The 501886-nt window shown below is 49.9% G+C and overlaps 7 protein-coding genes and 1 long non-coding RNA gene across 22 annotated transcripts; 4 read left to right on the top strand and 4 right to left on the bottom strand.

Annotated features, from left to right (window-relative positions):
- Window positions 1-3152: 3152 nt before the first annotated feature.
- TEX52 (testis expressed 52) lies at window positions 3153-12852 on the bottom strand. Of its 2 annotated transcripts, XR_008552290.1 has the most exons (4): window positions 12725-12852; window positions 11283-11833; window positions 7700-8212; window positions 3153-3180 (listed from the first exon to the last, which is right to left on the bottom strand). XR_008552290.1 is itself a non-coding variant. In XM_037515347.2 (3 exons), exons 1-3 carry the CDS (start codon window positions 12794-12796, stop codon window positions 7927-7929), a joined length of 909 nt encoding a protein of 302 aa, XP_037371244.1. In that variant the 5' UTR covers window positions 12797-12852; the 3' UTR covers window positions 7695-7926. The 2 variants fall into 2 exon arrangements, 1 of the variants encoding a protein (XP_037371244.1); XM_037515347.2 differs by lacking the exon at window positions 3153-3180 and having other exon boundaries at window positions 7695-8212.
- A 64-nt stretch (window positions 12853-12916) lies between these two features.
- Window positions 12917-35120, top strand: RHNO1 (RAD9-HUS1-RAD1 interacting nuclear orphan 1). Of its 8 annotated transcripts, XM_054696520.1 has the most exons (6): window positions 12917-12980; window positions 13362-13504; window positions 14287-14414; window positions 18402-18557; window positions 32206-32457; window positions 33687-35120. In XM_054696520.1, exons 5-6 carry the CDS (start codon window positions 32290-32292, stop codon window positions 34233-34235), a joined length of 717 nt encoding a protein of 238 aa, XP_054552495.1. In that variant the 5' UTR covers window positions 12917-12980; window positions 13362-13504; window positions 14287-14414; window positions 18402-18557; window positions 32206-32289; the 3' UTR covers window positions 34236-35120. The 8 variants fall into 8 exon arrangements, with proteins under 8 accessions (XP_054552495.1, XP_037370441.1, XP_054552497.1 ...); XM_037514544.2 differs by lacking the exon at window positions 18402-18557; XM_054696521.1 differs by lacking the exons at window positions 12917-12980; window positions 13362-13504; window positions 14287-14414; window positions 18402-18557 and adding exons at window positions 27663-27689; window positions 28635-28703.
- FOXM1 (forkhead box M1) lies at window positions 13234-27376 on the bottom strand. Of its 4 annotated transcripts, none has more exons than XM_037514540.2 (9): window positions 27330-27376; window positions 25077-25622; window positions 24310-24461; window positions 23280-23471; window positions 20182-20310; window positions 19471-19515; window positions 18782-18854; window positions 18423-18598; window positions 13234-15555 (listed from the first exon to the last, which is right to left on the bottom strand). In XM_037514540.2, the coding sequence occupies exons 2-9, from the start codon at window positions 25573-25575 to the stop codon at window positions 14530-14532; spliced, it is 2292 nt and encodes a 763-aa protein (XP_037370437.1). In that variant the 5' UTR covers window positions 25576-25622; window positions 27330-27376; the 3' UTR covers window positions 13234-14529. The 4 variants fall into 4 exon arrangements, with proteins under 4 accessions (XP_037370437.1, XP_037370439.1, XP_037370438.1 ...); XM_037514542.2 differs by having other exon boundaries at window positions 24316-24461; XM_037514541.2 differs by having other exon boundaries at window positions 13235-15555; window positions 18782-18851.
- A 969-nt stretch (window positions 35121-36089) lies between the features above and the next one.
- TULP3 (TUB like protein 3) lies at window positions 36090-83677 on the top strand. Its single transcript, XM_037514539.2, has 11 exons — window positions 36090-36178; window positions 60552-60603; window positions 70410-70569; window positions 71262-71438; window positions 73196-73326; window positions 73714-73911; window positions 75942-76054; window positions 76588-76702; window positions 78569-78667; window positions 79971-80142; window positions 81527-83677. The coding sequence occupies exons 1-11, from the start codon at window positions 36138-36140 to the stop codon at window positions 81658-81660; spliced, it is 1392 nt and encodes a 463-aa protein (XP_037370436.1). The 5' UTR covers window positions 36090-36137; the 3' UTR covers window positions 81661-83677.
- Window positions 83678-92350: 8673 nt separating this feature from the next.
- On the top strand, window positions 92351-157154 carry TEAD4 (TEA domain transcription factor 4). The gene is made up of 14 exons (XM_054696786.1): window positions 92351-92475; window positions 93160-93338; window positions 93770-93892; window positions 116915-117169; window positions 128499-128563; window positions 128981-129043; window positions 132965-133093; window positions 134280-134323; window positions 134731-134786; window positions 137307-137437; window positions 138458-138631; window positions 150185-150325; window positions 151869-152021; window positions 152131-157154. Exons 1-14 carry the CDS (start codon window positions 92351-92353, stop codon window positions 152242-152244), a joined length of 1752 nt encoding a protein of 583 aa, XP_054552761.1. The 3' UTR covers window positions 152245-157154.
- Window positions 157155-159145: 1991 nt separating this feature from the next.
- On the bottom strand, window positions 159146-162137 carry LOC119248388 (uncharacterized). Of its 2 annotated transcripts, none has more exons than XR_005125917.1 (4): window positions 161681-162137; window positions 161318-161550; window positions 160424-160628; window positions 159146-159813 (listed from the first exon to the last, which is right to left on the bottom strand). It is a non-coding gene; the product is annotated as an uncharacterized LOC119248388 (long non-coding RNA). The 2 variants fall into 2 exon arrangements; XR_008552349.1 differs by having other exon boundaries at window positions 161351-161550.
- Window positions 162138-173721: 11584 nt separating this feature from the next.
- On the top strand, window positions 173722-358676 carry TSPAN9 (tetraspanin 9). 3 transcript variants are annotated; one of them, XM_054696519.1, is made up of 10 exons: window positions 173722-173795; window positions 179206-179271; window positions 237382-237448; window positions 281448-281527; window positions 351118-351309; window positions 351691-351765; window positions 353344-353445; window positions 354124-354255; window positions 354643-354726; window positions 355231-358676. In XM_054696519.1, the coding sequence occupies exons 4-10, from the start codon at window positions 281465-281467 to the stop codon at window positions 355300-355302; spliced, it is 720 nt and encodes a 239-aa protein (XP_054552494.1). In that variant the 5' UTR covers window positions 173722-173795; window positions 179206-179271; window positions 237382-237448; window positions 281448-281464; the 3' UTR covers window positions 355303-358676. The 3 variants fall into 3 exon arrangements, with proteins under 3 accessions (XP_054552494.1, XP_054552493.1, XP_037370435.1); XM_054696518.1 differs by lacking the exon at window positions 237382-237448; XM_037514538.2 differs by lacking the exons at window positions 173722-173795; window positions 179206-179271; window positions 237382-237448 and having other exon boundaries at window positions 281183-281527.
- Window positions 358677-362400: 3724 nt separating this feature from the next.
- On the bottom strand, window positions 362401-421447 carry TSPAN11 (tetraspanin 11). Its single transcript, XM_037514537.2, has 8 exons — window positions 421392-421447; window positions 396025-396119; window positions 384936-385127; window positions 371932-372006; window positions 371682-371786; window positions 370744-370902; window positions 370391-370477; window positions 362401-365591 (listed from the first exon to the last, which is right to left on the bottom strand). Exons 2-8 carry the CDS (start codon window positions 396106-396108, stop codon window positions 365532-365534), a joined length of 762 nt encoding a protein of 253 aa, XP_037370434.1. The 5' UTR covers window positions 396109-396119; window positions 421392-421447; the 3' UTR covers window positions 362401-365531.
- Between the last annotated feature and the right edge of the window lie 80439 nt (window positions 421448-501886).

Genomic DNA, 501886 nt, shown 5'->3' with positions numbered 1-501886 from the left:
GAGATGCATGCAGGAAGAATGACATGAGAATGAGAGGATGTATCTATAAGTCAAGGAGTGCCAAAGATGGCCAACAAACCAGCAGGAGCTAGGCGAGTCATAGAAAAGATCCTTCCTTGGCCCTTGGAAGGAACTGACAAGGGCTTTTAACCTCTTAATTTTGGGCTTTTAACCTCTAGAACTCCGAGACAATAAAGTTCTGTTGTTTAAGCCACCCAGTAGGTGGTACTTTATGATGGCAGCACCAAGAAACTAGGCACTGAGACTTAGAAAGCTCCCAAGATTCACTTACCCTATAGCAGCATCAGAAATCAAACTGTTATGTTCTATCTCCCAATTCCTGCTCAGTTTCCATTATGCTAAAAGGAGAATACTGATGGAGACTAAAATTAAATGAAAACCAAACTGCAGCATGATTCCATTTATCAAACTGTCTGTGCAAACCCTGGCTTCATTTAGATTTGGTTTTAGTGGAATATTCCAGCTCACTCTATGCCTTAACTTCTATTACTACCATGCATCTGCCTGAGATGGAGGTGGAAGAGTATCAGCTGACATTTTGTGCTGGGTTCCTATGGTTGTTTTGTAGGACTAACTGTACTCAGTGACAGGCCAGTGAGGGACCTGCACAGTAAGAGGCTGGGTGGGCTGCAATGCTGAAAGGCTTCTTAGAAATTCATTCCTTGGTGTGGAATTCTTCAGTATCTTTTTTTTTTTTTTTTAAGATTTGTTTATTTATGCATACAAAAACTGGAGTATAGGCCAGAGGTGCAGGGGGTGAGAGGATTCACCAGAGATAGAGTGGGGAACAGAACAGGCAGACTGACTGAAATACACTGCTGAGGGGAGCAGCAGGTGAACCAGGAGAGGTCTCTGCACCATGTGGGTCACCTCCCTGGTCGAGGATCGAACTCATGCTGCAGTGGCTGCAGATAGCTTCATATTGCTGTGCTTAACCCCTTGCACTACCAGGGAGGCCCCCTACCAAAGTCTTAATCTGACAGGCCTTGGGGAGTTAGAGGTGTCCCTACTGAAAGAAGTACAGATCGCTGCTGAGTGGGTGCATGGCAGTGAGTCTTTTCATTTCTAGTGATGATGAAGGCTAAGAAGGACTCAAAAAGGTAAGATTTTCTTGACCTTTTCTTTAGAGGCCCTCAGGTCTTCTAAAGAACTTTCTTTAGACAAAAACAGGCTATACCTTGTATTTGTCATTGGGTGTCAGAAAATCATGAGCAATTCTAGACCTTGTGCTGACAATATGGTAGCTACTATCCACATATGGTTATTGAGCATTTGAGCTAGTCTGAATTGAGATACTCTGTGAGCACGAAATACACACTGGATTTTGAAAATTATATGAAAAACAGGGAAATATGAATTGTTTTTAGACTGATTGATTTTGTATTGAGACTATTTTGGACTTATTTAATAAAATGCATTAGAAAAATCGACTTCAACGGTCTCTTGTTACTTTTTTAATGTGGCAACTAAATATCTCAAAGTTATATATATGACTCCATTATATTTCTGTTGGACACACTGGTCTAAACAGACTCATTGCTCATTTCCTCTGAACTGATCTAGTCTTCTCCAATATCTCTCAAGTATGTCAGGAAGTCCTTCTTTATGTCTAGCCTAAATCCCTGTAGCTATATGCAGAATCCCTACCCTCTTGTCCAAATTTCAGCCGAGATGGAGCTTAGCTCGTTCCCACCTTCCTTATGATAAACTTTCATGCCTTTAAATGGAAACACTAAGGGGAGTTAACTTATTCTCTATTGGCCTGTGCACCTTGGATATGTTAGGATCCTAGGTAGAGGGACATTATACTTTCCACCATCATTTCTAATCCACAGTGGGAAGAAAGGGCCATTCCCAGAGCACCAGCACCCCCTGAGACACTCAGGAAATTCTTTAAATTGGCACTTTAAATAGTGCCAATCCTTATCTCTGCTGGTAGGGAAGGGAAGGAGAACTCACTTGACCCAGTGAAGTCATCCAGTCAAATACCCTGCCACATAAGGAAATTCCCAGAATATTCTTCATCGATGGGTATTCAGAGCTAGATAAACAGCTCCCTGAGGTCCCTGCAAGGTTAAGGGCAGCCAGTTCTATTTCAGGCTTTCTCCTCTGGCCCTGTTAGATCTCTGAAGACAGGAATGAAACTATTTTCCATCATTTTCCTTCCCAACACGGGTCCGGGAAACCCTGTGCCAGTTTTGAAATTTATCACTCCCAACCTCTACCCCAAAAGAATAGGTCTTTCAAATATCAGACCTTTATGTTTGACATGAGGATGACTTTCTTCTGTTTTATGGATGGTAAACCCAAGGCACAAAAAGGTCCAGTGTTTGTCTGTATGCATGAAAGCAGACTAAGCACAGACTTGAACTCAGATCTGCTTGGTCAAGTATTCTCAACTCGGTCATTACTAACTGGTGGACTTTGGGTGAAGTGCTTAATCCATTGGGATCTATTTCCTTATCTATAAAGTTAAAATAATATGTAATTTGTAGAGTTGCCATGAAGTTAAAATGAAAGGCGGGGGCCTCCCTAGTGGCGCGAGGGGTTAAGCACAGCACTATGAAGTTATCCAGAAGCCTCTGCAGCATGAATTCCATCCCCGGCCTGCCAGGGAGCTACCCACATGGTGCAGCAGACCTTTCCTGTCTCTCCCGCTGCTCCCCTCAGCAGTGATTTTCAGTCAATCTGCCTGTTCTGCTCCCCTCTCTGTCTCTGGTGAATCCTCTTACCTTCCTGCACCTCTGGCCTGCATGCCAGTTCTTTATTTATTCATAAATAAATAAATCTTTGGGGGGAAAAATGAATGGCAGAATACAAAATAGTCAAAAACTCACTCTGACTCTATTCATCTCTAAAATGAAGGTCATATTGGGACCTAGCTCACTGTGTCGTGAGAATTAATAGGTTGATTCACGAAAAGCTTTCAAGACATTTCCTGACACATAGCAAGTGCTGAGTAAATGTTTACTGTCATTTGGGAACTGTATACACACATGTTCTTGAACTTAAATGCCACTCGTCTTTGTTCTCATAGTCCCATTAGATCAAATATCTCTTCCTCTATTTCTCACACTGTGTTATACTGGCGTATTTGTCCATCTTCTTACTAGATCCTAGGCTTTATAAGGGCAGGGTACGTTTTCTCCCCACTTCTCTCTGTTATACAAAATTTATGGATGGATTGTTAGGCAAGACTCCAAAGGATCCAGGAGAAATATAACATTCCTATCCCGACCACTCAGGGGACAAGACACTAGAATAGCCAGTTGAGCACCTCACCTGATATTTTTAGTTGCAGAATCCAGCTGATGCCATCGGCAGTCACTCAGACCCCTCTTTATTCTTCCCTTGTACATATGCGGCATATATGCCAGTCCCTCTCATCCCTAGGGCTCTGTACCCCCACCTTGATCCTGCGGGTGCCCTCAGAAAATCTATCTGATATCTGGGCCTCTGAGTTCTAGCAGAGACAGCCATTTCACCTTTCACTGGTTTCAGCATTTCTCTTCCTCCCCCTTTTGTTTACCTGCTTTCTCTCCTACTTCTATTTCCCTGCAGTTTTTTCTTCCTCTTTGCTTAAACTCTGGGCCTCTCCTGGCACCCCGGGTATCACCCCCACTTTCTAGTGATTTTAGTGCTAAAGATGTCACCAACTATTTTGCAGGAAGCATGTCAATGTACCCTGTGAAGGTGATGGTGGTCTAAGGGAAATTGCATAGCAAAGCTTGACCTTGGGGGGGCCTCCCTGGTGGTGCAAGGGTTAAGCACCACACTATGAAGCAATCTGCAGCCTCTGCAGCACGAGTTCAATCCCTGGCCAGCCAGGGAGAACCCACATGGTGAGTCAGACCTCTCCTGTCTCACCTGCTGCTCCCCTCAGTAGTGTACTTCGGTCAGTCTGCCTGTTCTGTTCCCCACTCTGTCTCTGGTGAATCCTCTCACCCCCCACATGCATCTCTGGCTTGTACCCCAGCTCTTGTAAGCATAAATAAACAAATCTTTAAAAAAAAAAAAAAAAGCTTGACCTTGGATCATGACCAGAGCAGCAGCGTGAGCACAGGGGCATTTGTGAAGTTCTGTGCCGGGGCCCACCGAGAGCGTGTTGACTTGCTCCTAACATGACACAGGCAACTATGTGAATAGTCACAGAATAAATGTATGTGACTCAGTGGACAGCACGACTGAGGAGAGGACTCGGGCGGAGGAGAAGCTCAAAGACAAAGGACTTGGAGCAAGTGAGTCAGCAATGGGCAGAAATGATAAGCCAGGCGTTCCTAGGGAGAGTGGGAGGTGAGTTTGAGGCAGCTGGGGAAGGTGATCCTGGCTCTGATTTGCCTTCTCAGGGAGCAGCAGTGGGGTTTTGGGGGGTATGGTGATTAGATGGGCAACCTTGGCAGACCATCAGAGGAAAACTGAAGTTCATCACTGGCAATGTGACTGGCCCTCTATCTTCCCTGTGTGTGTGGAGGCGGGGAGTTGGGGGGGGGGGCTGCCTCCACAGCTTCCAGCACTCACCGACCAACCCCCCACCATTCCTCAGACCCAGCAACTCAGGAACTACTCCAGCAACCCAGCTCCTGAGATGAAGACTGGGCTTAGGGAGAGGGTGCCTGTGGAAGCGGAGGTGTGGGCCCAGAAGTGACCAAAGGCCTCTTGCAGTGACATTCATCAGTGTCCAAGAAGCAGGGGGTCTTAGACAGAGCACAGGTCTTCTAGAACCCCATGTTCTGGGTCTGTGGAAGGAGGGTGTCTATCTTTGCCTCCCTCTCAGATCCCCTCTTAGTAATCATGGTGTCTGGATCAGACTGCACCCTTAGGGAGCAGGGCTCAGGTGGGGTACTCAGTCTGAGAATGTTCAACACACAGAAGCAGGTGCTTTATCAATGCATCTTAATGATGGTGAAGATGAAAGGCTAGAAAGAAAAATCTGATGACAGATGACCAAGGCTTTAAAAAGTCTGATACCCTGATTTGGAGAGGAAGTGACACCTGTCCCCATACCTTGCTGATGGAATGCACATTAATATAAATGCTTCAGAGGGGGAAAATAACGTAAATTTCCTAAATGTGGTATAGTCACATGGTGGAATACTATATAGCAGGTCCAGGTGACAGGGGTCCCCATTTCTCCCACCAAAGGCTTTCTGAGAACCCCATGTTCATCAGTGTGTGTGAGAGCATGGGGGTGCTCATGCTGACAGCCTGCGCGAGGGCGTCGCCTTAGAAGAGTCTCCAGACGCAGGCGGTCACTGTCTTGTCCCACATACAGTTTCTTGTCTGCTGGATTCAGGAATTGCAGGAGACTCACTCCCGAATCTCTGGTGGCCAGAGGACAAGAGGAGCCGCTAGGTCCCCTGCCAGCAGAGAAGAGGGGGCTCTCCAGACGGCAGAGCAGGAAGGTGGGACTCCTGTAGCGAGGCTAGCAGCCTCTGTGGTCTGGTTCTGCCAGGCAGGGGTCTGTGTAAGTGCAACTTGCCTCTCTGCTCGCCCCTCACTCTAGGCCAGAGAGCAGGAGACTTTCTCTGAAGAATCCCATTGACCTTCCTCCCCGCTGCCGCACCCCAACCTGGGCTTCATGGCAGTAGAGAAACTGATGACAACATGGGTCCTGGCAGAGCTCTCAGCTAGTACCTCCCATTCTACCTGCAAGGGGGGTGGGGAGATGGCCTGAATTTTTGGCCTGGCACAACAAAGCCCCTCCAGGGGTCTTGGTTTACCCATAGAAACACTGAGGATGGGCCTCCCCGGTGGCATAGCGGGTTGAGCGCAGCGCTGTGAAGCTGTCTGCAGTCTCTGCAGCGCGGGTTCGATTCCTGGCCGGCCAGGGAGCTACCCACATGGCGCAGCAGACCTCTCCTGTCTTGCCAGCTGCTCCCCTCAGCAGTGCTTTCGGTCTGTCTGCCTGTTCTGCTCCCCACTCTGTCTCTGGTGAATCCTCTTACCCTCCCGTGCCTCTGGCCTGTACCCCAGCTATTGTGTAAGTAAAAAAATAAATAAATCTTTAAAAAAAAAACAACAACACTGGGGAGACACAACTTGTTTCCTAATGGGTTGCCCACCTCTGACGAGCCACAGTTCTAGGTAAAGGGACCTCCTGCTTTCCAGCCACCCTTAATCCACAGTGGAAAGAAGAGGCCATACCCAGAGCCCTGGCACCCCTCCCCCACACTCAGGAAATGCCCATTTGTCCTTTTGCTCTGTCTCCCCTACCCTTCCCCGGCTACCACACACATACCCCCACAGATACGGGGAGAGGTGTCGAGGAAGACTATTTAACAGAATTGTAGATTTGGAACTGGAAGGAAATTTGGAAATACTCTACTTATGACTATTATGATTTTTTTTAATGGAGAGAAAATTCACATAACAGAAAATTTACCACTTTAAACTACACAATCCAGTGGCATTTCATTCATTCATGATGTTTCACCCCACCCCTTTCTATCTAGCTCCAAAATATTTTCATCACACCAAGCAAAACCTCACCTCCTTTAAGCTGTCAGGCCCCACTCTCCCTGTCCCTGCACCTGGCAACCACCAATGCATTTTGCACCTCTGTGGATCTGCCTATTCTAGACATTTCATATAAGTGGAATCATATATGTCTGGCTTCTTTCGCTCAGCATTTTGTGTTCAAGGTTCATCCCTGTGGGAGCATGAATCACTACTTCATTCCTTATCATGACTGAATAATATTCCATCAATTCATTATTTTTATTCTATGAATAACAGTTGGCAGCTTCATTTATGGAGGACTGACACATGCCAGACACTTTGTGGGTGCTGGGCTTACTTTGTTTATTCTGTTTGAATATGAGAGAACTGAATGCCTGAGGGCACGATGACTTGTGTAAGGGTAACATGGCTGCTTAGTGGTTAAATGAACCCTGGTGGGGTCTTGATGCCCAGGTGCCTGCAGGCTTGATAAGAGTGGGTACAGAGGGCAGGGGCAGAAGGCCAAGAGAAGCCCAGTAGGGGAAGATCACCAACTTGGCAGTGTGAGACGGGGGTAGGAGGAGGTGAGGTGGCCCCCTGTCCACCCAATCAGGCCTCCACCACTCCCAATCAGGCCTCTTCCAGGCCCTCCTCCACCCCATCTCCTCTCCAGAGGGGTCAGCAGCTTTCTGACCAATGTGCTTCACCTGCCTCTACTTTAGCTGCTTGTCTCTGCAGCCTCTCCCCCACCCCATCCCAAAAGCCAAGATATCTGGGGTCAATGGCAGCACAGGCTCAGTCTCTGGGGAGAGAGTTCTGATTTGTACCTTGAACCTCTACTTTGGTCTACTCTTGTCCCTCTGCTGAGGCCTGGTCAGCCTTCCTGTGACCTGATTTGCCATCCTCCTGGCCCTGCCCTGACCACTGCTCCCCCAAACCCTATGTGGGGATCTGCCATCCAACAGAGTTGCAGTTCCAGTCTTTGTCTAGACATCAAATGACCCAGGGAGAGGTGGAACAAAGGCTATTACAGCTTGTGAAGCTGCTTGTACCCCTGATCCTTTGCATTGGGTTACGGACATGGAGGTAATTTCTAATTATCCACATTTCTTACAGGGCCTCTTTCCCCTCCCCACCCCCAGCCACATACCCCTTCTTCCCCCCTACTCCTCATTTTGTCTCTGGGAACTAGACACCTCACTCTCCCAACTCTCCCTACCTCATCCCCCAGTCTCCCCACCTGTTATGAGAATCCTCCGAGGAAGACATAACAATTTAGTTTCAGGAATGTCTCCAGGAGCCTGGGGTACAGAAGTGGCTGGAGGTTGGGGGCATGGTGAGGCTCTGTTCTGCCTCGCATCTTTTAGCCACCCCAAATCTTCTTGCTGAAGGGGCAGGCCTTGGAGGAGCACAGAGGAGCCTGAGGTCTCTGTGCCCACTGTGCTCCCTACCCGCCTGGAGGCTCTTCTACGTGTATCCAGGTCTTCTCTTGCTCATCCTTATGAAAAATTTTGCCTTGGAGAGAGAGTAGAGGGGCAGGGCAACCCGATCCTGTAGCAGGCTTTGGTAATTGTTCACAAGGTCCCGGCTCAGGGGCGCGCTGGGCAAGAGGGCTAGCTTTTGCACCTTCTCCTGGTAATGAGGCAGAGGGTTCGGGCAGGGCCAACCCTTGGCTAAATCATTGGGAAGTGGGTTGGGCATGAGCTGGAGGCCACGGGGTTCGAACCTTCCCCCAGCTGAAAAGTGCTGGTACCTGTTGGGGAAAAGGGCGTGGAGAAAACAGAGAGAGAGGTCAAAGGAGAGACCCAGGCAGGGCAGAAGGGTGAGAGGGAAAATGTAGTGCTGCCTTCCACAGGTTAGGAGCCCTCAGGCTGTTGGAGGGCGGGGGGGCTTTCCCCAGCTCCTCTTCATTGGATCCTGCTCTATGCTAAGTGGTCTGTACCCTCTGTGTATGTTGGCATTAGGTTGATGAAGTGAAGTCGTTGAGATGGCCAGTCTTTCATCCTTTTGGCGTATGGCATCTAATAAATACCATTATCCAGACCCTAACTTCTTTAAGCCCACCTCCTTCACCAATGCAGCATCTGTGCGTCCAAGAGTGAATTCGGTACAAAAGCTCCTTCTCATCGCCAGTGAATGCGGTGGTGTCCAGGAGCCCCTCCCGCTCCTACCTGCTGCCACCTGCCACCTGGGCTGCTGGTTCCCTCTTCTACAGCCTGTAGTATTAGATTCAACAGTAGGAAATTGACTTTTTAAACCATGGCGGTATGGAGGCAAAAACCCTCTGGTTTGACTCCTTGGCATCTGTTTCAACAGACAGCCCTTTGGCTGTTTTTTGTTGACAACAGAGGTTCTCAGGCTTGGCTGCACATTGGAATCACCCTGGGGAGCTCTGTAAAAATACCTGTTGCCCAGGTTGTCCCCTGGGTCAATTAAGTTAGATTCTCCCAGGTGGAGCTCAAAATCTCAACTCTTTTTCCAACATTTTTAAAGAGAGACCCTGGTGTTTCTACTACTACCGGAACTGAGAATGGCAGGGTTTGTACATAAATGTTCTTTTCCTCAGCAAGATGATGAGCATCTTGAAGCTTAGACATTTTCTTACCTGTCTGAAGTCCTCTGAGTCTCTCATGCTCAGAACCTGCTCTCTAACTCATTTAGAGTCATTTGAACAATTGCTTTCAGCCCTTCAGAGAGCTGCTCATCAGAACCCAACTGGCCTTTCTTCTTGCTACTCTTCCTTGTTCCCAGCTGGTGAACGTCTATGCATCCTTCAAGGTCCAGCTCAAACACCACCTGCTCCGTGAGTAGCAAGCCTTATTCCCTCCTGGCTCCAGGGAAGGGACTTACAGTAGCAAACAAGTCAAAGGAGGATCCTACTCCCATGGAGACCCCGTCCTCATAGCAACAGTTCATAGGGCCCTCTCGCTAAGCCAAGCTCCTTGCCTTCTCATCATCTAACTACCCTGCAAAGTAACAGGCACAGAACCAATGCATACTTGAGGAAAGTGAGGCCCAGATGATTTTCAGAAAGTCATGGTTGTAGAGGAAGTGTGTGGTGGAGCCGGCTGAATCTGAAGGTCTTCTTGACTCCAGAGGTTCCTGCTTTGGTCTCCACCCCTTCATGTTTTACTGTATGCCAAGTACTGTGCTAAGCTCTTTTTATAATTGCATTTTTCTTATACTTCCTTTCTAGAACATCATATTATATTAAAAATAGCTGTGGACATGTCTAGTTGTAAAAGAGGGGAAGTAGAGCATAGTGGTTAAGAAGGCAGCTCTGAAGCTTCACTCCCTGGGTTCAAATCTCAGCTCTGCCACTGAGTGGCCATGAGAATTTGGGCAAGATCCTTGACCTGTTTGTATTTCAGATGCCCCGTCTGTGAAATGTTTGATGATAATCGTCTCTAATCAGATTGCAGTAGAAAGATTAAATAATACAGTTAAAGTGATTAGAACAACATCCAACACATTCAACTGACTTTTTTTTTTGAGGCATGATCTAAGTCTTATTCACCTTTGTATGCCCAGCGTTTGCACATATTAGCAGTCAATCACCTTCATGCAAGGCCAGCAGAGAGAAGCCGAGGTCCTGGATAATCTCTCACAATCACCAGCTGTTGGTATACATATTTTAAAGATTAAAAATCTCCACACGGGCCTCCCTGGTGGCACAAAGGGTTAGGACGCAACCTATGAAGGTATCCGCAGCCACTGTAGCACGAGTTCAATCCCCGGCCAGGGAGCTACCCACATGGCGCAGCAGACCTCTCCTGTCTCGCCTGCTGCTCCCCTCAGCAGTGTATTTCAGTTGATCTGCCTGTTCTGCTCCCTGTTTTATCTCTAGTGAATCCTCTCACCCCCCACCCTTCTGGCCTGTGCCCTAGTTCTTGCATGCATGCATAAATAAATCTTAAAAAAAAAAAAATCTCCACAGCTTCCCTCTCCAACTCCTCAGTGTTCCTGCTAATATGTCTTTGGAATTGGAGTTTGAGACATTCTACCTTTCATGCCCAGTGCCTGGTTTGCAAAGGGTGTGGAGATACCTGGGGGTTCCTGCTGGGCAGGGAGGGGGACCTGTGGGTTCTCAGTTCCTTTCCCAGTCCTGCCTCTTCCCCTTCAGTCAGCACTGCCTGAGACCTTTCCTCCTTCCAGCCTTCATCCAGTTTTCTCATGTAGCCATCCTGGGAGAATGCTCCAGCTCACAGCATTCCCTCCCTCTTCTGGATTTCTGTCATTGTGTCTATTTTTTTGTGCAGGTAATGCTTTCATCTGTTCGTGAATCCACTTTATCTTTACCCGTTGAGGCAGGCATGATATTTACCACCCCCATTTTATCAATGATGGAAGTGAGTCTGGAAAAACTATGCAATTTGTCCAAATAAAACCGTCTGGACTTTAACCCAAGCCTCTGCCTCCAGGTCTTAGCGATTTCCACTAACAGTCGACATCCTTCAGCCCAGTCTCTGGGCACTTGGCGCGTGTGCTTTTGCACTGACAACTGTCTTGTCACGCATGCATGAATGCAGGGCCTCTCGTGAGCAACTTGAGCTCAGGGATTGATGCCCTTTCTGTCTTCCCATCACCCAGCAGGCGGTAAGTCCAGTTGTACACATACAAGTGCAGTTCTCTAAGGAAGCCCTGCCTGCCTGTCCTCACCTTGTCTCCATCCCTTCCCTCAAGCTCCTTACGGAAAAAGAGTTTGGTTTCAGATGACCCAGAGGTGGGAAGGGCGGCCATCCTAAAGAGAAATCGGGGAGGGGGAGGGGCCAGCCAAACATGGGTAGGTTGGGTGAGCTCCCTAAGGAAGGGGTTCCTCTTACTTCTTGAAGTTCTTTGGGGGCAGGATGTTGCCATTGATATCGAGGGGGGGTGCCCTTGCTTCACTCCTCAGCTTGAGTTTCTCCACCTCCCTCAGCTCCTTCATGGTCTTACAAATGACCTGCTTCTTCCTATTCACGTCCAAGAAGATAGGAGTAGAGTGGATGAAGGCCAGAAAGCTATTTGGGCCCAGCAGGGAGGGAGGGGGGACGGGAGGTTCTGCTGGGAGGCGCCGATGGGCGTTGGGGTCTGTCAGCCAGCGCCAGACATTGCTATCATAGGGCTCGTCCGGCCGGGTGGGAAAGGTGGGGGGCATTCGCCCCACGTCGAGCCACGTGTGGAAGCCCCAGGTGTGCTGGCTTGCGTCCTTGCAAGGGGAGAGGACTTGCTGATGCACCTTGGACTTAGTTTTTGTGCGGGGTGGTGGCTTCAGGGCCAAATGGTGGTAGCGTTGCGTGGTGAAGCCAGGCAGCTCCCAGGATTCATTGGGGAGCAGGAACTCACGCTGAGCCCACGTTTGGTTGGTCGGCTGGGACTCATGGGAATGGACCATCTGGGGGAGAGACAAAAGGAACCTGGGGCACAGCATTCTGCCTCTCCTTCCTGGGAGCAGGCAGAGAACATGCTGCCAGCCTCTCCTGATGCAAGGGTCTCCCGCCAACACTGGTGCCTGGCAGGGGATCCCTCCCGTTCCTGTCCTGCCCCAGAAGTTATGGCTACTCTACTATCCTCATGGGTTTCTCGGCTTTTCTTCTCTTTCCATCAATCATGGATTGGTTTTGATTTCCCACCCTCCTCCCTCCTGCCCATTCTGGTGCCCCCATGTTCCTTACAGGCACAGCAGGCTAAGGAAGGTGGGAGGGGAGAGGCCCCTTCCTGAGCAGAGTATAGAAGGAAAGTCTTATGGCTCCTTTCTGTCACTGGTGTGTTCCCCTCACCTCTTGTTAAAATATAAGAAAGCATCTAGAATGTTGGTGGCTTCCCTTTCTAGCACCCCATCCCTATGCAGTAAACAGTAGCCAGTATTTGCTACCTATCCAGGTGTCAGTGAACCCTGAAGCCCATGTGAGCGAGTATTATTACGGTCCCCATGTCAGAGATGCCAAAAGCGAGACTAGTGGGGGTCACTCCCGCAAGGCAGTGAGAGCAGCAGAGCCTGTCTTGTCTGGAAAGGCTTGTCTGCCTTTCCCTCCTCTCGCCCCTAGGACTTTTCTGATTCCCAGCTCCCACCTGTTTCTTGGACCCGCCCCCTAAGTCATTCCTGCAAGACCATTGGGGTGGGCCTGGGAGATGTGGTTCTAACTAGGCCTCTCCTCGCCATGTTCACAGTATCACAGACCTGAGAGGAAGACAGTGGCCAGGAGGACTGCTGCCCACCCAGGGGACAGCCCCCAGCCCAGCATGGGCAAAAAGGTACTTTAGGAGATGAGACTCCACCCCCTACCTGCAGGAAGGGTTTTCTGTCCTGGGATGGGCTACTCCATCCTCGGGGTGTTCTTAGTAGGTTACTGGCCATCCTGCTTCCTGGGTCTGTTTGCCAGGAGGGACAGCTTTGTGGTGAAGGCTTTCCAGGCAGCATTGTTTGCTGCTGGGGTTGCTATGGTGATGCTTCCTGGGTAGTGACGCAGGCAAGGAAGCCCTTAGACCTCCCTGGGAGACCTGTCAGTCCCTTGGGCTCCTTGCTCCCACATGCCTTCCAGGTGAGACACGCAGGGTATAGGACTCAAATTCTGACTGCAATAGATGGTAACAGGAGCTGCTTCTGGGAAGGTGCTTGCCTAGGAGGGCTGGGAGGAGAAAAGCAGGGCAGGCTGGCATCCAGATCTTGGTTTGGCAGTAGGGGTGCTCGTGAAGCACTTAATGTGGCGGGGATCGGGGGAGGTTTTCTGCTCTGTAGGTCTTACCATCATTGGGGAGCTGTAAAAGGCTTCAATTAACCAGCAGGCCCATAGGCTCTATAGAGACCAATTGTACAGCCCCAGCATTGGGAAAACCGCTGGCTTCTGTGTCAGAAAGGATGCGTGCCTGTGTGGAGCTTGGGCAGGTGGCCCACACTCAAGTCATTTGCATTCTCCTTCTAGGGCTGCTTCATGTAGCTTTAGACCTTGCCTCTTCTGTGACTGCTACCTTCATCACCCACTTTCTTTTCCAACCCTTCCTTCTGCCTTGAGGACCAGATACCAACACAAAGACCAGCATTTCCACCCTGGATTTTATTGAGCAGGTAGTTACAGTAGTGTTGTTAGCTGGCTCACATGCATGCGGTCAGCTGGGGCCTAGGGTGGCTTTTTGCAAAGCTGAGATGCAAGCTAAGGAAGCCAGGCAGGTCAGGGTCCTTTTAGCCTTCTCGAGCTTCTGGCCAGGTTCTTATCAATGCTGGTCTCTCTGGCATGATTAGGGACATTATCAGAGAAACATCTCATGGGTGCACATCTGGGCACCCACATTCCTTTCTTCAGATGAGCCCATTCCCCCACCCCGATTCAACTCCTGACCCACTACAAAAGACCTTTCTATACCAGGATTTCTTCTTGTAGGAAAGCTGACTTGGAAATGTGGGCTGGTGGAGGGAAGGGCTCTGGCAAGCAGATGCCCTTGGCTGGGTGCCTATAGTAAAAATCCTCGAGCCAGGAACCTTGAGCCTGGAAGAAACCGTGCACTGCAGTTCCTTGCCTCCCTAGGAACGAAAGACAAGGAACAGAAGCAACTGAAACCTTGTCATCCTACCCACCGCTGGCAGTCTCTAGATAATGATCTAAGGAAATAAGCTTACATTTATAATTAGAGGATAATTTGGAGAATATACACTATTTACAGGGAAGGTGAGAGACTGCTGGGCGGAGAATGCAAAGTTTGGGGATTTTTCTCCCGTCCAAGTACTAACCAGGCCCAACCCTGCTTAGCTTCCAAGATCAGAGGAGATCGGGCGCGTTCAGGGTGGTATGGCCGTAGACTGGGGAGTTTTCTAATTTCTCTTCACCCTTGTTTTTGCTCTTCCCACCCTAGAAGGGGCAGTGGGGAATCAGAATCTCTCAGGAGGCATAAGGTGGAAGAGACTGGTTCCCAGGGCCTCGCAGCTCTCCGAGGCCCGGTGGCAGCGGTGGTGTGACGTCTGTCTCGGCATAACAGGCAAGGTGGGGCTGGAGGAGCGGACGGTCTCTGCCTGCTGTTCTCAGAGGGCCTGGACTACCCAGTGACATGAACCCCCAGAGAGTGGACAGCTTGAGCAGCAAGGGGAAGGCCGTGTCTCTACCGCAGCTCGGGAATGAACTGGGCCCAGTTGATGTTGTCAGGGCCCAGCAGGTCCTCCTCCAGGCCAGGGAAGCTGATGTCCAGCAGAATCTTGCTGAGGCTGTCGTTCATTGTGTCCAGAACCAGGCCTTCTGTCAGAGAACGGTTGGCTAAAAGGCTAGTAACCTGTGGTTCAGGGGAGTCTGGCTTGGGGACCTCCATATTTGACGGGGAACAACTGCTGAAGGGGTCAGAAGTGAGGTCAAAGGGCTCGGAATTGAGGAGCTCTCGGGGTGAGTCAAAGAGGGGGATGCTTTTCAGTGGGGTGGTGCTGAGATCTGTCAGCCCCAGGGAGTCAGGCAGGGGACCAAAGGCACCATGGGGGGTTCGTACTGGACTGAAATCTAGCCCCCCTACTTTGGTTGGGGGTGTGAGCCTCCAGGATTCAGGGGTCCTGGGGAGGACAGATTTGCTGGGGGTGGAGGAGATGGGCAGTGTCTCCTTTATGGGTGTCTTAAAAGGTTCTCCCTCCACCTGAGAGTAGCCAGGCTGACAGGCAGACTCAGAGGATGCTGCGGCACGAGCGAGCTCTGTGGCTGGCCGGGAGGTCTCGGGGCCCTCGGAGAAGAGCAGCTCAGGCTCATCCAGACAGGGAGGCTGGAGATGCTGTTTCCTTCGAGACCGGCTCATCTCCCTCTTCTGCCTTCGCTTGATGACGAGCATTTCAGAGACACAGCGGGTGGGGGACCTGAGCCCACAGTAGGTCTTCTTGGGCCTGGGAGTGGGAGAGTGGGACGAATCCTCCCAGGAGCGAGACAATTCCTCCTTGACCGAAGGGCAGGGCGAGGGCCACTCTTCCAGGGGCGGGCTCTCCACTTTGATGGGTCTCCCTGCGTGAGGCACTTCTTCCCCGGGTTGGATTTCTTCCTCCTTGATGGACTGAACTGGAAGCAGAGAAGACAGCCCTTCTCCAAGCAGGAGTTTCTCCTCTTTCACTGGTTCTGTGGCAGCCAGAGGGGCAATGCCCTCATCAGCCAACAGCACCTGAAAGGGAAGCAGGGGGCAGGTGAGAGGGGGTTCCCAAGGCCTCGCGAGTCAACTCAGTCACCACATAAGATGAGATGAAAGTAAGTGACGCGTAGGTCATCATCCTTTTTGTCTTTTCTGTCTTAAAGATTATTAAATATGTAGAATATGATAGATAAAGCCTTAAAGAGGAAAATTATAACCATACAAATCCTGAAAGAGAATCTAGGAGACTACAGATACAATCTGAGGGTAGGGGTCATCTTCTTAAGCAAGACTGGAAACCCAGAAGCTGTAAAAGAGAAGAGCGAGGTATTTGAGAACATAAAAATTTAAAATCTTAATGTGGCAAGAGATACCATAAGCAAGATTAAGAAATAAACAATAGAAGTTAAAAAAATATATAATATATATATATTATATTTATCTTCAGCATAAAAGACAGAAGGTTAATAAGTTTATAACAAAAAACTCTCACAAATTATTAATAAAACCCTATATAAGCCCTGTATAAAGAGGGTCACTGTCCATAAATAAACATCTCGTACTGAACAATTCTAAACACAGCCAGAAGGTGCTAAAATTTACCGAAAAGCAAAGAGAGATAAGGGCCTCCCCAGTGGCGCAGCAGGTTGAGCGCTGCGCTGTGAAGCTGCCCACAGCCTCTGCAGCGTGGGTCGATTCCCAGCCGGCCAGGGAGCAACCCACATGGTGCAGCAGACCTCTCCTGCCTTGCCCGCTGCTCCCCTCAGCAGTGTATTTCAGTCAATCTGCCTATTCTGCTCCCTGCTCTGTCTCTGGTGAATCCTTTCAACCTCCTGAACCTCTGACCTGTACCCCAGTTCTTGTATAAATAAATAAATATAAAAAAAATAATAAAGTACAGGAAAATCAAAGAAATTATTCTTAAAAAAAAAAAAAGCAAAGAGAGATAAAATGAAAGAAGGGGCTGTCATTTATAAATAGTAGATGGACAAATATTTAGATAAAATGAAAGAAGGGGCTGTCATTTATAAATAGTAGATGGACAAATATTTAGAAGACGAACACTGCCACAGTTGGTCACGATACAGGTCTTGTTGTGTGTTGTGGATGGAAATGTGAATTATCACAGATTTTTTTTGGAAAGCAGTAGCATTTAGTAAAATTTAAAATACTCCTTCATTCCATAATCTCATGTCTAGGGTTCTATTCCATTGAAGCTCTGGTAATGAGGATACTTGCAAAGATACTGATCACAATATTGACCTAGAGACAAAATGTTCTCATACAAGTGGCATTGTTAGAAATGTGTGGCATAGCACACCATGGACTATTATGTGGCCATTAAGAAACAGTGGATTAGAGCTATGTAAGAGACACAAGTGTGCACATGATGGTCCCATTTCCAAGTGCTCTGTGTGTGTGAATGCATATGTAAAATGCCTTTAGCTGTACATGTATGTCTGTTGTACTCAAGAGTGTGGAGAAAATATGGAAAAGCATAGTACATTGGGCTATTTGGGGGAGCAGAGGTATGTGGGTAAAAGCAGGGTGAGGGAAGCAAAAAAAAGGGGGGCTGAAAGGCTATATTACAACAAAAACAGTAAATAAGCTATAACCACATGAATGAATTTATGTAAAATTATATGTGGTGGTATGTATGATGTTATGAATAATTCAAAACATTTTTAAAATTAGCACCACCAACAAAAAGTAAACCCAAGTCTCTTGAAACTCGAGCCCATGCTACTTTGATCTCAGCGAAGGGGGCAGAGGTCCCTAACTTTGCTGCAAATGAGCTCTTGCCCACAGACCCTTCTTCACAGGGCGGAGTCCAGACTTGGTAGCCCATCACAACGTGGTTTTTTCTTAGTATTCTTTTATTTTTATACCCTGCCCACCCCCTTTTACATTATGGTCTTTTTTTTTTTTTAAAGATTTATTTATTTATGCATGTAAGAACTGGGGTACAGGCCAGAGGCGTGGGGGTGAGAGGATTCACCAGAGACAGAGTGGGGAACAGAACAGGCAGACTGACGGAAACACACTGCTGAGGGGAGCAGCAGGAGAGAGTCAGGAGAGGTCTGCTGCGCCACCCCCTGTGGGTCACCCCCGCCCCTCACTGCCGCCCCACCAGGCTGGGGATCGAACTCATACTGCAGTGGCTGCAGGTAGCTTCACAGTGCTGCATCTTAATCCCTTGCGCCACCAGGGAGGCCCTCTACATTATGGTCTTAACTTATACTCCTCACCTTCCCTGTAAGCCAGATGGGTGATGCTCAGCCAGGAGTGATCCCCCTCTCAGGGTATTTAGCAATGTCTGTAGACATTTTTAAAATTATTACAGGGCGGAGGGGTGGCAGTGGGTGACATGGGCGGGGGTGCTCTTGGCATGTAGTGGGGAAAGACAAGGTGCTGCAAACATCTGTTAGTGCACAGGACAGCACCCCTCCACCCCCAAAAGAATTACTCAGCCCTAAATGTCAATAGTACCGAAGCTGAGAGACCTTGAGCTGGGCTGACACCCATCCACTCTCCTATTTCTAAGCAGAAACTGGTATTTCCTGCCTTGATGGCCTGCACATTAGAATGTTCTCGCCAAGCTTGGCTGTTTACCCAAATCTTTCTAAAACCTACTTCCCTTGTGAACTTAATTACCCAAGTCCATCTATCATAATTACCCTTGTCAACTCATTGGGTATTTACTGAATATTTACATTGGAATCTAAATTCATTTTTAGCTCTCATAATACCATTATATTTTCCTATATATTTATGCCCTGTCCTCCCAACTAGATTTATAGGCTCTGCAAGGAACACTTAGTAGAGTGCTTTGCAAGCCATAGATTCAACACTTTTAATTGATGGAAGCTTTTCTTCAGAGAATAATAGAAGTCACTCACCTTGGGAGCAATACGGATCCGCTTGCTATGGCGGGCAAGCTCTGAGCTCATGAGAGAAGCCGCCAGGGGCAGCGGCACCTTCACCGAGGGCTGCAACACCAGAGACTGGTTCACTGGGAACTGGATGGGCACCAGGTACGAGCTGACCCGTGGCAGCAGTGGCTTCATCTTCCGCCCTAGGAGGAAATAAGAGAGATCAGGAGCAGGGGTCCAGGGACACACCCCTTCTCAATCCCAGGAGCTGTGCTCGCCTTCTGAGTTCAGATCCCTTTGAGCTGGGAACAGAATCCCGGAGCCTGATCCCTAAAGCTATGCCCCCGAACTAGGACCAGGCCTGCGGCCCACTCTCCCATACTAACGTGCGCCCAGTGGGAGTTCAGTTTTGATGGTCACGTTCCGGCGGAGCTCAGGATTGGGTCGTTTCTGCTGCTGCTTGTGGCAGATAGGGAGAGAAAGAAACCTGGGTTAATAAGGCAGGGGAACAGGCGGGAGGACCCCACCAGCTGCTCTGGCACTGCACCAAGCTGTCCGACAGCCCAGAAAGAAAAGGCCAGTCTGGGGAGCAGGTGCAGGTCAGCACTGTCTCAAAGCCTTGGTTAGTGGGGAAAGGTGGACGCACAGATATATGATGGCAGGACAGTCCTACCACCTCTTCCGAATGTGTCCCCAGGGGAGGCTAAAGCATTTAGCTCTGTGAGTGGCAAAGGAAAGCCAGCTAGCCATGGGAGAGAAACTGTCACCTGTGAGTTCTATGCCACGTGCTTGTCATAGCTGTGCCTCCTGGCATGCCCTGCTCTGCTCAGTGCACCTTCATGATGCCCGTGGGAAGGGGATGGTGAGGTGGGCAAAGCTCTACTTCTGGGGAGATGCCGTGGTGGTCGCAAACTTCCTTACTCCCATGAATTCAGGGGGTCCCGCGGTTAGGGCTGGCAGTCACATGGCCACAAGCTCCCTGTCCCCTGCTTATTGTTGTCCCTGTCCACTAAAGCCATGCTGAGCAGGGAGAGGAAAGCAAGGCCAAGCCCCGAGCCAGAGGAAAGAATCTTACTGATTGCAAGTGCTCGGGCGATTGTGCAGACACTGGGTCCAGTGGCTGGTGGTGGTCAGGCATTGGGGGAAAAAAAGGAGAGGAAGTTACCACCGATGGGGTCAATCTGACCAGACTGGGAAAAACACCTATTCCTGATGGCTGCTGAGGGCCACCCCAGATAACTCCCTCCCAGGAGGACTGTCAGAGTGGCCAGCAGCATTTAAGGGCATTCTGAAATTCCCAAACAATTGCTTCTTTCTGAAAAGATGCTCCTGTGGCTCAGTTTCTGGTCTCCAGCCTGAAGAAAAAGGACTTTTTTTTTTAAAGAAAGTTTTTGTTTGAGGTTTCCCAGGTGGCAACTGAGATGCTTGTTGACAACACATTTTCCTGGGCCCATCCCAGACCCCCTGAATCAGGAGTCTCAAGAGAGGAGCGTGTGGGAAGCTGTATCTTAACACTGTTAGGCACAGGGAGTTGGGGAGACGCCGCCCCTGGAAGCCCTGTTTGGCATCAGAGCACTTGTCCCCATGACAGGCCTTGCACAGAAACGTGGCATTCAGTACTGGTCAGCTGTTCTTAATTCAGTGAGTTTTATGCAAGTCGCCAATGAGCTGGCTGCTTTCTAAGTCTTCCCTGAGCAGACAAGAGCATCGCGAGCTCTGGATTCCTTTTGAGAAGGATAGCATGATCGGCAGCTTTGGCTCTGTTAAATGAAACCAGGACACTCACCTTAAACACCTGGTCCAATGTCAAGTAGCGATTGGCGCTGGGGTGTATGGTCCAAAAAGAGACTTTGCCGTTGGCAGATGTCTCTCGCACAAACATGTCATGGAGAGAAAGGTTGTGGCGGATGGAGTTCTGAAAGAGATGACACCCAGTCATCAGCTGCGTGAGCCTCAGAAACATCACTTTTTTTTCCTCTCTTTTTTTAAAAAATATTTTATTTTATATAATTCTTACATCATTTTTCATTTTTACACAATGTATGCATTTTCATTTTGGTTATATTCCCCATACAATTGCACCCCCCCTTATTTTGACCCTAGTCCTTCCTCTCCCCGGCCACCCCCCACCCCGCCTGTAGTGTGGCTCTGGTTTATAGTTGCTTGTTGATTTTGATTTTTACTTTGTATTAATTAGGCTTTTTCCTGGTCCCTTATTTAGGTTTTCTAAATTCCTGCTATGAGTGAGACCATCCGGTATTTTTCTTTTTCTTTCTGGCTTATTTCGCTGAGCATGATCCCTTCTAACTCCATCTATGTTGCTGCAAACTGCATGTGTTTATCTTTTTTGATTGCTGAGTAATATTCCACGGTGTATATGTACCACCTCTTCTTGATCCAGTCATCTATTTTTGGGCACTTGGGTTGTTTCCAAAGCTTAGCTATTGTAAATAGTGCTGCTATAAACATAGGGGTGCAAGTGCCCTTTGGAATTACTGTTTTTGTGTCATTTGGGTAAATGCCTAGAAGTGGAATTGCTGGATCATATGGAAGCTCTATCTTTAGTAGGTCAAGAAATCTCCACACAGCTCTCCATAGTGGTTGGACCAGAGAAACATCACTTTTGATAGCCCTTGAAGGGAAGTCAGCTCCAGGCCTCTCCCACTGTACCAGCAGAGGCCGGCACGTGTCCTTGCAATCCTGCCACCTAGCACTCTCTCCCTGAGCCTCTGAGTGGCAGAGCATACCTCAGCCAGCCTACCACCTGTCCTACATTCCTTAGGCTGGACAGGTGTTCCCAGGAAAGAGGAGTGGGACCATGACACATAATAGATAGTAAAAGAAAGGAAAAAACAAGTAGAGGTAAGACTGGCAAAATAACAAACCCCTTGGTCTAGAACTGAGTGCCTGTGAGGAGTGCTGGCTCAGACACTGCAGTGTGAGCCATGATGTCTCCCAGGCATCTCCTGAGTAAAGTGAAAAGCCCTGCCTTCCAGAGGGGATATGTGACATTATAGGAGGGGAATCCTGAGTCATGAGCCTCACAGACAACAATACTTTTTTTTTTTTTTTCATTAAGATCTTTTCATAGGGGCCTCCCCTGGTGGCGCAGCAGTTGAGCGCTGGGCTGTAAAGCTGCCCGCAGCCTCTACAGCACCGGTACGATCCCCGGCTGCCGGGCGAGGGTCCCACATGGCGCGCAGACCTCTCCTGTCGCGTCCGCTGCTCCCCTCAGCAGTGTACTTCGTCAGTCTGCCTGTTCTGTTCCCCGCTCTGGCTCTGGTGAATCCTCTCACCCTCCCGCGCTTTTGACTGTACCCAGTGCTTGTATAAATAAATAAATAAATCTTAAAAAAAAAAAAAAGATCTTCTCATAAACTGGTGAAACCCCTCCCTGGGTGCAAGGGCTTAAGTCTCAGTGCTATCAAGCTATAAAGGTACTGAGCACGAGTTCGATCCCCGGCCAGGAAACTAAACCACATCGCACAGCAGACCTCTTGTCTCGCCCACTGCTCCCCTCAGCAGTGTGTTTCAGTCGATCTGCCTGTTCTGCTCCCCACTCTGTCTCTGCTGAATCCTCTCACCCCCTGCACCTCTGGCCTATACCCCAGTTCTTCTATGTAAAAAATAAAAATAAAATCTTTTTTTTTTTAAAGATCTTTTCATAAACCTACTTAGTCCTTCTAGCTGGTGACCCAGAAATGCTGCACAAAGTAGCACAAAAATGGGCTTGATGCTACATGGAAGAGTTGCCACAAACCTTAGGTAGTACAGATAAAGTGGGTACAGAGCCCTTATTGATGATTTTGCCTGGATGTGGCAGGATCAGGTCACAATCCAAAAGCTACATGGTCTATAGTTGTATTTTTTCTTTTTTAAACACTGGGTCACTTCTAAGTGATATGTTTACTTTTTTTTTATACATTTTATTTATTTATACAAGAGCTGGGGTTCAGGCCAGAGGCATGAGAGGGTGAGAGGACTCACCAGAAACAGAGTGGGGAGCAGAACAGACAGAATGACCGAAAGCACTGCTGAGGGGAACAGCGGGCGAGACAGGAGAGGTCTGCTGCACCATGCGGGCATCTTCTGGGCTGGTGGGGAATCAAACCAGTGCTGCAGAGGCTGCGGACAGCTTCACAGCACTGTGCTCAACCTGCTGTGCCACCAAGGAGGCCCTATAGTTGTATTTTTTTTTTAAAGATTTTTAAATTTTTTTTTTTTAAATTTTTATAAATTTTATTTTTATATTCCCCATACAATTGCAACCCCCTTATTTTGACCCCAATCCCTCCCCTCTCCACCCCCACCCCTCATAGAGTGTCTCTGGTTCAAAGTTTTTGTTGATTTTGATTTTCACTTTCTTATAGTTATTCATTTTCCTGGTCCCTTATTTAAGTTTTCTAGATTCCTGCTATGAGTGAGACCATCCGGTATTTTTCTTTTTCTTTCTGGCTTATTTCGCTGAGCATGATCCCTTCCAGCGGATTTTTTATTTTTATTTATATATGCATACAAGAACCCCGGTATAGGCCAGAGGTATGGGAGGGGGGTGAGGAGGGGGTGAGAGGATACACCAGAGACAGAGTAGGGAGCAGAACAGGCAGATCTACTGAAACACACTGCTGAGGGGAGCACAGGGTGAGATAGGAGAGGTCTGCTATGCCTTGTGGGTCAGCTCCCTGGCTGGGAATCCAATTATTGCCACAGTGGCTGATAGCTTGATAGAGCTGAGACTTAGACTCCTGCACCACCAGGGAGGCCCTTGTTTATAGTTCTAGCATCCTTTGCATTCAATTGTTTCCCCCAAGGCACTAGACACAAACTCCTTCAAATCCGTGTCAAACTGTTGGCCAAAGAGACCTGGACTCTGGGATATAGTACCTTCCAGCCCGGCTTGGCAATGTGCTTAAAATAGGGGAAGTGGTCCTCGATCCAAGTGTAGATGTCTTTCAAGGTCATGCGCTTCCTCTCTGTGCTGTTGATGGCGAACTGTATCATGGCCATGTAAGAGTAGGGGGGCCGCTCAGATACCGAGTCCTGCCAGGAAGTGGATGTGCTGGGGGGCTCTTCAACCTGAGGTTTATGAGAAGTCAGGGGGAAGGAAAGAAGGGGTTAACATGGAGACCTGACCATCAGCCCCCCCGCCAATACCACCTCAAAAAAGATCCCTTAAAGGAAACTTTTATCCCTTTAGAATCCTATTCCATAGAATACAGTTCTAGTTAGGATCTTAGAGATGATATAGCTCAGTTCCTAAACGATACAGAACCATCTCTCTGTCATTGTTCATTTTTTCCCATTAATAAGCTCACATCCAGTCTTTTCTAGGTGCAACCCTTCAGGAAGGCCTGAGCATAGCTTGATTCTTAAAGCACTGATGGCCATTTCTCAGACCTGGGTCTTACTCTGATTCCTACTGCTGATGTGATATACAGAAAGTCGGCTCATTTCAATATTTGTATGAGAGAACCAGTCCCAAGAGTAGGGGACAGACACACATCTGCATAGCTGGCATTTGGTTAAGTCTTCTTCCCTTTATTTGCTAGTATCTTCTAACAAAATTATCTTGTTAAAGATGTTCTATTTCTTTTGTATTGTTGGGATGCCTTTTTAAAAGTTTCAGTGGCACCCTGAACTAAGACTTCTACATCATTTCTTGAACTCCTGCTAAGTTCTGCTAAGGACAGAGTACCAAACTCACTAATGGGATATTAGAGCAGTCCGCCCTCAAGGAAATGTCACTGATGGGAGGAAGAGATGTCACTGATGGCAGAAAAGTAGCTCAAAGGTTACACAGACTAACACCAAGGGGACTTGGAAATTTTGTTTCCCCAGGTCACTCTATCCATTGCCCTTCCTTGAAATTCCTGCGCCAGCCCTGACTTCCCTAGTGAGTGGCAGAACAGTTCACCTTAACCTGACTCTGCTCCAGGTGCTGGTTCTCCTTCTCCTCCATCTCTTGCTTGATGCTGCAGGAACCCAGTCCATCAGAACTCATCTTTCCAAGCCACTGGATGTTGGTCAAGCTATTGTCGAGAGTGCAACCTGCTGCCTCACCGCCAGCTGAGGGGAGACAATCCAAGATGCCACTTAGCTACCTGATCTGATGCCCAGCATGCCCACCTAAAGGGTGGCTGGGGGTCACCCTTCCAAGATCTCTACCCTCTGAGAGCAGGAATGCATCCTGAGTCTATTGTGGCTCTCAGGTACTCTGCCCCTTAAAAGATTTCAGGAGAAATCTGGGAGCATAGTTCTAATTGCATTTCAATCTGAGCCACACTGAGCCTCGGAGAACAGCCAAGGCGACTTACAAAAGGGTTATTGAGTATCTGCACAAAGAAAGTCATTTTTCTTCCTCATGCTTGTTTTCCTCCTTTATTAAGATGGAGAAAAGATTTCTGCTTTCTTAAACAGCCCATGGAAAGCATAAAGAGAAACAACAAACAAATCCTTTTCCAATAGAAAGAAGGCAACAGAAATGCTAAAGTATAACTGCAACAACCCTTTTGATAGTGTTCAGAGGATCTAGGTCAAGGTTTCAGGATGAAGAAAGCAAGACTTTCCTCTGGTCCAGGCGAGATGCCTGTCTGTTGTAAGCATCAACACGACTGACTGCAGTCCTTGCCTCCAGAAAGGAAAGGCTGGGTTCCTCACCCCTTTGCCATGTAGAACACCTACCACAGCTCTCCCATCTTTGCCCAGGAAGGGCTCCAGGTAGTCTAAGATTCACATCCCTCGCTGCAGGCTTTGGCCCCAGGGTCTCAGGAATCACTTCTGTCCTGTTGGGATCACTGCTGGTTTGTGCTTGGGGCTGGGGTCCTGGTGGGTGTGTGTGGGCTCCCCCACAGCTGATGAGGATGAATTTGTTGGGCCCACTGCTGCCACTCTCTTTTCCTTTGGCGGTCAATGCTGTGATGATGCTCTGTATGTTGGCATTGTTGGGGATGGCCACCACTTGGGTGTTGGGCATGGTGGGATGGTTAATAATCTTGATTCCAGCTGGAAACCTGCAAGGGTTGGACTCAGGCTCATCCTTGGAGGCCTGCCCTTGACCAGCCTCTTGTCGGGCAGGGGACCTCTTGGGCTCCTCTTCTGCTGTTTCACCTGGGGCATTCTGAACAGGAAGGGGCAGCCTCCGTCTTTTGAGAATCAGTGGCCGATGGGGGCTGGTTTTCATTATGAATCTGTGCTTTCACTCTCCATTGAGAATCACAAGCATGGACCCTGGAAAGGGCACAGAGCAGCAGGATGTCAGAGATTCTGTTAGGCTGAGAAGGAGAGCCGATTAGAGGGAGGTGTTCCTCTTTCTATGACCAGGAGTATGTGAATGCTCCTGGGGCCTTTGTAAAGACCTCAGACTATACAAGACACATTCTGCTAACAAAGCTAAAACTGAAATAGGCAATTCAAAGGGGGCAAGTGGGATTGGGGAGGTTACAATGGCCAAAGGTCTTCTGGAAGCTTAAGAATGTTTGGCTACAGAAATAAACAGGGCAGCTACCAGAATGTGGAAATCTCTATTACTGCTTACAATACAGATCACTTGCCATGACTGTAGGGACAGGAATGCTGGAATAGGAGGACATTTGGTAATGAGGAGTCTGATCCCAAAAGTTATTCTAGGGTACAGCCTTTACAAATAAAAGGATCAGCGCCCACACAAATAGAAACTAGTGTGATACTAGTGCTCTATGGCCACACCACAGAAGAATCATCTCCCAGTTTACAAAAACTCAGAAAATAGTGAAACTGTTCTATTCAAGGCCCATTAACATTAAGGGGAACCATTCATTTCACAGACCATTATCTCTCTATGCATATACATACATACATACATACATACATACATGTTTTTTCACATTGAGCAAAATAGTGACATTTTACTACTTGCATGTAACTTATTCATATTTTAAGCTTTTCCCTAATTTCTCTTGCAGAACTAAGATTATAATCTTATCTTCTGACTAATAGAATGTGTCAATATGCAGAGTTGGTTTTCTAATGTTAAAATGGTTTCATCTTTAAAAAAGTGTTTTGTTGATTTTAATAGACACATGGACTACCTTACCATTCTGTAAAGTTGGGTGATTCTTTTTGGAAGGACTTGGAGAGACAGAGTAATGACTGGCTGACTCTTTTCAGTCTCCCTGAAATGACTGTCACACTCAGGACCCTGCCACCTGCTTAAAATTCACAGGCTGGTGCTCCACCTTGCCTCCTCCCTTTCGGTTTGTACCTCTGTTGCCTCAAATCTCAGTTTTACTTCCACCTCCTGTATCTTCCTGCCTCCCCCCCTCCCCGCCCCCCATCAATCAGTAGCTATTATAATCATTCCTCACCCTTAAAATACCCTCTTGGGCTAAGGGTTAATTTGCCCTTCTACTCTCTGCCCCCACCCACTTCCTATCATCGCCAACATTTCATATACAATCCGGGGGACTTCCAGAGTGTCTACTCTGGCCCCAGCGGGTCCTGACCAGGGGAAGCCCTGCAGGGTTCTCCGGAACCAGGACAAGGGCCCCGCCGGGTCGAGGCCGTGGTGCCTAGCGGTGACGGCACCTGGGGCAGCGGGTGTGTGAACACGCCGGCGTGTGGCCGTGCAGAACCACCTCCGTCTTCCTCCCAGCCTCGGCCTGCCTAGCAAGCAGAGCCCCCGGCCCCTCCAGGCTTCGAGCAGGGTGCAGAGGTCAAGCTTCCAGGGCGGGCCCGGCGGTGCTCTGGCCCGGACAAGCCCTGGATAGGGGGTGGGGGCGGGTGGGGGATGCAGAAAAAATTTGCACCCGGCTCAGACCCCCTCCCGTGCGGCTCCAAACCTCCCTCCCGCCCCGCGAGGCCGGCCGCTCGCCCTCCCCGGGTCTCGGCGCCCGAGGCCGCGCCCGCAGCCTCCGCCGGGCCGGGCCGGGCCGGGCTCCACGCCTCCGCCCCGCTCACCTCCGGGCTGCAGCGGCCGCCGCGGCCGGGCTGGGCTCCTGGGCGGGCTCCGGGCTCCTCCGACCTGGGGCCGGGCCAGGGCCCCGCACAGGGACGCGCGCCGGGCCGGCCGGGACCCCGGCGGAGCGGGAGGGGTGGGGAATCCCGGGGGATCCCGGGAGGGGAGGGGGTGCCGGCCGGGCCGGGGGTGGGGTCGGGCACCGGAGCTTTCAGTTTGTTCCGCTGTTTGAAATTGGCGCCGGCGGAGCGTTGCGGTCACGTGACGCGGCGCGGCCAATCGGCGCCGGCCCGTGTCTCCGCGTTCCGGGCTCGAACGCGGCCGAGCGGAGCGGCGCGGCGCCCGGGTTCGCGGCCCGGCGGGTAAGGCGGCGGCGGCGCCGGCTCGTGGGGCGGCCCGGGGGGCGCAGGGGGCCCCCGCGGTGCCGGGCGGGCGGGGAGCGCCGGGGCCGGGCGGGGAGCGGCGCTGCTGGGGCGCCCGCCGTCCGCCCGCCCCCCGGCCGCCGCCTCAGCCGGGTCTCCCGGCGCCCCGTCAGCGCGGCTGGATTTCCTCCCTGGGAAGGGACTGAGCCCCAAGTGCTTCCACCCGACGGTCGCTCGGGGCCCCGGCCGTCTAGACCCGGGGTTCTTTGAGGGCAGCAGCGTGTGGTTTGTTTTTTTTTTTAATATTTATTTATTTATACAAGCACTGGGTACAGTCAGAAGCGCGGGAGGGTGAGAGAATTCACCAGAGCCAGAGCGGGGAGCAGAGCAGGCAGAAGGACCGAAGTACACTGCTGAGGGGAGCAGCGGGCGGCAGGAGAGGTCTGCGCGCCATGCGGGACCCTCGCCTGGGCCGGGGATCGAACCTGCGCTGCAGAGGCCGCGGGTAGCTTCACAGCCCAGCGCTCAAGCGCTGCGCCACCAGGGGAGGCTCAGCGTGTGGTTTTGTTCAAGTTCCCCCCCCCTAAAAATACCACCCACGCCCCCTAAATCAGCCCTTCCTCTCAGCTCTAGGTCTCTACCCCTCTTCTGCCGCGTGCCCCGCCCCCAGCCCAGCATATGTAAGACAGGGCTTTGTAAGGAAACACGTTTTATTGGGCACCTACTACGTGCCAGGCTCGGGGTGGGCACAAGGATAGAGCCGGGCGAACGGGAGAGGGGACGTGGAGTCAGATAGGAAACCTGGAGCCTTGTAGCCGGGAAGCGATACAGGAGGTTATGATAACTTGGGGTATCTGCAGTAAGGAGGTCTTGCCCTAGGCGGGGCCAGTGAGGGCTTTTCCGGTGAAATGCAGCTTAGTCTGAGATTTGATGTCTTTATACAAGAAGGCAGTTGGAGACCTTCAAAGCCAGAGGCATGCGCTTGGCAAAGGCCAGTTGGCTGGAGGAGGCCTGGTGAGTACAAGGGCTGAAGAATGTGTGGGGATTTTGAGTCAGAGACCTGAAGGGAGTGTGGTGTGAGATGAAGCTGGAAGGGGAGCCAGCAGGGCTTTGTCCTTATCCAAAAATCAAAACTTTCCGCGGAAGAGTTTAAGATGGGATTTGCATTTAAAAAGTTCCTCTGCAGGGGGTGTCCCAGTGGATTAGAGTAGACCAGTTAGGCTATGGCTGTACTCCAGGCTGGAATAGTTGGAACTTGAAGGAGGGTGGTGAGAGAAAATAGGGGGGGCCAGAATGAGGGGGAGGGACAGAGAGAGGTAGAAAGGGGGTTACTGGAGAGGAATTTAAAATATAACATTGACAGGGCTGGATTGGATGGGGGGTCAGGGGGGGAAATACCAAGGCCCCGCAAGCATGACTGGATGAATGATGATCCCCTTCCCTGAGCTAGGGCCCTGGAGGAGAATCGCTTTTGTGGATAGGATGCGGGAGACTGATCATGAAATCATCTTATAACATGTTGCGGTTGAGGTGCCTGTGAGACATCTAGTTGCTGTCAGTAGGCAGCGGGATCTGATCCTATATGCAAAGAAGGCATCTGAGAAATTTGAGCTAAGAGACCTGAAGGGCTTGTGTGAGCTGAAGCTGGAAGTGTGTGGAGAAGTCTAAGCTGATTATATAAATACTTGAGTATTTCTATTTAAGTGTTTTGAAGTGGCTGTTGAGGCTGAACAGATGATTACTGGTCAGGTTGTCTAGCGAGCGGGAAGGCCCCAAAGCATAAGCAGAGGGAAAGGCCTTAGGTAGCTAAGGGGGTGGAGCTCTAATTACAGCGGGATGGCTGATGACTATCCTGTCTCAGCTAGTTAGATGGCTGCCGCCCTCTAACTAGGTCCCCTGCTTCCTTTTCCACTCCCACCCCCACCCCAGTCTTCTACAAAGTGCTTATTTATACTTTTGAAAGTATAGATCAGATTCTGTCACCTGTCCAGAAACTTCCAATGGCTTCCTTGGTCACACTAAGAATAATTCAATTCAGAACCTAACCTGTAGAGTCTGGTCACATGGACTGGTTCATCTAGCATTCTCCAATTAGCCACGCTGACTTTACTGTTTCCTGAATGAGTCATACTCCTACCTCATGGTCTTTGCACTTAAAATCCTCTCAGCCTGGACTGTTCTTTGCTTTGTTTGCTGTTCTCTTTCTTCACTCAGGTCTTTGCTCAAATATCACGTCTTCAGCCAGACCTCCACTGACAAGCCTGTGTAAAATAGCACTCGGTCAACTCAACCACTGATCCTGTTTGTTTTTTTTAAAGATTTATTTATGCGTACAAGAACTGGGGTGTAGGCCAGAGGTGCTGGGTGTGTGTGTGTGTGTGTGTGTGTGTGTGTGTGTGTGTAAGGGGATTCACCAGACACAGTCGGGAGCAGAACAGGTGCATCTATAGAAATATACTGCTGAGAGGAACAGAGGAGGGACAAGAGAGGTCTGCTGTGCCATGTGAGTTAGCTCCCTGGTTAGGGATCAAACTCATGTTGTAGTGGCTGGCGATAGCTTGATAGTGCTGAGACTTTAACCCCTGAGCCACCAGGGAGGGCCAGGTCCTGTTTGATTTTTCTTAGTACTTCTCATCACTCACCACTTGGAGGTAAGAGCTGTTTAGTTTTGTTCTCTGGTGTGGATTTGCAGCACCCGGGCCAGTGCCTACCACACACTAGGCATGCAGTAACTATTGAATGAATGAATGAATGAACAAACACATAGATGTATCTGTTATCTGCTCTCCCTAAAATGTTGGTTCCTTGAGGCTAGAGACTTTACCTTTTTTTTTTTTAACCAGTATCTCCACTGCCTAGTGACCTTAAGTCAGCGTATATTACTTTTCACTTGTTGACAGAATAAATCATGAATGTAGACTGGAACCTCTCTGCCCCCTTGAGTGACTTCTCAGTATGCTCAGCTGCACGCCCATTTGCCTTTCTGCCTGTTCCATGCAAACATCTTTCCCACCATTCCATTGATGAAGCTCTGATTAAATCTGATTAGCAGATTCAGTGAACATTTTGCCAGACTTTTTATCACTTTGTGGGTTCTCATGGTCCTGCCTCTATCTCTAGCCTCCTGTCACCACTGACATAGCCAAGGTCCAGGCCTCATTGTTTCTCACTAGGTAACACATTAAGCGCCTAACTGTACCCCCTACTTCCAGGATACTTAATCTCTCCTTTATAGCTGTTACCAGGACAATGTGTCTAAAAGACAAAAACAACCAAAAAGCCAATTAGGACATTTACGGGACAATTGAAAATTTGAACACGGGATAGTTGATGATATTAGGGAACTAATAGCTATAAATATCAATGCATATAAATGTATATTATATAAATATGTAAATATAATATATAAACTTATATATTAGTTGTGCTGGTGGGGATGATATACTAGCTGGGAACATCATATTTTCTTAAAAATAATACAGAGTAGGGGGCCTTCCTGGTGGTGCAGGGGTTAAAATCTCAGTGCTTTCAAGCTATTGCCAGCCACTGCGACATGAGTTTGATCCCCAGCCAGGGAGCTGACCCACATGGCACAGCAGGCCTCTCCTGAGGACTCTCCTCGTGCTCCCCTCAGCAGTGTATTTCAGTAGATCTGCCTGTTCTGCTCCCCCACTCTGTCTCTGGTGAATCCTCTCACCCCACACACCTCTGGCCAGTTCTTGTATGCATAAATAAAATAAAAATCTTTAAAGAAAAATACAGAATAGAGGAGTGAATGTGATGTAGTTGTCAGGATTGGCCATGGGTGATGGTGTTTGCCTGAGCGATGGGTACTCTGAGGTTCAATCTACTATTCAGTCTGCTTTTGTATTTTGTTCAAAATTGTCAGGAGGTAAGAAATTTTTAAAATCCCAAGTGTGATCATATCCTTCTGCTGGGTAATCTTCAGTGACTATTGAAGCTCAAGTCCAAACTAATATGGCACACCCAGTTCTGACACCAGGTCCAGCCTCATTTCTTGCCATTCATCTTTTCATATCCTGAGTCCAGCGACATGGCATCTGTGATTCTTCCTGTCTGTGTGCCTTTGTGTGTGCTGCTCCCCAGCCTGGAGCATGCTTTGCTTTCACCGTCCTAGCCCTCGGTCAGCCTCTCGGGAAACCTCTGCTGGGTGAATGAAAGCATTCTTCTCACTATTGTTACTGTCTCCCTCTAGGAACCTTTCAATTCTTTGAAGACAGGGACGGTCTGATCTTTGTGTCCTATAGGTGTTTGACAATAAATGGTTATTCATCTTTAAATTCCTAACACCCAGCATGGTGCTTAACATGTGCTTGATAAATGTTAACTGAATGAAAGTTGTTGAGTGTGAACTATTGTACTTTTACTCAGTGGTACAGGAAGCCATGTTCTCCACCACTTTGTGGGCAGAGGTCGTAGTTTATAGAATGACAGTTTAAGGAAACATGGGGAAATTGTAGGAATTATTTGATCCCAGCTTTTGTCTTTTCTGCAGGCATGGGTTGGAACTGCAGCCTTTCCCCCAGTCTCACTACATCCAGCACCATGTGGCTACTAATTGGTCTTCATTCGCCTATTGATGCCTCCCAGAAAAAAACGACGTCGAAGTGCCCAGAAAGCCCAGTTGCTATTCCATCAACCACCACTGGAGGGCCCCAAACACCACTCTAGAGCTCCACTGCGTCCCATCACCCACACCAGACGGGTACCCAGCAAGCCCATTGACCACAGCACCATCACCTCCTGGGTAGGCAGGCCATGGCGTTCTTACTTTTACTTCTGCTCTGTCAGCCTTACCAGACTACTGCCTCTTCTGCCCCTGCACCAGGGCCTCCAAAGAATAGGAAGATTCATGGGACAAGAAGGCAGTGCACTCCTTCTGTTGTCAGCCATCTTCTCTGGATTTTTGTTTGTTTCCTTTTTTTTCTTTTTGGTATATTTTCCAAATTCAACTGAGGCATTGAACATTCCTCTGAAATAATTTGGTATAAAAGTTTCATGGCCCTGTGGATGGAAAAGAAAGCCAGACGGAGGGTAGAATAAGTAAAAAATGAGATTGTTCCCTGAGCGTCATGTGAGAGGGAGTTTTTAGCGAGGTACTCTCTTCACCATGTAGTGGAGCGAACCTTGAAAAATATCCTACAGAAACAGCACATGTTATATCGACTGTTTAAAAGCCCTGGGTGGGCCTCCCCCATGGCACAGCGGTTGAGCGCTGGGTTGCGAAGCTGCCCACAGCCTCTGCAGCGCTGGTTCGATCCCCGGCTGCTCCCCGGCCACCAGAGGAGGGTCCCACATGGCGCGCAGACCTCTCCTGCCGCCCGCTGCTCCCCTCAGCAGTGTACTTCGGTCCTTCTGCCTGCTCTGCTCCCCGCTCTGGCTCTGGTGAATTCTCTCACCCTCCCATGCTCTGACTGTACCCAGTGCTTGTATAAATAAATAAATAAATAAATAAATAAAATCTTAAAAAAAAAAAAAAAAAAGCCCTGGGAAGAGAATATAGCTATTGTATGTCAGGAAAGTAGATAGCAAATGGGCCAGGGCCAGGTAAAAATATAAAGCTGGCATAAAAGTGCTTAATAATATGACTTGTGCAGGATTGCTTGTGAAGAAGCTTAGTAATGCTTTAGGACTGGTGAGGAAACTTTAATGTGAGAATCCTATGGATGATGAAGAGGAATGAACATTTATTGAGAACTCCTTATGGACCAGGCCCTAGGCGAGTTACTTTTCATACCAGGTCTCACTGCCTATTCTTGTAGTTAGCCATTCATTATTTACTGGGGGCCACCTTTGTGCTGGGCATTCTGCTAGGTGTTGGGGTTAGTGTGAAAGAATAACTTGTGCAAACTCATGCGTCCCATTAGGTGACTATTTGTGTTTCATGCGTCCTACTGAGTGGGCTCCCATTTTGGATTCTGGTCATTGGATGTAGTTTCCTTTCTCAAGTTTATTCTTGGTTCTCTTACCTTTTAGGTATCGCCTCAATTTGATACAACAGAAAGCTGGTTCCCAACCTACCGGAAACCTCTTCGCCGAGACCAGGCAAGACATTCAAGTCGAAAATCTACCACCTCCAAGTTCCCCCATCTAACTTTTGAGACACCACAGTCTTCCAGTTCAGCCTCAATTGAGATCCCTTCAATCAGGGAGTGCCCAGCTCAACCAGAACAGGACGTTTCTGGAGGGCCCCTGGTTCCAATGCTCAGTCCCCAAAGCTGTGGGGAACTGTCAGCACATGCACTTCAAAGCTTACCTTATGTGTTCATCCCACCTGATATCCAGACCCCAGAGTCATCTGTGAAGGAAGGGCCCACTCCCTCAGATCTGAGGGGGAAGAGCCTTCCAAGAGGCTCCCTTTACACTAGTACTCCCAAGACCCCACAGCCTGTGCCTGTTCTGGCTGAAGACACTCCAGAGGACAAGTATGGGATAAAGGTCACGTGGAGGCGACGGCAGCACTTGTTAACTTATCTCCAGGAGACAGGGAAGCTGAGTAAAAGCCAGTTCCTTGTGAAAAGCTGACTGAATTTTTCAGACATTAGCCTTCCTCCTCAGCAGTCGCAAGTAATGGATGGCTGGTTTTCATAATGTTGCTATGTCACTTTTGTGGCTCACAGGAGAATACATCAGTAGAATAAAATGAAAATAACACTAATAACATCAATAGATAAAAGATATTTTAACTAGAGCCCTGGAGTTACAGGGAATTGAATTCCCGGATTTGCTTTTTAAAATATCTTGTTTTATTATCGCTTCTCAGCCTTTTGGCTAAGATCAAGTGTAAAATATCTCGTATTATAAACAGTTCTTAGTGTCATAAACAGTTTACTTTATATTTTTCTAATATTAACTGTTTAAAACTTTAAAGTATCTTTTAGTAACTGTTTAAAATGTATGTAAATAAATGTGTACAGAATGTTTTTAGAGAACCCTGCCTCTGTTAGTCCACACAAGCTTTCTTATTTCCTTCACCACTAATCCCTTAGCCCCCTCATACAGGCTAATTCATTGGTACATTTTTGAATGCCGACTCTGTGGGAGCTACCTCCATGACATGATGGGCAGAAAAAGATCAAAGCACACTGACTTTATAGTTAAGCTGCCCTGGCTCATCTGCTGAAGGGCGCTATGAAGCAAGGGCGGCTAGCTTTGTTTTATTGAATACATCAGCGTCAGGGGAGGTATGTTACTTAGATTTGCTGGTTTTTATTTTTTTGTTGCCAACCAAAGGAGCTAGTCAAATACTAAAGAGGGTGGGAAAATGATTCTTTCATAAATGTCTAAAGTGTATGCCAATAAATGTGGATAGTTTTCAGAGAACGCTACTTCTTATTGTGATTAATGCAGGACTGCCAGGTCAACAGTGTCCCAATCGCCCTTTTGCCCAAGCAAAGAGCATCTCAGGTGTCAGCGGTCCAGCCTGGGCTAGACAACCAGGGATTGATTGCTCTGTTTAGTTTACAACTGGAGGTTTATTTTACAAGTAGATAATGAGCCATGCTCAGGGTCACACGGAGGCTGGATAGGAGGTGCTCTGCTCTTCTGGAAACTCAATGTGCCAACAGCTTGGACCTCCAGATGCTGTAAACTGAAATCAACATGCAGTAACTTGTCAGGGTGTCTGAAGGGACTTGCAACGCTGTATATAAGTTGATAATAATGAGAGAGAAAACGATGGTTGGGGGATAAGACTTTTATCGGATAAGAGTAGCCATTTAAACAGCAGTTCTCCTCCGGGATATGGATGTTTGAAGACAATCCACAGGCTGCAGAGAGAGACAGATGGAAAAGATTCCTAGGAGAGTCCCGAGAGCAGGGTAGGAATGCTCTAAAAGCTTGGGCTGGAGCAGGACGTGCAGGACTTTCGTGGCTGGGGTGTCAGACCAGCAAACTATGCAAGATGCCTTAGACGAGGAATGGCTGCCGGGCGTGTCAAGCGTGGTCCTGGGAAGGCTGGAGTCAGCAGGGGCCGCAGGGCAGGGGTGCGGCCGCAGGTCTGTGAGTCCCAACATCCCAGAAGCTGGGAGCTCTCCGGGTGGTCTCTGGGTACAAACGCAAGGGCGGCGGGGAGGCCGCTCCCCGAGCGACAGTGAGTGGGTGGCTGGGCATTGCAGCGGGAGCCAACACGTCCTTCCGCCCGCAGCCCCTTCCAGGCTCGGCGCTCCCAGGACCCAAGGCCGGCGCGTCCGCCCCGCGCCCGGCGCAGGCGCCGTCCGCCCCCCGCGCCCCCGCCCCTTGGAAACCCCGCACGCCGGGCGGCGGCCGCAGCCAATGGCAGGGGAGCGGCGCGCGCGCGGGCCAATCGCTGGCGGCAACAGTGCGGGGTGCGGTTGCCAGGGGGCGGGGCCCGGTCGCCGGCCAGGCGTGCCACCCTAGCAGCGGCGTCCCGGGTCTGGCTGCGCTGCCGGCGTCCGAGCGGCGGGGATGGAGACGTCGCGCTGCCGGCTCGCTCCCCGCGGGGACAGGTCAGGGAGGGGGTGGCCGAGCCCCCCTAGAGCGGCGCGGAGGGGCGCAGGGAGCCCGCGGGGTGGGGCCCGGGGCTCTGCGGGGCGCGGGCGGGGGCTCGGGGGCGTGCGGGCGGGACTGAGGGGCTGCAGGCTCCGAGCCCCCTCCCCGCCCCGGGGGCGGCGTCTGCTCTTTTCCGGGGAGCCGCGGGGGGCAGCGACGCTGCAGCTCTTGCACCGGGGCCGGGACTTGGTGTTCGGGTCCCCGCTTGGGAAACTTGGGGGTGTCCTTCCTTAGGAGCTCGCCTTGCCCTCTGCGGGCCTCGCTCTCTCCGAGCGGCCTTAGGTGTCAGCGCTGAGGCTGGGTGAAGTCTTTCCTCCGGGGGTCGGGGCACCAGGTTGTGGGTGATTATTTAGTAATTTGCGCAAACGCCGGTGCTTTTGGCAGGCAGTGCAGGAATCTGGAGCCAGAGTCCGGTGCTGAAAAGGCAGACCTGTTTCCCCTCTCTCTGCTCCGTAGGACGATCACTGCTGCAGGACTGAGTTGTTTGCAATGTGCCCTAGGCTTGTGATTTTCTTTCTCTGCGATGCCCCCTTTTTTCCTGCCTCCGCCAGAGGGAGAGCCGGGGAAATAAACCGGCCCTAAATCTCAGCCTGTTAATTTCTTGTAAGCGAGGCTAACGAAAAGTTAATGGGGAGCAGGGTAATGTCATTAGCTTGAAACTTTGGCTTTGTCTGATGATTTGAATAATTCACATCAACTGCATTCCTTGTTTTTTTTTTTTTTTATTCCATTACCTTGGCAAAGAAAAATTTGGTAAGGGTTGGTCTGCTGTTCAGATTAGTAGATATTTAAACAAGGTTAAGCCATTAAAATGGTCACTAAAGAGGCCCTGGGGTAGAGAACACCGATTTTCCTCTTTCAGCAAGTTTTATGTCTGTGAGAACTGCGCTACGGGAGAGTTGTTCCTTGCTCTTTTTTTTTTTTTTTTTCTTTTCTTCAGACCCAGAGAAGTGTAATCTACGAGGTTATGTAGGGAAGTGGTAGGAGGTAAAAGTTAAAATTTAGCGTATTTGATGAATTCGGATGGTACTTGTGAGCACTAATCTTCACTGAATGCATGTTAGACAGTAAATTTCATGGTGCCAGATGTTTGATATAACTCATGATTTTGGGGGGGAAATAAAGGAATTGTCTTTGAAATTGGGATTAGGAGGCAAAAACAGTTTTTCATTTATTGGTCCTGATGTTTAGAGGGATAACATAAAAGTTTCCCCTCATTTTCTTTCCAAAGAAACCAGCTCTTTAATTTTAAACTTGACATCAAAGCAAAATGTGAGTCACCAAATGTTTCTCCTGCCTTTGGTAATGTTTAGTGCAGCTTCTATCTCTGTTTAACTCATTTATTGCTGAGAGGAAGTGAAATGTTTCTCTTGCATTTTTAACTTCGGGTTGTGTGTTTACTGTTTTCTATAAAATACATTGATAGATTTTTTTTAATATGAATACCTTTAAATGGGAAGGATATCATTTAACCTCAAAGTTTCCAGTGACTTTTTCTTTTTTTTAATGATGTGCCTGTTTTACCATGAGGCCAATTTATTTTCAACAATGTAGAAAATTTATTAACAAGTCAACTTCAAATATTTTTCCTTTATCTGAAATATTAAGTGAAAATTGGAGATGGACTTTGAAAGAGGACTCTTAGGACCTTTGCTGAGGCTAGACATTTTTTATGCTCCATTCCCTGGAGATGGCAGTGCTTGGTTAAGTGCAAGAACTTGAGCCTTTTTTTTTTTAATTTTTCATTTTAAAGATTAATTTATTTATGCATACAATAGCTGGGGTACAGGCTGGAGGTGTGGGAGGTGAGAGGATTCCCCAGACACAGAGTGGGGAGCAGAACAGGCAGACTGACTGAAATACACTGCTGAGGGGAGCAGTGGGCGAGACAGGAGAGGTCTGCTGCACCTTGTGGGTAGCTCCCTGGTCATCTGGGGATGGAACTTGTGCTGCAGAGGCTGCGGATAGCTTCATAGTGTTGTGCTTAACCCCTTGCGCCACCAGGGAGGCCCTAGAACTTGAGCCTTTTGTTCCTGTTAGAGAATAGAAGATGTGATGAGAGAGACTTGGATGGGGTGATGTGACTTTCTGACCCAGGGTTGACATAGAAAGCCTTGGCCTATGTTTTGTCCATAAGCCACGATTTCTCTTTAGAAATATGAACTGTCGCAGTGGCTGTGGGTTATGGCTTCCTGGCCTGACATAATTATGTGTCTTGTTATCTTCTCTCATGTTCTCTTTTTAAAATGTTTCATCAGATCATTAATTGTTGGCAAACAGATTTACCCAGTGCTTAAAAATAACGAATCCCTAGCTACAGTGGACATCTGACATACATGTATTTCTCCAAATGTGAAGGTCTAGCTACATACAGTCCTAGAAAGCAAAGAATAAGCCCCCTAACAAATCTCCTTTTTTCCAAGATCCTTGGGTCATTTTAATGTCTGGCGTCTCTTATTCTTCCCCTGCTGTTGCTCCTGCATTTGTGCCCGTTGAAAGATAAAATTAACAGTTTTTACCAAGGGGAAAAGTATGCTTGAATTACTTAGGAGTTGGAACTGCCTCTTGCCTCTCTGTATTTGATCATTTTGGACTGGAAGGGGCCCTTGGTTATTTCTTTAGTTCTCCCATTCAAGACAAATTCCACAGTGGAATTGTTATGACTTCTTTCAAAGTAGAAATTTCCTGTAGTCTGCTTTTGCTTAATTTCCTGTCAATTCTCTAGCAATAAGTTCTTTGTACTACTAAAGCTGTTCTGCCTCATCAGACACCCTGACTCTTAGCAATTAGGAACGCTGCAGAATTTTCCTGGCCTGATTACAAGCTTGAATCCCATTATGCCATAGATGAGGGAAACTAACTGTCCCCAGGTTGATCTATGGGCTGTCTCTGTTAACTCTACTTGGCATAAGTCTTGGTAATGAGGATTGTCATCTCTGTCCCTTTGCCTTGGAGCTTCTGTGGAAACACTAACGATCAGCTTTGTATCTTACGAGTCACCAGCACCCCTGCAAGGCCACCATTCTGAAAAGAATTATTGTAATATTTTTATCACTTATAAGAGGGCATTTGCTATTTTACCACATAGCATTATGTGAAGTGGGAAACACTGGAAGCTTCTAGTAGGTTTCTAAGTTCTAGTTCCAGTTTTTTTCACCATCTAGCAGTGTCTCAGCAGCTCATTAACTTCTTTGACTCAAGTGTTTTCCTTCGGAAAATGAGGATTTCCTTGTGTTCCCTCAGTGATTGATAGCAAATTGATTAACAAGTACATATGTTTGTAAATTGCACATGGCTCAAATTTCAAAAGGTACAGACTGATACTCAATAAAAAGATACATCTTCTTTTCTCATAGTTTTTGTGTCACCTTTCTGTTCATACATTGGTAGGTTTCTTAGGGGAACTTCCAAAGATATTCTGTGTTAAATAATCTCTCAATATTCCTTTCCCATTCTTAAAATTTGATGATTTTAAGTTTCAGGGTAGAATATGGCAATCTCAAATCTGATACCTTATCAGATTTCTACTTTATCGTGGGCAAAATGTATCTTTAGCATAAGACCTATGGTTACTGCAAGTTTCCTTGGTTATTATTAATGTATAGAAAATAAGGCTGTAAGAAGAAAACAAGAACTATTTTTCAGACAGACTTCCTGAAGGATAGATTATTAGTATTTAACTTTGTAGGAAGAAACTTCAGTAAACCTATAGTTTGCCTTTGATTGTAGGTTTTAGTGTGAAACTATTTTAATGGTGGATTGGCTTGTTTCCTTATTGAAATAGTGTCATTTTGTCAGCGATTTGCTGTGTGACATAAACTAGAGGCAAATTCAGTTTTGACTGAATAAAGTTTTTTTTAAAAATAAATTTATGTATTTTTATAAAGATTTATTTATTTATGCATACAAGAGCTGGGGTACAGGCCAGAGGTGCAGGAGGTGAGAGGATTCACCAGAGACAGAGTGGGGAAAAGAACAGGCAGATTGACTGAAATACACTGCTGAGGGGAGCAGCCGGCGAGATAGGAGAGATCTGCTGAGCTATGTGGGTTGCCCTCTGGCAGGCTGGGGATCGAACTCGTGCTGCAGTGGCTGCAGATAGCTTCACAGGTTGCGTCTTAACCCTGTGCGCCACCAGGGAGGCCCTATTTATGTATTTTAATTGAAGTAACATTAGGAACTCCCCCCATCAGATTGAGAACAATTCTTAAGATACCTTTTTTTTTTAAAGAGAAGATCTGACTGACACTAATTTATAAATAATAATACATTTATAAATAATAATAAAACAAAAAAGGGGGAGACCTGTCAAGAAAAAATGATCAATAATGCTGCTTACATTTGTGTGCCTTTGCAGAGTTCATTGGGCTTTCACATACGTGATCTATTTTTTTTTTTTTATTTTAAACTCCTTATCTCTGATAAAGCAGAGAGGGCATCTTCTTCATGTTCTACATGGGGAAATGAAGCCTTAACTCAGGAATACGGAATACCTAAGGGTAACATGACAAGTAATTGAGGTAGTCAAAATAAAATCCAGCATTTGAGCTCTTGTCTCCTCTTTTCTTTTTCTCACCCACTGTCAGGACATCTGTTTCCGATGTTCCAGGCGCCATTTGCCCCTTTTGTGCTTATAACTGATAACACTGACACTGGTTACACTTGGATTCTTTTTGGATCAAGCAGTTGAAGAAATCAAGACATTTTAGTAAAGTTCAAATAAGAATGCATTTCTTCCAGTGGGAAGGGAGCAGAAATATTTATCTGGTATCATTAGGCAAAAGAATATACTTTTGGGGCCTCCCTGGTGGTGCAAGAGGTTAAGCACCGCACTATGAAGCAATCTGCGGCCTCTGCAGCACAAGTTCAGTCCCAGGCCAGCCAGGGAGCAACCCACATGGGGCAGCAGACCTCTCCTGTCTCACCCACTGCTCCCCTCAGCAGTGTATTTCGGTCAGTCTGCCTGTTCTGTTCCCGGCTCTGTCTCTGGTGAATCTTCTCACCCTCCCACACATCTGGCCTGTACCCCAGCTCTTGTATGCATAAATAAATAAATCTTAAAAAAAAAAAAAGAATATACTTTCATCTTTACACCAGAAGGAGAAGGGAAATAAGTCCCATTCCTGAAGAGAGAAAATGCAACTCCTGAGTCAGGGAGAATCAGGCAGAAGGTGGAGTGAACTTCGAATTTGAGTAATGCCCCTTTTTAAGTCTATAAAGAAGAGAGTCTTTCATTTCTGGATCAAACCAGACATTTTAAATAACTGTTTTGTTCACTGAAAAGAATGGTTTTTGCATTTGCTGTGTGGGGCTTGCAAAATAGAGGGGGTTCACACTAAAGTAATTTTCCTTGTCTTTCTTTGGGGCCAAATGAGTGATCAAATCAGTGGCCAACTTTTCCTTCTCATTGCTGCTGTCTCCCCAAGCAATTCTCCTTCTCTGATTGTGTCTCTACTGAATGGGCCTCATAGGAAATGGATTTTCATTCTCCAGCTTCAATTAATTAGCTCCAGATTGTGGCAGTCATTCAATTCGAAGACAGCCAAGCCAAGGATACTAGCGTTCTCCTCAGATGAGGAAGGATAGACTTCCATGGAATCTTTTCTGGGAGTTCTCATTTGATGTATATGTTCCCTGTTCTAGTCAGATGTGTTCTTGGTGGCAGTAGAAGCTAAAATAGTGCCTTTCGGGCCTCCCCGGTGGCGCAGCGGTTGAGCGCTGGGTTGCGAAGCTGCCCTCAGCCTCTGCAGCGCTGGTTCGATCCCCGGCTGCTCCCCGGCCGCTGGAGGAGGGTCCCACACGGCGTGCAGACCTCTCCTGCCGCCCGCTGCTCCCCTCAGCAGTGTACTACGGTCCTTCTGCCTGCTGTGCTCCCCACAATGGCTCTGGTGAGTTCTCTCACCCTCCCGTGCTTCTGACTGTACCCAGTGCTTGTATAAATAAATCTTAAAAAAAAAAAAAAAGAAATCATTAACTTTTAAAAAAATAATAAAATAGTGCCTTTCAATATTAACAGGATTTAGAGGAGGTAAATCTGTTTGTCAGTTGACTTAATGTTATTTTTTTAATAGCTATGCCCCAATGGACACAATGAAATCCGATGACTCTTTTTTACTAAATGTACGTTAATTGGCTCCTCCCCCAGGGCTTCTTCAAAATCCATTCACTGGGCTTCCCCGTTGGCACAGCGGTTTTGAGTGCTGCGCTGCGAAGCTGTCTGCAGCCTCTGCAGTGCAGGTTCGATTCCCCGCCGGCCAGGGAGGACCCCACATGGCACAGCAGACCTCTCCTGCCTTGCCCGCTGCTCCCCTCAGCAGTGTATTTCGTCAGTCTGCCTGTTCTGCTTCCCACTCTGTTTCCGGTGAATCCTCTCACCCTCCCGCGCTTCTGACCTGTACCCCAGTTCTTGTATAAAAATAAATAAATAAATCTTAAAAAAGAAATCCATTCACTGGCTTAGAAAATTTGGTAAACCTAAAAATATCAGCTGGACTGGCATTTTAACTGAAAAGATTCTTGGCAAACATGTTGACATACCCTAATAATAAAATTCCAGACTCGGCTGCCCAATAAATACATGTGGTCGTTCATGCATGCTAGGGGAGGGGGCATGCTGAGCGGGAAGCCCATGCTGAGAGTGGGGGGTGCATGTAGAGGGAGGGGTTTGAGGCTGGTGATTGAATTCTGTCTTTCAGTGGGAAGCCATGTGGCCTTGAGCAAATAGTTTGATCTCTGAAAATGGGATTCTAGATTTATCATGAGATTTAGATGAGGCTGTGTTTAAGTTTCTAGCACACAGTATATAGTTGTTCCCTAAGTGGAACTGTACTACACTGGCAACTGGATAACATATGAACACTTTCAATATCAATAAAAATTCAAAATTTTGAGGATTGATTTAATACAAGGAAAATTCTAAGAAAGATCTAGGTTTCCACTAATAGAAAGGCTACAAAGTTTTTAAAAGGTGAAATTCTGGGCCTCCTTGGTGGCCTAAAGGTTAAGTCTCAGTGCTATCACCACTGTAGCCTGAGTTCGATCCCCAGCCAGGGAACTAACCCACATGGCATAGCAGACCTCCCTGTCTTGCTAGCTTCTCCCCTTAGTGTATTTCAGTAGATCTGCCTGTTCTGCTCCCCACTCTGTTTCTGGTGCATCCTTTCACCCTCTGCAACTCTGGCCTACACCCTAGTTCTTTTGTGCAAAAATTATAAAAAAATAAAAGAGGTGAAATTCTTAAAGGCTTGTCAGAGAAGACAAGATTAAGGTAATATATTTGAGTATTAAAATGGTCACCAGAGAGAAAAGATTCATGCAATAGTAGCTTTGCTTTTATTGAGTGCTTACTATGGGCTGTCTTATTTAATCCTCACAATACTCTTATAGATTAAGGTTCACATTAACATTATACATTATTTTTGTGTTCATTTTGTAGACCAGGAAACACGAGGCTCTGTGAGGTTATGTTGTGTTGGAAACTGCTCTAACTACACACTCGTGCTTGTCTAAATGGGGTGTCCAGTCCCTTAGTTTGAGTTGCTGTATGCCAAGCCAGGGGTCGGCAAACCGTTTCTATAAAGAGCCAGATGCTAAATATTTTAGGTTTTGCAGGCCGTAACGGTCTCTGTCCAGAAGACTCAGCTTTGCTGTGCAAGCCAGGGAGGATGTCCATTGGGGACTGAGCCACAAATGAATAAACATGACTGTTTCATGATTTATAAACAGAATTTTGCAGCTCACATAACATTTACATGTCACAGAATATTAGTCTTCTCATTGTTTTAGCCTTTTAAAAATGTAAAAACAGCTATTCTTGGCTCACAGGCAATACAGAAATAAGCAGTGCGCCAAGTTGGACCCGGACTGTCATTCCCTGTACTAAGTCACACTATAAGAAGATTTCCTCCTGGAAAGTCACACTCATATATATTATTATAAGGGCAGTCAGGGTGGGGGGGGTGTCATATTAAAATAGAACCAGCTACATTATTGAGTAGAATGCACTAATTTTCAAGATAAAACTTTAGGCTCCAAGGATATATTGTTCTATGGGTGGCCTCTCTTACTTTAATTTTGGGGGTGACGTTTTTGCCCTTCATAGGAGCACATGTTCCACTCTTGGTGGTCTTTTTGCTGTGGCTGCCTCCCTCTGTCTCCTCAGTTTCCTCTGGAGCAGGAAATCCTTCCTTCATCAAGGAGTGCCACTTAGATGAAACTATTGCTGCACTAAGCCATTTACTAACCAGTGCACCAGTGATAGGTGATCAGGTACAAAATCAGAATTTAAAGACTACTTGCCCATAATTTATTTATTTATTTTTCAAAAGATTTATTTATTTATTTATACAAGCACTGGGTACAGTCAGAAGCGCGGGAGGGTGAGAGGATTCACCAGAGCCAGAGCGGGGAGCAGAGCAGGCAGAAGGACCAAGGTACACTGCTGAGGGGAGCAGCGGGCGGCAGGAGAGGTCTGCGCGCCATGCGGGACCCTCCTCCGGTGGCCGGGGAGCAGCCGGGGATCGAACCGGCGCCGCAGAGGCCGCGGGCAGGTTCGCAACCCAGCGCTCAACCGCTGCGCCACCGGGGAGGCCCTTTTCTTCTATTCTTGACTCCTAGCCCAAGCCAGTAACCAATCTATTTTCTGCCTCTTTGGATTAGTCTATTCTGGACATTGCTTATGAATGGAATTATACTATAAGTGATGCTCTGTGATTGGCTTCTTTGACTGAAAATGTTCTTGAGGTCCATTAATGCATATGTTGCACTGATGTTGCATATATTCCTTTTAGTTGCTGAATAGTATTCTCTTGTGGGGTTCTACCAGATTTTATTGATTCATTTATTAATTGATGGACATTGCTTTGTTTTCAGTCTTTGGCTCTTATGAATAATGATCTGTGAACATTATCATCTGAGTCTTTGTATGTACATATATTGGAGGCCCCATATATTATAATTTTGCCTGCGTTTCTCAACAACTTTAAATGGAGTTGCTGGGTCACATGGTAACTCTTGGTTTTAAATTTTGAAGAACTATCAGACTGCTACATTTTGCATTCCTACCAGCAATGTAGATGGGTTCCAGTTTCTCCACATCCTCCCAAGGGTTGGTTATTTTTTTAATGATAGCCAAGCTAGTGGATATGAGGTAGCACCTCGTGGTTTTGATTTACTCATCGCTAGTGTGAATAATGTTGAAATTTTTTTCCTTTTTTTGGGGGGGGTCATTTGTATATCTTTTTTTTTTAAAGATTTACTGTATTTATTTATACATAGAAGAACTGGGGTGTAGGCCAGAGGTGTGGGGGTGAGAGGATTCACCAGAGACAAAGCAGGAAGCTAAACAGGCAGATGCACTGAAATACACTGTTAAGGGGAGCAGCAGGCAAGACAGGTGAAGTCTGCTGCACCATGTGGGTTAACTCCCTGGCCAGGGATTGAACTCCTGCTGCACTGGCTGCAGATAGCTTCATAGTGCTGAGACTTAACCCCCTTGCGCCACCAGGGAGGCCCTAAGTGGTGGACTGTGGTAGCGTGTGCTGCCAACAGGAGAGATATGTTCTATTAAGTCTGTAAAAGGTTCATCTGAGATTAAAAAAACAAAGGTTTTTTAAAGATGAATTTCACTTTACAGTAATTTATCATTAGGCAAGGTCACCAAGTAGGTGGACCTTCATTTTCGTAATTGTTTGCCATAGCTGCGTAACTATAAAATGGGGATAATAATACCTAATCTTTACCTACTTTGCAAAGTCAAAGCAAGGGATGATGGATGAGAATATTGTTTAAGGCGTATGTGAGAGGAATTTTTGTCACCTGTCTCTAAAATTCATTTATCAACCTTTTTATGTTCTAAGAACTACATGCCATTAATAATATGAGTAATGTTAGAAAGTTGGTGAGTAAGATTCTTTTGTAATTTTGCTTTTCTTTGAGTGTTGGAAGTGTTGTTTCTAAAGCCATAAAAGAAATTACTACGCATGTCACTTCAGAGCTCAGCAGAGGCACTGTTTTGGCAGTTGCTGTGTTCTAGTTGAAAACAAGAGAATTCCCAGAGAAGAGGAGAGTGTCTCCTGATGCTACAGCTGCAGCACGGGCGCCCATGGGAGGTACCGATGCAGACCCAGGCAGCTTTACCTCCCGTAAGCCTGCACGTGGACCAGGCGTGTGTCCTCATTCCTGAACAGATCCCTGCAGGAAGTCAGGCTGAATTCCCAAAATGCAGCCTTCTTCGAGGGCGTTCTGAGAGCTGGTGTTGCTAATCGTGATTGCGGCCTCTGTTTCAGTTTCTAGTTTAAAGATAATGAACATAATTTAAAGTCTTTTTTTTTTTTTCCATTTTAAAATGCAGCCATTTGGAACCTTTGAGCATATTGCAAGTGAGCCTCTGTGGCAGTTAGCAGAGAGCAGATGACTGTTCCTGTAACTTAGAGAAGGGGCTGATTAATATACAACAGGGCATAGCTGCCTCCTATGTTGATTTTAACCATTTATAATTTCAAGTTCTTTTATTCTTCTTATTTAATGTGCTAAAAATTGATGTTTAATATATTTGTGGATGCCTTTATGTGGTACAAAAATTAAAAGGATTAAAAAGTACACAGTGAAAAGTAAGACTGCTTTCCATCCCCTGCCTGTTGAAGCACTGCTGACATCAGCCCGCAGGTAGACTCTCTTTCCAAAGATATTCTCTGCATCTCAAATGAAATACGCATATTTTGGGGCCTCCCTGGTGGCACAAGGGGTGGGACACACAACCTATGAAGCTTACTGCAGCATGAGTTGGATACCCAGCCTGCCAGGGAGCAACCCACATGGTGCTGCAGACCTCTCCTAGCTTGTCCACTATTCCCCTCGTCAGTGTGTTTCAGTCAATCCGCCTGTTCTGCTCCCCACTCTGTCTCTGGTGAATCCTCTCACCCCTCGTGCCTCTGGCCTATACCCCACCCCTGTTCTTGTATGCCTAAATAGATGAATCTTTAAAAAAAGAAGAAAAATGCATATTTATCTTTTTCCCTCCATAAATGAGAAAACCATAGTCTACCATAGTCTACCACTAGAAAAGCAAACCCCTTGGAGAGCTGCTTCTCTAAATGGTAGCATATATTCCCCAGTGTTCTGCACTTTACCTTTTCCAATTAATGGAACATTTTGGAAATCATTTCAAATCAGTACTTTAAGAATTTGTGTTTTTTTCATTCATGGCTTCTTTTTTTTATTTTTTTAAAACACAGATGTGTGCTGTTCCATTGTGTGTATACAGTATATTTAACCGGTTTCCTGTTGGTGAACATTAGAATGGGCTGTCTTTTGCTACTACAAACAATAATAGCTGCAAAAATCGTAACATTTAATTTATAATCATACTGGAAAATTGACTAAAGTTTGGAAGTAATAAGTTAATGAGAAACATAAAAATAATTCTGTCAGTTTAAACAGGAGGTTTTTTTAAAAAAAGATTTATTTATGCATACAAGAACTGGGGTACAGACCAGAGGTGCTGGGGGTGAGAGGATTCACCAGAGACAGAGTGGGGAGCAGAACAAGCAGATCTACACTGTTGAGGGGAGCAGCAGACAAGACAAGAGAGGTCTGCTATGCCATGTGGGTCAGCTCCCTGGCCAGGGGTGAATTCAAGTCACAGTGGCTGGTGATAGCTTGATAGTGCTGTGTCTTTAACGCCTGTACCATCCAGGAGGCCCTTCTTTGTGAAAGTTTTAGGGTAAGCCTCCCACACCTGGATAAATTATACTAAACTAGGTCACAGTTTGTTTGTAGCTGCTTTAATTTATGGAGTCCTCATTATTTTACAATTAGACCACTTTATTTTGACACTAAGATTTTCTTTAACTTTTACTACTGTTAATACCATTAAATGTAACTGGGCCTTCCCTGGTGGCGCAGCGGTTGAGCGCTGGGCTGCGAGGCTGCCTGCAGCCTCTAGCACCGGTTCGTTCCCCCGCCACTGGCAAGGGTCCCACCAAAAAAAAACCAAAAAAAAAAAAACACATTAAATGTAAGCTGCTTTTGACAATTATAAATTGGAGACATCCTGCAGGGGAGGAGGAGGGAGAGGGATAAGAGGGAGGGAGGGAGGGAGGAGCACAAGGAACTGAGGTGATGGTGCACGTGTGCCTTGGTGAAGGAAATTCTGTGGGGACTACACCTGAGGGGGTGGGGGGAAGCAAATATTGTTTAAAAATGAACAATGATGTAAAAAATAAAAAAAAATAAATTAAAAAATAGATATAAGCTGCTTTGAACAGTAAGGGTTTCTTTATGCTGAGCCAGCACACAAGCAAGTAGCATTTCAGAAAAGAATACAGATCTAACGAGTGCTATGTGCCTGACACTAGCTAAGTTTCATATATTTATTCATTTAAGTCTTACACATACATATTATTTAAAAAAAGACGTATTCTTAACATCCTCACATTGTGCATGAGGTGGGCAGAGTTTAAGTCATTTGTCCAAGTAGTCATTTGTCAAGCTTGTGCTTAAATTATTCCTCTAAATTTTGATTGATTTTACTTTTCTCTTAGATGTTTTATGAGGTCATCACTATTGTCACTTGTCTTAGAGAAGGGAAATGCTGGAAATTCGAGTTGCTTGCCCAGAGAGTTATCATGCCTTGGAAGGGCCTAAAGTCAGTGTTCTCAGCTTAAGAGTATCCATAAGACATGGGCCTCCCTGGTGGCACAAGGGGTTAAGACACAACCTATGAAGCTTACCGCAGCCACTGCACCACAAGTTCGATCCCCAGCCAGGGAGCAACCCATATGGTGCAGCAGACCTTTCCTGACTGGCCTGCTGCTCCCCTCAGCAGTGTATTTCAGTCAATCTGCCTGTTCTGCTCCCCACTCTGTCTCTGGTGAATCCTCTCACCCCCCCGCACCTTGGCCTGTACCTCCATTCTTGTATGCATAAATAAATAAATTTAAAAAAAAAAAAGAGTATCCGTAAGACAGATCCTAGGCGAGAAGGGGAGCAGACTTTCCCTCACAGGGGAACTGCAGCAGTGTGGCCGGTGAGCAGTCACTGGTCTCACTAAGACTAAGATGGCAATTTGTATGTTTAAGTAGATCGCTCTTGTCCTTTCTGTTTATTTTATCTGTCATCTTAGCGGATTTTCAATCTTTACACTAACAAAACAATTCACAAGCAAGGGTGTGTTGTTTAAAAATCTAATAGAGCTGAGGTAGCAGGAAACAGGAATGATTATTTATTCACTCTGCTCCGCAGAGAGGAGTTGTTTGTATTTGTGTTTCTATGTCAACTCTGGAGGAAACTTTCCAGGAGTCATGAGCAAAGCTCTTCGCTTCAGTTGTTGACTTTCCTTGGTTTTTTAATTCAGTTGTAGGATTCTTGTAAATATAGTGCAGTCTTGAAATGCCCTTTCTCTTTGATGTTTTGTTGTGTGATTTTCTGTAGAGCAGTGTGAAATTTGCAATGTCGCTGATACTTAAAAGAATTGGTCAGGAAAAAAAATAGAAGGACACCTCAAGAAACAAAGATGGGGGTCCGGGAGGAGGAATCTTTTCATTGGTTTTAGTAAGGACCTGAGTCTGACACTGATTAAAGTATAGCTTTGCTGGTGCATTAGGGTGGAGATGGGGGATGCTTTCCTGTTCCCTCTGCATTGACTTTTTTTGTTTCTCTGATTCATCTGCATCTTTTCAGCAACACATCAGCTCACATCCAGTTCATATTTACTCAATATTTGAGTAAATGTTACTCAAATGCACATAAAATAATGAAACTTAGCTTATAGAAATTTTAAAATATTTTCAAAGATATAGTTAAAATATCTGTGGTACTGGACTAGGTATAGTCAAAAGATAACTAAATAATGAGAGTTTATTCTGAAGATGATGACTGTAGTATATCAAACAAAGGATTTAAATTATTAAAAGAGAGACTTTGGATATTAACTTATATTTTATGCCCTTGAACAGGCTATCTAAATGTGGACTGCATAGAGAAATCGTTCTCACGTTATGTATGGTTAGCAGTGCACTGCTGGTGGACTATGAATTGATGTAGGTTGTTTAGAAAGTCATTTGGCAATAAAACTATTCACATCCTTTAGCCAGTCCCTTTGCTCCAAAAAGGATTTAAGTCCACTTTGTAACCATAGCAATCCTACTTCTGGGTCTGTAACTCAAGGAAAAAACTTGAATTGCAGATAGAAATTTCACTTAAATTTATTTCTTCATTTATTATTAAGGCACAATTTATATTCAGTAAAATATACAGCTATTAAGTGTACAGATCGGTGGCTATTTTATGTATGTATATGTCCCTATAGTATGAATATAGAACATTTTCCATCACCCAGAAATTTTCCTTGAACCTCTTTCCCCCATAGATTGCTTTTGCCAGTTCTTGAACTTAACAAAAGTGAAACCATACAGTGTGTGTCCTTGTGTAAAGCTGTTATTAAGCATGTTTTTGAGCTTCAACCATGTTGTTGTGTATATTAGCAGGTTTTTTTTATTGCTGAGTAGTTTTCCACTGAATGAATATACTGCAGCTTGTTTACATGTTCTGTTCATAGACATGGGATTCCTGTTTTTGACTATCCTGAATATCCTGGTACGAGTCTTTGTGTGGACATGTATAATAATTTCTCTTGGGAACTCTCTACAACAATTTTTGTTATTCAAAAAGTAGCAACAATGTAAGTATCCAGCCACAGGGGAGTAGATTGGTATGGTTTTTAAATATTATGCAGCCATTAAAAATTGTGCTTATAAAAATGAAAGAAAAAGTTTATGATATGTAACAATGTATAATTATTGCATAGTACATTTTTTCGTACCTTTTTAATTTTTCTGTAATGAGTTAATTGCTTTTCCAATAGGAAAACTAGTTTTTTTAATGTAGGAATGAAGATCATTATACTTAAGATAGTAAAGACTTGCTATGTGGAGAATAAAGGGTAGTCAAGTGAAACTTCATCTTTGCTTGTAACTTTCTTGGATTTGAATTCCAGGTTTTTCCCAGCTGCAGGTCAATTCTGTGTATTGGCTGAAATAGTTACTCAATATATGGTAAAGTTCTCCTCTTCCTTAGTAATTAAAAACATGCAAATAAAACAACTTTAAGTTAATTTAACACATCATTAACCTAACAGAAATAACAGCCAAATTGGCAAGGGTATATAGAAATCAGTTATTAATTTGCTGGTGACAATAGACATTCATAAAGTCCTATTTTGGGGGTTAATAATCTGAAGAATTATATGTAAAGAGCCAAAAGAGTATAGTTTATAACTTTGACTTTAAAGAATAAAGATATCCATTGCTGTCCTATAATAACAAAAAAGAAGAAGAAAAGTTTCACGTTTAACAGGGGAAATAAGAGAAGCAGGTCTGAGAAAATACCTCATGGTTGAGTTACAGCAACCCCTGTTACAGCTCACGCGTGTTACAGCAAAGGTACTCGAGGTCACACGTTACAGCGAAGTGTGTTCAAACCCAAGAAGCACTGGAGCTGTGTGTTGGAGTAGCTCTTTGTGGGGATTACTTACAGACATAAAAAGGTGGGACCAGGACCACACTCAAGTCGACTTTATGCAAACAAGGTTTTCAGTCCGTGCAGTTTTGACTTTAAGTTACTTTAACACACTATGAATTCAACATGGGTATAATTTGCTGTGCGTGTCACCAAAACCCATTTTGCTCTATTTTAAAAATTTGTTTCTATTTATATATGTATTAAACTTGGTTGAGTTGTTAAGATTAATTTGTAAGTTTATTAAACTGTGATTGGTCAGATTGCAACCCTGGGTGGTCTTTGACTTACTTGCCTGGTTTGCTTTAATTTTCTTCTGGGTGGTGGAGTATCTGGGCATGGCCAGACATGCTGGTTGCATTTGCACCTGGGGTCTAGCCCTCAACAACCTTCTCCCCACTCAGATTTTACCCCAAGTTGAGATGGCTCCCTTTTTGCCTTCCTTTTTTATATTACTCATCAGAGGATACATCTTTTTTCAAATATTATTTTATTTTATTTTATGTATTTTTTACATCATTTTTCATTTTTGCACAATGTATGCATTTTCATCTTGGTTATATTCCCCATACAATTGCCACCCCCCCTTATTTGGACCCTAATCCCTCCCCGCCCCCCCCACCCCCCAGTGTGTCTCTGGTTTATAGTTGCTTGTTGATTTTGATTTTTCCTTTATTATAATTAGTCTTTATCCTGGTCCCTTATGTAGGTTTTCTAAATTCCAGAGGACACATCTTATCTGGGAAATAGAACATTTTATCATTAAAGCATGAGATGTAGATGAATTTTGACAATAAAAGAAGATAAATACATATATAAATAGAAAAAAAATTTTAAATAGAGCAAAATGGGCTTTCGTGATGTGCACAGTGTATTATACCCATGTTGAATTCATATGGAATCTCTGAATCAGTTTTATTTACTTGTTTAGCTTCCTTTGTATGTGAATTTTATTCATTTATTTATTTATTTTTTGTGGGACTCTCGCTGGCGGCTGGGGAACGAACTGGCGCTACAGAGGCTGTGGGTAGCCTCGCAGCCCAGCGCTCAACCGCTGCGCCACCGGGGAGGCCTAACCTGCACATTTTGATGCATATTGACAATGTGTACACCCGGAACCCTCACTACAGTCCCGAGAGTGAACATAATCCTCAAAGTTTCCTTCTACTCCGCTATCATCCCTCTCTTCTAACCCCAGACACCCGCAGATCTGCTTTCTGTCACCACCGATTGGTTGGCATCTTGTCAACTTTCCTATAAATGTAATCTTAAAGTATGCTTTCCTTTTTGTTAAGTACTGAGTTGGAATGATGTTGAGATTCACCCATTATACTGAGTGTAGCAATAGCTTTTTTCTTTTTCTTGCTGAGTAGTATCCCAGAGAAAATGTGTTTATCCATTTACCCGCTGATGGACCTTTGGATTGTTCTCAGTGTTTAGCTACTACAAATAAGGCTGCTAGGAGCATTCACATATAGGGTAGGATTTTGTGTTGGGGGTGGGTGAGGACATATGTTTTCATTTCTCAGGTAAACATCTAGAAATGGAGTGCCTGCATCAAACTGTAGCTATGTTTGACATTTTAAGGAAATTAACTGTTTTCCCAAGTGGTTATGCATGTTCTATCTGCTTACAGCAGAGTTCAAGTTGCTCTGCATCCTCCCCGGCACTGTCCATGGGGAGAAAAGCCAGCAACCAAACCCACCCTTAGACTGAAAACAGAGGGGATGGAGGGTACCAGAGAGGCAGCGACCCACTTGGCCAGTGGCAGATGGTGCCTGGACACTGGGTGGTGCCACTAGCCTTTCTAGTGAGTATGTTTTGATGATGGCTTGTGGTTTTCATAGCGACTAATCATGTGGAGCTTCTTCCATTCACTTACTGGCCATTTGTGTATCTTGTTTTATGGAAAGAATGTTCAAATTTTGTGTCCGTTTTTTAATTGGGTTGTGTTCTCATTAAACTGGTAGGAGTTCTTTTCATTTTATTTTATTTTATTTTATTTTTTTTTGTAGATGCTTATGCATTTTTTTTTTTTACAGAGGCATGTTTTTATTTATTTATTTATTTGTTTGTTTCTTTATACATGCACTGGATACAGTCAGAAGCGCGGGAGGGTGAGAGAATTCACCAGAGTCAGGGCAGGGAGCAGAGCAGGCAGAAGGACCGAAGTACACTGCTGAGGGGAGCAGCGGGCGGCAGGAGAGGTCTGCGCACCATGTGGGACCCTCCTCCGGTGGCCGGGGAGCAGCTGGGGATCGAACCGGCGCTGCAGAGGCTTCGGGCAGCTTCGCAACCCAGCGCTCAACCGCTGCGCCACCGGGGAGGCCCTTCTTTTCATTTTAAATCCGTCCTTTTTTGGATATGTATATTCAAATGTTTTCTCCCAGTATACGGCTTGACTTTTAATTTTCATAAAAATATCTTTTGCAGAACAAGAGTTTTTTTTTTATCTTGATGAAGTCCAATTTTGTGACTTTTTTTTAAGATTTATTTATTTATGCATACAAGAACTGGGGTACAGGCCAGAGATGCAGGGGGCAAGAAGATTCACCAGAGACAGAGTGGGGAACAGAACAGGCAGATTGACCGAAATACACTACTGAGGGGAGCAGTGGGCGAGGCAGGAGAGGTCTGCCTCGCCATGTGGGCTGCTCCCTGGCCGGCCGGGGATCGAATTCGTGTTGCAGAGGCTGTGGATGGCTTTGTAGTTTGCATCTTAACCCCTTGTGCCACCAAGGAGGCCCCAATTTGTTGACTTTTTGTTCATTTTTTAAAGTATGTGAATGGATTTACGTGAAAGTATAATAATCAAACCTACATTTTTCTCCCAAAGGGTTGGTAGTCAAATCTGTGATTAAGCATGAAGTAAGGGCTAGATTTAAGAATTAAAAATTACATTGTTGGGCCTCCCCGGTGGCGCAGCGGTTCAGCGCTGGGTTGCGAAGCTGCCCGCAGCCTCTGCAGCGCCGGTTCGATCCCCGGCTGCTCCCCGGCCACCGGAGGAGGGTCCCACATGGCGCTGCCTCCCGCTGCTCCCCTCAGCAGTGTACTTCAGTCTGCCTGCTCTGCTCCCCGCTCTGGCTCTGGTGAATTCTCTCACCCTCCCATGCTTCTGACTGTACCCAGTGCTTGTATAAATAAATAAAAAAATAAATCTTAAAAAAAAAAACTACGTTGTTGTAGCTATTGTCTTGAGGTAAGCCTTTTTTTCCTTCATCTTGCCTATAAAATCATCTTTCCAGTAATTCCTTGTCACACATAGTACATTTATTTCTGATAGGTTGTGTTGAACCAAATGTTTATAAATTGTATGTATTTTTACTTCATGCAGGTAACTAATTAAGGATTTACAATTATTCATTCCTCTACCTCAAATGAATCAGTTGTCTTGTAACTTGACCTCTTTATCAATCCATATTAGCATTTATGGTATTTATTGAGTGAAGTAGTGATAAGCCTTTCCTTCTCTGTTGTTTCTTAGCTATAACTATTTTGTGAGACAGAAAAATACCACTTGTGATGTTATGGAGCAGTTAAGGAGGTGTTCACGCCACTTACTCTTAAAAAAGCCACTGGCTGCTCACCGCCTTCATTTCTGCAAGTCTTATCCTGCTGCTTTCCTGGCAAGGATGGTGTTTACCCCCTTCAGGACCACAGGAGGACCTGTTTAGCCTCCTGATCATTGGCCAAATTGCATCTAAGCGCTGTTACAGCTAAGCGCATCCTGATTACCTGCATGGGCAGGAGGCAGCTGACACCCCCGATTTCCCCCTGAATGGAGAAATTCATTCTTTTTTCTTTTCTTTTCTTTTTTTTTTTTTTTTTTGCAGGCTGAGGGAACTTGACAGGAATGTTGAAAGTGTAAAATATTTAGAGAATCTAGTAGGTCACTGAAATGTTAGTTAATGTTTCAAACAAATGGACCACAAGGTCTGCTAGTCCTGCTTCAGGGTAGCAAGCACATGAGTGGTGTTTTAAAGTAGGCGCTCGGTTTCACAGACATTTGATGTTGGGTAATTCTTTATTGTTTCACACCATCTCCACTTCTTTTTTTTTTTTAAGATTTATTTCATTTATATAAGAGGGTACAGGTCAGATGTGCGGGAGGATGAGAGGATTCACCAGAGATGGTGGGGAACAGAACAGGCAGACTGACTGAAATACACTGCTGAGGGGAGCAGCAGGTGAGACAGGAGAGGTCTGCTGCGCCATGTGTGTAGCTCCCTGGCAGGACAGGGATTGAATTCATGTTGCAGAGGCTGCAGATAACTTCGTAGGTAGCTTCTTAACCCCTTGCACCACCAGGGAGGCCCTCCTTTTATCTTTATTAATTGTGTTTTTTTTCTGTAACCAACTCCTTCATTCATTCATTGATTCATTTATTATGACCCAGGGATCCAGGGTACTCAGAGAAGTGTGGCAGTGCCATCCTTATGTCCTGTTTCTTCTTTTGTAAAGGCTTTCCTATACAGAAGGACGTACTCCCCCTAACCATGATCCTGTGAGCACACATGGGGTACGCCACATTCACCATTCTCTAGCTAATGTCAGATACCTCAGTGCATCCGTAGTTTCTACCATGTGTAGAATGCATCCGTAGTTTCTAGTATATGTGCTGCCAAAGCGAGCACAGCATCCGTAGTTTCTACGGATCAATGCATCCGTAGTTTCTACATGTGCATCACATGTACATCAATGCATCCGTAGTTTCTACCATGTGTACATTTTGATCCAGAATTCAAGGACTGTGTTGTGTTCGTTTCTCAGAAATTGCTTAAATCTCTACTTTAACCTAGAAGAGCTCTTTATTTATTTTTTTTAAAGATTTATTTATTTATGTATGCAAGAGCTGGGCGCAAGCCAGAGGTGTGGGGGGGGGGGGTGAGAGGATTCACCAGAGACAGAGTAGAAAACAGAACCAGCAGATTGACTGAAATATACTGCTGAGAGGAGCAGCGGGCGAGTCAGGAGAGGTCTGCTGTGCCAAGTGGGTCACCTCCCTGGCCAGGGATCGAACTCATGCCGCAGTGGCTGTAGACATTCATAGGTTGCGTCTCAACCCCTTGTGCCACAGGGAGGCCCCCCTCTTTTTTTTTTTTTTTTTTTTTGATGTCAACATTTTTGAAGAGTTCTGACTATTGTCGTGCTGAATTTACCTCCATTTGGATTATTTCCTTCTGAGAAGGTTTAGGTTAAACATTGTTGACAGGAATATCACATCTGTTCATTGCATTCTTTCCGGTATGTCCAGTACATACAGTAGCTCTGTCCCATCGCTTGGCTAAGGTGATGTCTCCTGAGATTCTGTCATTGTAAAATTACCTTTTCCTTTTTGTAATTAATATAATCTATGCAGAGACACTTGATTATGTTCACAATCCTGCTTCATGCAATGGTTATAGCATTCATTGATGTCTCTTACAAGAGGCAGTTATTCATGTGATGGTTTTAAAATGGCGATGTTCTATCATTCATTCTGTGTTTATTAATTGGTGCCTATAATCAAAGGTGGATAGGTAGACCGAGGCTCAGAAGCTTCTGTGTGTATTTTGCAGTGGTAAAGCTTTAGAGGTGTTCTCACATTTAGACTTTGGCTGGTGAGTCACTGGAGAGTTCAAGAGGATGGTGTTTGTGGGCATCGCACCTGCCACAGTTGAGTGATAGATCCTTGTTTCTTCAAGATGTATGTTTCTTGGAGTTTTCTTGTTTGTATCCAGTAAATGGAAATTTTCCATGAGAAAACTGTGAGTACTGCCATTCTTTGTAGGAATTCTTTCTGTTTTGTTTTGATTTATGAACCAGGCTTGGTTAGGCTTGCTAATCAACATCTTAATTTGGAATGGACAGGGAATATTAAAGGAAAAATGCAAATTTAGTCAGATCATATTCTAGTTTAGACTAGAAACTAGAGTAGATTTAATGTAAATATGTAAAATATCTTTATTATTTTTACTTAAGTTATAATTTTAAAACTAAAGATCAGAGGATGTATAACTTGTGATGTATGAAGCCTTCTAAATGTTAGAATTATATCGCATCCCTTAGTGCCTCTTCTCTGTTCAGGCCAAAATGCTTTGATTATACCTTGTTTATTTAAATTGTTCAGCTTGCCCAGACTTGATGAAAGGAATTAAGTGGTGTCAAAACAGGGCATTGAAGACACACCTGGTTCTTCACTATTACAGGTCTTAAGAAAATGCTTAAGGACTTCAGTTGTCTTTTAAAATTTAGCAGTGTTGAGGTTTTAGCATTTTGGTAAGGGAGAGAGGATGGAATGATTTTTTTCCATGCTAAAGTGTTTTGCATTTCTGGTTTAGTAAAGGGTGGAGTGAGTTAGAGGAGAAACATTCATAGAAGTAGCTGTTGGAAATACTAGTCTATGACTGTCATTTTTTTAAAAAAGATTTATTTATTTATGCACACAAGAACTGGGGTACAGGCCAGAGGTGTGGAGGGTGGGAGGATCCACCAGAGACAGAGTGGGGAACAGAACAGGCAGATTGACTGAAATACACTGCTGAGGGGAGCAGCGGGTGAGTCAGGAGAGGTCTACTGCGCCATGTGGGTTGCTCCCTGGCTGGGGATCGAACTCATGCTGCAGTGGCTATGGATAGCTTCATAGGTTGTATCTTAACCCCTTGCACCACCAGGGAGGCCCCATGGCTGTCATTTTTTTACCAAGTTACCTTTTTCTGTATAATAACATTTTTTATAACATATTTCTTAGTCATTTTATTTAGAATGTTCTTCAAATTTATACCAACATAGCAAAATGCTAATAATATTCTAGCACTGTATTCATAAAACGAGGGTTTTAAAATATGTGAACAGGGATTTTTAGAACATAAAGGAAATCAGGAATATCTCTAGTAGAAATGCTGTGAGCTAGAAGGTCAAGGCCAGAAGTAGATCATGTTTATTTGTCCCTCTTTGAACTGGGGGAAAGCAGATGATTTATTTTTGAATATCCAGCTTGTTTTTTTTTTTTAAATAAGGTTTCTTTTTTTGTGGCATCGTTTTAGTTCTGTAACTTTTTTTTTTTAAGACTTTATTTATTTATACAAGCACTGGGCACAGTCACAAGCGCGAGAGGGTGAGAGAACTCACCAGAGCCAGAGCGGGGAGCAGAGCAGGCAGAAGGACCGAAGTACACTGCTGAGGGGAGCAGCGGGCGGCCATGTGGGACCCTCCTGCTGTGGCCGGGGAGCAGCCGGGATTGAACCGGCGGTGCAGAGGCTGCGGGCAGCCTCGCAACCCAGCGCTCAACCGCTGCGCCACAGGGGAGGCCCCAGCTTGTTTTTTTTTTAAACTTAAAGACTATAAGGAAATGAGTAGAAAGAATTGTCAGAGACTCACAATGTACCTCTACTCCTGTCTCTAAGAGGTTATGAAATCTGCTTACAGGGTAATAGACAGGAAGGGTCTTGGAAATAGTACATAAATTCCAGGTTGGTAAGCATGATCAATAAATATAAAACCTTCTGAAGTGTCAGGATGCAGTGGTAAGCCATTAAGCCATAGATGTTTTGGAGTATTAACCCCAAATCAGGAAAAGCTGTGTTTCTCTTTGTGGCCATCAGATTTGTCTTCTCAAATAGGACTTTGCATTTACAGTTGTTGCTTTTTTCCACCTACAGTAAGTTCACAGTAAAGATTTATAATATGAATAATTTAGAACCACTTCTGCCTTATTTCATACTTTTCTTTCCAAGATTGTTGAGTCATGAAGTAAAATCCTCATTAGGAAACTGTCAAAAGTAGAAACAGTTTCAGAAAGTTAAAAAGTTCAGAGGGTTTAGTTTCTCAATGGAAGGCAGTAATTTGATTCCATTTTTATAGTTATTTCCTTCCATCAAGTGCATCTGTCTCCTAGTGGTATTAAATCTTGTCTGTTCATCTACTTAACAGCCTCCTTTGATGACTGGTACAACGTTTTATTAATGGCAAACCCAGTAAGTTAAAAGACTTGCCAAATCTTAAGGAAACCAGTGAGCTATATAGTAAGATTTATACACAACCTAGCTTCCAGAATTAGCTCCAAAAAAGAAGTAAAGTGTGTATATGTATGTATGTATGTAGAATTTAGATTCTGGAAACTAGGGACCAGTATTAACATCAATTTCTGTTTAACCTATGCACAGCTCTCCAAGTCTCTGTTTCTTTGTCTTCATGTGTAAAAAATAATAGTACCTAATTTACAGGTTTGTCGTAATAAATGGAAATACATAGTAGTACTTAGCATTGTGCCCAGAATATAATGACTACTCAATTTGAAAGAAAAAAATCTCAGCATGCCAGGGGTCACTGTTCTACACCTCTTTGTTATTCTTTGGCCATTTCAGTCTCCTCAGGAATATATGTGGCATTAAGGATGGCAAGTCCTGGCCGCCCTGGTGGTGCAAGGGGTTAAGCACTGCACTATGAAGCAATCCGCAGCCTCTACAGCACAAGTGTGATCCCTGGCGGGCCAGGGAGAAACCCACATGGCGCAACATACCTCTCCTGTCTCGCCCGCTGCTCCCCTTAGCAATGTACTTCGGTCAATCTGCCTGTTCTGCTCCCCACTCTGTCTTTGGTGAGCCCTCTCACCCCCCACATCTCTGGCCTGTACCCCAGCTCTTGTATGCATAAATAAATAAATCTTAAAAAAAAAAAAAAAAGGATGGCAAGTCCTACAGAAACTGATGCTTTCCCTAAGGTGGAATTAATTGGTTCAGATAACTCTACGGAGTAGCTAGGTAGAAAAGATGAAGTTGACATGGTTTAAAAGAATTTTCTCTTGATGCACTTTCTTTTCATTTTATCATACAGTGCCTTTGAAGATGAGACTATGAAGCTTCGCCAGTTGAAACTAGATAACCAGGTGAGCTCTTTTGAAGGAAGTGATCGTGATGCTGATGAACTGCAGTATTAGCAGGGCCGTGGAGATACTGGACAGAAAAAGGTTCTGATCTTACTAAATAATGTCTGGAGTTAGTATTTGCTGAACCAGGGCCTGGACTCTGACAAGACCAAAGTGTTTTTGGGACATCAGCAAGAAAACTGACTTTGGAGTTGGAATCACTGAAAATTCCTTAGTCCTTTCATAAGAATTAGAAGAATGTTAGTGTTGTATTTCTATGTAGTAATTTGGTTCTGCTGCCTTAAATACTTCTCTACACTGTAATTTCATCTAACTACATGATATTTTTTTAATCCTAAAATGCAGATCTGAACATGCTGCGGTGCTGCTTAAAAGCCTCCACTGCCTACGGAATAATTTTCTTCACAGCACTGGTCCCAATTTCAGTTACACATTAAATTCTTTTTTTTTTTTTTCTTTTTCTTTTTTTCTTTTGCAATGATTTGGCTTATATTCGTTTCCTCCACTAGACTCAGCTCCATGAGAACAGAACCAGGTCTGTTCTCGGTGACCATCACATCAGGCGCTCCCAGTAGAGAGCTGGGCTCACAATAGTCCTTCATAAAATACTTGACTAGAGGAAGGAATAAATGAAGAGTTTAAGTTGTTTCATGCTATGATCCTCATAATTAGCCAGCTCAGAGCCTACATCCAACCTGTATTGCTTTCTGGCCTGTTTTTTTCCCTGTGTTTTCTAATTCAGGGTCGTCCATAGCCTAGTCTTGCCCACGTAGGGTCCTCAGTAATCAGTGCCAGAGGTGACTAAAATGACCGCAGATTTTTATCCTGCTTCTTTATGTTGTCGTTGGAATTAATAAAGTGACTTCTAGCCCAATAAATTGCTTCAGAGGGGAGTCACTGAAAACTAGGAGGAACATCTTCACAGAGTGTGTGTGCGCCAGGAGGGGGTGTCTTGGAGTGGGCCTCGCGCCCCAGGAGACCGCCAGCGCCCTCCTTTCTCGGGTGCTGTTGCCCTGATCATGTCCAAGGCTACCTCCCCTGGTGCCCCCCGGGGACAGGGCAGCCCAACCTCGAGGGCCTGCAGAGCCGCTGCCGACCTGCCGCTACCCGGCAACAGCCTCACGGCCCGTGGGGAGTGCAGCAGAGAGCGGGTGGCGAGGCTGGCACCCCTGCTCTGAACCCCTGCTCCCAAGATCCCCTGTGCAGATTTTGAGGCCACATGCGAGCCTCCCCTCTATGCCCGGCGGAACAGAACGGGCTTCTCAGCCTGGCACCTGCATCCCTGTAGGTGCCCAGCTCGAAATAGGCCACTCTGAAAAATCTGCTTCCAGCTTTGGGGATCACAGGGTGTGAGCGCCACCGTGGAGTCCTGGCCCAGCCGAGCCTGACTAGAGCCGGGTTTTTACGTGGATTGGCTGCCTTGAAATCTCTGCTGAGGTTGATGTGCCCGCTGGCACAATTTTTAATATAAATATATTTTCTGGAAGTAAAAGAAAATGGTCCAAATATTTTTTAATTTTTATTTTCTGAGAATGCTTCATGCGGTACATATGTGGTATAAGTGCTGGGGACTGTTATAAGCCCTTTTATAGCTCAATTTAAAAAATATGATTTTCGTATCGGTAATGAACGTATACATAAGAATTAAAATAACACAAAAAAGATATTTGAGGAAAGTCTCTCTTCCTCTTCTTGGTTCTGGGCTTTTTTCCAGAGGCTGTGACTGATTTCTAATGTATCCTTTCAGAGAGAGAATGGATACAAAGACAATGGATTTTTTACATTTGTCTTATGGTCGGGGGCATGTTGGTTTACAACTTTGAATTTGATTTGGAGGTATAGGATCACACCCTTAAGGTGTAAAGTCTTTTTTTTTTTTTTGCTCTGTGACATTTTTTTTTTTGACTTTTATATTCCCCATACAATTGCAACCCCAATTTTGACCCCAATCTTTCCTTTCCCCTCCCCCCCAAAGAGTGTCTCTGGTTCATAGTTGTTTGTTGATTTTGATTTTTTCCTTTCTTGTAGTTATTCTTTTTCCTGGTCCATATTTAGGTTTTCTAGATTCCTGTTATGAGTGAGATCATCCGGTATTTTTCTTTTTCTTTCTGACTTATTTCGCTGAGCATGATCCCTTCTAGCTCCATCCATGTTGCTGCAAATTGCATGTGTTTATCTTTTTTGAATGCTGAGTAATATTCCATGGTGTATATGTACCACATCTTCTTGATCCAGCCATCTATTTTGGGGCATTTGGGCTGTTTCCAAAGCTTAGCTATTGTAAACAGTGCTGCTATAAACATAGGGGTGCAGGTGCTCTTTGGAATTACTGTTTCTGTGTCCTTTGGGTAAATACCTAGGAGTGGAATTGCTGGATCATATGGAAGCTCTATCTTTAGTAGGTCAAGAAATCTCCACACAGCTCTCCATAGTGGTTGGACCAGTTTGCACTCCCACCAACAGTGCAGGAGAGTTCCTTTTTCTCCACAACCTCGCCAACATTTGTTGTTGCTAGTTTTTTTTAATATGTGCCATTCTCACTGGTGTAAGATGGTATCTCATGGTAGTTTTGATTTGCATTTCCCTGATGACAAGTGATGTTGAACATTTTTTCATATGCCTGTTGGCCATTTGCATTTCCTCTTCAGAGAAGTTTCTTTTTAGCTCTTCTGCCCATTTTTTGACTGGATTATTTTCTTTGTTTTTGTTGAGTCTCATCAGCTTTTTGTAGATTTTTGTGACCAGTCCTTTATCATTAGTGTTGGGTGCAAAAATGTTCTCCCAGTTGGTGGGGTTTCTCTTTATTTTGGTTATTGTCTCTCTTGCTGTGCAGAAGCTCTTTAATTTGATGTAGTCCAGCTGTTGACCTTTGCCTTCACTATCACTGCTTTGGGTGATGCATCTGTAAAGATGTCTTGTAAAGACATTTTATTCTTTCTTTCTTTCTTTTTTAAAGATTTATTTATTTATTTATACAAGCACTGGTTACAGTCAGAAGTGCGGGAGGGTGAGAGAATTCACCAGAGCCAGAGCGGAGAGCAGAGCAGGCAGACTGACCAAGTACACTGCTGAGGGGAGCAGTGGGCGTGGTAGGAGAGGTCTGCGCGCCATGTGGGACTCTTGCCCAGTGGCCGGGGATGAACCAGTGCTGTAGAGGCTGCGGGCAGCTTCGCAGCCCAGCGCTCAACCGCTGCGCCACCAGGGGAGGCCCTGTAAAGACATTTTATAGGAAATTTTTTAGATTCAAAAAAGATCTCTTTGGACCTGATGCATACATTTCACTGTTAAGTAGTGTGGGATACTGTTAGAGCCCTGAATGCCACCTGCACGAGAAAGAAGTGACTCGGCAGGGACTGTGGAACTTTGTGCCCATGCCAGTGGAGCCTTCGAATGGCCCAGAGCAAGAAAGCAGCGCTGCCAAGTGATAAATAAGACATCGGGCTAGTTCTAGCTCTGCCATTCATTAGCTGTGCGATTAGGTTAGACCCTTGACTCTGTGGGCCCCAGTTATTTTATTTATAAGGAGATCTGGACAAAATAATAGAATGTTAGACAGCATCGTAGAGTATGGGACCTACGAGTTGGAGGCATGTTGAGGAAGGTGAGGTGCTGTATCACCTGGTGGTGTCTTGGTGTGCGCTTCACAGCTTAGCACGTGGAGGCCCACCCAGGGGCTCCCGTGCACTCCGCCAGAGGCAGTGGCAGTGACTTGCCATGACAGTGATTGTTAATAGAAGTGGGAGACTCTGGGGAGCCTCTCTCCCACCCCTGCCTCAGGTGTATGGTAGATTAAGTCCTCAGACATCCTGCAGTGAGAGTGTCCCCATGGTCCAGTCTCTGGTTGTGATCTTTACAGGATCAGCCATTGTTTGCTAAGAGCAACCAAAGTGAAGCAGTCTCATGAGGATTGGTTCATACTAACAAATACCTTAAGTGATGAAGCCAAATCAGTAATTTGTAGGGAACTCTGTGCCTGAGTCGGCTGTTCATCACATTCCTTTTAGTCTGTATAAATTAGCAAGTGACTTAGTGAGTTTGAAATCAGAGTAAGTAGAGTTTGTGAAATGATCTTTGTGATAGAAATCATTAATGTATGATGGTATAATTAATTCACTTCTACTAAAGGGTTCTCCCTGCCAAAGGAATGAGATATGTTGGTGTCTGGCCAGGACACTGGCCTCCTTGGCCACTCCTGCAAGGTAAATCTTGCACTCTGGTTCCGTGTTGCCTTATCTCCATAGAGATCATTTCTCTTCTTTGTCCACATCCAGTTTATAGTATTACTAATTAGTTTCTTTCATAACTATAATTTTTTCATGACAGTATATTCTTAGAATTTAATGTTTAAAAATCCTAGGTTCACAGATAATTTACACATGGCTGTTTTTGTCCCATATAGATTTTTGAATGGCTTTATTGAGCTAAATCACATGCCATAAGTATATACCTAGTTGAAGGATAGTGACTTTAGATTGCAGGTAAGTGGAATTATGCATATAAATTGTGTCTGGACATTTTGACTTAAGGTCCTTCCATATTGTTGCATATATCAGTACTTAATCCCATTTTATTGTCAAACAGCCTTCCATTTTGTGGGTCGACCTCATTTTGTTTATCCATTCATCTGTTGATGAGCATTTGGATTGTTTCCAGCATTACAAATAATGCTGCTGGGATATTTATATATAAGTTTTTGTGTCACCATGTTTTCATATCATCAGGTAATAGACCTAAGTTCATGTACACCAAGGTGTACCTAACGTGCCCTGGGCAATAGGAGTGGCACTGCTGGTCAGATGGTAACTCTGCGTTTAGCATTTCAGAGCAGCCGGACTGTTTTCCAAAGTGACTGAACCATTGTGCATTCCTGACAGTGGTGTGCAAGGTTTCCGTTTCTCGTACATTAATGATTTCCTTGCCAATGCGTATTATTTATGCCTCACTTTGATTGCAGCCCTTTTAGTGTCTGTGAAGTGGCATCTCATTACAGTCCTGATTTGCATTTCCCTATGACTCAGGGTGTTGAGCAGTTGGACTCAGTGGCCATTTGTATGTCTTCTCTGGCAACATATTTATCTAAATTCTTTCCTCTTTTTAAATTGTCTTTGTTGCTGAATGTAAAAGAGTTCTTTATATATTCTATATCAAAGTTCCAATTCAGAAATATTAGTTGTAAAAATTCGGTGATTTGTTTTTTTTACTTTTTTGATGTGACATTTTCAGCACAAAAGTTTTATTTCTTCTTTTGCTTCTTTTATATTTGGTGTCATATCTGAGAAACCATTACTTAAACCAAGCTTACAAAGGCTTGCTCCTGTGTTTCCTTCTAAGAGCTATAGACGTTCTGTGATCTGTTTTTGTTTTTTTTAATGGTGTGGGATGGGAAAGATCCAACTTCATTCTTTTGCGCGTGGATATCTGCTTGTCCCAGCACCATTTGTTAAAAATGTCCCATTGAGTATATTTTGCTTTTCTTGTTACTGGTCTCACTCTGGTCCTCATATTTTCAAGGTATGTGGACCCCTTGGCTGACAACAGAACATAAAGATTTTCAGACCCACGAGTGACAGGACTGAATTGCTGCATGTTGGGTAGAGAACATCTTCGCCACCTGGTGGCCAATCTCTTGTAGTACAGCCGCGACCCTTTGTGTCAGGTTGCCCATCTCTCTGCACAGAACATTCTAAGAGAGGTCATCCGTGCACTAAATTGCTATTTTTAAAAGTCTGATTTAAAACTTTTAGCCTTGTCTCCCTATGAGCTCACTTTGTGGGCGGGGAAGGTTAGCTATTTTTAGCCAAACAAATAACCCCCAGGTAACTGTTTTGCTCTTGCTAATGGTCCCTGGGTCAGGGAGCCTCTTTCAGGAGTCTCCTGATGTAATGAATCATCATCATGTAATAAATAAAGTCAGTCCTCTCTAGGGGGTTTGGAAAATTGAGAAATCAGTGAAGTCATTTAAACTTCAAATGGCTAGTATTCATTTGAAGCTTGACTGATCTTTTATTATTTTACTGGTTAAAGCCTTTATTTTTTAAAGATTTATTTGTTTATGCATATGAGAACGGGGGTACAGGCCAGAGGTGTGGGAGGGTGAGAAGATTCACCAGACACAGAGTGGGGAACAGAACAGGCAGGCTGACTGAATACACTGCTTGAGGGGAGCAGCAGGAGAGACAGGAGAGGTCTGCTGTGGCATGTGGGTTGCTCCCTGGCTGGGGATTGAACTTGTGCTGCAGTGGCTACAGACAGCTTCACAGGTTGTGTCTTAACCCCCTGGTTAAAGCCTTTTCATGGAAAATTGTTCCCCACCCCATCTAATTTCTATTTCCTCATTGATTTTGGCATCATCATTCAACATTTTGATCCCCAGAAATGATAGTTGTACTTACCATCAGATTCTGGAGAAGATGGTTTCTTTGAGTTAGTGTTCAACTTTGAAAGAAATCGGAGAAATTAAAGGCTTATTTAACATGAAATTTAAAGTCCTGAAGGTGCCATATTTTCATTACCTTTAGGGCATTGGTCACCTTTGGTCCTTCCTGACTCCCTTGACCTTTCCCTAACTCGGTGAGGAGTTCTTTGTTCATGTACCTTCATTTCAAGCCCTCAGCTTTTCAGGGAAGTTAAGACATAAATGAAATATGAGTTGACACTGTTACATTGAAACTCAGTCAATATCTCCTTCCCTCCCCATCCAACCATGTGAGGGTGGTTACAATGCTGAATCAGGTGACAGTTTTTACCAAGTTGATAATTTTCCCATATGCAGATATTTTATAGTATTTTCTTGTTCACAAACTTGGACCGTGGCAGATCTGTTCAACATTGTCTTGTCGTAACTGTGACCCTGAAGTTCACCCTTTGAATCTACAGCTGTTTTTAAAGTTGTTGATCTAAATGAGTTTGACAGGTGTTGAAGTTGACAGAGGAAGGCTTCGCCATACACTCACTTTGATAGCAGCCCAGTGACCACGATTCTAGAATGCCCCTTACAGGGTTGAGAGCATGGCTCTGTTGGTGCGCTGAGACGTCACCAGCCCCTTTGGCAAAGAGTTCTAACAGCTGAGTATCATGAATCGCCAGGGGGAGCGCTCCTCTTCCAGTCTCTGTTCATCGCTCGCTGTTCCTGGGGCTACTATGCTTCCTTCCCCAGTCATTCCTCCCAGCCTGCTCGATGGCAGAGGCCATGGTGGCCCATTATCTCGGTTACCCCGCTCTTTCCTCTGTGTGCAGGACTGTGTAAAAAAGAACAGTTCTGTTTCTTCTGTGTCCCCGAATCAATCTGCATGCTCTCATCAGCTCAGTTCAGGAAAAACACACTTCCTGGCCTGCTGGTGCTCTCCCCCTTGGAGTAACGCTTCCTTTAGTGGCCCTTTTTGAAAACGCTATCCTGCGAAAAAGTAAGTGGAGAGCTTTTTGCCTAAGAAACCATAAAACAGCTTATAATATCTTTGCTTTTCATTTTTTAAAAAATTTATTTATTTATACAAGAACCAGGGTACAGGCCAGAGGTGTGGGGTGGGGGGTGAGAGGATTCACCAGAGATGGAGTGGGGAGCCTAGATCGACTGAAATACACTGCTGAGGGGAGCAGCGGGCAAGCCAGGAGAGGTCTGCTGCGCCATGTGGGGCAGCTCCCTGGCCGGGGATTGAACTCGTGCTGCAGTAGCTGTGGACAGCTTCATAGGTTACATCTTAACCCCTTGCACCACCAGGGAGGCCCATATCTTTGCTTTCCAATTACGACTTTATTCTTAGCTTGGGGCTTGACATTTTTATTCCGGGATACCCCATACCCACAATGAGTTCTATGAATTATAAATTCCTATTTGCTGAGCCTTAAAAAGTGTGTGTGCTGCCCAGCACCTCCTCAGGTTGAGAACACAAAACCCCTTGCCTCCTCTACATCCTGCACCTCCTCGCACCCTTTCCCTCAAATATAATGACGGCACCTTGCTTGCCACTCAGCGAGCCTGCTTTTAGGGTATCAACCCTACCGACTCCCTTGGTTGCTGCCTGCGTGATAAACTCTATAGTGCAAAGACAAAGAAAAATAGTAGATATACTAGTATCTTCCTTTTCATCTTGCTGATTTTTTTTTCTCATAGTCTCTTAGGTTTCTTTCTTTTTTTTTAATATTTTATTTTATATAATTTTTACATCATTTTTCATCTTTGTACAATGTATGCATTTTCATTTTGGTTATATTCCTCATACAATTGCACCCCCCCCCTCATTTTGACTCTAGTTCTTCCTCTCCCCGTCCCTCCCTAATCCCCCCCACCCCATAGTGTGTCTCTGGTTTATAGTTACTTGTTGATTTTGATTATTACTTTCCATTGATTAGTCTTTTTCCTGGTCTCTTATTTAGGTTTTCTAAATTCCTGCTATGAATGAGACCATCCTGTATTTTTCTTTTTCTTTCTGGCTTATTTCACTGAGCATGATCCCTTCCAGCGCCATCCATGTTGCTGCAAATTGCATGTGTTTATCTTTTTTGAATGCTGAGTAATATTCCATGGTGTATATGTACCACATCTTGATCCAGTCATCTATTTTGGGGCATTTGGGTTGTTTCCATAGCTTAGCTATTGTAAATAGTGCTGCTATAAACATAGGGGTACAGGTGCTCTTTGAAATTAATGTTTCTGTGTCCTTTGGGTAAATACCTAGGAGTGGAATTGCTGGATCATATGGAAGCTCTATCTTTAGTAGGTCAAGAAATCTCCACACAGCTCTCCATAGTGGTTGGACCAGTTTGCACTCCCACCAGCAGTGCAGAGAAGTTCCTTTTTCTCCACAACCTCACAAAACATTTGTTGTTGCTAGTTTTTTTAATATGTGCCATTCTCACTGGTGTAAGATGGTATCTCATGGTAGTTTTGATTTGCATTTCCCTGATGACAAGTGATGTTGAACATTTTTTCATATGCCTGTTGGCCATTTGCATTTCCTCTTTGGAGAAGTTTCTTTTTAGCTCTTCTGCCCATTTTTTGACTGGATTATTTTCTTTGTTTTTGTTGAGTCTCATGAGCTCTTTGTAGATTTTTGTGATCAGTCCTTTATCATTAGTGTTGGGTGCAAAAATGTTCTCCCAGGCGGTGGGGTTTCACTTTGTTTTTGTTATTGTCTCTTTTGCTGTGCAGAAATTATGCTTCTTTCTTGATTATTTTTGTCACCAGATTCTTTATCTTGCTTTTACCATAGAGTTGACTGTTTTCTACTTGGAATTTCCCAGCTGCTCTTGTTTTTCTTATCCTTTGCCCTGATTTGTTTGACATCTAATTATGTAAAATGAACAAGAAAGCAAAACATACTGCTTTTTAGTGAATTGAGATGTAAAAGTAATGTGGGGGTGAGAGAATAATATTTTTTTCACCTTCCAGTCACAAAAGTAAGATAATATAGAAAACTGGAAAAAGGGGAAAAAATTGTCCATATGCTACCCCCTGAGATCCATTGCTATGTTCTTTCATCTTTCCCCTCAGGCATATATGTTTGTATTTTAAACTTGTGATCATGGTACCATTAATAATACAGTAATAATATATCTTTTCTGTAGACTTGAGTCATGTTCTCACCTTGGCTAGTTGGGTTGTACCATTTCAAATAGATCTTGACAGATGTCTGGTAAATATTTGTTACTGAAGTGACCGGATCCCTGCTCCTCTCTGTGCGTCAGTTTCCTAGTTCTGAGGTGGGAAAAATTAATTTATGAGAGGTTTTGTGAGGATCCATGAAAACCTGAGTGTTTGCAATATCTTGGTCTTATCTCCTGGCTATAATGTCCCGATTGTCCCCTAGAGAGCGCTGCTGGAGAAGAAGCAGAGAAAAAAGCGCCTTGAGCCGCTCATGGTCCAGCCAAATCCAGAAGCCAGGTTACGTCGGTCAAAGCCAAGAGGCACAGAGGAGCAAACCCCTTTGGTGGAGCCTCATGCCCTGCGCAGTGATGTCATCCTCCACGGTGTGTATTTAGACAGCAGCATTGCCTGCTGGGGCACCCTTCTCACAAACTAAGAGAAGGCAGGAGCATTCTCAGATAGACCAAGGGATAGTAGGAATCTTCAGAAATCATTAACATCACATTTTGGGTTTTTGAGTTAGAATAAACCTGATCAATGGGACAGACCTTACCATTCGGGTCCATCCCAGAACTGCTGTTTCAGATGCCAGTGAGTTAGTCCAGATTGGCCTGTGAAGAGCATGTAGCCTTGTTACGTCATAGCAGAGTTAACCATGAAGCCAGGAGTAGGTGGAGCGTGTCCATTCTTCCAACAGATAGGACGCAAATGATCATCTCAGAGAGATGGTGAGGGTGCAAAGGGGCTTCTAAATGTGAATTAAGAACTCCTAAATCAGGAACTCCTAAATCTGAACTTGATTGGCTTGGATAGGATCTCAGCTTTGGAAAACTTTGTTTTCATGTTTTTTTCTTAAGTTTCTATAGTTCAACATCAAGTTCATTTTGCTTTAGTAAAATTTAATAAGATGAACACCAGCCCTGAATTACTCTATTAACAGATATCCTTGTGGACCTTAAGGAAGGAAGGTAAGTAAAGTGATTGCATAGCTCTTAATTCTTGTCCCATGCAGCTAAACCACCCAACCAACGTGGAGATACTACTTTCCTTCTTTTTCTTTCCTTCTGATTCCTAGGTATTGATGGTCCAGCTGCTTTCCTGAAGTCAGATAGTCAAGATTTGGAAACCAAAATTCATGTCCTTTCAGTCGGCTCTTCTGCCACAGAAGAGGATACTGAAGGGAGTGCTGATGGGGACAGTGTTCTGGATCCTGCTCCCAAGCCAGATCTTCAGGAGATTCTCCAAAAGCATGGTGAACATTAGTCATGGTTTTAAGACACTTACTCTTCCGAGTCATTTGTCATCTTTTCCTTTACTTCCATTTTTGGTTAACAATATAAATGACTCAAAATTGCTCGTGATGTGACATTAGGTTTTAAGAGATGACTGTGTCAGGCATCTTTGACCCCTGAGTATTGGTCATTGTCAGCAATACAAGTATTTATCCTATTGTCTGGGGAAAATAAGATAAATAACTATAAGATAGCAGCAGCATTAGTTATTATATATGACTCTTTTTTTTTTTTCAAAGATTTATTTATGCATACAAGAGCTGGGGTACAGGCCAGAAATGCGGGGGTGAGAGGACTCACCAGAGACAGAGTGGGAAACAGAACAGACAGGCAGACTGAAACACACTGCTGAGGGGAGCAGTAGGTGAGACAGGAGAGGTCTGCTGCGCCATGTGGGTTTCTCCCTGGCTGGCCGGGGATCGAACTCATGCTGCAGAGGCTGCGATTGCTTCATAGTGCACCACCAGGAAGGCCCTATATGACTCTTGATTTTTGTTCCTGCCCTTCTTCTTTGAGAAGGTTGTTACTCAACAACCCTCCTCTGCCTGTATTTCACAATTATATTGATCTAATGATAAGATAAATAACCAGATTAGTGGCAAACTGGATCAAAATATACTTAAGCTGGTACTTTTCCTACCAGGGCCTACTTTCTGCCAGTTGGAGTTACCATTTCCATAAATATTTCCATACATATTAGAAGTCCTTTGTAGTCTTCCATCTCCTTAGAAAAATAATTTTATAATGAGAAGGAAGGGATCATGTCCCTTTCAGATGAGACGACCAAAGTCCTATAATAGTGGGTGTCTGGCGCCTCCACTGGGATAGGCATTGCTGGGCCCGGACTGTGTGGATCAGGAGATGCACATGCAAACAAATATGCTTATCCATTTATTTAGATTCATTGAGCATATACTGCACAGCAGACATTGTACTAGGCACTTAGAATCCAAGAGCAAATGTGGCCCCTGTCCTCAAAGAGTGCTTATCCTCATTGAGTGTTTATGCACCTACACTTTGAGGAAAGCACCCAGAGAGGCGCCCAAACCAGAGTTGAAGGTTTGAGAAACTTCCCAGAGAGGAATTGCTGAATTATACGGTAATTCTATATTTGATTTTGAAAGAGCCACTGTACTCTCTTCCAGTGGCTATATATTTTACTTTGCCACCCGCAGTGCAAAAAGGCTCTGAGTTTTCTACATCCTCTACATCCTTGGTGTTTTCTGGTTTGATTTTTTTTCAATTATAGCCATCCCATTGCTTGTGAAGTTGTAGCCCATTGTGATTTTGATTTGCCTTTTCCCTAAAGATTAATGATGTTAAGTATCTTTTCATGTGCTTATTGACCAGGTATATGTCTTTGGAGAAATGTCTATTCAAGTCTTTACCCATTTTTTGAAATTTTTTTTTGTCATTGAGTTGTAAGAGTTCTTAATATATTCTGGAGATCAATCCTTAATCACATACATGATTTGCAAATATTTTTTCCCATGTATATAATGCTTCTAAGTGCTAAATTAGGGTGGCAACAGTGAAAGGACAATAAGGGAAGGCCCTGAGTAAGAATACAAAGAAGATTTGTCAGATTTTAGATACAAGAGCCATGTCTTGAGTTATAGTTTGGAATGTTTTAAGCAAAAAAATTAAAATTATCTTTGGTTCAAAGATTGCCTTTTTAAACCAGTGTTTACAGGTTTTGACCATTCTTGTCTGACAGGTATCTCAGGTAGTTTGAACTTTGATGAGGAAGAGACTGATGGAGAAGAAGAAGGAAAAAAGTTAAGAGCTCATTCTCCACATTCAGAAGCAGACAGACCCAATTCTGCATCCAGCCAGAAGTCAACCACAGTATGTAGTTCTGAAACTTCTTTAGCTAAAGCCAGTCAGTTAAATTACAGCTAATTTAGCTCTTTCCCAAACATATCTTCAATATTTAAATATCATCCCTGAATAAGATTCAAAAGCTTTCTGCTCTAGTTCAAACTAAAAGTTCCTCACCTCTCTGATATCTGCTGTCCCATGCCAGCTATTGCTCAGCTGTCTCCCACCCGCCTTTGAGCGCCTTTCTTACTCTCAGTTTGCATGTACTTATTTAGCTCTTCAGAGTACCCTCCCCCTATGAGAAGACTGGAGACAAAGGGATCACTCATTAAGTGACTTTGTCCTTTAAGTGTTTCTCAGAGAGATTTTGAGGTTTTCTGACAACTTCCTGTTGCCCTGTGACTATTCTCTCAGGATACAGGCGCTTCCAGTACTGCAGCCCCACAAGCTGATAACCAGCTGGGAGAAGTGGAGAATTTAGAGGACTTTGCCTATAGTCCTGCCCCTCGAGGCATCACCGTCAAGTGTCGGATAACCAGGGACAAAAAGGGAATGGATCGGGGCCTTTTCCCCACTTACTATATGCACTTGGAAAAGGATGAAAATCGGAAGGTAGGAAAATTGATACTCAAGGCAGACCTTGAGACAGAGGGAAGAGTTTTGTGGGGACAGAGAACAGCACTGGGATCAGAGCAGAGGAAGGTGGCTTTTAAGTCCCAGGTGCTTCACAGAGTTCACAGTCTAATAGGCAGAGTCTGTATCCCATCCTACCCCAAGAAAAAGACTTTTGCCCAGAATGTACGGAAATATTTAAAGGTAATTATTTTTAACTCGATCCTTTTTATTGGGGGAGGGGGGTATGGTGGCAAGGGTGTCACTTATGCTATTGTTTATTTGTGTTAAGATAGAACATGACATTGTAGAAGAAAGCGCACATTTTTGGGAATAGATGGAGTTAAAAATAAAGAACATGCAAGTGAAATGTCTTCACCCTAGAAATTCTCATTAACTCTACATATACATTTGAGACAGTTTAATACTTTTTTTCAGATTTATTTTATTTATTTATGCATACAAGAGCTGGGGTATAGGTAGAACAGGCAGATCTACTGAAATACACTGCTGAGGGGAGCAGTGGGTAAGACAGGAGAGGTCTGCTCTGCCAGGTGGGTCAGCTCCCTGGCCGGGGATTGAGCTCATGTTGCAGTGGTTGCCAATACCTTGATAGTGCTGAGACAACACCTTGCACAACCAGGGAGTCCCGACAATTTAATACTTTCAACAAAAAACCTATTTTGTATTAAATCCCGGTTCTGGTGGTTGATATTAAGAGCCTAGAAATGAGGTGAGGGTAGGAGATGTCATTGTTAACTATAACCACAACTTACTGAGTGTTTATGACAAAGTGTGTGCTAACTGCTTGATATATTATCACTTACACTTGTAACAACTGTGTGTGATAGGGTTTCTTCTTGCTGTATGGAGGAGGTAACTGGGGCTTAGGGAATGACATACTACTCCAAGTGACAGGGCCAGATTGGAACCCACCCCTGTTTAATTCCAAAGTTCTTCCCTTAGCTTCTGCCACCCCAGCTTCTCTATTACTGTCCAAGTCTAGTAGGTTTAGGCAGGGTGAATAAACACGACAGTGATCATATCATTGAAGTCACAGGGGGTTAGACCAGTAATGAAAGGCGCATTAAGAGACATTGCCAGAGGCCTCCCTGGTGGTGCAAAGAATTAAGACACAACCTATGAAGCTGCCCATAGCCTCTGCAGCATGAATTCAATCCCTGGCCAGCCAGGGAGCAACCCACGTGGCGCAGCAGACCTCTCCTGACTCGCCCGCTGCTCCCCTCAGCAGTGTACTTTGGTCAATCTGCCTGTTCTATTCTCCACTCTGTCTCTGGTGAATCCTCTCACCCCCCACACCTCTGGCCTGTACCCCAGCTCTTGTAAGCATAAATATATAAATCTTTAAAAAAAAAAAAAAAGAGAGAGAGAGACATTGGCATTCCTAAGGATGACAGAAAGGGTGGGCAGTCAGAATGCAGTCTCTCCTAAGGTTGCAAAGGCTCAAGCAAGGAATTGGAAGAAGTGTTTTTAAAAAGTCACTGGAGGTTTAAGGGATAAAGTTGTATAGAAAATCAAGCTAGTGAATTTAGAAAAGTTGTATTATAGGGAAACCCTGATAGAGAAATGCTGGGGCACCTCTTGCCTGCCCCAGAGGCACTGGCATCATCTCAGCTTCTGTGCCCAAGAAGCCGCTGCTGGCATTGATGGCTGCTGCACCTCAGCCACCCCAGGCAGCTTCCCCAAGAGCACCTTTGAAGCCATCTCCCAGCCTTCAGCTGTCACACCCTGACCTCTGTATCGGGTCTCCCTGTCAGCATATGACCAGCTTGAAAAGACCCACACCAGAAACCCAGGTTTCCGCTGGGGCCGTCCAGGAGCTTAAAATTAATGAAAGTAAATTAAACCTGTAAAAAATGTATACAGGAGAACCAAAGGTGGACTGGTACATGATAGGCACTGGCTAAACATTTGCTCAAGAAATAGGTAGAACAAACCATGATGCTTCTTTTGACTTCATTTTTGACTGGCTTTTTTTTTTTTTTTTTTTTTTTTTTTTCTTTTTCTAGATATTTCTTCTTGCAGGTCGGAAGCGGAAAAAGAGCAAAACATCCAACTACCTTATCTCCACAGACCCAACAGACTTGTCTCGTGAAGGAGAAAGTTATATTGGCAAACTCAGGTGAGCACAGCCTTGTATTGCTGCCCTTTTTTTTCTGAAATTTTTATTCCTGTAGTTTTAGAACAGTTCCTATCTTTTTTACACTGAGCATGTAAAAAAAAAAAAAAGAAAATCTAAGGCTCTTCCTTGTTTTAATGAGAGGTCTTCAAGAAGGTGATGATGGGGGCCTCCCTGGTGGTGCAAGGGGTTAAAACACCACTACAGCACGAGTTCGATCCCCCACCAGGGAGGTGACCCACATGGCGCAGCAGACCTCTCCTGTCTCGCCCGCTGCTCCCCTCAGCAGTGTATTTCAGTATATTTGCCTATTCTGTTCCCTACTCTTTCTCTGGTGAATCCTCTCACCCCCCACATCTCTGGCCTGCACCCCAGCTCCTGTATGCATAAATAAATAAATCTTTAAAAAAAAAACAAGAAAGGATGATGAACGTTGGAGACTGGGCAGATAGGCTTGATCCTGTTACTACGTCTCCCACATCCTTTGTGTAAGAGGAAAATACGGATGATCGTGATCACTTTTTCTCCTGTTCCAGATCCAACCTCATGGGGACCAAGTTTACAGTTTATGACCATGGTGTCAGCCCAACAAAGGCCCAAGGTTTGGTGGAGAAGGCCTACACCCGACAGGAGCTGGCTGCCATCTGCTACGTAAGTCTGTCCCCAGAGCTGCTCCTCGCCGGTCTCCAAGATATCCTGCGGCTCTTCAGACGCCACGGGACTGATGCTGAAGTGTAGACTCCCTCCCACCTAGCTTCTACTTTGTTATCTCCTTTTCTGTTGCTGGTATCGTTTTCTCTATGTATCAGATTTTAATTATTTGTGAATTGCCAACTTTAGTTATTTTCCACTTTTAAAACCTTTCTGGCCTCATCTGCTGTTCTCTCTTCCTAATGCCAGACCTCATTACCTCTTCCTTGGCTAGAGGTTACAATAAACTAGAAACTGATCTCTTTGCTTTTTCTATCCAGTTCATTCTCTCTTGCTACCAGGTAAATCTCCCCCAACCTGAGCTCCAGTTGATTGTGTCTTGGCTTCAGATCTTGTCATGATTACCTGCAGCATGCGGCGTACAGCCCTGAGACTTTGCCACTTCCTTTCAGACTCCTGTTCCCATCATTCTGGCCTCACGGCCCCCTGTAATTCCTTTGCTGTACCCTAAAAACCTTCCTTTCTTCTTCCTTGCCCTTTGCCTAATCAGCACCCAAGATGTTATCAGAGAAGTTTTCTGACCACTGGGCGTGGTACCCTCTGTACGTGTCCTGTGATGCCTGCGCCTCCTGTTATTACCTGTTCAACAGTGTTTAAACTGTTTTTCTGGTTTTGCAAACATTTTTTAATGACAACAGGTGGTCAATTTATACAAATTACAGACTAGGATATAACGAGCACAAAATCTACCCACATAATGGTTAGAAAAGTGTGACTTGGAACAGTAAATCTGATTCAAATGGCTAAAGGATTGAGTGTGCAAAACTCTTAATCTTAGCCACAACCACAATGACACAGGCCCAGTGCACAGTAGGCGTGCGGAGTTGAATGCAAGAAAGAAGACGGAATTAACCTGACTCACCTGTTGCTTTGATCCAAGAGTCTCATCTCTTCAGTGGGGATTCATTTCATGATTTGATTTTATCTCTGTGACTGACAACTACTTAACCCTTTATAACATATAGTATTTTCTCTCTCAGCTTCAACATCAATTAGATGTTAATGCTGCATGATTTTCATGTATGTACATGTATGCATATGAACATGTATACAGACATCTATATCCACCTATTTAATGTACTTATTCACATATAATCTACCTGACTTGATAGGCATTTGAGTTTTTTATCTCCTGGTACAGACCTATTTAATTTAAATTGTAATTCTCTGGTATACCACATAGTGTTGTGCCCTCATTGGGAAATCACTATTTATTATTGATGATCAAATTAGAGTTTGCTCACAGTTGTCTCAGATTTCACTTAAGACTAAAAAATAGGGCCTTCCTGGTGGCGCAGGCAGTTGAGCGCAGCGCTGTGAAGCTGTCTGCAGCCTCTGCAGCGCCAGTTCAATCCTGGAGGGCCGGCGAGGGTCCCACATGGCGAAGCAGACCTCTCCTGCTGCACCCGCTCTCCCCTCAGCAGTGTATCAGTCAGTCCACCTCTTCTGCTTCCCCGCTTTGTCTCTGGTGAATCCTCTTACCCTCCCACGTATCTGGCCTATACCTCGGCTCTTGTATAAATAAAAAATAAATCTTTAAAAAAAAAGACTAAAATATGAAGAGGAAAGTTTCAAGCCAACAGAATCTATTTTACATTCAGGTGTTCAAAATAGGTATTAAAAAAGGTGCTGTACTACCTTCCTATCCTGGATTATGTCTCCCTTTGTTTAACTACCGTTAAATCATTAAATAGTTTTCAGTGCTCTTGACATTGTCAACATTTTCCATCCCCAAGAAAGTCTTGTGTTAAGAATGCAGTCTCTTTCCTTTCTATTTTCAAGTTGTATTATTTCCTCATTGTCTAGGAAACCAATGTTCTTGGATTTAAAGGTCCAAGAAAAATGTCTGTGATCATTCCTGGGATGAATATGAGCCATGAACGGATCCCATTTCGTCCACGAAATGTAAGTAAAAAAAATATTTAATCAGCAGTAGACCCTGGGAGACAAGAATACAATTCAGGGGAGGTCAATGCAAAAAAAAAAAAAAAAAAAAAAAAAAATACTGATTCTTCCAGAACCTGAACAATGTAGGTTAAGGCTCACACTTTTATTTAGGAATGCCACCACTCCAGAAGCTAAGGATAAGTTGCCGTGGAAAAGTGGTTGCTAAAGTGGTGAATTTGAAACTACTTGGTTTGCAAAGAGAAGGGCTATATAAAAATCAAACAAATTGGGCCTCCTGCCGCCCGCTGCTCCCCTCAGCAGTGTACTTCGTCACTCTTCCTGTTCTGCTCCCCGCTCTGGCCCTGGTGAATTCTCTCACCCTCCCGTGCCTCTGACTGTATCCAGTGCTTGTATAAATAAATAAATCAATCTTTAAAAAAAAAAAAAAAAGAATCAAATTAACAAAAAAATATTTTTTTTTAAAGATTTATTTATTTTATTTATACAAGCACTGGGTATAGTCAGAAGCGCGGGAGGGTGAGAGAATTCACCAGAGCCAGAGCGGGGAGCAGAACAGGCAGAGTGACGAAGTACACTGCTGAGGGGAGCAGCGGGCGGCAGGAGAGGTCTGCGCGCCATGTGAGACCCTCGCCCGGCGGCCGGGGAACGAACCGGTGCTGCAGAGGCTGCGGGCAGCTTCGCAACCCAGCGCTCAACCACTGCGCCACCGGGGAGGCCCCAGATTAACAAAATTTTTGTTTTGGTTTCGCATTGTCTAGAAAACCAATGTACTTGGATTTAAAGGACCAAGAAAAGTGGCTTAATTTTTGCCTTTGTTTTAATCTTACTCTTTCTGAAATGAGAAAAACAAACAAAAAGCCCCTATTCTTTTTTTTTTTTTTTTTTTTTTAAAGATTTTTTTTTTTATAATAGAGGCATGTTTTTTTATTTATTTATTTGTTTGTTTGTTTTGTTTTGTTTATACAAGCACTGGGTACAGTCAGAAGCGCGGGAGGGTGAGAGAATTCACCAGAGCCAGAGCGGGGAGCAGAGCAGGCAGAAGGACCGAAGTACACTGCTGAGGGGAGCAGCGGGCGGCAGGAGAGGTCTGCGCGCCATGTGGGACCCTCCTCCGGTGGCCGGGGAGCAGCCGGGGATCGAACCGGCGCCACAGAGGCCGCGGGCAGCTTCGCAACCCAGCGCTCTACCGCTGCGCCACCTGGGAGGCCCAAAAGCCCCTATTCTACTTTCTACCTCAGAGTTGAAAATGAATGAGTCTGTACAATGCTCCGCACAAAGTAATGCCTTTTCCTTCACACAGGACCATGAGAGCTTGCTTTCAAAATGGCAAAACAAAACCATGGAGAACTTGATCGAACTGCACAACAAGGCCCCGGTCTGGAATGACGACACCCAGTCTTACGTCCTGAACTTCCACGGCCGCGTCACGCAGGCGTCTGTGAAGAACTTCCAGATTGTCCACGGAAATGACCGTAGGTCCTTGGGAAGGGTCGGGTGGGACCAGGAGGGAAAAGGTTCCCACGTCTGCCCCTCAATGGGGAAAAGAGCATCATGATAGGAAGTTATAGTCAAAAGAGATTCATTTAAAAAATGAAGTAAGAGGATTTCTTTTTTTTTTTTTTTTTTAAGATTTACTTATTTATTTATACAAGCACTGGGTACAGTCAGAAGCGCGGGAGGGTGAGAGAATTCACCAGAGCCAGAGCGGGGAGCAGAGCAGGCAGAGTGACGAAGTACACTGCTGAGGGGAGCAACGGGCGGCAGGAGAGGTCTGCGCGCCATGTGGGACCCTCGCCCGGTGGCCGGGGATCAAACCGGCGCTGCAGAGGCTACTGGCAGCTTCGCAGCCCAGTGCTCAACGGCTGCACCACCAGGGGAGGCTCAAGAGGATTTCTTCAAGGGCCTCCCCGGTGGCGCAGCCGTTGAGCGCTGGGTTGCGGAGCTGCCCGCGGCCTCTGCGGCGCAGGTTCGATCCCCGGCTGCTCCCCGCCCACCGGAGGAGGGTCCCACATGGTGCGCAGACCTCCCCTGCCGCCCGCTGCTCCCCTCAGCAGTGTACTTCGGTCCCTCTGCCTGCTCTGCTCCCCGCTCTGGCTCTGGTGAATTCTCTCACCCTCCCGCGCTTCTCACTGTACCCAGTGCTTGTATAAATAAATAAATAAATCTTAAAAAAAAAATTTACTTATTTAAAAAAAAAAAAAAAAAGAGGATTTCTTCAAAACATCAAGCTACAGTTTCACAGTAAAACTTCTCAACCACCATATTGACGAGGGCAGAAGAGTGAGACTTCCTGTGGCAAATCAGAGGAGTTCAGGGGAGACTGTGGGACGCAGATGCAAATGGGCCTCCCTCACTAAGCTTCCTCACCAGACACCGACTCTTCTCTTTTCTTCCTCTCACCCTACCACGCTCCGTCGGGAGCAGCCCCCCATTCTCTTAGTGGGAGTTAAAGAGACCTGGTGATTAACTGACCTATTTGGAGAATTTTTCTGTATCCTCAACAGGTTCTCCCCCAGTACAACCACACATTATCGTTTTTTTTTTTTTTTTAAGATTTATTTATTTATGCATACAAGAACTGGGGTACAGGCCAGAGGTGTGGGGTGAGAGAACATTCACCAGAGAGAGTAGGGAGCAGAGCAGGCAGATGGACTGAAATACACTGCTGAGGGGAGCAGCAGACAAGGCAGGAGAGGTCTGCAGCACCATGAGGGTCAGCTCCCTGGTCGGGGATCAAACTCATGCTGTAGTGGCTGGTGATAGCTTGTTAGCACTGTCTCGAACCCCTGCGCCACCAGGGAGGCCCCTGGTGGCACCACATTCTCTTCTAACATCCTGATTTCTTTCTATTTCTAGCGGATTATATAGTCATGCAGTTTGGACGTGTGGCAGATGACGTGTTCACACTGGACTACAATTACCCGCTGTGTGCACTTCAGGCCTTTGCCATCGGACTCTCCAGCTTTGACAGCAAGCTAGCGTGTGAATGAGCCAGCTGCGGTGCCTGTCTTCTCCGCGCAGGCCTTTCCAGAGCAGCATGGCCTCCCTCGCTCTTGCCCCAGGACATGAAGAGTGGCAGCCCACCCTGTTCCGTGTAATCCTGGAAAGGAGTGTGTGTATGTGTGTACACACGTGTTTGTGTGTGCATACATGCATACGCACACACGTACACACTCCTCTCTGGGTTTCACAGCTTAATGTGGGTGAGATGGTCAAGGCAGAGACACTTGTCCAGAGCACACTGGTAACGTCCTCACATTAATTGCCCCACAGATTCCCTGCCCCAAGGTCAGATTTCCTCTGCTTGGAAACTTGCAGCTAGAATCAGGTTTTAACAATTAAATATTCGGATCATTTTTTGAAGACCTTTTCAGAGAGGTTCTCTAAATTGCCCCTAGTCTCTAGGTTTGCAAACTTCTGTAAAGGACAGATGGTCTCTCTCATGGTAACTTGGCTCTGCCAATGTAGCATGAAAGCGGCCATAGACACATGAGTGCGGCTGTGCCCCTGGAAACTTCATTGATGAAACCAGGAGGCAGGCCTGATGGGCCTGTGGGCCAGAGTATACCCGCTCCAGGTTCATCTCCAAAGATGCTTGACATCTCCCCAAGAGGGTCTGTGGGTGTGAGACCACACTGGTGGGAAGTGGACTATGATGATATTTCGAGTATCTTCTACTGTCACAGCCAGGAGAACCCAAAGTCAGTGAGCATTCTGAGCCACACAGTTGGCTTCGTTTGTCTTTCTTACTCACTTGCCCATGAAGAGGCAATGCCATCCAGTGCCTAAGAGGAGAACTTAACTCACCAGGAAACAAGCCTGGAGTTGTGTTCTCCAGGTGGTATCTGTTTGAGAACTGACTTGCTTTCCCCACGGGTCTTGGGAGGTACTGATGTCACAGCCCCGTCTCCCCCCCCACCCCACCCCAGTAGGTTGCCTGGCACTAATCTCACAGTGCCTGTGGCCAAATTTGTGATCCGTCACTTAAGGATTTTATATTGATAATTGTCTTAATTTCAGAGAAGGCTGGAAAGCATAAATTCTCTAGGCACCTTAGTCTAGTGAAGACAGTAATTTGACACTTGCCTTCATTTTCAACCCAGGAGTGCCTCCCACACTGTAACCATGGAGCCATTAGTATAGCGGGACACACACCTGTAGTGTGTGTGCGAGTGAGAACATCATATGTCAACACTGTCATTGTCATCAATACTGGTGGTGGGAGAGCTTTGGTGCAGACCAGTGGGCACTTGAGCTCTGCCAACCTTGTAGGGCAGTGCCCTGGCCTTGCTCCTTGACTTACTATTACCAGCTCCCTGAAGCCTGGTGCAGATTATGCTCCTGTCACTTCCTCAGATCATGCGATATTTGCCCCATCCTTCAATTGCTAGCACCTCCCAGCAGAGCCTGTGACTCTACCACCAGTTCATGGTCTCAGAATGTACCTGAATCTTGAGGCTCGAAGAACTTCGTCAGTTCTAGCCTTTGAGCACCGAGCTGTTTGCCAGCATGTGGCAAAAAATTGATGGCTGTTCACCCGTTACATTTCCCTTCAAGGACTTTGTTTTTCGCCCCTGCTTCTGGTTACTTGTTTCACATCAAACAGCAGTGTGAAGGGAAGAGACCCGGAAGAGACAGAGACCCTCTGCTCACCCTCTGGAGTGCCCTCCCTGCTTCCTTTTGATATGATCAGTTTCCATCTCAGGCATGCGCCCCATCAAGTGCCTCATTCATAGAAGTGCCCGCAAGCCTTTCAGGCCTCCAGTGCCACTGTCTGCATGGGCTGTCGAATAAGCTGCCTCATCGAAAACAGAAAGCTGTTCGCTCATCTCCAGCCGCAGTATACGACAGCGTCCGGAGACAGGGATCTGACGGGGCAACTGGATCCTATCCTGCTCCCTCCTGTGCTCTCTGACTTGGAGAGATACAGACCCTAGCTTCATAAACTCTCTGCTTAAGCGTGCAGGTGACTGGTTTTATATAAATCATATTTATACCTTTTGTATGCTACAGAAATAAAAATAATTTATATAAAAAAAATTGAGTTCCTTCTGACATGTTGTGATCATTTTCACCACTTGGAAACAGTGAACTAGTCAATTATTTTAAGCCAAGTAAGTATCACCATCAGCTTTCCTTCTAGGGTAGAGCAGGAGTGCAGGCTGAGAAACCTGTATCCAGACGCTGGCTGGCGCCATGTCTTCTGGACAGATGATGGAGCTAAGAGCTGAGCACAGAGAGTCACAGGGAGTAGGGGGTTCCTTTGTTCTGGACACCTGCACTGCTCAGCCCCTGGGGGTCATCTTGTTGGTTCTGCTTACTGAATCAGCACAAAATGAATTTTTTTTTTTTTTAATAGAGGCATGTTTTCTTTCTTTATTTGTTTGTTTGTTTATACAAGCACTGGGTACAGTCAGAAGCGCGGGAGGGCGAGAGAATTCACCAGAGCCAGAGCGGGGAGCAGAGCAGGCAGAAGGACCGAAGTACACTGCTGAGGGGAGCAGCGGGCAGCAGGAGAGGTCTGCGCACCATGCCAGGAAGCAGCCGGGGATCGAACCGGCGCCGCAGAGGCCGCGGGCAGCTTCGCAACCCAGCGCTCAACCGCTGCGCCACCGGGGAGGCCCAGCACAAAATGAATTCTTTTTTTTTTTTTTTTTTACAAAATGAATTCTTAACACTGAAACTGATTCTACCTCTTGCCTCCAAGTGTCCATGGTCTTTTTTTTTTTTTTTTAAAGATTTATCTTTATTTATTTATACAAGCACTGGGCACAGTCAGAAGCGCGGGAGGGTGAGAGGATTCACCAGAGCCAGAGCGGGGAGCAGAGCAGGCAGAAGGACCGAAGTACACTGCTGAGGGGAGCAGCGGGCGGCAGGAGAGGTCTGCGCGCCATGTGGGACCCTCCTCCGGTGGCCGGGGAGCAGCCGGGGATCAAACCGGCGCTGCAGAGGCTGCGGGCAGCCTCGCAACCCAGCGCTCAACCGCTGCGCCACCGGGGAGGCCCTGTCCACGGTCTTAAAGCTACTTTATACAGACAAATGAAAAATAACTACATGTTCACACATTTTTACTAAGCTTTCCTGCTCTTATCAGTGTTGCAGTGACCAGGAGTTACATGGAAAGAAGCAGGAAGAACCTAAAACTCAAGATGACAGCTGGACTCAGAGTCTAAATCTTACGAGTTTGATTTTTCTTTTTTGTGTAATTCATTTCAGCTTGGGAGCATGGCTGATTAGATTACTTGTGACATACTTGTTCACATAAAAGATACCAGCAGGTGTTACTTAAAATCTAAACCAGGTCTACAAAAGGCTCCTTTTTGATCAGAAGGAGAGTAGATGATAAACAATCTAGCATCAGTTCATTTCCTTACACAGCATTACAGGTGTGGGGTGGGGATGGGGGGAGCAATGGTTCAATAGGCAAAAGCCCTGGGTCCCAGCCCCTTTTCTGCCAGTGATTTGTCACATGCCTCTGCCTTCACTTACAGAGTGAAAGGTTTTGAATTCCATGTCTTCAACTCTTGGATTATATGATTCTTGCCACTCATGGCTGACAGCAGCCCGGAATTCCCCTAAATGTGTTTCATTTGATTTGACAAAACACATTTTGGGCTAATGCCTCCTGGATGAAGTGACAGAGTTCATGAGAAGAGGCGACAGTAGAGATTCTGTGTGTGTCTTGGGCTGGAAGATTCTGGAATAGCAGGGAGCACATGGATGATCTCAGCTGAGAAAGCACAGCCGTGCTGCTTTCCCAGCCCTGGGGGAATCCATTTTGCTCCAGATAAAATCTCGGCCTCTAGCCTCCAGCCCCTCGAGACAGAGGGGCTTCTCCTGCCCATGCACTGCTGCACAGGTTTCTCTCCACTCCCTTCAGGGACCCCAGCCCGGGGCTTGCCAAGCACTAACCCTGTTCTGTCCCACCTCCCCAGACACACCTTTGACAATTTGCTTATCAATTTGTTTTGCATCCTCTCCCCACTTTTGTCTCCTAGTTATCACAGTCATTACTGACACAGACTGTTCCCTTACCCACAAAATCCTAGAAACTCCACAATAAATGAAGGACCGCCCTTCGCGCCCAGTCAGACCCATTGGCAATTAAACCGTAGGTGGTGTCATGGTGCCACCTGCTGACCAGTGATGCACATTACAAGCATCTTAAACCGACTGATTAGCACAGATTTCCTGCTGTGCTTGGAGTCCTCAGGGCCCAGTGACTCAGCAGCTGGACTGTTGTGCTGTGTTCCCTGAGCACCCTGGGCTGCAGCATGCTTCTCTCCTGGAGGTCTGGAGTCTAGAAGCCAGTTGCCTCCCGCCGGGTAAAATGCCTGGGATCTGGCACATACTAAGCACAAGCACTCGGGGTAGGAGAGTGGCAAATATCAATCTATCACTTTCATTAATGTTCTTTAAAAAAGGAACAGTGCAACTCAGTTGACTTTTTTTTTTTAGCCACACAGCTGCAATAAATGTTCTATAAATGCTTATATAGCAATTTTAGGTAGTTTTTCAGGGAAGGAAAAAGACAGTTTAACTGGGTAACCAACCATCCAAGTTCCAGTCTGGGGCCCCTCCTACCTCACATCTCTGACTGTCTACACACATCTCCTCTTCTACTCAGAGTAACAGCCTAGGCAACAACAACAAAAGCCCTGGAGTTCATGGAAATTTTGAAATATTTCTATCAAAATGGCTGCCATGATTTTTTCTGGCTCTGCCTAGCCCTTTACTCCTGCAGGCGTGAGCTCCTGGGCAGATGCCTTCCAGCGTGGCTAGGGTCCAGAACTCTGCACAAGAGAGGAGTGAGCCTTGGAGAGGAAAAAGCTGGAGGGGCCAAAGCAAGAGAGTGGGTGGTTCTGCTGTTAGCACCTTTGCTTACCCACTGTGATTTAACAGAGTATCTCAGGGCTTAGCAGCCAGCAGAGCCCTCTACCCAGAGGCTGCTGCTTATGATTTCCAAGTCTTCCAAGAACAACAACCCACTAGTCTCTTTCTCTTGTAGTCTGGGGGCAGGAAAGTTAGGAAGGAAGCACAGTCTGAGGAAAAAGGAGGGTGACAGGCAGGGGAAGGCTAGAAATGAGATGGAGATTTTAGAAGTTGGCTCTAAATGCAATTTCTAGGGTACAAATGCGTGCGCAGGACCAACAATATCCACGTGAAATAAAAATGCGAGCTTCAAAATATGTCTGGAGGTTGCCTTTGGCCTGTCTTAGGTTGTTCTGTATCAAATACATAGATAAATTTCAAGACTTACTATTTTTCTTTGCTTAAATTTTAAGATTTTAAATGTAAGCTTATAATTACAGACTTCTCCCACATCTCCCTTTATTTCCTTTGTCCCATCCTACTACTCCTATAGTTAAGCCACTTTTCATTTCTTTCCAGTGTTTCTTCACGCAAAGCCAAAACTGTGTCATTTCCCAGCCTTGGTGCACAGAAGAACATCATGTTTTTGCTTTTTATTTTTTTTTTAAGATTTATTTATGCATACAAGAATTGGGGTGTAGTCCAGAGATGTGGGGGGTGAGAGGAGACACCAGAGACAGAGTGGGGAGCAGAACAGGCAGATTGACTGAAACACACTGCTGAGGGGAGCAGCCAGTGGGGAAGGAAAGGTCTGCTGCACCCTGTGTGTTGCTCCTTGGCCGCGAGGGTTCGAACTCCTGCTGCAGTGGCTGGCGATAGCTTGATAGCACTGTCTTTAACCCCTGTGCCACCAGAGAGGCCCACGAAGAGCATCATATTATACCCGGCTCTGTAGCTTGCTCCTTCACTTACTATACCCTGGAGATGTTCTCCTGTCCCCACAGGCCCCTCTCACGAGCATTTTACTGTGGGGGTGCTGTGGGGTTCCTAGCTGGTGCCCCATACTCAACCCTTTACATGCTAAGAAATTCTATCAATGTATTTGAAGTATGTAGCATTTCAGGGACGCATTATTCATTTTAATCCTCTTCTCACGCTCATACTCAGTAACCCCACACCTCCATCTTTATGCTGCTTGTCTCTCGCTCTCCTGACCTTCATCCCCAGCCCTGCAGCGTCACCGAACTGCCTGCGGACAGCCGTCAAACACCACAGCGGTGGCCAGGAGCTATTCAGATCTAAATTAAATAAATGAAGTTCAGATCTCGTGAACATTCAGGATAGCTGCGTCTCAGGCCCTCTCTAGCCACCTGGGTGAGCGAACACCACATTGGACAGTGTAGCGAAAGAACATTTCATCACGGCTGAAAATTCTGTTGGAGAATTTTGATCTACAGAAACCTCAACTTCAGGTTTTTGAAACTTAATTATCTTTGGAACAACGTTTAGCAGTTGTTTCTTGTCTAGCTTCCCTATCAGACCATTACTTGAAGGACAGGGATTGTGACCTTTGTCTCCAGCGCTGACCTACCACAGAGTCAAAGACATGCATGTTCAATAAATGGGGAATGGAAAAAGTAAGAGCTGAGGAAACTGAGCCTCAGAGGAGCATCTAAGGTCATAATTAGTACATGGCCCGGTTGTTATTTGAACCTGTTATAGGACAGGGAGAGGGGCAGCCCAAGCCCCGCAAACCTGCCTATTCTAAATGGGTTCTGCCATCCGCCGCATCAACACAAAACATAGGAGACTTTAATGGGAAGGAACTTTAATTAAACTAGGAAACAATACAGGTAAGGCAAAGAGTCTAGTTTCTAAATGAAGCACCCAAAGTTATCCATCCCCTCGTGGGTAAAAGTCCATTCATATGGGAATGGCCCAGAACAAGGCCCCAAAGCCTGCTACAAGTCTAAAGCATCTTCCAGTTGAGACCCACAGAAAAGGGTCACAAACAAGCAGACAAGCCCGGAAGGAAAAGAGCAAAATCAACATCAAGATAAAAGCTGCCATGGTCACCTCCCCACGGGTCTCACCCACATCTGTGTCACCCAGTCCACGACCAAAAGACAAGCACAGTTTCTTCACGTGTCTCTAGGCTCCATGCGCCGACTCCAGGTCTCCTGGCTCCATCCTGCTCCTTCCTCCTTCTCTTCTGCAGCTTCTCCTCTTCCTGCTCAGCTCCACCCTCCCTTGGGTGGGGCAGGGAACCTCCCCCTTTCCTGGGACCACCCTGTTACAAACCCACACTAACTTCCTAGTAAGATCATAATACATGGCTGCTGTTAACTTTCATTTTCAGGATATTGTATCAGTTACAGAAAATGAAAATGTTATCTGAATAAGGTTGAGAGAGCCTTTCCTTCCTTTTGATTTTTTTTCCCTAGAAGATCCTGGATATGTGATCCTAAAGACCCCTCGGAACTCTGGAGAAACACTTGCTTGAGGATTATGTAGAGAAAGCTCCAGAAACCCAGTGTTTTGTTTCAGTCTAGGAACACATTAACTTTCAAAGGCTGTCTTAAGGTACTACAGACAGGGTGGCTTAGAAAGAAACTTTCTCGGGGTCTCCCTGGGTGGCGCAAGGGGTTAAGCACCGCACTATGAAGCAATTCACAGCCTCTGCAGCACTAGTTCGATCCCCGGTGGCCAGGGAGTAACCCACATGGTGCAGCAGACCTCTCCTGACTGTCCCGCTGCTCCCCTCAGCAGTGTATTTCACAATCTGCCTGTTCTGCTCCCCGCTCTGTCTCTGGTGAATCCTTTCACCCTCCCGCATATTTGGCCTGTGCCCTGGTGAGAGAGAGAAAGAGAGAGAGAGAGAGAGAGAGAGAGAGAGAGAGAGAAAGAATTTAAACTTTCTCACAGCTCTGGAGGCCAGAAGTCCAAGGTCAAGGTGCTAGCAGGGTTGGTTTCTTCTCTGCTGGGCTTGGAGATGCAGTCTTCTCCCTGCATCTTGACATGTCCTGCTGTGTGTGGTCTGTGCCCTAACCTCTCCCTTTTATCAGAACACCAGTCAGATTGGATTAGAGCCCACCCCAAAAACCTTGTTTTAATTGAAAGACATCTTTAAAGCCCTTATCTCCAAATCCACTCTCCTTCTGAGGTACTGAAGATTAGGACTTCAATACATGCTTGGGTGAGGGGCACATAATTCAGCCCTGTCATCTACTGTTCCCTAGACTGTCCACCTAGAATCTATTCTCTGTCACATAGACTGTTTTTCTTCTTTTTTTTAAAGATTTATTTTTATTTATTTATACAAGCACTGGGTACAGTCAGAAGCGCGGGAGGGTGAGAGAATTCACCAGAGCCAGAGCGGGGAGCAGAGCAGGCAGAAGGACCGAAGTACACTGCTGAGGGGAGCAGCGGGCGGCAGGAGAGGTCTGCGCGCCATGTGGGACCCTCCTCCGGTGGCCGGGGAGCAGCCGGGGATCGAACCGGCGCTGCAGAGGCTGCGGGCAGCTTCGCAACCCAGCGCTCAACCGCTGCGCCACCGGGGAGGCCCTGTTTTTCTTCTTTAGAGGAGAAAAGACTGCAAACAACTTTAATAAAGTTCTGTTTAGTCACTCAAAACACAAGATGCAGTTCAGTAGGTGTGGAGTGAAAAGTCTTTTTTTTTTTTTTAAAGATTTATTTATTTATGCATACAAGAGCTGGGGTATAGGCCAGAGGTGAGGGGGGTGGGGGGGTGGGGGTGGAGGCATGAAGGGATTCACCAGAGACAGGGTAGGGAGCAGAACAGGCAGATCTACTGAAATACACTGCTGAGGGGAGCAGCGGGCGAGACAGGGGTCACCTCCCTGGCCAGCCAAGGAATTGAACTCAAATTTGTGCTGCAGTGGCTGATGATAGCTTGATAGCGCTATCTTTAATCCCTGCCACTAGGGAGGCCCTGGAGTGAAACATCTGTAAGGAAGAAAGCGATAGGAATAAAGATAGGGCGGCTACAAAAAAAAAATAACTTCAATTTCAGTTGCCATAACCACGCTGAAAGTCAACACAGGATAGTTTTAAAGGTGGGGCAGGGGCCTGCTTTGGAAAAATCTTTTAAGTATGGGTTAGGAGGCCTTCTTTCCTTGACTCTGCCCACCTTACCTTCTTATTAGACTGTTAAATCTAATTGTGAATGATCCTTTCTTCAAAGTTGTGGAGAATTTAGGTATGCGTTTTAAGTATCTTGTTCTAGTCACATTCCCTCCCATTAGAAAAGAAGTACAAGTTTTTGTTATAGAAAATAAAGAACTCCTTTTAATCTTAACCTGTCAGAGATAAACACTCTAAAATACTTGTCTATTTATTTTTCAAAACCCAGTATTCTATAGATTCTGTTTTTAGCATCTGCTTTTCCAATGATTACATCATGAACATTTGGTTGATTAAAAAACATCTTATTAACAGCTACAAAGAATGCGATCACATAGATGTGGCTGAATTTAACACAGCATCATATGGATAATTTGTTTAACTGACCACATGCATTGGAAAAACAAAATGCATTAGAGAAATAGAAATAACACCAAGCAACATATTATAAAAGTAATTAATGTGATTTTTTTTACTTTGATTTCTGGACTATGGTCAACACAAGTATCATCCCCACATCAAAACCTGCTCTGACCCCACCCCACCTCCTTTTTCTGCACCCCTCATTATCCAGCTTGACTGAGGGAAGTTCCATTTCAGGACAGGTGGGTTCCAGGATCTGGGATCCTCTGGATTACTAGGAAGTGAGTTATGGATTATAGATCTAATCTGAGGAGAGCCACATGTACCTCTTCCAGCTTGATCCAGACAGCTGAAATATTTCCAGCAAAGTCATTCCTCAGAGTCCATGAATGAGTCTTGTTCCTTAAGAAATGGACATACCCCTGGTCAGGGCAGGACATGGGTTTAAAAATCACTGTCAGTCTTTATTAACCTTGCAGAGTTTTCTCTGGCCACGTGTTTTCCTTTCCCCAGAGGGATGCAGACAGCTTGGGAGTGTGAGATTGCTGAAGGCACAGAGTTCTCTGGAAGCCTAAGAGGCTGAAGACCTGAGACTTACCATTCCAGCCTCGGTCGCTCATGGTCCTGGGGAGTTAACAGAGTTGGAGGGAACAAGCCAGTGTGATCTTCAAATTTCCTCTGCCCTCTATGTTCAAAGATTGCTCTGGACTCCTGGCCTGCCTTCCTCCCAAGCCTCTGAACCTGGCTGCCCTCACCTTTCATCTCAGCCCACTTCTCCTTCCCTTTGAATTCTTATCTTGGTTAATGGTACCATCCATTGTTCAGCTGTCAAAGTTTAGAGGGAAGTTTTGTTTCCTCTCTCCTCTCACAGCCAAACTAGTCACCTATTCATGTTGATTTTGCCTTTTTGTCTGTTTCTCAAACCCTTTCGCTGCTCCTAAACCCCAGGACCACTGCTAAAGTTTAGGGGGCCCTGTATTTCCAATCCAATCCCAACAGAGGGGACATTCTAATGGTGGCATTGTCACACCTGTGTCTTTTGAATACCCAAACTCTTCAGCATGACATACAATTGATCATCACAGCCTGGCACCCACTTGCTAGAATCTTTTCTCTGTCTTCTGTTCAGCCATGCCAGCTTACAAGGTATTTCTCAAACATCCCTTCTGTGTAGACCACCACACTTTTGCGGGTTGTCCAGTCTCTGGCAGATTCTTCTACAGCAAGATAAAAGTTACCACTGTATCTTGGCTTTCACAGTCCCTTCCCTTGGGTTCCCACTGAATTCTGTACAATTGTCTGTCTTCCCACTTGGAGTCTCAGCTTCTCCAGGCCAGCGGCCTCTCTCTGGGCGGACAGAGCATGGTGCTCCAAGTCAACAGACACTCAAAAACATACTTGTTACGTAAAGCAGCCAGTGCTCACAATTCCTCCTTCACCTGGTGCCTGCCGATTGCCCTGTGCCGCAGTGTTCTCATGCGTGTAAGGTGTGACCAAGCCCTGGTGTGACTCACTATTTAACAAGCATACCAGAATTTATATATCCAAATGAGAGCTGCGTCCTTCAAAGTCTTCATCCAACGAGATTGAGTACTTGGTCCGGTGATGCCGTCACTGCCCCAAAACACTTTGGGAACTCTTCTGGAAACGACTTGGGTGTTATAGCATTTTCTTGTCAATATCCTCCATGGTAACCTCTTCCCTCATTGCTTTAACATTTCCTATGCCCTGAGCTGGCGCTGGGTGGTAAGCAGATAAGTCAGACATTTATTCTGTCCTCAAGGAAGTTTCTGTTTGGTGAGGGAGATAAGATCTGGACAACCCCTGCAAACAGGGTTCAGTGCTTGGGGTTGATTTTCGGAAAAAGCCACAAGTCCTTTGGTTTCAGCCTCCCAAACAAGGGGGAACCTCCAGCTTTAGGCCAACGCGTCCGGGAGCCTTCCAAAGAGGATCGCGAGGACCTCTCTCCTCAGGGAGACACTAAATACATTGGGCACGTTGGTTTGGATCTGAGACTCCCACTTTACGGCAGGATTCTTCGATCCAGTAAGCCATCAGCTGTTTCAGGGTGGATACTGCGCTCTCCTACCCTCCATGCCTGCTTTCACCGCATCTGGTGGACACATAATCCACGTTGGCTAAGTACTCCTCGAGCTCCTCGCGCCCAAAAGGTGTCTCCTACGTGACCACTTTGCGCGCCCTTCCCCCCACTCGCTGGATCCCGGTGGCGACGGCTGTTCAGGCCGCCGGGGACGCAAGGGAAGGACTGGACAGGCCGCTGCCGGGGAGGGCAGGTGCGGGGGCACGGGCGGCGGATCTGGGAACGGAGCCCGCGAGTTCCTGCTTCCTGGTGAGCAAGTGTCCTCCGGCGGGGCCGGGGGAGGGAGCCCCCCTTCCTGCGGCCGCGCGCCCGCCCCTCGCCTGCCCCTCGGGGACCCGCGCGGGGGGACGCTGGAGACGCCCAGGAGGCAGGGCGCACCCCAGGGCGCCCCCGCCTCCACGAGCTCCAGCGAAGGAGCCTCCGAGACTCGCCAGGAAGGGAAGGAACAGGGGGGCCCGGGACGAGGACGGCTCGGCGCCCGGAGATCAAAGAGAAAGTGCGCGCGCGGGGGAGCGGCCGAGGCCGGATCCAGAAACCGAGGTCAAAGTTGAAGGGTCCCGGCGGCCCCCCTCCCCCGGCGGGCTCCCCTCCCCGGCCCCGCCCCGCCCCCGCCCGCGGCGCAATCTCCACCCCGAGGGGCCGGTGGCGGGGCCGCCACTCCCTCGCGGTCCCTCCCTCAGCTGCGCGCATCCCATACCAGCCCTCATTCCGCGCATTCCAGGCTCGCTCCTTTCAAACTCCAGGCCGGGGGGTGGGAGGGCCCGCAGCTCCCGGCTCCCCGCCCGCGGCCGCGTGCCCCGCAGGTGAGTGGCGCCCGCCCCCGCGCGCCCCGCGCGCCCCGCCCGCCCCGCGCGCCCCTCGGCCGCGTGCGCTGCTCGCTCTTTTCTTTGCTCCGCGCCCCTTTCCCGCCCTGGACCTCCCCGCCCGGGCTCGCTGCGCCCTCCTGCCCTTTCTTCCCCTCGCCCTCCGCGCGCTCCGCCCGATCGCGCCCCGGACCGTCCCCCGCGCCCGCTCCCCGCGCGCGACCCGCGGCCCCCGGGCTGCCTTCCTCTTGCGCGTTGACTCACTCCGCCAGGAATAGGGATCTCCGGTGTTTTCCCGTCAGTCCCATTCTGGGAAAACTCCTCCCTCCGCGCGCTCCGCTCCGCGCCCCGCGGCCGGCCGGCGGCGACTGGGTTCGGCGCGCGCGGGGTCGGCTCGGTCCCGCGGCCCCGCCCTCCCCAGCCCAGCTGATCGGTCCCGAGCCCGCGCCCCCGCGCCTGACCCGGGTCCTGTAGTCCTGCAGCGCCGGCCTCCCGGGACCTCGGCGGAGCCGCGGCTGGAAGGTTGCGCTCGCGGTGCGCCCCGTGGAACTGGCGTAGCGCGCCCGCCCCGCCTCCCCGCACCCTGGGACCGGTAAGCCGGCGGGAGGCTGGGGGGCTCGTGGGAATTTTCGCGGGGGCCGGCATCTGGGGAGGTGGACGGGGTTGGGGGAGCCGGCACGTGGGGGCGGCGGGTGAGGACCGTGCGGAGGCGCGGGCGCAGGGACCGGGCTGGGGGAACGGGTGTCCCGGCGCGCAGCGCAGCGCCCGTGCCTCCGAACAGCGGGGCGCTTTCAGACTTGGGGGAGACAGCCCTGGAAGTCGCTTTGCCGCAGTGGAGGGGACCTCTACGAAAGGTCCCAGCTCTCCGGGGCATGAGAAGCCAGTTGTGTACCATCCTGGGATCTGGAGGGTCCGGGGAGCAGAACCCCCACAGCGCACCCTTTCCTAGCTGGTGCACTTGTGTGAAGGAGGGTTCAGATCAGGAGGAACGGGAACCTCCGATGAGCTAGCGTGGCCTGCCGACTGCCCTGTCTTTGTAGCTTTGCGGGTAGGTGAGGGTGATAGCAGGTCGCATGTGACTCGCCCTGGCTTTCGGGAGGCCGTGTTTGTGTTGGACGTGAGTGTATTTCCACCGGGAAGAGCACAGTCCGTGTGAAACCCCACTATCTCCGCTGAGTACTGAGTACTCCGTGCCTGGCCACGGCTCTTCAGTGTGCGTTTCTCGGTGAGGATGTTGGTTCCAGGCACGCTGTTCTTCCCCGGGTTGTTTGTGTTCAGGGATCATTTGAGGTGGTTGGAGTGTGTGGCCCCCAGGCTCCATTCCCTCCGGCCTGGGCAGAGCTGGAGGGAAGCTGTCTGTACCTGCCTCTTGCGGACAGCTGTCTTTCTGCCGGAGAGGGGCTTCTGTTGTTGCCGGCAACAGTTTAGGGAACAGCCTGGTTGAAGGGAAGGTGAGGTCCTTGACTTTTGTTGGTGGAGCAGATTGTGGAGACCCCCAGAAAGAGGAGACCATTTTGAATCTTGAGATTTGTATAGACTGCTCTTAAAATTGGCCTCAAGGACAAAACGGAATTGCTGGATACCGGAAGGCACGCCTTCCTGTGGGTCTAGAATCAAGTGGTACAATCCTTCGTTTTTCACCACTTGTTGCACCACTTGACACTTTGCTGTGGCCAGGGGGCCGTGGCCAAGGGACTGGGGTGGGGTGCTGTTGGCATCAATCCCAGCAGGGTGAGGCTGCCTCTGGTTTGACAGGTGACCTGTGAGAAGACCCTTTGTCTCTGTTACCCCATTTCTTCCTTTCTTCTTTGCTTTCTATTTTTTTCCATCTGGGGTTTTGCCATTGGAAACATGAATGGCAGAGAGCAAGGCACACTGTCCAGGAGACTGGCGGAAGTGACCTGGTATGTGATGGTGATGATGGGGGTGCACCCAGGCACCCCTGGCCCCACTTCTTTCTTCATCCCCGCAAGATGCTGTAGGCATGATATTTAGGACATTTGGAAAGGAAGGAACAAGTGGCTCTCTCGGTGCTGTTCCCCCATTCACCCCAAGGATGCGGATGTCCTGGTGGGGGCATCCTCACTTGCACCTGTGCAGACCAAGTATGTGCCTGGGGCATCCAGGGTGTCCACGTCCTAAGGCAGCAGTGACGGAGCTGAGAGGGTTCATGCTTGGGGTTAGAAATATCTGGGTACAAATCCTGACAGTCACTCACTACTTTTAAGCTCTCAAGCTCAGCTCCCTGGTGAGTAATAGAGGAGGGGGGCTAATTAATATCTGTCTAGTTGGTTGTGAAAATTCAGTGATTGCAGAGAGCCTGGCATAGTGTGTGGTACATCCCGGAGACGCAAAAGCCAGCTTGCTAAGCTTCTTTCAGCTCGGAACCTCTTTTCCCAGGGACCTCTCTGCACCGCTGTGTTCATTTACGAACAGCTCTGCTGTGTTCATTTATGCTTATTTTGCAAACATGAATTGAGCACTTACAGTAGGCCCTGCATGAAGTTCTTCATGTTTAGGAACCAGGATAGCTAGAGACCCAGGTGGAGGTAGGGCTAGGGTTTTATCACAGTGTCTCCTAACACCTGTGTTCTAATTTCACTTCTGCTTTGACCCCAGGGTAAACCGTGTGGACACTCTAAATGCTAGCATCTGATTCCCTCGTTTTATTTATTTATTTATTTTTAATTATTATTTTTAAGATTTATTTTATTTATGCATACAAGAGCTGGGATGTAGGCCAGAGGTGGGGGGCCGGGTAAGAGGATTCACCAGAGACAGAGCGGGGAGCAGAAAAGGCGGGTTGACTGAAATACACTGCTGAGGGGAGCAGCAGGTGAGACAGGAGAGGTCTGCTGCGCCATGTGGGTCAGCTCCCTGGCCAGGGATCGAACTCGTGCTGCAGTGGCTGCTGATAGTGGCCGCCTATAGCTTCACAGTGCTGAGACTTAACTCCTTGCACCACCAGGGAGGCCCCTGATACCCTCATTTTAAAGATGGGGAGCCTGAGGCCCCAGAGGATAGTAAGGTCAACCAGTGAGTAGCAGAACTGGGCCAGAATCCCATTTTCACTTAGCAATCTGTCTCCTGCTCAAGGATCCCAGTGCCCAGACTCCCAAGCCACCTTCATCTAGCAGGCGTGTATCTGGAACAGTGTGCCTTGGGCCGTGTCTTCCATCTTGTGGCTCAGATAAAGTGGTTCGGAGGCAGAAATACTCCCCTCCATCCCAGTGGAATGCACAGAACTATAGCATCCAAGGATGCCTGTTATGGAAGGGTCCTTCTGGAGGTCTTTAAAATGATGCCTCCTCAACCTCTATATGTTACTCTGCCAGGTAGAGGTGGGTCTCCTGTCTTTCCAGATCTCCTGGGATACACATAATGTCATAGCCTCCTTTGGCTTCCGTGCTGGAGTCACAGGGTAATACCTGTGCTGGTCACAGGGCAATACCTGTGACTGGCCTGTGGCTCCTCCCCTCCCTCCGGTGGAAGCCTGAGGATTCTGGTCATCAGCTTTGCTCAGTTGAGGTCAGCCCTGGGGCAGTGGGGGAATAATGCAGGACTTATGAGGGTGGCTTACCTTGCCTGTCTTCTTTTGCCCCTCATGACCCTTTGTTGGCAGACTTGGGACAACAGCTCCCTTTAAAGCTCTGAAATTGGAGCTGAACAGCTGTTTTCCAGCCTTCCCCCTCTGGAGGGGGGTAACCGACTTAGGGGCCCAGGTGGAATTGGGGGCAGGGCTTAATACTGGGGTACAGTCTCCAACTCTTGTGTTGTAATTCCAGTGTTGCCTAGACCCCTCTGGAATGACAGTTCTTCCCTGGCTTTTGCTGTGTCAGTTTAGCTGTCCTCTAGATAACTGCACGTCTCCTGTGTGATCCGGCCTGGAGTTTTCTGCTGGTAGTGACTGGATCTTTGGGAATATTTTCACTGGAACTGCTGTCCCTAAGATCCCTGCCCACATCCTCCGGCCTTTATACTGGCAGGCTCCCTGGCAGCGGTGAGGGTAGGCGGGCCCCCATGGGTGGGGACTTGCTTCCTTTGACCCAAACTTCATGGGAACAATAGACTTCAGAGGAGTCACCAGGGGCAGGAAATGGGAGCTGTGCTAAGGCAGGGGTGACCCTCCTGGGGGATGGGATCGCATATCCGGCCTGAAGGAAACGCAGGGTATTGGGGGCAGTGCAAAGGGCACTGGGGAGGGGCTGATGACACACAGGGTGGGCCTCTCCTCCGAGGGGGCTGTTGACTCAGTGAAACCTGAGCTGCTTAGGGCCCTTTGTTTGGCTGCTGTGCTGGTTTGTGTCTTGCTTGCAAAGGTGTTGTGGTCTTTGCCAGCCTCCACTCAACCCAACTCAGTCTTGCCAAAACCAGGTCTTCCCCTCCCCTTCAACCCCCTGAGATGTCTGTGTGAATCCTCCCGGCTGGGATAAAAGGCTCGTTTTTGATTCTTCTTGGCTGACCTCCATTCTGGCATGGAGCCTTGAGCAATAGCTGACTGGGGAGGTGATCTCTGGCGGAGCTCTGGGTGGGGAGTCCATAGACCCAGGTCAGCTGGGTAACAAGGAGGGATTTTTTTTTTTAGCCACTGTCAGAGCAAGAAGACAACCAGGACAGGCAGAGGGAGAGTCCTGCTTGAAGCAGGTGGTGGAATGCTCTGGAAGGCAGAACACTCTTATCTCGCCTTCATCTTTGTCTGGATAGAACAGACTTTGTGAAGTGCTGAGGGTTAGGGCTCACTGAGCTGCTCTTGTGAGTTCAGGTCGCCAGATTCTTACCTATTGATCAGGTTTTGAGAGACAGACGGCAGTGGGTGACGTGGGTGACCACAGAACACTGCAGGGCTGGGGAGGAGCCCTGAAGAATGGGAGAAGGGAAGGGTGGCTAAATAACAAATACAGTCTTGATTTGTTTCTTCAGGGGCCTGAGATTTCCAGGGGCTCCTGGAAAGGACAGGCTGGTAAACGTCTTACTGATCCCTTGCCAAAATCCAGGTCAGATTTTTGAACAACCAATTTGTGGGAACTTCAAAAATGAAGTTGAGTAACCAACAGGGGTTCCTCTGAGTCTTGGGAAAAGACTCTCATTTGGGTGGCGGAACCTTCAGAACAGACTTTGAATCTAATGATTTTCTTGGGTTCAAGAGAAATAAACACCATCAGGCCAATCCAGCAGTGAGATGGATTTGTAACTGGTGGAAAAACTACCCTGGGTACTGAGCTCCCAGCACCCTGGGGTGTTTCCGGTGGTATACCACGGAGCTCTCTCTCTCTGGCTTTGTCCTCTATCAGTTCTGTGGGTGTTTAGGAGAGCAAGCCGATGGCAAGATAGAACCAAGACTTGAAACTGTGTTACTGGACTAGAGGGCTGAGATTAGCAGAAATATGAAATAAACTTTTTTTTTTTTCCCTGTTAAAATTAGTACAGGCTCATTGTAGAAAATCTTTTTTTTTTTTTTTTTAAGATTTATTTATTTATGCATACAAGAACTGGGTTACAGGCCAGAGGTGTGTGGGTGAGAGGTTTCATCGGAGACAGAGTGGGGAGCAGAAAAAGCAGATTGACTGAAATACACTGCTGAGGGGAGCAGTGGGCAAGGCAGGAGAGGTCTGCTGCGCCAGGTGGGTGCCTCCCTGGCCAGGGATGGAACTTGTGCTGCAGAGGCTGTGGATTGCTTCATAGTGCTGTGTCTTAACCCTTGCGCCACCAGGGAGGCCCCAGAAAATCTTTATTAAAGGAGAAAACAAAGTGGTACATAGTACCAACTCAGCGATGGGCATGGTTAATATTTTGGTATAGATGCCTCTAAATCCGTGTCCATGCAAATCTGTATATTAATGTAATTGCAATTATATTCTAGTCTGTTTCTCCCTACTGAATACTTTATTTTATTTTATTTTTTTGTGGGACCTTCGCCGTTGGCCGGGGATTGAACTGGCTCTGCAGAGGCTGCGGGCAGCCTCGCAACCCAGTGCTCACCTGCTGCGCCACCAGGGGAGGCCCTACTGAATACTTTATAGTAATATCCCATGTCATAAAGAATGATTTAAAGCTATAATTGTAAGACATGGGTAATATTACATGAATACATTTTAATTGCAAACTTCTAGACTTTTAAAAATTGTTTTCAGTTTTTAGCCATTGAAAATTACTTGACATCTGGCAGTGTTAAACTTATAAATGCAATCTGATGGATTTAAATGTCAAGTCTTGCATTCAAGTTCAAAACATCAACTATATAAATGCAGACTATGAACTTACTATCGCGTTTGTGGAAAGACTTGAGGTTTTTGGTTGATGAAGGAAGGGGAAGGGAGACAAGCATTTATTAAGTGCTTACTAGGTGTCAAGCTTTGTTCTAGACATTTTAGCCTATATTGTCTCTTTTAACCCTCACAGCAGCTCCTTGAGATAGGGTTTGCTTGCTTTTTTTTTTTTTTTAAATGCATGCAAGAACTGGGGCACAGGCCAGAGGCTCTGGGGTTTGTGTGCGTGTGCGTGTGCGTGTGTGTGTGTGTGTGTGTGTGTGTGAGATAGAGAGAGAGAGACAGAGACAGAGTGGGAAACAGAACAGGCAAATCTGCTGAAATACACAGCTGAGGGGAGCAGTGGGTGAGACTGGGTCACCTCCCAGGCCAGGCATTGAACCTTGTGCCGCAGCGGCCGCTGACAGCCTCACAGTACTGCGACTCAACCCCCTGCACCACCAGGGACTCCCTTGTTTGTTTGTTTTTGAACTTCTATTAAAGAGGGAAAAAGCCACAAGGAGATCATGCTAGGGCTGCAGAGTGAACCCAGGCCAGCCTGACTTTTCCCTCTGTGTCTCTAAACCCTGGGTGGGCTGGAGCTATGGTGGGGTCTGCGTCATGGAAAACCTTTGTCTACTAGGCTGTGTGATGCTCCAGCCCCCTTGTGAGCTGGAGGGTGGGTCCACGAAGCCCTGTTAAGTACTTGAGTTGGCGATACCCTTCCATAGCTGAGGTTGTGAGGGACCTGGGTGCTGCCATCTCTCACTTCCAGAAGGCACATCCTCTTTGGAGCAACAGCAGAACAGGTCTGTTGGACCAGAAGTCTAGACTTCTCTGTGTTGGACTAGAAGTCTGGACTTCTCCATGTAGACCACATGGAATTTCGTGGTGTAGTGTTAGGTAGAACTTGCTGGGGATGCTTTGGAGGAGGTCTCCTCCATGTGGTTCTGGGCCTCAGTTTCTCCACCTGTATTTAGGTGGGTATTATGTCAAGAGTAGGTGGTAAGGGAAGTATTTTTCTTTGATGTTTTCACAGGAGGGAGATAAAGCCACCCCCGAGGCTGGAGGTAAGGCTGAAATGTGGGGTATGAAAGGGCAGTCCTGAGACGTTAGAGGGGGCAGAATGGAGTGATGTAAGAATTTGCCTGTGCCCCATCATCCTTGTACAACTGAATGAGCAAGGAGCTGGGACAGGCTGGCAGGGGCACATCATCCCAGCATGGGGGCACATCATCCCAGCATGAGTGGCGGCTCTGAGCCCCGACTTCAGAGCTGTGCCGTCCTGTAGAAATATGATATGAAGCTGATATGTGATTTATCTAGGTGCCTCATTTCAGTTATCTAGGAGCCAAGACAGAAAAAGAAATGGGTAAAATGAATTGGGCTTATATATTTTATTAAGCTACTGTGTCTAAAATAGTACCATCGAAACAGGTAATGAGTGGTAAAAAGTATAATTGAGATGGTTATAGTTAAAGTTTTTCCTACAAAGCACGAGAAATCGAGCATGTATTCTCCATGTAACAGCATCAAGTTTGGGCTGCCACTTTTTAAGAGCTCATTTAGCCACATGGGTATGGAGACTTGGGTTTGGACAGCAGCTGTACAGCCAGCCTGCCAGGTTTTCAGTGTCTCTTCTGCCTCTTATCAACTATGTGGCCTTGGGCAAGTTATTTCTGCAAAATGTGGCTGAGAATATTAATAGAACCGACTCCATAGGGTTGATGTGAAGATTAGATGAGTTGTTATCTGTGAAGTGCTTAGTTTTTCGCATGGCACATGCTAAACACTGTGTAAGTGTTCATCAAGTAAATGACCTGTAAATGGTCCTTAGATCCCACACAAGCTAGTATGTGAGCGAGGGAGAGGCTAATGATGCGCTTGGAAAAACCCAGTGGTAGTGGCCCTTTGGTCTCACTGGTAGGCCTGTGTCTGTGCCTTGTAGTTCCACGTCATGAATCTCTCAGACAGACCTGATCTGCTATTGCCGCAAAGAGGGCCTGCCTTCTGGAAGTGAGAGATGGCAGCACCCTGATGACCGGACGGTTGTTGAACAGGTGTGTCCTGGGCATCAGCTGCTCGGGGCTTGGAACCATGTTGGGTGGCGTGGAGGAAGCAAAAGCATCCTCAGAAATGCTCCATCGTAAATTGCATGACTTCATGTTGGAATAGGAGGTGATGTCACTTCCAGCACTTGGGGTTTAAGCAATCATCAGGATGCTTATGCAAGAGAAGAAGTAAAATTGTACCCGTGGCTTCTGATACCCTCTGAGAACACTGCCAGTCCCTGCACCAGCAGCCCTCCTGTCTTGGCATCAGCTCTGCTTGCACCTGCCCTCAGTTCATTCACAGTGGACCCCGTACACCCCTGGAGTGTATGGCACAGTGCCAGGTGCCTTGGGGAAGAGTGTATCATGGAAAACCTGGTCCCTGTCTTCAGAGAGCTTGCTTTCTAGCAGGGGAGATAGACCAATAAACTGCAAGATGAAAGAAAGGCTAATTAAAGGCACAAACAACTGCCAAAGGGGGCGCCTGGTAAAGGATGAGTCATTCTGGTGGGGCTGGGAGGGGCCAGGAAGGCTTCATAGAGGAGGAGGCACAAGCTAGCTTTGAAGGGTGGTTGGGTAGGGTTTTGATGGCTCTGTGTGTGTGTGTGTGTGTGTGTGTGTGTGTGTGTGTGTGAGAGAGAGAGAGAGAGAGAGAGAGAGAGAGAGAGAGAGAGAGAGAAGGAAAGGAAGGAAGAGGAGAAATATCTGAGAAGACAGAAAAGGTAGTGAGTTCAAGGCGATGGTCTTGTAAACTAGAAGAGGGAAGAAAACTGTTGTATTAACGAGGTGAATTTGAGCTGTGCCTTCTAGGCAGAATAAGGAGGAATTTAAATTTTTTCTTGGTGTGAAAGAGCTTTAATAGAATTAGTATGCATAGAGAAAAAAGGGAAGGATATTCTCTATAACATTTTCCCAACAAAATCCCCCGAATTCCCCATCCCCATGTAGGTAAATGCTCAGCCAAACAGCACCTGGCCAGAAGCTCAGCCCCTGGGGCCTGAAAGCTTGCCGCAAGTCTAAGGTACCTTCTGGTGGGGAATCACAAGAAAGGGGCTAGTTAGGTCCCAGACAGCCAAGACAACAGGGGAGATTCAGAATTCAAAATGTACTAAATGATCCACCGTGAAGTCAGGACAGTGGCTACCACTGTTTCTGTCAAGGACCAGGCTTCCCCACGTGTCTCTTCTAAGTCTTCTTCCCAACAGTATTGGGGTGCAATTCGGCCATAGAAGCAAGACAAAGGATTTATTTCAAAGTTATTTTTTAATTCACATACAGCAAAATTTACTCTTTACAGTGTACAGTTCATTGGGTTTGGACAAATGTGTATTGGGTGTTGACCACCATGATCAAGATCAAAATAATTTCCTTGTGTTGCTGCCCCTTTGTTGTCCATCCCTCCAGCCCCCCATGTCTATCCCGTGACAGCACTAGTCAGTTCTCTTGGAACTGCTTTTTCAAGAATGTCCAATAAAATTGAAAAATATGTAGCATTTCGGTCTACTTCTTTCACCCATTATGATGCCTTGAGATTCACCCAAGTTGTTGTGTAGTCAGTAGTTTGTTCCTTTTGATTGCTGAGCAGCAGTCCATTCTATGATGTACCGCAGTGAATTTCCATTCACTGGTTGAAGGGTTTTGGGGTTGCTTCTCAACGTTGTTTGTAGCCGATTATGATTAAGGCCAATATCTACATTAATGGACAGGTTTTTTGGTGAACATAGACTTTCCTATCTCTTGGATCAGTACCTAGAAGTGGGATTGCTGGGTCGTGTATGTTTAATGGTTTCGGAGACAGCCAGGTTTTCCAAGTGGCATTCTTTTGCATTTTTACCAGCAAAGTCTGAACGTTCCATTGTTCCCCATCTTCAACAGAGCTCGGTGTTGTCAGACTTCTCTTTGTTTTTGTTTTTGTCACTCTGCTAGGTGTGTAGTGGAATCGACTTGTGTTTTTAATTTGCATTTCTCTAAAGACTAATGACGTTGAACACCTTTTCCCGTGCTTACTTGCCACTCACAGAACAACTGGTGAAGTGTCTTTGAGTCTTTTACCTGCGTTTTCTTTTTTTTTTTTTTTTAATATTTTTTTAGGTTTTATTTATTATTGCATAGAAGAACTGGGGTGCAGGCCAGAGATATGTGGGTTGGGGTGGAGGATTCACCAGAGACAGAGTGGGGAGCGGAACAGACAGATCTACAGAGATACACTGATGAGGAGAGCAGCTGGTGAAACAGGAGAGGTCTGCTGTGCCATGTGGGTTAGCTCCCTGGTCAGAGATTAAACTCAGGCCGTCCTCAGTGGGCCTTGTGGTGGTAGCACTGAGCCTTAATCCCTAGGCCACCAGGGAGGCCCTACCTGTGTTTTCTTTTGAGAGTCCTTTAGTATTCTGGATACAAGTCTTTTGTCAGAGGTGTGATTTACACATTTTGGAGAAACTCAGGGAGAAAACCTCCAGAAGAAGATGACAGTTGAATGTCTAGTAAGAGTTTGGTGCCCTAGTAAGAGTTTGATGCCCTTTCTTCAAGTGCAAAGGTGGAACTGGGTGGCGAATGATCAATGGATAAGAGGAGGGAACAGGGCTCTCCATGGAGTTCTGTTCTGGCTTCGCACCTGCCGTAGAGCCCTCTTCAGATAGGCACAGGTGAGCCTCTGGGTTTGCTGGGCACCTTCCCTAGAGGGCTTGGCTGCTCCTGGTCTCCTGCTCATGACTCACCGGTCAGGCCAGCCCAGTCCGAGCAACAAATGCTTATGCCCAGCCTGGGTTTCAACTACTTCCATGGCCTTATTTCCAAATTGGATGACCACGCATTCTGGAATGGGAGGTGGGGCATTTGAGAGGCCTGTGGGGGTAAGTGCAGCTGGTGCAAGAGGGAATCAGTGGGGTGAGTTTTCTGGGGCAGGGTGGGTCCCCTGTGCTGGTGACCCCAACCTGGGGTCTGAGGGCTTTGAGTCACTAGAATTTCTAAAGCAACTCTATCCCTGTCCAGGCAGGGTGGCTTTGAGGCAGAAAAACATTTCTATGAAAAGTGACCAAGGCTAGGATGGGTTTGCTTCCTGCCTCTTGTCCGGGCTCAGTCCAGCCTGCCCCACTCCTGTGTCCCTGCTGCAGTGGCACTGTTAAGATGCTGATGTCTTCCTTCTTCCCTGGGGCAGGCCTTTTCCAGGGATGATTAAGCTGGAAAGCATGCCAGGCTGGTTGCCCTAGGGATTCCCCGTGGGCTCCGTCTTGTTCCTTGGTGCTGTTGGTCCTGGAGGGCTGCTCCCAAAGCTGAGAGTTCCTGTCTGGCTCCTCTGCCTGGTCAGGGGTGTACCCAGGGCTCCTCACCCCCATCCCCAGCTGTCTAGTGCTTGCAGCACCTCGTGGAGTGGGACTCACCACTCTCTCTTTGGGGTGACCCCACTCAGGGCTGGGGAAACGAGCATTTGAAGAGCAGTGCACGGTGCATGTTGTTATAGTTGCTGCTGCCAGCACCTGGGGGAAGTCGGCTTTGATGGCAATCAATGGCCAGTCCTTTTAGCAAATACTCCCCGCAGTTCATTATCAATTGATCAGTTTTGCGATCTGAATTTTTGCAGGACAGGTCTGTTCAGTAAAGCCAACTGGTCTGCGCCAGTACCTTTGCCTTTCCAGCCCTTTTATTACTTCTGCTTTATTTTAGAATCTTGAAGAAAGAATCTCAGGAAACAGTACAAGACCATCTTTTTCCCCCTTTCCTTTTCTCCTCCTTTTCCGCCCCCCAAACCAATTAACAGACTTTATTTACCTTTGAGCAGTTTTGGGTTTACAGAAAACCAAGCAGATTTTGAGCAGATAGTGGGACGTTTTCTTTCTCTCCCCACCGTTTCTCCTGTTACTAGCATCTTGCACCAGCGCGGTACGTTTGTTATGGTGATGAGCCATTATTTTGGCTTACTTATTTTTTTTCTTATTTATGTTCTTACATCATTCTTCATTTTTGGACAGTATTTGGTTTCTCCCCTGAGGTGTAGTCCCAGTGCCTGGTGCTCTTCCCTCCCCTGTTTCGACCCCTCTCGCTCCCTGCTGTAGGCCTCAGATCTATGGTCAGCTTGCAAGTTTTGTCTTTTTTCCTGACCCTCTGTTGGGTTTCTCTATATTCCACCTATAAGTAAAACCACCTGATATTTATTTTTTCTTCTGACTTATTTCACTTAGCATAATCCTTTCCAGCGGCATCCATGTTGCCACAGATGGCATGAGTTTATTTTTTTTTTGATTGCTGAGTAGTATTCCACGGTGTTTATGTACACATTTCGATTAGGCCGAAAGTCCATAGTTTACCTTAGGGTTCACTTTACTGTACATTCTAAGGGCTTGGACAGATGTTTGATGTCGTGTACCCACCATTACAGTATGGTGTGGGGTAGTTTCCCTGCCCTAGAGATCCCCTGTACTCCCTCCGCCTAGTCATCCCTCCTCTGATCTCCTTTCTGCTTCCATCATGTTGACTTTTCCAGAACGTCATTGCTGGACTCATGGTCTGTGTGGCCTTTTCAGGTTGCTTTCACTTAGCAATAGCTCTTTAGGGTTTCCCCAGGTCGTTCTTGGTGACTTGACAGCTCATTTTTTTTTTTTAAAGATTTATTTATTTTTATACAAGAGTTGGGGTACAGGCCAGAGGTGTGGGGGGGTGAGAGGATTCACCAGAGACAGAGTGGGAAACAGAATAGGCAGATAGACCGAAGTACACTGCTGAGGGGAGCAGCGGGCGAGACAAGAGAAGTCTGCTTGCCATGTGGGTTGCTCCCTGGCCGGCAGGGGAATTGAACATGTGCTGCAGAGGCTGCGGATTGCTCCATAGGTTGCGTCTTAACCCCTGCGCCACCAGGGAGGCCCTGATAGCTCATTTTTTTAACCACTGAATAAAACTGCTTTACCCACCTTTTCTTTTTGTCAGTGGGGACAGAAGGGGGTGCTTGGCTCAGGCGCCAGGTGTGGCAGGCTGCTGGGCTGAGCTTCTTCCTCGGAACCTGTTGGGAGGTGCTTCCATGTGGGCACTTTGCTGGGCCCGAAAGAGGTTTCATCACAGCCTCTTCTCCCCCATGAGCGGCTCCACGGGTGGGGTGGGGTGGAGTGGAGTAGGGAGGGGAGTGGACACCCACCTGCTGTGACCCACTTTCTGGATGTTTCAGGGCTAGGCCCACAGACACCCACACGCCTGGCTGCTTGGGAGGAGCGGCTGGAGGCGGCTTCCCAGGCCCCACCCCCTGCATAGCGAGGCCTTGGGGCTGGAGCCAGTATGCAGCTATCTCCCTGCTGCCCCTGGGGGTGGGGATCTGGGAGGCCTCAGAGAGTCTGCTGGCGGGTGCAGCCTAGGGGACCTAAATCCACTCAGGAATGTTATCTCCCTCCATTTCTCCTCAGCGCCAGCACCCACTGCCCTGGAGACTCCTCCCACTGGCCTGCTTCCTGGAGCACCTATTTACTTATCTCTCTGGTGTGTCTTCCTTGTTCCTCCTGCTCTGCTCCTTCCTCCCTGCTGGGTCCTTGGGTGGGAATCCTCCTCCCTGCTTCTCATCCCTCTGTATCATCCCTCCGGACCACAGAGGAGCCCTTCTAGTGCAGGTCTGAGCTCACAGCTTATGGACGCAGCTGAACTTGACCACTCTCAGTCCCATGAGGAGGCAGCATTAGTACCTCTGGAAAACTCAGAGAAGTGTAGCTTGACTGGGGCTACAGGGCCAGTATGAGGCCGAGCCTGGTCTGAGCCCATGCCTCTGACCTCAGAGCCTGAACAGGAGTCTCTATGCCCATCACGTTGGTTCTGGCTGGGCAAGCCTGACAGGGTCGGCCTGTGACTTTGGTTCCAACACACGTAGGTGGGATTGTGGGTTTTCCTTGCTTGTCTTCGTTCCTTTCAACCTGTCCTGTTCCTCTTCTGTCCTGCAAGAAGGTGTGTAAGCCTTTCCACACTAAAAGGGCAGTGGGGGTAGGAGGTGGTGCTATGCTCTCAGCTCTGCAGCTGCTCCCTGTAGGTGAGGAAACAGAAACTTAAGGAAAGTTAAGTAGCTTGCTCATCACCGCAGAACAGGTAAGGGGCAGATTACAATCAGGCTATAAAAGTTTCTTTACAGTGGACCAGGCTTCTGCTGTGCTTTCCTGGAGCTTTGAACTATTAGGAGAGCAGGGTACAGCTTAGCACTGAGGGAGGGTGCCGGGGTGGGGGTTAGTTCAGGCACTGGAACACCGAGGTTTGTTATTTTATAAGAAGGGCGCTTTCCCAGCCTTCAGCAAGCCCTGGCAGGCCTACTGCAGTCACACTGGGACAAGTGTGCTCCAGCTGGGTCCATGGCCCGTCCCGGCCCGTCCCAGTCCAGTCCTTTCCTCTGCTGGTTGATTTCTTCTCCTCCACTCCCCTCTCTTCCTTAACCCCTGGGAACTGTCCTGTCCTGTCCTGTCCTTGTCTTGAACTGTCCTGTCTCTTCGTTTCTAGTTATAAGTAGGTTTATTTTCTTTGTCTCTTGTATTTTGGGCTCATGTCTCTTGAAGTGCTTCCTTCTTCCCTTTTCTGTTCTCATCTATATCCTGGTGCCTTTCAAAGTATTTTGGTGGAATATATGTAGCATAATAATGTACGATTTTAGCTATTTTCTAGCATGTATAGTGCACCGGCATTAAGTACTTGACAATATCGCGTTACCATCACCATCCACTGTCAATACCAACAGACACTGCACCCATTAAACACCCGGCTGCTCTCCGATCCCAGCCAGTGACCTGTGTTTTATTTTGTCTGAACTTACCTATTTTACACATTTCATGTGAATCAGGCACCATTTGCCCTTCTGCGTCTGACTTATTTCACGCAGCATAATGTCTCACTCTTATTTAAAGCAGAACCATATTCCATTGCGTGGACGCACCTGTTCGTGTGTCCATCTGCAGGTGGACATTTGGGCTGGTTCCCCTTGAGGCTCGCAGTATCTTTTGATATTTCTCTCTCCACCAGATTGAGTGGCCCTGGGCGACTGATAAAATCTTCCTCCGTCCCCCCAAGATGTTTACCTGTCAAGGTTTTGTTTTTTTTTTTAAAGATTTATTTTATTTTATTTATACAAGCACTGGGTACAGTCAGAAGCGCGGGAGGGTGAGAGGATTCACCAGAGACAGAGCAGGGAGCAGAAGAGGCAGAGTGACGAAGTACACTGCTGAGGGGAGCAGCGGGAGCGGCAGGAGAGGTCTGCGCACTATGTGGGACCCTCGCTCGGTGGCCGGGGATTGAACCGGCGCTACAGAGGCTGCGGGCAGCTTCACAGCCCAGCGCTCAACAGCTGCGCCACCGGGGAGGCCCTTACCTGTCAAGGTTTAACGAGTTCCCCTCCCTAGCTACAGGGGCCTCCTATGATTTGTGGTCTCTGTGTCCTGTAGAGCTGTGCTGCGTTAGCAGATGCTGAACCATTATCCTGAGGGCCTCTGGCACGTCTTACCAGCTAATGAATTCATGATCTTTGCTTTATGTTTGCTGCTGTTCAGAGGTGCCTTATTTAGCATGTGGTGTTGATCTGTCACCACTGAACTCACATCAAAGGGCCTACCCCTTACCCCTGAGTGGGGCTTAGCTCATGTGTGGATTTTCTCTGTCAGCCTCGTCCCAGCCTCGCTGCTTCTGGGAACCCTTGGTGGCACTTCATCACTACACTCAGGGACCATTTTAATTTTTTTTTTTTAAGATTTATTTATTTATTCATACAAGCACTGGGTACAGTCAGAAGCACGGGAGGGTGAGAGAATTCACCAGAGCCAGAGCAGGGAGCAGACTGATGAAGTACACTGCTGAGGGGAGCAGAGGGCGGCAGAAGAGGTCTGCGCGCCATGTGGGACCCTCGCCCGGCAGCTGGGGATCGAACTGGCGCTGCAGAGGTTGCGGGCAGCTTCGCAACCCAGCGCTTAACTGCTGTGCCACCAGGGGAGGCCCCCATTTTTAATTTTTTAAAGATGATTTATTTATGCATACAAGAACTGGGGTGTAGGCCAGCGGTGCGTGGGGTGAGAGGATTCAGCAGACAGAGTGGGGAACAGAACAGGTGGATTGACTGAAACACACTGCTGAGGGGAGCAGTGGGCGAGTTAGGAGAGGTCTGCTGTCCCATGTGGGTCACCTCCCTGGTTAGGGATCGAACTCATGCTGTAGTGCCTGTGAATAGCCTTATAGTGCTGAGACTTAACCCCTTGCACCAACAGGGAGGCCCTTGGGTACCATTTTAAACCACAAAATCAGCACAGAAATCACAAACATGCAGAGACCTGACAGTAAATAGACCACATAGAGGACACGTGTACAGCAGAGCGCTGGGCCTGGGAGGCGACATGGCCCTGTCCCTCAGGGTGGATAGCGCTGCTCAGCGCAGGCACATGTTGCAGATTTAGTGAGTAGGTGGATTTGAACATAGGGAATCGGTAAATTCTGTGACTCATAAGGGTCACTGTACTTGCATCCTCATAGGGTGCCCTGGACCCGGCTTCTAGGCCAAAGGACATAGCAGGAGCCTATGACATGTGACCTTGTAGTCAGGGCCTGGCATGGAGGATGTGCTCAGGATATACATGGTAAACGAGCCGGGAGATATTAGGTGTGAAAATAAGCAGGGGAGAATTCTCTTTGGCCAGCGAACCTGCTTATCCACATACGGGTCACCTGCCCCTCTCCTTCCTGTGACCCAGCTCTCCTCTTGTGGAGAGGCACCCAGATGGTACTCACGTGGTGGTAATCGTGTAGCAGATGAGGGCAGCTAAGGCTTCTGGGCCTAGCTCTAACCATTTATGAGGGCTGTTAGCAAGTCACCTGTCAGGCCTAAAGTCCCTTCACCTGGAAGCTAGAGAACACTTTTTCTCCTCTGAGATTTTCCCCTCACTAGGGGTACCCTGCATCCCCTTAACTGTGCATTTCTGAACTGGTATCCCTTCCAGAGGCCATGGAGTTGTGCTAGAGAGGGGCCAGTAAGACATGACAACACAGCGTCCCTTAGCTGGCCAATCCAGGGTCTGGTGGCCTTTCCTGTTACTCTTCACATCTGACTTAAATCCTTCATGATGCAGAGTCAACCCTCGTTCACCTCCTCTTGTCTGCAGACTGTTGGCATAGCGGTTGAGAAGCACTGTGGGGTGAGCGGTGTCTTGTGGTGGGGTAGGACTACAGAAGTGACCAGCACTTAGAACTTGGACTTGCACACAGCGCTTCCCCAGAGGAGCCCGGGATCTCCACTGAAACAGGATGCTGCTAGCTACCTCCAGGGTGTTGGAAGGAGAGCAGCGGGTGCGCCGTGAGAGCAGCGAGTCAGGAGAGGTCTGCTGCGCCATGTGGGTAGCTCCCTGCCTGGGGATCAAACTCGTGCTGCAGAGGCTGCAGATAGCTTCACAGTGCTGTGCTTAACTCCTTGCACCACCTAAAATTTCTCCAGACCTTAGTTCCAGAGTCGGTATACAAAAAATGTTTATATCTCTCTATATTTATTTTCTTTTTCTTTTTTTTTTAAGATTTATTCATTTGTTTATTTATTTATTTATTTGTTTGTTTCTTTTGTTTATGCATGCAGTGGGTACAGTGAGAAGCGCGGGAGGGTGAGAGAATTCACCAGAGCCAGAGCGGGGAGCAGAGCAGGCAGAGGGACCGAAGTACACTGCTGAGGGGAGCAGCGGGTGGCAGGAGAGGTCTGTGCGCCATGCGGGACCCTCCTCTGGTGGCCGGGGAGCAGCCCGGGATCGAACCGGCGCTGCAGAGGCTGCGGGCAGCTTCGCAACCCAGCGCTCAACCACTGCGCCACCAGGGAGGCCCTCTATATTTATTTTCAACTTCCTTGTGGTATGCTGACAAAAAGTAGTACGATATTTATAGAGTGTACATGGTAGTGATTTGTTATGTGCATATATCGGAAGAATTCCTCCCTTGTTATTGATTAATATATCTGTCTCCTCACATGTTTATCTTTGTGTGTGAGAACATTTACGTTCTCCTCGCGGTAGATTGCAATTTTCCAATAGTGCTGCCGCCGTGTTTGACAGAGGGTCTCCAGACCACATTCATCTTAGAGCTGAGGGTTCATTACCTTTACTGCCTCTTCCCATTACCCCCGATCCCCCACAGATGTTTGTTGATGGACAGGTGTCTAGACCCACCCTAAGCAGGAAAACAGTGTGAATAAACTTGGGGTTCAGGAGTCTTGAGACCACAGGGGGTGGAGGAGGAGCAGGGGTGAATCTGGAAGATCGAGGGCCACTCTCCTGGCTTCCTCTCTGGGAAATGAGCTCACTGGGGTGAATGGTCAGAGCCACGGCCCAGCTCCCAGATCAGGGAGTTTGCCGAGTCTGTATCTTGTATTCCTGCTGCAACATGTGCGGCACCCTGTGGGGAGAAGCCCAGTGCAGGTGTTCTGGAGCCACAGCCATGTCAGGCCGCGCGAAGCATGTGGGGCGCAGAGCTGGGGTGCAGCTTGGTGAGCCGCCTGGCAGATTAGTCCACGAGCTGAAGGGGGGTCCTCTTCTGGGGCTGAGGCAGAGTGAGCCACTCCCCCTGCGCCTGGGACAGATGTTTCTCATAGATTATGATGGGTCTTCTGGAAGGAAACTCAGGCTTTCTTTCCCCCGCCAGCATCTCAGTTAGGGCATCATTGGGGTGACAGGCAGTTCTTCCAGAGGACTTGTGAGAGAAGCAGCAGAGCAAGTGTGGAGACATCGGCAGGTGGGACATCTTGGAGCCCAGAGACAATAAGAACCAATGTCACTGGCGCCTTTAGTCTAGATTCCAGAACCAAACAGCAGGGACAGAGGGGGCCATTTCGGGCCTCTCCTAATGGTCTCAGTTTCTGAATGACCCCAGGCAGGCTTCATAAACCTTCTGTGTTGGGGTCTCCCATCACTTCCAGTTTGGGGTCAGGGATCACTGGGAGGCCGCTATGACATGTGGTAACCCCTGGAGAGTGACACTGTGGTTAAAGGAAACGGGTACTTTGTTCTTGAGCAGGGAAAGTGAACAGTGGACGAATCAGCTCCACGGGGATGACTCTGCTGCCTGGATCCCCAGCACTGAGCAGGGGCTAGGCGCGCGGTGATGTCCTAGAGTGAGAAATACTCTGGTTCTCAACTAGCTGACGGCCCATTCAGGGGAGAAGGTGGACCAGGTGCCATTGCTTTTACAGGGCGGGCGTTCTCATGCGTGACTTGTATGTTGGGGTCTTGAGAAGCCAGGGTGAGTCAGGTGGGGTTTGCAGATCACTGATGCCTGTGGAAGGGGGTGGGCTGTGAGGGTGGAAGATGGAAGTCTTGAGGACAAACCCCTGGACCCAGACAGGACTGGACTTCGTGGTCTGAGGTCTGGTTTTCCCTCTCGAAGCTGTGGTTTCTCCATTAATAACCTGGAGTCCATGAGTTTCTTCCTGTCTTGAAAGTGGTTTGGGGGAGCTGTTCTCATTATTAAAAGTGATGAGTTCCTGATTCTTATGAAAAATTCCTGAGTAAGTGGCATCTATGGCCCCTCCAGTGTGTCTTGTTTGGGCCTGGGTGGGTCATTGGTGGACTCTTGGGAGTGGGTAGGGACAGAGTAGGAGGCCTAGGAGCCAGGTCAGGGATTATTTTTATTCCTCTGTTTGTGGCACATGACCCAGGCTTAATGATGCCATCTGTTCCTCCTCTAGCTCAGCCTGGCAAGGTCCACATGGCCTTGCGGTACTTGGGAAGGAGGAGCAAGAGGGGCTCCTTTTCTGGTGTTGGCTTACCTCTCCCCCACCCCCCCCTTCCACTAGTCTACTAGTCTCAGGGCAGAGGCTACTTGGGAGGTTTGCCTGCTGAGGGAGGCAGCTGCCAGGCCTGGGGCTGCAGGCTGGGAGGCTGGGAGGGTCCAGCCAGTGAGAGCTGTGGACCTGGGGCAACAGAGTCACACAGGTCTGGGAGGCTCTCCATTTTGGTAATGAATCCCGTGGCTCAGAGCCTTGGGTGACCCGCTGCCCTGCTTTCCCTGGGACAGACCTAATCTTGGGGACATGGAGTGCAGATCCTCAAAAAACCTCACCCCTGGGGCAGTGTCTGTCACGAGTTTCTGGTTCTCCCCAGGCCTGGCCTCCCGCTGGACTGCCCCAGGCCCAGCTTTTTGCGGGTGCCAAAGCTGCTTGTTTTCTCCAAGCAGTAGACCTACCTATCTCCGCTCTGGTAAAGGAAGGGTCCAGAGACCACAGCCTCTGGCTCTCAGAGGCTGCTTCTTACGAGAAGTCAGGCATCCCTCCTTTCTTTCTCTCCTAACACTTTGGCCTCCAGAGCTCCCTCCTCCTGAACCCATCTGTGTTTAGTGTCAGGTCCCAGAAGAAAATTAGGCTTAAGCCAGGACGCATAAGGCCTTTTAGGTATTAATATTATTAATATAACAGTAATTAATGGGAGATATTAGGGCTTAAGGTATGTGCATCTTACTGATCCTTTTAGGGCTTTAGACCTTCTGCGCGAGGCATTCATACTTGTGGCTTGGTAATAATGGTGCCTTGTCAGACCCTGTCTAGTTAGCATCTCACCTTATTGGCGATCACATGGACAGTCACCCCTCTCCATGCCACCATGGAGTTCCCCAACCTCTGAGCAAGGCCACTGGGCAAAGTCTCCATGGTATGCCTAGATGCCACTACAGAGTTCCCCTAGGAAGAGGAAGTTCCCCGGGTGCAAGCCACGTGCTTCTGGGACAGAAAGGACCTTAGACCAGCGAGAGCAGCCCCTCTTCTTAATTTTATAGATGAGCAAACTGAGGCCCAGACGCATGGAGGGATTTGACCATGGCCATACGGTTGCTTATACTGACCCTGTCATTTGACTCCCACTCATCACACTTTCATTTTACAGACCTCCCAAATAAATCCCAAAGGCATTTATTGTGCCAAGGTGCAGGCATGTACTGCACTTTCTTTTTTTTTTTAAGATTTACTTATTCACGCATGCAAGAACTGGGGTGTAGGCCAGAGGTGCAGGGGTGTGTGTGTGAGAGGATTCACCAGAGACAGAGCGGGGAGCAGAATAGGTGGAGCAGCGAGCGAGACAGGAGAGGTCTCCTGTGCCATGTGGGTCAGCTCCCTGGCCGGCCAGTCCTCGAACTTGTGCTGCAGTGACTGGCGATAGCTTGATAGTGCTGTCCCTAACCCCTGTGCCACCAGGGAGGCCCTGCACTTTCCTTTTTATTTCCTTACACTAAATCCAGAACATTTCATCCCCACAGAGAAATCATCATTCCACAGAGACCACTTACACATACACATTTGTTTGTTCTTTCATTCCCCAGCTTCGTGCCATGTGCTAAGCCCTGGGTAGAGACAGGAGACCATCCATGTCTTGGAGATGTCCAAAGTGTGGGGAAGAGACCAATAATTCCTGAGAGATGGAGGGTGAGCGGCAAAGCATGGGGGGGTCTATTGGATCCCACAAGAGGGCACCCAATCCAGACCTGAGGTTTGGAGCAGTGTCCCAGAGGAAGCAGCGTTTTGGCTGGACCTTCGAGATGAGTAGGAGTTAGGAAAGTGAAAGCGGGGTGAGGAGGAAAGTTAGAGGCGCGCTTCTACCTTGTGTGGAGACAGAGCTTGGTATGGCAGGCATGTCATTGAATGTGGGGTATTTGAGTTTGGGGCCCGGAGCGGGTACAGAGAGAGGAGTAAAGAGGGAGGTGTTTCTGTCTCATCTGTATGTGTGTCTGTCTCTGTGGTGGGAGGCGTGGAGGATGCATGGAGAGTACCAATTAGCCGACAAAGGGGCCTATAAAACCCCATTGTGGGTGTCTTGTTTTATCCAAGACCATGGGGAAGTCACTGGGAGATTTTAAGTGGATTAGATTTGTATTGTAGAAAAATCACTCTGGCGGCAGTGAAAGTTCATCTCAAGTTCTCCAGGTGAGCACTGGAGGACCCCTGGATGGGGCTCCGAGATAGAGAAATGGCTTTAAGGAGACATTTGGAAGATGACAATTGTGTGGCTGTTAATTGTTTATGGGAGATAAGAGGGAAAAGTCAAAATACAATTCCAGGTTTCTGATCTCCGGGTGGATGGTGGTGTCATTTCTTGAGAGAGAGTAGAAAGAGCAGAATTCACCAGCAAGCTGAAAATTTGATTTGGGGGCATGTTGAGTTTGGCAGCTTTAGAGACTTCTCCTCAGAGATACCTGGTGAGGAGTTGCTATAGAAACCTAAATTCAGGAAAGATAAACAGATTTGGGTTTCAAACACAGGTCGTGGAAGTGTCAATCACTTTATCTAGACCCTGCTTTCCACTGTGTTCACTGTATCCCCAGTGGTATAATTGCTGGATCATTTGGTGATTATATCTTTTTAATTTTTTGAGGAACCATCGTGGTTCCGTCTTGCGCTCCTACCAACAGTGTTAACAGTATCCCCATCCTTTTTGCCTTTGTTGATTTAATGTCTGATATCCTGGCACTTGGGCCTTGTCTCCTACTTCTCAGCCCATCCTGGGCTCAGAGCTGTCTCGGTGGGTGTGCTCATTACCAGGGCGGGGAGCTCAGGTCTGCAGAGGGGAGGTGACCTGCCCTAGATGCCCGGTCTCTCCCAGACCTTTCACTTCACTCTTTGCCCCCCTGGAACTCCTGGCCTTTGACCTCAGAGCCCCCTGTGCTGTGAGTAGCTAGATAAGGAAGCCAACTGCTTTGGGGGCTCGGCACCTCCTGGGTTTGCACCTTACCCCACAGTCCACACAGTTCTTCCACCATTGCCGTGGTTTCTGCCCACACAGGTCCAACGGGCGCTCCTCCAAGCGGAGCCTTGGAGGGCAAGGCCGGCACCATTACCTCCAACGAGTGGAGCTCTCCTAACTCCCCTGAGGGGAGCAATGTGTCTGGGGGCAGTCAGGCATTGGACAAGCCCATTGACAATGACGCGGAGGGCGTGTGGAGCCCGGACATCGAGCAGAGCTTCCAGGAGGCGCTGGCCATCTACCCGCCCTGCGGCCGGCGCAAGATCATCCTGTCGGACGAGGGCAAGATGTACGGTAAGGAGCCCCTCGGCGCAGTTGCAGCGAGGCCACAGAAATGGGCCTTGGTGAGGGCTCAGAACTTTGGGGTTCCCCCCCAAGTGTTGAGGGGATTTCCTCTTGGGGCCTCTATGCTGAGGACTCTGCTTTCTTCTGTGCTGGGTTCCCTTGGGATGGAGGCTGTGAGTGGGTGTGGACCTCAGATCTACTCCTCAGTCACCAGTTAAAACTGCTCATCTGTCCTCACCAGCCCCACTTCTGTGGTTTGCTTGCTTCCCTCTGAATCTCCTCTTATTTCTGCTGGTGGCCCTGCCCTGGCTCAACCCCCATAACACCCCTCCTCCTCTGACCACTTCCTGCTGATGGTTGCTTCATGGGGGAGACAGCTGATGTGCATGGAGCACCTGTTGGGGGCCAGGTATAGGGTTGGGTGCTTTCCACAGGTTACCCCGTGTTGCTGGTGAGGAATGGAGCCTCTGGGACCACAGAACTTTGTACTACTTAGTGGAGAATAGAAGGGGTATGGTTCATGAGTTGAGGTGTGAAGGTGAGTGGGTGTGCAGGGGGGCAAGTCATTCATCTGGAGAGCTATCGGGGTCCCAGATCGGAAGGCCAGGACCGATGCCCAGAGCTCTGTACAGGATACAGCTGTCTGCTTGAAAGGGGCGAGCGGTCTGGCAAACACAAGTGTGCAGGAGGTGTTGACAAAGGGAGAGCGTGAGGGTGTGGGAGTGAGGTGTCTGGAAGGCCCTAGGGAGCGGGGAGAATGTGTGTCAACTGTGAACCAGGCTTTGGAGGCTGAGCTTTTTTTGGTGATAAAATATACATAACATAAAATTTACCCTTTCAACCATTTTTAAGAGCACAGCTCCGCGGCATAAAGGACATTCACACTGTGTGCAGCCCCTCCATCATCCCTCCACAGAACTTTTTCCTCTTCCCAAAGGGAGACTCAGTACCCATTCAACACTCACTCCCCCCTCCCCGTATCCCCTGGTAACCTCCTGCTACTTCCTCTCTGTGTGGATAGGGTTACTCTTAAGTACCTCGCATAAGTGGGATGGCAGTGTTTGTCCTGTGAGCTGCTGACTTCACTTAGCATGGAGTCCTCAGGCACTTCCATGTTTGTAGTCTGTGCTAGAGTTTCCCTCCTTCTTTTGTTTTTTTAATATTTATCTATGTATGCATATAAGAACTGAAGTACAGGTCAGAGATGCAGGGGGTGAGAAGATTCACCAGAGACAGAGCAGGGAGCAGAACAGGCAGACTGACTGAAATACACTGCTGAGGGGAGCAGCGGGGGATACAGGACAGGTCTGCTGCGCCATGTGGGTATCTCCCTGGTGGGCTGGGGATCGAACTTGTGCTGCAGAGGCTGAGGATAGCTTCACAGTGCTGTGCTTAACCCCTTGCACCACCAGGGATGCCCCAGTTTCCCTCCTTTTACCAACTGACTAGGGCTCCACTGGATGCATAGTCTGCACTTTGCTTGTCCAGTTCACCTGCTTATGGCCATCTGGGTGGGTGCTTAGTTTTATTGAGTCATTAGAGGCAGCTCTCTCTGTCCCCATTCCACATGTAAAGGAATTGGGGTTAAGGGACTATCTTCAGTTGTCAGACAATTGTGACTGAGCCTGGGTTTGGGCAAAGTGAGGCTGTGGACTCCCACAAGCCTGGGGTTGGGATTCTGTCTGGCAGGAGGGAGCTGTTGCCTGGGGATGAAGAGGTTTCTGGCCTAGTGGATGCCCCCTGTGTGGTGCTGCTTCCTTCTGCTGAGAAAGGGCAGGGCAGAGTGTGGGGTGACCTGAGGTCCTGAGAGGAAGAGAGAGGAGGGGGCCAGCCAAGAGCCTCCTAATTATGGTAAGAGCAGGTGCTCTTGGTGCTCTTTGACATCCGCTATCTCCTTAGTCTTTTCAAGGGAAGGGAGAGAGGAATTTTAACGTCTGCTTGCAGATGTGAAAATGGGAACCCAGAGGAGCCAACAGTATCTCCCAGAGTCTTGGCTAGTCAATGGGAGAGTGGGGGATCCCCATCACCCCCCAATGGCCTTTGTGGGCCTGGTGAATCCAGCCCCAACCTCCCTCTCCTTCTCCTGCCTCCTCCTGCTTGGCCTTGGCCCCAGGTGGGTCAGGCTCTGGGCAGGGGGCCTGGAGGCTGCTGGGCAGTGTCTGATGACTCCCCACCCCCACAGCACCTGTCCTCTGAGAGTACTGACCCCGCTGGGGCCCAGACGCTGGCTCGGCCCCATCTCCTCTTACCAGGCACAGGGGCTATGCCAAGGCAGGACACGCAGGGAGCTGGTGGAGGGGCTGTCCGCAGTGCTGACCAGTCCAGCTGGGAGGTATATATAGACGTGAGCTCAGCCAGTGTGTGGGATGGGCCCCAGGAAGGCAGAGATAGGGGACGATCGCCAAGCTAACTCAGACTCGTCTGCTCTGACTGCTCTCCTCCGCGTTCTCATCTCCCCTTGAGACCACTCTTGCTGGCCCTGGCTCCATTGGGGGTCCCTAAGACCCCAGGCTTTTCAGTACCCCACTTCTGCATCCAGAGACAGTCAGTTCTCCAGGAGGGCCAGCCAGTAGGGCCCTGAGAACAAGCAGGTGGGAGCAGGCCTCAGGAGGAAGAGCAGATCACCTCCACGTGCCCAGAGGCGGGTTCTTGAACGGGAGATGCTCAGGGCAGGGGTTCGGCCTGCTCCCAGAGCGGGACCCGCTGAGGGGGCCAGGCAGACATGCAGATGATGCACGGCGCAGAGGGACAGATTAGCACCTGTTATTTCTGAGCTGAGCCGCCCCCGCTGTGGACCAGCTCCCTGGCGGGGGCTGCTAACCCTCTTCTGTTCTTGGCTGCTGTCATTTTTGCCCTGTCACTGTGTGACCCTCATCCTGGCACTGTCTCACTGGCCACTCTGGCCTCTTGTAGCCAGTGTGGCCTCAGGTCGCCGGGGCAGGTGGTGGGGTGAGCATGGGGCAACCTCTTGCCCTCACCGCACAGCTCAGCCCGGGCCCTGGCTGTCTTGCTTTCTCCCCTCTTGCTGGCTCCATCCTCCTCTGTGCACTTGCTCGTTTCTGCCCACGATGCCTCTCTTCTTTCTGCAGGTTGCTTTTGAACTTGCCTCTCTTCTGTCTGTGTCTCTGCTGCTCTCCTTGGTCGCCCTGGGTGCCTGGTGCCAGGACTTCCCATTCCTGTTCGCAGTCAGTCGGTTCTTCCCGTGTGCCCACCCCTGTGAGGTGCCTGTGCTCTCTGTACTCTAGAGCTCGTGCCCAAGTGGGGGAGAGGCAGGAGAAGTGACTTTGGAAAGTAAACTAGCCACCCAGGCAGGCGCTTGCTGTTGTATATACAGCTCATAGATGAGGGGGCTGGGTTATCTTGGAAGTTTTCTGGAAGGAAGTGAAGCGTGAGCTGGGTAGAGGAGGAGGGTGCCCCGGCAAGGAGGGAGAGAAGAGGGAGCATTGGCCTAGAGGTGGGGTTTTGTGTGGTATGTTTGTGGGGCCCCAGCAGGGGATCTGGACAGATCCATTCGCAGGGAAGGCTCCTTGTTTGGGATGCATCACACAGGAAGTGGCAGGCACTGGCTCCAGGTCAGTGTCCTTGCCGCTGAGGGGACAGGCGAGGGGTCAGTGAGCCTCAGTTCAGCTTCTCCTGCCCCCCTGCCTCCTTCACTGTGTTCCTTGTTTCTCAGTTGCTCTCAGTTGTAACCCTGAGGTTTCCAGCTGCCTCCATTCGCCCCTCTATGGGCGCCCAAATTCAAATACCGCCTACCCTGCCCATAGCCCATGTGACCTTAGGCATCTTGGTTACCCTTTTTTAGCCTCAGTGTCTTTTGAAAATGGGGGCTGGTATTACTACTATAACCTTTTTTGGGGGGGTTATTTTTATTGTGAGAAAATAAACATTCCACAAAATTTATCTTCTTAATCATTTTTAAGTGTACTGCTCAGTGGCACTAATTCCTTTTGCTTTGCTGAACTGTCCTCTCCATTTCTGTCTCCCCATAGCCCCTGGCAACCTCTGTTCTACTTTTGGTCTCTACAAAGTTGCCTGTTGTAGATACCTCACAGAAGTGGAGCTGTATAAGGCTGTCCTGTGTGTGCCTTCTTTCTCTTCACAGTGTCTCTGAGGAGCACCCCTGTTGTGGCCCGTGCCACACATTCATTCCATCTCTTTTTTATAGCTGAGTAATATTCCATTTTATGGTTAGACCACATTTTATGTATGTACTCATGGGTACTTGAATGTTTCCACCTTTGGGCTATTGTAAATAATGCTGCTATGAACTTGGGTGGACAGGTAGGTGAGTCCCTTCTGGCAATTCATTCAGGTAAATGCCTAGAGATGAAGGTGCTGGATCACATGGTAATTCTATGCTTAGCTTTTTGAAGGCTCACCTACCTATCTTCCATTATGGCTGCACCATTTTACATTTCACCAGCCATGCACAAGGGTTCCATTTCTTTGCATCCTTGCCATCACTTATTATTTTCCAAGGAAAAAAAATAGCTATCCGGGGCCTCCCTGGTGGTGCAAGGGGTTAAGCACCGCACTATGAAGCAATCTGCATCCTCTGCACATGAGTTTGATCCCCGGCCAGCCAGGGAGAAACCCACATGGTGCAGCAGACCTCTCCTGTCTCGCCCGCTGCTCCCCTCAGCAGTGTACTTTGGTCAGTCTGCCTGTTCTGTTCCCCACTCTGTCTCTGGTGAATCCTCTCACCCCCTGCATCTCTGGCCTGTACCACAGCTCTTGTATGCATAGATAAATAAATCTTTAAAAAAAAAAATAGCTATCCTAGGGGGTGTGAAATGAAGCCTTGTAGTCTTTTGCGTTTCCCTCGTGATTATTGATGTCGAATATCTTTTCTTGTGCTCCAGTGTTGCTGCAGGGGCGCTTGCGCATAGTAGATGCCTGGGAGACTGTAGAGCTGCCTGGGACATGTGCCTACCCTCAGGGGGTCACATTTTAGTGAGATAAGACCCCACATAATTTTTGCATAGGACCATGAGAAAGGCATAGGCCCTGTGCACCAGGGCTGGGAGCTGGGAGTGGCACACCCACTTGGGTGGGGATCAGGGTGGTGGCCTTGAAGGCTGGGTTGGATTTCACCAGAAGCTCAGAACCCTCCAGGGACTGTGGTGGTAACAGCTCAGGTATCAGGCCTAATCACTGCCTTTTCAACCTTCGGGCAGAAGTTTCTTTCCACAAATAGCCTCCTCCCCCAGCTGCAGGTGTTTATAGCTTCAGCTGATCCCTGGACAGAGGGGCCCCTACGCCGATAGGATTAGGGTGGGATTCGGAGGACCAGCAGCCTCCTCCCCTAGCCTCAACTCACTGGGGTGAAGCAGAGAGTTTATATAAAGGCTCGCTTCTGTGAGAGGCCTCTGCTGAGCCAAAGATCTCCATGCACAGATCCACCTCTTCATGGGTTAGGAGGGGCATGCCCAGGGGTTCTTGGCCCTTTTGATTTTGCTAACTCATTATAACAGGACAATATTAATAATAATCGCTGACTTTGCTGACCTGTTAAGTGACAGACACTTTTTTTTAATTAAATGGCACAAACATTCAATAAGTTTGTGGCTCAGAGTGAGGACCGGTGCAGAGAGAGGGAAATAAATACTTGAGAAATGAGCTACAGATTTTGCACATGGGACAGTAACTTTATTGATAGCATGTGGCTGAGGAAAAAGTCTGGGGTGGCTAGCTGGGTATTTAGGACACTGGGGTTTGTAGTGGGGGTGACCTTACGTGGACCCTACAGAGGGAATGTCCTGCCCTCAGCCTGTGGTTAAGCCAAGACTGCCCTTTCTCCGTTGGTAGTCCTTGACCACGTGGGGTGGGACTGTGGATGAGATCTGGGGGCGGTGGGACACATGTCCTCTGGCAGATGGGCCACCATATGGCGGGGGTGTCCTTCCCAGCCCCACCCTGGCCCTCTCTGGGGTTGGTCAAGGCCACCTGCCACACAGCAATGCCCAGCTGCCCAACAGGCCTCCGCAGAGGTCCAGGCTGGCTTCTTCCTGCTTTCCCAGCCTGTGATCTCAACCCCCGGAGGGGAGAAGGCCTGGGGTTATGCAGCTAGAGGCAGAGCTGGGGCAAGAATATAGGTCTGTGCCTCCCAGTCACCCAGCTGCGTTTTCTACTGCATTGTCTTTCTTACTCTAGCCTCGCTATTGCTTCTAGGTTGTCCCTCTACTTCTACTGACTCTCTGGGCCTCCAAATGTCTACATCATCCAGAGCACATAGACTCCCATCAGCTCTGGGTACCATGGAGAGGGTGAAAACAGGTGGGCAGGCTCTTGGGCCAGGAGGTTGGCTCTCCCTGCTGGACCTGGGTCTGAGCGAGGGGCAGTCAGACATCACAAAGGGCTTACTTCATGCAAAACCCAGAGAATCAGGAGTTGGATCTGAAGGAGGAGCAGAAAAATCTCTTGCAGAGGAAACTTTCAGTACAGCCAGGGAGCACATCCCTGGGGAAAAGCAGCCAGTGTGTAGTAGCGATGGAGCCTTAGAAACTATGAGGACAGTGCCTGGCACTCTAACAAACCGTGCGACTTGGAATAAGCCACTTCCTGTGTCCAGGCTATAGCCTCTTCTTCCTTAGGTTAGATCTGACCTCTGGGGTCCCCTGGCCTAGCCCATGTATTAAATAGCAACAATATTGTGCCACATTTGAGAGGTAGACTCTGAAACAACGCTGCATGGAAGTGACAATCAACCACACACTGACCTGTGATTCTGAACAAGTTTCTAAATCTGTCTGCACCTCTACCTCCCTGTCACCAGAATGAAGGTGATCACACCAGCTGCCTAGAGCTGATGTGAGAGTAAAAGGGTAAAGGGAGTAAAGCTGCAAATCAAGTCTCCAGTCTAGGGCGCATGTAAGTGCTCAGTAAATGTTCTTATTGTTTCTAATATTACGAGAGTCAAAGAAACTATAGCAGTGCCCTGTATGTAGGAAGTCTGGATTAGATGCCAGCTGGCCTGGAGGCATGAGAATGGCCAGGTGCACCTCTGGTGGCAGGAAGGAAACTGTTTGGTCCCCCTTGACTGAGCACACCCACAGAAACCCAGCATTTCACTCCCACCCGGGGGGATCTCAAATGCTGGCATCACCTCTGACAAAAAAACAAATGGAGTCTGGGAAGAATAATGGTCTCAGTTGAGCCAGCAAGGGAGGGCAAGATCGCCAAGACGGGGAGGGGAGGAAGCACAACTTGAAAAATCTGTCTTGGCTTTTTGGGTTAGGCGCCTGTGGCCCCCCGCTAGCCAAGGTTGAGATGGCCTGTCTGCCAACAGCTCCTGTACCCTGCACAGAGGGTAGAGAGGGTTGTGGGCTGGGCAGGGACTCTGACCCAGGACCCTGATGGCTGGAGTAAGGGTCTCCCACAGAAGTCATGGCAGTGGGCACCAGTGGCCATGTGGCCCTACGCCAAGAACAAACACAAAAGCAAACAAAAGGGAGAGAGAAATAAACAAGTGGTCAAGCAAGCCCTCCTGGGAACAATGCACCACAGAAAGTCAGCTTCCAGAACCCAGTGACACTGACGTGGAAGAATTTCTTTGTCTGACAGATAAAGAATTCAGAATCATCTTAACTAAAAAACTCAAAGAGGCAGAGAAGGAACAGAAAGCTATAAAAATATCTGCCGATAATCGACCAGTAGAAAAATGAGATTGAATCTTTGTTTATTTTTTAAGATTTATTTATGCATACAAGAGCTGGGATATAGGCCAGAGGTGTGGGAGGTGAGAGGATTCACCAGAGACAGAGTGGGGAGCAGAACAGGCAGACTGACTGAAATACACTGCTGAGGGGACCAGCAGGTGAGTTAGGAGAGGTCTGCTGTGCCATGTGGGTAACTCCCTGACCGGCTGGGGATTGAATTCATGCTGCAGAGCCTGCAGAGGAGGTTAAAAAATCAATGGAAGGAACTAAAAAATTCTGGGAAAAGTCACAAAAATAGAATAGATGAAATGGAAGGCCCAATCAGTACTCTTGAAGATACAGGTATAAAAAGAGCCAAAAAGGAAGAAGAATGACGAGACACTTAGAGTTATTCAGAGTAAGGGTTTCAGCTAGTGGCAGGCAGGGTCCTCCCCAGCTCCCGTGGAAGAAGCCCTGTTGCATTTGGGCCAGGAGGCTGGCCCAGCCTGGAAACAGAGCTCCCAGTAATTAACTGAACATCTTCTCCATGCCAGGCTCTGTGCCACTAACAAGTGGCTGAGCCTGTCAAACTCGGACACTTAGTCTGTGGGACCATCTGGGTGAGCTTTTGTGACCCCAGTTTCCTTGTTCGTCAGTAGATAAAATTGCCTGCAATGTTGGAAGGAGGTAGATTTATGGTGAGGTTAATGAGGCTCAAGCTTCAAGACCCCTCACTTGCATGGAACCCTTCCAAGCCCCTCAAGTCTTTATTTTTTTTTTTTTTTTTTTTTTAAAGATTTATTTATTTATTTATACAAGCACTGGGTACATTCAGAAGTGCGGGAGGGTGAGAGAATTCACCAGCGCCAGAGCAGGGAGCAGAGCAGGCAGAAGGACTGAAGTACACTGCTGAGGGGAGCAGCAGGAGAGGTCTGCGGGCCATGTGGGACCCTCCTCCGGTGGCCGGGGAGCAGCCGGGGATCGAACTGGCGCTGCCGAGGCTGTGGGCAGCTTTGCAACCCAGCGCTCAACCGCTGCGCCACCAGGGAGGCCCTCAAGTCTTTATTTTTAACTTAAATGTGTATAGTAGTTTTACTGAAGTATAGCCATACAATGAGCTACACATATTTGAAGACAGAGAATTTGATAAGTTTTGACAGATGCATACACCTAAGATGCCATCATTGCCATGAAGAGGATGGATACATCCATCTTCATTAGAAATGTTTCTGACCTAATTTTGTTTTGTATTTTTCATTCCTTATTCCAAAGAGATCCTCCCAATATTTAAATACCCCACAGAAATCTGGATTTGCTCCTGTAGAGAGAGACTCAAATGAGAACAGAAGAGAGGACACCTTGAATATTATGTTGGACTAATCAGAAGTGAAAGGTTATTTGCTTCAGTGCACAGCTGTCCCTTAGAGGGGTAAAACACTTCCTGGGACATCTGATCATTCATTTGATAGGATGACATATCTGATAACACGTCATCATTCACTTCCTTGTCATTCATTTGACAAATAATTTATTGGGTGTCTGCCACTCATGGGTGTCTACTACTCATGGGTGTCTATCACTCATTTGACAAATGATGCAGGTATTGGAGATGCAGACCTGAGTGCAGCTGTGGTCCCTTTCTCTGAGGTGTTGGGAATCTAAAAGGAAAAGACAGACACAGAATGATGTGCTGCTGCTGTGCTCACAGCGTGAGCAGTGTTGGAGCCGGGTCCGGAGCTCACCGTGGCCCCTCCAGACTCAAGTGTCCCCCGCCGTCCCTACTCTACCTGCTCTCCACCACCAACTTGTCCTGCTCAACTCCACATATACCAGCACAGAGCAGGGAGCAGAACAGGCAGATGGACTGAAATAACACTGCTGAGGGGAGCAGTGTGCGAGCCAGCAGAGGTCTGTTGTGCCATGTGGGTAGCTCCCTGGCTGGCTGGGAATCGAACTTGTGCTGCAGAGGCTGGTGATAGCTTGATAGCACTGTGTCTTTAACCCCTGCGCCACCAAGGAGGCCCCTCCTTCACTCTTCTTTCCCCTACACTGCTCTCTGAACTGGATAGAGGGACCTGGAACATGTTCATTTTACCAAAAGGACCCATTGAGCCAAAGTTAAGGCCTGTTTCCTAAGTCTGGAAAAATTTGGAGGAAAAAAAACCTTAAGAAGAGAAAGCTGGGCGATGGTCCAGCAAGGACAACGACTTGTTGGGGTCCTGTGCTCATTCGCTCCTGGGCTGCTGGCCTGCAGCCAGGCTCCCCATGTCCCAGTTCCATGGCCTGTCTTCACTGGCGAAAGTCATCAGTGATGACTTAGACTCTCTTGCCCATGAAAACAGCATGTCATAGCTGCAGCATGAGTGCATCTAGTTAGACAAAGAGTAGGACTGTCGGACACTCCTTGGACACCCAAAGGAGACTGTGGCATAGCTTTCCCTGGAAAGCTTTGAGCAGAGACATCTTGCTGGATCGTGGTTTTAGGTGCAGACCAGCCCAAGGGTGAAGTCCCCACAGTCTGATCCTTCCCCTGATAGAGACAGACCAGTGCTTCCAGGCCATCAAGTCTTTCTGGCAGATGAGACCTCCCGAGGGTGGCCTCTTAATTTGGTCTTGGCAGTGGGGAAAGGTCAGCTGGGGGGCCAGCTTGATCTTGGCTGTGCTCTCTGGTTATGAGCCAGGTGGCAGGCAGCCCACTCCTCTCGCCTCCCTGCATCAGGAGCTTCCTCACTCACGGCCACGGCCTCCAGGCCCCGCCAAACAGGGCAGGCTGGCAGCTGTGCCCTCTGGCCCCAGAGGTGGAGCACGGAAGTGCCGGGTCCCTCTACTCACTGCCCCTTCGATGGCCTAATCCTGAGGTAAAGGTCCAGCTCAAGGCTCACCTGACCACCCAGCCTAAACTGACCCCTCGGCCTCTGAACACACTGTGTTCCCTGTCTGGAGCGTGCTCTGCTCTGCAGCCAACATGGGCACATGTCTCTCAACTAGGCGCCGAGCTCTCTGAAACCGCCTCATAATCTTATTTATAATCCTGGGCAACACGGGTGGCTCCTTGCCGAGTTCCAGCATCTTTCAGACTCGGCATCACCTCCGTGAGTCCAGGCCTGTGGCGGGCGCCCCATACTCCCTGTCGCCTGCTCTGGTCAGCCGTGGAGCAGGGCGTGCGGTTAGCATGGGTTCTCGGTGTCTGAGTTCAGGGCCTCAGGCCTCCTTGCTGGGCACACTCGGTGTCTCAGCACTGACAGCCCTTGCCCTTTGCTGCCCACAGACAGGGTGAGGCATATTGTAAGGTCCTGCTCACTGACAGAGGTGGCAGGGACAGGGAGTCACAGAGGGGAAGGGCCAGGGCCCAGGCGTTCCCTGCAGCCTCCCTGGGGTACAGAAGGCCTCAGAAGGAGGAGGATGCAGAGAGCTCTCAGGCTGCTGTGGGATGGAGGCGGTTGAGGGAGGCTACAAGGACGCCCCGAGAGCTGTGCCCCAGCCAGAGGACTATGGCCCTATTCTCAGGTTACCTTCCCCCAGCAAAGCCTCAGCTTCCTCTTGCTGCGGGGAGATTGTTGGGGTCCAAGGAGGGAACCCAGAGAATTCTCACCCCAACTACCACTGTGTGCGGGCAGAGGTGGTGAAGGAAGGGGCCCCTTGCACTCTCCTGCTAGCCTGCCTGTTGCCCTCCCGCTAAGAGGCTCTTGGTGTCTCTGCAGGTCGGAACGAGCTGATTGCCCGCTACATCAAGCTCCGGACAGGGAAGACCCGCACAAGGAAGCAGGTGGGCCTGGGAGATGGGCACGTGGATCCCAGGGTCGCTCCCCAGCACCACCCCGCTCCCTTGTTGGCCAGGCCGTCTGCAGGACAAGTGCGGGCAGCTACTTGCGGGGGCTGTCTCTGTGTTTTCCTGCAGCCCCTGCTGCCATCCCCTGGGAAGAAATGCCTCTCCTTACCGGGGAGTCAGTAGACCCTTCCCCATCCTTATCCCGGACTCTGGAGCAGAGGTCAGAGCACTGGCACTGCCTTTTTATTATTGTCAAACTAGAAAAGACGGGACCGTCATCGGGTTGTCTCCATTCGTTTGTTGATTCCACAGATGTGGGTTAAGGACTGTGGAGGGCGGAGGGTTGGGGCAGCCAGCGTGGGGAGCCCGGGCAGCCTGGGAGGTAGGGACAGGAACCTTTTCTTCCTGCCACAGGTCTCCAGCCACATCCAGGTGCTGGCTCGTCGCAAAGCCCGCGAGATCCAGGCCAAGCTAAAGGTAAGGAAACCACAGCAGAGGGGGGCCAGCTCCCCAGGACTCAGGCTGTTTCCCCTTTGGGTTTAGGTGCTGACTGCTAGTATGCAGTGTCAGCATGCTTCTGGGGATTGAGGAAAATGGGGTTCGGTTTCTCCCATGGCACAGGAGGGGCACACTCAGAGTTCCCGCAGCATCTAGGAGCTGGCGGGTGTCTCCTGCTGAGCCCCCACCACCCCTCCAGTTCAGAGGCAGCACTGCCCAGATCACCTGTTTGAGGGCAGTGGGATGACCCATCAAATCCCATTTCTCGAGGACCTGCTTGAGCTCCTGTCTACTTGGGAGCTCTGCTGGCCCCTTTGCGCCATCAGCCAACACCAACAGGTGGCCAGCAATGAGGCACTGCTGTGAGGTGGGATTTGATGCTGTTATTGAAGCTGGTCAGATTCCTTCCCCCACCCCACTCTCTGGGATTGGCAGTTCCTTCCCCTTCCATAATCAGCCCATCTTTTGGGGGCCTGCTGCTTTATGGGGGTACCAGCTGCTGATGGGTTTCCCTCAGTCAGTCCTGCTCCTCACTGGACTCAGGCCTTTTTGACCTAGGAGTCAAGGGGCTGTTCTGGTGAACAGGAGACCAGGAGAGAGTGAGTTCTCACCACAGAGCTGGTAACAGCAGAGCCTGCCCTGCTACTTCGTAGGAAAAGCTAACATTTGGGGTCTTAGACTCGGCAAGTAGTTTACACTTTTTTTAGGCAGTGGAAGCCTTTTTTGTTTCTGTCCCAAACAAAAAAATACCCTGATGTGTCACCAGAGGTGTTCCTCTGGTCAAAACTAGGCTGGCAGGGAGCAAGCCAGAGACTCTCCTCCTATTCACGATTCACCTCTCGCGGCCTATGGCTCTTGAACCCAAAATTTCAGAACCCAGTATAAAAAGTTCCAGACTCAATGACCTCAGAGGTCCATCTGGCCCGGGTAGTCCATGATCCCAACCCTGGAAGCGCTGAATGAGTGGGTGGGAACTCCTTGGATGCCACACCCCACTGCCTGCTCAGCTCCGTTCCTCCTGACACCACCCAGCTGTCCCCCACCCCACACAGTTGTGCCCAGCAACTCGCTCTTTTGTCCTGGGACAGCTGGATAGACTGCAGCTGTTGATCCCTCTCTCAGACTGGCATGTGTCCCCAGAACACCCCCAGGCCCTGGAGTCCAGCTTGCTCCTCCCAGCTTCCCCTCTCTGATTGGCCTCTGATTCCCTGGGATCCCAGCAGGTGACCAGGTGTTTAGTGCCACTGAGGGGAACTTTTAATTCCTTGGGGCCTGTTTGGGTCATAGTTACCTCAAAGAATGGCCCCTGTCTTTGCTCACAGCTCTGTACAGCACCCGACAGACGTGAACCCCTTAACTAATAGGACATTTCCATGTGTATGTGTTTTTGTGGGGAAATCAGTCTCAGGACTTTGTCATAATCTAAAGGCATCTGGGACACAGTAATTTAGTTCCCTGGTGGATGGTGAGGTCAGGCGGAAGTCCTCAGGGTCACGAGGCTTGGTTCTGCCGTGGGAGCTCAGATGAGTCCCCAGCCTTCCTCCACCTCCACCCAGTTTCCTGTCTGTAAGATGACAAGGGAGTAGGGTAGTATCTGAGGTCACCTCCACTTTCAAAATTCAGTGACTCCATGGCTCTGGTTACTGATGTCACACCCCACAGTGCTGGTTCCTGTCCCAGCGCACAGAGGACATGGCTTCCTGAGCCCCCGTCATTTGTTTAGATCGGTTATCCGGGAAGAGATGCCAGTTGCTGACACGGAGCGGATGGAGTGCTCTGGCCTCAGAATGCAGTTGTCAAATAACTGAGGTCTACCGGCTTGGGCCATGAGGCCTGCTGTGTCATTCCTGGCCTCCCGGAGGGAGAGGGCCCAGGCAGGCCAGGCTTCCCCTCCCAAACGGCCAGTGTCCCTGGGAAGAAGCACACTTTATGCTTTTAGCTCTCTCTTTGCCTATCAGAGACAGTGTCTGAGGAGCAAGGGCTCAGAGTTTGTCCCCAAAGGACAGTGGGGTTAGAATGACCCACCTCTCAGAATGGTCTCTGGTGCCCTCCCCAGTGTAGGTGGCTGCTGTCAAATCCCTCAGGGCCCTCAGAGGCAGATCTGTTTGTGCCAATGCATAATGAGATATGGAGCTGACCCTCAGCTCCTCAACACCCTACTCATTGAAATTTTCTGAGCCTCAGTTTCTTCACTTTAAGATGGAGATTCCATGGGTCATGCCAGCCATAAAGGAGTGCTTTAGTGCTCAGAATCAAAGTGAGGTTGTGCTGTTGACCTTCCACGGGCTGTCGTGCACCACTTGAGCATGAATGTCTCCCCAAAAGCTTGTTGGAAGGGTCTTGTGTCCTGCTCCGTAGCCGCGCCTCACCTGGACTCCTCAGTCCTTTGGAGCCTCGCGGCCCTGTGATGCCTCCTCAGGCTATGGCAGGGCTGCGTGGGATCTTCCCCCACCACACCTGTGAGCCGCAGGGACCCGTCACTCACCAGCTTGCTTGTCACTCGGGACAGGTCTGGGTCTACGTTCATTACTAAATAGTGACTGGTTTTCCCTATGAAAACATTCATCATAAACACATAGGGTTTCTAATCAGGGCTTTTTTGAGTTGACATGATCCAACCTTTTAGCCTCAATGAAGCTGAGTGTTCCAGTCCTTGTATGCGGTCTTATTTTGGTTAAAGATATAATTCTCCATATACTTTTTCACATACAAAATGTTGCCTTGCTGCTTTTGAAGACTTTGGGGGCTGGGGAGTCTGGGACAGGACTCATACTCATACGAGTATAAGACATTATTATTACTGCTGTTACCAGTGTCATAGTGCTGTGTGTTCCTAACTAATGTGTTCCTGAGTGCTTATTAACAGAGCCTGTGCGGGCTGGACCCATTCTTTGGGGTCTTCGTCCCCATGGAGGGCAGACAGTGGGTGCTGACATGGAAAGGGGAGTGACTGTCACAAGTGGCCACAGGGCAGGAGGAGACCTGTAGGAGAGGCCCAGGACAGTGTCCCTTGCCTGCCGTGACCCAAAATGACCGCTCCTGCCCACCCCAGGAGGATCCAACAGATATTTATGCCTCATCTACTATAAGGCAGGGTGTGAGAACCATGAGAGGTCTGGAGGGGAGCAGGGCTTAACGGGTCCCTGTTCTCAAGGGTTCTGGGTAGTTCTGCTGCAAGCACATATGCCACATGAGTAACTGGCTATCAGGCAGTTTTGCCAAACAGAAAAAATAAGCAGTGAGTTGTAAGTTTGGCTCCATTTCTCCTTTGATGAAATAAGAAACCACCTCTCTGCAAGCCGATGTGTTCTTTTCTAGGCTAGTAGTATGTGAGCTCACTTGACACTCTCTGATTTCACCCTTAGAGTAAAGTTGGTTACTGAAAATATAATGTGGAATACTGTGAAGGGAAGAAAGACTTGGAAGACAAGTGTTTAGTTACAGTCCACAAAAGAAAATAAATTTTTGTACTGTTCTCATTTTTCGTGGTATCCTTTTAAATGTCCCTCTGTGGCAAAATTGCCTGATGGCCAATTAGTTTGCAAATGTTAGCAGCCAAGATGCTTGAGTAGAAATTGCTGGCTGTGGTTCTGTTCAAGATGTTCTTCTGGTTAGTAAAATGAAAGATAAGGCCTGCAAAGTCTCCTTAAGTGCCTATAAAATAGGCAAGGCCAATAGTATGCCCCTTTGATGGATGAGGAAACTGTTCAGAGAAACCAAGTGATTTGCACTTAGTCACAGAACAAGTTAACAACACTGCAAGGACTTAAACCTGGTCCCTGGGGCCTCTTCCAGGGCCCTGGCCACAAACAGTGGGACAGCTTCCCTGACCACAAGCTCGGACCCCGCCTCGTCTGAGTGACCACCGCTGAGGCCCTCCCTTCCAATGTCTTCCCCCAGGATCAGGCAGCTAAGGACAAGGCCCTGCAGAGCATGGCTACCATGTCGTCCGCACAGATCATCTCCGCCACAGCCTTCCACAGTAAAATGACCCTCACCCGGGGCCCAGGCTACCCAGCAGTCTCGGGGGTAAGTGGGGCTGCCTGGAGCCCGAGGCCAAGCCAAGCTCTGTCCTTCTCACTCCTCTCCCTTCTGCAGCGCCCGAAGCACTGGCCAGACCAAACTTGTTTCTCTTGAGTCCTCCAGGCCAGGAGAGCCAGGGGGAAGGAGGGATGAAGGACTGAGGGGTCACGCAGTCACGACCCCACTAGTGTCGGAACCACCTTCTTGGGGATATTGGCGGTGGCACAGCAGGCCTTTCACTGGGGACAGCTGCTGCATTAACTGGCGTCGGTAGCTGAGTGTCAGGTGGCCTGGCTGCAGACGAGGGGCTGCCTGAGTAGCCTCCTCTGCTCAGCTCTGCCCTCCCACCTGGAGGGGACTGATGTCCAGGTTTGGATTAGACTCTGGTTTGAATGAGAATTTCTCCGCCATGGCTTTGTTGGTCATACTTTCGGAATGGCCCCCAAAGGCTCCTTGTCTATGGGACTCTCCTCACAGGTTTTGCTTGGCCGTGGGGGCTAAGTGGGTCTTCCCGATGACCCACACAGCGCCCTGGCCTGTGAGCAGGGGCAGGAGGCCCTGTGCGTGGTGAATGCAGCCTTTCCCACTAGTCCACGGGGGTGTGGACTAGGACAGAGGGAGCCTGTGCATGAGTGCGCTGGGAACACCCAGACCTAAGTAGGTTTCTTTCTTTTTTAAAAATTAATTAATTTATTTATTTATACAAGCACCGGGTACAGTCAGAAGCGTGGGAGGGTGAGAGAATTCACCGGAGCCAGAGCGGGGAGCAGAACAGGCAGACCGATGAAGTACACTGCTGAGGGGAGCAGCGGGCGTCAGGAGAGGTCTCCGTGCCATGTGGGACCCTCACCCGGCGGCCGGGGATCGAACTGGCGCTGCAGAGGCTGTGGGCAGGTTTGCAGCTCAGTGCTCAACCGCTGCGCCACCGGGGAGGCCCCCTAAGTAGATTTCTTCACTGCAGGACCACTCAGGGCCTTGTATGCTGCATGTGCCGTGCATCTGTGTCCAGGGCAAGGGTGTACTGTGTGCAGCAGAGCTGGTGCTTCTCTAAAATACTTGGGACTCTGCTCCAGCCTAGCAGTAGACTAGTTCACCTCTCTCCCTGCTCCCCACTGGCTTCGACCTTCAGCTCATATTGCCCCCACTCCTCACACCAGCCCTCGTGCTGACTCTGTCCTTTTTGCCTCCTCAGTTTTGGCAAGGAGCTTTGCCGGGCCAAGCCGGAACATCCCACGAGTGAGTATGGCCGGCCGCTGCTGCTTCCGGCTCCACCAGCTAAACTGGAGCCCGTGAACTCAGGCAGCTGTCGCTGACCCCAGGGTGGACCGGTCAGGATGGCCTTGAGCTCAGGGGTGGAGTTCTCCTGTACTCGGGCATCAGCTCAGTCTCCAGGGGAGACACCCTGGACTGGCATAAGCCAAAGCTCCAGTCTGTCCCAATGTCTGGCAGGGCCAGAGCTTGGGAGTCCAAGAGAGGGACGCTAGGAATGGGACCTAGAGAGTTACTAGGGAGGGGGTGTGGGGGGGGCCAAACCTCCACGACTAGGATGGGCAGACCCTGACCGCTGGAGGGGAGGGTCCTGCCCGAGGCTTCCGGGCTGTACTCTGCCCCAGGCTTATACCTCCTCTCTCTGTCTCCCGCAGTGTGAAACCTTTCTCTCAACAAACCTACAATGTCCAGCCTGCGCTGCCTCTGCCAGGTGGGTGGCTGTGCATGGCTTCCTTGCACACATGGCACTCTCGGCATCCACCCCATGTCCCAGCCCCCTAGATGGTTCCTTGGTATGTGCTCAGACCTTACATCCTAGTCCCCCTGATCCACCCCATAACATTCCCCCAGCACACACACCTCTTTGTGCCCTGATTGCTGTGCTCCAGCTGGCCCAGGCCTCGCGGGGTGCATACTCCAACTTACAAGTGAGTAAGTGGTCCGTGTTTATCCAGGTCAGCCTCAGTCTTCCAGAGTTCAGAGGGCAGTGCCTGCTCCCTGGGATGACTCCCTCTGGGTGATGCTATCATCCTCTCCTTCAAAATGGCAGTGTGAGAAGAGCACAGCTTTCTAGCTCAGTGCCCCTTGCTCGCAGAGGCACCTCTTCTAGAGAGAGGCCTGGGGCATGGGTGGGGTGGGCGTTCAGAGCTTGGCAAAGGGCGGAAGGTGGGGCAGCTGGGCGGTTGTAGGGACCCTCCCCAACCGCTGAGATGACCATCTCGGTCTCTGTTCCTGCTAATACTGCAGGGCCAGACAGAAGCCTTGCCCTTAATTCCCTTTTCTGACTTGGGAATGACTCCCTGACTACTCAGGCCTGGCTTTCCCTCTGTGGGCAGCCCTCTCCACTCCTAGGTCCCCAGCCCCTGCAGCCCACCCTCTGGTCCGCCTCTCCTTTCTCTGAACTGCCTGGCTGTGCTCAGCCCTCCGAGTGCCCGCAGGCATGTCTGCAGCAGCCTCCTCTCCAGCTGTGGTTCCCCTGTCTTGTCTTCTCTCACCCTGTCTCATCCCAGTGATTTTTTGTTTTTTTAAAGATTTATTTATTTATGCATACAAGAACTGGGGTACAGGCCAGAGGTGCAAGGGGTGAGAGGATTCACCAGAGACAGAGGAGGGTACAGAACAGGCAGACTGACTGAAATGCACTGCTGAGGGGAGCAGCGGGCGAGACAGGAGCGGTCTGCTGCGCCATGTGGGTTCCTTCTTGGCCTGTTGGGGATTGAACTCGTGCTGCAGAGGCTGCAGATTGCTTCATAGTATGGTGCTTAACCCCTTGTGCCACAAGGGATCTTTTTAAAACATCGCCCTCACTACGCTGATGCTGCTTTGAGGTTTAAAGTCCTTTGGGAGCCTGGTGCCTCCAGGATACAAGCTGAGCTCCGTGGTGGAATTTTTTGGTTCTTCCTGTTAACCTCAGCTTTCTCGCCTCCCCTGCTTCCCGCCTCTGGACTGTGGCTCCCACTTTCTCTACCCTGCCCCCCCCAGGTAGACCTCCTGCCCCCTCCGCCCCAGCACTCTGTAACCCTCCATCTAGCACTTGACGTTTCGTTGTGTGTTGGGGCAGAGCTGTGACTGGCCGTGTCTTCGGTGGAGGGTGCCCGGCTCTCAGCAAGCAGTGCTCAGCTGGGCAGGACTGATGGGGCCGCTGTGTCCAGCACAGTCCGCCACCTCCCTCTCTTTCTTTTCTGTCTCCTTCCTCCGTGTGCTGCTGAGTTACCTGCCTCAGGGCCCCTGCGCCGTGCCTTGCTGCGCTCTTGCGACCACCAGTCACCCAGTCCTGGGCTGGCTCCCACCAGGTCCCTGCTCGGTCCCCTCCTCTCACCCCACCGCACAGCTTCAGCTCAGGCCCTCTGTGTTGTTCCGTTGGGAAAGGTTCTGCAAGGACCCTGCTCCTGGTCTACCTCCTCTGCAGGGTCTTCCTCCATGCGGAGACTGGGGCCCTTCAGAAATGCAGAGCTGGTCATTTCACTGCTCTGCTTGAGCCTCTCAGTCCTCAACTCTCAGGGTGTAGTCATCTCAACCCTGCTACCGGGGCCCATTTCCATAGCATTGTTTCCTGCCCTCTCTCCAGTTCTACCCAAGACTGAGCTCCCAACTCGTGCAGCTCGTCACAGTCCCATGCCTTTGCCGCTGCTGTGCCCTCTGCTTGGATGCCCGTCCCTGTCCTCACCTGTTCCTCCTACTTGCACTTTTCTCAGATGTCACCTTTTCTGGAAAAAGTTACTGGACCCCCAACCCCATCCCCACAGGTGGGCCTGGATCTCCTCTGTGGTGCTGACTGCACACCTCATCAGATTTTATCACACGCATTTTGTCATTATTCGCCAGCGTGCATCGAGTGCCTGTTCTGGGCCAGGCACTGTTCTCAGGGCCTGAGAGACATTGGGGACCCCAAAAGGAAACTTATATTTTTTCACGTCATTGTGATCATTTTTCTGGTCATTGCCCTAGCGGCCCTTGGGGCTCCTCAAGGGCAGAACCTAGCAGTGCCCATTCTAAGAACCCTCAGCCAGCATCCAATCTCCCATGAGTGAGTTGTGCCCGGCCGAGCTGTCCCCACCAGGGCCTGCTCCTGGATGCTCTAGCCAGATCCTTGCCCTCCTTCCATCACCCCTGCTTGGAGGCCCAGATCTGGGAGGCAGAGATCCTCTTGCCAGCATGGAGTCTCACGTGTGGGCCAGGGTCCTTGCAGAGGGCAAGGACAGCTTCCCACGTGCCTCCTTGCTGCACACAGGGTTTGAGACTCCTGCAGGACCCGCCCCGTCGCCGCCGGCACCCCCGTGGCAGGGCCGCAGCGTGGCCAGCTCCAAGCTCTGGATGTTGGAGTTCTCTGCCTTCCTGGAGCAGCAGCAAGACCCTGATACGGTAGGTCCTACCTGGGTCTGGCGGGACATCCTGCAGGCACCTGTTCCAGCTCTTTCATACCTGCTTCTGGCTTCCTTCCCTGCCCTCTGCACTGCTCTATTCCTGGGCTTAATGTAGGTTCCATGTTCCTTCCAACCTTGCCTTCCGTTGACATGCCTCCTCTTTCCCTTCCCTTTCTTACTCCATCTTTCTCCTCTTTCCTCACTTCCTTGCTTGCTTTATCATCCCCATCCCAGAGATACCCACCCCCAGGTTTCTTTGCCCGTCCCAGCTCGTGCCCAGCCCCTCCCCCACCCCGTGCTGTTTCAGCCCCTTCCCTGTGGCTGTGAGCAGAAGGCAGGAAGCCGAGGAGCCTCCTGTGTCTGACCTGCTTCCTCTGAGCCTCTAGCAGGGAGCACAGCCGCCCCAGCCCCACAGTGCCCGGGTCCTGGGTGGCCAGCATTACCTGCAGAGGTCGGAGTAGCACCTGGAGGAGGCGGGCTGACAGGGAACTTCACAGATATTTCACTTTGACAGTTTCAAACTTATTTTTTTTTACCTGAGGAACCCATTAACCAAACAGATGCTGACTCAAAGCCCTGGGTGCATACCCTGCTACCCTGGATTGTAGCAGCATGCCTATGAGGGCACCCCCTCCTCCAGCCGCAAGAGTGGAGCACAGTTTGAAAACACCTTCTCATTGCATTGCGGATGAGATAAAAGACACCCAAAGATAGAAAGTGGTGTGCTTAAGGGTATTGAACCATGGAGCCTGGACTAAGGACAATTTAGTAACAACACCCAATTTATTGAGTACCTACTAGGTGCCTAGTAGCACCTGGAATGTGCTTCAGACTCGGTGTCTTGGCTTTGCTCTTAATCCCTTTACTGTCTCCCATTCCCACTGGGGAAACAGGCTTGGGAGGTGAAGCTGGTTATTGCAGGTCACATGGCTGGAATCTGATCTCTTCTCTGTTCTCCATCTGCCCTGCTGCCCCCCTCTTTCCCCCAACCCCAATACAACCACTGTTCTCTCCACAGTACAACAAGCACCTGTTCGTTCACATTGGCCAGTCCAGCCCAAGCTACAATGACCCCTACCTCGAAGCCGTGGACATCCGCCAGATCTATGACAAATTCCCGGAGAAAAAGGGTGGGCTCAAGGAGCTTTTTGAACGAGGACCTTCCAATGCCTTCTTTCTTGTGAAGTTCTGGGTAAGCCCTGGATAAACTCATGTTCCTCCTCGTAGGTCGATGATAGCGAGGAGGAGGAGGAAGAGTGGGCATGGGTGGAAATTTGGGACAGGAGGAGCAAGTGTCCATCTGGTGTTGAAGGGCTGAGATGAGGTGTGGGTCCCATGGGCTCAGATTGCTGAGCTGATAGAAGGCGACCCTTTTCCTCATTTGCGGTAAAGGCAGCCCCACACCTGGTCGGGGGGGCTGTGGAATGGGAAGGAGGCCCATTGGGGACCTGAGGAGGACATGAGGCCCAATATGGACCCCTAGGCCCCCATCCTGAATGGCAAACCCTGGATTGGTTTCAGGGCCTGGAGCAGGTCCTCAAGAGCCATGGCATGTTGGAGGAGACAGGCCTTGGAGAATGAATTGTAGGGGTTGGGATAGGTCACCCCAAGAGAAACACTCAGCCAACTTCTCAAACAGCTTAAGCCATAAACGTGGGTTTATGCTGCTGCCTTCCCCTCCGCCCCTGACAAGTGCCATGTGGAGATCACCCCTCCTTTTGAGACATCCCCTCTAAGACCAGAAGGCATAGTATCTGCTCTGGGAGATTACATTCCACACATGGGAAAAGGATGTGGGAAGAGAGTCAGACAAGTGCACACTAAGAGGTGAGGAAGTGCAGGAATTCCTTCTGGCTCAGCTGTTGGAGCCTTGGAATAGTTGAGAGCATGGGCAATGGGCCTGGCTGGCTCTACCCACAATCCTCTTCCAGTGCCCAGGAGACAATGCAGAGATTCTGGTCCCAGACAGTCTTGATATCTGAAAGCTTCACTTTTCCTGGAAATAGAAACAGCCACACCACAGTTGATGTATCTGTGAGTTCCGTGTGGCTGACAGCCGCTGGCAGGGGCATCTCCTCTGGATCTCACTTACTGCCATAGTATGGGCTCTCCAGGAGATGCAAGTGCTAGAACTGAGCCCCCGGTCCCCAATCTTTAAGGTGCTTTGACTTTGCACTGTGTAAGACAACTTGTTCTGCAAAGGATGGAAGTTGGACCCTGGCCCCTAGGGAATGGGCAAGATCTATTAGGCAGAGGCCAGGAAAGGCTGTTTCAGCCTGGAGGACGCAGAAGGAAGTGGCTCTGATCAGGGGAGGGGATAATAGCAAAGGAAACTGGAAAGGTGAGTTAGGATCTAGAAGGTCCTGATCCTGCAGTCTGGGTTTTAGTCTATACTCGATGAAAAATAGGTAATATTTTTTAAATCAATGCATGTTCTTAGTTATATATTTTAAAGATTTATTTATTTATGCACACAAGAACTGGGGTGCAGGCCAGAGGTATGTGGGATGAGAGGATTCACCAGAGAGAGTGGGGAGCAGAACAGGCAGACAGACTGAAATACACTGCTGAGGGGAGCAGCGGGTGAGTCAGGAGAGGTTTGCTGTGCCATGTGGGTATCTCCCTGGGTGGGGATCGAACTCGTGCTGCAGAGGCTGCAATAGCTTCACAGGTTGCATCTTAACCCCTTGCACCACCAGGGAGGCCCATAGTTATATATTATTAATTCATACCAAGAACCTGAGAATGAAAAACATCAGATTCTTCCCCCAGTGTTTCCTAATCCTGGCTCCATCTCCAGAGGTAATTAAATTATTGCTGGTTATTCTGGGTTTTATGTCCTTAGTTCTGAATAATTGTGCTTACACCTTCATAACATGACTATGACTTTGTGTGTTTATTCCATTACGGTAGTAAAACCGTAAGTGTGTTATATTGTGTTCCCTTCATCATTTCAATATAATAACTATTTGTCATATAATTTAATTAAGCAGCAAAATATTTACATTTTTTGATAGGGTAGATTGACCACCAGAGTCAGGAAGTGTATTAGGATTACCTTTCATTGCTGGTACAGAGGCTTATTTTTTCCCCACAAATAAATGGTCTTCTTGCTTGCATATTTTTAAATAATCTTATTAAAATTTTACTAATTGTTCCGTCATAACCACCATATGAAGTTAAAAAAAAATTTTCTCTTCAAATGCTCAAACCTGTGTCAGATAACCTATCAACTCCCCCTTTCTCCTAGAGAGCTTCCTCCAGATGCCTCTGTTCTCCTCCGGTTTTTAAGTATAGTTTTTTTTTAAGATTTATTTTTATTTATTTATGCATATAAGAACTGGTGTGTAGACCAGAGGTGGGGGGTGTGTATGTTTGTGAGAGGATTCACCAGAGACAGAGTGGGGAGCAGAACAGACAGATCTACTGAAATATACTGCTGAGGGGAGCAGCGGGTGAGACACGAGAGGTCTGCTGTGCCATATGTGGTTCAGCTCCCTGGCTGGGCTTGAACTCAGGCTGTAGAGGGGATAGTGCTGAGACTTAAGCCCTAGGCCACCACGGAGGCCATGTCCTCCAGTTTTAACTGGTTATTCTCTAGACTGCCTCAGCTGTAATCCTGAGAACCACCTATGTTGATTCTGCTATTTCCTAGAGCTCCTATCCTATTTCTCTCTTTTTCTGGTGCCCCCCTCATTTTGCTGGAACATATTCTCTACTACCTTCCCAAGAAACGTGTGGTAGATAAATGCTCCAAATCTTTGCTTTTAAAATGTTTTCTTTTCTTTTTTTTTTGTTACTTAACTGATAGCTTGACTGGCTGTAGAATCTAGATCACAAATAAATCGTCCCTAGAAATGATTTTCAAGAATTACTTTCAATGTACAGTTCCCGTGTCTTCTAACATGAGCATTCTGGTAGCTGGAATTCTGTCTCCTGTGTTATGTAATTTGGTTTTCATTGTTTCTGAACTGTGTGATATGCTTGTTTTTTTGTTTTTGTTTTTGTTTTTTTCAATTTTCTTTTTTAGAGCCAGGAACTTGGTAGGCACTTTTAATTATATTATAGATTCTCAGTTTTGGAAAATGTACTTATGTCTTTTGTTCTGTTTTCTCTGTTTTCTTTTCCAGGGAACCTTCTTAGTCTGATGTTGGATCTCCTGAACTTGCCCTCTCTGATTTTTACAATTTCTTTTTTTCCAACTCATTTTCTTGAAGATTTCCTTGACTTAATCTTTTCATTCTTTTGAATTATTTAAGAGTATATCTGAATGCATATTACATAAAACCTCAGGTAATAGTGGCATAAATAGCTTGTTTTTCTCTCATGTAATCTAAGTTTGGAGGTAGACGGTCCAGGGATAGTCCAATAGCTCCATGAAATCATCAGGGGTCTGACCCCTCTCTGATAATTGCCACCTAAGCTTCAGTCCTCAAGGCACGTGGCAGTTGGGGTTCCAGCCATTATATCCATATTCTAGGCACCAGGAAGGAGGAGGAAGCCAACTTAGTTCCTTTTAAGGACCCTTCTTGGGATTTCCACAAAACACTTAGTAGTAATTGTGTGGTTGTACCTAGCTGCAAAGGAGTCATGGCAGTATACTCTCTCAGTTGAGTGAATTGTCATTCTAAAAAAAATTGGGTTTCTATTAGTATAAAAGAAAATAGATATCTTTGAATTGCTGACATGTAGTCCAATTGATGGCATTTTTCTTTCTTTCTTTCTTTCTTTTTTTTTAATTTTTTTTTAAGATTTATTTATTTATTTTTTATTTATTTATGCAAGCACTGGGTACAGTCAGAAGCACAGGAGGGTGAGAGAATTCACCAGAGCCAGAGCGGGGAGCAGAACAGGCAGAAGGACCGAAGTACACTGCTGAGGGGAGCAGCGGGCGGCAGGAGAGGTCTGCGCGCCATGTGGGACCCTCCTCCGGTGGCCGGGGAGCAGCCAGGGATCGAACCGGCGCTGCAGAGGCCACGGGCAGCTTCGCAACCCAGCGCTCAACCGCTGCGCCACCGGGGAGGCCCCGCATTTTTCTTTCTTAGTGGTTCATAAAACCATGGCTTATCCTACAGTTAATGGTGAATTAGAGTAACGAACTGTCACATTCTCTGCCCCTTGTCTAATATTTAATTTTGATTGTAAAATTTTTAATTTTTAAGTGTTTTTTTTCCCAGTCCTGATATTGCTTGATGGATATAATTTTTCTCTTTCTGGGGATAGGAAGTATGTTATTTTAAAATTTTCTTCTGATTCCTTTTTTGTTTTCTTTTAATTCTTTTTTTTCCTGATTTGGCCTCCCTTCAAGTTGGAAGGTTTTCTCAAATGTCTATAAACATTGGCCATATTTTTGGGCCCATACATTTTTTTCTTTGATTGAGGAATAATTGATACAGAGTATTACATTAGTTTCAGGTATGCAACCTAATGATTTGATATTTGTATATATTGCAAAGTGATCACCACAATGAGTTTATTAATATCCATTCCCATAAATAGTTATAAAAATTATTTTTCTTATGAGAACTGTTAAGATCTACTCTCAGCAACTTTTGAATGTGCAATACAATTCTATTAAATATGTCACTATGCTGTGCATTATATTCCCATGATACATATTTTATAACTGGAATTTTGCCCCTTTGACATCTTTCACCTATTTTCCCCGTGGTGAGGTGGCAGCCCCCACCTCTGGCAGCCATCAATTTGTTCTCTGTATCTATGATTTTTTTTTTTTAAACTTCTGCTTACAAATGAGTAAGTGATCCATTCTTGTTCTGGTCAGCCTTCAGTTTCATAGAATTTGTTGAACTCTCATCATTCTAGTTGGTTCTCTGGAACAGGGAAAAAGGAACTTGTGTGGTGAGTCTCCCACTTTATCCAGTTGTCCAAGAAAATGGTTTTTTGTTTTTTTTTTTATAGAGGCATGTTTTATTTATTTATTTATTTGTTTTGTTTGTTTGTTTATGCATGCACTGGGTACAGTCAGAAGCGCGGGGAGGGTGAGAGAATTCACCAGAGCCAGAGCGGGGAGCAGAGCAGTGAGAAGGACCGAAGTACACTGCTGAGGGGAGCAGCGGGCGGCAGGAGAGGTCTGCGCGCCATGTGGGACCCTCCTCCGGTGGCCGAGGAGCAGCTGGGGATCAAACCGGTGCCGCAGAGGCCACGGGCAGCTTCGCAACCCAGCGCTCAACCGCTGCGCCACCGGGGAGGCCCAAGAAAATGGTTTTTAACCTGAGTATTTCTGCTAATCACTAGTCATCATTATTTTGGAAGGCTGGATTGAGAAAGATCTAGAGGGAGAAAATGCTGAATTGACTGGTTATGTCTGTTTTGTGTGTAGAGGGGCAAATAGTGCACATTTATTACGTATTTGCCTTCCCTTTTCTTTATAAGGAATCGCTGAAGGTTCTAAACAGGGCGTGGCAGGGCTAGAGTTGTCCTTAGTTGGCTAAATCAGCCTTCCAGACCAGAAGCAAGTAGGAGACTTCTTTAATGCAGGCCACACAATAGACGTCAGCATCTTTAGGACCTCAGCCAGAAAGGGTGGCTTTAGGGTGTATGAGCAGGATGCCCGTCTCGCATTCAGGAAGGGCTTAACCCATCTCACATTTTCCTCTCCTTGTTCTCCCATTCTCACTGGACATGGGAGTCGGAGCCATGAGGCTGTGCTGTGCCATTTCACACTGCTACACTAGCTGCTCCTCTTCTGATGTGTGTCGAAGGGGTTCCTGGCCTTTCTGTTGGGGTACCCTACACCCTCTGTTCAGTGCTGCTTGGCTGCCAGTCTCCCAAGCTAGTCCAGGCTTATCCTTGACTCAGAGGAAGGAGTTAGATGGGGTGATTTGTGAACCTTTTCTAGCTCTAGCTTAGCTCCCTGAGGGTGCAGTTTAGGGTTAGAAGGGAGGCCTGGTAAGCAGTGGCAAGAGGCATTTATAGGAACACTACTCTGGAGGGAGCAGATAGCATTTTGGGGGCTCTTTCCATTTCTTTTAGTTGGCGATAATATTCTGTATTCTAGCCACTATCCATATGAGAACCACCCTAGGCCTCTCATCTTATAAATGGGAGGAAGCTGAGGCATAGACTGAACAAGGGCCAGCCAGGGTGGGCCTCTTTCCTGTATGTACGCTGGGAGCTAGGTCCGAGCAGGTGGTGAGAAAGCACACCAGGCACTGTTTTTCACTTAACACCTATTGACTTATCGTTGCCTTATCCCCAAAGGTAGATAGAGCCCACAACTTATTGCGTAGAGGGGAAACTGAGGCATGGGAGGTGAAACGACTCCAGAGTCACCCAGTTCATAGTGGCAGACCCAGAGTTTAGACCCAGATGGTCTGGCTGCAGGGTGTGTGCCTGGAGCCACTGTATGAGACTGTTCACATCGCATAGAATCTGGGGTGCCCTCTACATAGCGGCCCAGTGCTCCTCTGTTCCTCTTGGGGTAAGCTCTGGATTGTCTGAAAAGAGAATGCATGAGTCCCCACAGAACAGCAGATAGTGGAGCGTGTAGAGAGCAGCCTCGCTGTGCAGTCAGCATCCAGCTGGGCTGTTGGATTTCTCAGGTTTTCTAGATTTCAGCCTCCCCTGCCCACAAGAGGGGAGGGCTGTCCTGCCTGGGGACTAATGTTGACAGGCGGCAGGAACTAGACTGTTCTTCTCCAGCATGCTCAGAGCCCATGTCTTTTCCTTCCTTCTGACTCTCTAGAGAGATGGGGCTGGAGTTGAGGAGGGAATATGGGGCCATGGTGCTAAGGAGCATCATTAGGCAGGTTTTCCAGGAGGCCTTCAGGCTTCATGCTCTGTGGGCCTGCCATGACCTGTCTTCCAGGAGTTCACATTCCAAGTAGAGAATTCAGACTGAATCTCAGAGTGCTGGATAGTAAGCCCCAGAGAGGGGAATGTGGTTTGCTACAAATGAAGCCCTCCCAGATCTTGGCTTCTCTGGGCCAAATCAGAGTTTGTTTTTGAGGGCGTCCCAGGAGCTGCCCTTCTGAGGACCCTTAAATGCCTGGGGGCAGCAGGCAGTGAAGGCCCCCTGTGTGCCTGCCTCCTCTCTGCCTGGGCCTGAGCTCTGAGAACTGGGCCCTCCCCATGCCAGAGTAGGCAAGGTGAGGATGGGTGAAATCTGAAATGGGGCATCTTGGAGGTCTGGGCACCTGGCTGTCTGTCATCTCGTCTTTGTTCCTCCTGTGTGGGGTGGGCAGAGGCCCCAGGGCAGCACAGATCCATGGTGCTTGCAAAGTAAATGCCTCCGTTTGCTAAGCAGGAGACTTCTGGTCAGTCATGGGATCCGTACAGCCTTCAGATCCTGCTTCCCTAGCCATCTGGAACCTCCTCTCCCGTGCCCCGGCTGGGTCACTCCCTCCCCTGCCATCCGCTGATGTGTGACTGGCCACACACAATCGCGAAGGAAACTGTTCAGGCAAAGGAACAATGCTGTCTCCCCAGAGCCGTCCTTTCTTTTCCTGCCCTGTGCTTGTCTCGGCCCCAGCTCCCAAGCCTGGAACACATGTGGCAGAGTTGATCAGAACACAGCCTGTTTCGGGGAATGGGACTTTGATCGCTCCCCGCCTCACCCCCGGAAGTTACTGTTCTTGATGGGACTGCAACAGTCATTCGTAGGTGCATGGACCGCCAGGACAAAGCATTTCCAGCTGGCAGTGGCATCTGGGAGCTAGAAGGGTGGAGCGGTGAGGTTGTACTCCCTGGATGCAGTCTGCGGGGTCTGGAGCAGGCCTGAGAAGCCGAAGCCCCCCTCTCCTCCCCCAGAATATGTGTGACCAGCAGAGGCCACCTCTGTCCCTGGGGTGCGGGAGGGGACTCTTGGCCTTTAACACCACTCTGTACATTGAAAATGCTGGGTAGAGCTGATCTGAGGCCGTGAGGCGCATGCCCTGAATCATCCTCCCATCCCAGCCTGCTGTTCCCTTGTGCGCCCTGACATTTCTCCCAGGCACATACCAGCACATGACAATGAATCTGAGCCCCTCAGGCCCCTGCCCCCCTAGCTGCCTGCGGCTGTCCCTGCTCATCTGTCAGTCACCCGATCCCCCACACCTGCTCCTCCAGCACAGCCTGTGAGCTGCCCACCCCACCGCAGCTATGAATAGGATGGAGGGAGGGGATCAAGGGGCATTCAGAGGGTAGGGTGGTGAGCGGCACCCTCTGGGTGATGTGGAGGGCAGCTCTTTTCAGGCTGAGAAAGCAGAGAGGCAGGCTTGTTTGGAGGAGTCTTTAGAGTGGGGAGATAGGTGGGCAGGAAGTGCCTGAACAATAGTTACAGGAGAAAGGGTGGGGTTGTAATTAGGTGTCTGGGGCACTAAGGACAAAGTGAAGGCACTGGGGTGCATTGTCTATGTCACCAGCACTCCTGGGTCTGTGAATGGAAGCCTGGGGCTGTTCTGGGGCCAGCTTCGGACTGTCAGCCCAACCAGCAGCTCCAACGAAGTCCACTTGGCTCTCCCACCGGTTATAAATTTTGTGAGAGCAGTGTTTCCATTTCTTGGGGTGAGTGGGGAAATTATGACATGATCAAGGGTGTATTTGAGCTCCTGGTGGAGGTGGGGTTCCAGAGGATTCTCCAGGAGGCAAGAGGTGGTAAGTCCCTCCTTGCCACCAGGGGACCACTCCTCATCAGCACCACCAAGAGGTGAAAGGTTGAACAGCAGCCGTCATTGAAGGTCCCTGGCCCCCCTGTAACAGCAGTTCTAAAGAGCTTACTACTTCTTGCCTCCAGGGCGCTTACCATCTGTAAGGGGCCAAGGCCATCTGCCAGCTCAGGGCAGTGGAAGGCAGGTCCAGATCCCTGTAGGGTGCTGGGGCAGCAGCAGCTGCTCCCTTTGTGTGCTGGGAAGAGGGCTGGGTTTGGCTGGTCCTGCCTGAGCCCGAGGAGCAGCATTATTTTGGGTGGTACATGAATGAACATTTCTTCTTGAGTATTTTTGTAATTATTTTCATATGTATTAGAAAAAATAAAGTCTCTGATTGTGTGGATATAGTGCTTAGGATGCAGTTGAGGAATAAAAGTGAGTCGGTTTAAAAAAAAACCACTAAGGGAAGGGCCTAGCAAGACGTGAGGTTGGTGGGTCATGGGTCCAGGAGGAATCAGCAGGGGCCTGGCAGAGACTGAAGTCTAGAGATCACTTGAGACCCTTGCCTGGCCCCTAGGCTGCACCCTTCCACCACCCTGGCCCCCCATGTTCAGCCGCTGGGCTTCCTGTTAGCTTTTTCACAGACATGCTCTATGTTTCTGCCCTGTGCCTCTATCTGCTACATGTCCCTTTTTTTTTTTTTTGCACAGAAGGACTGGGGTATAGGCCAGAGGTGTGGGGTTGAGAGGATTTACCAGAGACAGAGTGGGGAGCAGAACAGGTGGATCTCCTGAAATACATGGTTGAGGGGAACAGCAGGTGAGAAAGGAGAGGTCTGCTGCACCATGTGGGTCATCTCCCTGGCCGGAGGTCGAACTCAGGCCATGGTGGCAATAGCGTGAGACATAAGCCCTAGGCCACCGGAGAGGCCCCTTGCAGCATGTCTTGAAGGCACAAGCTGACCTCTATCCCCTTTTCTGACCAAGCCTCCTAGAAGGAGAATATGACTCAATAGAGGAACTAGGACAGAGAGCTGGGTTTTGGATCCCCCACCTGCTGTGTAGCTGTGAGACCTTGAGCAAGGCCTGGTCCACCTCTGCTGGGGATCCTGCCTGCGTTGCTCCACCCCCACCACAGAATGGGGAGACTGAGGCCAGCCCCATGATGGGGAAGTGGGAGTGGAGGGTGTTCACAGCACTGAGGTTGAGTGCTGGCTTGAATGTGTTAGAATCCCAGTGTTCCCTTTCTTCCAAATGGCCTCATTAAAGCCATTGCAAAGCCTTTCCTTTTTCTCGTCAAAAAACCAACACATCCTTGTTCTGTTCCATAATCTGCTTTTTTTGGTTGTAGTCAATTCACAGTAGTAAATACAGGTTTCTCAGCATTCTGTGGCTCCAGAATACTTCTCCTGTGCCAGAGGAGGTTACCACCCTCTGCCAATCTAGGGCACATTCTTCCTCTTGGAAAGCTTCTTCCCCTGAAGGAGAGAAGAGTAATGATGGAACATCCCCTGAATGGTGCCAGAACCTTCCTGAGGTTCTGAGGATCCCCCTGGCTTTATGCAGAAGAGTCCTTCAGGTCAGAATCTTTCTCTAGCTCTCCCCCTGCCCCCGGCATGGACAGGACTGCTCTCTGGGTTCAGCTGGTCAGTGATTTTGAACAATGTGAGTAGGAGGGAGCAGAAGCGACACCCTGAGAATAAGCCTTTTGTAATATGTCTGTGCATTTCTTCTGAGTCTTAAGTTGCTCTGTTAGCACCCCTGGTTCAGATGGGGTGATTCTGGGGGTGGAGACTCCTAAGTGGCTCATGGCTTCACAAATACACATTTATGTCAGAGTCTCCAAGGCACTGCATTGCCTCATCCAGTGACTCCTTCCCTTTCCTGGGGCTCTCTCTGCCTCTGCTGGGTTGGGGTGAGCCTTGGGCCTGTCACTTACCGACTGTGTGATCTTGGGCCAGGCCTATGGTCAGGGACCTTGTTGATCAAACTGAGCCTGACATCCTGCCTCATCCCCTCATAGGGAACATGTGTGAATCGTGACTTGACCTTTTCCAAGGGAAAATTGCACATGGACCCAACATGCAGCAGCAGGTGTACAGGCCTCACTTTCAGCAGGGGAAGTGTGTGTGGGGAATGGCAGATAGCTGAGACTTGTGTTCCCTTATGCATGGGCTCAGCAAGAGGGTTTTAACCACTGAGTGATGCAGTCAGACTTGTTTTCTGAAAAGGACACTAGTCTTGGGGGATTGGCTTGGAGGCTGAAACAGGGTTCAGGGTGGCTGGCCTCAGTTCTGGCCAGAGATATCTCATCCCCGGAGCCATTTTTGAAAGAGCATTGACCAAGTCCAGTGAGCAGCTGGACCAAAGGATGTGACATAGACAAGGACCCAGCCTCCCCTGCTGCTCTCCTCTCTGCTCATCACTCATCTGACTTTTTTTTTTTTTTTAATTTTTATTTATTTATATAAGCACTGGGTACAGTCAGAAGCGCGGGAGGGTGAGAGAATTCACCAGAGCCAGAGCGGGGAACAGAACAGGTAGACTGACAAAATACATGGCTGAGGGGAGCAGTGGGCGCGGCAGAAGAGGACTATGTGCCATGTGGGACCCTCGCTGGCGACCGGGGATTGAACTGGCACTGCAGAGGCTGCAGGCAGTTTCGCAGCCCAGTGCTTAACCAGTGTGCCACCAGGGGAGGCCCTCTCATCTGACTTTCTGTCTCCTGCTTTCTTCACACTGAAAATGGACTCTGGAAAGGATCTGATAAATTCATTCACATTAAAGTAGAAATGACAGCTATAGATTCACAGGTTTACAGTTTAATAAGAACCAAGTCTTAAACTATAAAACTTGGAGCTCTAAAGACAAAATTTAGGGCCCCTCCTGCTGGGTGGGCTGGTACCTAAGTAGGCAGCAGTGCAAGTCCAGGGTTTCCTTTTTCCATTGTTAAGACCACACAGCCTGATTTTATACCAGCCCTGGGAATAGAGAAAGGCAGAAATTTTCCAAGATCCTGCTGCCCAGGCTCTTTTTGAGCCTTGGTGATTGTTTCCTGGCCCGAGAACCTGGACCGTGGCCCTGACTCTGTTCCTGGATTGGGCCCCGCTGACTTACCTGTTCGCTTCTTGGCTTCCCCATGTCTCCTTCCAGGCAGACCTCAACACCAACATCGAGGATGAAGGCAGCTCCTTCTACGGGGTCTCCAGCCAGTACGAGAGTCCAGAAAACATGATCATCACCTGCTCCACCAAAGTTTGCTCTTTTGGCAAGCAGGTGGTAGAGAAAGTAGAGGTAGGGTATGCTTGTCAGACCAGGCCTGTCTGTAGCTCCGGGCCGGTCTTCATCCCTATCCTTGCCTTCCCTGGAGTTGTCTGAATTCATGCAGTCTTGTCTTCACGATATCTTGGTTTCTTTCTTTCTTTCTTTTTTTTTTTAAAGATTTATTTTTATTTATTTATACAAGCACTGCATACAGTCAGAAGCGCAGGAGGGTGAGAGGACTCACCAGAGACAGAGCGGGTTGCAGAACAGGCACTGATGAAATACACTGCTGAGGGGAGCAGCGGGCAAGACAGGAGAGGTCTGCCACGCCATGTGGGACCCTCGCCGGCTGGCCAGGATTGAACCGGCGCTGCAGAGGCTGCGGACAGCTTCACAGCGCAGCGCTCAACCGCCTGCGCCACCAGGGGAGGCCCAATATCTTGGTTTCTTGTCAAACAAAACTGGATGCCGTGCCACCAGCAAAGAGACGTCCTGGTCCCAGTGGGGGGGTCTTACTGCTGGCTGTATCTACGGCACCTGGGCAGCTCTAATGCACGGAGCCTGCACCCCACTCCACAGCACATACCCCAGAACCTCTCAGGTGGCATCTGGGCAATAGGGGTTTTTAAAAACCCTTAAAGTTGTTTATTTTTAATTACATTTTTATTTTGAGATCATTGTGGGTCCACGTGGAGTTGTAATCTCACGCACCCTTTACCAGTTTTCCCAGCGGCAATGACTCGCATGACTAGAGTATATTGTTGACAGCTGGGGAGTTGGTGTGGCTGCAACCCATCGATCTGATGGAAATTTCACCGGTCTATACGGACCCACTTGCATGTGTGTTAGTGCAGCCAGGATTGAGTCCCTGTTCTGCCTCCTCTTGCCTGTTGCTGCTACTCATACATATATTTTTTATTTTATGTTATTTTTTAAAAGATTTTATTAATGCTTATATTTTATATCAGAGCTGGGGTACAGGTTAGAGATGTGGAGGGGGCGGTGAGAGGATTCACCAGAGACAGAGTGGGGAACAGAACAGGCAGATTGACCGAAGTACACTGCTGAGGGGAGCAGCGGGCAAGTCAGGAGAGGTCTGCCTCGCCATGTGGGTTGCTCCCTGGCCAGCCGGGGTTCAAACTCATGCTGCCGAGGCTGCAGATTGCTTCACAGTGTGATGCTTAATCCCTTGTGCCACCAGGGAGGCCCTGGTACTCTTTTTTTTTTTTTTTTGTGGGACCCTCTCTGGCGGCCGGGGAACAAACCGGCGCTGCAGAGGCTGCGGGCAGCCTCGCAGCCCAGCGCTCAACCGCTGCGCCACCAGGGGAGGCCCATGGTACTCATATTTTTAAGCTTCCACCTCTAATATCTGGCTCTGGTTGGCACTGAGGGAGGAGGAGGCCTTGTAATATGTCCACCAACCTGGGGGAGGCTCTGCGTGAAGGGCCTTTCTGCCTCCTGCCTTTTCTTCCCACTTAAGAGTGAGTGGGTCATGGATCTTCCCTAAGGAGCTGGTCCTGGGCTGGCGGTGTGCAAGGGGATCTAAATCCCTGCTGTCCTCTGGGTCCTGCAGACGGAATATGCCCGCTATGAGAATGGCCACTACTCGTACCGTATCCACCGGTCCCCACTCTGTGAGTATATGATCAACTTCATCCACAAGCTGAAGCATCTGCCGGAGAAGTACATGATGAACAGTGTGCTGGAGAACTTCACCATCTTGCAGGTAGGGGAGCAGGGGACACTGCAGATGGGGACCGGAAGGGCGTAGGAGGGTGGAGTAACTGGCATGTCTCTGCAGGGATCTTAACCCTCATCTTTCCTCTCGCCTGCAGGTGGTCACCAACAGAGACACGCAGGAGACGTTGCTGTGCATTGCATATGTCTTTGAGGTGTCGGCCAGCGAGCATGGGGCTCAGCACCACATCTACCGGCTGGTGAAAGAATAAGAGACTTGGGGAGCAGGGAGGGGGAAGAGATGTGTGTGCAGGGCCACGGGGAGGGGACCTGCAGGGACTGCCTCCTGCAATGCTAAGAGAGCTCAGGCTACGAGGTCATGACTATTCCTACTCAGGAAAAAACTGTGCCTGAACCTGCAATGCCCAGTCCCAAATAAACCCAAGATGTTGTGTATCCCAGAGGGCCTGATCTGGCTGTTTGAGCCTTGGGAGGGACTGTGGGAGAAGGGGGGCAGTTTGGGAAGCCGGCCCAGAGATACATCTTGGGCAGTTCTGAAACCAGTGCCTTATTGGACTCAGCCGGAACCATCTCCAGAAGCTGAAGCTCAAGATGGGACGGTCCCTCTGTCGCCACTGGAGCCCCGCATCCTGCTGCTGGCCACCCAGGGAGACCCGAGGATAGGCGCGTGGGTTCTCTGTTCTGTGAATGATGCATGTGCACCCCCTGCCTGGGACAGCTGACAGAGACCAGGTCCAGCCCAGGGGTTGGTGTTAAGGCATGGGGGTGACAGTTGCTGGAAGGGCTGGAGTGGGCATGGTCAGTGCTTTAGATGGTTTCCATCCATCTCTGGTGGGCGCAGATGCCATAGCAGTGCTGCTTGGGGCTTGGACCAGGAGGCCAGAAGACAGTTCAGGCAGGGAGGCCGGTGTCACGCAGCATCCTTGGTGTTGAAGCCAAGAAAGTTGGTCAAAGGTCTGTGGTGGTCTGGGGGTCTCTGACCTCCAGTTCTGACGCTCTGCATGTCTTACCTCCCTCCCCGCCAAGAGGCCTGTTGTGTAGTGACCATCTTGGACCCAGCCTGGGCCATCCACTTCTTCCCCATGGTCATTTCTTGCTCCCTGGGGATGGAGGAGGAGCATGGCGCCCACTGCGGCCTACAGGGAGCCAACTCTTTTATTTCGCCTAAGAACCTTTCTGGGCTTTGGGTTTCAGCAGCCCTGGCTTTAGTCCTAGTAGTCCAGCTGCCTGACTGGGGAAATTTCTCCATCTTTCCTCTCTGTAAAGCGGGAAGGCAATGATGCCTCCTTTAGAAGGTCTTAGTGAGGATGAGGGGTAATGTCTACAAAGTGCCTGCTGCAAGATGCACTAAATGTTACAATCAGCTCTTCCTAAGCTCCCCCTCCTCCAGGTTCTGGCTCTTTGCTGCCATCTGGTGGTTCTTTGGCACCACCTCCCCTAATAGGGAGCCACAATTGCAGGAGTGGAGCAGAGCGGAATGGAAAAATCAACCCTTGTGTTCCCTAAGTGCCCAGCTCTCGGGGAGTTGTTTGGGGATACAAAAATGAGTGCGACAGCCTGGAGAAGTAGTTAGGAGCAGGGACTCTAGAGTCAGACAACTGGGGTTGGAATCAGGTGCTCAGCTACCTACTAAACTTGGGTCAGGTTACTTCATTTCACTGGGCCTCAGTTTCCCCATCTGTAAAATGGGTCTAATAATAGTACCTACCTCATATATATATATATATATAGAGAGAGAGAGAGAGAGAGAGTTCCTAGCATAGTGCTAAGCACAACATGTTCAAAATAGATACATTTTTATTAACAACAGGAGCTTATCCTGCAAGAGTCAGATGGGACAGTCTAAAGTAAGGTGGGTTGGTCCTCATCAGAATACCCGGAGTTCAGAGATGGGAGAGCAGAATGTGAAAGCGAATGTCAAGGTTGAGAGGAGCTGCCTTCTAAGCGTGGATGACACTTAGGTAAGCTCACTAGTGTTCCAGAGTGGGAAAGAAGCCAGCAGCTACCCCATTTCCCTCTGTCTTCTAGGGCGGCGTCTCTCCAAACACCCCTGGTTCTGGAGTTGCACAACTCCTCAGTGTGATGTCATGGGGTGGGGGACACTCACAGGTCCTTGTGTAGGTTTGGGTTTGTGGGAGACTCTTCTGCCCCGGTGACATCACAGCTCTTGCCCTCCTCCTTCTCACCTCTAACTCTGGGGCTTGTGGATAAGGGGAGTCCTGGATGCCCACCCATCTGGCTTGACTGCACCTTCTGTCCAGGGCCACTGGCAGGTGAGCTGCCTTACAGTCTGGGACAAAGGCATGAGTGAAGTGGATGGTCGTTTGTCATGGCTGGGAAGGAGTAGGTGCAGAGGTGGCTGGCACTAATTTTCCCTTCCCTCAGGAGTTTCCCGCAGTGGACCCTAGGAGACCTGCTACTCGTGGCTGTCAGTGCCAGCCCTGTCAGCATGGGGAGCGCAGATATAGCCGCTTCTCCCCTGGAGTAGTCAGACCACTTGGGACAATTGGGAGACCTGCCGGTCGCCCCTCTTGCAGCCTCCTCAGACACTGCCTTGGGCTAAAATCCCTGTCTCCTGCACATCCTCCTGCCCTTTCTGCCTCGATGCCCATGTCCCCTGGCCAGTCCCCATGTTTGGGCCAGTGTGGAGTCACCTCTCATGAAGAAGTGTTCCATTGACCAATGAGGCCCCACTACCCTGCTGGCTACAGGTGCCTTTGAATTCTAACCTCAGCCCACAGGTACGGGCACGAGCCCCATTTTAGGGCGGGCTTGGGGAGGTTACCTGCCTTTCTTGGAGTGTTAATGCGTTTGTTCGATAGCCTGGCTTGCTTTGCCCCAGGCGTGGGGGTGTTTTCGGAGCAGAACAGATGAGGCCTCTGAGGCTTGGGCTTCACTCAGGAAGAAAGGAAATGAGAGGTAGACAAGACCTGCAGCGGGATCCCGCTGCCAGGGCAGTGAGTGGGGGCTGAGGCCGAGGGGCACAGGGCACCCTCGGATGCCTGGGGGTGTGGGTGAGGGAGAGCTTTCTGACTAGGTGCCGGAAGGGGACTGAGAGGAATATGTCAAGAGAGAGGAATATGTGTCAGTGACAGAAAGGAATATGTCAAGAATGGGTGGGGGTGTGGGGGACAGGAGACTGGAGCAAAGATTGGAGGAAGAGGGCCTAGGTCCTGTCCAGGCTGACCATCCAGTTGAGGAGGAATGGACATCCACCCCCTGCTTTGTGAACCAGCACCTCGCTTGGTAAGGACTTTGGGTTTTACTCTGTGGAGAGTGGTCCTGAGAGTATTTTAAGCAGGGGAGTGAGTCTTAGATCTGGTTTTCAGAAAATAACACTGGAATGTTGTGGATTATAGGGAAACACATGTAATTGTCTTTCTGAGTCTCTTTCCTCCTAGACTCAGCTTTTGTGGGTGGAGATGATGGATTTCCCGGCCTGTTCTTTTCTGTAAATCAAACACCATGTCCTCTCCGTGCTCAGTAAAGGATTCGTGAGTGGATGCTAGTGGACATGAACGTGTGACCCATGCTGGCTGGGCCTGGGAGGGGTGTAAGAGTCCCCACACCCTCTAAGATCCAGCTCCTGCCTCCTGACCTTCTAGAGCTAGCAGGCAGCATCCTGAGATGGGGACCTGGAAACAGACTGCCTGTCATGGGTCTGATGGTGACCACACTGCCCCAGTGGCCACCAGTGCCTGCTTGGTGTGGGGTGATCTTCCAGATGAGAGGGAAAGCTACAGAGTAGTGCATGTGCATAGGCAGGGCTCTGCCTGTCAAGACTGAAGCCAGTGGAAGGCGGAGCAAGGGGCTATGCCCCAGGTATCCCCATACATCTGTCTATGGGGTCAGGGGACAGTGGGCAGGGTGGTGAGGGGCTGGAAGTGGGAAGCAGCATCCTTGTAAGCAAGGGTGGTGGCAGCAGCGAGCTCCTGAATCATCAGACTGTAGACCCATCTGCACAGGTGGAAAGTCAGCTGAAGCGTTTGTGTTAGAGTTCACAGCCAGGCACTTCTACCCACGTCACTATTAGACCCCTTCCCATGTTACCTGTTATGCTGACTCCAAGAATGCGAATGTGGTGCTTTTCCCTGAAGAGTTAAATCTCAATAAATCGTTGCTAAGAACTTAAACCCTGCAGCCAGGCTGATCTAAGTCTGAATTGGCATCTTACAAGTTGGGTGATAAGCCTTAGCCACTTGGAACCTTAAGGTGACCTCATTTGTGAAATGGGAATATGGTGGGTTGACTTCAGGATGCTTCTCGCAGGGGGGAGACAATGCAGGAGGGTGAAGGTAGCAGGAGGTTACGGCACCTCACTCATGAGCTCAGGCATGTAAAAACTTACCTACTCTGCTCTTTACACATGCACTTATACACCTGTGTGTGTTCATGCACACATACACACACACTTGAGAAAGGAAAAAAAGCTAATTTTAATGTATTTAAAGCAAGCGGGGAGGGGACCTCAAGTCTTGGCTAAGCAAAATCTGTCCACCCAGAGACAGGTGCACTTTACCCTCATCCTGGAATCAGAAACAGGAAGGAGGTGCTCTAAATTGGGGCGATAACTAGTCCATCAGGGTGAAAAAGAGGCCGGGGAAGTGTCTGGAAAGGGAGAACAGGCGATGGGCTCAGCCATACTGAGGAAGAAACTGTCCAGAATTCAGTTTTTGTTTTACTTCCTGAGAGTGGGCTGGGAGAGGTGGTTGATCAAGTGCCTTCATGGAGGGTGCGAGCCCCGGGGGTGCAGAGGGCTAAGGAGGTTTAAGCTCATGGATGTCTAAGAATTCAACTTGAAGTTTTTTGTATTTTTTGCTATGTAAACTCCTTGTGTCTCCAGATCTTCAGTAAAGTCTGCTACATATACAAGGCTTTTGTGTGAGTGATTTCTCTTTACAGAAACGAGGATGTTGTACCTCTGTGGACAGTGTGGGGACAGCAGTGGCAGCGGATTAGGCCCGAGGAGGCAGCTGTCACTGAGCCAGACCCCTGGAGGTGGGAACTCAGAGCCCATCCAGCCTGCCCATGTCCTTTTCGAGACAATGAGAAGCACATGGGGTGCTGCCAAGCATTGGGTCACTTTATGAGGATAGAATGGGGGCCCTGGTTCCTCTCTGCATCTGGGCTACGCGGCCCCTCACCTCCTAAATGAAGTCTGCCCTGGCTCCGTGTTCTGTGTGCACTGAAGCTTCCGACGCAAAGCAATAAGATTTAACATGAACCACAAAGAGACACAAAAATCACTGGGGCCACTGGGATGTGACCCCTGGCATGGCCCCTTGGGAACTTGATTTTAGCCCTTGGGCCGGGAGTAGCTGGCCCAGGGACTGGCTTGCCAAGCCAAATCAGAACAGTGTGTGCTTGATAAGCCCGGGAGCCACTGGATGAATTCACATTGAGGGGAGCCACCCCCAGGGCGGGGTACTTGTGTCTGCCAGTAGATGAAACCAGATTTGGTGGCTTTGAGCCTGTGTTCACACAAAACATACATGTAGGCAGGGAGTTAGGCGAACTTAAAGGACTGTGCCAACTATATTGAGAGCCTGACACCCCTGTCTCCACCTAGAGACCTGAGTTCTCCCATCTGAGGATAAGGTGACTTAGGAGCTAGCTGCATAGAGGTCTGGGGAAGGAACCCCTATTCCAGGGTGCTGAGGTGGAAGGAACTCAGCGTGTTCATGTGGCAGAAGGGACCAGAGCAGGTGAGGCAATGCCCTGTCCTTATTTCATGAAGGCCGTGTCTTCTAGTTCAGCACAGGATAGCAATGGCTTCAGCGGGGTGACTGCCTTCCAGCCTGATCTGTTCTCTGTGGGAGATTTTCTTTTCTTTTTTTTTTTTTTTAAGATTTATTTATTTATGTACACAAGAGCTGGGTTACAGGCCAGAGATACAGCGGGGTGGTGGTGATGAGAGGCATCACCAGAGACAGAGTGGGGAACAGAACAGGCAGACTGACTGAAATACACTGCTGAGGGGAGCAGCGGGCGAGACAGAAGAGGTCTTCTGCACCATGTGGGTTGCTCCCTGGCCGGCTGGCCGGGGATTGAACTCTCATGCTGCAGAGGCTGCGAATTGCTTCATAGTGCCATGCTTAACCCCTTGCGCCACCAGGGAGGCCCTGTGGGAGCTTGTCTTTCGGTTTGTTTTGGGTTTCGTCCTCATGTCTGAGCCTGTCCTTAGAAGGCCAGTGAGCCTTGAGGTCAGGGCCGCCGAGAGCCCCCGGGGTGGTGCTGGCCATGCGGGCTGGTGGTGGAGGCACTCTGACCCTCTGGCCAGGCTCCTCTTATAAGGAAGTAGATTTTTTTATGAGTTTCTTCCTAAATTGATCAGAGTCCATGGAAGGGACTCCTCCAGTCCTAGCTGGGAACTATGTGGCCAGAATTCTGGGAACCAAGTAGGAGAAAAGTACTGGGTCGTCTCCGCATTCAGTATGGACACTGACCAGCCCCCTGTGGTCTGCACAGGACTCTTGTGTTCACCTGGACAGAAGCCCCCCAAGGAACTCTCTCCCAGGGAAAGAGCTCCCAGCTTTTGCCCGAGCTAGAGAGGGGCCTTACTTTGCTGCATGCAGTTGAAGGGATTTTGGGAGGATTTGCCTTTTAAATGGGATTTGAGCAATCTTCCTGTCTTTAACTCCACCTTCATTCCTTTTGCAGAGACACCTACCAAAATCAAATCTTGACTTTTGGGGTGCTCAGTGGTATAAATCATGTTCCTTTTTGGCTTTTTCTGGGTTAGGATTCAACTTTTCCGAGTCTGCTAAGTCGGTTGGCACTCATCCTTCTGTTTTCTAGCTTCTGAACTTTTGTTATTATCTTCACTTCTGTCCTCTTTGTCCTCTACAGATTCCTTTTAAAAATCCCCTATGTTCATCTTAGAAACGTTTCAAGTGGGTATGAGGTAGCTGTGTGTTTAGTTCTCCACCTTTATCCTGAATTACTGATTTAAATATCAGTCTGGCTGTGAAGATCAGTAGTAGGTGGGCAGGAGTGGAAACAGCAGGGTTCCTGCAGAGATGACGGTGTTTTAGACTGTAGAGCCAGAGGTGAAAGGAAATGCATGACCTAGAGATATGTCTAGAAGACAGTCACCATGATTTTCTGATGTCTTGGGTGTAGGCAGTGTGGGAAAGTGACTAAATTGACTCCACAATTCCTGGCTTAAGTTACTGTTGCTATTTACTATGATAGGCAGGACTTGGGGTGGACATGAAGAGGTAAGGTTGGGATACTCGTTAGACAGCTAAGTAGCAGCTGCATATATGACTCTGAGATTAAGGGGAGAAGATTTAAGATTCACTGGCACTGAATTTAAATCCTTGGGACTAGATAAGATTACATAGGAGAAAAATATGGACAGAGAATAAGGTGAGGGTGTCCCCTGGACAGCCCTAAATCATTCCAGCATTCAAGGGAAGAGAGGAGGAAAATCAGGAGAGTGTGGTTTCCTTCTTGGCAGTAAAGACAAGAAGTGTCTGTGGGGGTTGTGGTGAGATGCTACTGGCAGGGAGATGAAGAAGAGGGCGGAGAAATGGTCGTTTGTGGTAGCGACTCCTGGTTTCCCTTCCTCCTGAGTTACAGACCCTTCATTTGTAACTGGGCATGTGGTCTCTGAGAATAAAAAGCCTATTTCCTCATCTCCCTTGCAGCTGGATGTAGCCATGTGACTAAGTATGGCCAGTGGAGGTCAGCAGAAATGTAATTTCTGGAAGTGTCCCAAAAGAGAAGGACTTGCTCTTCTTCTCCCCTTCATTTCAATGATTTGAATGTGGCGTGATGGTTGGATTTCCTGCAGCCATTTTGGACTGTGAGGTGACCTAGGGTAGAGCAACAAGATAAAGAATCTTTAATCTTTGATACCATGGTACACCATAACAGCTCTGGACAGATTTTATATGAGCGAAAAATACACTATCTTCTTTAAGACACTTATTTTAGAATGTTTTTCTTTGTTTAAAAGTAGCGGCCAAAGTTAATTGTGACTGGTTTATCATGGATCTGGCTGGAGGCATAGTGGCTGAAGCATGAATAGCTGTAACTGAATGAAGCTCAGAGAAATCTCTAGCTTGGGCCTCCCCGGTGGCGCAGTGGTTGAGCCCTGGGCTGCGAAGCTGCCCACAGCCTCTGCAGCGCCGGTTTGATCCCCGGCTGCTGGCGAGGGTCCCACTTGGTGCGTAGACCTCTCCTGCCACGCCTGCTGCTCCCCTCAGCAGTGTATTTAGTCAGTCTGCCTGTTCTGTTCCCCGCTCTGGCTCTGGTGAATTCTCTTACCCTCCCGAGCTTCTGACTGTACCCAGTGCTTGTGTTCATAAATACATAAATCTTTAAAAACAAAACAAAACAAAAAAACCTTTGTCCATATATGTTAAAAAAAAAGAAAGAAAGAAATCTCTAGCTCACATCACTGGTTACCATTGCAGATCTTACTTATCAATCTGGATCTTCTGGCTCCTCCCCCAGTGGAGAGTAGGTCATGAATGTGCAGGAGGTGCCCGCAGAATGGTTGGAGGCCGGCCCACAAAGTTCCCAGAGTACTGGCATGAAGGAGAAAGTGTTTTTTGGTGCGACAAAGTTTTCTCATCATATCGGGAAAATGCTTCTATTTCTGATGTGGAGGTGCGGGTACAGGAGACTGTGGGGAATAAAGGAAAGTAAAAATTAGACAACCATCAACCTCAGAGGGAAAATGTGTTTGCCAGCTGGTGTGCCTGCAATCCCATGTTGGAAGTAATGGGTAGTAATCCGATGTTCAGACTCAGAGCCGCCTCTCCCTGCCAACGTGGACCTGCTTTCTCAGTGTCAGAGGGACCTGCTATTCCTTGCAATCTCCCTTCCTCACAGGCCGAGCTAAGAACTTGAAGTTTGGCACAATTGTCTCATACTTTTTCTCATCAGTAACTACTTTGTTGACTTTCCAATTTCTTTCTCTAATTTCCCACCCACCTTTATGCAGGTCCTTCGTGGTGGTATATGCCAAATACAGTTTCAACCTTGTTGGGGATATAGAGATTTTAAGCTGATGAAGGGTTTGTGCCTTCCCAACAGCAAGTGAAGGTGAGGTTACCTTTGGGTAACCTGCTGCAGGTCACTTGAGAAAGAAGTGGGAGGGGGGATTCCAAGCAGCCTGTGACTTCTCAGGCTTCTTGCTATCTCCACAACCTTAACTCTAGAAAACTAAGAGCCCCTGGGGAATGGAATTCTGTCCATCCCACCCAGGGTCCCCTTTAATCTTGACTGACCCACCCAGCCCGCTCCTGGAGGCACATTAAAGCAAGCCTCACATGCCTGCTGCAAGGAAAGGCCTTGCCCCTCCCCAGTTACCCTCGGCCCACTTGCTCTTTCTCTTCATCTCACTGGATCTTGGATTCCTGGCTGTGGTCCCTGGCTTTGATATTTGCTTCTGCTCTCTCTGGTTTGGCAACTCATTGCATTCCCCTTGCAGGTTTCTTTCGTTAGTCTTCTGCACTGTTCTGCCTCTGATTTGTGTCCTCTCGTGGCCTCAGATGAGGAGTAATTTCCTTCTGGCCAGGACTTTGCAGACCCCTGCAGCTGGACTAGAGATGGAAGTGGGATTGAGATGGCATTATGAAAAGGGGCATAAGACGAACTAGCCCCTGCCCTTGGCCACAGTTATCCCTCCCTCCAGGGAGAGAGAGAGACAAAAAGGGCTAAGAAGGCACTCACCAGTGTCTCTATCAGTTGAAACTGGGCCCTGATGTTGAATTCTAGAAGGGTTAGAATGAATTCCTAGAGCCAAAACAGGGGCCTCATTCATCCCTAAACCAAGTATTGAGCACCCTGGCTGTGCCTAGTGGCACTGTTCTAATTCCTGGGGATGCAGTGGTGATAAAATCAAACTCTTGAGTCCTCGATGATCTTGCATGTCAGTGGAGGGAATCACACAAAAAATAAAATGTCCAGCCTCCTTTGAATCCCCCCACAGCCACATCCATCGTTCTGGATCTAATCTCTGTGATGGAGGGCAAGACCACTCTCACATGGAGATTAGGGAGTGTTTGACTCTAGTGCAAGGGAGCGCAATTGTCCCAACATCTCCTCAGACAGGGCAGCTCCCTCCCTCACTGTCCTGCCATTATATGAAAGCAAGAAAGCTTTTTCCATCTACAGAGAAAACACAAGAGACAGACACGGCTGGTCTGACTGAGGGAACACGTCTGGTCCTTTGTGACAGGGCCATTGTGATGAGCCAGATCCACAAGTGCACACATTGCAGAGCAAGCACTTTGGGGACTTCAGAGTGAGTTTCCTGGGCCAGGGGCAGGCTGTGCATCCTCATCAGGGGATGCAGACTCCCAGCCCTTGGGGATCAAAACCTGTAGGTGATTCCCAGGTAAGCTACAGTTTGAGAAGCAAAGGAGCTAGACATCTTGACCAGATACAAGAAACGCTCCTCCCCACTCACCCCGGGGCTGTGACCAATCCATAATGCCTCCTTGGGTGGAGGAGGTGGGATATAGCTGACTTCCTTCCCTAGGAGCGATATGCATTTGAGCAACATACCAACCACTGTAAAAATCAGTTACTATCTATAAATGAAGTAAAATAGACTATCAGTAAAAATAGAATAAAAGAAAATGAAATTCAAAAAGGCTGCTTCTTTTTAATTTTATTGGTAATATTTTCAATTGTCAAGATTGCGATAAATAAATATTGTGTACTTTTGTATTAGTTTATAAACTACTAAGTGATGATCAATTTTAATATCTGAGGGGAACTGATTCATGGAAAAGAATGCTTAAAGTTATCTGTATTTTAATTATTTTTTCAGTTGATTAAAATTGTAAAATTTAAAGGCTAATTTTATTAATTTAAGTTCAGCTTACAAATCCTGTTTTGTTTACAAAGCTAATGTTTTTATGCAAAATCTTTTATTTATTCTTTGATTAATGATCAGTTAGCCCATATATTCTCGAAACATTTGTTATCGCCTATATATAATTGATTAAACTTGTTTAGGCTATTAAAGCATTTTAAATATCTAACAAGTCAAACTTACAAATCTAATAAAATCTTAATACATTAAAAAAAATCAACACTAAGAATTTAAGCACTTCACAAAACACAGTAAGGCTAAATTTATAATTCTAATCCTATTTATTTAAGTATTTAACCATTACTCTTTATCCACCTGAGAAATTAACATCACAAATATTTCATTTACATTTATAGACTTCCACATTTTAAAAAACAGATAAAAAATGTTTACTTTAAAATGGTTAACAATTAATCTTATGTAAATTTTTTTAAAAAGCAATTGAAGGTCTCTCTGGTGGCACAGTGGGTTGAGCACAGCGCTGTGGGGCTGTCTGCAGCCTCCACAGTGCCGGTTAGATTCCCAGCCTGCCAGGGAGATTTCCCTGGCACGGCGGACCTCTCCTGTCTCACCCGCTGCTCCCCTCAGCAAGTGTATTTTGGTCCTTCTGCCTGTTCTGTTCCCTGCTCTGTCTCTGGTGGATTCTCTCACCCTCCCACGCCTCTGGCCTGTACCCCAGTGCATGTAGAAATAAATAAATCTTTAAAAAAAAAAAAAAAAAGCAATTGAAATTCTTTAGTTAAAAATTTTAAATTACCAAAAAATAAACTGCATAAAGCACAGTGTGTTCCAACACACCCTTAAGCCCATTACAGAAAACATTAATTTATGTTTCTGTCATTCTTTATTTTTATTTTCAAGCCTTTATCTAAATAGAGAGGGCAGAATAGAGAGGGCACAGGTAGGCTGAGATAACTATCGTTGAGTTTAGGACCCAATTGCGCTTACAGATTAGGGTTATAAGCTCCATGTTTGGGATTGCCATGCTGGTACAGCTAGAGGGTGTCACGCCAAGAGTGAGTGAGTCTGGGGCCAGGGTCTAAAATTATGTTACCTTCCTAGTAATTATCTGCGGGGATGGCTTGCCTGCCACAATAACGAAATTCATAAAGGCCTTGCTTTTTTAAATGAATAAAACAATGCATCTTTCATCCCTGGGTGTCCTTTAAGTCACTCAAACTGATATACATACAAAAAATTCACAGTTTAATTATTAACTAAACTTGTTTATGGTATGCATACTGCTTGAATAGTTGACATTTTGGGGAACTCATAACTACTTTTTAAAATATAACCTGTATCAAGGGCCTCTCCAGTGGTGCAGCGGTTGAGCGCTGGGTTGTGAAGCTGCCCGCAGCCTCTGCAGCGCCGGTTCGATCCCCAGCCCCCCAAGTGAGGGTCCCACATGGTGTGCAGACCTCTCCTGCCGCCCGCTGCTCCCCTCAGCAGTGTACTTCGGTCCTTCTGCCTGCTCTGCTCCCCGCTCTGGCTCTGGTGAATTCTCTCACCCTCCCGCACTTCTGACTGTACCCAGTGCTTGTATAAATAAATAAATTAATCATTAATAAATTAATAAATAAAATATAACCTGTATCATTATCAGACTCGGGCTTTTCGCAAGATTTGTATTTCCTTTCTGATGCTCAGATTGTGGCAGCTTGGCCTTCTTGGTGTGTTTCTTCTTTTTTTAAAAAAGATTTATTCATTTATGCATACAAAGTATAGGCCAGAGGAGTGGGGGGTGTGAGAGGATTCACCAGAGATAGAGTGGGGAGCAGAACAGGTGGATCCACTGAAACACACTGCTGAGGGGAGCAGCGGGGGAGACAGGAGAGGTCTGCTGCGCCACGTGGGTCATCCCTGGCCTGGGATGGTGCTGCTGTGGCTGCTGATAGCTTCATAGTGCTGAGACATTAACCCTTGTGCCCCCAGGACCCTCTCCTCCCTGCGTGTTCCTTCTTTTAACATTCCTTACAACCGCCCGGCAACAACCACCCCGCAGACCGAGGCCTGCTTTCAATTTCTTGTGCAAAGGGTAACGGACCCAGCTGCTCTCCGAGGAGCCCTGGTTTCTTTAAGTGGTGACTGTTATTAGGGACCAATATCTGGGCACTTGTGGTGCGAATCAGATTACCCACATGAGAACTGATAGCCCGGAGGAGTCTCTACTTCTAGTCCACTCTAGTGGGAGCCAGAAAATGAGTTCACATTGTTGGTTGCAATTTAACGCCAACCCTAAGTCCTTTAGAAATATATATTCTACTGGAGAAGCTTTTCATTTTTATCTCTCTTTTGTAACTACCAGCTTTTATCTACCCATGGTGTCTTTTTTTTTTTAAAGATAACCTTAACCTTTCATACTATATATATTTTAATTATAATAGTGAATGAATCTGTCTATGTCCTAAGTGAAAGCATATAGACTTAGCTCCTAGATGCCCCGGCCAAGGTTGTACATGTTCCGTTTGTCACTTTTGTGAGCCTGGTGTGTTTTTTTTTTATCAGCTCTCACCCTCTGGTCATTTTATAGACAACACAATTTCATTTCAACCAACTCTATTATGTTCACTAGACTTGATTCCATTTCAGAGCAACAGTTTCGGCTCTCCCCTCTTTCCTGGAGCAATTTTTGCCTTCTGACTCTCAGCTGCCTGGCACTGGAGATGGGCTTGTCATTTTGTTTCTCCTGTTATCATCAAGCCCCCTCTCAGGCTGGCTGGGTGAATGTGCTTCACGGGTCTGCTCTTTAAAGAGGCCAGGCTTTCAGATTAAATAGAATCCATATATATTTTGCAAAGTTAACTTATTTGTCACAACTTATTTTTGTAGTCAATTACTCTGTCCCTGAGCTATAGCTTCCACAGCCTATTTTTGTAAATAAGCAGATTTCCTTTTCAGAGTATTATGACAGAGAAAGGCAGAGCTGCCAATTTCCATCAGCTGGTGCCCAGAGTCTAAGCCCATCTCCCTGTCACCCCATCCCTCCTTAACTTTTTTTTTTTTAAGATTTATTTATTTATTTATTTATTTATTTATTTATTTATTTATTTATACATACATGCATACATACAAGCACTGGGTACAGTCAGAAGCGCGGGAGGGTGAGAGAATTCACCAGAGCCAGAGCGGGGAGCAGAGCAGGCAGAAGGACCGAAGTACACTGCTGAGGGGAGCAGCGGGCGTCAGGAGAGGTCTGCGCGCCATGTGAGACCCTCCTCCCATGGCCGGGGAGCAGCCGGGGATCGAACCAGCGTCTCAGAGGCCGCGGGCAGCTTCGCAACCCAGCGCTCAACCGCTGCGCCACCGGGGAGGCCCTAAACCCTTTAAGTTCTCAGCATTTTCTCACTCTGATCCAGCTCCTACTCCTCACCTCCCACCTCCATCTACTCCGCAGTGACCCCTCCCTTTATGTGGAGGACAGACCCTAAGGTGCCCCTATGATCCTGGACTCCTGGTATTCTCACCTCTGGGTGATGCCCTTCCCTTGGGTGCTTGTGCACCCACAACTTTCTTCTAATGAATAGGAAATGGCAAAGGGGATGGTGTGTCACACTGTGATAATATATGAGGAGGACTGTCTAGAGACCTTGCTGACTTGATGAATGGGGGGGGGGCGCATACTAGGAAAGCCCACTGGGCTAGCTGCTGAGGACAGCGCCCCTAGATAGCCAGCAAGAATCCAGGCCCTCAGCCACAGAGCAGCAAAGAAATGGCTTTCGCAGTCACCTGAGTGAGCAGGGACAAGGAGTCTTCCCCAGTTAAGCCTCCAGGTGGCATTCTGGCCGGTCCCTAGATTGCAGCTTGTGAGATGCTGGGCAGAGGACTCAGCTCAACCAGGCTGAAACTCACAGAAACCGGGATAAGAAACGTGTGTTGTGTGAAGCTGCTATCTTTCTGTTTGTGGTTGTTATGCAGCAATGGATAAATAAGGCGCCCACGGCGCTGCTCCTTCTGCAGCCCTCCCACGTGGCGGCTGTTTATGTTCTTCCCCACCCCAGCTTAAAAGCTGGCAGGTAGAGTTATCGGCTGTCATACTCTCTATGTCCCTTAGACCATTTTTCTGCTTCTCAGGTGCACGGCTACGCCATCCTCTTTCCTCCCGAGAGCCTCTGCCATTTACCGCCTCCCAGCCCCTCATTCTTCAGAGCTCCGAGCAGCTGTCTCTTTGTCTCTCCTCTCACCTTAGGTAAATTCAGTGTTGGTTTGGGGGAAGTTTTCAGTGGGTCAACCAGACTCTTGGTTTCTTGACTTCCTTCTGACGACCACCTCTGTTCTCTCTCAATCACCCACTTCCACAATCACAGGGCGTTGGCATCACCAGACACTGTTCCACCCCAAAATCATTTAGTCAATGCTGTCTCTGACTTCTACTTCCTTTCCTTTTTTTTTTTTTAAAGGATTTATTTTATTTATGCATCCAAGAGCTAGGTTGTAGGCCAGAGGTGAGGGGTGTGTGTGTGTGTGTGTGTGAAAGGATTCACCAGAGAGAGTGGGGAGCAGAACAGGCAGACTGACTGAAATATACTGCTGAGGGGAGCAGCGGGTGAGACAGGAGAGGTCTGCTGCCCCATGTGGGTCACCTCCTTGGCCGGCTGGGGATCGAACTTATGCTGCAGAGGCTGCGGATTGTTTCATAGTGTGGTGCTTAACCCCTTGCGCCACCAGGGAGGCCCATAAACATTTTTTTTTGCTGTCCAGAGTATAATGATAATATCTGTGGGGAGATTAGTCCATTAGGAGCTGATTCCTCCATATCAGAATAGGCTTCTTCCCATATGTTTTAATCAGTTTTCCCTGTTAAGTCCCCAAAACCCTTCTATCATCCACAGCCTCCTTCCGCTGTCTGCCTTATGTATCTTCCCATCAACAGCCTGTTTTCTTGAAGGAATTATTTTACCGACTCCATCAATCAGCTTCTATTCCCTTCTCAACTGTCTTTCCAGCACGGCTCCTGCCTTATCACTGCAAAGAAATGACTCTTGCCAAGATCCCCAGTGACCTTCCACTCACTAAATCTAAATCTGATGGATGTTTATTAGCCCTCATGAGCTTTGCCTTGAAGCTTCTCCCCTTCCCCTGTTTCCTATCTCAGTGGATGGCTCTCCCAACTGTCCTCTTAGTCTTATCAGAAACCCGAGGGGTCATCCTTGACCCCCACCCTGCCGGCTCCTACTCCCTCCTCAATCTATCAGCTCACCATCTAAATCTCTCTTAAGTCTATCCATATCTCTCCTTCACCACTACCACCAACCTCAACCCAGCTAACCTTATCTCGGGCCCAGACCACTGCTAAGGACTCCTGTGTCCATTTTGGCCCCTGTCCCTCTCCAGTTTGTTCTCTATACTACAGCCAAGTGAGAGTCTCAAAATGCAAACCTGATCTTGTCACTCTGTTATTTAAAAACACTTTGATGATGACGTATGTACATGTCAAAATCTTAACACGGGGCCTCCCTGGTGGCGCAAGGGGTTAAGCACCGCCTTATGAAGCAATCCACAGCCTCTGCAGCGCGAGTTCAATCCCCGGCCAGCCAGGGAGAAACCCACATGATGAGGCAGACCTCTCCTGTCTCGCCTGCTGCTCCCCTCAGCAGTGTATTTCAGTCACTCTGCCTGTTCTGCTCCCCACTCTGTTTCTGGTGGATCCTCTCATCCCCCGCATCTCTGGCCTGTACCCCAGCTCTTGTATGCATAAATAAATAAATCTTTAAAAAAAAAAATCTTAACATGGCCTGGAGTAGTCTGCTGCCATAGAGGGTGTAGTTCTTTGTCCTTGCCTTGCATACACAAATCTCCCTGCTCCAGACAATTGACATTTCCTGTGCTGTGGCAAATTCATGCTTGGGTTTCATGCTTTTAATTAGTCACCTCTTTTACATGTGGTTTTGGTCTCCAGAGTAGAATTTGAAGGATGATGTTAAGCCATGGAATTGCCCTTGATATGTATATAGCGTTATGCTAATATCATTAACAAAGTTGGTGCAAATGTGACTGATGTAGCCATCACTGTTGTATTTATTGATTCCAACCAACCATGCAAATTCCTCAGTTGCACACACACATTCAGATAGATGTATATGTGGCTTACACACACACAGACATTCAAAGACAGTTACCATGCATTTCTGAGCACATCAGGTAGACATATGCCAACAGCTTTCGTCTCACCTGAAGGCTTTCTGCAGGGGCCTCCTGTTTTTTTCGACCTCTATTCTTTCTTTCTTTTTTTTTTTTTTTAAAGATTTATGTTATTTATTTATGCATATAAGAACTGGGGTGTAGGCCAGAGGTGCTGGGTGCTGGGTGCATGTGTATGTGTGTGTGTGTGTGTGTGTGTGTGTGAGAGGATTCACTAGAGACAGAGTGGGGAGCAGAACAGGCAGATCTACTGAAATACACTGCTGAGGGGAACAGAAGGAGAGACAGGAGAGGTCTGCTGGGCCATGTGGTCAGCTCCCTGGCCAGGATCTAACTAGTGTTGCAGTGGCTGGCAACAGCTTGATAGTGCTGAGACTTTAACCCCTGCACCACTAGGGAGTCTCGACTTGTAAACTTTTTGTCTGATTTTACAAATGTTGCCTGTGCATTCCTGTCTTTATAGTGCACGTGTTGACCACGAGGAATTCCAGATGTAGAATCAGCACTTTTTCAGACAGGGTCTGACCAAGCCTTTGCAAAACCTAGGTGACTTCAAACCAGCTCCTATTCCAGAAGTGAATGCTTTCTGCAGTGGCTGAAATACCTTGGGTCACACACATATATGTGATCCGGTGTCACATGGGTATATATATAATGCATATTCATCATGCTCACTCACTTTGATCAGTCTCTATGTTTTTCACATTTGAGAATTTGGTTCCAGCCCACTCTCACCCCTATAAAACACCTCAAATAGCTAGGATTCAAAAGCCCTAGTTTGGCTCAGGAGTTGATAAACTATGGCTCAATGTTTGTTTTTATAAGTAAAGTTTTATCAGAGTAGAGTCATTCTGATTAATTTATGCTCTGTTTATGGTTGCTTTCAAGTTATAATGGCAGGGTTGAGTAGCGACCAAGATCCCACTGAGTACAAAATCTAAAATACCTGGTATCTGACCCTCTAAGAAAAAGTTTGCAGATCTCTGATTTAGTCCATTTTTCCCAACTGTTTCAGCAGCAACTGCTAACAAAGCAGAATTGGCAGATTTAGCAACTAAAAGTACAGGGTACTCAGATAAACAATGAATCTCAGATAACACCTTTTTTAAATTTTTTTAAAGATTTATTTATTTATGCATACAAGAGCTGGGGCACAGTCCAGAGATGTGGGGGGATTCACCAGAGACAGAGTGGGGAACAGAACAGGCAGACTGACTGAAATACACTGCTGAGGGGAGCAGCAGGCGGTCAGGAGAGATCTGCTTTGCCATGTGGGCTGCTCCCTGGCAGGCCGGGGATCGAACTCGTGCCGCAGAGACTGCGGATTTCTTCATGGTGCAGTGCTTAACCCCTTGCGCCACCAGGGAGGCCCCAACACCCTTTTCTTTAAAAGAATAAGTATGTCCCAAATTGTGAATGATAACCGTGTTACAGACTTGTTTAACCCCTCAATCATTCTCTTAATTCGGTTGCCTCTACCTCACTTTGAGTTTTGGAAAAGAAAGAAGTTTCAGGAAGGAGGAGCCCTTGGGAAGGAAGACTTGCATTCTTTAGAAGAGGGAGCTGGGGAGAAAGCAGAACAGTCTTTGATTACTTTTTGAATGCCGGAAGGTCTGGGTATGGGTTCTCTTGGGGTGCCTGGTAGCATAAGGAAATATTGAAGGGGCAGGTAGGGAAGAAAAGGTTTCACTCTTCAAGCTGGAAAGTTCTTTCAACTAGGAGCTCCACTGTGCAGGTAAGAGATGGTTTCTAAGTCTTCACATAGTCTGCTAATTTTAATCCCCCCTGGTAGATGCAAAAACTACCACCCACTCTCTGCCAGTAGTACACCTCCTGGGACACTGTTTCTCATTCTCCCTTCCTATCATCTCCATGTTAGAGGGTAGGGAGAAGTCATTTTCTTTTATTTTTTAAAAGATTTATTTATTTATGCATACAAGAACTGGGGTAAGGGCCAGAGGTGTGGGAGAGTGAGAGGATTCATCGGAGACAGAACAGGCAGACTGACTGAAATATACTGCTGAGGGGAGCAGCGGGCGAGTCAGGAGAGGTCTGCTGCGCCATGTGGGTAGCTCCCTGGCTGGGAATCGAACTCATGCTGCGGTGGCTGCGGATAGCTTCATAGGTTGCATCTTAACCCCTTGTGCCACCAGGGAGGCCCTGAGAAGTCATTTTAGATAGACGACTCCTCTGATTTAACTCTGCGCATGTAGCTGATAGGAGCTGCATGGAGTTAGCAGCTAAGTCCTCAGGCCTTGTGGTTATATTCTGCCTCAGTCAAGTACCAGCTGCATGACCTAACACTTCTGAGCCTCCATTTCCTCATTTGTAAAATGGCAGACTGATAGTTGTCCCCCATCATGGGGTTGTTGGAAAGATCAAACAAATTAAACATGTAAAGGTCTTAGAGCAGTGCTTGGCACAGCAGCACTTGGAAGCCAGAGCTGTTCTCTGCTTTACAAGCTGACCTGAAGAAACCTAAGGCCAAACGGGAAATGTCCTGAAACTCAGCCTCCAGTCATGCAAACTCTCCCCACTAGGTGTCACAATTCAGCAAGCACTGTCTCTTCCCTCCACTTTGGGGTGGCTGGCTGGAAACTCAATTTCTGCTTATTTTCATTTTTGATTTGATTTGGTGATTTCAAGGGGCTAAACTGACATACTATCTTTTGAAGTATCTGAGGAGTCAGGAATTCCAGCAGGCTTGCTGACAACCAGGGCTGGAGGGAGCGCTTTGGAGTACTGCTTTTTTCATAGTTAAAGTGACATTATAATTTATTGTCCAAACCAAGATATTTTGATGATGAAAGGGCATCTATTAATAGCTATGTCAGGACAAGGCTAGTAAGTGGGATGTGTCCTGGGTATAGTGCCTTGATCTATAGAGTGGTTTTTCCTTAGCATTTTCAGGATCTCCTGGACAGAAACTTACCAATTCCTCGGCACCTGGTACAGCAAACCATAACCTTGTACCTCGGGAGCATCTTTCCTAAGAGCCTCTTGTCAAGTCATTTACTTGAGTTCTGTTCTCAGTGGACATGGTCCGTGTGTGCCCCTCTCACGGATCACAAGTCACCTCAGCTTCTTTCATGTTGAATAATTCTCTATAGGATTTTTCCCCCCACAGCTTTTCTCCACAGGGTTCCCCTCCAGCTATAAACCTCTCTGGATGGACTAAGTCTTCCACCTTCACATGTGTTGAATAAAGATGAACAGTGTGGCCACTTTCTAGGTCATTGCTGAGGAGATTCTGCCAAGGTTACTTCCATCCTAATGTGTCATAATTCTATCGTTCAGATTTGTTGCCTTCCTTTCAAGGGAGGAGGAAGCTAACATTTGTTGAACTTCCATCATGCATCAAACATTATCCTTTTGCTTCCACCATCTTGGTCACCCATCCACTGTGAGGGATTGGTGTTATTAAGTCCTATTTCACAGGTGAGGAAACTTAGGCCTTGAGAGGTTGCAGCTCATAAGAGGTAGAGCCAGCGTTCAATCTCAAGGATTCGATCTCTCCAATGTTCTGTGGTTGTCACATCACGCAGCCTCCCATGGTTTTTTGCAGTAAGATCCGTCACTCACCCAGAAGACATCACTAGCAAGTCCTTTTTCTCTCTGGGTCTCAGCCAGGCAACATGTGCTAAGGTGACTGGAGAGACTGGGGCGAGTTGGGTTTGTCTGGGAAGACTTTATGGGGTGGCACAGAGCAAGGTTTTGAAATCTCAGACAGGGGAGTCAGGGAGTTGGATGATTGTCTTAAGTCCAACGGACAAAATCAAGATGGCGGACATATGAGAGGAGGTGGCCCAGAAGATGTGAGGAAACAGCCAGTCTAATGAGGAGGGGCAAAGGGGAGTCTTGTGATTACATGCAGGGTTTCAAACCACACTTAGCACGAGAGAGATCGCTCATATGGGAACCACAGATTGTTTGTGCAAGACAGTAACGATGAGGAGAGGTGGCTGTTCACCCCTCTCTTCAGAGAAGACTGCAGGCTCTCTGGCTTCAAGAATTCGGGCCAGCAAAGACCTACAGGCAGCACCTGACCAGAGCCGTCTACCTTGAGTTTCTCCTGCTTCAGCTCTACCCTCCCGTGTGCCCTTCGCCGAGCTCGGAGGCCCTTGGCTCCTGCGGGGAGAGGCAGCGGCTCTTCCCTCAGAGCTCTCGGCCGGTATCTAATACACAACCGCGTCGTCAACATCTCAAACAGTCCTCCCGAAATACCAGGCGAGGACTTCTCAGGGGTGGGGGTGGGGGTGCTGCGGCCAGACAGCCGGGCCCGGAGGGTAAGCCGAGCCCCTGCCGGCCGGCCCTGGGGTGGTGAGCGGGCGCGCAGCCCGGCCGCGCGAGCTCCCGGGCCCGGCCTCCCTCTCCCCAGCTCCGGGAAGGGGCGCGGCCCCGGCAGGCGTCGTGCGAACGGTGAATGCAGGCGGCCGAAGAGGGGGAGGCTGGGGGTCCCCAAGAACGGCCGCGCCAGCGCCCGAGGCCGGTGCCCAGCAGGCCGGCCCCTTCTGGGGCTCCCTCCCGCTCTGGCGCTGGGATCCAGCCGGGGCGAGGCCGCTGCGCCCCTCGAGCGCCTTCCCGGCCTCGGCGCAGGCCGGCGCCGGCGCCCCCCTCGGCCCTTGCACCCCGCTCCCGCGCGCTCGGGGCTCGGGCCCCCGGGCCTCGCCCCGCCCCGCGGCCGCCCCGCCCCGCGGCCTCGCCATTCCCGGCCGGGCCCCGCCCCGCCGCGAGCCCCGGCCCCGCCCCCCGTTTCCGCTGGCTGGGCTGAGGCGGCCGCGGGGCGCGAGCGGGAGCCGGCGGACCCCACATTCCTGCGAGCTCGCGGTGAGTGGGGCCCGGGCTGGCGAGGCCGCCGGGCAGGGGCCGGAGCTCGGGAGCGCGCGAGGTTACGGGCTCGGCCGGCTGTGGGCGGGCCCGATAAGCCCTGTACCCCGTTTCCATAGTGGGGGGGCACGGCCCGGGCGCCCCGGGGAGGGGAGATCTGGAAGGAGGCAGGGGGGTGGTTGAGGAGGGGATGGAGTGGGCGCCGCGTGGGGGGCGGCGAGCGGCCCGGGAAGGGAGCGGAGTGCACTGCCGGCACCAGAACCAGAACCAGAACCAGAACCGTGTGGGGTCTTCCAGGGAGAGGCTCGGAGGAAGACCTTTTGGGAATGGGGGCTGTCGGGGAGTGGACAGCTGAATACCGGGCAAAGAGATGAGAGGGCTGTGGGATGCAGCAGAAAGGGGAGCCCCTGAGCTGTCAATGGTTTCGGGCTGTGTGGCCCAGGGGTCCCGAGCTGTCCATATAAGGCCCCCAGGGAGGACCGAGCTCAGGCGGGGTTGGGGTACTGCCTACAGGCCCCTCCCCACCCTTGACCACTGCCTGGGCCACTGCTGGCAGATCGGCACTCAGAGTGACAGAGCTTTGGCACACTCTGAGGTCTGAGATGTAGTCCATCTGTGTGCATCCAAGTTTGGGACTTTAAAAAACTTTCTTGTGGTTAAAAAAAAAATCTACAAACAAGAAACTGGCGTGTTATGAGAGCAGTGTTTGTGCTTGCGGGCCTGGGAACTGCAGTTTCAGAGGGCCTGTCTTTTGAAAAAGATGTTGTGATCTTTATCTTCTTCCCAAATACTTACAGTGTCTGGGGAAGGTTGCAGCATTGGGGTAGTAGCTGACTTTTCCTCCCCACCCCCCCAAATAAGGAGACAGCAGCACCTCATCTTCTTTTGGTTCAGAGAACCAAACTTAGTATGGGAGTATGCCCTCCGACCTGCTGCTGTCCCCTTCTCTGGGGTGACTCAGGTATTTCCTCCTCCAGGAAGCTTTCCTGGATTAGTGGAGAAAACTGAGGACTCTTGTTCTTTGATCCCTGTATATTAGCCAGCCTCCCTTTCTTTCCTAAAAATAGCCTTAGAGAATGGTTTGTGTGTATGTTCTGCTGTAAAGATGTGCAGTCAGTTTGTCATTGTAAGTAATGGGGAGGGGAGGAGAGTTATTATGGATAATTTCAAACAATGGATTGAACAAATCATTTATATTTAGCTAAGGCATGTGGCCAGGGAGACAGACATTCATACCAGCTTCCTATCCTGTGCCGGGTCCTGGCATGACTGATGCAGCTGGGCAGGAGTGGAGGTCAGGTAGGCAAGAGGACCGGATGGATAAAACCTGAAGGGCAGTTCATTCCACACTCACTGTAGACCTGCTGTGTGCAAGAGCCTAGACAGCTAGAAGTGGACGGGAGTGAGGTGGGATTAGTGTGTGTCTCACTTAATCAGGCTTTAAGCTCTAAATCTATGATCAGATACTGAATATTAAAATCAGAACTAGTGTTTAAAAAGTAAGTTGTAGTTGTAAAAATTAAGTAAAAACTTGTAAAGAGTAAGTGCTTTCTCTGCACCTTAGCTGTATAGAATTTCATTTGATTCATATATAACCTTGTCTGGGTTATTTTAATTGCCTTATAGGTTAGGAAGACAAGGTTAGGGAGAGAATAAATGACTTTTTAGAAGTCACAGAACTCAGTAAGTGGAAGAAGCAGAACTTGAACCCAGTGTCTTCTGACCCCTCATGCCACATACTTCTTATTCAACCTGAGCATCTTAACCCTAACACCATCTATTTGTGCAATGCTGGGCAAGTTATCTCTCCTTTCCAACTCTGTTTTGGAGGGTTATTGGGTTAAAATGTTTCTGGAGTCTCTTCTGACCTCAGATAATTAACGGTATCAGGTGATATTAATAAGTGTGCTTTTATTTTTAGTTGTGGCAAAAGCCACAGAACAACATTTACCACTTTAACCATTTTTACTGTATAGCTCAGTGTAGGGGCAGGACTGGGCAGAGTGCAGGTTTTTCTGAGTGCAGCAGACGGGGTAAAGGAGGAGTCCTGGAGCCCTCAGTGGCTTTTTCAGGCTTTTAATGGGATTTACTAGGTACACAGCAGGCAGGGGTGCTGGGGGGCTGGCAGGCCTCCCAGCCCCCAGCAAGTCTTCACTCTTTCTGGGCTCTCTGGCTTTCTCTGGTTCTCTCTGCTCTCTCCTGGTTCTGCTCTTCTCGTGGTTCTCTGCTTTCGTTTCTGCTGGCGTCCCTGTGACGCTGCCCTTATAAGCCCAGTCTCTCAGCCCAGGTGAATCCCATCTACATATGCCTACACCCAACTCCAGGCATGCATTCTGGACCGCAGGGTTTCGTCATCTATCCTAATGGCGGGAGGGCAGAAAAGCCTGATACTTTTTACCTTACCCTACACTCAGTTGCACTAAGTACGTTAACATTGCTGTACCACAGATTTCCAGATCTTTTTCTTTGTGCAAAACTGAAACTCTGCCCATTTAACTCCCCATTTCTCCATCCCCCATCCCCTGGCAACCTGCATTCTACTTACTGTGCTTTATTAAGCTCCTACTATGTGCTTAAAAATGTTGTCATTGAGGAACTAATAAGGGGTATTGTGAAGGAGCAGCCAGCTTAAGTGGGAAGCCTCAGGCCTGGGGTGTCCCTCTCCATCTCTGAGTCTTTAACTCCAGGTCACTGCTGCCTGGTATTGCTAAGTGTGTGAGTGGGCGAGACCTTGGGCAGGTGCCTTCACTTCCTTTAGCTTCCTGCTTGCAAAACAAGGACAACAATACCAAGCTCTCAGGCCTATGGAAGGAGCGGTGAGATAATGTATGTGAAGCACATAGCTCAGGGCCTCAGACACAGCAGGTGTGCAGTAAATGGTCGCTGTTATTTATAACCTCGCTGAGGAGACTAGACGAATATGCTCAGAACAAGAGAGGACACTACTTCTTTTCTTGTGCCACTATGGCCCAGGCCCGCTGGGGTTGTTATCTCCACTAAGAGGGGATGGATCTAATCTAGGTGCCTTACCTGGCACTCATCATCCATCCTCTCTACCCCAGCCTCCCTCTCTAACCTAGTCTTCTACTCTCCCTACCCATGCCGCACTTTGCTTCTAGCCAGACTGAGTCCCAAGTGTGCTTTGCTCATTCTTTCTTTGTCCCTTAATTAGTGCTGTTCCCCTTTCGTGGGTGCTCTTTACACCTTCTCCTCCCTCCTTTTCAAGACCATGGCTCATGTCTGAGCTCCTTCCCAGAGCCTTCCCTGGCCAACCATCCCAAAAGAACCTCTTCCTCCTTGGAACTGCTCTGGCATTTTCTGTCTTCATCACTCCTGGCTTTTGTACACGGCCTTGGGGGATTTTCAGCGAATTGCACAGATTCATACTGTGCCATAGTATAAGGGCCTGTGCTGGTTCTGAGGGTGCAGAAATGGACAGGTACAGTCTTTGTTTTCATGGGTCTTTTAATGCAGGAAAGGGTTAAAGACAGGGTCCAAAGAACGACAATTCAAGGTGTAAGTGAATGACCCAGGAGAGTAGAAAGTCATGTGGGTTCAAATGGGGATAAATCACCCTGATTTGTGAGTAACACTTCATACAGCAGGTGGTGTTTGACGCAAACTTTGAAGGATGGCTTGCAGTTCAACAGAAGGGAGGAAGGATCAGCCATCAAGAAAGTGTTGGGGTGTGTGAATAGTTCTGTTGGACCATTGTGTGGGGTGTGAGGAGGGAACCAGGAAGAGAAAAGCCTGGACAGGGAGACAGTGGCCATATTGTGAGTGGTTTCAAATGTGCAGCCAAAGAGTTTCATCCTTCACTCATCCATTCAAGAGAAGTTGAGAGTCCACCAAGGGCAGGTCCTGGGCTGATGCTGAAGAGACAGCAGGCAATCTTGGGAGCCTCTGGGGATGCTGCAGGTTGTTGAGTAGGGTTTGCAAAAACAGGGTAGGCCTAAGGAGGTGTAGGGTAAGGTAAAAAGTATCAGGCTTTTCTGCCCTCCCGCCATCAGGATAGATGATGGATCTGCGGTCCTGAATGCATGCCTGAGGGCGGCACCTGGAATAGGGTGTGGGCATATGTAGATAAGATTCACCTGGGCTAAGACTGGGCTTTTAAGGGTGGCGTCACGGGGATGCCAGGAGAAGCCAAGAGAGAAGCCGAGAAGCAGAAGCGGAGAATGCCAGAGAGCCCAGAAAGAGTGAAGACTTGCTGGGGGCTGGGAGGCTGGGAGGCCAGCACCCCTGCCTGCTGTGTACCTGGTAAATCCCAACAAAAGCCTGCAAAAGCCGCTGAGGGTTCCAGGACTCTGACTCCTCCCTTACCCCGTCTGCTGGGATCATAGAAAACCTGCACTGTGACTGTTCCTGCCCTTTATAGGGGGTGAGTCTGAGATCTCTGAAGAGGGGGAATCATGGTGGGAAGAGCTGCTGGATGACTGCAAGGAATGGAGAGGAGGAGCTGAGACATTTTGGAAGTAGAGTTGAGGTGGTTTGCAAGTTGCTTGGATGGGGGCAGTGAGGAAAGGATGGATGGGGTGAAGCTGATTCTGAGCTTGGTGACTGAAGATGTGGAGCCATTTAATTGTTCCCAGTGGGTATCAAGGAGATTAATCCAGCTGGATTGTATACCCCTCCACGGCATGCATTCCGATTGCCTCTCCCTTCTCCTTGGCTCACTGCTCATTGCTACGAGGCAGAGTCAGCATAGACTCCTGGATCTTCTCAAAAAAATGAGTCTTGCACCTTCTAGAATCCCAAATTTGCATCCCAGCCATATTTGTGAATGGGTCTGGTCCTCTTGGGAGTCCTGTTTCCGCAGAGAATCAAATGTTTCCTTCCTATTTATCTTCACACCCCAAGTTAATTACAGCTACAAGTTTCTCTCTCACCCGATGGCCATTTTCCACCAAGTTTTTATTGCTCCACAAGAGGAACTCTGGATATGTTAGAAATAAAAACAGCAAAATGGTCTGTTCCATTACCTCAGCCTCAAAGGGTATGTGAACTAAACTTAGTAGAGGTACTCGTTTTTACGTATCTTGACATTCTGGTTGCTTTTGAGTGGCCAAAATTACAAATGTTAGATGCTTGGATGCCCCAGAGAGGGCAGCTATGTAGTGGCATCAGCATTGTTGCTTCTATTCTATACCTGCCCATTGCAGACATCACTAATAGATTGCTGCTGTCTTCTCACTGAGCCAGGTCTTGGATTCTGCTCATGCTGCCTTAGATACCCACTCCCAGATCAGTGGAAACAGCACAGTCTGTTTCTGGCTTCCTCTCTATCTGTTGAATGACTGGGTTCCTGATGGGAGACTCCTGCCTCAATGTGTGGTCATTGCTGGTCAGAAGTCATCCTAGGGTGGCCTCCCAGCACACAGATGATCTAACTTTTTTAATTTTCCTACAGGGATATCCTGGGATCACCTCCTATCTGTCAGCAGCCAAGGTGTTTGCAGGAAATTAAAGAAAGCAGGTCAGTGCCAGTCTGGATCTGTTGTATGTGGGGGTGTCTGAAAGTCTGTTATAAACTGTCTGAGGTCAAAATCTCTTGTCCTTTAACTGTGGGTTGGGAACAGAGGATTGAATGGGATGCTGTTATTTTCTAGATATTTCTCTGCAGTCGCTCGTGACTTTGAGTTGACACACGTCTTAAATTGGGGACCAGAAGAGAATTACCCACTCCCCTTTATTTCTGACTGGTGGCTGACAATATTCTTAATTGCTTTCTTGGCCACCCCAGTTAAGTAGAGGAAGCCTAGGGAAGCAGGAGGGGCCTGTAATTTCCTGCTTCCTGTCTCCTCCCCGCAGGCTTGGGAGCCAAGGCTAGAAAAGAATCCTTGGGGATCCTGCCCCATCTTCTGTCCCTGTTCCTCCAGGCCTGCCCTCTGAGTGGGCTCTCTGCCTGGGTGCTCATGCTTTTCTCTGCTCCTGCAGGCTTCTGGGTCTGGCTGAGAGCTCCTCTCTTCCCAGCATTTGTGCATCAGGCCTCTGGGGAGTGGAGCCCAGCAGGCGCTACCAGGAACCTGCAAGGATAGTGCTGATTCAGTTTCCCAGGGGGTGCTGCTTACAGACCCGGGCCTTTTTATATTTTAATTTATGTGTCTTATATCCCATGTCTTCTCCCTGCTGGGTGGATTATAAATCTTTTACTTTCGGAGAGAAAGCAGCTATGTGGAGTGGGATGGGAGGGTTGGTGCTCACCTTGCCAAAAGAGTCCCCCTCTCCGTGAGTTCCAGGGGAGATTGGATCTAGGAGTGGCCACGAGGCTCTTATTGGCCACAAGGCTCTTATTGCTCGGCTATGCTTTGCACATTAGCCTTTGGTTGCCAGTATTCACAGTTGTCATCCTTATCACTGACCAGAGTTAGAACTCCTCACCTACGTCCACAAGTAGTTTAATTTAAATCATGTTAAATCCTAGCTTTAAGCTCATTTAATTTCCACACGAGTGCTGTGAGGTGGCTATCGCTTTTCCCATGTCACTGGGCAGCGACTGCAGTGGACAGTGGGTCAGAGACTTGCTTGAGACCCTGTCTCAGCTCTAGGCGGGGCAGGGGTTCAACCCGGCAGTCTGTTTCTTTTCACTGTGGACCTGAGGCCATGCTTATGGGCCCGGGATCCTCTCCAGTTCGCTCCTTGGGCCTGCTGCAGCAGGAATGTGGGAGCTCCTGGTTTCAGTCTCCTCCCTCCTCCCCGGGCCTGGGTGTCTGCTTTCATCTCTCTGCCCAGGGGTTTGGGGCACCGCCTATGGTCAGGCTGTGCAGTGCAGCCAGGCACCTGGGCTGGCTGGGTGAGATCAGTCTGGTGAAAATCAGGCTGAAGAGAGAAGGAAGGACTTGAGAACAAGAGGATGAGAGTCCTTGCAGCTCAGAGCATGTCCAGCCCGAGATCTTAAGCGGTCTGTGCAGGAGGGCCTGCCAGGCAGGACTTGGTGGGGAGAGTTCCGAGAGGTCTGTGCAGCCTTGGGGAGACAGTGCCCCTGACATCACCTGTCATTTCTAGCCAGAGAATGGCCCTCCTCCTGTGCATCTGTGCTGAGGCCAGAATGGGTGAGACCTGTGTGAAGAACTTTCCAGACGGAAAGTTTATCGACTCCACTGGCTTTGATCTGAGAGGGCTTTGCTCTGCCATTTCTTGTCATGGTGTTGAGCCTCTGGAATGAAGACCAGTTCCCGGGTAGAAGGTTTTCATCCTGGCTGCTGCCTTTGCTTCTCACTGGCAGTGTGACCTGTGGCAAGTAATATGCTTTCTGCAGATTGGTTTCCTCACTGTGAAATGAGAGGCCGGGTGATCAATGACTAAAGTTCCTTTCAGCTCAGGGGAAGTGGGTTTCTAAGGAGGGACGAGGGGGCACACCTGAGTTTTGGCTTCCAGTTCTAGGGCTCCCCAAATACTTTTTCCTCTAACAAGTGTCTTCTCTGCTTCTGGCTTAGAGGGCCATGGAGGCGGCCAGAATCAAGTTAATGAGTAAACCGGAGGCCCTGATTTCTGATAGGTGCTGGACTGGGGTGGAGGTTGTTTGCAGAGATGGCTGCTGTCAGGAGAGTGCAGAGTCTTGCAGCCTGACTTTGTACTGACCTGCTGATGCCATTTTCATCTTAACTGCCTCCTGCCCCTGCCTGATATGTCGAGGAGGTGAGGGCTCCTTATGCAGGACACCAGGTGACAAGTTAGTAATGTCAAATTCCACTAGAGTCACAGCCTAATGAGTCAAAAATATCTGTGCGGTTAAAGTCCAACTCCCAAACCCTTCCCCTCCTCTTGAACCGAAAACACAAGCAGAAGCCCAGCCTGAACTGGGCTGGGGCTCTTGAGAACGGGGTGGAGCCAGAGGGGAGCTCTGTCGGCTGGGGTGTCACGGTGTGTGCTGCAGTCCATGCGCAGGAGCCAAACGCAGATTATTTTTTGACTACCCATTGTTCAGTATTATCTGTGCTTTTGAATTTACCACACCCCTTCCGCCCTCTGCCTTCCTACCCACTCCCCTCCAGCGACTGGAAATTAATTGTATTTTGAATACTTGAATTTTTTTTCTGAGAGTCTTGTGACTGTTTCTGTGCTCAACTGTCAGCTCTTGTTAACGTAGCTGATCATGTGATGGGAACAGGGAAGAACCTGGATGGCGTGCCTCCAGGGGGTTGGGGAGTCAGGCAGCTAGCTCAATGGAGGTCCCCTGCTTACTGGGGAGGCTTGGCTGTCAGTGGAGGAAAGCTGAGGGTCCCGCATCCTCTAGGGCAGGATCTTGGTAAGTTCTAGGCCTTAGCCTTAGTACAATAGCTTAGGGTCACTGCTAACTTTTTGTGCACTTTTGAAAAATTGCCCTTTTTCAATTTGAAATGAAAAAATTAAAATGAATGTATTGTCAAAGCTGAACAACACCCATCTGTGCCTGGATGGTCTTTTGGAGGCCTGTGGGCAGTGGCCCTGGCTGTGTGTGAACCTGAGCTCACCCTCCTCCCACCCCTGGGTGCGCGTGTTTCTGGCATCATACACCATCTGTGCGCCTTTCCTCCCACTGGGGGCAGAGGGCAGGCTCAGAGTTAAGGGATGGGGAGGAAAGCGACCTGGGGGATGCTCAGTGCGAGGTTGGAACTGGGTACAAGCCACGCATGTGTGTCTGCGTGTCAGTGAGTTTGTGCGTGCTGCTCTGGTGTGTGAATGGCGGGTGTGTCCTGTGGGTTTGTGTGGGAGGGCATTCTCTGCATTGTTCTGGGACTCAGCTGAGGGGCCCACCTGAGCCCTTTTACTGGCTATTACGTATCTGTTACCTAAGTGCCTCCTCCATAGAGAGCATAACAGGCTTGAACACAATGCCTGGCAGCCCCGCCTGTGCCTTCTCGTAAGGCCACTGCCCCAGGGTGGACGCTGTGGCTCTGAGGTCCCATGTGCTCCAGCAGCCCCCCTGGGGTTGGCTCCCCAGCTGGTCCCCAGCCCCCTCTTGGAACAAGCCCTCAAAGGACACAGAAGTCAGTGACCAACTGGGTTCGAGTGGAGGTGTGTGTTTTGCTGTGTATGAACATGTAGAATGACATGTTTTGTTTTAGACAAAGTGAGGTAGAGGTCTGGGCTTGCAATTTTCCACTTGTCTTAATCCTGGGAGATTCTAAACAACTTTGTTTAAAAACTGGACATGCAGATTGCAGAGACCTGAGTAAGGAAGAGCTCTTGGGTCCCCCAGGAAGGCAATTAGGTTTGGATCTGAGTGCAGCATGCGGAACCTGAAGGGGGGGGCTCTTAGAGCATCCCCGAGGCATGAGTCACTGTAAATTAGCAGCCGTTGCAAATTGGCTCCCACTTGCCTCCCACTTGCTTGTTGAGGGAGACAGGGTGGGGAGGAGGCACCAGTGGGGTCATCCCCACCACCCAGCAGAGGGAGGTGGGTTGGCAGTACCTGTCTGGGCATGCCCCTCACCCCCAACTCCTGCACAGTGCAGCTGAGATGGTAGTGAGTGGTTGACCTGTCTGTGAAGGTCTCCTTAGAGGGGTGTTCTGTACCCCCAGTGCAGCGAGAATAATCCTCACTTAACGTATTGTCCATAGGTTCTTGGAAACTTTGACTTTAAGCAAAACAATGTATAATGAAAGCAGGTCTTTGAGTAATGTCATTTTTTGAGGGCCTGCTGTCAGACAGGACACCGTCCAATTAAAGGCAGGGTTGGGGGGAACTTTCTCTGAGGAACTCAGGGGGAATTAGCTTGGGCCTTGAGGAAAGGTGGGATTTAAGCAGCCAGGGGAGGGACCCCTTGAGTGGTTGGGGGGGGGGTTTGAAGGCAAGCCTGGGGGTGTGTGGCCTGGGTCCTTGCAGGGAGGATGTGAACTAGAGAAGGAGAAGCAGAGCTGGCAACCTTGTACATCACCAGAAAAGATTTGGATTTTAGGGGGCCAGCCAACGGTGGGGAGCCAGTGTTGGTCCCTGAACAGGGGGACGGCAGGATGAAGGGATATTTTAGGACATATTTGCTTGTAGCAGAATTCAAGGTGAATTTCTTCTCAGTACCCTTTTTGGTTGTTGCAAAAATAATACAAACTCATTATAATGTTCAAACATTCCATAAATTGTAGACAAGGAAAATCTCCTGTAATCTGCCCTTCAGAGATAATCATTGTTAATACTTTGGTTTATATTCTTTCCAGGTTATTTTTATAGGAGGCTAACATCCAGCTGTCCACCTATTATCTTATTAGTTTCCATAAATAGAGTTGTATTAGACTGACTGCGATGCTACTTCTTTGCCATCTTTCCTAGCAGTGCTGATGGAAAGGCCTCATTCTTTTGAATAGTGGCATTGACTTGCTGGATGAGTTTTGTGTCATTTTCTGTTGTTGTATAACAAATTACCCCAAAATGTATAAGACAAGTGCAAGTTGTAGTCATTTTAGTTGCTACCAATTCTATAGACTAGTCTTTAAGGCTGGGCTCAGCTGGTCTCCTTAGTTGAGCTATTGGGACTGTGGCTCTGCCGGGCCTGGGCCTGCATGGGCCAGGACAACCTCTCTCACTTGTCTGGTGATTGGTGCTGGCTCTCTCTTCCCCCACGTTTCTCACTCTCAAGGAAACTAGCCTTTTAGGTGAAAACAATCTCCAAGACCACTTGAGATCTGGGGTCACAGTGTAATGTCCATCTGCTGCTTGTTCAGAGCAAGTCACCAGACCAGCTGGAACTTTCAAGGCTGAAGGGGACTCCTTCTCTTGAGGGAAGGACTGGTGAGGTCACATCAACAGCAGGTGCGTTTGGAGCTTGGGCAGGTGTGACTGTATAACCCCTCCACCTGCACAGAAGGAGGAGAATTAGGACATTTGGGACTAGACCCCACAGATCTTTGGAAGACAGTACAGGCCTTTACCCTTCCCAGCCTGCTCTTTGCCCCAGATGGGTCACCCAGGGAAACTGGCAAGAGCAGGACATTTAGTTTTCCTCTTAAGTTTAGATGTTATTCAAGATGGAGTGTGTGTGTGTGTGTGTGTGTGTGTGTGTGTGTGTGTGTGTGTGTGTGAGAGAGAGAGAGAGAGAGAGAGAGAGGCTTGTGCTGGCAGAAGTTTGGGAATAATCTAGAATCGGAGCTTTCTAGTGGACAGCTTCTCTCGCCCTGAGTCTACTAGCAGTGTAGATAGAGCTGGAGTCTTCTGAAAGCTGCCAAGAGCTTGACTGCTCTGTACCCTGTGTTGATTTTCAAGGCATCTCTGAAGAATGTGAGTTTGTGAGTGACAGGTCTTTTAGAAAGTCAGCTGGCCACCCAGATCCAGGCCTCTGCTGGGAATTCATTCATCTGCCCAACTAATACTCACCTACTATGCTTCAGACTTTCTCTCCACCCTCTTCTAATGTCAGATGTGAAATCAGCAGATCCAGGTCCGCATGAGTCAGTGACTACACTTTTTCTTCCCAGGCAGCACACAATGGACTCCACGTTTTGACTCCCCACCTTGTGTTTGTTTTTATAGTTTTCTCTTCTTTTCTCTCCTGTGAAATGTCACACAGGGCAGGGAGGCAGAAGGATACAGGGGACGAGCCAGCTCCGGGTTATTAATGAGTCCCCAGTCCCAGTTTAGACGATGCTGCAGGGAGCTGCCAGTGGAGAAGTCCTCCCAGCGTTGCTCATCATCAGACTTACCTCTCCCTGAGGTCTTAGGCGGGACTTGGTGAAACACACTTTCCTAGCACAACCATGTTCTTCTGCATGTTTGTGAATCCGTCAAATAACAACAGAGGATGAGTGGTGTGTTATTTTCTCCCCGCTCCCTCTCAGCATCACTGGGAAAAGAAATGTTTTGTGATTGAAAGATTATCTGTTAGGAAACAGTGCAGACCACACCACCTGGCTCAGCCTCCTGCTTTGTTTTCTTCCTCCTACCCCCACCCCCTCCAGCCCTTCCTCCTCCCTTCTCCTCCTGCCCTGTTCCAGCCTTGCAGTGGGCATCCTCCAGGTCACTTTCCTCTCATGGCCACATGTTTTGCAAGCTCAGGTGTCCCTGTGAGGGTAAGAATGTTCCTCTCTTGGGGTGCTCAGTGGACTTGGGCTTGGCCTCTGAGGATGCTTTGAGAGAACAGCGGCAGGGGCATCTCTGGAATGTGTGTGGCCCGCAGAGGCCCTCAGAGCCTGCAGAGGCCCGCAGACACCTGCAGAGACCCGCTGGGCTGATGGACAGCGAAGTTAGAAATGGCTGTCAGGCCTCACAGCCCCAGCCCAGGCTGGGTGAGTTGGTAGGTGCTTCCCGCCTGCTCTTGGCCTCACCCTGCAGGGTGGAGAAGATCAGGCAAGGTGGGCCTCTGTTCCCACGGTCAGCCTGAGCACCATGTGCAGGGAGTAGTCTGAGTCCTGGAGCTGGAGGACCTGAAGGAGATGTTGTCTTCTCTCCCGGGAACACTTTCTGGTCCTGACTTTGGGATGACACTGACTGCAGGACCTGTTTCTGCCAAGAGGGGAAGCCAGAGAATTGTCCCCAGTCCTGGAACTGTAGGTGGCTGGGTTCCCTGGGTCCTCACTGTAGCTGGCTGTAGTGGGACTGTGGTGGAGGGACTTGGCTCCTTTTTGTGAGTGGGCTGAGGGAGGGGTAAGCTCAGGAGGTGAGTCCTGTTCTGATTCTGGGGTGCCAGGAAGGGTGGAAGGTGGGTCTTTAGAACGCAGGGCCTTCCTAGTAGGTGGCGTGATAAACAGGTTTGTGTCCTGAGAGTCTGGCTGATGCTCTGGAGGAAGGAAGAAAACGAGAAAGGCAGCGTTTGGTCTCCAGCTCACTCATAAAAGCTGGTCAGTCTCCAAGCACCTCCAGGCAGTGGGGAGGGAGGCCACTGCTGACCTTTACGCTGCTGCAGAAGATGAGCAGCTGCTTGGCACTGCCCGCCCCACGTGCTGGTGTACGGAGCGTGGTGGGGGACACAAACAGTCCCTCCCTGTGCTCACAAGAGTGCCTGGCACACAGTAGGCCTCCAAGAAATTTATTTGGGCTGGCATGGTTGGGAAGATCAGGGGGAATCTTAGTCTCCACCCTGCAGGGTGGAGAAGATCAGGCAAGGTGGGCCTCTGTTCCCACGGTCAGCCTGAGCACCATGTGCAGGGAGTAGTCTGAGTCCTGGAGCTGGAGGACCTGAAGGAGATGTTGTCTAGCTAACCACTAGCCTGGTTAGCTGCTTGGCCTTCTGCCCTTAGGGATTTGTTCTTTTAGATATTGGGGCTCTTTGGTCCATAGGTGTCTTCTTTTAAAGTGTGGGCACCTGTTCAGAGGCTGCCTGTTTCCCAGCTTGGCTGAGGCTCAGAGCGGGCATGTGGGGATGAGGTCTAGGGAAGACTCCCAGCTTCTTTCCCCATCTTACCTGGCATTGCCTCCAAATGGCTGGGACTCCCTCTTTCCTTCTGCAAGTCATTTTGACAGAGCAGAGGACTCCAGAACCCCCGCCCATTCTCTAGCGCTTGCTGAAAAATCCTCGTGACCACTTGCAGGAAGCTGGTGCAGCTTTAAAGAGACACCTAAGAAGGTAATATCTATTTTGTGATGCTGCTTCTTTTAAAGCAAGGATGTCTAATTACTGCCTCATGACAGGAATGAAGTGTAGGTGCTGCTACAAGGAAGCCCAGTGGTTAGGGGCTGGGCTGTGGGCCTGGTGTTTGTGAGACCCTGCAGCCCATCCCCAGGCCCCCAGGAACTCTCCAAGCAGGGATGGTTGGAGCTGCTGCCCCAAGAACTGACTTATAGACTGGGAACTTCTGACCATTCCTTGGGTGTACTCTGCAAGGGAGGGGACTGTTTCCAAGGGCTTGCCTTGATCTCAGCCTCTTTATTCCTTCTGAAGACCAGAGGCCTTGATTTTCCCCTCCACTGGTGCTTTGCCTATTTTCTTATCGCCTGACACCTGGCGGGCACTCGGATATTTTTTGAATGAATAAATACTGCGTTTGTGATATAAAAAGAACCATGTCCCTGATCTAGCCATTTCACCGGGACACTGGAAGCACTGGCTGATTTAAAAACCATCCATCTTCGTATTCGCCGGGATTTGAGATGTCTCTGGGGAGGAGTCAGGACGTTCTTAAATCAGGAGCTCCTTATTAAAAGGCCTATAGCTCAGGAGGAGACTTAGTCTCTTTCTCAAAGGAGGTGGAGAGGGAACTGTAGGGGCGAGTGGGACATGGCTTAGAAGTTTCACAACTGGGGAAACTGAGGCTTCTTTCCCCAGGATCTCCAGGGTATTAAGTGGAAGAGCCTGGAACCAGACTTTTAGTCTGCACCCTGGATTCTGTCTCTTCTGCCCTGGATTACCCATTCCTGCTCCCACCTTCCTCAGCTCATCCAGGGGCACCTCAGAACCCCTGGCACCCTGAGTGTGGGATGACCTCAAAGGGGCAGCTCTGTGGAAACACATGTGCCCAAAATGGCCAAATCCTTGAGGACTTGAGAGAGGCACGTGTGGGGTTATTTTGGGTTTGGTGGGCCGGGCTCAGATCTCTCTGGCATTCCCGGTCCCGGCCTCTCAGAATTGACCAGAATGGAAGGATGATAAAAATTGAGGCTCCAGGAATAGCCCAGGAATTTGCTCATTCCTAACCCTTGTAAGTGGTGCCTCCCTTCCTAGAGCCCACAGTGAAGGTGGGGCTGAGGGAGAGAGCGGGGTGCAGGGAGGAGAGGGGGAGAGGAGAGTTCAAGGCAGTTTCTGCTTCCTCCCCAGACTCTCCTTGGGGAACAGGAAGGAGGGGGAGCAGCAAACCCAGCACCTGGCTTAGGGCCAATCTGATAGGGAGCAGGATTTAGAGACCAGAGGAATGCCCCTCCCCCACAGGCCATCCTGCCTCTTGGGGGTCGCCTGGTAACTCCCACTGGCTGGGCCTGTGGGTCCAGCTCCGTATTGCTCTGTCTCTTTGTTTCTCTGTCCCTCTCAGACCCAGGCAGGCCGTGGACAGCTCTGACCTGGGATCCTCGGGGAGTCCATGTCTCTCCCTCTGGTGTCCAAAGTCACTCTGCTGGAGGAGGGGGGCGGTAGGGTTGTGGAGAAGGGGGTAGTATCAGACAGGTGGGGAGAGCACAAGGGACTATGGTGATGGTACACAGGTGAACTGGTGGTGGGAATTTCACGGGGACTGTAATGGAGATGAGAAAGCGTACATGGTAAAAAGATGAAGAAGGATGTAAAAAGTATTTTTTATTAAAAAATAATAAAAAACCCAAAATCGTTCTGCTCAGGACACATGAAGGAGCTGTGTGCAGGGCACCTGTGTGCAGGGCACCTGTGTGCAGGGCATCGGTGTGCAGGGCACCTGAGCTGCAGCAGTTCAGGCTCAGTGACACCAGGAGTCTGCCGCTGCCCATGCGGAGCTAGAGTGGACATTCACAGCTGCAGGGGTGTGGTGAGGGGACCACAGCAGGTGAGTGCTCAGTGCAAAGGACAGTCCCCTGGGAGTCTGGTGCCCCAGTGGCTCTGGGTCCAGCATGTTTCTTCTCTGGGTCTTAGTTTTCTTCATCTGTAAAGTCAGGATTCTGTGTCCCAAGATTCTTTCTGTCTAATTACCCGACTTGAGGCAGTGCTCTTGCCCGCCTGTGACTGTGCAGGCGTTTCTTCTCTTACATCTATTCCCTTGCAAAGCAGCAGCGGAAGTGCTGTGCCTGCTGGGTATATGCAGCTGTCTTTCTTTTCCTTTCTCCTTTTCCTGATCTCTCATTCCTTTTAAAATGAAAAAAATAAAAAGAGTTACCTGAGTTATCTGATTCCAAGAGGCAAGGGAGGAAGAGCTTTCTCAGCTGGTTAGCATGTTTTTGTCACCTCTGCTCTCTGTTACAAATGGGTCTGAGGGTGGACATTTCAGCTGTGTCCTCTGTGTGGGGACAGGCTGAGGACTCAGCTATCATAACCTGGGTTCATACTTCTGTTCAAAACTGTTTAGGAAAACTGCAAAGTCTGACTTTCAGGTCAAAAATCAATTGCCCTTGTTCAAAGGTGATTCACCTCCCAGCCTCTAAGATGGGGTCTGAGAGACAGCGTGAGGCACACAGAAGCTGCTGTCAGCTGGCACCTGCCCTCCAGCCTCATGGTCCATCCTTGGAGTGACCTTGTCCCTTTTGTTTCTATATCCCTAATTACCTGTAGCTAGCTCCTCCTCCCTCTGCCCACACAAGTTTTCATTTCTCATTGACCTTGGTGTGGTAGACCTTGCTTGAAATGCCCGCTCCCATTCTGCATTGTTTTAGTAAATTTGACAATGTGTTCAGCCATAATTTCTTCAAGCATTTTTTTCGGTTCCTCTTTACTCTGTTCTTTCTACAACTCCAGTGATGTGTGCATTAAACTGTTTGATATGATCCTGTAGCTTGCTGATGCTGTGTTAGTTTTTTTTTTTTTAAGTCTTTTTTCTTTCTGAGCTTCATTTTGGATCATTTCTGTTGTTCCTCTGCAGGTACAATGATCTTCTGCAGAGTCTGATATGATGGTAATTAACCTCATCCAGTGTACTTTCATTTCAGATTGTGTATTTCCATCTGGAAAGTTCCATCTGAGTCTTTTCTGTCACTTCTTATCATGTTCATGTTTTTCTTTATATTCTCAAGCATATGGAATATAAGTGTCTACAAGCTTCACCATCTATGTCATTTCGGGGTCCATTCTATTGACTGATTTTTCTCCTGATTATGGGTTATGTTTTTCTGCTTCTTTAAATGCCTGCTTTTTGAGTAAATGCTTTCGTGTTGCTGGATTTTGTTGGATTGCTGTAAATAGTATTGGATTTTATTCTGGCATGCATTTAAATTGCTTGGGATCAGTTTAATACATTTGAGATTTGCTTTGAGCTTTCCTGGGTGGGTCCAGAGCAGCCCTGAGTCTGGGGCTAATTTTGACTCACTTAGTACTAAGGCACTACCCTTCTGAGGACTCTGCCCACATCCCTCTGCATCCTACACCCTTTTCACTATTGCTGATGGGAACTTGATCCCTTTTGGCCTTGTGTGCAAGCCACAATTTCTTCGTCTGTTGCTTCCCCTTGGTCCATCTCACATATGTGTGGGTCAGCAAGAAATTCCAAGGGACTCTTCTGGAGAGCTCTAGAATACTTTATTTTTAAAAAGATTTCTTTATTTATGCATACAAGAACTGGAGTGTAGGCCAGAGGTGTGGGAGGGGTGAGAGGAGTCACCAGAGACAGAGTGGGGAGCAGAACAGTCAGATTGACTGAAATACACTGCTGAGGGGAGCAGCGGGCGAGGCAGGAGAGATCTGCAGATCTGCTACGCCATGTGTGTTGCTCCCTGGCTGGGGATCGAACTTGTGCTGCAGTGGCTGCAGATTGCTTCATAGTGCTGTGTCTTAACCCCTTACACCACCAGGGAGGCCCCTCCAGAACACTTTATGTGGTCCCCTCCTATCCAGTATTCTGTCCTAAAAGTCACCTCCACTTGGTAAGTCCACTGGACCTATTTGTGTTCCACCCTCTGTGCTCTGAGGGAGACTGCCTTCGGGCTTACTGTTTTGGGGCCATTCCTTCAGGGAGTACAGCTCTGCACTAAGAGCGCTGTTGCCCAGAGTTGGAAGCAGTTGTTTCATGTATCTTATCTAGCTTTTTAGTTGTTTCAGTGGGAGGGTAAGTCCAGTGCCTGCTACTTCCCAGTAGCTATAACCAGAGGTCCCGCATCATCAGATGGTTCCCATGGCCATCACCCTGCCCCACTGGGTTGTGGGTCTCTCATCAGCTGCTCTACAGCACCCTCAAGCAGTAGGTGCCTTGTCCATCATTTTATATGGTTTCGTTTTTATCTCCTCAGGCAGGGCGTCCCCTTGAGCACAAAGATAGTATTGGATTTTTTCTCCCTTTTTCTTTGCCCAGTGCCTGGCTTACAACTTAAATGGAAGAACATACAAACTGTGCTAGTGGTTGCTAAGTAAAACAACCCCATCCCGGTATGGAGTTCACGCTCTGTGTTCTCTGGAACCCACCCCACACCTGCAGTCTTGGGTTTTGTTCATTCTGGCTGGGACACTGGCAAATCTGAATGCATCCAGAGTGGGGTGACTAATTGGGTGGAAACGACACCACATGGAATTGGGTGAAGGATTCACGAATGTTCATTTTGTCTGGAATTTATTTTCATGGAGAGTTCTGGAGAATGAGGCCCAATGATGGCCTTCCAGCATGTTTGTGACTGATGTGGAAGAGGACGGCTTGCATGGACCTCCTGGCTTCAGAGGGCCAGACCTAGGGCCCAGGGGTGGGGACATCCAGGACATAAGATTTGCGTCCAGTTGTAGGAAGAACTGCCTAACAGCTGGAGCTGTCCAGAGGAGGAATGGGCCACGTTAGGAGGAAGTGAGCTCCCTCTCGCTGCAAGGGTGTCAGTAAATACTAGTATTCACTGGTCAGGGCTTTTGTGTTTGGGATTGTAAGATTAGACATGAGGCCGCACGAGAGAATCTCTTAGATACCGTCTGCCTGATTCTAACTGTGACTCCTCCTTCAGAGCTCCATGATTCATCTCTCAGCCCCCCTTGCAACAACTCATCTCCCACCTACACATACGCCTAACTCCACACATTCAGCAAGCACACCTGACGTGTGCGCCCTACTCCCATTTTTTGAAAGTACTTGCCACCCTTCATCCTGGCCAAGAGCCGACTTCTCAGGCCTTGCAGTTCACTGCTCTGCATCTTGCTTGTCTCTGTCATGCTGACTGCAGCCTGCCCAGCACCCTGTTGATCTGCGCCGGCCCTTATGTCAGTGTCTTGTGCCATTGTCTCCAGTGTCTGGCTGCACAGTGCCTTTGAGACAGTGCTGGCTCTGGCTGGGCTATTGTTCTCCTGCCCATGCAGCCCCATGGCCACTCTGTGCCCATATACATCTCTCTGAACATAGGGCCACCCCTGACCTGCTCACTGCCTTGTGGTGCTCAAGTCCCTTCTTCTGTGGGATTTCTCCTCCCTGGACTGGAAGCTCCAGCGGGGGCACACCCACCGAGCCTAGGGTAGTCCTTGCACATGTGGATTCTGTGTGTAACAGTCCTGGCAGGTTCCTGGAGTGAATCAAGTGTCTACCTTTTCCCATTTTAAGGTGAGGTTCAATCAGATTCCACCCCAGGAATGATGAGGGCTCTGTGGCTCAGGGGCTGGAGGAGAGTGGAGGGGTGTGTGGTTTGCTTTCCTGAAATTGTTGCCCACCCCTGTGTGGGAGGAGCCCTTGTCAGGGGACTTTCAAGTCTGCTTGTTTGCTCTAGAAATCTATGGGGCTCCCCCAGCCCTGGTTGTCTGCAGCAGTTAGCCAAGTCTAGGGGGCACACCACAGCTGGGGGCTATGGACAGAGGCTTTGCAGAAGGCAGCCCTGATATGAGAGAGCTTCCTGGCAGATGAGTGCCCTGGCTTCACCCCAGGACCTGGCGCAGCTCATGGGCCCTTTCTCTGCTGTGCTGCTGCCCCCTCCCACGGGCCCGAGCTAGTGGGACCATGGATTTGAGGGACCTACGTAGCACTGGTGGTTCTCTGGTCCTCTTAACCTTGACCACCAGACAAGTCTCACATGGGCAGAGCCTGGGGTTCTTCACAAAATGAGAAGAATAATGGCTGCACACGGAGCTGGCACAAGGCTCAACTGCAGGACTTCAGTGCTGGAGGCTGTGCACTTCCAGAGTGGCTTCCGTTCTCCTAAGCGGTATGTGTGCTGCCTCCCCTCAGCAATAGCAGAAACTCTGCAAGCCAGAGTCCCTTCTTTCTCCCACAGGAGCACGGTAATGCCACATGGAAGTGGGTGTGCTTGGAGGGCTGGGACCTTACAATGTCAGAGACCGCCCACCCCCCGCCCTCTGTCTCCTCTCTGTCCAGAGTCAAGGTGAGTCTCTGGCACCTGGTAGATATTTGGTGGCTGAGTGAAGGCGTCTCAGAAGGAGTGGCAGCATCCAGGCAGCCAGGGCCAGGCCCGTGTGCTGCTCAGCCTGTCCTTGGCTGTTTCAGGAGCGTGCAGAGCGCCCAGGCCACTTGCTGTTAGATGGGAAACCCAAGTGCTCTGTCTTCTAGTTTCCTGCTTGTTCCAGCAGAAGGATGCCCAGACAGTAATAAAAACAATAACATAATTAGAGCTCACACTTGACAAGTGCATTGTGACTGATCTCTGCAACCTTTTGACCTAATTTTGAAATGTACTCACTAAAAGAGGTTTCCCGAACTTATTCCCATTCTCCTTGACTTTCTTCATCAATTCATTAGTGTTTGCCTTAGAATAAACTTGCCCTTGATGTGAAGATAATAAAAAAAAGAGTCATTCTTCACCTTGGAGGCTGGTATCTGCATGCTGTTTTAGGTCAACTAAATTATTTTATTCAGGATTTTTATTTTGGTGATCTTTCTAGTCTCTGCATGTGTATTAGCAAGCATAGATGGCATTTGCTCATTTATGCTTTTTCCAGATAGTATTGGGCTCCCACTGTGAACAACAGATTGTAGGCACCTGCTTCAGTGGGGAATAGTACCCCATGTGCTCACTGCCCAGGGACCCCAGACCTACCTCAGCTGGTCCCATCAACTGTGTCTGTGAATCCTTCTCTGGGTATTCTCTTAGCACTCATGGAACTAAAAGTTGGCCTGGGGATGCTGCTGGAGAAGTCTTCTACTTCTGTTAGGTTTTCTATCGAGAAAGCACCAAAGCCTACTTCTAGACATCATTTTACTGCCTTTTCCTCTTGACATTGACCTTGAGAAGTCGATGCAATGAGGATTGTTTTTTCAGAGGCCACTGAGCCCCACAGGACTGGCAGTTTGGGAGTGTGTTTCCCATCCAGGCTTCAGTTCAGTTCACCCTAAGTGTCCTGAGACTCACTTACCCCCCAAATGTTTGAGAAACTTCTCTGGGCCAGGCACTGTTCAGACTCTGGGATGCCGGAGCAAAGAAGAATCCCTGTCCTCAAAATCTTATATTTTGGTGGGGGAGATAGACAATGAACATAAACAACTAAAATCTATAGTACATGGGGTGGTGAAAATGCCTTGGAGAAAAGCGAAAGGCGGGGAGGGGACAGGAAGATGGAGGAGGGCCTGAAATTACACAGGGCACTTGGCGGGGGGTGGCTTATGGAGGAGGTGGGGTTTCAGTAGACATGGAAGAAGGTGATGGAGTGAGCCAGTGGGGGGAATGTGTTTGAGCAAATGTATGTGTGCCGGAGTGAGTGTGCATGTATGTGGGTGTGGGTGGAAGCAAAGGAGTGTGGATGTGAGTAGCATTGTGAGAACACAGGAGTGTACAGGAGCATGAAATGTGGCGCATGTAAAAGTGCATACAGAGCAGCCATTAGCCCTGAGACAACTACTAGGTAAGGGCAGTGATTTAGACACGAAGCACCTGGTAAACACAAAAGGATCATCCCAAATCCAGAAGCTCCAGTTCCCCCCCAGCTCACCTCTTCCCTGCTTGCTCCACTCAAGGCTAGCTGCACCCATGCCTGGGCTCCTGGGTTCCCTCCTCACTCCACCCCAGCCTCACTCTGTCCCTAGTTTTCCACCACGCAGCAATTTTTTTTTAAAGACAAGGAAAAAAAAAATCTTCCTTCCACAGGGAGTGATAAATATAAGCATTATGGAAGTGACATTATGAAAGTGATCTGAGCTACTTGGAAGAAGGGGTTAGATAAAATACAGGGCATTTTGGCACAGACATCACTCAGACTGAAGGAGGCGCTGTGTCCAGGGAGAGGAAACCATGTGTAGTGGTCTGGACCGCCTGCCTCGGGGCATGACCACCCCCTCCCTGGTCAGTAGCAGAGAGCCCAGGTCTCTGAGGAGCAGGGCTTGTCTAACATGCCAGATACAAAGACACAGGGTCCTTGTGGGCCTGAGAGGCTGCTGTTTGGAGTTGGGGCACAAATTCCACTCCCCAAGCAGCCTTCCCTCATCTGGAAGCTGTTTGCCCCACCCTCTACAAATAAGCAAGTTGGAGGAGAGAGCCTGTCCTGCACCTCAGTGGGATGGCCAGCAAACACCTGGAGCAGCTAAAGACCGTCACGCCCAGGCATTGGTCGACTGTCATCCTGTCCCTTTGCCCCTGTAAACATGGACAGTGGTCCCTGAGCACAACTTTGGAATCTGACTGACCCAAGCTGATAGCCAGCCAAGTGTCAGTTTCTTTTCCAGTGAAACAAAGCTGTTAGCTGGAACCTGCACATGAAGAGTCTGCATTGAGCCGGGTGCACGTGAGTATTTGATGGACAATTCTGCGTCGCTGCCGCTCTCCGTCATCTCCACATGGCAGCCCCAGTGATCCCTTTGATCAGATTCTCCCATAAAAGCGAAAATCCTCAAAATGGCCTTTAAGGCCCTGAGCTGAGGGCCATGACCTTCCCCTTGCTCACTTCACTGCAGCCACAGGGTTGAACAAGCCTTAGAGTTCTTGCACACACAGCAGGCACGCCACGCTTGCATGTGGCCTTCTCACGTGCTTGTACCGACTCATGCTCTCACATGCCTGCATGCTTTCTCCTGTGCCTGCCAGTTCACCCCTGCACACACACTCCCCCACCCAGAGTAGTGTCTGGGGGACTCATGCTGGAGCTAGGCACACCCAGCTGATAGTTGACTCGCCACGAGTTTGTGGCAGCGGTGGAGTCCTCCTGCAGCAGTGTTTAGCCTACCCCACTCCGTGCCTCAGTTTACCCCTCTTGTGAGAGAACTTGGAGAGACTGAGCACGTATCAGAGAAACAACAGGTTCAATGTCTGAGAGCTTCAGGCTAGAGGTGTGGCTTCTGTGAAAAGTAAAATGTTACGTAGAATGAGCAAAGGGAACCCATGGTAGGGAATGGGAGAAACTGAAGATGAGAGCGGGCAGCATCTTGGCTGGACTCTCCAGCTGCGTAGGGCCAGCCTGGACCCTGGTTCCCGGAGTTACACAGGGAACTTGGGGGGACCTTATGGAGGAGATGGGGTTTCAGTAGACATGGAAGAAGGTGATGGAGTGAGCCAGTGAGGGGAATGTGTGTGAGCAAATGTGTGTGTGCCAGAGTGAGACACCCCCGACCGATCTGGGACACCCCTGACCTTGAATATATACCATCAGCAGCGCTGAGACCTTGGCAGACCCTGGGGAGGGCCTTGCATTGTTTCACAGGGTAGAAAAGGACATTTTGAGAAGAAAGGCTCCTTGGCTGCTCAGAGCCCAGCAGGTTACCAGCCACAGCAGCAAAGCAAACAGGCCCCTGACTTGTTTCTGTTTCCGAAGCCTCATTGCTGCTGAGGACGCCACCATTGCAAAGCACCAACTCAGGATGGGGTTGTGGTAATCCAATTAGACTTGAGCAGCCAGCACCTCCTTCCAAGGCTGGGGGTGGGAGACTCTCTCTAGAAAGCGGCCTCCATAAATTTGAGTTAGAGTGGCAGATGGGCCAGACCATAATTCATCCTTGGCTGTTTCTTCTGACCTCGAAATCCAGCAAGTGGAAATCTGCATGAAAACCTGAGGTTGTCCAGGCAGGACTGGAAGGGGTGGGAGGTGGCCTGGAGATGCAGGCTGGAGCCTTCAAGCTCTGGCTTTGACAGATGGGGTGAGTGGGCCACTGTAGAGACACTCTCTAGCCTCGCCCAGGCCTCAGATGCCAGGTGCCCTTCCTTGGGGGCTCTGCATGTTTGATAGGGGTGACTTCCCTTTCTGTTTAGGGCACTGGGTTCATGATGGCCTGTGTCCTGTGAGTCAGCCAGACTTCTCCAGGGGCCTTAGGCATGCTCAGAACCAGCCTTCTGCCTCACTGGCCCTCTTCTTCATGCACAGGTTGGTTGTATTTTATTTCTTTGTCTATAAACCTTATTCCAAAAAAGATGATTAAAATAAGCCCAAATACCTGGTAATATCACTTCTGCTACTTGGGCATGGAATTGTTTACTCCTGGCTTGAGGGTCACATGTTGGCGAGGCCTCTTGTCTGTGGTCAGCAGGTTGATGGATTGTGATGTTCAGAGCTTTGCACATTTTCCTGCTGCCTGGGACAGCGCTGTGCTGTGTATGGTTTACTTATCCTTGAGGACACCGCTTAGATGTCTCTTCCCTCCCCTGGGTCTTCCCTGCCACCCCTGGGTGGGCACTTCTCTTGTGTCACCCCATAGCACCTCATGCTGAAGCTGCAGAGAAGAGTAAGTCATCTCCACCCTGCAGCCTCATGAGTCATTGGCTCTTACAACACCATGGTCACTGCTCCCTGCAGCAGGGCCACAGACGCTTAGGAAGCTTTCAGCAGTTTGTTGGCCTTGCAAGGCTTGAGAGGTCCTCACTCTACACTGGCCAAGATACCGCTGTATCTTGGCTGAGTTAGGGTTCTAGGCTAGGAGTCTTTTTGTGTGTGCAAAGCATTAATTTTATTTTAAATTCTTTTTAATTTCTTTTAAAAGAAAATTTTTAAATTTTCTGTTGAGCAGTTTAGCGCCATTCCGATTTTAACCCTTTGTTGGTAACTTGATTTTTCCTATCTGGAGTCTCCAGTGTCCTGTGTAGAAGTCTTTTTGTCTAGAGTTCTGAGATTTCACACATGACATGCCTTCGTGTGGCTGTCCTTCCATCTGTGACTCTGGAGCCTTTTCACCTGGGAGACTTTCTCCAATGCCTTGTTGACTTGCTCCCACCATTTTCTCTTTCCTCTGCAAATCTTAAACTTCAGATAGCCAATCTCCTGGATTGGTTCTTTAATTTTATTATCTTTTCTTCTCTCTCTCTCTCCCCTTTCTGAGAGATTTCTTCAGCTTTCTTTTCTAGCCTCTTAAGGAGATTTTCGTTTTATCAAATTTTTAAGAGTTCTTATGTTTATTAAGTATACTTTTTAAGTAGAGTTCTGTTTTTGGTGTCGGGGTGCAGTGTCTCCTCATTTCGCTGAAGCTACCAATGATGGTTTTATGTGAGGGAAAGTGGTCTTCCTCACCATTTCTGGTCAGTATGCCAAGGTGTGTGCCTCTCCTCTGTCTTCCCCTGAGACCGTCTTACTCTCTAGTCCACTTGTGTTTGTGTGGGGTCACTGAGCTGTATGTGTGGAAGAGGAAGTGGGGACGCTTGTGCGTTCTGGACCATACATAGGTAGCCAGGTTGACTTGTTTCCTTTAGAAACCTAATAAGTTGGTATCTTGGTATTTTTTCTTGAGCAGTTAGGATTCCTGGAGAAGAGTCTTCTTAGCTACCTGCAAGGTCTAAGGTGGCCCCCTCTGCTCAGGGCCTTAATGGAGGAAGCAGGGCCTTAATGGAGGACCTCAGCCTTCTGCACTTAGACTGTACTTTCAGTATAAGTCCATCTCCCTGCACCCCCCTGCTCCGTTTCTCCAGCACAGACCATCTGCTTTCCTCTCTCCAAAGGATAATCCGTGTGCTGGAGGAGAGAAACTGGGGAGGTGATCGAATGTGATACTCTTTCTTTTTTTAATCATTTATTTATTTATATTTTACCTCATTGTTCATTTTTTTTTTTTTTTTTACAGCGTTTGCTTTCTTTTCTCAGGGGTAGTCCCCGTAGAATTTCCACCACCAATTCACCTGTGCACCATCACCACAGTCTCTTGTGCTCTTCCTGCCCTCGTTTTGATTCCTCTCCCTACCTGCCCTGCAGAATGTCTCTGATTTATAGTTGTCTGTTTATTTTTGTTTTATTTTGTTGTGTTTTTTATTTTTTTCCCCTTGATCCCTTGTATAGTTCCCCTATATTCCTCCTATAAGTGAAACCATTGGATATTTTTCTTTTTCCTTCTGGCTTATTTCACTGCTCATAATCCCTTCTAGCTCCATCCACATTGCTGCAAATGGCATTAGGTTTATCTTTTTGATAGCTGAGTAGTAGTCCATTGTGTATATATACCACATCTTCTTGATCCAGTCATCTATATTTTTGGGCATTTGGGTTGATTCCAAGTTATACCTATTATAAATAGTGGTGCAATAAACATAGGGGTGCAAATATCCTTTTAAATGAATGTTTTGGTGTCCTTTGGGTAAGAGTAGAATTGCTAGGTCACCTAAAGCAGACTTTGAATCCTGTCTTTTGTGCAATCCTTACAGAGGGTCCTGGGCTGCTGATGCTTTAGATTTCACCTTTTTCCCCCCCCTCCTAAAGATTTATTTATTTATTTATTTATTTATTTATTTATTTATTTATACATACAAGCACTGGGTACAGTCAGAAGTGCGGGAGGGTGAGATAATTCACCAGAGCAGGGAGCAGAACAGGCAGATTGACGAAATACACTGCTGAGGGGAGCAGGGGGAGGCAGGAGAGGTCTGCGCGCCATGTGGGACCCTCGTCCGGTGGCTGGGGATGGAACCGGCGCTACAGAGGCTGCGGGCATCTTCGCAGCCCAGCGCTCAACTGCTGTGCCACCGGGGAGGCCCAGGATTTTACCTTCTTATGTTTCTTAAGTCAATTAACAATTGTTCTTCTATTCTCCGGGCTCTAAAATTTGTGTTATTATCTTCCTTTCTGCAGGCTTTGAAATTGTGGGTTTATGCCTTTAGAAGTTGATTCGTGAGGCATGGAGCCGGGGGCAGAAGTAAATGCACATGTTCTTCCTGAGAGTCTCAGCTCAAACGCAGTGCTGCATATCTTTGACCTCATTTGTTGCTTTTAACAGACCAGTGGGTGTGTTTTCTCAGCCTTTGTGGGAAAGGAAAGAAAGATCATTTTATTATGCCCATTTGTGGCAGAATCCCAGCAACTAGAACTGTGCCGGGTACATGGAGATCCCCAAGAATCACTGGAATGAGTGAATGAATTACAAACGGACTGGAAACAGAAACACGGTTCCCCCAGGTTCAAGCCCTGTCCTCATATACAAGCCACTTAATCTAATAACTCAAGTGTTAAATATAAAACTGCTTAACATAGTTTTTGGCTTGTGGTGGTGCCACTGTTAACGTTCTCCTCACCTTGGCTAATTCTCTCTGGCTGTAGCGAGCAGGCGTTCCTTCTTTAATGGTGGAAGAGGCATGAAATGAGTACATCTAGTTTGGAATGGAAGTTTCAACATAGGCAGAACCTGCTGCCTGTATAGCCCTTTTCACAGGTCATTTGCCACCTTACACTAGTTTCCTGCTCTGTAAAACAAGTGGTTGGGCCGGATGCAGCTAAGGTTTCATCCAGGTGCCAGTTCCATGAGGCTTCCATTGTCCTCTGGTTGGTGTTACAGCAGTGCACGCCTCTGGCAGAAAAGAACTCTCCATGCCCCCCTGTTTCAGTGTTGGCCTAGAATGCTTTCATTCACTCTCTGCTCACTGAGTCCTCTTAGTCCTCAGGACAGACTGAGTCCTGCCTCCTTTGTGAACACGTCCCTGCTGCTCTGGGACGTGCCCTCTTCCCTTCTTCACCCGCTCTGGCATCTTGCTGAGTTGACAGTGGGCAGAGAGGAAGGCACCCAGACAGCGAAGCCCTGTAGCTTTAGTGAGTGATAGTTCTGTTGCTTAATCACTGTGTGACCTTGGGCGGCGACCTAGTCTCCCTGAGCTCATTTCCTTGTCTGTCCCAAGGGAATTGCAATAGAAGTTATCTCATGGGGTTTATAAGAGAATTAAATGAGATGTGTATTCAAAACTCCTCCTTTAGCACGTGACCCATGATTGACCCATAACACAAGAGGATGGTAATAACCATAATAATCACATTGATGTGCATCACCTTATCTCTCCACCAAGTTAATACTCTTAATACTTTTTTTTTTACAAATAAGGAAACTGAGTCATAAAGAAATAGCTTGCACCTGCTCCCCAAAGATTTATTTATTTATACATACAAGAATCGGGGTACAGGCCAGAGGTACAGGGGATGAGAGGATTCACCAGAGACAGAGCAGGGAACAGAACAGGCAGATTGACTGAAATACACTGCAGAGGGGAGCAGCGGGCGAGGCAGGAGAGGTCTGCTGTGCCATGTGGGTAGCTCTCTGGCCGGGGGCCAAACTTGTGCTGCAGTGGGTGCGGTGAGCCTCATAGGTTTCGTCTCAGCCCCCTGCACCACCAGGGAGGCCCCCCAGGGCTTTTTTGATGTGACTCTCCCCTGTTCCTTTAGCTCTCAGAGTCAAGTTCGGTTGCAGGGAGTTTTCCTTGAGGCCAGGCCCAGGTCTCCTCTTCCTGCTCTCGCTGCATTCTTTCCTTCACAGCATGTCTCTCCATTTATGATCGCATCTCACCTTTGGGCTCTTCAGACCACAGTCGTCTTCCCATGGGATTGTAAACGCAGGCCCGACAGTTACTGTCCACCCCTCCCCCGCCTCCACCACCTCTAGCATCTAGTGCCAGGATTGGCTCTTTTGTCTGTAAAGGACCTGATTGTGAATGCTTTTGGCTTTGCAGACCATCTGGTCTCTGTTGATCTGCTCTACCGTTGTAGCAGACAATACATGTAGCTGTAGACAACACATACGTGACTGAGAGTGGCTGTGTTCCAGTAAACTTTATTTATGAACACTGAAGTTTGGATTTCATGTAGTTTTCACTTACCATGAAGTAGTATTCTGCTTTTGATTTTCCCCATCTTTAGAAAACATGTAGAAACCATTCTTTGTTTATAGGCTGTACAAAAACAGACATTGGGGTGGATTTGGCCTGTGGACTATCCTTTATTGGCCTCTGATATAGCTCAGTGCATGGCTTGTAGAAGATTCTTGATAATCATTGTTAATGAATGAATAACATCTTGGACATGGGCAAGAGGTAGTGAATTTATGAGTTCCATACCCTCAATTACTTCCATAATCTCTATTCTTTCTCAGATTCCCTGTAATCTGTTAATATCAGGGTTTTTAAAAAAAAACAGATTTATTGAGATATAATTCACATAACATGAAATCCACCCACTTAAAGCCTATAATTCAGTTGTTTTTAGCATATTCGCAGCTGTGTGAGCATCACCGCTATCATTTTTACAACACTTACAACATTTTTATCACTCCCCAAAGAAGGCCATTAGCTGTCACTGCTGGCCCCTCCCAATTTGTTCTCCCTCCTCAGCCCTGGACAACCATTCATCTGTTTTCTGTCTCTATCACTTTGCTATTCTGGACATTTCGTATGCATGGAATCATACCCTGTGTGGTCTTTTGTGACTGGCTTCTTTTACTTACATGATGCTTTCAAGGTTCATCCATGTTGCAGCTTGTGTTGGTATTTTATTCCTCTTTATGACTGAAGACTGTTCCAGTGAACATACCGGGTTTGTCCAGCCACCTGGTATGGCAGATATTTGGGTAATTCCCACCGTTTGACTGCTATGAACATTCATGTGCAGTTACTTACTATGTAAACATGTGTTTGCATTTTTCTTGAGCAAATACCTAGGAGTACAATAGCTGGGTCACATGTTAACTCAATGGTGAGCTGCTTAAGGAGCTGCCAGGCTTCTTTTCCAGAGCGGCCACACCATTTTACATTCCCATCAGCTGTGGATGAGGGTTCCGGTTTCTCCACATCCTCACAGGCAAAATTATTTTATTTTTTTGAACAGCTCTTTTACAGACTATCTTTTTGATTCACCAGTGGACAAACCACTGGTTACAAGGTGGTGGCCTGAACTTGAACATTGAGAAAGACTTTATTCTTTTCTTTTGTAAGAAAACACATACTTATTGGAGTACACAGGCATCCCTCCCTTTATTTTGCTTTGCAGTATTGTGTTTTCTACAAATGGAAGATGGGTGGCCATCCTGTGTGGGGCTAGTCTGTCAGCACCATTTGTCCAACAGCATGTGCTTACTGTATTTCTGTCACATTGGGTAATTCTCGCAATATTACAAATGTTTCCATTTTTATGATATCTGTACGGTGATCTGTGATCCCTCACCTTTGATGTTACTACTGTGTTTGTCTTGGGGTGCCATAAACCATGCCCATAGAAGATCTGCGTGTCTTCTGAATGCTCCACTCACTGGCCATTTCCTTGACTCTCTCCCTCTTTTTTTTTTTTTTTTTTTAAAGATTTATTTATTTTATTTATACAAGCACTGGGTACAGTCAGAAGCGCGGGAGGGTGAGAGAATTCACCAGAGCCAGAGCAGGGAGCAGAGCAGGCAGAAGGACCGAAGCACACTGCTGAGGGGAGCAGCGGGCGGCAGGAGAGGTCTGCACGCCATGTGGGACCCTCCTCCGGTGGCCGGGGAGCAGCCAGGGATTGAACCAGCACTGCAGAGGCTGCAGGCAGCTTCGCAACCCAGTGCTCAACTGCTGCGCCACCGGGGTCTCTCCTTCTCTTGAGCATCCCAATTCTTAGAGATGTGGCAATATTGAAATTAGGCCAACTAATGGCTCTGCCACAGCCTCTACAGTTCAAGTGAAAGGAAGAGTTGCATGTCCCTTACTTTAGATCAAGAGCCAGAAATGATTGAGCTTAGAGAGGAAGGCACCTCGACAGCTGACATGCCAAAAGCTTGGCCCCTGAGCCTGTGGTCAGCCAGGTTGTGATTACAAGGGAAAAGTTCTTGAAGACAGTTAAAAGTGCTACCCCAGTGAATGCACAAAAGAAGAGAAATTCCCTATAGCTGATATGGAGAAAGTTTGAAGATCTGGGTTGAAGATCAAACCAGCTATACCATTCTCTTAAGTCAGGGTCTGCTTCAGAACAAGGGCCAAACTCTCTCAATTCTGTGACGGAGAGAGGTGAGGAAGCTATAGAAGAGAAGTTTGAAGCTAGCAGGGGTTGGTTCAGGAGGTCTAAGGAAAGAGACTCTCCATCACTTCGGCGAGCAAGGAGAAGTAGCAAGTGCTGCTGCAGAAGCTAAAATAAGTTATCAAAAAGTTATGCAGCTAAGATAGTTGATAAATGAATGTGTCCCCACTGAACAACAGATTTTCAACGTGGATGGCATGATGAGTCATTTTATTGGAAGAAGGTGCCATTTAGGACTTTCAGAGCTAAAGACATGTCAGCGCCTGATTTCAAAGCTTCCAAGGACAGGCCGACTCTGTTGCTAGGGGCCATTGCAGCTGGTGCTGTGAAGTTGAAGCCAGTGCACACTTACCCTTTCAAAAATCTTCGGGCCCTTGAAAATTATGTTAATTTTACTCTGCCTGTGCTCTGTAAGTGGAACAGCATAGCCTGGAGGGCAGCGCTTCTGTTTATGGCTCAACAGTTTACTGAGTATTTTAAGCCTGCTATTGAGACCTACTGCCCAGAAAAAAAAAATAATCCTTTTGAAATTGAAAATTCACCTGGTCATCCAAGAGCTATGGTGGTGATGGCCTGTGAACACAACATCCATTCTACAGCCTGTGGATCAAGGAGTGATTGCAACTTTCAGGTCTTACTATTTAAGAACTACATTTCCTAGGACCAAAGCTACCGTACGTAGTGGTAGCTTAGGATGGATCTGGGCAAAGTCAGTTGAAACCTTCAGGGAAGGATTCACCCTTGTAGATGCCATTGGTGATTCATGGGAGGCCAAAATAGCAATATGAACAAGTGTCTGGAAGAAGTTGATTCTAACCCTCGTGGATGACTCTGAGGGATTCAAGACTTCAGTGGAGGAAGTAAGTGTAGATGTGGTAGAAATAGTAAAGAGAACTGGAATTAGAAGTGGAACCTGAAGATACGGCTGTTGCTGCAGTTTGTGATCACATTTGAAGGGACAGAGTAGCTTTTTATGCATGAACAAAGAAAGTGATTTCTTAAGATGGAATCTACTCCTGAAGAGGATGCTGTGAACATTGTTGAAATGACCACAAAGGACTGAGAGCGTGGCACATACTAAGTTCTGAAAGCCGACGTTCTCCTGTGGGTAAAATGCTATGAAAGCAATGTTGTACGCCACAGAGGAACCTTTCATGAAGGGAAGAGTCAATCATGTGACAGTCTTCATTGTCTTTTTTAAAAAAATATTTAGTGGAAGAACTGGGGTGCAGGCCAGAGATATGGGGCAGGGGAAAGAGGATTCACCAGAGACAGAATGGGGAGCAGAACAGGCCGATCTACCATAATACACTGCTGAGGGGAGCAGTGGGTGAGACAGGAGAGGTCTGCTGTGCCATGTGGGTATCTCCCTGTCTGGGGATTGAACTCAGGCTATAGCAGTGAGAGCAATGAGACAATAATCCTCAAACTCTGCTTGGCTTTCCGAACTCAGTAAGGATACCTAGGGGTATCCTTAACCCTTAGGATACCAGGAAGGCCCCTGTTGTCTTATTTTAAGAAATTGCCACAGACACCCCAACCTTCAGCGACTACCCCCTGATTAGTCAGCAGCATCACCATAGAGGCGGGACCCTCCGCCATCAAGATGACTTGCTGAAGGTTCAGATGATGGGTAACACTTTTTAGCAATAAAGTATTTTCAATTATGGCATGCACATTGTTTTCGTTAGACATAATGCTATTATTGTACACGTAATAGACCCTAGTATGATCACCACGTTCATATGCACCGGGCAACCAAAACACTCGTGGGACTTGGCTTATTGCAGTGGCCTAGAAGCTAGCCTGTAGGTCTCCAAAGGTGTGTATTTGGAAACAGAACCCTATCTGTGTGCTGGCTGCACTGGTCACAGTCAGCTCTTGGACAGGTCTCTGAAAAGCCGGGCGGGTGAGCAGTCGGTGGATCAGGACACGAGGGGGCTTGGGCCTGGTTCACTGCCAGCTCTGCCGCCGCCCTGCTGCTGGCTCTGCTTAGGATGCGTATTTCCTCCAAGCCTCACTTTTCTTGTTGGTAAAGGGATTCCTTCCTTCCTTATCATTCCTCCAGCAGATTTTTGGGGGTACTTACTATGTGATAGGCTTAGCAGCTGTTTTGTAGGATTAAACAAGGTCTGTATGTGAAGTGCAGAGTGTAATGCCAGCACTTAATAAATCAATGATAAACACTTAATAGTTATAACAGCCAATAAGCAGAACCTTCTCTTCCTGAGGTCACCCAGCTCCTCAGAGCCAGAGATTGTCCTAAGATAAGGACCAGGCTTGCAGAGGGGAAGAGTCTCACATCTCTGGTCCCCACTCACTCCTCTGGTTGGAGCCAAGCCTCTGCTTGGGCATTTCCAGTGGTGAGGTGAAAACTCTCTTTGTTGTTGGACAGCTCGGGTTTTCAGATGTGCCTTTCTAGAGGCATCCTGTGGCTGTGCCTCGCAGCGACTGAGCGAAGAAAGCCTGCTCCCTGGTCCACATGACAACCCGGAGTTTTTTTTTTTTTTTATTTTATTTTTATATTCCCCATACAATTTCAATCCCCTTATTTTGACCCCAATCCCTCCCCCCCCCATAGAGTGTCTCTGGTTCATAGTTTTTTGTTGATTTTGATTTTCACTTTCTTATAGTTATTCATTTTCCTGGTCCCTTATTTAAGTTTTCTAGATTCCTGCTATGAGTGAGACCATCCGGTATTTTTCTTTTTCTTTTTGGCTTATTTTGCTGAGCATGATCCCTTCCAGCACCATCCATGTTGCTGCAAATTGCATGTGTTTATCTTTTTTGAATGCTGAGTAATATTCCATGGTGTATATGTACCACATCTTCTTGATCCAGTCATCTATTTTTGGGCATTTGGGCTGTTTCCAAAGCTTAGCTATTGTAAATAGTGCTGCTATAAACATAGGGGTGCAGGTGCTCTTTGGAATGGATGTTTCTGTGTCCTTTGGGTAAATACCTAGGAGTGGAATTGCTGGATCATATGGAAGCTCTATTTTAGTAGGTCCAGAAATCTCCACACAGCTCTCCACAGTACAACCCGGAGTTTTGACAACAGCTACCCGCTCCGTCTGTTCTCCAGTTCCATCAGCTGTCTCTTGGCTAACTTTGCTCCTGGACCCCCGCGCCCCTGTGGCTGCTTCTGGCCGAGCTCCAGCTTGTTGTTTGTTGTTCCCTGGACGTGGACTCGCCTTCCGCTTTGCAGAGACATACACTCTGCGTGCCTTCAGGCGGGACAGATCTTCACCTTTACCAAGAGGGCGGGTTTTATGGAAGAAAGTGCTCAAGAAGGAAAGATAACTTCATTGCTAAATTAAGGAAAAGAGAAAATTTGCCCCGAAGCCTATCTGGCCTGCCTCTCTGCCCTCGGGTTCTGTCTCGGAGGCAGCACTGACCGCCCTGGGCACCTGGCTCCCTGATGTGTGGCCAGGGCAGCTGGCCGAAAGGTGTGCCACTGGGGAGTTTGAGCTTCCCCCAGTCCTGGGGAGCCAGAGCTGCCCAGACATCTCTTGAACTCAGTTTTATAAGCTGCTATAGGGAGAGGGTGACAAGACAAGCCGCTGATAAAAAGCACTTCAGCAAAAACAGAACTCGGGAGAGAGATGAATCAGCTCCATCATCATCTGTCTGAATTTTGTATCCTGGGGCCTGTCTCTTCTCTTGGTGGGTAAAATCCAAATGCATTTAGCAATCCCTCTGCTGCTGCCCATGGGGTAAAAAAAAAACCTCCTAGTTGTATAATGAGGAGCAATCTAGAAACCCACAGTGGGCCCAGCTATGCCCTGAGGCAGAAACAGCAGAGCAGCTCACAGCTGGGCATTCCCCACTTCCTTAGCCTGATTTTTGGAAAGCCCATGCCTAATTTCTTTCATTATCCCAGGCTGATTTACATAACTTTATTCTTCTGTGGTTAGTTACTCATTCAGAAATCCCCCTATCCTTCTGTTCTTTGGAGAGACTGAGTCAGTGGGAACAGAGATCACAGAATTCTGGCCCCTGCTTCCCCCTGTGTCTCATCCTGCCTGGAGGCAGAGGCAGAAGACCCAGGACCGAACATTTGTCAGCCCATCAGAGATCTGAGTCCTCAGCTCGTGCACTTGAGGAAGCACCTTGCGATGCTGGCTGTGGGCACTGAAACCTCTGGGCCTGAGAGTTGGGAGGTGGAGGAGCGAGTGTGGTGAGAGGCAGCTCAAAAGAGCGAAGGCCCCATGTCCTGGTTCAGATCCCTACTGCCTCCTCCCAGCCCTGTGACCTTGGGCAACTTCTGTAAGCCCTTTCTCATCTGTAAAATGGGGATGATTTAGGACCTGCTTCAGAGGTTATCGTAAATATTGAATTTGTGTATGTCGTGCGTCTGCATCCTGCTCACCATGTAGAAGGCATTACATCACTGTTAGTGGATTCCTTGAAGATTACCTGATGCCTGTTTGTGTTTTTTTTTTTTTTTTTCTTTAATGGAACATGGTATCGCAACTATATTTACTGATGTATATGGGAAGACTTTGGACCAAGCTCAACACTGCATTTACCTATAGATTCCTGAACTCACTGCTGCTCCTTCCGGCCTTGGGCTGATGGTCACATAGAGCAGATGCTCTAGTTCCCTGCCTCAGTTTCCTCATCTGTAACCTATGGGAAAACATTCACCCCACCCTTTTCTTCCTCCTCATCTCTGGCATCTATTAAACACGGCACAGAGGTTATGGAGACAGGCTTTGGTGGGTGGTATGGGAGAGCTGGGGGCACAGGGCCAGGGGCTTGGGGGACTGGGCACCCTGTCTTCAGGAACCCCAGGGCATGGTTTGAAGGGGAATGGAAATGGAGTTTAGCATCCTGCGTGGGACACTGAGCAGTTATGGTCTGAGCAGCACCCTGGGATGATATCCGCCAACAGTACAGGTAGGTGGGGTGTGGTCTAGAAAGTTAGCCCACAAAGGAATATTCTAAGATCACTCTCTGACCCCAGACTGGATGGGCAGCTCTGGTTTTTGCCCTTAGGATCCTTATAAAGGGTGACAAGTGGTGGGATATAGGAAGAAAGCCTTTGGGACCTGAATAAGCAGCGGTCACTGTCCTTGCTTTCATACCCCGGGCACTGGGGCATCTACTTTATGAGATGAGGAGACCAGGACTTAGAGGACACCAGAGAAAGAGTTTAAATTCCTCTTTGCAGGATTCCAAAGGAGAGTTTCTAGGTGGGGAAACTTGGTTCTAAGCCCCACAAGGCCTGGTGGAAGTCCCCAGTCTCTCTTCTGACTCTGGAGCCTTGTTGTGAAATTCTCTCTCCATCACGTGATGTTTGTCTGTCCTTTCTCTGCTCAAAGTCGCAGCCTGCCTTCCTCTCCATCTGGCTGGCCCTGCAGGGCTGCGTGTCTAACGTGAGAACCACCTGCCTCTCTGTGGCCGGCAGCGCCATGCCTTGCCCTCTCCTTCCTTCCGCTTACCTCCTGCCGTCTGTAGCTGAGAGAAACCTGTGCTGAAATGTGGGGATGACCTGGGCTGTGGTTAGAAGTGTGGGTTTTCTGAAACCCTGTGTGGAGGGGAGATACGGGGACAGTGTGTGTCGTGGCTCCGGTGGTGTTCCCAGGTGACTGAGGAATGGGGCAGCTGCGTGCCCAGGTGCTGATCCTTGAGCAGCATGGGCCCTGCAGCCTGAGGGGTCTCCTGTCAGTCCACAGTGACTGGCGTGTGACCTTGCCATGTCACACCTGTCTGGACCTCGGTGCCTTGCTGTGGCATGGGAGGTTTGTACCAGGTGGCCCTGCAGGTCCTACCCTCCAGGCTCTACCACTCAAGATGCCTCCTTTAGCAGCTGTGGACCCCAGCACGTCCCCCTACTGGTTACTCTTGAAGGCTAAAGTTTACTTTTCAACCATTGTTAATCAGAAAGCTTTTATGCACGCTCTGGAATGAGGCTGGAGAAATTCCAGGGTCATAATTTCCCGAGATGTCAAGGGTGGAAAGTTTTCCAGTAAGAACAAGTTCTAGCAGGATATCCCAGGGGCCGGAGGCAGGATACAGCCTTGGGTGCCCACTCACCTCCAGGGGTGCGCCTCGGTGTGTCAGAGCCTGGCATTTACACACAGCAGGACCTGCCCCGCTGCTAGTTAGTGCCTTGTGTGGCAGAAGCCCAGCAGCCAGCTGGCCCAGAGGCCCTCAGCCTGGGGTCCTTGTCCCGCCAGCGGTCATGGCTTTCCTGCCTGGCCACACTCACACCTCCCTGCCTTCCAGCCTTCCCCTTTCCTTCAGCTGCACCAGCCACGCCTGGCCCTTCCTCATCCTTGCTACCTATTCATGTCCTGGGTGTGGGGCCCAGCCTAGGAAATAGACTCCACATAAAGTGGAATGTGAGGGCAATGAGGGAGGGGCACCGGCTGACCACTCCATCAGTTTACTTTGAGTGGGCCGCTGTGGCCTTCCGGGTGCGAGGCTGAACTCTGGCTTCAGCCAAGGTGGACGCACACGTTTACCTGGGGCAGTGAGGAGACCAGCACTTGTGAGTGACAGTTACCTCACTCTACATGAGAAACTGAGTCTGTGCCCGGGAGGGCTGCTCAGGTATGTGGGACTTAATGAGAGCCTGAGGGTCTGGGTCTGGCCTGACCATGGCTTGTTTGCAGATCTTGGGTCAGTCACAAGACTCCGAGGCGTCCTCTGTAGCTGAGATTTGGGTGGCTCTTCCGCAGGCCCCTCCAGCCCTGCCTCTTTAACAGCTGCCACTCGCCAAGTGCTCTCTCCGCATCGGGCAGGGGAAGCCTGGCAGCCTAACCCTTGGGCTCCTTCCAACCCCGGCCTCTTTTGTTTACCCTCATATGACTGACCAGGAACTTAGGGTTGAGAGCAGAGGTGACATTTCAGTGGTCAGACCCAGGCCTCAGATGTATTTTGTTTGGGCCCAATCAGTGCTATTGCTTATTAGAGCCAACATTTATAAACACCAAAGAGATGTCCCAAGAAGTCAGCATTTTTGGCTTTTTTTTTAGAGTTGAAAGGTGTAGCTGCATTGAACTGGCACCTCCTGGAGGCCCCACTTGGCTGGGCTGAGTCCGGTGCCTTCCTGACCCCCAGGTTGTGATGCAGCGTGGGAACACGCCTGCGTGGCCAACCGCCGTCTCTCACGTGGGCTCTGTCTGGCTCCTGTAGGCACTTGAGTTTGCAAACCTTGATAAAGGAGCAACTCACAGCTGCTCAGTGTTAGAGGGAGGAGTCAAACTTGGGTCCCTCTGACTTTACGAAGCACCCTGCTGCTTTCTGAATTCTTTCTAAATCTTAGCAGGGAGTTTTGGGTCCTCTCTTGGCCAAAGGAGACCCCAGTCAGATCTCTAGATAAGGGTGTTGGCACGAGTCCCTCTTTCTAGAGAGGACTAAGTGTGCCCTGTCTGTGCTGTCCCCGTAAGTGACACCTACCTGCTTGAGTTTTAGTCCAGAGAAAAACCATCTCCTTCCCATGTGGTATGTCCTTTTCAAGTTCACTTAGTGTGATTGTTTTTTGTTCACTGCCTGTTTTCTTGGACCCTGGTTTCTATTTACTGGCAGGCTGAACTCAGGGGCCCCTACCTCTCCTCCCTAGGAGGGCTGCCAAGGTGCCACACAAAGAGCTCGTGTTTTGCCCCAGGCAAGTGGAGGCAGGAAGTGGGGATGTCTATTCAGACTGTGGATGCCTCCGGGTTGGTCAGCGTTTCCCGAGGGACAGGCAGGCAGGATGCTGGATCTCAAAAACAGGGAGGGGGCCTCTGAGGGGAGCTGTGGTGGAGGTTGAGGCTTCCTGCACTTGCTGTTAGCCTGTCCAGCTGTTTCCTCCCGATAGAGCACTCGGACAATGCCACGGTGACTCAACTCCCAGCATCGTCTGTGAACAATAGACTTGTCCGGGGTCAGCGAGGGAGCGGACACTACCCTACCCCAGTCACCTGCCTCCAGGCTCCCAGTTGATCGGAGCCAGTGGTACCTTGAATCAGTTGCTCTAGGTACCCTAGAGTTGTGTCCTGATGGGGTTCATTTCAGGCTGTTTCTTGTTGGTTCCCCTAGAGGTGAGCTTCACCCCTTCTTTGTGCGCAGCTGATCTAGAGCATCCATGGCCCCTGCTAACCAGCTGCTGCCTGCCATTCCAGGGCATGCGCTGCCAGACCTTTCCCTTGGTTTGAGGTTCTGTGGGTTTGGCACAGTCCCTGAGGGTTCTGAGTCTCTCTCCAGGCATTCAGGCCCTGGATGAGCTTCAGATAAAAAAGACAGCTGTGTGAGTCTTTAATCTCCTCCAGCGGGTAGCAGATTAAGCAATTTTTTGGTGGGTTTATTATAATTACTATTAAAAAAAAAAACAAATGCTACCACTTGTTGAGTGTTTCCTAGGTTCCTGTCATGCTTACAAAGCACTTTCCATGAGTTATCTAATTTAATCCTTCGAGTAGCTCTCCAGAGAGAAGGGGTTATTATCCCCATTTTACAGATGAGTCATCTGACATGACAGAGGGTAAGGAGTTTGCCTAATACCTCAGACCCGTTCACTTTACAGTGTGACAAGTGGCTTCCTAGGGAGGGACGTGGGGAGACTGGGGAGAGCCATTGATGGAGGATGAGTAGTTTGAAACTGTGCAGGGAGGTGCAGGGGCAGCGAGGCTGGTCCCTGTGCCCGGAGTTTACAGCAACAGGCTTGTTACTAACAAACTCTGCGCAAGACCCCATGTGATTGGTGCTCACAGTGGGGTTGCCAGAGGGACTCAGAACCACATTTTCAGCTGGTAAGTGAACAGCTAGCACAAGAGATACTTCAAAGCAGAAGTGGGAAAATTCCTGGCCCTGGGATCGGCTCTGCTGTCAGTATGATTGAAACTGATCCATTTAGAAAACACTGGTGTCTAGAGTTGCAAAAATGCAACATTGCTGAGAATTATTTTTAGTGTGGCTATTTGGAAATTTGTATCAAGAGCCTGAGAAATAGTCATTCTCTCAACATACTTATTCTGTACCATAGAATTTAAGGAAGTAGTCAACATATAGGTATATAGATACACAGATGCACGTGTGCACATACATGTATATCTTCATTGTAGCTTTGTTTATAATAGTTAAAAATTGGAAACCCAGCAAATGTCCAACAAGAGAAGATTAGTTTTGTCAATATTAATAATTCACATAATGGCCTATTGTACAGCCTTTAAAAATTATGTCTTCAAAAATAATATAGGGCCTCCCCGGTGGCGCAGCGGTTGAGCGCTGGGTTGCGAAGCTGCCCTTGGCCTCTGCGGCGCTGGTTCGATCCCTGGCTGCTCCCCGGCCACCGGAGGAGGGTCCCACATGGCACGCAGACCTCTCCTGCTGCCCGCTGCTCCCCTCAGCAGTGTACTTCGGTCCTTCTGCCTGCTCTGCTCCCCGCTCTGGCTCTGGTGAATTCTCTCACCCTCCCGCGCTTCTGACTGTACCCAGTACGCATATAAACAAACAAACAAACAAATAAATAACATGCCTCTATAAAAAAATTAAAAAAAATAATATAGAAGGACTCATATTTATGAACAAGTGTCAGAGCAAATACAGTATGATATAAAACTGTATCTACCATAATTTCAACCTTTTTTTATCAAATGTGAAAAAAAGACCAGAGGAAATATACCAAACATGTTATTGATGATAGTGATGATTAGTGACTTTTTTTTTTAATGTTCTATAGTTTCTAAAATTTTGCTAGTGAATGATAACAGTAACAACAGTCAAGGTGTGTTGGTGTCGCCCAGCGTACAGGGTGCTGGGTGGACACATCACCACGTGGCCTGTAAAAACCTGGTTGCCCAGAGCAGGGAGCTAATGTGTCCGGGGAGGTGGGGGCTCTGCCTTTGAGGTCCCCTTCCTTCTCCTTGTACCCTGGCTTCCCCTGCTTCCTCCCTTAATTGGCCATATATTTGTAACTGAAGCATGATTTTTAAAAATATTGTTTTCATTGGTTACGTTTCCTAAATACCATGACGAGAAACATTTTATATTTCTCATTCTTAAGAGAAAACTGTAATTTAAGGTTCCTTCCGCTCATGCAATCCCAATTGATTTTCACTCTCTGCAGTTTAGATGCTCTTTGCCAGCCCAGGGAATTTTCTACCCCTGCCTTAAATGGCCTCTGACAGCCCAATTTAAAGTGACGCCTCGTAGGTAATACCAGCCCAGCCTGGTTACACTGCAGTGGAGCGGGCGAGTGGGAAGGCTGTGTTTTAACAAAGTTTTGTGGCTGACTGTGAATTTGGAACCGACCCTGGGGGAGCCCCAAGAGCACTTGTGATCTTGGTTCTGGAACAGTTTTTGGTTTGTGTTTGGTGGATATTTGGTGGATATTGGATATTTGGTGGATTTGGTGGGTATTGGCCCTGGCACATCACCCAGCTCTCGAGCCCCCAGCGCAGGTGGGGTGACCGTGTGCAAGTTCACTCCCGGCGGTGAGATGTCCTGAGTGTGTGCAGTCAAGTGTAGAGAGAGTGGGAGCCCCGAGGGGCTGAGAACAGGGGTTTTGGGACAGAGACATTCCAATTTGGCTCCCTAGCTGGGTGATGGTGAACACTTCTCTTAACCTTGTGGAACCCCACTTTTCTTTGTAAAGTGGGTGCAGTGAGTGCTAAAACCTAAAGGGACGTGCTGAGGATTAAATGAGCAAACACTGATAAAATGACTACTGAGGTCTCAATAAATATTGCTAATATTAAAATAGTAATAGTGTTATTTTTGGAGGAGAGGTTTCCCGCTTTGGTTTTAGTTCTCAGCTCCTGACCCAGGAATGTGGCTTCAGGATCAGGCCCTGGGCACTTTCTCCTTGGTTTCACCTTCAGAATCCTGCCCCTCCTCCTTTTGGACCTGCAAACACATAAGAGCTGAACCCATCAACTTTCCTGGCTATTTACACTTTGCGGGGAAATAAACTTTCAAAATACAAGGGCCTGTTTTCAGATATCTTCAAGGGGCTTGACTCCCCAGCAAGAAATATCACCCTGCTTGATGAAGGGCCCACCACCTGCATGTCTACCAAGGCCAACGGTCACCACTCAGGCTCAGCGGGGCATCAGCATCACCACAAGCATATTTTGCTCTTTAAAGTTGTTTTTAATTGTGGGAAAATATACATCACATAAAATTAAGCACTTTAACCATTACAGCATATGCTACAGTAGCATATGCATCAAGGTTCTTTATAGAAATAGAAACAATAGGGCACACACATGCACATGTGCACACATGTGTGGACACACACACACACACACCCCCCATCATGGGGAATTGACTCATGATTATGAACCTGAAAATTCCCATCATCTGGCCCCGCAAACTGGAGACCTGGGTGGTGTAATTTGGTCCAAGTCTAAAGGGGATCCCAGGGGTGAGGATCCCAGTCTGAGGACAGGAGAAGGTGAGACAAGGTGTCCCAGCTCAAGCAGTGAGGCAGGAGAAAAGGGGCAGTTCCATCATCCACCTTCCCAGTCATCTTAGTAGTTCTCTAGTGCCTGTGTGCATTGGCACGTTCTCACATACATACATGCACACACATACACCCCTTTATGATTGAAACGATGCACACACCTTTAGTGACAATACAGTATATCTGTAGGCAGTTGTCCTCTGCCCTGGTTCCATTATCCATTTCCCTCATGGGGCTGTAAATGCTTTGAGGCCAGGAACTATGTTAATAATTCCTTTTACTTGCTCCTGAGAGTCTGTTTCAGGAAGTGGTAAAGGACCTGGGTTAGGAACTTGGGTTCTGAGGTCAGCCCACATGGGTTGGCAGCCGAATTCTCCCACATGCTAGCTTGTCACTGCACAAGCCCCTGAATTCTTCAGCACTCAGGGTGGCTGCGTCTGAATGGTGACCTTGTGGGGGGTGTTAGGAAAATTAAGCGAGATAATCCGTGTAGAGAGAGGGCTTAGGGTAGTGACTAATACATATGAGCCCTTAAATGTTGGCTTAGGAAAAAATACGATTTCCACATCCCTCTCATAATTTGCCTTTCATCCTCGGTTTCCTGGTGGGGTGGCTGAAGTGGATCATGAATGGCCCCCACTGTATAGACAGATGGTCGTCCCAAGGGCCAGAGGGGGGTGCAGAATAGAGCCTGGCAGAGTCGAAGCTCTGCTTCCTGCTGGCCCCCAACTGTCCCCCGTGCTCTCCAGCCCCATTCGGGTGGCGTGTGGATCCTGAGCTGGTCCCAGACCCCTGGGTCTTTGATGCCTCCCCTGCAGCCTTGTTCCCGCAAGTGTCCCTGGTTAAGTGGGCAGTGGGGGGAGGCCTTGGATGCCGTATGGCTCCTTTGGGCCAGTGCTGTTGGGATGGCCAGGGCTCCCTTCCCAGTGTGTGGCTTCCGGGAGGCAACAAGCTTTACCAGCTGTGGCCGGGGCTGGTCCTGCCCAGTCTCCCGCCCAGCAGAGACTGCACCGGGCAGGAGCTAGCTGAGCGCTTGGCAGCCCCCTGATGCTCCCATGGTTTCTTCCCAAAACTGAGCTGATGGAAACACAAGTTCCCCTCCTTTTTTTCCCCCCTCTCTACTTAACAAAAAATTCCCAAGTATTTGCTGGATCTACTCACATTTTCTTAGCACTAACTTTTAGCTTCAGCCCTCTGGCCACAGGGAGGCGGGGGCAAGGTTCTGCTGCTTGGGACTCATTTTCTGCTCTGGAGAGGTTTCTGCTGGAAGATGCAGGCGAGTCCAAAGGCCTCGGGTCAGGTGATGGGCGCGGAGGGCTGGCTGCGGCGTGGTGGCCACGGGTGCACACTGGCCATGTGACCTTGAACAAGCCTCTTTACTGTCCTCCCTCGGCTTCCCCATCCGTGAGCTGAGGATAATAATAGCATCTGCCCTGCAGAGATGTGAGGATTCAGTGAGATAATCTCTGGAAAATGCTTACCAGAGTGTCTGGTGCACGTGGAGTTGCTCCCAAAATGCAAGTTTACATCTATTTTTGTTAGCAAACTTGATTTTTGCTGTTTCCAGTCTTCTGTTTCTTTGCGTCTTTTCTCCTTCTGTGGTAACCCTGATTCCACCAGGGTCCCACTGTCCCCAAATTGCTGTCTTCTCTCCTCCAGTGAGGCCCACACTTGGGAAGGGGTCTCATATGGGAGCTCCATCTGATATCAAGCTTCCAGGCCCTCGGGCCAGTCCCCATCTGCTGTTTGTTGTTGCTGAGCGGCAGTGTTGTAGCTGTGCTTCCCTCACCTCCTTTGGCAGGGAGCTCTCTCTCTACTCAGTTCGTCTACTCTGTGTCACTTTCTCTGCTTTTTGGGGAAAAAAGAAACTGAATGTATGTGGAGCTTCTTTATGCGCCAGGAGCTACCTGGCACAGTCACAGTCATTTCCCTGACTCACCAGGCCTCAGAGCCTGTTGGTGGTGTTACAGAGGGAACTGAGGCACAGCAAGGCCTAATAAATAGGCATCGGTCACGCATAGGAAGGAGACAGTGGCTTGGGGAAGCCTGATTTGTGGAGCTGCAGCTGCGTGCTCTGTGTTGGGGATGGTGACGTGTTGAGGGGGCTGCAGCTTGGTGCCTGCTCCTCCATGACTATGACCTGGGCTGTCACCTGCCTTCCCTGTCACCGGGCCTGGCTGCTCACCTGAAAGGGGGACAGCAGGAGTAGCCAAATCAGGTGCAGCTGTTGGCCTGTGCTGACAGGTGGCGCATGTTAGTCACGATGCCTCCTGTGCCGAGAAAGTGACATCAGAGGCTCCTGATGGTGCGTGGGTGATGGTGGGTGCTCACGCCATGAGGCTGGCCATGACCAGTGGCCAGAGGGTCAGCTGTTGTCAGGCACATCAGCACGTGGCCCTCCCAGTGTCTTCACCTTTCTTAAAATGTATAACATAAAATTGACCATTTTAAAATGTACAGTTCATTGGCCTCAAACACAAATAAGGCCTTGCTCTTGCTGCTGGGTTCTTGGAAACTGATTAAGGGAGATGATGTGGAATGGGTGCAAGTCCTTGAGCAATGTCTGTGTTCGACATTGGCTTGGTGGGATTTGTTTTTTCTCAACATTGTAATAAAACAACATTCTTCAAAGCCCTGTTTTATGTACACTCACTACGTTGTGAAACTATCACCACCACTTAGTTCTACAACTTTTTCATTGCACCCTTAGACTGTCCTCCCAGCTCCTCCTCGCTCCAGCTCTCCGTCACCCCATCTCCTGGCAACCTCTAATCTTATTTCTGTTCCTGACTTTCCTATTCTGGACATTTTTGTATAAATGAAAACATATATGCTCTTGTGTCTGTCTTCTTTCAATACATAGCATAATATTTTCAGGGGTCCCCCGTGTTGTAGTAGCTATCAGTGCTTTGTTCCTTTTTGTGGTTTAAATAATATTCCACAGTATGTATATATGACATTTTGTTTATATGTCGATGGACATTTGGGCCGTTTCCACCTTTTGACTATTGTGAATAGAGCTGCTGGGAACATTCCCGCACCAATTTTTGTTTGGACACCTGTTTTCAATTCTTTTGGGTATACCTAGGAGTGGAATTGCTGGATCTTATGGTAATTCTATGTTTAGCATTTTGAGGGACTGCCAAGCCCTATTCCGTGGTGACCGCACTGTTTTACATTCCCACCGGTAATATATGAGGGTTCCAATTTCTCTACATCCTTGCCAACACTTGTTATTTTCTGTTAAAGACATTTTTTTTTTTTATCATGACCATGATAGTCGGTGTGAAGTGGTATCTCATTGCGGTTTTGATTTGCATTTCCCTGATGGCTGATGACACTGAGCTCTCTGCTAAGTTCTAACACTCCCCCTTTCTCTTGGCCCAGAGCTCAGGTTTGCCGCTATTCCGTTCACTTTTTCAGCATGTGGCCCCATGTGTCTAGATCCTGTTTAAAATGTTCAGATCCCACTCCAGCTAGGTTGGGACCAGCATGGGAGACGCCCACTTTTCTGGAGGCGCTACTTTCTCTTAGCCAGCCTCCCTGGATGGCAGCCTCCCCCCGCCAGCTCGTTCTTCCCACCAGCTCACGCCTTCTTCCACGGCAGGTGATCACAGTGGCTTCAGCCTCGTCCTTCCCCCTCTAGCTCCGCTCCCTCCCTCAGGGGCAATGGTTAACTCTATAGATTATTATTGCTTCCTGCCTGCACCTTCGCAGGCTACCTGAGGGCCCCATAAGTGCCTGCCTCCCTGAGACCAGCCAGCCCCTTCTTTCTCACGACAGCACTGTTTAGCATTTCTGGAGGAGGGTGGGGGAGAGCTATAGTGTCAGGCCTATTTCTGACTGTGGAATCAAAGACTGCCCTTTGGTGAAGGAATTTCAGGCATGAATGAGCAGATGGAGGAGGTATTTCGGGGGGCAAAGAGTTTGTCCCCGTGCTCTAGAAACCACTCCACCATCTGCTTCTGTTTGAGAGACCCCACCCATCCTGGACAAGATGGGCTTGGCTCCTTCTCCGGGCCCCGTCCCAGGAGAGCTGGCCCGCCTCACCAGGAGCTTTCCTACAAGTCCAGGGTCTGGTCAGCAGCCATTGGCCTCTCTGCATGAAGTGTTTACTTTAAAATATCGGCTCAACTAGGTCACTGCCAAAAGTAACACAGTGTAAAAGTAGAGGAGTAGAACGAGAGTGATCCTGTTCCTACACCCCTTCCCAACCCGGTGCCCTTCTCAGGTGTGGCGTTTCGATCCTTCCAGGCTTTCAGTCCAATGCATTCATTTTTTTCCCCACTTTCTAATGGCACACCCCAGATAAATAACACCATCAGGCTGAGTGTGGCAAACAAGATGAACTCAGAGGTGGTGAGAATGATGCTTGCTAAAAGCTGTACCAACAGTTGGATTTTCTCCTTTGGAGACTCTAAATGAACTCTGGTGTGCAAACTTGAATGAGGGGTAAACTTTGAGGAGGTGGAGGGTCTCAAGAACTAGGCACCATGAAAAGGATGGGGGGGAGGGGGCTGCCATTTGTGATCACCCAGTATCATGGGAGGGCAAGAGCCAGGTGCTGCTGATCAGGTGGGATTTCACCTTGACACTTGCTGATTGAGTCACTCCTGGCAATGGCAGGTTAATGAAGCCCCCCCTGGGTCTCAGTTTTGCGGTTATAAATGGGTCAAATAATAGTATCTAACTTCCAGGCTTGTGGTGAGTTAGTACACAAAACCATACCTGTCAAAAAGTGTACCTTAGTGTTAGCCACGCTGTTCTTGCTGTGTTAGGCCAGAGCTTCCCTTCCTTCTACTTTGCCTGTGGCAGCTCGGCATGAACTCTTGCTTTCCGTGCTGACCTTCCTCCCTTGGGCTATGATGGCACAGAGCCAAGCAAGTGGCACCACTGAAACTAGCCATCCTACCACCAGCATATGGGTGGCCAGTGGCTTTTACTGTATGAATGAATGGGTGATGGGTTGAACCCCTCTCAAAATGAGAGCACTGTGGGAACACAATTACACAATTAACTGTTAGTGGTCATTGACACCCTAGTATGAATTAGTGTCATAGATATTTTGACCTGAAAGGGATCTAAAAGATGATCCTTCATCTACAAATGGGGGGAAATTTAAAACTGTAGGAAAGAAGAAACTTGCAAGCATGCCATGCAGCCAGGTAGGGGCCAGTTGAAGCTGGAGTCAAGTCCTCTGATTCTGTCTGTTGCTCTGTTGATCTTAGAAGAGCAACTGCCTAATGTGGGAACCTGTTCCCCTCTGCTCAGTGCTGCTCAGGGTAGAGGGAGGGTTACAGGACAGCCTTTTGGAGGGTAGGGTCTGGGGATGGTAGCCCTGGAGGTAGGCATGGCAGGTGAGAAGCATTTGGACCCCTGAGATCCAGTTTGTTTAGGTTCTTGGAGCTGGCCACTCAGCTTCGTGGCTGTGATACTCAGCTGAGAGCAGGGCCTGAATCTGGTGGGGGAGGAGAGTATAATCTAGTCACCACAGTCTAGTGTGGAAGTGTGAGGAGAGGCAGAAGACCTGTGGTGTGGAAGAGGCAGCAATGTTTGCACAGGCAGAACATCCAGGTATAGAGGGAGAAGGAAACAGCATGGGCAAAGGCATGGCAAAGCCAGGGCTGAATAGAGGTGAATGATAGGAGTGGACTCTGCATGGGGCCCCGGGGTGGTGCCCACATAGGAAGGTTCTCGTGACTCACATCTTACTTTCTTGCCCCTTCTCAGCGCCTGTGCTCTGCCTTGCTTTTGAGTTAGACTGCCATTTTCATTTCTTACACGGAGGAGTGAACCATACTTCTTCAGTCCCTGGGAGTATAACCAGTGGGATTTCCCCCCACTTTTTAGTATTTCTTGAACCCTCTGCTTTCTGCTAGGTTCTGTCGCTCCCCCTTGGACCCAGGGTGTAGGACTCGTACTGGCCACTAGGACCTGCTGGTGGCTTCTGGCCCGTTGCCTGCTCTTATATTGACCACTAGATGGCAGCAGGAAACTTATCAATTTCTCTTCCACCGTGGTGCTTGTATTCAGGTCAAGCACTTCTTGAATGGCACAGAGAGTCTCAGATTTCAGGTCTCACTGGTTCTGGGATGGTTATGAGGAACGCCTGGGATTGAAGCCAGGGCAAGCTAATAGCTGGCCACCGCAGTGTTCTTGAGAAGTGGTTCTCAGCTCAGGGAGAAAAGGACTCAGTGAGGTCCTTTTCAGGACCCCTTAATGTGGCCAAACCTTTTCACAGAGCTCCTGTTAGGAGAGTCTTTATCATATGTCCCCGGGCTTTAGTGCCTTTAAGGGGCCAGAAGCTGAGGCTTGGTGTCCCGGAGGAGAGCCTGGTGGCTCCCTGTGGACTCCCCATCTGGGCATCCTGGGCAGATGCTGACTGCACAGCGTTGGTGGAGGGTCCACAGCGTAAACCCAAGGGCCACACCCTGAGGCAGTGGTGCTCTGTAAAGCAGGGGCTGTGTAGCCCACACTTGAGCCCTGCATTACTGGCTCCTCAGGCCTAGCTGGTCGTGGCCCAGGGGCGTTGAACCCAGGCGGGCTCTGTAGAGAAGCCACACCACTCCTCATGGCTGTCGTGACGCACTCTGCAAGCACAGCGCTTGACAGCTCGTGTTCCAGTTCGTGGTTTCATCCTCATCTTCCACGTGTGACTTGGCCTTCCTAGCGGCCCTGTGCTGGGTGCCAGGGGAGCCCCCCTTTTACAGTCGAGGCTGAGAGAAGGTAAGGCCGTATCCCACACTTCAAAGGCAGCTCACCCTATCATTCACTCCCCAAGCCAGGTGTTTTTATTTACGTCCACATTGTGTTGCCTCCTTTTGCAGTGAAGCAGGTTGTGTGTTGGGGGCTTGGTGGGAGTGAAAAACACTCAGTGGATCCCAGGATCAGGGTGACTGTCGGGAAACATATCCTGTTACTTTACAGTCACAGTCTGACACACCTGCTAGGAGGAGAAGGTGCAGGTGTCCCGCAGGACGTAAGGAGACTGGCCTGCAAGTGAGTGGACAATGGGGGAGGGAACGAGTAGGTGAGATTGGGGGGCAGCCACCTACCCCTACCCTCTCTGTCTACCTCCAGCATCCCACCACCGTGTCTCCTGAGTCAGACTCAGGATGGAGGACAGCGTGGTCTGGGGCCCAGCCCCCTCTCACAGCTTGCACGGTGGAGCTGTCAGGTAATCCCAGCTGCCCAGCCTTCCGCTGGCCACCATGCCATACAGGCACGGGGCTGGAGGGACTGAGTGTGGACTTTTCAAGCTATCAGCACTGCTGTGGATCCTCTGAAGCCAGCGGGGTTTTGGCAGGAACCCCCTTTTCATTTGGACCCTCCCTGGTGCAGTTACCTTCCAAACCCAGGGGCAGCGGTGGGGCTGGCTCCTGTGCTCCTTCTTGTCTTGTCCTCTCTCCAAGAAGGGTCTCCAGCCCCACCCCCATCCTCTCTGGGTGCTGGGGCAGGAACCAGGATGGTCATGACAGCTTCATTAGAACTGCAGCAGTTGAGTGGCAGGGGTCCACGGGAAGGTGGGGCCTGGCCTGCCTCTGGCCGGAGTGCTGTGCCTGCTTCCAGGAACCCCGCCGCTGTGTCCACCTCCCTGGCTTCACACCCGGCTGAGAGACCCGTTTCCCGGCTGCTTCTGACACTGCTCTGGGCATCCCGAGTCTACTCCAGCCTGGATCTGGGTCCCAAGGGACTGTTGCCCTCTGATCTGCCAGTTCAAAAACTGCTTCTAGTCAGATGCCAAGTTTGTCTCAGGCGCCAGCATCCTGCTTGTTGTGTCCTCTCCCGTCCCCGCCCCCCAGCTCCAGCTGCAGCCTCCCCGTTGTGCTCCTGGTAATAGGCTTGCTGGGGGCTGGAGGGTTCCTTTCCCCTTGGCCTCGCCTCTCTCTATTACATCAGCTTCCAAACAAATACCCCTGGGGTCTGGTAAGGGAGAGCCTTTATTAATTCTTTTTCCTGGAGAAATAATTCCACCTCTTGTCACACGGATTTCTGCATTCAGCTCTTTAGGGGGCTTTACTTCCTCCCGATCCTATTCCATTCTCCTGGGTGCTCGAGAGGGGGGCAGTTTTGTTTCCTTGAACTGGGACCCTGCTGACGATGGGGCTCAGAGGAAGGCTATGTGGGGAGGGCATGGAGCTGGGCGCCAAGTGTCTGGATCTTGCCTTGCCCTCTGCGCTGTGTGACCTTGGATTTGACCTTCCCTTCTCTGGGTCTCAGCTTCTCCCTCAGGTACTGGAGCCGCATATGTTATCTGAAGTGAGGGGGGTGGTGCCCAGCGGCCCCCCATGGAGTGGTGGGGCTCACACACTCACTTGATGCTGTGACTGCCCCACTGGGCCTCTGCCCCTGTGGTAGGTGTGGCAGGAGGCTGGCACACCTGTTGGAGGTGAGGGAGCTGGTCAGTGTGAAGGAAAACCAGACGCCTGCCTGGGGTGGTGAAGGGCAGGCCAAGCCAAGCCAGGGAGTCAGCGTTGTCTTCTGGTTGGCTCTCACCCCCACCCCTGGAGTCATGGACAGGTGAGGAAGGAGCTCGTGTAGGGGCGAGTTGGTGGAGGGCCGCGGCCCTGCCATCCATTGTGCCCTGTGGGCCTCTTCTCTGGGCTCATTTCGCTCTGGTTTCTTCTTTGCCTTTCCTCCCTTTGCCTCCTCCTTTGCTTCACTTCCTCCCACCCCTCTCTCCTGCCCTTCTCTGGCTGCTGACCCAATTCCCCAGCCCTGCCAGCCCCTCCACCCCTCCTAGGCCCGCCTCTCCGTGTTGTCCTCTGGAAAGGCAGGCACTTCACTCTGCCCCCCAGCTCCGAGGGCAGGGCCGCAGCCGGGGCATCCTGGGAAGGAGGCTGTACCCCACCCCCTGCACGCACACGGGAGTTGAGGCCCAGCGCTCTCCCCAGGGCCCGCATCTGGCCCGAGTGCTCAGTTTCCTGGCTGTAAATTGCCTCCCACTGTCCCTTGGCATCTTCTCAGGTTTCCACTTCGTGAGCCTTTTTCTTTTGGGGGGCTCAGGGAAGGATGGCGGCTCGCTTGTCTCCGCCCTTCGTGTGTCTGAGGCCGTGGAGAGAAATCCTTGGCAACCTTGACAGTGATCCTTCTGTCCAAGTCTCGGCTGAGCTGTGCTTTCCAGCAGGTGGCTGAGCAGGAACCAGTTTTAATTAGATTTCCCCCTTTTCTCTTCACACCTTCTCCTCCTCCCTGGTGCCCTCCAGGACTGGCCTACCCCACGGGGACTGTGGGGTTCTCTGCCACCTGCATTCCTCGCCCCTGGTCCCCATAGCCCTTGACAGAGTTCTTGACCGCCACAGTCCCTGGCACCACCTTCCTCAGGGCTTCCCTCAAAGATGATGTCCTCCCCCTTCAGAGATGACCCACCAGGGCTCAGCCATCGCACCCACATCCCCCACCCTCTCTGGCCATGGGCACAGTAGATGCCAGCTGGTCCTGTGGGAATTTGTACCGTCTTAGTGCTCAGTTCCCCACACGCCTGGGCTGTTTTTTGACTGGGCCTGAAAGGGACCTCAGGACAGAGGCTGGCGGCAAGGAGGGAATAACCCTCTAGGTCAGCACGACTTACAGTGTGGGCTGTGGACCAGGCTGATGGGAAGGAAGCATTTAGAAATGTCTGCAGGGATGGATGTCGCTGTGACCTTTAGTGAGTGTGGTGTTTCTTGGAAAATCCTGGGATTTGGCGGTTGACATCAAGGAAACACTTCGGGACTTTTAGTGCAAGCTGAAGAACTTTCCTGGGTAAGCGGTGGAGACGCTCTTGGATGTTGGCCTACCTGCAGGGGACTCACGCCGGGTAGACGCGTGACGGGCCTGCACACCGCCCGTTGGGCCAGGGTGGCCTGGCAGTAAGAAGCTGCCCTTTGTCACTGGCTGGTTGTGAAGCACTGTCCTCGGGCTCCGAGCCTGCTGTGGCGCCCTTAAAGGAGACTTGGGGGGTTTCTTAGGTGAGGTTGAAGAGTTAGACTTGGTGTGGGAGGGCGAGGGGCAGTTGGGGACTTGATGAAGGGCTGGGCGAAGTGCAGATTTCTTGGGGTAATTCAGATGTGGAGGGTTTGTCGTTTGGCAGGGAAGTTCACAGTAGTTTGGGGTTTGCAGGTGGGGCATGTAAGGATGCTTTGGAGTTGGGAGTCGGCAAGCAGATGCCCGCTTTGAGGTCCTGTGGTGAGGATACAGGAGATATTGGGGTCCTGGGGAGGACAAAGAAACGAATGGGAAGTTTGGAGGTTTGTAATGGGAGGCTGAGGAGAAATTGGGTTTTTTTTTGGGGAATTAGCAGGAAGTAGGGGTGTGTGAGGACCAGGGAGTTGAGGTTTTATTGGAGGCAGAAGGGGAGCATTGATGAGTGGGGGAGGGCCGTGGGAGGGGTTGATATCCGCAGCAGAGGCCCAAGGAGAGGCAGGGATTCTGTGCAGGAAGCCGGAGGGGAGCCATGAGATTCTGTTGATGAGGACCAAGGGGCTTTGGGGTCCTTGCCAAAGGGGAAGTTCGGGTTTTGTGTTATATAAGATGACCTCAGCTCCCACAGTCTCCATCAGCTCTCGCATATCCTGTGTCATGGGAAAGTCTCCCCGTGTCTCTACCTGTCCGCTTACACCTTACTCCTTGACACCAGAACCTCCCCGCTCACCGGCTGCAGCCCTCTCAGCATGAGGGTGGCCATGCCCACGCAGTGTGGGAACGCAGGGGTGTCCTCACTCAGAGCCCGAAGCCTGGCCCTTCTCATCTGACTCCAGATGGCTTTTCTAGCTCGCTCCCCGGCCCCCCAATACCATGGTGACGGACATCCTGCCCGCCCCGGGGCCTGCTGTGAAGGTCTGGTGTCTGGGCCAGCTTCCCCTCCCTCCTGCCCCTCTCCGCTCCCCAGAGTCCCGTGCATCTTTCAAGGCCCCCCAGGATCTCTGCTTCTTTGAGGAAGCCCAGGGGGTGGGGGGACCCTGAAGCCAGAGTGGCTGTGCCTTGCTAGGGCTCAGCTCAGCTGCCCTTGGCTTGCATCACGGAAGGCGGCAGCTCTGGTGTTCCAGCCTGGCTTTCCTGCGTGCACTTGTCACCCCGCCTAGAGTGTGAGAACCCCAGAACCAGGGCCCAGTGGCTCTGGCATGGTGTCTTTTGCTGGAGGCACACAGTCCTGGGTCTCAAGGCTTTCCTCGAGTCAGGGTGCCTGCCCTAACTTCCTCCCAGCCCAGCCTGGCCCCGCGGGCTCTGTGGACCGCACAGGACAGCGCTTGTCCTTCCCCCTGGCAGGCCCATACCACAGTCACCCCCGAGGGCTTGGATGCAAGGGTCTCATCCCATGCTGCTGTGCAGTGGCCTGTCGGGCAAATCATGGCTTCTCTCCTGCGAACCATTTTCCACCATGCCCTGTGCCCACTTGCTCAGCCTGGCTCCTGTTTGCCACATGACCGGCAGGGGAACACCAAGACTGGGTGTCCACTATGTGGGAAGTGCTTAGCATGGACCGGGGCTCGCAGGGACCCTGCACTGAGGGCTCTTCTGGTGGATGTGGCGCCTGACTGACTTCACACACTCTTTGGGGCCTCAGAGCTGGTAGGCACTCGCCCGACTGCTTCTGGGTTGACACCGCTCCTCGACTTAGATGCCCTTTTGGGGAGCCTGCTGACAGCCACTCTCTCCCTTGCTCCGTCCCCTGTTTGATTCTGGAGCACCCCACCCACCCATCCACCTTCTTACCCTACTCTCCCCGCCCGGCAGCTGGGCTTCCCGCTTTGTGATTGGGGGTCCCTTTCCTGGAAACTGAGTGGGGTTCAGGCTGGCCTCCTTGGTGTGGGCTGGGCTCCCTTCCCTGCGCCTCTCCTCCTCCCCTCCCTGAGAAGGGCTAAGACGGTTCCCAGGCTGGTCCAGGCTGCAGGAAAAGGGCTGTGGGATGAAAGGTGATATATAAATGTAAGGCGATGATTATTTATTTGACAGGGACAGCTGCCTGCGGTAAAGAATGTAATCTAGTAATCCTTTTGTGAAAATCGGATCCCAGACCCAGCATGCTGCCTGAAACAGCAGAGGCCTTGTCCCTCCCTGCTCCCCCATGTCTCTCACCGCCCCCCACACCCCACACACTTCCAGGCACGCCTGCAGCCCTGTGCCTGTGCGCCCCGTGGCGTGTAGCGTGGGGCATGCACCCACACCCACACCTTTTTCTTCTGCCTTTTTGGGTGTTTGTCAATGTCTTCCTCTAACTTAACCGTAATGCAACTATCTAAACCAGTGAATGCCGGTGTAATGTTATTAGCTAAGCTATAGTGTTTATTCAGAATTTTCCCCCTGAAGTCCTTTTTCTATCCCAAGATCCCACATCGCATTGACTCATCATGTCTCTCTAGGAGCCTCTAATTTGACATGCCTACATGTGACCTTGACTTCACGGCCTGGACCGCACCACAGAGAGCTAATCAGTCACTTGTGGAATGCCCCTCACTTTGGGTTTGCCCACTGTTTTCTCTCTTTTTTTCTTTAATATTTATTTTTATTTATACAAGACCTGGGGTACAGGCAGAGTCGCGGGAGGATGAGAGGATTCACCAGAGACAGAGTAGGGAGAAGGACAAGCAGAAGGACCAAAGGCACTCTGTGGGGAGCAGCGGGCAAGACAGGAGGGGTCTGCCTCGCCATGCGGAATTCTCCCTGGCCGGCCGGGAATTGAACCGGTGCTGCGGAGGCTGAGGACAGCTTCACGGCGCAGTGCTCAACCCGCTGCGCCACTGGGGAGGCCCTGCCCATTGTTTTCTCTGGACCAGAGTGAGATTATGCATGTTGGGTGGGAATCTGCAGGCGTGATGCTGTGTCCTCAGTGCCCCGTGTCGCGTGTACACAAGTCAGTGGTCTTATTACTGTGATGTTGACCGTGACCTCTTATAGGAGGTGATAGCAGCCCCAGGTATCTATCTTCTCTATAAAGTTACTGCTTTTCTCTTGGTAGTTAATAAATATCTCATGCGGAGACAGTTTGAGACTATACACATATCCTGTTTTTCTTAAACTGGTTACTGGCTAATTTTAGTATCCAAGTGGTGCTTGCCTGCAGGAGTTGTTACTATTTTGCTATTTGCCTGAAGGTGATTTTTCTCTCTTTCATTTCTTCTACTTTTACTAATTGGAATTTTTCTGGAAGGAAGAACCGACCCTTCTTCCGCATTTATTTACTCATTTAGTTATTTTTATCAGGGATTCATGAGTATTTTATAAAATAGACAATAAATTTCACAATAGAACACACAACAAATACTTTATTCTGTGGGGGTAGTTGGAATTCAGTGCTTATTTGCTGTTGTGTATATCGCTGCACCTTTGACATAGGGAGTTCTTTTGGGTGTGCTTCTTGTCCTTTGGTCAGAGCCTCATCTTTCTGGGGAGCACTTCCTTACTTTCTGGGACTGCAGGGTACTCACTCAAGACTCATGCTGTATTTTTTTCTGCCCTAGCCCTGGAGTCAGTCCCTTTTTTTTTTTTTTAAGATTTGTTTACTTATGCATACAAGAGCTGGGGTACAGGCTAGAGGTGTGGGCGCTAAGAAGATTCACCAGAGACAGTGGGGAACAGAACAGGCGGATTGACTGGAGTGCACTGCTGAGGGGACCAGCGGGCGAGTCAGGAGAGGTCTGCTGTGCCATGTGGGTTGCTCCCTGGCGGGCCGGGGGATTGAACTCCTGAAGCAGTGGTTGTGGACAGCTTCATAGGTTGCACCTTAACCCTTTGCACCACCAGGGAGGCCCAGGAATCAGTCCCTTCTGTAAGGGGCTGTGGGTCTGTTGCCGAAGAAGGGCAGTTAGAAACCAAGACCTAGTGCTCAGTGTGTTCATTGCTGATGGGACGGCATTGCTTTTAGTCCACAGGGACCAGAGCTGGGACACACACACACACACACACACACACACACACCACACCCACACCCCTGCATCTATTTATTATCCGCGTTTCTATTTTTAAAACAATAAATTTGTACTGATTTTTAATTGCTTTTTTATTTGGAGGTTTGAGGCTGGAAAGAACCTAGGGAAATCATATCCAAATTCTTGCAGAAGACAGAGTCACTGAGAGGTTGGGATTCTGGTTGTGGTGACCTGGCCAGTCAGAGGGGGTTGAGGGCTTATTTCTTTGGATACCTGGGGTGATGTCTCCCACTTTGGCAGGCATCTCTGACTCCAAGGGCATCTTTTGGTAGGAGGTGATGTCCTGGGTTGAATAGTATCTTTCCCAAAATTCATGTCCATATGGAGCCTGTGACTGCCACCTTATTTGGAAATAGAGCCTGCAGATACAATCAGTTTAAGATAGGTTACAGGGTGTTAGGGTCAGCCCTAATCTGATGATGACATCCTTATAAGAAGAGTGAAACTTGGACACAGAAGCAATTCTGGAGAACACTGTGACAGTGGAGACAGGCTAGAGTGACACTGCTGTGAGCCAAGGCCTGCTGGCAACCACTGCAAATGGAAGGAGTCAGGAAGGGTCCTCGTCGCCGTCAGAGGATGGCTGCTGACATCTTGATCTCCACTTCCAGCTTCCCGAACTGGGGCCAGTAAACTTCTGCTGTTCACATGGCAATTAATTGTGACAGTCCCAGGAAGCTCACACAGGGGTTGCGTCCATCCTCTGCACCAGACACCTCAGAGGATCCTGCTTGCACTTTGGGTACTGGGGTGTACCCTTGAGGGAAAAGCAGGGTTTCATTGTTAACCACAGTCAGGACATCCTAAAGTGAAGTTTGCTCTTGCGCAAAATTAAGACCCAAAGATCTTGGAATTTGAACAATATCCAGGGATGATAAATGTCCCTTTCCTCTGTTCCCCCAAGCCTTTGTTACAAGGACAACCCAATCATCCAGTTGTGTTTCTTAGCACTTAATTTGACTTCAAGTCGGTTTGTCTTCTGTTGCTTCCTTGTGTAGTTCAAGGTCACCTCCTAGAAGATGCTCCTCCTTGTTCTCACATACAAAATTCATACTGAAGATTTCTTTCCTCTCCCCGCCCCTAACCATGAGCACAGAGCCCATTAGCAGCCCCAGCATCCTTGGAAGGTGGGTGTGTTCACGCTTTCCTGTGCTCAGCACCCACAATCTCACATTTGTTCTGGACTCTTGAGACCCCACCCAGACTTGAGCACCAGCTCAAGGCTCTTCCCCATCCTGTCTCCCCTAACTGTGGGTCCACAGCACCCTGCCCTTGTCCTTCTTTTGGTAGCACTTTCCTTTGGGGAGGTGCCTTTTCACATGAGGTGCCTTTTCACTGGTGTGAGTGAGGGGTCCTGCATGCACCTAGGAGGTGTCCCGCTGAGCTTTGTGACAGATTTTCTCCTTTCTTACACCAAGGAACCCTTTCTCAACACATCATTCTGAATTTGGGACTAAAGATTTCCAACTACTTTTGGGGACACTGAGTCCCAGAAGAGGTGCACATACCATCACCCTACATCCCCAAAGCACATGCAAGCAAGGTCAGGAAGGGAAGGCACCAGGTGTCCTTCACTTCCCATTGATCTTCTATGCCAAGATCATCCTGTTCTGCTCTTTCCTCATGTTTCTGTCCAGATGGCTGGGGGAAGGCATGGCTGGCATCAGCCAAGGTGATGTATGACCACCTGGGGCTCAGAGCAGAGAGGGTTGGGACCGTTAGGGGTGTCAGGCTGGGAAATCGGAAATTAAAGCCCTGAAGCCGTGGCCAGCAAACCTCCCTCCGGCGCAGTGTTCTGAAATCACCTGTGGTGGGTTTCATCACCACGGGCACAGGGGAAAGACAGCTCTTGGCAGGCTGGAGAGACAGATGGGCTGCATGCCCCAGACCTGGGCCTGCAAGTGAGCTGCAGGGTGCTCGGGGGTTGGCGCTGAGCTCACCATTACCAAGCTTCTGTGGGCACTGTCATGAGCAACTTCCTCCAGCTTGAAATTGTGCCTCAGGCCAGCCAGTTCCTCCCGATGTCTCAGTCTTCTCATCTGTAAAATGGGTAGATTTGACCTAGTAATTTTTGAGGCCTCTCTCAGCCCTGACAGCCTAGATTGATGGCCTGTGGCCACAGGAGCACACGATGGGCTGTGGGTGATGGCGGAGGGGTGGATGCAGACGGTCATGGGGAAGAAGGGCATCTCAGGGCCCTCAGGCTGCAGAGCTGCTGCTGAAGTCAGGAAGACCTGGAAATAGTGGTCTCTAAAGTACAGGGAAGAGGACTTCTCTTTCTCCTTAGTCCCTTGACATTCTGATTGTTATTCCATCTACCCATCTTTCTTCCCTATAGTATTTGTTGAGCACCTACTATATGCTGGATGCTGTAGTAGTGCTAGGAGCACAGCTGTGAACAAGGTGAGGCCATGGTTTTCATGGTGTTGAGGAAGACAGGTGTTAGACGAACAACAATGCAAATAATAATTACTTAGACTTGGCATGATGTCTGACACCCAGGCTCCACCCCCTTCCTTGATTTGACTTTCGCTTCCCCTCACTGCACCCCCCCCCCCACCACCACTTGATCTTCTCTAATGCTTTGCCTCTCTGGCCTTGCCTCTTCAGTACAGGCAGAACTTCCCGAAATTCCAGGTTCTCTTAGGCCAAAACCTCAAAGAGCCCTAACCCTCAGCCTTTGTGCTGAATTTGGAAGATTCTCTGGGGCAGCCGTGCCTGCTCTTCCTCCATCTATTGTTGGTAGATCCCATGGTGCACCAGGGGGTCATTGGAGTCAGACTTTTCTGGGATTATATTCAGGCTGGAACACTGACTAGCTTGCACAAGCCACTTCCTCCGCTGAGCTTTAGTTCCTCATCTTGGGGCATTTTGAGGGGGTTTCAGATGGGAAAATGCAAGTGAGATGTGCCTTGAATGTAGTAGGTGCTAGACCTGGCTTTCTCTCCTTCCTTAACGTTTGCCTGGATTTGCAGGCAGATGTTTGTGATTCTGGGATGCAAGTAGAGGAGCTTTGGCTCTCTGCAGATCATCCTGCTGCTGAAGCCCTGCAGGCACAGAGTTACTGCTGGGCAGCCAGAGAGTGCAGGGCTACCTGCTGTGGGCCCAGGTTCAGACCTTGAACGAGGAAAGGCCAGGAGTACCAGGGGCTGGAGAGAATGACAAGCGTCCCATGCATTCCAAAAATGAAGCATGGTGTGACAGCTGCCTGCTGCTGGGTGTTGGGCCCTGGAGACCCTCGCTGGCTGCAGGAGCCGAGTTGGTAGAGCCTGCATCCTGGTGTCTCAGTGATGTCTCCACCCAAGAAATGGGAAATGCACCTCCAGGGTCAATCTGAGCCATCTGGGGCCTGTTCTGCCCCCGGAGAGAGAGCACCTTCTAGACCAGCGCAGCCACAATGGAGCTAGTGTATTCTGTGCTGTCCAGTATAGGAGTCACGAGTTATGTGTGACTTTAAGCATGTGAAATGTGGCCAGTGCACCTGAGGAACTGAATTTAAACTTTTATTTAGTTTTAATTAATTAAAATTTAAGTTTACATGGCCACATCCTGCTTGTGGCTGCCATGTTGGACAGTCCTGCTCCACCGTGATTTTAGTGTGAGATGTGTCATAGTGTAGTTTGTTCTCAGTAAGAAACTACTGGATTGTGTGCATGATTGTGTATTTGTGGGGGAGCCTGTTTGGTGGGCAGGTTCTTGGGCTGGCGCTTGGGCATCTGATCTGGATGCCCTTGGAAATTGAGTATATTTGGCATCTGGATAGGGGACTGGAAGGGGAGAGTCTCCAGTTTCTCACTGATCTGGAAGATACTGAGGAGCCGGGGAAGGTGTTTTGAGCGACGGTCCTCTTTAGAGGAAAGGGCTGAAGAAGGCACAGCCCAGAGTTTTTGGCCAGAAGACTGAGTTGATTTGATTGGCGCTGGGGGAGGCCTGCGAGGTTGTTTGGGGTAGCCCACTCACCACAAGTGAGGACGCCAAGGTCCAGCTTGCACGGGGAACTTACCATGGACCAGAATTGGTGCCTGTACTTCTCAGGCCTACCCCAGAGAGTAGATAACAGCCTCTCCATTTTTGTAGATAAGGAAACCAGAAATCCAAGTCAGGAAGTTTTTTAGTGGAACCAAGATTGATTCCAATTCTGTCAAGAGTCAAGCTTATTCATCACACAACTCATGTCCATGGACAGTGCGGCCAGCAGTCCACAATCAGGTCATTGCATTGCCCCTGACACACTGGACTAGGGGCAGGACCCACTGTGGGGTGGCCAGAGGTGTGGGGCCTCAGGTCCCCTCTGGGTGGAGGGGGTGGGATGTTTGCAGGGAGCATGGCCCGTGGTTGTGCAGGGCTGCCTGTTCCAGGACCTGGAACTCGGGACCACAATACTGAGGTCCCGCAATTTGTGGAATCCAGAGCCACCTGCTGGCCTGATGACCAGCAGGGGCAGGGAGCAAGGTCAGAGGGGAGCTAAGGCTCACATTCCGCTCCTGAAAGAGAAGTGCAGCCCCGAGACCTGTCTCCTCCTTCCTTTCCAGCTCTTTCCTCTCCAGCTCCGGCTGGGATTCAGCCCAGGTGGGGGAAGGGCCCTCCCTCCGTCCAGCTGTTGTCCACCCCCCTTGCTTCTGCAGCTGTCCTGGCTCCATCAATCTCGTCCAAGGCTTGGTGGAAGGAGGGAAGAGGGGGCCTCTCAGGCGTGTCTGGCTGAGGTAACTTTGGCTCCTGCCTCTAAGAGGTGTCTCCAGTTGCCAGGGGTGGGGGGTAGAGGGGACTGAAGACATTGTCTGCTGCCTGGCTCCTGGGTAAATTGTGGGGTGTGGGTGGCCCAGTTCTCACCCTTTCCACATCAGTGCCTTTAAGCTGGCCTTTTTCTTTTTCTTTTTTTTTTCTTCTTTAATTGAAAAGAATTAAGAATCATGAAATTCCTTATCTCCATGTGGGACTCAGAGCATTCCTGCCTCTCCTTCTTTGCTTGGCAGTTCGTAGCTTTGCTGCAACTTTCATGAATGAACAAGTGACCTCTCGCCATCCCCAGGATAGGGAGAGGATCACAGGCCTGAGAGGAAGATGATAGGTCTCCATTTCTTCTGGCCCAATGGTTTGACATTGGGAACAGCCTATGTGGGGGGTGAGGCTGGAGGCATGTGAGCCATCAAAGAACACATGTGTTTCGTCCTCCAAGTTGGGGCAGGAGCTCGAGAGATCTTCGTCCTGCACCAGCACTGTGTGCAGCCAGATGTGTATCTGGCTTTGTTCTCTCTCTTCTTTAAAATCTAAGCTTAGTCCTTGAATGCGCTAATACTCTGCATCCTTCAGGAGCTAAAGGGAGAGGTGGAAAGAGGAAATCGTACTCTTTCTTGAGCAGACTTCGGTTTATCAATCTACAGAATGGGGAGAAGCATTGCTACCCTGTTTCAATCCTGCAGGTAATGGCTTCATGGCATAAAAAGTTGATTTGAACATTTTGGGGAAAAAAGCTCTGGGAGAGAGTCCTATATTTTATTTTATTTCTCAGCTTCATCCCATCCCATTGCAGGACTGAATGGGTGTTAGCCAAGTAATGTTCATCAGTGATTCCAGACTTGGCTTTAAGTCAAAGACTCTGGGAACTTTTTAATAATTCAGACTCCTGGGCCCCCAGCCCAGACCTTCTGAGTCTGGAACTCTGGGTGTAGGCAGGAATCTGCATTCTGAAGGTGTTCCAGATTTTAGTGTACCATTAGGTTGGGGAAGGCCCAGCTCTTCTACCTTGGAGGAGAAATCTGGTGAAATAGGTATTTACGAGTGCTTCTCAAGCTCTCCTGAGTTTAAGGAACTTCCTTCATGTGACTGTTGGAACACCGGCTCATGGGTGTGGGGATCGTGGCTGCCGTGTGCCAGACCCCCTGGGCAGAGGCATGCAAGCAGAATTAGATGGCGTGTTCTTCCCTCAGGGAGCGCACAGTCTGAAGGGGAGACACAAGCACACCATCAATCATAATAAATTGTGAAAGGTGGGGTGTTGGAGATACTTGCTGGGGGTCACGACCTTTGGCTAGGGGGTCAGAGAACCATGTCAAGGCCTGTCTTAGTCTGTTTCAGTCCTGCTGCCACATTGGGCCTTCTTATTCTTTCTTTGTGTGTTTGAACAGGAAGAGACTTTTGTCAACACTGCAGGCCCTCCTTATTCTTACGCAGGGGATAGCTGATGCCGGGAGGGACTAAGAGACTTGGTAGGCTACCCAGTGAACTAGGATTTGTTGTGTCTAAGGGGGCTGGACAGGACTGGTGAGGGCTTGCTTTTAGAAAACTGAATCACTAATGCATCACACCCAAGTGGAGTGTGGTCTACCTGGTGCACAGATGTGGCGTGAGCCTGCACTCAGCCACTGTCAAGGGTGACTTTCCTAAGCACCCAGATCTGGCATATCAGGATAATATATCCACTTCGCTGCAGATTCTTGGCATTAGAGAAATCATATACTCGGTCCATGCTAGCTGCACAATAAATGTGAATTTCTCTTCTCAACCATTTTATTTATTTTAAGTGAGTACAGTATTTTTTAGCCTCAGTTTTCCAAACCCTGCATCTAGCTGGGATTGCCTTAAGTGAATTTCCACTTGGGGGTGATTTCAGGGTGCCAAGTCTCAGTGCTTCAGGAGAATATACACTGCCTCTCCACCCTGTGCCTGGCCTGGGGGAGTCCAGCTGTTCCCCTTGCCTGTTAGCTCAGTACCCTCTGAACAGCCCCATGCAGATCGCTGGAGCACTCAGAACACCCTGTTTCTTAGCAGGTTTCCTCCATCCAGCCTTTGTCCTTCCGCTCGACATTAAACACTGTCAACATATTTTCCCAATGAAGTTCTTCCTCCCCCTGCTCAGTCCCAGGTCTCCAGCCAGCTTCTCCAGCCAGGGACACAATCGGATTGCAATTGCTCGCACTTCCTGGAGATCCGGTCCCTGAAGAGCTCTAAAAGTCCAGGAGTGTTGCTGGCGCCCTTTCCCTCGGCTTCGCTGAGGCCTGCGGCACACGCTCACACGCCTGCAGAGCGCTGGGCGCGCGCATGCGCGGCCCCGGCTGGAGGCCCTCAGATTGCATTACCGATGTCACTTGTTTCTGGCTGCCAATTTGAATTTCTTAAACGGATTTGCTGATTACAGGCTCTGGAGGGCTCCCCCGCGCTGTATGTAATTGGGCACGGAGCCCTTGTGGGGTGGATTTGGGTAATGGCTGCACTGCATTCCTGCCATTCTTTTCTCACAGGAAAAGAGCCTGGAAATAACCCGGCGCAGGGGATTGCTTAGGGCGGCCTGCCACAGGCCCTCGCCTTTGGTGGATCTTGGCCTTGTCCAGCCCCTCTCCACCACAGCCCCTGCAGGCAGATGCTTCCAGCTGGGCTGGCACTGGGCTTGCAGATGCCCCTCAGTAGGTTTAAGGCCCTGACCAGCTGGGCAGTCCTCTCCCCACCCATGCTTGTGGGGACCTCCTCTGCAAACCCCAGACACTGAACAGAACAGGACGGCAATGAATGAACTGTCTCTCCCTCCCTCTTCCTTTCCTTCCCACCTTCCTATCAGTTTTGTTTCTTTTTTTTTTAAATGAAACCAGTCCTTGGAATTGAAAAGTAAAAGCCCAACAATTGAGTGTAAGTGAATTTCCTTGTAAATGGGATGCTGTGCTGGATTTGGGGTGTGATTGGGCCACGTGGCACAGACAATTCTCACTAGAGGTTTTTTCCTTCTCTAGCTCCTGGTCCTCTTGGGAATTCATAGCAGGAAATCTCTCTCTGGGGAGTCTGATCAGACTGGAGAATGTATGTAAGAAAGTTCCACTTCTGTTTTTCAAGGCACCAGCTCTCTGTCACAATTTACACCAGGCAGCTGCCACCTACCTCACAGCCACCAGCACCTGGCCACCTGGAGGCCCTTGCAGGCTCAGGTTACACGCAGGGCCTGCAGACCCAGCTCCTCCCTCACCTGCCTGGGCTCTGCCTTGGGGTCTGGCCTGATGTCAGGGTGGAGTTCCTTCTTTTAGGAATTGTTTTGAGGTCCTCTTGTGCCCTGACACCTTGGCAAACAGCTTCATCGCTAGACCTGGTTCCTAAGTCTCCAGCAGTGGACATGATGAATATAGATTGGAAAAAAGAATGGATGAGAAAAAGGAATGCTGGCGAGGTTGCTTCAGCACAGAGGCCCCCAATGCCTCCTGCTTCCCTCAGAAGACAGGGGCTCTGAAACCAATGCACAATTAAGGATGCTGCAGAGGGCCACATGGGCATGAAGGGCAGTGGGGGTGCGTGTTTAGTGAGGAGTCTGGACTCCTTTCATAGAGTGTGTGTGTGGGGGGGTGTGGGGGTGGGGGTGCTGCAGGGTGAGTCTTCTTTGAAGCCCCAGCTTTGCCTACTGATTTGTGACAAGACCTTTCCTTGAGCCTTACCTCCATGGGACACCCAAAGACCCCGAGTAAAGGAAAGATTTTCTGTTTATCCCTCATCATGATCTGGTTTTGGATTGTGCTAGCTTATTTTAGGATCAGGGGCAGGCTGGACATTTAAAAGATATTTATGGTATAAATAATGCTGTACATACAAGAACACTACAAATCAAGGGATCAGATTGCTGGGGCGGGGGGTGGGGGCGGCGACGCCTTTCAAACCTGCGGTGACCACAAATCAACCTTCCATTTCCTGTGATGCCTTCAGCCTGTATTTACTTATAAACATAATTTTTATCTGCTTATACTGTCAACTCTTGCATTCTATTTGCTTTATTTAATATTCTATCAGAAGTCACATAATCATCACAATTAGACTTTTAAATGTCTACATGGTAATCACTGAGTATCAATTTTCCCATTGTTGAACATTTATTTTGCTCACTTTTATTATTAGCTAGATAATCAGAGCATTACATCAATATACATTGATGCATTATATAAATATTACGTGAGAGTGTGTGTGTGTGTGTTTGCACTCACGCATGTTTGTCTTCCTAGCTCTTTTGGCTTCCTTCTTTCTCCCAGTTTTGTCTTATTTTCTTAGGATGATTTAAGAAGCCAGGCATTCTTTCCTGCAGTAATGGGAGATCTCATTCTGGGCTGTTAAATACCAGCCGGAAGTCAGCTGCCTGAGAGCAGCAACAGGATTTAACTGAGAGCTTCGTCTAGTCTGTCCTTACCCTTGGAAGTGAGAGAGGTAGCAGAGTCCTGGTTTTAGGCTGGTCACTCCACAGTTTGTCTCTGGCCCTGAAGCTTCCTGGCCTGGATACATAGATTTTGACTATGTATATTTAATTCATTTAGTAATTCGTAAATCCCCTTCTCCCTCCATCTGATCCCTTCCAAAGCAAGAGACACACTTCTAGCCTGAAACTCAGAGATCTGATAGCCTGAAATGACCCACGCTTACCCATTCAATTACATTCAACCAAACTTTATGCAGATCTGCAAACTCAGATGAGTGAAATGGGCCGGGCAGGTGGGATCTGGGGCAAATGCAGACCATGTGCCCCTCGGAGAACATACCTGCTGTTTTGGTTCCACATCACCTGAGAGCCTGGTGTTGACAGAGCTCCCAGTTTTTTAAAGGAAGATTGAACTCCTGATATCTGGGTTAAATCTCCTGACTTCATTTTTGCCAACTAATTAAAAAAATCAATTAGCTCAGACCAAAGAAAACATATCTGTGTTTTAGGGTGCCAGTTTCTGACTCCTACTGTAGGTTTTCTGGGTAAGTTGTCATGCTGGACACTTTGATGGGAACATAAAGCTGTAAGATTAATAAAAATCGGGCCTCCCCTGGTGGTGCAGCGGTTGAGCACTGGGCTGCAAAGTTGCCTGCAGCCTCTGCAGCACCAGTTCGATCCCCGGCTACCAGCGAGGGTCCCACATGGTGCGCAGACCTCTCCTGCCGTGCCCACTGCTCCCCTCAGCAGTGTACTTCGTCCGGCTGCCTGTTCTGCTCCCCGCTCTGGCTCTGGTGAATTCTCTCACCCTCCCGCGCTTCTGACTGTACCCAGTGCTTGTATAAATAAATAAATAAATAAATCTTTAAAAAAAAGATTAATAAAAATCGTGGGGCAAGGGAGTGACTTGACACAGACTCACACCATGAAGCGTGACAGGGTGGGTGACAGGAGTGAGAGGGAGGACAAGCTGCTCTGGAAAGCCCTGCAGGGAAGTCCCTTGTGTCCTGAGGGCTTAGGAAGGCACCCAGAGGAGGCCGTTCCTGCGCTTGGGAGCAGCCGAGGCCGTGCGGTGTACCTGTGCTCTGTAGCCCTTCCAGGCAGTGGCTAAATGGAGTGTGTCTGTCTGGAGCAAGAGATCCGTCTTCATTTCCTAGTTCGTCTGGCAAGGCTTGAGAGGAGGGGGCCTGGCGCAGAGTGGGCACCTGGGTAGTTGGGTGAGGTGGGTGCTGAGTTGCCTCCTCGTCCTTCCCGTCTGTGTAAAGAGGAAATTATCCCCTGGAGCAGTTAGAAAGCATTTATTGGAGGCGCCCTGGAGGCAGAATTACCAGGGGCCCCCACTTTCCGCTCCCTTCTGAGAGCTGTAGAGAAGATAAAGGGGTCTGTCTGAGGGGCTTTGAACTCCTCGGGAAGAAGAGGCCCTGCAGACATCGGCCTCGCTCCTCACTTTCCCCAGATGACAGCCCTGCTGGGAGAGCCTGGTGATACTTAAGAAATATGACTTGCTAGGGAAATAAACACCCTGTGTTATTTATTATTTACTAAAAAAACAAAGCTTTCCTCAGCTGGGAGGATTCAGATCACTGACAATGTCAGGTCCAATTTTCCTCCATTAATAACAGCCCGGTACCCTTCCCAGCTTGTGGCAGGAGCAACAAGACGTCTGACTGGGTGTACTTTGGGGGGGGGGGCTACTGAGGGGAAGGGACAAGCTGTCCAAGAATCAGAGGATGGTGAGTGCCTGGCTGTGAACAACAGAAAAGAGCTAACTGCTCAGCGCCGCACCCTGTGCCAGAGACCCTATCTACATCCTGTTCTAAGAAGCCCCTGCAGGACTGGGGAGAGTCGGGGGAGGCCTAATAGACACGTCCACTATCTCTTGGCAGGCCAACCTCTCGGAGTTTGGAATCAAGGAGAGACTTTGGGCTTTGCTTTTGAGAGTTGAACCAAGAGCAGCCCGGAATGACAGAGGCCCAGCAGTGGTGGGAAAGATGGGAGGACAGGCTGGGCCTGTTGGTCGGATTTTCTGGAGGAGCTGGGCCAGGCAAGGATCCCACTGAGGTGAGGCCTGCCTGCCTTTGGGTCACCACAAGTGTGGTGACCTTGAGTGACTACAGTATTGATAAGGACAGCGCCCTGGCAGCACTGAGTGAGAATTCTCCCTGTTGAGCCTCATGGCAAGCAGGTGAGGGAGGGTAGAGCAGGTTTTATCTTTTCCATGTAATGCACATATACGTGTGGGGCAGTTTAAGAATGAGGGTTTGGAAGCTAGACAAGTCTGGGCTAAAGCATCGCCTCTGATCTTGACTAGCCTGATGGACCTCCAGGCCCCAGTTTCTCCATCTGTAAAATGGGGAGATAAAATAGTCCTTGACACTTAGTAGATGGTGAATAATTCATAGGAGCTGCTATTAGTGCAGACTGAGAAACTGAGAACCTAGAGGTTAAGTGTCTTGCTTGAGATCGCCAAGCTGCAAGGGAAACAGCCACGTCTTGTGCCATGTCCCCTGGCTCCCACACTGTGTGCCCCTGGGCCCTCCCATCCCCTCCCCATCAGGTGGGTGCTTGGAGACATTGGCAGCCCTGCTGCCTCGCAGGGTGTATTTATGCCTGGATTGTGAGTTGTGAGCTGTGTCCCTGCCTTAGATATGATTATAGGGTGCTGACAGAGTAGCGTACCCTGATACAAACGATGAGCAAAAATGTACCAGGGCTTTTGTTCACCAGGAGACTCCATTGTGTCTCTCTCTTCTTCCTTACCCCTCCCTTTATCTCTTTAAAAAAAAAAAAAAAGAAGTGGAGAAGATGAAGGGCTGTCAGCACTGGATCACAACATGGGCTCCAGGAGTTGGCGGCTTTTCAGTGCCTGCTGAGAGTTCCCCCTCTTGTCTTTCTTAACTTCTTGCTTCCCTAAGTCTAATTAAGAAAATCCGAGAGTACCCCCAGAAGCGGGGGTTTTCCCTCTTTGTCGCCACCCTCCCGGGCCCCAGGGTGCCTGCACAGGAACTATTGAGGCAGCAGCCCAGTCCCTTAGCTGGCTTTGGGTGGAGCTTCCTTGCTCCAGCATCTTCAGGTGATCTTCTGTTCCTGCTCCAGAACTTTCAGTGGCTCCCTGGGACTTATTTCAAGTCTGTGTTGCTAAGAGCAGCAAGCCAGGCTTCCTAGAATCTGATCTCAGCCTACCTTGGCTTTGTTAGACCACTGCTCCTTGTATAAAGCATATGCTCACGCTGCACCGGCCAGGTTGCTATTTCCCAAACAGAAATTACCTGCCTTTGGGCACATGGCTCCTTTTGCTTGGAAAGCCCTTACCCTGGTGGAATTAGTCCCACTCTTCAAGGATTAGCTGAAGTGCCAAATCTTCTGTAAACCACATCTTGTTCCGGAACGTGCTCCTATTTTGCCTGGCACACAACAGATATGGAATTAATGTAGAATTTGCTCATGGGCTCTCTGCTTGTCACTGTGCCGGTCTCTTCCAGGGCCTCCTCAGAGCTTTTCTGTCTCTCTCCCCCACTCCCGCTTTTTTTCTGTAAGCCATGGAGTGTATTTACTCCTTAATTGCACATGATCTAAGTTCTTAGGCATTTTTCTTTATAAATTTACAGTTCTGTTACTTTTTCCATCATTGTCTGTTTCATTTTCTGAGCCTCTGGGGCTAAGGCGGCAGGAGGTATAGTAGAAATAGCACTACCCTTGGACTAGGAACTGTAGGTTCTGCTAGCTCTGCCTCTGACCAACTGTGATTATGGGCAAGTAGCTTTCCTTCTGTGGACCTCGTGCCCTATTTGTAAAATAAGTGTTGAACTAGTAAATCTCTAGGATTTGTAGATGGGATTTTAAACTCAATTGTCTTGAGATGCCATTCACATACCATAAAATTTTCCCACTGTTCTTGGACTGAATTGTGACCCCCTCTTTCCCTAAATTCATAGATTGAAGAACTTAATCCCTTATACCTTCGGAAACAGGGTCTCTAGAGAGGTAATTGAGGACATTGGGATAGACTCTAATCCAATGTGACTGATGTTCCTTTTTTTTTTTTTTTTTTTAAAGATTTATTTATGCATACAAGAGCTGGGATACAGGCCAGAGGCGTGGGGGTTGACAGGATTCACCAGAGACAGAGTGGGGTACAGAACAGGCAGATTGACCGAAATACACTGAAGGGAGCAGTGGGCGAGGCGGGAGAGGCCTGCTGCGCCATGTGGGTTGCTCCCTGGCAGGCCAGGGATTGAACTCATGCTGCAGAGGCCACGGACTGCCTCACATTGTGGTGCCCAACCCCTTGTGCCACCAGGGAGGCCCGTGACTGGTGTTCTTTAAGAAGAGGAGATTAGACATGCAGACAAAGGACCATGTGAGGACACATCTACAAGCCAAGGAGAGAGGCCTCCAAATGAAACCCATCCTGCCAACACCTTGATCTTGAGTTCCTAGCTCTAGAGTCATGAGAAAATAAATTTCTGTTGTTTAAGCCTTCCAATCTCTGGTACTTCAGCATGGTCACCTAGCTAACGATGCACCCGCTTTGGTGTGCTCATACACTTGCACAGCCGTCACTCCAACCAATTTTTTGAGTATCTCATCATCCCTAAAGAAACCCATACCAATTAACAGTTGTTTCTCATTTCTTCCCAGCCCTCACTCCAATTCCAGCCCTGGGCAACACCCATCGATATTTTTTTTTCCCATGGACTTGTGTATTCTGGGCATTTCTTAGGTATCATACAACATGGGGTCTTCGAAGACTGGGTTCTTTTGCTTCGCATACTGTGTTCAAGGGTCATCCATGTTGTAGCATAGACTAGTATTTCATTCATTTTTTTTTTTTTTTGCTAAATGTATTTTATTGTATGGATGTATACATTTTGTTTGTTCATTTATCACTTGGTGGACATTTGGGTTGTTTTAAATTTTGCCTATTATGAATAATGTTGCAACGAACATTTGTGTGAAAGGTTTGGTGTGGACATGTTATTTCTATTGGTTATATATTTAGGAGAGGAATTGTCAGGTCATATGGTAATTCTGTTAACTTTTTGAGGAACCACTTAACTATTTTCCAAAGTGGCTGTTCCATTTTACATTTCCACTGGCACTGTCAAGAGGATTAAATTTCTCACACCCTTGCCAATACTTATTGTTTGCTTTTTTGGTAACCATTCTAGTGGGTATGAAATGGTATCTCACTGTAGTTTTAATTTGCATTTCTTTGATGGTTGATAATGTTGAGCATCTGTTCATGTATTATTTGCCTTTTGTCTATCTTCTTTGGAGAAATATCTATTAATATGCTCTTCCTATCTTTAAATTGAGTTATCTTTTAATTATTGAGTTCTAAGAGGTCTTTATATATTCGGTATATAACCCCCTCATCAGATATATGATCTGCAAATATTTTCTCATGTTCTTTGCATTTTTTCATTTTATTTTGCATCATAAAAATTTTCATTTTAATGAAGTCCAACTTATTTAATGTTTATTATTTACAATTTTGGTGTCAAATCTAAGAAACCATGACAAAGATTTACTCCTACGTTTTCTTCTAATAGTTCTATAGTTTCAGCTTTTATGTTTAGGTCCATGGTCCATTTTGAATTAAGTCTTGTGTATGGTGTGAAGTAAGGGTCAAAGTTCATTTTGTGTGTGTGAATGTCCAGTGACCTTTTTTGAAATGAATGGACTGTGGACAGTAACTTGAAGCAGCCCACAACCTGAGAAGGAAGAATAGGAAACAACTAGTGTGGATCCTGGCTTGGGGGAAATGTTCTTGCTTTTCTTTTCCTCCTTCAGCAGCACCAATACACAGCTCCAAAGCCCTGGCCTGACAGTTTTTGTGTTGAGTCTTTGTAATTCTATTCTTGTTTAACTTGTTCTTCACATCTTCTAGAATGGTGTTGTGTGCACCTGGATGCTAAATAATTGATTCTGGTGATGGTGAGGGTCAGAACAAGAGGATGTGGGTTTTCATCATAGTAAGGAGCCCTGGCTCATGGCACCCAATTCTCCCATCTGGGGAGGTATTTGAGGGCCCCACAGTCCAGTTGATGGGGTCCTTGATTAGACTGGGGAGATGATAGTGACAACCCAGACCAGAAGTGATGGATGTTTCGAGAAAAAAGGAAAAAGGGCATTTTCAAATTTTTGACTCCTTTAATCCAGCTCTGCTTTCATGAGAGGAGTACCATTTTCTTTCATCTCAGTACTTTTTCAGCAGAGTGAATCGGTCCCCCAGGTGGATTTAAGGGAAGTTAGTGAGACAAGTTACAGTTATACCAGGCTCTAGAGTACATGTCCCCCTTCTCTCCCTAAGTCTCTTGGGCCAAGGCTCAAAGCAGCATCTTCCCTGCCATGAGGGCCAAGGCAGACATCAGCGCACTGGGAAACCCGCTGGGTGGAGTACCAGTGGACAGGCAGAGGAGACCTCAGTGGACACAGGCCTCCTTCTTGCTCCCACTGTTGACAGTATGGGAAGGAAGGGTCTCACTAGTCACTGGTGCATCTCTCTTTCTTCTCTAGGCATCCTCATCCTTGGTCCCTGGCTCCAGTCAGTGCAGACCATTCCCCTGCCTGTATGTTCTATTCACTTCTACATCTTTTTTTTTTTTTTAAGATTTATTTATTTGTGCATACAAGAGCTGGGGTACAGGCCAGAGATGTGGGGGGTGAGAGGATTCACCAGAGACAGAGCGGGGAACAGAACAGGCATATCAACTGAAGTACACCGCTGAGGGTGGCAGTGGGCGAGTCAGGAGAGGTCTGCTGCGCCATGTAGGTTTCTCCCTGGCCAGCCAGGGATCAAACTTGTGCTGCGGAGGCTGCAAATTGCTTCATAGTGCAGTGCTTAACCCCTTGCGCCACCAGGGAGGCCCTCTACACCTCTTAAACTTAGAAGCTGCCTGGCACTAAATACTCTTCAAATGAGTGGACGAATCAATGCTTTCTCACCTTGAGCTCACGTTGTTTCTTTCACCTCATTCCCCATCACCCTTTTTTTTAATTTTTTTTTTAAAGATTTATTTATTTATACAAGCACTGGGTACAGTCAGAAGCGCGGGAGAGTGAGAAAATTCACCAAAGCCAGAGCAGGGAGCAGAGCAGGCAGAAGGACCGAAGTACACTGCTGAGGGGAGCAGCGGGCGGCAGGAGAGGTCTGTGCGCCTTGAGGGACCCTCCTCCGGTGGCCGGGGAGCAGCCGGGCATCGAACCAGTGCCGCAGAGGCTGCGGGCAGCTTCGCAACCCAGCGCTCAACCGCTGCACCACTGGGGAGGCCCCCCATCACCCTTTGTCTTCCAGAGCCTGTCAACTATTCAAGGTCCAGCTTAAATACCCTGTCCAGAAGGTCTTGCCCCCAGAATTGAATATGACAATCTTTTCTCTTTTTAATCTTCATTGTATTTCTACCTCTGTTTCGTCAGTCTCTACCTTCTGTCCTGTAGTACATGCTTTTGTCTCACCCTGCAGTGCATGGGATAGGTACTGTGTTTTCTCACTTTATGTCTTACTGCACTTCCCTCCTTCCCTCCACTGCAGATATGGCCACCCAACAAAGTTTGCTTAATTGCAGTTCCTCGGTGACAGATTGCTGGTGTTGGGCTCTGCCCCCTATCCTCCCTCCACACCCCCCTCCTCTTCCCACCCCAGATTAGGGCTTTGCTTACAGCTTTTTGCTGCCCAGAGGATTTTCCTGGGCTTCACATCCTGGAGTAGGAAGTATTGGCAAGAGACAGATGTCTGTGTGTGGCGTTCCCTAGCCATTGTATGTAATTTACATATCTCTGTGTAGCGAGCATCAAGGCAACCGCATTACTAAGGTATTATACTTGACTCCTGGCAGGAAGAATTGGAGCAGATAACACATCAGTGGTAATCCCTTGCTCTGCCCAGGAGGATACAAAAAAAATCTCTGGTGTGAGTTGCTGTCTGTGGATGTTAGCGACTAACCTACTATTCGTTAATGTCATAGTTGGGTTTCTCCCTCTAACTGATCAGGCAGCTCATCTCCTTTCTCTTCTCTCTGCAGGCACTCCCCACCCCCACAGTCCTGACCTGGATGGTGGTACCCAGTGTGGGTGGGTTAGAGGAGGGAGGGACCCCTAGAATGCCAGGCTGCGGAGGGCCTCCCTTTAGCACAGAGGGTCGGCGGCTCAGGTGCTTGGTGGGTACCTAACGAGAGCATCGCAGAGAGAGGAAGTGATGGCAGCCCCTGTGCTTATATGGAACTTTCCATTTACAAACGCACTTTCATATGGATTTTCACTTTTGAGTCTCAGAAATCTTGGGAGATGTTTTTACCTCTATTTTCAGACACAAGATCTTCAGAGCAGAACGTAAGGTGGCTTGTTTCTGGTTAGTAGTAGGGATAGGAGGGAGGGAGTTCATGCTGGGAGAATTTTGGTCAGGAAGCCACACTGTACCTCACACACTTGGTCCTTTGATACATGTTTGTCCTATAAATAAATAGTGCACACTCAGTAAGTAGTAGTTGATTTGAAAGCAGACTTTTCTGGATTTTGTCCCCAACTCACTGTGGTTTCTTTCACTCTGGACTCAGTTTCTTTTCTTCCCCATGGGGCTTGTCACTCTCTGACCCTTCACTTGCCCCAGCTTGGAGAATGATACCCAGAGACTTCTGGATAGGGCAGGGAAGTAGGTTCACCCTGGAGTCAGTGTGGCTTAATGGCAGGATGATAACAGCAGAATTCTTCTCTTTTGTTTGAGGTAGCCATTGCTAATGGGTCTTGACAGTATTTTCCTCCACACCCGACTTAGTCCTTCTCAATATAGACTCCATGTTGGCACTGCCAAAGGGCCAAGATGGACACTAGGAGGTCAGGTGGGCTTTATCTTGCCCATAGTAAAAAGGGCATCAGACTGAGGGTCAGAGGACCAGGCTTTGAATCCTGGCCTCCTTATTCTACTTTGTGATGTTGCAATAATCCCTGGACATCACACAACCTTGAACTTAATGTTTTTTCAGGTCCCGTATAGCCCTGATATTCTAGGATTCTGTGGTTCCCTTGGGAGGGAGAGGCTTATGCCCTGGCCATGGAGGGGGTAGGATTAACCTCCAGGGTCAGCAAGCTTGCAGAGCTCAGGAAATGCCTCTTTGTGATCTGTATTTGGTCTGGAGACAGGTGGTAGAGCCTGGAGGAGGGGAAGTCACTCACTCACAGCGCCCTGGGCTGGGGGATGGGAGATCTAACTCAGCTGCTTTTTTTTTTCCTGATGGAATGAAAGTTTTCAGTGCATGTAGATCTTAGCAAAGGAGCTGGACCTTGCAAGTTAACTCTCCCAAGTCAAGTACATAGCCACCAATCCTATCACTCACGCTGTTGCAGGGGGAGATGAGAGCTGTCAGGGGGAGTTTGCAGGGAATCAAGGTTCCCTCACTCAATTTTCAGTAAACTTTTATAAGATGCTGCTGCTGAGGACACACATTGCTCTTTGGACATGCATCGTGGTGTCCTTATTTCCTTTGGCCATTCCACCCCCCACCCCCATGCCTCCTTGTATCGGGGAGGGGGCGGTGCAACAGTATTTGAACTATTAATGAATCAGTTGTCATACTGAAAAGCAGGGTGAGGGTCCTGGCACGTATTCCCCACTGTTCAGAGGAGGTACTGAAACCCAAGGCTGGGATTCAGGGTGGGAGGCACTTCAGGTTGTGAGTAATCAAGGCTACAGTGAGCTTTAGTCAATCTCTTTGTATGTTTGTGAGGCGCCTGTGAGATTAACCGCTGAGCAGAGGTTTTATTTATGATGGCGCCTAGAATTCCCTCCTGCTGCCTGCTAGAGTCTGCTGCCATCGTGGGTGTTGCCGAGCTCCCTAGGGTGTCTTAAGTCTCCTAAGTAATCTGCATGTCAGCCATGCTGGAAGGCAGCCTCATACAGGGGACTGTCCTCAAGGAACAGGACCAGCACTAGGCTCTGACCAGGTTCGGCGATTTCCAGGTATGGGATGGAGGCTTCATCTGACAGCGCTGGGAAGGGCTGGCCGGGGCTCGGGAGTGATCCATGTTTGAGTCCATCATACCATCAAAACTCTCTAATTTGGTCACCAATAATACAGCAGATGTAGCAATTTGGCATTCATGACTCCTCTTGATTAAAATGGTTGAAATAAGGATGTAACATGGGCAAGATGCAGAATTTTAATAAAATTCAAGCCGTATTAAGTACTGGGAGCCTAATGTATATTGTAATTTTTTTCATTAACTTCAATTTAGTAGACATTTATATTTTAATTTGTAATGCGCCTAGTTCTTGAAAACAGTCATACTGCCCTCTTTAAACAAATGCTCCATATTTTTAACTCTTCACTAATTTGGGAAGGATTTCTTATTACTGATTAATGAGGTTTTTTTCTAAGAATAGGATCAAAGCATCATACTATCTACTGCTGGAAGGTTCCTTAGAGATTATCTCATACACTTCATTTTAGAGATGAAAGAATACTGGCTTATTATATACACTCACAGATGAGTGGTGATTTCTTTTATAGAACAGCTTTGTCCCCTATATGAAAGGCCTGCAGGGGTGAATAAATGGGCAGAAGTGGAACATTTTTCTAACCTTTCACTGAAGTATGGTAGACATTTGTAAAAACGTAATATTCAATGAACTTCTCTAAAGAGAATACAACTGTGGGACCAGTAGCCAGATTAAGGAACAAAAGATTACTAGGACCCCAGGAGTCACCCTCACCCCTCCTTCTAGCTACTACCCCAGTCAAATGTAACCACTCTCCTAACATTTCTAGTTTTTGAACTTCATATCCGTGGGGTCACACAATATATGCTCTTTGGTATCTGACTTCTTTTCTTCAACATTATGTTCACACATTCCTGCGGGTGGCTGTAGTTCATTAATTTTCATTGTTGCATAGTATTCCACCAAGGGACTGCACCACGATTGATTTAGCACTTCTTCTGTTGATGGATATTTGGGTAGTTTCCAAATTTTGGTTATTTTTAAGTAGTTCTTCAATGAATATTCTGGCTTGTATTTTTCTTCAAAACCCATTGGAATTGTGGAGACAGAAAATGGGTATATTCCACATCCCAGAATTATACCACTTTTCTAAAGTGGCTGTACCAATTTGATTCCCAGTAGCATCTGATTCTGGATGGTCCTGTTGACCCAAACATTTGGTGTTATTCTGGGGACTCTGTAATGGTATCTTACTGTGGCTTTGAATTCACTGATGACTAGTGAGGCTGAATGTTAAGTATGGGATTTTGAGAATAGATTAGAATTTTGAGTTCTTCTATCGAGGAAGTTTCTCTTTATCAGGACACAGAAAGACTAAGACATATCTCAGGGATAAGCCTATAACTTCAATATAGTGGTCGTCAGCTTGGCATAGAAACAGCTGCAAGCCCCTTGGGTTGGGGTTATGTATCATATAATTTGGTATCTGCCCATTCCTTTGGTGGTTAGGATGGTGCTAGGCACATAGGTGCTAAGTGAAGACTAGTGGGTAGACCCAAGGGTCAGCTAGAGAGGGATCATGGACTCGGGCTCAGTTAAGGTGGGAGCATGGAGCTTACAGTGGACCAGATTTGGAGCTTCCAGAACCCTCTCAAATGTGGCTCCAAGTCCAGGCAGCTTGGAGCACAGTCTTTGTAGTGTGGACATGTTCTCTGTGGTCTCTTCAGCAAACATGGCAGGGACCAGAAGCTGCTAGGGGATGGATGTGACTACTGATCTGGAATGCAGGGCAGGTCAGGGCTGAGTGAATTTCCTGCAGAAACCTTGGCGGGCATCACTGGCCCTGCAGAGTCTCCTCTGGGAGCAGTGGCCTCGCTTGCACTGACCACTCCTCACCCCACACTCCCCACCCCCAGGGTGCAGCTCACTGATTCCTTTGGGAGCTCTTGGCCTGATTAGGTCAGGTGAGAGCCAGGGCATGGTCATGCACCCTTAGAGGACCGAAGGCCTTTGTGTGGGAAGGCACAGCCTATGGTGATTCCCTCTGTATGGACCTAGGGACCCCCTCTTCCCCCCAGCCACACCCCCAGGATTCAGAGATGAGCAGCAGTGGGAGGCAACTGTCATGCCACACACAGTGCACCAAAAACATCATAGAGGCCCAGACTTGGGGACTCCACAACACCAGTGAGCTCAACCTGCTGCTAGGCAGGGGTGGCTTCAACCACACTTGGCAAAGAATCATTTGCTCTTTATCATCAAAAAAATCTCATCCCTCAATGTTCTACCAACTCTTTCCAGATGCTTCAATCCTATTTAATTGATAAGTTCTTCATCATATTTCCCCTCTGGCCTTCTTCTTTGTGTCTCCCTTAATTCAAAACCAAACAGGCAGCATGTGTGAGCAACTGATAAGTGTGTGCCAGGTGTGTGGGGGGGACTTGATAACAAGCCCTGGGCCTGGACTGAAGTTGCTCTGGGTCCATGTACACATGCAACAAGCTGGCACAGGGAACGGGAGGCTCACAAGCCGGGAGGTGCCAAAGCAGTGGTGAACAGACTTACTTTTGGTCTTTTCCCCAATCCAACCCATCCCCTGCCTCCTTCTGGCTTCTCTTTCTGGGAATCATTATCACTTACTCAGGAAGTGCTGCATCCAGTGCATGTCTGAAGAGGAGTTAGAGGCATAGGGGAGGAGTGGAGATCTGGTGGGGAGGATTTGGTCAACCCCAGCTCTCTCCCCAGGCCAGGCTCTGTCCCTCCGGGACTCCTCCCTTCTCTGTGTGTGTGGCTCAGTAAAGCTCTTGTTGAGCAAGCGAGTGAATACAATGTGGAGCAAGGTGGCCGCCTCCCCTCCCGACAGTGCTGGGCTGGCGAGCAGATGGATGAGCTCAGGTTTGGCCACGACTCAGGGGCCAGGTAGTAGAGAAGTAGAGGGTGGTGATCTCATGTAGCTGAGAACACGAGCGTTGTACACTTATCTTCCTGTCATCTCTCTCCTCGTTCCAGACCTTTGGCAGCAATCTGTCTGGATGGGACTCTCCACGGAGTGTAGACAGAGAAAACTGGCTCTGTATTCACCTTTTCATGAGCTTCACTGCCATTCCAGTTCTACATTCAGGGCCCTGGAGAGGGGCGTAGGCCCCAGCACCCAGCCTGCCTGCCCTCTCTGGAAAGAGCTCTCCCGCCCCCTTAGTGAACACAGAGCATTCCGTGTGGAGTAGTTAAGGACAGGTTGGTCTTGAGGTTGTGGGGGTGTGGGCGACCCAATGGCTTTGGGCATTCCGAGCAGAGATGTGGGTGAAGACCCTGCTCTAGGAAGCTGAGGCAGAGCAAGTGTGTTTATATGGCCTAACATCAAGACGCTGGCCTACAAAGGAGAAGCTCTGAGGTCTAGTTCTGGTTGGTTTCCCTCTTCCCCCATATCTCAGTTTTCTCACATGTCAGAGGGCCACACGGCCCTCGCTACCACCCAGAGTAGCGACGAGGGCCATGCAAGTGAACATGACAGGCTAGGAAGGGTGAAAAGTGCTGTACAAGAGTCATATGATGCCCCCATTAATAATAAATACCGTAACCACTCAGCGCCACAGGTACCAGTGAGGATGTGAGTAATCCTGGGAAGGTCAAGGTTGTGCACGCGGAGCCTGGTGTTGCCGAGGTGCATCCAAGTCCATTAGCTTATTTGGGGTGCAGCCATGGGGCTGAGTCTGGAGGATTTGATAAAGGGGGCGGTTTTGAGTAGTATTTGAAGGGGGAGGAACAGCTTACCCTGTCAGGCATCGTGGAGGGCAGGTAAGTTCCTGTTGGTTAGAAGTAGGGCTGGAAATGCGCTGGTCCTGGAGATGGGCAGAGGCAAAGGGCCATGGGGGGCGTGAGGGAGGAGATGTGAAGATGTGTGGGCTTCCTTCCTCCTGGTCGGGAACAGCAGGGCAGTGGAAGAGCTCTGATGTGGGAGTCAGAATGGTGTGGTGGTGGGGGGGAGTGTGTGGTGCCTCGAGTCCCATCTCTGTCATTTCTAGCTGCTGTGACCTTGAGCCAGTCCTTTTACCTTTCTAACTTCCCCACCCTTCATCGGGGACTCATAATCCCTGTCTTATAGGGCTGCTGTGAGGATTGAGTGAAGCAAAAGAACAGCCTAGAAATAGAAGGTGCTCAACAAATGTCACTTAAATCTGAATTTCTCTCCCATCCATCTTATTTATGGTGTTTGCAAGGAATATTCCAGAGCCTTTTGACATATACACATAGGTCCATGCCAGGGCTTAATACTTTCCTTCTTTTTTTGTGGAGACAGACTTTGCAATTGTTCCAGTTTCAAACCTACAACCTGTATTCCTGGGTCATATTTAACCTATCTCTGTCCAGCTGCATCTGGACATCATGTAGCATAGATGTTAGACTCATTCAAAAGCAACTTCAATGAAAAAAACGAATACAGGAGCAGAGATCTCTTTTCCTCCTTGTTGTCAAAATTACATTTCTGGAAACAAATCCTAATTTGTGCATCTTGTAGCATGGAGGAGAGCTCTGGAAGCTGGCTCTGCTCACTGCTGGGAGGGGCCTTGGCCGAGTCACTTGGTTCCTGGCTGCAGGGCACCTGGCCCATAGAGTAAGGCTGATGCAAGCAGGCATGTTGGGGTGATGGCATGCACCCCTGAGTAGAGTAAGGACCAGCCTAGCGGTGACACCTGCTGGGAGAGCAACCAGGGGAAGCTTCATGCTCCACCATCCCTCACTCCCTGCTGGCAGGGTCTCCAGGTCATTCACTCTGAAGTCTCTTCTCTTTCTAAAATTCTTTGACTCATAAAATCATGGAGTCTCATCTCCCCTTGGATGACAAATAGAAGTTTTAATGGAAAAGCACCATTTTGGTCTCCCGCACTCTGTTTCCTGGAAAGAACAAACAGACCCTGTCTTCTTCTTACTACTTCAGCGCTGCAGCCTATCATCTCTTGCTTGGATTATAACAGCCCCCCTTGTTTCCCTGTTGCTGCCCCCCACCAGCTGTGCCCCTGAGCCCTTCCCTGCCCATTCTGTTGAAAGCAGCTGCCCTTCCTCCACCCCTTATTCTTGGTCTCCTTTCCCTCTGCATTTTCTGCATAGCTCACGAGACACATACTTTCTGCTTCTTTCTTATTTGTCTTTCTTATGTCACCCTCCACCTCCATCCTCAAATATGAATGTAAGCCGTCTGAGGGCAGGGTTTTTGTATGTTTTTCTTTCTATTTTTTTTCCTTCTGTTTTTGTGCATTGCCACCAACACAGTAACTATTCTGTGATTTTTAGAAACTATTTGCCATCAGTCTGGGAATTACTGGCCACTCTCTTGTTAATTTTTCCTTGGTGCCAGCCCCAACCCAGAAGGTCCCTTAACCTGGGCATCCTGGCCTCCCCTCCCACCCGCCTCTGCCCACCAGACTTCTATCCTTCCCATGTTGTTAGTTATCTAGTCTCGTGTATCGTGTGACTAGATCTGTAGCTAGGACAACAGGGGACTTGGTCTTATACTTCTAACCCCCTTTGCCCAACACAGACCTGCTGCTCAATAAGTTCATCATTCATTTGCTAACTGTTGCTGTTGACAAGTGATTAAAATTCAACCCTTTGGCCATTGTGCCTGTGGAGAGCTGAATGGTGGTAGTAGCCCTGCAGGCAGCATGTGGAAGGGTGTGGATAGTGATCTCTTGAGGGCGACAGGTTCTCCTGTGCCTGCTTTGAGAATGGCCCCAGTCCTCAGAGGACAAGGAGCACCTATTTCCTTAAATTTCCATGGAGGGTCGAAGCTGCTCTTTGAGATTTTAAAATACGCCTCACGGTCCCAATGATGTCAGGTAGGTAGTTTATGGGTCCCATCCCGGTTGTGATAACTCAGGCTAAGCTGGATAATAAACGAAAGTGGGACAGAGCCGCAGGATAAATATTGCTACAGGGTATCTCGAACTGTACAAATCATGGGGAAAATATCTCCCAGGCTTTTCATTTCTCCTCTTCCTCCCTGGTCCTCTGGAAGCAGCCAGAGAAGCAGGCTCCATCCATCAGGGAGCCCTGGCCCCGCCCTGCTTCTGCCCCCAGCACTGTGGTGGGAGGAGGGATGCAGGTTGGTGGTGAGGGGTGGTGCCACTCTGCCTACTTGGCCGGCTCTGTAGGGAGTGCCAGTGGCCAGGGTGACGTGGGGAGCCAGCGTGGACTGGGTTGGGTCTGTCCTTCGTGGCCATCCTCCACTGAAAGCTATCCACTTAGCTTCGCAGGCCTGTTTGTCTCTAAAATGACAGGGTTTAATAATTGCCTGTTCTTAGTCTGGGGTCAGCATTGAGTCACCCGGGGAGTTTAAAAGCAGCTCACTGGGTGCCACCCCAGGGCACAGAACCAGCCTCGAGGGTTTTACTCAGATGCCCCTGCCCCACCAGTGTGTGCCCCTGGTGGTCACTCTTCTGGTGCCAATGGGAGTAGGGGGAGGTGGTGGGTTAGGTGTGAGGGGGCTGGCTTGGGTGAGCCGCTCTTGTCCATCAGCATTGTCACTTAGTCAGACTTTCCTCAGCTTTGGAAGGGCATGCTTTGTAATCAGTGTCAACCTGCAGGTATTGATCGGGTCTGTGGCCATGACGAAGCCGACTGAGGATTTGGGCAGGCGAGGCAGCCAGCTGCACAGGCCAGGCCAGTGCATTAAATGGGGGCATGGCCTTTCTGGCCTTCCTCTTCCAGAAAGTTCAGTCATTCTCAGCTTGTCCTCTGGACCCTCACATGCAGGTTCTGTTGTCTCCACCTCCACTCAAGGTGACTTATCTGGATGACTGTAGCTTCCTAACTAGCACCCCCGAGCCCAGGTTGTCCTGTCAGTCCTCAGAGTGACTGTGCCCACCTACCTGGTTGCCTGTGTCAGGTGTGTGGAGGATGCCCTCCACCTGCGTGGATTCCTCCTCCCTGCCACTCAGGAAGGCCCAGACTGTGTGGCCTTCTAGGCCCTTCCGGCACCCTACAGCCCTGCCTCTGTGACCCTGTCACACTGCACCCAACCTCACTGCCTTTTTCTTTCTTCTCCTTGAGTAACACTTGTTGACACACTGCATAGATTTCAGGTGTACCGCTCCTGTTGCCCTCAGACCCACCTCTGTGCCCTGACTGGTATTATGCCACGTGTTACATTCTCATGCCCTTTGAAGAGTTTGTTTTGTTTTAAACTTTTGTTTAGTGCATCTCTATATCTCCCTCCCTTTCTTCTGCTTAAGCTTCTTGAAATCAGGAACAAATTATGTCATACGTTGACCCCATATGCCAAATAGAATGCGTGGAAGATCTCTATCTAATAAATGTTTATTGAGAGAAAAGACATTCATTGATCATTAATCAAGAGACTTGAGCTTCTGTGTTGCTGTTACTTTCTCATGCTAGATGGCCCTGGATGAGTTCATTCATTCCTTCTGGAAGCTCATTTTCTCTTCAGTTGGAAGGCAGGTGTGTACCTGAATGATTTCATGTTGTCTTCTGGTTCTGACATTGTGATTGTGTGTTAGATAATTGTGTGTCCATTTTCATGGGCCTGTTGTACTTCTGGCCTGGGGACAGGGCCTTCCTCAGGGGGGTCTAGCTGCTGGCCATCCCACAGTGGTTGCTCAACTGTGGTGAGAATTGACATGGCCAGGACCACAGGAGCCTCCTGGCCTGGTGGTATCAGAAGACTGCCTAGGTCTTAAGCCTTCCCCTGGCCAGGCCTTTCACCTCTCTTTTTTTTTCCCCCTCAAGCAATTTATTTTTCAAGAAAATACTCCTCCCATCCCATATACCTCTCTTTGACCCTCTCTGGCACTCCTTCCTCTTAACTTCAGATACCACACTTTATTCATATCTGCTACTTTTTATGTATTTTACTTTATTGAATCATCTGCTGTGTAAGTGTTCAATATTTATCTTGGTCATTCTGATTTGCTTTACTAGATATACTTCCCTTGAACTCCTTCCATTTTCCTATAAATAGCAACATTTCACCCTTCCTTTTGACCTAGCAGCACTCCATTGTTTGGATATACTCTCTCCTTGATCTAATCCTCTGCCGGGGGGCCCTTAGGTTGCGTCCATGTCCTAGCTATTGAAGTGGTGCTGCAGTAGACACCATAGTGCATATAGTCTTTTTGAGTTGATGGTTTCACATTCTTTGGGTAGATGACCAAGCGGGGGACGGCTGGTCACGCGCTATTTCCATTTTCAGTTTTTTAAGGTAAATCAGATCACCTTCCACAACGGCGACATGGTTTACATTTCCACAACAGTCTCCACATCTTTTCCAGCACTTGTTGTTGGGGGCTTTTTAATATGTGCTGTTCTCATGGATGTGAAGTGGTATCTCACTGTGGCTCTAACCTGCATTTCTCTTGTTGGAAGTGGTGATAAATGTTTTTCCATGTATCTCTCGGTCTCTGGATATCCTCTTGATAATCATCTTTCCTACTTATTTTCTGAGGAGATGGCCAGGAGCACTGGTGAGACTTTCTCACCAACTTGTGCTCCGTGTGATGTGAAGTGTGTGGGAGGAACTCTGTGTGGGGATGAGCTTGTGATGTCTTGTGTGCTCTGTAGAGATGAGCCCTGTGAAGGTGCTGCACTGGTCCCCAGGAGCCTGGGAATCGGGGCAGCATCTGACTGCGGGTGGGAAGGAGCAGACAGTCTCTAGCACTGAAACCAGGAGGGTGGCATGAGAGGAATCGGTCCTCTTTGGCCTTGAACATGAAGGTACTGAGATGTCTGGGTGCCTGGAGGCGAATGGGGAGATGAAGAGATACAAGAGAACTGATAGGTCGGCATCTGGGCAAGACCTGCCTCCTGAGCTGTGAGCAGCAGCCTCACTACCCAGGAGAAGGCAGGAGACCTGGAGCCTGTGGACGCCTGGAAGTTCAGGCTCCCTTCCCTAGCACTGAGATTCACCATCTGGCGCCAGTCATGGGAGTCTGGGGCAAGAGCAGCTCCTCTAGCTGGTTGGGAGATCCCTAGTGAGGGGCCCAGGACAGGGGGTCACTCTCTGGCCTGGAAATCTCCCAGACATTTGTGGTGTCTTGCTTCTAGGCCTCAGTTTCTCCTTCTGTCCCCTTGGCCACACCTCAGTGGCTGGGGGTGAGACAGGCATTGCACCATTGCAGCCAGAGTTACTTTATAAATAGTAAGATACTTAATACCGACCCTGGAATCAAGCAAGGAGGGTGGCTCTGGGTAGCAGTGCCTTAAAAAATGAACATTGATTTCTGGGACTCTGCAGGCTGCATATTAAGCAGGACTTGCTGGCTCCCAGGCTCTGCACAGTCTGAGCCTGGCTCCTCTCGCCTCTCAGGGTCTTGGGATGGCTCAGTAGTCACCTCTGAGGGTGTTTTCTGCCTCATGTGCTTCTGTTTGTTGACTCATCCAGTCATTCATTCATCACCTGTTAGGAGCCAGGCACTGCATTAGCTTCTGGGATTCAGAAATGAACAAGAATCACCCTTGATCTCCTTCTCCTTCCCGTTCTCAGCATCAAGACTCAGAACAGTGTGCAGAGTGAGGGTCTTAATGGGGGGACTCAGAGGGGAGAAGAAAAGGTTCAGTTTTTTGGGGTGGCGAGGGAAGAGGTTTCATGGAGAAAACCGAGTGAAGGGGTCAGGAAAGGGGACGCACCCCGCACAGGACCACGATGGGCAACAGCACGAGGGTGCCGGGCCTCCCCGCCCAGGGCAGGCCACTGGCGTTGAGAGGTGTCCCCCTCTCGGCTCCCCAAGCTAGGTGAGCACCAAGGATGAAGATGCCTGCACACGCTAGCTCCCTCTGTCAGTGCCCATGGCTTTGAGGACTGTCCATCAATGTCGGTTGATTGATGAAAGTATTTTGTCTCTTGGTCCAGTCCAAATTAGCAAGCAAGTTAAAAGAATATTAAATTGTCGAATAACTTCATCACCCCTTGGATGTCCTCGTCTACATTCCAGAGCTGATGTCAGGGCAGTGCTGAGAAAACCCTAGGGAAGCAGCCTTCTGGGCCCCATCTTGACATCTCCTCTGTCCTGGCCACACCTGCTGGAGAATTATGTATCTTTACGGAGCTGAGTCCTGCCGGGTCTTCTCCAGAGCTCTCCTTCAGACATGCCCTGAGTCCTGGAAGAGGTGGTGCTCCTGCAGGGGAGTGAGATGAGCAGAACCAGGAAGGGACACTCTCCTGAAGAGAGGCCTGGAGAGGAGGGGACTGAGGCTGGGAGCCTTTGAGGGGCCAGTGGAGGTGTGGGGGGGCAGCAGGTGCCAGGTGTGGCTGCGCCCCGTGGAGATACTTGCACTTGCAGATACTGGGTGGCCTTGCTGAGATGTCTGTGTACCACTCAGACTTGATAGGGCAAGAGGATGGCCTGGCTGCTTTGTGTCTCTGTGACTTCCAGTGTGCCCACACTTTTTTTTTAAAGATTTATTTATTTATTTATGCAAGCACTGGGTACAGTCAGAAGCGCGCGAGGGTGAGAGAATTCACCAGAGCCAGAGCAGGAAACAGAACAGGCAGACTGACAAAGTACACTGCTGAGGGGAGCAGCGGGTGCGGCAGGAGAGGTCTGCGCACCATGTGGGACCCTCGCTGGTGGCTGGGGATTGAGCTGGCACTGCAGAGGCTGGGGCAGCTTCACAGCCGTGCGCTGAACCACTGCGCCACCAGGGGAGGCCCTGCCCATGCTTTTTTGCTCGAAGTAGTGAGACTCCTCATCACAGAAGTTATTCACACGGAGCCCAGGCCACTGGTTGTGTTAGGGGGGGAAATGATGTCCTAAAACTGATCCCATACAGGCTTTGTGGACTCCACCCCCACCCCAGGCCAAAGCCAAAGACACTGGGAACTCCAAATCCCATCACCACCAAAGGGAAGGTGGCTGGGACCTGAGGGTGAGGTTAAGCAGCCAGGTGGATATAAAGGCAGACACGTGGGCTTTGGGGGACCCCCCATTTTGGCTCTCCGCCAGCTCGCAGCGTCCCGCCAGCTCTGAGAGTGACTTTGGGTTTCCAGGTCGGCGGATCGGGTAGGACGCATTAAAGACTTTATTTCCCTATTTTCTCCCTGAGTTGTACATTTTCCTTATTTCCTTTTCCCTTGTAAATAAACCTTTTATTAACCTTTTGTGTGTGCCTGTAGTGGAGTATTCATAAGTCCCGTTTAAGCGTGCGGGTGAGGACCCACAGCCAGGAACTGGTTCAATATCGGGGCTGCCCTATAACAGTTGGAGGTGTGGTTGGTCAGAAGGAAGGGCTGGTGCCTCCAGGCATGTGGGGTCCTGCGAGCTCCGCCTCAGGAAGGGGAGGGTCTCTGGGCAGGTTGTAAACTACTTGTGGGGTGAAACCAAGGCTTGTGTTTTGCTTGGCTTTGGCATGTGGGACCATGGTTGTGTCGTTTATGGCTCAGGGTGAGGGGGGCAGCAGCAGCCTCTCCCCACTGCAGGCTTCTTCCCCTCTGTCTCCCTTTTCTCTGACTTTTCCCAGACCCTTTCCTCGCCGTCCAGGGTACGTAGGTAGTAGGCAACGATACTTGTTGCATGTGTTTTCTCCCTTTGCCTTTCTGTCTTCAGCCGTAGCTGGCGAGCCAGAGAGATGAAGTTTTCTGACTGCCAATGCTAAGCCCAGTGCCCGACGCTTTGATTCCCAATTGCAGTCCTTTCCCTTCCCTGAGAGCATCCTTGCAGGAAAAGTCACCGAGAGAGAGTGTAGAAACATTGACATGTAGACAGACTGCTGTGGTTTGGGGTGGATTAAGGCAGGGGGGGGGGGGAGGGGGCCAGGGGAGACAAGCCTTCTGGGCAGGCCTGTGTATCTGCTGCAGAATCATTGTGGTGGAGACACCCCAAGGCTCCCACTGACCCCCTTTGTTCCGCCCCACACACAGGGATCTGTTTGCTTGTCCTCTGATGTGGTTTCTCCTGGGAGGGTGGAGGAATGAGAGTTATTCAGTAGCTTTTTATGAAGAGGAATGTGTGATTTAAACAGTGCTGGGCTTAGGATGCCCTGGATTCCTCGGTCACCGTTGGCATTAGACAGGAACTATCCGGAGCTGGAAATAGGCGGTGGGCCCCTGGGGGAGTGCCGATTGTTTGTGGCAACCCCACTGTCACCATCCTGCCTCATCCTGGAGTCAGGGATGCCGCAGACAGGAAGGCACCTCCCAAAGTCATCCAGGAAGGAAGGGACCGTGGTGCTTCCATGCGAGGCGCGTTGCGCCCTAGGTGGGGCGGGATTCAGCCGGCCCTGGGTGGTCGCGACACCTGCTTCGGTCACCTGCTCCTGTCCCTAACAGCTCTTTGCTGGAGGCTTCCTGTTGCATTTGAGGCCCGTGTCTCTCACTCGACCCTAAACGGAACAAGATACAGGCCATCGTCCTCTCTGCTCAGTGTCTTTAAACGCACAAGGACTTGATGTTTCCCTTCTGTTTTGAAGAGCTGGTGGGAGGTGGTGTCTTCTTTAGACAAAGGATGCAGACAGCTGAGTATAATTTGTAACGGATAAAATATTGGCTCCATTTAGAATTGGTTTTCTCTAGTTTAACGGGTTTGGAAGGTATAGTTCAGTGATGAGCTAACTTTATGCATTTTTTTACACCGACTTTGATTTGTTTCAGCAATCAGAAGAGGCAGAGCTGAGTAGAGTCACATTATACAATGTCCATTCGAGATTATGCTTCCCTGTGTGGTGGGCTCTCTGCTCCCTTCCTGCAAGCTGCACCTTGAGCTCACACCCCCTCCCTGCTAACGATGTAGCCAGATCAAAGACTCAGGAAGCGGTTTTCACAATCCCAGGACTGGCTTTGTCTCTTCTCATGATCCACCTAACTTTTTGGTATCCTTTAAGCACATTCCCATGGTGTAGGATTAACTAGAGTGATTTCCTGCTGCAGCATAAACCTTCCTGGCCAGGTGTGGCCCCCTGCAGAAAGTAACCAGCTCTGAATTTCATGCCTAGAAACTGCAGATTCCAGGGACGGCTGAGTCCATGTGCAGAGACCCTCGTGGGCTGTCTGTGTCACCATAAGAGACCCCGCGGCCCTGTTTCTCAAACTCCATAACTCAGATATGCACATGTCTATGTGTGCGCCGCCCCTGAAAAATGTTTCATGAAATTACTGTGTGAAGCACATTCTGGTATTTTCTGTTTTAGTTTTTAAAAAATACTCTTCTTGACCCACTAAACTGATTTCATAACCTACTAACGAGTAATGACCTGCAGTTTGAAAAGCGTTAATCTGGGAGTTGCTGCAAATGAAAGCAAATGGAAACAATTAGCAAATTAATTCATTTGGGTCATAGTCACACATCTATTATAGCTCAGACTCCTTGTTTCTTGAAATTGGATTTTTCTCTTCTTAATTGTCATTGGCGCTCCCAAATCAGTGCCTGTCAACCAGGAAGCTGGCTTTCCTGTATATTTTCACAAGGCTTCTATCCCTGAGTATTTTAGCATCATCTTTCTAAAATAAATTTGATCTTAACTGCAAACACATGTTTTCATGTATGTTAACCATGGATTATTTTTTATAATACAGAGCCCAAATTTGTGAATTTGCTACTTTACTCAACTTTCACTGGGTGTTTTCAAGGTTGAGCAAATCAGCAAATTGAATCAATTAGAAAGTTCCTGAATTGCATCTGGGGATTCACAGATGCCACCTTCCTGCCTTCAAGAAGCTCTCCATGATAAAGTGGTGAAAGACTCGCAAAGGAAGTGCAGGGTGAGAGGCCGAGGTGGACACTGGAGGCACTGGCAAAGGCTGACTCAGCAAGACTGACTTGGTGGGGGACCACAGGAGGAGAAGATGAGGTTTGGGTTGGGTCTTGTAGGGGTGCAGGAAATCAAATGGAAGGACCTGCTGGGTTGTGGTGAAGGGGCTGGGATGCTCCTCAAATAAATTTGGAGTAGAACCAGTGAAATTTTTAAGTTGGGGCAACATAAGAGCAGTTTGTTTAGAAAGATGATGGGAGTGCATGTGTGAAAGGTGTTGAGCAGTGAGAGCGGCTGTGGGAAGAGACCAACCATGGGGCCTTGGTAATGATCTGTGGGTTTTGTGCAGAGGAGAGAGGGGGAGGAAGCTTCCCATGGGAATGGCTTGAAAGAGAGGAAGGGGGTGGCTTCCAGGGCACAGGATTGATTGAATCTGTGGGGTAAAGAGGTAACATAGCAGAAAGAGTCTGAGGAATTGCTCCGGATTTCTAGTTTAACCATGTTGGTGGTGATGCTATTCACAGAGAAGAAATACCAAAGGAGGAACATGTAGGTATAGGGAAGGGAAGATAAAAAAATCTAGATTTAAGGTCTGTTGGTTGATATCTGATCAGAGATGTCCCCCGGGCCAGGGATTCTGGAGGAGAGAGCAGACTCTATTCCTAGTTCTGGCCACATCCTCCTGGCCTGTGTGGTCCATGATGAGTTACCTAAGCTTCCTCATCTGTCACATGGGGAAAACAATGTTTATCTTGCAGGGTTGTTATGAGGATCAGAGATTATAGACATTAAAACCCTGACACAAGGTAAGTACTCAGCAGAACTTTCGAGGCACTACTATTAGTAATCTGGCCTGCAAGGAAAGATCCAGGATAGAGTTATAAGTGTCCATAGGCAAATGACCTCACTTCTCTGGACCTCAGTTTTCCTCATTTGGACATGGAAGGCGTTGAATTTCATAATCTCTAAAATCCACTCTAGTGTAAGAATCCTGTGACCTTCTGAAAGTTGATTGGATAATGGGATTGGGGATTTCAATCACCTGTGTGCTGTAATAGTGAGCAAAACTAGTAAGATGAAAGGCAGATGTTTATAGTTGACCTTTTACATATGTCCTATACCATAGATCTAGGAAACCTTAGGAATATTGAAGGGGAAGCTCTGATTGCAAGTGAACCAGGCAGGCCCTGGCACTGCTCAGGGCTTTGTCTGTGATGGTCTGATGCACAGCGTGAAGGGGGGTTTAGTGCCAGCTACATAGGTGGAAACAGCATCGCATCAGGGGCCATCACAGCCTGTTTCCTTTTGTAATTTTCAGAGGCCATAGAGTGGGACTATCAGCTCCTTCATCCAGTTCTCTGGACACTCACTATGTGCCCGAGGTGTGTGCTGGTGGCACTGCCTCGATCAGATGTAGCAGCTTGCGGCATTGCATTTTAGGGAGTGCATTGGCAGGCCTGCAAGGCAAGGGGAGTGAGCAAAAGAGCTGTGGGTTGCTGTATGAGTAACAGCGGAAGCAGCAGGGATGTTTTGCCTGGGGAAGAGATGGCACAGGAGCGCATGAGACCGTCTTCTCACTGGGAGAGGCTGGCACCTGGGAGAAGAATCAGACTTCTGCTTTACTGCTCCATAAGGAAGAACGGATTCTATCCACCAGAGAAATGATGATAATAATAATTAGAAGAAATATCCTCTACTATTTATTAAGTGTAGTGTGTGCCAGGCACTGAACAGGTGCTGCACACAAATCACCAACTCTGTGCATTGTTAGACACTGATTGCAATCGTAATTCAGGCGAGGAGACTGAAATTAGAGCAGTTAAACAACTGGGATTGGATCCTGATGGGCGTGGTTTCTGGTCCATGTCTTCGAACTGCCCCCTCCACTTCTCTAAGGTAGGGAGGGAGGCAGGTAGGGGCTCAGATTAAGGGAGCGTCCTAAGGTAGGTAGAGCTGCAAAATGATGCCCTGGTGGCCTGGCGAGCTGGCTGGCTAGGCAGTGTTCCGTGTAGCTGGCAACCTGTGCAGGGTCTTTCTCAGGGACCGAAGAGAGGAGAGCAGAGAGGAGGGAGGAATGTCCAGGGAGCTGATTGGATCCGAGCACAGCCCTGGAAGGAGGGAGGCTTTATGCAAGATGGGGAAACTGCAGCCCACAGGGAGTGAGTGACTTGCCCATGGTGCACAGTCCCTGAGACATAGCTGTGCCCTTCCTGCTGCCCTAGGCTGCCCTTTGGCCCTTTAGAACAGTCTCACCTTCTGTGAGTCACCTTAGCCTTTGGCCAGATTCACTCTCCCAGCGCCTCCCCACTCCTTGGCTGTGGCTGCCTGCCTGCCTGCGATGTCCCCTGGGGCTGAGCTCAAGTCTGTATCCAAGCTGATGGGGAGATGGTACCCCAGTCAGGGAGCATGTGTCTATGTGTGTTGGAGGTCTTGTGCCTTGGGACCCTTAAGGGGGCTTTGAAGTCTTTGGGGGTGCGGCTGTGTGTGATGAGGGATAGGCTGGCCCTTCTGGTAACTTGGGGCAGGGGTGTAGGCTTCAAGATCTCAAGGGGCAGAGATCTCTCTCCCCCTGTTCCCCCAGTCCAGCCAGGGGGCTGCCATCTCTTTCTGAAAGATGGGCTGGGTGGAGGCAGGTTAGGAAAGTTAATTAATCAGTTAATTCACCCAGATCAGACAGATTCTGCTGATAGAATGAGAAAGAGCTAATCCGCCAGTTGGGGCTGCTGACAGAGCGTGGGGGGCCTTGGCAGTTGGGAGGCAGGGAAGCTGGGGTGTGTCCCACCTACTCCCTTAGGCCTGTGAGCCCCTCAGCTGATTGCCTGGATCTTGATCTGATGTGAGTGGCCCCTCTCTTCTCTCTCTCCTTCTGTGATTTTCTTCCTCCTTTCTGTTTTTGTTCGCACTGATGCTGCCAGAAGGGCTGGCTGGGCTAGAGTTTCAGACATGGTTCATTCAACAAGTGCTTGGTGAGTCACTGGCACATGGCTCGTATGGTGGAAGCTGAGGGGACGCAGCGGGAGTCCACCTTGTGCTCTGCTCTCTTCCAGCTGACCGTCCATTTGTGAAGAGGAGTCTTGCCTGCTTGGGCTGTGCAGGCTGAGTCACTGAGGCCATGTGACCAAGGGGCAGCAGCGAGCGGGAGCATGGTGGGAAGGTGTGTGTTGGACCATGTGGGTAGGTGGGGGAGCTGTTACTCGCCATCAGCCTGAGGAGCCTCCATGCCAAGGGAGGGGATGTCAATTGACGCCTAGAATTGGGGTAGGTTGGTGAGAGTAGAGCCAGGCCATACAGCCCTCCCTAAGGCTGGAACAGCCAGATGGCGCAGAGCCCAAGACAGATGATGGAGGATGGGCGGGGAGCTGTCTCCAGGGCTGGTGCCAGGAACACTGGGGTATCTGCTTTGTGGCTTTGCTGGGGTGAGGGCATACCTGAAGGTGAGCCTCTGTGTTGTTGATGAAACTTGCAAGAGAGAGAGAAAGGCAGTCCTGGGGGACCTGATGCTACCTTTCTCTTCTCCCCTCCCCCCTACCACATCCCTCTATGGCTTGAACTGACTGAGTGACTTTGGCAGATGCGTCCCATCCCTGCTGGAGTGGAGAGCTTGGCCAGGATTTTCTTCCCAGCTGGTGTGACTTCACAGTTGACAGAAGTGCTATAGGGTCGTTTTGTGATTCGGTGCAGATGTATCTTTGGGACATGAACCAAAGGGAGCAGTGGGGGTCTTGTACCCCAGAGCTCTATAGTTCTGGAAGTTTTGCTAGGGCTGTTGGGGATTGAGTTGTTGCTTGGGTGGTAAGAGGAAGAGCCAGATAAATTCATTAGTGACCCTCTTAGCAGGCCCCGCCCCCTCATATCAAGGTTGAGAACCCCTTGGAGAGTTTAGTAGCAGAAGAGGTGACTGCCACCATAAGTTTTGACTTGATAAGGCTAGACTGGATCCAGGGATTTGTGTTTGATATCAAATACTCAAGCACTGAGACACAGATGCATGGGAACTGTACTGGGAGAGATGCTATTTTGGAAGGAAGTCAGCATTTGGAAGGGGCACTGGGCTGGGGACCCCAAGGCCTGGCTCTGGCCTACTCAGTGATTGGGACATGGGCACAAGCTGTCCTCTGCAGCGACTTCCTGGGACTTCTGTGAGGGTCACGTGTGTGAAATTCCTTTCAATGCTGGCTCTTTTTCCCTGTGAGTGTAGACTACAGTCATTGCTTTTACATTGATAACAGAACTGTTCAGAAGAGGTTGGATTGATTGAAGCGGAAGAAGGGGAGGGGAGGAGAGATGTGGACTAAATGATCTCTGAAGACCCATAACCTCTGGGATCTTTCTCCAGTCAGAAAATTCAATTTCCCCTCCTCTCCGCAATCCAGGTGGTGGATCTCTTTCTTTTGAGTTGTGGGTGGCTGGTTCAGTCTTGAGATGGATGGGGAGCTAGGAGACAGGTCCCAGAGCTCCCTCATTACAGTAACTTCTGAATCTCCTCTCTTCTCTCCTCGGTGCTGATGTTGCTTAAACTGAGCAATTAGAGCTGTAGGATGCTGCTGGGAACCCCAAGCATGTGTGACCTGTCCTGCCCGGTGGTTTTGCTGATGTCCCGCAGCTTGGGCTTGGGGGTGGGAGTAGCTGGCACCCAGGGTTCTGCTCTGCACATCGCTTCTCAAGCCAGTTCGTGGTGGCTGGATGTTGGGTTGAAGGAGGGTGGGTTGGAGCGAGGCCTCGATGTCACACAACACCAGGGGACACACATCACGGAGGACACAGTGTGTCTGTCCCCCTGCAGGTGGGTAGTGGCAGCTCTCCTGAAGGGTGGCTGTTTGGGTCATCCTTATTTTGTTATTAAATTTATCGGTTCTTTGGGTGCATGGTCTCTGTTCTCAGTTTGGGGCTCAGCGAGGGCAGCAGAAATGCATGTGGCAATGTAATAAAGACTAGGTTGTTCCTCCACCACTTACTTTCACCTTATTGGTTTTAGAATACACTTAGAAACAATCACTTGACTCGGATTTGCTGAGTGTGGCTATGTGCCTAGCTTGGTGTGAAGTCACTGAAGGGAGATTGGGAAGAGGAGGAAGCCTGGAGAGTACAAAGGTTAGCTGTTGTGGGCTGGCCGACGTGGTCAGGTCCTGGAGGATGGGTACTGTGCTAGTTCTTGATTTGTTGGAATTCCTGAGGGGTGGCAGGGTGGGGCTAGGAGTCATTTGGATGTGGAGACTCAGGGGTTCACATTCAGAAATGGAATCTGGGTGTGCCCAAGGCAGTCCTTGACTCACTTTCCCGTGACTGGTGGGCTTGAGGGTGTGGCCTGGGAGTTTCCAGTCCCTCCTGAGAAGGGCTGGAGTTCAGGAGGATGACCAACTGGCCAGTTTGGAGCTCCCCAGATCAGCACTCCATGGTGAGAGTTAGCTTTTACCTCCACCCTAGGCCGCCAGCCTGCAGCGCTACGTGCTACAGCTGGGCCCTGTGGGCTTAAAATAGCAGTGTGAGCTGGCCGCTCTGCATGTGGGGAGCCTGCCTGAGGAGCGAAGGGGCAGCTGCCTGGAGTTGGGGCTCCACTGGCTGTAACCACCAGGATGGAGAGCATTCTTTAGGGGTTGCTCCTCAGCTCAGGGCTGCATGAAGGGAGAGGAGTTTGGAAGGGGGTTGAGGTGTGGCTGGTACAGAGAGGAGACAAAGAGCTTGTCTTTCCTAAACCCTTTTAAGGGAATGCCTTGAACCTGACCTCAGAGCTGCCTACTGCAGAGATCAGAGACCTTCAAACTTGGCATCCTGTTTGGCCTCAGCCTTGGTCTTTGGCACTCCCTAGGATTAGCCAGCTCTGTCTGGCCTTAATGAGGAGAGAAAACAAGGCACTGAGGCAGAGTGCAGGGTATGGCTACAGCAGGTCATGGGTGGCAGGGCCAGAGCGAGATCATAAGCATCCCAAGTCACAGGGGTGGGCACTAACTCCTGGGCTCCCTCACGCCCCAGCTCCCTCCTCTGGGGAATCCAAGATGGTGCCTGGTGGTTTTGGTAGAGTCCTTCTCCAGGCGCTCACTCATTCAACAAGAGTGTATGGAATACCTGTCATGGTAAAGCAACAATGAAACACAACAATGAATGAAGCAAAGTAAAACCCCTGCCTCTCATGAATCTTAGTTCTGGTGGAGGAGAGACTGGATAATCAATTAATAGGAAAGTAAGTTATATTGTAGGCTGGGGATAAGTGCTGTGGAAAAGCACAACAGGGTACGAGAGATTGAATGTGCTGGGGTGGGGGTATTACACTCTGAAATGGGTGATTGAGGAGGCCTCGTTGAGAAGGTGACATTTGAGCTATGGTGTAAAGGAGGTGAGAGAGTGGGCGATGCAGAGATCTGGGGGCAGAACATTCCAGGTGGAGGAGCCCGCTAGTGTAAAGGCTCTACTGCAGAAACAGCTAGGACGGTATGACTGGAGTGGAGGCTGAGCGGGCTGAGTGTGTGTGTAAGATGCACTTGAGAACCTTGTCTTTTGTTCTGAGCAAGGGAAGTCCTTAGCGGGGGTGAGCAGAACAGTGACCTGGGCTCTTGCCTTCAGGGTCCCTGCAGATCTGGAGTTAACTTCAGTCATCTCTCTCTGGTTCTTCACCACCGCCAGGGCCCTGAGGAGGGGCTGCCCCATCCCTACACTGTGACTGGTGCAGTCTCCATTCCTGCTTCCCAAACCCCAGCTGGGAGGTGGGGCCTGAAGGGTGCTCAGCTACTTCTCCTTGCCTGGGGTTTCTCCTGGAGGGAAGGGAGCTGGGTGTGGTTTCCAGGAGCCTACTTGTACTGACTCTCGAGGACCTGTTAATAAGTAATCAGAAAAGTTGCCAGTTGGTTGTCAACCCAAAGATAGCTTGAAATTGGCCCTGGTGGGATTTGTACCATGGACATGGGCAGCGGGGCAACTCATGGCTTTCCCCGGCGAGTGGGGTGGAACAGTTTCCAGCTCACTACTGGTTTGTTGTGGTTTCTGAGGACGGGGCCTCTGTTGGCTTTTCATGCTGTACGAAGTCAGAAAGAGCACAGGGGGGCATGGTGGGTGTGGGGGTATACAGGTTGCGGTTGGGAGGTGCTGGTGTGTTCCCAGAATTGACAGCTGCAACCCAGGGCTGTGCGGTGGCCCACTCTGTAGGTCCTGGCTAGGTAATCCCCAGGTGTGATGCACTTTCACTCACATCTTTTCTTTCCTTTGCCTCCCGCTATGCACATATATTGGCTACCTGAGCACCCCATCAGCTCTGCACATGAAAGCCAGGCCTGGCAGCAGGTGCTGGTAAAGCCACTCCCTGGAAGGAAAGTTCTCTGGTTTGTTAGTCAGGAGATGTAGGCTCCAGACACCTTCTCCACTAAGTAGCTTCACAAGCACTCAGAAGTATGGCAGCCTCTGAACAAGCTGAGTCACGAGGAGCACACTTTTGCTCATGATATTCAGGCTCTGGGGCTCTCCCTGTTGCTCTCTTTACAGTAGGATGATAGGTCAGCGTGCTTGTCACCTCTTGGAAGCCCTCCTTGGTAGGCCAGCCCTCCCCAGGATGTCCTGTGAGCAGTTTGGACTGCCTGATGCTCGGAACTTAGGTAGCCTGCTGTCCTCCCCAGACTGTTAGCTCCTAAAGGTAGTGCTCCTTGATGACATCCATGGTGGGGAGTGGGGTCCGGGGGTGGTGCTGGGGCCCTCGTGGGGTCTTGGGGGTCTTCTGTGATGAGTGATCAGCGTTCCTTGTCTCTCCATCAAGTGCATGTGAAGTGATGGGTGGTGACGGGTGGGGATGAAGGTTCTGAGTTGGAGGCCTGTCTATTTCTTAGCTCTGTTTCTCAGACATTGACTCATCTGTGCCTCACAATTGTACCTCACCCCATTTTACAGATCAAGAAATGCAAGTGTATTCCTCATCTGATCGTTCAAAGCCTGTGTCCTGTGTGTAGAGACCTGTACGCTTCTGGCCCAGGTCACACTCGCAGTGCTGTCAGAGCTGGAACCAGGCCCCTGTCCATCACTCTGCCTGGCTCTCTGCAGTGCGAGTGTTTGCCTAGTGCTCTCCTTTTAGGGTGAAGTGTGCGCTCACAGATGGATGGGGGACATGCCAGTGGGTTGGTTGGGCTCAGGCCTGGGGGGTGAGGAGGGGGGACCTTGCTTTGTGGCTGTCCCTGTCACGTCCATCCTGCAAGGCTGCCGGCTAGCATTTCCTCTGCAGCCGTGTGGTGTGGGGAGAGCAGGTGTGCTCTGGCACCAGGCCGACTCGGATATGGAAGCGCCCCTGGGGCCGGAGCTTGGGGGATAAGTGACATGCAGCCACCCAGACGCTTTGGGCCTCATGGAGCCCAGTCACATTCTCTGAGCTCCAGGCTGGACATCTGAGCTCCCTGGTGGTTCGGGAGATGGCCAAATCTGGTGGGTGACCCCAGAGGGGGCCTCCAGAGGGGAGGACAGATGGTGGTCTAGCGAGGTGGGTGCCCACCAGATAGGCTGAGGGCAGTGTTGGGGGCTGTCCTGTACCGGGCTGAGGTGAGTACATCTGGGAAGGCGGCGCTGAGGCTCGGGGCTGCGTGCGTGGCGGGAGGCTGCTGTGCTCGCTCCCTGGATGTCTTCATATCTGCCAGGATCCAGCTCATCTGGCGGCGGAAGAGGAGCCCAGGGGACTTTGTCTCCTCAGGAGCTTGTCATCTTGCAGGAAGATGTTTATGCAAACCACCCTGAGCTAGAGTGAGGTTAGGAATAAGAAGACACCTCTTTGTTTTGGGGAGAGCCTTAGTTGGAGACTTCCTGGAGGATGTGGCACTGGGGATGAGCTTTCACTGTCTACTAAGGACAGGCGTGTGCAGTGACTCTCGGGTGCAGGGCTGAGAAGTGGGGATGTGTTCGGAGAATAGAGGGGTTGGCTCACATTGAGGGGCACAGGTCCCTAACTTGTGGGAAATAAGACTGAAGGTGAGATTGAGTATTTGTGTTAATTCCCTGGGAGCCAGTAAGGATTTTGAGCAGGCGCGGAGCAGTGTGGCATGTCCAAAGCTCTGTCCTGGAAAGTGATGGTGGCAGCAGGTGGCAGGGTGAACTAGGGGGGGACTGGAGGCAGGGACCCCAGGGTGGCAGGTGGGAGGCAGGGGGAGACCGTGACAGGGATGTGCAGGTGCCCTGCTTTCAGCATGCGTGTGTGCGTGCTGCCTGCAGCTGGGCATGTGTTGAGGAAGTTTGGGCGGGTGAAATGAGGTTGGGTACCCATTGCATGTGGCTGGGTTACAACAGGAATGAAGCATCCAAGGGAGACTTGGGAAAGAACTCTCTGGAACTGTAAGGAGTTTTGGTAGCCTGAATAGCAGACTAAAGAATTTGGTTTGTGACTGCTTTCACTTCAAGTTCTCTGAGATGAGAAAGGTGCCTAGGGTTTGGGAGATACAGGATGTTACTTGAGGCCCCTCCCCTGGAAGCCTGAATGACGAAGTTGCCTGAATGTGGGTCAGGGCAGGGGAAGAGGTATGGATGGACAATGACCAGTGCTCCTGCCTCACTTTGCAGAGTGGCTAACGGAAGGCCCAGTCAACTTAACTCACTGTGGGATTTGCGCGTCCTTAGACAGCCAAGTGCTACCCAATAGGGATGCCCCGGGGCGCTCCCCCCACCTATGCACCCCCTACTCTCTTCAGCGAAGGGGGAGCCTATGCAGGCTCTTCCCCTGCTGACTTCAGAGCAAGGAATGAGGCTTGGTTCCTTCTCTGCCTCCTTTAGGGCCCCCCAGGCGCTGCTCCCAGCTTCCTGCCTGGCTCCAGCCTCAGGAGAGAGGGGAGCGAGGCAGCAGCTCCTGAATCAGCGGTAGGGTCCCAGCTGCACGGTCGCTTCACAAGCAGGCAGGCTGGATGCGGGGTCAGATCAGCGTCCCAGCCGGGAAGTCAGTGCCCTCCACGGAGTGGTTTAGGAATATTGGATTTGCTGGGTCAGTACATTTCCACTGGGGCATGGCAATAAGCCTCAAGCTTCATTGCACTTCCCTCTGCCTGGCAGTCTGGCCTTATCTCATCCTGCCCGAAGCCACCTGCCTTCCTTGATAAGTCCTTATAACAAATACTTTCTCTCTTCTCTGTCTCCCACGAGTGAAGGCGTCCACGAGTGTGCATGCCTGTGGGCACCGGGACGTCTGTCTGTCGGCACAATGCTTCACACATGAGTTCCTTGTGGGGATCTGACAGGGGTGCTGATTGGGCTTAGGATGAAAGATAGGGCTGGTTTTCGAACTCTCCTGGGAGAAAGGCCCTCTCAGAGCCCGGGGTGGGCAATGCCCAAGGTGGGCCATCAGCCTGTCCTGGCAGGGCTCAGCCTCTGCTGCCCCCTCCCACTCTGTGAACCTGCTCAAAGGGGAAACTGTTGTCCTCTGTGGGTGGCAGATCTGGCTCTTTGCGTAAAGCCACTCTAGATCAAAACCAGGCTCGTTTTTTCAAAGAACAGCTATCACTTTGCTCAGGACCCTCCACAAAGACCTCGTTGCTTCCTTTATGTGTTCAGTGAGCTCCCACGTGATCGGCACTGTGCCACGGGCTGCGATACAAAGCAGATGGCACAGCCCCTGCCCTCCAGGAGCTCACAGGTTGGGCTTGGTGCTGGGACTGGAGACTGGGGTGCGGGGGTGAAGTGACCAGGCTGCACTGTGGTGATGCATCGACACTGCACAGACAGCTCCAGCCTGTCTCCCACCGCTCACGCTCACAGAAGAGGCGAGAGCTCCCAGGGCTGTGAGGAGGTCCCTGGCCTCTGGAAGTGAGCCCGTCAGAGTACTGGGGAGGAGCACAGAGTGGAGGGAGCAAGTGCAAAGGCCAGGAGATAAGATGCCCTTGGTGTGGGTTCATTTTGGTGGGAGTTTAGGCCCAGAAAGGTGGGGCTGGAGTTGATGAGAAGGGCAGGGCTTGCACCTATGCAGGCTTTTAGCTGGCATTCGGGGCCAGCTCTGCTCCAAAACAGTCTTCCTCTCAAGTCCACTTGAAAGGAAGGTCCATTTCGCCTGGGTGTGGGACCTCGCCCTCCGCAGACGTCCTGGGAGCTCTCCGCCTCTGGCTTTGCCTGGCTGTGCCCTACTGGGATGCTCTTTCTCCTGCTCTTGCCCTGTCCAATCCCGCCCAACTTCCAAGAGTGGGTCTTTCTGGCTGGAAGGAGCCTGGGAGAACCAACTAGCAGAACCTCCTTGCTTTGTAGGTGAACTGGAGGTCACATGGTAATCAGTGTCCTGAGGCTCTGCTCCTTAGGTGGCCTGAGGAGACCACACACTGGCAGCGCCACGAAACCCTTCCTGATGACAATGGCCTGCCCTCTTTGAGAGCAGATTCATATGTTCAGGTATTTCCAGGCCTGCTGCTGGCCAGGCATTGATTATCCACCTCAGTGAGGAAAATGGACACAGGTCCTGCCACCCTGGGGTGTATGGTCTCTTAGGAGAACCAGACAGCAGCTGCCACTCGGGTAAACATGTCCTTTCACATTGTGATGGGGGCGGTGGCAGGAGGAGGCCGTGGTGCTAGAGCAGTGGGTATTGATGGGAGGGAGCTTACATTTAGACGATAGCGGAGGTGACCAGAAAAGCTGCAGAGACCTTTGTGAAGACTTCACAAGGGCTCAGGGGTGCGTAGGACCAAGCAGGCAGTGGGTTGAGGAAGAGCATGCCAGGTGTGGAAGGCTCCGGGGAGAGAGAGAGCTCTGAGTTCCCTGGCTGGCAGGTAATGAACCAGAAGAATGGCTGGCAGTGGGACCAGACCTGCAAGGGTGGTTTCAGGAATTTGGATCGTGATAGAAAAGTGGAGCAGCAACCAAGCACATGTGTGTACGCCTCACACACATGGCCGTAATCTCAGTGAAACAGGATGCCTCTGAAGGGGTTCGATAGGAGAGCCAGGCCAGTGGAAGGTGGTGCTGACCACTGGACTTGGGTGGCAGACAGAATGGAGAGCTCTGTGCGTGACTCTGTGTGAGCCCAGGGGACGTGATGAGGGGTGATGTGGCAGTTCCGGGAGACAGCGGGAAGTAGAGCGAATGCTCCGTCACGGGATGGCACTCGTGTCCCATTGGGGGAGGGGTAAGGATGACTCTTGGGCTTCTGGTTAAGTGATAGACTGGGCGTTCAGGCTGTTCCTTGAGATGGGGAGGGAACTGCCAGGAGTGGGGCTGGAGCAAGGTCAGTCCCTCTGGGGCATGACATTAGAGCTGCCTGCATGATAGCCAAGTGGGGATGCCAGGTAGGAGTTGGGTATGTGCGCTTGAGCCTCAGAAAGTAGGGGAGGCCCAGGTAAAGCTGTAGGTGTCATCAGCATGTGGACTGTGACAAATGGAACGTCTGAATGCCAGGCAGAGAGAAGAGGGCCCAGAACTCTAGGCCTCCCCAGAAGGACCTGCCGGCACTTAACCTTAGAATCTGAGCCACAGAACATTTTGTATTATTAGGTGTTGTTTTGTAGCTTTCATTGTTCAACAATACTGCAATCAGATGGGGACTGGACGCATCTTTACTATGATGATCATTGTTGATGATAATGCAGCAATTCATTGACCATTTCCTGTGTTTCAGACATTGGCTCATGTGCATTAATACTCACAACCTTTCACCTCCATTTTCTTACATGCTGCTTAGATGGTGTGGATTAGATCTCCACTTTATGGCTGGAGAAACAGATACAGAGGAGGTAAGAAGGTCACTCTAGGTTACCCAGCTGTTAGGTGCCTCACTCCAGCTATCAATCAGCTGTGCTATTCTTGACCCAGCCAGGAGAACTGAAAACAGGGCTGGACACAGATCCATTTAGTCCCAAAGCCCATAGTGCTTCTGCCACATTATTGTGCCAGAGCTTGTGCTCTGCAGTTGGGTTGGCTGTGGATCTGGACAGGTATGGAAGCCCATGCCCTTCTCTCTCACAGAGCTGGGCCCGGCAGATCCGCAATGATGAGTGCATGCGGTGTGTGCAGTATGGTGTTGGCTTTGTGATGATCTGTCCATACCTCTAACTGGCTCCTGGTGATCTAGAAGCCTCACTTTCAGTTCTGGTGGGGTCAGGAATAGTAGGGCTGATCAGTAGCTGTGATCAGTAGCTGCTTCCTCGGAGCCAAGCTGACTGTCCACAGCATTCCCAGTGCATGCCCTGGCCAGCATGCCCACCAGTAGTGTAGACGTGCAGCCAGTCGTGTTTTCTAGTAGCCAGAGTGGCCTCTGACAAGGCTAAGCACAGCCAGCTGTGGAGCTTGGGACTGACTCTGCTAGAGGCACCCCTGGCTGTCCCTGGAACTCCTCTAAGAGGCGGGACCCCCCCAAGATGGGAGGGTCCCGGAGCAGCTTGTCTTCCATCTCGTTTTGCTTCCGTCTTCTCTCTTTTCCACCCTCTAGCATTCCTGCCTCTTCCTCCAGAATGGCTCTCTGACGCCTAAGTCTGTTTATCTGTCCATCTGTCTGTTTATCCATCCTGGCTGAGCTGTGTGTGGGGACATGGCTGGGAACAACATGGTTGCCCTCATAAACCCTTGCACTCTGTTTTCCGTGGCTAGGCATTGTTTACGTCACCCGAGCTCCCGCGGCTGGTTCTGGTGCTCTCGGCCGTCTGCTTTCCAGGAACAATTCCATAGATTTCTGGCTTGGGTCCCATCCTCTGGTTAATGAAGTTGGGGTTCTCAGGCTGTCCTTGGAGAGCACTCAGGGCTTAGGCATGGTGGTCTGCCTACCAACACTTTCTGATACCCGCCCTGTGGGGTCACCATGGCAGGTACTGGGGGTGAGGAAATGATGACAACACAGGCCCTGCCTCCTTGGAGGCCAGAAGGGAAGGCAAATGGACAAACTGTAATTACAATCTGAAAAAATAGTAGGGGGTAGGGAGTTCAGTGAGGGCAGAGCAAACCTCTCCCCAGAGAAGGAGGTACCCGCCACCCTCCTTAGACTGTCGTGAGCAAGTCTTCCTCTGTCTCCCTGTGAGTCCCCCCACTGCAGCCAGACTCTTCGTTTGGCTCATAAACGAAACAAAAATCAAAATGACCTCTGGTGTTTTCCTATCCTGACCCTCTCACGGGCACTGTTACTGTCCTTCCTGAATTCTGGGCCCAGTACAGTCATTTAACATCCAGCTGTTTAATTTCCATGGCAACAAGGAGACTCCCCTGCAACTGGACCCCTCACATCCCCTCCCCAGTGAGTCTTCATGAGGACACCCGGGGTCGCGGGTCCCTGCCAGGGACTTTTCTTTTGGCTCTGTCAGTAAACGGTACACTTAGCAATGAAAACACTTTCTATTTTGCCGCAGAAGACCCCAGTTTTGGAGTTTAAAGATGAAAGATTTGGAGTTTAAAGATAAAGAGGCCTGCCTTCTCTTACCTGGGGGCCCACCTCACATTTTTCTTTGGCAAGCACACCTCACGTTGTGCTGATCCTGAATTCTGGGGCAGGCTGCCTTGTCTGAGGCTTAGAGGTACGGGTGCCTCATGGGCTGCCTGCCCTGTCATACGCAGATCAGAAAGGGGATCTGTGTTGGCTGTCAGCTCTGACTGTGTGTGAGGGAGACCGAAGACAGAGCTCTGTCTCACCCAGCAAGGCTGAGAAATGCAGGGAGGCGCAGAGACCTTGGCGTTTGCTCTGAAGCCCACATCTTCCCGTTGCCAGTCAGCAGAGATGCTGCATGTTGATTTCACGTATTCACTTCTCTTGCCTCCCCCTGGGAATTCTAGGCTGGTTTCACTTTTTTTGTTATTTATTTAAAAAAAAAGGAAAGAAAAGACAGCTCTGCCTTGTTCAAATGCTCAGAGATCCTCAAGAACAGCCTGCACCTTCTAGCTCTCCTGAGCATTGCGTGCATGGAGGGGCAGGAAAGGGCAGGAGAGGCAATGGCTCCGATCCTGTGTTCCCCCAGGCGCTCCCTTCATCATCTGGAGGGTCCTGGGCAGGCTGGAGGTGACCACAACCGCGGGCCTTTTCTCTCCGTCACCCTGCTGCCAGGCCCAGTTTCTTAGGGCGCTGGTTTTATGTGTCTCCACTCCTTGGGTGCTCTCAGATGAAGTCCACACCTCGCAGGAGTCGTGGAGAATTCACGCAGGCGCTCACAGACATTCTGCTGCTTTGGTGGGGCTTTTCCTCGCTGATCCCGGCCTGTGCCATACCCTTACCACCCTAGAATGTCCTCCCCTCCCTGTTCCCTGCCGCACCCACTCCAGAGGGCCCTTCCTTCTCTACTGGAAAGGCCGAGGGACAGCTCCTTGCTTCATCACTGCTTCTGGCCTCTCTGGGTAGGGTCTGGGAGTGGGGGGGTCTCTTCAGCGAGATTGTGAGCTCTCTGTCTCACTCATCTTTGCGTCTTCCCGAGTCCTTGCTCAGTGTCCTGCCGTAATGAATAATCGATTACGAATGGATGGTTCCTTGGTGGTGGGAGGGAGGAGGGTGGATGCCTTCTGGCTAAACCTACCTCCTATGGCTCCTATCCCAGCTTTATCCCAGCTGCCTCCTTGCATGGGCTGGCTTCCTGTCTTCCAGATTACATTCGCCCCGCGCCCTTCCTTCCGCCACCCCCTGTAACTGGTGGTGGTGGGGGGTGGGCTTCTCCATGGTGCCTCCCAAACTTGTTAACTGCCCATCCAGCAGCACCACCCCATCACACCCTCCCTTTGCCCCTGACTTGGGGTCCTTGTATCTAATGACTTTCCAACATGATATGCTATTTCGGGCCCCCCCACATTGTGCTTTTAGATTCTGTTAGGCTGGAAGGGTCCAGAGAACTAGGTTTAGGGCCCACGAGTGTGAAAAACATGGGTTTTGAAGTCACAGTTTCCTTATGTGTAAAATGGGGGTAATAACCACACCCATTTCAAAGTGTGATCCTGAGGGCTTCATGAGTTACTGCAGGAGGAGCTTGGGGTCTGGGATGTCGTGAGGACTTCCAAGTTTGAGCTGCTCTTATTATTCTGGTACTGGCTGAGCTGGGAGACACAACAGGACCTCACTGGAGCTTTGTTAATGGACTGAATGAAGAGTGGGACTTGAGTGCCTTCTGACAGGTGTGACCAGGAGGGAGCAGACTGTTGCCCTGGACAGCCTTTTCTCTCTTTCCTGCCCGTTGTCCATCACCCCTGCCCTCTGGGGCCCTCACTTGCTAAGGACATAGGAACTGGCACGGGTTTACTTGTCATCAGAATTGATGGCCCTGGGTATGAGCTGGGTATACCCCTGGAAGGGTGTGGGACAACACGAAGACTATTCTCCCTGAAGAAGGATGAGTTGGGCAGAGAGCGAGATGAGAAAAGTGAGAGGGTGGGGAGACTCTCCTTGGAGGGCCTTGCTGACACTGGGTCCCCATCGGATGAGCTGGCAAATGTGCCGTCCTCAGACTGTTCTCACATTTGCCAGCTCACCTTGTTCTCTTGACACCTCTAGGGGGTAAGCGCTATTAATTCCCATTGTAAAGAGGAAGAAGTGAGAGCTCAGACAGACACACTACCTTGTCCTTGATCACACAGCTAGAAATGGAGCTAAGGGCAAAAAACAGGTCTTTTGACTCCCACGCCAGCTAATAACCTGTCTCTGCTGCATCAGAGAAGGAATGTCCTGGCCCCTGTGAACCCTCAGGAGCTGGGTGAAGATCAGGGGGACAAAAGGTGTTAAGCTGCTGCAGGCAGGTGGTACTGGGCCAGCCAGCAGCCATCTACCCCTCATTTGCAGACGGCACCCCACCCGGCACCCAGGGTACCCTTACAACAGTCAGGTGCTGCTGTTGTGACACACCTGGGGCTCAGAATGGGGCTCCCATCTGAGTGGGGAGGGGCTCAGAATGGCACCACCATGGCAGGTCCCTTAAAGAAGTGGAGCTGCCTGCAGAAACGGAGCGAGCGCACATTCTAGAACTCCGCCTGTCTGCCTGGGAGTCCGGAAGGGGCCTGCTCACCAGCTTGGCGTCCAGGAATTAGGCCTGTGATGAAGGTCTTGAAGTCCCTCTACTTCCCCCCATAGCCAGAGCCGGTGTGGTGCTGTTTCCAGCCCATGGTCTTGGGGATTGGCGTCCTTCTGTCTTACCCTCGAGGTTGTCTGTGCTGAAGGGCAGGGAGCACACCTTCCATGTTTCCTCAGGGGCCTGGCTCTGCACTCAGCACACAGCAGGTGTGGAGTAGTGTCTGATGGGACCCTGGGGGGCATTTCACATTGCCAGGGAAGGCATGCATTCTTCTATCCAGCCACCTGCCCAGATTCTCCTGGAAGCCAGGCACGGTGGTAGGTGCTGGGGAATCAGGGCCTAATAAGACTAGAACCTTCCTTTGGAAGGGGCTGGGTGTGTGTGTCCCAGCATGCTCAGAGGTGGGCTTCTCACCTCCCAAGTCTGCTAGTCTTTGCCAACTATGCTAGCCCCACGTCGGCATCAGAACTTCTGCACACGCCAGGGGACGCAGGTGCAGTGTTTTATTTAGGATGAAGGGCTGCTGGTGGGTGTTCCCAAACCCCTAGCAAGAGCATTCTTCCTGCTGTTGCCTGGCCAGCCCTTCCAAGCACTGCTCCTGGAGAGGCCCCAACTTGTGTCCAAGAGCACTCCTACATCACCCTTGGCAGATAAAGACGCGGAGGGGCAAGGCGGGACCCCCTTCCCGCCACCTCCTCTCCTCAGCTCGGCGTCCCAGCCCGGAGCGCGGGGGCGGGGGCTCGCGCAGCTGCAGGAGCCTGGCGGAGCCGCGAGTGCGCGCGCGCGCCGTGGGGGCGGGGAAGGCGGCGCGCACAGGGCCCCCAGCGCCCTTCCCACACCTCGCGCCTCCCCTGCGGGCCTTCTCCCTGCGCAGCCAGACCCACGTGTGCAAAGCCATGGGTGTGTGCGTGTGTGTGTGGCCAGGAGATCGGGTGGCCCGGGTCGGACTGGCCCCGGTGTGCACAGTGGGCGGAGGCCGGATAGCCAGGGGCGCAGACCTCAGCTTCTTGGGTCGTGGGCCCCTCCGACCATTCCCCTCCACGGAAGGCGACCAGCGCCTTCCGCCGAAGGTCCAGGTTCCTCCCCAGCTCCAGCCCTTGACATTTAGCGCGCTCGCGCGGCACTCGCATAGGCGCAGGGCGGGACGCTAATCCTATTAGAGCTATGGTGTCACTGAGGAGGGGGAGGCCGCCTCCCCCCGCAGGCCTCGCGCTTATTGGCCGAATGCAAAGCAGGGGGCGGGCCGCGGTCCTGGGAAGGGGCTCCGGGCGATCTCGGAGTCGGGGCTGGGATTTCGCAGGGAAAGCCCCGCGGTGGCAGCTGCGGCGGGTCCCTCGGCACTGCCCGCCCTGCGCCCCGGCAGCCCGGGGCGGGCGAGCGGCCCCGCGAAGTCGCCGGGCGGGAGGAGGCGGAGCGCCCTCCCCGGGGTCGGGCTCGGCGCGGGGGCTGGACCGCGAGAGGTGTGCCCGGCGAGCCCGATCCGCGCGCCCTTGCGCGTCGCGTGGAGCGGCCGGTGCAGCCCGGGGCGAGCTGACGCTCTGGAAGAGAGAAATCCAGTTACCGCCTCTCCAAAGACGCAAGTCCCGCAGACGAGCCCGTGCCCGGAGAGCGTTCTCGGGCGCGCAGAGCCCGGCCGCGCCGCGCCGCAGAGCTCCCCGGGCCAGCCGACCCGGAGCCGGGCGCCGTCCGAGGCCCCACCGGGCTCGGCCTGGAGCGCGCCCCGACCCGGGGAGGGGGCGTGCGAGGCTCTGCCCGCCCCGCTGCGGTCCGCGCCCGGCCCGGGCGTCCCCTCCGTCCCGCCCCGGGAGCGATGCCCGCCGCCCCTCGCGCCCCCCGGGAACCGCGCGAGCATGGAGAAGTCGAGTAGCGAGGATTCGTCGATCCACCGGAGTCCATCTTTGGACAGCAAGGACTCGGACTTTGCCAAGCCGTCCACCTCGGGCCGCCCGTTCGGCCGCGGCTTCACGGCGGGCGCTTTCTATGGCACCGCGGGCTCCCGCGGCCAGAGCCGCGCCGAGGGCGGCGTGAAGACCGACAAGTACAATGCCCCCAAAGGCAGCAAGTACGTGGTGTTTTACCTGGACCTGTCCTTTGTTTTCCTCCTAGAATTTAAGAAGTGCAACATGGCCAGGGGCTGCCTCTGCTGCTTGAAGTACATGATGTTCGTCTTCAATTTGATATTCTGGGTAAGTCCTGCGGCGCCTCTCCCGGAGCCTCTTCTCCGCTCGCCATGGCGCGCTCTGCTCTCCCCTTGCTCTTGGGCGCTGCATTGCTCAGCTCCCTGCACAACGGTAAGTGGGCTTCCAAAAAAGCGGTTTCCTCCGGTTCCTGTATCTTTCTCTTCCTTGCTCTTTCCTGGGTGGCAGAACCGGGGTCCAACTCGCTGTCTTCCAGGAGAGACTTGCTCTGCTCCTAGGAGACTGACAAAGTTTGCTGCCTCCTCCTTCCCCTATGAGAAAGCCACGCTGGAAGTGTCTCCAACCTGGGAACCTGCAGAAACCGGTGCGGGATATGAATTCTAAGCCCTGAGATTGAAGCAGGCACAGTGGCACGGTGTAGCTGGTGTTCTGAGTTCTTCTGGCATCCCTGATTACTCAAGAGTATAATCTGCAGCATTTTATGGGAATGAGGTGGGGGTGGGGGTAGAGGTGAATTCTTCCTACTCCTTTCGGTGAATCCCGAAAAAGGAGGCAGAGCCCCTATCCCAAGCCTAGGAACTGCTTGCTACCCTGCAGATATGGCCCCGAGTTAGGGTTTGTGCGGGAAAGCAGGGATGTGGGTTGGATGCTGCCATGGGGTGGCAGGCTGCTGCTTTTGAGGGATTGCAGTGGACCGGACTGGGCAGGGAGCTGGGCTAGCCATGTGCTTCTGCCCCGTACTCCAGCCCTCCCCAGCTCCAGGAGCCCAGGGAGGAAGGGACAAAGGGTGACGGTCAGGAGTGCCCCCATCCTGGGTGAGAGGTGATTTTCTAGAGAAGGTGTCAGTGGGTGGGGCAGCTTGGAATGGCATTCAGCCCCCTGTGGTCCTGGAGGCTGTGTCTTCCTGTAAGAAATGCCAGTCAGGCAAATCTGAAAACTTCATAAGTTCGTATCTAATTGTTCCCTCATCCCATCTGCTGCCTCCGCCTTTCTTTACTGGAGCCCAGACACAGTCGTACAGATGTTTGGCTCTGCCCCAGGGCCTGTCCTCTTGCCTCGCTGATCCAGATCAGCTGCCCGGGTCCAGGAGGAGCTCTGGAAGCAGGAGGAAGTCATTCAGAGTGAAGTTAGGTAGAGGGAACCCGCTTTCATTGAAAAACTTATTCAGGTGTGTGTTGCACACATGTACTAGACTTTTCCCACGGAGGGGAAAGCTCGGTACTGGACCAGGTTCTGGTCTGGTTCTGCATTAGCTTCATCTGTGACCTTGGGGAAATCACTTTCTCCGTAAAGGACTGGCTTTCCTTTCCAGCCCAGTGGGGGCTGTGATGGTGGTGTTCCTCATGTGCTCACCTTATTATTGGGGGCATCCTGTGTCCCTGCCTTCACCCTGGGGACAGATCGCCTTCTCTGCCTGGGGCATAAGCCACAACTTTTCTTTTGAGGCGCTCCATTTGAGCCTGGTCTTTGAGTTGAATTTCCCGAGTATCTCCATGGTCTGGGCCCTTCATCCCCAGTTTTGGGGAAACCGGGGTAGAATCCTTGGAGTGTCGAGTGACTTTGTGGCCACCTTCAGGCAAATGCTCCCTGTCCTGTGTCAGCCAAGCACTGGTGTGAATTTCTCTGCTGCCTGCAGATCTACATGAGTGCCACCCTCACAACATGACCCTGCTTCCCTCTCTGGCCTAGCTCAGAGTCTCAACGTACCTTCCTTCCATTCTGCCTGGCCTCACTCTGCAGATCTTAACTCTTACTAGAAAGACCCTCCTGGGGATCCTGAGCGCCTTGGGCCAGTACGGCCCCCTCAGCGGAGCTCTTCCCCCACCCCCACCCCGCCACCTGCTGGTCGGAGGAGGAATAATCGCCCGTGGCTCCTTTCTTCTCTAGGATGGTCCTAACTTGGTGTGGTGAGCATCCTGCTGGCTGGCATAGCAGTCTGTGCCCTGCTTATAAAAGGATTTCATTATCTGTTTTTGAGTGAACGAATGGAGGGCCAGAGCAGTAAGTCCACATATCATGATGTAGGTATTTCCAAGTCCCACCTGAAAAGGAAGAGAAGTTTCCAAACTTGCCTATGATAAAGGCTCTCCTGGCACTTCAACTGTGGAGTGACAGGTGACCATTCCCATCGCCCCGTAACCACTGGGCAGAGGTTCGTGAGCTGGTCGGTGGTGTGGCCTCCCTCTATGGCCATTGTGGAAGCTTGCTGTCTCTTCTGTCCAGTGGGTGCCTCCTGCTGTTCTCTTAACCAGGCAGGGGCGCTCTCTCTCCTAGTTTCTGACTTTTATAATTACTTAATATTTTCAGAATTCCCATGACAGGGTATGAACTGGGAAGCACATGGTCTCAAAGACCAGTTCTTTTATGCTGGTAGCATGTGAGATAATGAAATAAGACAGAGACCTGAGGAAAGATGGAGAATTCAGCAGAAGGAAGAGACCGGTGTGGAGAAGAGGTGCGGGATAGAAGCACATGAGAGGATAAAAAGTGAAGGCTTTCGGGCTAAAGGCAGGTGGGGTTGATGAAGCAGGGCCCAAGGAGAGCTGCTGCTTTCCAGCATACACCGGGAAGAGAGGCACAGGAGGGGAGTGACGGGAAGGGGCAAAGAGGCATGCAGGGCCAGTCAGAGCCCAAGCCCTCGGGGACCCAGAGCGATCATTAGGAATGATGTAGCCTCCACTTCCAGTCTCATGGCCCAGATCCCAAAAGGAGGCTTTCCTGAGGGATTAGAGTTGACCCGAGGCCTGCAATCAATAGCCAGAGATCTTCCCGTAGGTCCCAAGCCTACCTGGTAGTTCTCCAAACCCACCCTGGCTGCCACACCCCCTGCCTCTCAGAGCCTTTGGGAGGATGCCCAGTGTGGAGGAGAGGTGCAGCTGTCTGCTCCCGCAACCCCTCGCAGGCCTGACAGCCCCTGGGTCCTTGCCACCGGGTGGAGCTTCTAGGGTGTGGGTATTGGCCACGCAGGGTGATATCACTGGGGCAGGATGGGAGGCGGGGCTGTGTGGTCATACTCCTTCTCCTTAGAAAGGGGCAGGTGCCCTACAGGCTGCTGGGAGGACTCCAGGTCTGCTCCTGGCACTGCGGCCTTCAACCAGGTGGTGCTAGCCACGTTGGCACCCGGGGCTGCATTTCTGAGGGCTTGATATAGATGGTGGGGGCAGAGGAGGGGAGCTGTAGTCATGCCTGACTGAGACCCACCTCCTCTTGTCCCCTACAAACCTCACCCTCATCCTTAGGGCAAAGAGAATACTAGTTTCATGGTGGACAGGAAGCAGGAGTTGGGACAGACGTTTCTGCTTCCTGAGGGGCCTGTCTTCTAGTAAGCAGCCCCCCTACAAGGTGGTTTCCCCAGCAGTGGGAGCCAGGGAGAGCTTTCCCTTAGTTAGCCCTCTCTCTAGTCCTCTGGGAGACTCACAGAGGTGAAATAAATCTAGGTTTCTCCAGGAGGTCCAAGGAGTCTCCGAACTTTTAGATCTGAATAGGGGAGAGAGGGGGTGCTGGGGCCTGTGTCCCCCTGTCTGGACAGCAAGCTGTGATCCCAGCCCACCTCCTCTCCACCAAAATCAAGTTCCTGGCTGACATGGAGGGGCGGGGGTGGGGCTGGTTGCTGGCATGGTTGCCACTCAGGTAATGGTCACTTCTCCTGCTTGCCAGCAGAGCTGTCCCATCACTTTAAATCACGGCCGCAGAGCAGTGACATTCTGCCCCCACTGGAAAGTCTGTTCCTGTGGATCATTCCCTTTAATGAAGGCCAATTAGCCAAGGGGCAGTGTTCAGTGGCCTGGTGGAGGAGGGCTGCCTCCGGCAGGAGGTGGGGCGAGAACCTTGATTAACCTCCTATTTAAATGGAGTCAGATGGTGGCAGCCGGCCCCTCTCAGCCGGGAGCAGGCAACCCTGCAGGCACACAGTGCTGGCGTGGCCACGCTGCTAGTGCCTCTATGGGCTCCATGCTCCCCCTTGGTCCATGGTGCCCAGGACTGGGGCCTGGCAAAACCTGTGCTGGGTGACCTGGAACATCCTAAAAAGTCTGTGGGGTGCCTCAGTCTGGAAATAGATGTGGCAAGTGGGCTGAGGAACTTGTGGGTTCAAATGAAGAACTTGGGGTTCAGATGTGGCCTCTCCAAAGAGCAGATAAAGGTGAAAGGGGGCAGCATGAGACACTGAGCGTCTTCCCAAGGTGCTTGGGAGCGAGGTATCAGGCTGTATCCCCAAGGGGCTGCTCCATGGAGATCTCTGGGGTCGGTCAGTCTGGATTCTGCTTGGGAGAAAAGTGGCAGGTGAAGGAAGGGCCTGGCAGATGTGCCGAGACCCCAGAGCACAGCCAGGAGGGAATGCCGGCTCTGTCTTCACTTCCTCTCCAAAGCATTAAAAATTAAACCTCCTTGTCTTAATATCTATTTTTAAATCATGTCAGAGCCAGCAATGGTGTCAATCAAGAGGGGGTGGGGAGAAAGAGGGTAGAGAAGAGATAGTCCCCGCCCAGACAGCGAGACCGAGTGGGTACTGTGTCTACCTGGAGGAAAGCGCCGCAGGTCAGCCTCCATCCCACTGGCCCACCCCAGAGAGCACAGAAACTGCCTGCAGCCTCCTCCCGGGGTGGGGGGCTTGCCCTTTGCCTGCAAACTTCCATGTGCTTCACTGCCCTTGACTGAACTTGGCAGCGGGCTCTGAGGCTTACTGGGCTGTTGGGGTCCCAATTGAGTCCGTTCACTCATGCCACAACTATTTATTGAATGCCCGCTGCATGCACAGGAGCCTCCAGTTGGTGAGAACGGCTGACTGGGCTCGTTCAGAGCAGATCGGTTTTCTTAGGCCAGGAAGTCGTGGAATTGAGAGGTCATCTGGCTCGTCCTCCACCAAGCATTTGAACACAGGGCTGTCGTGGGAGGGGTTGGGGGCAGCTCCTCTCCCCCCACCCCATGTTCTTGGGGGTGGGAGTTGGGCAGCAGCCTGGACCCAGCATCCAGGGCCTGACTTGCCTTGTCCTTTCCATTCCCACCTGGCAAGGTGGCAGTTCAACTCTACCCTCAAAAATGTTTGCACCCGTCAGGAATGAAGGGGAGGAAAAAACAGCCTGTGTGTCATAAGAGTGTCTTAGTTTAGAAAAAAGCGTCAGTGAGTCAGTCATGAGTCTTTTCTGTTTGTTCTATTGAAAGGGCTGATTGGATGCTCTGTGGCTAGTGTACTGCGTGTATTTATTGAGCACCTGTTGTAAGCTAGGGCTTTGAACTGCTCAGAGTCCCACAGAGGAGTCTGACAGATAAACACATCATTACAGCAGTAGGTGCCCGATAGAGCTACTTGATAGAGTAAGTAAAACTATTTAATAGAGACAAGATACAGAGATAACAAAGCAGAGCAAGTGACACCTGGGTTTTGAGGGATGAATAGGAGTTTGATGAATAGATAAGAATGGCAGGTCTGGGCAAGGGACATGGGTACAGGGAGAGAGAGACAAATAGATCCAGAGATTGCAGCCCACTGGGAGAGACAGCCTCTTACACTTGTGAAATGGACTGAACACAGAGAAACAAAGGGTGGCATCTATCTGGGTGGTGCCTGCTGAGAGGAGCATCCTGGGGTGGATGTTTGTTACGGGTTCTGAGAATGAGGTGGTCCTTCCCTCCTGCAAAGTGTGTACTCCTATGTGGGTGCTCTTCAGTTTGTTTCCAGGGCCCTGAGGAAAAGGATATCTGGTTCTTCAGGAGGTGACTGCCATGAAAGGTCTTGCCTTGTCATTCAGGCTGCAAGCTGTTGCTGTAGGTAATCCAGCTTCCAGAGATGCCCTGCGCCCTCCCCCCTTCCGGCCTCTCCCTTCCAGCTGCGATCTGGATCTGCTTGCTTATTGGGTTCCAGTTAGGAAGCTTTGAAGCTGAGCTAAACTCATCGGGCAGAGTTAAGTCTTCTGAGCCAGCTTTGTCCCTGCTCATATTTGAAAGCTAATCTTCTAGCAGAAGTGGTGAGGGGCGGGGGCAGGGACTTTACAGACAGCACATGGTCAGGAGGGAGAGGGGATTGCAGCTGGAGAGTGAAGGGCAGGGTGGAGAGGTGGCTTTCACCCCTGCCTTTTGTGTAACTAGCCATGACACTTTAGGTGATGTCTGAGATCTCTTGTCACTTGGTGGGTCTGTGCTTCTGTTCAGGTGGACTCTATCTTCCATTCCCTTGGGACCCAGCTAGCTTCCCAGGCTCTCAGACCTGAAGATGCCCTTGTGAAGGGCAGGCTGCAGGGTTTCAGATCTGCCCCCTGCTTACTGCATCAGGACCATGCAGGGAGGCCCTGTCTCAGTGCTCATGGGAGGTGACTGGCCATGGTGTCTGACTTCAGGAAGCTTCTGACTGCTCCAGGGTCCTCCACTAGGGTGTAGAGTCACATCATCCAAGCAGCTCTTTACATGAACAGATGCCACATCCCCCCCACCACTCAGCCTACTGAGTTTCCAGCAATGGGTTTTGAAGATTTCTTATTTTAACCTCTTGATTGCCTGGGTCCTCTCATGTACCACAGTATCAACTATCTTACAGGCTGTGGTGAGGTCCCCATGACTTATTATTATGTGGGTACACTGCTTAGCAGGCATACTGGGCTCGAAGGCAGCAGTGCAGGTGCTGTTACTCCCCAGCCTGCAGTGTGAGCATATGAACAGGTAGGTCCTCGAATAGAAAATTAGGTGCCTCTGTGCCCAGGGACTGGCGTGAGTGCCAGACAGGGTTATGGAATTCTGGATATCTCCTTAGGCTGGGGGGTTGTTCTGAATGGTCTTAGGGATTTGTGGGAGCAATAGGAAGTGGAGAGGTGCAGACGGATCTCTTGGAATGGAGGGGGGAGGCACGGGGAGGGCAGTGGTCTCAGACCCCAGGACCTGCTACTGCACCTGCCACACCAAACAGTGTGGCCCACACCCTCCCCCTACCTCGCTTTGTTCCTCGTGCAATGAGTGAGGCCAGGCAGAGGCTAGCTGGGCTGGTGGTCATGTTGCAGGTCTCTGTGGGCCCTCTGCCCTGGGTGCTCCAGGGCAGGACCCTCCCGCTGCACCCTCAGTGTTGGACTCCGATAGGCAGCTTGGTCCTGAAATACAGTGCATGTGGGCTCAGGGCTAGGTCACTTTACTAAATAGAAAAATGATCACACTCCCGCTGCACCCTCAGTGTTGGACTCCAATAGGCAGCTTGGTCCTGAAATACAGTGCATGTGGGCTCAGGGCTAGGTCATTTTACTAAACAGAAAAATAATCACTTAAAATGTTTTTCAAGTTGTGGAATAAAAATCATACGTAAATTCATGTAGTTTAAAACTAATGTGATATGTGCCCACTATGTAGCTTAAGAAAGAAAAGAATCTATACCCACAAAGCCTCTGCGTGTCCCTCCCCTAGCGAGAACCATTATTCTTGAGCCTTGTGTTAAGTCTATGACTGCGCTTCTGAAAGCATCTGTGAAGGACCAACTTGTTGACTGCTGATTCTCAGACATGGCCCGGCCACGGATGCCAGTACACAGCTCACACCACAGGTGACTCACCCCCATCCAGACAAGTTCAGTGATCTTGCACTTGATGCTGTGGCTATGAAGTTCCAAAGGTTAATAAGCATGCCCAGGGACCACACTTTGAGGGGCGCTGTTCCAGGCCACACAGCGAGGAATGTCTTTGCCGAACTTGGGGATAGTACGTGGCCACTCTCCTGGTTTCCACGTTGTTTTCCAAAGTGGATGCATCAGTCCACATTTCCATCAGTGGAATGTCACTTGCAAATGGAAAGTTTTGGGCATTTTCCAGTCTGGTGGATATAAAGTGCTGTGTTATGATTTTAATTCACATTTATCTGATTGCTAATGAATATTTTTTCATATGTTTCCTAGCCATTCTTTTCTGTGAATGCCTGTTTATATTTTTGTCCATTTTTCTGTTGAGTTGTTTGCCTTTTCCTACTAATTTCTGCTTTGTTTATGTCTTGGATACGGATCTATTATCTGTTAAGTGTTTATAGCTTTCAGTTTATAGCTTGTCTGTTCACTTTCTTCATAAGATCTTTCAATAAACAGAGATTCTTTATTTTAAGATAGTCAAATCCATCAGACTCTTTTCTTTGTTACATTGTACTTTTACATACTTCTTAAGAAATAATACCTTGTGTACATCTTTATATCCCTGGTAATAGGGCAGTGCTTGTCACAACATAATAGGTACTCACGAATTGTTGAGAAGGAGTGATTGAAGCTCAAAATGATTAAAGATGCTTATTTCTGAAAGTTTTTTTTTTTTAAAGATTTATTTATTTATACATACAAGCACTGGGTACAGTCAGAAGCGGGGGAGGGTGAGAGAATTCACCAGAGCCAGGGCAGGGAACAGAACAGGCAGAGGGACTGAAGTACACTGCTGAGGGGAGCAGTGGACGCAACAGGAGAGAGGTCTGTGCACCATGTGGGACCCTCTCCGGTGGCCGGGGATCAAACCAGTGCTGCAGAGGCTGTGGGCAGCTTCACAGCCCAGTGCTCAACCACTGCGCCACCAGGGGAGGCCCTTATTTCTGAAAGTTTTTATTTTCACATTAAATCCTTACTATAGCTGGGGTTTATATGTGTATGTGTGAGGTGGGCTCTAATTTCTCCTTCTTACCCCCTCACATATCAGTTGCCCCCCTGCTGGCTTTTCTTGCATCTCTCCTTCTGATTTAGTGCAGGTAACCCTGTACTACAGGATTAGAAAGAGACACATCTGCATAAAATCCAGCTGATGATCTGTGTCTGCCTCCCCCTAGTCCTAGCCCAAACAGGATCACCTTGTGATCCACAGGGACCTCCTCAGGTCAGTGAGGGCTAGTTGTGTAAGCTTCCTGATCTCCTCTGTACTCTTCGTGAGAGCACCCCAGACTGAAAACTAGTTTTTTTACAGCCTCCCAACTGCACGATCCTGCATATGGTGGTGTTGAGTATTTGGGACTCTACTTTGCTCACCATGGCAGGGCTTGCTGTTCTTACCATATGGTTCTGTATATGTATATTTTGTATCTTGCTCCCTGCTCTGCTAGTATCTTCTGGGCACTTTAAATCTTTATTGTGCATATTCTTTCGTTAAAGGTCATTTCGTTCAAGGGGGTGAGCAGTTTCCAGACCCCACTGACAAATGTTCAGCGAGAACTTATGTCTATGTATATAAATATATACATCCTTAAAAGTGTTCATGTTGTAAATATGTGTGCATATTTATATTTATGTCTGAATATATATGTTTAGCTAGATGTCCTCCAAGTAGGTGTGAACCTCAGGTATAAGCTGGCATCTTCATTTTAAGCATCCTGTCTTCTCCATGGATTCTGGAGAAGCTGGGAGCCTTGGCTCTTAGATTGCAAGCCCTGCACACTAATCACACCAACTTAGGAATCCAGATATGTACTGACCTATTTATCTCTTTATCTATGAACAAATCCCAACAGTGTCATTTGGTATGTAGGAGACAAATCACTGTACAGACAGCTCTCCTTGCTGGCCTGGCTTTCTTTTCCCTTCTTTTGGTATCTGTTCTCTTGTTGGTCTGTCTTGGCTATTTCAGATTCTAGGAAAAATAAAAGGTAGCTCGCAGGCTAGGAGGGAAAGCTGAGCAACAGGCCCATGCATGGGGACAGGAGCCAGGGCCTGGGTATCCAGGTATCAGAAGCTAATGGTGAACTTGGTCACGTGACCCAGGATGTGTCAGCTCCTGCTGACTGTGGCCTTGGGTCTCACTGCTTGAGAGTTGGCTTCCCAGGAGAGTGGGTCTGGCTGGTCAAGTGCTCACCCTTGGCCAGGGAGTGCAGAGCACTGTGGTTGATAGGACAAGATCCACATGCATTGGGAAGGAGAATTCCTGAAAGAAAAACAGGGGTGCTGATACACCAAGAAGGAGGAAGGGCAGCCGTGACAGATGTCGGCTGAACTGTTTTGTCCCCACAACGCCAGATGCTACTTCAGGGACTGCTTATCCCCTGAGACATATCCTCCCCACCTCCTGGGCAGAGAGGTCAGGAGCATTTGGGGAGTCTAAGACCTGGGGAGGGTGAGCAGCCACCCCCTTCCTCCAGCGGCTCTGGTTCCATTTGCACGGCTGCCCCTGTCTCTCACTGTGGGCAGGTTCAGCGGCTTCGGTGCTTCCTCTGCTCAGCTCAGTGCCAGGCCTGGCCCTCGGGTATGTCTGAGTTGCCCGGGGCCAGGTTTTCCTGGCAGGTCCCCCAGAACCAGGACAGCCTTCTGGGCATCTCCCGACAATCTAATCTAAACATGGGTCCTCCTCTGTCAGCCCCTTGTCTACGCCTACCCCTGGTGACTGTCACAGGTCTGCTGGCTGGGCCAACCCGTCCCTTAGGATGGCACTGCTGCCCCTGTCAGCTCTGCCCTGCGCTCTTTTGACCTTCCTCAGTCCTAAGTGTCTGAATTTCCAAAACCGTGTTCTCAGTCTTGTCGTGAGTCCTTAGGCGTGTGTGGTTCGCCAGCCCCGGGCTGCACAGTGCAGAGGATGCAGGGACGTTCTGTGTCCTGCTCTCGAGGAGCCTGCAGTCTGGTTGGGGAGAGCAGTTGCTGTTCATAAAAGTGTGCAGGGAGGTGGTAGAACCTACCAGAGGGACGCATGCAGCTTCCTGTAGAAGACAGGATGCTTAAAATGAAGATGCCAGCTTATACCTGAGGCGCACACCCACTTAGAGGGCATCTAGCTGAACATACATATTCAGACAGCTGCTGTCAGTCCTATGTGCTGCTTCTCACACGTGGCTGGGACTCCGAGGCAGCAGGCATCATTGCATGGCTGGTGTCACTGTCAATTTTGGCTCCTGGGAAGTGCCGGCTCCGGGAGCAGTGGTTCAGGTGCGGGACAGGGACAGCTCTTGTCTATGCAAAAAGCAGATCTGAGCTGACCCTCCACAGAGGAAGGGGGTGAGCCATGTGGGAGGAGGAGGAGCAGCCCCCAGACCTGGCTGGATGAGGTGGGGAGACGCCGGGAGAGGGAGCCTGAGGTCGATGGGGAGGGGACCCGGGCTGGGGCCTTGCTGTTCCTTGCTCGCTGCTGTCTGTGTGCACACCTGATGACTGCGTGAGCGTACAGGAATGGAGAGCCCTTGGACTGTGTTCATGTTAGAGTGAGCACCCCTGTGGGCTGCCAAGGAGACAACACCTATGAAGTACTATGCTGACCCTGTGCTGAGAGCAGGCTCCCGTCTCCCATGAGCAGAGCAGGCTTTACGGAGCTGACTCTCAGGGAACGTTCAAAAGGCAGAGAGGACTCAAGGCCCAGAGGCAGAAGATATACAACCAGGGTGAAGGCAGGGAAGGGAGGACCATCAGGGAAGGCAGACTGGCCAAACGGGGGTGGGGAATGGAAGAGGAGGAGGCAGGAAAATTAAGGTGATACTGGAAGCCAGAGAAGAGGGCGCGTGTAGAAGGCCTTGAGCCAGAGTGTGGCACGGACTGCTGCTGTGGAGCAGTTTGCTGCTTGTCCAGGACACTTCCGTGCCGGCTCTTTGGCTGGTACCTGGTGGGCTTTGGAGATTGCTGGGGCAAGAAGGCCTGAGTCGCACCCTGAGGTCTGGAGAGCATGGTGAGTGGCCGGGGCTGGCAGACTCGGGGAGCCCATTCGCAGGGGGATCTAAGGACCTTGCTGTGCTTGTGGGAAGGACCTGGGCCTTCCATGTTCCATGCAGTGAGGGGGAGCCCCTGGGTGCTGTCTGAGAGATCAGGTGTGTTACAGAGCCCAAATGTGGCCCCCCCCCCTCAAAGGAGGCTCCCCCTGCGTGTGGGCAGGAGGTCATGGGACCCAAATCAGAGCGACAGCTTGTCAGGCTGATGAGCCTGGGCTCTGGGCAAGAGCTCTGTGATGTCTGAGCCATTCAGGACACCCATCACGACTATCCCTGGGGCCTGGAGGCTGGTAGTGAGAGCTGGGGAGTCCTCAGGAGGACGGGGGGTGGGGAAGAACATTGATGCAGAGGGAAGAGCTGAGCAGACAAGGTGCTCGATTTGTTACCATTTATGGCAGCCAGAGCGAATGAGAGCGAGGCCTGTTCCCTCCCTCCGCTCTAGCCCCCCTTCACCTGCCCCTTCCCAGCCTGTCTGATGGGAGGAGGGGAGTCTGTGTGAAAGTGCACGTTTCACAAAAAGCCACTCTATGGGGGGTGCTGGTCTGAATCAGGAGCTGTGGGAAAGTAGTGCCAGCTTCTCAGCATTGCCGATGTGTGTTCTCTCTTCCTCTTGGATGGAGGCTTCTCTCGAGGGTACGGTTATCAGGACGGGCTGGACGGACCTTCCAGTAGCATGTGAAACCCTGGTGTGCCCAGCCACGTGACCCCATGGCCTCCCCATTTCGAGAAGTGCACGAGTCCAGCTTTTCACGGACGTTATGTGGCAGTTCATTCTCTGTTGGGCGCACCTGGGATCAAAGTGACAGCATAGGGAAGGGCAGGGACTGGGCACTGGGACCCGAGTTCTAGTCCCTGTGCTGTTGCTCACCAGCTGTGTGACCCTGGGCAAGTTACTTCTCTTCTCTGGGCCTAAGTTTCCGGCTCAACTCTAAGGTCCCTTCGGACTTGGCTGTGATTTTATGCACTTCTTTTGCTCTCTTTGTGTTTTCAAAGACTTGATGATCTTTGTGATACCTTATCTGCCTTTTCCTCATAGTAGCAGCCTTAGTAGAGTGAGGGGCCAGGGATGATTCCTTTACATCTCATAAGTGGGGAAACTGAGGCCAGAGTGGCGGAGGGCCCATGGAACCTGTCCCCAATTCCACTCTGCCTGGCAGCTCACAGGCTGGGAGTCAGCAGCTGCTCTGCTGAGGGCTGCGTCCCAGGCCGGACATCCCCCATGGGTTTTGAGTCCCTGGACTTCAGTGTTCTTGCCCGGTGACCAGGAGAGCCTTCCCTGTTACCGCTTCTCCAATGCCAGGGTGGTGGGAGATGAAGCAGCGGCTGGGTCGGAGCCAGAGTTGGGGACTCAGCCACAGCAGGAGTCAGTGTTACCTGCCCCCACCCCCTGCCTGGGAGGGCTGTCACCCGCTAAGCAGGTAATGAGGGGGCGGGCTGCTTTATTAAGCACCCTCACTACGGAGAGGAGCTCAGCACCTTGTTTGACACACAGAACTGTGCAGAGTCCTTCCTATTGTTAGAGCTTTAATTACGATTGTTCCGATTCCGCCCTCCAGCATTCATCATTAGGAGGAGCTTTCTTTTCCTTCCTGCTTCCCCCCAGCCCCCCCGAACTGTGTCGTGGCTGTTCCCTTGCACCACATTGCCTCCCACCTCTGTCTCTCCTCTCTCAGGCGCTTCTATCTAGGACAGCCCCAGTCGCCTCCCCCTGCCCGGGCACCAGCTTGTACTCCCAGTTGCGGCTCTTTGAGAAAACAAATGAATCGCCAAGTCCCCACCCCCCAGCCCCAGCCCCACTGAACTCATGGCTCAAGCTGGGGTGCTTCACCTTTGGTGGGTGTCTTCACTGTGAATTCAGGGATGGGCTTGTCCCTCTCTGTGCGGTCTTGAGGGTCAATGTATGGGTGGTGGTATCGCATGGAAGGACACACACTTCTAGGGGACTGTTGTCTTCATTTCCACTGCTGCTGCCAGTGTCTCCCTTCCCTCTCATGCCCCTGCCTCTGTCCTTTATCTGACTGTCGGGGAGCCTGAGCTGGGATTGTGGGTCCCCTGCACAGCTCTGTGATGTCAGTTTCTCATCTGTAAAATGGGAATAAACTGTAATACTTGGCTGGCCAAGAGAACGGTCAGCGTCTGCGTTGGGATGGTGTTCTGGTCAGTTCTCTGACGACTGTAAGAGTGATGATGACATAAATTGGGATCACTGCCTTATTTTGCTTTGTGTAGCCGCTTATTATTCTGTGCCCCTCTGCCTCTGCCCTCACCTTCCCCCCGCTCCCGTCTGAGAGGGCCTTACAGTGCACGCTGGGTAGTTTGGGGTTCCTGCAGTTTGCCTAGGATGAGGCGCACCCGGGTGGACAGCGAACCCCACTCGTGGCTTTCAGGAAGTGTGGCCCCTCCTTCAGCAGCCCCTTTTAGCATTTCCCGGCTTGCGTGTGGGTTAGAGGGGTGATGCCCCTATAAATTCATCTAAGGGCTTTCTGTTCAGCCTCCTTCCTTCTGTCAGGAAGGACAGTAGAAAAGCTGCAGGGTCATAGAGAGCTGGCTCCATTTTCCCAGTGGATGGTCCATCTGATATGCTGCCCACCCACATTGCCCTACCCTCCCTCAGCTCAGCTGCGGCCTCTGCTCCCTCCCACAATCCTGTGCTGGGTGGATGCCCCTGGGCAAGCCCTTCCCCCATGGGTCCTGGGCCTGGTCTCCAAGCCAGTGAGTCTGACACTTTGATTGACAGGAGTCTGAGCAAATTTGCCTGCTAATGTTTATCTGCCCTGTGGGGATGCTCAGCCAGGCTGATCATCCTCAGAGGGACAAAGCCACTAGCTTCTGCTTGAACCACCAGCTGAGTGGAAGTAGGTTTTGGGGGCAGGGCACTGAGCACTCTCTCACACTTGCCCACATCACTGTGGAGCCACATGAAGGACACAAGGAGGCCTGTTCCTTCCCCACCTGGGTACTCAGGCTGGTTCAGGGAAGTCTGTCAGGAGGCAGGGGGCTGAGTGGATGAGCTGGAGGGCTCTCCAGCATTACTTTGCCCTGTGAGGGGGTTTTATGCTGTCTCCAAGGCACCCAAAGAATGGTCAGAGGATTATAGGGGGTCAGCAGCCTTATTTTACTTCTAGGGAGGCTGAGTCACAGAGGGAAGGGGTGACGTCATTTGCCCAGGTCCAATGAGTGCCGAGTCTGGGAATGAAGAAACCCTGCTTGGTTGTCTGAAGCCCATAGGAACCCAGTGGGCACGGAGAACCATTTCTGTCTGGTGTGGACAGAAGGGAGCCTGACTCCCAGGTTTACATGCTGCCCCTGCTTGCCTCCTGAGGAGGCCCACTGTGGCTTGTTTCTCCACAGACAGAACTGCAGGCATCTGGGGGAAGTGAGAACCTCCATTGCCAAAGCCTTGATCTCCAACCTTTGGACAGATGCTTCAGTGGGCTCTGAGCAGCCTCTTGAACCCACTGCAGCCTCCCTGTGCCTTGTGAAATTCCAGACCAGGTCACTGCTCTTGGGGATTCAGGGGAAGCTGGGCTCCTAGTAAGATCTCTGAGCCACAGCAGGAGAGGGAAATGCAGCACAAGGGCCAAGAGACACCCCTATCAGGGAGACCTGTTGCCTTGCTATTTAATTCACTGGTGGTGTTTTTCCTTGTCATTCTCTTTGCCTGTTTGGTTTTCCCAAGCTCTATGACTTTTTCCTTCTGGATCTTCTCTTTACCTCACTGTATTTAGGGGGTAACTGAGGAAATGAACCTTCTGCACACCCCTGGCCTGATGCCCCTGACTTTGAATGTGGGGAGCAGACATGAAGCTGACCTTGGAAGGTCTGGGAAGCAGCCTCAGGTCCCCTGCAGTGGATAGCCACTGGCTTGGTTGGGCTTAGACTGAGAGCTTGCTTTCTAGGTGATGGAGGAAGAAGTGGGGAGTGGAAGCATCTGTGCATCCAGTGCCCAGTGTCACAGATGTCTGTAGTTGTCATAGAGACAGCAATGAGGGGACCCCATTGGGGTGAATGACCTGGTCTTTGAGAAGAGTGAGGGGCGAAGGTCTCTCTTTCTCTCTCTCTCTCTCTCTCTGGCACAGGAGATTAGAGGAGACTTTTTTCCTTTGGGAAGAGGAGGAGAAAATCAGAGCATACAGGGACTGAATCCTCATGGCTTCAGCTGTCTCCTGCCCGCCTTCCTGTACCCACCCTTCTCCCTTGCCACTCCCTGACCTGACTACCCTCCTCTTCCTTTCTTCTGGGCTTCTCTACCTGCTGGTCTCGGGAAAGGCAGTGTGGTAAAAGAGCTCTGGCTCTAGAGACAGACAGCAGGTGGGGTAACTTCTTGTCATCCTCACTTGCAGTTGGCACCCACTTGCCAAGGTGCTGAACTCTTCAAGCCTTGACTTCCCCATGTGCAGAATGGCCAGTAGTAGCTGCATCCAGGCTGGCTCAGGAAAAACTGCAACAGTGTCCAGGGAGGGCTCGGTGTGATAGGTGTGTATAGGCAGATGACACTGATGGGGTAGTGGATCCCTCCTCCCTGGTGGGCAGTGTGGGGAACATGTGTACAGAGTTAGCGTGTGGGTGCCTGGTTTCCTTTCTCAGCCCCCACTTTTGCAGCTGGGCCCTGGTTTTCTCTTGGCGCTGTTTTGGCTTTCTCTGCCGCAGCGAGGCCATGCTGGACCTCCTCCCCCTCCCCCAGCTTCCTCAGGGCAGGGGGAGAAGGGCAGATGAGGAATGAGCCTCCCGGCCTGGGTACTTTGAGATCTCAGCCGGAGATGGGGGAGGAAATCGAAGGTGGGGTGTTCTATGCTTTTAGGATGCTCTCCAGGGACTCAATACTAAACTAGAGTGGAAACCTCTTATTGAACTCTGAAAAAGTAGGCTCAAGAAGGCCCCTGTGGCCTGCATTAGCTAGAAGCAGCCTGGGTCAGGGAGGGGTTGTGATGGGCCAGACCGTGCTCACCTGGCCTTGCTGGCAGCCTCAAGCGTGTCTGAGAGGAGACTGGATGCCCCACTTAGCCCTTGGCAGAGAAGGAGTAAAAGATAAAGTCAGGACCCTAGTAGAGAGGCGGAGGAGAGGAAAAAGAAGGGAAGGAAGGTAAAGGCACCTGACAGCTGGCGGGGTGGGCGGGCAGACTCGGCAGCGCCTCAGGTAGCCAGCACGCTGCTGAGTCGCAGGCCCTTCCCTCCGCAGTGATTAAGACATCACCAGCTGCCTGTGTTCTTAGCTCCGCTGGCTCTCCGCTGCCAGTAACAAATGCATCTGGCTGGAATCTGGGTCATTAAAAAAAACGGCCTGATATTTCTCTTCTTCCTTCACCTCTGGCAATCCATGTCCTGGAATCGAGCTGGCACCTCACAAAGAGGGGTCTAGAGGTGCAGGGGATGGGATGGATGTGTCAGCTGTCAGGGCCACTCAGCCAGACAGACAGCCACCCTTGCTAGCTGTCGGAGTTCTGTTGTTAGGAGGGGAGGCCCCGAATGCCGCAATGCTGGATACCAGGGTTACAGGTGGTGTCTCCCTCCTGTTGGCCTCCTGGGGCGGCTGGTGGAGTGACTGTGGCGGTGTCTCTGAGCGTGACAGCCTTGGTTGACCCTGTGATAGGTGAGCTGCTTAGCCTCTCTAGGCTGACCTTGTCCTCTGTGCACAGTGACAGTGACACACGCTTGACCTTGGGGTTGTAGAGCGGGGTGTGCAGGGAATGTCCCCCACACAGTGCTTGCTGGGGCTGGCTGCCGCCTGGTTTGTCATGATCACACTGTGTCTCTGTTGAGTGGCGCCTTCTGAGGGAGCTCTGCTCGCTCAGCCCCAGCGCCAGCCCCCATGGCCCAGTGCTGATGTGGGCGCCTGACCAAGCCTGGCTCTGGACAGTCCACAGCCCCTCATGCCAGGCACAGGGGTCAGTAGGCAGGCAACTCTCTAAAACTGAGACCCTTTGTAAGAGGAGAAAGGCTTGTTTCTACACCTCACTCTGAGGCCTAAAAATATAAACAAGTAAGGAGAAATAGAGGGAAGGTGGAAGGGATGAACAAAAAAAGGAATAAATCCAGGACATCTTTTGGAAGAGGCCTGAATCCCAGTTACCACAGCAACTCCCATGAGCTTACACTGTGCTGGACCCTGTTCTGAGCACTTCACCTGTGCTGTCTTTTACCTGGATGATTCTAGAACCTTTCCCGTTCTGACCACTATTTTTGTCTTTTATAGTCCCAGGCCAGAAACAGAACAGGGAGTGTGACCTGGGGTAGAGCCCTCAGGGTTGGCAAGACCTGGCATCATCCCAGATGCCTCCAGAGGGTCCAGGGTGTGTGTGGGGAACCTGGCCAAAAGTCCCACAGATGGGGATCCACAAGGCACAGCCCTTGCCCCGGGGGCCCAGCCTCACCTCTCCTGTCTCTTGGGTGGCACCTGCGCAGTCTGGGGCACTGAGTAGCTCAGCAAACACTGACGGAGCTGCTTCTTTGGAGCAGACAGAGGTGATGTTTCATTGATCAGGCTGAGCCTGGGCCATTTGCTTGGGAGTAGGGGTGGGGCTGGTGTAAGGGGGCATCTGCAGAACGATGACGGTGATGATGCGATGCTTCCTGGGACTGATCCAAGATGCAGAGGCCTATGCCTGTTGGCCTGGCCCAGGTAGGATCTTCCTGGTCTGCAGGGTGCTTATACAGTGTGATGTGAGAACTGTTCCTTGGGGACAAGCACACTGGGCTGCCCAGGAGAGGGGCCTCCAGGTGGCAGGGAGTGGGGATCACAAATGTCTATCATTTCTTGGTCTCGCCTTTCAAAGGACAGGCCCTTGATTGCCATAGATCTTGGATGAGGCGCTTGCTGGCCTTTTCCTGTGAGAGGGTTCCCCACTCTGGAGCCATCTTTCACCCATTGCTCTTTTCCAAAGATGCAGAGAAATATTTCAAGTTACCTTTTATGGCTGTGGCACAGGAGAACCCTGAAGACTTGGCATCAGGCTGACCTTTTGCAAGTGTGCTGGCTCTTGGTGGGGGAAGGAAGGAGAGGGAAACGCTAAGACCCAGGGACTGGCTCTCTATCATCAGCCCAGGCAGGGCTGTCCAGGCCCCCTGGACTGCAGGCAGCTCTGGGATGTCCGCTTTCTAGAACTAAGACCTTCACCCTTTCCTTTACTCATTCCTTCCCTCGTTCAGTGTTCATGTGTTCATTCAGGTCTCTCCTGATTCTGGGAAAGATGAAAAGTGGGGTGAGACACAGTCCTTGCCCTGTCACGACTATACTGCCTTGACCTATCGAGATATTATTTTGTATTAAAGGGAAATATTAAAGATAACTGAGCTCCTAAGTGAAGCTTTTCTTTTGGCATTATAAAAATGTGTTAAGGAACACAGAAAAGTGTGTTGGAAAGAAATTGAGGAGCTGCCTCAGGTGCTGCGTTAGGAACACACTTCTTAGAGCTATGCGAAGTTCTCCACTGCCTTTTCCTGATAGTTCTTCCAGTGAACAGCTACTGAACTTTTCTTATCCTCAGGGCCTAGCACTGGGCCCGGCTCTGCCAGAAGGGAGAGGTGTGGCCATCCCTGCCCTGGGCAGAGGAGAGTATGTGGATGGGAACCCCCACTTTCTGCACATGCATCCCTGGCTCCATCCTGCTGACTCCTAGTTCGTCCTGGCCTTGTCTTGTACTTCAGAGTTGGGAGCAGCAGCAGCCAGCAGGCTCAGAAGCCCTGTCTGGGTTGGATGGCGGTTTGTGATGATGGCAAAGGGTTGGGAAGCAAGTGTTTCCTGGGCATGTACCAGTGAAGCCTCCAGGCCTGAGGTCCTCTCCTTGCCAGGCCACCCCAGCACCCCATGGAGTCACAGGGGTTTTGGCTCTTGGCCCTCTCTCTGTTCCTAGCCCTGGCTGCCTGTCCCAAGCCTGTGATCCTGGTCACCGTGCATGAGGGTCCTGTGTGATGAATGCTCATTTTGTGTCTTGGCTCTGTACGCTTGCATTCCTGCCAAGAGCATGCCACATCTTGGGACCTTTAAGGAACAGCGGGCCCTCTGGAATATTAATTGGCAGAGAGGACCAGAGACTCAGACTCACCAGTGCTGGCCTCCGGGTCCTTGTTCTCCCACGATTTATAGCTCTCTTCTTAAATCATCCTCAGGCCCTGTGCCAGGATGCAGGACTAGCTGACCTCCCCATCTCACTGGAGGGTTTTTCCTTACAGCTGAGAGCAGAGGGGACCTTCATCACACCTCTGGCATCCAAACCCAAGCAGCCGGCCCCTGAAGCTCATGTGGCAGCCAAGGTGGGTGGATGGGTGGAGTATGAGTGGGGAGCACTGCCCCCCGGGCCAGGGGATGGACCTGCAGGGGCCCCGTGCCCGAGAGGCCCTCCCTCTGTTATTAGCTCTCCATTAGCATGCAGCAGTGGCGTTTCCTCTAACAGTTTGATTTATGCCACCGCGGTTTTGCTTACAAATTAGAAGCCGCTATTGTGCTAAGTCGGCTTTAAAATCGATGCGGAGTAATTGCAGTACACGGGTAGTTGGACGACATTAACATGAGAAATGTGCTGTAGTCGTCATCCCTGGAACAAACACGACCAATTACAGTGAGATTCCGTGCCCTTTACCCGGCTAATTTGAACACTGCTCACTGCCAAGCCCTCCTCTGGCACAGCCAGCGCTGATGGAGATGTGTCACGGCTGGACCTGTCAGGAGCGGGGCTGGGAACCATCATGCTGAAGTCCCAAGGCACGTGAAGCAGCAGCCTCGATTGCTTCATTGCCTGTTCTAAGGCCCCTGGCGTTCGTGGCGTGTTTCCTGTGCTGTTTGCTGCCGTGACACTTTGGGTCTGGAGCAGAGGCCTAAGAACCTTAATGTAGCATGTGTGCACACCTGTGCGTGTGCCTGTGTGTCTCGGCCTGTGTGCATCTGCATGCTGGTGTGTTATGTGTGTGCACCTATGTATCTGTGTGTCTCTGTGTGCCTGTGTGTGCATCTGTGTGCGTCTGAGTGTGTATCTCTGTGTTTCTGTATGTGTGTGCATTTGTGCCTGTGTATATGCTGCATGCCTGTGGTTATGTGTGTGTATCTCTGTGTGTGTCTTCATGTGCGTGTGTCTGAGCGTGTATCTGCATATCTCTGAGTATGTGTGTGTGTGTGCATCTCTGTGTGTCTGAGTGTGCCTCTGTGTCTGTTTTGACTGGGAGGAGAAACAGCACATGTGAGACCAGATCATGTTCTGCCCCTTCCCTCCCCGGCAGGTCTAGCATCAGTGCACCTGCCTCCTCAACTATGAAATACAGAACACGGCTTGCGAGCTGGGATGGAGGAGGGAATGGGAGTCTAAGTGTTGTAATGCTGGGGCATGAATTTGGCAACACAACACAGTGGGAGCTTGTTAGGAGAATGATTAGCCCGGGGGCTGACGGGCAGCCAGACATCAGGATGAGTCTCAGTCCTCTCTGTACCTTCGAGTCACTCAGTAGATTGAAAACAAAATACAGGTGCTGTGTTTCATCGGCAGAAATTCTGGTTTAATTGGTCTGGGGTGTGTCCTGAGCATCTGGATTCGAAAATTCTCCAGGGATTTCTTATGTGTAGCCAAGGTTGAAAACTCTCCTCCGTTTCTTCATCTCCAAATGGGTCTGTGCTTCACTCAGTGGGAACCACACTAATCAACATCAAAGATCTCTGTCAAATAAAGATGTTCTAGTTGATTGGCAGGAGGTTCCTCCTCCTATCGCCAGACCGAGGGGGCTCCTCATTGGGCCTGCTCACCCTTCCCTTGGAGACTGTGTACCTGGCCCCATCTCTTGGTAGGACAGGTGTCAGGCAGGTGTCAGGCACACTTATATTTGCTGGAACATCTGGTTTTGCTGGAACCCTGGCTGACTTATAAATGGGAAAACAAAGAGGCTTTCTGCCTGGGAGTGGCACAGCCTCACTAAGGGTTGTGGGACTCTGCTAGACACGCTCGTTCCCTTCACAAGCTGGTGGGTGGAATTCAGAGTCCTGGCAGATTTTGTGGAATGTCAAAGGGAAGGGGCAGAGGAGCCCACCCTTCCCTTTCATGCACGAGGACACTAGGGCCCAGAGAAGGAAAGGAACTCTGGCCAAAAATCACAGCCGTTTGGTGGCAAAGGCAGGACTGGAACCCAAGGCCCCATTCTTGGTCAGGGCTGTTTTCCAGCCCTGGTAGTGGTGGCCCAAGCTGGGAGGAGCTGTCCCTGGACCCTGCCTCCAGGGAGGCTGTGCCCAGAGGGACAGGATCCATGTGGATGACTGAGCAGCGGGCATCTCAGACAAGACTGAGCACCGGCTCCCTCCCAGACACTCATTGCGCCAGGATGGCCGCGTGATGGGTTGGGGAATGACAGCTGTCGGGTCTGGTTTGACGTCAGCACAGGCCCCTTGACAGATTCCCCAGTTCTGTCAGTTTCACTGCAGCAGAGCTTCCTGTTTGGTGAAAGCAGGTCTGCTTTAGACAGATCACCCCTCCCCTGGGATGGGGGTGGCTATAGGGGGCACAAGCCACAGTCAGGGTTGCAAGGCTGCCAGGGGGATTGGTGCTCATCTCTCTGTCCCTTAGGATTTCAGAAGTCATTCAGCCATTCACAGTCACTGCAGTGCCGGGTGTCACTTTGTACCTGGTTCTGTGTAGGGCTCAGGTAATCTGGGGGAACATAGCTCCTGTGTCAGAGAGCTCCCCTTCCAGTGGGAAGAGACAGACAGGAGTCAGTTGTCAACATGGGTGGTGAGGGCTGTGCTGGGGGTACACAGGAAGCTGGAGGAACACCCAGGAGGGCACCAGCTGGAAGTCAGGGACTCTGGGAATGCTTTCTTCTGCCCCCAAGTGAGTGGAGGCAACTTCAGGCCAGACGGGACTTTCTTTTCTGTTCTTTCTGGTACTAGCATTGAGGGGCTCTTCCTGTCAGGGAGGGCAGCAGCACTTTCTACATGTTCCATAGACACGAGGGGAAGGTGGTGGCACGGATGTCATAGCCAGAATGGGCATCACGCACGTGCAGTGCTGTGCTGGGGGCAGATTGCAGCTGCATGTAAGGCTGTCCCTGTGATATGTTGTGGGGAGATGAGCAATGCAGGCCTGCATGCTGCCTGATTCATGCTTGGTTCTGGTGCTTCACAAAGGTGGGAAATCAGTTCCCTTCCCTCCCTGGTAGCAGGGAGGAGGGACCAAGAAATTGGCCTAAATCTGGGGAAGCAGAAGTGATTTTTTTCAATAGGTTATGCTTACTAGGGGGCCCGTGGCCAGAGACATGCCTTCGTTCTGGGCCACTGGCTGAATGCCCAGGGAAAGGTGAACAAGTTCTAGAGGAACAAGCCCAGCCAGGAGAACCCAGAAGGAAAGTTCTTCAGTGCTTCACTTCCCTGCTGGGCCAAGTCACGAGCCACTTGCAGGCCAGTTTTTCTTTCTATTGACCTCAGTAAACCACCAGGCCTAGCCGAAGACAGCAGTGGGTCAGAGGGGCTGTTCTGGTGAAGCCAGTGGTGAGGGGACTCCAGAGCAGAGTGGACCTGGGGGGTGGGGGAGAGAGGGCACAGGAGGTTGCTCTGGCAAGTGTTGGGGGTGCTGCCTGTGTTTTGAGGCGAGGGCAGTAGAGGAAGGGGCATAGTAGGATCAGGAAGGAGATTTTTTATTCTTAGGCTTGCATACAGGGGGAGAAACTTCTTAGTGGACAGAGAAGATAACCTGCCATTCTTGGTCGTTGGACTTTGAAAGGAGCAATGTTCTCAGTTCATCCACAAGTTCAAGGAGATTGGCCATGGTATTTCTTTCAGAGTGATGAGCTCTTGAAAAGTCAGGTTCACATTCTAGCAGTCTCCAGAGGCCCACCCCTGAATCCTCTGGCCATGCGCGTCCTCCAGGGATCATTTAGTCCATTTCTTCCTTCTGGGTAGAACGCTGACTGTTCGTTTCCTAGAGAGGAGAGTCCTGGCCTCCTCAGGTATGAGCATATTTTAGGCTTTCTCCTAATACATGACTTGAATCCTTCCCAAGGATTTCAGGGGCTTTCCATGCAGCAGCTTGCAGAGGGGCAGGGCCTCTTCCCACCAACTAGTGAGATGCTGAGGTGCAGAGAGAGGCACGTAGGTGCTTACCCTGCACACCTGGGAGTGATGAGGCTGAAATTCAACCCAAGCCGCCAGGTCTCTGTAGATGCACTGAGCCATATACTCTCTTGTACTTGGTCTCATAAACCAGTGAGAAAGACCACAGCGGGCAGAACTGAATGGTTGTTTAGTGGTGAAAAATTAAATGCACGAGCTGCCGCCAACAGTAATTTCAAACAACACAGGGAGACGAAGTGCCCCAGAGCAGCATTCGACATTGTCTGCCACGCATGTGTCCTGTGTTTTTCTCAGGGCTGAATGTGTCCCTGAAGGAAGTGCTGTCTGGGCTCTTTCATGCGACTGTGAAGGCTTTGGAGAGCTGCCTCAGCCTCCTGACAGGGGCTGGGCGCTGAGCTGCGCTGGGCGGCCTGTGTTGGGCTTGCTTTTCTTCACTCATGCATCCCTTGATGATGTACATCCTTGAGACACCAGGTCAGATGCCTCAGGGGACAGAGCTGTTTTAGGTGGGCCTGGAGAAAGGGTGTGTACAAGCGTTAGCTCCCCCAGCATCCCTCTTCTGTGTTATTTCATACCACTTCTCTGCGTGCTGCTTTGCTCCAACCATACCATAGCTGCCTTGCACTGAACTTGCGTGAGGCGGGGGCACTGGGTTTGCTGGGGGCCTGGTGCCATTCGTGGGTTGAACCTAAGCAGAGGGGATGCTTCATACACAAGGTGACTGGTCCCACTCATGTTGGCTGTAGTGGCAAAAAAACTTGACTTCTGCTGAGTTATACCATCTCACATGTAATGACATTTCTGTGTGTTTCCCTGTTCAGCAAATACGTTCATACACATTTTTTATTTGATCCTCATGGTCACTTTGAAATTCATGACAACAGCAGCTAATGTTTATTGAGCAATTATTTTGTGCCAGGCCCTGTGCTTTACATGCTTTATGTACATTAAAGACCATATTCTTTACTTGTAGCTTTTATAGGACAGCCCTGGGAAAACAGAACTGACCCTGTTTGTGAGTCCTTACATAGAATAAGGTCCTGCTGTCCAAGCGGGGACCAGGTTGGGAGCCAAAGGCGGAAAAGTAAGAAAGCAGGCATGCACGCGTTCAGTCTTTTTAGTTCAATATGGCTGCTCAGCCCACCCCTAAATCCCAGCAGGAAGTCTGGTTCACGGCATACTGGGAGTTGTAGTCCTTGGTGCCTGAGAGCTGGTTGGTGCAAAGATGGGGTGGAGTCTGAATAAACCACAGATTGGAGCTCATTCAGGATGTCGTTTACTGGCTTGGAGTTTGCACCTCACTGTTCCTCTAAAGTAAATATCTTGGGACGCAGTACAGATAAAATACTAAAGGAAACTCATAAAGCTCAGGTATGTTGGCTAACCAGGTAACATCGTAGTACCCAAGCACTAGGTTCTGGAGTTCATGCTGCTGGCTGGATCCCCATTGGCAGGCAGGCCTGAGAGCGGTTCTGGTTCCAGCACTGAACTCTGGTTGCTGTTGGGCTGCATTGCAGCACCGGTTCCAGTTGGCACAAACTGGGCATGAATTGATGCTCAAAGAGTTCTTGGTGGAAACTTGCTACATCTTACCGTGTAGGTATATTGGTTTCTAGTGACTGTAGTAACAGGTGGTCACAAATTTGGTGGCTTAAAACAACAAAAGTGTATTCCTATGTAGTTATGGAGGTCAGAAGTCCAATAACAAGGCATTGACACTATTGCACTCTGCAGAGGTTCAAGGGGAGGAGCCTTTTTGCCAGTTCAGGGTTCTGGTGCCTCCTGGCATTCCTTGGCTTATGGCTGCATCACTCCAGTCTCCTTCTCCATCTGAGAGATCTCCAGTCTCCGTCTCCACCTTTACATCCTATTCTCTTCTGTCTAATTTTCCTGTTTCTCCCATAAGGACATGTAATGGCATCAAGAACCTACTAGGGTAATCCAGGATGATCTCCTCTCCTCAAAATCCTTAACTTTATCACATGTGCAAAGTAAGGTCACATCCATAGTTCTAGAGGTCAGGGTGTGGCTATATCAGTCCATCCTCAGGTGTTGTTGGGATAGGAGGCAGGAATTGGCTCTATTCAGACCCAGGGGGTGGTGGGACCAGGGATCTGGCTGCAGGTAGGAGCAGGAAGGTGACTCTCTGCACTGTGTCTTATATGCCTGCACCTGAGCTGGAAGTGCAACACTTTCTCTGTCTTCTTTCCTTCTGTCTGTAAATTCTATAACCTCAGGACCAGAGAAAGCACCCACAGGTTGTCTTGCATTCTTTTGACCTCCTGACTTAGACCTCTCCTGAAAAGTCCCACTTATTCCCTCTGCTTTTCCTCTCAGGTGAGCAGAAATATTTTCCTTACCTCTGGCCTAACATCCTTCTGTAGCATTCCCATCTGGGGTCTCTTGCTAGGACCTGTGGATACAGTGAGGGCCTCGGAAAAACCGAAAGCCCTGTGCACAGGACTGGAACGGGAGTGGGATACTCCATGGGGTTGCTTTGAGGTAGGGCTGTTCCCTGCTGGGTTTTGCTGAACTCAGAGAGAGAGGGAGGCAGGCACGGGGTGGACATCAGATCCCATAGCACACAGACCCTCACGCTTCCTTCAGGTAAGAGATTTGGGTTCTGCCACTGGGCACCAAACATGCTCTGAGATGGAGACTTGGTGAGGGCACACTCCCAGGCTGGGCCCGGCTCTGGCCTTGGCTGGGAGAGAGCCTCTGGCATCAGTCCCACTTCACCAGGGAGAGATGTGGTGGGTGGGCATGGTCTCGGCGGCAGCATGCCAAATCCACGAGTTACACCTGACCTGGGGGCACTCTGGGCCAGGCCCACTGTAAAGCGGTGAACCTCAAGGGGCAAAGATTGGAGCCGATCAGGGTGGGGCGGGTGGACATTCGTGTGGAATTGGCCAGCCTGGGTGCCAGGGCAACAGATGTTCATTTGGAGCCTGGATGGGGTTCGCTCCAGGCCGTGGGCGGGCGGCGCCTTCAGATGATCTCCCGGGTCAGGTTTCTTGTTGGCTATGGGCAAGGCCTTTCACTTTGGGGGCCGTCTGGCCTCCAAGATTCCTCCCACCACTGCCTTTTTGCCCGCAGTCGCGTGCATGCCCGCCAGCAGAGCTGGCCACTCTGCCCCCGGCTCTGTGGGCTGGGCCATCTCAAAGTGGCCACCACAGTGGGTGCTTACTGCCTCCTGAGGCTGTGCACTCCTTCTGGGGAGGTTTCCGCTGTGCGGAGCTCTTTCTCTGTGGCCCTGGTCTGTTCCCAGAGCCAGAGAGAAGACCTTGTCTCTGCGGCTGGACTTCTCATGCATCAACAGTGCTCCATCCATTCTGTATTGTCGGCTCCCGTCCAGGCAGCCCTGCTCTTTCTGCTCCCAGATGCCTGCACTGGGCTGCAGGGGTCTGGGGAAGAGAATGAGGGCAGCCCCCCAAGAACTGGGGCTGGGAGCCCATGTGCTTAAGAACCCCCATTGACTGGCTGAGCCAGGGCCATCTCTTCCCCCCAACTCTACCCTTCACTCCCCCTCTGTCTTTCTATGTCATCATCAGCAGGTCTTCTTCATTGAATTCTCCAACTTCCACGGTCATGTGAAATTATTAATAAATTAGCATGCATGTTTGTTGTTTTAAATAGTATTTAATGATGACAAAAGATACATGTAAGTTATAAAGGATAGTAGAAGAAGCCTGTGGAGTCCACCACCCAACTAAAGGGCAGAGCGTTACCAGTGTGTCTCCTCCTGTCCTGCTTGTCCCCGTGCACCCCAGCTTCTCCCCCCAGAGGAACCCCTATACTGATTGTGTTTTATTTCTTTTTTGCTTCAGTTTTATAACATAGACTCTCACAAATTTCCTAAACAATGCATGCTGTACTCGTACTTGCTTTTGAGCTGTACCAGGTGGCTATGGTGCTAAATAGCTCTCTGTGAATCCCTGTTTTGTTTCTAAGATGCATCCTTGTTATGTTTGTAGCTGCAGCTCGCTCATCTCTCTCATTTGTAATATTTCATTATCATTCACTCCTGGCTGTGATGAACGGAGCTGCTGGGAGCTTTCTTGACCTGATGCATCGCTTCAGTATCTGAGCAGGCTCTCCAGGGCATAGCCCTAGGGGTGGAATTGCTGGATTGTAGAGCGAGGATCGTCATCTTTTGAGAAATATATCAGATCTTAAAAAAAGAGAAGTGTCCTTCTGGTTGGGCAGGTCAGGTGTGGTTTTCTCTGCCTGAGGCTGCGGGGTGGAAAGGCTGCTTCGGTCCTAGCCTGATGTATGCCGGTCACTGCAGGGGATAATGCCAGAACGAGTAGCAGGAGCCGAGTTCCTTCCACACCCCAGCGCTGCACCCACAGCAGGCTGCGGAGGATAGCAGTGCTGTTTCTCAGCAGAGCAGGGATGAATGGACTGGGTGAATGGGTGTGTGTCTGGGGCTGAGATATTCTTGAAGATCTAATTTACTGCCCTGCTTTCTTGTCCTAGAGCCTCTGCCAAGTGCCTATAAAAAAGATGAAATATTTAGCTAAGTTCGAGAAAGGCAGGATCAAGGCACTCTTTCTATTATGCATGGTGTTGAGAAGGTAGTTAGGATAAATTCCTTCTCTACCTTCCCAGATTTAAATTCTGGCCATCCTGTAATGCCCACTTAAATGCCATGGTCTGGAAGGAAATCTTTTTGGCCCTAGTTGCAGGCACCTTACCTTCCTCTGAATTTCTCAATAGCAAGCACTTAGTGTCTGTTGTTAGCTGAGGCTGCTGGGCTTCCTGCCTGGTCGGATGGCCCTCTTTCCAGATGGGTGTCCACTTCCACATCCTGACCATCTGCTTCATGAGTGTGGGACCTCTGACCCCGACTCCTTGGTGTTCCCTTGCATCACTGGGCACCAGAGTAGACCTTCAATAAATGTTATCATTAACTGACTAAATGATCCACTCTAACCACATGCACCTGCCAATGACAGGCTAATTTATCATTGTCCCCACTTCTCACACACACACCCCTCCCAAGTAGCATTTGCAGAGCTGTATTTTGGGGGGCTTCTGATATCTTTTTCAGAAGGATTGCAGCTGCATTGTACAGTGGAGGGGTAAATTCCAGGCCAGGGCTGCATCAGGACAGAACGAATTGCTGTCCGCTGCTCTCAGCATCACTCGGGGACCAGCTGCAGACTCCGTGTGTGGCCATGTTGGAGGCACCATCCTAATCTAATCATACAAAGCGGCATCCTGGTTTGGCAACATAAAAGGACGGTGTTCTCCCAGTCTCCTAGATTTTCTCAGCAGCAGGAGAAGGTAGTAGATTAACAGCGCAGACAGTCACGAACAATCCAGCTTAGAGAAGAATATAGGCGAGTAATGAAGGGTGAGCGAGTGAATGAGCAAACAAGAGACACGCCGCCAACAATAAGGGAGGGAATGCTGGCCTGGAACCTGAAGACCTGGGGTTTGCTTCCTAGCGTTTCCCTACCCATGTGACTTTAGAAACATCGCTAATGTTTTCTCATTTTTAAAATAGAACAGAAATCAGGCTAGGCCAGAAGACCAAAGGAGCACATGTTCATGCAAGTACCTGCCTTCCCCCCAGTGAGGTCATGTTACTAGAGTCTCTCAGTGAACTCATTGGCAAGATTGTGTGTGGTGGGTGCATGAGTGAGTTTTAATTTGAAAAATGCCCATACGTGCCATCTCCACCACTGGTGATTGCTGGCCATGTGCAGGTGGGGAAGGTGCCGCCCCATCACCTGGGTTTGCACTGCAGCCAGAGTGTCGGGAACTGTTGTAGTCCCATGGACCTTGGATGCATGAGGGCTCCTGGCTCCAGCAGAAAGCACCTTCTGGGTTTGCCTGTGTTGGGAGAGCTGTGCCAATCTGATTAGTTTTGGGGAGCTTGTCCTACCTGCCAGCAATAGCATTTAGTTTGGAGGAGACAAGCTACCCAAAACTAAGTCCCAAATGGCGACTTGCTGAGGCTGTATCTCATTTTCCAGATTCTGGGGAGCTGCTGTAGCCAGGGAGGGGTGGAGGGTCCATATAAGGGAGACCCCGAGCCTTAGTTCTGTAAGTACTTGGGGCTGAGGGTATACCCTGCTGCCTTCTCTGTCCCTATAGTGTCCTCTGCAAGCCCATGGTGTTGCAGGAACAGTGTGTGCCAGGGCAGAAGACCTGAGTTCCAGTCCCCATCTCTGTCTGCTTAGTAGCAGCTCTGTGACTCTGGATCAAGTGTTCAATGTCTCTGAGTTTTACTTTCCTCATTGGCAGAGAGAAAACAGTAATACTTTCCTTGAGGGATTGAGGTGATGTAGAATGTTAACTGTCATCTATCAAGTTTTGTAAACACTTTATTTTTTTTTAAAGATTTATTTGCTTATATAAGAACTGGGGTACAGGCCAGATGTGCAGGATGGTGAGAAGATTCACCAGAGACAGAGCAGGGAACAGAACAGGCAGACTGACTGAAATACACTGCTGAGGGGAGCAGTGGGTGCGACAGGAGAGGTCTACCGCGACTTGTGGGTATCTCCACGGCTGGCGGATGTCGAACCGGCACTACAGAGGCTGCAGACAGCTTCACAGCACTGCGATCAACCACCTGCACCACCAGGGGGGCCCTGTAAACACTTTACAAGCATTGTTTCAGTAGCAAATGGAAGAGAGGTGTCCAGACCCCATTTTATAGAAGAGGCTGCTGCAGCTCAGAGAGGTTAGGTCATTTGCCCCCGGTCATGTGGTTGGTGGCTGCAGAGCCAGTTCCCACCCAACTGGCACCTGTGCCCTTTGCCACTGCCATGATCCTGCTCTCTCAGTAAATGGGATGACATGTGAGGAGTGCCTGGCATGCAGTTGGCTGCATCTCAATATGACAACTGCGGTATTTACTAAGAGATTAGCTGGAGCTTTCTGGGCACCAGAAAAAAATGGGGGTGGTGGTAGAGAAGAGACTAGTAAGCCTGGGTCTCTGCTCCCCAAGCTTTGTAGGGGAATCATCTGACAGTCCAGGCCTTGGCGTATTTTTGGTAGGAACCAGATGCCTGTTCGCCAAGCTCAGCAGGAGGTGGAGGGCGGGTCCTGATGATCAGGGACATGGCTTGTTCTGCAAGTTTGTGAAAGCTCTGTAGGCTCAGCTCCAGCCATGGAAGCTGTCATGGGGTCTCTCTGGGTTCTTAGAACTGCAGGGAACATTTGGGAAATGTGCAGATGGGGCCTGACCCATCAGAGTACCTGTTAACTGTCAGATACCAGCACACACATGAAGGGGTTGGGAAGCCTCTGCTGAGGGTCATGAGGGTCAATCCCCAGTGTGGGGATTTTCGGGAGGGGCTGCTGTTGTGGATGGCTCATGAGGGAGGGCTTCCTGGAGTAGGTGGGCTGCTGCTGAAGCGTGGGTGGAATGTGCTCAGGAGTGGAGGGACCATGGCCGGGAGATGTATCAGAAGAGAGAGCTCACTGAATCTGGGCCCAGATCTTGTGTTATCAGGAGCAACATAGTCCCCTTCATCACATTTTCTAAGTGTCCAATATTGGCTGCTCTAGTAGGAAGCCAGCGACACAGCTTGTCCTGAGACCATGCCCCCAGTAGGCTGGTGCCCACATGGGTGAAATGTGACCTACAGAGCACTCTGAGAGGCCATGAGCAGAAGAGAAGGTTCTGGCTACTGCGCTTCTCATACCTGGGCTTCCTGTGGCTTTGGAGCAAGACGGCACCTCAGATGTGGCTCTGCTTGACCCTCCTCCCCACTCTGCCAGGCCCCCAGACCCAACCAACATCCCCCCACTACCATGGCAAGCACAGCTCAGCCTGCTCTCCTGTCTCGGGTCTTGGCTTGCCCTCCAGTTGGACCAGAGTTGAAAATTTGTTCTTTCTGGAACCAATGGCGGTTTTGTGGCTTAGGGCTCCTGCTTTCTGGAAATCTCCCTCATCCAGATTACAAGAGGGTCAGCCGGCCCCCTCCCCTTCCAAAGGCAAAAGTGGACATTAGCACGACGCCCCTGCAGCTGTCCCGGAGTCCACGCAGCCAGCTGTGCCTGCCGCAGAAGCACATTGCTGCCGCCACCTGCAGCCCATTTCACCGGTGTGAATTTTGCAAATAACTCTTTGGATCATGTTTATGAACTTAGCATACATTTGCTGCAGGTTTGGCTTCCTGTGATGATGAAAGGACTTAGCTGTAAAGCCGGCGGTTTGGGTTTCAGAATCTTAGCCTCATTGGGGTGCCTTCCTCTCATCTTTCCACCGATGTTCTCCCTCCTCCCTCTCCTCTCAAGGGGAAGACTAGATTATTCCCGCATTTTTGCATGCTGCTTACGGTGTACAGGGCATTTTTATCTCTCCTGTAGAGAAGATGCATTATTCTCATTTTGCAGGTAAGAGAGAGAATAGAGATCCACCCAAGGCTGAGGGTTCTGGAAAGCCGAGCCAGCCTGGGGCCCTGGCCCTGAGTCTGCAGCCTTTGCTGTTCTCACCCTGCTGTGCTCACTTGGGGGCCGGCACGACAGCCTCATTCCTGGGCCCTGAGTGCCCTCCTACCGCAGGAGGACGCGTTGGGCTGAGCCCAGTCTGCAGCTGCCAAGGGCCAGCCTGCTTTGTGTTGAATTGTGCCTTGTGGCTTTTGTTTGTTCCCACGGTGCCCTTTGTGAATGTCATTGAGTTATCAGAGCTGGCTCTTTATCCTTTGTTAGCAGGAAAACCAAACCCCAAATGGTGTTCCTCTCCAGAAAACTCCTAGAAGTCCTCAGTGTCTCCTTGGGAGAGCCCTGGCTAGGAGTGGGGACTCTCCTGGGTGTAGACTCCAAAGCCAGCTATCCCTTATCGCCTGGTTTGGGGCAAAATCCCATGCCCTCATTTCCCACTCAGAAGATGGGGTGAAGATGATCACCTCTTCAACCCCACTCCCTGGGGGTGCAGTGCGAGGATACATTAGGAGAACTCAGCCGAGGACAAGTTGATCACAGGGACAGACAGACCAGTTAGGGCTTGGCTCCTGGTGAACTTGGGCTGCTGATGGCCATGAGCCCGTGGGCTTGCGGCTGCACACGTGACTATGGGCGGGCTGTAGAATGGACTCATGCTTCTGTAGTACCTTTCTGTCTGGTTTCCCCAAAGGCAAGGCACTCCCCAAAGGAGGGTTACCTAACTGCTCAGCCCAGAGAGGGTAGGTGAGTTTCCCCCTAGTTGCCAAGCTCATGGAATTAGATTTGGTGACTCTTTTTTTTTTTTCCAAAGATTTATTTATTTATTCATACAAGCACTGGGTACAGTCAGAAGCGCGGGAGGGTGAGAGAATTCACCAGAGCCAGAGCAGGGGGCAGAACAGGCAGACGGACAAAGTACACTGCTGAGAGGAGCAGAGGGCGCGGCAGGAGAGGTCTGCGCGCCATATGGGACCCTCGCCGGCGTGCAGGGATCGAACCGGTGCTGCAGAGGCTGCGGGCAGCTTCGCAGCCCAGCGCTCAACTGCTGCTCCACCGGGGAGGCCCTGGTGACTCCTTTTGTGTCCCTCGGGCCTAGGAGCTGTCTGTTCTCCAGACCCGACACGCACCTTCCTGGGAGAGAAGGGGTGGGGGAACCTGGGCACGGAGGCCGTGGAGGGGCACGTCTCCCCTGGGAGTGGCGGGCAGGTGTCTGTGGCTGGGTCTCAGCCTGTCTGCAGCAGGGCCTGACTCCAGCACTGGCCACCTGTGCATAAATACCCTCTGTCCCTCTTGGTTTTTATTTTTATCCTCACTAATGTGATATTGTTGTGTCTGTATCCCTGCTTTCCCTGAACTGTGGATGAGGAATGTCTGCTGCGGGTCACCTTATCACAGCCCCGCTTCCCGAGTCTGTAAACACACAGGCGTGGGAGAGAGGGGCTCTTTTTTTGCCTTGTAGAGGTGGCAGCAGCTTCTGAACAGCGCCTTTGTTGGCTCCGCTGCACCTCTGTGCCATCCGGACCAGAGCGAGGGTCTGTGCACAGGTCAGCACAGATGGTGGCGTGGCTGGGACTGGAACCTGCGTGTCCTGGCCACCTAACCTGCTGCCCTGGACATGGTCTTCTTGGAGGGTCATCGGGAGCTTCTGAGCACATCACATAGGGAGGAAGCAGAGATGGAAAGGAAGTGGCCGTGTGGGGTGAGAAGGGCGGCTGGTGATTTGGGCATTTTGGCTTGAATAAGGCACAGGAGCCCTGAGTATGAGGTGGGGAGAGGGAGGGCCTCACCGGGAGAGTTCTGGCAAAGTGGGACCAGGTCATTAAGAAATAGCTCCCTTTTTTTCTTCTAACTTTTCCTTGTGGAAGTTTTCAAACATGTACAAATATAGAGAGAACCCTCATGTAACCATCCACCCAAATCCAGCCTTTATTTCAACTACACCCCCCCCCTCTTTTTCTTCTTCTGGAGTGTTTTAAAGTAGATCCCAGACATCCTATCGCTTCACCCACAGCAGCTCCTGCCGCCTTTTAAGGGTGTGTTTGGATTCGCCAGCACCCCTGCGGGCTCCTGCAGTGAGCTGTGTGGCTGGGGTGGGAGAGCTTGAGGGCAGCTCTCCCTGGGAGGACCGTGGGCACCTGCAAATGGGGATCATGAGGGGTCTGAGGGGGCATTCGTGGTTATTGCCTCTCCCTCCACCTGCACTGTGACTCTAGCAAAAGCTCTTATTAATGCAGTGCTTGCTATGTGCTAGGCTTCATTCTAGGCCCTTCACAGGCTTGTCTTCACTTAATCCTACCACCATCCTGAGGGTGATTCCCATGCATTCCTGTCTTGGGACCATGGAAGAGGCTCAGAGACATTAGGTCACCTCTCCAAGCTCACACAGCTGGGCAGTGAGGATTTGAGTGAGGCCTCAGGCTACAAAGCCTTTGTTCTTGTCAATTGTTCCACGACTTCCTAGGGGTGTTCAGCTGGGGAAGCTTCAGAACTGCTGGAGGAATATACACTCCCCGCTCATTTCCCCCACTTTGGAAAATTGAGGTAAATCATTGTTTGGTTTATGGGTTATAGGTTTATATCACTGATTTGACACAGGGGTTGTAAGCTCCAAACTCTACAAATGTATAATTCCCACCATGCCCACCACCAGAGCCCCGATAATCCTCCACCCCATGTTCTGCTGGGCCCCCTCCTTCCTCATCTCCTACCCACCACCCTCCCCTTCTGGCTGCCTCGGTTTTACAGTCAGATATCAGGGGTCGTTATTGGTTTGGTTCTGTCTGACCCTTTGTCTTGTTTCTCTATAGTCCATGTATGTGAACCCCCCCAGTACTTGTCTTTCTCCTTTTGACTTATTTTACTTAGTTTTTCCTTCCTTCTTTAGTTCCATCTATGTTGCAAACAGCAAGGGATTTTTTATTTTGTAGATGAGTAGTATTCCGTTGTGTATATAAATAACACATTTTGCTCATCTGTTCTTAGACACTTGGGTTGTTTCCATAGCTTGACTATTGTAAATAAGGCCGCAGTGAATACAGGAGTGAATACATCCCTTTGAACTAGTGTTTTTGCATTCTTTGGGCAGATTCCTAGGAGAGGAATTGCTGGGTCCATTTTTAATATTTAAGGAACCTCCATGCTCTTTTCCATAGAGTCTGGACCAGTCTACATTCCTACTAGCAGTGCACAGGGACACCTTTTCCCCCACATACTTGCCAACACTTGTTGTTTCTGGTCTTTTCCATGTGGTCCATTCTCGCAGGTGTAGGGAGGGGAGAGGAGAGGGATCTGAGCTGTGAGGCTGTGTCTTGGGGCTCCCTTGATGACTCTCTTCTCTCACAGCTCTAACTGCAGCCTGGTACTCTACCAGGAGCACCCCTTTTCCTGGCAGAACATTCTAGACTCCTGCAGCTCTGTCCATTAGCACTGAACCCTCTACGTAGGGCTGGAACCTCCTAAGCTAGAGAGAGGTAACTTGTTTAGCTTCCTGATGCCTCTGAAGCTCATGGTGATGCTCATCTTTCTCTTGTCTCTGGGGAGGAAAGTCTGGGTCACTCACTGGGCTCATCCCCCTGCTAGAATGAGTGCCCTTTCTGCAAAGTGTGACCAGAGGGAAGAGTTGCATTTAGATGTCACACTGTCAATTAACATTGTAACAAGACACCTGGTACCTCTGGGGCCCCTCTCCCCTCCTCAGCTCACATGAGGGAGCTTTGCATGAGTGCCATTCAGTAGCATCCATTGTCATGGTGGTTGCTGCTTAAGGGGCGCCACAGGCATGAGGCCCTGCACTGAGTTCTGCTTCTTATGCGGCTCCTGGAAGGTCATGACTCCGGTTGCATTTTATAATTGCACAGCAGGTGAAACTGGGACAAAGAGAAGTTAAGTAACTTTCCCAGTGTTGCTCAGCTGATGTGTGGGGGCGTAACATTTAAACTTAGGCCTGTCTAGCTTCAGATTGGGTTCTCCTTATGCCACGCCTCTCTCTTCTGCACTGTGGTATAAAATACAAGCATAATATTACCTGCCGTGATATAATGTGTTCTTGATCTACTACAACAGTAATACTAAAATGACATGGATGTTGGAGCATGGCGGCTTGCTGGCTGTTGCTGTAATTAGGTCTGTGTAAGAAAAAATATTAGTAATCAATAAACGCAAGCGAGAACATGTAACATCTGACCAGACATCAAAGAAACCCAGATTGTGACAATCATAGCAGGCTGTTTTTCGCTTTTCAAATGCTTAGCGATTTTTCAGCTGACAAGGGCTAGTACTGTGCAGCTTCTAACACTGTGCGGGGCGAGCGCACCGTGTCACAAGCTTCGTGGAAAACTTTGCAGAGTGCATGAGAACCTTAGAACTGGCCCGCTCCTTTGACAGCACTTTCAAGAATGAATCCTAAGGAAATAATCTGAAATGCCATCAAATACATGCTCCGTTAGGTTGCTCACTAAAGAGCAATTTGTAATAAAGGAGAATTTAAAACACTTCAGTGTTCTGCATCAGGGGACAGGTAAAGCGTGATGCATCTGTGGGTGAGTGGGTTTGGGAAATTATTAAATGACATGGGGGAGAATGCTCACAATACTGTATATTTTACATTCTGAAAAATGTCCTTTTATGGGTATAGGTCTGAGTTTTGACAAACACAGGTGGTCACTGTGACACAGAGATGCTACCAACACACAGTGTGCTTTTAAGTGAGGAAAACAGCCGACCACAGTGTGTACACAGCGAGTCCCTATGTTTTAAGCTATAGGCGTATGGGACAGCATTTGACTGGAAGGACACTGCGAACAGGCGCCTGCAGGAAATGGTCCTGGAGAAATTGGCCCCATCACTGAAATAAACCAGTCCTTCTCTGTAGAATGGCAAAGTGGGCGCTGGACCCCCAGCCTCCTAGCCACATTCTCACCCCAATCGTGGTCAGCATGGTGGGTGTCATGGGCTACAGTGGGCCCTGACCTTGGTGGAGGTCCTGGCCTTGCAAGCGTGCCCAGTGGGACTGGGGCGGTGTGGGCACTGCCAGCCTGGGGCTTTGGTGTGTCACTCGGCTCAGTATAGAACGGAATGCTGCTAGCTGGCTGGGCCGTGTCCTGACTGAGGAGCAGTGGAGGGCAGAGTCCTCTCCCCTGCCCCCTCCTCACTGGCTCTGCCAGGCAGCTGCTCAGAATTGGGGCTCCAGAATGCAGGGGGCCGCTGGCCCTGGAAGAGGAGAAGCTGTGCATTCTCCTAAAGACCTGGAGCTCCTCCAGGGAATATTCCGATGTCCCACCCTCTTGCTCTTCTCTGCACCTTGGTCTTTCCCAGACCAGCTTTAGGGGTCTCCTCCCCAGTACCGCCTGGGCCCACTGGGGGTAGCGTTATTCCTAACTTGTGCCAGTAGGAGGTCTCTTCAATGTGCATCTGAAGCTTGCTCGTTCTAAGCCATGAGCAGGATGGGGTGCAAATGGGCAGGCTGAGGGCAGCACTTCACTGGGTTATGGTGGGCCCAGCTGAGGTCTGAGGCCCGAGGTGTGTGTCTCTTACCTGATCACCTGGCTCCCTGGAATAGTAGCCCCACTGCCTGAGCACAGAGCTTCCTCCCCTACCCACCCCCATGTAGCAGGGCAACTCACATCTCAGCCAGCATAGCTCTGTGTCTGTAGGGCCAGAGCAACAGCAGGAGCTGGAAACGGCTCCCAGACTCCCACAGTCTGCTCTGGGCCCGACCTGGCAGCCCCCAGGATGAGGACTGTCCCTGCCCTTCACCGTGTGCTCAGCTGATGGTACCCGACTGCGCAGAGGACATCATGGGTGAGCAGGGGGCTTCAGTGGGCAGTTGGGCTTGGCTGTGCCAGGCTAGAGGGCAGGTTGGGGTGGCAGCTCCACCCCAAATGTACAGTGAGGCCTTGGGCAGGTCCCCTTGGGCCTGGGGAACCTGGGATTATGTATGTGGTCTCTTAGGAAGGGTCCGTTTGTGCTGTTTCCTTGTACGATTTCAGCCAACACTGATTTAGGGCGTCCAGTCCCTCTGTGGTGCTGCCCCCATGCCTCCCCATTTCCCGAGACACAGAATGTCTGTGAGCCTGCCCCAGAGGTGAGGTGTCCCACCTGGGACACTTGGGAGAATGAGTTCCCAGGCCTTTGAGCACAGCCTCTGAATCAACCTGAGAAAGTGAGCTGTGGGTCGACTGGGAGATACAGGGCTGAGATGGGCCTTAAAACCCTAAGTAGAAAGGATAACCCAAGTTAGAGGCTTCCCTTCAAGCCTGTTTGAGGGATGCTTTCGTTTCCCACCAGCTCTGCCACCTCTGTCTCCTGCTGAGTTATTGCACAGAGCTGAGCCCCACAGCTTGTTTTCTGCTGGTCTGATCCATCATGTGTCCCTCCTCCACATAGCTACCCCTGGGGGCAGGCACCCTGCTGCCTCACCGAATCCTCACACACCCCAGGAAGTGGGACACCTTTGTTCTTCCATCTGCACATGAGGTGGCTCAGAGGCACCAAGTGACTTGCTTGCCTTTCCAGTGCCTTGTGCCTGCTGCTTGCTGTGCTGAATCAAGTCCACTCTTCCTCCCCCAGGGGCTGCCCAGCTCTCCTGATCCTGATGGCTGAGCCCTGAGCTGAGGCCATAGGGCCAGTGGCTGAGCTTCTGAGCCCTGGTCCAGATCACAACCATGACTCTTTTGGTCATGGGCATCAGCAAGGAGGGGAGCAGAGCTTTAGCCCTCTGGGGCTGCCACCCTCCTCTGGCTCCCTCTCCAAGGGATGTTTGGTTGAGGAGGGAAGTGAAGGCCCCATTGATTTCCTTTCTCCTCTGATACAGGTGTGCAGGCTGGTGGAGAGCCCAGTCTCTTTGCCTGCAGTGGGTGGTAGGCTGAGCTCAAGGTCACCACCTCTGAGAAGCCTTCTTTGATTGTGCTACACCCTACCAGCCACCCTGGGGCTCCTGTCCTCACATTGCCTCTAGTTCTGCAGCTCTCAGAACCAGACTTACTGGCCAGGCTTTGCTGTCAGTTGCAAGCTCCTGGAACACTTTGCCCCAAATACTCCAGGGAGATGGATGCTTATATGATGCTGTTTTTGACCCCAGCAGTTTGCTCAGAGGCAGGGAGATGTCTTTTGTCTGTTAGTCAACTTTCTTGACCCAGACTCTTGCCCTGCTCCATGAGACTGTCAGCCTCAGAGACCCTGGTTCTCATGGTCTCAATCCCACCCTGGGCCTCCCTTTCTTTCCCTGAACCTCCAGACCCCTCAGCAATCCCATGAAGCTGTGGATATGTCTGGAGAGAGGTAGAAGACCCCCGCTAACTCTCTGGCCTGCTGGGGAGGAGGTCAGATCCTGACTCTGTGCTGGCCACAGCCTCAGATCTGGGCCCCACCCCCCAGCCTACCCCAGCCAGTACAGAGTACAAAGATGGGGCAGGAGAGGCTGCCCACTGTGCACCCCAGGGGTTCTGAGGAGTATGTGGCCATGTCCACTTTGGGAGAATGTGCTCTTGTGTCATCCCATGTCCCGCTGGGCCCTGCTGCAAGCAGATTGCATCAGTGGCAGCAGGTCCCACCAGATGGTGAGCCCCTAGCTGCTCCCCTAAAGGGGGCCATCTGGTTGATGGTCTCTTTAGTCATGGTGTGAGAGCCCGGGTAATGGAGGAGAAAGAGTTAGCAGGAGCCAAGCCCTGCTAGACTTTGACAGTAGAGAAGGGAATATGTGGTCTGCTGGGTTTGCATGCTCCCTCCAGTTCTGGAACCTTCTCCTGGTGAGAATGGCCTCCTCCCCTCCCACTCTGTCTCCAGCCCTGTGCTCTTGGGGCTTCGTGGATCCACTTCTGAAGCCTCCCTCTGTGCCCCTCAGCTCCTGGGCATCCAGTGTTTCTAGCAAGCTATGGGGAGGAATCTGTGCTGCAGCCCCGCTCATCTCCACTCTGTTTCTGGGGTAAAGGGAGAAGAACAGACTTCCCCGAGTCCTGGGTCCCTCCAGGCCCCCTGCAGCCCCTGGCAGGTGCTTCCTCTCTGCCTCTTGCTGGCGGTGCCTGGTTCTGGAACTCGGCACCATTCTGACCCGCCGTCCTGGGGTGGCCAAGTGAGCAAACAGATGCCTGGACCAAAGCACGTTTCTCGCACCTGCCAGCCAGCGGAGCAGCCCCGGAAGATGCCAGGCCCATTTCCGGTTCTCAGGCCAGTGCCAGCGGGAGGTGGCCAGGGGTGCAGGAAGGACAGACAGATGTCCTCAAACCTGTTCCTGGGTTTCTTCCCAGAAAATGGAAAGGGAAAGCTTACTCTTGCCAAGAGAGAGAAATATTTCTCAGTTTTCTTTTCTCCAATCTGCATTTGAATGCTGTGAAGGAGGTAAGTGAGTGAGTGAGTGGGGGTCTAGCTGTGGTAGAAGGAAAGGAGCTTAGGGGCAGGAGGGCATTGTTGGCCCCTGATTTGCCAAATGACTGTGGCCCGCCTCCCTGGGTCCCAGCCACCAGCAGCCTGAGCAGGGAAAGCGCTGCCTGTTCCCCTGGCCTCACTCTGCTTCTTTGCAGTAGGGTGGTGGAATCTGAGCCACTGAAACTATCAAAAGAGGGTGATGAGGCCGAGGTTGTGTCTCCCAGCCCCTGAGCTTGGCGGGTGGGCCATGAAGCAGAGGTGGCACCAGAGGCCTCACTTGCCTACTGTGGTGGTTGGAGCTGGTGCTTTGGTTTCCTGCTCTGAGGGGCCTGGGAGACTTAGACTCCTCCTTAAAGTCTAGAGAGGTTTGGGGTGCCCCCCACCTTGTTCCCATCTCCTTTCCCCAGCTCCAGTGCCCTCCACCCCAGGAAAGGCTCCAGTGAGCTCACCATAGCTACCCAGGGCCAGGCGGACCATGGCTACGTGGGGCCCAGGGGCTTGCACCTCATTTATTCACAGAGGATGCTCCCTGTAGGGGGGAGGAGAGAAGCAGATGGATGTCTGGCAGGATTTCCCACTTGAAAAGTTTGGGATTATGAGTCCATTCCCTTCTTGGTGTGAGGGCACAGCAGCCCTATTATTCCAGACCCTGTGTCTGTGCCGGTGTATCTGCACCCTTCCTGGCCCTCTGATTCCGAGGCCCTGTAGACCTTTCCCTTGAGGCAGGGCAGAACTCGAGGTGGTGGCCCTTTCGAGCTACCCTGGCATGTACCCCAGGCCCCCTCTCCAAGTGTTTCCCCGTTATCCTGCCAGCCCTGCCTTCAGGGTGGCTCATAGAGATGACCCTGGGCCTGGCAGGGAACGTAGCTTCTGGGGAGGCCCAGGGAGGCCTCCTGCCCCTGGGTAGTGATGGTGAGTGCACTGGAGCCTTCCCGGGGGTGGAGGGCACTGGAGCTGAGAAAAGGAGGTAGAGACAAAGTGGGGGTGCACCCCAATCCTCTCTAGACTGTGGGCAGAAGAGTGCTGGGGCGAGTGAAAGGGGCCTCCCTGAGGAGTTTCTGTAGTGTTTGTGGCTCCTGGGGGGAGAGGTGAATCTCAGAGGAGCACAATCCTAGGGGAGAGGTGGGGTCTGGCTTTGTCCAGGCAGAGAAGAGGGGTATCTGACGGGCTGGCCTCCTAGAAGGTGCCCTGGGAATGTCTGCTGTGGTGATCGCCACTGAATTAACTGAGAAGATATCTGGGAATGTCTGGGAACCTCCTTGGGGCCTGGTCACGAGCAATTAAAGTTATGGCACAAATCATTTGACAAAGGCCCCTGGACTTTATTGAAGCCAGAGTCAGAGAGAGGAGGTTCAGTTACTCTGGTTACCGCTGCTGGGATTTCCTGGCCCTCCAAGGATGGAGTGGTGGTCACCAGCCATCCGTGATGCTGGCATGAATGCCGGCTTGGGCCGGGACATGGGACCCCTGCCTTCTGGAGGACCTTCTCCTGTCAGACGTTCTTGGTGATAGAGTAGGAGGAAGCACAGAAAACTTGAGAGTGTCAGACCAAAATGACAGGCACCAGGTCTCACAGCCGCCTCAGGCACAGACTGGAGCACCCAGAGGGAAACGAGTGCTCCAGTCCATAGAGCAGCACCCCACAGGGGCACCTACCAAGCAGGCATGGCCATGGCCAACTTTGTTCTGCTTTGTTGCCATCATCCTCTGTGTTGACATCTGGTTCTGAGGGTAGGCTGGCCGAGAAAGTTCCAATCCCAGTGTTGGTGTCCGGCCAGCTCCCTCTCCATGGCTCCTTGCTGCTTCCCTCTGGACCACCCGTCCCACTGATGGCTCCAGACTCACAGGGTGAGATGAGAAGCCCCTTCACTCTCCTGCAGAGATGTCCCTGCCCTTGGCTTCTGTTGCCAGCTCAGGGCGGGACCCCTCTTCTGTGCCAACTGCAGTGGGGAGTGCAGCGGGGTGAAGGAGGGTGGACTGCAAGATAGTCTCTTCATCAGATGAGCACGCGCCTGCTGGCTCTGCTCTCCCCTAGATGGGCATGCCCTCTGCACGCCAGAGCCACCGCCGCTGCGCGCTCATCCGGGACAAATGGCTCCCTGATGCCTCTTTCCTGATGATGTCTGTCCTCATCGGGACATGGGATTTGGTGAGCTCCTCTCACACGGCCACTCATAATCCCTGGTGCTTCCTCGATGCCCTCTCTGCTACCCTCTGAGCTGACCCTTCCTTTTGGGGCAGATGGAGACGAGTCAGTCGTGTGGGGCGAGGGGCAGTGCAGGCCGCGCCAAGGGCAGTGGAGAGGGGACGGGTCCAGCTCTTCTCTGACTTCTGACGTGGGCACTCCTGGGCTTTCTCCTGCCCCCTGCTTCTCAGCCTGACTTCCTGTCCCCAACTTCTACCTCTGGTCCTTTCCTCACTCTTGCTCTTCTCTCTACCCCTTGACAGAGCTTCTTGGCTTTGGCCCGGAGAACTGATGATAACGGTGCACATGTAGGAAGTGCTTTTGTAGCTTGCAGTACATTTTTCCATGCGTTTCATTTGCTCTTTGCAATAAGCTTGGGAAGTGAAATAGTTCATTTATTTTGGGGGATGATAAAACTGAGGAACAACATGATTGAGCCACAGTTTATTTGATTACAACCCTTGTCCCCAAAGGACTCGACTTGGAGGTCACAGTGTGTGGCCGAGCTGGGTCTTCTGAGACCAGAGCTGCCATCCTTTCTCGTCTCCCTCCACTGCGTCTAGATGGCTCCACATGCCTCTTGCTCTGCTTCTTCAAACTGCTTTCATCTTGCTTCAGAAACCTTCCTTTGCCCCCTGATTTGGTTCAGAAACAGGCCCCACCACCCGCACACCTCCCGGGCTTCGTTTGCCCCATCCCCGTTTGTTCCACCTGCCCCTTCCCCCATGGGCCTCACTCACTCCTCGCCCTCTCATCGCTGCTTCCCCATCTCCCTGGCCCCGGTTTCTTACAATTCATCAGGTTCACCATTGCTGGATTCTTCTTCCCAGTATCTTAGTTGTGTTAATAGCCCTCTCCTCCCTTCCCATGGAACACTCTTTATTGTCCACCACCACCATCACCACGATTACATCCACCACCACCATGACCACCACCACCATGACCACCACCACCATGACCACCACCACGATTACGTCCACCACCACCATGACCACCACCACGATTACATCCACCACCACCACCATCACCACCACTGTCACCCAGAAACCATCAGAGTTCATGCTCCTCCGTTCCCATCACCTAGATCTTCCAACCTCGAGTCACTCTGCTGCTGACCTGAGGACCCTGCGGCCCCTCACTGCTCCCTCTTCCCATCTGTCACACACAGCACCTTGAGAAAGTGCTTAGATGTCATTTCCTGTTCGCTTCCTTCCTGCTTTGCTGAATGACTCACACTTTCTTTCCTGCCCTGGATTCTTTCTTTCTATTATCTGCGTGTGATAGCCCACCCCCTTTTTCTTCAAGATTCCCCTGCAAGTGCCACCTCTTCCAAGAAGCCTTCCCTAATTTCCGAGGCCTTCTGACTTCCTCTCCCTCCTGCCACCCTTCATGCTTTTCCTCACGCCTTGGTTGTTTATCTGCCTGTCTGATGTTCCTGTGGACCCATATCTGATTATCTGGGAAGTGAATATGGACATTGTTAGTGCCTATTTGCACAGGATTATCCTTGGAGTGTCGGTATGTTATTGGGGTTAATGCTCAGTTCATTCCTACACTGCATTTATTTTACAAATGAGGGATCAGCCCCAGAGAGGCTATACCATTTTACTCAGTGCCTCCAGGTGAGTGAAGGAGACAGCATTCAAACCCAAATCCTGGGTGCTCCCTCTCACTCTGCTTTGTGGATGAGCACTGTTGTCTGCCCCGTCTCCTGTCGCGCGCATGCGGGCAGGGCTGCCCGTGCTAGGCCAGCAGCTTGTTTATCAGTATTTGCACAGGCCCGGCTGGCTGGCTGTGAAGGTCATGAGCCCCCAGCATCCCTGCTTCCCTAAACGCCCATCGTGCTTCTGTCCTCCTCAGCGTGTCTGAGCTCTCTTGATCTTAGCCGTGTTTTTGTCCTTTGCCACCCTGCATGGCAATGAGCCCTTTGCCACTGCCCATTGTGTAAAGCTCAGCTGCCTTTTATTTGTCCTCAGACAATTTCTTTCAAGCTTCAAGGGATGCCTGAGGTTCTATTTCGGGATCTGTTGAACAGGTCTGTGTTGGTGCTATCGTCGTCTTTCATGATTTTGCAAACTTTGATCCAATGTCCCTTAAGCTTTGTTTTTCCAGAATGAGGACTTCATGACTTTGTAGGAGTCTCCCCTCATGTCTTGCTTTTTCCTTGCCTCGATGTGCCTGGTTTGTTGGATGTGAGTGACTCTCTCCGCTAGAGATGAAGTACCCTGAGGGTAAGGCCGGTATCTCCCCCTTCCCTTGATCTGCCGCTGGCGGGCACGCAGCATGGGCAGGACCCCCGCCCACGAATGGCGTAGGCAGGCCAGGAAATCCTCTCTCTGCTTCCACTCCCAGGCCAGCCTGCTCATGCTGAAGTCAGCTTCTCAGTAGCCACAAATATGGCCCATTCCAGGCTGGCTGGCTCCCGGCTTCGTGTCTGTGACTCGAGAGCGCTTTCCTGGTGCGATGATGGAGCGCCCGAGTTATGCAGAGCTTGGCTCTCGGACTCCTCTGCCAATCATAGTTTTCCAGGCCCGGGAAAGCCAGGTTAGTGGCCACGATGGACATACTGACCTGCCCTGCCCTGAAGTGGAATCACTCACAGTGTCATCATCTAGAGAAAAGCACTGTTCACCTTTTGATGAGTTTCTAGGGGTGCCTGTAGGGGAGGATACGGGGGTGTGTGTTTCAGCATCCACCGCACTGCCAGGCCACCCAGGGCCTCCCATTCTGACCATTAGCAGCACTGCTGCTCTGGGAACCTGTCAGCCACTTGGAACCAGGCTTGAGCACCCATTGGGAGACCTAACCTGGAAGGAGGACCTTGCTCTGGGGAGCGCCCATGTAATGGGGGAATAGCCAGAAATGATTGGGACCCTGATAGCTCATGGGACAGCCCCTGCAAAAAGAGGAGGTTCCTGGCAGGTGGTGCTGGGGCCTCACTGTCTCAGCCACCACGCTGGGTCTCTGGATGAGTGTGGCTCAGGGGTCTTTTTTTGCCACATAGATTTTAACTCTCCATCCTCATCTGCCTTCTAGAATCTCATGGAATATGCAGACTGACTGTGCAGTCCTTCTTATACTGAAACCATGCCCCCATGCCTTTCTACACCCCCCAGGCCCTCTCAGGCCAAACCCCTCTAGTTCCCACACCTGTTCCCAGGGGCTACATGATCTCACGCCCTCTTGGGCTGGTGTGGCTGGAGCCAGGTGGAGCCACCGGTCAGGCTTCTGGAGCAGGTGAGACGAGAATGGTGTTTGGAGGGTATGGTGATGGCAGCGAGATGGGGAAGCCCATTCCAGGCCAGGGAATGGCATGTGGAATGTTCATCCATGGCAGGTGTGCGACGTGCTTGTGTGAGCGGGAGCTCTTGCAGGGGCCAGTGAGAAATCCCAGTCCCCAGGCTCCCCCCATCCCATGCCCTTATATAGCCTTCCCTGTGCTCCCAGAGCTCCAGGGAGGGGACAGGACCCCCCCACCCCCCACCTACTGTACACACCCAGGGTGAGCTACCGCTAGCTAGCTGGGCCTGGGGCCGACTCTCTCAGGAGTGTCTTGTCATCACTGCCGGAGTCAGCTGTTGGTTTGGGAAGCCTTCCCTGGTCCAGCGATTCACGGTGCGCAGCCAGAAATATAACCCTCCTGTTTGCCAAGAGCATCTTGGCAGGCATCCTTGTGGCCTATTTTAAACTGAAGGGAGCAGAGAGAGGTGCCTCCCAGGCTGAGCTGAGGACCCTTCCCGAGTGGGACTGAGTGGAGCTGCTAGGGGCTTGTCACTTCTCTCTTCCTGCAGAGAGCACAGCGGGTGGGGCCTGAGGCTGCAGGAGGTGCTCCACAGTGACATGGCGAGCCCTGAACTGGCATTAGGAGACCCCGTGTGTCCTGCTTCCCTGTGCATTACTATGGCCATATCTGAGCCAGCTGCTTGGCTACCCTGCTTAGTTTCCCCATTTGGAAAAGGGGGCTCACATGCATCTGCCCTGCCTCTGGGAGTATTCCTGTGGCATTGGAGGAGGTATTTGCCCATCTGGGGTATTTGCTCATCATCCCAAAGTTACTCTCCCCAGTGTAGGCAAAGCCTACACTAAGGACACACAGAATCCAAGAAAACCCAATAAAAAGACAAAGGAGAAGGCAGTAAAGGCTGTTCAAATACCTTTTGGCTCAGTGCATGAAGTAATAACAGTCAGTCATGGAGGAGCCAATATAACCTGGTGTGTAAGATCCTGGATTCTGGATTTGACCTGCTAAGCCTCTTGGGCCAGTTCCTTCATCTCTCTGAGCCTGGGTCTCTCATGTATAAGTGGGGATGTTAATGGTTCCCATAGGTTGTAGAGGGGGTGCAAGAGGTAATGGGTCTGGAGGATGGTGCCTGCAGTCCTTTAAGTACGTGCTTACTTAAGCAAGTTCGTGGGTTTTTTTTTTAAGATTTAATTTCTTTATATAAGAACTGGGGTATAGGCCAGAGGTGCGGGAGGGTGAGAGGATTCACCAGAGACAGAGTGGGGAGCAGAATAGGCAGATGGACCGAAAACACTGCTGAGGGGAGCGGCGGGCGAGAAAGGAGAGGTCTGCCACGCCATGTGGGTATCTCCCTGGCCACCTGGGAATCGAACCCCTGCTGCAGAGGCTGTGGACAGCTTCACAGTGCGGCGCTCAACCCGCTGCGCCACCGGGGAGGCCCGAGCAAGCTCATGTTTGATGAGCTTGACCATTGTGATGGCCACTGCTGTGACCTTGAGAGCCTGTGCTGATTTCATAGGACATTATGGACAGATCGGACACACAGATAGAACCCACAGTGATGTCATGCACAGAGAGGACAGGCCACCGATTGGGAGTTAGACCTTCAGGAAGGGTCTGTAGAGCTCCAGGTGGGGGTTTGGATCTGGTTACTGCCCTCAGGACCTGTTATTGGTGGGGTGACAGGGTGCTCACTTGGAGGGGAGGAGGTGTGGGGCCACAGCTCATCTGGTCTCAAGGTGCAGCCTGTCCTTGGGGATATTTCTGTCCACTGTGCCTTAGCCGGTAGAACCCTTCAGAACCTAGATGGCAGCGATGGCACTGGAGTTTCCGGCACACTGCAGGTCCAGGTGTAGCAGGGTATCTGCAAGGTCAAAAAGGACTATGAGGACTGATCCTGGCCCCCCCAGTTAATCTTCAAGCACAGTGCCCACCTTTTTTGCCTGGTGTCTGAGTTTAATGTAATAGTGTGTCTGAAACACCCAGGCTGTGTCTCATTGCACAGGCCTGCTCCCCAGGTGGCTGTGAAGCCCTCCGGCCAGGCCCACACCTCCATCAGGCCTGGCTGGCTTTCTTTGGACCAGGTACACGATTTTTCCAGACCTCCTCAAAGCCTCGATGCACTCCTTCCTTGCCCTCACCCCGCTTCTGATCACCTCTCCACATTGGAGACCTAAGTGTATGTGGGGGGCTTCTCATTTTAAAGGTGGGGAGTAGTGGGGAGACTGTGCAGGCACTCAGGTTGCAGATGCCTTCAAAACCACCCTGGAGGCCTGAGTCCCAGGCCCCAACCAAATACTTAACACATTTCTTCCCCCAAAAGAGCTAAAGTGAATGACTGTCCATTGCGATGGTGATGGTGGTGACCATGGTGGCGGAGGACTCTTGACTCTCTCTCAGAAACCAGGCAGTGTTAAGTGCTTTTCGTGCATTAACTTATTTTGGTTCTGTGATAGCTCTGGAGGAGATGCTGTTTGTAAACCCATTTAACAGATAAGGAAAATCGCAGCCGATGGGCTGTGATGGCTCACAAAGTAGAACCTAGGCTGTGTTCCAGCATCCCTCCCTGTCTGTGCTTTCATATTAACTCAGACAGTCTCCGCTGTCTCCACCATCTTCTCAAGTGGACGTTTTCTTTGCAGCCTGTAACCACTGCGTGGGGCATGCTCCATGCACACGTTTTGTTGACTGTTGAGCAAATTGTATTTGTTGGTTTCCAGGGGACAGAGAGGCTGGAACAGCTGCCCCGTCGCCAGGACCGCTGCTCTGACGCCAACCTGCCCACCCTGTGGGCTTCGTGCTTCAGTCATCAACTCCCCCTGCTCCCCCAGAACCCAAAATAGCAGTCTACAGTCCAGAGAGACAACCGGCAGTGGGGCACGTGCCGGGCCGGAGGGCTGATGGGTGCACGGCGGTCCGCCTTGGGGTTTCTAGTGGGCTCTGTCAGTCCCGCCAGCCTCAGGCTTTTTATAGCGTGGCTGTGTCAGGCGAGCCGGTGAGTCTGTGCACGGGCCTCCTCGGACTGCTGCGTGTGGACCCTTCGCAGAGGTGGCCTGAGGAGACGCGGCCTCTGGGCTGACCTGGGTTTGAATCTCCACAGCAGCTGACTCGCTCTGTCCACAGCCCCATCGCGTAACGGGAGTAGCGGGTCAGGGCAACTGAAAAAGGAAACGGGCTGTGCCCAACCCAGCTCTATTATTAAACTTTTCTCTAGTACTTTCTCCTCACTCAGCCCTTGGCCACCATGTTCGTGAGATTGTCCCTGTGCCACCCCAAAGGGACGTGGCTGGTGCGAGCTGTGGGCAGGGAGGAGAATACGGGGTGGGGGCTTGGTTTCATGGGACCACAGAATGACTAGCTTTTAGAAAGAGCTTCTTGGGGTATGAGCCTTATAACCCCAAGGCTACAGGTCATTAGTTTAGAATAAGGCCAGTATCTTTTAGACAAACATGCCTTAGCTGGAGGCTGCGTGCAGGGAAATAAATGAACCCCTATGGGTAAGAGGTATGGGGAGGCTCAGTTTCTCAGAGGCCTGGAGACCTAGTGGGGGTCAGCAGAGGTATGGACCACATGGAAACAAAGCGGGATACCCCCTTCATGTCGCTGGTGTGGGGAGAAACTGTCAGAGTGTGACATCTGCTTTTGTTAGTTTCCTTGGGTTGACATGCTTTCTCTTGTCAACTACATCCTTGCAGGCAGGGCTGTGAGCTGGTTCCCCACTTCTTTTTAGAACAGTTTCAGGTTTACAGAAAATTGAGAGAAAGGTCCAGGCATTTCTCTTATCCATCTTACCCTGACACACACACAACCACCCCCACTGTCAGCATCACTCACCAGACATCTACATTTCTTACGAAGGATGCAACTCTGTTGACACATCACCAGTCTCCTGGAGTCCAGTTTATGTTCAGATTCACGCTTGGTGTGGTTTGGGCATTCCGTGGGTTTGGGCAAATGTGTAATGACATGGACCCATCACTATGGCATCTTACAGTGTTTTCACTGCCCTAAAAATCCTCCATGTTTCACCCATTTACCCCTTCCTCTTCCAAGGCAACTGCTCATCTGTTTACTGTCCCCATAGTTCTGCTTTTTCCAGAAGGTGCTGGAGTCGGAACCACACAGTAGATGGCCTTTCCAGATTGGCTTCTTTCACTTAGTCATACGCATTTAAGGTTCCTCTGTGTCTTATCATGGCTCAGTAGCTTGTTTCTGTTCAGCACTGAGTTAGGTTCTACTTTGTGAAGGCACCTCTTTCACAGGGGTGAGAAGACTGCTGCCCCAAGTCTAGACCCACCCCCCACTTGGGGCTCATTTACATAAATACCCCTATTCCCACTCCTTAGTGTTTTGCCCTTTCTGCAGACTTGTTGGGTTGCTAGGAGGCTGGGTGGTGATGAAGGAGTGAGAAAGAGGGAGCAGAGCATTTGGGGGAGCTAATACCCTGGCTGAGGGTGGGGACACCCAGGTCCTGAGGCTGACAGTGAGCTGCTGACACAGGTGGAGGGGCCGGACCACATGGGAAAGCAGGCCTGCAGGAATGTGAGATCCTGTCCACCCACTGTGGGCCTCAGTGCATCAGCAGTGCTGGCTGGCAGCGCTCAGGATGCAGGAAAGCCCTGCTGCAGGGTCCTGGGCAGAGGTGGGCCAGCATGGGGAGTCCCTGAGGCCAAGGCCCCCAGCCTGGCGCTTGGCACCTTGCTGGGCAGGGAGGTGTCTAGTTCCCCCCAGAAAGCAAGTGAGTTATAAATAGCCCATGACGGGCTGCTTTGAGCTGCCTCTAGCGTAATCGCTGATTTTGAGAGTGCCCGGACTAGGCTTGGAAGGGATGGACAAGGTTAAATTCGGCCCTGTTGGCTGATTGGCATTTCTTGAGCTGGGTGCTAATCCCTTCAGGAGGTCAGATAAGCTCCCCAGCGGCGCCCCTGATCTTGACTTTGGAGGCCAGGTTAACTCCTTCATGGAGCTGCAGGAAACCCCAAAGTCGTGGCTGCTCCACATCGCCTAAAACAGTAGAAGGCAGCGTGGAGCTGGTCGTCAGGAGGGTCCGTCCATCCCAGGGAAGACTGGTTCCTGAAATACAAAATGGACTCTGCTGTGTGACGTTCTCTCCAGCAAGCCTTCCCCCAGGGCGGGCTGTTCTGCAAGAGCCATGTAGTTGATGAGGAAAGAAACTCTTTGTCCTGGGATGTGGCTTGGACCCAGGAGAATCCGGCCTTGCTGAATGTCAGGGCTGAGGTGGGTGAAAGGTGCCCAGCAGGCCCCTTGCAGGTCAGGGGTTCCTTCCATTGGTCTGCCTGTGGGCTCTCTGTACCGTCTAATGAGCTCAGCGCGCTTTCCCCTCCACGTTCCCAGTGACTGTAAGGAAGGGCAGAAAGCTTCCCCTCTGCAGTTCACTGGGCTTTTTAAGTTTCCTGCTCCCCTCCAGTGCTTGCGTGTTGCCTTAGCTGTTGGGCAGAGTAGGGGTAGGTTGCTACCCTGCTTAGCCCCGCGGGGGTCCGGGGGCAGCAGTGGGCAGTCTGGCTGCCAGCCACAGGTCGGCGCTGGCTCGGTCCCCTTCCGGTGCCCTGGGATTTCTGGTCTTGCTTTCTCCTCGCCTGACCCCTCCCTCTCTTGAGCGGACTCTAGCTCTACTTCCTGCTGCAACTCAGGCCATGCTTGTGGGTTTCTGGGACCCTCCTCTTTCCAGGACTGTAAAGTCCGGTCCCGTGGGGTGTTGCGGCCCCGGAGGGCTGTCCTGTGCTTTATGGTGCTGTCCTCCCTGTCACAGAGCTGTGGCATCCAGGAGCAACTGCTTGTTCCATTATAAACTCAGCTAGCTGAAACCCGCTGAGACACTGTGGGGATAAATTATTCCCAACAAGCTCTCCTGCTAAAAGCCAGACCCCTCCGCAGCTACCTCCCGTGTCCCTCCTGCCCGGCGAATCAGCAGGGTTTCCGGATCAGCCTGCGATCTGTCCCCGTCCGCCTGCCCTTTCTACCTGCTGTGATGCTTTTTTTCTAACCTCAACGTGACAAGTCGGGAGGCTTTGGGCAGAGGACATGTGTTGCACGTGCCTAGAAATGGAGAGGACTGGATTTTATTCCTTGGGTTTCTTTATGCTCTTCGCCGGAGAAAAATCCTCTGAAGGATTTTTGCCTTGACGGGCAAGCCGGGAGGTTTTTCCAGACAGAGGCCCGCACGAACAAGGGCATAATTGGGTGATGGTGAAACTCCCATCTCCATTTGGCTGGACTGAAGTTGTTTGGGGTACGCGGGTGATGGGCCTGGGGGCAGCTCATGAGGACCTTTCTGGCACACCAGGGTCTTCAGCTCCTCACATGGAAGGTGGGGAACTGATGGTGCCCCCAGGTGTGGAGATGATAGCTTCAGATCAGTGTTACCTTGAGGAGCCATTGAAGAGCAGAGGAACAGCGGGTGCTGGGAGGTATTGGCAAGTATGGGGTCTCAAGGGCTAGGGGAGAGTCGCGGCTTCTGCAGATGCAGCTTGGCTTTGTCTTGGGCTGACGGCACCTGGTGTCCCCCACAGGCTTTGGAGGTTCAAGAAAATCGAGCCTTGGCAGGATTCAGTTTTCATCTGAGAGCTATAGGTCTAGAATATGTCCTTCCCACGTAGGAAGGAGGGGGTGAGCTTGAAATCTCCTTGGAGCTCTGGGCTTTGGGTTGGGGAAGGAGACAGGCCCTAGATTCTGAAGGGAGAAAGACCTCAGTGAGCACCTCTGGCCTGGCTAGTGTAGCTTGTCGTCTCCTGCAGGGAGCAATGAAGGGCGAAGGGAGCCTGACCTTTCCCTGAGTCTTGAGGTGCTTTTGGAATTTGAGACCAAGATGTCAGGTGAGTTTTCTCTTATCCTCCCTCTTCCTTTTCCACCAAGGCTGGAAGGAGCTTGAGGCAACCCTAGAACTCAAGCAGCTTGGAACAGCATCCTGCTGTGACCTTGCCTCCTTCCCCCAACTCACTGCCTCCTCCAGAATCTTCTCCCAAATCGTGGTCAGGAATGATTGGTTGATCTGGGAGCAGCCTTCTCCCCTTAGTAACTCCTAACAGAGCCACTGGACTCTGCATGCCCAGGGCAGTGTGGTAATGATCTCAGTTGGATGTGTGAATGACCCCAAGCTCCCTGGCACATGATGTCACCCTTCCCCCCCGCCTCCCAGCACACACGCTGCCTCTTGTTCTTTAGGTGAGTTCCTGAGATGAAGCAGCTGATACATCATGGTCACACCTGGGCAGCCCAGTACCTGGGGAGCAGAAGAACCCACTTATTTAATTAGAAGGATTGTGGGGGTCTAAGTCCCCAACGTTCCTGGAATGAGTGTCCACTGTATACCAGATACTCTGCTCAGGCTGCCTTGTGAGTTTGCTGTTCTTGTCTCCATTTGATAAGTGAGACATGAAGGCCTAGAGAGGTTATGGAGTTTTCCTGAGGTTGCCCAGCCAGGGCAGCATCTTACCTCTTCAGGTCCATCGACTCTGTGGCTGTGTTCCTTCTTGTTTTGACTTGCCAGAGCTTTGCATATTTTCTTTGTGCTGTAACTCAACTTTCTGCTCCTGCTCCCAGGCTCTTGGTGATACCCCAGAAGTTTAATCACATGCACTAAATACCACTTAGAGGAACATTCTCAAGCATATCTCCAAGTCCTGGCCCCCTCCCTTCCACAGATACTTGTGGCGGCTTTCCCACATCCCGGGTACCGTGCAGCAGCCTAGGGCTGCTCACGGAACACGTCCGGGGTGTCTAATCTCATGGAGCTCACTTTCCAGTGGAGCAGACAGACAGTAAATCCTTATGGTAATGTGTCATAAAAATTGGGAAGAAAACAAGGAAAACTTGAAGGGTAAGAAGGACCAAGGGAGAACACTGTGGGCAAAGGACACACCGATGCAATTGACCTTGGGGTGTCTCGGGACTCACAAAGGCCAGTGGGTGGGAACTGAGCAAGGAGGGGGTGAGGAAGGCGGAGGCCTGGTTGTGTAGGGTCTTGTAGGCTGTGGACAGGGACTGGGCATTTCTCCGTATACAAAGGGAACCAGTGGAGAGACCTGAGCAAGGGCTATCTATCTGATTGCTCTGTGGAGAATGGGTTGGATAGGAGCAAGAGCGGCAGCTGAGGCAGGAAATGATATAGAAGCACAAAGATGTGATGGTGGCAGTGGCGAGAAATGGGCAGATTGGAGATAGAAATCAGAGGTGGAACTGGCAGGCCTTGCTAATGGAGAAAGTGGGGCACCACAGAGGGTAGACTGATGACTCTCGGGGTTCCTGTGGCTTGAGCATCATTTCTGTTTTGAACCTACAGAGTGTGAGATGCCTGTGAGGTGTCCAAATGGAGACAACAAGCAGGCAATAAATTCCCAAATCCAGGACCCGGAAGAGGCTGCCCTGCTTCTGCTTCATGGTCGGCAGGTGGAGCAGTCCTCAGAAGGCTCCGTGGGGCGCCCAGCACTGCTCGATGTGGTTCCTGGCATAGTTTATGCTTAGTAATGACTATGGAAAGAAAGCAAGATGATTGCATGAATGAGTCACACAGAAGGAGCCCATCGGTAATCCCTGTGGTCACATGCCTTGGGTGAAGATGGGGATGTAGCTGCATTTGATACGACAACATTCCTGTGCCACTTGGATGTCCTTGGTATTCATGGAAGTGGGGCTTGCATGACCCTCGTGGTCCTTGACAGCGTAAGTGGAAGTAGCTTTTCCCCAGGGTCCTAGCTGGTGCCGCACGGAACCAGCCACGCCAGGCTGCTGGCAGTTTGTGTTTGGGCAAGCATAGCTCAGCGCGACAGCTCTCTCTTGGGACCTACTACATGCGAGACACTCTAGGCGATGCAAAAGAAGCAAGACACAGATTCTGCTTCCGAAGGTTTGACGAAACGAAAGAGTAGTATCTGTAGGGCAAGAAGTGGTAGGTGCCCTGGGGAAGGGTCAGTGTTCTGGTGGACAGAGGTAGGGGGAAGGAAGGGTGGAGATCAGATACCTGCATAGGAAGGCATCGCTGGGGGCAGGGAGTGAAGAGAAGGGCACGCTGGTGGCGAGAAGCTGGAGGAGAGGCCGACAGCGCAGGGGATGGGGCAGAGGGCCAAGTACTCCAGGTGACAGGGGACAGAAGCAGACTCATAATGAAAAGTTGAGCAGGTCTGGAGTGATCACCATACTGTAGGAGCCTGCCAGCATATGAGGAGGCGAGGTGACCAACGGGGTTTCTGTTTTGGCTCAAGGGGTGAGAACGGGAATTGGGTCATGGGACTAGAGAGGAGGTTTGGATTTGGATGGCTGGGCTGTAGAAGGTACTGGTGATAATGATGATGATCGTTAACCCTGAAGGCATTAGGCCATGCGCTTATTCTAAGGGCTTTGGAAGTTTATCCTAGTCAGTCATCACTGCAGCTTGTAAGGTGAGTACTACATTTATCTTGGGGAGACAGCAGTATTTTTCCTGCTTGACAGATGGGGGTCAGAGTCAGCTGCCCAGGGTTACATTTGGTAAGGGGTAGAACCCAGGCTTTCACTCTAGAGCCTGTGTTCTTAACTGCTGGCCATGGATCCAAGTATTGGCTCCGGGATACAAGAAGAGGTGGAAGAGCATGTCCTCAAGATAGGGGAGCTGGATGGAGAAGCGTGTTTGTAGGCTCCTGGGACAGACACCCAGTCCAGAAGACATTATTCAGAGTGCACGTGACTCCATGGGAACAAACACTGACTTGGAGTAGAAGCAAAGGGCCTTGGGTGCTTTGTCACAGGGAGACAGTGGCCCTGCTTGGTGAACTGTGCCACCATCCCGCTGCACCTGGGGTGGGTGGCAGGGTGTTCACAAGCACGGCCATAGACTGGTGAATGTTGCTTTGCGCGACCTTGGACTCAGGACGTGAAATTCCACCCCTTTGCATGGGAGGGATCCCAGCTCTGACTGCGCACACCCTTTCAGGGCCGGGTGACCTGATTTCTGTGGGAGGGCGGAGTCCATAGGACAGTCTTGGAAGTTTGCTTTTGCAAAAGGGATCAGCATTCTCCTGAAATGAAGGCTGTCTCTGGCCCCCCTGAGCAGCTGGTGCCACGAACCCGAAAGTTTCTCTCTCCAAGCACATCTTTCCTCTTTTTAAAAAGGAAACTTTTGCTTCTGAAGAGGCAAAGCTGCCACGTGGGTGGGACCGGCCCCTCTCCCTGTTAATCTGAGTGTGTTTCTTTTGTGGGTACCCAGGAGGCAGCACCCTAAATCTCTCTCCTTACAATGTTATTTCTTTTATTTTTTCTGACTCCCATGGCAGCCTGTATCTCAGAAAACACTCTTTTGAGAGCTTAAGGGAAATGTTGAGCCACAAAGTGCAAGCGTCTGCATTCTGCTCTGTCCTCATCCCTCTCTGGCTACTGCTCTTTTTTTTTTCCACCCCTTTTCTGTTGAATAAGCAAAAGCAAGGGCAAATTTATTCCTGGGGATCTCATATGAAAATGCGTAGTAATTGTTTCTTTTTGCTATTGTCAATATGTTTCTGTTCCGTTCATTGAACTTTGTTCTCAGCTACTCCTGCCAGCTCACGATTTAACATGGAAGTTATTTTCCTGTTTGCCCTTTACAAAATGCCAACCTTTTCACGCCAGGTCTTGGTGGAGGGAGGCTTACATATGGGTGCATGCATATGTGTGCATGTCTGATGGGGGAGGGGTATGCATGGGGTGAGGGGGTTGAAGAGAGTGGGGAGGCCTACTGGGACCTGTTTCCAGGTGAGACCGCCCCCCAACCTAGACTCCGTCACCGCCTCTCACATTACTCTGCTTGGCAAGTGCCTGATCTCGGAAATAATCGATGCTGTTTTAGATACAAGTTAGGGCATAATTAGCAGTCTTGATTTAATGTCATTGCGGCCTGAAACTTGGCCTTCTTCTCCCTCCCTGGGTGCACGTAGCTCAGCGTCAGTCCTGAGGCAGGGTGCTGAGTCGGAGGCAGGCTAGGCCCTTGACCATGGGACCCTGAGCAAGTCACATCTCTGAGCCCGTTTCCTTAACTGGGGACTTGGATCACGCGGAGGGTCCATGGCGTGGACTTCTCCAGCCCAGCTCAGCACCTGGCACTTTCCCTTCCCAGGAGACATGGGGCCACCCTTAGAGAGGCAGGGGCAGCACCCAGCCTCCCAGCCCTGGGGTGAGCAACCCCTGAGCCTCCAAGGGCTCAGCCCTTCACCTGCTCAGTGGACCCAGCACAGTCTCCCTGCTGATCTCAGACAGCTAATGTGAGCACCAAGCAGAAGCGAAACCCTAGGAATACAGGGAGATCATTCGGTTCAATCTTTAATAGGTGGAGCGCCGAGGCTCAGGGCGGTGAGCAGACTTGCCCTAGGCTCCCGGCCCCTGGCGGTCTGTGGCCAGTGTGCTGTGCTGTCGGGGCACATACTGGCTCCAAGGACTTACTTGTCTGTTAACTCTTGAACATATGTGGAGCCGCGCACGTCTCCGTGTGTGGTGCTGGATGGACAGATGGCCCTTCTCCTGCCATATGCTCCGGCCTGTTTCAGAGGGTCAGGGACCACAGGGGACTGTGCACCATGGCTCCAGGCTGGGGAGGCACCCCTGTGGCTGAGCCTGGCTTTGATGTCCCACCACCCCTCTCACTTGGCTCACTCAGTTGCTACCTGGCTGTTGATAAACCAGGGCATGTTTGAGGCCAGGGCCCCGGGGAACTCGATGCCAGGGAGGTACACAGAGAAGTGTGAGGAGTGCCCTGCCCAATGCAGGCAGTCATGGGCAGGAGCAAGCATCCTGCAAGGTATGGAGGCAGAGATGCATTCGGGGCACCTGATAGTTCAGGCTGAGCAGTGGGGAAACTCTGGGAGGAAGGTGTCTTTATTTTTTGAGGTGTATCTGTGGGGCTAGTGTATCTGTGGGGCCAGGCCAGGGTCTGCTTAGATTTCATCCCCTCTCACGCAGTGATTGGGGTCATTATTTTAACTCAGAACCTGACTTTACTGGTACTGAGAATGAAATGGGAACTTTGGGCAGCTGAGGCATGCTTTATTTATTTGTTTGCTGGTTTGTTTGTTTTGTTTGTTTTGTTTATACATGCACTGGGTACAGTCAGAAGTGCGGGAGGGTGAGAGAATTCACCAGAGCCAGAGCGGGGAGCAGAGCAGGCAGAAGGACCGAAGTACACTGCTGAGGGGAGCAGCGGGCGGCAGGAGAGGTCTCTCCCTCCTAAGCCAGGGAGTCCAGGGCACTGCGCCAGCAGCCAAGGGGACAGCCCAGGGGATGGCGAGCCCCGGTCTTGCTTTGGATTCACTCTGGCCCCTGCTGGGTCACAGAGTGACTTCTCGCCCGCCTGCCTGCCCGCCCGCCCCAGCCCGCCTCCTCTCGAGCTGGCTTTCCGCTTATCTTAATTTATTGATGAAAACTTGTTTTACGGTCCAGAGCACAGACGGCAGCAGCTCCCTGCCAAAAGAAAGCACGCTCACAAATCGGGAAAGCGAGCTGCCTCCCGGAGATGGGCGGCTGGGGAGTCGGAGGCCGGCAGAGTGAGTAAAGCATGTCTGGGCCGCCTGGTGCTGCCGGCCGGGATGGAGGGGGCTGAGGAGCACTCGGAGCCGCCCTGGGGTGTGTGGGCTGAGGGCTGGGGACAGTTGGGCTGCTGCCTGGGCGGGGCCTTTTGGCCTCTCCCGGTTGCTGGCCCCTGGCTGCGTAGCCCTGTCTCAGTAACCTGGGTGAATGAAAGTCCGCAGGCCGTAAATACTAGCCAAGACTCCCATTTATAGCTTTGTACAAGGCACCATGCTAGGAGGTTTATTTTTATGAAGCTCATTTAATACCAACTATAACTCTATGTGGTAGGTACATTAATCCCCTATTTAAAAAACAAGCACTGGAGAAGTCATTTTCAGAGATCCAGTCCCCCTCATGCCCCAACTCCCTGCTGATGAATGAGGGGAATGAGAACTTGAACTCTGTTGTCCGCCTGGTTTCAAGGCTGGAGTCACCCACAGCCTCCGCAGACCCATGTGCTCCATGCTGCCAGGCAGCTTCTGCACTGTGCTTGCTTCTACAGCTCATCTTCTTGGTCCAGGGCACCAGGATGTCCCTGGAGTCAGGTGCTGCCTGCTCAGCAGGGTGCCAGCCCAGGACAGGTACCTGGAGGCACCTGCTGAGAGGCTGAGGGCTATGGGATAAGGATCTGATCAGCAGGTTGTGGTCAGGCCTGCCTTGTGCCTTTGTAAACAAGCAGTAGTCACTTTCTGTGTTCCTCAGCCACTGCCCCTGGTGTGTGGAAGTGGGTGTTCCTCATGTCCCTCACACCGCGTGAGCCAGATGTTGTGTGAGATGAGGGCATCCTGGTCTATAAAGTGGGGGCTGGGACCCCTCCCAAGGCTGGCGGGGCCATGTACAGATGATGGTGTATGTGAGCATGTTCCGTGGAAGACAATGTCAAAGGACTAGGTTTATTTCCACAGTGTCTTCGTTTTGTGGGAACACAGGAGCAAAAATAAGGCCTACTGGGCTCCAAAGGAGTTTATTTTGTTACTTCTTTTTAAATATTTATTTATGCATACAAGAGCTGGGGTACAGGCCAGAGGTTTGGGGAAGGTGGGAGAAGATTCACCAGAGACAGAGTGGGGAACAGAACAGGCAGACTGGCTGAGATACACTGCTGAGGGGAGCAGCAGGTGTGTCAGGAGAGGTCTGCTGCACCATGTGGGTTGCTTCCTGGCCGGGGTTCGAACTCGTGCTCCAGTGGCTGCGGACAGCTTCACAGTGCTGTGCTTAACCCCTTGTGCCACCAGTGGAGGCCCTATTTTATTACTTCTTGCAGACATACAACCAACAATCTTCCCAACTTATAAAATCAGCAAAGCAGGTAGACCTCTCCTGGACCCCCACCCCAGTGCGCACACCCCAGTGCAGACGCCCCAGTGCGTACACCCCTCCCTGCAGACGGCTGCTCCTGAAGACTTGTCCTCTGCTCCATCCTCATCCCTGCACCATCTCTGCTCCCCACACCGCCCTTCCTGCTTCTACCCTCCCGGCCAAGCAGCATCCCTCCCAGCGGGGGCTGTGCTTGCTTTCTCCCTCACCTTGACTGGGGTCCTGGGTCCTTGCAATCTGTGACTCTGCGTTCCTACCTCCCCCAAGTCAGATGGGGCTGGGAAACTGTTAGAAACGTTGAATTAAGTGAGGTTTGGGATTTTCCTTAGGTCTGTAGGATGTGCACAGAGGTTACAATCATGGAATTTGGAATCATATCAAATTGGAGTAAAATTCCATGTGTGTCAACTCCACGTGTAAGCTTAGACAGGTACTTGACCTCATATCTTTCGTTGGTGCATTTGCCACCTGAGGGAAATTCTAGTCACCACCTTGCTTGTTTTGTTGTTTTGTTTTTAGGAAATCCTGGGCATGTACTATGAATGCAGTAAGCGCTAGCTTCGTGGTCAGTGTTAGTACATTGTCCTTGTCACCACCGCCCTCATCATGGTCCATCAGCACCCTGCTACTGTCACCACCACCCTTCTTTGCTCTCTTGCCCTCCTCTGCAACAGGCAGGCCCCCAGGGCTCATACTCAGGACACCCCAATTACCTTTCTTTCTCCAAGTTGGTGCATGTGTAGGAGACACCCTTTCTGCTGATTTGGGGTGACTAGGTCTAAAGCAGTGGGCATGGTGGGCCAGAATATGGTTTCTGGGTCAGAAATCATATTCTGGTTCCTGGGTTCCTTTAGCATGTAACTGCGCTAAGCCTTTGTTTTCTTATCTGTGAAATGGGTTGGGTTGGGAAGGCTGAATGAGGCAGGAGAGGCAAAGCCTCCAGAATAGCGCTGCACGTCGGTGCTCTCGAGCGTGACTGCTTCCCTGTCACAGCAGCAAGGGCACAGTGGGCTGTGGGGGCCAGAGTGAGGCGTGGCCCTGGCATGAGCGAGCTCTGTGACCTGGAGAATTCCGCAGAGAAGCAGCGTTCAGCAGAGCCATCTGAGTTGCAGCCACATGTTGAAACGCCAGCGCAGGCCCTGTTCTGTTGTTCCAGGACGGGGAGATGGGCACAGCTCGGCTCAAGGCATGGAGGGATCTCGGGTTGCCACTTGAGTTGGTGGCAGAGGGACCTGAACTTAACCAGCCTGTGACCCCACAAAGCATGTCAGAAATGCCAGATCCTGGTGTGGGTGGCCACGGCTCGCGGCTGGCAGTACAAATAATCAGGATGTGGGTATGGATCCACCAGAGAAGAGCAGCCCAGCATCAGTCATGTCAGAGGGTTCTAGCAGAAGTGTGTGTGGGAGGCTGACCTGGAGCCGAAGGACCTGGTTGTCAGCCACGATCCTTCCTGATATCTATGTGTTTAATTACGGTGTTCTTTGCTGAACTCAAGCCGTGAAGATATCCTCGTTACATTCGTAAAAGGCCTCCCTTCTGTGACAGGCAGAATGGAGCAGCTTGCTGAATGACAGGCTCCTGTAATGGAGGTATTTTTGCTGTGACTGGTCTCTGGGGGCCTTCCAGAGACCAAACAGGGAGTTTGTCCCCACCCCTCCCCAGTCTGTGGGGTGAGTTATGGTCTCCCAGATAACTTGAGTTCTTTGCCAGAAAGATGTGATGCGAATGCAAGCTTCCCTTGTCCTGTTGCCCTGCATGTTGCAGGAGTTTGAAGAACAGCGCAGTACCTTGTTTGATATTTATATTCTGAGGAACACAAAGTGCTGGGCTGGCGTAGTCCTATTCATTTTCCCAGGATCCCTGGGTGCCAGGGAGCGGCTTTTTCCTCCCTCACACTTTCAGCGGAGAAACAACTCAACTGCAGCGAGTGGCCTGGCGCCCCGCACAACACCGCACCCTCAGACCCAGGTGCTGAGGTCCCAAGACCGGGGCTGTCTGTGGCTCCGCTTTCTCAGGGGAGCCCAGGTGCCCGCCAGTTCAGTGTGCTCTTGAAGGTTGGTTTCTTAGGCCCATCCCTGCTTCCTCCCACAGCACCCCCGCAGCCCCCTGCTTTGCATATTATTCCCTACTTTGATGCTGTCAGAAGTGCCTTTCTCCCCAGATGCGCAAAATAAAACAAATGCAGAAAGGCAAAAATATGCCGGTGATTAGAAAATCCTTTCTGCAGACTCCTCTGACAGGCTATTCTGAGTCCTTGGCGCCTTCCCTCCCAATTTACAGTGACCTTGGGAGTTCAGACTGCCTTGCGCCCTGGGCCCACAAGTCTCCCCGTGGCTCATCCCCTGGGCCCAGGAACTTGGGAGCCTCAACCCTTGGGGCACAGGTGAGGAGAACCACAGCATGTCCCCTGCCCACCCCAGCAGAAAGAGCACCCCTTTCCACACTGGCACCCTGTCTGAGAGTTTCTGGACTTGCGTGGCCTGGGGCTCAAAATTGTTTCCTGCTGAGTGTTGACAAGTTCTGGAGTTTGGGGAGAAGACATGTCCAAGAGCCATCACCCCTGCACCCCCCAGCAAAGGGCAGCCCTCTAACTAGCACAGGGAGCAGAAACCTCAGCACAGGCCAGGGCTGTGGACTGTCAGCCTCCCTCTTGGGGAGCTCTTCCCCAAGCCTGCTCCCTGCCCTTCAGCATTTAGTCCTTTTCCTCGTGGGTGTTCCCAAGGAGGGATGGAAAACAGCTGCGTGCTCTGCTGTCCGGACTCTCACTGGGTCCTTGAACAGAATCTCGCTGTCTGGGGCTCCATCCTCCTTAGCTGTGAGCAAGAACTGGCAGGCTGGAAGGAACTTGGGAATGCAGGTGTCCCCTTCCTGCACCCCACCCTTTTCGTTTACACCTGGTGGGGCCCCCTGGCCGCTGCCCAGCCTGACATCTGCTTGACCGGGAAGAAAGTGCAGTTTTGCCCCGTGCGGCCAACCCCAGAAGGGCCCCGCTGGTGATGGGAATCGATGTTTATGGAGTGGTGAGTGATCTCGCCTTCCTCACGGGGCTGGCAGGTGCTTTGTATCATCTGCTGCTCTTTGGCATCCCAGCCACACATCATTCTGTGGTCTTTCTGGGAGCTGTTCCTCAGGCTTCGTTCCTTCTGGCTGCCTCAGTCCCACGTCGGGCCCTCTTGTGGGTTCTGAACCAATCGCCTCCTCCTTGTCCATCCCCTGTGGGTTAGTTTAAGAAGTGGGAAGATACTGGCACCCAAGGAAGTAGATCTGGAACATGCTGTCAGAGTCCAGAGTTCTGTCGGGGTGGACAAGGCAGACCCCCCTCCTCCTCACTTCTCATCCTTGCTCTTGAGCATCTTGGGGACTTGGCCTACTCTCAGCACCCCTGCCTGGCCTTCGGCAGACCCGGTACTGCCTACAACAGGATTGTGCCACCCTGGCACCCACAGATGCTTTGGTTGGAGTGAGCCCCTGGCAGGGATGATGCCCTCCATGCTGAGGTCAGGCCAGGGAGCCCAAGAGATGGGGCTAGCAAATCCTGCCTCCTTCCCCTACCCACACTGGGGTCAGAGGACCCCATGCCCTGGTCGCAGCCATCTGGGGTCAGAACTGTTGGCAACGGGGCATTTATCCCTCCCAAGGCCCCTTAACTCACGGAGGGTGGCAGGGGTCTACCCACATGTGGCATCTCTCGTCATCAGGGACTCTTCACTCCCGTGCACTGTCCAGGGTGGGCGTGCTCTGATGCTTTGCGAGCGGGTGACCTTGGTCTCTCCCTGGAGAGAAGTGGACTCTTGAAACTTGTTATTTAAGAGCTTGATTAACCTCAGAGACCTGCAGCCCCCTAACAGCATCCCCTAGGTCTGGCCATGTTTATTTGTGCTCCCCTCGAGCCATCTTAGATGGAACATAACCTCATTCTGCAATAATCAAAATGTAACTGGGTTTTAGATATGCAAATGCTTTATGTAATGTTTATTTGGAGGCAAATTTGGCTCCGAAATATGGGTGTGACCTTCCTGTCACCTATGCAAGCTGGTGATGTTGGAGGCTGCGAAGTGAAGTCGTGAAGAAATTGGAGGCTTCGAGAGAAAGTGTGGGGTCAAAAAAAGAATGACTGAGAAATCATACTGTTCAGCTTTAAATTATGCACAAGCTCAATATGAGCCAAAACTGTGCTGTGGCTGCCAGCCAAGCCAGTGGGGGCTTAGGCTATATTACTAGAAGTATGGAGCTCAGATTGTGGGAGGGGAGAGTGGTATCCTTGTATGCTGCCCTGCTCTCTCTACTGTTGGAATCTGACTTTAAGTTTGGGACAGGGATGAGCAGAGAGAGTGACTCAGAGGGGGAAGATCTGAAAGCCCTTTAGCAGGTCAGGGGAAGACTTAAGAATGGATGGTGTTGTAGATATAAGATGTCTTATATTTACAGGCCTGCCATACTCGTTCTTGGTGGGCTTCTTGGGCAAAACTAGGACTGATGCATGTTAGCCACAGTGAAATGGGTTCTTGAGTTAATAAGTAGGAATTTTTAACTAATTAGAGTTCATTGAAGTTGTGCAAAAAAGGAATGGAGTGTCTTCTTGGAGGGTAAGCAAGCAGAGGCTGGGCTACCTGGGCCAGACACAGGCCCCACAGGGACGGCTCACTGGCTGGCCGCCGCTGTCTGTGTGCTGATCCTCTGCCTGCTGGGTGACTTTGGCAGCGCTGGCTCTGTGACTTTGTCCCTTCTTTTCGTTATGTGCAGCATTGGAAGCATTGTGGGAGAGCCCCTCCCTTTATGGCTGTGACAATGAATTCGAGCTGCAGGGCCCCTGGGAGGCAAGGGGCGTCTGAAATACAAAGCAGTGGCCCCGCTCCTGGCGTTGAAGTATTGTCCCATCTCCCATGATGAAGTTCTTGGCAGGTTGGCTTCTCCCAGGGCCAGGCAGAATCATTACTAGCCGGCATGTCGGGCTGTGAAATTAAAGTCGTTTTGGTTTGCTTTTTTATTCTCCACATCCACTAATTTATTAAATGCCATTAAACGCTGTGCTTGGCCCTGGCTCATAGACAGCACTGGGGGTGCTGAGACCTAGTTGTTTGAAACTCTCCTGCAAAGCAAAGAGGGGGTGAGGTTGGTGGGGGGCAGGGGCCAGATTGGGGGGCTCTGCAGAGACACATGAGACCGTGGGAGTATTTGCCAGAGCTGGATGTGCTTGGGCAGGGTGAGCACAGGTGGAGTGGGTGGCTTCACAGGCAAATGAGGGGCCAAAGGGGTGAAGTCATGGAGAACTTGGGGTCGTAGGAGTGGAGAAGAGGGGCTGTGGGGCTTCCTTTTCAGGGAGATTTGTGTGTCTGGATCTTGTCCTATCCCTTGGCTGTGGCCTAGGTGCCCCTGCTCCTTCCTCGCTCCTTTCCTTCCTCACCTCCTCCCAGCAAATATTTGTGTCGTATCCAGCATGCTCTGGGAGAGAAATGGGGGAGACAGGCCTAAGGAAACCTGGTGTTTGATGTAAGGGGACAGCAACTGAACACAGAAGGCAGGCAGGCCCCTGACTTGCTGCTTTAGGTCCAGACTTGGCCCCAAGGGTCACCCCCAGGGAGGCTAATCCCACTTCAGGGGATACTGTAGGCAGCTGTGAAGGGACACAGGGGGGACTGTCCCTGAGCTGTAAGTAACATGCAAGTTGCAGGGCGGGGGGCAGACTCTCAAGAGAGGAGTTTGCTCTGCAGGGGAAATTATGGGCCTCACCCCCAGAGAAATGGAGTGCCTCCATGAAATATACATAAGGACACGTGGCAGAGACGTATTAAAACTACAAATCAGGATGATTCAAACTGAAGGTGAGGATTATCAGATTATTAGGCCAACTGCAAGACTTAATGCGATAAGGCTGGCATGTTTGTTCACTGCAAGGCCTTTGACCACTGGGCCTCAGTTTACCTGCTCTGCAGCTGTTGGCTGGACCCAGGGGTGATGAGAAAGATCAGCACCTCGTCCCTCTGCAGGGGCGGTGCAGGGCCTGATAAGAGGGAGCTCCAAAGGCATTGCTGAGGGTAGGACACTGTTCTAGGCTCTGAGGATTTGGCAGTGCACAAAGTAGACCCAGTCGTGGCCCTCCCAGAGATGGCGGACACCAGTGACAGCGGGGTAGGGACTCATTTTCTCAACTTTGACTGTGGATTTATTTGGAACCCTCAATTCAAAATGTTTAGAGATGTTCTCAGTTGTGGGAAGGTGGCAGGGGGTGAGGAGCGAGGGAGGCCCTTAGAGAGGGACTCCGGCCATGCCCAGACTACACTTGGGCAGCTGGTGACTTCAAGTCTGTGGGCGCTAACATTGTCTGGGTCCCGGTCCCCTGAGTCACCCTGCCTCGCCCCAGTCTCTTCCTGCCTTGGGTCATCTCAGCTGAGACAACTCTCTGCTTTTGGAAGGGAATTTTCCCGAGTGCCACTAGCTAAGCTCTCCAGTGCTGGGCTTTGGCTGTGCCACTGCAGGCCTTGCCTCCTTCCTGTGCTTGGCACCCTCTGCGTGGGCCAGTTCCTCCCTCTCCCAGACCTGCCTCGCCCTCCCTCTGGCCCTGCTCTGGCGTCAGAGGTCAGCGTCCTGACATCTTGGGCTCCTGCTCAGCGAACCTTTCCTGCTGTCAGCTCCTGCCCGCTGCCACCTACCACCGGCCTCTTCTCTGCTCTTCACTGCCAGCTCCTGGATGGCATCTGCTCAGCACTTTTCTCATCTCACATGTCATCCCTTTTGGGGTCAGGGTGCCGCCCCACCCTGGAGTGAACATATTACATCAGGCTCTTCTCTGGGGGGTAAGAGAGGGGACACCTGGCATTGGATGTGGCCAGACTAAGGTTCCTCAGCCAGTATTCCCATTTAGCGCCAGGTAATTCTATATTCTGGGGGCTGTTGTGGGCATGTAGGTGTCCAGCAGCATCCCTCCCCCATTTTCAAGTTGTGATGTCCTCTGGGGTCCAAAACTGCAACCCATGAGGACCCCTGGGCCAAGCCACTGTGTAATCCCCTGCCCTCTCCCCCAGGACGTAGAGATAGGTTACTTGTGGGGACTGTCTCACCTGTAGGCAGCAAGTTTTACCTGAGACTTAACCAGGGTGCTGGTGGAGACTCAGCCTTGAAGGGAGAAGGGGAGGAGAGGTCGGGACAGGGCCAAAAGCTCTACTTTCTTCAAATCAAAGAAAGTGGATGTGAAGTCAGAACCAGCTCTTGAGAGTGATGACGTGCTTGGCAGTTTCTGAACTATTGAGATGGTTCCAGATGGAGTCTCGACCTCTCAGCAACTCCCCCCACCTGCCCCCGTGGGAAATGGAGAGTGGAGGCAGAGTGGACCACCCCCAGCCCCCAGGCCTATGCCCAAGGAGAAATGGCTTCTGGAGAAAGCTATACTCAGGACTTTTCCAGGACCAGGGTCTGATACTTGCCAGGGGAAGGAAGAGGGGGTGTGTGTCTGCAGCTGCCAGGCGCTAGGGGCACCTCAGCTCCAGGGACCCCAGAGCCAGGTCTCTGTAACAGGTGCCTTTCTTTACCTGTAACGCATAACGTGGCAGCGGTGGATCTTCTTATTCATTCCTGGGTCTGGCTTTAAAGCCATAAATCTTCAGCATGAAGATCATGAGTTTCCGTGGTGTGATTAATGAAAGAAAAATTGAGACGGCAGCATAGAAACTGACCAGATTGAAGAAAGTCAGAATGAGGAGTTGGATGGAAGTTTCAGCCGCTCACTTGCACACCCAGAACTTCTGAACCGGCCTGGAGCGCCACCTAGTGGCGGCAAGGGTGGTGGCACCCATTTCCCCGGTGAACTTTGTAGACACCCCGTTGTGTGGGTGCTCTGGGCCCGAGTGTGCTGCACCTTGGGAGCCTCCCTAGTTCCACCAGGACTGGTCCAGGGGATACAGGAGGCAGGGGACCATCCGCCCAGTGTGGGGCACCCAGACAGCCCCTTCACTTACCATCCCCACACAACAGCTTGAACCGTTTCTAGTTTAGCAATGCAAGCCTGTATAATGGGGCATTCCCGACTCGCTGTGACTCCTGCGCCCGCTCTCCGGGTTGCTGCAGTGGTCCTGCTTGCTTCCCCTGCTTCCCCTTTGCCATCCAGTGGTCTGCTGTCAGCCAGAGTGATCTAATATCACACAATCATGTCACGCTGGCCCAGAGCTTCCCATCACACTAAGACCCCTCTCAGGCTTTCTTTCCCATGGCTGCCAGGTCCTGTCTAATCTGTGCCCTGCACCCTTCTGCTGGTCTCCTACAGCTGCCACCCTCTCCCTGCAGTCCCACGGGCAGCTTGTTCCTCCTTGGACAGACCCGGCTATTCCCACCTCAGGGCCTTTATACTTGCTGTTCTTTCTAGAACATTCTTCCTCTCACCCTCCAATATTTTTGTGATGTACTTCCCTCTTTACTTGGATCCCTATTTAAATGCCACCTTCCTCAGCAGCCTTGTCGGATAATTCTCTCCCAGGATGCTTTCTAGCTCCTTCCCACCTTTATTTTAATTCTGCCATATACCAGCACCTGAGCTTCTACGATCTGTTTGCTTCTGTCACATCTGCACCCCTTCTTCACAAGCGGGTCTTTGCCAGTGCCAGCCTGCCCCCAGCACTCAGAACAGAGCCTGGCATTTCCGAGGTGGTCGTTTGGGTGTGTGGCCTGAGTGCAGGAAGGACCTGCCATGTCTCCAGGCAACTCCTGTCCCTCCCCTGCCCTTCCTGTGTGCATGAACCATTCTCCTGGTCTTGGCTTGTACCTCTGGGTCTGCTCTGTGGAGCTAGAGCAGCTGGTGAGCAGGAATTCACTTGATTTGTTGGGGGTCTCAGCGCAGCTCCTTCCTGGAGCTCCCAGTCAGTGCCTGTGAAGAGCAGCACCTGGTCCTGCGCGTACTTGCTTTCATTTACATTCTCATAGGCCACAAGGCACAGGCGATGATATTCTCATTTGGCTTAAAAGGAGATTGCGAGTTCACACAACCAGGCCAGGCTGTGCCTCCCAAGTCCTTCTCCCCATCGTGGAACATTCTCTTCCTCCATCTGCTCCAAGTCCACCCATCTTTAGGGATTGCTTCCTCTAGCTGGCAGCTTGGGCCAGGACAGCATGCCTCCTGCAGACTTCTGACTCTATTTGGCGCTACTGTATACTGTCTAGGTACATGCTGCTTTTTATTGCTGCCATCCAGCCAAAGCAGAGGCCCCATGAAGGCAGGTCTCTGAAGTGGCTGTAGCTGCATGCTGTGGGTACTCAATAAATATCGGGTGACTAGTTGATGGGCCCCTCAGCCTCAGCAAACATCCCCTGAGCTGCCAGTGGGTGTGGGGGTGTCAGCTATATGGAGCATAAAGCCAAGCAGATGTGGCCATTTGCAGCCAGTGAAACCCAAACTTCCCTGTGAGGCCAGTGGCTCGTGGCCCCAGGATACTGCTGAGAAGGGGCGGTTTGGCCGGCTGCCGGCTTAGCTGGGTGGATGGGCAGACGGTGCCGGACAGGAGTGTCAGCCAGCCTCGGGGGTCCTTTTCTTCTCTCGGTGCAAAATTCATTCTTCACGCTCCTGAGAACAGCGGGAGGATGACCCTCTGGTCAGGACACCAGGCCGCAGTGGATGGAAGGTCTGGCTCTGAAAACAACTCAGATTTCCAGCCCCAGAAAGTCCCCATTCACACGCATCTGGGGCCTGCCACATTTGCTACTTGCTTTTCCGTGTCTAATTTGACCCTCAGAGGGACTCTGTGAGGTGCGTGGAGCTCTTATAACCTCGTTCAACACACAGGAGACTAGCGGGTTTGTGCAGCTCTCACACCCGCACGGAGTAGACAGGGACTGGTGGGTGTCGGGAGGGCGGGGGGCGCCACATCGCCCTGTCTGTCTCGCATGGGGACATGCAGATGCAGTCCCCAACTGGAGGGTGTGTGCAGGTACGATGCGGGCTAACGTCTTTCCTTCCTTTCCAGCTCTGTGGCTGCGGGCTGCTTGGAGTGGGCATCTGGCTGTCTGTGTCCCAAGGCAACTTTGCCACCTTCTCCCCCAGCTTCCCCTCGCTGTCTGCAGCCAACCTAGTCATCGCCATCGGCACCATTGTCATGGCGACGGGCTTCCTGGGCTGCCTGGGGGCCATCAAGGAAAACAAGTGCCTCCTCCTCAGTGTAAGTTGGACCCCTGTAACCCCAGCACCCCCAGTTCTTTCACCCTAACTTTGGGCCACTGAGACAGGCAAGGCCTGGGAGCATTGGCCCAGTGGTACTCAACCCTAAGCCCAGAGAAGTTGCTTCTAGAATGTTCTGTGCCTGATCACATCCCTCTTCTTTATGAATGGTTATCCCTGCCGCTGTTTGATTGGTGTTTTATTTTAACTGCCCTGCCTGCTGCCCCGCCAATCTGGGGATCCTCATGAGCAGGTGGCTTCCCCCATACCTTGTGCTAGGCACATGACCAGGTACTGCCTGCCACCCCCCCCATCCTTCTTGTTTACCCCCATCCCAGCCATGACTCTGCCACACACCCACGCCTGGGCCTTCTCTTCACAGTTTTTCATCGTCCTGTTGGCCATCCTCCTAGCAGAGCTGATCTTGCTTATCCTCTTCTTTGTCTACATGGACAAGGTAAGCCAGCCAGGAAGGGAGGGGGTGTGGCTTCATCGCCCTGCGGTGGGGCCTGGACAGGCAGAGGAGAGATCCTGACAGGTTGTGAGGAAAGGACAGGGGGACCCAGAAGGCCCAGGTGTCGGGTTTTGGTGGGGATCATGGGAGGGCGAGTTGGGGGCCTGGGGGGGTTCATCACGGTCTTAGGATGGGGGCTCCTCTACATTCCCGGGTGCAGTGCATAGTGAGCACCCATCAGGGCAGTGTCCATGCACTGCCGTGTGCACATGCAGCCAGCGTTCTGGTCTCACTACGTGGTGGGGCTGACTTGAGGGTCACCTGTTGGGGACACGGAGCACCTTCCCAGGTGAGGCTTTGCGGAGGGCTAACAGCAGAGGCGAGCTCCGTTCCCTTTTCCAAAGGCCTTTGAGAACAGGGCGGCTGCCCCCGGCTTGGCTGCACCTCCAGGGTCAGAAGGATGGTGGGGTGACCCTGCACCTCCCTGGGATGCACAGATCCCATTCAGACTGGAGAAACTTCTTGTTGGCACTACGAGGAATGACTGGCCAAGAGCTGTCTCCTAGGGTGTCAAAGGCTCAGTGGTGCTCTCTAGCCCCAAACCATGACCTTAAAGTGATTTCTCAGGCCACACAGAGAGGGAGAGTCATTGTTGGCATTAGAAACAATAGGTCTTGGGCCTCCCTGGTGGTGCAGCGGTTGAGCGCTGGGTTGTGAAGCTGCCCGCGGCCTCTGCAGCGCCGGTTCGATCCCCGGCTGCTCCCCGGCCACCGGAGGAGGGTCCCACATGGCGCGCAGACCTCTCCTGCCGCCCGCTGCTCCCCTCAGCAGTGTACTTCGCTCCTTCTGCCTGCTCTGCTCCCCGCTCTGGCTCTGGTGAATTCTCTCACCCTCCCGCGCTTCTGACTGTACCCAGTGCATGTATAAACAAAACAAACAAACAAACAAATAAATAAATAAAACATGCCTCTATAAATAAAAAAAAAAAAAAAAAAAGAAACAATAGGTCTTTTGTGTTTGTGAAACAGAAGAAATAATAACGGCCTCTTCCTGGCTCTTGATCTGACAGAGCCTTTCCTTCTCCCTGCCGAGCCCAAGTATCACTCATTATCCCAATAGCACAGATAAAGCAGAGGCGAGACCGCCAAGTTACTGGCTATGCGGGCCTAGAGTTCAATGACTGACCTGCTGCCTTTGGGACCCAGGGTGCACTTTGATGGGGACAGCCTGGGAGGAAGATGCTGTGGGCGTGGCGGCAGCGTGGTCATCATGACATGTGTGGCTGGGCTGGTGACCAGGGGAGCAGAGGCACCACCTGTCCCTGCCTCGGAGAATTACAGCCCTGACCCCGAACACTCAGCTCTCAAGGGAGTCAGAGAGTGTGCACTGCAGCTGGAGCTGGGAGCTGGCACCTACCTGCCCCCGGCACCTTACCCCCATGGGCTGCAGCCAGGGTCAGGGCGGGCCTTCCCCCATCTGGGACACCTGTGGCCAGCAGTCCTGGCTGACCCAAGTGGGCTGGGGAAGGAGCTGTGTCCGTCCTGGTCCCCACCCACTTGTCTGCCTCCCTTGACCTGACAGGTGAATGAGAATGCCAAGAAGGACCTGAAAGAAGGTCTGCTGCTGTACAACACCGAGAACAACGTGGGACTTAAGAACGCCTGGAACATCATCCAGGCCGAGGTGTGCTTGGGGACAGGGTGGCCTGGCCAGACTCTCCGCTCAGTGACTGAGCTGGGCCCCTGTGCTTTTTGGGTTTCTACCTGAGAGTGACTGGGTCCGACAGCCTGTGCACTCTAACTAGAGAGGGCTGGGGTGCATGCAGGCAGGCAGGCAGGACCCCACCCAAGAGTGGACAGGCCAGAGGGAGCCATGTGAATGGCTAAATGGGCACAGGGACCCAGAAGGATGGCTCAGAGAGAAGGGCAGATCACCCAAGCCCTTCCTTCCCGAAGCTTTAGCACAAATGACAGACTGTTTTAACAACAGATCAGCCTCCTTGACTAAGGCTCAGGGGGACACTGATTCTAAGAGCAAACAGACAGTAAGCCCAGATGCCCCACATCAAGCCCTGGGTAGCTTGGGCCGGTCCGCACAGCAGAAGCTGGAGGTGTCGCGGGTGAGCCCAGGACTGAGCCCCTGGCCATGTCCGGGGCGGGCTCCGAGGAGTGGGAGGCTTGGCTGCCCCCTGCGCTGACCTGTAGGAGCTGTCACACACTTCTGTGGGCACGGCTGAGGCCCACAGGAAGGACAGGAAGGCCCAGGGTGGCACTTTTTGTGGTTTGGGGCTGCCTGGACAGGGGATGACCTGGAGGGGACCGGGCTACAGCCTCTGACTTCCCTGCTCCTCCCTGCCCGCAGATGCACTGCTGTGGCGTCACTGACCACACCGACTGGTTCCCCGTGCTGGGGGAGAACACGGTCCCCGACCGCTGCTGCACGGAGAACTCCCAGGGCTGCGGGCGCAATACCACCACCCCGCTGTGGAGGACGGTGAGGCTGGAGGCCGTGGCTGGTGCTTCTCCCACGAGCTGCGAGCTGGACTGTCTGGCGAGAGGGCACCGTGGGAGGGTGGCACACCACGCCAAGGAACTGGCTTAATGTGGGGTGGGGGACACACAGGACTGAAGCCAAAATGCAGGTGGGAAATTAGGGGGGTGCTGGATCCACAGTTGGGAGGCGCAGAGGGTGGGGACTGAATGCTTCTGAGTGCAGTGGGGCTGGCCTCAGAGGGAGGAGGGGCAGGTCTGAGGGTCGTGGAGGGACCCAGGATGGGGTCCTGGCAAGGGGAAGTGAGAGGGGAGGGTCAGACAGGGGGCTGGGCAGGAGGGGCCCTCACAGTCAGGCCAGGGCCTTGACCTTGCGGTCCTCACTCCCCAGGGCTGCTATGAGAAGGTGAAGATGTGGTTCGACGACAACAAGCATGTGCTTGGCACCGTGGGGATGTGCATCCTTATCATGCAGGTAGGAGGGCCGCGGCGCCAGAGGGAAGTTAAGGCACTGGCCCCGGCACCTGGGGCAGGCATGTTGCTGTTGGACGTGGCTCGGGCCTTCCCTTCCACGGCCCTTCCCTGCGCACCCCGAGGCTTCCGCAGCATCCCTTCCGCGCCCTGGCTGCTGGTGTCCCGCCGCCCACGTCCCCGGCGAGTCTCGTCTATCTAAGGGCTTTGAAGCTTAGCAGACGGGCCTGCTGCCATTTTCCCAGCGCTCTGAGGAGAGCAAGACTATTCCGTAGCCAGGCTGGGAACAGGCTCACCAGCCACCGTCTCTCCTCCAGTTTCACCAAACCTGGAGCCGCGAGAGTCACACGGCCTCACAGTGTGTGCCTGGGGGGGCCTGTGTGGGGACCGCTTGGCTGCCGCCTGCCCCCTGCCTGTCCGGGGTCACCGTCTGCTCTCAGGCCCCGTGGCCCATCCCTGCACGCAGCTTCTGACCCAGGCCCTTTCTCTCCCGCACCCCGTCTTTCAGATTCTGGGCATGGCTTTCTCCATGACCCTCTTCCAGCACATCCACCGGACGGGTAAAAAGTATGATGCCTGAGCAGGCGGGCAGCAGGCGGGCAGGCGGAGCGCCCCAGACCATGCGGACACTGTGCCAGGGAAGAAGATTCCAGCTTTGTGTTGCCTGCCCACACTCTCCAGACTGCTGACCCCTGCACCCCTGCCCCGGCCCCACCCCCTCTGCCAGGGAGAAGGCAGGAGGTATGCAGAGACCTTGGGGTGCTGGGGGCACCTGGATTCTTACATCTGTGTATTTGCCAAAGAAGACAGCGTGGGCCGGGGACGCGCACCAGGAGGCCCTGCCGGCTCTGATGTGTTTCTGCCCCCGCCCTTCCTCACACTGACGCTTTGTCCCCCGAGGGGCGGGGGCGGAGTGCGCCCCTCCTGGCGAGAGACCCAGCGAGGCCCCCCAGGCCGTCCGCCCCGTGGGAGACGGGGAGAGCTGGTGGTCACGTCGGGGCTCTCCCTGCCTCCCGCAAGGCCCCTGGGTGCGTCTAGCCCAGGCTTTTTATACCTTACAGTGTAACTTTTTTATTTTATTTTACTCTGATTATGATTATTCAGGAATATTATCTCTCAGATAAGTTTAGGGTTAGTGCTCTGATTTATGACTTTTTACTGTGTTGATTTCTGTAACGGTTTGATTTTTTTCCAAGGGTGGGGGGTGAGTGGGGAGAGGGTCACCTGTCTGGAGTGGATCAGGAAAACCGTGTGCAGCACTCAGGGGGCTCTGGGGAGCGCCCAGACTCAGCTCAGGGCTCACTGCGCGGGAGGCCGCGAGCAGCTGGGCTGGGGTGGAGTCTGGGGCGCGGGAGCCTGGACAGGCAGGTGAAAGGAGGGTGTGGGCTGCCTGGCAGGATGCCTGTGCCAACCCGGGGGTCCCCAGAGGCTGGCCACATGCTTTGCAGGAGCCCGGCCATTGCTGTGCTGGGTCCTCACTCCACTGATGAGCAGTTTCTCCGTTTCTCTTCTGCTGTCCTCCTGCCCTCTGCTGGCACAGAACGGGGCTCCCCTTCCACCCCACACAGGCGTTCCTGCCACAGGTTCTGCAAACCCCAGTTACCTTCAGACATTCCTGCTAGAAACTTTCAGACAAATACCTCTCTAGTTTGGATGCTCAGTTCCTCACATTGCTTCTGGAAGGGGAAGCCATTCCTCGACTTTGCTGCTGAGACAGTGACTGAGGACCGTGGCCGGCAGGAGGGGAAGGGGCGCGGATGGCATGTTCCCTCCAGCCAGAGTCACATGCTGGCTTCCTGCTGGAGGCGGCAAATGGTTTCCGCCAGGGGTTCAGATTCCTGGGGGCTCCTGGATGGTGGTTGGGTGGGGGTTATGTCCTCTGTAACCCTAAGGAGAAGAAAACCCGAGAAGGATCAGCCTGGATCTTATTACAACACCCCCAGCACAAAGCAGACTGATTCTTGACTTGGGAGACAACAGGCTGGCGGGGGTTACAGCTGCAGCAGCCCCCCGAGAATGTCCCCTGGGCGGGTTGAATGTTTTGTCGTTAAGAAAAAAGAGTCCACAGGATTGAGTTTGGAAAAGTTACCCACTGACTGGCTAGATGCTGGTGCACATCCCTGATGGGGCCTTGTGTGTGTGTGTGTGGGGGGTGGGGGCTGCCTTCTCCCGCCCCATTTGATTGGTTGCCTTGATTTCCCCACTGGGCCCAGGCCCTCTCTGCAGCCTCCACCTGCCTGTCGTCTCAAGACCTCAGGGCCAGCTGCCCAGCCAGCGGCTCCACTCGCCTCTAGGTCAAATACAGTGGGACCGGGAGTGCAGATCTTCGGGTGTGTTCAGGGTCACACTGCGGGTCCGGGGCGGGTGCTGGAGAGTGGAGAGGGGCGTGGTCTCAGGGAATAGGGCAGAGCAAAGACCCCCTCCCTGGGAGAGGAGCGGAGGGGCTAATGGCAAAGTGGGAAGGGGGTGGGGGGTCCTTCGGGGGAGGATGGGCGAGCACACGCTGAGAGGAGCTGCCTTCCCGGGTCCTCTGGCCCTACTTCTTGGTGAGGAGCCCGCCTCCCGGGAACCCCAGGCTGCGGAGTGTGGAGCAGACCCGCCCCAGCGGAGAGACACTCGCGCGCACACACGTCCTGTGGCACGGCAGGGCGGGGTGCATCCTGAGTGTGTGCTGGGGTGAGGGTGGGCGGGTTTGTTTATGCCTATCAATGCAATTTCTAATTTTTGTTAAAATCAACAGCAAACGTCTAGCACATTGTGGGGTGTATAGCCTCCCTGGAAATCTTACATTTCTAGAACTTCAGGGGCATCCTCTGGCCCTGGAGCCTTTGCCACAGCCCCCGTCTCTTCCCCCAGCCACCACGTCGTCTGTCTATTTGCAGAACCTTGTCCACGCTTCCCAAAACTGCCTTCTGGCCTCACCCTGTGCCCGGATGATCAGTCTTTCGCCAACCAGCACTGGGTGGAAGTCCGGGTGCACGGGGTGGGGATCTTTCCAAGCCCCTTGCCCGTCCTGCAGAGCCCTCCCCACACCACACGGAAGGTCACACTGTGCGATGTCAGTGACGGTGGCCCAGTGTCCTCTGGTTCTCCTGCCCATGTCCGCATTGGGCAGAATTAACTGAGTGACTTCCACGTGTTCTTCCCTTGCCACAGCCAGAGCTCCTCCAGGCCGGTCTGCCAGGCAGTTTACAGACTGGCTGAGAAGGTCAAGGTTTTGTAGACTTCAAGGGGAAGCCTGCCGTAGACTCTGCAGCCCTGTTACCAAAAGGTGGTGAGCAGAGGCTGAGACTACCCTTGGGGGCCTGCAGCAGGTGTTGGGGTATAAGTCTCCATCTGTGTCCCCCAAAGGGAGGGCTGTCTCTCTCCTGCCAACATGGGTCTGTCTCTTGGGCTGTCACTCTGGAAGGGGTGCCGAGCCCACCCAGACAGGTGTTCTGGTGGGTCTGGGGCCCAAGTGGCTGTCCCTCTGTGCTTTCGGGGCCAAAAAGCAGTCCAGGTGGATGGAAGTGACTGTCCCCTCCTCTCTGGCCCCCTGCCCACCCACTGGTGGAGGTGCTAACTAGCAGGGACCTGGCACAGGATGGGAGCTGGGTTCCAGGTGCTGGGGTCCACTCTTCATCCCTTGCCCTTCAGTGTCCCTGCTCTCCCGCTTCCCTCCCCAATGGGTGGACGTCCACGGCGGGTCCTGGCCCCTGCCCTGCCCGGGCATTCCGAGGGGGAGGCTTTGGGGCTCATGCCTGCGTGCTGCCCACCCCAGGGGCAGCGTGCAGAGCGGGAGAGCACGCTTGTTGGTTTCGATGCACTTTCTGCTTGCAATGCCGTATCTGTGCGTTTCCTTCATCCTGGTCCTGGCTTTATTGAACGCCAAGTTTTTAGCATGTTTTTAAATAAAACCTGATAACGTGTCAAAAGCACAGGCAGGCTGGCTCTTCGTGTTTCTGTGTCTTATTTCATGCAGTGGCTGGTGTGGGATCCGGAGGGGTCAGGCGCAAGCCCTGCCCTTTGTCCAGGTCACGCCCCCGCAGCAAGGACCTCATCTCCCCCTCCCGAGCCCAGAGGGTGCTGTCCTCTCTTGCGGGTGCAGGAGGGTGGCGCACACTCCCTTTCTGGTGACCTCATGCAGACTTGGTCAGGGCCAGTCCCAGTGGCCCGAGTCTCTGTGCAAGAAGCCGAGACTCCCACACGGTTTCTGTCACCCCCACAGATGGCCAGTCTCGGGGGAGGAAGGAGGGCCTCCTTCCTGGCTTCCTGCGGGGGAGGGGCTGGCAGCGCAGTCTCTCTCCCATCCTCTGCTGTTCCTGGGGCTCCTGTTGAGGGAGGGGACCTCACAGGGTGACTTGCCTGGCCTGGACCGTCTTAGGAAAGCTCTGAGGTGGTTTCAAAGAGCAGAAACACCAAGTCATGAGGTGATGTTGGGGGCGCGGGGGGCCCTTACAGCCGTTGAGCCGCGGACATGGCTGTGCCTGGCTGCACAAGTCTTCCTCGGTTGAGGTTCTGGTTTGTGGGTTTTCCTTGGCTGTGGGGTCACAGTGACAAGTTGCAGATGAGAGAAGCCAGAGGTCCCCTGGCTCCGGGCCAGTGCTGTGCTGTGCGCACCCCTCTGGGGCAGGGTGAGGAGGTTAGAGGTCAGCTAAGCCCCTCCATGTGCGGGGGTCTGTCTCCCTCCCTCTCCTCAAGAGAGTAGCCAGGTTGGCCCAGAATTGCCCCAAAGCACTAACCTCTGGGACCTCATCCTGCAGGTACTGTGTCCTAAGTCTCCACAGATCCGCTGAGGGTGGAGGGGCATGAGGGGCCCTCTGTCCAATGTCCAGGCAGAATAGGGTCCCGGGAGATTTCCCAGAGGGTCCTCGTGGCTGTGGGGTTAGGACTTGGTCGGGGCGAAGAGGAGGTGACCCCCATCACACATTCAGGACCAACCAAGTCAGGGAAGGCAGGAGGGAGCCACTTCCTCTCTGACCCCTGACTGGCACTTCTGCCCCGGCCTGTGGATGCCTGGCGGCCTGTGCTGCCTGCGCCCGGGGCAGAGCGAGGTCCGTGAGCACTGGGCTCTGGTGAGCCGCGCTGTGCCCGAGAGGCAGCGAGCGCCTGGCCGGGCAGGAGAGGTGCTTATCGGGACAGCGGGCGGCTTTTCTCCCTGGGGACTCCTGATGGCTCGGCAAGGGCTTCTGGGACGGGTTCTCTAGTTCATGAGAGGGGGTGGCTGAGCTGGCCCTGGGGGCCCCTCGCTTGCTTCCTCAGTCCCGTGCGATGTGGGAGAGTTACCTCCCCACCCCCCGCTGGTGTTCGGCAAAGACCAAGCGAGAAAGCAGCCAAGCTGACTTTGCACCCACATGAGAACTCCCCCTGGGTGTGCAGAGATGAGACATTTATTGACTCAGTTCAGTTCAGCGTGTTGGTGCCAAGCAGCGAGAACACAGGGGGCAAGCTCCTGCCCCAGCCCTGGCTCACGGGCCAGCAATCCAGTGGGGGCCATGGAGGAGTGAACGTGATGGGTACTCAGAGCCACGACAGCAGCTGCCCAGGGTGGGCCAGGCACCAGCCACACCTTGGGGAGCGCGAGGCACCCCGATCGAGGTGATGTGGAGGCCGAGAGCTGGCGTCATTGGTGCTGTGCCTGAGAGAGGGGCGATCACCTGCTCACACCTGGAGAGCCAGGTAAGAGTCTGCACGTCACGCTGAGGGATTAAGTCGGCGTCCACTGCTGGCAGCTGGAAGGCTGGCTCGGTCCTGCCCTTGGGCAGCCTTACCCTGGCTGCAGTGTGGACAAGGGTGGGAGGGGACAGCGTGGGTGCAGGGACAGGTAGTCATCTGGGAGGCTGCTGCGGTGATTTAGGAGAGAGATGCAGTTCGCAGGCCAACATCAGTGGGATGGAGACAAAGCGACAGATTTGAGAGACGCAGGAGGATTGACCAACTTGGTGATTAATTAGATTGATTGGAAGAGGAGGAACAGTCTCGCCATGCATCCAGCGTGACGCCCTGGCCTGGGCAGGGGCATGACTGACTGTTGCATTGAATGGATGGGTGAGTGTATTTTCTGGGCTCAGTGCTCATTTTCTGGAGGTGTGCGGGGGCCACATGGCGTCATTAAATCTCTCCTTTTGTTAGCATTGAACTTCACAGCTTGCAAAATGCTTTCCAATGCATTACCGAGGATCCTCCTGCCACAGCTATTTTCGAGGCTGTCACTGTGTCTGAACTTTCCCATGTCGAGGTGCGCCACACCCGGGAGGAATGGACGCTGGACTGTGAGCTGGAGGGGCTGAAGTCAGCCTCCCCTCTGCATTTGTGTCCTCAAGAGCCGCGGGGGGTGTTTGAACTTGTCACAGATCTGTTATGGGCCCCACGAGGATAATAGCTAGTTTACAGATTTGCTGGGAGGCTGACATCAAGCATACATGGAAAGAGATGCAGCTGCTTCTTGGAGATGAGTAGGTTTTGAGGGCGAAATTGGTCAAATCTGAGTTCTCAGGATCCCCAAACTAGAGGTGGCACCCCAAGGAAAATGATCCCACAGGGTTGAAAGCTGGGAGCACAGGAGAGAGAACTGGAAAGGGGAGTTACTATATGGGGGGGTGTGGACTTGGTGGGCAGCTTCCCCCACACCTCAGTTTTGCTCTGGGCTGACTCAGTAGCAGCTTTCAATAATCCACAGAAGCAAGAGGGAAGTCAGAAGAAATGAATGTCATTGTAGACACAAAAATATCGGCATTGCAACGGTGCCTTCTTTAAGCATCCAGGAACGATTGGGAGGCTATTGATTTAGCCATCTCGTTTTTGCTGAGTTTAACGCCAGCGTGGAGATGAACTACGTGTCTCCTTAAGCTAATGACAAGAACGACAACTCCGCACAGGGTACTCTCGGCCCAGGCTCTCCAGCGTGGGGCTGTCTGCTGGGATCTCACCTTTGTGGCCCTAGAACCTGACTGAGAACCAGGTGGAGCCAGCTTGGGGCATTGCCCAACCCCCCTTGGTGAGTCTTAGTGCAAAGGAGAGGAAACTGGCATAACAGGGCTGCACGCTGGGCCATGGCTGGGACTCTAGTGAATGAAATGGGGTCAGAGTTTTGGGTGACTTCCTCTTAGCTCTGTGCGGCCCAGACCCTCAGTAGTCTGTTTGCACGGGGCTCAGGAAGTGTCGCACTCTGGACTTGGGGGCGTGCACAAATGAGCTGGCCAGGGAGAGAAGCACCATCGCTCCAGGGGGAGATGTTATGGGGGGGTGCAGACAGCAGAGCGAGTGTGTGTCTTAGCTTGACAAGCCTGGCTGGGTGCCCAGTGGCCAGTCAGGAGACCCCTTGTTCCTGGCTACCCACCACCCCACAGGCAGGGGGATGCCTGTGGCAGGAGGAGCCAACTCCAGGCTCACTCTGGGGCTGGCTGTGCATCACCACGAGTGGCGCAGGATGTCGCAGATCAAAGGCAGAAAGGTCTCGGGGAACACAACCCAAGCCCGCTTGCTGGAGCCCGGCTCTCGCCTGCAGCCTGGAGCTAAGGACATGCATGGGCAGGCGAGGTCAGGTCTAACAGATCAATGGTGGGAGCTGACAAGAGTCAGCAGGACCCTTGTGGGTTTCCTAATGGGGCCCCTCCCTTCCTTCCCCATGACACACATCTGCTTTGGCGTGTAGCGGGAGGACCAACACGATGGATGAGCAGATGGCCTGGAATTCCCTTGCAGTGGAGAAAAAACAGCAACCAAAGGTCGATCCAGTTCCTTTATTATCCGGTTCCTTTATTATCATGTGAGGCTGGGCTTGCACTGAGGCCAGCTAGGAGAAGGGTATGTTTACAACTCGAGCAATTTCCCATATGCAGTGGGTTAAGGCAACTTCTCTGTTTCTAGAATATTGTGATGACCCGTAGCCACGGGCCAGCTGGTTCCAGGAGCCCATCTGGCCTCGTGAATGCCTGGCATGACTAGTGGCACCAGCAGGGGGTGTGCCAGTGCATAGACGGTAGGGCCAGGGAGCACTGGAGGCTGAGGGATGAAGCACAGGGGGGAGCATTGGGCTGAAATAGAGCATGGAGGTGATGGGGGAGGTGGGGCCCTGGGGGTGGGTGGGAAGGAAGCCCAAAGCACCAGAAGGTGGTGCGAAAATGGGGCTGGGAGTGTCACTTGTCCCCTTCCGGGAGAGGACCTGGCACCTGCTCTCCCAGCTAAGGCTACAGGGGCAGGGACAAGCAGCTGGGCAGCAGTGGCCCCTTCCAGGGGGCGGTATAGCCCCAGCAAACCTTCCACCTCACCCTCTCACTGTGAACCCTGCAGGGCTGCTGCTGGACATCCCGAGAGATTTTAGAAACTTGGGGGCTGGATAAACAAAGGTGGGTGGCAAAGCATGCCCCTTTGTGGCCTGGGCTACAGTGATTCTCAAAGTGTGGTTCCAGGGCCAGCAGCATCAACAATACCCGGGAACTTGCTAGAAGTGCAAATTCTGGGCCCTCCCCCTACTGATGGGAAACGCTGAGGGTGGAGCCCAAGCCAGCTCTTAAAAAGCCCTCCAGGGAGCCCTGATGCCTGCTCAGGATTGAGAGAACTCAGTTCAGACACCCGGTCACTAGCATCTTGGCGGGCGTGAGCGCCACCCAGCGGTGATTCAAAGGGGGCCGAGCAGCCAGTGAGTCCAGAATGTTCCCAAGGCCCAGTGTGATGGGTAGGGGCAAGGGAACTGCCAGTCCATTCCCTCTACCTCACCTTCCGCGGGGACTAGGAGTGGCGGGTTCCATGACCGAAGCTGGCCATGGGACATGGAGCAACAGGGGCATATCACACTGGGATGTCCCCTCTCAGGGCCCTAGAGTGGCCACAAGCTCCCGGGACAGCGCACTGTGCCCACTCAGGATGCCACATAGGGGAGAGGGAGTGGGCAGGAGGTGGCCAGGGCACCTCGTCCTTCCAGGGTGGCTGTGTGTGCAAATGGCCCCAGTATCAGCAGGGAGGGCCTTTGCTGCTCTCTTGCCAGCCCCCCGTGTCCCTGACAAGGGACCCCGCACGGGCAGGGATTGCACGAGCTGTCTGAGGATTCTGATCGCTGCAGCCTGGCCTGCTCTTGCTTTGGTGTCAGCATGGCCACCTGAGGTGACAGGTCTGCCATTCCCATGAGCGATGCGCCTCACCCCACGCCACTTCCGCCTGCTGCCTGGGCTGCTCCGAGGGGTCTGAATGCTCTGCAAATGTGCAGGGTGCTGGTCCTGGCACCAGATCATGGTTCCGTCCAACCCGGGAGGGGGTGCTGAGGCTGCTGCTATTCCACAGTGTCCCTACTGTCCACCCAGGCACCATGAGGAGAGAGGGCTCCCAGCCCAGCCCCCTGGGTTCCATGGGTTGGGGGGACATGACAATAGTCATTTCTCCCGACTGGCAACTCTCGACTTCTCTGAACCTTCATCTCCTCCTCTGTGGAATGGGGGAAAGGATACCCTCTCGCTGGGGTTGCTAGATTTATGTGACCTTCTTGGCGCACAGTAGGCCTTCAGTAAATACACGGCCCTGGCCTTGCTTAGATAACAGAGGAACGCCTCTAGCGGCTGGGAAGTTAGAGTTCCAGGTGGGCGCTGGGAGGTGTGGAAGCCTGGTGTGCGGGTCTCATGTTACCAGCTGCTGTTGGAACAGCCCTTTCGAAGGGCTCCCTGCTGCCCTCTTACCAGTTGATACCTGCGGGCTGGAAAACTGCTGACATCTATATGCTCCTTTCCAGGATGTTCTGTTCTCCCTTAGAATTTGGGAAAGTTCTTGAAAATTCCTTGCCTATTTCAGATATGCAAGACAGAACCAAAGGAAGGGGCTGTATTCACTCTGGGAAGCAGAGGAGACCCCTGGAGGGGCCAGGTGGTCAGAGCATGTGGGTGCAGGGAAAGTGAGATTCAGGGCAGAGCACCCCTCTGGGAGTCTCACCTCTGCAGTGACTCCAACTGGGCGGGGTCTCTGATTTGGTCTAATCAGGAAGGGTTTTACTCCCACTGACATTAAGAAATGGTTTTAAAAACCTGGCAATCCAGAGAATCAGGCAGTGGCTCTCGGGAGATCCCATAGGAGCATATTATGGAAGCTGGGGCTTGGGGTGATGGTCCTCCAGGGGTGCTTTCTTGGGGAGGGCCTCCAGGCAGGGCACAGGTTCCAGGCGCAGCCTGCACTGGTGAAGCCAACGTATCCCACCCTGCTCCCTGCCTGGGCAACTCCCCCCAGCTAACCCCTGCCGGCCCAGCTCCTATCGCCTCGCCTCCTGCCCCTCCACTTCCAGGCCTGCAGGAAGGAACCAGGTCATCCAGACACTCCTTTCCAAGAGGGAAGGGGTGGGAGGTGGGCACATCAAAGAGCAGGGTCTTCTGGGGGCCAACCCTAATGCACCCTGATGCACATCCCAGGGGGCAGAGCAAAGCTTGCGGCATAGGCCAGAGGAAGGCTGCTCACACAGGCCGGGGGTCATGTGTCAAGGCGGGTGTCCCAGAGGGGTCAGGTTTGCAGCCCGCTGTTCTAGGTGCAGGAGCTGGGGAGGAGCTGAGTGCAGCTCTCATCCGCGTGTGGTCCACGGGAGCCCTGTGCCAGGTGCGGGCTCTGGCATTGCCTCTAGGCAGGAGGGTGCCCGCCTCGGCTCTGGCAGTGAACACTCGGAAGGGAGGAAGGGGCTGCGCGCTGCTGGTCTGTGTGGGAACATGGAAGCCACAGTCTCAGACACTTGGTGGATCCCAAGGGCCTGGGCACAGATAAGGAGGGCGTTTCTGGGCGTCTCTGGGCAAGCTGATGCTGACTTCTCAGGCCTGGTGCCTGTCCTTGCGAGGGGCAGCCACAGGGGGGCGCGGTTGGCCACTAGTAACAATGCAGCTGGAGCCTCCGGTGCAAGCAGCAGGTGAGAACCATCCCGCAGATCTGCCAGGTGAGAGAGCGGAGGAGCAAAGAGCAAATCAGATTCCCAGGAAGCTGCAGCCACCGTGCACCACTGGGGACCTTGGTAGCCCTTCTGGTAGGTCTGGGATGAGGCCGAGGATTCTGCATTTCCAAACAGCTCTAGCCCATGCAGCTGGTCTGAGGTCAGGGCCTCTCCAGAGCTAGCCCATGTGACTCATGAGCTCTCAGGATTCCCCCCACGTTAGAGCTGCGTATGCTTTTCTTCTCTCCAGGAAAGAGTGCCTACAGCTTGCTACGCAGACTCCGGAACTAAACCAAGGTCCACAGTGATTCTATGGCTGGTGTACAGAGGCCCCCAGGGAAACAGGCTCTGGGAGGGGCCCGAGGCACCGTCACCTCCTGGGAATGTGGCACCACACCAGTCCCCCAGAGCGTGCCTGTGAGTCTGGCTGTCACCTCCACCTGCTGATAAGGAAAGGGCTAGAACACTCCGCCTGAGCAGGGCCGAGCAGGGCCATCCCTTTCCCCAGGCCCTACTTCTCCCATTTCTAAGATGCAGAGAATCTGTATTTCCCCAGCTTGTTCTTCACTAGCCCCCACTTTATCCACCTCTTCCTCTCCCCTTTTTGCATGGGGCAAAGGGGTGAGCATGTGTCAGACATGAGGCCCAAGACATGATTGTGACTCTGGGTAATGATGCTGTTGAGTCCTGGCTCCCTGCCCCCAGGAGAGGGGGCCCCGCGAGGGCAGTCCTGGCAGTCCTGTGCACACGGGGTGAAGGTGGATTTCCCCAAATACAGGAGACAGTGCTTGTCTTTTCCAACAGCTGTCGCTGACTGGGTCTTCCAGAGCCTATCTGGTCGCACCCGGAAGGCAGGCAGGTTGGGGAGGTGGCTGCAGGCCGGACACACGTTTCTCTCTGCAAGGGTAACTTCGGGAGGTAGCCGAGGACAAGCCCTCCTCTCCCTTCCTTCCCACACGGGAGGACGCTGGCCTGTGAGTCCAGACTTGGTGCTAAGAGCAGAACCCAGAGGTGAAGCTCAAAGGCCCTGAGAGTTTTCCTGTCTCCCTCTGGCTGCAAGCAGGGGGCCATCACTGCCGCTCCACCCATGTGCCATGCAGCCTGCCTCTGCCCTGTCCCTAACTCATGGCTTGACGATTTGCACTGGGGGTCATCTGGATCTCTCTGGTCCTTGCTAGGGGGGAGGCAAGATGGGAGCAGCTGGGACAGCATAGACTTGTGTCCACCTCTCCTGTTGTACGTCCCCAGCAGGGGGAGGGTTAGGAGGGCTGAGCTCTCCAGCATATTCACCTTAATATAAAAAGTGTGTTCCCAGGGCGCCGCCCAGGGAAGGCAGTGAGGGTGGAGGTGTGCAAGTCAGAGTCTCAACGTGTGTCCACATATGCACACTCCAACGATGCATGCAAAGTGATACAGGATGCATTCACAATGTATGTGCATATGTACACACTCAAGGGCACACACATGCACACATTGCACCTGATGCATGCAATGATAAAGGATGCACACATCTGTGTTCATAGGTACACACATGCACACACACACGCTGTACCTGATGCACGCAAAGGATAAAGGATGTACTCAGAAAGTGTGCACTTGTGCACACTCATGTGCACACACACACAGACACCTGACTCATGCAGTGGGGTGAAGGATGCTAACTCCAGTTCCCTGTGCACCAGCGCCTTGTTGCTGACAGGACAGAGGAATGAGCTCAGATGGCTTTGAGCAGCCAGCACAGGGTGAGCAGAGAAACCAAACAGGTTGATGCAGAAGCAGGAGATGGTGGAGGTCGGAGAGGCTGACAGGGCCCAGTCAGCATGGGTCAGGATGCATGGGGGCATGGCGCCCCCTTTTGGCAGCCTACCTTAGATGCAGCATGTGCTGCTCACATATTTTGGCTGCTGTTGGTTTTTGTTTTGTTTAACTGGGAGGCTGGTATGCTCTCAGTTTCTTTTGAGGTGTCTGAGCTAGCATCTGGCTGTCTTCAAGAATGATAAAGAAGGGCCAGGGAAGCCCCAGGAATTCACTCCAAAGTGATCTTTGAGGTTCCTGCTTAATCTCAGGCGGCTTGTGAATTTTCTGGGCACTGCAACATGTTTTGGTCCCACAGTGTGGGGATGTCAGGGCAGAAATGGGAGTGGACTAGCTTCCATCTGGGGCTGTGTGGCCTTGGGCAGTTACCCCCCTCTCTGAGTCTCACATCCCCCTCTGTTGATGGGAAAACCTCTTTTTCATTTGCTGGTCCAGAGCCTTTCCTGGTGAGTCTTTAAAATCCAGGATGCCAGGGCCAACACACCAGGACTGGGGTGGATGGCGTGGCATCTCCTGCTCCCCTGCTCTCCACGACTTCTCCCAGTGCAACCCCAGGTCACCCAGTGCAACCCCAGGCTGTGTGAGCAACCGCTATCATCTGACTCCAGGCAGGTGCCCTTGCTCTGTGGTATACCCTTGATTTTTCTTCAAAATTGAATGCAAGGACTTAACACCATGGCAGTTTCCACCTTCATTTCAGCCCCTCTTTCCCATCCACCAAGCTCTTTTACAATCCTGGTTCTATCAGTCAATAGACCTGCGATCCCTGCAGATCTGGCCAGTTATCAGAGTTCATTAGAATGCTTCCAGGGTCTTCACAGAGATCACAGAGGAAAATGTTAAAGAACCAGATCTGAGGCTGGAAGCCACTTCTAGACATTGTTCACCAGGCTGATGAACTCTTCTCCTGCTTGCATGGAGGTCGTCCAGCCCCCTCAAGCTCTCCTGAGCACCTCAGGGCCTGGCCTACTCATTCAGGAGGCAACAAGCACATTGACAAACACTTGGCGGAAATGAGGGCTGGTTACGTTCACTGCCTTTTCTGCTTGGATTTCAGTGTTCATAAGGCATCTGCTTTATCGTACCAGAATGTTGCAACACATCAGTCTCATTGGGGCGAGCCCCTTACTAACATCTCAGGGAGCTTCAGGGCGAGAAGGTTTCTAAGGTCGCCACGTGAGGCTTGCCTCCAGCCCCTACTCTTGATTCGATCTAGAACAGCTCCCAGTACATTTAGGGTGCTGGGCTCCATTAATAAGACGCTGGTGCTGTTTAAAAAGGCTCGAGAACATTCAACTGCTCCATTGTACAGGGCAGGGAACTGAGGCTCAGAGAGGGACAGTGATTTCCCCAAGGTCACCAGGAAGAGGTAGAACTATTTCTAGATTCTTCCAGGGAAAATTTCCTCCACTTCCTGGGGAATATGTAAACCTGATGGCATCATCATGGGCTTATATCTCCGGGCCCCTGAGGGTCTTCCAAGTGCCAGGTTGGGTGTACGTGGGGAAGGTGCCTGTTCCTGCCTGAGGGTGGCTACGAGCCACCAGCACTTGGGTAGTTTAACTCAGCATTGGCCGGCAGAGGGAGCTCTCACCCGAGGCTTGGCTCTGCAAGGCTGGCCTCAGAGGACTGGAGGGGAGAAGATGGGCTGGGCTACACAGCAGTGACCCGGTGAAGCACTCGCTCTTTCAGGGACACTAGTACCCCAGTGAGCTGGAGGATCTGAGACTTTTCATGGTGAGGGTGTCAATAGAAAGGAGGCATCTGTGGGTCTGCAGGTACCCCGACCGCCTGGCCTGCGTGACGTCACTTCTATAGCTGTCTTGTTCCACCGTGACCTTAGCCTCAGGGCACTGGAAACCCTCTCCCTGCCCTTGGCTTCACTACCTTCTGCTCCTATAGACTCTGAAACGTGGAGAGGAAGAAATGCACAGAGTGTGGCCCAGGCCTGCTTCGTTTCCATGCAGAGCAGGACCTCTTGAAACCTGGAGTAGATAGGGGTTTCTGGGGCCACCTGTTGGGCCAGGACCTTGAGCACAGCTTCCTTCCCAGTTCCCAGTGGCAACTCCTCTGGGGTTCAGTGAAGAAGGGGCAATGTTAGTGGCACCTGGGACTCTTAGGCTGCAAGTAAATGGACACCAGGGGGAGCAAGGTGGCCTGGCCAGGAAAGAGCAAGGGCTGTTCTTGAGACAGTGGAGACAGGGCACCCTCATGGAAGAAATAATGCTGAGCTGCATTTACTGGACACCTGCTATGTGCTCTGCAATGAGCTAAGTGATTTACACATAGGTGGCTAATCTTCACATGTCACCGAACTAGGTATAATCAGCCCCATTTTACAAATGAGGAACTCAGGCTGAGAGATGAAATAACCAGCTCGAGGTGGCCTGGTCCCCGTCCCAGGGCTAGGGCCTCTTCAGTGGGTTAGGGTGCAGCTGCATCCTTGGGTGCCCAGATGGATCTGGCCTGGCCACACAAGTATCGGAAGGAACCCCATACTGGAAGGTTCCCCAGGCTCACCGCTGCCATTCTCTGCATGTGTACGTACACACACACAGAGGAGCGGATGCATGTACGTGCACACACATATATACGCATGCACGAGCACACTACACATGTCCGTATGCATGTACCTGACCACCTACACCTAGGTACATGCAGACGCACCTCAGGAGCCACACAGGCTGTGCGCGCACACACACCCCCACGTGCACACACACAGGGTGCATGCGCATACCTGAGCCCACACTCATATGCCTCCCAGGCATCTGTTCCATATAATTCAAGTTGACCCCCAGGCCCCAGGCCTTTTCCTTCAGGTTTTCTGGGGAAGAGAGTAATCACGTGACTCATTCTTGGCTGTGAAGAGGAGGGGAGGAGGGCAGTGCGGGGCCCATGCCAGAGGGTGGTCAGTTATTGGAGCTCTCAGCCAACAGGAGAGGGTTCCCGACAATGCTGTCCCCTTACCCCCACTCCGACTCACCTGCAGGCAGGCCACCCCGATGCCCACTGCCCCCATGAGCAGCAGGTGGTCGGCCAGGAACTGCTCCAACTTGGTGATGCAGCCTCCCTGGAAGGTAAAGGTAGATTATGCACACCTTGGTGGGGAGCAGGTGAGGATGCATCCAGCTAGCTGAGACACACAGGACCTGGCCTGGCCTTTGAATTACTCACAGGCTACTTGAGGTCCTCAAATCTCCCAGCAATAGCCTGGGGGCACTATGGAACCCTTTGAGGACCCAGAAGCTCCTGGCTCCACACATCTGCCTGAGCCTGCCTTTCCTGGGGGGCTCCTGGTGGGGATCACGTGGTCAGCCTGCCCAGCAGGGCACTCACCTCCACCTTGTAGATGTTGGAGGGGTGGGCTCGCAAGCCGCAGCGTGGCACCACTGTCTTGCAGCAGCTGTCGGGCACCCGGCGGCCCTGGGCCTCCCGCGAGAGGACGTACGTGCTGTGCTGCCAGTCAGCCGAGCTGTTGCTCCCGCAGCACTTGAACTGGAAGGGAGCAGAGGCGGGTGAGACGCAGCCAGGGCCTCCGCATTGCTCACACACCTCGTCCCTTTTCATTCTCTAGATGTTTCTGTCACCCTGTTCCAAGCAGGGGGCTGATGTCTCAGGCAGAATTTGCCTGCAGGGCACCTGTTCGCTACCTACTCTATTCACCCAGGTTGGTTAAGAAGAGGATGCTGGGAACAGGGGGCTGTGGACCGCTCAGGGGCCAGAGCCCAATCCATGAGCTGGGGCGTGGGCGCAGTTTCCTAGTCATCCTAGGGGGTGGCACCCACCCGCTGACAGCTGCTGAGTCTCCTCTTGGAAAGGAGAGACCCCCGTTCTGTGCCCAGCACTCAGCAGCGGTTAACTGCAATGCCTCTGCCTGGGACAGTTCACCTTTCTGGGGCCGCACCTCCCAGCTCCCGGGGGAGGAAGGCAGATGGAGTTCTCCTGAGGAGGCCAGCTTCCTGCCACAGGGCCCCCCACGGGGAAGGCAGCCAGGGTGGCTTGGAGGCGGTAGTTGGAGGGGTCTTGGTGGAAGTGAGGGAAGGGGGGGGAAGTAAAGACCTGCCCAGGTAGGTGCTTCAGCAGGTACTTCCCATGCGTGGAACTTGTATGTATGGATACAGATTTAGTGTTCTCTTGCTTCTGAGGCTTCATTTTAGCACGTGGCAAATGAAGCTCAGAGAAGGTAAGTAATTTTCCCTGGGTCACACAGGAAAAGGTCAGAGCCAGGATTTGAACCCATGTCTGGGTGGCCTGCCACCAGAGCGGAGGCTTACATCTTGCTGCAGACGGTCTACCGAGGCGGTGATCTTAGCTGCTCCGGGCTGCCCGTAGTTCTCAGCCAGAGTCTGGGTCAAGTGCAGCTTCAGTTCGTCACTCAGCTGAGGAGGGTAGAGAGGGAAGAGGTGTTGGGAGATCACCCCCACCCTCCTGGTCCCCAGTGCCACTCCCAGGCTTCTGCCCTGGCCGGGAGAGCGCGGGGTGGGGGGTAAGACGAGGGAATTGGAGGAGGACATGTCCACTCACCCTCTGGTAGTACACATGGGCCAAGACCCCTGCCACAAGCTCGACAAGGAAGATCACCAGCAGGAGGCAGAAATACTAGGAGCAAGAAGAGAGACAGTCGCACCGGGATTGAGGACTCCAGGCAGATGGCGTGTCAAGCCCTCTATGACAAATGTTTCCCCAAAGCAGTGTGGGAGTTGGGGCAGCCTGTGAGGGACCCATCACCCACACCATCTTCTCTTCCTAGCAGCTCTGGGCATGGCTGGCTGTGCTGGCTGCTGGCCTGGGGCTCCAGACTCCCGGATCTGGGTTCAATTGGTTAATCCACACCCCATCCAGTATTTACTGAATACCTATTACATGCCGGGCATCCTAAGACGGTTATTTTCTCAAAGCTACTGGTGGTCAGGGGACAGGGAAGCGATTCCAATGCTGTGTCGTATATGCTGCTCCAGGACAAGCCCTTAGAACATTAGGAGGCCCCTGCTGGGGGAGAGCAGTCAGAGAAGGCTTCCTGGAGGAGGTGATATCTGAGTCATCTCTAGATGACTAGGAGTCTGCCAGGTACAGAGGAAGGCAGCATATTCCAGGGAAAGCCTGGAGACTGCAGAGAGCATGGGCTGCGTGAGTTCAGGATGTGGCTCTGGCAGGTGGGTGCAACAGCGACCAAGCTCAGGAAATGACACAGGCAGAGATACTGGGAAAGGCGCTGGAGTCTCTCAGTATTCATGGCCCTCCAGGGGGTTCAAACCCCCCCTCACCTTGGCCAGCTTCCCCCAGGCTCAGGGTTGCTCGGCCCCACAGCAGCTGGCCTGGCTGGGTTCCCGGCCGTGCGCTGGCCTGTGACCTGCTTCTCTCCCTTACGCCCACTCGATTCTACAGTCAGGAGGCTCCGGGACACTGCTGATCAATCCCATGTGTTCTTGTAGGAGCCAACGGGTCAGACATGCATGTCAGGCCCATGTGACTGGGAGGGGACAGGAAGAGGGAGCTGCTGCAGGCTAAGGCGGCCAAGGGATGGGGCAGGCAGGAGGGAAAGAGGCGGGCAGAGAAGAGAGGAGGGCGGAGGAACACAGTTACCTGGGAGTGTGCTCCTCTGGGCAAGTTCAGCCCCTACTCTTGGGCACTGATGGGGTGGCATCTTCCCCCACCCGAGCCCCGTCCATCCACCTGCTTGGTGGGGCTACAGGTTATTGCCGGATTGAGCAGAGTTCCAGTCCATGGGTACGCTCTGATGCTATCAAGTCGGGCAAGAAATGTGGGCAGAGGCCGTGTGACCTGGCCCGGCAGGGGGCTCTGGGGCCATTTCAGAGGCTGTGCCAGGTCAGGGGCTGTGGGCCTGCCCTGACCATCCCCAGCACCCTTAGCGGCAGGCCTGGCAAGGGAGGCAAGGGCCTCACAGAGAAAAGGACATTTCAGAGGGCCTCCCCTGGTGGCACAGCAGTTGAGCGCTGGGCTGCAAAGCTGCCCGCAGCCTCTGCAGCGCCGGTTCGATCCCCGGCTGCTCCCCGGCCACCGGAGGAGGGTCCCACATGGCGCGCAGACCTCTCCTGCCGCCCGCTGCTCCCCTCAGCAGTGTACTTCGGTCCTTCTGCCTGCTCTGCTCCCCGCTCTGGCTCTGGTGAATCCTCTCACCCTCCCGCGCTTCTGACTGTGCCCAGTGCATGTATAAACAAATAAATAAATCTTTAAAAAAAAAAAAAAAAAAGAAAGAAAAGGACATTTCAGAGAAAGAACTCTGACCTATGAGCAAGGCTTCCTTTCCGGTTAGCCAGAATCTTCCATCTGCCCTAGCCCTCTAGCTATTTATTGAGCCCCACTGTCCCCAGCCTTGACCCTGCCCCCCAGGGAAGCTTCCCAGGCTCTGAACATGGCGGCAGGCTTGCTCCCCCTCTTGTGGAGCCTGACAAGAGTACAAGTGGAGGTTCCTATGCCCCTTCTCTGCCCACCCCAGGCTCTATGCCACCCCAGGACAGGCCTCTGGCATGCAGTGAGACAACGCAGGTGAATGAGCCAATGTCCTGTTGGATGGGCTGAGCCGCAATGAGTGGGTCCTGCCTATCACCCTGTTTAGACAGCTTGGCCCACCAGACTGACCTCAGGCACACGCTGCGCCAAAGGCACCGCCTCACTGATGGCTGCTCTCCTGGAAGGGGGCTGGCCCGGGGGCCTGAGCCAGGGCAGGGTCTCATAATGCTAAAAGGCGTACCCCTGGGTGGAGACTTCACATGCTGATGAGACATGTGACATGGAGACGCATGCAGCTCTCCGACAGGGCTTCAGTGTGGCCAGCCCCTCTCATGCTGGAACTTCGCTCTCCTCTAGCCTGCCCTGGTGGACAAGTCCACCCCTCCAAGAGCCAGAATGGGACTTTCCTCTTCCAGGGCTGACTCCCTCTTGCACAAGTTTAATAAAACCTTGTCTAGATACCGGTTGTCCTGCCTTCTTGTTAAACTGTTTACTAGTGGCTGGAACCTCTGAGGTTCCCAAGCAGGCAATGGCCTGTTCAAGTTCCGTCCATCCCCAGAGTCACGTACTTCTTGGCCATCCAGAGGTGGATGTATAGGGGCTGGGTGTGGAGTATGGGGCACACTTGGTGGCTTCCAAGATCCTAGTCACATGGGATGAGGTCTAGGGGGGGAGAGGCACATTCTGTGGACCCCAGGGACATCTCACGCCATGGGGAGAGGTCTGGAGGAAGGAGGGCCAGTGTTTAGAGTGGGTCTGGGTACACCGAGGCAGGAGCTTGACCGAAGGTCTGAGGCTGGAGGCCTGAAGAGGCTGGAGAAGCATCTGTTGACTGGGGTTGAGTCCAGGCTCTGGCACTTGCTGGCTCTGGGTGGGTGGCTGCTGGCGCCGAGTTGGGAAGTGGAAACTGCCCTCCCATAGGAAAGATGGCTCAGTAGCTAGGGAGCCTTTCCTGGTTCCTTGGGCAGGACACAGCCTCCAGGGCTACCTACACAGTGGGCGGCTGTGCTTGCGGTATGGTGGCAGCATGGCCACCATCCGGGAGGACCCACAGAGATCTGGCCTGTTTCCTGTGCCTGCAGCTTAAGGGCCACAGTGCATGAGGAACAGATTGGCCAGCCAGGGGCCGGTGCAGCCAGCCCAGTCGGCCCAGGCTGGTTGCTGTCTCCTGGAAGCTGGAGTCCATCAGACATGACAGCTTGCAGCTGAGCACCAACAGCCATCCAGAGGGCCTGCAACCCCAGTGATGTGACATGTGGCCCTAAGGTCCCTCCCAGAACACACCTGCCCTGCTCTCCTGCCCCACTGAGTTTCTCTGAGGCGCTCTCATCCTGCCGCGCAGGACCCTACACGAGGCCAGCGTCCCCAGCTTCCGGTGCACCCTGGGTGGACAGGGAAGAAGAGATGACGGAGCTTGTCACTGAGCCAGAGGAACAGGCAGTGGGGAGGGAGGCAGCTTGGCATCCTGCCGCCTTCCTGCAGGGGGCGGGAGAGCCTTCTCTCTATGGTGCTGTCCCTGGAGGCACAGCCCTGAAGGTGGCTGTGCCCTTCTGCCCCCTGGGGCGTCACTGCCAGGATTTGCCACTGAAGCCTGGCTGGGGAAGAGGGATGATGGCCGGGGGAGCGATGGAAGCACATCTCAGGATTAATGGCAGCCTAATTTAGCACATGCCTGCCCTGCGCAAATGTTCCGAGCTATCAGACAGGCCAGCCATGCTACCGGAGCTGTCAGAGGGAAGATCCTCCCGAGAAGCAGTGGGCTGAGGGAGTATGCTCCTCCCACCGGCAGACCTCCAGCTGCAAAGATGCCCTGGGAAGAAGTGGGGACCAGACTGGGGCTCTGGGGTGCTGAGGGTGGGGTTTCAGGGAGCACGTGCACCGGCTCCCATGGCAGCTTTGGTGGAGAGCGCTGCAGGTACGTGACTGGCCTGGGCAGGGTCCCTGCCTCATGGGTCTGGCATGACAGCCCCTGGGAGGCAGGCAAAGGGCTGTGCTCACCGGGATCCTCCCTCACCAGGGGCCGCGCAGCCCACATCTGTAGCAGGCTGGCTAATGCCCGGGCAAGCAAGCCAAGCCTGGGCTTTTCCCATGTGAGACCATGAGCTCTAACCCTCTGAGCCTCAACTTCGCCCCACTGCCCTGTACTCCGCCAAGCCTCTCCTGACTCCGCCGTCTAACCACGGCAGCTCAGGACCCCTCCTGCACTGGCGGGCCGGCTGTGCAAATCTGCAGCGTCCCCTCGGTTCCTGCACATGCAACTGCAAGAGACCAGCCTTCCAGCCCTGTGCCTTTGCCCCACTAGAGCACCAGGGATTCCTGCTCTGCACCCAGCTCCATCATGCCGGCACTGGGTTGTCTCTGGGTTGTCAATGGTTGCCACCACCCCTTCCTGACATCTAGGTGCTTCCTAAGGCCTCTGTCTTCCGGCACAGACACTTTCCTCTTTGCTGCTTCTCTCAACGAGACCCCCGGTGTCTCCCTGTCCTTCCCTGCTGACCACAGTGCTCCTCACACGGCAGCCAGCAGGCCTCACACCTGCCCTGTGCAGTTCTGCTCCAGCAGCACTGCTCTATCTGCTCAGAACGCCAGCCAGGCACTGGGCCTGCATATGTACTCGGCAAATGCCCGGGGTTAAGTGGTGTGAGTGCTTTCCCACACAGTCTGCCTCCAGCCAAGGGAACAGACCAAGCATGCCAGCCCCAACTTGGGGGCAGCAGCTTAATCTTACTTGGATCAGTGCTACTCCAATTTATACCAGTGATTCTCAACCTGGCATGACTTGGCCCCCAGGGATGCCGGCAATGTCTGCAGATATTTCTGTTACAGCGACAACTGGTAAAGGGGGTGCTACTGGCATTGAGTGTGCAGACCTGGGCCAGGGAGGCTGCTGAATGCCCTCCAGTGCATAGGACAAAATCATCCGGCCTGAGATGTCAATGGCACTGAGGTTGAGAAACTGATGGATGGATTTACTTTTAGATTTTAAGGTTGATACTGGGACTTGATTTGCCCACATGTGCTGATGTGCCATGGGAGACACAAAAAAGATCTGAGGAGTGTTATCTAGTTCCCAGGATGCGTGAAACTGGGCACAGAAGCATGTGAGGGGCTTGACGCTGCACTGCCTGGGAGACACCTCTGCAGAAGAAGTGCTTGCCCTCACTCAGGGAAGGATCAATGAACTGAGGCAGCTGTAGATTCCCTAGCTGCCCTGCAGGCTGGGCTGGGGCAGATCACCTCCAGAAAGAAGGCTTTCTCTTTTCAATTTGATTTGTTTACTTTGGATTATTAAAGAAAGCAAAACAGTCTCAGATACTATGTGCGTTTAGAAAGTCAGTATTCACTATCCCTGTGCTATCCTGCCTCTCCTGCCCCTGCGGGGGCTGAGGACCCTAGTGAGCCCTCATTCTCTTGTAGGAGGTGACCACCCCATTCAAGTGGACTGGTTTTGCTTCTTAAAACCTGGCTGGAGGGCCTCCCTGGTGGCACAGGCAGTTGAGCACCACACTGTGAAGCTGTCTGCAGCCTCTGCAGCGCGGGTTCGATCCCGGCCAGCCGGCAAGAATCCCACATGGTGCAGCAGACCTCTCCTGTCTCACCCGCTGCTCCCCTCAGCAGTGTATTTAAGTCAGTCTGCCTGTTCTGTTCCCCGCTCTGTCTCTGATGAAACCTCTCACCCTTCCGTGCATCTGGCCTGTACCTGGCTTCTTGTATAAACAAATAAATCTTAAAAAGAAATAAATAAAACCTAGCTGGAGAAGCGGAAGGAAAAGCCATTTTTCTACAGTGGGCGTCGTGGAAAGGTATCTCTTCCACACAAAATAGTAACTGACCCTTCTTTTGTGGCCATCCCCGGGGCACGCAGGGTGCGCTCCATGATCGTCAGAGCCCTCCCCAGGCCCAGCCCCTCTGTGAGCTCTCCCATGCTGCTCCCAAACACCCTCAGAGATGGAGGTGAGCAGAGCATTACTTAAGTTGCTGTGTGAACGCCAGCATCGGCCTCACTGAACCCAGTGAGGGGGGCTGAACCCAGAATTCCAGCTCTAGAGTCTTACCTGCCATGTGACATCACCCCCCAAAATGGCTAGCAGGTGGATGGGCCAGGCTGCCGAGTTCACTTAGGGTGGATTCCACATTTTAGGGTGGATGTAGTTAGGTGGATGTGGGGGTGTCAGGAAAAGAATGAGAATTGATCATGGAGACATAAAACAGAAATCTAGGGCACACCAGGAATCCTCGCGGGCCTTCATCAGTCCCCAGCGCCCGCAGGGAAGGCAGCTCAGGGTGATCTCTCTGGTGCAGGCTGCCTCTTCCATAGGGAGCTTTTGCTCCTTCACGCCTCTGCTTGGCGTGGGGTTCATAGCCACGGGCTCCAATGCCTGTCTGTCCCTCTGCCCTTTGCTTTACTCAGCAGAACTAACCTTATCTCTGCACCCAGTAACTGCACAAGCTTTACAAGGTGTGCAACACCTGGTGTGTGCACAGCACCCTGCACACAGTGGGGCATCAGGACTTCGTGCCTCTGCTCTCTCCATGTGCCTGCCTGCAATTCACTGCTCCGACCTGCTGTGCTCCGCATCTGCTGGCCAGCTAACCTTAGCTCCAATCTCCTCTGAGCCCGAAGTCTCTGGCCATGACCCTTTTCTGAACCTCCAGTGTGGGGTCTCACACTCTCCAGGACTGTGTACGCTCTGACTCCCGGCATAGTGACCCATCTTCACAGTCCCTGGGCCTGGACATGTCCACTCCTGCCCAACTTCCAGATCCACTCTAATCCTGGGGCTCCCAGGGCTGCCTCCTATCCCTCAGTCTGATCGCAACCAGAATGGGAATTCCAAAGAAAGCTCCTCTAACTTTGGCCTCAGAGCCTTCTAGAAGAAACATGCCATTTCAAAATATGCCCAACCTAGGCCAAGACATTTGCTAAGCACAGAAAGGACCCAGACAATCACCTCCCCTCAACAGCCCCCTGCACATCTATCTGATTTTTTTAAATCCTTTAATGGAACAGTTTGAACCAGAAGCAACGTTGGATATTTCCAAAAACTATAGATCCAAACGAAGCTGGAAGAGCACAGCGCTCTCTGAACCAAGGCAATACTTTCTTTAATGAGAGCCTTTGCAGACACGACACAGAAATATTTCTCACTGTGACATTAAGGTGACGACTTCGACAGTGAGTCTGCAGATGGATGTATACTGAGTGGAGCCGGCCAGGCCCCAGGTCGCTTCTGGGGCAGGTTCACGTGTGTGCACAGGATGGGGCAGCTCGGCGCCCACTCCTACCGCTGTTGAGCTACATTTTAAGAACTTGATAAAATTGAACATTCTGAGTTTTTCCACCTGCCTGATCCTGCCATAAAGAGGACACTTTGCTGGCTCCCCCATCAATCTACACCACTGGAAATAGAACCCGCCACAGCTGGGAAATCGAGGCTCAATACCCAGCCAGGTAGGGATGGAGGAGAAGTACTAGCCTGTTCTCAGAGCAATGTGGGGAGACTAAACCAGGAGAGCGGAGACCCTGACAAGGTTAAATCGCAGAGAGGGGAGCTCAGTTAGCGGCTCCCAGCTGGGCTGTGGGAGGGAATTACAGGGAAGGTCAAGTTGCTCAGAACCACTGAGGCCAAGCAGGAAAAGACAGGGCCAGCTGTTCAGTGGTAATGACCTCAGGGTGCATTATTTTCTGGCAATTAACCACGGACTGCGGGCGGGAGGCACTCAGGTTCCAGAGGTGCAGCTGCCTAGCCTGTTTGTGCAGAAGAGAGAGGATGTGGATTTGGGAGCCTCAGGCCATTCCTGTAATAAGCCATCACTGTTGGAAAGATGAAGGTGACCTCCACGCTCCTGGCCCCAGCCCAGGGCGCACAGCCCAGGGAGGCCGTCACGGACAGCTGTGCCGGATGTTGGGACTCAGCCACTCCACGCGGCTGATGGCTGACGCTAAGACCCAGTTCTGGCCCAAGGGGCTGGGAGCAGAGAAGAGGACCAAGGCTGGTGGGAAGGGAAGTGGGAAGGACCGGGGTGGGGGGCTGGGCGGCGGTACTGGCTCGAGAAGAGTTCCATTTGTTAAGGCTCCTTCTCAAAGAGCTTGCTCCTGCGCTTGGTGAGGTAAATAGCGGTTTATAGCCATGTTTTATGACCTTTACCTAATATGGTGACTCATTTCTGAAGACCTAAAATACATCCTTCTTGTCCTCATCTTTCACCTCTATGTAAAGAGGGGACACCAGGGTAGCTGGGAGTGACTTCCCTGAGGTCCCCGAGCAAGCTGGGCTTTGGAGACCAAGACTTGAGACCTGATCACACTTGTTAGCCAAGTCTGAGAGTGTCTGATGCAAGTGTACCAATCGGTGGTGCTCTCATTTTCAGAAGTTGGTTCTACAACTTCTTACTTTTTAACCCATCCCCTAAATACAAAAGATCCTATGACAAAGACCTAGTTTGGCCTGAGACATCCATCTTATAATCTTCATGTGGCGTAAGATACCCAAGTTTTCAGAGCCCAGACTCCAAACTCCAAAAATATCCTTTCTCTTCACCGAAGTGGCATCTCTCTTGGCCATTGGCCTTAGACTGAGATGGCCCGCGTGGTCTGGCTCTCTCAGGCAGCCTTAGCTAAAAAAGATCTGGTGTGAATTATTTAAACCCCATTCCTGTGCCCCTTGCAGACTTCCGACACGGAGTTCATCATCATTTCAGCACCAGGCCAAGACGTGCTATTCCTGTCCCTGAGGAACAGGCACGTCTGGGGCAAGCAGCTTGGAGGGGCTGTGGATGTGCTGGGAGGAAGGGCCTTGGCCCGGGCGGACATGGTGCCGTGTGCACTGGATGGACTGGACCTACCTGCCCCCTGCCACACTGGCTCTCTGGGCATTTCTGATGCCAGCCCTCTCCTGCCTCTCCATCCAAGCTGGACACCTATTGCTCAGATGGAGAGTTTTTCATCTTAGCTTCTCCTCTTTGGGGACCACTTTGTATAAGCTGTTCTCACTGCATTTTTCCTTTGGAGCTGCCTTCAGCCTTAAGCTATTAAGATCTCAAAAGGAAGTTCAACATGGAGAGGAACAGATGCCATGCAATCAGGAAGGAGCCCTCAGCAACCACAGAACCCTTTCAAACGGACTTAGCCATACCACTTGTCTTTAAGTGGGAGCCTGGGTTTTAAAACTCCTACACGTGTTAGCCCAAGAAAGCTCTAATTGTTTCTGTTTAAACAATCAAGTGTTCAATAATTCAGGGTCTGACGGGCCAGGACATGGATCACTCAGGATCCTCTGCTTCACTCACATCTGTCCTTGGGCAGCTTCTGCCTTTGGTTCTTTCAGACAGGGCCAGAGAGAAGCAAAGGAAGATTCCAGACTGAGGTTTGCAGTTTGCCAGCCCCCCAGGGGGAGCTGCCTGTCCCCACACTCCTGGATGGCAGGTGTCTGTGTGTGCTGTCTCCTGACCTGTTTGAAGCAGGGGCCTCTCTGACGTGACTGATCAGTGCTGTGTCCCGGTTCTGTGTGGGGTGGAAGGGAAGGCAGGCAGGCAGTAAGGTAGAGCCAAATGGGGACGGCATCTTGCACCAGCTGAGCGGCAGCTCTTGTGCCCCAGGCCAGCCTCAGTCCCAGAGGGAAGGGAAGGTCTCTTGTTAGCTGACCCAGGGCAGAGTGTGGGGTGTGTACAGGCCTGGATGCCTGACCCAGGGCCTGGTCTTCTATGAAGTGCCCACCTCTCCCCTGCAGTCAGCCCCAGGCCCTGGGGAGGCTCAGACCAAGTGACAATGAGGTAGTGAACGGGAGGCGGGAGACACCAGCTCAGCCTGCGCGGTGGGCTAGGTCTTGCAAATCGACGGTGTAAGAAGGGAGTGCAGAAGGGCTGCCCGTGATGGGCGGCGTGGAGAGCAGAAAGCTGTTGGTCACTCCTAGGGATTTCTCTTCTGGTTTCAGAGCCACCCAGAGGAAGAGTTTTGATCAGACTGTTCTTCCCAAAGCCAATCATGCCGAGTATCCCCACTTGTTCCTGGGTGACCCACACTCTCATCCACCTTCTGGACTGACCTCTGCTCATGCCATCACTATTTCCACATTTTAACAGAGCAAGGAGTGTCCAGGGTCCCTCCCCCCGCCCCCCAAGGTCCCACCTGGTCTCCTGCCCTAGGGCTCTGGCTGGGAGTCCTCGCTGTACCCACCCAGCCACTCTGAGAGTGGCTGCCCAGTTCTATTATCCAGAGACACGGGGAAACTGTGTCCTGACAGATGCCCTCGGCTTCCCGTCCCCCTGCCTGCCCCAAAGCATGGCTTCCTGGGCGATGTGAATTCTCAGGGGAAGTTCCAACAGGCTGGGATCCCAGCTCAGCTCCAGTGCTTACTGGCTCCACATGTCCAAGGCTAGATTTCTCATTGGAGTGGGTGAATCAACTTTTCAGAGGCAGTATAGTACGGGGGGGATGGTGCATGGGCTTGGGGGCCACCCTGAGTGCCCCTCACTAGCAGTGTGACGATCTTAGGCAAGCTGCTGCAGCTCTCTATGCCCCGGCTCTCTATGCCTCGCCTGTGACATGCACGGCTGGGCGAGGACTAAGCCAGCGCCCTTGCAGCAGTGTTCAGAGCAGCGCTTAGTACAGACTCCCTGGTGATGGAGACTTTGGCGGCTGCTATGGAAGGGTCGAGGTGGCCACATGGCATGGTGCCCATCTGAATTATAGCTGGGCATGGGTGCAACCAGGGGCTGTTTCCCAGCCCGGCAGGGGACTGATCTTTAGGGACTCCCTGAGAGCCAAGAGAATTTCTGAGTCAGGAAGAAGTTTCTAGATGAGGGTCCGAGGCTTCCTTCTTGGGTGGTAGAGGGAAGTCCTGTCCTGATGCAATAAGATTACCTGGTGGGAGGAAGGGGCGGCACATGGGCAGCAGCCTGCCTTGGTGGGCCAGGAGGTTCACCTGAGAACCAAGACCAAGCCAGACCCCATTCCTAAGGGAGCAGGGCTGAGTAGGGCAAGGGTAGGCAGGAAGGGTTATCGCTCCAGGCCCAGCACCACAGTGGGCCCTGTAAGGGCTGGACTATCTCCCCCGCCCCCACACAGCACATCTGTCACTCAGTGGCACTCTCCGACTTCATCCGCTGGCACTGATAAGATGGAGAATGTGCCACCAGCTGCAAGGACTTGCACTGGGCCACGGAAGGGACGGCTGGGTGCAGTGGGGCTGTCCTGGGGCACAACTGCTCCTCACTGGAAACACAGCCCATGCCTGGTGGCTGGTCCTTGCTGGCCCTCAGCACCCACGAGCCTGCACCTCTGCTCTGGGCTGCCCCTCAGAGCAGAAGTAAGGAATTTTCCTAGGCAGGGGAGTGCCATCCTGCGGAGCCTATACACAGCACTTTTGTATCCAGACCTAAAAATCTAGGTCACTGCTGGTGTGACAGCCTGCAGGGGACAGTCCCTCGGCTGCCTCCTGCTTCCTTGGTCAGATGTGCAAGGATCGAGGCTGCCAGGTTCATGGAGGGCATGGGGAGGTGGAGTAAGGAGAACACAGTCCCCCGGGGCATCTTCCCAGCACGGATGCCTCTCAGGCTCAATCTGATCTCCTGGTGAGACTAGATGGGTCATGCCCAGTCCTTCCTCGCTAAGTCCAGATGCAGTCCAGCCTCCTCTGTCCCTTCCTCCTCTGTGCACCCTGACTTGGCCCAGGGGAAGGCAGGAAGGAGGGGAAGTCTGCTCTGCTTCCAGCTGCACAGGGAGTTGGGGTGGGTCTGGCAAGGCCTGAGCGGGTGCTGGCCTCTCCCCTGCCAGCCCACCCTGGCTTCTTCCCCAGGCTCTGAGCTAGCTCTGGAGAGCGTCCCAGCAGCCCACCCCACCACCCTGGAAACACTCTTGCCCAACAGTCAAAGCTGAGTCTGATCAAGCTTCCAGAGCTAACCCCTGGGAAAACAGAAAATGACATCAACAGGGCTAATGATCAGAAAATCCAGGCTGGGAGAACTCTAGGACATGTGTTCTGTTCCTTCAACAAATACATTGCCAGAAAAAAGTGATTGATGGCTGTTTAGAGAGTAAAGGGACTTAGGAGATAAAGCAACCAATTTTAATACATGGGTCTAATTTAGTTACTGATTCAAACAGACTAAAACAAAGAAGACATTTAAGGGGTAACTGGGGAAATCTGAAACTGCTTGAGTATTTCACAGTATTAAGGGATAGGAATGTGCATTGTTTTTAGGTGTGATAAAGATAACTACATTAAGTTACCTACAGAAAGGATCTGTGGGCTTTTGAGACACGCACTGAAATGCTAACAGATGACATGGTACCTGGGGGCAAGTGACAGGTGGAAGGCACTGGCTATAGACAATGACGCTGGCTGGGGAACCTGCTGATGGGACAGGGGCTGCACTATAACCTTCTTTTCATTTTGCATCTCTTTGAAAATTACCAAGACAAACTCTATGAGAAGTGGACGAGGAGGAGGAAGAGAACAAAGTGGGGGAGAGTTGAGGGGAATAAGGAGGAGCACTATCAGGCTGATTCGAGACTGCATGTAATTATCAATCTTAAAGTAAATGGACAAAAAAAATTTTTTTTTTTTTTTTTTAAATCCTGAGCTAAGAAGTGGAACAAGGTTCTGGAGGGAGACCCCTCCCGTCCCTGGAGGAGCAAAGGGGGGAACTCAGAGGAAGAAAGGACCTGATTTCTGTAATGATGTCTGCCCTGCCATAGAGAGCGTTCATCCGTGCAAAGCTATTTCTGGAGAGAGCCCTAAATCTGGGTAACACCGCCAATATTCATAATTCCAGGTAATTAAGGGAGTGATAAAAGTTATTCTTGAATCTTCAGACCCTCAACTGACCTTAGCTTGAAATAACCCACACGCCAAAGTGATGGGTGTTGGGCCTCCTCTGAACATCTATCGTCACAAGCACCAGGCCAGGGCAGCCGCTTTGCCTCCAGCTTTCCCCAGGCCGCAGAGCGGGGTCATGGTACAGGCACTGACAGGGGGGCAGGGGTGGTAGAGATGGGGCCCCAGCAAGTCTCCCTCCCTCCAGGCACCGAGCCCGGCAGGCAGGTGGGCACTCACCGTAGACAGGCAGCTTTTGTCCTCCCGGATGATAGCCCCGAAGCCCAGGAAGCCGGTGACCATGACCAGGGCGCCTGCGAAGATGAGAATGTAGGCAGAAGCGGCGAAGGTGCTGGAGGCCAGGATGCTCAGGTAGCCACTCTTCTCCAGCAGGGTCCACACGCCCACGGCCATGACGGCGGCCCCCCCCACCTGCAGGAAACCCAGTCAGAGCAGGGCGGCCGCTGGGGGCCCACCACTGCCATTTATTGAGCACCTACTATGTGCTTGGCACTTCTTATGCATTATCTCCTGGGAGAATAGTTTGGTTACCCAAGGGTACAGATGAGGAATCGGAGGCCTGGAGTGGTTAGGGGACTCGTCTGTGGTCACACTCCTGAGCGAATGGCAGGGGCAAATTTTGAATCCTGGTGCAACTCCCAATTCCCTGCTCAACATGTGAGGTGGGGGAGTTGGTCATAGTTTCTTTATCTCTTACATAAGAGGGTGACATGAGACCAGAGGTTCCCCTCCTAGAACCACCAAGGACCCCATGGATCTTATGTTTTGAGGGCTGCTGCCTACTAAATACATTGCACTAATTAAGTAATAATTCATTTATCATTTTTTATTAATCAAAGGTACATGATAGTGCCAGGAAGAGAGTCTGAACAGCATGAAATGTGACCACACTGAGTGATCTAACTGCAGTAAGAAGCTGAGGAATTTGGCTTTTAATGGGTGTGGAAATCGGCACATTAATGTACATTAATCATTAACCACTAGGGCTGTCAAGGCAAACCCCCCTCCCTTTCTCCATCCAGAGAGCAGCCTGAGCACTGGATTGGGGGCCACCCGAAGGGGCACATTTGGATTGGAATGGGAACACTACATGAGGGGCATGAAACCCACCAAGAACCTGATTAAAAGCTTTGGATGCCTCGCCCAGAGAAACGGTCATCCACAAAGGTTTGTGGGCCGAAGCCAATTCTTGTACCACCTATGCATGGTCTCCAAGGCCACATTCACCTTGACATGGGAAATGCAAATCAAAACTACCATGAGATACCATCTCACACCAGTGAGAATGGCACATATTAAGAAAACTAGCAACAACAAATGTTGGCGAGGTTGTGGAGAAAAAGGAACTCTCCTGCACTGTTGGTGGGAGTGCAAACTGGTCCAACCACTGTGGAGAGCTGTGTGGAGATTTCTGGACCTACTAAACATAGAGCTTCCATAGGATCCAGCAATTCCACTCCTAGGATTTACCCAAAGGACACAGAAACATCAATTCCAAAGAGCACCTGCACCCCTATGTTTATAGCAGCACTGTTTACAATAGCTAAGCTTTGGAAACAGCCCAAATGCCCAAAAATAGATGACTGGATCAAGAAGATGTGGTACATATACACCATGGAATATTACTCAGCATTCAAAAAAGATAAACACATGCAGTTTGCAGCAACATGGATGGAGCTGGAAGGGATCATGCTCAGCGAAATAAGCCAGAAAGAAAAAGAAAAATACCGGATGGTCTCACTCATAGCAGGAATTTAGAAAACCTAAATAAGGGACCAGGAAAAAGACTAATTATAATAAAGTAAAAATAAAAATCGACGAGCAACTATAAACCAGAGACACAATGGGGGGGGGGAGGGGGGAGGATCAAAATAGGGGTGTGGGAATTGTATGGGGAATATAGCCAAGATGGAAATGCATACATTGTGTAAAAATGAAAAATGATGTAAAAAATAATAAAATAAAATAAAATAATAATTAAAAAAGAAAGGAAAAACAAAGCAGCTCTGAAGTGCAGGGGCTGTGGGTTATGCAGCCCTAGAGAGGAGCAGTATTTTTTTTTAATTAAATATTTATTTTTTTATTTATTTATGCATACAAGAGCTGGGGTACAGGCCAGAGATGCAGGGGGTGAGAGGATTCACCAGAGACAGAGTGGGGAGCAGAACAGGCAGACTGACTGAAATACACTGCTGAGGGGAGCAGCGGGTGAGACAGGAGGGGTCTGCTGCGCCATGTGGGTCACCTCCTTGGCCAGGGATTGAACTCGTGCTGCAGTGGCTGCTGATAGCTTCATAGTGCTGAGACTTAACCCCTTGTACACCACGGAGGCCCGAGAGGAGCACTATTGATCCCGCTAATAGAGGGCTGCCCACTGCCAGAGCTCCAGCCGGCCATAGAGAGAGCCAAAATCACGCAAAGCAGGCAGAGCCCACCAGCCAGCTGTGGGTACAGCAGGGTCCCTGCTCACAGGAGAGGGTTTCAGAGGATCTAGACACACGCTGCCCCGATTAAAGTCTAGAAAATGAAAAATCCATCCTCGTTTTGGGGTTCAGAAGCACGAGATAATGAGGAATCCCCATGCTCCTCTGGAGGGTCATGTCCTCTGGGGAAGTTGGCACCCACAGAGACCTCTGAGTGGGATTTGCCATCAGGTACAAGAGGGTTTAAGTCCTTCAGAAGGTCTCCTGCCTGGCTAGGTCGGCTCTTTAGACAACAGCCCCAGCTCAGGGTCAGAGTGGGTGACCAGCGTGTCTCCAGAGGGCAGAGGGCAGCAGGCCTGAGTTCCAGCTCTGGCTGTGCCCCTGACTCACCACGGGGCTATGCCCGACCCTGCTCCTCTTTGAGTATCGCTGGTAGCACCAGGGGGACAACCTTCTGCTGATACACTCCAGCAAGATGATGCTGGTGCCCTCCCAAGCTGTGGGAGCTTGGCATGCGGACGAGGACCAATAGGGGCGGGAGGGACCTGATCCCAACAAGCTATTGCAAAGGCCATTTGCACAAAGTTGATTCCACAGGACTTTGGCTCCGTACAGAAACTGGGCTGGTTTTCTGGGGAATATTAACGACATTCTTCAAAGCCCTTGCCTGGAGCCCATTAGCCAGAACCCTCTGCAGAGGTTGGCATTACCAACGAGGACACCAGCAGCCAGGAGCGCTGCCCAGGGCACCCATGCTGGGCAACTTTAGGAACTTCCCATTTATAGAAAGAAGCATTACCAAGGCATTCCTCGTGCTGTGGGGGTCGTGGGAGGATAAGGGTTAGCCTGGGGCCTGAAAGAAATCAGGCAGCAGACCCGCAGGAAAGCAGGCAGAGGGTATAATTGTAACTGCAGGAGTTTTCTTTATCAGGCTGGTCAGTCTGGGGGAAGGAGGAACCAGGCAGAGCAGAGGCCAGGACTGTGAGGTCCCCAATAAGGAAGAAACCCCCCAGTAAGGAATAAGCACCTCCCTTCCTAGGCAGAAGTGTCCACTGCCTTCCGTGCCAGGGCAGCCACAGAGTGGCACAGGCCACACAGGTCACTCTTGGCTCTGCTGGGCGCCTCCTCTGTGCCAAGAAGGCGCTGGGTTGGCCAGGTTTGGGAGCTGGATATGCGTTTCCACATTTAGCATCACACTTGACATCTCTATGCCTCTTCCCCGGTGAGAATCATCTATGTCACCACCATGGACCTGAACCAGAGCTCCTGGGGTAACTCTGTCCTCTCAGGGATGGCCAAGTGCCAGTCCCCATCTGATGGGAAGCTGGCTTTGCAGAAGCACCCTGTGCCCTGCCCAATTTTGCACCCCCCCACTCCACCCCTTCATTAGCTTCCTGGTCCCAGCTTGACTCTGAGGCTGACCCACTTGGTACCTCCCTGAAAAACTGCCACCAGCGTCCCAGCACCCAGGGCACCCAGCCCAATCTCCAGCATGACCTTGAGGTCCTTCGACGCCTGCGATTTGACTTCGTCTCTCACTCCCCATCCACCACGCCTGGCTGTAGTGACTATAAACTAAGCAGTTGCTTTTTCTTGAAAACTTTGCAGATGCCCAATAACTGTGAGAGTAGAGCAGAATGGTGAAGGGTGGGTGCTGGGGTTCTCTGCCAGAGTCTGAACACCAGCTCCCCCGTTTGCTGTATGGGTCTAACAAGTCATGCAGCATCTCCGGGCCTGGGCTCTTTAGCAATCAGGCTTCCGACCAGCTCGCATGGTTCTCCTGCCCTCTACTTCCATCCTCTACTTCCATCCTCTGCTGGAGGACGGGGGTCAGGCATGAACAAGGGCTGGGGGGACAGGGGAGTTTCTCCACCTGTCTCCTGCTCTCTGCAAGGAAGTGGGACCACACCTCCCTCCCCTGGGAATCCCCGACTCAGCAGGTCATGGGGGAGGTGGGGCTTGGTGGGGGCCAGCAAAGTAATGTCATCTTCTGGCCTCTTCTGCTGAGTTCCTGGGGCAACTTTTGTATTTCTTTTCCCTGCTCTCTGGCAAGTTTCACTTTTAGTGGGGCAATCTGAGAACCTAAGGGGAACAGACTGTTCTCCAGGCCTGTAGGGAGTCCCTGGGGTGGCTTAGGCTAGCAGCCACAGGTGCCAGACAGAAGCATCATTTTTCTCCTCTCTCTCCTAAGGGGCCTCCCTGGCCCACCCCTCTAGACCAGCATTGGGGCCACGCCGGACACTGTCCCTGAGTAAAAATCAGGAAAGACCCTGATCATCAGGGTGATTCCCTGACTGGGGAGCCAGTCCCCTGGGGCTATCTGGGTAGCTTGGAAAGACTGGCCCCCACCCCCAAATATGGGACCCCACTGACCCCACGGTGGCACCCTATGGGCACTGCTAAGCCCCCTGCTCGCATGGGGGGTAGATGGCACTCCAGCTCCACCAGCGCTGCCCGGTTGCCCACTGGCCAGAGGGCACAGACAAGCTAATTCATGAGCAGCACTGCCCCAGCACACGGTGGCGTCCTCTGCTTGTCCCTCGTCCCCGGGGCCTTGGGGCTGCTTCTGTCTGAGTTGAATCTCAAGGATAAGCTTGTCATGCTAAAGGCCACTTTCCACTTCCAGGCGGTCTTTTCTTGGCGATTTGGCTTGAAAGAGCCCTTGATGAAATGAATCACAGCGCTGCTCCCTACCCCCCCTCCACCACCCCACATCTACTAGTAGAACAAAAGCAAACTTCAGGGACTTACTGAGGGGCGGAGCTGGGGGAACGTCAGGTCACCTGTTCGTCTTCCCCCTTCTCAGAACCTGGAGGAGACCTCCCACTCCCAGAGAATCAGGCAGTCCCCCTCCCAGCTCCACAGCGCGCGTGTGTTTCTATAGTTACACTCACCCCGGCGTGTTTGCTGTTTTGTTGTATTCATTACTTTGCCTGTCTCCCCTCATTCATCTTAGCAGCCCCAGGCGCCCGGGAGATGCCCAGTGACTCGTGTGGAGGGAAGAAGGGAAGCAGGGGAAGGAGGCAGGACAGAAGCGAGCAAGGAAAGAACCAGACTAGCCCTCTGTATTCTGGGGGAAGAAACAAAGGCCCAGAGACGTGACGTTGCCAAGGCCCCGGGCAGAGTGGGGGTGAGAACTCAAGGACCCCAATGTCAAGCTTACTGAGCTTTTTGCCAGCTGGTTGCTGACCCACAAAAGCTGTTTGGCCCATGAAGCGGGCCACCTGGTGTCTGGGCCACAGCCAGGCGAGGGCCCCCGAGCAGGCAGGGGGCTCAGACTGGTCAGCACAGTCTGCAGCACTGACGGGTCTGGCTGCGTGGCCCCGCGCAGCTCAAATCTGCACCCCTTCCAGAATGGCCTGCCCCAGAGTCCCCGACAGCAAGGGAGGCAGAGATGCCCTGACAGCATGGGGTGCTGTGCTGCTTAGCACCTTGAGAAGGGGAGCAGCAGAAAAACCAGCCAAGGGGCCAAGGGGCCCCTCAGTGATGGGCAGAGGCCACGTCCAACGTGATGACGATGGCGGCGCGTGGAGTGAAGGGCTTTCCAGCCTGGGCGGGGGCGCCAGCAGAGGCTCTCCCCTCCCAACCCTCCCTGGAGGCCCCGCGGGAAGCTGCTCATGCACACAGGCCGCCTCACTGTCCTGGAGGGGGCTCGGAGCTCATCACATCTGCCTCCTGCCTGGCCCAGGGCCCCCCGTGGGCATCCCTGGATCCCCCAGAGCCCCCCAAGGGAAGAAGGGGCAGGACAGGAGTAGAGGAGGCCACTCCAGCCCAGGGCCCCGCCGCTTCCCCAGTTCTCACAGCCTGGCATAGCTCCTGGGAGGCTGGGCAAGTTTTGATCATGAACACAGTCAAGCAGCTAATTAAAATAATAAATTAGAGAACAACATTGCGGGGTGATGGGAGGGGAGGGGAGCCGTGCTGGGATGGGAGGGGAAGAAAAGCATTTCCTGGATGGCCACGCAGGAAAGCCTGGTGCTTTCTCTAGGTGCTTAATAAACACAGGGGAAAGGCTTTTTCACTTGTCACCGTTATTGACTGGAACGCCTGGCGTCTGCGCCAGCGTGGCTCATCCCTGGGATGAGACCTGGGCACGATTCTGAACTCGGCGAGCCTGCCTTTTCCCCACGTGGAGAATGAGGGGAGACCGGCAAGGCTGATCTGAGGACCCCCAGATAAAGACCACGGTGGTCTTTATCCAGGTGGGTGGCACCAATTTCAGGCATCCTGACCACTGCAGAGAAGATCCTGGTTTCCTTGTCCCTTTGGTGCTGGATTTCAGTGGAGCCTGGTGAAGTGATCTATGGGGCTGGAACACAGTTCTGGGGGAGCAAGGAAGTGTGACCATTCACCCCAATCAGACAAGCTCAGGCAGTCGGCCTCGCTGGCTGGACTCCCTTTCTGTCCGGGCAGTGGGGTGGTGGTGGAGAGGCGGCAGGGACAGCAGACTGGCACTGTCTAAGGACCCTGCCTGTGGCTGTGCCCCATGGTTCTCGAAGGAAGCCAGAACCAAACGGGTCTGGGGAGCACCCACCAGTGTAGACGCTGGCCCCGCTCCATCTCTGATGAGAGGGGCTTGGGGAAGGGCTGGCATCTGGACTCCGGGGGGCAGGTGCATGTGGGAGGGAAGTTTTTCTTGCCAGGGAGGGATCCTCATGGACATCACCCTCTCCCTGGGAAATTCTGGTAAATTCTCAGGGACTTGGTATACTGCAAAATTTGTGATGTTGTGCTCCACTGTGGGAGGAGATGGGCCAGTAGTTGGCTCCATACCTACTTCTGAGGAGATGGCCATAGATCTTGGGGGTAGGATGACAGGACCCCCTGGATTGTAGAATGAAACCTGAACCTTCAAACCCAGATCAACAGGTCTTGTAAGGGGGAGAATAAGCCTGGCTGAATGGCCCCTGGGAAGCTGGTCCTCTTCCAGCCAGGTCCCCAGGCAGGGCTATTTTTAACTTGAGGCAGGGAGATGTATATGGGGGAGCTCCCCCTTGCTGGTAGCTGCTCTGGTAACACGCTTGCTGCCCATCTGCCTGCACTGCCCCCACGGGCCTTCTCCCCGCTGCGCCCAAAGGAAAGTCTGTACCAAACAGACAGACCCCAAGTCTACTTTGTATGGAAGGGCCCCCGAGGTGGTCACCACATCTGCTGCCTGCTTCCCCCTACAGGAGCTGGCCCAGGAAGGATGAGAAACATCAGAGGCCTTATACCCCAATGGGGTGACATGTCAGTATACCAATGGCTCGTTAGCTCCACTGACTTTTCTTTGGACCCAGGGAGTTGCCACTCTGAGTGCTCACTTCTTCACCCCGCAGTGCCCTCACTGCATCAATGACCCTTGTGTGGCTAAACCCAATGGCCATTTTCCAGGCCTTGGCAGGCTCCAAGTGCCCTGACCCTTGAATGCAGTCCTTGGTGTCCGCTTCTATGGCACTGCTTCTCCTGGTTTCCTCCCACTTCTCTGACTGCTCCTTTTCTACCCCTTAAGATGATCCCCCTTCTGTTGCAGATGCACCTCTGTGAAGGGGAGGCGTCATTTTCCCCACCCCCACTTAGATGCTGCTCCCTTGGATTACGAGGGCCAGTGTGCCAAGAACTAGCCTGCCTAAGTGGGGAGTTACTAGGAAGTAGGGGTGGAGCTGAGCAGCCAGATAACCTACATAATGCGGAAAGGCAGAGGGCCTGGCTCTCTTGCAGCTCCAGCTTCGACTTGCACTTAGGGCCTTAGAGGAGACACATGAAGGAGAGACATGCAGAGACACCTGTAAGAGGTATTGAGCAGAGATACATGGGGAAGAGACATGTGGGGGGCTGTTTCTGGCCCTTAGCAGGGATAATGACAACCATCATCTTGACTTGTACTTTGATTTTTAAATGTTGGGTCTCTCCTTCTGTCCCAGCTGTGTGACCTGCCTAGCCCATTTTTTGGAGTTCCTTGCCAGAAGGTATCTTAGACTTGTGGCAAGTTTTCGGGCTGGGCATTTGCCCACGATGGGGTGGATAATTTGGGAGGGTCTTATTGGGAAACTATTATAAGGAATGTCCTTTCTTCTCTCTCTAGTCACAGTAATTTGATCGAAGATCTTTCCACTAAGCGTCTGTTTCCTTTGTCTTTGTGTGGTGGATGGTTGCCCCCTTTTAGAGTTTTGGTCCCTGTGTACTCCTTGGTTTTGTGTTAATAGTTGCAGCTTGCTGGGGGCTCTCCATGTTTTAGCACCAGAAATCCCCCATCGCAGGAGCTCCTGTGGTTCATCGCAACCTGGGGCCATTGTTGACCCTAGTTTACCCCTCACTTGTGGGGAAACCCCTTGTCTAGTTCTGGTCTCTCTTTCTTCATTCTCCATGCCTTTCTTGAGCATTCCATCTATTTCCTTGACTGCAAACTCCCTCTGGGTGGGGACGAGCCCCATCTGAAATGTAGACCCTTGAATTAACTGCCCACGAGGCATCTCTGCTCAAACATACCCCCCTGTCTACATCTGACCTTGCCACCGGAGCCCCAAGTGCTCATCTCTCTTGTCTCCTATTGCAGTGAAGAGCTCCACCACCTACCCAGGAGTACATGCTCCAGATACCCCTTCCATCTCAACCCCGTCCAATTCGTGACCTAGTCTGATTAATTTTGACTCTCTCCAAGTATCTACTCCCATGCTCACTCCCATGTGTGGGTCACACCATCTCTCACCCTGATCAAGACAAAGTCTAGAGGGATGTTAACAGTGATGGTTCCTAAGATGGTGAACACTATGGGTTGAACTGTGTTTCAAAAAGTTTTGTTGGGGGCCTCCCCGGTGGCGCAGCGGTTGAGCGCTGGGTTGCGAAGCTGCCCGCAGCCTCTGCAGCGCCGGTTCGATCCCCGGCTGCTCCCCGGCCACCGGAGGAGGGTCCCACATGGCGCGCAGACCTCTCCTGCCACCCGCTGCTCCCCTCAGCAGTGTACTTCAGTCCTTCTGCCTGCTCTGCTCCCCGCTCTGGCTCTGGTGAATTCACTTACCCTCCCGCGCTTCTGACTGTAGCCAGTGCATGTATAAATAAATAAATAAATCTTTAAAAAAAAAAAAAGTTTTGTTGAATGGGCCTCCCTAGTGGCGCAAGGGGTTAAGCACCGCACTATGAAGCAATTCACAGCCTCTGCAGCACAAGTTTGATCCCCGGTCGGCCAGAGAATAATCCACATGGCGCAGCAGACCTCTCCTGTCTTGCCTCCTGCTCCCCTCAGCAGTGTACTTCAGTCAATCTGCCTGTTCTGTTCCCCACTCTGTCTCTGGTGAATTCTCTCACCCTCCCACACCTCTGGCCTGTACCCCAGCTCTTGTATGCATAAATAAATAAATCTTTAAAATAAAAGGTTTTGTTGAAGTCCTAAGCCCAATACCTGCTAATGTTCTCTTATCCGAAAACAGGATCTTTGCAGATGTAATCAAGGAAGATGAGGTCAGTTGGGCGGGCCCTAATCCAGAATGAATGGGGTTTTTTATAAGAAAATGCCAGATGAAGACAGAGACTCACTGGAAGCACATGAGGACAGAGGCAGTCAAGAGGACAATTCAGCTGTCAGCCTAGGAATGCTGAAGATTGCCAGCCACCACTAGAAGCTGGCATGAGGCAAGGGAAGATTCTACCCATACAGCCTGTTGATACCCTGGTTTTGGACTTGTAGCCTCCAGAGCCTTGAGAGGATACATTTCTGTCATTACAGTCACTTGGTTTATGGTACTTTGTGATGGCATCCCCAGCAAATTATACAATGAGATATGGGCAATTTTCATTTTGTATCTTTTCATTATTTTAGAGATTATCTGTAGTAGATTATAAGACTTTTATGATTGGGAAAAACACACAACTATTCTTGAAAAGAAATCTCCACTCAGTAGGAATCTTAAACACCCTATTGAATTTATCCCTGAGAATTGAAACTATCCATCCACACCCTTAGTGTCCATATGAACGTAGCTTTATTATTTCACTGTCTTCATCAACATACTTCACTGTTCTAGGAAACTCTTGCTCAGGAAAATAAAGTCTGAAAGATTGTACTTATTGAATGCCTTCTCTATGCAGAGACTGACCTAAGCACTTAACGTGGACCATTTCAGGGCATCTGCTAAACAACCCTAAGAGGCTGAAAACGATCCTGTTCTGGAGCTGGGGAAACCACTCAGCCAGGACAGGTGGCTCATGGCCATTGTCTCAGCAAACAGCAGCGCCTGGGCCTCACTGACTGCAAAGCCTGTGCCCTCTTTGCTCTTCTGTTTCTGCAAATTTAACGAGACTCTAACACAAAACACATGCATTCCACTGTCTGGCTATTTGGGAGGAACTGATGGTGTTCTGCTTCCAATTACTCAGATAATTGCCTTGAGGGAACAGACTCCATTCCTCCAAGAAGACCTCACCCACCCAGGTGGGCAGCCTGAGGGAGTGTCTATAGAGAATTTCATGCAGCTGGGGGAGCCTGGACACCCAGGACTACTTCTCTGCCTAGGCCTGGACAATATTAACCATGAAAGGCACATGGACTTCAGTGGAAAACAAGCAATTATTTCAGGCAGTCACATTTCCCACAAAGCAGTGGTGCGACAACTTAGCAGGGGAGAAAGAGCCAGCCTTTTGTACCACCACTGGAACACAAAGTGCACTGTTATGTTTATGCATCTTTTATTCCCAGGCCTTGGCTAAGACTCCAAGCCAACCTGCAGACTGGATTCTTTCCGTCCCCCTCAGTAGCAAATGTACATGCTTGCTTTAAAGTAGGCAGAATTTGCCCATGGGTGGTCTTTGATTTGGAAGAAATCAACTCCAGAGTGTGGTGACAAGCCAAAAACAAAGGCGACTTGACTCATTCGAAACTGGGGAAGTGGTCGTGGGCAGAATTCACTTACCCAGAAGAAGAAGTTAAAGACAAAGAGTAAATACTTCAGGTAGACGATCAGCCAGTCATCCTGCTCAGCCTTGTAATGGGCCATGATTGCTGGGCCTGCAAAAAAGACACAGGTGTTGAGCCCGGGGTCCTCAGAGAAACACTCTGTCCTTCCCCGAGTCAGAGCCTCTGGCCAACTGTCCTTCAAAGGGCTTGCTGGCTGTGTCTGGCTAGGTGGGTCTGAGGCTGCAGGTGCACCACCTGGAGCAAAGACCAGGGAAATGCAAAGGGTACCACCTGGGTGTATACCATCCAGGTAACTGGGCAGAATTTTCTAGGCCTTTGGATTTTGATTTTGTCCTTTTGATACAGGTCTAACGTACAAGTCTTTGTAGAGACCTTGCACTGGCCTTGCTGTGTTGTTATTTTCTCCTCCTGTCCCATCAGGGGTGAAGGATACAAGTTTATCTGTCCTCCCCTCTCCCACCTTTGCCTTCAAATCTTGCAATCTGCGTCATCTTAACAGGACCCCTGTGTGCATAGGTGAAACATGAGCCCCCAATCAGAGCATCTGTGCTGCAAAGGACCTCGATGATCACCCAGTTCACACTACCTGTCCCCTCACACTTTGACTTTCCAAACAAGGAAGCAGATTGACTGGACTAGTGGTTGGTGGGGAGAAATTAGCACATGAGCCTCAGGAATCTGGCTCCCTGGGGTCAAACCCGGATCTGTTCCAAGAAGTGTGAGACTTGGGCAAGTTACACAACCTTCCACTCCTCCAGGTTTAAATGGTGACGATAATGAAATCTACATCACTGGGTTGTTTTGAGGGTTGGAAAGGATGACCTATACGAGGCATTTAGCACAGTCCTTGGCAACCAGTAAGTTCGGTAAACGTTAGTTATTATAATGACATGTAGCAGGATTAAAGCCCAGCCTCCTTCCTGAAAATTCTGTCTTTGTCCCACTCCCTCTCCTTGTCCCGATGCCCCGATGCCTCTCGGGAACTGTGACATCAGAGGAGTAGACAAGGGGCAGTGGACCACAGCAGCCTTGGTGGCTTCCTCTTCTTCTTGAGGCCCCTGTGCACATGTGCACGTGCACGGACACACACACACACACACACACAGATACACACATAGAGACACACATGGACATGCACACATAGCGACTGCTAAATAACCAGCCCCCTTAGGCACCCTCTTTTATTCCAGAACCATAAGCAATGAGGCATGGGTTTTGCCCATTTCATCTCTTCCTCCCTCCCTCCCTCCCACCCTGCAGCCGGGCTCTCCTGCCCTTGCCCTGCTCCTCCACACCTGGGCCCGGCCCAGCTCAAATTGCTGCCTCAGAGTCACTGCGCTGCCTTTTATTTCAAGCTTCTGGGCTCCTGAGACAGGGAGCCGGGAGGAGAGGGAAGACAAGGTGGCTGTCTTATTTGGAATTTCTATTTGCAGACCTCGAAGAAGGCAATTTAAGACTTTTAGTCTTCCTGTTAAAAAAAGACAAAACCCATTTTTCTCTGGTTTAGTCTGAGAGGCAGAGTGGTGGGAAAAAATACAGAAGAGAAAAAAAGGGAAGCCTATAAAAAACGGTGATAGATGGTGTCAGCCAGGCGACTGGAGGGGACTGATTACACAGGCAATCTGGGGGGGCCCTGACAAGCGGTCCCTCGGGACCCCCTGGGCCTCTGGTGACTGGCAGAGCTTGGGGCCTAGCTTCTCCTCTCCTTTCTCCTGCCTCTCCCCTCCCAGCCAGGGCCCAGGGGACTCAGCCTGCAAACTGGGGTCAGATCCTCTAAAAGAAAACCGTATTTTCAGAAATGGAGTTCAGGCAGAAGATGAGAGTTAACAAAAAGAAACTAATATTTACTGGTAAGATTTCAGCCACGTGTGCCAGATCAGACACATCTGCCGAATGTCAGCGTCAAGGGAAATCTCTGGACCCATTTAATTCAAACTTTTGCAAAAAGAATGAGGATATTAACATGCCTGAGCAAAGACACACATTTATTTTAGTATTCCAAGGTATGGTTATGAACTTTTTCTTTCAGTGATTTTTTTATTGTGGCTCCATTGGCTGTCCTACCACCAAGGTGCCCAACGTCCGCCACTAGAGGCCACTGATCTCTCCCTACCCTGTTCTTGCCCCCTTCTTCTCCCCCTAACATGTCTGAGTTAAGACATGCATTTTATTTTTTATTTTTATTTTTTTAAAGTTTATTTTTTTAAGATTTATTTATTTTTATACAAGAGCTGGGGTACAGGCCAGAGGTGTGTGGGGGGTGAGAGGATTCACCAGAGACAGAGCAGGGAACAGAACAGGCAGACTGACTGAAATACACTGCTGAGGGGCGCAGCGGGCACAACTGGAGAGGTCTGCCGCGCCATGTAGGCATCTCGCTGACTGGCCAGGGATCGAACCGGCGCTGCGGAGGGTGCGAACAGCTTCACATTGCTGCACTCAACCCATAGTGCCACCGGGGAGGCCCAAGACAAGCATTTTAAAAGGACGTATCTGAAATCACAAGGCTCATTGATGGAAGCAATTTCCTATACCCTTGCCTCAGCCCTCCATCCCCGATGGGAGTCTCACTACGTGGGGCCCTGCCTGGGGATGGCAGAGGCCCCAAAGAAAGTCAGGACCAGTTTGGAACCAGAGCTAAAGGCCAGCCTTGCCCACTTACAGCTGTGTGACCTCAGGCAAGTCCCTTAACCTCTCTGTGCAGCTAGTCTTACTAGGTGCCGCACCCAGGCCTCAGGGCTTTGTCTGCATTATCTTGTTCCATCTTTCCCACAGCCCTATGAAGGAAGACTATTGCCATCTTTCAAAATAAAGAAATGGAGGCTTAAAACGGTTAAATAAACCTGTCCAAAGGCACACAGCAAGTGAACAATGAAGCCAGAACAGACTGAGGAGCCTCTGACCGGGCCCAAGCACTCACGCCTGTGCAGTGCACACTCAGGGCCAGGGTGGCCACGGGAAGGAAGGAGCGGCGAGGAGGTCAAGCAGCAGGTTCTCAATGACTTGCCCTCCCCTCTGCCTGGGACCAGCAGCCCTTGGTGATCATTAGGCATTTGGTCACTTGCGCAGCTGTCACTTCCCAGTGTCCCTCTTGCTTGGACTAACCACTGGCAAGTGGCATTTAGGCAGAAGTGGCGCCTGCAACTACTTAGAGCCATCGTTTTTCTTGTTGTATGTTACTTGTGTATTTGAAAAGATGATGAATCCTGTGACTGTCGGGTGCAGACTTCTTTGTGTCAATGAAGTCAAATATTGCTATTTTCACATCTTCGCTATTCTTACTGATCTTGTGTCTGCTTATTCCATTTTCTTTTGAAAAAAGATATTTACAGACTCCCATGATGACCATGAATTTGTCTATTCTACCTTTAATTCTGCTTACTTTTGCTTCACGGATTTTGCAGCTATTTTACGGAGGGCATGCAAATTTGGAGTAGAAATATATATCATTCTGGTGAATTAGTCCCTTTATCATTAATAAATGCCAGAAATATCCTGAATGTGAGGAGGGTGTGTGTCTCTCTTTACCCTTTCCTTTTTCCTGTTTTTTGGAATGCTGATTTAATGGCTGGAGCTCAAGAAGCCATTTTGAGCCATGAGCTGCAAGCCTTGGGTTGGAACTGGCAGAACAACCAGCAAAAAAGACTGGATCACAGATGACTTTGCAGCTGTCCTATCAGTCCCAGATTGCTCAGCTCCAGACTTACTTTATATGAGAGGACAACAGACTTGTAACCTCTGTAAGGGACATATTTGGATATTTTATCACCTATAGCTCATCTCACCTTGATACGGTAGAGAGCGCAGTGAGCACAAAGATGAGCAGGGGCACTGCAGGTGGGGTGGTAAGACTAGAGGGTGATGTTGGGCAGTGTTCCTCAAGCTCTTTCAACTGGATTAGGCTCAGAAAGAATCCTCTGGCAGGGGGAGAAAAGGCTGGGGTTGACTGGGTGCCCGGAAACCAGTTAGGAAGTTGGTGCTAAGGGCCAAGGAAGAGATGACAGGGTCTGAACCAGACCAGTGGCAGGAGGGATGGAGAGCAGGGGAAAGACACAGACAGGCAGGCAGTATGCACAAGGAAGAGGTATTGGAGGAAAGGCCTTGAGAGGAGGTAGAAGCAGCCATTTGCGGGGGCTGATGTGTGGGGGAGGGGACAGTAGAACTGGGTGTGCAGGACTCAGAAAGAGGGGGGCCACCGTGCCACGTGCTGTCCAGAGACCACAAGCCACGCGAGGACTAGTAAGTGCTCACCTTGCCAGAGCTGGGGAGCCAGGAAGATGGGTTAGGGATCCCCAAGGTGGGTTGAAATGGAGACCAGAGGTAAATATTTTCAAATGAGAAGGCCAGGGAAGCAGCCAGAAGGCTCTGTAAGGAAGGGAGACTTGGGCCTGCTCATTTCCCTGGGGAAGACCCCAGAGCCCATGCACTTAGCTCTCTCTACTGCCCCCACTGACGGGGGTGAGAGGATAGGGCTGAATGGGGTGACAGGAAGTGCCCCCACTTTTACCCCTTCGAGTAACACTCCTGGGGAGGCTCCAGAAGGAGTCCCTGGAGAACAAACAGCAGTCCTAATGTACCCCCCTCTAAGACTTGCTTGTAGCCCCAGTTTTCCTCAGACTCCCCTGTGGTTAGAGAGTAACATGTTGGGGAAGTTATGGGGGTAGGGTGGGGTTAGTTGCAGCAGCCCCTGGAGAGGAGAAAAGCAAACACTTGCACTTGGCGGCACCCCCCCACCCCACCCCCATCAGAGACTGGGAAGACCAAGGCTCGGGATAATCCTCCAAAACCATTTCCACTGAGCTCGAAGGTGTCTTAGGATTTGTGGGAAACAGGCTGACCTTTCTAAGTGGATTTTATTTCTGTTCAGAGGTAGGGAGCTGGACTTCCTGATCCAAGGGGAAGAAGTGTCCCTAGGGGCTAAGAGCTGGGCCTGGCGGGGGTGGGGGGCAGGGAAGTCAGAAGCATTCTCTCAGTATTTGTCACGGGCTCACAGACAAGGCCGACAGTGCAAAGAGGAGGTGCCTATGTCCTGGCTCTCACTTCAGCTGAGCTGCTCTCTTCTCTGCCCTCCTAAAAGACGGGGCCTCCCCCACCTGGGGCCTTTGCTGTGCTCTGAGTCTGAACGACCAGCTCCTTACTGCGGCCCAAAACTCAGGCTCAGGGATCCCACAGGGAGGGTGCTGTTCCCTCCTTCCCTGCCCAACCTCAGTGCTCACTGACGACAACACCAGGGAGTCGCACAGCAATAATTTGGGGGTCTTTGGAGTACTTTACCCCTTCTAATGACTGATTAGACTTTGGGGGACCTGCGATGAGTTCTCTGGATGAGCTGGGACAGCTTGTCGCACAGTGGAGACAGGACACTTTCTGTCTGTGCTCCTTGATTGCTGCCTGCACTTAGGGAGTCCTTTCTCTTTTCTGGGGGTGTTTGCTTCCCCATCTATGGGGTATGGCGGTGGTTCTCTTGAGCAGGTGTCAGAATTATCTGGAGGGCTTGGTGGTGCACAGCTTGCCCATCCCCACCACCAGTGTTTCTGAGTCATTTGGTTTGGGGCAGGATCCTGGTGAATTTGCTCCTGGGCAGGTGACCGACCATTGGATGGGCCCAGGCCTGAGGCTTTCTCAGGATAGACAACCCAGACAATCCTGGGCAAACCAGAAAGTTGGTCACCCTACTCCCAGGTTCTGTAGCTTCCCCCTAGCCCTGGAAGCCTGAACCCCGGCGCTGTAAATACCATTTTCAGGTGAAAAGACAGGACTGAGCAGGACGGAGTGGGGGAGATGAGGGTGTGCGGTCCTCTGACGCAAATCCACATTCAGGACCAAGTCCTGGTGGAGGAGTCAGAGATTCCCAGAGAGCCTGGGAACGCAGCCTCAGGGCGCCAGCCCCTCCAGCCAAGGCTCTGACTGCTGAACAAAGGCAGGATTCAGGGGCAGCCAGCAGGCCTGGGGCAGCTAATGACACAGCCAGCACCCACCCATAGCACATCTCAGAAAAGCAACTTCGAATGCCTGGATGGTAAAGTGATGGAATCAGGGGATTTTTACCAGGCTGAAGTGTGAAGTCATGGGTGGTGAGACTTGGGAATTATTGTCTTTCTGTTGCACATCCCTCCCCTCCCCCTCTGTAAACAAGTGTTTGAAGTGCTGAGGACACAGAGAGCAGTTCAAAGAGCCCAGAGGAGTGGGAACTCCTGGCCAACAGGGCCGCCAGCTAGGGGCGCACCCAGGGCCAGAGCTCACCAAGGCCTGGGCAGAATTGAGCCTTTTCCTGAGAGGCAAGGGATGGGGTGTGCGTTTTTCACTCATCAACAAATGTGTGTGGCGTCCCCTCTGAGGCAGAAGCTCAGGACATGTGGTGAGTCCTTAGGGAGCTCACAGCCACTGTGGGGATCGGGGGTGCAGACACACAGATAACCTCCTTAAGGTTTTTTTGATTGGAGACTTGGAGGCTCTGAATTAAAAACCAAATCCACATGTGTCTACTAAGGAAAAACCAGACCCCACCCTTCAGTTCAATAAGTACCAGTTTTCACCTCTGGTTTCTTGGCCAACAGAGGGCCTGTCTGCACGATGGTGAGAAAAAAACCTTGAAGAATGCCCTGCAGGAAATGGAGGCCCATCTGATGGCAGCACACAGAAAGTGGCACGAATTCTGCCAGGTTGGGTGTGCAGGGGAAGGTCTTTGGGGTCATGAGAACAAGCAGGGTTTCTGCAGGGGCAAAACGGGCGAGGCGGCATGAGCAAAGGCCCTGGGGCATGGCTGGCCACAGCAGCTGCAGAAAAGGCTGGAAAATTAGCTTAGCGACCCTGGGCCAACCTCATTGTCCACTTTTGTTGAGTCTTTCCCTATACTCTACCTTCCCTAAACTCAGCTCAGGTTGGGGTGCCCTGCTCTCCTTCCCTAAGGGGAGAGTACCCCATAGCTGGGGAGAGAGTGGGGGATTTCTGGTGATGCTGAATAAAAGCCAAATCCACATGTGTCTGCTAAGGAAAAACCAGACCTCACCCTTTCTGTTAAATAAGTGCCAGTTTCCACCTCTGGGTTCTTGGCCAACAAGAGGGCCTGCCTGCACGATGATCAAAAACAGTTGGAAAGGAAACAACAGACTAAGTGGTTTAATTTAGAATTAAATTTAGGCTTCAGATGGACCCTAGCTGCCGTGCCAACGTGGTGTGGTTCTTCCCCTAGCAGACAGCCTTGACTTGGGCCTTGTCTCTCTTATTCAATTTCCACTGCCTGAGCCATTCGTGGGTTGGGAAGGGGGAGACAGCATGACTGTCTGTCTCTCTGAAGCAGCTAGAAAGGCAGGGCCTCTTCAGGCCGCTGAATGAGACATCTGGTCACAGTGGTGCGGTGGGCAAAGTCGCACTGTGGCCAAAGTCACACTAGATTAGTGGTGGGGCAGGGTCTGGATCTCCTTCCTCCACGTCACCCACATGTTTTGACTGACTGATAAACTTCTACTAAACATTTCCTAAATACATGCCAGGCACTGAGCTAACTTTAGTTAATACTTCAAATAATTCCAGAGGGGATCAGCACCATTTTATGAGAGAGAGAGCGGAGGTGCGTGCACAGCAAGAGCAGATGCTTTACGTTTCTCTGGGCAGGTCTCGTTTTGGCTTCTTGTAACTTCTCTCAGCTTGGGGGCCTGCAGCTGAAGCTCAGAATGACAGGATCCTCCCTGGGCAGACACCCCAGCTGGGGAGTCTATGGGATGGCAGGGCCAGGGTACTCCGATCCTGGCAGAAACCTGGGGTCAGGAACACCACTTTGGCACAGACATCAAGCTTCGTGTGGGCACCTGTTGGGGGACCATCCTTTTGCTTGGGTCTCCCTATTCTCCTGACCCAGCAGCTACTAGAGCTACTGTGAGGAGCTGCTGGTAAGGGGCCTTGGGGTGGTACCTTGCTCTTTCCTTTAAATCCTCACATTTGTTGTGTGCTGGCAAATGAATGCAGGGCCCAAACTTAGGATTTGATTGCTAACTATAGCGTCATGTGGATGTTGCCGTAGGTGGAACCTGAATTACAATCCTAGCACTAAGAATTCTTAGTCTTTATGCCCTGAGAGACATGTTTTTCTAAGTACATGACTCTATTTTTTACTTCATTTGCAAGTGCCAACATGCATTATACGAATTAGTCAGGGCTCCGCTCATAACCTTCAGCAAATCATTTGACTTGCTCCTTATCCTCTCCCATTACACACAGAGTCTTTGGAGGTTCTGTCTGGAGAGGAGTATCACCCTTTGCTGTTTTTCCTGGGTCCTTTTTCTTGAAAATAAATAAATAAATAAATAAAGTCTGTGGTATGACGCATAAGAGGAGGGCTTCCCAAGGCTATGACAAGACTCAGTGAACAAACAAAAGGCAAGACCCGCCAGCAAGGATGAAATCCTGGTGTGAAAGCCACTGTCACCACTGTGACCCTGGGCAGGGCCCATGGCCTCGCTTCCTCCTCTGTAAAACAGAACTGATGCTGGTCTGTATGGGTCTCCCCTGCAGGGTGGTTGTGAGGATCGATCCAGATGGAGAAAATTTGCAAGAACTGTGTACAGTATAATTTTACAGTCTCAGTACCGTACAAGGCACTGAGCTAAGTTCTCTATGTACCTTCATTAATACTTCAAATAATCCCAGAGGGGATCATCACCATTTTACAGAAGAGGAAACTGAGGCACAGAACAAGGGAACGCAGAGGTATGTGCAGAGCAGGTGCATGTACTCTAGGAACTCAATTAAGTCCTGGAGGTACAATGCACAGCCTGGTGACGTTCAGCTTATTTGAAAGTTGCCAAGAAAGTAGATGTCATCATGAGAAAAAAAATTGTAACTGTGTAAAAGGATGGATGTGAACTAGGTTTATTATTGTATTTCCCAATATATACCAATCATATATCAAATCATTACGCTGTACTTTTAAAACTAGGATTTTCTATGTCAGCTACACCTCAACAAATGGGAAAAAGGGGCAACAAATACACAACCTGTCCCTTCTCAGAACCCCACACCCTCTTCCTCACCTTTGCTCCAGTCTGGAAGACAGCACTCCAGCCAAGGCAGGGACAGCCCGGAGGCCTGAGGCCCAGCCCAGAGGGTCTGAGCACCAACAAAGACAAGTGGCTTCCCTCCCCAAAGCCATCAGAGGTGGGGCGAGTGTGCGCTGGATCTGCAAGCAGCTCATTAAATAAATAAGCGCCGGATCCTACAGAGACAGGTTATTCTGCTGCTGTTCCAGAAACCTGTGATTTCCTGGTCATGCCGGAAAGGTTTTAGGTCCCTGGGAAAGCTCCGCTGGCTGGAGGTCAGAAAGCCCGGGCCTTGCAGCTCTGGCCAGCGAGCAGCGGCCCCTCGCCAGGGCCCAGGCTTCTCATTTAATTGACTTATCAGTTGGATGAGGCAGGTGTTACCACTTCTATTTTACAAAATGAGGAGGCTCAGACTCCTCTGGGGGAATCAGGACTCAAGCCCTGGTGTTGCTGATGTCAAAGCCGAGGCTTTCCAGGTCTGGGCTTGCAGCAGGCTTTGAGGAGAGAATCAGATTGGATTTCTCTGTCTGGCTTGGTTCTTAGAGCATGGAAAGCGTCCTGAGATGCCTTTCAGAGCAAGGTTGGGGGGGGGCGCGTGGTTCAGAGGCGGCATATTTGGGGTAGGCTCAGGATAGGTAAGGCAAGCAGCAGCAGTGGGTTTCAGCCTGCTGAACCCCAGGCTGCAGAGGGCTGAGACTTGGGGATGAGATGTAAATAGAGCAACTTGTTTACCCTGGGCTGTTCCATGAGTAAGAAATTTCTTTGTTCTCCAAGCCACTGTGCTGTTGGATCGTAGCCTTTTCTCGGCAGCTCTGTGTTTCCTTTAACTGAATGACATCTATGCAAGGTAGTAGAATGTCCCACTCAAAAAGAAGAAAGAAATCCTACTATAGCTCCATCTCTGGGAGCGACAAATTAGTCCTTAATCAGACTAGCACACAGCCTGGATACGGTCTCCGGTGTGAGATTCCCAGGGCTGAACTAATTGTGAGGCGTACTACCTCCAATCCCCCACATCTCCCTGGGTTCCAGCTCCCTCTCAAGTTATTGCCAGGTCTTCCTGAAGCTCCCTGACCTTGTCCAGTCATTCTGCAGCCCACCACTGTCTGACCTCCCCTCCGCGCCTTTCATCCCAAAGTCACTTCTAATCGTGGAAGCCACAGGCGGCTTTTCAGACCTCATCCCCTATCACCTCGGCTGGATTTAAAACCACTGACTGTGGGCCTCCCTGGTGGCGCAAGCGGTTAAGCACCGCACTATGAAGCAATCTGTAGCCTCTGCAGCACGAGTTCGATCCCCGGCCTGCCAGGGAGCAACCCACATGGCGCAGCAGACCTCTCCTATCTCTCCCGCAGCTCCCCTCAGCAGTGTATTTCAGGCAGTCTGACTGTTCTGCTCCCCACTCTGTCTCTGGTGAGTACTCTCACCTCCTGTATTGCTGGCCTTTACCCTGGCTCTTGTATGCATAAATAAATAACTCTTTAAAAAAAAATAAACCCACTGACTGCACCTTCACTTTGATGCTCCCTCTCCACTGCTGGCTTCACAGCACCACTCTCTGCTGCGTCCTACTTCTCTTGTGTCTTCAATGGTCCTGATTTGAACATCACATCACCAAGACCCCGACTATGTCCTCTCCTCCTCAGGCTCATCAACTGGGTCCCCTTTTTGGTTCATCCTTTCAAAGCGGGCATCCCCCAGTAAGACGGGGAGCAGTCTTTGTACTTACCTCTTGCCTCTCCCTTTCAACCTCATTCATGGTCAACTCCATGCATCAATAGTCTGCCCAGCTCAGGCTGGCCCTGGCGATGGCCCCTTCCATTCACTAAGTCAGTATCTCCCTCACCCAGCCACCCTTAGTTCCTCATCTTAGTGAGGGACACTGCTGGCCACTGACTGTCCAGTTCACAACCTTCAGGACTATGGTCAACTCGTCCCTCTTCCCACCCCAACATGTAGCACTTCACCAATGTGAAGCGCCCCTTAATCCACCCCTTGTCATTGGTCTCACTGCTGCTGCCCTGCCCTAGCGCCCTCATCTGTCACTGCAGTGGTCTGGTGGCTGTTTGTGTATCTATTTCCCCTCTGAGATTAACTAATTAATTAATCGATTAATTCACTGAACATCGGAGGCCTCCCTATGTGGCACACTGCGTACTAGACACTGGAGATTAAAAACAAAAAGGATGCAGAAAAGAAGGGAAGGAGACAATCCCTGACCTCCAAGAGCTCACAGCTAGTGGGGACAGAGGCAGTGTCATCATGCAACACCGGGCATGAAGTTCAGAGGAAGCTGTGCAGGGGTGGGAGGTTGGGAGGGAGCAGTGGCTGGCGTGTTTAAGGGGGAATTCCTCAAAGGAGTTGAGCATGCAGGTGTATGCGGGGCTCATGATTTTGAACTTTATTATGTAGTAAGTGAAGGCACCACTGGACTTTTGGATCCAGGGAATGACAGAGTTAGAGTCACTCCTTAAGAGGGTAAATTAAATAAACCCAAATGGTTTAGCAAGTTAGAAGACCTGCTGGGGCTGGAAAATAAACATTCATTTAAGTGAATTATAAAAATATCCTGTGGAGCCCGGGCCTCTGAAGGGAGAACCAGGCCATGGGGGAAACCTAGGGGGAGTCAGCTGAGGATGAGGCCCGCTCGCTGGCAGTCCAGGCTCGGGATGTCTACTGTGCAGGTGGACCCAGTCAGGGGGCCCAGGAGGCCCATGGAGAGAAGTGAAACCCGCAACCCAGCCGGGAAAATCGCCCCCTCTGAGCAAGAGCACAGGGTTTGAATTTTAACACGCTGAGTCTCAAACACACCTTCAGAAAAGAACAACGCATTACCCAATATACAAACTGCTCCCGCTAAAACCAGCTTAATTACAGTGAAGAATGCAGTCTATAATTTTTCCCACACGCAGAGATGGATCTATATTATAATTTCCCCGATCTTCCTGAATGAATGGATGATTTCCACGGAGAAAAGGCTCTTGTCTTCACCCGAGAGCAGACACACGCCCGAAGCCCAGTTCAGGAGGGGGCTAGCCTCAGGGAAGGCTGGAGCGGGTGGAAGGGGGACTGGGCTGGCAGAGTGTCCTCCTGGAGCCCCGGAAAGAGGCAGGCACTGAGGGGCATCCTCCCAGTGATTCCTAGAGAAAGGGGCAGGAATTGCCAAGGCCAAGCTAGGGATGCTGGTTCTGCACTGGGTGTGGTATTTATAGAGGCACCAGCAGAGGGAGTGTCAGCTGCCCCCTGGCTCACTTGATCTCCCCGCCCCCCACCCCCAGCCACCACTCAACCAGAGCTGGCACCACAAAGTTCCCACTCTCCACCTCCACGACGTCAGCACGCAGGCGTCAGCATTTTCAATCCTTCGTTGCATATCATCACCCCCTGCATGTTCACGGTCAAAATGAGCAAAGGCGGGTGGGGGCTGCAGGGGTCGAGGTCACATAGACTCACAAGATATTTTTAGAGCTGAACACCATCTCCAAGGTCACCTGAGAAAGTCTTTATTTTATAGATGGTTGAACTTCTGCTCAATCTCTCAATCCCTCCTTTCTTTGATGTGGCAAATACACATAACACAAATTTTTTTCATGTGACTATTTTAAAGTGTTCATTCAGTGGCAATCATCGCCACTGTCTAGTTCCAGACCTTTTTCATCACCCCAAATGGAAATCTTACACCATTAAGCAGTCACTCCACATTCCTTCTGGCCTCAGCTCCTGGAAACCACCAATCTGCTTTCTGTTTCCATGGATGGCCTATTCTGAATATTTCATATCCATGGAATCACACACTATGCGGTTTTCTCACTCAGCATGTTTTCAAGGCTCACTCACATTCAAGCACACATCAATGCTCCCCTCCTTTTTGTGGCTGAGTAATATTCCATTATCTAGCTATACCACCTGCTGCTCATCTGTCCCTGTTGATGGACATTTGGGCTGTTTCCACTCTTGGCTGTAATGAACAGAGCTGCAGGGAACATTCCAGCAGGGTTTTAGTTTGGTCGCCTGTTTTCAATTCCTTTGGGAGTGGAACTGCTGGGTGGCACAGGAACACTACGTTAAACTTACTGAGCCATCGCTCAACTATTTTCCAGAATCCTGCCTCATTTTTTGAAGATGGGGTCTTCCCTGGGCAAAGGGGAGCAGCTCCACTGAGCAGCCACTTGTGCCAGCAAGAGACCTGCTAATTCTGTCTTCTTCAGGCTTCAGCTCACTGGTTACTTACTGAAACGATGTCAATAATAATGATAATAATGATATACTTATTATAATTGTTCTCACAGTAACTTAGAGGTAGGCCCCCTTAGGATCCTCATTTCACAGTTGAGGAAACCTATTCGAGGACCCTCAGCCTTGTCTGAATGACAAATCCCTCTTATCATCAGCTCCCATGCTGCACCCAAGCAGCCTTACCAGTCCTTCCCCTGAGACAGCCTGGCAGATCCTCCTGCCCAGGCTCTGGTGCCTGCCTCCCAGGAACACGTCCTACTTTGCTTCCTGCCAGGCCACTGCATGAGGCTGGGCTGCTGTCCAGTTTCTGTTATGCACCAGGCTTCTCTGATTTGTGCCCAGCTCCAACTTGATGATGAGAGTCACCTTTGCCCAAGAGGCTCCTGGCAAAGCTGAGCCAGCTCTGTGCCCTCAGCTTGGGCCCCAGGGACAGCGGGGGCATGAGGACCAGGCTCTGCTCCTTCCTCTCTCCCTAAATATCTGGTCAAAAATAGCTCTCCAGACCTCATGCTCAGCCAGGGAGGCTGAGGATGGCTGGGTGTTTGGAAGCTCACCCAGGTCTCAGAGTCTGAGGCCTTGTGCCTATGGGGAGGGTAGACACGGCCTACTCCAGACAGGCAGCCAGCTGTGTCCTCTCTGGTCAGTTCTGCTCCCATCCCCAGCCCCCAAGTGCAGAGTTAGGATGGAAGCATCTGAAGTAGGTCTTCCCTGTCACCCCAACATCTACCCACGGATGGTCTGGTCAACATCCAGGGGCTAGTGCCTTGTAGAACTCTGAGAAGGCCAGAAGGCTGGGGACTGGGACTCTGAGACAAAAGCCACAGTTCCCCAACGCCGAGACTCTCCATGCACACGGGCATCTCACCCCAGGGGCCAGGCATTATGTCACCGTGGGTGTGAGAAGAGAAGGGGTAAGACATGGTTCCTCAGCAGTCTAAGCTCCTAGGAGACACTGGGGAATCAGGTCCTGGAATACAGAGTCCCAGTGACACTGCTACCCCCTCCCCCAGGGCGGGGCCCCCAGCAGACTCCCCAGAGCAGTCCTTTCCCCCAGAGTCACGACGGGGTGGCCATTTGGTAGCCCTGCCAACCTCTGGAAGGTGGTCGGGGAAGGTGCTGTTGGGAGCTGCAGAGCTTTAAGGAAGAGGCCTTGGGGGCAGGGCTTCTGCACAATTCTGATGCTCTTTGGGGTCTGCTTTTCTCCCTGCCAACACCCCCAGTGCCAGGAAGAGGGAACCAGGGCTGAAGGGGAAAGTGAACTGGTTCTCAGACAGTGGGTTTGGGCTATCACATATGGGGAGGGGGCATTATGCCGCCGTTTTCAGCTGTGTGACCTTGAGTAGGTCATCCACTATATCCCCCCCTGCCAATGGTGATGAGAATGAGGACCCCCAAGAATGACCGTGGAGGGCAGTGAGTCCCTGTCCTATCACACAGCAGCAGCAGCAGCAGCTGCCGCCTCCATGGAGGGGACGATGCTCTGTGCTTGGCAGGACTGGCCAGGCCAGGCAGATGCAGGAGAGCGGCTCTGCGGTGGAGGGAGAATGCAGATGTTTTCACGTTACCTGGCCCGTAAGGACACTCAGAGCCTGCATGCTGGGAATCACTAAGATACACGCTTCCCTTCCTGGCAAAAGAAATGGGGAAAAAATGCCCGGATGACACAAAAACTCATCTCCTTTCCCAGAGAGGAGGATTTGTACACTTTCTCATTTGCATTCATAGTGCCTGCCTTGTCTCGGGAGCAGGATACATCAGTGGCTTAGCAGTAAGCCTCAAAGGCCGTGCCATCCAAGCGGTGCAACTTGAGGGCTCCAGAATTGTATGAAAAAGGTTACCATGGACGTGCTGGGCCTCCGTCGATTTTAGCAGATCCCCAAAGGGGTTGATGACCTCTCCCCACAAAAAGGTTAAGTTTCCTTTTGGGGATGGTAGAGCCAAGCTTAGACGATCAGCTCCCAAGAGCAGGGCTCAGAGAAAGAGCTGAGGCTAGGGGCCAGGGGGCCTGGGTATCTGGGTTCAGCCTGCCTCCCACCCACCCCACAGGCTGATCTATCTATGCGCTTGCATGTGAGGGGGAAGGAGCCAAGACTCATGCATCCAAATTTAAATTCCAATTTTCACTTTGGGACTTGGATGTAAATCTGTTAGGTCTTAAGTCCAGAAGATGATGTAATTTATTGAAGAGAGTTTGGAAGCTGCTAAGCTCCCTGATAAATAAACCATGTTTCTTCATCCCAGGTCTGTGAAAACATATTTTCTAGGGACGTAGAATCCCCTTGGAAGGTATTAGAATCTTCTCCCTGCAGGAGAGCCAAACACATATACACTTGTCTTTTTAAAGATACTTGACCTTTCTGGGCAAGGAAATAATGTACTCACATGGCAACTAACCAGCAACCCCCACACCGTTATCCTAATTCTTTCCCAAAAAGAGGAAGAACTTTAGTTGCATGGATTATAGAGGGAGGATGTTATAGAAACGGACTTGGCATCAGCACACCTAGGATTGCTCACACTGGCATCCTGACCATGCACTAATTTCATCATCACCCTGATCATCACCACCCATTGTTCTCCAGGTCTGGAAAGGCGCCCGCATAGCCGGGATGAGAAGATGAAGAAGAAACCTTAGCTTATCAGTTCACTCCTCCATTTCAGCCAGAGACACCCAGAGATTGGATGCCATGTCTCCATTCTCATCCAGCAAGGCCGAGAAGAGCTGGGGCTTGAAATCTCACACCCACATCTGTTCTCAGTCCAGTGTTGTGGTGGGGGGAGGGGGTGGCCATGCCAATGGCCATGACCTCTGAGTCCCCGCTGCCTCTAGTTCTACCCATGGCCAACAGTACTAGGGCATCAGGAGTCAGTGAGCACATGGTGTTCTGAGGATGTGAAGAGCACTGAGAGGAAGTCTCATGACTAGTGACGGTGAAGATAACATGCAATGTATAAGAGTCATATACTGCTGGGATGGCTCATTTCCAAATGAAGAAAGGAGAACTCAAGGACCCAGCCAGCTCTGTCGGAAGCACCTGCATTCTTGACAGCCCAAAGGAATCATTCTCTCTGCCCCTTGAATGCTTTCTGAGATGACACATCAGCAATCCAACCTTTGGGTGGGATGGGTCCCGCCAAGGACACATAGGATACTGGGAAGAGCTTCGAGAGCTGGGAACACGTACTTGATGTGTTTTCACATCAAGTGAAATGCCACGTCATGCTTGATCGTGGGTAAGCTTCCCGGGCTCTACCCCCACCAATTTTGAGGCCAGACATCATGGGGTTTGGATCTTAGCTCTGCCAACTGTTAGCTGTGGGATTTGGGAAGGTCTTTACCATTCCCAACTGCAAAATGGAGCAACAGCATTGAGTATCTAGGGCTGTGACAATTACAGGAGATAGTGTCTGTTAAAGCCCCATACTGTGCCTGGCATGTGGAAAGCTGGCAATAGATGATAATTCTTAAGGTTAGATTACTGGAGGGAAGGCAATGGGACAAAGCATTCTGCAGAATCTGTGGTTCCAGAGAGAACTGGGGGAACAGAATTCATTAATCAATGATGAGGTGAAGGTCAACAGTACAGGTTTCCTACTTCCTCGGTGTGTACAATGCTTAGTTAAATGATTTCCAGATAGTTCAGAAGTCGTGCTCAAATCCCTGCATGTATCAAATAGGCACCTTCTGTGAGTTTATAAACCAAGAACAAACAGACATGCAGACATGAAAAATAGAGCCCAAACTTAAAATTATTAATGACAACATTTCTAGGGAAGAATTCATTACTGCCTGTGGCACTCCAGTTGCTGCACCTCCAGGGGGCTCAGCTGGGTGTAAAATAACAATGTCGGTTAATTCCAGCCTTGAAATAACGTTGCTGTCCCCCACCCCTTGCCAGCTGCTTCCTTGCCTCCTGCTCTCTCCACCCAACCCACAGTGACCTTTGTCAGCAATGAAGCCCCGTCTCAGAGTACTGCTCTCAAATTCAGGGTGACCAGATGCTGGAGGGATTGTTGAAATATATTTGGCTGGGCCCATTCCCAGAGTTTCTGAGTTAGGGGGTCTGGGTGGGATCTGAGGGCTTGCATTTTTCTCCAGCTGGGCGATGTGTATGTTCCAGGTCCCGGACCCCACTTTGAGACAACTGCTACAGGGCAGTGCTTTGTACCTCACTGTGCTAGAACCAACTGAGGAATGAAAAGACCCTGATTCCTAGGCTGTACCCCAGGTGAATTAAACTGGAACCTCAGAGGGTGGCCTCCAAGAGACCCTGGATAGGGGAAGCTTCCCTCTAGTCGCTGTGCCATGCAGTACCTTGGGTTTGCAGAGCCTGTGAGTGAGGGCTTAGCAAACCCTGGCTTCTGTACAGGACCATTTGGCCCATATTTGAGGCTTTGGGGGGACCACATAGTTTTGGCTGTATATTCTTCCTCCCCTGCCTTTGTTTGTTTCAACTCTTGGAATATGTCAAACCCACTCTTAGCTTGCAGATCAGACAAAACAGTTTGCAGACCCTGAGAAAATAGCTATTCGCACAACTATCAACTCTAATGATAGAAACAGTTTCTCACAACTAGCATTATATGTGCAATCAATTAAAACCTAATAAATTAAGCCCCAACCGAAAGGAATGAAGGTAGAATGTGAATGTGGCCTTTCTCTACTAAACTTTTATGACTGTTACCCAGATCTCCTTTGTCCAGTTTTCCTTTCTATGTTAAAATAGAATATTGGGTGGGCAGGGGAAGTTTCTGGTCACCCTCCTTTTCCAGTTCACTGTTTGAGCACTTGCTTCCTAGCCCTTGCTTGGAACTTGAGGTTCTGGCCTAAAGCTCTTAGCTCTCTGTTCAGTGCTATCAGGAAGTGTTGAGGGCCTCCTTCCTATTTTATTCTCTCTGGGTAAAGGACTTCTAGTCCTGGCTTCCTGTCTTGCTCTCTCTCCACTGAGAGAGGCCTGATTTCTGCAAAAAAGCACCTCAACTCTGGAGTCGCACAAAATTCACAGGGCCCCTCCCTTTTGCTTGTGCCTCTCTTCCCTCCAACACAGAGAGCACCAGCTCCCTTGGTAACTAAGCCACTGCCCTCCAACCCAGCTCACCTGCTCCGCTTGGTATACAATACAAAGGACTCCACAGTAGCAGGCTTGAGCGCTCCTAGAAGCTTTTTGCTTTCCAATCTGCTTCAAATCTCAGACAAAATAGACAAGATCCATCTCTAATTCTATCCTCTGTTCTTTTCTTTGGGGCCTTTTAAATGCACCAGAACCCATTAGTAAAAGACCTCAGCTGACTTGAAAAAAATGTATATGATGTAATGCAGAAGGGTGGAGGCTGCATAAGGCAATGGACACTCCCACCATTTCCCAAAGATGGAAATGCCTCACTGGAATCTGATGGCACATGAATAGACCACTGTTTATAGGATTTTGTTCTGCATTGACTGGGCCTCCATCCAAAAATGTGGTCCAAATGGGAAGCCTAGGGTTGAGGTGGCTGGCTTCATGCATGAGCAGCCTGGCAGTGCTCACGTGATCCCACGTGCTTGGCTTCAAGCTCTGCTGCTGACATCTTGGAATTCTTCATGTTTTTATCTTTGAACTTGTGTTTGGTAAGCAAATCCAGTGGAATAGTAGACATGAATGGGAGTCGAGGACACAATGTGTGTGTTCACTCCTTGCTGCTCACTTGATCTAGCACCCACGACATACCATCAGAACTCCAGGGTACCCTTGATGCATGGAGCTCAGAAAGGCTCAGAGCAGATGCAAGGTGAGGAGTTACCTCTATGACAGAGCAAGCAGCGTTGACAGTCCTGGGGGCCAGGCTCTCTGTTGGAACCAGAGCTTGGTTCAAGTGCAGAAAGCAAGCTATGAATTCTAAGAAGTAAGACTGAGCAAGAAACCTGTACCATCCAGTCCTTTCCCATGCACATTACTTTCTGCATTAGTCAACCACTTACCCTGAAATTGATGACACACAGGAAAGTTCTTTTTCCTTTCAGGCCTTCCTCTACTATTAGGCTAGAGGCAGAGGTTGCTAGAATGTGTTTGCATCAAGCAAGAAGTGAACTAAAAATGGCTGAGATGCTTTTGTGTATACTCTTCCCATGGTTTTGGTACCATTTTTTGGTACACCCAATTCATATTTCATAATCTACATGTACACATGTCTATTTTGGTACACCCAATTTGGTACATTTTTGGTACACCCAATTCATATTTCATAACCTATATGTATACATGTATTACATTACATATCTATTACAAAATAGACATGTGTACATATAGGTTATGAAATATGAATTGGGTGATTTTGGTGATTCTACCTATGGGCTAAATGCATTTTAAATGGGCACAGCATGATATAAAAAGGCATGGTAAAATACTAATAATTCACAACCATGCTAATAACTTAAAAGACAATTTTTTTTTCCCTTAGGATGTCATTAAATAGCAAATAAAGACATATCATGACAAGCCAAGAAAGAGGCCATGGAAGAAAGGAAAAAGCTTTATATTTTAGTACTTTTTTTTTTTTTTTATTATTTTTTTTTAATCTTTTTTATTTATTTATTTTTATTTTTATTTTTTTTTTTTAATAGAGGCATGTTTTATTTATTTATTTATTTTGTTTGTTTGTTTTGTTTATACATGCACTGGGTACAGTCAGAAGCGCGGGAGGGTGAGAGAATTCACCAGAGCCAGAGCGGAGAACAGAACAGGCAGACTGACGAAGTACACTGCTGAGGGGAGCAGTGGGCAGCAGGAGAGGTCTGCGCGCCATGTGGGATCCTCCCCCGGTGGCCGGGGAGCAGCCGGGGATCGAACCGGCGCCGCAGAGGCCGCGGGCAGCTTCGCAACCCAGCGCTCTACCACTGCGCCACCGGGGAGGCCCTATATTTTAGTACTTTTAATGGTACTTTTCCCTGTTTTTCTGAACACATTTTTCATTTTGCATAGGATCCTGCAAATTCATAGCTGGCCCTGGTTGAGAGGCTTCTTGAAGCTCAGAATCAGTGATGACTAGTAAGCTCTTTCCTGAAATATCCATCCAATGGACATTTATTTGACTTCAACTGTTTGCCAAGCTTTGTGCTAGTTTCCAGGGATAAAAAGTCAATAAAAAGAATTTCTCTCTTCAAGTAGAGGTGAAGAATACAATTCTGAAACCAGGGCACAGGACCTTGTCCAGATGTCAGAACCCTAACACAGAGAATGGGGCTCAGACAGAGAAATCTCTTGTCGATATTTCAAGAACACTTAGAGAAACTGAGACCTTTACCTGTCCAAAAGGCTTCATAGTCCGGCTTCCCCACCTACCTGATCAAACAGCATAAGGTCATGTCTTTCTTTTTATTTAATCTGTTCAGATCTCAGGCAAACTGGACAGCACCAGCCCATCCCATCCTTGGCTCTTTTCTCTTCTGAGTCTTCAAACACAAGATGCTAACAGAATCTCTGTTAGCAAATTACATAAACTAATTTAAAAAAAGGATTTATCTTTTTGGCGCTGATGCCCTTAAAAGTGTGCTCAGAAATCATAAACAGTGGGAAAACCGCAGGCCTCTGGGTTCTTGGCTGTGGAAGCTCTACCATCGGTTGCAAACACTACAGTTTTATTTTCTTAACTTACTTTTTCCCCATCCGTCTTTATATTCCCCCCTTTGATCCTGTCTCCCTTCCACTCCCTTTTAATCTCAGAAACCTCTCTTGGTTTACTGGTGTCTGCAAGTTTGTAAAAATATTTTACTCTTCAGTCATCTCCTTTGTAAATGTCCAATTATCTGCCTTTGTCTTCTGACTTGCTTTGGACACAAAATGCCCTCAAGCGCCTTCCATTTTGCTGTAAATGGGAACATTTCATCTTTCCTCTGGCTGAACAGCACTCCATTGTATGGACATACCTCACCTTAATCTAATCCTCTCTCAGCACTTAGGTTGATAAACTGATCTTTGAAAAAATGCAAATGACATAAAGCAGGAAGGTGGACACCTGATAATAAAATTAATAGCAGCTATATGGCTTTGGTTGTTTCTGATAGGTTTTTAAAAAAAAAAAAAGACAAGGCTGAAGACCAGTGTGGGGGATCCCCTGATATCATCAAAAAGTCAGGGAACTACTTCAAAACAGATCAGCAAGCCACCAGGACAATTTTTCTTACATTTCCCGAGCTTCTGTAACTTCTTCAATTCCTCGATGCTTGGCATTTCACAGTAAAGCTCCTTAAGCCTTTCGGAAGGGCCATGTGCTTATATAGGGAGAGGGAAATTCAGGAAGTGTCCAAATATAACTGCCCTCTCCCCCCACCCCTTCCAGAGTTGTTTATAGGGAGCAGAAAGGCATCTGGAAGAGAAAAGGGTTGCTTGGCTGACCTGGGGGCATAATTTGCAGAATAAGCAGGGGAGTCGGTGTTGGGACACAAGGGCATGGCACCCCCAGCCATCCACCCCCTTTCTGGCCATGAGCCCTGTCTCAAACTGTCCAGCCCCGTCAGCAGACGGGGTGCTCTGCGTGCCTCAGTGAGCTTAGCTTTGCAGACTCAACTCAGGCACCAGCTAGGAGTCAGATCATGCACTTGGTTTCCAAAGAAGTAAAAGGAAGCTCAGTGAGGTCACATAACACACAGGGAGGCGGGCAGAGCCGGGAGTTGGGCCTGGCCTGTCTGACCCCAGCGCTGGGCTCTCTGCCATGCAGGCGGCCTGTCACTCTTGCTCACAGTGGCACTTGCTTGTCTTCTTCCCCGAGCTCCAGGGGCAGACGTGACCTACACTCCGCTGCCTTCCCATCTCTTGCTGGGAGGGAGCTCCATCTTCTTCCTCAACTGGATACTTGGAGGCTGGGGGCTGGTTCTTGATGTATTTGTTCAGGCCTGGGGTCAAGGCTCACAGCAGGCCCCCCTCTGCACTGCCCTGCAGTGTGTGGTCTCATTAGTGTAAATCTGCTGGAGCTGGGGACCACAAGAGCGAGCCAGAGTGGCGGACAAGCACAAAGGTGGACGTTCCAAAGCAATGAGCACAGCCTTCTGCACCCCATCTCTACTTCCACATGTCCACCGCCTCCCTCCTGAGCCTCTGGCCCCAAAAGATGGAGAGCCGTGGCTACACTGTCTCTGCCCTCTCAGGACTTAGCAAAGGGAGTGGTTGATACACCCCGTGGCAAAACCCAGCACAGTGCTGGACACAGGAGTCCCCGCACTGCTATCTGCCATGGATTTACAGGAGGAGGTGATGTGAGGGAATGTTTCACATGGAGCTGACATGCTGCTGAGAATACAGGGTGCAGTGTTCTGGCTCAGAGTCACTCATACAGAAGGTTTCTCTCCACTGCCAAGTGCTCAAGAAAAACTGCACTGAATGGACATCTATCTACTGGGGAGGAGGCACATCTGGGCAGATTGCCTGGGAACGCACCCAAGTGGGGACAATGGCAGACATGTTCACCCTAAGTAGACAGCTCTCAGCTATCAGTGTGGGCTCCTCAGCTTTGCAGGTATCCAGCTGTTCCTCCAGGTCTGGGCTGGTCTGCCAGTGGATCAGAGCTTCCCATACTACTTAGGCAAATCATGTTCAGATTAACCTTGAGCAAAAGTGCAGAAAATGCAACCACCCATTTGATGGATCTGGCAAACACGGTGTGTGGCATAACCACCCATGTGTCTGAATCGCTGCCCCTGGCTCTCCTTGAGGGTCGAGTGGCAAGACTGCATGTCTAACGTGGAGTTGCCAGGCCCCTGTGAATGTTTGGAGACAGTGGTTTTCTGGTTCTATTAGAGTGGGAGTTCCCTTTCTTCAGGGGAAATCCTACCTGGAAACCAACATGCAACTAAGCAGATTAACTCCAAGCTGCTGGTGTGAGCACCTGCCAGTGGGGCTTGGTTGGTCCTCAAAAACTCCTAGAAGCTTAATTTGAGAAGGAGGCAGCCATCCCCCTTCTTAAGCTATCTACTCACCGATACAACTTTTCTAAAGCACCTACTATGTTCTCGGAGCAGGTAACAGGACAAAGGAGGCCCTGATAGCACAAGCTCAGTGTGGAAGGATGAGACAAAGGTGAATTCAGAGGGTGGTATGTGCTGGAAAGGAAACTGATTAGGGCCGTGGGACCGTGGCCAGGAGGTGGCTACTTTAGATAGGGGATCAGGAAAGGCCTCTCCATGGAAGTGAAACTTGAGCTGAGACCAGAAGGTAATCTGGAAAGATGCCCTATTTTGAGCAAGGAGGAAGTTGACCCAAAGAGGTGAAGTGAGGTGCCCCATGTCACAGGGTGGGTAGGGAGTCAAGCCAGGACTTGACCAGTTTCCTGGCTCCCAAGCCAGGGTTCTTTCCTTCCACAATGTTACTAAACAGCTACTATGTGCAGAGGAGGTTTAGTGACAGGTGACACACCCTGCTGTTCAGGGCTTCAGTCTTGACCCCTTCCCAGCCCAACTTGGTGGGTCCACTTTGGTCCTGGGTCTGGGGGCTCTGAAACCCAGAAGACAGAATCCTGCCGTTGACATCCTAGACCCAGACCTTGTTTGAAGCTTCTTCCTCTCCTAGTTCCCTGGCTGCAAACTGTGGAAAGTACTTCTTACTGTTTCCATTGGCAGCGTGAAGACAGAGACAAGATGACGGGGTATAAGGCCTCCCAGCTTCCCCTGGAGGAAGGTTCTCTGAAAATCAAGCTCTTCAAAGCTACCATTTAAAGACCACCCAGGCCAGTTTCCTCCTGTGTTGCAGAAGGTGCTCACACAGAAACTACTGTACTACAAGCCTGCACATACTTTCCACACCAAGGGTCCAAATCCTGGCTGGGGGCAGACATTCCCAGCCGCAGGCAAATGACTCCCCCAAAACTAGACAGCTCCAGGGCGCCCCCCCCCTCCGCCACCAAGCACTCCCAGAACCTCTGACTTAGCCCAGCATGTGCCCTTTGCCCTTGGAGTCCCACTGCTATTAAAGCACTTTCCCAGGTACTAGCTAACCAGAGCCTCCAGCCACTTCAGGAGGAAGGCAGGTCCCCCTGCACACTGAGCCACTGAGCTCTGCTAAAGACACAGTGACAAGCAGTAAGTCTGACTCAAGTTCAGGTCTCCAGACTCCAACTGGAGCTTCTCCTACTGGAATCCAGCGGCCCACAGATTAAACACTGACTATCCAGGCTGGCCCAACACCACCCCAAGTCTCTCCCTCACCTTCTACCTCTACCTTATGCCCCAAAGGTACTTAATTTTTCCAGAAGCTGCCTCTTCTCCCCACACCACCCCTGACTCACTGTGTGTGTCCACCAGCTGGAGACCTCTGTCCCACCTACTCCAGACACTCAGCAGGTTACACCCAGGAGGTGCTCCTCCGCCCTCATCCCTTTCCTATCCTCCGCCAGTGCACACCCAGGAACACAGCACATACCACTGGTAGAAACAATATAGCCCGGAAACTTCCACACTATTCTTTCCATACCCCGCCGGCCAAGGGCAGGTGCAGGAAGGGCAGGCATGCACAGGTGAGGCTGCCCGCAGGCCTGAGTTGGCACAAATACACAGATGTGCCTGGGGACTCGCTGGACAGCCCCGCCGTGGCGGACAGATCTGCTGCGAACAACCCCGTGCACACACTGCAATCGCCAGCTGCCAGGATCCAGCGAACCCCTTCTTGCCGGAGGAACCCAGCCAAGGACTGCACAATTCTAGCCAGGCTTACTCTGGACCCGTCACCTCCCGAGAATGCATAAAAGGCAGCTACTGGAAACCCAGGGTGGACATTTTGAAGCGGGACAGACAAGCACTGAGCTCGCTGCGCGGGACAGGGCATTCAGGGGCCCAGAGTCCTCTCCCCAGGCCCCCGCGCAGAGAGCAGACCCGGGCAGGCGCCCCTCACGGGCACCCCAGCGCGCGCACCAGCACCCAGAGCGCCCGGGGGTAGGGGAGGGTCCTCGCCCCGACTCCTAATCCACAGTCAGCCCTGCCGTCCCGGTAAGGCCACAGGCGCGAGCGGCGGGGGATGTGGGGGCGCCTCCTTCCCGCGGAAGCAGCGACCGGCGGGCCTCGCCGGCCCCCCCTCCCCGCGCGCCCCGGCCCGCCGCCCCCCGCCCCGCGCGCGCCCGCCGCACTCACCCGGCTCCAGACGCGGCGGCCGGAGCCCGAGCCTCCCGGGCACCAGGCGCCCCTCGCCGCAGCCCCGCCGGGAAGGGGTCAGGGTGCGGGAGCCCGACGCCCGGCCCAGCGCCCCGGGCACTTCCTGCAGCCCGGCGCCTCCCCCGGCCCGCCTCCCCGCGCAGCGCCCACCCGCCCTCCTCGCCCCTCCGGATCCCGCTCCCCTCTCCGGCGGGCGGGCCGCCTCGCCCAGGGGCCCGGGGCCGCGGGCTCTTTGTTTGGAGTCGCCTTTCTTCCATTCAGAGCACAGAGAGCGCTTTAAGTCGGAGCTGGGGCAGCTGTGCGGTTGCCCGGGGGATCCTCGGGAAGAGGGGGCTGGGGTGCAGCCAGGGGCTTGCAAGCCTTTTTGTCCCTCCTTACCCCACTCCACCCCCAGCTCCGCGCCTCCCATCACTCCCCGCTTCTGACGTCTCTCGGGCCCCCTAGTTAGGCTCCCAGAGGAAGGGGAAGTCCACAGGGTCCCGGGAGAAGCCCACTGGGGGCGGGCAGGAGCATTAGGGCGCCTTTCCATTACAAAGAGCCTCCCCTCTCCCTTCTCCCCAGACCTGGAAGATGCCCCTCATTGCCCTGTCCTGCCGACAGCCTGCAGACCTTCAGCTGTGCATCTCCTGGGCCCTGGGACAGGCAAGATCTCTTCTTAGACTTGAGAAAAAAGGAAGAGCAAGGGAGTTCATCTGTCCCAGCCCTGGCGAGAGCAGGTGCAAAGTGCCTATAAATGGCTCTGTTGGAACAGTGGGGCCCGCATTACCTGCTATTTCCCAGAGCAACAAAGGCCTGTGCTTATCCAACCATGTTCTTTTGAAACTTGACTGCAGTGAACAAGGTTACCCATTGACCAGGCTGTTAGGTCAGGGAAACCACTGGAGGAAAGGCCAGCTGACCAGAAGCACCTGCCTTCTACTTCCCCGAGGCTGCCAAGAAAGGACTGACAAAGGGGAGTAGGTGAGGGTCTAGGAAGGAGGTGGTTGCTACAGTCCCAGGGAGAGGGACACCCGAAGTGGGGGCCAGGATGAATGCGCAAGATGCAGGGGGGTGGTTGTTCTGCAGAACTTGCTGTAGGTGGTGAGGAAGGAGGGGTAGGAAGGGGCAATGAGGACGTCTAAGGAAGACTTTGCCCTGTCTTAATTATTAGGGGGAAAGGATGTCCTAAAGCTAATTCCATACAGGCTTTGTGGACTCCACCCCCACCCCAGGCCAAAGCCAAAGACACTGGGAACTCCAAATCCCATCACCACCAAAGGGAAGGTGGCTGGGACCTGAGGCTGGGGTTAAGCAGCCAGGTGGATATAAAGGCAGACACGTGGGCTTTGGGGGATCCCCCATTTTGGTCTCCGCCAGCTCGCAGCGTCCAGCCAGCTCTGAGAGTGACTTTGGGTTTCCAGGTCGGCGGATCGGGTAGGACGCATTAAAGACTTTATTTCCCTATTTTCTCCCTGAGTTGTACATTTTCCTTATTTCCTTTTCCCTTGTAAATAAACCTTTTAGTAACCTTTTGTGTGTGTCTGTAGTGGAGTATTCATAAGTCCCTGTTAAGTGCGGGTGAGGACCCACAGCCAGGAACCCATTCAATATCGGGGCTGCCCTATAACATTTTGACAGGGATTCTCAGGAAAAGAGAAAAGATGGAGAAGTGGAACAAGAGGAGGGATAGTAGTAGAGAGAATATGGGTTTTCAGAAGACAATACAGGACTGGGACAGATGAACTCGCTTGCTCTTCCTTTTTTCTCAAGTCTAAGAAGAGATCTTGCCTGTCCCAGGGCCCAGGAGATGCACAGCTGAAGGTCTGCAGAAGGGGGAGTGTGAGGTGGGTGGGGTAAGAATGTGGGGTGTGAGGCTACTAAAGTGAGTAATATTAAAACAGTAATGGGGCTTTTGGTGGTAGGCATGGTGAGGTGACACATGCTTGTAGGGTGTGAGCCTATATACCCTTAGACATATAGAGTGTTGTAAATTGACGTTACCTCAATAATCATAATGAAAATCATAATGTAAAATGACGTTACCTCCAGAAATTAGGAAAGAGAGGCCTGGATCACGTCCCAGAGCAATCTTTTAGCAATATGAGAGGGCAAGTGGTCAGTGAATCTCTAGACCAGAATATCCCCTTTCAGCACTATCCCAACTAAAGCTCAACACAGGGAGTAAAAGCAATAGAAATATAATATGCAATTTAAAATTTCCCAGTAGCCACATTTAAAAATGTGAGAAGAAAAACAGGTGAATTGAATTTTAATGAATCACTTTATGTAACACAATATATCTAAAATATGATCATTTCAACTTGCATCAAAATAAAAATTGATGAGCTGTTTTGCATCTTCCTTCTAAGTCTTCCACTCTGGTGTATGTTTTACACTCACAGCACATTTATGGACAGACACAAGCTTTTCACTGGAAATACCTGTATTTAGATTTCATAGCATTTATGGTTGAAAAAGTAGATTTATAAGCCTCACTGGCTCCATGCATACTCACGCTTACCAAAAATGCAACCCAGTGATCACTTTTTAAATTTGCATTCAAGTCAATGAAAATTAATTGAAATTAAAAAATGTAGCCCTTTTGTGACACTTAGCACATCCACCGTTTCAGACCACACAGGCCTAGAATATGAATTCCTAGATTTCTGGATTTGGGTCTTGGTTTTGTGTTCACCCTCCTGTGAAAAAAACGGATCCCCTCTGCCCCCACCAAGTGCAGCAGAATGAAGATGACCCTGATCAGTTCCATTTCATATCACAAACCACTTGAAATCGTGAGGGATAAGGCTGTGAGTTGCTCTATGGGAATTGGCATGGGGTTTGGCTTGGACAGGATGACGAGTGAGGAAAATGAGACATGAGTTGGAAGGATTCCATTCTGACTGTCCTTGGTTCATTGGGGGAATGCTGCGGTTTCCTTGTCAAGCTCCCGAGGTTGAACTGATACTCCCGAGGTTGAACTGAGGTTGAACTGATAGTGCCCAGACAGCTCTTGGGTACTCCCGAGGTTGAACTGATAGTGCCCAGACAACTCTTGTGGGCATGGCCTCCTGGGTCGGTGTCCCGTGAGCTCTACACACTGACTGCCTGAGTCCTCAACACCAGGGTGTGGCTGTCAGGTATGGTCCTTGTTTCTTGCATCTGCAAAATGGGAGAGTAGTCCCTTATTCAGGAGTAAAATGGAAGAGACTAGTGCATTCCAAGTATAAAGCTATAGTGAAGGAGGAGTTTTCATTTTTATCTTACATATTTTATTGATTTGCTGTTCATTTGCATAACTATAGTTTGAGGAATATAATTTCATGCTTCAATATGTGCACTTGCTTCACGCCCCCTTCACTAAAGCTCTAAGGTCCCTACACTGTTAGGTTACCCCCAAGCCCCCCATTGTGATGGAGGAGTTTTAATCCCAGGTTTGAAGCCCTGTACTCCTCCGCCAGGCCTGGGCTGGGTGCCCCAGCTGTGCTGACAGTGGCACTTTGGCACTGCCCACCCCCCCAAGGCTTCCTTCCTAAACTGGTCAAAGTCTATTATTTGGAGGTACAGGGTAGGATCCTGTGGGGATCTTGTGGGATCCCCTCCATGTGCTATAGGACCTGATATCATTTCTTCCCAGCAACAGTATCAATATTCATCCTTATAAATGGAATCACAGAAAATATCATTTTGTGGGTAGATGATTAAACGCATACACACGCGTGTACACACACACAGCTAAAGACTCTGACCTGCTTTTATTGGCTCCCCAGGATATACGGTGCATTAACTTGGCATTCAGGTTGTATCATGAGCCCTCCAGATCAGGCAATATAACCCTGGGACTGGATTCCTCCGCCCCCTGGACACAAGTCTGTCTTCCTAAACAATTTCCAGTTACTACGTAGGTGGGCTGCAAGGGATTGAGGGTTCCCTTGACAATCTCTGCTCTGCTCCCTGACATTTCTGCTAACTGTCTGACTAGATGCTCTTTGTATAGTCTCTGGGAGCCTTTCCCAGGAAAAGCAGCTGTGTTCTGGAAGGTAGACACCCAAGTGGACACCACACAGCCAGTCTGACTCAATTCTTCCCCATCTTTAAAACAGAGACAAACTCCTCCCCTCTTAGAGTGTGAAAGCTGGCCCTGGTTTCTCCATCCATGGGACAAATTGAGCTAAATAGGCTCTCATCAGCAGTGCCACCTCTTCCAGAAAGGCTGGGAATAAGGAAATGTTAAATATTGATCAAATATTAAATAGTGACGAGTAGCTTCCAGTAGCTTCCAACCTGCATTTGATCCTGAGATTAATAACAGAGACAACTCATTTTTGCAACGATACCTGGCACTTAATAGGAGGTGGCAGAGGAATGAGCATGGAACAGACCCATACAATCTCGGGTGTAATTCCCACAAGAGACATGTTCCCCAGAGGTGGGAATCTTCCAACTGTTGTGAGGCAGGCTTCCAAGGGCACCAAGAACATTAGTTGCACTGATTAGTGCTTGAAATAATTATTGATCTTTATTAACAGTGTCAAAAGCGCTGTTCAGACAGCCAGCTGCTTATCATGCTCTCTTGGTATGAAGGACTTTACAGCCTGGTTCTTTCCCAGGAGATCATTATTTAAGGCAAAACATAAAAAAAACACATCTAGGCTACAGAAAACAGAAGAACAGACAGCTGAGCAAATACATAAATAACACAAAATGACACTGAAGTGTTCACAGCTGGAATTTTTTAGCGCAAATAGCCCTTACTGCTACTTTTCTTTCATCTTCTCTAAGAGGTTTTCTAGAGCTTGCTTCTGTAACTGGGCCATGGCTTCCCCAGCGGTCGAAGGTCACATGTCAGGGAAGAAGAAAGGCTTTGAATAAACACAGTGAGTTTTCCTGGAGCGGCTATGCTGTTGAGGATTTATTTTGGAGGAATACGACTTTTATTTTCAAAAGTGTAACATTGTAGCAAATTCAATCAATAAAGTACTAAAGAAGAAAGAGGCAAGTAAAACCATCTGAAATCTTAGCTTTCAGAGATATTTATTATTTTGATGAATAATCTTTTGATCATATATGTGAGTATCGGCATGTGTGCACTTGTGTATGTGTTTGTAATCTGCTTTATTTTATTATAGGATATTTTCTAGTCATCTTTTTATGAAATCGCTGTAAGAATACATGAATCATTTTTGATGTCATATATGGATGTACCACATTGATTTCACCAATCTCCTATGAATAGATATTTAATTAAAAATTTTTATGAGGTGGTTATGAAATCTTTTTTTACATATCTTTGCCTAGATATTTAATTATTTCTTCATGATAGATTTCTTAAAATGAAGTTGCAGGAAATATTTTCACTCTCTAGTGTCCAATCCAGTGGTCACTAGCCACACAGTACGGGTGCAGGCAACAATCACTCCTACTGAGAACCCCAAATATGGCTGACCCAAATTGAGATGCGCAGTAAGTGTGAGACACATCAGATTTGAAAGAGTGTTACTGATATTTTACAACATTGATATTTTACAGCATATTGAAAAGCTAATATTTAGATATATTGAATTGAGTAAAAACGATTAAAATGAATCTTATCAGTTCTCTTTGCTCATCTTAACAAGGCCACTAGAAAATTTATAACTGTATGTGGCACGCATTTTATTTCTGGTGGACAGCATGGAAAAGACTGAATAATATAGGTAATAAATAGGGGCTAACAGACAATAGGGAGCGTTTTGACTTATCTGATGATGACATGTTTTTCAAACATCCGTGTAACAGTGATACACCAATGACCTAGTCACGTGAAGATCTCAAAGACTGAAGCTAGCTGCTACACAGACTGACATCTAATCACGATGCTTTTTCACAATCCCAGTGGAAATCCTGCCTGTTCCCAATGCCCTCACTGTCCCCAGTTCCCCCCATGGCAGGCGGCATCTGCAGGGCAGAGTCAGTGGGTGTCCAGGCAAACACTGGCTGATAAAGAATCTCCTTCCCTCTTATCTGGAAGCCAAGTCCACCTACCAGTTGGTCCCATCCAGTTCACAAGATTTGAGGGTGGCCATGAGCTTCGCTCTGGAGCTGGGGCAAATGCCCTATCTGCAAACTGCCCTTAATTGGTGAGAATTTTGGGGAGCGAGGGAGAGGGACAGGCCCTACTGGTCCAGCTGTTCTGAATTATTCAGTTGGTAATATCAAGGCTCCGGCCTTGACATCTCTGAACCAGGACGACTATTTTTACCTTGAGAACATAAATCTACTCATGTTTAGCTTGAAATATTTTCCTTATTACTTCTTCATCAATCCAATTCTTTTTCTAAAGAAACCATTCTGTTTTGCCAGCTTGCAGGTAGAACTCTTTTTTGATTTCCAGCCACATAGCTAGATCCATTTCTTTCTCAAAATACAGTTTCTGTTATTTCATGGGACTCTGAGAAAGGAGGAGGTAGAAGCTGGTCTCCAGTCTCTCTCGGTTCTGTTGCCAGATGTCATTTTTTGGTATATTTCTCTCAGAATCAGTCACTTCACTAATAACTCTTCCCATGTTAAAATAAACCCTGATATATCACTGAGAAGAATGCAAAATATACGTGCATTTTTCAATGACATAAGACCTCGCAAATGAATTACATGGTTGAGACAGGCTGGTAGAGCTCAGAGACCTCCTGTTGTTAGGGTAACTTGAGGACAAAATTTTAAAAGTTCAGCTAAAAAAAGGATTTCGGCTGCCTTGAAATGGCCTCTTTATTTCTCCCTCCCTCACTCTCTCCTCCCTTCTGAACCTCTCACGCATGTGTTTCTCTCTGTTGCTCCCTGTCCCCAGCCCCCACCTCCTCTTCCTCCCTTCCCCAAAGAAGTAAATCCAATTCCTGTAAAGGCTCTGTGCTGTGATGAACCTTCCGTTCCCTCCCCTAAGGGACCGGCTTTCTGGCTGTGCAGCCTGGGTCATCACACATGCTGAAGAGACTTCCACTTCAGCTCTGCTCCTGAAGTGGAAGAATTCTTAAGAATTTTCTTAAGAATTTTCCTGCGATTCTTAAGAATTTTCGAACAAGGGGACCCCACATTTTCATTTTGCGCTGATTGTACATACTAGGTAAGCAACCCTAGATAATAGATGTCTGTTCAGCAGGGCCTGGCCCCTAATATTTGCAAAATCCTTAGTGTTTTGCATTTTCCCACCGAGTTAAAAGAGCCAGTGGTGTTTTGCTCACACCCAGGAGAGCTCCATCCTGTGTATCTTCAGAATTATCTTGTACTTTTCTGAAGGAGTGCTGTGTGGTTTTGAAGTTAGGTGATAGAGTCTGACCAGAGGCACAATCGTTAGTATTCTCTTGTGAGCTTCACTTTCTTTCTTTTCTTTTTTTTTTTTTTAAGATTTATTCATTTATTTATACAAGCACTGGGTACAGTCAGAAGCGCGGGAGGGTGAGAGAATTCACCAGAGCCAGAGCGGGGAGCAGAGCAGGCAGAAGGACCGAAGTACACTGCTGAGGGGAGCAGCGGGCGGCAGGAGAGGTCTGCGCACCATGTGGGACCCTCGCTGGTGGCCGGGGAGCAGCCGGGGATCGAACCGGCGCTGCAGAGGCTGCGGGCAGCTTTGCAACCCAGCGCTCAACCGCTGTGGTTCACTTTCACCTCCTGACCCTTTCACTTCCATCCCAGCCAACCCCAGCTTGCATGTCAGTGTAGACACGATGTTCTTCCTCCCACACAATTGCACAAGCCACCCCCAGTCCTTGGGACCCTCTCCATCCTGTCTGCTCGCTGAACTCCCACTCAAGCTCCAAAATTTGCTTTAGTTATCACCTGCATTACCTCCCTGGGTTGTGTTAAGGGCTTTACTTCTATTGATTGATGTCATGTCTCCAGTAAGAACTTCATGAGCTGGCAGTCTTATCTTAGATATCTCTTTCCCTGCTAGACTGGTGGTTTCCAACTTCAATTTTTATGTTTATTTTGCTAATATTTTTGGTGTGTGGCACACTTGAAAGCATTAAAATGTTAAAAACACATTAAACAAGTCAAGAATAATTACAACGCAATTACTGCTGCGGTATAACTGGGTCTCGCAGCAACGATAAAAGCAGCCACTGTAACCATGCGAGCACTCGGCCTCCTCCAATGCTCTGTCCCTGTTCTGAGTACATGCTCTGGTATAGCTCCCGCGCTACATTTTCTTAGGTTCCAAAAGACATCAAATTGGCTAGATTTTACACTATTCACCTTTTCTAAGGGGCAGTGTTCCACTCTCCCTGCTGCGTGGCCATGGAGCTGTGTTCCACACCTGGCTAGCATCATATTCCCCTAGGGCAGAAGCCCATGTTAAACACTGATGGAATCTGATGGTCCATCATGACCACCAGGATGAGTTGCAGAGACTGGTCACTGCCGCAGTATGCTCAGAGAAGGCACCCAGGGGACCCACGGTCAGCTGTCATCTGCTCACTGCAGTGCATCTGTGCAGAAGGAATCTCATCTCCTGCAAATGGGTGTTCTTGGCTCGGGACTCCCCCAGGGCACCACAGCGGGTCAGTTGGGATTACTGGAAGGCCAGGACTGGCTCTGGTTCTGTTCATCTTTACTTCTGCAGTACTTAGCACAGATCTTATAAACGTGGAATAAATTTTAAAACCATCAAGAAGCTCTGCAGTTAGCATGCAGTGTGATTTGGGCCTCATCTAAACCAGAGTTAATACATGTTGCCATGTCTGGTTTACTCAGACGGTGGCTTTTAAATGTGCTGGGTAAGCTGGTGTGATGTGGGGAAGTGACAGCTGCCCCCACCCCAGCCCCCAAGGATCACACATAGCCCTGGATACTTCACAGCTGTGCTGCAGCCCACGAAAGTCAATGTCAAGCTCGTCATCACCCTTCCTCGCTGTGCTGCCTTGAAGGAAAGGCTGGGGGCTGCTGCATCAGGGAACTTTCTGGTACACGAACACCAGTCTCCTTGCTCCATTTGTTTTGGGGCATATTGGTGATGAGATCGCTTTAGAAATTGGCACTCGTTCAGAATTTTTGAACCCTAGAGATGGAAGATGGGTTAGCGGTCACCTAGTTCAATCTCATTTACAGTCAGGAGACTGAGACCTAGACAGGATGTGCAATCCCAGCTGCAACCTGGGCTCAGACCAGGTGTAACATGGGCTCACCTCCTTCCTATAAATGTGTGTGTGCCCTCAGGTCCTGCCTGCCATTCAGGGCATTGCACATTCTCTTCCCTGCCTTCCCCCTCCCCAGCAGCTCTCCTGGGTCACTCCCTAAGAGATGCCAGCCAAGTCCCAGCAGAAGTGGCAATAAGAAATGACAAAAAAGCCAACCTTCTCTTCTAACAGAGCCAAGAGCTAGCCTGGGCCTCTGTTTGAGACTTTGCCTGCTGCTGCTGGGCTTTTTGCTGGTAAGAACTTGAGTCCAGATTCTCTGGGCACAGGCCGGGAGCGGGGCGAGGTTAGTGGAGAGAGGGGGTGCTCCAAATGATGGGCAGAGTAGCAGGGTGAGAGTTTCGCTAACATCTGACTTTATGTTAAGTGCAATGTTAAAAGCCAAAATTCATCTGAATAAATTTGGAGATCTAGTTGACTTTATTAGATGATTCATGAGCTGGGCAGCATCCCATCCAGCAAGCAGAAATTCCAAAGAGCTGCACAAAATGGAAGGCTTTCACATTCAGACGGACGGACGGTGAGATAAGGGAAGAGGGAAATATTTTAGGAAGATCTACCTTCCTTAGGGGGACACAGGGGTCTGTCAGGAGACTGCCTCATTAGTGCTGTCCTGGAAATTCAGCCTGCCCAGTTAAAGGTTATATATATATATATAGATATATAGTTTTTTTTTAAAAAAAAAGATTTATTTTATTTATTTATGCATGTAAGAGCTGGGGTGCAAGCCAGAGGTGCGGGGTTGGAGGGGTGAGAGGATTCACCAGAGACAGAGTGGGGAGCAGAACAGGCAGATGTACTAAAATACACTGCTGAGGGGAGCAGCGGGGCACATGTGGTTGGCTCCCTGACCGGGGATTGAACTCATCCTGCAGTGGCTGCAGATAGCTTCATAGTGCTGACTTAACTCTTTGCGCCACCAAGGAGGCCCCTAAAGGTTATATTTCTGGGCACTATCAAAACTGCAGTTAGGTTTGGTATTAAGTCTGGGTTCACTGACTTGTGGCTTAGCATGAGTCACTTCATTTTGGACTTGTCTTTTTTTGAAGAGCAGCCTCCAGAAACAAAATCCACACACTTCCTTCTATCACATAATTTCTGCCATATTTTTCATCTGTGTCAAGTATTTGTTTCTAAAGCCTTGGGGGTGGGGCTGGGATGTAGGGTTCGGAAAGAACTCTCTTTGGGAGCCTGTGCATGAGGTCTGGCTCTGTCCCAGGCTCTGGGCCTAGAGGGGATTGGCAGGAGTCAGGGCTTTTCATCCCACTCTGCCCCTCTGTTCCCTGTGTGGCCTGGGATCTGCTGGCCTCCTGTGGAGACTCCAAGGATGTCTGGGCACAGAGTCAATCTCTGGGGCTCATCCTGGGACTCCAGGGCCTATTGCACCTCCTCCCACTTGACAGGTAAGGGGCACCAAGACTTCTGGAGAGAGGAAGCAACTCCCAAAGATCATAAAAGGAGTAAGACCCCAAGTGGGAATCTGACCAGGGGTTCCACACTACACCCTTTCTGGTCTCTTCTTTGATTTGAGATGAGTTATCCATTAGATCTTGGGGTCACAGAGCTTGCAGGGCATGGGTTAGGAAGGAGGGACAATGCAGTAAGAGGGTGAGCCCCTGGGCAAGTCAAAGTAAAGAGGGATGGAGAGGAGAATGGAGTTGGGGGACAATGGAAGTGTGAGGTGGTCACAGCAGCCCTCTTCAGGACTTCATCGTGGGATGTCTCTGACCCTTATGACCTAAATGAGACCCCCCACCCCCTCAGTAGTATTTGGGTTCTTTCCTATTATAGTCCTTACCACAAATTGTAAATACCTACTTTTTGGTGTGTTTTTTATGGTTCAGTGTCTGGCTGGGCCATTAGGCTGTAAGGCCCATGGAGGCCATGCAGGAGTTTTGTTTAGCCCAGCTCAGTAGAGCCTGGCATGGAGCAGGCACTCGAAATAAATGATGAGAGACTGAATGAGGACTTGTTTGCTTTAAAAAAAAAATCATGATTTAGCGTGGACAATGATATGAACTGAAATACCATTGACCTTGAGTGACTGTAGCTTGTCTCTGAGAATCCTGATGAGCCTGTTTAAAGCAAATATAAATGACACAAATGAGTTTTTGTATCAACCATGATTTCCTTTCTAAGTGCTGTGACAGATAACCAAGGGGGTAATATATTTTCCAATGGACATGAGTTAATTAAACTACAAGATTATTTTAGAATTTTATTGCTCCTCATATTTACTTTCACTGCATAATTCACAATCAAATTCCAGACAAAATGATCTGTAGTTTGTATGTCTTCCTTTGGTGTAGAAAAATGGTGGGAATGGGATTTTAGTTTCCTCTTTTGCTGTGAGCTTTTAAGGATTATAAATGTCTCTGAGACCCACAGGGATCCTATGCACAACCTCATGGGTTGCTTGCTGTCCATATTCAGGGCCTCGTGAAAGGCCCCCCAGCTCCTCCCGCCCCCCATGGGTAGCACAGAACCTGCACAACTGCTCCCGCTGCAGCCTGTGGAACCCCAGGTTCATGGTTGAATGGGGATACGGCCTAGTGGGCTCCCAGCTTTGCTGGACAACTCATGTCCCTGTTTTTATTCTTGTTCCCTCTCTGCTCTTTCTGTGGCATCCAGAATGATCTTTTCAAAGCTTTAGTGAAAGTATGGCTTGCCTCTGCTTAGTGACCTCTTATTGTATGAAAATAAAGATAAACCCCTCCCTGTCACCTAGGGACTCTGCCTTTCCTGCCCTGGCCCTGCTTTCTCTCCCTTGCTCACTGACCTCAGGCCTCGGTGACCTCCTTTCTCTTCTTTGTTTGAACAGGCCCATTCCCTATTCGGGGACTCTGCACCGGTTGTATCCTCTGCTGGATCGTTCTTCCTACAGATCTTTGTCCGGCTGTTTCCAGCTCATCATTCAGGCCTTGGCTTAACTGTCATACCCCAAGCGAGCTCTTCTCTGACCCCAGTTCAGAAGTACCCCCTGGACACTCTCCACAGTTTCTTTCTGTGTAGTGTTGCTGCAGAGCTCATCATTGTCTGAGATCTGATATTTTCTTGTTTCTCTTTGTTTATTTACTTACCCCTTGGCTGTCCCATGAGAACAGAAGCTCCAGAGGAATTGGGTCATTATCTTTGTTGTTTGTTGCTGAATTTCTAGTGCTCAGAACAACGCCAGGCCCGAGGAAAGCGCTCTAGAAATACTCCTTGAATGAACGAATGAAGAGCCACAAGGTGGGCTTGTCAGTGGGCTTGTCAGCTCCCCTGCCCGGCCTGCTGAGTGACTGGCAAGTCCATCTGGGAGCTTGAAAACCCACAGGGGCTTGTTATGCAGGAAAAAGCAAATGACTTAGAAGTTAAGTGACCTGTGTCCTAGTCCGCTTTTCTTATTGTTGCCAGGAGCCTCTCTTGGGGTCTGCTTCCTTATCTGCCCTAGAGGGAACTGGGCTGTCACATGCGGTAGTCCCTGATTCCAGGCATGGTCGAAGGCCACGTCCCTGGGGAGCAGAGGGTTGGGGGATGGCAACAGCAATGCCTCCCCTCTCTCTACTACGATGATGACCTTTCCCCAGCTCTTGTTGGAAGAGCTGCCAGACCCTTTGTTTTGACCCACAGAGAGTTAAACAGAAAGCCACATTTCTGGGGCAATGAGTTGTGCTGGGAAGGGTGCTGGGCCTAGGTAGACCTGGGGTTGTGTCTCAGCATCTTGCTTACTGCCTGGAGGACCTTGACCATGTTCCTCAATTCTCTGAGCTGTAGTGCTGGCCGATAGGAATGCTCATGTCGTGGTTGCAGGCGGTGAGGATTGCCTGCATTAGTATATGTGAAATCAAATAGAGGTGAGCGCCCTGCCTGACAGCCTAGAAGCCTTGAACATGTTGGCAGGGATAGACCAACGCCTGGGTTACGGGTCTGCAGGGCTGGGACTGCCAGAGTGGGAGATGGGCTTAGTTTGAGAAGGAACCGCCCTCACCCCCCCCCCCAAAGCATTTGTGAGAAAGGCAAACCAGCTTGTTTATTTGTGTTGTGCCAGAATCTTCTAGTGTCTAAGCCTATGGAGAATGGCTCTGCAGAACTGGAAAGAAGTGTTTATCACTCTTTCCTGGGTAAACCTCATTTGCATTCCTCGAGAGTGTTGATTGTAGTGTTCCAAGAAATGAAGTTGTTGGGTGGGCTGGCTCACTCATCCCCAACACAAGCCACTTACATTTTTGTTTGTGTGTGGAGGTAAAGAGCTGTTATCTGGTGAGCCTCTTCTATGTGCCAGAGACTGGGCTAGACATTTCACATACTGTGGCAGACACCATAGGTTGATTCACTCAGCACCCAACCACCTTCTTTCTCCCCTGCCTCCCTCTTTTGTAGAGTTTAAAGATCAAAACCTCCGCTTCTCAGCACCCTACATATGGCCATGTGACATTGTTCTGGACAATAGTATATAAGTAGATGTTTGTTGGAGAAGGCATTTCTTCCTAACTAAAAAAGACAAAATTTCAAGAAGAGAAAACCCTTTGTCTTTTTATTCACTTCTTTCTTCCTCCTGCCTGGACCATGGATGTGATGCTTGAAGACGCAGCAGCCATTTTGCAACCATGAGACAAGTCAGGATGCAGATGGCCCTTGATAACATACTGTCTTTTTTGTAAACACAATCAGGATTATAAGACACACCATTATTTAAGTATGATTAGGAAAGATAAAATGATTCTAATGTAGTAATAGTTTTTCCTAAGGTACATCCAGATTCCCAAGATGCTAAAATGTGAAAAAATGAAAAAGAAACCATGGGTCTTAGAATCAGTGAGAATTGAACAGGGATCTGAGTCCTGGCATAGTTATCTTTAGACTTACCTGAAGACAACACATTCCTAATTCTTTTAGGCATAGTTTTTGGGCTTTCCATTGTTTGTGACAAAACACATCCCTAACATGGACACCCTCCTGAGGAGGGTGTTAATAGCTCTCTTACCCTAGTGAGGAAACAGAGGTGTGGAATGCCTTGTGACACATATCGAAATGGACTATGGTGCATATGATTGCCATGATGGAAATAAGACCTGAGTCCACAGCAGGGACCTCCAAATCTCCTTTCTTGCCCTTGTAACTGCATTGCTTCTCCTGCCTTATCTAGGACCTTCATGGCACAGCTGGGAGAGCAGATGAGCAGCCTGCAGCCAGATCCCTGTTTCTACCCCCCTGTTCAGGAAATATACTCCCCTGTAGCTCAGAGCCCTGCCTCCACTCCCCTTTTCTGGGGGGTGGGCCCTCCCCTGCAGCTCAGGACAGGAAATGTCATCCTGTGGTCCAGCAGTGGGGACCTCAGAGTTTAGCACCCCTCCTGACATAAGGCTTCTTACTCATTATGCAGTTTGTTTTCTTATCCTCTTTCTCACTTGTCTTCTCCCTGTGCCTTTCCTTATCCCCTGTGGAACAAAAATGTGGGGAATGAGAAAGCTCCATGTGTAGAAGCAGAATCATAATCTCCCTGGCTCATTGTTGTTTTCCTCTTCGCCTTAGCCTCTTAGCTTGCAGTTTGTGGGACTGGTGAGGCCACAGGTAGATTAGAAGACAGACATTTGCAGAAGACAGACCCCTGTTCCAGAGCCTCTTGTAAAGTAACCAGCCATATTCTTCTGCGTGGTGAACCTGAATTTTGAAGACTGCTTCCTGGAGCCCAGGGGACGCCAGAGGGAGGGGACTCTGCCCCAAGATCACAGGCAGAGGGGGTGTTTGTGCCTGCAGCTTAAGGAAGTATCCATCCTGACTCCAACTTTCGTTTCCTGAAGCAGAAAGAGAAGAAATTGTTGGAAGGATGTTAGTGTTAAGTAAGGAAGAATGGTGGTTGTTTTTTGCCCCCAGATCTCTGTTCTCTGATTGCTAAAGTAAATGAGGAACAGTAGGGGCAGATTAAATGGGATATGGGTCAAACGGATACATTAGAGCGTTATTTTTTAGTGTGTGGTTTGCAGAATCACTTGAAATGCCTGAGCAGCACGTGAGGGAGAGAACTGCTCCTTGGGGAGTGACTCATGTAATGATGGCCTCTTGGAGAAGCCAGGGCGAGGATGCAGGCTGTGGGGGAGCAGGGCGAGGGCAGTGCTTTGCTGAATGTGTGGCCTGGGGGGCCAGCATTTTCTCAGGGCTGGCTGGGAATGGAGCAGGGCGGAGGGGAGAGTGGGGCCTGCGTTACCTCCTCTGGCTCCTGGCAGAGTTGGGGCGGGAGTAGTGGAAATGCCCTGTGGGGCTGTTCTCTGCTCGCAGGGAAACACAGGCAAAGGATCTTTTTCTGAGAAAATCCATGGAGGGACACTCCTCCTGCCCCCACCCTGCGGTGCACACCGTCCAGCCTTGTGGGCTGGAGAACTGACCTTCGACGCCCTTATTTATGTCCAACTCCAGCCGCAGTTCAACTCCAGCCTGGCCTGGCACCTCGGACCAAACGTTCCCTTAAGAAATGTGACTTAAGCTCTGTGTACCTCCCAGGAAGCCCGAGATTGCAAACACATGTCCAAACTGCTGACTGCAGCAATGGATCGAATCATTACATCTGTGTTGAAGAGGCCGGTTTCTGCGCGGAAGGGCGGTGGGACTCGCCATTTGAACACGCGCCAGGCTGAAGGAAGCCTCTGACTTGAGATGGACTCAAGCTGAAAGAAGTTTCTTTTGTAAGTCAGCTTGCATGGGGGAATTTTTTCCCTTTCTTCTTTCTGCAAGTGAAATATGCTGCACATTTATCTTGACCCCAGGGTTTTTTTTTTTTTTTTTTTCCCCCCTTTTATTCCTCTGTCAGGCTGTTCTTGTCTCTCTTTGCAGGTACCTACCACACCGATACTTTCTGCCTCAGCAGACTTGACTACATATTAGTGCCACTTCAAAAAGAAATTAAATTAAATTTTAATTTTTAATTTCGAGCTATTTGTAGAGTCACAGGCAGTTGTAAGAGAAAATACAGAGAGAAGCTATGAACTCTTGACTCAGTTTCCTCCAGACGTACCATTTTACCAAGCCGCGCATAGCAACATATCACAACCAGAATATTGGCGTAAATACATTCAAGATACAGAACATTTCCACCACTAGGCTCCGTCCTGTGACCTCCCTTCTGTGACCCCCAGTCACCATCATACATCTGTTTTTCATTTCCATAGCCTGTCATTTCAAGAATGCCTCATCAGGGCCTCCCTCGTGGCACAGGCAGTTGAGTGCAGTGCTGGGAAGCTGTCCTCAGCCTCTGCAGCACCAGTTCGATCCCCGCCTGCCTTGGAGCAACTCACATGGCGAGCAGACCTCTCCTGTCTTGTCTGCTGCTCCCCTCAGCAGTGTATTTTGTCAGTCTGCCTGCTCTGTTCTCCACTTTGTCTCTGGTGAATCCTCTCACCCTCCCATGCATCTGGCCTGTACCCCAGTTCTTGTATAAATAAAATAAATCTTTAAAAAAATATATATATAAAAAAAGAATGCCCCATAGTGCAATCGCACTGTACGTAGCCATCTGGAATTGGCTCGTTTTTTGGTTTTGTTAACAGAATGCCTTGGAGGTTCATCTAAGTTGCTGCATGTATCAATAGGTTTTCTTTTTCTTATTTCTTTTAAATTACTGAGTGGTGTCCATGGTGTGGCAGTACTAGTTTAACCATTCACTCATGGAGGGACAGCTGGGTTATTCCAGTCCTGGGCTATGGGGAATAAAACTGCTAGAAACAGTTGTGTACATGTTTTTTGTGTGAATGCCTAGGAGGGGAGGTGCTGGGTCATATGGCACTTGCACATTTAGGTTTTTTTTTTAAAATATTTATTTATTTATTTATTTATTTATTTTAAAGATTTATTTATTCAAGCACTGGGTACAGTCAGAAGCGCGGGAGGGTGAGAGGATTCACCAGAGACAGAGTGGGGAGCAGAGCAGGCAGACTGACTGAAGTACACTGCTGAGGGGAGCAGCGGACGAGACAGGAGAGGTCTGCTCGCTATGTGGGTTGCTCTGAGGCCCGGGGTGGGGTGGGATTCGAACTGGCGCTGCAGAGGCTGTGGACAGCTTCTCAGTGCTGCGCTCAACTGCCTGTGCCACCAGGGGAGGCCCTAGGTTTTTTTTTTTTTAAGGAGACTGCTAACCTGTTTTCCAGAGTGGTGATGCCTGAGCAATGGCTTCTCCATGGCCTCAGCTGCACTTGACTTTGCCATTACTCTTGGTTGCATCATTCTGATAAGCATGTGTGGTATCTTAACATTTAAGTGTACATTTCCCTCATTGTGAGTGATGGTGAATATCTTTTCATGTTTTTATTTGCCACACGAGTATCACCTGTGTGGCAATGTTTTTTCCTATCTTTGCCTACTTTCTAATAGGACTGTTTATTTTTTTACTGTTGAGATTCAAGAGGTCTTTTATTTTTTGGATTCTGGTCCTTTGTAGGATATGTGGCTTGCAAATATTATTCCCCTGTTATAGGCTGTTTTTACATTATGTTTATCGAGGTAATATTGATTCACAACACTGTGTATGTTTTAGGGGTATAGATTCACACCTCTACAAATGTGTGCTGTCACACCATACCCAACGAAGCCCCAGTAATCCTTCATCATAGAGAACCTGACATGAGCTATTTTTTATTTTATTTTTAAAATTATGTTTGAAGAATATGTTGGACTTAGTGCAAGTTACCTTTGTTATTGTTGTTTTTGGCTTGCAAATGTCCAAGGTACTACAGCACCATTGGTTGAAAAGGTGGTCTTCCCTCCACTGACTTGCTTCTACACCTTTGTTAAAGTCACCTGGGCATGTTTGTGCAGATCTATTTCTGGTTCTCTAGTCTGTTCTAATGATCTGTATTTCTGTCTCTCTCCCCATACCATTCAGCCTTGAGTCCTGTCGCTGTGTATTATGATACAATCAGTCCTGAAATTGAAGATTGATTCCTCCCACTTTGTTCTTCCATTTCAAACATTATTTTAGCTATTTTAGTTCTTTGCCTTTCGATATAAATTTTAAAATAATCTTGTCTATGTTTATAAAAATCTTGCTGGAATTTTGACAGGATTTTGTGTCAAACCTGTACATAAATTGGAGAGATAATTGACATCTTTACTATGTTGAGTCTTCCAAATCATGAACACCATATGCCTCTCCATTTATTTAGATCTTTGATTTCTTCAATAATGTTTTATAGCTTTGGCATGCAAGTCCCGTACATGTTTTGTTAGATTTTAAGCTCAAGTAGCTACCATTTTTTTTTTTAGTAATTATAAATGGCATTGTATTTTAAATTTTGGTTTCTATGTGTTCATTGATAGCACATAGAAATAGAGTTGATTTTGTGTTTATTTTGTATCTTGTAACATTGCTGAACTCATTAGTTCTAGGAGATTTTTTTGTTGATTTTGGAGGTAATTTCTACATAAAAAAATCATGATATGTAATAAGGAGAGTTTTTTTTTAATAAGAATATCTAATAGTATACCATTTATTGAAACACAGTATTTAACTTAGTTTCACAAACAACATTTTTTAAAATTTCATTTTATTTTATATATTTTTTACATCATTTTTCATTTTTGCACAATGTATGCATTTTCATCTTGGTTATAGTCCCCATACAATTCCCACCCCCCTTATTTTAACCCTATTCTCTCCTCTCCTTCCTCTCCCCCCCCAGTCTGTCTCTGGTTTATAGTTGCTTGTTGATTTTGATTTTTACTTTATTATAATTAGTCTTTTTCCTGGTCCCTTATTTAGGCTTTCTAAATTCCTAAGGAGAGTTTTATTTCTTCTTTCCAGTCTGTATACTTTCCCCTTTACTTTTATATGTGTTGAAATACAATATAAAATTTACCATTGCAGCAACTTACTATATTTACATTGTTATGCAGCTATCACCACCATCCATACCTCTTTCATCTTGTAAAATGGAAACACTATTCCTGTTAAATAACAATATCCTATCCTCCCTCTCTCTACTCCCTGGTGGCCACCCTTGTATTTTCCTTCCTTTTATGATTTTGTCTTCTCTAAGTGCCTCATATAGGTGGAGCCATACTCTAGTTGACTGTTTCTGACTGGCTTATTTCATGTAGCAGACGCTTCTCTAGGTTCATCCATGTAGCATATAATAGAATTTCCTTCCTTTCCAAAGGCTGAATAATATTCCATTGTGTGTATAGACCATATTATGCTTATTGTTTCATCTAGCTGAAGGCCATGGGTGTTGTAACCTCTCTTAGCTACTGTGAATAGTGCTGCCGTGAACACAGATGTACTAATATTTCCTTGAGCACTGCTCTCAATTTTTTGGGGTGCATACCAAGAATCGCTGTATCATATGTAATTTTATTCTAATTTTTCGAGGAACTCCCATACTCTTCCACATGGCTGTACCATTTCACATTCCCATCAACAGTGCACAAAGGTCCTAATTTCTCAGCATCCCCCCCAAACACTTTACTTTGATAGTAACTATCTTAATGGGTGTGAGGTTATAATTTTGACTTGCATTTCCCTAATGATTAGTGATATTGAACATCTCTTCATTGCTTATGGACATTTGTATGTCTTCTTGGAGATATTGTCTAGCCAAGTGCTTTGTCCATTTTTGCATTGAGTTATTTAGTTTTTTGTTGTTGAGTTTTCGTTCTCTATATAGGCTAGATGTGAATTCCTTATAAGATATGTGATTTACAAATATTTTTTCCTGTACTGTGGATTGCCTTTTTATTCTGTGTATAGTGCCTTTTGATATATAACGTTTTAAAATTTTTATGAAGTCCAATTTGTCTATTTTTCAATTTTGTTTCTTGTGCCTTCAGTGTTATAAGGAACTGAAGAAATCATTGCCAAATTTAATGTTGTAAAGCTTTTGTCTTATGTCTTCTTCTAAGAGTTTAATTGTTTTAGGCCTTACATATAGGTCCTTGATCCATTTTAAGTTAACTTTTATATATGGTATTAGGCAAGGGTTCAACTTCATTTTTAAAAAATTTTCCATTGTCTTATTGTAATGGACAGAACTTCCAATATATTTTTTTAAGATTTATTTATTTGTGCATACGAGAGCTGGGGTACAGGCCAGAGATGCGGGGGGTGAGAGGATTCACCAGAGACAGAATGGGGAACAGAACAGGCAGAGAGACTGAAATACACTGCTGAGGGGAGCAGCGGGCGAGACAGGAGAGGTCTGCTACACCATGTGGGTTGCTCCCTGGCTGGCTGGGGATCAAACTCGTGCTGCAGAGGCTGCGGATTGCTTCCTATTGTGGTGCTTAACCCCTTGCGACACCAGGGAGGCCCAGAACTTCCAATATTGTGGTGAATAAGAGTGATGTAAGAAGACATCCTTGCCTTGTTCTGATCTCAGGAAAAAAGCATTCTTTCATTACAAAACATAATTTCAGCTATACAGCTATATGTAGAAGATATTCATCAGATTTAAGATTTCCTTTTATGTCTATTTTTCTGGCAAATCCCTTAAAAAAAAGTTCCTGAATGGCTGTTGAATTTTGTCAAACACTTTTCTGCATCAGTTGATATGGTCCTGTGAGTTTTCTTTTCTTTCTCCAAACAAATTATAATTTAGGATACACTGGGCTGCAAAGAACGGATTAAAACAGATTAAAATTTGATTAAATAAAAAAGAAATGTATTTTTTTCTTGGAATGAGAAGTCTGGGGGTAGGCCGTTCCACAGTTGGCTAACTCAGCAACTCAGAAATGTCAGCTCTGTATGTTCTCCGCACTTCTCTGCCTTTCCCCTCATGGTTGCAAGTTGGCTGTTGAGACTCTGAGAGTCACAAAGTAGGCAGGAAGTAGGGGATGCTCGCTTCTTTTATCATGAGGAAAAGCTCTAAAAAAACCCTGGTTTTTATATTTAGTGACCAAAATATGTTCTTGTGAAACCCTAAACTTATCTGGCAAAAGAATGGCAAGGGGAATGGAATTCCTAAGAATAGTTTGAGCTGGCATTTCTTAAAGGAGTGCTTTTGGAGTTTTGGATGATAGTTTGATGTGCAGGACTGTCCTGTTTGCTGCAGAACAATTTAACATCCCTGGCCCTCACTTATTAAATACTATTGAAATCCTCCACGTACCAAGACAACTTCTTTCACACTTTCTTAGGGGACAGTACCATCTTTGATCGACAGTCATTGGCTTAGACTAAACATAAGTCACTCCTAGGGGCTAGTCCATTTTTGTTTTATAATTATATCTCAAGATAGAAATGGTGGTTGAGTTACATAACTAATAGAGTCAGTTGTTGGAGGGGAAAAAGCATTGTCAAGTGGATCCAGGAACATGGTCAGATCTGGAAGGGTCACAACATCTTCCCTAGGGTCTCCAAATCCAACAACTTCCCTGGGGTCTCCAAATCCAGAGAGACATATTTTTCTGCCAGCAGAAACCTCCAAGGTAGCAACGTGGTCCCGACTTTCCAGCAGTCTGGCCATATGGTGAGATATTACAATGGGGAAGGAGCTAGTTCTTAACCATGCTTACTTCTTTTTCTCTCTGGGATCTTGATCTAGTAGTAAACAATCTTAGCTTGAGAGGGACCATAGGGATCATGACATTATTCTATAGACTAAGATACTGAAGACCAGAATGGTGAAATGATTTGCTCAAGGTCAGTCAGTGAGGGACCAAACTAGGACTGGTTCAACTGAACCCCATGTAGGATTCCCAAACTTTGGCTTTTAATTATTTCCTTATTTCTCAGTGATATTTAATATTGGTTTCTTATTATAAGACACAATATGCTGATTGACTTTATGTAATTTTTCATTTTAATCTTTCTGATAACTCTATGAGATAAATAGTTTTGTTGTCCCCACTTTACAGATTGAGAAGTTGAGGTTTAGAAAGACTGAAACTATTGTTCAAGATCTTGTTGCAGAATTGCGTGATAAGATGCTATGTCATAACACTTCCCCAGTAAAATAAGCCTTTTTGGTCTTTTGCTGTCATTTATTCTGGGTGGATTGGCAAAACATTCCCCAAATATCAGTACTTCCTTTTAGATTGTACAGACAAGTTTGGGAATCCCCCTACCAGACAAAGAAAATCTAGAGGGAAAGTGAACACATTTCCTCTAGGTTTGTATGAATGAGACAGGCTAAGATATAAAAAACATGATTCAGCCATATTTTTTTGTTTTTTCTCAAAAGAAAACTCCTTATTAAAACAACATTTTAACTATTAGGCTATGCCTTAATTATAATGTAGGGCTTAAAGTTCTTAAGGAAAGATATGATTAGGGCAAAATTAAAATATGGCAGTGTGTATAAGTTGTCTTATTCAAGTACTGTTTTCAATTATTATCTAAGCTTTGGCTTTCTTTAATATTTTATATTTTTTCTAAGTGATTCCAGGCATTGTAAAGCTATCTTGCCCATGCAAGGATTTCAGGAACCCAAACCAGCCACTGGCAGCTTTAGTGTAGACACATCTTGAAGGAGGGAATTCCCTGAACATTTCTGTGTGCTGATTGATTTTATGTGTTGAAAGGTATCGATGCTTAGCTTCTCCATTCTTTTGTCTGTTTATTTATATCTCCATCTACACACCCACCCACCCAGCCACTCAGCTGTTCTTTCATCTAGCAATAACTTTTTAAATTTCTACTTTATAGGACCCTACTATGCGTTGCATGCTACACAATGTTCATCAAAGACTTGCTTAAGAGGTAATTTTTAGTTTTAGACTGCTTTTTTCCTGTTCAGCTTTGACTTGGTAGATCATCACAGGAAAATCTATAGAGACCATCTTACTACCTATGAGCACTTTGGGCCAAGAACAATGTTTTACTGTCTTTGTGTCTCCAGGCTGAGCGATGGCTGCAATGTGGTGCAGTTCGGTCGTGTTCGTGAAGCTGAATTGTGTTGTTCTTCCAGAGCTGGTACTCAGAATGAGTTTATCTAGGTGATTGCATCACCATCATTGAATTTCTTTGATTTCTTCCTCTCAACAGGACAGATTTTATTGAAAACGCAAAAAATGTTGCTTCCATTTTGCTGTCCTCTGCTAAGATGCTTTTCATCCTAGATGAAATTTTCCCGGTCCTTCAACATCTAGTTCAAATATCAGTAAACTATCGAACTTTCCCTCAGCTCCTGAAGTCTTCATCTAGAAGTAATCATTCTTTCTCTTTCTTCTCATATCATTCTCTCCCATTTTTTGACTGCCCATTTATCCATCCATCCATCCATCCATCCATCCATCCATCCATCCATCCATCCATCTTTTAATCAACAATGATTTAGCAAATGCCTATTTACTATGACCTAGATGTTTTACATGCCACCAATATTCAACAAAGAGTTCATGTCGTTTGTCTAGTGTTTTGATTATGCACTTGCCCCCCTCCCCCTTAGGTTTTGAGCCCTTCAAGCAGGGACCAATGAGGCCTTATTGCATTTTTGTGCCAAGTGCCTGATGCAGAGGAAAATATTCAGTTGATGTTGTCAATCACTTATATTGATATTAGTCACCCAATACTGCTTGCCTTCTGTGAGAGTTTTCTTAAACAGGCATTTCTTTTCCCCTTTTATGGGAAAAGAAAGTTTCAGGGGCATTTAAAAAGCACAGACAGACAATAATTTCATTAGTGTATGAAAGAGGGTAAAAGAGAAAAAAAAAACCAACCAGAATAGAGTTCACATGAATAACCAGAGCTTTTCACCAGTGTGATTACAATAACATGGAATGATTTATTCCAATATAAAAGGAATCTGATTGCTTCATTACACATACAGTCCTTACCATTCATTCAGCATTCCTTTTCTCTTTGCAATACCACATTCAGACCCAATGACTCTTCTGATTTACAGATGGGAAAATTGAACCCCAGTTTTGGTGGGGCCATCTTACAAGACAAATCAGAAACTGACACGTGGGGATAAAATAGACATTTAAAGATGTTCATTGTTTCAATCACGCCAAGAGAGGACAATGACCAAGACATCAGTTAATATTTATTGAATTCTTGTTAGTACTTTATATGCATTATCCTCTTCCTAAAACCTTTATTTTGAAAAAATTTCAAGCCTACAAAAAGTTGTGAGACATACAATGAAACATTGGGTGTTACTAATTGCTTCTTACACCTTGTTTCTTATGCCTAGTTTCACATTTTTACTTTATTTTTTTCCTCTCACTCTCTCTATTTTTGAATCATTTGAGAGTTACATGCAGATATTGTGACATTTTACTCCTAAATATTCCAGTGTATATCTCCTCGGAACAAAAGCATTCTTTTCTTCTACGTTTCTAAAATACAATAATCACACAGAGGAAATTTAAGATTCAAAAAAAGGTCCATTATCTATTATATAATCATTATTCAAATTTTCCTAATAATAATCCTTCCTTCTTTCTTCCAATCCAGGAGCAAATCAAGGGTTACAAGTTTAGTCTAATTTTTGTATCTTCTTGGTCTCCTTTAAGTTATACCAGTTTCTTGGCTTTCTCTTCTTTTATGCTTTTGGCAGTTTTGAAGAGTCCAAGCTAGTTATTTTACAAAATATCCTTCAATTTTTGATTTATTTGATGTTTCCACATGGAAAAATTCTGGTTAATGTTGTTGGTAAGATTAATTTCACAAGTGATGCTGTGCGTTTCTCAGTTCACATCCAAGGGCATAAAATATCAGTCTGTCCCATCACTGAGATGCCATGGTCACTTGGCAAAAGTGGTGTTGGCCAGATTTCTACACAGCAGAAATAACATTTTCCCTTGCAATTAACAAGTAATTGGCAGGGTGATACTTTGAGGTTGTGTGAGTGTCTCCACCATCAACAGACTTTCATCCAGTGATTTTAGCATTCATTGAAGATAACTGTGCATTACCTTTTTAACTCTCACAATAGCCCTGGGATGTAGATACTATGACCCATATTTTTACAATGAGTATTAGAGAAATGAAGAAACTTGCTCCAGGCTCCGCAGCTACTAAGGGACAGAGATGGGCCTCCAATTGGGTCTGGCTGTCTCTAATGCATCTTGTCTTATTATATGTGCACTGAACTAGCTGGAAGGAGCTATCTCATCTCTTTTGCTCCAGGCAAGACAAGAAAAAGTAATATTTGAGATCATATAAGACATACTTTAGTTCAACTCTCGGTCTCTTCCTCCATATTCCCTAAGTAGCTTTCCCCCAACCCCCTCCCCCTGCTCTGAAGTCTGATGCCTTTCAAGTCAACCTTCTTTATTACCTGAAATAAGGCAAATGAACCAGGCTTTTCCCTAGTAGACTCCACACTATGGATTTGGCCTTTGGGTGCCCAGAATCTTGTCACTTGCCAGATACACACTGTGACTCGCTGATGTAATCCATTTGGGAATGGACCATCCAAAGAAGACCACAGCATGGATCCATAGAGAGAATGAAGCATGTTTCTCCCTGGATTCTTTTATAAAGGGGTATGTGGTGGATCCTGGGGATTTGGATGGGGAATGTGTTTTCCTGTGAGTGTCAAATCTGCCAGTTAAGAATTGGATTAAAAAATTATAACATGAAAACTAGAAGAGCTCATCTAGCCCAGTGCCCTGCCTTTGTTGTTGAAGAAACTCAGTCCTCAAATAGTAAGTGGACTGTCTGAGATCATAGCTGGTGACCCACAGGTCTGGGACAGAAGCTAGGGGCTCCCTGGTTATTATGCTCCCAAGTCACGGAGGTCATGCTCTTGCTTACCCTTGACTAGCACAGACCAAACCACCCTGCTTGCCCGGCCCTTGCTCCTTCCATCCTTTTCCATCCCTTCTCCTCTCAGATTTGTCGTTTGGAAGCCACTTACTCATTACTTCCTTCCTGAATTGACGCTTTCATTTGAAACCCGCTTTTATTCTCTGTGTGCCAGATCCTACCTAGGCACAGGGGGTGCAAAGCAAAAAGAAAAATGGTCAGCCTTGAAGGAGGTCCCGTTTAGTGCAGAGGAGAGATGGGAAGGGGCACACAGTTCAGCCACCAGGGTGAGCCCGGATGTATTCTAGTCAAGCTGCCCATCTAGGGCTCCTGGGACACAGAACGGGGAAGGATACCTCCTGTTATGTGGGGGAGGTGGGACCCCCAAAGGTGAGGGAAGACAGTATGGGGGAATAGGAAGGGCAGGCAGGGCTTGGTAGATGTGTGATTAGACAGTTCTAGATAGGCCCCCGAAACACACTGTCACAGACTCAGGAGTAAAGTGCGTTGCCAGAACTGCCCTCCCACCCCCCCCCACCCCCCCACCCCCCAAGCCACTAGAAGCCCGAGGCTGGTTATCGGCTCAGTTCAGCTGAGAGGTTCAGAGAGGAGCCATTGCTTCCTCCACAGCAGCCCAGAGTCCAGAGCTAGTTGTGATTTTAGGGGTGGGGTGGAGGATTTTAGGGGGGGGGGGGGGTGGATGGGGGGTTTGGGGGAGGCAGTCAGGGAGGAAGTGTTGGGGACACAGTAGCCCCGAGGGCACTAATTACAGCTCCAGCTGCGGGAGGCCCCATGGTCTTCCTGCTCGGTTAGCTGCATAATGTACACTTAGTTGTGGGATGTAAACTAAGCCAGAATCCTGTTCTGCGCAAGGAAATTATCACCTCGCAAGCTGGAAGGAAGGCCTTTGTCGGGCTGATTAGACCGAGGCACACACAGGCAGGGGCAAGCTCACAGGCGCTTTTTTGTTCCTGCCACTGACTGATTGTGCAGTCCAAGCCAATTAGGAAACATCTGTTTACCTGTCCGCGAGTTGCTGCAGTGATCTCACACAGTATGGCCTTGGGCTATGCTGGGCCTCTCGAGTGGGTTTTCTTCACATAGCAACAGCAGCAACCATTAAATGACACTTCCCTGTGCCAGGCTGTTTCTTATTATCGACATGGATGGCCTATTGAATCCTCACAGCAGTCCAAATGATTAGGGATTGCCAAGGTTCCTGTTTTGCATAGGAAGAAATTAAAGCTCAGAGGGGGTAAGTAACTTGCCCATGGTCACACAGATAATAAGCAGTATAGCCGGGACTCAATCAGGCAGCGTGACTTCTGAGCCTGCGCACCTACCTACTAGGCCACATGGTCTCTTGGAGGTTGTTTCTGAGGTTGTGACCTGGGCAGGAGCTGCAGCACGTGCTACACTGTGTAGTTGTGGTCACTCACCCTCGTTGTTCATGAGACGATAAACTGCCAAAGGCAGGAGCAGGGCCCTTGGGCTCACTGCTAGACCCAAGTCTAGCACCATCCTTGGCATATAGGAGATGGCTAATACATAATATTTAACACATAGTACATCAGACCTATGGATAGCTATGCATCGGGCCACGTATTTCATAGTCTGCCCATTTCACTCTCCGAAGAAGACAATGATTACAGGTGATTTTCTGGACCTGTGTTTCTCAGTTATGTGAGCTCTTTGAGCTCTGGCAAGTGGAGTTTGGGGAGATTTACTAGAGTTGGTTCTTTCTTTGCTGTTACTCTCACTTTCTATAACGTGTTCATTTGATTGATTTATTTAGCAGGCATTTACCAGACACCAATTACATGCATGCCAGATACTGTTCCAGGCAGAAACAGTGAAAAGAGGGGTAACGATTCCTCCCCACTTGGTCCTTGTAATCCACTAGAGGAGTCAAGTGATAAACAGTACATAAATAAAACACACAGATTGTACAATGGAATAAATGCTTAAGAGGAGAGATACGAAGTGTCAGGAGGAGAGCGAAGAGAGGCCCTCAGTGAAGGCCTCATTGAGAAGCTGACATTTGACAAAAGTTAGGAAGGAGGAAGGAAGAAAGGAAGAAATGACAGGGTCATCCAAATACTGCTGGGAAGAATTCTCAGACAGAAGGAATGGTCAGTGCCAATGTCCTGGGGCAATATCCTGCCAGTTAGAGCAACAATGGGAGATCAAAGACAATGGGGTGAGAGGGGAGAGTGATAGATTCAGAGCAGTAACCTGAGCCAGGCTGTGTAAGGTCTTCTTAGTCAAAGTAATGACCTGGTTTTTATTTCAAGTGGCAAAGCACTGGAGAATTTGGGCAGGGGAGGGACTCCATCTGATTTTCCATGCTATTCCTAATGTAACTATAGATTTCTCTCCCCTTCTAGACTGTGAGAGCCTCAGAGCTGGGACATGTGAATATTATATTCCCAGCGCTGAGCACAGAGCAGATGTTGCAATACATGTCTATCGAATGAACAAACACAGGAAAAGTACAAAGCAGCACAAAACAAGCTCCTTGGGGGTGCAAGTGGAGGCCCAGAGAAGGATTAACATATTCTGATTGAGGAATGAGGGATGTTTGATGGCGCAGGTGCCTTATAAACTAGGCCTAGGTGAACGAGAAAGCTTTGCAAAGATAGAGAGGGGAAAAGTGTATTAGGCTGACCAAGGAACAGGCAAAGGTTTGGAGACCTGAAGGTGCAAAGAAAATCGAGAAGCCCCTTAAGAGACAAACATTCCTGGTGTCAACCAGAGAGGAGGCCACAGAGGGGCCAGAGGCTGGAATGACACCCTGGGGTCAATGACTTGCAAGTCACGCTGACGAGCCTGGATTTCATTCTGCAGGCAAAGGGGAGCCCTTGCAGGATTTTACAGGTTTCTGTGTCCATTTTGGAGAATGGGATTCAGCCTGTTAGGTTTTGGCTGTTCATGTAGAGGTGGCAGCCAGAGCAGCAGACCGCGGTGCTGCAGAGGGGTGCTGGCAGGCGGTGCCTCCCCGTGGTCACGCTGTAGCTGTAGGTTGTGCAAATTCTTATGTGTGGAAGAAACTACTGGGTGTGCAGACGGGAAGAGTCTGTCTGTGGAGCCCCCGTCTTAGCAGTTTGCTCAGGTGTGTTGTTGCGGGATCCACTGTGATAGCATCAGGTGGCTCGTCCCAGTCATTCTGTCCGTGTGCAAAATCAATTGACCGAAGGCTCCCAGGTTATTTGCTTTCTTCTTCTGAGCTGGAGGAGGCTGGTGGGCATGACCTGCTCTGCCCTGCTGGTGTCAAGCTAGTCCTCAAGCAGGAGGGTGTCTGCAATGACCTAGGGCTCCTTCTAGGAGTAGTGGAGGTTTCTTCTTCTCACCAGGGACGGGACAGCAAAGGTGGCGCCTGATCGGTCTGGCTTCTCACTTGGCTGCTGTGGCTAAGTGAGGCCTGTTAAAATAGACATGGACGTCCAGGCTGGGTTGAGACTTTGAGGGAATGCTCACCTCTTTGCTTTGATGTCATGACCCTCAGGCTGACCCTTCCTCCTCCAAATGTCACTTGCACTCCAACATAAATCTCTCCAGGGATCTGGGAGCCCTGGCCTCCTACCTCCCCCGCCACCGTGCTTCATCACAGAACAGTTCTGAGCAATTCCCTGTGTGTTTTCAGGCTGGGGGCATAGTCTGTAATGGTCTGGGAGAGTATTCTAGGTTCCATGGACCCTCAATTTTCAGCGTGGGGAGTGGAGTAGCGGGGGCAGAGGCAGTAATGGAGTGACTCAAAGAGACCCCAGCAACAAGCTTTCAGAGAGTTTGCATCAGAAACATGTAATTTGGGGGTGTGGAAGGAGAAATTTCTACCAGCATTTCCTAATTCCTGTTCAGCTATGTTCAGGAAAGGAAGTACAGTCATCCCCTGCTGAGAAATGGCAGGTTTGCCTGTAGTTCTGAAAATACCCTGGTGGAAGGGAGCTGGGCCCTGGGACAGTATGGACCTATCCTGGGCAGGAAACCGTACCTGACATCTAGTCCAATCGAAGCCAAGGCCGTGAGATAGCCTCCCGCACATTGTGTTAGGGATGACGACTCTGGAGTCTCCTCCCTCATTTCCCAGAATGTTCTCTGATGATCCATCCAACTTTGAATCTATATGCAGCATGTGTACTTTGGACATTCACTAAGCTGAACTTTATTTTGCCCACCAGTGAGTCCTCTTAGATTCAGATTATGAAAATTAGCTGAAAAGAAAAGGTTTGGGGAGGGCACAGACTAAGGCGAGCATTCAAGCCAGAGTAGACTCCAGGGCCAGCAAGAAAGGATTTTTTGTTTGTCTGTTTTGTTTTCACCCTTCTCGAAGAATCAATGAATGTCTGTGTTAGGAGGACGGTTAATATATATTAAAGATCTTAAAAACGTATATAATCTCTGACCTAAGAATCCAACATCTAGGAATGCCTCCAATGAAATTAGAGATACCCTAAGTATTCAAGATAAGGATATTTTTCTCAGTACATCAATAATAGTAAAAAAACTACAGCGATGAAAAATGTCTATTTCAAAATATTTGATGACCCGAGAACATATTTAACAATTTTTAAAAATTTAAAAAAATTTGAAATGTTTTATGTAGGAAGTCATAACAAATATCACAAATATCCGTACACCCTGCAGCTGAATTGATCAAATGTTGGCACTTGCCATGTCTATTTAAGAATATCTTAAAAACAAAGCCTGAAAGATTCAGATGATGCCTCTTTTGTGTTCCTCCCAACTCTCCTCCCCAGAGACAGCCTTTTTTCTGTATGGCTGTATGTGGTATCCCAACTACCCGAATACATCTAATGAACATGTTTCATTAAGTTATACCAGTTCAACAAGTAATCCCTCAGTGAACGGCCATCTAGTCACCACTCAGGCCAAGACACTCAGGCCCCAGAATCCCATGACCCTTATGGAGCTCTGATGGTTCCCCAGTTCCTTCTTGGCAGTGACCCAGCTTTTTTCCTGCCTACAGAATGGACAAAAGCTTCCAGAAAAGCAGAGCCTGCAGGTTGTTAGCTTTCTCTCTGCATTCCCCTCCTCCCTTGAATCATGTGCTGTATCCTCACTGGCCCAAAGACTCTTTGATGCCTTTAAACAAGATGTTTGCATTTTATCTGCTTTTCTAATGACACCCTAGGAAGCAGTGGTTTACCACAGAGGTCTCAGCCTTCCTGGGAGCAAAAAAAGTCTTCCAGGTTTCAATATATTTAATCTTCCAACATTGTGTTTTGAAATACTGTGGAGATGATTTGAGGTCCTGGGTGATGTTATGTTCCTCCAGAGAGGACACATAGTTGCAATCACTGTCAGCTAGTCTAGGAGTAGCTCACCTCCATGCCATTAGGCATTGACAGAATATGAAGCTCAGTTTCGATCTTTATGAGGGATGTTTTATATTTGTGATCACAGCACAATCCTTTGGGGGCCCATCTGATTTCCTAGTGTTTACCAGTAGGCCCTGACTGCTCTTGTTAACCAGTCCACAAGACTGCTGAAAGCTCATCGATTTCTCAGTCTCCCCATCACTGCTTTTGCTTATGAAAGCTAGCTTCTGCTTTAAGTGGCAAAGCACTCAAATTCTGGGTTTGTTTCTCTTGATTTCCTTTCTCTTTTAGATGGTAATATCTTTTAGATGCCTTGAAAATCCTTCAGATGCTTTCAGACAGATTTTGTTAGATTTTGTCCAACTTTTCTAGTTCCCAGTGGGAAAGTCAGTCTATACCTGACATATTCCATCAAGAATGGAAGTGAAACTCTCAAATTTCACACACACACACACACACACACACACACACACACACACACACGTGCAGTTTTTAAAACAGCATGTGCTGTATTTGGTGGGAATTTGGTCAAAAATTAAAGCATGGGGCCTCCCTGGTGGCGCAGTAGGTTGAGCACAGCACTGTGAAGCTGTCCACAGCCTCTGCAGCGTGGGTTTGATGCCTGGCCGGCCAGGAGATACCCACATGGCGCAGCAGACCTTTCCTGTCTCACCTGCTGCTCCCCTCAGTTTTCAGTCCATCTGCCTGTTCTGGTCCCCACTCTGTATCTGGTGAATCCTCTCACTTTCCCTTGCCTCTAGCCTATACCCCAGTTCTTGTATAAATAAAATAAATCTCAAAAAAAAAATAAATAAAAGCATGTCTGTGCATGTATAGAAAGATAGAGGGTTAAAGGTCAAATTGCTAAAGGGGGTTTGCTCTGTATGATTCCATCATAGATGATTTTTATATCATTTTTGCTTTTCCGTATTTCCCAAATTTTCTACTATGAATGAGTTCTTTCATATATTTTTTTAAAAGCTGTCTGTGGGAGAGACTGCCAGGAGATAGTAGGCATAAGAAGGAAGGGAGAGAAAAAGAAGAGGCTATCCCAGAAACTGAAATATAAGACTACCCACTTGTGCCACCGAATAGTGGGGGCAGGAAAGGCAGCAGAGAGATTGTAAAACAGCCCCTAGGAGCTGGGAAAGACTTACCCCTATTGTTTGAACCCCTCATTGTACAGATGAGAAAACTGAGGCCCGTGAAGCAGCATGGCATGCCACTCCATTGGGGACAGCGCTGCTCAGCAGCTAGACCTGGCAAGGCTAGTGTTTTTTCCAGAACATTTTGTTGAGTCGGCATGGGCCGTGGGAGTCACAGATGGCTGTCTTGTAGGAGCAGGAGCACCGCCGGGGCCAGGACTGAGAGGGAGGTCAGCCTGGTTCAGCTGAACCTTCTCAGGCAGAGGAATCACCGGACCATGGCCCTGGGGGAGGCTCTGTCCCTGTCCTCTTGATTTCTTTTGATTTTGTTGGTGAGAGGTTAGCTTCCACTAGACTTGGCACTGTCTAGGAAGTGCATTTCTTAGCTTAGCATTCAACACCCTCCTAGTCTGCCCAGGTCTCCCTCTTCCTTCCAAAACCATCTCTGTTCTCTTGCACAACTCCTCGCACCTTCAACCATTATTCTGGTCATTCCATGCTGAGTCGCGGACTTACTGACCCCAGACATGCTGTGTCTTTGCTCCCCCGTTCACCTATCAAGAGCCTCTTCCCCACCTTCCTTCTCTGACCCTGACCTTACCTCCCCAACCCGTTGGAACTCCAACCCCCAACTTCTTCAGCTAGTAGTCTCCGTGCCTCTCATTTAGAAAGGATTCTCCAGGCCGGCAGGTGCTCTTGCTCACCGTCAAGTCTTTTCTAGGAGACCACAGCCGGAGTCTCGCATGAAGTGGGCACGTGGTAATGCTTGTGGAGCGAGTGGTGAGCTGTTTGAGAGAGATGTGCTTGTGAGAGGCTGGGGTAGATCTAGCACATTCTGACAAAGAATTTCCATGCACAGCCGGGAGAGGGGCAGGCGGCGCAGAGCTCATTACTGGCGCCTGTCAAAGGCTTTCTGCCGGCTGTTCTCGCCCTTGATTCTGGTGTCGGTTTCAGAAAGACATAAGAGGACCCCGAGTTGGGTAGGGAGGGAGCAAACTGGAAGGGGAAAAATGAGTTGTGCTGTTTGAGGTAAAGATGGTTTAAAGAGGAAGCAGTATAATGGGAAGCCGGGTTTGGAGAGCAGGAGTTGCCAGGAGAGCTGGGCCCACTATTTGGAGTCAGTTTTGTCAGGTCTGCGATGTGCTGGCCTCACAGACAAAGAACTGGAATTTGAGTCTGGGCAGAGAACAAACAATACCTGGGAGGATTTGGTAGCAAACAATAGTGATAAACCAATGTGTTTAGAGTTTTGGGAGAGGAATTACTTCCAGTTCTGGCGCAGAGGGAGCCTTCGCAGGGAAACTATTATATTGATTTGCAGGGAGTTTTTCAGGGTTTTGACGGCTTCCATTAGGTACTTGAGCAGACGCATGTAATTGAATGGGGGGACGTTCGAAGGACAGATTTGGTATTCATACATTTTGGGGTCTTTTCTTCCCAGCTCTGAGGTTTATTGGGGAGGGGGGAGAATTTGAGGTCCATCATATTAGAATGAGCTGATGTAACAAGCAAATGTCAGGCAGTAGCACAGGGATGGGATGAGTAGAGAGGTGATCTTGTCTTGACATTGGCTGGGGCATTTTGACAGATTTACAGAGGCTGGGCTCAAAGCAATGAACTTGTAGAAAACTAATCCATGCAACATGAGCTAGTTCAAGAAATTATGGGAAGGCACAAGAGCACCCAGCTCTCATGCTATTTACAAAGGAATAAGGACCCTGTGGGTTTTAGGGAAGTAGCCTGGAAGGGTACCCAAAGTGTGGCTTTTCATTATAAATGTGGGGGGGGTGAAGGAAGAGACACTAGGGCAGGAGTAACTCTATATATCGTTGGAGCAGCGTCCTATAGTTTAAATATTTATTTATTTATGCATACAAGAACTGGGGTACAGGCCAGAGGTGCAGGTGGTGAGAGGATTCACCAGAGACAGAGTGGGGAACAGAACAGGAGGAATGACTAAAATACACTGCTGAGGGGAGCGGTGGGTGAGACAGGAGAGGTCTGCTGTGCCATGTGGGTAGCAGCCAGGCTGGGGATTGAACTCATGCTGCAGTGGCTGCGGACAGCTTCATAATTTGACTCTACCTTCAAATACCACCGGTGTTCAAAAGACACAGTGCTTGAAATTCCACATCAGGCAATCATTCCATTTTGTTATCCTGACTTACAGAAGTCCTCTTCCCATCACTGAAGAAGCTTAGTTAGGAGAGCACCTGGAAAGGGGAGAGATGAGACTAGAAGACAAAAATCCCACCTGCTTGACTCATTTTGCTTTGAAATTGGCCTTGGGGCTAGGCTTTCAGAGAGGGCCTCTTTGAAACCTCCTCCCAGGTTTCAAATCCCAGCTCTGTTGTTTGTCAGTTGGGGGCTGTGGGGTCAAGTATTAACCTCTTTATGTCTCAATTTTCCCATCAGCAAAAAGAAGATAATAATTGTGTTCATGATATTGGGTTGTTGTGAGGATTTATAATGCGTGCGAAACACTCAGAACAGTTCCTGGCACATTTAGTAAGTGTTCAGTAAATGTTTTACCATTCTTATTCGTTCTCAGGAGGGTGGTGCCTACTATTTTAAGGCAATTTTCCATCCAGATCCCAACCAAGTGCAAAGGAGCCTGTGGACAAGGCTGTGTGGAGGGTGGCAGTGCTGCTGATCTCTCTCCATTTCTAAACCGCAAATACTTTGAAGGCTCTTCAGCCCTTGGGATGGAAGCAGCAGCGTGGGGACATGGGGTAAGTAGTCAGAAGAGAGCAGGAAAATCAGATAAACCAAATGGGTCACAGGTTATGGGAATCCTTGGTTAAGAATTTTTAAGTGTCCTTGGAACCACATTTTGCACATCAGTTCACTGAGGGGTCGATGACTCACCTTGTTCTCTTAGCTCCCTTTGTGGTTTATTCTCTAAGCCTGTGTTAAAGATCTTGGAATTGCTGGAGGTTTGGAGGCAATATTTGCTGAAAAAAATAAGGTGATAGGAACTGAGTGTGGGGAAGGCAAATGCTCTTGATGAAACAGTGCAGACCAGGGTCGCGTGGTGTTGTGATGAGCTTCTGGCCCAAATGAGCAGTAAGAGGAGCTGGAACGCCAGGCTGGCCTGGCCTCACTGGGGCTGCCAGCGGTCAGGGTGGCTCCAAATGGTGGCTGGAATTGGCATCCTGCAGATACCTTCCCCCATTTGATCCTGCAGTTTCGAGCACACTCTGTGTGTGCGAGCACATGTGTGCTTGTGTGTTCACGTGCATGTGCACGTGTGCTATTCTGATCAGCAACCCTGAATCTCTCTCCTTGCCTCTCCCTTCATTGGATGCCGCGTCTCCCTCCTCTTCCCTGCCCAGGCTCTCTTGTATTTAGATGTCCTGCTGCTTTCTCCTTCGGGAGGAGGTCAGAGCTCCCCCCCACACACACCACCTTGGGTTTTTATCTCCTCTGGAGGGATGGTGGGTAGGGTTGGGCTCCTTGCTTGAAGAGGAGGATGAGAGAGTGCCGGGAAACAGGTGATGCAGAAGTGGTGAAGTGGTGTGGATGATGGAGAATTTAAATGTTAAGGGGTGGGTAGAAAATGTACCAAGATATTTTGAGGGCTAAATTTGTTCTGGAAGTTAAATGCATAGAATGTGATGAATCAGAAGAACAAGAGCCACTTAAGATTTTTAAAGCCGGTGGGTTGCCCAGGCGATATACAGACGTTTTGTGGATGGCTGGTTATTAGCAGTAAACATTTACATAGCACTTCACCTCCTCAAATATTCCTCCACACACCCCTGGAGTGTGAGTGATCACCAGGAAACCAAGACCCAGGGAGGACAAGTGATTTGCTCAAGGTCGTGAAGCTGCTGTGGCGCATACAGAGGTTCCCAGGTCTCCCTGCAAGGGGCTTCTGCTTTGCTTGGCCAACTCGGCTTGCGGCGCCTTGTCAGGAGCACTGAAGCTGGCCACAGCCTTCAGACCCAGGGTCAGAGAGGTGGCAAGGGGCACAAGCCACATGGACTGCCCCCCGCCGCCCTCGTATTTGATCTTTAGCTTCCAGATCTCCCGCTGGGTCTCCCACCCTGGAGCCTGGTGCTGGCTTTGATGTGCTCACCGTCAGTGCTCCTTCTGCTGGAGAAGGACATTGTTGGCCACCTAGTTGCCTGAGCAACTTGGACCATCCCTTTTGCCCATTCCCCACCCACCCTGTTTTAATCAATCACCAAGGCCTTTTCATTCCATCTGTTTAATTTTTCTTGAATCCCTCCACTTTTCTCCATCCTGCTCCAACCACCTGTCTGCTGTAACAGCCTACTCATTAGCCTTTCACACCCACTCTTCGCTCCCTCCTATCCATTCCCCTACTTCCTAAAACTCCATCAGTTCTCTCTCTCCCTCCTGTTGAAAACCTTTCTCTGCCTTCCATGGCCTCAGGACATGGCCTGAACACCTTGTCATGAGACCCCTGTCTCTCTCCAGCCCCACCCACCTCCCCTTCCCCTTTCCAGTCAGAATAGACTAGTGTCCCCCCGAGCTCTTTATACTGTGGGTGCCTTAGGGATGTGGCCAGGAGATAGAGAAAGGACATGGGGCTTTGGACGGCAGCAAGGGGAGAGAGAGGAAGCCTGAACGTTTGGGTTGGGGCTGTGCTGGACCCTTTGCCAGGGTGGCACTGCGCCCTTTGCCCAGGATAAGCTCAACCTCCAGAGCACTGTCCTCTGACTCAGCAGAGCTCAACTGCAGATTTAGTCCTCCCCCTCCAGACTGCACACCCCCTGGTGAACAGGCAAAGAGACTCTTGCGAGGCTGGCACTTCCGATTAGGTGCATGAGTGAGCTGGTCACTCTCTCTGATGAGGCCACGAGTGTCCCTCTGTGTTCTCATCTGTGAGGTGGGGGTGACGGCCCTTCGGCTATGTGGGTGTCTTTTTTGCTTTATAACATATAAACCGCCTTCCTATTTTGGGGAACCCTCTACTCTGTGAGCATCCACAGGAGGGAGGCACTGCCTCCACTGGGAAGCTGAAAATACCATACATGGTCACCAACTCCTGGCAGCAAGAGGCTGAGATGCTCCTGCTGGTCTTTGCTTCTGGAGAATAATGCAAAGGTTCAGGCGCGGTTGACGATCATCCTCCTGGAGGCAGTGGGGTAGCTGTGATGATGGTAGTGGAAGTGGCCACCAGGTGTCCAGACCAGACTCTCCTTGCCATGTGAACTTGGCTTCTTTCTTCTGTGCTTTAGAATTGTCTGGGAGCTGCGCATCTCCCTCCAGTAGTTTCTATGCTCCCAGAAAATTCTGTGCTCTTTACTGGGCCCATGGATGGAACCAAGAATCCTGGCTCAAAAATTCACCTATTTCATAGGACATTTGGGATGAAGCGGGATATTTAGATGGGGTTGCTTCAGTTAAGTTGGAGTGGGGTTTGAGGCCTGGGATAACAGTGCCTATTGTATATAAGCTTAAGAAAAACTGAAATTGGGCCTTCCTGATGGGCAAGGGGTTAAGACGCAACCTATGAAGATATTGCAGCACGAGTTCGATCCTGGGCCAGGGAGCTACCCACATGGCGCAGCAGACCTCTCCTGTCTCGCCCGCTGCTCCCCTCAGCAGTGTATTTCAGTCCATCTGCCTGTTCTGTTCCCCACTCTGTCTCTGGTACATCCTCTCACCCCCCATACCTCTGGCCTGTACCCCAGTTCTTATATGAATAAATAAATCAATCTTAAAAAAAAAGTAAAGAAAAAGAAAAGCTGAAATTATAATGGTCAAAATCATACCCCAAATCAGACATCCCATTGTGAGGCTGAGGTATTATGAATACGCTTTGTAAAGGACAGGGAAAATGTAAGGCGTTCTCCCTACCTTACCAATAGAGAGCCCTCCTACTCCTCCTCCTCTGTAGCTTAAATTTAGCTTAAAAACATAATTGTTAAAAAAAAATGGAGAAAGGCACAGGCCCATGTCAATAGACTGTTACCATTTGGGAGCAGATGTTAATTTTCCACACCATGTTTCATAGCATGGAGAGTCCAGTTTTCCATCTCCTGTGTCATTTTTGTTTGATGATGCCGAAGACTAAGATACCCGGGCAGGCTCCAGGGCAGGCTCCCTCTGGGGGTGCAGACTTTAAAAGCGGCATGCTAAGGTTTGGGCTTCACTTGAAGGCACAGCCCCCAATAACTTGATCCCTAGCCTTCCCCACCCTGCCCAGGGAAGGATCCCAGAGCTCACATCTGTTTGCCCAGCTCCTCTGTCCTCAGAATGCAGGCGCCAGGACCAGCATGAGGCCAGGCTGTAGGCAATTTTTCACATTAACAGGTCTGGACTGAATATAAAAAAGACTCGGTGGTTTCATAGCCTTGTTGCCCAAGTGCTGTTATTTCCTCCACTTTGGAAAACATTTGAGCACAAGGAGTCTGAAATGTGGCCCTGGGACAAAAGGACAGGCTTTTGAGCCCCACCCAGGGGACCCATCCCCCTTAACTGCCATCTTTGGGAAAGAGGCTCTTTGAAGACCGGGTACTTAATTACAGTGTTTTTTAGACCTTTATTTTTTACATTTTGAAAGAGCAAGATGTCAGGCTGACTTATGAGAAAACAGAGCCATTAACCTCACCAAGAATGAAGGGCAGTAACCCAGGGGACCCCAGCCGCGGCTGCTGAGCAGCAGAGCTTGCAGGTTTCCTGTCTGCCTTTACAGGGACATGGAGCCGACTCCCTGCCAGCCACTGGGGAGGCCTGGCTTCTCAGAACTTTCTCAAAGGGAAGCTTCTGTTTCTTTGGGGGCGGTGGTGGGGTTGTGGAGCTAGAAGAGGTGCATGCCCACCTGGAGTTAAGGACGACCCCCCCAACCAGCATTTGTTTTTGCTCTTTGGGCCTTGTTTTCCTTACCTATAAGACTAGGGAGTAAAACTCAGTGAGTGCCAGGCTCGACTCCTTCCCAAACTTTTCTTCAGTAGGTCTTTATTTCCCACCAGCCTCTGAGGTGCCAGGCTACTGTGCTTCTCTTCTGGGGTTGGGGACAGCCATTCTCTCTTGACTAACAATTGCAACACGGACCAAAGTTGCCCCCACCACTGCCTTTGCTGGCCTACTTGACAAATGCCCCTTTCCTGTGGGGGGAAATACCCCTCCTGGTATGGCATGGGTGCAAATGGGGAAAAACTTGTTAACAAAAACAAGGAAAAAGCCCTGGAGAAGCAGGTCGCAGTTGTCCTGCCTGGAAATCAGCTGGCCCCTGCTATTGTCAAATTGACAGGACTTGAGTAAAATGACACTGTCTGTGGATCCTAGACATCAGACCATCAAAATGCCAGGCAGTGAAGGAGGGGACAATTGAATTGCTGAAATAAAAAAAGAGCATGAGCAGAAACAAAAACTCTAGAAGCTGTTCCAAAAATACTCCATTTTAGCCAAATAAGTTTATTTGATTATACACAGAGTACCATTGAATTTAAAGGGAGAAGATAGGAAAGTTTGTAGGTTTCCTTCTAAGTAAAGAGCCAGACAATATCAAGGATGTTGCTAGTGCCAGGCAGTGGCTGTGAAGGGCAGGAAGTCGTGGTCACATTTGCCTGACATCTGGTAGTTCAAGATTTAAATACAATGTCTCAACTGCACTGAAACTACTGTTCCTCGTTACCCATGTCCCGATTTAGGAAAAGCTAAAGAAAAAGCAGTGTGTTTGGGTTACCTGTTCAACATCTGTTTGATGAACCAGAACCATGGGCTTGCAGGGGAGGATGTGTCCAGTTGCTGTCACCATCCCTGCCAGGGGTCAATGAGCTGGTCTCTGTTGCCTTCCACTTCTGCAAACATCCTTTCATCCTGGCCTGAAAGGCCATCCTTGTAGAGAGCAGAAATGTGCCAAGCTGTCACATGCCTCTAAAGGTCAGAGAAAACAAGTCTCTTTGCGATGACACCTTTGTGCATCCAGTTGTCCCAGAAATCACACTCACTCTCCCCTCATCTGCATCTCCAACTGCACATCAGATTGTGTCATGCTCTCCGGAAAAAGCCTGTAACTGTGTCCATGTCAGTTTTCCCACTGTTGCTATCTTAGTCTGGACTTTTGTCCTTTTGTTAGGGGAAAAGATTCCAAAGCAAATTTCATATAGGCTTGTGGACTCCACCCCCCACCCAGGTCAAAGCCAAAGACACTGGGAACTCCAAATCCCATCACCACCAAAGGGAAGGTGGCTGGGACCTGAGGGTGGGGTTAAGCAGCCAGGTGGATACAAAAGGCAGACACGTGGGCTTGGGGGCTCCTCCATTTTTTTGGGCTCCCCGCCAGCTCGCAGCGTCTGGCCAGCTCGGAGAGTGACTTTGGGTTTCCAGGTCATCAGATCGGGTAGGACGCATTAAAGACTTTATTTCCCTATTTTCTCCCTGAGTTGTACATTTTCCTTATTTCCTTTTCTCTGTAAATAAACCTTTTATTAACCCTTTGGCGTGTGTCTGTAGGGAGTATTCATAAATCCCTTTAAAGCGCCGGGTGAGGACCCACAGCCAGGAACCCGTTTAATATCGGGGTTGCTCTATAACACTTTCTCACCGGGATCATCACAGTCGTCTTGTCACTGGTCACTCTACTCTTCCTTCCTGCATTCTAATCTTCCCCATGGCCTGGGCAGCCCTCTGGATGAATGTGATGGAAAGAGTATAGATTTTGGAATCAGACAGAAACCTATGTTTAACTTGGCCTTTGCTACTTAGTTGTATGACCCAGTCAAGGAAGAGTGTTTCCTAATACACTTTATAATGCCACTTAGTTACGTTAATACCCAAACAGACAAAGACAGCAAGAGAAAAGGAAATTGTAGACCAACGTCCCTGATGAACGCTGATGCAAAATTTTTCAACAAAATACTAGCAAATAAAATTCAACAATATACCATAAGGACTAGTGGGGGTTTATCCTAGGGATGCAAAGATGGTTTAATATGCATGAATCAATTAATGTAATACATCATATTTGAATTTACCTTAAGAAACTAAAAATGGAAATACGACACAAACTTAGCAATCTCACTCTTGGGCATATATCCATGGAAACCCCATATGTTCCACAATGTTCAGGGCAGCATAATTTACGGTAGCTATGGCATGGAGGCAGCCTAAATGTCCATTGCTGAAAGATTGGATCAAGAAGATGTGGTATATACACACCATTGAGTATTACACAGCCATAAGAAAGGATGAAACGAAGCTATCTTCAATGAAACGAAGGGAATTTGCAACAGAGTAAGTCAGAATGATAAAACAAATACTGGCCATTTACATAACAGACAATTCAATAACATAAACACTTGGGAAAAAAAAAAGACTGGGCATTAATCAACATCTTGAGGACTCTGAGGTAAGGTGGGCAGAAGAAGGTACAAGGGGATATAAGTGATGGTGGTGGGGGGCGGGAGTCGGTGGTTAAACAAAATGCCCAATAGGAAGATTCTCCAAGGGACAGGATCTCTTGGCTGGGTGGGGTGGGGGAGGGGCCCTGGGAAGCTGACTGTTCTATGGACAGCTTTGTGGCTTTGTGCCCTGCAGCAAAGTTCTCCTCCTTAAGATCACCTGCAGGGACAAAATACTGAACTGAGGATCCTACGCCTTCCTGGAAGTTGAAAATCTTGAGGAAAATGTTAACTTCCATGGAAAAATATCAGGATGTCCAAAAGAAAATCCTCATTAGAGGAAAAGTTTTAACAAGTTGAATAGACTATGTTGGATGGGCAGAATTAATGTATTGAGTGAACAGGAATTTAAAATTAACATTATAATTTCAAGGAAGTAAAAGAGGATACTGTAAGCCTAATGCAGAAACAAGCGGTTCTAAGAACCTGGGAAATTTATTTGGAATATTGGATGATATAGATAACAATATGTAAATGAATAAAATTAATAAAAATTAATTAAAATACTACTAAACACATCTATGGTAAAATTTAACAACATCAAATTTTCCAGAAATAAAAATAAATAACCCACAAAAGAACAAGAATCAGCTGATATTCTTCTTTTCAATAGGAATGCTAGTTTCAAGAAGAAAACAACAATATTTTCAAAGTGTTAAAAGGAACTTATCAATAGAACATAGAGGTCTAGCCATAGCAATTTGATATTACAACTGTGGAGGATGTCAGCATGATTGGATAGAGGGGAACAACTCTGTCCTTTGATCATAATGCCATAAAATTTGAAATTACTAATACAGATGCAACTTTTTTTTTTTTTTAACAGATGCAACTTTAAAAAAGCCTATCTATCTGGAAATAATCCCTATTTAAAGAGGAATACATTTGGAAAAACAGTGATGAACAATAATGAAAACACAAGTCAGAGTTTGACATAGCTAAAGCAGGAATTAGAGGAAAATGTATAGCTGTAAATAATCTTTTATTAGCTGACCAGAAAGACAGAAAACAGATGGGCTAAGCATTCAACTCAGATACTAAGAAAAAAGCAAAAGAGTTTAAGATGCAAGTAATACAAAATAATAAAGATGGTATAATCAATGAAACAGAGAAGAGCAACTATGGAGATAATTAACAAAACTTAAAGTTCATTCTCTGAAAAGTAAATCTCTGGCAAAAATGACTAAGAATAGATGACAAATAAATAAAACAAAGGATTAGAAAGCAAATAACTGCTTACATAATTGATTAAAACTATCAAATATTATATATAATATTCATAGATATCATATATAATATGCACTAGGACACCAAAATTTTGAACAATTAAATCATTTAGATGTTGTGAATTACTACATACATGCATACATAAATACGGATGCAGACATTTACACAAGAAATAGAAAATTTGAATAGAAATAGAGACACTAAAGGAGTTGAAAAGTACAAGTTATCAAAACTATGCTTTATCCCTGGAGAAAAGCCTTAAAAAATGGATCCACAGTTTTACAGGCAATTTTAACCAAACATTAAAGAATATCTTATATAAATTGTTACAGAAAGTTGGAAAAGGAGAACTCTGACCAACTTATTTTTATGACACTAGTATATAGCCTTGATTCTAAGATCAAGTAAGGAAATAAAAGAAAATTATAGTCCTATTTCATTTGGATTTCTTAATTAAATATTAACTCACGGACTCCAAAAGTGTATTGTAAAAAAGTATAGTGGACAAGTAGATTTACTCTTCACCCCTCTGCAATGTAGGCCTTCCTTAGCATGTTATCTTATGTATTAGGAACAGGAGCTATAAAAGAGTTAAGTCATCTTCCCAAGATCAGATAGCTATTAAGTGGCAGAGCTGGGATATGGATGGCTAATATGGTGGAACACTCTAGCAATCAGAAACCAAGCACTACATCTAGTGACAAGATCTTAAAAACAGTGCTGAGTGGAAAAGTGAGATCCCTGACATGTTACCACTGTTGCAAAATTAAGATGCTCATACTCATCTAAAATATTAGGTGCTCTGCAGCGAAAGGAAGTATGTCCAAGGACATTTTAATGGCTCCTTGCAGTTGGGAGAGAGGAGGAGGAAGAAAAGAAAACTGAGGGGTCTTGCACACCATAATGACCATCAGCTGTCATGACCCGGGAGCATGACAAGCTCTATGTTCACGAGGACCAGATATTAAAAAGAAGACAGGACCATTAAAGCCTATTTGGGACACTTAAGGAACCAAGGACAATATAGCTTAGAAAGGGGAAGGCTGACACTGAGCCCCAGAGAGGCCCCGACCTTGACCCAGTTCACGGGCAAGAAAGGAGAGCAGGAAAACGCAGATTTGCACAATTACCCTTGTACTTTGTATTTATTTCCATGCACAAGATTAAAAGCAGGCCAGTGTTCTCCTTGATGTCAAGGAAGGTTTCTGGGCCACCTTTCCACACTGCTCTTTCCTGGATCTACCAATTTTAACATGACCCTAAGCAACATGAAATTAGGAAGCAAAAGCTATTTAAAATCACGCAAGGCTGCATGGGCGCGCACGGAGGGGCAGGGTACAGTGTCTCTGCAGCGTGTCCCCTTTCACAGTGGGACAAGGCTGATGCAGCAAGTTTGGGAGGCGTGTCCCAGCGTCCCAGAAAATGTAGCCCATGTTCTAGATATCGGTGCAGAGAAGAGAAGCTGGGGTTCAGGTGGTTGTGTTGGAGGGGATGGTGGACGTGGAGGCATCTCCATTTTTTTTCCCCCAGTAACTCACATACCAGTTGGGATTCCCCCAGGGCCTGGGAAAGCTGAGTCTGACTGGAGGGTCCTTGGGGGAAGCGTCCTCATTCAGAGCCCTGCTGCTGTGGCTCAGCAGAATTCCTCACAGGCAGTGGGGCAAAGGTATCGCAGGTTGAGGGAGGTTTTCTTTGCTTTGTTCCTTGAGTACTACAGAGAGAGTACCGTGCTGGGGAACAGAAGAGTTCCCAGTAGTGGCCCGGCCTCTTCCCAGCTGTGCCTGAGTCCCTTCATGTATTAAAGAGGGAGAATTAGGTCAGCCCCGCCTGCCCCTCAAGGGGAGGGGCGTGGTGTGTGGGATTCAGAAAGTTCCACCTGCAAAAAAAGGCTTTCAGAACCCAGACTAAATGACCATCGGGAAAGATGCTTTTTTTTCCTGTGACAACATCCCGTATTTTTACCTGCACCTTTCCGGAAACCCACAGCCATATAGAACCTGGCCTCATCCTAGCAGGGGGATGAAGCTTGTATGTTTCACTTGCAGGAAGCCCCGGGGGTGGGTTCCAGTTGTCAACAAGACAACTGAGGCCGAATGTGGGATTGATCCTCTTCTCAGGAGGACAGATGTTGGGCGGAGCAGTGGGGACGGCTGGGGCCCAGGATGCGGAGTCTACCCCTGTGGCGAGCTTGGCCTAAGGCTCCACCTTGGCTGCCCAGTGACACTGAGTGGGGCTACTGGGATCTTTGGGTCCCCCTTTAGCCGCCTATTAAAAAAAAGTCAGGATTCTGCCAGTGCAAGTTGGACCCAATTATGCGCTGATTTTATCTCAATGTCCTGGAGAAATGCTTGTCTTTCCTCTTAAGTCTTCATATTTGTCTTTGACACTCACTACCTTTGAAAACCTCTTAATACAGTTACCCTGGGAACATTGGGTGACTTTCAAGTTCTTGCCTTTGAAAGGCAAAAGTTCCCTACCTTTTTCAATGCCTGCAGCTCCCAGTAAGCCCGGGCCCGGCGGAGAGCCTGAGACAACATCCCGGTTTCATCCATCAGAACTCAGGTAGCCGTTTTCTCCCTTTGTAAGCTGCTATTGTCAGGGAGCAGGAGATCGCTATTAATAGACTAAAGATTGCATGTCGCCAGTGCTTTTTCTAAGAGGAGGCAGTATTGCAGCTAACCAGGCTCAGCTGCCCCCTCTTGCATTGAGGAGTTTCGGCTGGGTGCTTGGCCATAATTGGGTTATGGGGCTGTTAATATGATTGTGTTGCCTGGAAAGGCAAAAGCTGTGAGTCAGTTAAACATCAAGGTGAAGTTATTTCCAGCCGATCAATTGCAGCATCTCCCCCGACGGCGTTGCGGCCTGGGTGACTGGAGAGATGGCTTCAGCGGGCAAGGCTGCTCTCCACCAGGCCCCTGGCCGTTGTGTTTGGAAGCAGAGTCCCTCTCTGAGCAGCCTGACTCATTGGACTCATTGGTAGACAGTCACAGTGCCTGAGGAGGGCTTATTTTTTTTTTTTAAAGATTTATGCATACAAGAATTGGGGTACAGGCCAGAGGTGTGGGGTGTGAGAGGATTCACCAGAGACAGAGTGGGGAACAGAACAGGCAGACTGACTGAAATACACTGCTGAGGGAAGCAGTGGGCAAGACAGGAGAGGTCTGCCGCGCCATGTGGGTATCTCCCTGGCCAGAGATGGAACTTGTGCTGCAGTGGCTGCAGATAGCTTCATAGGTTGCATCTTAACCCCTCGCACCACCAGGGAGGCACATGGGGAGGGTTAATAACTTCAATTTGATCCAATTCAGCAAACATTTACACAGCTCCTACTGTGTTCTCCAAACACATAAAATAAGGATCATTTTTTTTCTCTTAAATTATAATAAACATTCTGGTTGTAGTAAATCCAGTGATGATCTAGGTCACCCTCTTCCCCTGACTCTACCTGGCTTGGATATGCACAGTTGAGTGTGCGCTATACATGTACCTTCTATAAACATATTCTCACACATACTTTATCAAAGTAAATTATAGCACAATGTGATATTTATTTTCTGTCACCCCACCCCATCATATAACAGAAAATTTGAGGTTAGTATAAAAAAATCTGGCTCATTTCTTTTCAATAGCTGCATAAAATTACATACTGTGGGTTTTGCACCATTCATTCAATCCTTTCTCTCTGATACATATTCTGGTTGTTTCTAGAATTCGCTCTCAGATGCTCTTACTGGGGGTGTAGTGTGCCTAATACAGGGGGCCCAAGGGGGTGGGCAGATAGACTGGGCTTCAATCCCAGATTTGCCATTCTCTGTGTGACCTTTCATTCTCCAAGCTCCTCTAGCCTCCATGTTTTTAGCAGCAGAAGGCATGCAGCCAACAGCGGGGAGACTGGGAGGAGATGGTCCACACCAGTTTATGAGTATTCAGTAAACCTGAGTGGTCACTGTGGGACTGAAAGTCTTCCTCTGTTTGGCCAGATTTCTCACTGCTGTAATTTAAGGAGAGGACATGATAATGCCAGGGCTTGAAGGACAAAGTCACTGGAGAAATGCAGGTCCAGTGGTGTCCACTCTGTGTCTGAAATGGAAAGTTACCAGGGGGCTCGAAGGCCAGCCTCTGTTCACGAAATCACCACCTACCTCCTTTAAAGCCCCCCGACCTGATCCTGATGCCTGTTCAATGGAGTTCAGCAAAGCAGATGCTTATCTGAAGGATGCAAACTGTACTGTTTCCGCCCAAGCTGTGTAAAAACCGACAGCCCACGTTGCTCGGGGCTCAACCCTCTGGGAAATATCCTGCTGAGCCTGCCAGTGTGACCAGTAGATTTCTCTCTCCACCTCTCTGAGTGCCGTCTTCTTTCTCTGGGAAATTGCCCTAACATTTCTGCACATAAAGATGCAGGCTCCTCTGAGGGGTGGGGCCTGAGGAATCTCTGGTGGCCCTGTTAGGGGGAAAAGGATGTCCCAAAGCAAATTCCATATAGGCTTTGTGGACTCCACCCCCACCCCAGGCCAAAGCCAAAGACACTGGGAACTCCAAATCCCATCACCACCCAAGGGAAGGTGGCTGGGACCTGAGGGTGGGGTTAAGCAGCCAGGTGGATACAAAAGGCAGACACGTGGGCTTTGGGGCTCTCTCCATTTTTGGGCTCTTGGCCAGCAGCAGCGTCCGGCCAGCTCTGAGAGTGACTTTGGGGTTTCCAGGTCGTCGGATCGGGTAGGACGCATTAAAGACTTTATTTCCCTATTTTCTCCCTGAGTTGTACATTTTCCTTATTTCCTTTTCTCTTGTAAATAAACCTTTTATTAACCCTTTTGCGTGTGTCTGTAGTAGAGTGTTCATAAGTCTCTTTAAAGCGCGCGGGTGAGGACCCACAGCCAGGAACCCGTTTAATATCGGGGTTGCTCTATAACAGCCCCAGAAGGAAAAGGGCCTCTTGCTTCTGCTCTGCTAGCTGCATCCCTTTCAGTGTCCCTGTGACCCAAGAGGGTTGCATTGTGTTCTGAAGTGGAGGGGTACCCAGGTTCTCAGACAGGACCTGGAGGGCTTCCTGGGGGCCACATACCCTGTGCTATGCCACATGGCAGGCGGGATCCTTAAGGTAAATGGCTGCCATTGCGAGGGCAGCCAGACTTGGGTCTGAGATAACATTGAGTGCCGACTGTTGAAGAAAGCAGAGCCATGGAGTCTGACTGGGGCTCCCTGCTTCCTCAAGTTCGTTCTCCCTGCCATGCCGGTGTTTATCATTTGCCCCCACCACCACCCCAGTGTGTGGACATGGTTCCTTGGCAGAGTGGCCCTCCACCCTCAGGCACGGGGAGCAGCAGGAGGTCCTCTCAGGAGGCTCCAGGGTTGTCAAATACAGCCCCTGGCCTCCGTTGATACCCCAGAGCCCCTGGGCATTTAGGCAGACTAGGTCTCTCCCTCAGTTTGCACAGGCTTGTCTATGTATTCAGAGTTTTCTAGGTCAGTGGTTCAGATGGAGGGCCATAGGCTGCTTTCAGTCATTGGTTCATGGTGAAATAAGAAAAACAAAACAAGAGGTGTGTTTCATAGAGCTATGTATATTCAATTTAAAGGACTGTTTGTTGACCTTTTGAGGGGGAGAAATTACTTTTTTTGACATTAAAATGTCCTTTTAAAAATGAAGGTCATTTCTTTTTTGACAAATGGAAGCATTTAATTTTCAATCATATTTTAATTTTTACAATTTTTTTCTGCCCAAGAATTGTGCCCATATTTCCACCGGGTAGTAATGTTTTTCATATTGATTTATAAGACATTCTGAGTTATGAAAGATTAACCCTCAAGGGAAATATTTGCAAAACTAGCACAATTTGTCCCATGTCACTTAATTTTATGTAAATGCTTTCCAATGTGTAGTTTACATTTGTATGTATTTATATTCCATTTTTTTAAAGGAATTTAGGTAATAAAAGCAGTGAAAGCAAATGTCACTTTGTTCTACCTTTTATCTCAATTTTGTATCATTTTTCACTTAAACTTCATGAAGTCTTAAATTTATGTATTTTTCCCTTTATTTGCTTTTATGCCCTTATATGAACAGATTGAAAAATAGGCAATTCTGGGTGGAGTCACAAACATTTACAATTTGAATGACTTGGAACCTCCAAATGTCAGTGAGCACCCATCTGCTGGAGGCACCCTGTCTGCCTCCCCGGTGCCATTGGCCTCAGCAGACCAGGCCGTCCTGTTGCCCGGGGTCCTATGGACTTGAGAAATGCCATTGACCCAACAGGTGGGTCATTCTGTGAACCATTCAAGGAATCAAAACAATGTGTTTTCTAATTATTTTTTTATTTAAAAAATTATTTATATATATTTTACATCATTGTTCATTTTTTAACATTTGCTTTCTTTTCTCATGTGTAGCCCCAAAGAGTTCCCACCACCTATTCATGCCTGCACCATCCCTATAGTCCCTTGTGCTCTTCCTGCCCTCGTTTTGATTCCTCTCCCTTCCCCTCCCCTGCAGAATGTCTCTGATTTATGATTGTCTGTTTATTTTTGTTTTGTTGTGTTTTTTATTGTTATTTTTTCCTGACCCCTTATTGTGGTTCCCCTATATATCTCTCAAACCTTATATTCACCCTTTCTTGGCTTATGTTCCCTTGTCTTTTCTGATTTTCTGATTGACTTGTTAGCAGAAAACTGTGTTGCAAAGATAGGGACCTAACACTAATCTGATGGTAACCCCAAACCATGTCTCTGGGCACCCTTGTTGCTAGAAACTTGCTCTCACCCACCCATTTGCCCTAATGCATGAAACTTGCCTTCATTTTGGAGACACTTAGGGTCTTAAATGGCAGGAATGGAGAAGGTGGCTGCAGCAGAAGTCTGGGCTATCACTGTGGTGTGGAGGGGGCTCTGGGTATTTGTACAGTGGGCTCTGACCCTGTCATGTTTGTGTGACCGAGAGCAAATCATGACTTCTCTGCAACTCATCTTTCTGCATCTGGAAAACAAATAGGTTGGTCTCTATAATGGGTACCCCCACAAACCATTGAGGTCCAAAGTGAGTTATCTTTGATCTTCTCTTGATAATTTATCTTTAAAAACTTCAAAATGGATAGTGGTGGGTGCCCTATGGCAGGCACTCATGTCCCCCGTTGGGTACCGAGGGCAGGGGAGGGTCATCATACAAAACCATTGGCAGTGATCACCTTAATGGTTGGTGAGCTTTCAGCATACTGCAGTGTTTTGTCGTGTAACCAGGCCCTGTGAAAATGTATTATTAGTTTGAACCAAACTAACCCTCATGAAATGGATGAGTGCCTTAAAGATTCCTACCATGAAGTGTGTGAGTTGAAGCTAATTGTGTTTCTGCAAGGGCAAGAAAACAGCAAGGAAAACAACAGACTCAAGCGTTCTTTGTGCCTGAGACAATCTCTCCATCCATCAGTGTCATGGGGAGCTAAAAACAATGAAAGCGCTAATTGGATCAGATAAGAAGCAGTTGTAAAAGCCCCAAATCCTCTAGGCTTTAAAAATATGAACTTCTTTCCTCTTGCTTATCTTGGTGTGTCCACTGTGCCCTTGTTACATTTCTCAGTTCTGATGATGATTAAAAGCAAGCATGAAAGTGAACATCTGGGTTGATGTGTTAAAAGCTTGCCACTTGAGATCTTTGAATCGATGGATCTCAAGACATAATACCAACATTTCAAAATAATGATGTAAATTTTACACATCGCACTAAAAATAACATCATGGGTAGTATTTTAATGAGAGCAAAACACTTGGTATAATTAGTGACTAAATTTAAATACATTAAGAACACTTTTTTTTTTTTTAAATTTTCACGGCACCCTTTTGAAAAGTATTTTTGTGTTTGCTTTGTCCTGAATATATTAGCACAGAAGTGCACATGTATAATTTATGCATAAATATAAATACATTTTTATTGATGGAGACAGCCAGTCAAAAGAGGGGAAAGGTGAGGATTAGGTGACTGTGGGGCAATCTTTTGGCTGGGATGTCTTCCTTGGGATGGCTTCCAGTGGGTCACAGTTACAGGAAGAAATGTTTGGGGGACAGGTCAGGATCTAACCTTTTTTTAAGAGATTATGATTTATTGAGAGCAACGAATAACTTCCAATTTTTCTCACTGTGGAACATGGAAACATTTATGGAGGGATATGGTAGTTGTTATTTCAAATGCCTCCCATTCTGGAGCTGATTCTAATGCTATTTATTTTTAGGGAGTCGTGGAATGAATCATTAAGTGAAAATTGACTACTTCTATTTTTCTAGAAAGCATAATATAATGGGAACAACTTAAATGATTTCTACTTTCTAAAATGATCCTGAAATTTATAATATGCAAGTGGATAAAATTTCGCTGTTATCTAAAATGTTTTCTAAAAGTAAATGTAGATAAGTGAAAAATATTCTGGAAAACAGAGGGCCCTACAGCCATCTTGGTGTTTGTGATTTGGGCTGGGTGGAGGCTGGGTATGTGGAGGCTGGGTGACCCTGGGGGGGAGCTAACTCACTTCTATTTTTGGAAGGCAGCTATGCTCACCACTATACCACCAACGCACCTTCACTTCTATTTTTAAATGAGGGTTTCCAGGGGACAACCCGCCCCTAAGGAGGGGTGAGGGGGGAATCTGCTTTGTGGGATCCAGTGGTCCACCCAGCCTTCTTGGAGGGTGGGGAGTCAGTTGCCATGAGCTCCCTCATTGTATCCAGGAAACACAGCATTTGCGATGAATGGAGAGGGCGCTTGAAGAGGGAAGCCTAAAGGAGGAAACTGTGTCAACTGAGAGGGGTTCTGCAGGGAGGGGAGCAATGCCTTCCTGTCTCAGCAGAGCAGCACTCCACGCCCAGCAATCAGGGAGCTAATGTTCTGCCTGGATGATCAGATGCACAAGGATCCACCTCTAGAAGCTAGAATTGTCTCAGATCTGCAACCTGCTCTCCAGGGACTTTGAGGTTCCCTTTCGGCTCCTGAGCGCTGAAACCACGATCAAGAGCCTTTAGCTCAAGAACAGAATCTGTCTTTGCGAAGGAGAAATGCTTCTCCCCAGCTTTTCTTCAAAGTTGCTTTAATCGCTTTCTGTAGATCTGGGGCTCTTCATCGGAGGATTGGTTCATCTTATCACTTGCTTCTGGGTGCTCCTCCTTTTGCCCCAAGTTATAACCTGCCTTGACAGATAGTTTTCCAAGAAGCTCCATTTCTTTCACTTGACAAAGTTTAATTGCTCCATTTACTCTGAAGATTCTGATCTGCACTTTGGATCAAGGCTTTTTCTATCTGTCTATATCCTCTCCTTCATCCTGATTTTCCTCTCCATCCTGGAAGTTTAGATGTGCACTTGACTCTGCTACATCACTTGGTTTCCTTGTGGGAGACAGAGCACTCCCACGCCTGGTCGTACACATGGCTCCCACCTCCAGGTTATCACCTGTGTTCTCTTCTCTAAGGGAACCTACTGGTTCTTTTGTCTTTATGTCTTTATTGAGCAATCCTGCAGGGACTCAGTGTTATCATACAAGCCCTACAGACCATTATGGAGACCCTGAGTTTTTCTTTCAGCTGCCTGTAAGAATTTTACCAACTTGGAGGCTGATGGATTTGGTTTCTTCTTTCAGAACTTGAATCTTTTTTGAGGTATCAGACATTTGCCTTTTTTGATCTGAGCCCTGAGGTTCTTTTTCCAGCTGATATACTGCAAAGTGTATGGGGACCCAGTCTCAGAGGTGGAGGTATTCAGGGCATTGGGTACTTCCGGGCTTTTTCTATCACAAGATGAAACTTGACCTGAACTTCACATTTTAGCACAACTAGCACCCAGCTGCTAATGGTGTGTCCTCTCTGTGTAGAAAATCTTTCTTTTATCTGCTGAAAAAATCAAGAAACACAAGAGGTTTCTAGGTGAATCCACCATGCTCATCGGCATCCAGAGAGTGAGACCCAATCTTATGGTCTCCTTCCATGAAACTCTGCAGTGTCTCCTGAACTCACCAACAGCACAGATCTGGAACAGGGCCAAGTTCCTGCACAGGGCTCCAGGCTATCACAGTGTCCCCCTCCTCAGCCACCAGGGCCGGCTGGACTCTCATAGCTATGGAGCTACTCAGCAGAGTCCTTCCCAGAACCAAGCCTGCCTCAGGTGACCAGGGAAGGACATGCCTGGAGAGAGAAGGGGAGTTGGCACAGAAACCACGAGGGACTCACACACCTTCAATGCTGACCAGTGTTCCTTTTTCCTCTAGTTGAACTTCTTATGTGGTCCTCAAGGCAATAATCACTTCATCCTCTGTGTTTGCCATTCCCTCTACCTGCCAGGCCTTTGTCTTGCAGTCCATGTGGGAGCAAGTGTCCATCCTTAACCACTGGGCCTCAAAACTCATGCTCCCCCAGTGTCCAGTGAAGGGTCTGGCATGAGGGGGTGCTCAATACTCTACATGTGTTTGTGGAACAAATGCACAAACGAGGGAAAAAGCCATCACTGGCCATTACAACAGAATCACACATAAAACTGTGCTAGCTCGGCAGATGGTTCCATTAAGAGAGTTAAAACACCCCTGGATTTGAAGTATCTTCCCAAGGTAATAGAAAATATTAACCAAGTGTTCAACATTGACTTTAAACCATTCCTCATATGTGCCTTCTCTAATGGAGGTGATTTTCTATATTCATGGTTCAGTAAATTTAGAAATGAGTAACAGAAATCAAAGTAAAACCAACTCTGGAAGTCTCAAAATTCCCCTGAGTAAACCTTGAATTAGAAAATCACAAAACCCAAACTTCACAATTTAGAGAATACTACCAATAGACACCCTATATATCAAACTCTGTGGAACAGCTGATGTTGCACAAAGAGGAAAATTCATAGCATTTAATACTGAACTAAAAATGAAAGTGTGGACCTGAATAGAACAATCAAGCTTCTACCTGAAAAAGGTAGACATGGAAGACGCACACATACACACACACACATACAAAGAAAGAAGAACTATGGAAATATTAAAACAAAATATTTTAGAACTCAGAAAATCTGAAGATAAAATAAACAGTTGCCCATAGGCTAGCTTATTTTCCTTTTAAGTAGAAAAGGCAGAAATAAAAATTAAAAAATGAGCAAGAATAAAAAGCCAAAACCAGAAGGAAATGACTTTTTAGGGCCTACCTTCCAGAATTCTATGCAGGGAGAATGAGAGACAAGAAGGAAGCTGGTGGCACCTCAGGCTTGGGCTCCTGAGCATTCCCCAAATCTAATCTGCCACCTCCCCTTGCACAACCTAATTCCTCCTGGTGTAACCTCCTGGCTTCCTGTGATCTCAGAACTGGACCTGGGACTGGTGAAGAGTCCACATAGCTGGGCCTAGGAGCTGCCCTGGGATGCATCCTATTTGGAGTATTAGAGGCTTATCTGTACTTTTCATGCTTGTATCTACAGAGAATGACTTTTTTTTTTTAGAAGCAAAAATGACAGATTTTGGATCTCAAAGCTTCTATAATGTGGGTTAATACAAAGATAGAGGTAAATGCAGACTTTCCTTTTGGGACACACAAGTGTAATTGGGATGAATGAATGGATGATATGAATAGACTAAGGACAAGGTCATTGTTTGCTGATCTTGACATATAGCCCTATAGATTCGGCAAAACACCAGGGAAAAAGCCATAGCTTGCTCCAAGAGGTGTTATAGCACTCAATTTTCCAAGCTATTAATAATCAAATTCAACATGTTTCAAATAGGAGTTTTGGTAACTACTCCCAAACCTGCTTCATCTCTCTTCTAACCAAATGGCCCCACCATCTGTCTAGAGCTGTTCAAGCCAAAACCCAATGGGTCTCCTTGATTTCTTTCTCCCTTTCTGACTCACAGCCAAGCTACCATAAGACTGTCTCTAAAACATTTTCCATATTGATATGGTTCTCTCTCCACTATTTCCATCCTGGCCAAAGCCACCGTAATTTCTTGCCTGGGGTACTGTAGCAGCCTCTTACATGGTATTCACATTTCTGCTCACCCCCCCTTTAGATGTACTTCATGGACCACCTAAGTAGAAACTGAATATCTCACCCTCCTGGTTAAACCTTTATAAGGGTTGTCCATCAGATTTGTAGTAAAATCCAGAAGACCTTTCCCTAGTCCCTGACAAATCCTTCAGTGTTAGCCCTTGCGTTTCTCCCGCCCTCACACAGAACATTCTAGTCACTGTGGCTTTTTCCTCCTCGTGACCCAAGTTTGTTTCTATCTTAGAGTTGCACTAGCTCCCTCTCAAGCAATGCATGCCCCAAATCTCGTAGTGGAATCTTTTTTGTCTGATTTCAGCTTAAACATCTTTGAATGCAATTACAGGTGGCCCCATCCATTCACTTTATCACATCACCCTGATATATTGTCAATATGTTATATACAGGTGATCTCAGTCTTCGTTCATTTCCATACATTAATGGAAGTGACCTGTAATGACAAGTTCATTGTCCTATTCCTTCCGAGCCTAGAGTCCAGCAAAGGATTGGGGTTAATTTCCTTCTCAGATGTGCCATGGAGACCCCACTCTCTTCCCTGAGGGAAAGTGCATTCCCAGATGCTGGTGAATATTCTTCTCCTTCATGCAATGTCTTTCTGGACCTCATGTCTCTAAACCAGCTGATGGCCCTCCTGCTGGGCATTTTCTCCATTCTGACTCTGTCATCTTGCTTTTGGAACTATTTTGGCCTGTGGGCCTCTAAGAGGATGGGGGACAAAGACCTGGTCTAGATAATAGTCTTGGCAGCACTGTGTCTGGCAGTCCCAGGTCTGGCCAGACGAGGGCACAATTCCAAGGAGGCAAGTAGCTTTCCTACAGGGTCACCTCCTTTGACCCTTTCTGCAGAATTTTCTGGTTAGGTTCTCAGTTCCTTGTAGATATTTGTGATCAGTAAATGGTGAGTGAGGGTCTTGATCAGAGGGGAAATTGTGAGGTCAAATCTGTGAGCAGGAAGAGAGTGTCATCGAGGTCACTACACCTTTCAGGAGCCAGGCTGGTTCGCTTAACGGAAATTTTGTGCAGGTGACTAGAATTCACAGGACAAGAGAGCAAAACGGGGTGGGGGTGGGGGGGAGCTTGCCCGTAGTTCCATCTGCATTTGCTTTCTTCCACTGAGAGTGAAAGGGACTGACATGGTGGGCAAAACATAGGCAGAAGCCACCCCCTCAGGAGGTCCCAGCAGCTGCCTGACCTCATGCTGTGGCATTGGAAGGGAAGACTAAGGGTGAATGAAGCACATGGGCCTCAAAAGCATGGCCTTCTCTGGTTACCCTAGTCCCTTTGGGGAAGGGCGGGTAGAGGGTGGAGGGGTATTTGTGCCACAGATGAGCACTTGTTGGGAGGAGGCAGGGAGGCTTCCTGGACATTGCAGGGGGAGAGGGCCCTGAATTTGGGGATCTCCACCAGGAGTGGTGATTAGTCCAGGTTAATCCACTTGGGCTCTCACGTTCTCACTGTCATCGCTGTCAAAATGCTCAGTGGTATTGCAGCAAGCCAGGCAGCCTCCTGCTTGGTTGGCACTGAGTCAGTGCCTTGACCTTGACCTGTTGTTTTATTATCAGTCACTAAAACAAGGTAAACTCACTTTGTTGATTAAAGTTGCTAATAACATGCCATATCAACTACCGCCAGTTAGACACATTAATGTTTATGACATGATGTGCTTAGAACAGTGCTTGGCACTGTTATTTATTTTTATTTTTTAAACATCCACTTCTCCAAAGAAGGCATGCAGATGGCCAACAGGCTTGTGAAAAAGTGGTAGTTATTATTTTAATGTGATTGTTATTATTGCAGCTCTGGTGTTTCAGCTACTGAATGCTGATGGCCTGTAAACCACACTTTGCAGGGTTGCTGGAGGGTAATCAGGGCCATACCTCCAATTTTGTTTGCCTGATGGGTTTAAAAGGCCAGAAGGAAAAGCGGAGATATCAGCCAGCGAGCTGTTCTTTGTTCTACCTCACATCTGACATTGCTGCCTTCTGTCAATGACTGCTCTCCCGCCTGCTGGAGCCTGCAAGCAAGGCCCCAACTGCGCGTGCGTGTGCCACAGCACTGTGTGCAGGCAGCAGAACTGATGACCATGCAGGAGCTCCTGGTTTACCACAGTGGCGTGAACCTCAGGGAGGTGTTCACTGGGGTTGGATGTGAGGCTGTCAGTCCCCACGTAGGAGGGCTCTCTCAGCCACCTACCTCCTGACCCCACAGTGGGGGTGTCCAGACAATTTCACTTGGCTTTGGAGAGTCCATGGACAAGGCTTCACATCAGACCTGTGCCTGGACTTGGAGGGGATGGCCACCGCCCTCCTGAAGCACGTGCCCTCACCAAGCCCACCTCCTCAGGCACACTCACTGCCTTCCAGGACCTTGGCCCACTTGGCAGATTTTAGACTGCTGGATTACTGTCAAGAGGGTGACGGCCAAGATCTCTAAGGTCAGGTTGCCTGTCCCTGTACCATGTGGCTTGTAAGGACAGACTCGATCATTCTCTCCTTCACCGCTGGTCTCATCACTCCTTTGCTGTTTGTCTCACCCCTCATGTGCTGTAAGAGCCCCACCTTAACGTGCTCTGATAATCTCCTTCTCCTGTTTGCAGAATCATCTCCACCGGCAGCTGGGCAACAGCCCGTCCTCCTTCTCATCAGCTTAGTCCCTGAAGGAGCGTCGAGCACGGACCTGCTCCAGCTGCCCTGCCTCAGCTGCCTGCTGTGCTAGGAAAAGGCCAAGCCTGGTTTGATCCACCTGGCAGCCTTGCACTGGCCCTCGGAGAGGTTTCTGGTTCCCAAGCTCCAGGCTGGGGACAGGGCTAGCTCTCTAAACCGAGGGGTGTCATCAGATGTCTGTTGGAAGCAGAGTCCCAGATGTGTGTCTAACAGGCTTGCTCTGCAGCCTACCAAAGCTGCTGGAAAGGGCAGGCTCTCTCCTGGGACCCTCGGCAAATGCCAACGTGTCCTTTGGATCAGTTCAACCTTTGATGAAAGCTGCTGGTGGGAATGGATGGGCAGTGATTACTCTAAGAAAACCTTCCTTTTCTCTAATTTTATAGAACTAGCAGGGCCTCCTCCCAGCTCAGGGGGCTTTAGTACAGTATACTGGTCCCCACTCTCCAGAGTGGTGTAACTATACTGCTTTTGAAATAAATATTCAACTATCTTGACAGCTTCTTTGGTAGGAAAAACAATTTCATGTGTCTCCGCATAAACGAAGCACATAAACCTTTTGTGAGAAATGGAGAGGAAATCCTAGGGGGTTCCTGATAATGAACCAGGGGGACACGGGCTTTGCCTGTCCTGTGTCCCAGCAGAATCTGCTGGCCCATCACAAACGTACTGGAAAGCTTGTGAGCTGCAGATAGGAGAAGTGTGAAGACAGAGAAGCATGTGGATGGGGATGGAGTGGGTGGAGCCTTTCGTACTGTACCAAGATGAAAGCAAAGCCTCACTTCTGTTTTCCAAGACAGGTATTTTGTCAGTCTGCCTAAAATTATGAATCAGTTGCTTCTAAAGACAGAGATATTTGATGTTTGCAAGAGCTGTTATTTCTTGATTTTAAAACATTAATTTTAGGGGGGCATTCAGTTCATTTTGTGGGGAGGGGGTATCTCCAGTACATTTTTAATTTTCTCTGCACCCTTTCATATCTTCTCAATCCTCCATGCTCTTTCCTGCCTCTGTGCCTTTGCTTATGCTGTTTCCACTGCTTGGAACACAGCGCCTCTGCGCTCTCATTAATCAAATTCCTACTCATCCTTCAAGACTCAACTCAGTGTTGCTTCCTCCAGGGAGCCTTTCTTGTCTTCTTTCCTTACCACCCCTGCCCACGGGCAACATTAAGTCACCTCCCTACTGAATTCGCATACCCCGTGCATGTATTTCCCTTCTTTCTACCCATATTTTGATTAACATTTCCGTTAATGTGTCTCTCTTCCCTCCTAGACAGTAAGCTTTTTGGGAAAAGTGAATGCCTTTCAGTCATGACTGTGTTCTTCCCGACGACCACAAACCCAGACACATCACGGGATGCGTGAGCTGACGCCGCTGACCCCTGCGTGGGCATGACGCCATGACAGCTTCTTATTTTTATAGTGGCTCAGGTGTAGGGCCGCTCGGCCAGATTTCTGTAATCTACGTGTGCTATTGTCTAGCAGGAGTTCTTAAAACTTTTTGTTCTCAAAACCCCTCTATATTCTTAAAAAAAAAATCATTAAGGACACCAAAGAGCTTTGTTTATGTGGGTTATAGCTATTGATTGTGTTATACATTATATTTGGTCTCAGAACCCCTTTGCAATCTTAAAAATCATTAAGGACACCAAAGAGCTTTTGTTTATGTGGGCTATAGCTATTGACTGTGTAATAAATTGAAAGTCTAAATTTTTTAAAAAAAATGATTAAAAATTTACTGAATAATAACAATAGCAAACCCATTACATGCTGTCATAAGTATTTTTGGAACAAAAAACCATGAGAAGAGTGATATTATTTTAATTTCTCAACCTGACACTATTGATATCTTGGGCCAGATTTCTTTGTTGTAGGAAGCTATCCTGTGCATTGAAGGGTGTTTAGTAGCCTCTCTGGCCTCTTCCCAGTAGACCTTAGTAGCATTTCTTCCAGTTTTAATAATGTTTCCTAATGTCCCCATGGGTGGAGGGGGCCTGAGGGGAAGGACAGTATCACCCTGTTTGAGAACCACTCTTTTATAGTTCTGCAAACTTTTTCATGTCTTGATTAATAGAAGGAAGCTATGTTTTTATACATGCTTCTACATTACCTGCTACAATATGTTTGTTTTGGTTAAAGTATGTGATGACATCATAGTCTCGCACACTTGGAAAGAGAAACATTTTAAAGTAGCTTTGAAAAATAACTGTGCATAGTCTTCTTTGATAATACATCAAAACTCACCAAGTAGTGGCTCCTTAAATGTTAGTTTAATGTGGAACCCTACACCATATTACGGGAACTTGCATTGTTTCTGTTACATCCAAATGTATCAGTTTATCTTAAACTTTGAATGGCTCTTTCATCCCTTTATGAGATTTTCTACCTTCACACATTTATTATTTGAAAAAATAGTCACACAGGTCTTATAAATATTGACACATCTCATATAATATAAAAGAAGTTCCATTTGTTAACATTAAAATTGTCAGAAAGGTTTGCATGCGCTTGGATGCTATCCAGGTGGCAATGGCAGACACCATTTTTCCTAAATCCTAATTTTTCCAAAATTCTAATTTCCCCTTGAAAGCTCAAATTTTGCCACAGACAAAAAAATACTATTATTTTCCTCAAAGTGACCAGCTCACTTATTTTGGGGGGAGGGCAGCTATCAAACACGAAAGTCTACAGCATTGTAGACAATTATTCTTTCAAGTAAGAAGAATGTTCCATGTAAAAAAAAGTGGCTCGTTCAGCCTGCAACTCAATCGCAGAGAACCGTTTTTGTTTGTTGCAGCATTTAGTCCGTTCATGAGCAGCCAACAAGTGTTCAGCGAGAGGCAGTCACATGCTGGTGTGTGCTGGTGGGGAGGGCGCTCAACACAACTTCTGCAGTCCATGCGCTCTGCTGTCTAACAGGAGTTCTCAAGCTTTTTGGTCGCAAAATCCCTCTACATTCTTAAAAATCATTAAGGACACCAAAAAACTTTTGTTTATGTGGTTTATAGCTATTGATTTTATTTATATCTTTTTTTTTAAGGAAGTTTGTATTTTTTTTTAAAGATTTATTTATTTATTTATACAAGCACTGGATACAGTCAGAAGCGTGGGAGGGTGAGAGTATTCACCAGAGCCAGAGTAGGGAACAGAACAGGAAGATGGACTGAAATACACTGCTGAGGGGAGCAGTGGGCGGCAGGAGAGGTCTGCGCGCCATGTGGGACCCTTGCCTGGCAGCCGGGGATCGAACCCGTGCTGCAGAGGCTGCGGGCAGCTTCGCAACCCAGTGCTCAACCGCTGTGCCACCGGGGAGGCCCTATATCTATTTTTTTTAATTGTAAATTACAGTCTGCCAAAACAGACTTTTGGAATGATGGCCATAGTCAGTGACAGCCAGCCACCAGGGCGGTGACCAGAAAGTGGGGAGAACACAGCCGCCTCGGGGGGCACGTGTGAGTGAGAGAGCCAGGCTGCATAGGGCTTGGGCTGGGAGCTCTGGCTTCAGCCTTACACAGGGCTTTTCTACTTACTAAAAAGCAAGCAGAGAAGTCTCGATGGCTTCTTGGATAAAATCAGAGATAAGAACAGAGCCTGGCCCATAGAATTTGGGGGTTGGGGGCGAGGATGGAATTAAGTAAAAAAAAAAACTTGTCCTGTGAAAAGCAAACCACTCAACACACACCCACCCCTCCTCCCCGAGGGCACAGAAAGAAATTCCAGACTCTCTGGAATTCTCAGGGAATCCATGAGTTTTGTTAGTATAAAATTTTTCTATTTTGATATTTTAATATTGGATATATGTAATGTTTCGCTATGGAAGAAAAACCCAGTCTAATCAGATTTAGGATTCCGACGCATGACCTTCTTTTAACCAAGCACTGCCACCTGATTTTAGTGCCCAACTTTGTTCATAATTAGGGACCATAGTGACAGCTTGAAAGTTTCACACACAGACTATTTTCAAACGTCGAGATTTAATAAAATGAATGTTGACTGCTTCACCAAGGATATTCCTAAGTGGCTCCTCAGTGGCTTTTTTCTTTTTTTTCTTCTGCAAGCCCCCTGCTGCCAAGGTCCCCAAACCCTGCACTGCCTGGGTGTGTGCTAATAAGCTAGTCACCCACCACTGCTTTTGCACCATCAGTGCAAGTGTCAACACAGCGACGAAGGCAAATGACATCTTAGTTTTATTATGAAAATAGTTTTGGTCTTCCTGACCTCTAGGAGGGTTATGGGACCCCAGGAGTGAGTAGTCTGCGTTGCTGGTCTATGCCCATGTTATTTTGCTTTGAGCATGAAATGGAGCCATTTCAATAGTCCATCTTGAGAGAACAGGAATTCTGTTTGTACGATTAGCTCGTGAACTGTGAGGGACAGAGTCAGGGATCCAAAGTTTCGGGCTGAAAGGACCCTGGCTCAAGGCCCTGCAGTTTATGGATGAGCACACGGAGGAACAGAGAGAAGAAGTCACAAGTCCAAAGCCTCCCAGCTCGTTGCACAGGGCTAGACCTAGAACCCAGGTCTTCTGATTCCCAGTGCAGTGCTCTCTCTACCATGCCCTGTTAGGCTCACTATGCTTCCCGTGACCACCTGCCAAGTGATCCTTGTTACACTCAGGGTGAGCGATGCTTTATTATTGTTGGCATATTAGCTCTTGGTTAATAAGTTTTTGTCCAGCCAGCATTCAGGAGACTACCTGTGTTCTCTCGCTGCTTGGCCTACAATTAATCAAATTGGCTGCCGGGTGCTCAGGGGTGCTTAGTAATGCTCGAGCAGTGAGACTCCACTACAGTTGGTTAGCTGAGAGAGCTCTGTGGGTTGTTCCACTCAATTGGGTCACGTCACAATTTATGATGGCCTAAGACTGAGGGTTTCTACCTGCACTGTGGCTCGCTCGAAGGAAGCCTCTGGTGCACTTTCCATGGGAGCTACCTCAGCTGGGTGGCACAGACACTAATTTCCTCATTCCCAGGTTTTGCTTTGATCTATCGTGCCTCAAGGAGTTTCAGGAGAAAACTGGCCATCTCTGTCTTGCAGTCGGGGAGTAGCAAAGATGGGTGTGCCCTCTCCATGGAAAGAAGCTGCGAACCGCAAGCCAAAATTATTAATAACCAGTCAAATGAACACCTCTTCCCAGTAACCTCTTTTTAGGAGGGGTGTTTCAGGCCTGCCTGGTTTTTAGACAGCTGGGCTGAGGAAAGGGGTCGCTTTCCTCTCTTGGTTATAGTCAGACACTGGAAGAGAGAACTTAGTGGCAAAAAGGCAACAACACAGGAAATTTTGGAAGAAGAATCTGAAATGGAAAATTATTCCTGAAGAGTGATGATTTTCTTGCATTTCCCCCACCAGACAAGGCAGGGCCGGGCTGCGTGGGTCCCTCGGGAGTGGCCCCGGGCTGGGGTGCCTTGTGGGTGGCTTGTAGGGCTCTGACCCTTCTGGTGACCAAGAGCCCACATCAGAGGATGGTGCCCTGCAGCTGTCTGGCCCAGAGCACCTTGTTTCACAGACACCCTGGTGGAGTCCCCCTTCCTGGTCCCCCAGGTCCCCCAGGCTTAGGAACAGGATTTGCTGTCCTCTGGGGCCTCTGCCCAGGACATCTGCTTCCTGGATCGAGCCCTCTGAGATGGTAAAGTGCTGGATTACAAAAGTGATTAATCTCAGGCACTGTGCAAGGCAGAAGAAAGTTAGAGCCACAGCCTGGTCACTTTGGGAAAGTGCTGGCTCCCCAGAGAGCTGCTGTAGAAATACCTAAAGACCTGGGAAGCTGGCCTCTCTGCGGGTGGGAGGGGCAGCCAAGGGCGGGCAGGAGGGATGGCTCAGCAAGCCCTGCATATCAGCAAGCAGGAGGGCAGCTGGGCTGACATTTCAAAAGAAAAAGAAAAGCAACGAAGCAAACATACCTGCCTGTTCAGAGCTTACAACCAGATAAGGGAGGGAAGTCCAAATTCTTGGATGAGACCATATTTTAATACGATCAAAGATCACCTCTTGGACTCCGGAGGCCCCGGCCTCAGTGGTCATTGATGAAGCTCCCACCGAGGTGGGGGCAGGTGAGCCTGGGGCCTGGGCCTTGAGGGTGGTGGTTTGCCAACCAGAAATTAGAATCAGCCAGTGAGGGAGCTTGTTGGAAGGACAGCTTCTGAGGCCAGCCCTGGCAGAGTCTGAGTTATTTGGAGGGCACTGCTGCTGGGACTGTGAAGAGTAGGTCATGGTTTTTGGCTTCAAAGAGCTCATTTCCCACTGGGAGGTTCTAGAAGCTACTGTCTACACATAACCTGGAAGAAGGGTTAGAGTTAATGGGTCAAGAACTGGGAGCACAGAGTCAAGGGGCATCCTTAGACGAGGGACTTCCTTCCCTGAGCTCACCCTTAGTCAGAGGACCGAGCCTGAACCTGCCCACTGGTGGGCGCCCGTTGGTGGGTGCCAGACCTTGACTGGCCTGGTCTCCAGTTGAGCCCCTGGGCTTTGGTTGCTCGGGCTCTGTCGGCGCCCTCACATCTCCTAGGCCCATCACCCGGATTCTGACGTGTCTGATGGCCATGTGTGCTTGTCCACCTGCCGGGGCCCAGTGTCTGGGTACAAGGGTCTGGCCTCTCGTGGAGTGTTGTCTTGAGTGCTAGTTCACAATGTTTCATGTGTTTCTCACAAGAATCCCCGGGGGCTCTTTCAGGTATCAAGAGGCAGTGATATACTCAGGTCCCTCAGGTAACGGGGGCTTATTGTAAGGATACATGTGGAAATAAGCCCGTGCAGGCAGCGAGCAACAGTCGGGCTCTCCCCCTTGTTGGGAACTGGACCATCACAGGCCCCTTGCCCCCCGCTTCCCCTTTTCCCGCCTTGGCCCCCATGGTCAAACGCGAGTCCTAATCACGAGTTTGCTCTCTGGGCTTCCAGCACTTGCCATTGCTTTAATATCTTACAGCTAAACCCGTCCCCCTGCCAGCCTTGCGGCTTCTCTCCTGCTCTGCCTTTGGCATCTCTGAGTGTCCCCTAACTCCTTGAGAAGGAAGAGGACATGGCGGGGCTGGCAGGACCAGAACCCCAGCAAGGCCGCCTGCTGGGCCCTGTTCTGCCTCCAGGCAGCCTCATTTGGCTCAGGCACTGATCCTGTGTTCCCACATTTGTAGCCAGGGTGGTGGTGTCACAGGGTACAAAGCATGGTGACGTGTGTGTGTGTGTGTGTGTGTGTGTGTGTGTGTATGTGTGTGTGTGTGAGTGTGTGTGAACAGCCTGGGCCTGCTTAAGAAAAGCTTCCCCAAGGGCACGGTGACCCAGGGCCCAAGCTGCGCTGTGGGCTGGAGCCACTGTCAGGCCCAGTCTCTCTAGTGTCCACCAAGCCACCCACCCCTGTCTGCTTGGGTGTGGAAGAACCGCAGCGGTCGCCCGCTGGTGGTGAGAGCGCCTTCTCTGCACCCAGCAAAGGCCCTTCATGGGGACCTGGGCTGGGAAGGCGGCGGGGTCACAGGGAGCTGCCTGCCTGTGGCCGCCTCAGCAGGGGTGGGAGCTGGGGGTCCTGGGCCCCAACACCTGTGTCGAGGCCCCTCCCCCAACTCCTGTTACTGATTCAGCTCCCGCCTCACTTACCGGGGCTTCTCCCACTTGCCTTTCAAGGCCTTATATGGGGAAAGGCAGGAGCTTCGGGAGGCAGATAGAGGCGAGGCTGCCACCCTGGCTCCCCTCAAAGTCAGAATTACTCATTTCAGGGGGAATATTTAAAGTCTGATGGAAAGTGAATCCCCCATTTTAACGAAAGACCACAGTATGTGAAAGCACTTCAGAGCAGAGGGGGGCGTGGGGGGCTGGAAAGCCAGGGAAAACCACAGAGGTCCCTCACTGCCTAGCACTCGGGGGTGCGCAGGGGCCCGGGCCACAGAGGGCGGCGGGGCTGTGGCCATGGGCCTGACGGTTCTCGTGAGGGAGACTCACTGTCACAGGAGCGAGCGGCTCTGTCACGCGAGCGTGGTGATGAACCAATAACTCGCTCTCTGTGGCTGAGGCGCCCCTGAGCCTGGGCGCCGGGGGTGTAAGGCCGGAGAGGGCCAGACCCTGGGCCCGGGGAGGGAGTGGGCGAGCCGGCGGAGCGGTGGGTGCTGCCCCCACTTCTGCTTCTTCCCTCCCGGGGCTGGAGCCCCCCCCCCCCCCCTTGTCCCGCCGCCCTGAATGGAGAACTTGCCCTTCATCCAGCCGCGAGGCCTCCCCGGGCCAGGTCAGGCTGCGCAGGGGGCTCCGGTGCAGCTTTTGCTCCTTGCAACCGGGGCCTTTTCTCCTCATTCCTGTCTGAACCGTCCCCCCCATTTGGAGTCTGTGCTCCCTGGAGGCGCGCCTGGCCCAGGACCTTCACCTCCCCCTCTCTAGGCTGAGGCTGGCCGGGTCCCCCCGAAGGGCTCTTCGACGGGCGGGAGCGCAGGAGGACACGGTGATTTCTATTCTGCAGCTACGAGAGCCTGAAACCCACCGTGAGGAGAACTCGGGCCTCTGACCGCGCAGCCCTGGGTCTAAGTCCTGCTCTGTCTCCCGCCAGCTGCGTGACGCGGGGGAAGTTCCTTAACTTCTCTGAGCCCGTTTCCTCATCTGTAAAATGAGGATCACGCGCCCCACCTGGCAGAGGAAGTGAGGCCGCAGCCAAGAACTGAACAGGAACCGGCCGTTCTAGTCACGCTCCGGGCCAGGAACCAGGTGGGGCTCATCCAAGGTGCTGTCCCCGGCGAGCATCCTTGTCCTGCGGCGCTGCGCCCACACCCCGGCCCGGCGGGAGGGGAGGGCCGCCAGCCCCTTGCCCTTCTCCTCGCCTCCCCGTCCTTTCTGGCCAAGCTACAGTGTCCGCCAGGATGAGGCCTCTCTGTCTCACCTAAGGGTGGAGTCGGCACCTAAGGTGTCCTCGACATGCTCCTGTACCAGGGCCTCCTTGTTGAGAATCTCATGAAAGCGACAGATCCCCTCCCAGGGAGGAAAGTGAGCACCCACACGTCCACCCACGCCATTTTCTGTAGAATTCCAAGGACTCCCAGAACTTCGGAAGCTGCACGCAAAACTCCTTTCCCAGCTGGAAAGTCAGGACATGCGAGTACAAACCTAGCATCCCGAGGGCTTTGTGGGGGAACACCACCACTCCCCAGCCCACAGACAGCCCTGTGAAAGGCCCGGATGATCCTTCTGCATGTGCCCAAGGTGGGAGGAATAAAAAGTCAAGGAATGGGGGTGGATGGGCGGAAAGATGGCTCTGGAGGGTTACAGAGTTGAGAGACACGGCCTGGAGGAGCCTCGGCTGCTGCAGGGTTAACACAGGATGGTGGCCACCGTTTCCTCCCTCTTGAGTAAGGATGGAATGTGCAAGAGGAAAAAAAAAGGAGGTGTCATGAGAGAAAATGGAAAGAAACCCTCCAGCAGGGAAAAGTAGGTGAACAACAGAACAGAAGCTGTGGGTTCTCTTAACAAAAAAGCTTTAAACAAATAGGACAGGCATCACGTGTCTTCTCGGAGCAGCTCAGGCCTAGCAGAGTAAGGTGAGGACTCACCTCGTTTGACCACACCTGCCATGAGTCCCAGAAGGATTGTGCCACCCCTGGTGCCAGAGAACCCTCTCAATCCCTCTATGCAGGGGCTGGGGGTGTGCATCTTATCAGGATGAGATGCTATTCTCTGTCTTTACCCCACTGGTATAGGAGTGTGCTCTGCAGGGCCAGGCTGGGCCCCCAGCCCCAGCTGAGCACTGCCACCCTTGCTGAGCTGTGGGAGAGCAGAACCAGTTTATTTGCCTTTGCTGGAGCCCCTGGAGCTCCGACCAGCATGGAGGTGCCTGATTCAGCTGCAAGCTTGGAATTCTCCTGCCCCGAGAGCATGTCCTGTTTTGCTAAGCACACAAGCCTTGGACTCTATAGCCACTTTGACCTTGAGCTCATCCTTGCTGCATCAAAAATTTTTTTTCAAAAATAGGATTTTGAAACCACACAAGAAAACTTGGTGAATATAGAACACCAACACAGAAAAGAGTAATACAGAAAACTAATACAGAAAAGAAGAAAATAAAAACCACCTGTAATCCCACCACCCAGGTTTAGATAGTGTCTCACACTGGTGAGGTCTTTGCAATTAGCCTTTTCCCTCCCTGTTCAGCACTATTTTAACCAGGTGCTCCTCACCTACAGGAGCTTGGGGCTTTATGCCTCAGTTTTCCTGTTTCCAAAACCTAGCTCCCTGTAACAAAATTACCCAGCTGTTGTAGAGGTGAGTGCCTCATCTGTTTAGCCTGGGAAGAGGCTTGTCCATCCGTTCCAGGCAGCAAGGGCAGGAGAGCTGGAGGGCTGGGCACAAGCCCACCAGCTGTCAGTGGAGCCTCAGGGCTCCTCATTCTTAACTGAAGTGAGCATCAAAGAAAAAGTTTACCCAGAGAGTGGGCACAGGTGCCAGCCCTCAAGAGCTATGCATGACAGATCCATCCAGATCCTGTCTTGTGCCCTGTGCCTCTGTGACACAAAGTCCGAACAGCAACCAATTCTGAGACTTTACATTTGCTTTCTGGACCAGCCAGAAATTCAGACAAAACTTCCTCTTTTCTAGATCATGTCTGTCCCATTCACCTGCAGTCCAAACAGCCCTCTTCACCTGTCAAATGACATAGGACCGCCCCTTGTTTGGGAAATAGTGGACTCAATGTCTGCTTTGGGGGACTTCTCTGTGCTGGGGTCTCAGTCCATTTGTCCCTGTGGCTAGTGGAGAGTTAACTCCCCTTCCAGGTTGTAATCTGAACCTCTCTTCATCTGGGGCTTCTGTGAGGGTTTCCCAAACCTCCAGGAGGAAGGTCAAGGCCTGGTTTATTTGCCAACATGCTCAGAGGGGGGCCACTTGAAAATGATGGCCCCATTTGCTTAGTACTTGTCCATTTGCTTTTCTAGCCTGGAACCTTTCCTTAAATTGTGTTTGTGCACAGCATGAGTGGGCATAGGCATTTCTTTTTCCTGAGATGGCCTGAGAGTGGAGGGCAGGGCCACAGTTCCAGCTTTTTTTTTTTTTTTTTTTTAAACAAATTGTTTTCTTTTTTTTCTTTTTTTTTTTTTTAAACAGAGGCATGTTTTTATTTATTTATTTGTTTGTTTTGTTTACACATGCACTGGGTACAGTCAGAAGCGCAGGAGGGCGAGAGAATTCACCAGAGCCAGAGCAGGGAGCAGAGCAGGCAGAAGGACCGAAACACACTGCTGAGGGGAGCAGCGGGCGGCAGGAGAGGTCTGCGCGCCATGTGGGACCCTCCTCCTGTGGCCGGGGAGCAGCCGGGGATCGAACCGGCGCCGCAGAGGCTGCGGGCCGCTTCGCAACCCAGCGCTCAACCGCTGCACCACTGGGGAGGCCCCTAGTTCCAGCTTTTATCTTTCAGACAGACACCTCTGCTCCCCGAACTGTTCCGGGAACAGTTATTTTAGAAACCAGAGCCAGCTTGACCGATTGGAAATGTAAGGACTTCTGGGTAGAGTCAAGCAACTTTGACTATGTGGAAAGCACAATTCTAGCTTTGGACTTTATGTGGCCCCTTTAGTACTTGTTCTTTGATGGAAGAGATAGGCCCTGTACCCCTCCCCAACTCTCTATTCTCTCCCCCTGACAGGTCCACCTACCAAGCATGACTTCAAACCAGCCCTGATAAGGCTGATTTCCTGGACCTCAGCATGGGGTGTGGGGTGGACGTGGGGCTGCTCCTTGGGCAACTCCCTAATAAATTGTGTGTGTTCTCCTGAAAGCCGTCTTTGACTGTGAATACAGGCATTGTGGTTTCTCTTACACAATTGGAATCAGGGCCTCTTGAATCCTACCTGCAAAATTATGCAAGCAATATGCAAAAGTTTGTGATGGGAAGATCTTTTGCAGGGGAGGGGCAGCTGACTCTGATACCTAACTGGAGACTGTTTTGGGGAGGGGACACAGGGTTCCAAAAGAGGGTGGAATCTACTGACCTCCCTTTGGACTATTCAGATGCCACTTCTGGTACTGAGAAAGAAAGAGTTTGAGAGGGCCAGAGTCCTCTGACTTTCCCATGCCATTGCATTTACATTAAACAAGATACATACCACCCTGTAGTTGATTTCAAATGAAAACATTTTAATGTCTTTCCGGGAGACTAAGCTTTTGTGTATTTTCCTTTTCTATGATCCCTCTCTATCCTTCAAATCTTAAGTCTCAAAACTTGAAGGTGCTTTGGCGAGCAACTAGTTCACCTCATTCATTTAACACACGAAGGCTCAGTCACTAATCAGTGGTTTATCCAGGCACAGATCTAGGCTCTAACCTGGCCTGTAGCTCTCTGGTCTTTCTTGACTGAGCTGCAGGCTCTCGCCATCACACATGGCTCTTGCCATGTGAGATATCTGGGAGCAAAAAATGCTTGTCTTCCTTTAAAGCATTACTCAATGAACATACAGCCCCGGTACTCTTAGATACCTTCATGGACTTCACCAACTCCTAGCTGTGCTGTTTCAAAGCCCATGTGGTTGGTCAGCCCTCTGAGCTTGCTCTAGGCTGTCCAAAACGACCTAGTTGTTTTGATTGTCTTGCCTTCTGACCATTCATGGGCATGATGTAATTAGAAGTTATGGAGAGAACAAGAAAGAAAGGAATGGCAGAACGGGGCCCAGGAGTAAGAAGGAACATTTATTGAGCACTGACTATATTCCTGACATGATGCTTAGTGCTTTACCCAATATTATCCTCATTTTACAGATTGAGGAAATTGAGGTTTAAGGAGGTTGGGTTATTTTCCCAAAGTCTCACATCTAGTAAGAGGTCCTGGGACTCAAACTTGGAGTGTCCTCATTTCAGAGTCCAAGCTTGTCGTGCTCATGTTGGTGATGCTCACAGCTAAGAAGGATTCTTTCATGGCCACTGTCACTGTGATCGTGATTGGCCTTGATGGGATTTTCAGGCTCAAGGTGTAAGTGAGGGCAAGCAGAGGAGGGCAGGTCCCTGTGTCAGGCTTGTTGAGATGCGCTGCTTGGCCACTTTTTCCTGGGGCTTCCAGACTGGGATTTTTCTAGCAGGTGAGGCCAGAGGACACTGGTCCTTTACTTTTGTGCTGGTGGAGACAGTTTCCAGATTACAACAAGCATTTTCAAACATCTCCTCTGTCATTTCTTGAGCCAAATAACTTCGCATGGTCACTGACCCAGAGCTCATAACCTAATTCTGACAAAGCTTTTTGAAGATTTTCTAGGACAATTTTTATAGCCTTTTATCTTTCCCACTTCTCAGCTATTGCTTTACCAGCAAGAACCTCTGTAATGAAGGGGTGGAGAAGAGATGAAAAAGTTGGGTTGCCTAACACTTGAGCTGCAGTTTTGGGGAAAGATATGGAAGCCAACGGCTATCAAGAGGTTTTGGCACTATTTTGTGAATGTCCCTTCTCCCTGCTCTGCCATTTTCTTGGGCACTTAAGTGAGGCTTATGATAGAAGGCCCAACTGTTCCCTTAAAGATCCATCCCAGCATCCTCAGCTCAACCTCAGAACTAACTGCCAGTTGCCGCTTGCCTGCCCCAACGGAATTAACAGAAGCTGCCAACAGCCCTGCCTGACCTCATTGGACAGAGCCATGTCTTTAGAGGACATGAGTTCCTTTATCTTCTGAGATGGCCTTTCTCCTGTCTTGGAGCAGCAAGTCCTCTCACATTTCAGACAAGAAGGGGGTTGGGACCATTCATTTATTCCCATCAAAAATCTCATCTTCAATATGAGTGTCAGGGTTGATGCTAGGAAGAGCTGCTGGCAGGGGCAGAAGGAAGCCAAGGAGAGGGTATATGAAGGAATTAAAGCAGTCCTCTGATGGGTGAACTCACATCAAAAAACCACTGAACTGGCAAAAGTCACTAAGTGAAGTCACCGAAACCCCTTTGTAGAAAGAGCTGGCTAGTTCTTACCCCTGAGACCTTGCAACATAGCTCCAGGCAGGTGAGAAAGACATGGGAAGGCTGAATCACTGCCCCAGTCTAGGGACTTTTCCCTACTGGAGGGACGTGCATGGTGCAAGTCCCCAGAGAACATGTACAAAAGGAGTAAAATTAGCAGAAGAAAGGCACTAGGACTCAAGGTTTGGTTCTGGTCAAATCAGGGACATCTATGAGGATGGAGACATAATTCCAAATCATAAGTGACCTTGAGAGTAAGATTTCAAGACAAACTATGTGACCCCGGGAGATTCTTTCTAGCTCCTGGCTCCAGACTTAAGGTTATGGTTCACACCTGAACATGTACACACACACAGGTACGCCCATGTACCTATCTGTCTTGGACTCTGGGGAGATTTTATCTGGGCTGACGATTATTAGCTAGGTAAGAATATCAAGGAAGGTTATAGTTGCTTCTCTACATTTTGCCAAGAAGTTGAGGTTCGCTGCAGCTTAGAGGAAAAAGCATTGGATTTGGAATTGTAATCTTGGCCCTCCAAGTTCTGTGCTCTAGGACAAATTACTTAACATTTTCAGCTTGTTCTAGAAAGTGCAACATCTATCTTGCAGAGTGACTTTAGTGATGAAGAGGAAGGATAACCAGGAAAAAGATGTGTACTCTGGAAAGAGCCATCGTCACTCTGCTTTGGTGATGGTGACGACCTTTACGCTCTTGGGATGTTGGTGCACTGCCCTGTCCAGATCCATTGTATGGACAAGACAAACCTCGCAGCTTGGGGCTCTCAACCGTTAAAGCAGACTGATAGTAGCTGCGTTTAACAGAAACAGCCACAGGCGAAGGCTTTGTCACAGAAGATCTAGGGCCTAGTTTCTCTGTGAGCTAAACACAAGACCTTGATTACAAATGAGTGGAATGCGTGAGGGGGAGGGGATCTTTAACAACCTTTGAGGACAATATGAACGGCAAGTTATTTTTGTTCAGGCACACAAAGCAAACATTAGCAGTGAAAGGAATGCAAACCACATCTTGCCTATTTAAAGCAATAAAGGAAGGGAACAAATTATACAGGCACAGAGGTTCTTTTGTTTCCCCAGCCATGGATTCTGGTTAAAAATGGCCTACAAACCGCGAAGAGAGTGGGTACCACCTCCCCCACTCCTGACAGAAGGTGTTTCTTAGGCTTTAGTGTATTTCTTTAAGAAAAAAGAAGTCCTCAAACTAAAGCAGTGTTGCACTTTTCCTCAACTTGCTACCTCATTTGAGTTTCATGTTTATCTTCTGTTGAGTAAATCTCAAGGCATCATGGCTGCGTGAAGACGGTTGTGAAGGGACAGCAGGTCGTGGGGGAGACTGTATGGAAAGTGGAGATGGTGGGTTTATGGCATTTCCCTGCAAACGGTTGCAGGGGAGAGAGTGAGAGGAGAAATCTTGTGCCCGGCAAGGGAAGTTTGAAGCACTTCTTACCCTCTTGCGGGCTGAACTTTCGGGCTGCTGTCACCAAGGTTGAGGACACAGGTGTGTGCTGGCTGTTACCCGCAAGGGTGTCGGGCTGACATTAGTCCCTGTGTTTCTGTAGACTTGACCATGAGCCTTAATGGCCACAGGTGGGATGGATGCCTTGGCTCCAGGAACAACTTTTGGTTTCCTAATCTGGTCAAGGTTTTCACTGCCTGGTTCCCATAGTAACTCTTCAGTTCCCTCTATCTGTTTAAAGCCTCCATCCTTGTCTGTGAGGCAAGGAAGAGACGAAGTTTTTTGGTAGCCCTATAAACCCCAACAGTTACCTGTTTTCAGCAGTAGCTGATGCCTCCCAGACATGGAGGGGGAGGATAAATGTAAATTTTCTAAACACACACTCAGATGCTTCCTTGATATTTATTTATGTTAGGCGCTCGGTGGGGTGAGGATAACAAAAATAGAGAGATCCTGTTTCAGGGAAGGAGAGACATATACCCCCGTATCTGTATTTCGGTAGAAAGTGAGGTGTCAGGAGACAGAACAGGTTGGGGGTTCCCAAGGAGGAAAAGCTATTTCTAGTACATCTGATCTTCTGGGGGTAGACCGAGTGCCTGAGAGGAAACAGTGGGCGACAGCACTCAAGGTAAATGAAACCAAATCACAGGGCCTTGCATAATTGGTTAAGGACTTGTGACTTTATTTTGAAGTCATAAGGAGTAATTGAAGATTTTTGAGCAGGGAAGTAGCATGATCATCTGGCTATAAATAGACCCTGAAATTTGGAGTCTCAGTTTTGAGAATGAACTTAGAGGATAATTGCGCAGGTAGATTTAAGGAGGACTTGAGAATGTTTAAACGGGAGCCAACGTTTTGGCTCACCTTCTTGCTAATGTCACATTTGCTCTTCTCACACTCTGTTTAGCATGGGGAAGCATGCACATGTGCACAGGAGAGTTGAGTTCTGTGGTAATTCATCTCTGTGGCCGAGATAGCCTCAGACGCTTAAGAAAAGTACAGGACACTTCTAACTAAAGTGCCAAGAGAGAAATTTCATGTGACCAGAAGGGAGGACCAAGCTGGAGAACCTTTTCATAAGAGAAAGGGCATCAAAGTAGGACACAACGACAAGCTCCAGCAGCTGGTGAGGGTGAAAGTAGCAGTCCCCAGTGAAGGGCAAGATGCTGCAGGTCACCAGACTCTGCAGATCACTGTTCAAGTCTGGGCATTGCCACTAATTTGCTGTGTGACCTTGAACAAGTCACTTTTCTTCTCTGGGCCTCAGTCTCTTTATCCATAAACTAAGAGGTTAGACTGGGTGGTCTCTAAAGTTCCCTTAGGCTCTGATATGCTGCTGATCCCCAAGCTTCTGTCTCCTTCATTGGTGCTGGGGTGCGATTCAACCAGATACACTTTTGCTCAGGTCCTGGGTCTGAGTTCAAGTTCTAGCCTTGCTGGGGTTGGTAGTATGAACTTCGGCAGGTCACTTAACCTCTGTGTCTCTGTTTCCTTTTCTGAGCAATAGATAAATTAGCTTTTAATGCCTTCCAAAGACTCTTCCTTTTCACCAAAGGAGGTAGAGTCAGGTTGTAGGACATTCATCTTTGACATCTTGATCTTGCCCGTTGTTAAATTTTTGTTGCTCAGGATCAGGAGGGTGTCATTGGATTAAGGTTCAGTTCTTCTGGCCTATTATTACAAGGCAAGGTGTTGCCCCGTATGACTCAATAATGGCTGCACAGTAGCAGCAAAGACCCTGGACAGTGAGTTCATATGAACAACCGCTACCCAGGCAAACACTGGAAACAAAAAGATTACCAGTTCTTAAAATCGGTCTCAAAGCCAAGGGGCCTACATTACCAAACTCAGACAATGAAAACATGTCCTCGAATGCATCTGGATCTGCTTAGAGAACCAGGTGTCTCTCTCCTTTACCTACTTGTCCTATAGTATTGGCATAAGGGTAGCAAGAGGTGTTTGCTATCATTTTTCTCTACGCCGAAGAAGAAAGTCAGGGTGTGTGATCACCCATGATTAGTCAGCCAACTCTGGCTATGAAGTTTAAACTGATCTGCCAGATTTCTAGTGCAGAGGTAGTTGCCGTTTATGGTGTCTGTCTGGGTCAGAAAGTAATTTGGATTACCTTCCTCGGTTGCATTCATCCCTGCTGTGGGAACTGTAGCTCTCACAAAATGCATGATATACTCTGTGCTTGCCTCATTTGGAGGTTTCTGGGTACACTTTCTAGGGAAGCTTTATCCCACTGGGAGAGGACATCATTGGAAGCATCTGAAAAACCTCTGACAGCTACCCAGAATATGCACAGGTTAAGTTAGTGTGTTGGCAGAGAAAAAGTAATCTGCTTGCAGGGCACAGACTAAATTAGAATAAGTAACATTTAGTACAACAGCAGTGAGCCAGTTTTCTGTTTCTCAAGGTGGGCAAATTCCTTGATATCAAGCAGTTTCTTCGAAGTGAGAACAGACCGACTCTTTGAGCCTCCATACTCATTTCAATTCCTGATGGGCCAGGTTTTGCTGATGGGTTATAATACTCTCAGCAGAAGCATCTTGTTGAAGTGGGGTTAAGCTTCAATTTTGAAAGATTCAAGTTTGGAATTAATTATGTGAGGGAAACGTACAAACCAGAAGGGATCGGTAGAAGCAAACCTGCTTCTTAAGTGTTTAAAGTAGAGTTATTAAATTTTGTTAAAAATATGCTAAATGCTGAGTAGCAATTTACATTGGCAAAAAACAGGAGGGTTTTTTTTTTTGCTTAAGTGTCAGAAGACTATAGGGAGTCAAAAATAAGAGGAAAGCGAGGCAACTGGTACTGAGAAAGGAGAGGAGCTGAATTACAGCCATAAACAGATGTCACGCACATGAACCAGAATTTCAAGACATTTTAAATGAGCTTCCCCCCAGCCCCTGTCCCAGGAGCCATTATCATAGTCTAGTAAGTTGACTATAACTTTATACGTATATACCTAAAATTTTTAAATTTTTAAACAAGTGATAGAAGCAGCATAACTCATATCATAAAACCAATGTGGGAAACTTAGGAAGTTTGAATCATGAGAACTTCACATGGCTTTAATTAATGCAAGCCAAAGTGTTGACATTATTTATCTACAATTGGCTAATTTTCTAAAGACTCTGAGTCAAGTGCAAGACTCTTTATCTTGGAGCTGAAATTTCGTCTCACAAGTAAAGTAAAAAAAAAAAAAATACAAACTTTTTGGTGTCTGTTCAAAGGAGCACAGTTTTGTAACTTCCTTTTCAGACATTTTTGACTGTCTGGACTTTAGCTGTCCCCAGAAAGCACACAGAACAAGAAACAACTGTTTGTGATCATTTGATTTTACAGTTTCCCACAAGAGGGAAAAGTAGAGGGATAGAAACAAAAAACCAGAGGGAAGTGGCTTCTTATAAGTATGAAATTGCCACTATAAGGCTAATTAGTTTCCTTCTGCAATGAGAGGTTAAAAAAGAGAAAATCAGATTTTGACATATATACTCAAAAGAGTGGCATTATGCTGTTTTAGAGAGCAGGCTTGGATCTTGACCATTTTATCAATTGCATGATAAAAAACCAGCATGTGGTGATAATCCCTTGAAGTATAGAAACAAAGGGGGAGATTGTGTCTCTGATATTAGCCAAAATGGGGTCTCTCTCAGACACGCTCAAGCTCTTCGTGAGTTTTTCTTCACTTTCTGTCTATACACAAAGGAACAGACTCCTGCATGCCGTTTCCCCATGTGGCCATTGCAATTCCAAACTGTCTCTCTAACATGATAAAGAATATGAAAGAAGTCGGGGTCTGGCCCAGAGGAGTGCCGTTTTTCACTTAAGAAGACCCCAAGGAAACCAGAAGAGTCTATAAGGAGATTTTATGCTTTACTTTTTAAATAAATGTGTTATTGAAGTACCATTGGTTTACATCCTTGTTAGTATTTTGGACGTGTAGGTATAAGGAGATTTTGTATCTCAGGAGTAGGGTCAAAGGCCAAAGGTATTTAATGATCACTAATCAGGGTCTGACCCAAAATCCACTAGATTCTAAGAAGAGGGAACTTTAAAAAGAAAACAGTTCCCAGAAATAACACAAAGATAAGATTGGGGAAGAAACCTTCCCTAATATGGTTTTGGAATGGTGACTTCTGGGGTAAGGATTGTCCCCAAGGAGGACAAATCTGAGAAAATCTCCTGAACTCTCTACCCTGAGATCAGCTCATGGATGGACTTCTGGCCCTGTGTATGATCTTTCTATCATCCTGTTGACTTCTCTGTCTACACATAACACTTAAGACATTAGAAAATTTCACCAGGGAGCAATCTCAAGCTGATGAGATAACCAAGAGCTCTCATAGCTCCTCCCCTTAGGAAAACAAATGAGCTCAAAACCAAAGGGCCTGTGGGAACTTCCAGAACTCCACTCAACCTGGGACCACCTCCCAGCTATGGGCTGCATGGGGCCTCAAACAGGCAGACACCCAAGAGGTTTCAGCTATGTATGCCACAGGGAAGACCAGGGCTCAATGTTGGGGTGCTTCAGCTGACTCTCAGTGGAAACTCCATTTCTGCCAGTACTCTCAAGTTAAAAACCACCATGAACAACAACAAAACCACCAAAAATGCAACTCTAGTCCAACAAAGTTGGGTTTATTCATTTGTTGCAAGAAGGAAGTATACAGACTGTTAAGGAGGGTGTTATAATGTAAAGGATTTGGGCTCATACCTGGTGATTTACAGGAGGGTTTAGGAAAGTGAGATCTTTCTCTGGATTGAAGACTACTGCATGCAGGTGGAATGCTATAGTTGCATATCTTACTAGTGCTTATCTGGAAGGTGGGAAAAGCAGGTGGAGTAAGCCTCCAGTGTGGGGGGTAAAGCAGCTGCAGTTCCTTGTATCAGCCGCATGGGAGATGCTTGATAGTTTCGTGATCTGCCCAGTGACCTCAGTTTTGTCTGTGCTTAGACAAGATCATGAAGTAGTCCTGCTTTTTGTCTCCCTTGGCATCACAGAGTAACTATGTCTGATGTATCAACAGACATAGTTATGGGATTATGGGATTAAAGCCCAACAGAACACCATGATCCAGTTGTGTGTGTCGGGTCAATTCCTGGATGTTAGAAGCGATTTTTCTTATGTACAGCAATTCTTCAGTGCTACTGGGAGACTCTAGATAGAAATAGCTATGAAAGGATTTGTAAAGTAAGCAGCACAATGGAAATAAATGATGCTTATATAGACATGTATCTGGGAGACACTTACCCAGAAACCTGGCCATTGGGAAAATAATCAAGAAATCAAAGTCCCTGAATGCCCCATGTTTTACAGAGTTTTACACAAGATCTTGCTACTCTGTTTTGCACATGTTCCTAACACATATGGTTATCATGCTGACAGAAGTTTAAAATGCCAGGGGGACATTAAAGAGGGGAGGGTCAAAGCAGGATCAGGGAGAGTAGCAACCAGCACTGACACACAAATTGGTCTTGATGTGTTTGTGCTAAATGAAAGATGCCAAGCACCACAGAATGCGTGTTTCCACCTCTGTGAAAATGTCCAGCAGAAGCAAATCCAGAGAGACAGAGGACAGGGTAAGGGTTTTATTGGGGGAGTGATGAAAGCATTTGGGTTTACGGTTGCATTGCTTTGTAAATATACTAAAAACCACTTAGGAGATAAATTTTATGAGATGTGAACTCTCTCCCAAAAAACTTTTAGATTTTTTTAAATGAGGTGCCTTGAGATCTGGCAACCCGATGGCTTGATAGTGAGGATTCCAACGATGAGGAATATCTTGCTCACAAAGCAGGGCCGTCTTTAGCCATAAGCTCTTAATTGCCTCCTGTCCCATAACCATGCATTCCACATCCCTACACGCCAGGGATACACAGGTGACTAAGACACGACCCCTGCACTCTGGAGGGAGTGTCCCACCACACAGAAAGCATCATTCACACTAACAACCCCCAGCGAGTCCTCATGAAAGGGTAGAAAAGTGGGTCACCGGTATAATTTGTAAAAAATAAAAATAAAAATTCTTTGAAAATTCCCAGGCTTAAAAAAAAATAGTAAGGCCTTTACCTGGTGTCAAATTTCAGGCACCCAGAAAGATGATGCATGTGGAACAACAACTCATTTCCGAGAGAATGAGATGCTGCTCTATCCGTGGAAAGGGAACGTCCCCACGGACTTCGGCCACCACGCGAGTGGGTGATTCACTGAGCAGTTCAGGCTCCCGTCTCTTGGGCCCCGGGGTCGCATGTGGACTGCGCTGATTGTGTGTCTGTTTGTCTTTTCCCAAAAGACTCCACGTGCCTCTTATTCAGGGCTGACAACAGCACAATGCCGTGGTGAAGGGGCTGCACAGAGCGGGGCTTTGGTTGGGGAGCCCTTCAAGGGAGGCCTGTTTCAACCTTCCCACTTTCCCTGGACTCTCTGTGATCTGAGTTTTTTTCTCAGGGAGGAGGAGACGCGTGTGCTCCCTCCCTCTGTGGGAAGGCCCTGAAACCGTGGCTGGCATGGAGTTTTCTGATTGGAGGAGATGGGACACCCACTGAGCACCCACCTTAGAAAGGCCTGTCTCAGGAGGGAGGGAGATTTTCCATTATAAACCCCTACTGCTGGCTGGCAGTTGTATCCGGCGAGAGCCTTGGGGGGAGGGGAGAGGACAAGGGGCACCCTCTCTCAGTGGGACATCACTTTGGAGAATTGGGATGAGCTCCTTAGCTCTAAACTACCTTCCCTCTGGCAGGCTGCCCCCAGGGATCCCAGGCCCCAGCTTGCACAAGCTTTGGGACACTGCTTTTTAAAATAAGCCTTGAGGACTTTTTCAAGGCACTAAGTTCCAGGGTGTTCTTGGAAAAGGTATATTTAAAGGCAAGATCCCTGCTCCATGCTGTGGCCTTCGTGGGAAACAGTGCTGGAGTCCAGGGCTTGAAGGAGAGCTGCTGACCCCTGTCTTGACTTCTGGCGGACTATGACCAAGTGAGTGGGGGCTGGGAGAGCAGGCTGGATGACGGTTTCTTCACAGAGAGCTGGTGGGCAGTGACGGCGGTGAGTGGGGATGCTCCAACTCTGCATCTTCAGAGACTGGATAGAGAGCCGGATCCTGAGCCCGGGGCTTCCAGTCGGCCGTGCTTGGCAGGAATGGGGAGTGAAGAATGTCAAGAGTTGGAGTGTGGTGACTCACCCCTGCTCTCGGTGTGCCTCCATCCTCTCCCTCTAAGCCCCCACAGGTTCAAGAGCCTATATATATTAGTCAGCCTCTCTTAGGGTCTGAGAGACCCTTTGGGGTTACCTTTGGTAATGGGGATTTATTGTAAGGATATTTCTGGAAATACACACAAAGGGCAGATTGGCTTCCAGGTACTTGGAGCAGGGTTCTGCCTCTCAAGCAGCAGCCACTGATCTGTGGTCCTGCCTGTTCTACTGCAGGATGAGATCCCGCACCTGCTGGCTCTCTGCAGCTCTGCCTCTGCCTCTGCGGGTCCAGTGCTCTCCGCCAGCATGTGGTTTCTGCTTATTCATGGCTTCTGCTTACTTG

Source organism: Talpa occidentalis, unplaced genomic scaffold (assembly GCF_014898055.3).
Source record: "Talpa occidentalis isolate TD23 unplaced genomic scaffold, MPIMG_talOcc4v2.1 talOcc4.16, whole genome shotgun sequence".
In the NCBI taxonomy this organism is placed as follows: Eukaryota; Metazoa; Chordata; class Mammalia; order Eulipotyphla; family Talpidae; genus Talpa; species Talpa occidentalis.
This window is presented reverse-complemented; position numbering and strand designations above follow the sequence as displayed.

Excerpts from the sequence above, each read along its gene's own strand:
- TEX52 (XM_037515347.2), bottom strand. The coding sequence starts at position 12,796 with ATGGCCAGTAACCTACTAAGAACACCCCGAGGATGGAGTAGCCCATCC. Across the intron at positions 11,834-12,724 it reads ACAGAAAACCCTTCCTGCAG|ATGGTCCATTCCCATGAGTC; the intron begins GTAGGGGGTGGA and ends TCTCTCCCCCAG. Across the intron at positions 8,213-11,282 it reads CCCCCAAAGAACTTCAAGAA|GTACCAGCACTTTTCAGCTG; the intron begins GTAAGAGGAACC and ends TTTCCCCAACAG.
- FOXM1 (XM_037514540.2), bottom strand. The coding sequence starts at position 25,575 with ATGAAAACCAGCCCCCATCGGCCACTGATTCTCAAAAGACGGAGGCTG. Across the intron at positions 20,311-23,279 it reads TTGCCAAGCCGGGCTGGAAG|AACTCCATCCGCCACAACCT; the intron begins GTACTATATCCC and ends CATCTCTTTCAG. Across the intron at positions 19,516-20,181 it reads CATTGGACCAGGTGTTTAAG|CCACTGGACCCAGTGTCTGC; the intron begins GTGAGTGTCCTG and ends GACCACCACCAG.
- RHNO1 (XM_054696522.1), top strand. The coding sequence starts at position 32,290 with ATGCCTCCCAGAAAAAAACGACGTCGAAGTGCCCAGAAAGCCCAGTTG. Across the intron at positions 32,458-33,686 it reads ACAGCACCATCACCTCCTGG|GTATCGCCTCAATTTGATAC; the intron begins GTAGGCAGGCCA and ends CTTACCTTTTAG.
- TULP3 (XM_037514539.2), top strand. The coding sequence starts at position 36,138 with ATGGAGACGTCGCGCTGCCGGCTCGCTCCCCGCGGGGACAG. Across the intron at positions 76,055-76,587 it reads AGTTATATTGGCAAACTCAG|ATCCAACCTCATGGGGACCA; the intron begins GTGAGCACAGCC and ends CTCCTGTTCCAG. Across the intron at positions 80,143-81,526 it reads GATTGTCCACGGAAATGACC|CGGATTATATAGTCATGCAG; the intron begins GTAGGTCCTTGG and ends TTCTATTTCTAG.
- TEAD4 (XM_054696786.1), top strand. The coding sequence starts at position 92,351 with ATGGTGCTCCAAGTCAACAGACACTCAAAAACATACTTGTTACGTAAA. Across the intron at positions 92,476-93,159 it reads AGTGTTCTCATGCGTGTAAG|GTGTCTCCTACGTGACCACT; the intron begins GTGTGACCAAGC and ends CGCGCCCAAAAG. Across the intron at positions 129,044-132,964 it reads AGATCCAGGCCAAGCTAAAG|GATCAGGCAGCTAAGGACAA; the intron begins GTAAGGAAACCA and ends GTCTTCCCCCAG.
- TSPAN9 (XM_037514538.2), top strand. The coding sequence starts at position 281,192 with ATGGAGAAGTCGAGTAGCGAGGATTCGTCGATCCACCGGAGTCCATCT. Across the intron at positions 351,310-351,690 it reads ACAAGTGCCTCCTCCTCAGT|TTTTTCATCGTCCTGTTGGC; the intron begins GTAAGTTGGACC and ends TTCTCTTCACAG. Across the intron at positions 353,446-354,123 it reads GGAACATCATCCAGGCCGAG|ATGCACTGCTGTGGCGTCAC; the intron begins GTGTGCTTGGGG and ends CCCTGCCCGCAG.
- TSPAN11 (XM_037514537.2), bottom strand. The coding sequence starts at position 396,108 with ATGGCCCATTACAAGGCTGAGCAGGATGACTGGCTGATCGTCTACCTG. Across the intron at positions 371,787-371,931 it reads CCCATGTGTACTACCAGAGG|CTGAGTGACGAACTGAAGCT; the intron begins GTGAGTGGACAT and ends TACCCTCCTCAG. Across the intron at positions 365,592-370,390 it reads TCGGGGTGGCCTGCCTGCAG|ATCTGCGGGATGGTTCTCAC; the intron begins GTGAGTCGGAGT and ends CTCACCTGGCAG.